This window comes from Sparus aurata, chromosome 16, assembly GCF_900880675.1.
Source record: "Sparus aurata chromosome 16, fSpaAur1.1, whole genome shotgun sequence".
Lineage (NCBI taxonomy): Eukaryota > Metazoa > Chordata > Actinopteri > Spariformes > Sparidae > Sparus > Sparus aurata.
Window position 1 is genome coordinate 17,932,987 of NC_044202.1, and position 491,958 is coordinate 18,424,944.

At 42.2% G+C, this 491,958-nt stretch overlaps 11 protein-coding genes, 1 long non-coding RNA gene and 4 other non-coding genes across 32 annotated transcripts; 6 read left to right on the forward strand and 10 right to left on the reverse strand.

The window, feature by feature from the left end:
- Positions 1–467: 467 nt before the first annotated feature.
- kbtbd11 (kelch repeat and BTB (POZ) domain containing 11) lies at positions 468–6,339 on the reverse strand. The gene is made up of 2 exons (XM_030391964.1): positions 5,752–6,339; positions 468–5,180 (listed from the first exon to the last, which is right to left on the reverse strand). Exon 2 carries the CDS (start codon positions 5,087–5,089, stop codon positions 3,179–3,181), a length of 1,911 nt encoding a protein of 636 aa, XP_030247824.1. The 5' UTR covers positions 5,090–5,180; positions 5,752–6,339; the 3' UTR covers positions 468–3,178.
- A 2,222-nt stretch (positions 6,340–8,561) lies between these two features.
- Positions 8,562–64,147, reverse strand: arhgef10 (Rho guanine nucleotide exchange factor (GEF) 10). Of its 4 annotated transcripts, none has more exons than XM_030391959.1 (30): positions 63,928–64,147; positions 55,392–55,502; positions 50,425–50,823; positions 48,781–49,125; positions 47,683–47,719; positions 47,326–47,414; positions 46,949–47,005; positions 46,341–46,528; positions 45,126–45,242; positions 43,616–43,727; positions 43,316–43,428; positions 43,127–43,204; positions 42,868–43,047; positions 41,032–41,148; positions 40,541–40,633; positions 39,541–39,729; positions 38,350–38,495; positions 37,525–37,709; positions 31,932–32,047; positions 29,637–29,764; positions 28,149–28,249; positions 27,776–27,897; positions 24,963–25,049; positions 23,826–24,052; positions 23,241–23,398; positions 19,195–19,337; positions 16,830–17,004; positions 10,285–10,407; positions 9,515–10,033; positions 8,562–9,428 (listed from the first exon to the last, which is right to left on the reverse strand). In XM_030391959.1, the coding sequence occupies exons 2-29, from the start codon at positions 55,426–55,428 to the stop codon at positions 9,531–9,533; spliced, it is 4,365 nt and encodes a 1,454-aa protein (XP_030247819.1). In that variant the 5' UTR covers positions 55,429–55,502; positions 63,928–64,147; the 3' UTR covers positions 8,562–9,428; positions 9,515–9,530. The 4 variants fall into 4 exon arrangements, with proteins under 4 accessions (XP_030247819.1, XP_030247820.1, XP_030247822.1 ...); XM_030391960.1 differs by having other exon boundaries at positions 39,559–39,729; positions 63,928–64,146; XM_030391962.1 differs by lacking the exon at positions 45,126–45,242 and having other exon boundaries at positions 39,559–39,729; positions 63,928–64,146.
- On the forward strand, positions 11,206–13,388 carry LOC115566201 (uncharacterized). The gene is made up of 3 exons (XR_003980958.1): positions 11,206–11,715; positions 12,432–12,496; positions 12,668–13,388. It is a non-coding gene; the product is annotated as an uncharacterized LOC115566201 (long non-coding RNA).
- trnai-aau (transfer RNA isoleucine (anticodon AAU)) lies at positions 27,643–27,716 on the reverse strand. The gene has a single exon. It is a non-coding gene; the product is annotated as a tRNA-Ile (tRNA).
- Positions 52,397–52,469, forward strand: trnaf-gaa (transfer RNA phenylalanine (anticodon GAA)). The gene has a single exon. It is a non-coding gene; the product is annotated as a tRNA-Phe (tRNA).
- On the forward strand, positions 53,294–53,366 carry trnaf-gaa (transfer RNA phenylalanine (anticodon GAA)). The gene has a single exon. It is a non-coding gene; the product is annotated as a tRNA-Phe (tRNA).
- Positions 55,224–55,297, reverse strand: trnai-aau (transfer RNA isoleucine (anticodon AAU)). Its single transcript has one exon. It is a non-coding gene; the product is annotated as a tRNA-Ile (tRNA).
- A 793-nt stretch (positions 64,148–64,940) lies between the features above and the next one.
- Positions 64,941–69,375, reverse strand: cln8 (CLN8 transmembrane ER and ERGIC protein). 3 transcript variants are annotated; one of them, XM_030392107.1, is made up of 3 exons: positions 69,237–69,375; positions 68,171–68,783; positions 64,941–67,749 (listed from the first exon to the last, which is right to left on the reverse strand). In XM_030392107.1, exons 1-3 carry the CDS (start codon positions 69,329–69,331, stop codon positions 67,423–67,425), a joined length of 1,035 nt encoding a protein of 344 aa, XP_030247967.1. In that variant the 5' UTR covers positions 69,332–69,375; the 3' UTR covers positions 64,941–67,422. The 3 variants fall into 3 exon arrangements, with proteins under 3 accessions (XP_030247967.1, XP_030247969.1, XP_030247970.1); XM_030392109.1 differs by having other exon boundaries at positions 68,171–68,780; positions 69,237–69,365; XM_030392110.1 differs by lacking the exon at positions 69,237–69,375 and adding an exon at positions 69,175–69,232.
- Positions 69,376–71,625: 2,250 nt separating this feature from the next.
- Positions 71,626–263,567, reverse strand: dlgap2a (discs, large (Drosophila) homolog-associated protein 2a). 8 transcript variants are annotated; one of them, XM_030443626.1, is made up of 16 exons: positions 263,391–263,567; positions 251,564–251,618; positions 249,621–249,668; positions 236,118–236,276; positions 133,903–135,050; positions 119,962–120,176; positions 109,466–109,534; positions 108,220–108,379; positions 106,106–106,322; positions 98,320–98,379; positions 91,947–92,332; positions 84,403–84,491; positions 83,803–84,239; positions 83,570–83,661; positions 77,589–77,741; positions 71,626–77,429 (listed from the first exon to the last, which is right to left on the reverse strand). In XM_030443626.1, the coding sequence occupies exons 1-16, from the start codon at positions 263,406–263,408 to the stop codon at positions 77,223–77,225; spliced, it is 3,513 nt and encodes a 1,170-aa protein (XP_030299486.1). In that variant the 5' UTR covers positions 263,409–263,567; the 3' UTR covers positions 71,626–77,222. The 8 variants fall into 8 exon arrangements, with proteins under 8 accessions (XP_030299486.1, XP_030299487.1, XP_030299488.1 ...); XM_030443627.1 differs by lacking the exon at positions 249,621–249,668; XM_030443628.1 differs by lacking the exons at positions 236,118–236,276; positions 249,621–249,668 and adding an exon at positions 171,702–171,734 and having other exon boundaries at positions 263,391–263,566.
- Positions 263,568–263,949: 382 nt separating this feature from the next.
- Positions 263,950–272,902, forward strand: erich1 (glutamate rich 1). The gene is made up of 6 exons (XM_030443635.1): positions 263,950–264,288; positions 265,069–265,209; positions 265,418–265,564; positions 268,879–269,256; positions 270,963–271,157; positions 272,658–272,902. Exons 1-6 carry the CDS (start codon positions 264,270–264,272, stop codon positions 272,756–272,758), a joined length of 981 nt encoding a protein of 326 aa, XP_030299495.1. The 5' UTR covers positions 263,950–264,269; the 3' UTR covers positions 272,759–272,902.
- Positions 272,903–282,923: 10,021 nt separating this feature from the next.
- On the forward strand, positions 282,924–299,908 carry LOC115566446 (cytospin-A). Of its 2 annotated transcripts, none has more exons than XM_030392331.1 (12): positions 282,924–283,042; positions 283,608–283,731; positions 286,088–286,699; positions 286,923–286,975; positions 293,804–294,336; positions 294,725–294,821; positions 294,949–295,015; positions 295,822–295,882; positions 296,117–296,213; positions 296,971–297,087; positions 297,175–297,234; positions 297,324–299,908. In XM_030392331.1, exons 2-12 carry the CDS (start codon positions 283,692–283,694, stop codon positions 297,411–297,413), a joined length of 1,827 nt encoding a protein of 608 aa, XP_030248191.1. In that variant the 5' UTR covers positions 282,924–283,042; positions 283,608–283,691; the 3' UTR covers positions 297,414–299,908. The 2 variants fall into 2 exon arrangements, with proteins under 2 accessions (XP_030248191.1, XP_030248192.1); XM_030392332.1 differs by having other exon boundaries at positions 294,728–294,821.
- Positions 299,909–300,877: 969 nt separating this feature from the next.
- LOC115597349 (CD109 antigen-like) lies at positions 300,878–316,600 on the forward strand. The gene is made up of 32 exons (XM_030443186.1): positions 300,878–301,054; positions 301,151–301,302; positions 301,384–301,412; positions 302,262–302,489; positions 302,590–302,712; positions 302,832–302,871; positions 303,967–304,048; positions 304,142–304,247; positions 304,338–304,440; positions 304,525–304,634; positions 304,726–304,917; positions 305,172–305,273; positions 305,386–305,448; positions 306,299–306,472; positions 306,561–306,713; positions 307,344–307,407; positions 307,610–307,694; positions 308,332–308,449; positions 309,414–309,527; positions 309,689–309,907; positions 310,120–310,255; positions 311,255–311,431; positions 311,578–311,659; positions 311,777–312,008; positions 312,099–312,270; positions 312,488–312,678; positions 313,178–313,333; positions 313,437–313,502; positions 314,161–314,294; positions 314,419–314,575; positions 315,720–315,822; positions 316,050–316,600. The coding sequence occupies exons 1-32, from the start codon at positions 300,927–300,929 to the stop codon at positions 316,232–316,234; spliced, it is 4,176 nt and encodes a 1,391-aa protein (XP_030299046.1). The 5' UTR covers positions 300,878–300,926; the 3' UTR covers positions 316,235–316,600.
- An 81,716-nt stretch (positions 316,601–398,316) lies between these two features.
- On the reverse strand, positions 398,317–454,969 carry col12a1a (collagen, type XII, alpha 1a). Of its 4 annotated transcripts, none has more exons than XM_030443997.1 (66): positions 454,789–454,969; positions 453,224–453,329; positions 448,750–448,866; positions 448,506–448,649; positions 447,836–447,889; positions 446,305–446,568; positions 445,958–446,122; positions 445,536–445,709; positions 445,105–445,395; positions 444,390–444,992; positions 443,317–443,595; positions 442,953–443,228; positions 442,583–442,855; positions 437,801–438,070; positions 436,046–436,312; positions 435,593–435,785; positions 435,380–435,507; positions 433,429–433,578; positions 433,222–433,341; positions 432,951–433,115; positions 432,698–432,844; positions 432,049–432,188; positions 431,126–431,255; positions 429,695–429,840; positions 429,005–429,134; positions 428,756–428,892; positions 427,504–427,633; positions 426,928–427,067; positions 426,531–426,663; positions 426,322–426,345; positions 425,359–425,498; positions 422,946–423,075; positions 422,453–422,592; positions 422,212–422,341; positions 420,383–420,525; positions 418,656–418,785; positions 418,371–418,513; positions 418,073–418,202; positions 417,387–417,506; positions 417,158–417,304; positions 416,903–417,019; positions 416,639–416,791; positions 416,427–416,501; positions 416,207–416,346; positions 415,985–416,108; positions 415,738–415,881; positions 415,329–415,493; positions 415,059–415,097; positions 414,778–414,916; positions 413,998–414,140; positions 413,455–413,564; positions 408,280–408,438; positions 407,927–408,004; positions 406,949–407,035; positions 406,454–406,507; positions 405,968–406,063; positions 405,584–405,637; positions 404,569–404,622; positions 404,202–404,255; positions 403,566–403,637; positions 403,442–403,477; positions 403,279–403,345; positions 403,005–403,187; positions 402,628–402,705; positions 401,052–401,222; positions 398,317–400,125 (listed from the first exon to the last, which is right to left on the reverse strand). In XM_030443997.1, exons 2-66 carry the CDS (start codon positions 453,291–453,293, stop codon positions 400,115–400,117), a joined length of 9,216 nt encoding a protein of 3,071 aa, XP_030299857.1. In that variant the 5' UTR covers positions 453,294–453,329; positions 454,789–454,969; the 3' UTR covers positions 398,317–400,114. The 4 variants fall into 4 exon arrangements, with proteins under 4 accessions (XP_030299857.1, XP_030299855.1, XP_030299856.1 ...); XM_030443995.1 differs by having other exon boundaries at positions 398,317–399,206; positions 454,789–454,968; XM_030443996.1 differs by lacking the exon at positions 426,322–426,345 and having other exon boundaries at positions 398,317–399,206; positions 454,789–454,968.
- Positions 454,970–455,631: 662 nt separating this feature from the next.
- LOC115597467 (cytochrome c oxidase subunit 7A2, mitochondrial-like) lies at positions 455,632–459,225 on the reverse strand. The gene is made up of 4 exons (XM_030443390.1): positions 459,103–459,225; positions 457,860–457,949; positions 456,138–456,222; positions 455,632–455,895 (listed from the first exon to the last, which is right to left on the reverse strand). The coding sequence occupies exons 1-4, from the start codon at positions 459,118–459,120 to the stop codon at positions 455,837–455,839; spliced, it is 252 nt and encodes an 83-aa protein (XP_030299250.1). The 5' UTR covers positions 459,121–459,225; the 3' UTR covers positions 455,632–455,836.
- Positions 459,226–459,285: 60 nt separating this feature from the next.
- On the reverse strand, positions 459,286–464,356 carry LOC115597463 (cell cycle control protein 50A-like). Its single transcript, XM_030443385.1, has 7 exons — positions 463,872–464,356; positions 462,816–462,935; positions 462,262–462,369; positions 462,083–462,170; positions 461,771–461,914; positions 461,478–461,687; positions 459,286–460,416 (listed from the first exon to the last, which is right to left on the reverse strand). Exons 1-7 carry the CDS (start codon positions 464,118–464,120, stop codon positions 460,223–460,225), a joined length of 1,113 nt encoding a protein of 370 aa, XP_030299245.1. The 5' UTR covers positions 464,121–464,356; the 3' UTR covers positions 459,286–460,222.
- A 1,112-nt stretch (positions 464,357–465,468) lies between these two features.
- On the reverse strand, positions 465,469–489,400 carry LOC115597462 (filamin-A-interacting protein 1-like). The gene is made up of 6 exons (XM_030443384.1): positions 489,043–489,400; positions 477,180–477,474; positions 476,544–476,717; positions 475,787–475,965; positions 467,019–469,821; positions 465,469–466,120 (listed from the first exon to the last, which is right to left on the reverse strand). The coding sequence occupies exons 2-6, from the start codon at positions 477,465–477,467 to the stop codon at positions 465,911–465,913; spliced, it is 3,654 nt and encodes a 1,217-aa protein (XP_030299244.1). The 5' UTR covers positions 477,468–477,474; positions 489,043–489,400; the 3' UTR covers positions 465,469–465,910.
- Between the last annotated feature and the right edge of the window lie 2,558 nt (positions 489,401–491,958).

Consider the following 491,958-nt stretch of genomic DNA (forward strand, 5'->3'; position numbering starts at 1 on the left):
ACAGACAAGTCAGTCAAGTCATCACATGTCACGTCACATCAAGTCACAAGTTTAACTTCTAAGTCCAAGTCGAGTCTGAGGTCAGCAAACCGTGAGTCTACATCTCTGCCAACAATTATAAAAATAAAAACAAAATAATAAGATAATAAGTTATGATCAGTTTGAAAAACCCACTCTGATGAACATAAAAAATGAAGGTGGTGGAAATGGGCTTCCATCAGCATTTTGTAACCTCGCATACTAAGTAGGATACCTGACTCTTGATTAGATGATGATGCAGGTGATTTGCTTGTAATATTAATCATGTTGACATTGGACACTCTTTAAAATGCCTTGCTGGGCATGAGCGTATGTCAGAGTGCAGTTACAGTCCAAATCCACCAGATGGCAGCTCTATTCCATGTAGATTAGCCAAGACACTGCGGCACTTTCCCCCACCATGCTAAAGACATATCAAAACAAACAGATCATTTTCAGACACAAAATATTTTATTTGAAGCACTTAGTTCTGACTGATATACATTATCCAACAGCCAATTTGTTAGCCTACTCCATATACCTTGAACAGGAAGCCATTGCCGAGCATTGCATCACTTTACTGTCCATCACAGCAGCAGATCCAAAACTACCAAATCCATACAAAACTTCACAAAATTACAGATGCCAGCCAGCGAAATATCAAAACCACATCCATTTTTTTTCTTGTCACATTGACCGCTTGGAGACACTCGTACAAATGTTATCAAAAGCAAATTGTTTCAAGAATATATCAGCATTAGCTTCCATACAAAACTCCCACTGTTATTGCAGCAGCAAACAAGTACTGTTAAATGTCTAAAGGAAGGACTTTTAGAGCAAAACTGGTATCAATGAGCACTGATGCAAGAGGAACACGGGGCTGTTAGTGTCATGACAGCAGGATATCTTGTTTGGCCTCATCACGCTGCAGCACTGTAGAATCGGATGTAACCTTTGACCTAAAGGACGGCTCATGTGGTTAATGAAGAAACCTGATAGCAGTTGAACCTGTTGCTTTGTCCTTGAAAACATACTATAAAAGAAAGATACAAAAGATGCATCTTCATGTATTGTGAATGGCTTGCTTTCCCTTAACTTCCCTGTGCATGTTAGCAGCAAACATGGTGGCCTTCTTCAAGCCAAAACAAATATTGCTTTATCTTTTACTTGACTGTGGTCTGGTCAGAGGAACGCATTTTAGAAAGAACTTACAGTAAAGGTGCATTATGCAAGAACTGTCAATCTGTCTGATTCATACTCAAAACAAAAAGGGGGCAGCATATCGCCATAGCAACAGCTAACTGCTGCTAACTGTTGCCAGTTAGCTCAGCCAGCTGTGCAGCTAGTGGTCCAGACTGGGAGCTCAGAGGACCTGGGGAGTTTTGCACACGGGAGCTTTTGGACCTGGAGGTGCCAAGGCTAGCCTGTTAGCATGCTAACATCAGTAGATATCTCTGCAACACCATACACAGGCGTCATAAAGTCACAACTTAAATTCCTCCACATTATGTTGATAATTCATATTCATACATATTGCACCTTTAATCCACAAGACACATGGAAGTCTTTGTTAGTTCCGTAGATGTATTTTAGCCTGACTGAAATGTTATTTTCTCTTAGGCAGATGTGCTTAACATAGAAATTGACACCAGTGAGTACACACTGTAAGCATAATAATAATAATAATAATAATAATAATAATAATAGCACATTCTGCATCTAAAAATAAATGTTATTAATGTACGATTAAAGGTGCAATATGTAAGACAAATACACAAAACAAATAGGGGTCAGCATGTAGCATGCAGGCTAACTGCTACTAATTGTAGCTGCCATTAGCTAGTTAGCTCAGTTATCAGTGCCGCTAACGGTCCGGACTGGGAGTGCTGAGCACCAGGGAGGTGTTGCTCCAGTTACACAGGAGAATTGGACTGGGGCTAGCTGGTTAGCATGCTAAGGTCAGTAGATATGTCTGCCACACAATGCACAAACGCCATAATGTCAGAAATGTCAGAACTGTTCCTCACATTATGTTGAGAACTTTAGCTTGTGAATGTTTTTCACTGAGGACCTTGCATAGTGCACCTTTAAAACCTAAATAACTTAGATTTTGTTTTAACAATCTGAAGCCTCTGTCTGTCATGATGGACTTAAGCTTCTTGGAGACACTGAGTTGAAATGTGACGGTAATTGCTTTGACTGATGATGTCCCCTGAACAGAAGTGGGTACAATATGCTGATAAGTGCTTTGCAAAGGGAATATTTCTGTGGTGTGAGACTGTTTTCATGGTCTGTAACTTCACCGTCCATCATAAATTTAATTCAAAGTCAAGGCTGATTGGAGTTTGAGTCGTGCTGGAACCATTAGTCGATTAATTGATAAGTCGATTGACAGAAAACAATCATAACATATCTTTTTAAGATTATTTCCAGAAAAAAAGCCAAACGATTGCTTTTTTCCATCTCCCAAATAGGATACTTTCAGGCTTTCCTTTAAAATATATTTAAAAAATGATGTTGCTTTGTGTTTGGGGCTGTTTTTTTCACAATTATCTGACATTTCCTTGACCAAATGTATCGACTAATCACAAAGGAAAAATAGTCGGTTTCCAATTATAGTGACTGTTAAATAGCACAGCATTACAGCAGACACACCTGTTTACAGTCTCATTTGCATAGAACCTGTGTTGCATCTTCCATAAAGCGCACGACAACTTCTTCCTTTCTTTCATTTTTATACAACTTTTCAACAGAACGCTTGTTTTTGTTACCAAAGTCACCAGTCTACTATATAAGTTCTATGTTCTATAATATAATATCTATTCTAACTACAAAAGTGCACCAAACCAAACTGAACACAGGAAATACACAAAAATAACCTACAGTCACTGTCATCATGTCATGATCTACTTTGGGTACCAACACTGTTGCATTCATTCATTCCACACTAAAAAAAAAAAGTTTTCCTTTTAAGGCTTCACCCTGCAGACACATTGATTTGCCATGCAAATACACACATTCCATCGCAAGCAGGCAATGAGACACTGAGATAGAAAGCCGACACTGAAGAGTGTATATAAGGTCTTCTGCTATTTCCAGTTTTGCTATGACACATTTATTGCGTTACTCTGGATCACACACACTCACACACACACATACACTATGTAACTTTTTCAGGCTTGTCAGGCAAAGTGAGAACAAAAGGGAAAAGGATGCCTTTCGCCTCCAGAGGTGCCCTCAGCGGCTCCTCGACAAAGTAGGCGTTCTCCTCCTCCACTATGAACTGAAGAGTCTGGCTTTTGTTCACACAGTAGATGCAGTTCCCGATGACGGCACACCTGAAGGGTAAATGACTTCCAAGCCTCTGCGATGCGCAATCGTGCCACATTTTCACAATGGTGTTGTACTTGAAAACGGTGATCCCCTGCTCGCGGTTGACGTCGAAGCGGTAGATGAAGCTTTTCAATGCCACCATGTCGGTGGACTTCTTCCTGCTGTTGTTGTAGGGGCACTCCTGCCACTCATCCCTCTTGGGTTCGTACTTGAGGAGGCGGTAGAAGAGAGAGCCTCCCGAGACGTAAAGTTCTCCACTGCAGGTTGTGGCTTCGTGGGCCACTGCAAAGGCTCCCTTGGGCAAGGGGGCTATCGTGGTCCAGCGGTCCATGCGGGGGTCGTATTTTTCCACTGTGAACAAACATTCTCCTCCAATTGCATACAGGTGGCCATCCATAGAAACAAGCTTTAGCTGGGCACGAGCTTGGATCAGAGGTCGCACCTCAGCCCAGCTGTTGGTTATGGGGTTGTAACAGAAGACCTTGTCTGAAACCTTGCCCTTGTCCCCATAGCCCTTTATCCCCCCCGCCACAAACAGGTAGTTATACATGGTGCAGATCCCGCACCCTTTAGTGTTCAAGTCTTCGGGAATTGAAGTCAGAGGTCTCCAGTCATTTGCTGTTTCATTAAAGTAGTATATCATATGATTCTCCTCCAAAGATCCAACCGACAGAGGGCTCTGTGGCCGGCTGCCGCAGCGGCTCGGCGGCCGACTCCCGACTCGGTCGAACACATCGTTTGTCTCTGCCACCATCAGAGTCTTCCTCCCGTCCATTCTCTTCTTCAGGATCAGATCCCTCTCGGATCCGGTCAGGCGACCGTACACAGCGGGGTCTTTGAGGACCTGGAGGAAGTTGTCGCTCATGAATCCGTAGGCGGTCTCCTTCAGTTCACTCAGCCGCTGCTTTTTGGCGATGGTGAGAATCTCGTAGCAGTTCTCTGCAGAGACCTGCGCAGACATGGAGTCCATGGCCGCCTGGACGGCACAGGGGATCTGGAGGATTTTTGCCCCTGTGATGACATCTACGACATTGTCCTTGCAAACATTCATTCGAGAGGTGTAAACATAGTCTACCAACGTAGACAAAGTCTTGTAACTCATGCCCTTCACTTTGAGGATGTCTCGTGACAGACGCGCTTTGAAATAGTCACTCTTCTCTGCCAGGACAGACTTGTGAGCTTTGAGCGTCTGCCCGCCAACTTCGATGACTAAATCCGGCTCTTTTTTAGACTGTGCATTTTCAGCTTCCTGGCTGCTGTCCCTGCGCTCGAGGTTCGATTTCAGGACTGACCAATCAGTTTCCTGTTTGGCTTGGCCCGGGGAATCTGCACTGTAAGACATTTTAGCTCTGGCGCCATTGTGGATCCCACCGCTTGCAAAATTTTGTTGCATGCCGGAAATGTGATTGGACACAGCGGTGTCAGCGTGAGGAGGAAGATCCGGAGCTCCTTTATCATTGGAGAGGTGAAGCTTATCAGTCCTTGGAATGCACGAGCCGTTACCTTTCTGGTGATCGATGTGGTTGTTCTCCATCAGTCTTCCGTCCAACAGGTACTCCTTCTCAAACACCGGAGAGGGGCTGAATTCCTGCTCGTCCTGCAGGAATCCTTGGACGAAACCTGGACATAAGCTCCCGTCTTTGTCAGAAGGCGTGACGAGGTCGGGGTTCACGGCGTGGAGGATGACATCAGCCTCCACGGTGATGGTCCCTCCTCCCTGCCTGTGGCCCTCGTTCATCTTGATGCTCTCACTGGGGATGGGAGGGGGCGTCTTCAGCGACCATGCTGGGTGGATGGACAAACTTCAGGCTGTGCTGCTCTCCTTTCACCTACAAGGAGAAGAGGGGAAAATGAGCCTCGGAGCTGTAAAGACTTCCACGTTCTCTAAGGGGCGCCCTTTCTCTAATAACAAACAGCTAGAAAACTGTGAAATCTAGAGGAAAGAATTACTCTGAGGTGCCACTGCCAACCACTCTGTGTAATACACTCCTGTAGGCTTTGGACGTGTCATCAACTGCAGCGGCACTGACTTCTCCCGTGCAACATCCACAGCTTAGTCCTAACATGCAGCTTCTTGAGGCTGTAAACTGCCTGACCTACTACAATAATCACCCTGCCTGTCCATTATTTGTGTTAATCTGGCCACATTCAGAGCGCATGCGCAAATGGTGTCGCGCTGATGGAGGAATTAATCTCTAATAGACTGGAAAAGGGCGTATGTAATGTTATCAAAAGTCTGACTGACGCGTAACGCCGGGCAAACGCTGAGAGAGCAGCGTCGGTCAGTCAGTCAGATCAGAGAGGAATAGGAGGGGTTTTTTTTACGCACGCCCGATTTCAGTCAAATTAGAAAACCACGCATGAGGATCTGTGTCCAGTGGCGGTGTTGAAGTGACCTACCTGTGTTCCCTCGCTGTGATTAAACGGCTCGGCACCAGCAGCTCCCCTGCCCGTCCCTCCACAGAGCCCAGTTACGTAAGACAGTCGCAATCCCGATGAAGCAGCCTGGACGGACTCACTTCACCGACAGTTCCAGCCGCGTCTTCACCCCCACCCGTTCACCTTGTTTCCCCATCGACCCCGCACAACTGTTGTTTCCTCCGCTCCCGCACTGACACACAGTCACCGCGCAGGCACGATCACACAGTCATCTCAGGTCGCGCCTCCTTCAAGATCAGCCTCTCGCAAAGTAATTTCCTCCGGTGGAGGTGGAGGTGGTGGTGGGGAGAGCTGCTGCTGCTGCTCCTGCTGCTGCGCAAGATTCGCGTCTTTAAAAATGTTCTCGTCCAGGAGAGCGGGACAGCAGGGCAGAGAGAGAGAGGAGGAGACGCTCGGACCTGCCCGTGACTGTGATTTTTTTTTGTTTTCGTTTTTACAGTTGACTACAGTGAGGCGGTCATCATTGATCGAAACCACGCCTCCTCCAGGCGGCGTTAACCCTACACTCCACAGCAGGAGCACGAGGCTCCATCTGTTGTGCGCGCGCCGGACGCATCCCGGAGATGCGACATTCCTCCAAGCATCATCCCCGTCCTGGGTACCACGGTGGGTGGGAGGGTCAGGGGGTGGAATACATAGGAAATTACCCTCATTTTAACCCATTTTAATCAGGAAAATGTATATAAATGAACTCTTTAAGATACAGTTTCTATTAGAATATTACAGTGGTAATGGTGAATACTGTGGGAGCATGATTCTAATTCATTTAGAGGGTTTGTTTACTTTCGCAGATCCTACAATTAGTCAGCAAAACACATTTGCAATACATGTACTTATTTTTATTTCTTAGATATTTGATGCCATCATGAATCAACACTAAAAGGGTCACTGTGCAGTTTTGGAGAACATATTCAAACTTAACTTTACACTATGAGTGAGATAATGATACAAAGACATATTTATTGTTTTCATATGTGAATAAACAAGCTTTTCTCAGAGAAAATTAAGGTTCCCAGCAGCACACTATCTGAAAGGTGGCAGGGTCCGCCAAATATGAGCAAAGTAAAACAGTATGGAGTTTTGTTGTTCTTTAAGGTCAGTTTGTTTATTCGGTCATGAAAACAAAGAGAGTTTGTTTATTTAGCTTGTTCGGGTAACAAAAGATCTTTCTTGTCTGATTCAAAATTTCTTCCCCAAAACTACGTGGTGCACCATTAAATATTTGGACGCGCCAGATGAAATGACGGCCGCCGATTTGTCGGCAAACAACATTGCAACAGGCCCCGACAATTTCCACACAGTTTCAAACATGGTTGCGTGAACTACGTTTTCTTTTGTGGACCGTTTCTGTTTATAAATAAATCTTTCCACCGACTCAGCCGAAACTCCACAGTGCGCCTTTAAAGTCAAATTAAATACCAGATTGTCTGAGCCCCCGCAGGGATTTTATATTACGGAACACTATCCAAAAATCTATAAATGTTCCATTAGTCCACCTGTTTGTGGACTGGACGGTTTATCACAATGTCTGCAGAACTGACACGATCGCTCTCTAAAATAAATTGATAGTGAGGCTCAACAATGCTCTGGAAATATGAGTCACACTTTCCTTTTGGAAACCTTCTCTGAATAACTCCTCCGAGAGTTACAGCCCGAACCGGACGAGATGCAGCATGTTGCATATTTGTGTGCAACATGCTGTACCACTGCGATGTGTAACCTTGGAACTGGAAGTGTTACTACAGTGATAAAAGAGGCGCAGAGGCAAATAAACCTCAAAAGGCCTGATTAGAAATAGTATGGCCTCGCAGGGCAACAGCAGCAGCAGAAGCAGTAGCAGACATTCTTATCCAGGGTCCATAACCTCTCCACCGAGGGGAACGCGTGTCTTCAACAACTGGCCTTCAGAGGCAAAAATAGAGGGGGGAGCCACCGCAAGGGCATCACACAACTATCAGCCCCGTGAGATTAGAGGCCATTCAGCTGGGAGGTTTTAATGTCAGATATTCCGAGAACAAAGCCTCGCTCTGGACTGATACACAAAATGAGCTGTCGCCATGGAAACCTCAGGGTCAGGGGGAAAACAAATGACTTCCAGTTGCAGAGCTGTCTTGATATGCGACCAGTGGCAACGCCCAACAAGACAAACTGATAACTGGGTTACTCGTTTGAAACAGGGCGAAGGAGGTGTTGCCATGTTTAGTTAATAACACAAGCCAGTATTCAGTTGGAGAAGTTAAATATTATCTTTCAAGTCAGCATCAGATCGGGTAATATTTGGGATAAGCCTGTGGCGCTGTGGATTGTGGCATGGGAACAACCTGAAATCATCCTGTCTATTTTTGTTAGAACCGGTAATGGTTGTGCAACAGTGGACGTGGGCGTTACAAGAGAGAGCAAGTCTTGACCCTCTCTGTTCGGCAGTGGGAGAAATGAGCATTGAAATCCCGGAAGAGCTGTATCAGGATCAGTTCCTGTGGCCCCTCAGGCACATTGCTAGTCCCAGCATGAACTGATGGCAGGCAGAGTGGAGTACAAGGTTTGCTTGAGTCAAAGAAAAATAGGCACACTGACACTTTTTTCCTCTTGCATGTCTTAAATATGCTTCAAATCTGTTAGCTTCAGGCAGTAAAGTTGCATCTCCCAGGAAGAGAGAGAGACTATTAAAAGTTCTGCGGGGTACAATATTATTTATTCTTTTTAAATGGTCGCTAAACCTCACAGAAATGCATGCTTCTTTGAAAAATGAAGCTGAAACGAAGACCACAGGGTTGCTCCATGAAACAGTTTATGAATGTTAATACATATAACAGAAGTACATACAAAATGACACAAAAGTATAAAGCTGTTTGTCTTTTTTTTAAATATTCTTATGTGAAACACAGAGATGTGGTCGGGGGGGGGAAACTCTCCTCTTCATAACAACTCGTTCATCCCTTTATGAACAGAAACCTGGCCAGCCAGGGATTCTCATCAAGGCCTTCGCAAAACTAATTCAGTCATCAATATTTCACCTTTTTAATCCATTTCCTCTATAGAATGGTGGTAGCACCGGACAAGCTGGTCCAATAGTAAAAGGATTCCATATGAACACAGAAACCATCTCTGACCATAAAACTCACACACATGTAATCCTGAGTTGTCTTACTCCATATTTACAACTCTGGCCTTGACAGCTGACCTAAGGTCCAACCGATCTAAATAAAACTTTCATGTAACAGATTCAAAAGCCCCCATCTTTTCCCATCTTCTCATTCCTCGTTTCAATACTGATTAAATACTGCAGTCCTATACAGCCAACTGGCATGGCACAAACACTGGAGAGTTAAGTATTAGCCACGTTACAGAACAACCAACTTCATCAGAGGGTAACATTAGAGACCTTTCAGTGTTTTCAAACAAGTACATCCTTAACAGGCACAGTATATCCTTTGACTGGTCTTGAGTGTGCTGTCTGGGTCGATAAGCATCATGATTGAGTGGTTATATTGATCCTTTCTCTGGTTTTTAATGGGAGGAGACATCATTAGAAACATCATTGCAACATTGTGGATTATCCTTAATGCACTTCTGGCTTCATAAGACATGTCGCTGGTTTGATTGAAGTGTTACACCGGACTTCCCTCTTTTGTTTTAACCTGAAAAGAGACAGAGAATAAAGGTTCAAATGCTTTTACAAGTAAGACAGTACATTTTCTTGTATTTGGCTAAGTGTCCTCCCTACCAAGGTGCTATTGTTGTCACATGTTGAGCAAAGGTATCTGCCAGACCATGATGGTAGAGGTGGTGTCCTCATGGCGAGACTGTTTGGTCTTTTTGTTCACCCTGCGGTGGCCCAGACCGCCAGACACCACCAACAAAGAGCTGACATCCACCTTGCTGGTCCGCCGGCCCTTCTGGTGATGTGCTGGGTCGTGGAGCACGTCGTAAAGGGCCCCGTCCTCGGGCCCGTGCTCCAAGGAGCCCTGGGATGGAGCTAGGGAGCCGCAGGATGATGACAGGGAGTCCTGGAGAGCCATGGTGGTGCAGCCCGCCTCTCCCAACCACACACCCCGACCCTGAGGGGGAGTCAGGGCTGAATCTGACGGGGGCTGGGGGTTCTCCCCGTCATCTATCTCCGTTGACTGGACTGAGGTGGGAGGGGTGGAGGATGGCAGGCCAGAGGGCCGGTTACAGACTGCAGCAGCCACAGTCAGGAACTTGACTGGTCCGTTATGAGCGTGTAAGGACACCATACCTCGACCTGAGAACAAGAACAGACACTTTAATAATCGTCAAGACATTTCACACACCTAACTGTACATCTGAGGATATAAATACTGTATATAACACTTATAAATGTTTCAGTTGCCAAATATATAATAATAATTCTCCAGTTTGCATACATGTACATTTACTTCCAATACTACTGAAAGGCTTTTAATCATCTCCCATTTGTATTTGTTACTTTTACCTTTTCATTTAAATAGTGATACAGTAATGTCTCAGGGTTACCTGTGACCTTGGGGATCCCCTGCAGTCTGGGGACTGAGAGGGCCACAGTCACCCCCAGGTTGGTCCCTACCAGCAGCAGACCATGACAGACCAGCAGACTGCTCACTGACACCCTCTGGTTACCTATGGAGTAAAAGACACAAAAAAGCATAACACTGGTTTAATCTCACGTACATTCAATTTAGTCTGAAATACTGAGAGAAACAGCAGATGAACGCTTCTTGGCAAACATATTCTTCCACCCTGAGTGATTAACGGTGTCAAGCATGACCTGCTAGAGCTTACACAAATGCACCGCGCTCATGCACACTTGTGTATCCTGTAAAATCAGAAAAAGAACATCGGAGGGAGGGGGCGGTGATGTATTCCATGAGTGGGGGCATTTCTGCAGCAACAACGGTTATTTGTCTCCAGGGCAACGAAAAAGAGGAGCCTGGATAAAAGCAGCTCTTTTCAAGTGTCTGAACACGGAAAAATGCCCCATTATGGTCCACTTTGACTCAAACAAACAAACACAAAAGTGTTATGTAACCGAATGAGTGAAGCGTAATGCTGTAATTAAGCAAGGAGCTCTGCCTCTGAGGCAGTTACAACGGGACAATCTGATCTGACCTTTTCCCTTCCGTCCTGGTCAGAAGAATCACTGCGATGCCTCTCTGCACTGTGAAAGCCCTGATTGTTAAGTTAACAGCACCTTTCAGTAAGGATGCAATAAAGTCAGGCTAGCTGTGTTAGGTGACTTATTATGTGGAATTTGGCACTCGTTGCAGACCATCCCCACACGGGAGCTTTGTCAGGAAAAAGATGTGCAACCAGCAGTACCTAGTCAGACATCTTTATCATCATTTTCTATGATGGTAATAAGAATCTGGGGTTTTGAAAAAAACAGCCTTTTGAGTGCTGCTATGTGGGAGGCGAGACTGTCATGAGTCATTACTGCTGTAACAGCTTGACTTGAATTTCCTCCCTCCAAGTAATCCTCTTGGGCTTTAGGAAAAATTACTGCCAGTCTCCCAGCCTGACCCCCCTCACTAAGGCTGACCCCTTGCATGGGGCACACACACGCCATACTGCCACACTTCCAGGAATCATGCCAGATAGGCAGGCAGGTACAGTTGAAGACTGGACCCTGAGTTCTGCCCACATGTGCTTCTAATGAGGGCCCAGAGTTAGCAGAAACACACATACTGCTGGTTGGGGGCCTTGCTCAACTTCCTCCTTTCATAATATTTGGAGTTCCCCACCCAGAGGGTGAACTAAAATAAACCCAGAGTGAACGTCAACACGGCCCAGCTCTGGCCCTGATCCTACACCAGAGCTCCACTTTGATCTGCACTTAGTCCTGACAACCAACAGCAGGAGGGAGGCGCAAATCCCAAACATTACAATAATACACTACATCGGCCTAGAAATAACTCGGATCAGCACAATGTGAGTGAGCGCGCCTTCGCTCTAAATTTCGTGGACCCAATTTTACAGGCAACATTTTTTGGCAAAGTTAGAACTATACTAAGAGCCATGTTAGTGACTGAGAGGATGTAATGTGTAGAAGGGCTTTGATGTTAATGCTAATGCTAGTATGGCAACATGAGAAAGTTAGCATGCTGATGTTTAGCAAGTATAACGTTTAACATTTTGGTTTATCACGTTAACATGTTTGTGTTAGAGCTGGAATGATTAATCGATTAGTTCACAAGTATTAAAATAATTGCCAATTAATGGGTTTGAGAAATTTTTAAAGAAAAATAGTCGAAATTCTCTGATTACAGCTCCTTACTGTAAATGTGAATACTTTCTTACTCCTTTATAACAGTAAACTAAATATATATTTGGGTTTTAGACAAAACATGAAATTTGAGAAAAAAAAAAAAAATTCTGACATTGTGTAGACCAAACAACTAATTGATTCATCGAGGAATACAAATAATTAATTGACAATCAAAATAATGTTAGTTGGAGCCCAAGTCTGAATAAAATTTTCAAATAAATCTATCCAATAGTTACTGTATGGACCAAAGTGGTGGACAACATTGCCATCTATAGAATACCATTAAAAAAGCTAAACACGATTAGCTTTTAGTAGGTGAGCCAGAAAGTTAATCTCACTGATCAAGATGAATCATAACACAATTTCCCTGTCTATCTAGCATGTTTCCAAGGAGAAGTTCAGACAAGTTTTAACCGGAGTTACTTTACACGGCAGCTACAGTATGTGAGTATCCAGTCCTATCCCGCATACTCATTCCTTGTGTCTCCTGGAGAGTTGATGTTCACTCATAGGTGTCTATTCCATGTCGGGACGTGATCAACAATGGTGGCGTACAAACAAAGAAGAGCTGGAGGTGTTATTTACCGACCCCCCCTGATGTTTGTCTCCCATCAGGCCTCGCATGGCTGCCTATTTAGGTCACGGAGTGGCAGACAAAGGCAGACTAACCCTCAGCGCGGCAGCCAGCCAGCTAGCCACCATCCGCTGAGAAATCATCATGGGCCAGTCAGCTTTGATGGAGGATTGGTGATTTTTGAAGTCCTTCTTGAGAACTTTTTATCACCCTCTCCTTCATAAATAATTTTTTAACATTATTTGCACTTACAATAATGAGTTGCCACACCTTTTCTTTAATTTCAGTATTTTATTGCTCCCCCCAAAGTAATGTGGATTCCTTTTCTTTCTTTACCTCCGAAAAGAGATTAAAAGGGTTGAATAAACAAATCCATCATCCAAGAGAGTCAATGTGTATTTCTATTTCTTAAGATGTCTAACACAGAGGTATATTTAGATATACAGTATATACTGTGATTAAGACTTGGGAATACCATGAGAAACAAGCTCAACGACTTATACCCCTCAATTACTCTAAAACATGAGCTGCATAGGATCCTTTAACAAACACTACCAATGAGTTATAGTGAAAATTACTGCTATTACAGCTTATTAGCCCGCTGTCTGTTTAACGCTTGGATAAGGAACTCCTGTCCATAATGACGGGAGTTAGCAGAATTGCTCCAACATGCATGAACATGAGAAGGATAACCCCTCCTAGAGCACCTCCTGCATTTCAACACTGCACCATTTATAAAGGCTTTCAGACTGAAGACAACGCCCCACGTCCTTCATTGTGAACGTGATTGTCTGTTCTGCAGGCAACAGACAGCTGCATCAGGGTCTGTAATGTAATATCCCTCCGTCGTGATAATGAATTCCAGTAAAAGGAGGAAATGCAGAAATCAGAACAGTGTTACTTCTTGTCACTTTCTGATAAGCTGATATTATTGTAGCTCAATGTGAGCACAGCACTGCAGATCAAAGACCTGTCACTGTTTGCCTGTAATGCATCGATTGCATGCAGTCCCCCTCCTGTCCAAACAGTTTGGCTGGCAGTTCCAATTACATCAGAGTTTGTGCAGAAACGGCACATTTTTTGGTCTCACTCTGCTCCACAGCAGCAGCCACCAGTGATAAACACCACTGTGGAGCCTTCTGGAAAACGCACAGATCAGAACAGAGCACAGAAAGAGAAGCAGACAGGTGGACTTCAGGCAACCGTTTCATCAAAATACCCAAATCACAACCACACAGTATGAAAAACGTATGATTTCCATGCGGACTGACAGTCCAGGCACCCTATACTGTTATCAGAGGAAGTGAGCTCTTAGAGGCCTAGAGGATGAAAGCTTCCATTCTGTGGTGGTCTGTCTCAGAACCCGCTTCCTCTGCGGTTGCATGGATCCCATTAGCCAGTATGGGCAGTGAGGTCCCAACGCAGGCTGCTTTTATCATTCACATCTGTCTGACATAAACCCTTCCTCTTGTTACTCTAAACAATGGGCATCAGAGTGAAATTCTCCCACAGTTTGAAATGAGCAGCCGGTCATTTCTGACATTTTTACACAACTGTTTCATATTTCTCTGCAATGCCATATTGAATTAGTTGTATGAAAAGCTTTGAGTGGATGGCTCTCGGTTGCAGCTTGTTTGTAAGCCTCATAGCCGCTTCAACAGCTAAGTGACATTTAAAACCAGCTCCATAAAGCTAATTACGTGTAATCTGGCAACCGCTGTTTAGAAAACGCTGATTTCTGAACACATTGTCACTTCTATAGCTAAATACTTCTGATGCCTTTTCTGAATGTTACTTGTAGCAGTAATAAAGAAGTCCCTCTGAAGACTAAATGTGCACAGTCTTGGCAAAGCTGGGCTTAATATCAGCACTGCTAATGATGCTGAAGATGAGATAGTGCAGAGCAACTGCAGGCCAGTCGTTAACTGTAGAATGGGACATGCATGCAGATTAAACCAAAGATGTCGTCACATAACAACAACATGGACTGAAAGCTCATTTAAGCATCAAAACATTTTTCAAGTTTATGTAAAAGTTCAAGACGACGTTACAGAGAATCCTTCAGGGAACGCACGCCAGTACACAGCCGTCTGCATTGCTCAGCATGACGGAGATAGAGACAAAAAGCAATGGCTATTGGACCGTACGAGTCCCCACTTCGAATCAACACAAGAAATATCCCCTCAAAAAAAAAAAAAAAAAAGAAAATCATTCTTTTAGGCTGTTGGTTTTTGGGTCAAGCTGATGTAACATGGCAGATTACAAGATCCGAAGCAGCAGGCCGCTCTGATGACTTTTGGACGATTGTCACTGACAGTACATTTCATTTGACCTGAACATCCTCGGCGACAACCGTTCAGCTTAAACACACATGGCAGGAAACTGTTTCACAACCAACCGCCACAGACTAAATATAAAATCACCTACTGTGATGACAACAATTTCCATAGTAACAAAACTTACGTCAGTGCTCAAGAACCAAGAGCTCTAAACACTGTTACAGTAGAATGCAATACACTCCTTAATTTTGCATGCACACTGCACATTACGAATATGGTAAGTCATTCTGCTATTAGCATAGGTTATCAAGGTATTCAGAGCCGCCAAAATAAATATTTGCTCCGTACATTTAAACTCATCTGATATGAACTCGCTGCCTCGCCTCTGACACTGTTCTGCAGAGATTGCAACCTGTAAATGATGGGTTTACATCTGTTTACATCTGCAGCGCCTTGCAGAGATCAAAGGTGAGACATTACAGTGGAATGATGTCAGTAAAGTAAATTGCCCTTCAACGCAGGGACAAACCACTGTTCTCATGAGAATTACTGCGGCTATACGAGATCTGTTGAAGGGAAGAAGTAACCTTGAGATACTCCTACATTGTTGCGTATGTTGTATTGTATCAACACATTTCAAGTTCACTTAACCCACATTACTAAGACAAGACTTCTCACTTTCCCAGAGCTTTGCTATTTGTGCAGGTCATGTCATCGCACACTCTGATCAATGAAGCTTACTTATCAGTGGAGAAAGTGGTATTTCTGCTTTTAAGTGGAATTTGATTTATTAATCCACCAAAGCTCTTGATCTTTGGTACCGTTAATGCATCAGAAAGCTGAGAAATGTTATTTTATTCCAAACTGTACAAGCTCTGCTGCAGATATGTTATATATTTCAATGAGATATCATAATTCATGTTGTCAAGTTATCAAAAAGATGTCCCATTATTTGTTTAAACAAGTGTTTACATTTTGTCTGGATCTTCCTTTCCCAGACTAAGTTGCTTTAAAAAAAGGCTTGATGGGGTCAAAAATGTCCTTGCAACACTGTGACGAGAGATAAAATGAGAGGTTCCTGATTCACTGTTTAGACTAAAGGAGACTTTGAAAGAGGACCTGCCATAACAACATCTGTCTGGATGAGCACCTACACTGATGTCAGCTAATTACAGACAAGGCACCAAGTAAGACAGCACTTAAGAAAGCATGAGGTCATGGGACGTACATCACAGTCCACATGCACAGGGCTGTATTTGAATATGTTTATTTGATTATGTGATCACAAGATCAGATATCGAAAAAGAGAACAAATATGCTGTGCTGCTCTTCGTCAGAGGGCTTGACACTCTCTGGAAGGTTTCAGACTCGTACAGTCTGATCACATTACTGATTGAGTCTCAAGGGCAGGTGAAGAGATCCGAAGGTGGTGGTTGTTGTTGCAGTAATGGTGGCAAAAGCACAGAATCACCATGACTAAATGTTAAACCACAATGATGAAGGTCTTCACCAACACGACAAAAACATCTGAATACTACAGTTCATTATGTTTCATCATAAGTAACTGTCCACGAATAACCATAACCATTTTTTGAACCACCTGCAAGAATAGCTGCTGTTTGTGTGTGCGTGTTTCATTTGACATTTTGAAACTCCATGACTTCATCCTTCTGGCTACATTGGAAATGGAATGAGAAGATCCCGACCAGATTTTACTTGTCCAACGAAAATGCAATGTTAGGGATGAGATGCAAAAAGGAAAGGCCAAAGGGAAAATAGTATAACCAAGCAACTTTTTCGATTCTGAATATTTGAACTACACACTTGGGCATTGTGTTACTAGCATTATATTTGTCCCTGATATCCATGATATGATAGCCACGATATTCTGTCAGTCTAGAAATGAAAGTAACATTTGTCTTACCGGGCAGTGTGTTGTGGACAGGTGTGGCAATGTTAATGTCCTGCAGGTGCTCCAGGGTCTCTGTGTGGAAAAGGCGCAGAGTGGAACCAGAGCTGAAGGCAATCCAGATGCCCACACCAGCCACCACCATGTGGGACACCACCATGCCCTCTTCCTGGTGGGCTTCCAGCTGCCTCTGGAGGGAGGGGACAGAAGCATTATCAACTGGCTATTGTGAATTTGTAATAAATCCAGCCTGGGGGAGGATGTCTACTGCCACAGTAACAATAAACGTATTAAGAGTGAGGGTATTACAAATATCACCAAGGGAAATGTAAGACTTCTGAGGACGTTTTGAGTGTAGGTGGATTAAAACAGAAAAGCAAGTGTATGAGTATGAGTGAATATGAGACCTTTGAATAAAAAAAATAATCGATCTCCTCCCACAAAAACTAAGAGGTGAGGAACTTACTGGATTAAAAGTAAGGACCACATCAGCTTTCTAACAGACCAAAGTCATAATTGCATGTCAACTTACATAATAAATAATACTAATAATTATCTACAATGTTCTGCAGCTGATTAGCACCTGATTATAGCTAGTAATTAGCCATCTAGCATGCAAATTGATGGTAGAGCACTTTTACATGTTGAATGTTTGTTTGGTGGATCATTAAAAAAGATGCGTGTTCATCTTAATGAGCCTGACTCTGACGTCACTGCTCTATGTATGGTTTAAAAACCAAGTGATTTGAATGGCTGCATGGAAACAACTTTTCCATTTATAGAGACAGACAATATTCTGTTAGAGCAAAGATAGGGGGCACCATGATCAAACCAAAAACATGTCAAATTTCCCCATCATGACAGATTATGCAATTTATTTTCTGACAATAAGGCTGTACAAATTTACTTCAGGAGCATTAAGTATACATGATATACATGTATACATTTAACAGTTTTAAATATTTTTGAAAAGCTCTGACCTGTAGAAACTGTTACCAGCAACATGACCCATAACAGTCTATGAACAGTTTATGAATTTAGTTTGTTGTGGTGAGATCAGTACCTGAATATGACTCTAATAAAATATCAACAGGCTCTTTTTTTAATGCACAAACAGCACTCATTTTTGTTATTTGTGACACTTCAAACCGAGGCTAAACTTGACACCACTATGATGTGAATCTTTGACTCTCTTTTGTTTGACGTGCGTGACTACAAACTAAAGATATGTCTGAACAGCTTATAACACCAATCACCCCACAGAAAGTCTGTGTCAGTCTGTTTAGACTACATCAGCCCATGCATTGTCAGTGGTTGTTAGGTCTAGGACTCTGTGATTATGTTTTAGCATCCAAATGGAAGCAAAAGAATCAGGTTTCTACAATAGACAACATAGAATATAAAACAATGTATTTCTTGTGGTCAAACTCACCAAGGATGTTTATTATGTGGTGATGTCAATATTTCAAAACATAATGTGACTGTAAGGTGAAGTCAGCGCAGGAAGCACATTTTCTGAATCATTAAAGAAATCAACTTTATAAATCATTTTCTTTAACTCTTCTTCTCTTTCATTAGTGTGAACAGGAATAGTCTAAAATGTGCAGAGTGTATATTTGAATTCTCTGTGCATGGAGACCAATAAACTGGGCTTTTTCCATCACCACCGGTTACATAATCTCTGCACACATTGCTCTACATGTAGGTGGAGTTATATTTGGTTAAGGAGAGTCCATTCACAACTGTGTCAGACAGTGCAGGGTTCTGATAAAACGTGGCGAAGAAGGAGCTTCAAATGTACATGTTATGCTGCATTTCTGTTTTTATCACACATTCTAACCATTGAAATTAATATTTTATCTGCCCCTGATTAAGTATTTATCACACACTTATTTTAATATCAAATTTCTTCCTCTCCACCCTCAGCCTCTCGCAACCACTTCCGTTACAGTTACTACTCTGGACTAACTGTAAGTCTTCAGTGAGGAAAAGAGAGCGAGACAGGCAGGTGGTCCGACATAATGAGCTTAATGAGGCTAAACAGATTATTGAGTGAGTGCATGTCAGAGGAAGGTTACTATTCCTGGACCCAAGGCAGGTGCTTCCATTCCCTTAACAAGGCCAGAACACACACATAGGAGAATTCCATACATATTTCAGGATATGGAGAGAAGAAACCCCAGGAAGGGAAATGAGACGCCATTATCTACCGGACTTTCTTTATACTTTAATGTAAAGTTGCTTCTTTGGAAATATCCTGAAGAATAATACTCATTCAAAATAGACTGGACTCTTATCTCTTCTCCTCTGCTGCTTTTATGATGTACTGTAGACATGGTATGTAGTAGTAGCCCAAGAGCGTCAGAGCTAGGTTACGTACCTCTATACAGTGTGTGTGGGTGCTGATGATGAAGACTTGTCCACCAGACGAAGCCCAGAGGTGCTCCTCCACAGCCAGCATGGCCTTGACGGGGAGGACTCCTAGCTTCAGCACCTTGGGCTTTTCATTGCTCCACAAACCATCTGTGACAACAAACACAGCACCGAAATCTTAATATTCAAACAAATGGGAAAATTTACAGTATGACCAATTTTCCTTTATATGCAAGCAAAGAAAATGGATATATTCAGTTGAAAAACTAATAAAAGCTGCAGTGTGATGAAAAATAAGCCACAACTAACCATATAGTACAGCATTGTTCATACCATCTATTTGAAAAATTGCATTCTCCTTTGTTTTTTTTCTCCATGTAATGTAGTAAAATGGGATGGTTCACACTTTAGATGGAAGACGGGGTTATAGTCACTCCGTCTTTATAAATGTCGTCTGAAAAGGCCATCTGCATTTATAAGTCTGCTAATGTTGCTGGAGTGGCCATTGATGGTTTTCACAGCCTTCACTATGAATATAGATGGGCTGCGAGGCATTAGTCAGAGCCCAGCTCTATCCCACACACACCTCCCACACACTCTGTTCTACATGTGCCGGGGCACCTACAGTGCCAGCTCTGCTGCAATGAAACACCACTTGCAGTAACACATTACATTTCTGCTACCATTTTATTCACTAGTTTAGATTTCAATCACTAAATGAGAGGAAATGTAGGTTTGTTGGACAGAGAGAGATTCCGTATTTGATTTAGACAAAAACAGGAATGTGCATCAGTAAAAATGGTATGTACTTTTAGCTAAAAGGGCCCTGTGTAAATTACAAACTTCATTTCCTCCAGATACCACATTCCCCCTGCTAATCTAGGCCAGGAAGCGAATGAGGCCTCACCAACAGTGTTTATTAAGAGAAGGCACAAAGGCAGCTATTGAAGGCAGAGGTGCCACGCAGGGAGACATGTTCTTCCAGAGGTACAGTAATGACTGGGGAAGTGAGTGTAATCTCCCACTAAAGGTGGGATTAGCATTCCAGCAATACCCTGTGTATATTATTGTAATAATCATACTGTGAAGGTGAATTCACATGGTAGAAAAAAGAGAAAAAGAAAGAGAACAGGAGCAAGGGAGAAGAAAAACATGACAGGAGTGCCAACTTGCAGTCTTATGTAAGTCTGCCCACATGTCTTACTTCTTTAGCTGTAGCATTCCTTCACGTCAGTGTCAGCTGCAACAAACATGGTGTGTGTGCCACAACAGTAGCACACAAACCAGACAGTAAACACACATCAAATAAGCCAATAATTTTTCTTCTTTTGCCGAGAAAATACTGCACATTGCTCTCAAGAGGAAGAAGTGGATGACACAGGATGACCGATAAAGGAGAACGGAGTTTATGTTCTGACTGTCTGGCTATGACGTGCGACCTTTGCCGAATCATTGCCTCCCTCTTTCCACGTCTCTCACATACTCAGTCACAAAGGAAATAGCAAGCATGGCAGAATGAGGCTGACTGGCCAGCTTCAGACTCACTTGTATCTAAAGCGAGATGGCGTTCCCATGCACAATTCATGTAATATTCCCATCTGTTTAGTTGTTTTTGACGTCTCGTCACTATTCACTGTGAGGGTCCCCTTTGATCAGCTGTCAGTTTAACATCAAAGAACATAAGCTGATCATTTCTCCTAGTTCTGCATGCTTTCTTCTCTGCAACGGGTCTACTTTAAATGCTAATGGAGTACAGGCAGAGCCTTTCACTGTGACAAAGTCCTTGAGCAGCATTACAGGGATGCGAGGAACAGTTTCCCTACAAAACCATGCTGGATGAGTCATCATTTTAGTTAGGCATCATGTTCCAGTGACAGTGACAGAACTGTTGATGGGAGGAAATCAGACAAGTCAGACTCAGTGGATCTGGGGACATGGTTTCCTTCTGCGAAATTCATTTGACACACCAGTGGTGATGAAAAGCAGCAACCGAAGCTGTTGGAACGTTCAGTGTGAAGAAAAAAGGGGAGGCATGTGCATCAAAACTAGGGAGATAATGAGTAGTTTAATAAACATTCCTGAGCGGTTGCATACATACATCATGTTTCCTCTGGGCAAACTGTAGCTCAGCTGTGGAATGTGCGAGAATAGTTTCCCTCTTGTGTTTTTGTCCTCGGGCTATCATCCATATTGTTTCTGTCTCTGTTTCTATCTCTAGCACACATAAGCCCAACAGACTGACTTAGTCAACAATGTACTATAAATGAATGACACAATGGTTGTGTGACGTCAACGTCACCAACAGTAAGCTCACTACTACACTATACTATAAACACTTCAATATAAATTGATGGACAGTTTAAAGTTAAGAGTTAAAATCATTTGCAACCAAAGTACGCCTGTAAAGACGGACTACTGAGTAGACGAGTCTCTGTATGACTGCCTTTTTAAAGAAACGTTAACGCTCAGAAACCCACACATGGGGTATTCACTGATGTATTTTATGTTGTAGAACATAACGAGAAAATGACATTTGCATTGCATTGTGTTAACAATAGACCTTATTTCAGGCACCTAACCCAAAGTCCATTTGAACAACACATCAGAGAACCAGAAGTGCAACAATGCAAACCTTTATCTGGGTTTCAAGACTCATTCTTGCGGTACTCTATTGGTGATGAAAATCTACCTATGTGACTCAGGTAGACGCATTCATGGACACTGTAATGTTTTAAAGTTTTGTTCATGTTTGTCACGTTCAACGACTTCAAGATTTCTCTGTGTTTGGACAAAACAATACATATGTGCGAATTAGAAATACAACTGAAAAACTTTATTTTCTATATGTGGATGTGTGACCTAGATAGTCATTTATATACAAACCCTGAAATAGATTTGTTAATCCCTCTTTGAGCATTAATTAATAATGGAACTGATTTGACTCCAAACTCCAAAGTTCTTCCGTAGAGATGTTGGAAATCTAATTTGGGTCATGTGAGTGCATGGAGAGGAAACAATATATGTGAATGAGGTTAATAAAATATGCCTCTAGCAATGGTAGTATAACAGGATAATGATACCACTAGTTGTATTTGACAGCCAAGAATTACAAAGATGCAGTTTCCTTGTGTTTTGAAATATGTACTTATCTTTACCCGCTCTTTTTGTGACACGAGGAGAAAGCAGAAAAAAGACAGAGAAAAACACAGCGGCACAGAGAGGAGGAAGCTCAGAGACCCTCTGTTCTGCACCGCTAAGAAAGCCAATAAGACACAGAACAAAACACAGAAAACTGTGGAAGACTGTGGGAAGAGTGCAACCCAGATCTTTTCCTCTGATGTGTCTGTGCCCGTCTGAGAGGGAAGACATTAAATAGGTCACCACTAACAGACTGGCTTCTCCAAGACAACTGAGCCAACAGAAACAGAACCACGACGCAGAGCAGAGGGAGACCCCCTAACCCTGGGCTACACAGTGAGCCTCTGACTTACACACTAATGGCTACACTGTGACTCAAAGAGAAAAAAATTGCAGTTAGAGCGATGCACCACAAAACAACATCTCAGCATATGTCCTACCTAGAATCATCCCTTTCATTCAGTGCTGCCAAATGTTTAGCAGTGCCAATTTAGCACCAAACTCTTCAGAATTGTGGCACATTACATTTTCTGCCTGTAACTGGAAACCTCAGACATGGTGCTTGTCACTTTTGGTCAACTGTGTCAGCAAAAATGTGTCAAAAGTTGCTAAATCTAACAACAAAATTACCAAGTTAGCAACAGAGCTGTTATTTATGTACTCAGCCAATTATGGTTGGGGTTAGAAAAGTCAGTGCAGACTAAATATTTAAATAAACACTGTCAGTCCACGCAGTTTTAACACCAAATCTAATTAACTCCATGAATGCATTTCTGTTTCCCACAATAACAGCGATTGACTGGTCCCAATTATAGCTATTTAGGAGTATCAACAAACATTACAAAGGCAGAATTCTGAGGCTATAACAGAAGAGATACAGATTTTCCCCATCCCCACCCTTCCTGAAACACTCACCTTGTGATCTGGAGTAGATTGCCACAGAGCCGCTGACGAGGCCAGCATACAGACAGTGTTTCATATAGACCAGGCTGGTGACTGTGGACTTGTCTGGGGTGAAGAAATGCTGCAGACGTACTTTCTTAGACCGCTGGCTGCTCTTGTATACAATGATGCTACACAGGACAGGAGTAAAAATTAGAACCAAACATTATCAAGTGTGTGTCTTTGATATACAGCTCTACCTGCACGTTATCTAAATGAATTTGGAACGAGATACAATCAAAGAGATTGTGTGTTTGTAGGACATCTTATAGTGTCTGCAAATGCTTTAAAGTTATGTCTACGACCCTCAAATAAATTAAATTATACCTATTTTGCAGCTAAAACAACTAAAATGTATGATGGCTGACTTCTAACCTGTAAACTGACAGTTCAATAAGAAACTCAAACATATTCCAAATTAATTTTGGGATGTTTGTATGATGCATTTATCAAATATAAAAACATATTAAATACAAAAGATATTATCATAGCCATTAGACATTTCAAGATATCAAAGACCAGCAGACACGCTGTTGTTCAGTACACTGTGTGCTGTACCTGCCCTCCTCCATGCCCAGACAGACACTGGGGGAATCACTAGCCTTCGCTGCGTGGACATGGTTGTTTATGGGGAGTTTCTCGCCATTCTCCTGGGGTTGTTCTGCAGGGACATAGGCCATGCAGAGGATACGGGACTCTACATTGAAACACTCAGTCACCTTAGGGCTAGAGTTCTGCATGGCCACAATGGATATCTGGCCCATCTGGTTTGTGCAACTTGCAACCTGGACAAAGATAAAGAAACACTTCGTATTAGGGACACTTAAACATTATTTAGATGTACTGCTATCAATACTTAAAAAGATTTCTAGCTGAGGAAGCACTACATACTGCAAACTTATAAAACAAAAATGTCCCTCAACAGTCCAGTGTTTAACTATATACATTTAATCAAATCTATGTTTTTACAGGCCAATTTAAAGGCAAAAACGTATGAGAACAACTCTAAGCTCCACACAGATTAAATTATGTTAACAACATCCATTTGACAGCTGTCTTTATTTATATTTCAGTTTAACATCTTTCACCAACAGTTTATACATTACCTCACCGCAAAAATAACCAGCTAGAGTGATGTTTATATCTTTAACAGACCCTGATGGTCGAAAACACTGCATTCGCAGCGATGCTTAGAACAGTTATTGTTTATTTTCAGAAAAACTTAAGTACTGAGGCAATTATTTTCAAACCCTGATCGTCTTTCTCAAGAGGGCATTAGACATTTTAATGAAAACACAGCAAGAATTTACCATCTGCTCTGCTGACACATTACAGTTAAAAAACAACAGCTCTGTGCCAAAAATAAGAGTCAGACCCACTGACAGAGAAGTGGTTTAGCTTAAATAGTGTTAGCTGCTTAAAATAAGAGGGCTGTGAGACCATTTGCCAATAAACATTCGTTAAAGCCATTTAACACACTTAACTAAAACCTTAAGTCCAAGAATCTGATTTCAGAATTAAGGCCTGCTAATGTGTTCCTACACCTGCTCTGAGCAAAAGGGGCCCACATTATTGTAGACTAGCAGTAGCAACTAAAAATTTCAGGATAAACTCTTATTTTGTGTAATTGTTTAAATGTAAAAAAAAAAAAAAAACACTGCTTCTTTTTTGAACAATTAAAGAGAAATGTCTCACCCAGACGCAGCCATGGCCCACCACAGGTGTGTCTGCTGTGCTCTCTACGTTGATGTGGGGCTCTGGGTTGTGAACAGCACATTCAACCTGCCACAGAAGAGGAAGAAATAAGAGAGGGTTAAAAATGAAAGGAGTAGGGCAGACATGTACTTGCCTTATGTTTCCATGTAGGTATTCACAGGGTAAATTCAAGAGGTGTTTCTCGTGTCCAGTTAATCTTATCTCAACATCAGAACCTAAAGGTTCAACTCTCCTGAAGCAACAAGCCTACATGAAAGAAACTGCCCCAGTGCCCTCTGACACCATTCATTTGTACTTTGCTGGTCAGAAGTATAGAGTAGCTACTGACGCACAGGGAAAGTGAGAACGAGTTTTCACATGAACTCAAGAAACGCAATGTCAACAAATTATTGGAAAGCAATAAACAGACTAGCTGAAAAGAGTATGAAGGACTAGTTTGCCTTTAATTTCTTCAGAAATTAAGTGCTCTAACCAAACATGGGCTTGACTTTGTAGGAGGGAACCAGCTGGTCAAAGTCTGCGACAACTGATTAGGACATCTGTGTTCACCTATAGAGGTCTCCTGACTTAAAGAGATATTCCGGTGTAAGTTTAATCCATGGTCTAACACACCGTGAAACTGTGTTAGACTCCCTCTTGAGAGATCAAGTTAGCAGACCGCTAATTTACGGAGTTTTATCAACCTCAGCAACGACCGCACGTCAACAATACACTGCAGTAAACGGATCCAAATATAAACTGCTACCAAAAAGCCACAAATAATGCACAAAACAGCACCAAACTTCAGCAACAGCACAAATAGGGTCTCAGCACATAGTCTGGGGCATTAAAACTTCACTAGCTTAGCTGGATTTCTACTGAAAAGCTGACTAAATTTACCACTCTTCTGCAGCAGCTTCCTGTTGACGGGAAGTCCTGACGACTCGATTACCGAGTGCAGTAGAGTTCCGCGGCTCATGGATGAAAATGTATGATTATGACTCCATGGAAAAGCAATTAAAGTTCATATGTGTCTTACCTGCCAGTTTATAACAGTTATTATCGAGAACGGACAGGGAAAAGAACGGAATTGAGCATTTCTAACCGCACTCGGTAATCGTCGCGTCGGGACTTCCCCGACCCGGAAGCTAATGGAGGAGAGTTGAAATCTGTTTTTAGCTTAACAATAGAAATCCAGCTAAGCTAGCGGAGGTTAGATGCCCCAGACTATGTGCTGAGACCCTATTTGTACTGTTGCTGAAGTTTGGTGCTGTTCTGAGCATTATTTGTGGCTTTTTGGTTGCGGTTTACATTTGGATCCGTTTACCGCAGTGCATTGTTGTCATGCGATCGTTTCGGAGGTTGATAAAACTCCGTAAATTAGCAGTCCGCTAACAGTTTCACGGTGTGTTAGACCATGGATTAAATTTACACCGGAATATCCCCTTAAAGTCAGGATAAGTTTCATGCAGCAGGTGCATATGGGAAAGGGGCCTCAGTATCTTATTCAAAATGCTATGGCCCGTACAGGGATTGAACCCACGACCTTGGCATTATTAGCACCAGGCTCTAACCAACCGAGCTAACCAGCCAACTTTGCATATGTTGCATTTTAATGACATACACCGAAGAATGTGACATTTAGGACAGCGTGACATAAGAGCGCTCAGACAGTTGATTTATGACAACATGTATACTGATAACCTTTTCCCTACAGTGAAAGGCCAGTTAGTGTATGGCTGCCTCCTCCAAACTCAGACACCCTTTCAAATAAAAAGACAACATGGACACATGGCCAAATCCAGTCTGAAACAAATTCAAACATATGTAAACATTATTTAGTCATTTCAGGCCAAAGAAAACATTTACATAAAGGTTCATAAGACTTTGTTGGCTAGGATTTGCATTTTTCTGTTGTGATAACATCCTGACCTAAAGCCTGACAGTCACACACAACCTAACTAAAACAAACGAGAGTGACAGTGAATGTATTTAAATTTTTCACTGAGAGATGTCGCATGCTTAGATTCCCTTGTTGAAAGACAAATACAGGCTACAGCCACCTGTTGGTATGGAGAGTTATTTTATCTTATGCAGAACATACAAACTAGTTGGCTGCTGCCTGTAGTGTTGGTGGTGTGTTCAAAAGCAGCTTCTTTGAGACACAAGCAAAGCAACAGGTGACCTTCGTAGCAACGAGTTCTATGATATGTGGGTTTGGTTTGTCAGGGCCCTGAGACTGTAAAGGTTTGGTACAACAAATGACACATGGCCAATGGCAAAATGTCAGTGCCATGATACATGTAATGCACGGGTATTCTCGACTTTGGCGTTACTGGTACCACGCTTTGATCAGCTGAGCTCACTGGCCACACATACACATTTTTGAGCTTTCTTTTCTCCAGTGTGCCAACTGAACTAAGCAGTAAAGTGGGGCAATCAATGCTGGAGACGGTGAGTCAATGCTGGTGGGCCACAGTTTCATGTGTCATGTTACATACAGGGAAGAATGTGACATAGTGTGACACACACACACACAGAAACAGAGACTATCAGACGGTTGATGAGGACAAATCATTTACATCGATAGCATTTCCTATACCTCCACCGGTTCAGTTTGCCATATGATATAATCTGCCATGTGCAACAGCCTATTAACAAACTCTCTCCAAAAGCCTCATGGCCCGTACGGGGATCGAACCCGCGACCTTGGCGTTATTAGCACCACGCTCTAACCAACTGAGCTAACCGGCCTCGGAATAAATATGTATTGCTATTGGTTGACAGACTTCAATTAAAGGAAACTGTCTCACCTTGAACTCCTGTAGTTTTGACATGACCACAGGCATTTGTCGAAGCAAGAGAGGGTGCTTCTGCTTTTTGATCTGATTCCCATCATCCTCTGCAAAGAACCAGCCCTGCAGGTTGTCCTCCTCTGATGTAAAACACACACACAAATAGCAGTTAATACAATAATGTACAGTATGCAGGAATTGTTTTGAAAACCAGAAGTTGTCAGTGTAAAATAATCCCCCGCATACTTTGGTGCAATTTCATACGCTTTGGACAGAACATGTAGTTAACCCAACGACTATTAGCCTGCTGACAGTAATTTGAACATCCATAAGAAATAGATTGAAGAGCAAGAAAAACAATCAAAGTGTATAGCCACACAGAGTGCTGTACCTAGAGCCAGCTTCGCCATCTGCAAGTTACTTATCCATGACTGTTTGATGGCTGGGCTGAGAGTGTTGAACACTGCACTGAAGTAAGTGGGTTTACCAGACCTGCAATTGAAAAGAGGAAAGTTACAAGAAAATATAAAAACCTTTAAAATTGTCTTATGTATATCGCGGGAGATATTTTGTGACTGACCGTTTAACTTTACCTTATTTTAGAGCCTGTGCTTTTTCTCAATGTCTTCTAATTATACATATTTTAATTATTTCACTTTCACATGGAGTTGGTGTGCAGGCGTTACCTTTTTGTCATTTACCAATTCTATTCTTATCATTTCTATTCATTATATAAAAAATCAGCAGCTTCAAGTTAAGAATAGTTCAAAGTTAATATTTTACTGTTCAAAAGTCCTTAAATACAGCCATAAAAGCAGACAGTTTTGTGAGCCAAACATTAGAGATGCTTTAGCAAAAATGCACTGAATGATTAATTCATTTCAAGATGTGTCAACACTTTGGCAGCCATAAGTCTTGAATTTGCATCAACCTTTTTCCAAGCCAACATCTTAATGTCTGAATATTCTTACATACATACCAGCCCACTGATGAGCATTTTTTACACGTAAATACTCAATCAGGTCAAATGAAAACTCTATCTGGGTTGTATCTCAGCCGAGGGGGCGCATCGGTCTGCCTATTCAGCGCTGACTAACTAGACAGCCTTGGACGGAAATTCAATAGAGGTCAATGTCAATTATTGCTTCTACCAGCTCATGTAGACATCATGTGTATGGTTTTGTCAATGTGTGTGTCAGAAATGCATCTCTCCTGTCACTGGCTGCTGGAGAGAAGGGTTGTGTTTTGTGTGTTTTGCGACTGAGGGATCAGGGGAGGAATGAGAGAGGCACAGCTGTGTTTCCAAACATACCCGTGGATTAACGCACCAGCTCAGTGCAGCAGGGACGAGGGATGGAGCGAGGAAGTGAGAGAGAGAGAGAGAGAGAGAGAGAGAGAGAGAGAGAGAGAGAGAGAGAGAGAGAGAGAGAGAGAGAGAGAGAGAGAGAGGCAACAGACACTTGTGATTCCAGAGAGAGAGAATGTGAAAAAGCCCAAACAAAATTCACCCTTGGGAGACCACGTGCAGACTATAATAGTGTGTGTAAATGTGTGACATGAGCATTTGGCCTCTGCAACAGCTGTAGTAATGAGTAGCCCCTGGTTGCAAACACTGATGCACATTTCCTCCCCTGAGATTCATGCCTCAGATTAGAGTTGGTGGAGAAACTTGTTTATATAAATATTACTCTCTTCTAAAGCTGTACAGGGTGGCTGGGAAGATAGACAGAGAAAGCTGGGTGAAAAAAGATAGTGACGACCCGAGGATAAACAGGATAAGGGTGGGGTGAAAGGACTGGAGACCGTTAAAATGTTGCTGCCTGTATGCAAGACCGATCATAGCTACAGAGGAGTGCATATATGTGTGTAAAACACAAACTTGTCTTGTTTGCCAGGCAGCTGCAGTTGGATCCTACACCGGTCAGCAGCCCTGATCTCCTCCTCCTTCTTTAGTATCAGCCTCTGGAGACCTGATACCCAGTCCTGGGCCACTGTGGGGTTTACATTCTGTACACAAGTAAAATGGAAGGACAGGCAGAGGAAAAAATAAAGAGAAAAAGAGATGGAGGAAAAATGAAGGGAAAAAATAAGCGAGAAAGAGATCAGTTAAATATAAATGCCTTTTATTTAGGAATGCCAAACAGCTGTGAAAATGAACTTGTGCTCAGTACATCCAAAACTGCATGAGTAAAAGCAGTTCAAAGCTAATGGTGTCATTATTCTATAGCTATTACATTGTGCAATCACCATTTACTTATAAGCAACAGCTGCAGATTATGCTTTTGTATCAAACTCTTTAGTATTAGATTGAATGTGGTTTATAGTATTTTTGCTCCTAATTAGGGGTGGGAATCACAGAGTGAGGATTACGATATGATACGATTCTCAATTAGAGTATCACAATACAGCAATTTTGCGGTAATTGACATCTAACAAAATGTCAAGAAATCTGTCTAACAGGAATATAAAAATACCCCTAAAAAGGCTAAGTGGAGGATTATTCTGTATTTATTCACTGCATTGTGGTCTCAGTTTGACATTATTTGACGTGAATTGAGATGACACAGTGTATAAATAGTGAATAGAGTCGCAGCTGAGTGCCTCTTTATCACACACACTGCAACTTGTCCATGTCCATGTGTGACATTCATGCTGGATGCTTCTTGAGTTCAAATGTTTGAGGAAAGGATACAACAATGGTTCACTCAGATCTTTTCAATTAAACATTACACCCCAAGGAGTCATGCAGTAGTGAGTCTGGTAAGTCAAGGGATATTCATTTAGAGTGTCTGCATGTTTTCTTTCATAAAAATATCAATATTTGACACCAGTGCATTGAAAATAATATAGCAAGAGGAAGCAGAGATTTTGCCCCACCTCTACTCCTAATACAATAAAATGCTGCTGCAGTGCCAATAAAGGTCTCTAATCAAACTCAACATCCTGATAAGGTTACACTGCATTTTGAGATCTATTTTACTGACATGCTCTGATAGACTCCAAATGTAAGTGCCATTTTTTGACATGGATATCCTGACATTTTAATACATGGTTCCAAAATGTAGGAATAACTAGAATCCTGTCAGGATCATTTATTTGATGGAATGTCATGTTGAGGAACATGCCTGGCAGTGTACAGCTCACACATCTCAGTCCTACATTTCTCTTTCCTTCCAACAATCTCTCCATCCCTCCCTCCATCTCTGGGACACATGTCTCTCTGAGAGCTTCTCTGTTACTGTGCCTCCCACTCTGCTTCTGACAGACCTACCAGCACAGCACAAACACAGCCTCACACACTCATGCTGCGCTCTGCAAACTAAACCTCCATCCCAGCAGCACAGACAGGCTTATGTGTGTGTGTGTGTGTGTGTGTGTTCACATAATACAGCAGGCCTGAATGGTGCAAATCAAGACTTAAGAGACTCCTAGTCTCCGAGAGACAAATTGCCCACGCTGGCACATTCCACAGCTCAAACATTATATGTCCTTATAACAGCCCAGCCCTTATGGACATCTGAGTGGAAACGTAATGAATGTGATTTTAAGCCTTGAGGTAGAGTGGAGGAACATTTGTCTATGTCAACTTCTGTCCAGCTTCCAAGAATATCACTAGACAGTATAACTATTCAAAGACCTCATATTAAGTCACGAAAAAGTTAGATTCATGACTTGTGATGACCTAAAAGTTTTTTGCCTCATCTTCCTTTATATTGATTCACTCTAAGACATGAATAAATCATAATTATCTGGAATAAATATGATCAAATGTAATTTTTTAATGAACATTAATTATATAATATGGAACATTTTGGAATTTCAATGTTTAAACCTGGAGACATCTGTAATTTAATTCAAGGTATGGGTACATATAATTTAGTTGCTTATTGCCATAACTTGTAGGGAAAGACCAGATGATACATCAGAGCACGAGGAAGCAGGACAGAGTAAAGTAAAGTGACTATGCATAACATTTTTAAAAACATTATCTCATCTGTGAGCATTTCTGCCAGAGTCAATATCATCAATCTGTGTCATATGACCCCTAGCAGTAGAAATTACACACTATGCACTTAATCAAACTTCCCCCAAAGGACACTGAAGACAAGACATGTACTAAGACAGCTAATGTGACTTTAACTTAGTGATTGTATTTAGTGCAATCATACGGTACCTGGTAGTTTCCTTTGAGGCTGCTGATCATGCCGGAAATCTGGTTGACCAAGCTAAGGTCATGGATCAGGTTCTGCAGATCTTGGTACAACTGACCAGGGCCCATGTACAGCTTGTCTGCACGGAAACACACAAAAGGAAATATATTAAAAATGACACTGTAATTTTATTCAAATAAACAACTTTTTAAACCCCAAACAACTTGCACTTGATATGAAGCCAAGCTTACTGCTGAGACTACTTATTAAAGGGTGAGTTATTGTTCTACTTTCAACTAATAGATAGGAGTGGATACAATCCCATGCAAAAAAAATCAGTGTCCTCATGTGAGCTGGAAAGAATTAAATAATGCAAAGCTGACAGGTAGCAAGGTAACTGAGCTGAGCCCGTAAAGGCTGATACACTGGTTGGATAGGTGGAATGAGCGAGGCCACTGTGATGAGAGAAGCAGTTAAACTGGACAAAAAAAGACAACGATCAATAAAGGCCAATCAGTCAGTTTCCCACAGGGAGTGCTGACAGCTCTGCAAACTTGGCAGCCGTTCTCACCAGTGGGCTTGCTTGTTCACAAGTGCTCAGCGTTAGCCTTCAGAGGACACACACATATTGGCTTTTTGTGCTAGCCCGACAGCACATATCATACATATCTGCTCTTTACACTTGTACCTCCTGCATGTGTGCTGCAATAGCTGTGCTGTTAGGTATTTGCCTGTCTTTTTTTGCACTTGATCTTAAAATATCAAGCCCCGATGATCCCATGTGATGTGATGAGAGCGGTTACTGTGTCGCTCTTCAGTATCAAAATGAAACAACAGCTTGCTTTGTGTGCACACAGCCACAAAGCTCATCAAAGGTCTGGCAGGCTTTTCCCACTCCATCTCCATCTCTCTCTCTCTCTCTCTCTCTCTCCCTCTCTCTCTCCCTCTCTCTCTCTCTCTCTCTATGTCACACACACACACTCACAAAATCCTAAAGATAATCATGAAGAATAGCCTGTACAGATCAGAGGAGGAATGAATGTTCGTTGATCAAAATTGTCAACCGAAAAGTTATCGAGGTCATTTAATCAAATGGTTCAGTTAGCAGTGCTGCGCAGGCCTCCAATTAAAACCCAACTGAAAACATTCTAGCACACACTACATTGGCTGTTAAGAGCGCACATATGTGAACAAAGAGTTAAACTGAACCAGGGTCTCTGGCACCAAAATGACTTTGTTTGCTTTTCTACTGCCATTCTACTCTCTCTTCCCCCTGCCCTCACTCCTCCTCCTACTTCTCCTCCTCCTCCTCCTCCTCCTCCTCCTCCTCCTCCTCCTCCTCCTCCTCCTCCTCCTCTTCTACAATAGTCACAGAGTTTGTCTGGTGCTCCAGCTCCATGGCAACCTGGTCCAGTCCTCTCCTGAAGGTCAGCTGACTGAGCATTCGGGGGAAACTTTACCCCCGTTTGTTCATCGCCAAAATTCACATTTGAAGGTGGTCTCTGGGAGGATTACCCTGAAAAGTCTCCCTCTGGGTTTGTAAACAGGAGAATGCTCGCATACTGAGAAATTCTTTGTCATCTGTACGCACGCATGAGCTGCCCTACACATAGAACACAGCGGGCCTACAGTCATGTACATGGGTTTTGGATTTCATCAGTGTTTTCATGGTCAGTGACCTGCTATCAGATTTGATTCATGTCACTGGATCAAATTGTAGCCACCCTACAGTACATCTAAAGGTTATAATTATTGAGTTAAACCATCAAATGAGAGATTGATTGTTCGTGTGCTTCTGTTTGTGTTTTTTGTTCAGCAATCTGCCTTCTGTAATGGAACTGTATGCAGTTTTCATGGCTCATCTGTCTGGCTGGCTGATACACAGGGGGTTGAATTGAGGTCAGGGCAGAAATACTGAATAAATCACTCATGCTGCCTCTGTGGTGTGTCGTGCAAGGAGAAAGAGAAACGACAGTTCATTTATAACCGGTATTATATAACAGAGTGCTACGTTAAGATTCTACCTAACACTGGCATCACTGGTTAATAACAAAACTATATTTTTGCAATATGCCTGTAGATGATTTCAGCTGGAATCAAACAGGCATGCAGTTTGAGTCTAAATCCTTTATTCCACTGTCTGTTAATAACAAACCCCGTGGTCTGTGTGTGATCCGCGCTAGCCTTGCAGCATATTTCCTTCTTCTTCCTGCTCAAATTAATGTGCATAAGAAGAAAGCCGAAAAGTCATCAAATAAATCTATAAGTCAAGAATCTATACCATCTTTTGCTGTCTATAATCTGAGTGGAAGAGTGGAATTGATCGTTCCCACAGACAGAACGGGCACTGTGTAACCCATTTCAGCCCAGGTCCAACTTTCTGAATGGCTCTTTGTGAGAGTGCCAAATGCCACGAGTTTTCTAACAAAAACAGGCCTTGAAAAATCACAGGACTCATGCCAATCATCCCAGCAATTACACACGCCCTAAAAATAAACAATATATCGACAAATAACATACTGAATGCAAGGGGCAGAAATAACGCAACTTACAAAATATGCATCGTGGTTCGATTGCTATGCAGAGCAGAGAAGAGATGAACAAAGCAGAGAGACGCGCAAAGAGGTGACATCATACTCTGGAGAGTCTTTTCATTGCCTTCTAGCAGGCTGGTCATCGAGTGGCTTTTGGCTGAACACAGTGGACCGAGAAACAATTGTTTCCACTTGTTAAAGTTCCTGGACACATGCACACATTTGCACGTGCACACACTGAGCTGAAGTTGGTAAGAGAGTAAGTAAATTAAAGGGAGGTAACCGAATGACAGCCAGAAAGTTGATTAATTTGACTGATACAGTAATTCAGTCATATTAAGGGAATGGTTAGGAATATAGAAGCACTGTGTTGTGGTCAAATCATATAATCTTAAAATCAACCTCCATACCATCCAATTAAGAAAAACTGCTCTCTGTAAGAACAAAAGAATACAGTGAGACCCATATGGCCTTCCTCGGGCCTTTAACGAGAGCGCACAAACACTTGTATCATCACATCAGGTTAAGCTGACGCTGTGAACCTGTCTGTCAGTTGCATCCTAAGAAAACCCCCACAGCCAGAGCAGATGTGACTCAGGTCTGTCTGTGCCATCTGTTATGTGCACTCAGTTCCTGGACTTTTTCACATAGCTCAGTGAAGTGTCAGATAGAGACAGGTGGCCTGGCAGGAGATGGGTGCAATGGCCCAAAATCAGGCAGACATTTTTCTCTGATGCTAGACTCAGGGTGGAAGGCTCTAATGCTGTAATCAAAAGGATAATTTCATACCATGGTCCAGGTTGAAAGTTGTACAAATGTAGGGAATCTGACAAATAGTTATCGTTTTACTGCTCCCTGATTGATCGGTAACTAAAAAGACAATTGACAGTGAAAAGCTGGCAATATTTTCAGTAGTTTTATATTTTGCCAGGTGTTTATATGCCTGTTTGTCCATCTGTGGACATATTTTGTCATTGTGATATCATCACAATTGTGCAGAAGATAAAGTTTGAAGATGGGCATGGTCCAATCAAGGGGGCCAAAAATATAATAGTGACCTCACACTTTACAGCCCTGGCCCTGCAGTGATGAAACTTCACAGGTTTATAGTTATCACAATAAAGGCTGAGGTTGAATATGGGTGTGTTCCGACCCATGACTAATGAGTATTTATGTAATAATGAAGAAAAGACTACTGAGCAGTCACGGGTTGGAAAGTCAATGTTGACAAGCGTTCCGAGTACTGGTGTGATTCTGTCGCATTTATGACATATTCATACAAGCCTGGAAGTAAGACATAGTGTGTGTAACCAAGCTTGCAATGTAACGTAATGTATCGAAGCAAGCATGTCAAACATTCATTGTCTAAGTGCTTGAAACATGCCTTTGAGTTGGATGTAATCTGTATGAACGTCATCTTATTAGTGTTCCAGTGAGCATAATGTGTTTAATGCAGCTGATCCATTGTCTTTTCAGTTGCGACTCAATTAGAAGGCAGTGAAGTGACAATGATTGTTAGATACCCTCTGTTTGTACAACTTGCCGCCATTCTAATATAGCCAATGGAGACTGGAGCTAATGTGGCGAAAGTACAAGTGAAGGGAATGAGGTATAAAAGAAAGGTAGATTAAAAAAAAGGACTAAAGTGAAACTCACCCTTTGATATTTTCAGCATAAGAAGATGGGGTAAGGCAGCAGAAGGTTGTATGCAAACCGCCTATATGTACTATCTACTTCACATGCTCTTATCTGCGTAACAACCTCAAACAGCAGGGGGACTAATACAATAACATGAGGACTGTCCTACTTAATTTCATTGGCAGTTGTTATTCTTATACCATGCGCACAGGGGTTGAAGTGCATCCTGTAATTAAACATGGTAGGTATACTGTATGCTACAACACACAAGGGATTTATGAAATATAAATGTGACGCTGTGACACCTGGCTGCAGCAGACTGAGTATTATGAAACTGCATTACAGGCATTAGATTTGAGGGAGAGACTGAGGCTGAGAGAGAGAGAGAGAGAGAGTGAGCTATAGCGTGCAGTGTCTATTTCACTGGCAATGATTCCAGCCCACTACTAGTGGCAACTGAAAGAGAGAGCCTCTGACCTCAGCTTGAATACATACGTCCTTTGACAGACCAGAGATAATACTGAATCAAAGCACTCACCAGCCAGGCAACGTGCACTACCATTACCTCGGCACATACACGTACACACAAAAAGAGTTCATAGAATTAAAACTGCAACGCTGTGACCACAAAAACATACACTCTAAATACGCTTCTAGTTTGTCTGATCTCGGCCGTTTAAAGTGGCTGAGCAGCTGTGTGTGACAGGGAGAACCCAGTGGAAAGACTGAAATCATTGGACTGGGCAGCCAGCAGACCAGAGGATTGAAGAAGGAAAAAAAAACACACTCAGAGGCTGGATGGTTGGTGCAAAGCTCACACCATTTTAGAAATGTCTGGAAATGTCGAGCAGGAAAAAACGATCTAGTTATTTTTTGTATTTGTAATGCAGGACACGGCTAATTCTGTTGAGTTATTAAAGTGGTTGAAGACTTCCACTTGATTTGTTTGATCAGATCATGAGAATCGATTAAGTCGTCAACTATAAAATGAATCATCAACAGTTTGAATAATCGTTTCATTGGTTTGAGTAATTATTTCAAGGGAACAAAACGTTTTCTTATTCTAGCTTCTTAAAGGTGAACATATTCTGGTTCATTTAGTCCTCTATGACAGTAAACTAAGGACCTTTGAGGACGTAACTGATCAACAATTTTCACCATTTTCCGTCATTTAATGGACCAAACAACTAAACAATTAATCGAGTAGTAATCAACAGATTAAAAAATGAAAATAATCGTTAGTTCCAGCCCACCTGAGAGATTTATTGATCAGTCATCAAACTCAAGCAATCAACTGATCAGGTCATTGGTTCGTAACTACAATTACTCCTCTCCTCTAACAGAACTCTTGTACCTTTTTTTCCAGACCTTAAACAGCCACGTAGACAGACAGAATACCAGGACTGACACTGTAAATGTAAATAAATGACACGGTGATTCATACTTGGCTTAGCGTTGATGACCACCTTCTCCCCAGAATGGGGTGTTGGGTAGTGGCTGCTGTCTGCCATGTCCTCGCTGGACCCAAACTCGAGCACCTCCACGAAGCTCAAAGGCACGCTCCACTTCAGAAGGAACTTCTGGTCGAGTGGGGCATTGCCGCTGCCACTCCCACTGCCATCTTGACATCTGGACACAGCAGGAGGACATACAGGTTATGTGACAAATTGGGTCTGGTTCATGATGGTAGCACCTTGTCTGAGTAGAAGAACTGTGTAAAAAAAGACATACAAGTACAAGAAAAGGTGAAGGGAGTGTCAGTGGAGGAGGCCTCTGAATGTTTGTAAATGTCACTCAGTCAGTGCATTTTTCCCAGAGGCGGTGCGTGGTGACCAACATGTTACAATTATAGTATAAGGGCTAAGAAGCTCAGGAATGGGGCTCTCCATCAATCTTGGCTCAATAGCAAGCCACAGTGGGCACATATGGGTTCAAACCCAGAGGCTAAGCGTGGTCAAAAGTCAGCCCAAGTACATCAGATAAATACAGTCCTTACCATCCTTCTTTACACTTTAAGTTTAATTTCAGCTTAGTTCACTTTAGGACAGACTTTTACCGGCGGGAAATCCTAGTTGCATTTAGCATTCCCCTTACAGTAGGCAGCGTGAATTATACAAACAAAGATATAGATAGACAAAATATACACAGAACAATTACTTTCTAAATTTGTCAAATGGTTAAAAGATTACAGGTTATTGCACCCAAAGACAGGAGAAGGCACAAATTAAAGGGGAGATTAAGATCAGGTCTGGTTTGTGGTCGCTCCTACCGGATATTGGGCGTGGCACACATGAGAACATCATTGAGCAGGAAGAGGCGTCGCTCCTTGGTTTTGATGATTTCACCACGCTCATTGTAGACCGTCTCCACCATGTCGTCTGAGCGGATCAGGTAGCGGCTGCCATTACTCAGAAGCTAATGGATGATAAGTCACACTGATAGTGAACAGACAGCAGGAATTTGGATCTCTGATTTAGGCTTTTTAGCTTACAATACCAAGCTCAGAGAAGGAACACTTAACTAAGTGTTGCTCCTCTTCTGCCGTTTCCTGTCACTATCTACTGTTAAACCATCCACTTTAGGTAACAGCATATAATATATGGCTGTCAACAAAGGCTTTGAGGAACAAAAATCCTGTGACCCGTGTAGGGTATCTTGTAAACACATGTTCCTACACGGATGCCAGAGTGGGTGGCTGCAGATAGACGAATAATTACAACTTGGTGATAGCTGGTGTTTGTGCACATGCGCTAAAAAGATGCTATTCAGGCAAGAGAATACTTGAGAAAATGTGAGGCTGAAGTGCCTGATGGCCGCCCACATTGGGACAGAGAGAATGCCACAGCATATGCTGAAAGAATCAAACATCATCCAAATATTTGCACCATGAGCGATGAGTACATCATCAAGTCTGAATGCTTTCTTAGTCAGCATATACAGGGTGTCAGACACTTCAATTCAATGCTTGTTAAGGCCTTTTTAAGATCATTTTTAACCAAATGTAAGCCTTAATTTTGGACAGATCACATTTTCCTTCGTAGAGCTTAAAATTAAGTATAAAGGTACCATGGTACCATGCAAACATTTTATGTAGGGATAGATTATAAGAGAGAGTTGCCTTCATCTACATTTGCCACCAGTTAAATGCAAGTAAAAGACAGATATAAAAAAAGGCAGAATTAGGTTATTTGGTAGGTTTAAAGATTTGTCACACAAATTAATGAAGAGCTTGACTCATTCGGACAAAAAGAAAGATGGATAAACTAAATAAGACACAATGTTTGTGGCAATTAAGACCTCACAAGATCAAATTCAATAATTATAAAATTGAATTAAGACATTCTTCTCCTTGATTTAATTTAACGCATTATTGACCAGACAAAACTAGACTCCAATCCACCAACCAATGGCTTAAGCATCATACTGCACAATTCAAACATGCATGCCAGCAAACACATACCGAAAGGTGGGCACAGACCTTGTTGAGGTAGCGTTCGTTCATGGCTTTCGCAATGTGGCGGATCTCGCAGCGCTGGTCGGCTTCCCTCTTCTTTTCGTTGAGCTTCTCTGCCAGCGTCTCCAGTTCAGTCAGGGCCATCTGCAGGGGCAGACGATCTGCATGACCCACTGGTGTGTTCTTCAGCATGTCCTGATGAGGATGCACAGAAAAGTCACAAATTAAACATTTGTTAATTAACCATACTCGGGACCAGTCTCAAAGTGATTTTAAACGATTTCATTAATGGAATAAAAAAAATCTTACTACTGCACAACTATACCCAAATCTGCAAAATTGCGTCCGTCGCCATTTGGGGAAAGCATGCTCTCTCCTACTCATCCATTTTTCCATATTTATGTCACACACATCCTTTTAACTGATGAGGATTTAATAGAAAGTCTGGCTCTACATTCATTTTCTTTTAAACTTGATGACGTTTTGGCCCTCGGGCCTTCTTCAAAGGGGCTGAATGTCATCAAATTAAAAAGTTAATGCATCTGAAGCCAGAGTCTGCAGCACTTTTTTCTACTTCTAACCTACTTTCAGTGATCAGCACTTCAATACAACCTTTGGTTTGCATAACATTACTATAACATGGCAAGGATTTAATAACAGAAGTAGAAGAAAATTACAATTCCTGGTGTCATAAACACTGAAGCTATTTTGATTGGCTGCTGTGATACATGTTTTTTGCTCAAAAATGTATCAACCCAGTGCCCCTTATTATGTCTGTGATTTCTTGCATGAGACACAGAAACAGCAAATATGCCAGGGCAGGATTAAAAAAGATCAGAGGGAACCATTTCCCCTGGAGTGTTTCCGGGAGTCCCCTCGAGATGAGCACAAAGTGCCTCGATATGCGTGTATGGTACTCCCTCTGCTGGTGAATGTACATACAACATTGTCTGCCGTCTGTATTTTGCATTTATTGTAAAGGAGCTGAAATAGTTTTTCATTATACCTGAAGGAGCAGAATGAACTGAGGGAATCTCTGGATAGGTTTCATCATTAGGCCATACAAAGTCATTCGGTCACTGCTGGTCTCCTGGCGATGCTGTTGGTGAGAAGATAGGTTACTGCTGTGTACTGAAGAACCAGTCCAAAGACTTGAAAATCGTGCAATTGGTAGAGGAATAGGACCAATAATTCTGCTGGCATGGTGCAGAGTTGCATTTCCCATGCAAATTCAAATACTGTTGAGAATATTCATTTTGCATGTTTGTGAATAAATTATTTGACATGCCTTGTATTTAATGTGAAATCCACCAAGCAAGCAGCTAAACAGTAATCATTTTACTTGACTGCTTAAACCATTAGCCAAAAGCTTTTTCTCTTGAAACACCCAAGAATAAAAGTGATGCAACTGTGAAGAAATATGCATGGCTTCTTAGGAAAATTGATTCCTATGTAAGAACAATACTCATGGCACAGCAGAGTGCAGTTCTCTCATACCTTGAGGAATTCCAGGAAGCCAGGTTTGGAGGCGCACGTCTTCCTTACTACTGCCATTGCTGTGCTGAAGTTGTTCACATACTCACTGTAGGCATCCAGCACCATGGACTTCGAAAACTGTTAAGAGACAGGCATATTTTCAACACATTTATCACTTTCAGCAACGAACTGCATCATATGATTTTAACGGTTTTAAAATATCATTCTGCTGATAGTTATGTCGGATCAGAAAATTTTTATTTGTCTTTTTGTGGAGGGCTGAGACAGAAACAGTATTTTGGTTTATTCAGAAGGCGTAAAAATAGCATAACTGCAGTATAATTACAGAAACAATTACTCACACAAAACATTTGGAGATTTCAAATTTGAGCAAATTTTTTAATCTTCTTTAACTGCTTTTTTTTGCATTCAATGCTTTCTCATCACTTGGCAGATAGGGTTCCTACATCTTTTCCATTTCAAAATTCCATTCTTTTCCAGACTTCCTTAAAGACTTCTCAGTAGAATTTTCTAATGATATCTGGCATCTGAGTACAAAGAGCCATATGTTTATTATAATAATACATAAAATGCCTTTGTCTGGATTTGGTTCAGTTACAATGGACTTGGGGCAGAGCTGTGATGTATAGGTGAATAGGCAGCTCTGCGTAGCACTGGGTTTTCAGTGGCACACCACACATATCCTTTGTTCTTGCTTTAGACGATCATCAAGCTCGCTCTGGGTCCTGCTATCTCAGACACATCACTGCCACTAATCTTTAAAGATCCAATTTCTGCCCTTCAAAACCTAATGCACAGGAGCAAAGACTCTAAATGTTCCATGTAGATATGCAAGACAATTGTATTGTAGTGTGACCTAAAACGTGTCAACTGTTTGTCATGTCATATCATCGCCTGTAACCGCTTAATCCCTTTTTCAAGGGGTTGCGGGGTTTGTTGGTGGAGCCAATCCCAGCTGTCTCAGGGCGAAGGCAGGGTACACACTGGACAAGTCGCCAGCTCATTGCAGGGCCCTCAGGAGCAATGTGGGGTTCAGTATCTTGCTCAAGGACACTTCGACAAGCTCAGCGGAGTAGGGATTTGAACCAGCAACCGTCCGATCACTAGCCAACCTGCTTTACACACTGAGCTGCATACGTCAACTGTATGTTGAAAAATTTAATATTAATTTAAAGGACTGCACTGTGCTGAAAAGTGCAATTTTGGAAACAAACAAACAAACAACCAACCAAACAAAAAAGCTATAAAATAATAACAACAATAAAAAAGAAACATCTTTAAATATTGTTTACATATTTAACGTGCATACACTACGGAATAGGGAAAATCCAGTTTCCTAAATAAGCTCTTAGCATGCAAAACCTGTTGTTTTAAGGTGGGATGAGAATTGTGAGGTGAGAGAGGGCAGTGAGCAGATTTCAAATGTGTCTCATATGGCTCTCACTGCTGCTCTGATGTCCTGCCAGAGGTTGATTTTTGGACAAAAACAAGGAAGTGATGTCGTGAGCAAGACTTTGCGAGATGAGTTCCTTTGTTTTGACAGTCCTTGCCAATGAGTTGCCAACTAGCATACTTCACAGACAAGAGGAGGATGGAGTACATACTACAAGAGGACAAAGTGCAGCTTTTTATTTCTGTATGGTAGCGAGTGTCTTTGACATGTGAAAAGATGGTAAGAAAGAAGCAACTTGGCTGTGCTGCGTCATAAATGTCAAACTTATTCCAAAACAGTTGGATTCTGGGAATTCAGGGCTACCACAGCTAATGTAATCTATTTTTGATCAATATATTGGTGCAGTTCTTGTGAAAAGGATATAAGTTACAGCCCCAGCTTACCGATGCTACAAAGACATCCCCAATCATCTCCAGACTGTCCCACTCGGCCACTCGGCTTGCCAGGGCGATCTGGAACAGGAAGTGGGACTGCAAAATCTCACGCACACGATAGAAGGTCATCTTCAGTTTCCTGTCGCTCAGCAGCCTCGGCTCAATCTGGGACAGGGGCTTCTCATATTGCTGATGAAGCAGATAAAGTGAACTGTAATAACAAACACTTCATAGAGGATTTGCCATCACTGCAGTTGTATTTGCATACCTCTAATATCCTTTTCAGTGCATCAAGATAGTTCTTCTCACTCTCCAGTATAGATCCCAGTATACATCTTCTCACCAGCTATAGAGAGATACCACAAACAATTGGTCTACAGGCTTTTTACATTGTTTTGTTTAACAGAAAAAGAAAAACACTAAAAGGTTACATAAATTGGGATACAATGTTCATTACCTGTTGCTGTGAAAGACCCTCTGGTGCTGGACACAGCACTGGCTCAACATTGAAACAGTCTACCTCAATGAAAAGCTCGGACTCTTCGTCCTCAAAGCAGGCTGACTTCCTCTCTAAAAGATTAAAAAGGGAGCAAAAAAGGACTGTAAAACACAACACAATCATGCTGAAGGGATATAATTGCTGTGCTGGCCCACTACTGACACTTTCACATTAATGCAGACTTAACATAAACAGAAGAGGTAAGGGGTGTGTGTAATGCTGATTATAAAGGCAAACTGTCGTTTAAGGATTACGTACCCTGACAGAATGACTTGGTCTTGATGAAAGAGCGTCCCTTTTTCACTGCAGCTTTGGTTTTCTCTAGTCCATCTTTGGTCCCTTCCTTGGCTGCCTTCACCAGCTTTTGCATCTTTGAGGGGACAAAATACACTATTAACTGTTTGGCAAAAGCACCACAAAGTCATTATTATTTCATAGTCGAGATTTTTGATCCAAGGTGAAGTTATGTTTCTTTGTCTAAACCTATGGTTAAAAAGCTACTGAACTGAGCTAAGCAGGACAGGAGCAGTGTTAGTATAAGGGTAAAGACAAACGGCAGATCCTGTAATACAGGAGAGGGAAGGTGACAAGAGAATGACACAGTAACTGGGACATCAGCCAAAAGTAACGCAGTGCTTTGATAATGTAGTGACTGATTTACTTACTACTGTAAATGTTTTCAGTTACGATATGCTTCATCTTTCAGCTCCTTTAAACGCATCTTAGATTAATAGCCAACTGCCTAACTGCCTTATATAAAATGAGTCTGTCTGTCTGTCTTTCAGTTTTTCTCGATAACTGTTCATCTGATTGACTTTATACTTAGCGGGTATATTGATGAGAACGCAAGGAAGAGCAACGACGAGAGGAGGGTTCTTGAGATCTATGAGACATATTCCTTAGTAGTGCATTACTATCACCAGAAGTAGCTACACACTGGGTAATGTATTGAGAGTGGACGCCGTTTAAATGTTACACTTCAGAACAGCATCCTGGTTACAGCTAACTGTTTGTCGCTTGAGACAGTACATTCAATAACATATGAAGAAAAAGACCAGAGATGTTGCATCATAGCAAAGTCTTGTAAGTGTGCCATTTTATTTCACAAAACTTTTATGTTCCTAGAAATAGCCTGGCCAGAATAGCCTGATGTTGGCCATGACATTTTTGCTTGGAAAAGCCAATCAATCTCAAATTTGCTATTAAATTGAACACTATTTTTTGCTTGGAAATGCCCATTCTTAATTGTGTCCTGGGCGCCAAGCATTTCAAGCAATGACACTTTCACAATTCACAATTTTATTCCAGCAAACGGCCTTGTCCCAAATAGGCAAATAGCACTGCTAGGGGATGCAGTAATGCCATTGCAGGCGTTCAGGCAGCAATGCTGGAGACCAAGCGTCCAGCCTGTACTCAACAGGCGTGTTTTCAACAGGCACTTGACTAGTATGTCGAAAAAACAAAACAAACAAAAAAACTCAATTGCTGGTGTCTCAGTTTACTGTAGAATGCATTCAAGAATATATCCTCAGCTTCACAGCATCTAATGCATAAACATAGAAACATGTCAGTGCAGCAGACAGGGAAGTAAATGAACTCAATGCAAACCCATCACCAGTACCATCACCGCCACAAGTCATTAACATCAGAGCAGGATGAGGGTACCGAGTCAGTGAGATGCGCCCAGAGTGGTTAACTAGACTGAGAGTGAAAGTTTGGGACTACTTTGTCTAGCACAGACAGGCGAGGTGAGCCTCAGGTAGTTTACCTTATACTCGTGTTTCTGTTTTAGCTGCTGCAGCTCTACCGTTCCCACTGTATTTGCCATTAGATCTTTCATCTTTTTTTCATAGTGTTCTTTCAAGCGTGTCAGATCTTGAGAGAGCTAAACAAAAGCAAAGCAGGTGTTACTGGTTATGGTTTTGGACTGAACTTGCACCTTAAATCAACAGCAAGGTCACTTCAACCTTCATAGGTGTGTTACTCTTTGACTTTTCAAGGGTGTATGGCTTTTTTTGCTCTGATGTTCAGGGGCATTGTTTCTCATTTTTGGGGGCCACTGAAATATAGAAAAAAACTCCCTGACAACATACTTAGGCCAAGATCTGATTTGACTGAAATATAACATTATAACAGTCGTAGTTTTGCCTCAAACTACAATACAATTTTGTTTTTACTGCTGCAGTTGTTTTCATAACTTTTCTATTTTCTTCCTTTGTGTTGAAAAATCAACAGTATGGATTTATAAATCCATACAACTTACCACATAAAATGTACAAAATAAAGTATATAATATAGAAATAACATAGCCAACCAATTATTGGGGGTAGTTTTCATCCAATTATTTCTAAGCAGGACTGCAAATAACAATTATATCCATTACTGATCAATTTGTTTAATCAATACAATTGTGAAAAAATTGTCATCTCAATTTCAAAGGGGCTGTCTTCAAATTGCTTGTTTGTCCAACCAACAGCAATACTCATATTTGAGAAGCTGGGACTAGCAAATTAAAACTTCACATTCTTGTTTGAAAAAATAACTGGAACAATTAATCAGTTATCAAACTAGATGGCAATTATTTTTCCTTTGATCGACTAATTGGTTAATCAACTAATTGCTGAAGCAGTCTTTCTAGGGAATATTGCATTTTTTTGCCTAAAGGCAATCATTATATTCTGACCATGGCACACTGAAACGAAAGTGAAGTTAAATTCTCAAAACCACAAGCCAAAACATTACAGAGTGAAGCAAGCTGACTGAAAGCCAGAAAGATCTCTCTCATGACTGAAGAAGCAAATTGAGTGGACTATACAATATTAGATCTTGATCTGTCAATAATCTGACCGAAGGTTAAGTAAAATCACAGTAATAGCACTTCATCCACCGCTGTACTCCATCCACCTACAGATTAACAGTATACTGTGACAAAAGACTTGATTATTAGCTGACAGAGAAATGGGAGGATGATTCTTATACACACATGGGTTTTCCTCTGGGGTGGCTTTCCTCTCATAAAAGCGTGGGGCAGGCCGTTCTCTGGCCGCCCTTCCCCGTCACTGGCCTCGTCATAGCTTTCAAACTCACTCGAGCTCCAGCCATTGTCAAGGGAGCTGTTGCAGCCCCCCTCCTCACCAAATTCCACGTCATCATAGATCATCTCATCTGGATCTGTATGGAAGAGTACATGCCGATTATCACAATAACATTATGCTGCACTCAAATCAAATTGTCTTAAATAAATACTTTCTTGTTAAAGCTTATATTGAACCATTTTTGGCCAGAATGTGGTTATTTCGGGATTTAGAAGGTGTTCCTATGAAAAAACACTCAGCAACAAATGAAACCATTTTTAATCAAATCAGAGCATAACAAAAGGTTATATTAACTGAGAGGCTATTTTCTTGGATTGCAAATGAGAACACTCAAAATCAGCATAATATTTTAAGAAACAACCAAAATGAATAATCCAAGTTTAAAAAAAACCACACACATAAAATAAAAACTACGGAAGCGAAAGTGAGCAGCAGGGACAGGCTTAGGGAAATGCTGAATATGTAAATATTGGAATAATGAATACATTTCACATACCTGTGTTGGAATCAGAGTTCTCTCTGGGCACATCATCGTAAATCACCTCATCTGGATCTGAGGCGAATGTAGAAAATAATCAACGCGTGATTTCTCACATCACATAGCTTACGTTGTTCACACAACAAACAGGATGTAATGTGTGGGGGATCTAAAAGAAAAGCGCACACACAAGGGGCCGCTTCCTCAAAAGAACGGGGAAGGAAGTGTCTGGAAATTCAGTGGAGTCCAAAAAAACATAATAGCACCCTGAAGGCATGCGCTGTGTGTGCCGAGGCAATTACAGAGATTTCAAACCAACAACAGCAGTACTCTTTCCATGGAAATTATACATGCATCTCAACTAGTTAACATCTGTGGTGGATATCATTCCTTACTTTCCATCCATGCAGTGTTGGCAGGATCTGACGCCCATTTAGCCAAAGCATCCTCTTCTCTAATAGGTGGATACTCTTCACTGAAAACACTTGAGTAAACATGCAAACAGACACATTATAACACTACAAACAAATCTATTTTATTGTATTTATGTCAGAAAATAATTGTGTTCTGTTTTAATAAGATGATGTTATTCTATGTATTACCACAGACATGAGAGTGGCAATCATTTATTATAACTATAACAATACTGTAAGTGGGGAGTATACTTTGCATACTTCTCTTATGATATAGCACTACGTGTTCCAAACAAATGATCAGTACAGACATGCTCGAGCTGTGTAGGTGCCACATACCTGTCGACAGAGGTGCTGCCAGTCCCAACCACAGTGACTGGAAGAGAAGAGAGAGAAAGATTACACAAAACTCTACAACACCATTATTTTCTTGCATGAACCCTGTTCCATAAACTGTTCAACCTACCCTGTTTTTAGGTTGCACCGTTCTTGTGCTTCATGTACAAAAGATTTAAAATAATTTTGAGCAAGGTAAACTCTTGTACAGTACTGATAAAAAACATGGGCTCTAAAATGGTAAACCCTGACATATTTTGAGGGATTTGTTTAAAAAGAGATAAAACAAAATATAAATCAATTCGAAAACTTAGATCCTCCTAATCCTCCTTTTTTTATTTGCCACCAGGTGTCACTGATGACTCCAAATCTCCTAAATTACCTATGATTTAGTTGAGATGACATTTTCTTAGAAATGTGCCGGCAGACATTTCCCTTGACACATGTGCCTGGTTTTGAAGTCCACGATAAGACACGTTTTATCATGAACATGCATTGGTACAAGTGATGACTGCTGCAAAATGTCCTTGTTATGTATTGGATATCATGGTCAAAAGATCTCTCAAATGAAGACAACACAGCAAAAGGTGTTAAGAATTTTGGACTTCTTCGCACACAACTGACTTTCAAAACTCTTTTACAAAAACATCTGAGTATTTCAATCTGGTGTAACCTTTGCAAGATAATTACAGTGTAATCAGACTCCTCAGTGTGCCAGGCCACAGGCTTGGACTCAGCTGCTGCTAGATTTTAGGGAAACCGGAAAATCCTCACAGCCAACACACAGATCGTTGGGCTGGGCTAAATTTAGTCCCTACTTCCTTGCGGCAAGGCTTTAGGAAAAACAAGAGAAAGAAGAAAGGACAGGATAGAAGAAGCTGAGACAGCAGTTGCTTGTCATGGCCTTGTATGACAAGGCCTGAGAAGAAGAATTTCTCTCAGAGTAAAGAAGAATCACGGCCTTGATATGCAGAGAGTTTTCAGTTGTTGTAGATATCTCAAAATAAACATTGGTGTATATTTGTTCTACCACATAATCTAATGAGTCATTATTTAGAAAGGTATTTTTTTAATTCCCCACCGCTGCAGGCTCTACTTTACCATCCTCATCCACGGAGAGGTGTCGAATGATGACGGGTGTGGTGTAAGCTGGTGTGATGAGTGGTACACCAGAGGGGGTTGCATAGCCACAGGGCACTGGGACAGAATATCCTGAGGTGATGCCAACAGGGCTGGTGTGGGTATCCTGGGCTTCTCCTGCTCGTTCCTTTGGCTCTGTCGGTGAGGAGGCTGAAGAGGAGGGTCCATGTTGCTGCTCAACCTGCTGCAGCTGGAGAGGAGTGATGTCGATCACAGAGTAGGGGTTGACTTTGCCCTGGGAGGAGGTCCTGGGGACGGCCGGTGGAGGGTGAGGGTTGTCGATGGATGCATCCTGGCCCTCCCTGCCTGGTGAGGGAAGGGAGATTCATCACAAGATGCATCAAAACTATGCCGTGCCAGCAATATGATATCATACCCACAGAGGCTGGGTGTAAAAGTCCCTGATATTTAATAACGTCTGGAACTACTACTAGGAACCACTTTCAGAAATGTTTTATTTCCATCCATGTATGTTCTAATTTGGAAAATTACTCAGATAACACCAACTAAATAATTTTAACAGGACAGGGTCTGAAACTAAAACTTCAGCATCATTAGTACTTCTGTGACTAGCTGAGGTAAACGTATCTCGAGTTTTACAGTTTACACCACAAAGAATATATATTAGGTTGAGCACATATGCATCACTTTTCTATGTACTTACAGAAAATGTCAAGCAGTTCTGTCAGTTATCATATATTTAACTATTTGTTCTGATTCTCCAGAATTTTGTATTTCTAACACCTCCAGAATTTTGCTCATCAATTCAACCTTGACAGTTAAAGGCATTCACACTACGACACTTGCTTGTATGGATCATGTGTGAACCACCAAGGCTCTCCCACATCTGAGGTTTGTTTGTTCTACAAACTAATCTGCACAGGTGGTGCAAAGCCCTGTTATGAGAAGATCCCCTGTGTTATATTTGTGACAGCTGATTTCAGTTTTCTAAGCCTAAGAGTAAGGACACATGTCCAAAGACCATTTGGTCTTTCAGAATGAGCATATTCAAGCAATTTTAGTTAAGGTTATAGAGTTAATGTAAGAGTTGACATTGTATTGTTAAAGCAGTTAATTGGACGCAATATGTTTTGAATGTGAGGTTTCTTGTGATGGTAACAATACAGGGTGTGCGTAATTACACATACAATGCATGTTTTTTAGGGAAACAACTGAAAAATGTGCACAGTGTTGATGTCCCTCTCTACAGTACTACCTAATCATTGACTGAGTGAGAATAAGTAGGGCTTGGCCCTGCCTGCTGTTGCTGTCATGGTTCTCAGTGATAAAAGCCAGACAACCTCCTGCACCAGGCAGTCAGAGATACAACGTGTCATGAGAGAGACAGACTGCCCCTCTTTACTGCTTCACTTCAGCCTGAGTTGAAGGGGCTGGATTAGAGCCAGATAATGTACACAAACATGACAGGAGAATGTGGGGACTTTTTGACTGCTGTTAGAAAATAGACATTGCATTGTTTGTGCTCAACTAATTTCCGGCTAGAGTGCAAAGACGCTTCTGCCTCAAGAAGAGGCTAAAAAGGGTTCAAATACTCTCAGTCCCCTGGAGCCACCAATAAAATGTAAAAACGTTTTGGTTGCAGACCTGTTCTTCCAGGATCTGTCTCTGTGTCATCGTCAACAGGAGGGGGAGGCGGCGGTAAATCTGTCTCCTTGTCATCAGTGCCCTCAACAGCAGATGTCCACTCTCCTGCTGCTGCTGCTCCACCTGCTGCGGAGGATCTGCTTGTGGCAACTTCAGTGTCTGCTGATGATGGAGCTGTGTCAGATGTGTTGGAAGGTGTTGGTGGGCTCGGGATGGGGATATTGCCCTCAGGGTGACCGGCCACCATCTTGTCCTGGCACTGATCTGTGCTGCTAGAGGCTAGAGGAGCTGGAGGTACGGGAGGTAGGCGATCAGCATCAGGGATGTCGTCACCACTGTCGTCAAAGTCAAAGGCCTCCCCCTCATCTTCATCTGCAAAGGGGACGCTGTCTGCCAATACTGGAAACAGAGAAATGGTTCAGAGAAATAGAGTGCTGGGTGATATGTAATATGTACCGTGAGACGATAAAGATTTGTCAACTTTTGACTTCTTGTCGTTTTTGCTTAAGAAGTTCTCCCTTTTATATACTTGTTCATATTAGGACATTGGAGGCAATATAGAGTATTTGTCAGGTATTTAATTCACTGGAAAAACACATACTACACTCTTATTATTGCATCCATAAACTGTATCTCATGTGAATTTCCAGAAAATGTACAATATCCAACAATACACAGCTAGCACAACTTATAGTATGAGAGACAATTTAGATTACCCAACTCAATCGGAACAGATGAAATATATTCAAAGATTCAAAGACTTAACAACGGGCAGGTACTGTTAGATGATTGGGCGTATCAATTGCAATTTATAGAGTCTTGTGGATGGGAACTACACACAGAGGACTAATATCTAAAATTCTGCTAAAAACTTTGAAAAGACTGTTGTGTGTTTGTCTACAGCAGTAGCGAATTAGGGCTCTGGGATGACTGGCAGTCATCATACCACACTGGTATGTATGCTTTTGGGGATTTGGCAAAACATAAGTGAAATTTATGTAGCATTTTAACTCAGTAATCACATCATGTCAGTCAAAGACTTCTTTACAGAACATTAACAGATACACTGTGGGTGGCAGTTTTAGTCCTTGGGCTTCTAAACTTAAAGGGCTGAGCCACATGTAGGCTTATAATTATGGGTGGGGTCTTCTGAAGCAGTATGTTTTCTTACAGATTTTTTTTACATCAAGGATCTGCACCAAAACAGCACATAAGCTGCTCTACTTTATAGCAAAAACAAACTGGGGCAAAGCTACACGTTATAGTTAGCGTTCAAAGGCGTCACATTCACTTCAGAGTGCTCACTTGGCAGCAGACAGGAAGGGAACAACAAATGTCTTTCCAGTTTCCACACTGCAATTAGGCCAGCAGGAAGGAGAGCTGTGACTCCCTTCAGTGACTAGCACAGCCTGAGTTTTGCATTATTTCTGATCTGTAGGCCTGAATCACTGAAGCTCAATTAAGAGCATGAGAGAGTAAAAGGATTAGGAATGCAGAGGCTCAACTTTCATCAACTTGCTTCATGTTTTGGCCCTTAGAGCTGAATGTGTAAAGACAGTATTAGGTTTCATTCACTGGAGCAGTGAAAGACAACCATTCAAAAAATTCAAACTGAATTCAATGTTGTGGAAAATATTAGGCAATCATTTAAACAGGGTTCATAGAAGGATAAACTGAGGCAAAACCCACAGAGCCTGCATGGAAGGAACTCCCTACATTCTACCCCGATTTTCCTATACACAGGTCTCCTCAATCTCTCAGAATGATATTCTATCTTTGTCAAAGTTTTACTCGGAAGCATACCACAAATTCTTTGTGAGCACTGTGATCAGTAGTCACATCATGACTGCATTAGTGTACAGTCTTAAGTCTTGCTCTCATATCCTGATGGTGTTCCCAAAGAAAACAGAAAATTCCAGGTTCTGATGAGTTCATTTCCAGGTCATCTTGATCAGATAACCCTGCCTATCCCGCCGAAATAGCTCAGTTGGGAGAGCGTTAGACTGAAGATCTAAAGGTCCCTGGTTCGATCCCGGATTTCGGCATTTTGACCACTCCCTCCTCCTAGCCATCTCTTAGTCCTGCATAAAAATCTGTAAATTCTCCAAAATACTATCATGCAACGCCTCAGCTAGACCTTTACCTCTTGACACCTATTAATATATGTATGTTTACCAATTCCAACAGGTTTCACACAGGACTCCAATTTGAAGATGCAATATGTAGTTTTGGGGAGGAAATTCCAATCAGAAAAGAACAATCTTCATTGACTGATTTATCAAAGCCTGACTAAATGACAATAAACAAACACTCATGCCTGAATAGACTGAACAAACAAACAGCCTTTGATGTGGCCATTTCATGTTAAGCTGATAAGGTTATTCTTTACACACTGTTACAATCAAAATAACCACTGTCACTGTTGTAACATGCTGTGTTATGCCTTCAGGCTTCAGCAGTCCACTGACAGTGACCAAGTAAATCTTAACTAAAAGAAACTCCCTGTGGCCTACCCACTAACTTTGAAGTCTCTCACAGCAATATATACAGCCCTAAATCACCAGAACGACTCCTTCAGGCACTGACAGGTTGTCGTTCTACCCTGTAGTCAGTGTGTAAGGGAATGGTCTGTGACTAATGTTCCAGGTCACCTTTGTGACCCCATGTCCATCTGACTTCAGTTCACAAGAAGAGAGGTGTAAAGAGCAAATCTGGAAACAGAGATGCTATCTGTCTTTTTCCATCTGTGCTGTAATGAATGGTATGGGGCACTGAGATAAGGCACAGCTAGCTAATAGTCAGAGGTAGTCCAGATAACAGAGAATTCAAAGTTTGCACGATTTGACTTCTTGCACTTTCTTTTCAGGCAGCCGAAATAGCTCAGTTGGGAGAGCGTTAGACTGAAGATCTAAAGGTCCCTGGTTCGATCCCGGGTTTCGGCATTTTGACTTCATAAGCACAAACTCTTGAATTTCCCATGAACTGCCCTTACATGCACTCAGACCCACTGTCTGTTGTGCCAATGTGAAAAAGTTGAATGTGCTAGAATAGACCAGGACCTGATCTGATTGAATTTGGCCAGATGACAAGTCACATCTGACCATTCAATAAAACATCTGCAACCGTGTGTGGATGAGACCAATAAAAGTTGGCTGTCTGGGTACGCATGCCTGCAGCTTTATTATACAGATTGTGTTCAGTGCTGACCTTACTTTGCAGTACAAGCACACATATCTGTACACATACACACACATACATAACCATGTGAAGATCTTCTAGCCTGGTGATTGTCAACTGGTTGCCCATGGGCAACATTAGGCTCACCAAAGCTTCCAATCTGGCTGACAGAATATTGATAAATGAATGAATGATGAATGCACCAGTCTGATGAACTAGTACAAGAGGTCCAGTCTGTCTTGACAGCACTCTTTGATTAGCTTTCTAATGCCTGGCAAAAAAACAGAAAGTTCCAAATTCATTCACTCATTTTACAGAATCAGATTCTTCTCTAACCTTCCTCTCTACTCTGTGGACCAACCATCAAACTGCCCAGCGCCCAAGCTTGCCCTTCCCTTTGGCTGACAGTGAACTGGAAGTCAGAGTTGACAGAGAATAACTTATCTCATCTAGTAGACACAAGAAGGGTCTGTTGTACACTGTTAAATTGAGTTTCAAACCAAGTGTTTTGTTGTACTTCCTGAGATCCCAAAGTGGAGTTTTTTTTCTTTGTTTAGATAAGGACTCATTCATTGGTAGCTGAGCTGGGGTTTCGGAATTGAACTCTGACTGCCTCTTTGGTAGAGGTCTGAGTGCTTTTTTTAGCTAAGGATCAATCACCATAATAGATTTCCCATGTTTCTTAGGAGTCTGTTCCTACTGTAAAAGGCTTATAAAAGAACATACATTTAATAAAAACATGACAAATATTAAACAATAACAGGCTTATTAGATGTGATTATCTTTTTTTATTTGGATCCATCCCCCACAGTGTCTGCTTAGACAAATGAAGTTGATGACCCCTCCTCTAGCACCCCCCAATCTAAACCCTAACCCTGAACTGGAAATAGACAAATATCTTCACTTTGGAGGATTCCCTCATTTCCCTTCCCCTGTGCGAAGTACCAGATCATTGAGAAGTATACATGCAAGTGTGTGTGCACGCTGCCACACATACGTAGCTGAGCTGCTCATTGTCGATTCATAATTACAATATGGATTCTGTTCTACGGGCCACATCTCCACTCTGCTACATAATGATCTGCTCAAATGAGTCACCGAGTTGCAATCCGCTCCAGCATTGCCCTGGCAACAAAGCAAGTGACCGGCCAGCTGGAGACGAAGCATTTCTCTGGCCTGTGTCTATCCCCGGAGGCTATGTGTTTGTGTGTGTCTGTATGTGTGTGCGTGCTTGCTGCAGCAGTATTCAGCCTGATACTGAGGCACATTGTCTGGTATTCACAGCGGCGCAGCACATTTTACCCTCCTTACTCCCTCGTTCCTCTGCCCACACACTGCACTGTGCAGGAGAGGAATCTGTGTTGTTTACTCGGACTTACAGCTTCACCGCCAGCCCTCTAGGAAGTGATCTGGCCATGAGATGACCTACAGAAGCTAGCAGGTGACACTACTGGTCTCACACTGTGATCTTTCTCTAAAAACAGACTGCCAAACAGATGTGACAGGAGTTATATCTGGAGTAAGGTAGCAGCCCTTTGTTGGCATGTTGAGAGTCATGTGGAAGCTGTGTGCTGGAACCAACTTTGACTTATCATGTTCCATAAATCTCTGTTCAAAAGCTGTGGCCCGTACGGGGATCGAACCCGCGACCTTGGCGTTATTAGCACCACGCTCTAACCAACTGAGCTAACCGGCCCACAGTAAACACCTTTGTCCTATCCTAGTTCACAAAATGTGGTTAAGACCAAAGTGCATAACATGCATGAGTGACAAAGCTTTGTTGACTTTACGTTCAGGAGGTGGGGGAGGAAAGTCTTCCACATCCATGCTTGCTGCTCTTCTCCTGCAGAAGCTCTTCAGTCAGCAGCATGAAGGGGGGTCTCCTACGCCGACACACATTCCTGAGGGAAAAAGACAAACGTCATGAAAATGGCAAAATAGGTGGGTTTATACAAACGGTATTCCCAAATGTGTTTAGGACAGAAGAATGTTTCTTTGCATCATAACTTAGGCACTTATGGCTCAGCATACGTTAACCAGTCGCTCTCCGAAAGCCCAAGCACACTTGTTGTTCCCTGGTACTCAATCACAGCAGCACTTTGTCAGCAGAGGTACTCGGCTGTGTTGTGGTCACGGTCTGGTACGTTTTGTGTCAACATCAGAATCTGAATCCACGCTAATTCAGACAAATGAATGGGTGAATGAAAACAAAAGAAGCTCTTATGGTGCTCCTGGGGACTGTTGACACTACCACGTGTTGCAGTGTACACAGCACTCTCATATGCTAATTGTGGGCGTGTGTAATGTCAAGGGTACAAATAGGCTTTCCCACCAGGATAATCGATATGCCATGCCCTGTGGAGTAACCATTGGAAAAGAGGGATGTTGGGGGTTTCTGCAGCTAAAACAAAAGCTATTCAAATCAGGCTCATGTTCCATTTTACTCTTGTTTATTTTGGTAATTCTTATTGATTCAAAGTGAGTAAATAGTAAACATGCCCTGTTAAGTCCCTCGATTAGTTTACTCAGCTGTGGCCTAATCAAACTGAGCAAATCTAAAGAGGACTCAAATCAACGGTTTCCCACAAGTAGATACTTTTGCACACTTTAATATAAGAGATCAAATACAATCAAATGCAGATCAGATAACACAGCTGAAGGCAACCACTTCTTGTACTATTTAAAAGCACTTTTACTCGAGCCCCTGAAAAATCTATTCTCATGCTTGATTATCAGAAAGGTTACATTTAGCCCCAAGCAGTGGAAGATATTTCAACTTAAAATCCAAGAATGTTATCATTTCTCTACGGGTTTCCCCAGGTAGTTATAATATATTAATAGACTTGACTCTGGACATGACTCGAAGTAAAATCAACTAGAGTATGTATAAGCATTTAGGGTGCAGAGGTCAATGTGATGTTTCAACTTAATAGCAACCACACATTTTAGCCCAGGGTGATGGCATTAGCATGCTGAGGCAGGAGAGACCTTTGGACCTGCATGGGCAGGAGAGACGTTACATTCCTCAGCAGCACAGCCTTTGTTTGCAGATGTACAATTTGTATCCAGAGGTGACAGTTTCTGTCAAAGGGCTCCTCTCGAAAAAAAACAACAACCAAAAACTGGTGCTATTTCCAGCCAGACCTCTTCAGCGTACTCGTAGCCACAAGACCAGATGACAGATTCATGACATCATGCTGTGGCATAAAGCAGCCACTGTTGTGGTATGTATGCCCAATATTATATCCATGCAGCTCTGTAGTTTAATACAAGCCACAACACAAGCGCACAACTAGTCTACCTCTGACTAATACAAGCGTGCACCACAGTGTTGAAGCAAACAAGATGCAAAGGATAACTCATTCTAAGTCTCAAAGCTTGTTTTGTCTACAAATAATGTGAAATCCTCTGCTGCATTGTCCTCCACCCTATCCACCGGGCACAAGGCCAGAACAGTGAAAGTGAACACACAGGGCCACTGTCTGCTGAATACAGTGCGGCTTACAGATAATGCTAGCGCTAACAGGCAGGTAGAGTTTGCACAGCCTGAGGAGAAATAGCCTACACAATAGAGAAGAATCCAAAGAGACGGAGAGTGGTGGCTACAATGCAATACAGTATGAATGACGGTGAGGCCTTCTCTAGGTTGTACTGCACAGTCGGAGAAACACCATGTACGAAACAGGTAGTTACATGACACACATTGTTGTATAGTGACTGGAAGATTTTGGAGCGACGACTCATAGCCTAACCCTAACAGGAGCCTTGAGGGGTGGAAGAGGAAGGAAGGAAGGAAGTGGAGAAGTAAAATATTCAGGTGTCCTCTTCTTGACGCAGAGGCACAGAAGAGACAAATCACATGATCGAAGTAAAAACAAAATCTATTTATTATATTTATATGTATATATATATATATATATATATATATATATATATATATATAATATATATTTTCATTCTCAAGTTTTAAGATATATATAAAACCATTTACTTTGACTTATAATGTGCTTTCTGTTTTCATTTTATCTCATAGAAAGCTAGATCATCGTAAAATAATTCAAATTGCATCTATCTATATTGGAGGCTTAAAATGTCACTCGAATATTCAATATTCAGCATACATGTTGGTGTTTGTGTGAAAATTGGAAAAGGACTGGCTTCCCAGCAATTTGTGCTGTTACAAATCATGCTTGTAGGCCCGTTTTTTTAATCCGATTTTTTTACACTTTCAGCAATGACTGAAAACAGCTTTCAAGTGTCAAACTCTGCACTTAGGCTACATCAGTCTACACAGTGAAGCTCAAAGATTCAACTGAAGGAACAAGGAGTAAAATACATTTTTGACCAGAGGGGAAAAAGTTTTTTCTCTCATTTTTTTAAATTTGTAATATGCATTTAGACAACACAATGGCTGTCCTTGATTGCTTTGTTGCACATTACATCAACAACCAAAGACAGTCTTTTTCACTCCTTTGAAACCGGTCTTCATATTCCCCAAATCCTACTCGTTTTTTTCACCTGCTTCTTGAAGAAAACTAAATGCACCTTTCCACAAATGACATCCTTCCTTGTCTGGTCTGTGGTAAGGAGTGACTTCAAATGTGGTGTGCACCATACAGGCACCTGGCTCATTCCATGGAGATGACCAACTCAACTTAAGCACTCCCGGCATCTGCAGCATCTGTCAGCAACCTGCAGTCTATACTGCAGCATTGTAAAGTTAAACATTTACATGGTGCGACAGAGAAGGCAGGTGAGTAGGTTGATCTTAAAAACCTTTACAAAGAGAACAAGAAATTATTCATCATAACTGATTTATTTTCGCTCAGCTAATCTGCTTAGTGTCTATTGAAAATGTACTGTATTTCCATCTGATCTGAGAGCAATGATTGAGGGCAGAGCGGAAGACACCAGGGAAGTAAATCCAGCCATATAGTTGATGACAGACCCAGCTGAGCATGTCATTACATGCTCGGAAGGCAAAGTTGTGTTCTGCCAACAGGAAAACAGTCATCTAGACTGCTGGTGTGATGCAGACAATTTGCTCAACTGTGTGTTCCTAATAACCCATGTTAAAGAACAGACAATCACAAGGAAAATATGTTGACAATATGTACATAACATATTGTCAACATAATCCATAGAGTGGAGGACAAATTGCCGCTGATGTTTACTCATGAAGAAAATTCTACAGCTGTGTATAGGATGGCACTTTAAATGTCAAATGCAAGTTGTTGCAGATTCCTTTATTTTAAAATGAGACTACAGTAGATTAACCCCTCAGTTTGTTACTTCATTAATACTATATAACCTTATTAAATCAAGAATTGGCCAAGCGGGAACGCATGCTGACCTTTCTATGAATTCATAATAATGCACAAACCGCACATCATCTTAATAGATCAAAGAATGATGGAAGCTAAAGACAGACACTTTCATATGGTAGCTGGAAAGAAAATAGACGTCTCTTCATACTTTTAATTAAAAATGTCCTCCCCAGACTTTCTGACCAGGATTTTAAAAAGCAATAACTTTATTCAAATTCTCCAGATCTGCCCTGCTCCAAACCCCTTACCAATCACTTATGGCAAAAAGGTTGTAGTCTATGTCAGAAACCCTGGTTTTGCAAGGGGGTTTTGATTCCCTTGTGCAGTTTTCTGGAGCGCACTTAATTACAAGTGGCATTCCACACACCGTCAGAAAGTCATAAACAAAAGCCTGCAGGAGCGGCTGGTGTGAGAGAAAGAGACTTGGAGTCTGCTGTGAGCGTCTGTCTTTGGCTTTGCAGTTCTTTGTCTGAATGTTTTATTGAGCAGCATGTCCCAATCTTCCCCCTCTGCCAGGATTACAGTAATCAGGCTTCGACCAAAAACAGCACATCCCCGGCCTACAAAGAGTGGACGGATGGGTTTAACAAAGTACTGTGATGTATTTGTGGGGAAGTTCAGGGTAGGATAGGACAGCAGGCTGCAGCATACTAACTACAATCATCACCTTGTAGCTGTATGCCACCATGCGCCAGTCAGGTTGCTGTTTGTACCGATGTTTTTTTTTTTTTACGTCTCATAAGAGAAGAAAAGTTTCATTAACACATAATTATAAATGGCTTAACAACTAAGCTAATCAACATTATAAACCAACTGCTTTGGTTTACTAGAACTGTGCAAATGTAACTACGGCATATGATATATATCAACAGGTTGTCTACTCTGCCAGAAATAAGGGCAGCCTGGTCCCTGAATCCCAAATTGAATGCTCTGTGGCTCAGTGAAGATCAATCCCAGAACGTTCACAGTATCATGGTATCTGGGCCAACCAGCCTTGACAGCACACCAGACTTCACCACCCACCAAGACCTCAAAAGGGGTGGAGAAGCTTACAAACAGGCACGGCATTGCTGACATACAGAAGTGAGAAATCCTGACTCCTGAAAAGGAAACCTGCTTCCTTTGCTGATCAGCAAAGGATGAACTGAAAACATATCAAGATACAAACATCAAAATAAATCACAGCTAAGTAAGCAGTCTTCCTCATAATTAAATCTAATTTTGTTTCTGTGGTCGAGTCAAGTGTTTATGCCCCCACTCAATCCCCCATTAAGTGCAACATAACCTACCCTAAACACACTGAACATTCAACACAACTAGAAGACCAGAAAAGTCTGGTATTACCCATCGTATATAATTATAGGCCTATTGGGTGTGGATAATAGGGAATACACCTCAATAGTCTGGCCTGCAGGGCTGCAATACTTTTATTTGAAGTATTTGGACACGTGAGGGGGAACAAGTTCTAAAGCCACGTTTCAAGCCAAATGTGGTCAATGAGTCACTGCTATTGCTATCGCAGTGGCTCATTACTGCATGTTGGCGTCCATAATATTAAAGCATGTAGTTTATCTTTCACGATGCATCACAAAGCATTATAGTAACCCAATAAAAATCGAGTGAGATCCCTCCCATAAAAGCAGTATTTTTACAGACATTCTTTTCCATTACAACCACAATGCTTATTTTATTACATTTGTTTTAACTTGGAGCTGGACTCTGCTTTCAGTAAAAAAGACAAAATACTGACACTGCCCTCCCAGCCTGGGAATCACTGGACAAAATGAAAGACTTGGGCTGTAAAATATTTTAACCGTGGTGTCCATTTGAAAACAGAGGCAACCACAGTCTTGGCTGTCACTCCTAACTGATCTCCACCCTCCCAGTCAGCCACACCAAAGCTATGAGAGCCCTACATGTCACCAGCAGAACACAATCCAGCGTGTGGTGAGCAGTGGATAAGCAGCTGCTTCAAAGAGCTTTTGTTGACGGGCTGGACTTAAGCTCTGAATTCATTTAAATATGAATGGAGATAGTCAGTCTGATAACAATAAATGACCACAGGAAAACCACAAAACTCTTGATCATCAGAGTACCATTCATCGCACTGACTTTGGAAGGGTGGAGACCCGTTTTGAGACAGAGATTGCCATTGACCCCTGACTTAACTCATCCTTGGAATTGCTATGCAGTGTCGTCATCCGCAATTCAGGTCAGTTCATTGCACATTACAGTAAAGCAGTTCATTTGGCATTGCATTGGCAAAAGTTGTGGACTACGAACAGAACCAGTCCATCCCATTTTTCCATCACCCCACTGTTGAGGTACCAGGCACACTAAACTAACTTAGCCCAGAACTTAAGAAATGGAGTTAGAAAAAGTGCAGTGTGTCGTTTGTTCAACAGAATTGTCAACCTCAAGCGCAATGGACACAAACGGGCCATTTTTAAATATTCCATTGACTGCCACTGAGACTCTAATACACAGCTAATAAACAGCGACAAATACTGATGTCCTCCATTGTGTTTCTGTGTTCCTTTAAAGGCTGCACGATATGGTAAATTAATCCTAATGCATTTATTTTGACGGGTATGGTGACTGCAACATGATTCATGAATAATGGGAATGATTATTTTTGCATTACGATTACAATTTTTCACTGACAAAAATAAAATAAAATCATGAAGATGGTTAGACATTTGCTGGAGTCATATTTCCATTTCAGTAATGTCTTGATTAATTGTACAGCCCTGTTTCATTCATTTTCTATGCTTGTTAGATATGATGTAACACTACTTACATGGTTGACAGTCTATTCCCATCTGCTGAAAACCCCGCCTAAATTTTTAAATATTGTTTGCAGTGGAAACACAAAGCCAATGTAGAGCTTGGGTACATGTATGTACGGGTTTCAAGGGTACTATCCAGAAGTGTTTGGTGTAAATGAAACTATAGGTAATGTGGTGGTCTTTCATGCGTACCATGTACCATGAAACTAAAATGTCTATGGTTCAATTCTGGCTGAGGAGTTCTGTGACACATCTTAACCCACTTTACCCCTCCCCCATCATTTACTCTCTCTATGAGGTCTACTGTCAAATAAGAGCTCTAAAAACAGCAAACACTGCATGGTGAGGTCCATCCTAAAACATCTATGATGCACTAAATCTTTCTGACACATGTTCCCATATGCTTAACAAGTGTGTGGTATGCGAGCAATTTCACACATCCACCTGCAGGGGAACAGTGGCCTTTCTGTCCCAGCTGTTGCTGAACTATGTTGCTAATCCATGTCTTATTTCAGTGGATCCTCAGTGGACTGGTGGGTGGACAGTGAATCCATAACTGCCTTTCTAAAAAATGAATGGTATGCTCCTCTGCTCAACCACTGCGTACTCAGACACCCCGAGCTTAGTCATGGTAAACCGGAGGCATTTCCATGAGCCGCTAATGGAAAAGTTGAGGTAACTGCCTCGTCACAATTGCTTTAGCAATTAGCAATTCCTGGCATTTCTCCACTGAATTGCATCTGTGTTCACAGATTATAACAATGACAGAAGAAGATACTGCAGTTGGCTATGCTCCATCTTTTCATGCTGATGTTAGGGATTGATATGATGCTAAAATACTGTCTCCCGAAGTCCATAAACATAACAAATAGCATTAGCACTGACTCCCTACATCCTTTTCCTCATAACACCAATAGTTTTGTCCCAAAGGTGAAAACATCGAGTGGGAAAGCAGCTGTGGTTTGAAGAAGAAAGACTCCGTGTCTACATCACTCACATGAGTACCTACACTGGGAAACTGCAGTGAATTTGAGCAAGGAAAAACATGACCTGTGCTGCTTGTGCAGCCTTCGCTGGGTGTTTTTTTGTTTTGTTTTGTTTTTTTACAGCGGGGGGAGGTATTAAGCATCTGTATTTGCAGCCAGGCCACCCTGAGTATTTGCTAAACAAATTATCAGAGGAGATTTCTGTGTACATACATGTGTGTGTGATCGTCTCACTGCTCCGTCTCTCCATGTACTGGCTGAGAGAACTGGACATGCACCACACCAGACAATACAGATGAAGATCAAAGCACTCATTGTATTTAAACCAATTTCAGGAGGCTTAGTTAGAAGCCTAAAAGACTCCTGAAAGCACTTGTCGTTGGCTGTGCAGAAAGGCAACTAGTAGGGAAAACAGTCTAATTAAATCATGGTTTTAATACCTGTTTAGGCAGATCTTCCAGTTGACTGAAGCTGTGCACTGAGGAATGCTATGCATGACTACTTGAATTTGTAGCTGGGCTGACTGCTGCAGCTCAGGAGGACACTTATTATTCTTTTTAGGTGAGTGTTAGGAGTCCAGGGATTCTCAAACTTTCTTGGTCTGCATTTTGCATCAGCTGGGTCATGGTTATTATCAAGGTGGCAAACTTGACATGCTTTTTTCCCCAATTCTTTCTCAGTTTTATAAAGGCAAATGGCTATCTTGCACCTGCAATTGCATCCTTGAAGAGGGACGGAGGGTTCAAGAAAGTATGATGCTGCTCAACACTGAGACAGCGTTTAGAAAATGTACATGACACAGCCAGAGCTTGAGGAAATGTTAGTTACCTGTTCGATTGAATGAAATACTTTTAAAAAACGCGGTAAAACAAAGACATTTTCAAGTTCTTATCAGAGTGCATTTCGACATTACGACGCATTAATTAACATGGATGCTCGTGTGAAAGCAGCGACTGTCCTTTTAAAAGCAGATAGCTGACAAGTGTTGGCAACAGTGTTAGCTGAGGCGCCACGTTATAGCCATCTCCCCGTACACTGTCTTAGAAAGCACAAATACCTTTGACTCACTGTAACACACAAAATAAACACTTCACATTTCCTTTTATAATCTACTATTGAGCCCAGTGTGTCGTTCTGCTCACCTGGACCTACATATTTGCAAAACAAGAATGTAAGTTATGTTTGAAACTTTGTCAGAAACTCAGAAAAATGTCCTCAACTCACCATTTTATGACTTTCCCCCAGAAGAATAGCCGTGTCCCTACAGTGTTACGCCGTGCCAATGTTAAACGTGTGTCATTTCTGACTTCGACACAACTTTAAACACATCAAAATACATCCAGTTTTCGCTCAGTGCCCTTCTTTTAACTCAACTCCCTTTTCGGAGCGAGCCGACTCCATCCATGAAAAGCCCTGTCCTCTCGTCCGAGCAGCTGATTGGTCGTCGAGCGGACTTGGGGAGTGCCGCGATTGGCCGTACGCGACGTCAATCAGGCTTCCCACGTCTTCTCCGGTAGGATCGGCTCGGGTCGCACAGAGGAGCTCCAAACGACCCACGTGACGTGTGAGGTGGCTCCCCTGGAAACAGCTGTCTGGAGCTGATGTTGGAATGAAGTTTTGTCTAACTAAGTAGACTGCAATGCAGGCAACAGACGAAAACATTTCTGCATCACTCTTTATATCTGGGAAATAGAACTCCAGTGTGATTCTGGGAAATGTCGGTTTCCCACTGTCACACTGTATTGAGCGTAATAATTAACAGCCAGTAACATCAATTGATCTCTTAACATGCACAGATGATTTAAAACGTCTATGCTCTCGTTTCTGCCAGTGTTTTAGAGCAAAAATAAGTCACACTATAGCTAAAAGGCGTTTGTAGTTAAGGACATACACACTCCAAACGTTTAACACAAGTAATCTTTGAAACAGGAAATCATTTTCTTTTTGTTTTTACACTACTTGGCTTTATTTAAAATACGATCAGAGAAGCAAACAGCTCCAAATTTTAAATGGATTCGTCTGCTTTGTGAAATAAACCCATCAAACGCACTCTATCAATCTAAAAAGGGACAATCAGATTTGGACTGGACTAACACAATCATGGATGTCTGGTGAAATGGGGAAAAAAAACAGGGACACATACTGAGGAGATAATTACTCTTATTCTGCCACCTACAGGCAAGATACTCCATTGCACAGCATTAATGAAAGTACAAGCAAACCATGGGACACAGTACTGTATGTGAGAAAATATTTTATTTTGTAGCTCAAATTAAAGCATTTCCCAACACAAATAGGTTGTTGAATAGTCTGGCATATGGTGTTGAACTTAGAGGGAACCCTCCGGCCAATAATGTTAATGTTATGCCGTCATGACAAATTAAATGCAAAAGTGAAAATCAAACGTGGCCCGATATTAATAATGTCTTTTAGTAAAGAAATAAGAACATCAGAAGTGCAGTTATGGTTTGTATATCAAAACTGATGAAAATGCTTTCAGATGCTATACAGACATTTCTTTGAAACTTATTAAAGTCGATTCAGTTATTAAGGTTGTGTAGGTGTACACAAAAGTAGTATACAGTGAAGCTTCATCTTAGTCATCCTGGTGCCTGTTCCATGAGGCAGATTACAGTTATGTGTGAAACATTGTTGAGGAAAACAAAGTACATTTCTGCTTGCACCGGCCCACTGGTCAGACTTGAGAGGTTTCTGGATTTAACTGGTAATCACATAGCACTTCTAATTAGCCTGTTGTGAGAAACACCAGACAGTAAGATAGAAGCTTTTTTACACGTTCATAGACCATTAAGTTAGACTTTGCTGGGTAACTTTGCTCCAGCCTTCAAGCCAAACTCAAGGTGTTTGACATTTTCTTCAACATAGATCAATACTAATGTTAAAAATACTAGGGATTAAAAAAATTACATGAGCTACAGTAGCAATGCTGATATGGCCGCCACACTGAGAAAAGTGAGGAATTGTATCTGACAGGATGTGAAAGTTTGCAGCCGAGTGACAAGAACACAAAAACTTATGCCACTAACTTGACAAGGCACAAACCGAACACACAAAGCAAAGATTTCCAGTACAATGAGGCCATTGTGTAAAATCACAAAATAAAAATCTTATTGGAATTAATCTTGATGTGATATTACCAGTAATAATACTTCATTAAAGCTGTATATGACTCATTATAACAAAACATCTTCATGATCAAAACGTCAGATGGTTGTTCTTCTAGAACACTGCTTTAGATTCACCACATTACATCTCCATGTTTAGACAAAGGAGCCTTTGTGGAGTGGACCAGTCCTGAGCTATTGTCCAGCAACACAGAAGATTCTGTTGAAGGCCTTCTTCTTTAACGACCACGATAAATATTTCCCTCTTGACTGAAAGAGCTTTCACAGTCTGATAACACCAATATGACTCACGAATAGACAGATCCAATTGTAAACTTGGTAATCTAATAGCTCCTACTACTACCCTATAGAACCACATTCTTTCAACTTAAACCACTTTGACTGCCTGCTCTACCTAATCAGTTCTGAACAACTGTGTCTGCAGTAAAAACAACAACAGAGCTGTTCATGAAAAAGACTACTGGGCCGTTTGATGACTACTGAGAAAGAGCCTTAGCGCTCCTGTCTCCCTCATATCGTATCCCCAAGCACACAACATGTCGCCGGATAGATGAACACTATTAGTAGCAACTGACCAAAAGCAGCTGTGGGTAGACAAAGATGTGTATAGCGCATCACCGCCTTAAGCATTAAGGCATGTGAAGCTTTAAATACTGTAGATGTTTTTACATTTTCTTGTGTTTCATTTTCATTTTTACTCAATGATTTGATTTTCCCGGCAAACAAAATTTTCGTAAGTTTGTGCCTTTGACCTTCTCTCCTAAGAGATGCCATCTCATTTATTGTTAAAGTCAATAAACAACTAATCATATGACTCATAAAGTGGGTATTTTACAACTCAGTGACCTGAAGGTGATGTAAACAAGCAGGGCCTCGTTCCAATGCCCTATACAACCACACCTGCATGTTAAAAGATAAGCTGACCAGATGGAAAATTAAAGGATGAGTTCACACAAAAATAAAAAATCAGTGATTATCTTCTCACTGCCATACTGATGGAAAGTCAGGTGAATTTTGGTAGTCAAAACATTTCTGGAGCTTCACAGAAGAACAGCATTGCAGCATTCTCCTAAACAACTGAATTAGATGGGGATTTGTTTTCAAATGTGTAAAAACAACTGGGGAAAAAACAAAAAAAACAAGTAAGTCTCTGGAAGCCCCCTCGACACTTGCATTACAATGGACGAGCTGTTTGAAGCAATTTTATGGCCGTTGTTGCAGACTACAAAAGTTCATCCAACTATCCATCAGCATTGGGGTTAGTAGATAAGGACTGATTTTTTGTTTTATCTCATCCTTTAATATCCTTCCCCTAGAACAGACCAACAGGAATACTGCCTAAAAAGTCAAGCCTGAGGAAAGACAATGTGGCATTTTTATCAAAATCGTACCAGACAGTAACAGCTTTCTGAATAGCAAAATCCACTTATAGGAAGTGTAAAATAAAGTAAAATCTTTAAAAAACACCCATCTTACTGTCATCACTCTCAACATGACTTCACTCATCCATTAAAAAATAAAACAGGAAAACATATGGTACAACTCAGATAGTAAATGATCTCACTGGTGCCCATCAGCTGGTGTGAGGTTTGACGGAACCATCAGACTGACCCTGTGTTGCACCGTTTGCAGGTGCCGACTTGTTGCCAAAGTTCCAGTCCACAGGATTAAGCAGCTGCATGGTCTTCTTGTGTGTCCAGATGGGGTTAATAATAAGCGTGAGCAGAGCCAGGCCAGTGAAGAAGAGCACCAGTTGGGGCAGGGCTACATGGGTGTAGAGCTCTCCCCAGTTGGTCAAAGCCACCCACCACATGTAGTAGGTAAGCACCATGCGACAGTGGAACGCGTGGATCATCACCCACTGGTTGGCTCTCCAAAACAGGGTGCGTGCCCAGCCAGCCTGTAGGGAGGAGACAGACGGAGGACATGATGCCGAGTATTGGAACACAAATGTCTTGCCTTTTCTTTCACAACCCCATCATGTTTGCATGCTTGTAACATCTGTGTGTAGGAGGAACAGAGAAACTTTAGATACTGGCTCAATCTTTTTATAGAGAACTTCCTTTTTCTAAGAATGCAAACTTTTCCTGTTGACAATCATCAGGTGATAAAAATCAGAGAGGAAGTGAAACCTGGTGACACTTGCAGTGATGTCTATGGTCAACCAGCTACACAGGATTCAACTAAAGGTCTTTGAGCTCTTTGCACATTCAGAGAATTGCAAGTAATGCTCAACCGTGATCAAGAAAAGAAACCATGTGCAAGATATGTGTGGACAAAAGCGATGAGAGGCAGTTTTACTCAACACAAATACCCCGTACCTTCAGTAACATCCAGGATATGCAGGTAAACGGCGTGCTCATCTCCAGCAGCAGTGTCACCATCGGCAGGAAGTGGCCCAGCGTGTCCCACACCACCGTCCCTACATACCCTGACAGGGCGAAGAAATGGTGTGTAGCCAGCGGGAGGTCAAATGATCCAAACACCACACTGGAGGCGTGAAGAGCCACATTCTCAAACACAAAGAAACCTGTGGCTGTGAGGACATTGAACCACGACCAGTCCTCTTGTCCCCTCACTCTGTCTCTGGCTAACGCAGAGTCCTCGGTCAGGGTCCGGAGGCCGGCTACGGTGCTCTGGATGCCAAATGCTGCCCGGGTCGCTGCGAGGTTCCAGAAAACCTTCTCCTTAGCTAACAGGGAGTTGTAGGTGTGTGAGAGAGCTACAGAGACGAGGTGGGAGAGGAGGAATACTGCTGCATAGAAGGCAAAGCCCAGGCCGATGAGCTGGAGGCGGTAGTCCCATGAGAAGTATTCTGCACTGGGCTGGGGGAGAGGGCTGGCTTGCTGCTCAGGATCCATGTTGTTGGAGAGAGGATCAGCTGCAGATGGGACTGGGAGCAGGTGCTGGGAGAGGCATGATGTATGGAAGCTGCTGAAGAAAAGACAGCACGACGTTCAATAAACAAATAAAAACATTACTATGGCTCTAACAAACTACAGGGATGCCAAGGCTGCATTAAGTTACACTTTAACTCTGTAAGTACTCCATGTCAACTTAACATAGACTTTTGTCAACACAGGTGGCTGCCATGGCCATTGAGTCCGGACTTCAAACAGTTATGAGTAAACTTTTACAGTGGAAACTCGGTAAAAAACAAGCAAATTATTTCAAGACCACTAGAAAAGTGACGTTTTATCCATTTAAACTGAACTTGAAGTCCTTGTCAATAAAACATGTTGAGTCAGAGTGAAGTATTAGCTGCAAGTTAGCACACAAACAAACAACGACGACAAAAGGTGGGGCCGGCTATCAAAACACTTACGAGTCTAACTAAAGCAATGTTATTACTCAGCGCAGACTATCGACTATCCTCTTCATACATACCGTACAGAAGTGTTTCCGCTGAACACAGTGTGCCCGGTGCGGATAGAGCAGGCTGCGACAGGAAAATTCACATCACCCGACTTCAATTTGGTCATATGACTTCCAAACAGGAAGTGACGCCCACTTCAAACTTTAGGACATCCCATTGGTCAACGACACTGCGATCTGCAGTAGCGCGCCTTCCCATTGGTTACTTCCTACATGGTTTGTCACAGTGTGATTTTTATTGCAGCATAAAGCCGTACATGCCATAAATAAAAGCTTAGGCTGTATACAAAACAAAGAATTTGTTTAAATTGTTTAAATTAAATGTAATTGCAAGATCTGGCCTGGTGAGTAGCATCATACCTGTTGATGTGAAGGGAATGCTAGTTTACAAGTATTTTACTGTTACATTATGGTAACAATATTGTAAGAGCATTTTTTACAGTTTGTGCAAAAACACAGCCATTATGTGCAGAGTTGCAGGAGACAGTGTAGCCTACCCTTGCATGCACTGGGCAGGTAGCAAGTTGCACCCTGGGAAGATAATGACAGACAACCACAAAGCAGGTGGAGGAAAGCCCACAGAGACACAAGGACATGCAGACTCCACACACAAAGGAGGGAGGTCAGGTAGAACTCAGCATCTTCTTGCTGTGATGTGACAGGGATTGGGTTTTAACTAGATGCACTGTCTTAGCAGCTGCACAACCACTTCATATGCCATCCAATAAAATAAGTTATGCAAACTCTGTCAGTCACAACATTTCATATTGCACAACACCAATTACTAGAGCGTTGTTATGGTTACTTTATCTTTCCCTATATCAGTGTGAACACACCACTCACAGATGCGACAGTGACTCCCCCACAAGTCAGAGCCGATGGAACCAGTTGGAGGATCTCTAAAAAAAAAAGTCCTAAAGAGGTGGCAGAGAGATGCAGCTGCCCTTGATGAGCTACTCAGAGATAAATCATGTCATGTCATCTGATTAAATATTTGATTAAAATACTGAGAAATCCAAGTGAAACATCTTTTACTTGAACAACCCATGGTATTTTTCACTCTGTCCAGCAGGGGGTGGGCTTGCCTTGTATATCTGAGATTTGGTGAAAGTGGTGAGCTGATTTCTGTACATTTTTTAATAGAAATGACCTCAGCCTTGTTAATGAACGGCTGACTGAAAAAAAAAAAAAACAAGAACAAGAACAACAAGAACATTTCAACCAAGCAGGTGTTAAATCAAAAGAAAAGGAAGAAGTGGTAGGTAAGACATTTTTCGACCTACTTTTAGACGATTGACATTTTCCTGACTCTTATGAATTTTGTAGAGAGGGACACATTATACTTTATTTGCCTCACAAAGACCTCGGAGGTTAAATGTTGCATTGCTAAAAACTTCGGGGAGCTTGAAAATGTCAGTGTGCAGTCAGCCTCTCACTTTCCTACAAATTGCCCCTTTATCATTCTCATTAGTGGATTGTGTTTGATAACCTCATGCAATTTTGAGCCGAGCTCTGCCCATCTAAAACGTGTACAGAGGTCTTACCAGCCAGAATAATTAAAAAACACCAGTGTGCAGGGTCATTAAGGAAAGGGATTTAGAACTCAACAACCTGCACACATCTGAGTATTAGGTATCTACTAACGGATATCAGAGGTATTTAATGACAATAGGAGAATGGCAATGCTGCCAATAAAATCAAAAGGCTGCAGTGCTTGAAACCTGCTGTTGTTTTGTCATGGGCCTTGATGAGATTCACATTACAATGCATGTATGTCTTAACCTGCCTTTTGTCATCACAAATATTGCTCTCTAACCCAAACATTTTGCCACTCAGGCTGTATTTTCAGTTCTTATTCTGTAAGAATGCTGGAGAGAGACTGTAGTGCATCCTCTTCTCAATGAACCATCTTATTAATAAATAAGAAAAATCATCAACATTGTTTTTAATCTGGAGGATCTAATATCTAATATTTGCATGACCATAAGTGGTTATTCAAATATTATATTTGGTTTTAAGGGGTCATTTAACCAAGAACATTAAATAGTATATGCACCACTTTCCTTGACAGATGATTCAGTGCTACCCTTGATCTTTATCTCGGTGCTATTTTGGTGAGCGGCCTGCATACTGATATACAACTTACGAAATGTCGAGAACACTTTGATAAATTCGTTGAGATTTCCTCCTGTGAGCTAAAACCCTATCGGCAGGGAAATTGTTCTTTTAGGGCAAGCATTGGGTGGCTGTATAATGTAGTTCTGTGTGTAAATTCTTTACACCAGTTCATGTCATGTTACTGATAATAATGGCATGATACTATAATGGCACAGTACTGAGAGTGCATTACTAAGTATACGGCTGGATTTGTCAGCGTAAACAAGCACCACACAGACAAACATTTCCAAACTTTTTCTCCAAAAATTTAATTGCAGAATTATTTACACTGGATGACCTCAGCAATGACCAAACTACTCAAAGAGGCAAAATCTTTCAATAGCTCGGCTAGGAAAGAAGGATGGAAAAAAATGCATATATGTCTTTGCAAACTACTCAAATGATACAAAAATAACTTAATGATATACATGGTAACTTGCACTGAAATAACACATTGAGAAATGCCTATGTGATTCGACCTAAATAAATACATAACATATCAGTGGGACAGTGTCGTAACTTTAAACAAAATAAATTAATAAATAAGCCTACATTCAGAATCAGTATTTCGCATGCCATCATATCAGCTTATAAAAGAACCATAACAAAGTAAAAATGGCAACAGAACATGAGCAAATGCAGAAAATAGTCATGTTTCAATGAAGCATATATTATATATTTATATATCTATATATATTTCTTTACAAATAATGAATATTTGGCATTATATTCATCCTCACTATAGATATGATATACAAGAGATGAAAATAGTTTTTTTTTTAGCTAAACAACTACCTTTTTCATTTTATCTAGTAATTATAGAGTGGTTTTCACATTCCAAGTTCAAGGAAGTGTTGTATCAGTCCATCTCGTAGTGATTCTGACGCTCTTTCCACGGCATGGTTACGAAAAAAAGCCCCCTTGAAATATTTCACATCGTGGGTTTCTAGAGTTAAAAGCAGTTCGACAGTCGTACCAGGTTTGAGGCCACAGATGTGGAGACGCGAGCTGAAATGAAAGAGTATGCGACTGGGAAAAGGTTTTTGCGATGGTCAGAAATGGTTTGCTCACACGAAGTGGATGGAGGACATGTGGCTGTTGTGGAGTAATGGTTTTACAGTATGCTGGATAAGTCAAAAAAGATGGCACTTGGAGTTAATTGCTGCCCTCATGACATTTAATGTGACACCAGTGCAATTTCCTGCCCTCGGGGTTTGCACAAGGTTTTGGCGCGTGGCTAGCTGTTAAAATCTTTTTCCTCACTGAATGATCACACACGACGAGGGGATCATCGAAATGCTCACAGGATCACATGCGCACAACACAAGTCAACCAGCGCAGTCCAACATAAAACTACGTTTTTTCCACTGGAAATACATGATCACTCTCCTCACAGCAGTTCACTTAAGAGTGTGCTGGAAAAAAAAAAAAAAAGGCGTGAAAAGGGGTCTCAAAAAGACATCCTTTCATAGCTGGAAAACGATTTTCACCGGGAGACAAACTTGACCCAGCCATTACAGCAGAAAGACTTTGTACATAGTTAAGAAAATGGCTCCGAGTGTCTCCTGGGAGTATCGAGAGTGTATGATTTCTGCAAGCCCAGTTCTAACCTCTAAATGTAGCTATTAATTTACTAAAGTCTGCATCTCTACGGCGCACATCTTTTACCACTCCCTCGTGACTTCTGAGATTGATTCCAATTTCCTATTCGAAATGGCTCGTTCAAGCTTTAAGAAGAAAAAAAAAACCTCTTTGCAATTACGCGAAGGCCTCTTGGAGGAACAAGAGATATGCCTCAAACTGAACCAAGGTGGTGCATTCACTTTCAGTTTTTAATCTGCATAAGGGAGAAACTCTTCTGTTGTTTCCAGTGACGGCCTTCAGCGAAACTTCAAGCACAGACTGATAGAAATACGTGCATTTCTGATGCTTGAGCTCTACAGTGCAGGCCACCATTCGGCAATACATTTATCAACACCGGCTTTTGAAGGGCCTTGGAGGCTGTTTGCTTGATCTCACCAAGGACCCCGAAATCTTACATAAGCTGCTTTGCTTAGTCAAAGGCAGCCTGAAAAATACCCAGCGCAGCGCCCTCGCGATACTCACAGAACAGCCTTCCAGCTACACAACAGCGTACAACACCAGCAGTTTGGGGCTCAGCGCGGAGCTCTCGTCTCCTCTAAGCCAGCATATGTCAGGCCGAGTCTGTCTCTCTCTCGTCTGCCTGCCACTGTGGCAACAGCAGGGGAACGTCTCTGCTCTGCCAACTGCCTGGCATCACACACCCAGACGTTTTCCAGAAACCCACTGTCATACTCTTAAAGGTCCCTGCCTCCGCAATGAAAACCCCCCCCCAAAAAAACAGCAGAATTATAGATGGCTGTGTTTTAAAAAAAGAACTTGTCATCTAACGCTCACCCAAGGGCTATTGAAAGCCAGGCCTGTGACTGAAGTATCGCACTGCACGTTTGAAATACAGACTTGGTTACTTGGTGATTTGTTGGACTGAGTTTACTATTAAATGTTTTGTCTGAGTTCTCCTACAAAAAGAAGAATGACAACTGAACTATGCCTCATGTATTTTGTGTTTAAAGCTTTCTATACTTGGAGTTATGGCGTGTTAATAACCTAAACTTCACAAAGATGCATATGGTTAAACATTTTCGATTGTATTGTAAATTACATGCTATACTATCTAAAATTATGTTTCAACAGAGCGAGGATGACGCAGGGAAAACGTGTGTGTGTGCGTGTGGAAGTGTGTGAGAGAGAGAGATGCAGGTCAGGCCACAGTTAGTAAGAGGGAAACAAAGCCGCACTGACCGCAGATTCAACCCCTCTTCTCCGAATATGTCAGCATGCCGCTACGAAAACACGGTCGACGCACACATTTCAACGAACACACATACGCACACAAACTATTCGAATACGGAGAAATGGACATGAGGGATATATGCTGAATCTCCCTGATCCTACCCATAATGAACACTGGCACAGTCGCTCAACCAAAAATTTCTAAGTCATAAAAATAGATTTTTTTTTAAAGTGATGTATCGATCAGCTGACAGCACGTGGCATTGATTGCTGGTCTAGTACTGTATTTATCAGATAAAAAACAGCACCATTTAGTTGGTTTATTACCAATAGACTTAAGTCGTTGGGTCGGTGATTTGAATATTACATTGGCGATTAAATGAGGATGATGTTCATGTTACTGGCACCAGAGTTTGATTATATAGAGCAGCAGGAATTTGAGCTTTTCTCAAAGATGATTTCACCTTTATAGGGAATTTACTTCTAACTACATCTGGGAAAATAATTCTGTGACCACTGAGGACTCTTAAAGGAGCAAATATGTAAGAATTATTCACCTGTCGACTGATCGTGATGGTGATCTTCGACATGACGTCAACATTGTTATCTCTTTACACTCTGTTGATCAAATTCTTACAATACATATTGAACCTATAAACAAAGTTCCATATTTCGTTGTCCACTTTCACATCACACAGGGAAGCGAAGCACCATGATTCGGTTGCACCAGCTATTCGTAAATCACTTAGGCCAGCTATCTAAGTTTGTGTGTGGGCTAGCCTAAAGTTCGTCCTGAATTCTTAGGGTACTAGCTTGTTTTTCTAATAATGTCTAGTAAGCATTTATAAGTAATAGCCTTATGTGTATCTGAGTCATCCGTATTCATAACGCCTAGTCTAGAAATAGTTTTAAAAAATCTGATCTTAACCTAATTTAGTGTACACATTAGGTAATTTAGCCTGCACATTTAGCCTGCACATCATTAACATAGCCCAGCCCACAGCTGTGCAGCCTAATTTGTGTTATGTTGTGTTTTTCTTTTTCCTGAAAAACAATTTAAAATCTTAACATGTTACCCTAGATTGTTCTTAAAATACATTTTAATCAGTTGTCATATATATATATATATATATATATATATATATGTATATATATATATATATATACACATATATTAGCAAGCTAATGTTCACTCTGTCTCTTGGCTCAGCTAGCTAACAGTAAGTATACATAATTTCTAACAACTAATCTATAGATTTGTTTGTGTGGTCAACCTATTTTACTTTGTTTATGTGGAAATCTCCACTTAGCAGTAAAAACTTGAGTTATAAGTAGCCTAAAAGCTACATTTGGAGTTACGAAGAGCTGGTGCAATTGGCACATCTCAACACAGTATTGGGAATCAAAGGCGAATGACAAAATTGAGCTACATGAACTACATCATGTTGTGACAAAATATCACAACTGGTCCTCACAGCCACAGACAGTTACATCCTGCTTCCTCGTGTTTTTCCTTTCAACTGGAGACTTGCAAAGTTTTAGTTACTTGGTGCTTGCATCCCCCCGGAATGTCTTTGACCCAATTTCTATTTCATTACTTCATAGCCTTTCCTTGAGGGAGTGAATGCAGTTATGATACTGCTTCAGGAGACTTTCAGCAACACAGAACTTTTCAAGAAATATGAAGATAACTACTTCTTGGATTAAAGAAACTAGCATGCAGATATTTTGTATTTCATTTTTTTTTAATTTTGGCAGTTTTTCTATCACTCCTCATTAACTACAGCTGAGGGCGCTACTTGAAAGGGCCTGAGAGAAGTATCGGATGAAAACGCAGCAGAGTGACTTCGTATGTGTGATCAAGCCGGCGTATGTTTGCAACAAATTTGCTAAGAGCAGTTGAGAGGGCAGGCAAGCAGTGGACATGAAAGGAAAATAAATATACACAATGAATATTCTTCCCGCTCACAATTCAAAAATACAACAGTACTATTGTGAACTTGGGTATGTACATTTCCCTTGGAAATAGAGAGAATTGTAATAAGTGCATAAGTGCATTTGTCTACACATTTTGTTCTAAGGAGTTACACAAACCTTCATAGTTTTATTTTTCTTCTACTGCATTGACATAATGGAAATGATGGCACAAGACTTGCAAGTTGTCTGCTTCAAGTAAATGTCAATATTTGAAAGTTGGCAACAGAGAACAGGAGATATAGGAAAGATGTTTGAAAATGTGCATGTTAATGAGCTGACAGATGTCATCCTTCCACCAATCCAGACCAAGAAAAACGTTTGACTACAACCAGATTGGGTAGAAAGCTGCATTTTTTTTCAACACTGACCAGTCCAGAGCTTATAAGGGCTGCCTGAATAACCTTGGATGGATGATCAGTGCCACATGCACATAGTTGAGGTATTTCAAGCATTGGCACTTTTCAAAGGTTTTGAACTTACAACAATTTTGTGATACTTCGCTCGTAATTAACAATTACCCCAAAAAAGACCAGACGAACAAAAAGTATAATCATAATGTAACCTTAAATTATTGAAAAATACTGAAGGGTTACTAACTTTGATCATTTTTGAACAACTTCAAATAAATATAATTTCTCTCATTTACTCGTTTTAGCTCAAAGGCCTGGTTGCTGGTAGGTTTTCAAAGCTGCACTTTTTAAATGGCACTTTGCAAATGCTGAAAAACTACAGACGTAACTCATCCAGGGTGTTTGGATGAGGGAGCTCGTAGGCTGGGTATCATGATCGCCAGCAAACCAAGGAGAAAGCAGACCCACCCATGTCATACATACATTTCTGCTAACACTTATTCTGGCAATGGGACAAGAGGCTTGGCGCATCCTACAGACCAATGGTGTTGGCGATGGGCACTGAGGATGGCTATCGAGATCAGACAACGGATGGATAAAGGAAGAGTGGGAGAGAGTAGCAGTCTAGAAAAAAGGCTAGTTTTTAAAGTTGTTTGAATGTAGGAACGGGGAGACGTTTCAGCCCCCGGACCCTATTTTCTCAAAGTCTAGTCTGAGCCTCGGGAATATAGATCTCAATGCTGTCTGCTCGCTCCGAGGCTGAGTTCTGCCGGAACGAGGCTGCCCGCTTGGCGGCCATGAGCCGCCGACGGGCCTCCTGCCGGTGCCTGTCTGGGAGGTCCAGGGATTTCTCCCTCGTTATCATACTCTTCTGTCGAACAGTCTTCTTTGGTACAGGAGCTGGTGGCTTTGGGAAGAAGAGAGAATAATTGAGCTTTGTTTATACAAATTTGGTCAGTTGGTTGGTTTTTGGTTTTATCAAATTTCTTCAACAAAATACTTAAAAACAAAGAATGCAGTTATTTCTTATGCCTGTCTGAGATCAGTACAAAGACGATCAATTTACCTTCTTCTCTGGACTGTCTACGGGCCTCCAGTTGTTGTTCTTGATCTGCTGCAGCTGGTCAAACTTCATGGTGACGTCGTCAATGGAGAGCTGCAGCAGGTCCCAGAACCCAGCCAGGTCCTGAGAGGTGGGCCGCGGCATGGCACTGGGATCCTGCGGGGGGCGCGGGTGAGAGGAGTTACAAATTGTTGTTAAATTTAATGTTAATGTCTGTGGTACGCCGGATAATAAGCACTGTTATGGGTTAGTAAGGATCCACTGGATGTCCTTTGAGACTCCAAACATGAACACCGGTTTCATTTTTGGTTGAAAGGAGGGATAACAACTTGTGATGAGACCAATTCGGTCTTATTTCCATGAAGAGGCTCAGAGATAATAAACTGCTTTTGTCGGCTCGGTTCTCTTTCATCACACAATTCCTGACATGAAAGAAACATCACATTGAGGGTCGCCTCATTGTCTCCGCGACTGGCCTGCAGTGGCTACAGGTTAATGAGTCATGAAACTCTGTGCAAATATTTTATGTTAATAATTGAGTTTTGGAGGTTATGCCAAATGTTAAGACCCAGAAGTTTCCGTCTATTCTGTGTGCAGCCGCAACCCGACAAAACCGTGTTGATTTGTGGTAATGATCTCGAACTAAATGTGCCATTATTCAGTCTTTGTCGATTATAGATTGTATCTGATAGAGCGCCGTCCACGATTGCTGTCTCCTCATTAAGGAGCTTTTTATACAATATTGCTCAAACAATATCAAGGTAATGGGTTTGCTTTCTGTACGGACTAGGGAAATTTAAAAAGGCAATGCTGAACACAAGAATGAGTAAAAGAAAAATTCACAAAGTACTAAGAAATCTGTTAATTATAGAGCAGTTCATATGTTCCTCATAAATATTTTGAAAACCTTTCAGACCTCACGGCCAGTCTCGGTGAAAATGTGTTAAATGCTCCAACTGCTTCAATAACATACACATTCAGGGCTTGCAAAACTTCGACATTACATTTATGGATCCAGCTATGGCCCATGTTGTTTACGAACAGCATGGATGCTGTGGGTGTTGGTGAGTACATTGGGTGTACGTTATATTCTTTGTAGAGTCTATGGCTGAATCCCATTTCACCCCTTGGCCCTACCACTTGGCCCTACCCCTTCGTTTTGCGCGTTCACGTGTAGGGGTAGGGGTGTCCCAATTCCCGTTAGGACGGTGGGTTAGGGGGAAGTGGTAGGGCTATATACCCCTTCAAACGGAGATTTTCCAGAGGCACACTCCAAACGGAGGGCTACGACAGATTTCCCAGAATGCACTGCTAATCACCGGCAAGATGGCTGCTACCTCGAAAGAAGTTCACAAATGTAAGTATTTTCTCCATTAATAAAGTTTTAAAACTTACGAAAACCGTTGTATTGTCTAGTTTAACGTGGTTTCAATGTGTAATGGTCATTTTCTTCATATAATGCACACGAAAAAAAATCGCTAGTAGTTGAGGCTTCAGGTTAACGTTACCAGGCTGAACGCTACTAGCGGTGCTCTGTGGGCAGCACTGATAATCTACAGTGATAACGTTATCAATAAAAACTTTGGCAACCTCGCTGCTGGTATTCAGTTACGTTGATAGTGTTATGGGATACGCAGGAATGTCATGCACAAATCGGATGTAACGTTAACATTAGCCTGTGCAGTGTATGCATGAATTTGAAGTTGTGAACGAATTGCGAGTGACTACTGATGACATACGCGATTGTCGAAGGGGTGTCCCAATTCGGAGGGGTTGACTTTCAGCCCTACCCCTTGGCACTCCGTTTCAAGGGGCAAGGGAGTAGGGGTAGGGGCAAGGGGTAGGGGTAGAGAAGAGAACTGGGATTGGGCCTTAGTCATCCTGACTGTTTTGTTTTTTTTCATTTCGTCTCAAGACAGTTCTTTGCAAAGATTAAACCTGCACTGCTGAGCTTCTGTCTCCCCCCTCTGGCACTGAGAGAAATTACACAAACACTGTCAAAGAGCTCATGACGCCACGAACTCTGGCAAGGTCCTAGTCGCTCAGTTCCTCCTCCCAGCACAGTGAAGTCACAACAGAGTCCAGATTAAAGAAACAACTCTCGCTATACTGCCAAAAAGGGAGATTTGTCTGGTGGCGATAGGGCTTTGTGTGAACCAGTGTCACAGATCCTAGTTTCTACACTGCAGGTTTAAATCAACCTACTGTTTCAGATTATGCTTCGTTGTCTTCCAGTCTGTCTCTAGCCACCAGAAATCAGCAACCTAAACCACATCAGATCCCCGCTTTGTGAAATTTGAAAAGAAATACATCGACAACACGTCTGTGATAGCACGCGTCAACGCAAAAACCCAAGAGACATTCCCGTACCCACACTCCAAAACGTGTGACATTTCCACAAGGTAGCTGTTGATGGGTGCGTCTGTCTGATGGTCCAATCTTTTTTCAGTGTGATAGCAGTGCTTGGTATTCTCCATGCTACAGTCATGGGTGAATCATTAATTATTTTCTATATTTACATAGTTTTGCTGCCAGTTGTTCTTTCTGCGTGACTGAGTGGCGTTACGTCCTGCCACACTGCGCTCTTTTAACCAAGATATCCTGCAAAGAGATGCTTCACTCTGACGTCGAACATTCATTAGCCTATAAAAGCAGAATGTTACGGCAACACTAATAAAACAAGCTCCAAAAGCGAAGAAAAGCCGATCATTTGGTCTCCAGGGCGTCAGATGGCTTTAGCCAAATTTGCATTAGTGTATGAAACTGTGTGACTGATACAGAGAATATAGTTTACGGTAACTTTATTTTACTTCGTGGCTAAAATCTCATCTGGCGTGACTCAAATCCCCTAAATTTACATAATATTCCAACGGGGTGTCTAAGTTTTGCTTTGATGTTTGTATAGTATTATTGGATTAGTATAATTCTCTTTTGTACGGCGAACGAATCTTCCTAAATTACTCACTTCAAATATCGCAAGAACCAATCGTGTAAGGTAAGCGAGGAACAGAGCACGCGTCTGTTATCTGTAATTACCGAGGGAGTACCTCAGCATTCCATCAGCTTTATTCTGACCCCTGAACTTGTGATGTTCTGCAAACTGTCTCAGAAGTCTTAAGGCTTTCAAATATCCAGAGCCGGCAGATTTAGGAGGAGTCAGTGAGTTTTAAGCTTTGGCTGTGTCAGCGTGTCTTTTTTAATCCCGGAGCTCCTCCCAGAGAATTGCTCCGTGCACGTTGTTTGTCTCTCTTTTAGAGCAATTTTGAGTCGAGCTCTATGATGGTTGATCCGTGAAGTAGAGAGGAGCAGGCTGATTACACAATTAGACATCATTTAAGCTTCTAATGTGTGCATTTATTAACAAAATGAAGCCGTCTGAAGTGACAATTGTTCCACATGCAGAGTCGTGCAGAGAAATGCTCCATCTTTTTGTGATGTTAAATTCTTTGTTAAGTTGGTAAATGTACAATGCATATCTTTGTCTGCAATGGGGCTCTCTATCAGAGCAAAACAAACGATGTTTGCTGAGTACTGAGGAGGACCGAGTGGAGCGGGTGGCAAGAGCCGCCGCTCAGCTGATTGAGAGCCAGCTAAAGAGCCCGGATTAGAGCCGGACCTTGTTGAGAATTAGCACCTGGGATCACTTCGAATTCTGCTCTGATCCGGAACGGTTTACTGATTGGAGGAGAGCTCAGAGGTTACTTTAACACTTTTCCGATTAATTTATCTGCAGGTCTGGTTATGAGCCTGACTGCAGCAGTGATCTTTTGGACTTCTCTGTGTTTAAACATTGTTGGAAACATTTTGGGATAATGTCAGCATACAACTCAGCAAAAAATCTAGCTGTCTAGTTGACAATTTAATACAGACTTCCTACACATTATATCTTGACGTAAACTTGCACAACATGGCGTGCTTCAGTGGGACAAACGTATTCTCGACTTGGTCTAAAAGGCTGGTTCACTGCGTCTGATCTCTGCGTTACTCCCACTCGGCCCTGAATGAGCAGTTTCTGCAGCACATTGCAAAAACAACAACACTATCTCTCATAACTCCGCGCCGACTTCATTTGAAATATTGGGTACTTGGCTCCGATCAATAAAACGAGTTGTGAACAGTGCAGGAAAAATACGAGGAAGAAATCCCTGACCCCGTGTGTGTTGCTGCTCTGGGTGAGCAATAGAGCGGCTGGTGTCTGGATATTCAGTCTGTTTCAAGCTGCATCACTCTAAGGCACTCTCATCCACGCTTATGTGTTGCTCGTTTCAAAATGTTCAGGTCACATACAAATGTGCTGGATGGCTATTGATTCTCAGTGTTGTAGCTTTCAGCAATCGATGATATTCGGGGAGCTTTGATTCAGTTTGTTAGCGCCGGTTAAAGCGTTAAATGTGTGCTGAAGGTTGGAAAACAAAGGTTGCGAGGACATATAAAGGATTGTGGAACTGTTTCTAATGATGAAAGTTAATTTCACAGCGCAGCCTGTGTTTTTGGACTCTTGCGCGGCTGCAGCATACTCATTTTCTTCCATAATGTTTTCTGATTTCAGCACACAGACAAAAAGCGCAATTCTCAACATCTGAGCTCTGAACTGGAGCTTATTAATGGGCTAAAAATCTGAATTTGACCAATATGTGACTTGAATACTAAGTTTTTCTCTGTTGGCATCAGACTTTTTGATGAAGAAAATAATTACAGATTGGTTTATTTGTTTCTCTCAGTTTTAGTATTCTGTTTTTAACTTCCTTCCACCCTTTTCTTTTAGTTGTAAACTTAACCACTCATGAGTAATCACAGACAAATTATTAGGAGCTGCATAAATACTTAATGATCCTCATTATCAGTGATTGTGGGTAATTATGTAAATGTGATGGTTGTCTATTTTGTGTAGAGGATAATATAGTGATATTTTTACACCACAATGAGAGAGTATAGATAGGTTTTTTTAAAGGAGACATCTTGTGCTCATTTTCAGGTTCATGATTTTATTTTGGGTTACTGCTGGAATGGGTTTATATCCTTTTGGGCTTAGAATCAGTTTTCTTACACTCTCTTGTGCTGCAGCACTATAAGCCCTCTCCGTCTGAAATGCTCTGTTTTATCTCCAGTCTTCTTAAGGGCCCCTGCGACTTAATACCCAATCTCCCCTGATTGGTCAACTCACACATGCCTGTGGCAGCACCGCTAAAAACAGCAAAGCAGCAGTGCTAAATCGATTCTTACGTGCCAAACTAACAGTTAGGCACAAATTATGCAAATGTGTGACACAGTGATGTAGTGTGATGTCACAAAGACACGGAATTAAAGGAGACTACTGACGAGGCGTTTGGGGAGCTGTGTTTTCTGTGGGAGAGAGGAGCTTCTGTAGGTGCGGAGTTTGTCCTTTCAAGATCTTTCAATACTTTTTATATCTTTGACTTGAGTCTTTCTTTCAAACTTAATGCCAACAGAACAATGTTGAAGCCCTGCTTTCACAGAGACACGGAGAAAACTATGTATGCGCCAACGTCAGGAACTTCAACATGCGTTGTGGAATTTTGCTGGAAAAGTGGTGAAAATTAGCGTGTTTATCTAGGAGTCATGATGCCATCACACAAGACTAGAGCTGATAAATACCTTTGACTACTACAGAGTCATCTGATCCAGGAATTAATCTTGATTGTTCCCTTTCCCATTGAAGACATTACTCTTGTCTTCAGTGGGAAGGGGAACAATCGAGATTAATTCCTGGATCAGACAACTCTGTAGTAGTCAGTAAAGAAGTACATGCAAACTATTGGCTTTTTTGTCCAGTGTGAAAGGGGTTTCAGTATCAGAAAAAAACAAAACAAAAACAAGATTTCTGTCATTTTGACCGCACTACTACTTGACTAAGCTAGGGTTAGCATGAACGACAGGGGAAAATGTAGTTCAGAAGACACACAAACACACACACACACACACACACACACACACACACACTCACACTTTGATAGGTTTCTTACCAGATTTTGCTGACACAGCCAGTAGAATTGCTGGAATTTCTGAGACATGAGCAGCTGAGCGCTTCCTACCGCACTTCGGATTTTGCCTAGAACTGAAATGCAGAGACAGCATATCAAGTACAACACACACAGTGCAGTGCCATACAGTCAATAGAGTGCATTAAAAAATCAATCAATCTTTTAAAGCAACCTCAGGTCAGTCATGTATGAAGCTCTCAGCTGAAAACACTCACTTTCCTCTGACAGGTCATTCTCTTCAGCTTCTGCCTCCATCTCCTTACACCAGCCCTCAATCCTCTTGGTCTCTGTGTGCAGCAGCTGCATGAACCAGCTCCCGTCCCTCCTCAGCGAGGGGGACACCCTGCCTGACTCGCCCGACGTGGCCGCGCTATCCCTAGGAGAGGGAGGCTCCAGCTGCCATGTGGCCTCACTGTTGGTCTCCCTGGGGCTGGGGGGTTCAGTGGGGGTACGGTAATCATCACGGTAGCTGAAGAGCCCCTGGGTGCGTACAGTCCGCACCGCCCCGTACTGGGTTGGCGTGCTGGGCTCCGAGTGACGCTGGAAGCCCCCGCCGAACTGCAGGCCCTTGTCCTCCATGATGGGGAAGTCCAACTCCATGTCAGCCTGCACGGCCGCAGTCACACTGTTTGAGCGTTTGAACCTGGCCTGTCTGAGGTAAAAAAGACGCAGATTAATGCACATGCTTTTAACACAGGCCAAAGTGTTAGATAAGGGCAGAGACAATGGGGCTATTGTTCATTAAAGTGAGAGCCAACATCAAAGATAGAGGTTTTTTTTTAAATGAGCTCAAAATCCCGGAACCATTATCTCACCCTTTCTTGTTGTCCTCCACCTGGATCCCAACGGAGTGGTACTCCCGCAAGCCTTTGCTTTCAGATTCAGAGTCCGTGGCTGCTTCCACCTAATGCGAGGAAATGATACAAACCAAAAGTACTTCTCATTATGTGAGCTACCGTTCCCCAGTGCTTCTGGGTTTATTGGTTTGGGACTGGACGGAGCACCTTAACGGTACATGGCCTGTCAGAAAGTAAACATTGTAAGATTTATGAGGGCGGCAAAGGCAACAAGACTGGAGAGGTTTCCTGTGGAGGGTTTTTGGTTTCTATGGAAATGAATCTGAAAAATGAGGGAAGATGTTCTGTATGTTATATTGCGCGCTACATTATATGTTTAGATAGTTAGTGTTAAACCATAAGTATTCACGGTTGACTGAAATGTGATATGTGTAATATTGAATTGGCTTTTTAAATGCTAAAGGTGTTAAAAACCTCAAATATCACCTGAGTACCAGGATTTGTAAATCAAATGATTTAACACATTAGATATACAGTATATGAGGCAAAAAAAGGAAGCAACTACATTATTTTTTCTTATAACAAGTTGTACCTAACATGGGTATAAAATTATATAATAATATATAGTATGTAGGAATTGGCCACTTGTAAAATTCATGCTCCCTTGTAATAATAAACCTACACAGAATTACTGACTCTGAAGCTCCCCTAAGATCTATGATGCGTTTCAGCAACTTTCAGCTCCTTGTTTTGATTTTTCATCACGCAGGTTTACTGTTGTGGTTCACTTACACTGCTCTAATTTATCTAATTTATTCATATCTAAATATGCTCAAAACCTGAAAGTTAGGTGCTACTAATAGATCTTTGTCAGGGCGATATTTAAAGCGGTGTGCCCATAGTTACACAGTGACCGATTAGCAACATTAGTGGATATTATGGGACGTGAAGGAAGGATGACAGATGACAATTCAGTCTGCCCCTGCATGGCTGCGATCCTGATCCAGCCTCCCAGGCTCTGAGACTCTTTATCGTGGCCTGCACCACTCCCCGGAGCCCCATGTTTTACTGTCTTTATGGAAACCCTGTCAGCGCTCACCATTTTTTTGCTACGCTCTTCTATCTGTCACTTACTCCTCGTGTCGCCAATTGCTCATCTCTTTCTAGTTTAATTTCTTTGCTCTCGCTGCTCTCTTTGTCAAGCGTTCACAATTTCCTGCTGGCTTACTGTCACAATCTTTCCTTTCTTTTGCTGTCTTAAGCCTTTCTTTGTCTTTTATTTTTTGTCATTTAAGTGCTTCTTCTTTAGTGCCCACTGAGACTTTTCTCTTTGGGACTATACCAGAAATGGTCTGCAAATCTGAACCTTGACGGTGCAGAGTGGCCGGATATGGAGAGAGACTTGTGGTTGTTGCGCAACACTTTGGTTTATGACCAAATACCTGCAAAACTAATGACATTCCCACGGTGGTAATTGGCAAATGTTAGCATGCGAACACGACAAACTAAGATGGTGAACACCTGCTTCACATCAGCATGTTGGCACTGTCATTGTGAGTATGCAACACTGCTGTGCCAACAGCTTCAAAGAGCCGCGCGAAGATGAAGGATCCCTGCCTTTTCCATCAAAAATTATTCCATGACCAATCCTGAAATGTCCATGCGAAGCCTTTGGAGTGTATGACATTCATAAATCTTCAGCTCAATGTAGTATCATGACTAAGTCGAAGGCGGGGGCTCAAAATAAGGTGTGCCTCCGCTGTGAGTAAATGTCAACCCTGCCTTTGGTGTGGAGCGGTCAGTATTGAAGCCAGGTAGTGACATTTTTGGAGAGCCATTTTTCTATCCTGTCAGGCCGTTTGGGAGAAGCTGTAAGCAAGGAGGGAGTGAGTGTAGAGCAGCCCGCTGAGGTGACCTCCATTACTTTGTGTTAGAAGCAGAGCAAAGTCCATCTCATGAAAAGAGAATGAGTTTCATGTCTGTGATGGATGAGGACAGGAGAAAGACAAAACATCCAGGAGGCTGGGAGATTTATGTCCAACAGGCTCACCCACCTGGGAGATGTTTTGGCGTACGTATGTAGAGATACGCTGGTGTGCGCACACACACACACACACACACATACAGTATAAATACACACACTGCGTCGGCAATCACCGTCACAACTTCGGCACAGGTGTGGAAACTGCGAGCATCAGCGAAAAAGTTGGACCGCTGCGCCTTTCATCTGAAGCACACAAACACCACCTGGTGACTTTTTGCAGCCACTGACTGTGTTTAAGGTTAAAAGCTTTGACTTCCACATTATGCAGTCTCATTATGGCTCCAATTAAAACTTGTTTTGTAAAAAAAAAAAAAAAAAAAAAAAAAAAATCAATCAGCACTTTAGAAAACAAACATGTCTCCGCTTTAGGGGAGCAAAAGGTTATCTCCGGCGACAGTAAAAGTCGTCCTTGAGCACAACAGGAAGTCAGGACATGGTCAAAGATCAAAGATTAAAGATGCGTTGACCTCTTGCAAGATAGGGGGTTGGAAAAGGAAATGGCAAATCGATACAGGGGCAGGGTGATTATGCTGCCAGCAGTAGTTGACGCAGACTGATTGGCCTTGTGATATGATGTCCGTGCAACTGAAGCCGTCTGCAATATTGATAAATCAATATTTTGCAAAGCCCCAAGACATTATTGTCATCATCTCATGACAGTCATGAGTTGCAGCAGGCAATCAACTCAAATGGTGGCTATTAAGTAACCGGCTAGTGACAGTTTGGCTTGTAGTTATATACATGAGCCTGTAAATGCACCGGGTGACTTCTAGGTACACTGCACGAGGGCCGTATGAGCCAGGATATTAAACATTTTTGAGTTATTTGGATCTTTTATGTTATTTATTGGCTTTGAAATGTAATATTTTTTGTTTGTTGTATCTCTCCAGGATATTCTTCTGAAAACTAAGCTCACTTAACTAATATCTAATCTAAATCACAATGTTAATTAGTAAAATATTCAACTAATAACTTAAAGGAGAACTTCGGTCGATTTAAACATGCAGCTTCATTGCTCAAGCTACCCTTGACTTGCCAGTACCGAAGACGCGAACACATTTGGTCCAACCATTACAGAGCTCCGTGAACGGAGATTTAGCGTTTACAGCTAACAGCATGGGGTCAGAACTTTACACTGTGTTTTAAGCGTTTTAACATGCTCCACATCTCACACATCTTCCGGTAGCTGGACCAAACTAGTCAATCCGTCGAGCGTGCGCTCAACAGGCTTAACAGGCTGTTGTAAGGCTCATGGCTCATGACAGGCTGTAACATGGACATGTACATTATGAACACAAACACGAAAATGCTTGAATATGTTTCCATCTCCGCCAGTGAGGGAGTAAGCGCCCGCTCGACGGACTGACTAGTTTGGTCCAGCTACCGGAAGACACGGATGTCAACAAACCAGTATGTAGCTGCTTGCACAAACACACTGTTTTATCTACTTTTTTTATTCATTTTGAGTCATACACGCTACAGTGCTGTGTTGTAAGGTGTCTGCTGATGTTGCATAACATTTGGTGTGAGATGTGGAGCATGTTAAGACGCTTAAAACACAGTGTAAAGTTCTGACCCCATGCTGTTAGCTGTAAACGCTAAATCTCCGTTCACGGAGCTCTGTAATGGTTGGACCAAATGTGTTCGCGTCTTCGGTACTGGCAAGTCAAGGGTAGCTTGAGCAATGAAGCTGCACGTTTAAATTGACCGAAGTTCTCCTTTAAGACACTTTCTCTGAAATTTAGCCCAGTTAATTAAAGGTGCAATATGTAAGAACTGGCCAGCTGTTGTAGTCATACTTAAATCAAATAGAGTTGCCGCTAGCTAGTCAGCTTGGTTAGCCGTGCAAATAGTGGTCTGGACTGGGAGCTCTGAGTGTTGGTGTTTACACCTTTAGCACAAGAGCTTTGGGCAGGGATGGGCCAGGGTTAGCTGGTTAGCATGCTTACTTCAGTGAGTATCTATGCAACACAATACAGTCTTATTATATTCTGTTGATAATTTCAGTTCTTTTATTTAATGTTTTCAAGTACCTACATTTTTACAATGCCATTTTATTTCCCAACATGAAGGTCAAAATGCTAATTTAAATCCTTCTGTGAAGAATTTTTTTTACGTATTTACATATTTCATTGTCAGTTTTGTATGTTCTGTTAATATCTACTTGCAGCACTTGCGTTTTATATTCATTTTAATTTTTTTTGTCAACTAAAATACCTTGTATGCGAAAACCTAGTTGGCCATAAACCTGACTCTGGTATGCAAGTATTTGTGCTGAAATGTAGAGAGTAAAAGTGAAAAGTTGTCAGGAAAATAAATACTTGAGTGAAGCACAGACACCTGAAGTACTAGAATGGAGTATTTATACTTCCCATCTCTGGTTGCCTTTACTGCACTGATAGCCAAAGGAGCTCACGGACTTTACACACATCACTACAGCAAAATGGAAAGCCGCTACAATTCTCTGTCGCTCTCACTCAGGCACAGACACACACATACATCTGAATAAATGTCCTTGTTGCCCGGCGACTCCTTCTGTAGAGTCACTATCACTTCCTCTGAACAGTTAGGACTAACAGTGCCCTGCTCTTTCTGCTCAACACTTATCTCCTCCACACTCGATTTGATCTGTATTCCCCTACTGTTGGTAATGAATGAGCTAAATCCGAGTTGCATGCATGCTGATCCGGAAAGATGGCGCCCCTGATTCAGCGTCGCCCACCATGAAGTTTGGTGAGGCATGACAATGAGATTTTCATGTCGCGACCCAGCCTTTTTAAAATTAGCACTCATCAGTGTGGTGAGGGTACCCCAGATCATCCCCGGATAACCGGCTCTGACCCCTAACTCACTTGAAACAGCGACTGTAAGTACTCTGTGTGTGTGTAAGCCATCGGGGGGCGAACACTTTGCAAACAGCATCAGCAAACGTATGAATGCAATCGCTTAGATGTAAATGCAGGTTTCACAGTAACCTGGTTCCATTAATTTCCTGTGTTTTGTACATGAGAGAGTGAATCCCTGTGTTTACACGAGGGAGGAAATTACTCTGAAACCTGCATTTACATTCAAATGATTTTTTTCTGCAAACACATATTAATCATTTGAAACAAGTCTGGCATTACACGTATCCGTGGTTATTGATGGTGGCTCAGAAGCAGGCTGTACTTCAACAGGCCCTGCTGTACAAGCAGCCGAGACAACAGACTTCTTTACGCATATCTTAGTTTCCATTCTAATTTTTTTGTTGCACATTCGATTTAAGTAATGCGTATTCTTTTTTTGTTGCTTTTATTATTTATTATTTTATTTAATAAGAGAGGGGCTCCGTTTAGAGCAGCTGCAAGGAACTTTCACTTTGCTGATTCTGCAAGATGCATAATGATGAGGTAATGTAACTATTTGTAGCACTCAGCCAATTTTAAGTCTCGTCTGACCCGTATAAGTCTGAATCCGACCCGGTAACAGGCATTAAGCATATCCATATAGAGATAACCAGTCTTTTCGATGATGGTCTCTATTACTCAGCTGGGTGTTACAGAGGTGTCAAAACCAAACTGAGACTGTTTCATAACCAGGTAACAGTGACTTGAAGCTTAAGTACAGCTAATCAGATCTCTTCTTAAGGACAGGCAAAACACGTGATGACCCAACAAACAAATCACTTTAACAAGCTAAAGATATTTCCACGTTTTGTCCTATTTAATTCAATTTGTCAGTTCCTACCCCACATTTAAATTCTAAAGCGTTTAAATGTCTTTGTCGCTAACCAGTGGCTAAACGGGACTACAGAGGTTATCTGGATAATTTAACGTCATCATGCTGAACACGGGGACTCATCTACTCATGAGTCTGTCCTTACAGGGGGAGTTCAGTTACAAACTACTCTAATTCTAACGTCAACTTGTAGACTGATCAATTTATGGTAAAGTGTGTACAGTACAATGTAGTAAGACACTTAGTGGAGGTGATCTTGAAACCATGTGATGGTAAAGTACTTCATCCATAGCCTAAGGCTTCTTACTTCTGGCGATCACATTTATTCTTGAAAAAAATCAAAATTGGCGTTCATTTGTGAAGATCATCTTGTGGAACAAAACATGTATCATGAACTTGTGTTTGCAACAGGGCTTATTTTCTGCAATAATCCAAATTCAAATTCAAACATTTCCATAGCCATTTTGTCAAGGAAACCAGGACGGTGCTAACTTCCAGGTTAGCCTGCAAAAATACCTGATCCCTGCAGCAATCTATGGGGGGGCCCATTAAAATATTCACCATAAGACATAAAATGTAGTTATCTAAGGTAATAGTAATGCTCCCTGTAGTGATTTTACAAAGACATTACTCTGTTCCACAGACACACCTGGTGTACACAACACATGAAGGCTAATGGGGCTGCTAGAACTAATGTGTTTGAGGCTCCTTCTAATTGCCCCTGTTTACACATTACAGTGACATTTAATGTCCGGTTAAAACCTGTTGCTGGATATTCTCTAAGTCTGGATGTGATCAAACTCAACTTTGAAGGGATCATCATCAGTCACTGGCTGACTCCATGGTGGCAACATCTGATAGTCAATCTCCAACCAAAGGGTTTTCTTTAAATTACCTGAAAATACACAGCAATTACCCTTTAAGGTATGCTTGACTTAAGATTCTTTAACACCACCCAACCGCCTCCAGAATAGAATGAGAATAATGAAGTGTTCTGCTTCCCCCCCATCAAATATGTGAGAAGTTTTTCAAGTTCAACTTTACCCTGGACTTAGTAAATTGGACCGTCAGCAGACAAGAGAGTGAGAGTGTGGTTTTATGGATTTCTGTGTGGGAAAGAGAATAAAAATTGAGTAAATGGCATAAAAGTATACGGGGGGAAAGATTAATGGAAGAAAGTAAATGTGGACGAGTGGAAATGATGCTAGTGAAAAGAGCACAGGGAGGCAAAATGACTGCTCCTTGTGCACATCGCAAGAGAAAATACCAACTTTCAAACTGTCAAACCCAAAAAGTGAGTCCGATTTTCTGCTTTGATAAAATGCTATAAATGGCTCGGAGGTGATGGTGTGAGCTTTTTACACAGTCCTCATTCTTTTTTCCGCAGCGGACCCGCAACCTTTAGACTGCCGCTTGAGATCAACAACAACCGGACGTCAGCTTATGTCAGAGACTGAGGCAGACAAATGCAAGATATGATCACAGAGAGTCTGAGGTGGAGACGAAGAGAAAAGGAGAGAAAAGGGGAGAAAAAGAGAGAAAAGGAAGAGATTGGAGAGAAATAGATAGAGAGATATAGGTACAGTAAGTAGAGAGGGAGCGAACGAACTGTGGAGTGTACTACCATTCACTAAAACCTGCTCCAGCATGAGTTGAATCTTAATTGATGGAGTGCAGTAAGATGACTCACTCTCGCTATTTTTAGCTGCTTCAAAGACAGCACTGTTTCTGTGTTGAATGTGCGAGTTGTAAGAATTGTTGTACTTTTTACGACTACGATTCTGTGTGAGACAAGACTAACCTGTATCCCTATTGAGGACCGAGGGGTCTTCAAGTACTCCTCGGCCTTGGACACCAGGATGGCCTTGTCGCAGGTGAGCACCGAGCTGTGGCTGTCCGTGGAAGGGTGTCTTTTTCCAGCCATGACTCCGGCCGCCTCCATGGCTATGGTCACAGCCTTGGTGCTGTCCAGGCTGTCCGTGGAGTTATAGAGGGCCCTGCCTGGGCTCAGCCCCAGGCTGAGGCCGTCGGGGGCCCACATCCCACCACGAGGGTGCCTCCCCTCGTGGTAGGCGTCCTGGGTGGACTCGGTGCTGCTCTGGGCCGTGATGGAGATGAGGGGTTTGGAGGTTGTGCGGGGTGGAACTGGTGGAGGGGTCTTCTTGTAGTTGGGTGTGTAGGTGATGGCTGGAAAAGGTGGAAAAGACATTATTATTTTTATACAAATATTTGAAGTCTGCATTACCATTATGATAGTATGTATTTTATAAGTATAATTTGCATAATACATTTACATTTTTTGTGTTTAAATCTTATTTCGCAGACAATAAAGCTCAACAGAATGACATTCTGTCAAGAGAGAACTCAGCGAGAACTCCAAAAGTCCCTTGTTGGCGACCATAATTTACAAAATGAACATCATGCTGTATTGAAGAGGAGTTCAAACTAGAAATTGAGAGCATAAGCTCATTAACAAACTGTTTACTGAGATAGCAAATCAAGTGAGAAATAAGGTCATTTTCTCATAAGCTCACATATAACAATCCTTTCTTTGAAACCAGTGGAGTCATCCCCTGCTGGGTACCAGAAAGAACGCATGTTTAAGGTACTTCTGCATTGGCTTCATGTTTTTTTGGATCCAGAGGCAGCGTCCATAACTTTTACAGTCAATTGTTTGACATTATGCTTAAAAGCTTCTATGATGTAAAGGTTAAAATAATATTGACGGCATAGCCCATTCCCAGCGGCCTCCCACCACATGCACGCCTGAAACGATCAGGTTTAATTCTATATAATAATTAATGAAGGCCAAAACAAACAACATACTAGTCTGTTTTTCTTCGTTTTTGTATATGATTAATTTCCTTAGGGGCGCCGTTTAGCTCAGTTGGTAGAACAGGCGTCACATGTACAGAGGCTTTGTCCTCGCTGCAGTGGAACCAGGTTCGACTACCGGCTAGGGGCCCTTTGCTGCGTGTCACTCCCCCTCTCTAATCCGGTTTCCTGTCACCTCTTCAGCTGGTCTATCAATAAAGCCATAAAAGGCCAAAAAAAATCCTTAAACAGCTGTGCATTCTAGTTTTTAGCATACTTCACTAAAACAGGAGTAAACTGTTAATTTGGGGTTGACGGGGACTATTTCTAGCGGTGGATTAATACACATTTGGATCTACAGTTAGTATTTTTTAAAGCAGAAAAAAGTGTTTGTGCGATCAACTCAAAATGAATTACAGTGCCTATGTTCACGGTAACGGATGGAACATGACACAAAACAGTGCAACAGTCTAGTTCACTGATGTGTTTTTAATTGATGTAGGACAATGATGGAGCTTGTGGCTCAGAGGTTTAAGATATGTCAGGTTATATCCATAAAATATCACCTGATTTTTTAAATTTTAAACAGCAATCATCTACAACAATAACCTCAGAATTTCTGATTGCATTTTTCCTCTTAGAAGTGTTTGATTGGTCTAAAATCCAAAATATGTATTTCCCTTTAACATGGTACATAGTATGTGCATAAATGTAGACCTCAGCGTATATCCGTTACATCACAACGAGCTGATTGCAGCAAGTCTTTTCTAAATTCTTAGCAATTAATATAATCGCGTAATTATCTTTCTTTTATCACTTAAAGACCTCATAAGCAGAACTGGTGAGTTAATACATCATGTTGATTATGATGGGACATCAGGCGGCATCGCCATTTATTTTACAGCTTGATAAAAAAAAAAAGTTGCTGCTTGCGAAACATGTGGAGTCATGGCAAACTTTGTGAGCTGTTCTTTTCCAATGTTTGGAGTTTGCTATTGTTGCCGATCTGATCGATCTAAACTGCTGGCTGAGTGAGTGCGTTTTGTCCGGGAGGTGTGTTCGCCTCTTTACCAGTGCAGAAACCTTTTCCTCCTCTTTTGTTCACTTTCAGTGCTCCGATAAGGGAGAGAATGCTTGAAAGCCCAGGCACCATTTAAAAGGTTATGAATACATTTAAAAAAAAAAAAAATTTTCAAATACTGAAAAAGTCGATAGAGTAACAGAGAACATCAAAGCCTCCTTGTCACAAGACCGTTCTCAGACATGGACAATGGTGGAAAAAACCCGAGCAGTAATCAACAGAACTCGTGTGTGTAAGACCCTGGCGAGGAGGTGCAGCCTGACAGCTCTCATCTTCTTATTCTGTCCATTTCATGACAGAAAGAGGGGGGGATTACTTTCTTTCAAGTGCAAATGAGAATGTGGACTTAATCCACACAGAGAGATGGACTGAGGAGCGGGTCATGGACGCCTTCTACGCTTCGACGTGTCTTTATTTTTTCGAGCGAGGCTTTGACAGAGAAGCTCGCTCAGTGTAGCCACCGTCTGAAACATCTGATGCTGTGCCTAGTGTGTTCTGATCAAAGCGGAGAGGGTGCCAGGTGCCTCGGAGCCAGGAGCAGAAGAAAGAGAGAAGAGACACTGAGTCACGCTGCAGGTTAAGTTATGGGTTATCGTTTTCCTTGACAAAGAGGCGCACCGCGTTGAGCTCAGTGTTTCCGCTTCGGTCTTACAAATGCTTACATCACACGGAGCAATTAGAGGAGTCCTTATGAGACCAACATCGGATCTATTTTCAAGTTCTAATGAGCTGCCTCCTCCCCCCCCACAACGCAGGCTCCCAAAAGTTGTGGCGGAGAATTAATAGCATTTCATCCTAATTGCGTTGCAGCTCGAGCAACACAATTGCAGAACATAGGCATGGTTGTCTGGGACAAGGGGAAAGACGACCATTTTAAGAAAGAGCGTTGTTCATGGAAAGAATAGAACTCAGGACGTCACCTCAAACCCGCTCAAAACACCTTTTGGCCTCTTTCTCACCCCTTATTTTGGCTGTGTTTATAAATAGCAAGAGTCGTCTGGTCTATGAAGAGCGTTCTGCTCCGAGGGCTTAATGACTCATGCTGCTGTCCATTCACAAAATGAACTTCTCATGGATGAGGAGGCGCATTAGTGAGAAGCAAGGAAGATGGGGACAAGAGAAAAGAGGGAAAAGAGGGAACAGGAGGGGAGAGGATCCGCGCTGGCAGAAACAGAGGATGAGAGTTGGGGGGGTTCGTGTGAATGGGTGTGTGTGTGTGTGTGTGTGTGTGTGTGATAGAGAGCAGGATAAATCAGGGAGCGAGGAGAGATCAAGGGAGGAAAGAGATGACCCACTCAGGGGGCATGATTCAGCAGGAGGACCAAAATAGAGCCATTATTAGCCAGCCAGTCGTGCAAAGGGGAGTCATAATTCTTGCTCCCATCTTGGCGGTGGCAGTGTTACTCAGCATTTAGATTTCATCTGAAGTGAACGCAGCCAGCGCTCGCTCGCTCGCTAGCTCACTCGCTCACTCACTCACTCACTCACTCTCTTGCTCGCTCACTCACTGCTTGAAGCTCATCAATCTGACATATTTAATTGACCATCACGGATTACACCACGCCAGGCTGCAAAGTAGTGATGTGGTCGACCGATGCTGGGGGAACAACCACGCCATCCAGACTCCAAGGCTTACTGCGTGTTCACTGTGGTGGTGTGTGCAGATTCGGCAATCCCTTTTTGCACCACTAGAGTACAATGTCAGCTAAGGTGCATTATTGGGGCCATGCGTTTGAGTCGAGATTTTATTTTAGTTTACTTCAGCGGGGCAGGCCCACACAGGCTCTGCAGCTGCGGAATTGCGATGACAGACGCGCAGATTTTTCTAAAGATTTAAAAAAAAAAACAACTCAAAACATTATAACATCTCCAACCCCGTTGTGCGTGTATGGGACAGCAGTGTGCCGCTTGCAACCTGGTCGGCTGATAGTGGTAGTCCTCCAGTGTCTCGACACAGCCGATGCGAGGCGATGCTACGGTCAGTCTTCGTCGTAGCTAGATCTTTGATGCCGGTTTGGTGTGTCTGGGCCCTGAAGGAGGTCAATGAGGTATCCCTAAAGGCAGTCTGAACGTATTCAGTGTGAATACTCCCTTTAATCTATCTCCCTGTCTCTCACTCTGTCAAACCCACAGACACAAACACACACACACACACACACACACACACACACACACACACACACACACACACACACACACACACACACACACGAGTACAAACAACTACCCCTGTGCCAGTGAGGCTGATTAACGTGAGACACAAAGGCAGTGATTCAACCACTCCATCTCTGTTAGGACCTCTCTATCTATCAGGGCTGGCTTGTATGCTAACATGGGGGTGGGGTGTGGTGGTGGGTGGGGGGGAGTAGAGTGACACGTCGTTAAGAGTCTTTCTTCCCGATTGGATTTATCACTGTAAAGGAAATGCAGCAGTTTGTTTTGCGGCAGGCTTTTAAGGATATGTAAATGATCCGGAGGGAGGGAGAGAGCGGAAGATGGATGGCTAACTCCATTATTGGCACTGTCACGCGTATTTGCAGACGGAAAACAACAAAGAAGTGAATATAAAAAAATAGCCAAAAATAGATAAGAAAAACCAGCCTGGGCGAGTCAGTGATCAAAGTTATTTTACAGAACCTGGACGGATGGATGCAAAAGTTTAAAGACGTCCCGAGCATTGCGATAAATCACTGAGAAAGAAAAGTGACAAACAAAAACATCCTGAAACAGCGTACACCGTTTCAGTGCAAGTCTGTCTTCATCTGTGGATCAAGGACGTTCTTTTGCTCGGCCATAACGCCTCAAATGTTGGACCGCTGTTAAGTCACACTGCCGAGTCCATTTTTCACTGCTGCTGCAGTCACTTATTGAGACACTCCCCTGCTGTTGCTCCTGGCGGCACACTGAATAGCATCTGCATGTCACCAGTTAGATGCATGTCACTGTAGCCTTAACCTCACCCTTCATGGAAACAAATCAGCCTCTTGTCGGCTAGACAGATCGCTAAAATGCACAGCCGAGGCTAATATTAGAAACATCCTAGGGGTGGTGTGTGTGTGTGTGTGTGTGTGTGTGCGCGTGCTCCTGTGATGTTGCAGACTTTCGGGGAGAGATGTTGGAAGGCAGGTTTCAGAAAACAACGCTATCATAAATATGTCAAGCGGCAGCGTAGAAAGCACTTTTAACAATTGAGCTCTGTCATGACTACAGTCTCTGCTGAACAAAGGAGGATGGTTTAGAGTAGGGGTGCAGAGCAGGTGTAACCGAGCAACTACGTCCTCCAGTCAATCCGGCTGCTACAGAGTCAAACAATGAACAATGAAACAATGAAATATGAAAGATAGTTGTGGTAAAAGAACGTAAGGGGAGGACAGTGACCATTGGTAAATCTGCATTAATACAGAGATTAAAACAGGGGAACTTTAAATTTGAATTGCCATTTTAAAAACAAAAAACAAAATACTAAATATACTTGTAAAATAAATACTTGTAGTTCAGTATTCATGTAGTTACCTCTGATGAAGTCCACATTTGCTTTCTTTAGCTGTGATGTGCTTAAAGGAAAAGTTTGCTAAAACATTTAAAATCCAGCCATAATCTACTCACCCCCATGCTGACGGAAAATCAGGTGAAGTTGCATTGTCCACAAAACATTTCTGGGGCTTCACTGTGAAACAATGTTGCAGCATTCTCATACACAACTGAAGTTGATGGGGACTTGTTTTAAAATGTAAAAAAACAAAACAAAACAAATAAGGCTCAATATAGTTCTTCCTACGTGATCCAACACCCCGGAAGCCCCAAGATTTAAATTTCATTTGAAAAGACATTATTTACACCCTGTTTAAAGTCAATATCTTAACTGTAGCTGCTAAGCTAAAATCATTAGCGTACACTCCGTCTGAAGTTGGTGCATGAGCTCAACTGCACGTTGAGGGTGTAAGTAACATCTTTTTCAAATCAAATCTGGATTTCAGGGCTTACAGAGCCATTTTCTGTTATTGTTTGGTTGTATATTTTATATTCCCCATCAACTTCAGTTGTTCAGGGGAATGCTGCAATGCTGTTTTGCTGTAAAGGTCCATAAATGTTTTGCGGACTACGAAACTTCACCTGACTTTCCATCCACATAGGTGTGAGTAGATAATAACAGAATTTTCATTTTCGGGTGAACTTTTCCTTTAACAGTGACTTGCCACAGGACAACCCATGTTCCCTAAAAATAATATCCCTAACATTGCAATGGAGCAATGGAGGATTCCCCAGGTGGCAGGTTTACCTGGGGTTTGCTGGGGAGTCCGATCAATAGTGCAGGTGGAGGGGAGGCAGAACTGGATCCCTGAAAACAAGGGAGTGGGGTGGATATTCAGAAAAGTGGGCATTGCTGCCCTAACACAGTACAATATATTTATAATACACAATGCATACGCACACTGGATCCAGGGCGTAACTGCAGACTAGGAGGATCAGATGACCAAATCAGTTCTTTTGGAAAAATCTAAACAAGATCATTTCCTAAAAATGAGTGACTAGAAAGTCCATGTTTCAGGAGAGACCTTGATAAGAGACTGACTGAAGTAATTGTGAGTGGGGTGATCTAGGCTTTCAGACAAATACTGTTTATTAACCAATGCAGTTTGTTGTTCCCCTTTTTCTCTTTTCATTTTTGAACGCGTACTAGAATTATGCATCACTGATGTTCATTATAAACCACTTTCAGACAGACGCAGTGACCCGTGTGCGTCGTCTGACCCGGCTTCATCACCCTGCTCCCATCACGAATTTTACCACTCAACCGAAACTGCTACGCTCTTGGTCCACATGACCAAATGTAGAAAAGAGATTCCAGAAAGTCATTACAACAACCAATTTTGATGAAATGAAAGCTGAATCCCATCAAAGTCTAGTGCAACTCTTAAATTTAACAGTGGTGTGTACTGAAGGACAATTGCAGTTTTGCTTGAAATAGAGACATTATTTAAGATCAAATTAAATGTGGAGGCTATGTTCTTATTCATAGCAGCCTTTGTGGTTTATGATAGGGTAAGAGTGTATTTTATTTTCTCTCTTATTATCTTCTATTCAAAACACAATTAAAAAAAACATTTTAAACACTGCACGCCTTTCTCAACCTTTATTTTCAGATTTTTTCAAAATCATTTTTCCGATTATAACCCTCTCCATTTACAAAAAAAAGGTTTCTGTTAAACACTGATAACAGCAAATACAGCCGGTCATCGTGGGTTTAATTGAGATTTGTTTTTCTCATGTAATGTTTGTGGCGAGTGCTCATGAAGTGACAAATTATGATCCTAAATGTGGTACTGACGTTGCCTAACCTTGTAATTGGAGAATGTCTCTGCAAAGGTTACTACCCTATTAAACTGGCCTTGAGCTGTATGGCGTTCACAATAAAAGAAAATAGACGCATACAGAAAGCAATTTCAACGACTACATAATCTGCCGTAGAGCCATTTGCCGCTATTGCATGCATGCCATTGAGGTTACTGGCTTACTTGTACAGCTTTTTAAGAAGACAAGAGTACATTTTGTGTTCTATCAAACACAAGGTCAGCTAGCAGATCTAGTTCTCTCTGCAAAGTCTACCTTCAATTAAGCAGACATTTCATAACTACTCACCAACATCACTCCCTCTTAATTCATGCCAATAGCTTTCACTGCATGACTGAATCCTGAATCAGTTAATCTGCAAATTTTATCTAATGAATAAACATAGCATCACTGCAGAACAGGTTAAATGATGTGCTACCTTTAGATCATAATTTTGTTAATTAAAAGTTAAACATGTGAGGCGTCCAGGGAGGAAACGGGTGATGCATTTCATGTCGGTGAAATGAGCAAAATGAATACAACAATACAACCTAGTTAACTTTCAGACCCTTTGAAAACATGTCAGATTCAGTCAATTGAGCAAACTCACTTTCAGCGTCCTGCACATATTCAATTCAAAACACCACACAAGAAAAAAAAAAAAGAAAGAAAAAAATCTTTCCTGGCACCTCACTGATGTTCAGCTGAGAGAGTCTTTTTGTTCCAGCACACTTTATTAGAGCAGAGACTTCAGTGGACGATTTTATATGGAGCTCATTAATTGGACAGATAGCACAGATATATCTTGTGATTTGCTTGGCTTTTTAGCTGTTCTTTGCTGGTAACAAAATTCTGCGTCTTTTGTGGTATGTAGGCTAGATTCATGGCAATGAATATCCAAAAATTAAACTATGAATAGAACCAAATACTTACAATGAGGCACTGTATATGAAATGCACAAAATATTGAGGCCATCTGTCATGCACTTTTACAACATAATTGTCATCATTCAGTTTCACACACATTAAAAAAATAGCCACAAGATGTACACCTCTTTTCAGGAAGAAACGCAATTCAGCATACTCATTACACTTATGTCCCAGTTGTATTACATTCTCAGTCTTTGATTCCTGAGAGTTAAGATGATATTTTACAGTAAAAAATACAATATGACCTCTCAACAAGGCCTGATATTACAGTCAGACAAATTTAATGATTTATTATATATTTGTGAAATAATTCTACCCTTAAACTTTGTCCAGCATGATGTGTATATGTGCTGTATGTTTGACAGTGTGTGTGTGTGTGCATGTGAGTAACATGAAGCTACATACCATAACTGTACTGGTTTGTGATTATAATTGCGCATGATTGTGAATGATGTCAGTTATCTTCCCAACAAAATAACAGTACAGTATTCCAGCTTCATCAAAGATTGTGCAAATGTCATTCCACAGTGTAATTTCCTTTTGCTTTGTAACTGTCCATCCAACAGCTCACATAGTAAACAGTATATCCTTATAGTTATATGATAACTGGCACGATGTAATTCACTCCACACCAGAGTGACAATTAATAGAGAGATCAAGTAAGTCAAGGAAAGGAAAGTTCCCATCGTCCCTGCTCGGATTGTCGTGACCTTGTATAGATTAGGCCATCTTGTCCGTAGTCTATAACAGAGCTCCAAAAGACTCCCTTGAATTAGATGTGTCATCGTGTCTCTGATGAAATACACTGACTGAACAAGAACATTCATTAGTGTATCCAATGAGTAAACACTGCAATAAGCTGTACTGTTCTGGAAGATATTTCACATCAGTGGTGACAACAGCTTTTGAAATGTTTGTATTGTAAATGTTTTTGAAGCATGATTGTTCACATTGTCACCACTAGGGTTCATCACATTCTTGCAGTATGGTGCAATCCTAGAAGTATGTTTTTTGCTGCTACCAATGCAGTCTTTTTCCTGGAATATTACTGAGGGATTGTGTATGAGGAAGTCCTGGCTTTGAATGCCAATGATCACATGACATTTCGATCAGCACGCTGCTCTACAGTGCACTGGCAGCTACAAACCATGAACTATAAATATACTTTGAGCTACATTTTGTCTGCTGAGAATGAAGTATGAGCTTACAGAGTGAGTGATACATATGTGATTTCTGCACTGTTGTACTCGTATCTCCCGCTCCAGAGTTCCACACTGGCACTCCTGTGCAATGATTCTCGTCTCTCCCTTCTCTGCCACCTGTTCCACAGGAAGGCCTGCTCGCTTGGGGACCTTTCCAGGCTATCTGGGGTCTCTACTTCCATAAGATCCCCATGATCCTGGGATAGAGTCATACACTCCAATGTTTCTACAATCATTTCATCTGGCTCCATATGTGGCAGGTCTACTAAGGGTACATCTTCAGGATCAGGTGGTGATGGATCTGTATCAGGTGGAAGAGGATCTAGGACTGGACTTGACGATCCATCTGTATCAGGTGGAAGATGATCTGGGCCTTGACTTAAAGGTGCATTGGTATCAGGTGGAATTGGATCTGGGACTGGACTTGAAGAGTCATCTGTATACGGTGGGAGAGGATCTGGGACTGGACTTGAAGGTTCATATGTGTCGGGTGGAAGAGGATCTGGGACAGGACTTGAAGGTTCATCTGTGTCAGCTGGAAGAGGATCTGGGACAGGACTTGAAGGTCCATCTGTGTCAGGTGGAAGAGAATATGGGACTGGACTTGAATGTCCATCTGTATCAGGTGGAAGAGAATCTGGGACTGGACTTGAATGTCCATCTGTATCAGGTGGAAGAGGATCTGGGACTGGACTTGTAGGTCCAAAATCCATTTCCAGTGATGTATCGGGAGATACTGAACTGGCAGGTGATATTGTGACAGTGATTTGTGGAAATGGGACTTGATGTAATTCTGAGGCTACATCCTGAGGCATATGAGCTAAGCGATATTCCACAGCTGGATCCAAACAGACAGATTCTGTTGATTGCAATGGATCCAAGGGGCACAGTACAGGGTCAACAGTGGGTACAGGTGACATGGGTGAACTTGGACAATCTGAATGATAGGCAGGTGGATCTAAATCCTCTGTAAAAGATGGGGAGTCAACACTCAGGTCAAATGGCTCTGGTTCAGGGTCCATGAACACTGAGTCAAGATCATCTTGATCTAGTGAAGTCAGCATGACCAAGTCAAAGTGGACCAGATCAGCATGGTATATAGGGGTGGTATCAAGGGGTTCAGGAAGTGGTGGCCACTCTGAGTCTTGGGACTCTGGGTCAGTTATTAATTGAGTTTCTCCAGAACTGGATCCAAAGGTTGAGACTGATGTAATTTGCTCTGCGTAAGGGTCGGAAGGATACTCTGGAAGGGTTATGATGGGCTCTGGATTTGTGTCACTGTCAGTTGGACTTGCAGGAGAGTCTGTGTCAAGGTACTCTGACACCACAATAGATGGACATCCGATGTCAGTCTCTACAATACATGTTGTAACAGTATCAAGATTTAGCGTGGGTGCATCATAGACTGCGACTTGGCCTTGACCAGTGGGGTCAGATGAGGGCACCATGGGTAAATCTGATGGTTTGGGCTCAAATTCCATTGGATCTGCAGGATCAGGATCATCTAATAAAGCATATGGTAAGGACACAGTATTATGGTCTTGAGACACTGGATCTGGTTTGTCCACAGTGACAGGATCTGGGGACTCTGAATCTGACATGACATCATAGTCATGTTCCTCTGGAGGGGACACAGTAACTACAGGTACTGGGTATGGTAGCTGTATCTTATCTCTTTCAATTAGTTCAGAGTCTGGAGATTTCATGTCAATAGGGCGAAATGGTTCAGTATCTATATGGGACTCATTAGCTGGGTCTACATTTATTAGCTGTGGATTGATTAGCATTTCTTGTTCCACTGTCACTGAATCCTGAGGACTCGCAAGGGCAACCTCTGAAGAAACTGGCACTGTACCAGGAGTGGATACTGACTCAATCACAACCACATCAGCAGAGCGGTCTGGTAGCTCTGGTTCTGGATCTGGTTCTGTTGTAGAGGGCACAGCAGTCAAGTGAAATGTCTCTTGTTCAACTGCTTTAACAGAGCTTGGAATTATTGGATCCAAAGAAAGTGGTATGGCACTCTCCACATACATTGATTGTGGACAGGCGAGAATGCTTGGGTCCATTGAGAGCTGTTTTGGCAGACTTCGGCGGGTTCCTTTCATTTCCTCCTTCTCTTCTGGACAATTGACAGCTGCATCTGCAGTGCTTTGCCGGACAAGGACTTTGCTTCTGGCCTGGGTCCCTACAGACACTTTTGATACCTGGGGTTTCTTCTCCCTAGCTCCCCCTGTGCCTCTTTCTGCTGTGGAGCTTCCAAGTCCTCCTACCCCTACTCCAATTCCTGCCCCTGCCCCTGCCCCTGCCCCTACCCCTGTCCCTGACCTTGATCCTGTCCCTGTCCCTGCCCCTCTGCCTAAACCTATATCACCTCCAGCAGCCATGTTGCCACCTTGGGGAGACCAGGTGTTATAATGCTGCGTGAAAGTGTTAAAATTACTGTTGAAAGCACGAAGCTCTTTACAGAGGTCCCTCCGTAGATCAGCAAGCTCTCGACGCATGGCGGAGACCTCTTCCTTCCACTGCATGCTGATAGCTGCAGCCAGTGTAGCTGACTCTTTGATACTGGCCTGGATGGCTTTTGGTGATGGCCGTTCTGGGCCACTAGATCTGGGGGATCTGAAGAGGCTTGGGGAAACAGGAGGTCCAGACAGAGGTTTGGCTTTAGCCCCCATGTTATCTTGGTATAGTCTGTCTCTTCTGATGGGGCAGCCCAGATCATCATGAGCCAAAGGGACCGTGTCTGCCAAATCCTCATGTTCACTGGCCTGGTCGGGTAAACAAGAGTCTTCCTGCACATAATTTCTGTCTGGAAGACAAATGTAAATATGTATCTGTAATATGGCCACAGGTGTGAGCAGCTGGAGAGAATGCGCTTTTTATTGCTACAAAGCAGTAACATCAAATCATGCACTGAATGCCATGAGTCAAAATAAGATAAAGGAGAAAGCTACAGCAACCAAGTGCCATCCCTAGGATTTTTGCCCAAATTCACTCTTCTGTATACCATCTGAGTACCATCTGTACTGAGAACTTTATATTCTAGAATTTTAATAATCCTTGATATGCTTATACAGTACAGTGTTGAAAGCCAGTGTAACACTGGGGAAGTTGTCCCATTTTGACTCATCTCCTTAAATGGCTTACACTGCCTTCTCAACTTTAATTTGTAGCATGCATTCTTGACATCTTTTCAATGCACAAAGCCAAAACTCTTATCTCCCAGGACACATCACAGAGAATGGACAAAATTTCTAATAAATGAGGTGTAAGAACAATCCTTGCATGCTTTTCTGCTTCCAGAGGTAAAGAAATGTGTACTTTGTGCAATGAAAAGAGGCAAAGATGAGCAAAGCTTCCAAACCATTCCCCATCAATCAGGAAGTATAGTATGAACCCTATTGAAAATGTGAGGTCCAGTTTAACAGATTGTTTTGAAGCACCAATTGCCCCATGTCCATAAATAGTGGAAAAATCCATCACATACCGAACTCTGTATCCTAAGAATGCAAAGAGATTTTAGTTTACTGAGAAAGCAGTGTAAGCAGACATTTATACTGTACGTATGAAGAAATTATCATAAGCACATCTCCAGATGGCCACACCTCTAACTCTCCCTATTATAGTCCAACAGATATTGTTAGTTCATGAATCTACTGTGGGAAGAGTTGGAATCCACTCATACTTCTCTTCCGGACACTTTTTCTTCTTTTCTTCCCACATTCTTCATCTGTACAAGGGTGTATCATTTCCTCTGTGAATCCAGCAATCATGGGAATTGTTCAAACCACCAGCAGCTTACAATTTATAATCAAGGCTCAGTATCAGAAAGAAATGCACGTGTCAGCTGAGTAGGGTTTAGATTTATTGTAAATAAACTTGCATATGTGATACATGTGACTAACTAGTGTGACAGTTCAGTTACCAGGATTGATCATCCAGAGCTCAACATCTACTGTGCAAATCTGTAATGTGATCTCATCGCGTGTATGAGCTTTGCAATGAGACAAAATAATGTCTGTGAGTTAGACAATATGTGTGTGAAGTTGTAACTGGGGTTACAAGTAAACAATGCATATTTTGCATATGGAAATTTCACAATCCCTTTGCCCCATTCGCATTAAAGCGTTGAGTACAGTCACAAGTGTCACCATGTGGCACCATAAAGAACGTCACATTTCCAAATTGTATTGGAAAAAGCAGTCATGCCCTTATTCTGACCTGATTTTTACTTCATACAATTTCTATTTGTGGTTTTCAATAGGGTTCATAGCTTTACTCTCTGATGCATCCAATGGATGAGCAGACGAAGCACTGTATCCAAAATACAGTGGGATGAACTAACACAGCTCACAAGTGGTCGCTACAGTAATCATACGTCCATCAAAAACAATGGAAACATTCAAGAGTGATTCATGCAAAGATATGAAGCTGTTTGACAGCACAACCAGTTTGCACTAACTGTTCTATATCCATCCATTAACACTCTCTAATGCCAAATTTAAGCTTTTGGTGTCAAACTGTAGGTACAAACAAAAATACCACCATCAAGGATGTCACACATTGCCTTGTGCAAATTGATTTTATTAATTGCCCTTACCTGTGGTCGACCTGATGGTGGAAGTAACAGTGGAGGCCATGGGGGGGATGCAATCATCATCTTGGGAGTAGCCAGCCTGGATGGCTCGAAGGTAGCTGTGACTCCGTGTGCGGAAGCAGCCAGGCAGGTCCAAGGCCTCCATGGCCTGTGATTCTACCTCACTGAAGACCGACTCACACACTGATTCAAACTGGCCATTTATTTCTGTTTCACTCACCTGCGAAAAACAAAAGTCATAAGCATTGTTAAGCATGTGAGGTTTTTCATATGGAGAAATGAATTAGTCAGGTGATAAACCTGAAATTGTTTTCCCTGTCAGTTTCCCTTAAAATGAGAATAAGGCCATCATGTTTCAATAGGCAGAGAGATCAGTGAAAAATGTGTTTTTATAATGTAACTTTTTTTGAGTGTTGTGTTTGAGAGTCTGTTTGAGGCAGTAGCTCTTAATTTTTGTGTGAAAACAACTTGAAGTAAACATGTTGACAAGAACATTTTCATGAAATCCAAGATTCAAGATTCAAAGTGTTTATTGTCATATGCACAGCAAAGAAACGTGTTCTCAATTATGCAATGAAATGCTTCCTTTGCTGTCCACAGAATGCCAACAGTGTAATAACAAAATATATACATCCGAAATATACAATATACAAAGTAAAGCACTTTTAAAGCACCTTGATTTCACACTGTGATATCAAGGTCACACTGTGTCAAACAGTTTGATATAATAGACTGGTCATTGATGTTGACAAAAACTATTTCTGTGTCCTGTTACACTTGTGTATGATCTATCTTGTAATGTCTTTGAAACTGACTTGTTAGGAACGGTTGTTTACTGAGTAGAAATTGTTTGATGGTTATCACCCGCTCCTCTTTGGCAATATCAAGAATCAAAGACAAACATCTTGTTTCATTGGGATTTGGAATTAGTGGGAGTTTAGTTGAGCTTTTAAGACTAAGCAAATCAATATGCCTCTCTTTTATGAGGGAGACGGATATCTTAACAACCCTTGCTGGAGTCTTTAAAATTATGTTATACAGACAGTGAGCAAAAATAATATAATAATATAAAATAATATTGTTGTTGTTGTCCCGACCAAGTCTCTCCTGAAAATGAGACACCGTGCTTAACACTATTAATAATTAAAGGTAAATCTATAGTTAATTAAATGTTGGTTTATAGTAACGTTATTGTTAACAAACAATGAAATGCTTTATAAACTATTAATTGAGCTATTGTAAAGTATTATAGACATTGGTAGATAACTACACAGTATTAATTAACCTTTTACAAAGTTTTATAAACATCAGTTATTGATTATCTACTGATGTTTATAGACCTTCATATGGTTGCTTAATTAATGGTTTATAAAGCATTTTATTATTTGTTGCAAGGTAATATAACTATTAAATGTTTAATATGTAACAATTGGTTACCTGTTGAACTCTTACTCCAAACAAAGAGGGGGCAGCACATCAAGAAAGTATCCAATAACTGCTGCTATCTAGAGCTGCTATTAGCTTGTTAGCTCGTTTAGCCCAGAATCTAGTGGTCTTGATTGGAAGCCTGGTGACCAAGGGCGGTGTTGGTGTTTACACTGTTAGCACAGGAGGGGGGCACGGGGTGGATGTAGCTGGTTAGCATGCTAACTTTAGTGGATATCTCAACAAAGTACAAAGACGAACAGTCGTTTTATACCATGAAAACATATTTCTTCACAGCCTGTTGATAATCTTTTTAGTACATTTTTAATGTTTGTACCTAATTTCATTACATATTGCACATTTAACTAATTGTATGACATACTGCACAATAATAACTAAATTATTAGCTAAAAACGTACCATTTATCAATGATGGTTAACCCTAAATGTCACCCAATAAGATTACCTGTCAAAGTAGAGGTTAATAAATAAAGAAAAGTCTGGGGAAAATGAAATCAGAAAAGACAACATCTAAACAGTATGCGATAGAAAAGTGAAAACTATGATTAGAACAGTCATTTAACTTGGTTTTAAATGAAGAAATAAAATCTGTGATGACACTATTCTGTGTACTGCTCTTCAGTACAAGTAAGCATTTGAAGATCCCTCCTGACTGAAAGGGTGCAGACTTACCTGGCTCACTTGGCTAACGCAGCTAGCCTGACTTAGGGTGCTGACGGCCCGCATATAGCTCTGGTTCCTGGAGCGAAACTTGGGAGAGTTGTAGTTGGCAGAGGGATCCAGGGCAATGCTTGGGTGCATGTCCCTGTGGGCTTGCAAGTGGTAGCTCTGACTGAACAGAGAAAGAGAAAGAGAAGCAGGCAGAGAGTGAGACCACAGCCATGGTGACCATTTCTTAAGAAAGTCAATTAAATGCAATTGAACTAATAAACACACAGTTTGACTAGTGGCTACAGGTGTGACATGATGACAAGAACAATTAAGTGTCATTAAGAGCAGTTGGCCTCCTCTGGGAAAGTTGAACTGGAGAGGAAGACCTGTTATGACATTGTCTCTCCTCCACTACGCCGATGTGTTCACCAGTGTCCTTAAAAAGGCGGTTCGATTTCTGTTCTGCTGAAACATCCAATCAATGCTTGGAAATGAGGGAAATGCAAATCAGGAGCTAGTTAGTGAGCAAGCACTTCAGAGAGCACCCCGGTGTCAGCCAGGTCAATTAAATGTGCTTCCCCAGCAGTGCGAGAGAGACGTTCAGAAAGCCAAGTCTGCTTTGAAATCTGCTGGAGAGACTGAGAGAAAAACACAGGAGAAGAAAGGTGCTTGAAGTAAACTAAAGACTACTATGTGAGTCACATTAGGAATACCAAAATGATGCTCCTTCCGCCAGATCTATTTCTAATGACAGCCAGGGATGAGTAAGCAGTTTCTGGGCTTTTTATAGAGATAAACGCTGGTGTTTGGCAGCGGGGAAAATGCCAGTGTGATTAAAAGTCGCCCAATCCATCTTGTCACGCTGTAGCAAAGCTGTGTGTATTTGCAAAATAATGTCAACCTTCTAAACACCGTACTGCAGACACATCCCGCGATCAAGTGTGCATGAAGTTTTAAAAGCAAAAAAGCTGGAAATGGGACGACGTCTCAAATTAGTTCATTTTCAGTATTGCAAAATAAATAAATATACCACAGTCCTGGTGTAATCAGTGAATCAAATCATATCTATATTGTGGTTAATAGTGCCTTATGCTTTGCCAGATTGCCCCAGGTGACCACTCATTGACTGGTCTTGAGTGTATGCACTGAGGCGTCCATATTGGGTATGTCAGCAGGGCAGCGAGCCAGCTGGCTGCGACGTCTGACCACTGCAACATGGCAGCAACAGAGAGGAAAGGGGAGGGGGAGGAGCTGAGCCTGTATTCACCTCAAGTCTGCAGCAAAATTGGTGATGTAGTTACGCATGTCACTGTTGATTTTATCCAGGCGGTAAGAGCTGTGGGTAGAAAAGAAAACAGAGTTACTGAGTCCCACAAGTGGGAGTTGGCTGGATGTGACGTCACAGGGCACAAGTCCAATAGAAATGGCTCCATATGGCATTTTTTCACAGTATGGTGAACTGAATGTTTGCTTGGTTAGTTTTCACCAAAGTGCTGCAAACATTAGGGTGATACAAGATGACCAGCATGGCCCCCGAGCTGATGATAGAAGCGGGAAGATGTTACAGTTACATCTGGTTGGCAGACAGCATGGCCTTGTCAAGGCAATAACTTATAAATGCAACGATGTAATGATGAGGAGTGTGTTCTGAGTTTTGCTGCGCACACACGCGTGCACACACACACACACACACACACACACACACACACACACACACACCGGCACTGAGAAAAAAATGATAGATAAAGCACTTGACGATGAAATGCCGCACACAAAAAACAATTACACTACATCATAAAGCACACATTCTTTCCCTGTGTGGCTAATTAGATTTGGTTAATTGAACTAAATGAGAATTAAAAAAAAAAAACCCTACCTAACATCCTTTTCCTGAGCGATGAAACTTAGTGGGGCTTTTTAGCTGACAAAATCAGATATAAGTGCAGTGGCTGAGGCAATACAGAGGCATACTTCATCCATCCCTGCCTTTAGAGATGTCTTTTATCGTCACTTGAGTGAAGGGAGGCTGTTTTGAGAATGCGTTGGCCCTTAATCAAATCATGCCAGAGTAAATTTCCCTTTAATGTCTCTGATTGGTGCTAATGCACTTCCATTGTTGGCCAATATAAAGGCAAGGGAAGATGAGAATCTCACATTTCCTGTCATTCACTCTGACAGCGAAAGTACTCTTCCCAGCCCTGACAAAAGCTGTTGTGCGCTAATTTCTGAGAAGAAAGGTTCAAAGTGAGGCATTTGATTGAATAATACAGGAACAAGGACAAGGACAATACTAAAGAATCAAAAAAGATTGCTGCAGGAGAAGACTTCTCAAGAAGGATTAATGTAAATTATGAACTAACAAGAATACAAACTTAAAAGCAACCATGCACTGACGGCATTGAAGACATCCTCAACGTACTTTTAAGGTGATTCATAGAGATCAAGTTATCAAATATCTCCCCAGTTCTGATCTAACTGATACTATAGCAGCATCTACACTAACCTTGTGACTAGCTGCCATTGTCATTTCAAAAGAGTGGTCGCTTCTGTCGCTGGTCAACACATCTAAACCAGTGTTGCTTTTGGCAGCCATTTAAGATCTAGTCTTAGTCTTAGTCTTTTGGACTAAAATGCTTTTTATACGTTCATATATCTGAGGGTAGGCGTTAACATGTGACGTGACGTGAAGCTCGAAGTTGGGCAGTGAACAGTGACAACGAATTTGTCTTCAAAATAAGAGCTTTACATTGCACCCCATTGGAGTTTAGGACTGGGTTCTTAGCGTGGGGCTTTTAGTTTGAAAGTAGCGACTGTTCCTAGCTTGCCGCTACAACAACAAGCGGACAACGAAAACAGCAGAAATGTCATGCATTTTGAACATCTGACAGACCACCCACTAAAATTTACGTCCATTCTCGTCTCGTTAACAAAAACTCACACACATCTCGTCACGTTTTAGTCACCAAAGAGCCATGTTGATCTTGTCACCTTCTCGTAATCGTCATGAAAAAAAGGGGCGTCAATTAAATTGCTAACGAAAACAACAATGCTGCCAGATGTTTCCAATAGGATGCTGATTGGTTCAACAACTGTGTGTTCGGCCATAAGGCCATAGCCTGAAGCCAAGCAAGGTAATGGCAGATGGGGAATTTGTGCTAAAAACAAACATTCCTCATGCAGTATTGTGTATCAAAGGCTATTTCAGGTCTGGCTATAGTCTAGAGCAGGGGATGCCAGCAGGGTGCCCGAGGGCGCCTGGTTGCCTGCAGTGAGCATAAGAGTCGCCTGCAGGGCACATTAAAGCTAGACTGTGTCTAATACATGTAAGCTATCAAATGTATATCTATGTTTCCCTAACATTTACTTTACTTGTGTGGGCCCAAGTATAATTGGCAACCCATTTAAAGCATTTTACACTTGCCCTTGCTTCTTCTTCCGTCTACTGTCAATCACACATGATCTGCAGACAGAGAGTCTATCTGTGGTATGGCACCTCTCTTATTTAATGTAAGCCTACTTCCACCATTGTTTTGTACGAAGTTCTGTGCACATTGGTTGTGTGACCTCTGGTTTTGAGAAATGAGAAAAAGATCACAATTTGCATTGTGAAATCTGATTACGATTTAATAGATTGTGCCAATATTATTTTGGTTAAGATCACTCATCCCTATTCAAGGGATATGTGTCCAGAATGTGGATAATGTCAGATAATGTTTCCTTCCTTGACACGCATAATGCACTGCAAAGGCCTATGACGAATAATGACTTCATCCCAATGTTTTCCAGTGGGGTGGTAAATAATAAGAGGAACCCTAAGAACAGAATTATATGAAAAGTATTATTATATATTTACTATGTTATTATGATATTATGTGTTCCATTCACAGTGGAGGCAAAACAGTGTTGAGAATAAGTCTCACCAACAAAAAAGTGGACTAACTATGCATGACACGTCCTGCGCTGCCACAGATCAATGCATTGGAATTTCGCTCTGACCTTGAGATCTGAGGGAAAACGCTCATACACCCAATGCTATCTGAATGAGTAATTACATTATGTTGAATCAGGAACTATTGAATGCTCTGCCAGTGTTAACGCTGATTAATTATGGTGCTTCAAGAAGCTAATCATGGATGAGGGGCAAACAAATGTGAGTTATTTTATGAACTGCCAGAAATGGATGGGATTGATTGGCTTGTAGTGTGTAGACACCAGGCCACAGTCTTTTAAGAAGACGGTAAGCTGCCAAAAGTGGAGCTTAATCATTGGTATTCATCAGAATATGTGTGTGCAACCTGCTATCATATGTGACATACCGTAACTGATTGATTCAGTGACTTATTATGCTAATGGATAACAGTCAAATCTGCAACATGTCATTCAGGTCCCATCATCATTAATACATTCTTTAAACATCTTTGGCAGGTCCTACTATGGCACAAACACAGGATGTGCAGGACCCTAGCGTGAAGTCGTAATAGAAGGGTGGCTGGGGGTTCTAAATGGTTATTAATTAAAACAATCATTGACATCTAACTTTCTGTCTAGTGCACAGGCTGCTCTGGCTCAGTGGGCCCATGACTATGATGTATTCTTTATTGGTGAGATGAACAAAGAGGCGATCCTGTCAACCACGAGAGCGACGGAGAGTGCGAAAGAGGGAAAGATGGAGGGAGGTGACACAACCTGACAGCCTGTTCTCACTTTAACATGATTTGCTTCAGGGAGCCGCTGCTGTCAAATTTGTGTTTGGCCCATCTGAATGCCCCCGCGGGACATCAGATTGCTACAAGAGCAAGGAGGATACCCAACCAATGGCATGTCTGTCTTGAATCCAATCCAATTCCATCCCAACAAGCCCAATGAAGCATAATAGTATGAGAGCTCTCATGTCAGGTGGCACTCCGCATCAGTGGCGCCTCTCATGTGCGGACTTGTAACAGAAGCAGATATGGATCACAGCGGGATGGAGCCAAGAATGTGAAAAAAATTAGAATAGGCACAAATCTGAGCAAATGATGAGGGACACATTTAAAGTGGCACTGGATGGGACTTTTATCTAAATGGTGTCCAAATTGAATCCTCTTCAGGTCGATACAAAAGTCAAGAATATCTTTGTCTAAATGGGGGATTTAAAATGTTGGAGTGTAGAACAATTGTTGTCAGCGACACTGAGTGTTTCCAATTTTTCCACAAAAGCTGGATCCCCCTCCAGTCGGTTTCCTGTCCCTTTGGTATCCCTTGTTATGAAATGATCACAGAGCAGCCTTGTTTGCAAACATGACTGTGTTAGAATTGTCACTTCTGGCCGTGATTCGAAACTGCCCATGTTTTCAGCTAAGCCTTAGACCAACTGATATTGCACTTGGAAAAATACTTTTTAATCTACAAAAACACAAAGTCAGCTCAACATCTTGTCTATTCACTATGCCACTTTGATCTGGATTATCAGAAAACCGCACAGGCTTTACACATCACATGTATGGACACTGGTAGGGTTAACATACAGTTGGTATTTGAGTTTGTAAATTGACAGAATGGATATTGTATTGTTTAGTTTAAGACACAAACAGACATTGATAGTCCAAAGCCAAAAATGGCTGTTGATGATATTAAAATTAAATTGCCATTACCCAGGAGGCAATGTGAAGAGCAATCACATTTCCCCGCCTCATCTCTTTTGTTCTGTTTAGTAAAATTGCCTTTGCGTCTGCCCTGGTGTCTGTAACATAGCTAATAGATGCAACAGAAAGTAACAGTAAAAGTAAGTAGGTAACATTGAAGAGTCAGAAAAGTAAAAATAGTACATAGTGTTTTCTGTAACAAAGCAACCAACCACAGAGTATGCAATCTGCTTCCTGTTTACACCCAGTGTATGTGCAGAAATCATCTCTAAAATGGAGCTTACACGCCCATCTGGAAGGAGTTTGTTTTTGTTTTGAAACCTCATTCCCAAAAATACCCACGTATGTGTGGACTAGGCCTGAGATTTTTGTTATCTGTACACATACAGTAGGGTCAAAAAGTCTGAGAGGAGGAACCAAAGTACTGTTGTTTGTTTCCAGTGTAATACTGTTCATTCAATCATGCTGCGATAGCATGATGATAAGGTTTTGTAAGAACTTGTGGAGTCCATGCCAGGTCAAGTGCATGCTGTCATTAAAGAGGACGAAGGAAATAACAACTACCCAGATATTCTGAATTATCAATTCATGTATGTTATTCGTAGATCCAAATGTTCTTTTAAACTGTTAAGCTTATATTATCGCTTGTAATGAAATAATACTATGAAAATTGAAATAAAATAAACTTCAAATTCAACACTATGGAGAGAGTTTTGTTGGAAAACCCTTATTAGATTTTTTATCACTCCAGCTCAATAAAGACACTATACCAATTCATCTATATGTTGGAGACAATGTGGATGCCTCGAGGCAAATCATTTTCACATATTTTGGTCTTGTTCAATATTGTTGCCTTTCTGGCAGGGGGTCTACAACATCTCGCAAAAAGTATTTCAGACGGACATTACTTTTGAGTTTGTATCATTATATTTAGGAGTTTCACCATCAGAAAATGTCTCCTCTAATGACAACTACTTATTTCAGATTGTAAGTGCTGCTTCTAGAAAAGCTATAACAAGGAAGTGGCTAAAACTAGAAAAACCTACAGTGGATGAGTGGTTTGACATCATTTATAACATCTTTAAAATGGAAAGAATTACTTTTGCTATAAGACTGAAACAGGGTCTGTTTTTGAAAAGATGGGAAAGATGGATTAAATATGTCACTCTGGTTCGTCCATCGTTTGTCTAGTACCAGGTCTTATATCCATATCCTTTTTACATCTATGTTTTTCCTTTTCAACCCTTATGCATCAGTATTTTTTTTTTCTCTAGTATAACAGATGTGCACCCCAGCATTCTAAGCCTAAGGAGTTTAGCTGTCAAATGTTGTATTTTATTAATTGTATCTTTTATGTAATTGAGGGAGGACCAATCATCCCTATCTGTATTGTCAGTGGAATCGTAGTCGAAGTATTACTGTGCACTTCAGTTGTAATTTACAGAACAGAATTGAAAAAAGAAAAGAAAACTGAAATAAAATAAAAGTAATAAAAAACAATTAAAGAAGAGTTTTATGTATCCTGTTCCACTCAGCCTCACCAGTGTTCTAATTACGTTGCTGTAATTCAACAATTTCTATATAGAGTTCAACAAAATGTGATCTTATCTCTTAAATGAGCCTCAATAAAGAGCTGTGACCAACATGTATGTATTACAGTAAGTTGCACATTTTACAGTTAAAACACTTGTCAGTACTCACTATGTAATGGAAACACTGCTTCTGATTTACACACCTTCTACCCCTTCAGCTCTGTACTGCAATGTATTTGTATTCATTGGTCAACACATACAGCAATATCAATTTATACCTGTGTTTAGCGATGCATTGACAGCTGATTTGTTGGTAAACTGCTACACCAAAGCAGTCTCACATTAATGCAATAAGTAAAAACACTGATATTTAAACAAAAAAATGCACCTCTGTTTAAATCGTAGAGGACAGGTACCACATTAAGGCATTTTTAGAGTGAGGTCAGGACTCCCTTAATATCAACAATGGTGCCGCTTTCATCAATGGACTCAGGCTGGCCACACAGCCTGAGCCCCGGTGGTCAATACATTCTTTTCAGCAGAGCCCTGCAGACTCTCGGTCTAACCACTGAGAGAGCCATTATTCAGAGGGGCCTTGGAGTACAATAACTGCAACTGATAGCCCTCCCTGCTGTTGCATCCTCATAAATCATTCACTGTTTACAGCTATTCAAAATGGATAGTCAGGGGAATCTTTGCAAGATGTGGAGAAAGGAGCATACCTCACTTCGGCTGCCTCATACATTACTTCATACCCTGATAGAGCTGTTAAAAAGGCCAATGATGGCATCCTCCATGACAGACATCATTATGTTTCTGCCTAATCACAATCAATAGCACTGGAGTCATCATTATCTATACTCGGGGGTGAAAATCTGGCTAATTATGTAAGCATGACGGTAAAAGCCGAATGTCTCTGCTCCCTTTCCTCCTGCTCCTGTCATCCTGCAGGGAGATGTGACAAACACGGCCGGAAAATGCTTTTCAATTCCGTTTGCATGTACTCGCGTACGTGGCTTTCATCAGGGTCATCTTGACAGTGGCAACGCGTGTTAGTGGGTTCTGTGGGTGTTGCCCGCTGCGGCTTCTGAGCTTCCAGGGGAAAAGAGCTGTTCTGTACGAGAGAGTGGCAATTTAAAAACCTCTGCTGAATGGCAATAAGCGCGGGGTCGGCGGTGTGAAGAGTGAGAGGAGGATATGACAATAAGAGCGAGGGGATCGTCCCTGTTAGTCAGCATGTGTATCACTGCCTCTTACTGTGACTGTCTGACATTACGCAGCGCAGTTATGCGTCTGTCACAGGCCACACTCTGCACTGAGGTCAGGCACAAGGTTGTCTTTGCATAATGTCTTTCAGTTTATGTCAGATGATTTGCCTTTGGACTCGTGCAGGCCAGAAGCAGAACAGACAGAACAGACTTCTGTGTGATTTATGCAGAAGTTGCAGCGGGCCCGTGAACAGTTTTTCTCGCACAGTCCAGCAAACCTCGGCAGGCGAAGCACACCGCATGTAGGAGAGAAGTAATGGGATGTACTCACATTGCGCTCAAACAGACGGAGAAACAGCATCCTCAAACGTAGCTGTGTGAATATCATCTTGAAACAATTCAGGCAATCAACCCCCTACAGCGCCTGTATAATCCTCCTTTGTTATTAAATTGTTGCAATTTTCCCAATTCCATGTATTTCCTCAAATCTGTAGCCAAAATACCTACTTAAATGTTGAATTCAGAGATAATTCAATGTGTGATGGTGACGGATTATTTCTTCCACAAGTTTTTATCCACTTTCAGCAGGATCTTTTTTTTTTATTTTAAACTAACTTTCCCATGATGACAGAAGGTAATTTAAGCCCCGTCTGCCTTCACAGCTCAGTCGCCAGGATGTTATGTTAGCAGTTAAAAGTTCCTGCAAACCACAGAGGTTGACAAGGTTCGCATGTGTACCAAACGTGGCATATCGCGCTCACATCATGTACTTACTAGCCACCTGTCACAGCTGGAGATGAAGGGGTAGGTGGTGGCGTCATTACAAGCCAAAAAGGCTGTCAAACGAGTGACCTGAGATTGAGTCACACCACTAGATAGATATTTTTAAGCACACCTGGAGACATTTCCATCAATTTTTGTGCCAACCAAAACCGGTCGGACCATCTCCATCCGCGGGAGTGGCGACCGAAACAGGTATTTTAAGCCAAACCATGATGCTTCCCGAAACCTAACCAAGCCGTTTTTGTGCCTAAACCTAGACAGAGCATGAGCTCAGCGTTGTGAATAAATGATAAATAGGAAACTCAACTGTAAAAATAAATGGGAAGTTGCAAAATAAATAAACTTCCCCTTCTGTTTTGCAGAAATGTACTTGGCTATCATTTATTCAGGTGATTTGTCCGGCTTTCACCATTGTCACTTGGGCCAACAAGCATATTGATATTTCACAAGGTTTGGCTCCATCCACATAATGACATCAGTTTCAGTCTATGATGAAGGTGTTGTGGCAGAACCAGACGAGTGTCATCGTGCTGGAGCACACTGATTTTAGGTGATCAGACACAAGAAAGGTGATTTAATCTGTCATCACTGAAGCAGGGCTGACAAGAAATATGTCCTCTTCTTTGGTCACAGAACTACCAGTAATCAGGCCTCTCTTACCTTGCTGAGGTTTCTGGCACAGTCTTTGATTCACTCAAACAGAGGCTCTGCGGGTCAGGCAGACTGTGCTTTGAACGTTTTTTTCACACAGAAATGAAAAATAAAGGCTGCATGAAATTATCTGAAAATGAGAATGTACAGCACAACAAGGTCTTCTGTAGGATAAAGCCTTTGATGGGAACTTCCGCGCTGAACTCAAACCTTGACTGGTAAATGCACCCAATACGCACGGCTCATGAAGCTGGGCAAAGGCAGATGAAAAGCCTGGGATATTTGTTAAATTGATAAATAAAAAAGATAGTGAATTTCAGGGCCATAATGACTGTCTTCACTTTCTGCTGCAAATGAAAAAGGACCGGGTCCCTTTGAAGAAGGAACAACAGTGGATTCACTTTCATGTAATGCCACCGTAAAAAAAAAAAAAAAAAAAAAAAAGACTGTGGAAAAGATGGCGCGCACGATGCAATAATCCGCTTTCTCAAGCACTGTAACGGTACAATTTGAAAGCACAATAATAGGGAGGCAAATAAGACGACAAGTAATATTTGAAAAGTTTCACTTGTGAGTTCGTTACTGAAAAAAAAACTTAACATCCAAAAACTATTGAACAAAGACATCTTTTTTTTTTTTTTTTTTAAGATTTTTTCGGCATAGACACCTTTATTAAGCAGTAGACAGATTGGAAATATGGGAGAGAGAGGGGGATGTGACATGCAGCAAAGGACCTCCGGCCGGAATCGAACCGGGGTCGGCTGCGTATACGGCATGCACTCTAACCACTCAACCGCCTGCGTGCCAACTAGAACAAAGACATCTTTTTAACAACCTCGGTGAACAACAACAAATGGCAGGTGGAAATATGATGTGAGGCGCAACAGAAGGTGAGGCAGGAAGATGACAGAGACAAGTATCAAGACGTACATCACACAATAAACAGCAGCACTGAAAAGGAAATTCACGTCTGACCTGTAGCAACCCCTTCAGTGTATCATGGCTAAATGATAAATAGTAGGAAAGGTAGGTAATCTTAATTTTGATGTTCATGATAACACAACCCAGCAGATACCTTGAGGGACAAATCTGTTTCTGAATGGTCGCTCAGTTCCAAACATTACGAGGAATAAAGCTACTCTTTATTTTGTGCGATGACTCTGTAATCTAATTTCATCCTAATCTAACGGATTTGTTAACGCTGTAATCACAATGGCTCTACTTGTATCGCTCCATAACATAGTTTCTTGTGTCTATTTTCCTGTGACATTGTCTCCGGCTCGTCTCATCGCGTAATCCTCTTACGAGCGTCTTCGTCCGCCGCCGAGTCACAAAAAAACAAAAGGCCCTCTGTTTCCTCGCCATTTATTGGGACACATCCCAGAAGAACGCACAGAACACTTTCTTACAGTCGAAGTCACTGATATAAACACCTAAAAAGGGATTCTAATGAGTACAGGGTTCGGCTATCAAGTGTTTGACACTGATGTAGTGGTGGGGCACGAGCGTGAGAACACTGCGAGCGCTGCTAGAGGGAGCGTAGTAAAGCAAGCAGATAAATAACAAGTATGGTGTGGCTCAAAACATGAATCAATACTAAGGTGAGAAAGGTGTACTATTAAAATGTAATCTTAAAACACAAACAGAAAAGACATCTTTTTAACAACCTAGAAAATAAGAAGAAGATGTGCATTGAATTGAGTCCATCCCACCAGATCTTGTTTTTTTTTTTTTTTAGGATTTGAAGCTTCTTTGAACATGTGATATTTCTGTACAGTTTCTACTACATGGCTGATGGCATCATCACAGAATATATACTATATATGTTTTCTTTAAGATTTCCAGGCACACAGTGACACTGAGAATTGTTAAGGGGGACAGGGATATAAAAGTAAAAATAACAACAAAAAGTACGTAAGATGAAACAAAAGAAAAACAAAAATCTTTAAGTTGCATGTGCTATACCTCTGTGAGTCCAGCAGGTCCCTGGGTCTGATGATGGCCTTGACCAGGGCGTCAGGTCGCACCGACTTCTGAGGCGACGTCTTGGGGCTCGAGTCCGACTCTCCGCTCTCCTCGTCCCCCATGGCTTTGACGTAGCTGCTGCTCCGCATCCGACGACAAGGGATCTCGTCATCCTTTCCATCGCCGGGGTAACCCCCCCAGTCATCCTGGGGCACCTGTGTGACATGGGGAGGGTAAACAGTCAAATAAATAACACAATTGGTGGCCACTTGGGGGCAGCAAAAGAGGCTGTAAACACGACATTGTCATATTATCGCATTATCAATTCATTACATGTTGGCAAAATGCTAACTGTTAACACATCCAGCAGTCAGGAAGCAACGCTCTGTCAACATTACCCAGCATCCAGAAAGCCTTTTCTATTGTAACATTAAAAGTAAAACATACTGACATGAAAGTATGACTAATGCTATTCTGTTCTCATTGCTTCTGTTACTTTTGGCCGAGGTTTTTTTTACCACAATATCATGTACGTAGCCATCAAGTGCGTATTTAAGACTGAACAAGTCATTCGAAAACATTGAAGAGTCAGCGGCTCACTATATCTTCAACCAAAAATAAAGGAAAGCTGGCACCTTTAAAAAAAAAAAAACAACAAAAACATAAAAATAATAAAGCTGCAGATTGTCACCGAGACAATTAGCTATGAGAGCCAAAAAGCCTAAAAGAGCTAGGAGGATGTGTAGAGTTGGATAATAAGTCTTTGTGATAAGTGACACCTTTCCTTGAGCTTTCTCATCCACCTTGATGTAAACTTTGTATAATGGTGTGTATTATAGATTTATTTTATTGCAAGACTGAATCCTCAAAAGCATTATGTCCCGACCAAGTCCTTGAATATATCATAAAAGTACATATAACATATCTTTACTTCTAGAGGACCACGTAAATCTAAATGATGCATAAAAAAACATAAAAAGGGACTATTACAACATTTCCCAGTGATGAAGCAATGTGCCACTTGATAGGCACTTGAATCGAACCCCCTACCTCATGCACAGTTAGTTCCATCAATTGAGTTACACAAGACCATTTTCATAATGAGTCAACGCACATTAAAACCTTCACACAGCTTCCACAGCTGCTTGGTGTTTCAGCTTTCCTGCAGGTTGGCCAGGTTACAAACTGCTGAAAAACCTTGACTAAAACACTGATTTAATCTTGGCTGGCCCGTTATCATAATCACTGGCAAAAGAAAGCTTGAAAACAGACAATGGGAGCCGTCTACAGTGACTTAGCTTTCACGCGCGGAAGCCTGCCATCAAAACAAGACAGGGCGATTTTTGCATGTAAAAAAAAAATGTCTTCCACTTCCACTTAAACCAGATAATGGAGTATCCAGACGTCAGCATCGCCATTATCCCATTCAGAGTGAGAAAAGGGCCTCGGAGTCGCCCTCGATGCCTGTCTGCACTACATATGGAGTGAATATTTCACACCGCGAGTGTGGAGCGAGCAGGAAGACGAACGACGCATCTCGCAGGCAGGTCAATGCACTTTGACATTCGTCTTTCGTGCCGGATTGTGTTACCGGAATCTCTTTCAAGCAGAGTTACTGGTATAATAGCTGTAATAACACAACACTTGTGAGCCGCAAAATTAATTTCTGAATTGTTGTGACCTGAAAACGGCCTTTATTTAGGTATTTGCCATTAAACAACATGTAGGAATGTAATTAGATGATCCTGATGGTTTCCGTACTTTATTCAAATCTGCCAGGCTAACTTCACCCACTCATGTTATGAACCGATGATGATTTTTTTCCCGCAAGCTCATTACACACTACGCCGATCGTTCATTTTCTTTGTCTGACTCACACGCTCTCCCGTTTTGTGGCTTTAGTTAAACAGCACAACAGAGTTCAATTACTGCGACAACAACGGTCGCGGCTGAGTCAGGGTCCCATCCTCTCCTCCAAACAAACGTCGATGACACGACGCAACAGCACACACGCAGAGACCCTCCGCGAGCGCAAGCCTCTCTCGACCTTCTTCTCCCCGTTTCCCCGTTCTCCTTATTAGATTTATCTCGTCGCACTCTGCTGACTGTGTGCGATGGTCAGGAGCTTTAGCTGGACACGCATTTCCATGGTCAATGATCTGCACTCATAAAATATGACACTGTCAGTAATCATTAAATCCCGCGTGGAAGTTGAAGGCTTCTCTGATGCCGAATCCATCCGTCACTTTAACATCCTGCCAGCCGGATCGGCCTCGGCGCGGTGCCAATCTGCCCCGGCTCTGGATTTCATTAAGTTAAATCTGACTCGGGTCCATATTTCTGTGCCTTTACAGCGACACCGGACCAGAAAAACACTCGGGAAAGGGCTTTAATGATGAAATGCAGCATAACTGTGTGATTATACTGATAACACCGCTTCTGTTTTTCTTTTTTTTTTTTTTACACTTTCTTCTGCCAACCAGTGACTAACTCACTGCTCACAGGTTCACAATAAACTGGGTGGCAGCTGACTGGCTGCAGCAAATGTCAGGAAGAGATAGGCTGCATCTAAATGTCGCTAATGCGTCAAATGACATGACATGACTCTAATCATTTTTTGATGTAAATGTCATCCATTTGAAAATAACAACTGGAATGCAATTATTGTTCCAGAAGCAATAAAGACAGAAACGATGCTTCCCAACGACACACTGAAAAAAAAAAACAGTCTTCCTACACTTCCTTCTTGCCTGTGTTCCCACTGTTCTGTTTCCCTCCTGTGTGCGCTGTGCTTCCCCTCAGTCTGATGCCCCCCCCGTCTCACATCAGCCTTATTAGCCCCGTTCCCAGTGTCTCTCCACCTGCACCTCGTTCCCCCGTTAGTTTAGTTGTATCAAAGCCTGTGTTGTTTCCTCCCACGTTGCATGTGTTTTCGTCCATGCGTCCTCTGTGCTCCCTGTGTTCTTTATTTGATCCTCCTGGTTTTCTGGTTTGTCCTTGTCCTGTGCCTGCCTTTTTGTTGCCTCCCCCCTTGTTACTTGGATTTTGGACTTTGGTTATCAGCGCTGAGGCCCGTTTTTCCCCCCCCTTAACTTGCCTGCCCGTTTGTTTTTCTTGCATTTGGCTCCATTCCTGCATAAACCTGACAACACCTCCAATTCTGATATATGAAAGGCATGAAAAGCTAGAATTTCCCAACAGAAACTGTTCGCAATCGCAAACTATACAGACACGTCACTTCTATGGGACATAAAAATCCATCAGCAGCCCTGAAGGTATCCGCTCGTTTACATCCTGAAAGAAAACGACATCCCTGTGACACTAATTCCACTAACCTCTGGCATCTACGCACGCCCACCCGCGATTACGGCTCTAACAAGTGTCACATCACATCAAAACGTCTCGAATAATTGAACAATTATGGCTTTATTACGGCCCACTCTTTGTTAATCACAGAGCATGCTGGGTCAAGGCAGCCTCCGACTCTTACGTTTCATCTGTGTTGTGGCGTTAGCATGATTGATGGGATTACAGTGTGTCCTCTACGTCTGTGAAGCTCGGGCGGGAAATTTCACTGCGAGGCGGCAGTGTTACATCATCAGAAAAAAGGTAATGGCAGATTAAGACAAAAAGAAAGCGCAGAAAGATGCTCCTCCGCAACAGGACTCGCACACAAAACACAAACCCATGCAGGATAGGACGCAGACATGCTGGATTTAAGAATGCATAAGCTTACCCTCCGTCCAAAAACATGCGCGCACACACACACACACACTGGTAAAAGTCATTCATCTCCCATCAAAAGACAGGCACGCACCAGCTACCAAATGGAGTCGACGGGTTAATTAAGTCTTGGAGGGGTTTGATATTTTTAGACGTCTAATTAATGAACGGAACGCCGGAGGACAGGCGCAAGCTGTGGCGAGATTTGTTTAATTTGGGCTCGCTGATAAACTGGATAGATTGTGGGGTGTCTCCCCTGTGAAGATAAAGAAACAGGCTGGGCAGCGGCGCGCCCGTATCGACCGCTGCGAAAACACACGCGCCTTCCCAGCATGCTCAGTGGAGCTGAAATGTGGACGCTCGTTTCGACACGGACATGCACCTTGAACTAAAGAGCTCACAGAGGAAAGACGCGGGATTCCGGCGAGCGCGCATCAACGAGCCCACCGCCGTGTGCACAGTGGTGGAAGAAGGGTTCCGATCCTTTCCTTGAGTTAATGTATCGACCAAGCAATGTACAAATGCTCCACCACAAGTAAAAGTCCTGCAGAAAAAGTTCGACTTAAGTAAAACTACATAAATACAAGCAACATATTAGTGTTGGACTTGGAGCTTGTTGGAACTACTTCATTTAAATGTTTAAATAAAGGAACACCAGATATATGTGAGATGATTTAAAGAGGGGAAAGAAGAAAAAACAAGTTCTAATGCACAAATCTGTTTTCCTTTTTTTGTATTTGCTCTCGATTTGCTCTCGATATGCACATTTAAACTGGCTACAGACACTCTTTAGCCTTAACTTCATTCATTCTGAAGTAAATACGGGCTACACAATGTAATGTCTGCAGAATAAGCGAGCCACTGAGCATAGACTGGTTCTCTATAAGTCTTGCATTTTTATATGCGAATTACGAATAACAGCACAAAAGGAATCGCAAGTATCGCTGTGCAACCGAAACAGAAAGAGGCATTGTTTTCCACAGTTTCTATCCACAAATGACAGTGAAACAACTATAATAACTGTGGAAATTCTACTCTGGGAAAAAAAAGAACCCTGCTGATGGAAGAGGCAAGGTGAAGAGGAAGGGTGATCGAAACCGAGTGAAAAACAAGAGCTTTAAAAGCACAAGCTTAAACTCACTCCAGTGTTGAGTCTGTTGCACATAAAGATACTGTATGTGTTGCCACTTATCACCAGGACTGCGGACAGTTTAAAACCAGGTCAAATTGGGGACAGTAGCCAATAAACATCTAAAATTTGACCCCCACTACGCACTGCTAATTGTAAGATGTTAGAGGCCAAAAGTTTGGAAACCATTGGTAAGTTTGTTATATTATCCATAGTGTAAAATCTTGATCTTAACACTAAATCATAACCAAAGCTGTCAGACTAATGTAGCGGAGTAGAAAGTACTTCAAAATTGCGCCCAGGTAAATGTAAATGTAAATGTACTTGGTAACGTTCCACCACTTCATGTGCAATCATTCAGGGAGCATTTGATGATTCTGTTGTTCCTAAATAAAGTGTTCTGCTCAGCGGCACATTTTATGGCAAACCCCTTTGTGATTATGAGCCAAGGTTAGTGTGAAACTTCACAGCTCAAGTGTGAAGATTCATATTTAAAGGTTTCACGATGACAGTCTTCTTGCCTCGAACAGTTGGATTCAGACATGACTGGGGGGGGGGGGGGGGGGGTTGGTATTTACGTATTCTATATAACCTGGGGTTTATCTAAGTGGGTACTCCTTACACAAGCACTTTATGCCTGAGCTGCTTTGGCACTTTAAATGTGCCAATAAATAACATGGGTGACATGCCTCACATGCATCTCATTGAGGGATTGAGCAGACATTGGCATATTAGCTGTGTGTGCCTGCCTTGGCTTTCAGTGTTTTGATCTTTGACACTGTGAGGAGCCCACAGGGAGTGTGAAGTATACAGTATGTGTGTGTGTGTGTGTGTGTGTGTGTCTGCGTGTGTTTGTGTGTGTTGGGTAGTAAGGCTGGCCAGGCCTCGGCCAACTCTCCTGCAGAGCAGCAGTGCATTTCATTGATTAACTCTGCAGCTCTATCTATACGCAGGACCTCTTCCACTAAGAAATATAAGTCGCTGCCATTATGTTAAGAAATAGAGTGAGCTAGGCGGTGAGACAGAGAGACAGAGAGAGAGAGAGAGACAGGATAGAAAGGATAAAGCGTAGAGAGACAGCTGAGACAGAGAGCGAGAGGACAGAAAGGATATAGAGCAGAGAGTCGGCCGAGGAGGATAGAGAGAAGGGGGAAGGAAGGGAGAGGTAGTGAGCTCTTAAAGGTTCAATCAGTGGTAATCCCACCCACCAGCCTGCAGACCCTCATTTCCTCTTACAAGATTGCATGGGTATGCTGTGTGTGTTGGAACAGGTGCTGTTTTCTTTTCTTTTTTTTTTCTCCTCCCCGTCTCCTCTTCCCACCTTGCAGGGGAGAACGCGAATTTTCTTACTCGACCAGATTCAACACCCACCCGCACGCCCACCGCCGACTCTTCTCCTCCCGTCTTCCTCTATTCACGCTTAAACGCCCCCACACGGGGCTTTGTGTTTTTTCGTCTCGTCTCCATCTTGTTTATTTACTGACACTTCATGCAATCAGATGTTTGCGCAGAAGTGTAAATAGACACACGGCGATGAAAGGAAAAGGAAAAACAGTCATGCACGGGAAGGTGTGAAGGATCTGATGATGTGAGCCACTGTCCAATTTATGTAATCTTGCTATGTTTTGATTCTAATAGTATTTCTCGCAGCAACAGCTGATGCTTTTTCTGAGACTAACTCTGAATCCAAGTATCAAAAACATCTAGTCTCAGTGTCCAACAGCTAAAAACAGGATTAAGACCTCATTTGCACCTGGCATTAACTTGAGATGTACATCCAGACAGGTTACCTGGATAGTGAGAAATGAATTTAATGTAATGCGCTGTGGTTGGAATGTGATCGGATATGGCCGACCACACCAAAACATAGTCCGGCTCGCGCTGCGTTCAGATCCAAGGCCGGTGTAAACCCAATCCATACGACATGCTGGCATCTGTACAAAACATAACAATGATACAAGTACCTGTTTTTAGCTTACATTAATTGAGAGAGCGATCAAGTGAGAAGGCCAAAAGTGACGAGCCTCCGAAAGCACCAAAAGGATGCATTATTCAACAAACTGTGTGAAAAAGGAGAGCGATAAGGGCGGGAAATTAATGAGAAATGGGAACTGTGCACATTGCATTCATTATAAGGCGTATATTTATCTAGTAAAAGAGTAGACTACGCGTCAACGCCACAACACACTGCGACAAACTGGCACAATATTTCATACAGAGAAAGTAATGACTTGATGTGTAACATTCGCCACATTTACGAGAGGAGACAAATAATGAAGTAAACAGATTCATACAAAGTTTATAAAGTTGTCCCAAAAACAATAACTCAGAAATGCAACAATTTTTTTAAGGGATTCTGGGTCTAGTTTGACACCACATCACATCACTCAAGCAAGTTTTGCTCCAGAGGACAGAGATCCGTTCTTAATGAGGATATAGAGAATGCATTGAAACTACCGGATGTGGATAATGTATCCAGGTATAATCCCATTTTAATATCAGGTGTACATAGCTGCTCTGTGAGCCTATACTGTATTTACAGAAGGAAAGCCGTTCTTCGAGCTCAGTGCTCACTTTAGCATATCAATAGCTCCACATTACGATGCTAGCATGCTCATATCTAACCCTAACCCTAAACCTTACTGCAAAACCCTAAATTATTTTACTTTACTTACTTTTACTACCGTCTTACTTTTACTACCATCATTTTTTATGATGTGACCGCATATAATTTCAGGCTGCTTCCTAAGGAACTTGAAACTAACACCTGCGCCAGTGCTTAATCAGGCTCCCAGGAGCCTGATTAGCCTTGTGTCCCCATTACCTAACCCATGTTCACTATTGTGTTAGCATTCTAACATTAGCACGACAGACTCCGTAAAAGAGGACCCTCTCCCTCTGGCTACTTTTAAGGTAACAAAATAAAAAATCTTAGTTTCAGGTGATTTTATATGGTTATGATAGCAAAATACTGGAACATTAAACAGACCTCAAAGTTTGAAACTAACACTACAAAAAAGGGAGAGGACAGGACAAACGATTCAGTCTGAACATTTCAAGCTATTCACCTCAGCTGGGGTGGTTTAGGTTTGGTGTAAGGAAGAGGTGAACAAGTAGACAGCAGACAAAAGGAAACATTTTCAGAAATATCTAAAAAGAGCATGTGGTTCTCTCATGTCCTCACTCACTACACCATCTTTCACCCATCCACCCATCCACACATTACAAATACGTCTGACTTCTGCCCTCCACCTTCACACCTCATTATTATGTTTCAGTGGTTCAATAATCCACTTTTCGCAATAGAGCGCTGTGGGCGGCCTCCCCTTTTGTTGCCAACTTTGAGCCAAGTGCTCACACCTGTACGTTTTTAATTCCACTCCATGTTTATTGGCTGGGGACAGGTTAAAGAGTGCTCACTAACCAACACACAGGGAGACACATGTTATAAATGCATGTGTTAAGGTCCAGTGCGTGGAATTTATGGAGGTTCAAGAGGATCTACCAGCAGAAATGAACTATAATATTTACGACTATGTTTAGAGTAGTGTATAATCACCTGAAATTAAGAATCACTGTGTTTTTTATTACCTTAGAATGAGCCTTGTTTATCTACAGAGGGAGCAGCTGTGTTTGAGACATGATAAGAAGCTCAGGACTTCAGGAGGATTGGGTATTGAGACTGTTGAGACGAAATAAGCACCCACTACATTAAAGACAACTTTGGGCAGATTTGCATTGGAAGTATTACAACCGCAACTGATGGTAGGAGACCCCAAGGCAGATCCAATGGGAACAGATTTCTATACATGCCTAGTGATACTTTTTGTATTCCGCCATGGAGTAGCTGGAGGAAAGTGCTGAGGAAAAGGTCAGTCGGGCTAACTATGATATTTGGAAATATTCGTTTAGTGAAAGCTACATCAGCTGCTGCCCCAAGATGGGCGGTGTTAACAGATGAGTTTAATGCCACTAATGTCGACGCCTTCCATCTCCAACTGCATTTCTCCCCTCAGGGGCCGGAAATCATTTTTCAAAAGCTGATAGATACACAGCCAATGATTTACTAAAACATAGTTGGCTACTTTCACATCCAGAAAACAAGGAACATTTGGTTCTGTCTGGGCGCCTGGTAACAACTATCTGTCTTTTAAGCTTGCCAGAGTTTTGACTTTCTTCACCAACTGCTGCAGCTTTGTCTGTGCCGGGAAGATTTCATACAGTTGGTTTATCAGAGACTTTGTGGGGGGAAAACTTCGCCTACAGGAGAGCTGTTCATACTTAACCACACTGTAAATTGCTCAGAGACGGAAGAGAGTGCATCAGAAAGAAGAAATAACAAGTCAAGGTCAATATATTAATGCTCAGAGCTCCCTCTTTTTTCCCTCTGATTTGTTAGCTTTTGTAGGTTCCACTTGAATATCTGTGGTTTGAAGTTTAGCCTCTCCCCTAAGTCTGTTTGTACTTTCAGGCATCTGCTGTATTTGATGGTTTCATCATGTTCACTTTCAGCTGTTTCGTGAGTCATGTTAAGTTACTGCTGGTGAAAACCCAACATTTCCTACTTCTGCCGCTTCAAAATATAATTACTAAATAATTGAAGACTTTTATTGTGAAGATTATTTAGGAAATGAACTGTGTTTGCAATTTTGTTAGCAATTATTCTTCCATGATAATGACAGTATTTACAGCCACTCTGCTGGCCACCACTAGTTAAAGACAAATCCTCATGCAGGCAACCCTATTCTAATGGAATGTGAATCTCTGCCTCGTTTGGCTGACATGCCGAGTCAAACCGAGCCAACCCAAGCCAACACATGCGTATGGAAAAGCCCCACATGAGACACGACTGTATTTTCTGGGCTGCACCAAATGGCAATGACCTTCTAAAACTTTAATCCAGTGAAGAATTATTGTCAAACAAATGCTACTACAGAATCAAATGTCAGTATCACACCCTCCAAAAATTACCAGCTACCTCCGCTGGGCATTATTATCGATTTGGCCTGTGAAAGCAGTAGCACATAAAAAAAGGATATGGGAGAAAATGTGCTTAACAATTGACAATTAAATGGTTATAGACCTACAACTTCCTTGTAGAATCCAAGGAAACTCGAGGTTTGAGGCAGTGAAAGATGCAGCAGATGCTTGCCGACATGGTGCTAAACACAAAGCAACGCTGTTGCCTTAGGCAACAGTGATGAGTAACATTTAGCTACAAACTGCTGTCTGATCCCTGAGTTCCTGGGACGAATCCTTATTAAGTAGTGGTTGGTGGCCTGATGGTTATCTGGGAACACCTTCATGAAAAATTTAGGGAACCCCTGTGTGTGTGTCTGTAGGTGGTGTTACTGTAACCTACAGTCACAGTGCCAGTTTTGTTTCTGCTGCTTTGCACTCTCCTTTTGTAATTTAATCAGCAGCCTTTCTGCGTCTCAAGCTCCACCTTTGGCAAGCCAACATGGCAATTAATTGGCTTATTAAATCCCTCTGCAATGCCCTATCAGCAAAACTATCAAAGACTAATCCTCCCTTTGTACTCCAGTACTGTATGCAGGGAGAGAACAGAGTAGCGTCTGCCGGAGCCACTGCCTTAATCAGGGCTGAGAGTTGTCAGAAAGGCAAAGTTACTGTGCTGTGACGTTGGGCGCAGGGAAGGTGGAGGAGGCATAGGTTACAGCTGTTACTGCAGTCCAGGTGTATTTACATATTTAATTTGGAGAGTGTGTGTCTGAAAGAGAGAGACGGTACCCCAAACACCTTCTGTGTGTGCGCAAAATGCGTCCAGGTGAGCCTGTCACCAACAGAGACGGATGTTTTGCCACCATCACCTCCTTTCATTAATATTTAAGTCACAGTCAAACTCATGAAAACACACTGTGTATGTGTGTGTGTGTGGCTTGGGGGGGGCTAATTGGGGCTAATTTGTGAAATGACTTAGCCAGAGACAGAGAGCGATAGCTGATGCCACGTCTGATTCCCCAACATCTGTCATTTCAGGGAAAGAGCAGCCAATAGTAATCCGTCTCTGTCTTACCCGATGTCCGGTTAATCGATCTCTCATACATGAACATGAGCTAACCCACTCTAAAGAGTCACACACACCTGCGACATGCACACAGATTAGCATTCGATTACGTCAGTAGGACATTCCTGCGTATCTTTCCGCTTGCCGTCTCATATTTGCACAACACTTCAGAAGTTTTCTCATTCCAACTGTCGATGACCAAGGACGCAAACAAGGTGACTAGCACACCATCAAACCATCTGGTGTGCCATAAACAGAAAAAAAAACCCACACATCATAACACACTCTTACTCATACATGGACAGACAGTCAGCGCACACACACGCTCCCAGGAAACAGTTTTATGTTGCAGCAGCACAGACAGTTGTGGGTAATCCCAATTCAGCAGCAGGAAGTGAAAACCCCTCAACGTGACCCCTTGGTGTGAGTATCATCCCTGACTATTGGCTCCATCTCTTTGCCTGACTGCTCCTGGTGATGGAGCAACAGCGTTAGCCATGGGGAGCAAAAGCAGCCATCTCTTTTGATGTTTCCTCCCCTCTGCTGCCTTGAGTATCTTGATGCATCCACAGAGGCACTGACCGCGGTGGTATGCATCTTCAACTTTCTCTCCTCTCTCTCCTTCAAAGCATCTTCCAGCTCTCGGAGAGGGCATTGATTCCCCCCCCCCCCGGGGAGGGAAGATGTGTCACCCCGCGCGGATTGGATTGATAACTCCGGGCTAAATATAGCCCTGCGGCAGGAAGGAGGAGGGGAGGATATTTTTAGAAGTGTTTATGGTGCCACGACTCGGACACTACCTCAGCTGAATGACCAAACAGAAGAGAGGAAGGGGTCGTGGTCGGGCACACTAAACACTGCGACTCTCTCATTGAGAGATTACTGCACTTACTGGGATTGTGAAAACATTTGAGTGGATGAGTGCACCGTCTGTCCAGTTCAGACTGATCATCAGTTATATTTAAAAATACGCAAGTCAAAATTAGCCCTCCGAAACATTTTCTGTTGACGTAAGCTTAGATTGAGTGGTTTCTTTGGCTCTGCTGGCTGATTTGAGTAATGTATTGGCTTTCCATTCACAGCAGTCCCTAATCCTGCAACACACTCTCTGCTAAGAGCACAGAGTTTTTTAAGTCTTCTCTCCCAATATGCTGAAGTGCTCACTTTATTTCGCCCGCAGGCCGTACTTACATGATGCTATCAGATATCACATTGTTGTATACTGAGCAGCATCTTTACAGAATCTATTTTTCCCTGATTTTGCAATTTAGGATTTATAAGCATGCCCTCTTTTCATTTTTCTCTTCCATATAGCCCTCAGCGTGCATATAAAACTCATGAGACACTTCTGTGTAAAGTGCTGACTCATTTCGAATTGATCCCAGCGATGCTACTGGGCGTCCCGCTGAGCCAATCATAGGCCTGAGCTAAATGCTAACCTTTTCCCAGGTCTGAAAGCTATGTAGAACTGAAGCTAACAACACAGTAAAAATCAACATTCATCTCTGGTCTTTTATTCTCATATTGCCATCTCTTCCCCTCTGGCACAGATCATTTATGGAGTTAATTGATTTGTCCTGCTGTGCCCGTCCCTTGTGCTGCCGCCGCATGCTGAGCCATCGGACATGTTCACATTGTAATATCCAGGGCACCGACCAACAAAACACTGTCTTTTAGATCAATCAGAAATCCAGCTGAGATGTGCAACTTTTCATCCTTGTCTATTCACCGCCAATGCCTTCAGAAATAGAGAGCTTTGTGATGTACAATACAGGCCTCAGTTTTGGAACTGATGTTTTTTGTCTGCGCTGCGAAGGTTGCCTCAAGTTCTCCTTCACAACTGTAGTGACTGAGCGCCAAAATATGTGTGTTTTATCATCGCTTCAATTGCTTGTCGCTATCATGTGGCTTCACCCAAACCACAATCTTCTTTTTTTAACACAACGTTCCAAATACCTGTCATCTATTAATGATATTCATAGACTTAAATGGGCACAATATAGCTTTCTTTCAACCTACATTCTTGAACTGTAGGACCTCTAGATGGGCAACTGGCTCCGTTCTCACCCCCCAAAACTCAAAATAAATGCCTTTTATTCTCACATTCAAATGTAGACATATGACTTTCAAGTACATCTATAAACTTGTGTTCAGAAGGTTAAAGATCTATATCCCTATCTATCTCCCTCACATTACCATAGTATCTGGGACAAACAGTGATACCGACTAAGGTCGCAGACCAAATTTCTCCTCCAACTGGGGAATTAGGATTAAATTGGCCTGTAGCCAATTTATGGCCAATTCATGGCCTTAATTGTTCCAAATGGTTATTCCTTTTATCAAGAGCTCTGACTAAAATGATCTAAAATTGCTTCTTTGTCTACAAATTTCTACAATCAAAATTCATCCAACTCAGAGAGCACAAGTATACCTGACACACTCATCTGGCCCACAATAGGAGCTGACTGCCCAAGTGTCATCATTCCACACGCTATGTGGGCCGGATGAACGTGTATGGTTAACAATTTTGCTATCTGGGAAAGTAATGTACATGCAGGTTTTAATGACCAGAGACATTAGTCGCTATAGTATTTGACTAGAGAAATTGTGCACCCATGGGTACCACTGCTCAAGACACACAACCTTATTGACACATAGTAGTCACTTAATAGCGCTATGCCAGTGCTGGATAAAGGTCTGGTTCCACCCATTATCATTCTGCTTAAGGAGAAAGGACGCCCTGGCTCATGTGCATTTCTTTATATGGATCACAATTGCCTGGGTGCCACAAAACCCAAGAAGCAGTGACGGTGCCCCTGCAAAACAGTGGCGGGGTAAGAAAAGGTAGCAACTGCTAGCTTGTCTACATTCATGTTATTAACAACCAGGCTAGGGTGTGGCTGACTCGGCATTTTCAGCTAGCCCAGAGGTTGCTGTTTCACATAGGGAAGGGTATTAACACCATTACTTAGATAGCAGAAGGGAAGAGAATGTCACTCAGTTGCTGGTTTATACCCTCAATCTGCATCACAGTCTATAGTACAATATAAGACAAACTCACCTGTAGATAGTGACAGGGCCTGATGTTGGGCTTGAGGTCGGTGGGCGTCATGGGCTTCTCCAGGTTGAGTGAGGACTTCCTGTAGGCCTCCTTGGCTTGGCTGACAGTTAGCGTTGACCAGGAGCTCCTCTTCATGAACTTTCCCTCAGGTGCCATGCTTATGCTCTCACAGGCTGAGCACTTAACATCGTTGTTACTCTTGGAGGTCTTTAGGGACAGGTCTCCAGCCAGGTGGCCGTGCATTGCCTCAGGGTAGCAGTGGCTGATGTGGTCCACAGGATGCCGCGACATGACGCTGGGTGTTCTGTACGTGCTGTCACTATCCAGGTTGTCATCTGAACTCCACCAACCTCCTGAGCGCTGCTTGCCGCTTCCGTCGGATTTCCGTTCTTTGCTCTTGCTGCGTTTGCTGTGTTTGTGGTGGCCTTGATGGTGGTGATGGTGGTGGTGTGAGCTGTCCCGGTGCGAGTCGCTTTTGGTACCGTTCATCTTGGAGGAACCTTCTAGAGAGTGCGACTTTGTGAAGAGCTTCTGTACAGAGTGGACTAAGTGGCGTATTCGCCCGGGGCTTTCATTGCGCTGCTCTGTAGTCGTGGTTGTGGTGGAGGTGCGTTGGTATTGCAGCGTGTGGAAGCCATCACGGTGTAATGGCATCTGCTTCTCAAATTGGTCCAGGAGATTTGCTGGGATTCGGTTCATTTTGCCGCTGCCACCATGCGAGGATGAGCCACCGTCGTCTCGGGATTCCCTGCAACCAGGAGTGTTGCCACTGCTGTCCCGTGAAGCGCTTCCGTAGTGCATGCGGGGGAAAGTGCTACTAGAGATGGAGTGGTCGGTGGCTGACATGGACACCGGCATCACCATGCACTCAGAGTGGATGGAGCTCCGCGGGGAACAGCGATGGTGACTCTCAAGGGGGCAGCTCTCAGTGGGGCTGAGGAGGTAGGAGGGGGGCCGTGAGTTGCCATGGTGGAGGTGATGGTCCAGGGAATGGTCGCATTCAGCGAGGCCGCAGGTGTGGGCTGAGGTGGGGGAGGTGAGCTGGAGCTGGGCAGGGCGGCCGCCGGAGAGACCCTTCATGTTCCTGGGTGGAGGGGAGTAGCTTTCCTCATCGAAGTACTGCGAGGGCGACCATGAATACTGCTGGTCTGAAAGAGAGAGAGAAAGTTATATCAAAAAACGTTTTCCCAGAACAAGAAATGGTTTTCAGATGTGACGATGAGGGGTAAAAAGCCTTGCACCAAATAACATGCCGGCCACAAACAGATTTCTCACTTCCCACATCCATTCAAACGACACAAAAAACTCAAAAGGCACACCTGATATGTGAAAGTGAAATCAACAGATTGTCCAGACAAAATATCAGTCTTTCTATTCAGGTCTGGGATGGCAGGCTGCTAAGAGTGACGAGGAAAAAAGAGAGAATGAAAGAAAGAGAAAGGCAGGCGACAGGTAGGAGCCCCCGCTGCCATTTATCCGATGCAAAGTGAAATAATAGCCTATCACTCCGTGGTGCTGGTATCATTCGTCAAAGCCCAGAGGAGAGTGCTGTGAGGCGTACGGCCAGATAGGCGTCCTTGGGAGACGATCACCAAATGCACCCTCCCTCCATTTCTTTCTGTTGGCCATGTAGTCTTAGATTAAAACCCAATTCTGTGTGATCGGTCACCAAGGGCAGACGTCCCAGCACTCTACTCCAATGTATTTAACTTAATCAGGGGAGGATAGGTTTACTTTATCTTTATGCCTCACCACCGTCTGCGGTCACTGTAATTACCATGTTTTCCCTTTGAATCGTGTCAGGACGGTGGAGGTTAACATTCCACGGGTTATTTTATGAATGACACGTAAATAATAAACTTGATCCTCCGCCTTAATGTGGCTTTATTTCGTAGACAGTGAAAGTATGGAATTAGATCCCCAAAACAATCTGAAGGCCATCAAATAATAATAAAACAAAAAAGGGCAAAATTGGAGAATCTTAAAGATCATAAACATTTCCAATTATCTGTTTAGTCATGAAATGACAATCCGTTTTGCCTCCCCTCTGTTTTTTCTCTTTTGGTCCTCAATGAAAAGCTGCATATGGTAGTCGAAAATCTCATCCAGGTCATATTTCAAACCTATCTGTGCACTGTCCTGTGAAGTAGGAAACACACACACACACACACACATCTGTCTTTTCCAGACATTTCTATTTGCACTGAACAACTCCATCGTTTAAAATATTTTCTCCCATCATCGTATCATGGCACACTATGGAAACATTGGAATTTTTTTTTCTTTTCAAAAGGTATCAAAATAAATGTTGTAGACCCATGAATCTATCTTCTTTATTCTATGCACTCTATATACATCTATGTTACCCACAATGCCACACCCCTCACGCGAAGTCCCACGTGATGTCACTGGAGCCACAAAAAGTATTATACAATATTTTTTATATAAGCGGTAGTACTCGCCAACACCTGTAAACCCACCTAACCCCAACTCTTACCCTTACCCTGTCACCCGCACTACAATGTAAATTGTTTGATTTCCCATTTAAGAATTGTGCCATGAAAGATATTTAAATACATGTGAAAACATGTCTCCATTTCAATTTACATTTTGACAGAGTCCACAATGTGTGGAATGTTAATGATTTTGGCCTTAAGTCAAAATAAATGAAAGGAAAACATCTTTCTTTCTGTGGATGCAATCCTTCAGAGCTCTGGTATTTGTAATGATATCTAAAATTTCTCATTTCTAAAATTAATGGAAGACAAGTGCTGAATACAACCACACATATTTGAAAATATCTAATTTATATCATGTCACACTCTACATTGTTTCTCTCAGTCCTTTCGGTACCTACCCAGCAACTATTCAGTTTATACATTTTAAAGTCATTTTTATGACAGCTCAAAAAGATTTATTGGATGCCTTTACATTCTAATAAAACTGTATCTGCTCCACTTTAGTATACAAGTAACCCACCGCACAGTGTACTCTTTGGAACTCCTCTGGGTCCTGTCACTGTCCCCAGAACATGTTTGTCACTGGATACATTGAGGATTTTCCTCTTGATTATTTTGTCAATATCACTGAGAACCCTCTTCGAAGATCATAAGAATGACTCACTCTGCTGTGAGTGAATTGTGGGCTAAGGTGGATGTTTCCTTTTCATCTTTCACTGGATGAAATTCATTGCATTCAAACTTAATTTTAATGAGGTCTAAGATCTCGAGCCCAGAGGTGCAGCCTCGCCATTCTGTTAATGTCATCCTCCATCTGTCGCCGAGAAAACAAATTCTCCTTGTTTACCAGTATTACGTGAGGGTGTCTAGTTGGCAGCCTGATGTTAAAATTAATTCAGGTTACTCAAGGCATGCACGAAAGGAAAAAAAAAGAGGGTGAGACACTTTCCCTCAGGAGGAACGATTTTTTCAACAGAGATAATCAAAAATATTACTTAAGAATACAAATCAACAAGCTAAATTGGGAGAAGCTGCTCGGTCTGAGTCAGTCTGGTTCACTGCCTGCCTGTATTTTCAGCAGAAGGATGACGGTGCATTATTGATTGATGTGATGCTACATTTCTGTCTGAAGTTATGTCAGTGCCTTTACTCCAAGGCCTTTCTCTGACGGCTGACTATTCCTTGAGGTATCTCAGCGAGCTGCACTGAATAAATTATCTACCGGCAGAGTTACGGCATTTCCTGGGATTATACGACAGATGACAGACTCATCCGCCCTCCATCTCTTTTCACCTCGTCCTCTGCTGATACAGAACTTAAAGTTTTGCTAAAGCAGACGTATGATTCAAAAAGTCCTGCAAAACGCTTTGAAGGTTGTTTAATATTAACACAAGGCGGATTGAGGGGAAGCTGCTCTCTCGGTGAGTGTGCATCCTTCTGGCAAGTGCTCTGCAAACAGGGAGACAAGTATCTGTGACAGGGAGAGGGCTTGTTGTTTTTACACTGATACCAGCACCTGCCATCACATTATCAGCTTCCTGGCAAGGGTGCCAACTGTTCAGATGGACTGCTAGGATTGAGGGTGATTTCAGAAACTGGATGGCAATTAAATTTCAGCACAGCACACAGCAGGAAGACAGGATTTTCCTTTTGACTGTCAGGCAATCATGCCTTGAAACATTAATGGGGGGATGATAAGGAAAGAATAAGAACACTGAGTGTTTCTAAAAAAAGAAAAAGACAGTGGCGCTCCTTTAAAGCGCTGACCGAAAAATCGCAATTAATCGCCATTGCCATGTGAGCATGTGTAATAAAACACTTAGCAGAAGGCTGCCTTAAAGGTGATGCACAAGAATAATCATTTTAAACACGCCAATGGATCTGAGTGCCGTATATATATAGACACTTTCACTCACACAGAACTGGAGTTACATCCAGGCGTTAAATACTAATCATGCTTGAAATGAAATGGTGCGTTGAAGTGCACCTTGTAAACTAAAAATGTATACTCGATTGGCCACAGAGATTCTTTGAAATTAGAACATTTCTGTTTTTTCCTTATTTTCCTTTGTTGAAATACATAGGCCTATATCTGCATCACTTTCTTGTTCTTTCATTACTCAATTTTGAATAATCAGATGTTAAAATCATAGAAATATCCCCTTAATTTTGTACCTAGGCTGAATCTAAAGCAACGTTATATAGACATTGGTATTTTGTGTGATTTGCCCCCCCGCAACAGTTTCTGAGTGCAACACCACGATGGTACATACAAATCCCAGGTCTGCAAGCACTCATTATGTCTTAATATGTCAATGTTATTCTTGTAAAAAATAAATCTTGAGGTAAACATGGATGGCGCCGTGATCCTACCCTCTCACTGAAGTTACATAGTACAGAAACAACTGATGGGCGGGCAGAGTGGCTGCGATAGAGACACCTCTGATCCTACTAAAAGATGCTGTACCATCGAAATGATCTTGAAGCGGTTATTTTAAGGTAAAACAAAAAAAAAATCCATAATGTCCCTTTAAAGTCATAGTGTCACTGCAATACTGACTGATGTTATCACATTGCAGATTTTCTTCTTTATGTGAAGGCTGACCCAATTCAGTCGACACACAACAAAAGTCCCTTCATGATAACCGGAAAAGCTCGACACTTGGGACGTTCTGTAATCATCCCCTCATGTCCGACTAAACGCCTCGAACAATATCCAGCTCTATAATGTTGTCAGAGCCCTTTGAGCTCGACGGTGATAAACACACCTCGAGCCTGACACAAGGTGCGGGGGGAAGAGGAGCACAGTCAGAGGAAGAGGCTCATTTATTAAGGGCTTCTGTTTTGTGAGTAAAGGTCGTTTTGCTCCTCTTAACACATTAGCATTTAAATAGCATTATATCTGCGCTGAGTATCAGTGACAGCTCCCACTCTTCCCTCTGGCTCAGACCCTAACTGGAGTTGAAAACAAAGTTAAAAGATAATAAAGCGCTGGACCAGACTGAGAGATCAAAGGCGTGCGACCTTCAGACTTGGCAGCGGTTAGCATGGCGGCTAGCCGCGGCGCTATTTAAGACAGGATTAAGATAAAGGCGACTGCGAGGACGAGTCCCAGTGTTTGAGGCAACGCGCGAGAGACTCTTGATGAGAGTCTTTAATGTTTCGTGTCATCTCAAAGTTGTTTGGCATCAAAGAGTCCAAGCTGCTTCACTGCTTTCATTTGGCTGCTTAACCATCCAGCTGGTCTGCTGCTAAAGGTCCAATGTGTAGGATTTAGGGGCACAAATGGAATATAATTGAAATATAATAATTTCAATGTTTTCATTAGTGTACAACCACCCGAAACTAAGACACATTGTGTTTTTGTTACATCCTAAGAAGCTTTTTATATCTATTTTGGAACATTTTTAGCAGCTTCCTTAGGGAAGGGTCAGACAAGGAGTGCTCTATAAGTTGCAATCTGCAACCTCACCGCAAGATACAACTAAATCCAACACACTGCACCTTTAAATATGGAAAAATGCATATAACGGTAAAGAAGATGATTTACGTAACTTATTGTCAGTCAACCAGGGAATAAACTAGTTTTTTAAACTGGTACACAGTCGTGACCCTTTAACAGTTCTTTATCCAAGCACTTTCACACAGTGTATTAATTACTCGTATGCAGTAGTTAAAGTAGCAGTAGTATTCATCAAAAGTTTTGTTTTTTAAAGGAGACCGTTTTCATTTTTTTCTTCTTTTCCTACAGTGTTTTATATATGCTCTTGTGCATGTTAAAGGTCGCAAAAGTTAAAAAGGCCAAAGTCTGCACTGACGGGAGCTTCTCTCTCCCACAGAAAACACTTCTCCTGAAACACCTCTTTAGTAATTTCCTGACTTCGTGACAGCCCACTGCTTGTGCACAACTCGTGCATCGTTTGGCACAAAATTATTACTAAAGCAGAGTTTCTTTGGTGTTGTTGTTAGCGGTGCTGAGTCAGGCGTATGTGAGCTGACCAATCAGAGCAGGCTGGGCTTCAGAAGAGCGGCCTAAAACTGAGCATTTCAGAAAGAGGGGTAACTCAGTGCTGCAGCGAAAACTGATGCGTTTTTTGAGCATGAAATCATGTAATCCTATTCTTATAGTAACACAAAATACAATTCTGAACCTGGAAATTTGCATAATATGTCCCTTTAACATCCTACATGTTTTTACCTTCAATCAGAAATTCCATATGCAACAAACGTCAAAGACAGTAAAGAGATCTTTTGTGTGGCATGTAGCAGCAGAAACAAAACTAGGTTAGCAAGTGTTTCCAAAAACAGCTCTGTCAAGCTATTCCAGCAGCACCTCTTCCAATTGGCCAGGGGAAAGACAGTCACACCCCTTATTTTCTGGGCAAAACAAATCGATACAGCAGCTTTCTTATCCATCTCCCAAAGGTTAAATGCAGTCTTCCAAGAATTCTGTCCTTTCTTGAAAAAATCAAAGAGAGGGAATTGTGTCCTACGCCCTCAGGGCAAATCAGCAATGGTCTGAGCTATTAGATTAGTGGAGGAGGCGGTGGACAAAGGAGGCAAAGTGGCAAATCTGTCAGCTTTGCAAGCCTTATGATATCCAGCGTAGCAGCTCCGATCAAAAATAAGACGCCGGCTTAAGGCTCTGGCAGATATCCTACTCACTTGTCCATCCAAGTGACAGTGCAGGATGATTCACACATACTGTACATTACAAGTGGAGTACGGAGCTGATTCAAACTGCTGTGGCAATTTTGAGGAAATCACTTGTCCCAGAGGTTTTTCCTCATAGACCATCTGTCTTTGGCCGAGTGTGACACCAAATAAAAAAAGCAATGCACAATGGTGGCGGACTGGCATTTACAACCGGCCATAAATCAAAATGGAAATTCATGATTTAGAGAAGAGAACTGAATCAATACCATAACCATGATTTAATCAGGAAACAAAACAAAAAGAAAACAGGAACCCACACACTTACTTTCATATAATCCCAAGTGACATGCTGCATTGGAGTCTAACAGGGACTTTGTGACCAGTGTTGAAAGAATGACATATTACACAATAAAAACAATCACTGTTTATCACAGCTGACAGCCGGATCTGCTCAGTCACTGTGACAGTACTTCATGTTGCTTTTTTATTTGAAAACATCTGACTAAACGTCTCATTACATAAGGAGAGACGTCAGTCACAGACAAGTTGCTGCTTTTCGAGAAGTGTGTTCATCTCCAATGACATGCGCAAGGGTCTCATAGGGGGAAATGCGAAACTAAATAGAGATAGTAAATACCTGGGTATTTACTGGGAATTGTGACCAAAATCATCATATCCTGGGAAAAATTCCCAGAGCCCAAAGTGACATTTTGAATTTGCTTCTTTTGTCCAACCAACAGTCCAAAACCCAACAACCAAAAATCCAAACATTCGTTATAGTGAAAAAACTGGAACCAGCAAATGTTTGACATTTGTGCTTGAGAGATGACTGACATAATTAATTGATTGTCAAAATAATAATAGTTGCAGCCCTTTTGTGTCCATGCTAAGGCAATTATACGGACATCTTCAGCAAATCTTGCAGATGCAACTACAAAGCTGCCATAGCAGCAACTTCTTGCAGTCGCTTTTAATGCCAGAAAAAAAAGCTCAGCAGTGAGACAAGAGCGTTTTTAGAGTAATTGTGAAAATTGTAAGGTGAAAAACATGTACAACATGTACATGACAACTATGCAGGTGATCGAACAAGTGGCAGGCCTCCGCAAAGGGTGGATCAGAGAGTTTGTTTCAAAAAAGATTTTCAAAAGCAATCAAATGTTCTAATGAAATGGCCAGAGGAGTGCAACTTGCTTTGTCATTGTAATGTGTTTCCTGTAAAAACATGCAGCTAGGGAGGAACTTGTAATGGCTATTAACCTTCAAGAACTAGCCTTTATTTTGTGCCTCAGCTCGATAATTAACAGAGTGCATCTCTGCAACCACCAGGTCTATTTGAATAATTAAGGTATCATAATGAAGGGAGCACTTGAAATATTTGATCAGATTTGTAAGTACATGTATATATGTCACTGGGTCAGAGTAAATTAAGTTGGCACACAGCATAAATGAAATCTTAGAATGAATATCACTGAGGAATGATGCAGCTGCAGCTCCAAATCTCTAGCAAACCATAGCAAAGACATTTAAATATTAAATCTGCCAACTTTATGCAAATACAGTAAAAAAAAAAAAGAGGTTTTAGTACAGAGTACTCAGGTGGAATCTCAAATTTTGGCACATTTTGGCCAAAAAAATTGTTACCATAGGTGCTCAAAAATAGCTTAATTGGGCTCTGCTTGGGCTTAACAGGTTAACTGGAATTAAAAGTAGTCATAAGTGCTGAATATGTGTCATGTGTGGAGGTCCGACCCCAAGAAACCCAAGATGGATGAGTCGTCTGCATTTTTTTTTGCGTCATCCTTTTTTGCCATCATTGGGCCTTATACAGTCGATGGGTGAGATATAGAGCAAGACATATGTGATTAAAACACTTGGATATGGAGGTTAGGCGAACAAATAATTCTGTATGGTTGGCATTGTGTTGTTTTTTCATAGATACTTGTTACAGGGATACAAATGCAACCAGAAAATCTAACCAATATGATGAACAAAAAATGAAAATACACAATTCTATGATAATTATCTCCAGTTCTGTGATCACAATCAAACGTGACCTGCGGTGATTGGAAGATGGATACGTTCCCGGGAGGAAATCACTTCAGAATCACCGAAACCCAAACATGCAGGGATGCACATGCTTACGTTTAACCAAATGCTTCGCCTGGTGCACCGTAGCCTCTAGCAGCCCACACTAAGCTGGTTACGCTTACACACCTGAGTGCTGTCTGAATGTGAGCGATGGCGGTGAGAGAACCCCCCCCCCCCAACAATCAAAGCCTACACCCCGCTATCTTTCTCCCAGCAGGGCAGAGGTTTTCCAGTGAGCACGGAGGGATAAGAGCAAGGAGAAGCTGGCGGAGGTAAGTGGCTATTGTCTGCCGAGCTTCTGTAAACAACAGTAATGATGAGGGGAAGACAGCTTGTGTGTGGCTGCGTGTTCCGGGAGAGTCTGGGGAGACGGCAGGTACAGGAGACTGTGAAATGATCCGGGGTACAGCGTGAACAGAAACTGCAACAGCAAATATGCATATTCCTGCAACCCCTCCCCGGAGAGCTGTGCACACAAAGTCTATCAGCCTCAGCACTAATCTCTTCAAAAATGATTAGGCTATTGGCAGGCTGTCCCAACACACGTAAAATGGCAATTTCTCCTCTCTAACACCCAATTTCACCTACGGAGTGGCGAGCTGAAGGCAGCCATAGTATTTAGCTGCAGAGAGATTATGGAGGCCAGATAAGGAGAAGCTGCTGAATGTCTGAATACTTATCATGAGCCTCGCTAATGATGAAGTGTGTTATCTGTGCCACGCTCAGCGCTCCTCCTCGGCTCCCCTCTCCCTCTGCCAGTCAAAGTGGGGACGGAACGCTAGGTGACGGAGGGAAAATGTAACAAAAGTGTCAGGATCAGCGTTCCTCGGGAAAATGACGATCCTTGAGGCTTTTGTGCTGCCAAACTTCCCGGTTCCTCCTTTTGTATTTTGGAATGAAACACAAAAGGGAGATTACAAACGCTCATTGAAAAATGCACCGCCCAGTTTTAGACTCGACTGTGGTTATTTCATCCCGCGCAACATCGCAACAGCGGGCGACAGTGCCAAATTGTCTCGCTATCTTTGTATCGTTTCTTATTCAAGCAACGATCTCCTCAATCTAAATCTTTTCAAAGCCCACTTTTCATTTGCAGCAGCCACAGAAATTGACTTGGAGTCCGACAATGCCCCCCGTGCAAACTCTTGCCAAGTGTGGTAGATTGCATGGGCTTGCATTTACATGGTGGAATCATAAATCCAGCGCAGCTATCCAGCTATGAATAAATCATGCTGAATGTGAAATTCTGCCACAGGAAAAGCCCTGCGACTGTGTGTGTGTGTGAGACAGAAAGAGAGTAAGTCACATCTTATGTAACAGCCAGGACTGCATTCCCAGGAAACTTGTTAGAGGAAGCCTCAGAACTGTTCCCGGTTGCCGTAGCAACACGCTCTCAGCTCCCATCCTTTGCTGTCTTTGCAGCCGCCCAGGAGTTGGGCACAAAATGCGAGATAATTTGATATTGTCACACTCTTATTATTTGCTGGGGTGACGTAATTGATAGGTATATCAGGGGTTTGTAATGCTCAAGGCAGCAGCAGACTGTCACTGTATCAACCAATCAGGACCCAGCTCATGCTTCCTGACAGAGGAGAGGGTCCAGGCAATAGTTTTCGTATATATATTTTACAGAGTGGGAAGGCTTGTTTGCTCATTTTAGATTTAGATTTTCAGTAATAAGACCTTTACACACCAGGGTCGTGATGTCAACACAACGTGGAAATGCGGACACATGGAATGATAAATTGGCACAATCTGACATCCCCGTGTTGGTGTTGTTCCTGAAACATCATTGTTAATGTTGCTCTAGGACTTTCTTTACAGCTGAACAATCACGTTTTTGGAAATGTCATAGCTTAGCAACTTTGAAAAAAGACTGGACCAATACACACATGGGAGAAATGAACCCTTATACACTTGGTTAATGTTATGAAAGGGTCTATTTTCAGCCCAAACCATAATTTCCTAAACCTTTCCAAACTGCAACACAGAAGAGGGACATTTGAAGAAAAAAGTTCAACTAAGTTAAAAAATAATTAGTCAATAATATAACAATGAGTTGGACACAGGACATGTAGTCTCCTTTGTGAAAGTCCACAACAGCCTTCTCCCTATAGGGACTCACTTATTGGTCCGTTGCAGTGATGGACATGGAACTTTGAATGAATGACCATGAGGAAACTGCACACCATGACATCAGAAAAAAACAATAATTTGTGTCCTTTGTCGTATAAAACAGTGAGATTAGGTAGGTAAACACTAAGCAGATCCCTGTGTCACTGTGGATTCATTTATTCACAATGCAAACGCTCACAAACATGGAACATAAAACATCAAAAAATGTCCCTTTCTGGCTGTGATATAGTTATTTTATGATTACTTTGAATTCAGTTTCCTTTTATTATAATATATGTCAGAAGGAAGACTTAGGACTCAATTAACTCACAGTCATGTAGACATCCTTGTCCCAATAAACATGAGCACCAAAACCTTCGTAAAAAAGGAAAAAGAAATGACCAAATAAACTAACACTAAATATCCTGTGTATCTTTAAGTTTACAATTAGTGTAGTTTTATTCTATTTTTTATTTTTTTCATCTCAGTTAACTTAAAAGAATGTTTCTACACCTAGTTTTAGTTTTCAGTTTAGTTTAAGTAGAGTATAACAACCTTGGTCCAGACCAACCCACAGTCCCCCGAGACAATCCCATCACTGAACTGATTTAAAAAAAACACTACAGGTCCCCCGAGCCCTGCAGGCTTCCACACTCCTCAGCCTCGAGAAGACAATTGAAATCCTTTCCCCTCTGATGTAATTTTCCTCTCTGCAGACCACAGCGGCCCAGAGAGCAGAGGGCGGGGGCCGACCATAATGACTTTTTGGAGATGGAAGTAATACAGATAGTCCAGTTCAGATCCTTGTCTCTCATTCGCCTTTTTCTCCTAAGTCAGCCAGAACATTAGAGGCACAAAGTCAATCAGTGTGTTAAATGATTTGCTGTGATGTTAATCTGGACTAAATCAGAACAGAAAATGAGTACTGACAGCATTTAAGGGTGGAAACAAGTACTACTGATGGAGTGCGATGCAAAGTCCTTATTACTATAAAGATCACACACGTGCAACTGAAAGCATTTAAATGCTGCTGCACCAAACCTTAATTGGCTCACGTTTGTGCACATACAAACACCGGAGAAACCACGTGTTGATTCGGATGAAGGAAGGTTGCGTGTCGCTGTGGGAGGACTGGAGGTGAACCTGGGCACATCTGACAGTAAAATGTAATTAGTGGTAAGTGCCTGTCCCAATGTTTCACTGGCCTAATTTCACAGCAGAGAAATGAAACAAGTACTATTGACATTGCCCTGGGTGAACTCTAAAAGCAGCATACAAAAACCTTGCTAGCCAATTCTGGAGCTGTAACTTTATAGAGTTGTACAGATAAACCTGTTGAAAAATGTGCTGAATCAACCGCCGCTATTATCACCGATGCGACTATTCAACTATGTGTTGTTCTTATTGCATTACATGCTATTGGTAAGGATACATGTTGAGTTAATAACTTAAAGGCTGCAACTGAATTACTACCCTTACTAGTGATTAGTCTGCAGATTATTTGAATTGCTTAATCAATTAAGCAATTCAAATCAAATTAAAATGCTTAATGCATTTTTGCTGAAATTTGCTTTAAAATGACCCAATCTGTTAAGCAATTATCCACATTTTTGCTGATTAATTTAGTGTCTCTCAACTAATTGCTTCACACTTGGAGTTGGATACGAATGGACATAAATAACACAAAGAAATGATGGTGAATATGAGGAGAAAAATGTGTGAAGTTGTTGTCTGGCAGATTTCCGTCTACTGAACGTCTCTTTAAACTGTGAGCTGATGCTTCAAATGATCCACATTGATGAGAAGTCAACAACAGACCAAAAGGTCCAAAAATGACCTTCGTATACCTGCCAACAATAGACTGTGGGAAAGAGCTAGATTTTCTGGGGTATCGGTGAGTATTTAATCCATTTTCAGCGGCAAATGTTAAGTGTCACCTGTTTAGCAGGGTCATTTGGGTTTGGTTGGGTTGCCAGGTACCCTTTCATATCCGACAGGAAGCTGAAACACTCCCGTTTAAATTGTACAACTAAGATTGATGTGAGATATTACTAACCGGGAGCACAGCAGGTGAAAGGGTTAACAATGGGGAGACTCCTGGAGTGTTGGCAGGTATGCCTTTGCAAGAAGAGAAAGATTCTGGTCTGAAAGGTCACAGAACACTGTGCTTTCTCATCTTTTTGCATGGATGGATGATAATTTACATATTACTTAAGAAAATATTCTCAAGATGGCTTAAGTCCCCCACTTCTACGTTATACATAAGGGGTCCTACTGACAAGCGTTAACCAGTTAAGAACGTAAAATGAAACGCTACTTGAATGGGGGCTCTCTTTCTTTACACTATCCATCAGACGACTGAGTGTAGATCAGATTTTATGCACACTTACGCCTCTTTGATCGTCGACATATGTGCAAAAGCACTCTTGAGGGGGCAGGTTGGCTCCACTTGCCTCCCCAGGCAGTCACTCAAACCACATGATTCGAGTAATAATTCAATGGAGTGAGAGGGCTGATTTAGTTTCCCTGCCTGATCCAACACGAGTAGTGTGCCATTATGGGATAAAAGGAGATATGGAAAACGTGGATATATGCTTCGAGGGCAGGTGGAGTGGATTAGATTAAAGGCAGCCGTCACCTGTTGTCTTATGTGAAGACTGACAGAAACACAGAAGAGACCGAGGAAACACTATCCACAGTGAGTGTTGCGATTGATTGATGACAGGCCAAACATGTTTTCCACTTTCAGTTGATATCCGAACTTCGCACTCTTTATATTCTTATTCCCAGGTGTCGTACTCCTGCCTTCTCCGTTGAATCTTGTCAGCAAGCCATTTTTTGGATCTCTGAGAGGTAATTCATAATGTCAGACTGGTTAGCCCACATGTATTTGTGTGTGGGAATCTGATGGCTGTCAGATCAAGGGAGTGTGAGAAGAAGAGTGGCAGGCATAGAGCGACAGGTCAGTATTTAGTTATAATGGAACAAAGTTTAGTCAAGAATACTCGCTTCGTGTAATGAATTACGATGGCAAGACTCGGAGGTACGTCTCTATTCTTGGAGACGCTCTAAGCTGCTGAAATACTTGGAATATACAGCAATATGATAAAAAAACATACAGCCAGCAAATCATTGAGTGTAAATTAGGTTATCTGGCTTCCTGGTAAATATATTTCCCAATATTGGGTCTTCCATCATGGCTGGGTAGCTAAACAACTAGATATTTAGCCACAGTTCAGCACTGCTCAACTGTCTCTAAAGCAAGTGGAGCCACTTCTACAACAGACACCCATCCCTCCCTTCACCCACCCCATCGAGATTCTCCAACAACTCTCCTCCTTCATTTCCTCCAAGCTTTCAGCTGGAAGGTTGCTTGGAAACAAAGCTGGAGCACATCACAGCCGGGACCAGAGTGTTTTCTTTGCCTGGGGCCACATACAGTTTATGGAGAGATGTAGCAGTCATACAGTGTAGCAGCCACTAGCTGTCTCCCAACGGAGGGGCCAGATCCTCTGAAGTCTGCATTTCTGGACAGGCCAACAGTGGGCATCTCATTTCAAAGACTTTCAAAGAGAAACTCTCATGGGACAACACATTTACCAGGTAGAAGAGCTATGGGGGGAATCAATCACCGGTATAATATTCAGTATCATATCAACAATACCACTGCAGTGTGAATAATGAATAAAAAAACCCAGAAATAAACTCCACCGTTGTTGTTATTGTTATGTTGCCTGGATATGCTGTTGATCACAGAGTGATCCTTCTGTTACTTTTGTGAATAGGTTTCCCACTGAATTTGCCTGTCATGATGTGCTGTAATAGAACATGACATAGCATCCCAAAAACTAAACAAAATCTGTGCCGCTTTACATTTCTGTTGGCGGCATGAGGGTAACTACCTGGAAAATGTTTGACTTTATGAGTTGAGTTGATGAATATGACCTCTCGACATTGGTAGACGTGTGTCTGACAGAAAGATTCCCATATCCTCTGGACATATATGGTGGGAGATCATAACCCTTGTCATTGTTCAAGGATCATCTGTTGCGTCAAATGCAAATGGCCTCCTCAATCAAAACACAGGGCTCAAAGCCATTTAGCAGGAGTCACTGGACACTAGAGAAAGATGAAGGAGGCCATCTGGATCCAATGCCACAGACTGTAAAATGAACAGTGACATAGGTAACAATCTTCCTCTCATTTACAACCACTTGTTATCATGTGGCTTAGGGCCTATATTTAATGCAGGCTGTAGGATACGGTTGAGTCCTATGGATACAGCTACGTAAAATTTGACATTTGAGGGTGGAGTTGAGGGGGGGATACACATCACTATGCCTCCATCCTGACTTGGACCTGACTTAGAACCAGAGGACACGCCATACTAATGACTTGTAAATCACAAGGCAGCCAAGCCCTAAAGCAAACCCTGCTATATTGTCTATTTCACTATAAATGGGACCATAATCTACAAATTAACATCATGCTATATCGAGGAAGACTTCAAGCTCACATTTGAGACCATAGTCTCATGAGGAAATTGTTGACTGCAGTAACAACTCAAACGAGAAGTAGACTTATTTTCTCATAAGCTTACATACAATAAGAATTGTTTTTGCAACCACACTTGCCTATGTTGGCCATTAGAATGAATATAGGTGTAAGACACTTCGACACTGGCTTCACTTTTCAGACCCGGAACCTGTGGTGAATGATGATCTCAATAAGACTTCAAAAAAATTAAATGCATTCTAGAATTATAGACGATGTATTGTAACACCAGCTGCATATTGTAAAAGTTCCACATCGACATGTTCCGTTGAAAATCAAAATCCAGAGGAGGCAGAACCAAAGATGGGTGTGCACTCGTAGCGCAAGCTTACTGCTGCTATTTTTTAAAAAATGCAGTAAAACATAAACATTTGCAGAAAACCTGGAATTTTCAGTGTTTATTGATAGTGAAATTGTACAACATCTGGGTGGTCGGTTTCCTTGAGTGAAATCAATTAAAGTGCCTGTGATATCCCTCCCACTCTTATCTCCATATCTAACAAGGCCAACCCCCAAGGGTAACGACCGCAACATTGCATCACACAGCTTCCTGACTGGCCGCTAATGCTTGTCCTTGAGGCATTCGCTTTGAAAAATTCCTGTATGTGATGTATACGCACGCCGCAAATGAATGAGCCCCGGAAACAATTACTTCACCATCAGCACCGAGGATGATAATCGAAAGACGAAAACAAGCGGTTTGGGTAACGTAGCTCGTTGACATTTCTTCTTTTCCTACCTGCTGTTCCTCATCACAGAGATTACGCTAGTGTGGGAAAACACGAATTACAAAGTATTCAATATTTGCAGGTGTGATTCAAAATCAACAAACTGTTGCGTTCAGTGAAGTCTGTGCAAGAGGATGTGATCCCACTGTAAATGAGACAACGCGCTGTGAAGTCTCACATCAATTTCATGTTCAGAAAAAGGCAGACAGGGAGGACAGGTGGAGAGAAAAGGCAGCCAAAGGAAAAGGACGAATTAAGGTAGGACAAGGAGAGGCAAAGCATGCAGCAAGGCATGCTTATGATGGATTAATGCTGTTTTGCATGAATTAACAGAGAATATAGGAAACATGCTGTAAATCTGTTTCACTCAGTGGTCAATTTAATGCGATTTAATACCTAATTATGTTCCACTTGTCATACTTTAATGCCGCCTGAACGTGAACAATGGGAGGTGGCGATTTAATTGACGCTGGTCCCCTCATTCGGCACTCTGCTAATGCCATGGGTTTTGTCAATCTGATAAAGGAGATAGATAACAACTCATTACCTTGAGTTATTAATGTCGTGTACTGTTGCTGAGCGCATGGTATCACTCATTAAGTCCCATTGTTCTGCTTAGTGCAAGACTTGATCACAAACAGTTTCAGGGGGATGGAGGGATGCATTCGTAAACACTGTAGGTGGCTCCATTAGATTTACAGGAAGGAGGGGGCCGGCATGGTCCACAGAGCTGCATTAGTGCTTACAGGTTTTCTCAAAAGGGTGAAGAGAAGGGGGAAAGGTCAGTATGTCCTGACCTAAACTGCTCCCGTTTCTCCTGATTCCCAAGTTTCACCGCATGCTTTTTCAAAAGGTTATTTCCTTCCGAGAGCAAGCGCTGAACTCTGTGCACTCCCTAAAATTGTCAGCACAATTTGTAATTAGAAATGGATCATCAGTTAAGTGGTATATGACCAGCAGGCAAGCTTGCATTTATGTTGTACCTCATCTCCTCATTTGGAGAAACTATTCAGTGGGAGGTGAGGCTCATAAAACCAGTGTTGCGGCGTGAAATATCCTTCCACTTACTTACAGAATAGTTCTAAAGCAAAGGTAAAACTCAGACATGCTCTTTGATTTAACAATCAGAAATAGCCCATTCATTCCATCCACCTCCTTTGCATGCGAAGTACACACTTTTTCTTGTATATCAGAGGTGGAACCATTTAATCTGCATCAATTTTGATCAGCAATTACAGACATTTTCTGTTGTATATCATTGTGACTTATATATCTATGGGTAATCAATCATTTCCAAATTTTACCCATACCTAAATAACATGCTGACATCAGGATGCTAACATGCTACTATGCTTACCATCTTAATTAAAAGTGTAAGCACATTTATAGTTGAGTTAAAAATGGAAATAAAGCTGAGACTGATGGGAATGGCATTAGTTTTGTATGTATTTAGTCATCATATCATCAGTCATATTTAGTCATACAATATGACCTGATGATTGCGCTACATGAAAGGTCAGGGGTGAATACAATAAATCCCGAGGGGGGCATACATTTATGTAACACATTTCATAATAATTCATCCTATAGTTTTGGAGGCATTTTATGGACACTTTGTGCAAGTCACTCCAGTGGCTGTTATTTATATAAAATAATACTGTACGTAGGAACCAAAATAAACATTCCTGGCTAGAGATAATACCAACCACCCATCTCCCACTGATGATTTGAAATAATTATAAAAAAAATCACAACAGCCCATCTTTTGTGAAGCTGTTGTTACTGCAGCCTCACAGCTTTTGTAATCCCACACTCAAAAAAACAACTATGAATCAGCCTCTCTGAATCAGACAGGAAACAGGAAGTGAGAAAGAGAAGCACAGAGGGTAACAGAGCTCTCCTCCATCCAGACAGAAGGTCTCATTGAGTCACCAACATGTTTGTTGAAAAAGTGCTCAGTTGCCTGCTGGTTTTTCTCAGAAGCTGGGCAGATAAGTGGTAGTTTCACCAGACCACAGAGGTCTTCTGGGTGCCACAAGGAAATACCACAGGTTGCCTTACCTGTACAAAAGTGCCTTTGCAGCCGACAGTGATGGATTGTTTGGTTTTTAAAATGAACGGTCAATGGGACCGGCTGTCAGCGTGTGCAGTGTTTTAGACTGAACCCAAATTAAGTATCTTGTGTGCTCTTTGAAAGCACTTCAGGTCAGCTCAAAGTTAGTGACCCCGCTGCTACAAAATGGGCATATTATCATCGTGTTTAACGCTGCCAGAATCATTTTGAATTCACAAAAATGCAAAACAGGTTTATTCCCACCTTCATGTGTGTCTTGAAGTTCAATCCAAGACCTCTTGGCCACGAGTAATGTGACTAATGTGTAAGTGAGCAACAGGGTGTATTGCATTTCAGCAAAAACACCTCTGATGGAAAGCCATGAGCCATGGCATGCATCCATCATTCACAGCTTCTCACCTCAGTTTCCTGCCACCAAGATTAACCCTAAATGACCTCCACTGAGGCAAGGTGAGGAATCAATGTTTCCCGAGGTCCAGGCATTGAGTCGCAACAGTCGTTACGAGGACCCTTTAGGGAAGCGAGGGCCTTAAGGGTGAGGACACAGTACACACCATTAACCCCTCTGATCTTGGATTATTGCCACATCAGACCGATCACACAGAGACCCGACCAAAAGGGCTGGCTATTGTGTACCGAGGTTGGCTTGCCACAGGAGGTACAGTGATTGAACACATTCGGTGACGACAAAAGGCTGCGCTCACTCTTCTTTTCAGCCGAACACAGTGAATTTCCTGAAAAAAGACGCCCGATTTTAACCTGTTCTTAGCCCTGGATGTGTATGTGAAAAACAGCCTATTCAAAGAGTAAAACACATATAATCACATAAACTACATGATGCATCCATCATCTGGAGGCTGGCATGTGAGTCTCAGGAAAGGGAGACTCAGGAAAGAGAAGAAGGAATTAAGAATGGAGCACTTGTCTACACGATCACTCACTGGCTGTTGTATGCTCTAGGACAGGCATAGAAGCTCACATCTGCTCAAAAGAGCTGTCAATCAAACGGCTGCCTTCTCAGGATCTGCAGTGAAATGAGGAGTTAAAAGCAGATAACAGCATTGAGAAAAAAAAAACACTGCGTGCATCATGCAAGTTGCTCTACTAAAACACCCAGACACTTTATTGTTGAGTTCGCAAAACCTCGTACGAGCTACCTAGCTTGCTTGTTTGTTGATTGTACCTTGCTGATGTGGCTTCATCCTGAAATTGTTACTTTAACCTTAAACTGAAGCATTTGCCTGTTTCCTTATCTGTGCTTGTAAAGTTTGGCAAACCAGAATGCTAGCTGACTTTTAACGGCTTAAAGTGATCACTGCACTGCACACACTATCATTGGATAATATTCAGTCCTGAAACCAACAATCCTCCAGTAGTTACTGGAAGCATTTCTTAACTGTATGACCAATAAATCATTTCTAAATAAAGTCTTCCAAATAACACTTCTCCATACCCTGTGTGGGAAAAGAAACCATTTGCGACGGTGAATCAGCCGGATGATTCAAACGCTGAGGGAAAGGTAGAGCGAGGGAGGGGCTGCCCAAACTCACAAAAGAACTGTTTTGTCATAACTGTTGCTGAAAATACTGACAGTCCCCTGCAGCAGTTCATGCTGTGCGCATTGCTCCTCTATCTGTTTTTTATCCTCTTTGGGTGTGTGCGTCCTCTTGAAAAACCCAGGACTGGGGAGCATGAGATATGTTTATTTTTAGCGACGAAAAGTGTGTCTCTGGCTCTAAGGCACCTCCGAGGCATGCAGGTACGTCTGTCATGAATGGGAATGTTCGAGATCTATGCTTAACGTTCTCCACGTGTTAAGGGGACAGTTTGTAATGATTAACAAAGGAGAGATGTGTGTTAGCAGCTACTTGAAAGCTGGCAAGACAGCTAATCAGACGCAAAGCGCCGTAATGACATGAAAATTAGAGACTGCAGTCGGTTATTGTCCTGAATTATTATGTAAGGGTTTGATACTGCGGGAGCCAGTCTTGCTGTGGCGATAATGACAGCGTTGTTTCCTCGGCATCACTCAGTTTTCCCCGCTAAACCTTTGGTCCTCTGAGCATGTGTGCGTATCAAGCCTGAGTTCGACCGGAGGCACCGACTTCTGAGCCAGTGGGGAAATCTGTCCAATTTGCTCAACTCATTTCATGTTCACCTGAGTTGCACTGAGTGGAATAGCCAATAGAGCAGCAGGTAGAGTGGTCACCGAAGTACCATCGTAAGTTCCCACCTAGCGTAGGCACAGGTATCCAAACACCTCATTATTTAAAACACAAAATCACAGGCCACATCATGGGTTTCCCACATGCGGCGTGAGAGTTGCTTGCCGTCATTAGGCAAAGCAGGGAAGAATAGAGAGGACCAGATGAAAAGAAATGAGCCTTATTTCCCGCTGGCTGAACTGCTCTCAAGAATCCAGTGTCTTTTCCCCAGCGCTACTGAGCCCAATATCTGGCTAAATGAAGAGGCTGCAGAGCATGATAATGTGATTTCGGTGAAAGTGGCATGAGCTAGGGAGGAACGGGAGAAAACGTGAGGGATAGCGTTTGGCAATCAAACCAGCACATCCTTGAATGAAAAAAAAACAAAAAAAAACAGCCTCAATGTTCTAATGTAGGACGTGTGTTGTATTCATTATCCCCCCACGTCATGGTGATTCAGTGTCACTGAAAAACTTGCCCGTCTGTCACGGGGGCTGCAGAGGACCGAGTCTCCCTGTTACGTAACGGGATTTGTGCTTCTCTGTGACCTCAAGCTGTTTGAGCTTATCAAGTTGTAAACAATGCAGCACAATAAACTGATGAGCGTCGTGTCGACGAGCCACGGCCCCCTCCTTGTTTTATGAGCTGCCCCGCCGGCGCAATGTCAAATGTCAATGACGCCAATTTGGATGAGACGGGGGGAATCGACCCCGCATTCTACAGCTCGAAAGCAGCGCGCAAAAATAAAAAGCGCCCGGTGAAAAGAAGACGGCTGCTCCAGTGGGAAATGTTCAAGAGGTGGAACATTATGTGGAAATTCAGATGGGTAAAAAATAGGAGTGTTCATGATTCACCCATGCTGCGGGGCTGACAGTCGCCATCAGTCTTACACTCCCGATCCATTCTTCTGAGCGCGCCGAGCCTATACATAGCAACAGTGTGCTTGCAATTCAGTAGCAATCCAGTGCATCATCTGATATCTCTGGCCCTTTCTACTGCTTGGCTAGCCAAGCAATGCATCTGCGGATACTTCATGAATAAAAGTGTGGCAATAAACTTTGATTATAATCAAAAAACCAATGCAGGGCTTAAACGCGGCACGTTGCGGTGCTCTGTAATCACTAGCATCTTTAAGGTGCTGTCATTTCGGAGAGTGATGATTAATTTCTTTGGGGCTCCATTCGCATGAGGCCCTTGATCATATAGGCCAGGGCGGACTAAAGAGAAAGGGCCAGTAAAAGGTATGATGCGAAATGATGACATGGGGGGGTTCAGCAGGAGAATTTTAAAGTCTTATTACAGTAATTGGTTCTAGTTGCAGAAAAATCTGAAGAGTTCATGCCTGGCTGGGCTGGAACAAACCGGAGGGAAATTCCCAGCGTTGCCCCTGACTGCGTGTTTGAAAGAGGAAGGGGAATAAAGAGGAAGAGGTGGTGAAGGGGAAAGATAGTGAGAGGGTCCCAGAGGCCAGGTTTGAGGTTTTAATAAGCAGCTCCGAAGAAAGAAGCAGCGCCCGCAGGGAGAAGACCTTGCTACTGATGACCGCAGAGGAGTGAGGAAGTGGACAGAGTCCAACTAAGAACAGGACAGAGGCAGGAAAGACGGGAGAGGAAGAGAGAAGACCTGCAGCTGATCTATCTGAATGTCTGTGGTGTGTGCTTACTTTCAAATTGACTATTTTTACCGCTCAGTACATCATAAAAAATCTCAGCGGATGCTTTGCTGTTTTCTTGGTTTTGATTTAGTAGACAGTGGTGAGATACGTACCGGCAATTAGAAGACTTCTAAATTACCGTCTTGAGTTACATAATGCAGTAATAAAATTAACAAACTGTGAGAATAAGGGAGATGTACAGAAGCCAAAAACAGTCGAAGGTGCAATGTTTTTTTTAATGCCGTTAATAAGAATTAGAGAAGCATGTGTGTATCTATCACGAGAATACAGATTTCTCGGGATCACTAAATAATTCATCTTGAGAATATGACTTTGTAGATTCATTAGAGTGGACCGTGGCATACACACACACACACACACACACTGCTCTGTGGAGTGGGTCTGGGAACTTAAAGCAAACCATTTTTATAAACTTCAACCATTTGTTGTGAGATGTTTTGAGCTAGTCATTTGATGAGATTGTGTTTGAATTAAGCCTAATCCATGTAAGAGATAGGTGTACTAATAGTGCCGTTATGAGGTCGAGTGAAACTACTCATATTGGTGGAATTGGAATGAAAGGTATAATAGGGTACATACATAAAAAATTGCATTGATCAGTAATGGGTACTCCCTGATCTGACATTTTCATGTTAAATCAGCTGTTAGAGTGGTCAAGACGCCATTTATGGTGGCATGACAATGCTGATCTGGCAAATATAATAGAAAATACCAGGAAACGACTTTTTGTTTTTTTTTCCACGATGACCGGTCGATTTTCTCGTTATCTCAAGATAAAGCAAATTTTCCTGAGATAACAAAGTAGATTAACCCATTATAACGAGAGAACGAGCTCTATTATGAAGATAACGCAACAATTAACTTGAGATAGCAACATGAAAAAAAATAAAATAAATTGAGCCCACGGTTGGTCTTAGCTTCCACAGAAGAGAGAGAAAGAGAAGGAACAAGAAAAAGAGTGAAAAAGAACGAGGCAGAGAGTCGGCAGGTAGCATCAGAGTATCATAATAATGAAGAACTGGCGCCCCATTAAAGATAATTTTTAGCCTTTTTTAGCCTTTGCTTCCTTTTAACAATGTTTGAAATGACTGTTTCCATATCAGTCATAATGTTTGAAATGGTGACACTCTGTGTGAACACTTCGTCCTGTTGATTAGTTCTGTAGTAATATACTGGACTGTCAGAACAGGCACACTGGCATGTGCTCTACGGCAGTCTTGCAGGCTCGGTTTGTTAACTAAAACAATAGAGTAGGTTCCTCTATGTATGTAATGTCATTAAGGGTCTCACTGGCTCAACAAATTAAAAATGTATACAATTACTTGAAACCTGGTGTCTGTTCAACCTATACCAACTTCGTTTTCTCCTTTTTCCACTGTACTGTCAAATTTGATAAATAATTAAAGGGGAAGTTCGCCCCAAAATAAAAAAAATACATATTTTCTTACCTGTAGAACTATTTATCCATGTAGATTGCCAGGTCTGGGAGATACATACTATAGAGACGTCTGCCTTCTCTTGAACATAATGGAACTAGATGGCGCTGAGCTTTTGTGCTCAAAGCACAAAAAAAAGCTTTAAAAATTGAACAGCAATGCTTCTTTTCAGAAATCAGGACGAGAGATAATCGGCAGACCTTGTGTTGCGAGCAAATTCACGTGGGAACTATTTCCTTTCTACTGAACTACACTCGCCAACAGAATCACTGCACGGAGGCAAGCCTGCATTAACTCATAGGCTGTCGCAGTAACACAGGAAAAAGCCTAATACAAGGCATAGGCAGGCAGGTGGTAAAACAAAAAGTGAGCTTTCATCAGCTGAAGTCCAAAAAATAGCAGCCGACAAAAAGTGGCAACAAAAAAAGGCAGGCAAAGGAAAAAGTACAAAAGTAATACAAAAATGTATCGGACCAGACAATCATGGTGAACAAATCTGGAACACAGGTAACAAACAGGGACAGGGGAACAGGTACAGGAGCACAGGAGACGCGAACGATAACAGACGAGCCGACAAAGAGTGAGAGATCAACACGGGCTGAGATACAAACTGAACTAACGAGGGGTGGAGGCGCAGGTGGAGAGACGCCGGGAACAGGGCAGCGCTAACAAGGCTGGTGCGAGACAGGTTCAGGGGGGAAATCAGGCCGGGGAGAAGCGCAGGGACGCAAGAGGGAAGCAAAACACTGAGAACACAGGTGAGCAGGAAGTAGTGACACCAAGACAAAAGATATGTATTTTGTATGTATTCAGAGGAGAACTGTCACTTTGTATCGAGCAGTGGTTCCCATGCCTGCCCCTTAGCAGACACATACTGCACCACTAATCAAACACATTTTTATTAACCAATAAAAGATGTGTTCAAAGCAATAATAATTGAAGATTTATCCTGCTTTATTTATGAAAAAAAAGACCAAGGTGGGCACTGTCATATTTCAAACACGACCTAAAGTACTGTGTGTGCTTGCTCATCGAGAATCACTTGTTTGTCTGTTCTTTCCTGCCAAAGGTTCTGTCCAATTTGTACATGTCGTTCTTTCTTTTGTCGTTTATTAAAAGCGTGCCCTGCAGGCATCAATTCACACTTTTTTTTTTTTTTTGGTCATTGTTCCTTCATGAATTACATTCTTTTCGACTGTACATGCCCTCCACATTTTTCCCACTCATCACGTGCACCTTCCTCACAAAGGCTTTCTCACGATAGCTTGATACATTTGGAACTCGAACAAAAATGACCGCAGAAAACCCTGAAACGTTGGAGGTTTTATCCAGTTTCCTAAAGTGTGGGCAACTAACATGCCATGCCGGATGATCAAACTGGAGTGTTTGGCAAAGTCTGCCATCAGGAAATGAGAGCTGAATGATGTCTGCGCCAGGGGCGGAGTGATGACACCTCCCCCAGCCGATTTATACCACAGCCCCTGGGAGCTTTCCTAGTAATGAGACTATTTGCATGCCGACGGTCAGTTGCTCTTGTTATCACCCCCAGAGTCCAATAAAACCACATGAGCTACAGTGAAGTTAGAGGCAGCAATGAATTAAAAAAAACAAAACAAAAAAAGAATCGCTCTCATTTTGCCTCGGAACATGATGCTTATGGGCGATAACGACACAAATATAAAGAGATATATTCATATCTGAGTCATCAAGTGTTGCATTTTTGCCAACAAGCGCTTGCTGTGTATTTTTTTTTTTGTTAAAAATGAGTCATACAAAGGAGCATTCACAAAAAGCTCATTCAAGCCATTTCCCTCTGAGTCGGTTCAAACTTTTCCCGAGGTTTTTTTTTCGCTGCTCATCACTCTTTTGCCCCGGAGTGATGTCAAGCTCTCCCCGACGCTGTCCCGGGATTCTCGGAAGCAAAGCTGCTCCGTATGCGATCCCCTGCAGCCATTACAGCCAAACCTGGACAGCTGCTCATCTGGGACACACATACACACACACACACACACACACACACACACACACACCTGCACTCACAAATCATCGAGGCGCACTGCCATGTCACACTGCACTCAGAAAAAACACAGATAGCGGTGGACAGACGAAGGCAGAAGCTACCAGTGATTTAAACTTGTGCGAAACCTCTCATCAGCTTTCTCTGGGTAGGTGTCCGTCCTCGCCTTCTCATTACTCTAGCCGCTGATTTTGGCTTTCGCGGGCGACTCGGATCGATGGCAGCAGAGTGTGAAAGAGGGAGAGTTGTTCCATTTCAATCTCTGAGACAGTAACATCCCCACACATTTGTCATGCCTGTGCTCAAATTGAAGCGAGATTAGATGGCATGTAATATCTGAGGCAGTGCCAGCCATCCTGCCACAACTTTCTCCTCGTGGCCTCCTTTCATTACGCCAGACGGATTAGATTTTATATGCGTTGCACCTAGTTTGAAGGGTCTCCCTGAGCCATTAAAAATTCATTCCGAATGTACTGAAGGCACGTATTAAGTGTGAAAATATCAAAGCGGGGGACCAAAGTGTCAGGAAGGTGTGTGTCGAGTGACAATAAGTGGAGGTCTTGTGGCTCGCTGTGTGTCTGCGACTCGCAAGAGAATGAGGGGTTGAGGGAGCTGAGAGAGCAACTTTGGTTTCTTGATGATAAGCTCAAAAGATTGACTGCCTGCTGCACTTTTCCCTGCCGCCTGGTGAAAGAAAAAAATTGCTTGCTGTTTAAATAGCATGTTTTCTTAATCGCACTTCACTGGACAGCTGCAGGCAATCTTCAGATGTTATATTTTTCCCTCACACTCCCTGCCTGCTCGCTTTCTCTCTCAGATGGCTTTAAGTGACACAAAGCGGCTGCTTTGCCGTCTTCTCAGACACAAAGCCCTCACAGTGTTGTGCTGGTCTCCCAGGAACGACGCTGCAATACAGTGGTGCACTACTGGCTGTCAGGCTGCTTGGCTGCTTGAATGTGTACAATATGGTGTATGGAGCACAGCCAGACCTGCTGGCAGAGGCCGGTAAAGCTGCAGCCCAAGATCTGAGCTGAGAGACATGACTTGTCAAGTTGAAGGCCAAAGGTCTCTGAATCTGCCAACTCGAGCACAGGAAAAAGAAACTGCAGATTTGTACTGTTTAACTGACATTACTTATAGGGAAAGTCAAAGCTACTGAAGTTCCTCTGTACAAGAACCAAAACTGTACAAGGATGTGTCTTCTAAATCTAAATCAAATCCTTAATTCTTTCACTTTTTTTGTCAAGACATAATTGTATGATAGCTGTAGTGCATATTTTTCCATCGTCCAGCTAATAATAAGATTGTATTTGGACATACAGTATTTGATGAAGCAAAACCATCTTAGCTTCAGGCCTCTTGGTGGACGGTCACAATGGCAGCAGTTGTGAGACATTATAAGGTCTAATTTTTGTAGCAGACTCACTGTCAGCCTCTGTGGTGCCCTAATGACTGGAGCATATCAGGATACAAGGTGGTTTCTGCCCATTTTCAAAAGCCCACATCGCATCGGCTATGCACTGTTACCTTTTTTACGACATCTGTCCTTTTAAAACACTTAACGTCATGAAGAGCAAGCAGCAAGAGCCAAAAACTACAGCTCTTCAGCTTGAGGCTGGCTCTATACTCATAACACCCAGTGTTAAAATGCCTAACTTTACAGCAGAAAAAAACATGTTTACAGCCTGGTACAAAAAAAACAACATTTTCCCCAACAGTGACAACTGCACAGGGAGTGAATCTTATATAACTCTCTAACCATAATAAGGCTTAAAGTTATGCATAATTAAGGGCCTGGGTGCTTAGAATGACAACTAGCCACTAGCTGTCCAACTAGGTGTCAGCAACCAGGAATTAATTCCACCAGTCTCAGCCATAGATATAACAAGGAGAATCTGGACACAGTGTCAGAGCTGGAGCCCTGTACATTCCTATGAAAGTGTAGGAACACAAGCCGTTGTCTCTGCATCGTAAAGTGGTCTCATTTTGGCCATGATTACCTTTAACCCAAATCAACTCCTTTTTCCAGCATTTGGGACTGAAAGCCCCCATATCCTGGCCTGGCAAATTCCTCTCCTCTCCACAGAGTGGGAAGATGTTGTTTTTCTTGCAATAAACAGATCACCAGAGATCTTCTTTGTAATTTACAACGACTAAAGCACATCTGGTCTGTTCCCCTTCCTCCAAAGAAGATGAACCCCTTTTCCTAAGGTCAAACAGGGTCAAGCCCGATAGAGTTTTCTTTGGTCACACCAAAAGGAAGAAGGACTGGTTTCTAACATAGATGTGGTGATTTAAGATGTTTTACAAATCTACGTTTCTCTTCCTCTGGAACATTCTCCAGTGGGGGAAGGCTTAATGGGGAACCTTATCTGTGTGTTCTTCTCCTCACATGTCCAACTGTTATTTACGATCGTTGTTGTTCCTGGGTCTGACATACCATTTGCCCTTTTGCAGTCTTCTGTTCTCACCCTAATTCAAATAAGTCTTAAATAACAAATAAACTACATCTCAATTTCTTAAATTTAACGGATCCCGAAATAGAGTTAAGAAGGTCATTCAACAAGATCTTTCTTATGTTATTGTGAAGCCCAAATGAAGTTTATTACTCAATAAGTTTGAGGTCAACAGAAACCCCCTCCCCTTTGTCGATGGAGGAGAGATTTGAAGATCACCATTCCTTGTGTAATACTTGTATTATTTACCAGTTAAATGTCTGATATGTTTTGTTAAAGATAGAACTACAAGGAATATGTATAAGTCCTTGGTTCTACTGTGCATTGTATACTTTATTGTCATATGTTGTATACTTAAGTGCTTCATGTTTTAATCAGGTTATAATTCTTTTGAATGACAAATGATCATTATCATGTTGCATCTTTTCACGAAGGCAAACATTCGACTTTTAAGATGGTGAAGTTTTGGGAAGGTTAAAACACGATTTCGAAATGTTAAATACAAATAGTATAGTTAGATTAACTTTTGGGAGCCTCAACTCAGATCACAGGAGGTATGACACTGTCAGCCAGCCCCTGCTGCAGGCCATACAAACAGACACTCTCCCCTGCTCTCACTCTCTCTCATTCCTCTTCTCTTCCACCTCTCTTCTTCTCAGGACACGCTTTCCCCCTGTCCTTTTCTCCCCCTGCTTCTTCTCCTTCTTCTCTCTTCTCTTCTTTGTTTTCCATTTTTATTCTATTTTTATTTTTAAAGTAATCTTTACTTTTATTTTTGCAACAAGCTCTAAGAAAGCAAATTGAATAACTACTTCAAGTACTCTACTTTTATCCGAGTCTTTAATAGAACAAATTCTTTTCTTTTTGATTTTTGATTTGATTTAATATAACGTTAAAGTATCACCGCCTGATTCAGAAGAAGTCGAATTAGTTTCAGAATCAGAACTTGAGTACCACTATTTGAAACCATCAAGAAAAGTCTTTTTCAAGACTGTGATCATCTTATGAAGAACGTTGCAGTCCATCGTCTGCCTCAGAAGCCGTGCAAGGAGTCTCCGTAAATAGAGCCTTTGTGTGCTACCAGCCGAGATTAACTCTGCCCCCAGCGCTCCCAAGGCGGAAACCCGCTGGGCCTTCGGACCAAGAGTCCCTCAACAGAGTACCGGCCTTCCCTCTGGCTACTGGACCGACGCGCCGTGCCGTGGTCCAACCCAGAACTCTCAAAGAGACCAAGCTTCAGTGCCTCCTGACGCCCAGACAAAACAGGCTGATCGTCTTCATACAGCTGGATCCCCACACGTGAGAATGAGTGGTGTCTAAAGTTCTGACTTCTGTCTAAAGTTCTGACTTCTGTCAAAGTTCTAACTTCTATCTTATGAACTTAAAAGAATTAAGATTAGGGTCTCATAGTATTAAGAATTACTCCCGTGATATTTAAAATATATAACCCGACCCTTTAACTTTACCATCTACTGACGGTCACACGACTTTATTACTTTCCTAATTGCAGTCTTTACATTTTCTGTTATCTGTTGTTCGTCTAAAATTGTCATGTCTTTTATTTTACCCAAATTATTTAGTCAATAAACATATAATCGTTTGTCTTTGTCTGGAACTTAATTTTAATATGGAGAACCGATGGATACGTGCAAAGAATTCACTACTTCAGAATATTGAGACTGAATATTGATTGATATTGAATAAATTGATTTTGAATGGACTCTAACTGTCCAAGCCAACTGGTACAGTTAGGTTTTTGGAATAATGTCCTCCGGATTATTCCAATAACTAAACACGGAGGTGGTGCCCCCTTTAACGAGTGTAATATTAATTGCTAGTGATTAATAATCATATATATATCAAAGTAGTGTGTGAGCAGTGTCTCCTACATCATACATTTATGGTGCTGCCCATGTCAGGACCGCACACCATAGTATCCTACAAAAGCTACTCAGTGGCGCATATAGCCTGCTAAGGATAACATTACCCTGATCTCCCACGTTGTGGGGCCCATAGAGTGTGCACACCGGGGACTTCCACTGACTTTAAAGTGGATGAATTGATTTAATCGTGCGGCTCAACAAATGTATCCATGGTTCTGCAGCCATCTCTTTTACAGTATAAAGTTATTAAAAAAAATCGGTTTGGGCCCAAATTGCTACAAGTGACGTAATTACATAGTTTGGCCACTACTAGAATTGACTTCAAAGCCTGTCATTGTTTCTGGGGACTTTGTTCTCAGCTCCACCCAAGACCCACCTCTGGTAGTGAAGTGGAATCAGGCACTGCTTCGATGGCGGAAACCGGAGTCACAACAGTGAGGTTCAAAATTGGTCTTCAGAGACCTAAGGGTGACATCACAGAAACTAAGTCCTTATGTGAGCTGTTATCCTGAAGGTTGGAAGGAAGCAAGCTAGGCGACTTCCAATCAGATGACAGAGGCTAGTTAACCTAGCCTGCTAATGTTCGAAAGATTCCAACGAGTTGTTACGCTTTCATCATAATATTTGAATCATCAGCTGCTCTTACACAGTCAGCACTCGGTTCACCCCACATGTTCTAGCATCTGCTGCCTACATTTTAATGGATCCAGCTGGAGTGCTAGCAAATGAAACACGCTTTCCAAAAGCACCCAGTTGACTTGGCCTGTAATGCCATACATTACTCTGTAATAACTCAGCCAAAATCAAAGATAGGACTTAGCTTACGTAATGACAATTCACCAATCAAACTGTCAGTACCAACACTGTGAGTCGGAACCAAAAAAATCATTGTAGGGGGTGTTGTCACTGCAGAATAATGAAAATACCTTGGTTAATACATTGGTGACCAAATAAGAAGGTAAAAGAAATACCATGGATATACTTTAGAACCTATTCTGATTTCTAGCAAAAATACACTCCAATTTAAGTTGTTTGACTTGAAAAGCATCTTTACATTCCATACTGCACATGGACACCGCAGTACAGAGTGCATTATTATGACTGTTGAGCCTCTGTGTCGTATAATCCACAGCATCAGTACTCCCCTCACACCTGCCTACAAGCCTTCTCTATATTGGACACTGACCTTGGCCAGCGGTCTGGCTTGCATCCTATTCGTCTAGCCAACATACAATGTAAATGGGTTTCTGAAAATTAAAAATCCATGCTCCCCAATTCAATATAGGACAGTGTCTCTGGGCACAGGGGGGATATGCATTAGGCCATAATGATATTACCTATACTTCTAAGGCGCCCCCCCACTCTCCTGAGGAAATGGCTAGAGGGACTTTGAATACATACAGTGCTTGAATATGGCGGGTCTGTGCAGTACGGCAACATTACTGAGAGGCAGCCATTCACAATGTTGATTAAGTGCAGACTGTGGCAGAGGCTGTAAGTACAGGAGTATGAAGAAACACTTGAGCACTTGGGGCCTAATGGATCACGGTTCAGAAGGATGACCTAGGTTACACGCAAACGCTTGGTTGCCAACACATTCATTCAATAAAGTCAGGGAGAGAGCACAGAGGAAATATAGAAAACAGTAAAACAGCAATACGTGGCCACAACACTGACCTTCAGTCATTTATTGTGTTTGGATGTGTCAGCTCTGCCTATGACCATGACCATTGGTGTCAAGCTTGACCACCACCTTTTCTCTCTCATCATCGGTTCACATTTTGCTAATTTTCTGCTTTCTTATCTGTTTTCCTGAGTTCAGACCCACTCCAACCCTGTCTCTTCGAAATTACATGTACTCTATATACTATTAATATACAACTGCAAATAGAATTTGAAATAAACATAATGTTGCCTAGATTATGCTTTTGATCACTATAATGGCAAAATAATGTTCTTGAATGCCTGCCAACTTACAAAAAGTTAATATTTTTTTGTATCTGCAAAATGTTCATTGACAAAGCATTCCACCTGTTTTCAATACGATGTCTGCTCATAAATGATAAAGTAAGATTAAATGTTTCTATGGTTGTATTTTGGCATTCCCAGCAATTGGTTAAGATTGGGGAAAGGATCCTGATCATGGCTGGATTCCGAAAAAAAAAGTGACTTCAAGCCTTAAACTGGACAAATTGATTTACTTAATCCGACAACAGACACGATTTTTGGCTCGATTTTTCATTATGAAGTGCTGCACACTGTAATGGCTTTGGGATAATGACTTAATTGGTGTGAAATTGGTTCCCTATAAACTTTTTTTAGCTGCCATCAGGCACCAATTCTATTGGGAAAATGACAGCTGACTGGTGATTCAGCCAGGCTAGCAGCCTGGCATCATTTCTGTCTGCTTTCACGTCCCTATTATTGACTAATGGAATGAATAAACTCACGTTTTGTACTGTGTTGTTTGTAAATACAGCTCTGAGGAAAATGGACAGCAATCAGGTTGTCTTTGCAACAGCAGTGCCAACAATAATACCACTTGGAAACACTTGGAGGGAGACTCTGCACGCCCAACATCCACCCCCAACTACCTTTGTATGATTTGAGGGTTCCCCAAAAAAAGGTTACTTCTTTCATCAAAAATATCCAGTAAACATATTCCAGGCAGCAGATATTTGTTCCCATCAAAACATGATGAGTAGAAGCATATAAATGTGATTTCTAGGAGAAAGTGTTGCCCACTCACCCTTCACTCTTCTCACTCTCCTGCTCTGTCCTCCTTAATGCATACCACCCTGTTCCCTCTCAACCCTCTTCTTTTCCACCCACACAGCGATGCTCAGGTCTCAGTGAAGCCTCGGTCACTGATGAAAAGCCCCATCTCACATTTGTGTCTGCTGTCGGTGAGTAAACTGTGGGTGCATCAGCTGAAGGACGGGGGCTCTTTCTTTTTTTACTCAGAAACAGCTGTGATTTCTTTGTACCCACATCAGTAATGTGAAATGAGACTGACACCATATGTCATACCTTGAATAAAGGTATTTGAATTCTCATTAAAGTCATTATGTATTCTCTGGGTATGACTCTTCCTGATAATTTCACTTTTGGGCTTTGATGACATGCAGTGTCAGTCAAGGTGAGTCCAGTCACTTTCTACTTTTCAGTAATGTTTATATTTAAGGCTGCCCCGTCTAAGTGTCCTGCCTGTCCTTGTTCTGTAGTAACTATTATTTAGAGCTTGGGTTTCTCTCTCTTCTCTGTGTTTCATGGTGATGTTGGGTGGTTTTACCTCTTTTTCTTCTTGCATATTATCGCAAATAAGCGTGATCCATTTCACGCAACAACCCAAGGATAGCTGTAATTGATGCATCTTTTAAACAAAATGGAGAATTATTATGAAAAACAAAATTAATCTAAATACAAATATTGAACAAGAGTTATTCAGTATGTTGACTGAATAGCTGTGCCTTTAGCATTTCAAGCTCTTATGAGGATTCTGTACTTTATGCCAAATGATTGCTTGGAAAAAAGCAATTCAGAATACCGCTGCATGACCAATAAGCAGTTAGCACGACAAATTACTGAGCAAAAGCTTCAAAGGAGACCTGCTTTTCAATGTGTTTAGGTTCCTGTGCATGTATGTTAATGAAAGCTAAAAAAAAAAAAAATGTCAAAGTCCACAACAGAAGCTCCTCTCTCCCACGGAAAAGACTCGTCCTGAAGTGCTTGAAATGCCTTGTCAGTAGTCTCGCCTTTAATTCTGTGACTTCTTGACGTCACACTACGCCACCATGTCATACCTAGCAGCTAGTTTGGAATGGATGTAGCACAGCTGCTCTGCTGTCATTAGCGCTGCTGGCTCAGGCATGTGCGAGCTGACCAATCAGAGCAGACTAGGTATTTGGAAGGGGGGCCTTCAAGAGACAGAAGCTAAAGCAAAACGTTTCATACAGAGGGAGAATACAATGCTGCAACAATGGAAAGTCTGATGAAACTTTGTGCATTAGAGCATGTAAACCTAGTCTAATTGCAACCCAAAATAAAATCAAGAACCTATGAAGTGCACAATATGTCTCCTTTAAAAGAAACACATTTGAACATCTTTAAAAATACAATCAAACATTGTATTAATCGCTTCACTTCACTGAAACCCCTTAAAATCCCCATTTGCAAATCTATTTTGTATTTTGCCGCCACCTAGGATAGTGACCAACAATCTCTTTAGGTGTTTGTGTGTGTCTGTTTTGTGGAATAAGGGTACCAGCAGGACATATTTGCCCTCTGGCTCAACAGCCTGTACAAAGACAAGGAGACAAGATTTGCAAATGTGCATGTTTGCACTTCAGTCTCTCTCACGCCATCACACAGTGTCTCTCCATCTCCCTCGCAGGACAGCAATTACCTGCAGGCAAAGAGACCTTGGCTGGACTTGTAAATACACTCAATGCTCCTTTGATAATTCTCTGAGCAAACACAGAAATATAGAGATAGGCGCTTCATATTTGAATCTATCTTTGTACACTGTTGACAATATAATATCTCAGTTGTGATTAAATAAAACTGAATTGTACATTTTCTGTACGCTGAGGACAAAGCCATTATTTTCTTTTTTTTTTTTTATTAACACTAACTAGACTAAGGTTCATGTCAAAAACTTTGGTTATGATTATAAGCCTCTAACCTCTAACTTCCCCCAGCTTCATATCTTTCAGCTAATTATTTTGGTTTCATCAGCCTGAAAATGTACTTCACATTTCTAGTTAACTCTCTGTACGATTTCAGTCCAGTACAAAACAGCAGATATGATAATACGTATGATAAAGAAATCTCACCAGGTGTTGATTGGCAAGTTTTGGTAACTTCAGGGAGTCAGTGTTATGGACAGATTTAGGACAGAAGTACTGAGGTTCAGTACCGAGCCATACAAACATGCACACACTCTTCTTCCATCCCTCCAGGGCCGGTCTCCCACCGGATGCTCTTTGGACAACGTACATCTAGCTCTGAGGCCCTGATGTCGCGTGCAACATGGAGCAACAGCATGGAGGAGCCTCGGGAGCTCCCTCTTGCCCGGATACACACACACACACACACGCACACACATTCCCCGTCCTTCCCTGAGCCCCAGGAAGGCCCCCCCCCCCCCCCCCCCCCAAACCCCAAACCCCAAACCCCACCCTCCTCTCTCTGCCTGTCTCAGTGGGAAGGTCACAGGCACACAGTTATCGCGCTCGATTTGATTACGTCTTAATCCAATCAAGCAAAGCAGAGAGAGCAGCATTGATTTTTTGAGACACAGAATAATGCTTATTGGGCTTAGAGGCACATGGCTGATTCCTGGACAAGGTTAAGTCCAGAGGGAAATATCATATCTGTCACTGAGTCTGTCACCGAACATGTTTATGGCTCACGTCTAGATCCGCTCCTCTCACAGCTAAAACAAGGAGGAAAAAAGCTGTCAGCTCTTGTTGTGTTCACAGGTAATCTGCGGTCACCGTTGTTTTGCGAGATTGTCAGTAACAGCAGGCTGCCATGGCAAAACCGAACAACAGACAGTCGATGAGACACTTCTAGCTGAGGAGAGAATATAATCCATGCAGAGACATTTCAGGAATGAAATGGATGGAGGCTCGTGGGAATGATTTGCATTTAGCAGCGGAGAGTGAGACAGTGCCAGTAGGGAGCACTTAAAGGGATAGTTTGGTTTTTTTGTAAGTGGGTGTGTAAGAGGTACTTATTTATAGTCGCTGTATTACCGTATAGTAGATGGCAGTCGGCGCATGGACCTGCAGTTGTCATCTCTTCAAAGCTACCAGACACCTCTGACAACAACAGTAATTTTACCGTGCAGAACGCATGAGTTGCTACACTTTGGTCTTAACTGTTGAAACATTATACCAGCAACTACCTGGTTCTGCAAAGGAAAAATTGCTGTTTTTTCAAAGAGTCAGCTGGCTTTGAAGAAAAAGCATAGATGGATATTATATTTGTGAATCCCCTGCTGGAGAGGTCTGTCTGACAGCAAGGCAAAGTGGTGAACATGTTCTAAATATATTGTACATTTAAACTGATATTGATTTTTTTTTTTTTCCCCCACTGGGTGCTTTTTTTAGGTGGGTAAATTACTTTTTTTCTGCCGCCCTCTTCCACAGCAGGACATTGTTTAGCTGCCCTGTGTGTGGTCCCGTCTGCTTCTCCAAGCTGTGCTGAACACCATCAAACCGTTTTCATGTGGAAACCGTTTTCCCCTGACATCGCGCTCTGGGTGGGAGGCTCAAATGTCGTAGGCTACTGCTGTATTTTAGGTTGCAGCATGTACTATGAACTCAGATAAACCAACAAAATGATATAATTTCACTGCTCCTCGATTGAAGACGGTGAATAGTGAAAACCTGGAGGAACATTCGTACACCTTTCAAGGTAAAACTACATATTTAAGAGCCAATTGACTAGCGTTAGCATTCGATCAACTCCGAGCTAACGTTATTGTTTTGAGTTTTATCCGATACAATGTCAACGCGCATCTCGGACACATTTATCCAGGCCTGGAAGTGGAGCAAACTGGATGTAATCTAGAGGTAATGTTAGCGAGGAAGCGGCTGAATGCTAACAGTTTATTAGATGTGTTGTTTTATGTTGACATATGGCCTTCCAGATTTTTACTTTCAGGATGCAGTGAAAAGTTAACAATTTGTCAGATTCTCGACCCGTATCCAATATACAAATTGGAACACAGCAGAATTACTTTATCCCTGAGTTTGAGTTTCCCAACCCTCAGCGTGACGTCGGAGGGAAAACGCTACTGTATGACCATGGTCTATTGGAGGTAATACACTGCCTATGGATAAGTGCCTTATGCAAACCCAGTTAAAAAAACAAACCAAACTATCCCTTTAATATACTGTAGAGCTGAGCGATTTTCAGGCTCTTTTGAGAATACCTGAAGCATGTTGTACACACATGAACACACAAACATATGAAATACATGTGCCAGAGTGCATCATGTGTACACAAACTGTAACATTCAGTGAGATGTGAAGCAGAAGCAAGAGTGGTCAGTCAGCACTCCGAAGATGAACCCTTCAGCCTTCACGCTGTCAATCAATCAGGTCAGTAAGAGTAACCTTAAGTGCATAAAGATGGCTGCCTCCTGGAGCTACATCTGTTGGCCCTGTGGCGCAGTTTGTACCGGGTTGAACGCTTGACAACTCGGGTCAGGAGGATGCTATCTTTATGTGTGTTGTTTCGTTTTTTTCTCCATGGAGCCTTAAGCCCGGCCCACACCGTTTGCTTTGCTGCGATGAAGACTGAAGAACAGTGTGTTTGCGGCATGGTGTCGCCCCCGCTGTGCTTCCAACCCCCCCCATCCCCCCCACCCTCTCGAACAGCAAAACAACAAGGCGGGAGATGTTGATGACAAGGGCTATTGGGGAATGGCGATGCCCACTCACCTTCTGGTTCACCACACAGTGTGCACTGTGATTCTAAACAAGGACCAAAGAGAGACAACAGGAGATTAATAGAGGCAACACATATGTGAAAGTCTGTGTTCTTTGCGTGTGTGTATGGTAACAAATATCAGCGCCACCGCCCTCTATAGAGAAAATGTTAACGACCGCTACTCAAGATTAGGCCACTTTCTCTCCCTCCCTGTCAAAAGCAAATAAAAACAATAAAACAACATAGGTTTTTCCTACTCCTAATGTCCTGGCAGAGCGGTACCCATGTGCATCATAATAGAAACCCAGCCACCATGCATAATACGACCATCAGCCACATGCGGCTGCATAAAAAGACAAAGCGATGCAGGGACAGGCGTCAAAGGGGAGGAGAGGAAAAAAAACGAGACAAAATGAGAAATCATATTGCATCAATTCATCACTGCCATGAGCAATAGGTGCCGTGTGCCAAAAATAAGAACGCGCGAACCTCGGTGAGGCTCGGATTCTAGATTAAAGCAAAAGACGCATTGATTTGTGATCCATCATTTGTATTATTCACATTAGGGACGACCCTTTGGACTTCAGGGTTGACCAGGCTTCACATGCATCATGCAATTTTTTGGTCTGTTAATCAAATCTGATTGTTCCCATGCAAACAGCACAGCACACTGTACTGTCAAATCTCAATCAATATATGGGGAATTAGTCGTAATGAAGTATCAGCTTTTCCCAGGAGCCGGCAGAGAGCAGGCAGCCTCCGAGACTATTTTAAATAAACAAGATCATTAAACGAGTTTGTTTTTCGGAGACACTGGGCATAATGAACGAATGATGATGAAAATGAGCGTCATGTCCTCAGGCCCTCGGTCTCCACAGACGGCCCCGGAAAACAGCTGTGTTGTGTCGGCGCTTGTCTCTCTTCCCTGACGTTAGAAGGGGCCGAGAGAGGTCACGTTGTTTTTTTGTTTTTTTTAATGCCGACGCTCTCCTTCATCTAATCACAGCTAATTAGGGGGCTTAATTAGATCAGCAGCAACCTTGGACTCATGACTTGCCTTATTTTGGCGGGGAGAAACAGTGAGGCGGCCCTTTCGATGGGCCGAGCACGGTTCATTTATGGCCATACGAACGCAACAAAACAAGTCCATAAACGCTCAGAAGTGCCTGCTTTCTCTTACTCTCTTACCCAGATGACCTTGCTTATGGCGGAGTGCGGCGAGGACAGCTTGGCAGACCGGCTGATGAATGAGAGGGCTCTTTTAAAGGTTTGTTGTCGGTGTCAGCCCCGCGCAGGTTGTAAAGTGTCACAGCCCCGGCGTCAGCCCGTCACACAACTGCCTGCCGTATTCTTGCCCGGGCACTGAGGTCGCATTTGGCTTTTTAAGACTCTTTCCTGCTCAACTTTGAATACTCCTTCAGAACATCCGCCATTTTCTCTTCAGCTGAACCTCAGTGTAGCTCAAAAATTCCTGTCGGGTTCGCACCGCGCGCAAAGTCTACAAACGAGTCCGCTGAGAAATCCTAGCTGTTATTGTTACTTTGCAGAGGTAATTGCATTGTGCACTAACTTTATTTAGGTCTCTGATCTCAAGTGCTTTTTCATTGTGGTGGTTGGGGTCTGAGAGGTGGAACCATAGAAATAGTATGGCCAGCACTGCAATTGCAGACAGCTGAGGCCTGGGGAGAATTTACTGGTTTAATTAGTCTTTTTTACTTCCCACTCCCTACAGTATAATTCCACGGAGTCAAAGCAATTGGCTCTATTAGTTTGTCGTGGCCGCTTAAATTCAAAGTGCTCTTGAACTTCTCTGTGTGGAGCCCATATTGATCTTGGTCAAGCTGTTTTTACAGTGTGGGAACTATTCTTGGGCAATTCTCATTTGCTTTCCAATTGTATAAAGACGCTGCCAGCATTTCTTTCGCCGAGAGCCAGAGTTATTACGCTTCTGCTTTTGAGGGTAACAGATTTCGTAATTGAGTCACTTCAGAGACAAAGAGTTAATCATTTAGTATTTTTAATCTGTATCTGTAATCTAATGAGCCTATAGAGTCTGCAGCCATGCTAGCAGCTCTGCCATGCTGTGCTAAGGCGTAGCAGTGCTTTGAACTGAACAGTACCATATTCTGCCAATTAGCACTAAACACAAGTATGGCCGAGGCTGATGGGAGCGCAATTCATTTAGCAAATATTTGTATTTACATTGCAAATTTGACCTGATGATCACCAAGGTTACTACTATTCATCCTGAGAGCAACAGAAACGCCTGCTCTAAATTTGATGAAAATCCATCCAATAGTCGTTGCGATTTGTCAGACTGGATCAAATGATGTTACCGACAGGGATACTTTTTCTTAAAGTAAAACTGAACACCAGGCTGAAAAGCAGCGTTTTACTGCACCCGGGTTGAAAGTTTAAGCATGTTCCATCCATACATCATCATTATTAAGAAAGCCAATCCTGTTTCTAAACCAAAATCAGTGCGCTGCTTAGTAACAGCTCTCAGGATATTATGGGTTTTGTGGTCATGACTGTTCGATGTGCTGTTGTACTGGGTTGTACCATATCATCTCTCTGACCAGACCCATCAGTAATACTGTTGGGTGTAGTCGCAAGTTTGCTTCATCTCCCCTTGTTAAAACTTGCAACATCCATGTGACAAGGCCCTGTAGTACATCTCTACAGTCGGGATGAAAAGTTAAACTGTCGGACGTTAATTTACTGTTTAAAGCTGCCCTCCACTCAAAAAAAATATTTTTCTTATTGTTCCGTCTGTTGAATGTTTGAGCTTCGCTGCGTGGACTGATGTGCGTGCAGAGTTTGACAGCAGGAGGCTGTTTCAACGTCATTTCAATGTGGTAATTAGACTTTTTCCAGCAAAAAAAACATGTCAGACACACATTAAAAAAACATGTCTTTCACCTTTACTCATGAATAAACCTGCAATTTTGATTGATGCTATTTTTCTCACTTGTATAAGAATAAATGGAAATCAAAAAAAGATAGCGCTACAAATGTCAGGCTGTGAATGAAAAAGTAAACGGACCTCCTAAGAGCGAACAATAACAACAAGGCATTCATCCCTACACCCTCGTTTTGTGAAACCACGGCCAAATGGAGACGTTTTTCCGTTTAAGAGACTGAAAAGGTTTCCAAGCAACTGCCTGGGCTGCACAATCATCTCATTGAAGGAGAGAATAGATAGGAGGTACAGAGGGAAAGAAACAGGAAAAATGACTGGCTTTGGGAAGAAGAAACAGTGACATAATAGTTGTATTTACAACAAACTGAATACTGAATAGTTTATCAATGCTGCCTTTAGTCATACGTCAATACCTATTTAAGCGATGCAACTTGAATCGAAAAACATCAAAGATGATTTAAAATCAAATGTCAGTCAATTTGGTAGCATTTTACGACAGCCATCACTAAGCTGTAAAGAACTGATAACCCTCCCAAAATGAAAAGAGTATATCTCTGCAACTACAAGGTCTATATAAAAATACAGTTAACACTTGTGAGATTTCTGCAGCGGTGTAAGCGTCACTATAGGTCTCACTGGGTCAGAGTAAAATGAATTTGGAACACAGCATAAATCAAATATTTAATTTTAAGAAAATCTGACATTTTTTGAGTTTGGGATGCAAAACTGCAGCCCAAAACGTCCTGAAAACCACAACACAACATATGAACCATCTGTCTTTCAGGGTAAATGCTAATAAAGTGTAGCAGAGCAAAGTTGGAGAGATTTTACTCTGGTGGAATCTCTTTTAGTCATTTCCCATTTCTCATGTTAAAGTCAGTGAAATGTATGTTTTTCTTCTTACATTTAACTCTAGGTATTCACTCCATCCAAATACAACTGTTTTTGGCCATGAATCTGTGGAATCCCAACTTTTATATGGCATATCACTTGTGATGTTATCATGAAATAATATGATTGTTAGCGCCCCATTTAGGACATTCACAGTTTTTGCTGCTTTTGTTGGGTGGTGTTGAAACTGTGTTTTGTTATGGTCAAAATGCTTACTATGTGCTTTTAACTGAGCTTCTTCCCATTAAGTGGGTATGCTGCGTGATCATGTTGCTACATCATTAGCATGCCCTTTTATGGCGTTTTGTGTAATGCTAGAGTTCTCGAGGCTGGTAAATGTACTTAATTAATCCTTAGGTAACAGTTATTTTACTGTTAAAACAAACACAAGCGTTTTTTATGAAACATTTATTACACAATTGTAAAGTATGAGTTGCAACTTTATGATAAACAGCTTCTTAATAAATTGATGCATTTAATTGTTTTTTAATAGTGAATTTACTATTAACTAGAGTTTACTCACCTGTGCATCTTATATTTATGAATGACGGTTTTTATAAACTGTTCCCATCTATTTTCAGTATGCTAGTCTCGGTAAGCATGCTTTAAAAAGTAGAGCAAGGCTGGACACCCTGACCTCCTGTTCCTTGTGAGTAAACAAGCACGCGGATATTCACAGGGGTCCGCGGATTCCCCCGACATCAGCCCATCTCCGAACACAACACACGGGGAGGGCAAATCCGCAGCCTTGATCTGATAATGTATTCATCCATAATTACAGCCTTCATTTCCATACCAGCGCGGCTTGCTCACGCCTTCCCCGTTGGCTCATCTCCGCTTTTACCCTCACTCTTTCTCTCACTCTGTCTCTCTTTCCCCCACCGGTTCATATGACGTGTGAGAGATACAGGTGCTAATTAGCTAGTGCTAAGGCTGTTCTTGGATTTTTCACAGGAATGCCGTGTCTCCGAGAAAACACACAAGGTTATATAAAGCAAGGTGAGATGGGGCATTAAAAGTGTGCGCTGTGGTAACACACGTGCGAGATGGAAAAACTTTATTCAGGGAGTTGGTGCATTTCTCAATGACTTGGGATTTACTGCCAGGAACATAAGCTCTGTTTGTTTGTTTGAGTCAGACGGCACACAGATCGTGAGTCACAATTCAAATAAAGACTTGTTTATTGGGACCGGGTCAATAGGTGGTCAATAAAGGGAAGTACACAGTAATGAGTCGCTTACACAGATGTGCACTGACACAGACGGGCTGACGCGAATGTGTACTTACAGGCGTGACCACACACGGATAAACTGACTCGTACAATTACAGAATACTCGAGCAAATCGCGAGGGCAGCACACTCCCACACCCTCAGCCTCCAGCCTCATCTGTGTGGACGTTTACCAATTTCAGTTTACCTTCCCCTTGACTGGCACGATCCATCTTCAGCGGCGCCCCCTGCGTATATGCAACCCTCCCCCAGGAGCTGATCCAGCACTTCTCAGAGGAGACGCGGTGCTGAGCGCAGGGCTCGCGGAAACTCATCAGCCTGGCTGTGTAAGCCGCGCTTGCCTCTTCAGAGGCTAATTACACTGCACTGTCACACACGTTCACTGGGTATGCTGCATACACGCGCATTATGCAATGGACGCAAACAAGTGCGGTTCTAAAATGCTAAAAAGTCTAATACAACATTTATCATAGGGTGAATGAAACATTTTGTGGATATCCTCATTATCATATTATTGCTGAGAGTGATACAAGAAGATTAGTACCAATGTTTTGCCTGTCCATTGAATATGAAGCTATGGCCAGCAGCTTGTTAACTTAGCCTAGCATAAAGGCCAGAACAAGAGGAAACAGCTAGCTTGGCTGTGTCCAACAAAAAAAAAAACATTGTTGTATGTGTGTAAACAGCCTATGACACGAGGCAGGTTATGTGCTGGACTGTCTACTGCCCGGGAGTGCTAACTTCCTGAAATCCATGCTGGTTGACCAGAAAACTACAAGTTCTTGTTTGTAGCACTTGTTTGTGGCTCAGTGGTAGAGCCAGTGTCTTGTTATCAGAAGGTCGCTGGTTTGATTCCTCTGGTCTGCATGTCAAAGTGTCGTACGGCAAGATACGGAACCCCAAACTGCTAGTGATGTGCTGGTCGGCACCTTGCATGGAAGCCACCGCCATCAGTGTATGTATGTATGAATCACTGTAAGTCTCTTTGGACAAAAGTGTCTGCTAAATGTATATATACACTGAGCAAAATTCTATATCTTACTGCAACTGTATATTTTATAACATATCAAAGCCCTCCCTCATCCCTTTATCTTTTGAAAATCATCTCCTTGTACCTTTTTTTGAACTTGATCATGCTTGGACATTGCTTTAGTTCCATGCTGATACCATTCCACAATTTTACATCGCAGAACGTACTTTTTTTACGAACAGCTAGCATCTTGAAATTCAAATTATAACCCCCTTCTCTATCGAAAACAAAGTTTCAGGATAATACCTGGCCGCAGTTTTTCTTGCGTCATACATTATTTGTGCAGTTTGATATTCAACCAGGTCAATGAACTTTTACGTACGGCAAAAAAACTAAGTTGGTGTGATTATTATATCCTACTTTATGAACTGTTCTTATTTATTTTCTTTTTAAGTGTGAAAAGTGGTTGCAGTGAGCTTTTGCAAGTGATACCCCAGACCTCCACACGGTAATCTAAATAAGACCAGTGAACAGTAGATAATGTACAGTGATTTGAGATGCTTCGTGACAGTTTAGATTGTACAGATTTCATGTGAGGTTTCCAGCAGATCAAATTGGTCTATTATCACACCTAAAAATGTATCTACATATACTCTTTCAATATTCACACCATCTATCTTAACCTGGACTTGGTTATTTGATTTAAAATTTCCTAAGAATACGACCTTTGTTTTGCTTAAATTGAATGATAACACATTACCATCAAACCACCGTTTTAATTTGCTAATTTCTGATGAGAATCTGCTGCAAATCCTCTCCAGTACAAAAAAATTTGTGTCATCTGCAGATAAGACACATTTGATAATGCTGATGTTTTACAAATGTCATTAATGGAGGGTATAAAATGAACTATTTCTTGATTTAGCATTTATACTGAGCACTTGAATCAAAGAGGGTGAGATGCTACAAGAACTACTATCTCAGTTACATTGTATAATCATTGTAAAACATTTTATATATCCAGCTTGTAATGTTAGTACATTTATTGCATCATGGCGTTAAACATGATACAAGTTCATAACCGTTCAATGGCTCAAATTTCAGTTTACCTTATGGCAAAGGTGCAAAACTCAGAATCTGCACACTCAAAGCAGTAGAAATACATAAAATGTGTGTCTTATGTATAAAAATCATACTACTACTACCAAAGCTATCACTTTGTAAGACATGATGGGAAGTCAGTACCTGAATATAGTGCAATAAGAGGGAGCCTTTTGTCAAACATTCATAATATTCTCTCCTTAGAAGGAAAACAGCAGGCATCTGACATCAATCAGCGAGTGTTTGAAATCAAGCCAGCCATCACCGTCTGTGGATTAAGAGACCGTGAGAACACTACACACAGCTTTACCGGTGTGTGTGTGTGTGTGTGTGTGTGTGTGTGTGTTTGAGCTCCAAAATGAGGCACATCAGAACAAATGGTTAAAAAAAAAAAGCTTTTAGTGTGCTCCTGTGGCTGTGCGTAGAAGAAGCAGTGGGTGGTTTCGGTGTGACGCTGGTTGCGGGGATCTAAGCTCGACCTTCAGTTACAGACAAACACTGTCATTTTGCAGCAAGTGAAAAGCCATCATATGTCAGGATGCATCCCCTGTCTATTTAGGAAGTCTGCGGGTGTGTGTAGAGGTGTGGCTGTGGGGGCCATAGATGCTTGGGGCAAGCACATATTCTGAGAGAACGCTGCTCTGTGGATTATTGAGGCTACTGAGGATTACATATGAATAAGGTTCATTTCTGTACAATGAATACATCTGTTACAAAAGACACTCATAACAAGTAAAGGCTGCATGTTTGTGAATTGATATTATTTTCCTCCTGACGCCGTCTTAGCTGCTGCAGGGGCCTCCAGATGGTTAGGTCATGGAAACGGGGGTCCACTCTCAACCCTCTTTTACATCCATGTTAATGCTTTATTCTTTATTCTTCTCTATACCATGTGCGGCAGGCAGAAAAACACAGGTGGCACCCTGTATATATATATATACATATATCAAACGTTGACTGATGTAAGCAAACCTGACCTGAACCCGAACACCATTATTACATTTTTGTCTGAACCAGGTCCCGACAGGTTCGGGATGGGTATCCATGATCTAATAGTGTGTGAGCTCCAAGCTCTCTGCATGGTTTTATTGAATCTGCTAACTGAATTGAGGTCTTATAGTGTTAGTTGTGTATAAATATCTTGACCTAAACTCAAAGAATTTAATAAGATCTGTAAGCAGGCTTTACTGGATTTTATCTACTTGAAAAAGAAATGATCTGACAGATTGGAATAACTTTTGAGCTACCTCCTCATATCTCTTCTTGCTCTCAGTACTCAAGGTCCTCAGAGTACACTATTCAGGTAACACGCTTGAAGTATTGATATGACATGACGTAAAAAAAAAGAACCAGGTGAGTCTGACAGCTTAAATTGCTATGATATGATCATGGAGGGAGGTTTGCGAAGACTCATCACTCCGTTGCTCTTCCAAACACTCTTTGGCCGAGTATAGAGAGCACAAAAACCCTACAACGGCCAAAAGTTACACTTTGGCCTTTGGGTAATTTAAACAGTGATTATCTACAGCTCATGTAATCTACCGCCAACAGCATTTGTCATTTCAACCATTGCAAGCGGCAGTAACATCACCATTGGCTTAAAATAAGAAGCCTGGTGTCTGAATGTGTTGTAAGTTGCTAATAAAAGAGCAGGGGTGGATAAAAGATTGTATGTTATCACCCAGATTCAATACAGAAACGGATACTGAAATCCAAACATGTATCACTGGGAGGGAGCTTAAGGCCCAAAATAACATCATGCTGGCCAGATTGATAAGGAACATTCATTTTTTAAGAGTATTTAAAACTAATTTAAAGGAATAACCTAATTTAACAAAACTGAAAATGTTAACCGTGTACCCCTTTTGAAAGATTCAAATAATGCCTGTGCTCTTTTGCTCCTCTGACCACATGCAACCATGATGTCGCAGTGTAGCGGCACACCCTGGAGTAGATGACACAAGATGTTCAGGGGTTTCAGGTTACTCTTTAAAGTTTAACGTAGTAAAGTGCGTGTCTGAAAGTACCTGATTCAGCTATTTTTTTTAATTTATCATGTTTGAACAGAATCGCTAAGAACTGCAGTTGAGTTAAATCATTAATGAGTTCTCCACTATGTACCCTAAAAATAGTCCAGTAAATGGATGTGAATTGTACATATAGAACATACATACTGTATATGGATGCACATTCGTATATGTATATATGTGTCCCTGTTTGTCTGTGCATGCGTGTGCTGTAGAAGTGTGTGGGTGGACACACTCTTCACATTGTGGGTGCTCGTACATGTGAAGCAACATTCCTTTTAGCAGTTTGCCTCTCATGTTAGTCCCCGAGCCCCACAAACAACAAGCCGGACTGTGACGATAAGCGGCACAAACCAGACGGAGGGAGGACGGGAGGGACGGATTTGGCTTTACGAAGGTGAGAGAAGGAGAAGGAGGTAAAACATCCTCACTTTTTTTTTTCTTCCATCAACCCCAAGGGCCCTCGGTCAGATTTATTGGGGGCTACTCCTACCTCCTGGGAGGCAGTGTGGAAAGAGGGAGATAAATATTTTAGGGAGAAGAAGAGGATTGAGTGTATGAGTCTGAGTCTGTATTTAAGTGATTTGCTGCATCTTAACTGTGCTGAAGTGTGGATGATAGAGGGAGAAGAGAGGCAGTTGTGTGTAAAAGAGAAGGACAAGTGAGGCTGGACAGATGGAGGGCCAAAGAGAAAGAGAGAGTTGTATGGACAGACGTCGACAGAGGGACTTGTGCAGAGGGGATATTGATGGCCTCCTTCATGCCCCAGCAGCCCTCTGTCTTACTGGAGCATCTATCAGGAGCGCTCGGCCCCGTAGATGACCATGCTGACACCTTCTGAGGGGGGCGGGGCCGGAGACATCAATGAAACATCCCTCACTTCTCCTTCCCCTGCACCTTCACGTCCTCTTTGCGCCCTCCATCCTCCCATTATCGTTTTATCTTAACTCTTCTCAAGTCTTGTCCTGATCAGAACTGACGTCTGCCTCCGTGTGTTTAGCTTGCAAAGGATGTGGAACAAACATGACCCGAGTCAGTTATTTATAACTGGGTCAGCTGATGTCAGATTGTGACGGAGATGTGACAGGAGCTGAAGTGTGCTCGAGGTCAAAACAGGTTTTAAAGGTCCCCGTTATTTAAGAACGAGGTCTCCGCAAATTATTTGCTTGTAGAGCGCATCTAGTTGCTAAAGAAATACAGTGAAAGTATCAAAAGCCTGAGAAAATGTGCGCTTTTAAATGAGTCAGGATTTCTATAAGGTGGTGATGTCACAACCACAATGTCATCGCCCTCAGCCACATCCAAGGACAGTGGTGGTTGCAAAGCTCTGGCACAGCTGATGCAGAAACATGATGAGCGGAGGCTGTTCAGGCCTGTGAAAGCTGACCAATCAGAGGAGGCTGGGCTTTAATGAGAGAGATATTAACACAGTAGTGAGTGTTCAGACGTGAACAGAGTTGCAGCAGCAACGGACAGTAGGCGAAAAATTATGTGTTATTTGACCATTTAAGTATGTAAACACAAGTATGAAACTGAGAATAAGCATAATATGGGTATAATCATAAAGGTACAGCCTGGAGGAAATGGCCAAAATTCAAAGGTAGCTCTAAAAGTATTGGGAGCAGCATTAGGGCTAGCAGCTGCTCAGTATACATTTTGCCACATCTATCTTAGGTAGAGTTTCAATAAAGTGTGTTTTATAGAAAACTGGTGTATTTAATAGTCTAAGCAGCGTAACATATCCAAGCACAAAATACCGGGGCTACTGGACTATTGCCTCTCGTGGTACAAAGTGGTGTCACGAGAGGACGGGCCAGGGCTGAATGGTTAGCATGCTCAATCCAGTAGACATCTCTGCAGCACAACACGTAGACTTCTGTGACAAAACGTTTCTTAACTCTCTGTTGAAAATATTAGTACATTCTTTTAATGTTTTAAACATAAAAAAAAAAATGTGGTCATATCTTACTCATTGCTCCTTTAAGTCTTTTCTCTTAAAATCCGAGAGTTACTTGAAAACCAAACTCAGTAAACTGAGTGTATCAAACTGCTCATATTTGTATTATGCTTTATGACAGTCTCAGTGGCGTCATCTCTGGGCAGCAGTCCATTCACGATTAATTCAACCCACAAAAGACTACTGTACATGTGGTATTTTAACATAAATCTCAGAGAAAGTGCCTGGCATATCTAAGCTAGTACTTCACTCCGTATAACATTGCCTTGTTAACCTTGTTAACAACTTCAACAAGAATTGCGGTACTTTATGATATGAAATATGGAAAAGCAGAGAGAAATATAGAGTTTTACAACACCGGATGGTAGAATAAGGTAAAAACAACAAGAAGAACAATAGATAGATATATAGATATAAAGCTGATCTATGGAATCAGCTGCTGTATTGACTGAAATAAGGCTGAGTTGATGGTAAGCCTACACATCATCACTGTTTGTTTCTGTGTCACAGTGACTCATCCTTTTAAAATCCCTCCATTCATAAAAATCCCACTTTCATACACAAAAATCATTAAGACGTGCTTTTTACTACAAATGTGATGTGCTTTACAGCAAAAACGCTGGAGCTGATTTCTCATAACTACTGTTGCTGTAAATCAATAAAGGTAATCGTTGTCAAGCTCGATTACAGCCCATTGGCTCCAACATGCGTGTGCCACTGTGCTCAATAACGGTGGACAAAGAAGCAGAAAAGAGAGTTTGTCAGGCATGAAAGTAATCACCAAGGTCAGTGACTGTGGTACTGAGGCTACTGTCTATTATTCTTATTCAGTTAGACATTTTAGTTTTGCAGATACAAAGCAAACAAGACACACGGAAAGGACAAAAGTGGGAGAAGGGGGAAGAACACAATGACAGGGAAGAGCATGATTGGTGTCTCTGTGTGTGCGTGTGTGTGTGTGTGTGTGTGTGCGCACATGGGGTTTTCTGCAGGCATGTCTTTTTGTCGCCTATCTAAACTAGGGGGAAATATTACTCTATTTGTTCCAAATGGAAATTTCCTTGTTTCAGTAATTTTCAATTTTGGAACAAGGCAAAGCAATGCAAATCACTCCATTTGCATCAACAAGATGAGTCTTGATTGAAGTGAGTAATTTGGTTTGAACTGGAAACTGTGACTCCACAAGCAGAATATGTGAAATGTTTATGGGAGAATCAGATATATAGGCCCAGCACCAGATAACACTTACTCATTAAGAATGTTTCTTGCAGATGTAGAACATATTTGAATTGGTGTTGACAAGATCAAATATCAAAATAAATGCTGTGTGTCACAATTCTACTGAAAGAAATGTATCTATAGTGAGTATCAGTAACACTGAAAGCTGAGCTAGCAGCTCTGTGAGACTGTACTTATGCATAGCTTTGCTAATGTTAACACGGTATCAGCTCACACAATCAATTTGTAAACATACTGATGTTAAGCTGCTACAGTATTTACAGAGTTCCTCATTGCAGTGTAGGGTGTTAGCTGGCAAACATTTGTTAATTTGCATCAAACAAAAACGACAAGCTGAGGTAATGTGCATGTCCTTAGTTTTAGTGCTAGTGCTTTTTAGTGCTAGTGCTAGTCATCAACCAAAGAATGGGACAATTTAAATGTTGGCCTCATATTGGCCCCAAGTGTTATCCACCTAGAGTTTGGATTAACGCCTGTCGCCATCTTGATTTTTTTAGAGTGAGGTGTCCATAATTAGACAAGAGATCTTACTGTAAATGGGACCAAAATGTACAAAATTAACATCATTTTGTATTATTCTGAAACTATTGATTGAGACCATATACTCTGTGGGAAACTATTCACAGAGGTAATGAATCAAGGAAGAAGTAGGGTCATTCTCTCATAAGCTTACATATAATTTGACTTCTTTTTGCAACTGTTACGGCCCTCAGGCCATGGCTGTGTCCTGTGTGTAGTGGGTGTGGCTGTGTCTGTGTGTAGTGGGTGTGGCTGTGTCTGTGTGTAGTGGGTGTGGCTGTGTCTTGTGTGTAGTGGGTGTGGCTGTGTCTGTGTGTTGCAGGTTGCAGTGGATGGCTGATTGGGAGCACCTGTGCCTGGCTCTGCAGCTGATTTAAGCCTGCTGGTTCAAGTCCTCTCTCTCTTCCTCAGGATCGACACCCTGCTGCTGCTTTGTTTTGTTTTATTCTGTTCTGTTCTACACCGGACAACATGCACCCCACATTTGACATTGCATACAAGCACCCTCCCACACCGCTGACATACACTTCCACACTCCATTGTACATTCAATTTGTGTTATAGTCAATAATTATTAACTGCCTTGTTTGATCACGCGTCAAATACCCATGTTTTGTCACGGCCTCGGAGCCAGTCGTAACACAACCAATAGAGTCAACCCCACTGGCCATTAGAAAGAAAGCAGGTTAAAGGCACTTCCACATCGTCTTCAATTTCCAGAACCGGAAGCTCCATTCATATCAGTGACTTGGAAAGGTAATTTCAAGTGAACAGTTAAGTTATTATAATTTTAGGACAACCTATCCAATAGATTTTGAGACATTTCACTACAAAATACTTGTGTCAACCTGATGATGCCATGAAAGTAAAGGTCAGGTGATCACTAAAGTTAGTAGGATACATAATCAGGAAACCATAAATGTTTTTACCAGATACCGATCCAACATGCCCTGCTGTGACACCATGGTAAAGTCAAAGAATAACCAAAGAATTCAGGATCCTATCTCTCAGTGACCTGAATGGCTGATAATCTTTCATGGAAATTCACTGAATATGTCAAAACTTATTGAAAACCAAAAATATTACCTGAAGAAAAGTCAGGGGATCATACACACCACACTGGCCAGATTCATAATGTTGCTGACTTATTCTTTGATCAGCTATGCTACAACTTCTTGTTGTAGTATGATGAACCCTAATAACGACCACCATATGATTTCACAGAGAATTGGTGAAATTCTACAAAACCCCTGCTCACTTCACCTGTTGGTCATGAAATAGGCTGTGGCCAGACTCAAAAAAGAATACTAATACTAATACTAATCTCCCAATTTACAACAGGCCTGGAAAAACCCATCACTTCCTCTTACCAAAATAAAGTGTTGGACTTTTTCTTTATTTTTAAAAGCGAAAAATAGGGATTTCAAACACAAAATTATTCTAAATAATTTGGAATATCTTAATGATAATTTAAGATGACAGTGGTCAATGTGACCACAAGAAACATTTGGGGATACTGGTAGTTGTTAAATATAGAGCTGAATTAATATCTATCAAAATATTTGCAAAGAATAGCTAACATTAGCCACCGCTATTATTCATTCCAGACTAAGTAGGGCTTCAGCAGTAAGATCTCAGTGAATTCGAAGAAGAGGACCTTAGTTTAGTTTTTTAATCTGGGAAAATTGCAATAGTTTCACTTGAACTTGATGACATTTTGGTGGTGACGCAGAAGATATTTAGAGGAAGAAAATCAGTATTCATGGCTACAGTGGACCATATCTACCAAATGTCTTTCTACATTACCTGCGCTCTCCTTCTCTCGTGTGCGAGGACATCGGAAAGGGGATGAAGTATGTGTGCATGTACATATGGGTGTGCGTCTGATTCAAAAGCAATGGCACGGAGTCACTGCACTCATCAGTCCGCTCGCTCCCCCTGAGGATGATGTCATTGGCACCGAGCCCGGCTGGTGGCCGACTGGACTGAGGGGACCAACTCTCATTATCTCCCGTCCAGATTTATAGGGCTGCCGCGCTCATATTTTACACTGAGGGACATGGAAGGGATGGAGGGAGGGAGGGAGGAGGGGGAGAGATGGAGACACGGAGAGAGTTGGAGCGACAGAGTATTCACTGATAAATCACCCCACCTGACTATTCACTCTTTAAAGAAAACTCTTCTGGCTATCAGCACTCTCAGCAGCATCAGATATCAATGTGTGTTTGTGTGTGTGTGTGTGTGTGTGTGTGCACGTGTGTGTGTGTGCGCGTGTGTGTGTGCTTGAGTGTGTCGTATTCCTCTTTAGGCACCATATGCTGTCATTACAGACAAACACAACTCACTTTGTAAAACTTCACACGGCGGAGGCATCCGAGGTAAAGACGCGCCATTCGATTTCTGCTCATTTTCTCTCTGTTTCACATGACTCGCAGAGGTCGACACCTGTGCAGATGAGTTGTGAGTCCTCCCTTGGGCTAACACACACACACACACACACACACACACACACACACACACATACATACACACACCACTCACACAATTGTTTGTTCAGTCATTCTCAAACCCACCGTCTCGCCCGTGTAGCAACATCAAAAGGAAACTTCAAACAGCCAAACTCTCCATGTGTTGGATGCAGATGCAACCGATAACTTGGCAGGGCTCGGAGACACCCTCCTCGTCCCCTCCCTCCACCGAGCTCCCCCTGTCTCTCTCTGCATGTCACCGTAATGTCACAACATTGTTTCACGTGATTGTGTGACTGTGTAATGATGATAGATTGGCAAGCGGCGTCTCTACACGGCAGATTTCAGAAGCTACACACCTGCCGTTTTTGGCGCGGGCTGCCACTCCTGGGAGTGGTACACGGTACAGATGTAGTAGTGCGTGTGCTTTTGTGTGTATGCGCGTGTGTACTTTACGAGTACTGTCCAGGGTATTGCATTATGCTCCATCTCCTAGAATGGGCCTAATGGGCTGTGAGGAGAAAGCAGACGAAGCAGGCCCAGAGGCAGCGTACAATGTGTCTAACACCTGGTCAGCCATGTCACTGGTCGGCCATATTGGATCTGTGCCGGGCCCTTCTGTCTCTTTGTTAACTAGTAAATGCATCCTGGGGAATAGCTAGGGTGGCTTTGCTTACAGCAAATTCTGATCTAAACCAAATGCCTGCAGCTGAACAAAACTGTTATGCAAATTGTTATTTTTTTTCCTCAATACACAAAATCTTTAGCTAATTTTGATACAATGTTGTCACTCTGCAAATCTTGAAATCACAATTACGCTGTACCTTTATACAATGAGGTACAAAGTGAGTGCAGAGGTCTACATGGTATATGGGTGTGTCTCATAAAAACAATCTTTCCCTAAAGCCCTTATCCCTAATCTTTCTTTCCCTTAAAGGTATACTACACATGATTTAACTAAATAAAACAACAATGTATAATCAATCACTCACTCACCATCAGTCACTTATGACCTATAAGAAGTGTGGCGGTGTCTGTATCTGCAGAGACTCTGCCCTCTGCCTGTGCGCTCTTATTTTCTTAACATTTCGCTGTGTTCTCAATATTTCTAGGAAGCGGTGTCAAGGACCGAGCCAATAACAGCTAGGGGTTAGCATTCTATAAAAAAAACGTATCGACCAGGTCACATCGCTGTCTCTGTCTCGCTCCTCTGTTCTGTTTGTCATAAAGAGCTGAAGGTCTGTGTGTCTGTTTGACCGAGGGGTGAGACGAGCTATGCACACACACACACACACACACAAACACACAGAGCAGAGAGGCAAACAGAAGAAAGGATTGCGCTTGCACCTCAGCTGCATCCAAACAATATCCGGCAGGTGATGCGGAAGGTGTGGGCGTGTTTATTTGTGCTTTAGAATGCAACAACAGTGAGCAAAAAAAAGACGTGTTCATTTCTACACATCTTCGCTGTTTTGTTCCTTCGTTAATACTCCTGCTCACTTGCCCTAAGCTGCTCCCTCTCTCTCTTTCCGTCTCAAACGGTGAGCCTCGACTTTGTGTGTCGAAAGCAACAGCAACTTCTGCGCAGTATGCCTTTAACCATACCTTATCTTTATTGTCGTTGCAGTGCGCAGACATTGTAGAAATCATTCAACTTAATTCACTGCAAAAAGTGGAAAAATACTGTTGAAATGCCAACTGATGGCTGGGAGCCAAACATGACTGAACCAAAACACTGTGGTACAAAAAAACACAGCTGCTGTGAAAAAAAAGAGGAAAGACTCTAAATGCCAAATTTGAAAGAAAATATGTTCAAAGTATAAAAGCATGACCTGATTGTCTTCAAGAGACACAACACCAAATGGACCACAGACAATATTTACATAGGGGTGCACAAGATCAACACCAATTTGCCAATGAACTCAGGCAGGTGGGAAAGAGGAAATGAGGATGCAGGAAGCCTCACACCCACACATATAAATCATGCTTGATGGTCCAGATAGAGGTGTTTACTTCAACCGTATTGAATGGGTGAGGATGTGTTTCCACACGCTGACGCCTGGTGAATGAATGTAAACACTATCACACTGTTCACTGGGCTTTCCCTGCAGCACGGTGTTAGCTCCATTGACCTGCTGTCGTCACAGTGCCTCGAATCTGTGTCACAGCCGCTTGATGGAGGGACAAGCATAATCGCCGTTCCCCCACTGGATATAGTAGCAGTGCAGATGTGGCTCGCAGTGGGTAAATGCTTACAGTTTGAAAAGGTCTGCAAGGAGGCTGACACGTGCTTAGCCTTGTACATCTGCGTTGAAAACAGAGGCAGGTGGGAGAGACATAATGCAGCAGAAAAAAATGTAGCAGAAGAGGTTTGTTTGAATACCTGTCACAGAAGCTGACAGCGGTTCATGATTTCAGATTGTTGTAAACATGGCGTTAACCTTAAATTTGTCATACAACACCAAACCTGTGCATTCATACACCAAGCTTTTAAGGTGCTTGACGGGAGACACCCATCACCGTTGTTACTGCAGATACTTATCTTGTGTATAAAATTCTGCATGGCTTGGGTCCTTCCCCCATCCGTGCTGTTATAAAGCAGAACACAAATGATGATAGACTAACTAGGCCTGTGGCAAAAGGAGATTGCATAATACCTATAGAGTCCTTCCCCTTCTGGGACCTTATTTTGGGAAAAAAATACGTACGGTGGTCAATTGTGAGAGACAGAAAACGTTATGAATAAGTCACATGATGTTCATCAATTTAAAAGACACATTTGCAAGTCAAGACAATTGCAGTGTGTCATAAAGATAATAAAGAACCATTTGGTTTTGTGTGAAATTGCTAAGTGAACTGTAGATCTCCTGGCTCAGACAACATATGCCACCAACATGGCACTCAGCTCGGCACATATCAATACACCATCATCCAGAACACAGGAAAAGGTACCCATGCCTGCATTTCCGATACTGGTATCAGAATCAGAAGCTCTCTATTTTGATGAGTGCCTTTGAACAGTCGGCTTTTTCAGTAAGAGCAGCTCCCACCTGGAATGATCTGCCAACACTTGTCAGAGGCTGTGAAACATGTAGTTAATTCATGATTCATTAAAAATCAAGGTTAGAAGACTATCAAGTGTGACCCTACTCTGTATTATTCATTTAATCCACAGTGTGCATGTTTTGTTATTCATGCATTACTGTCCTTGTTTTTAATTATTTGATGTGTTGTTATGAAGTGTGCCCTGCTTTGTCTACACTATTGCTGTTCCTGTTTTTTTTTAAATAGATTTTACGTGTCTTTTGAAGCTTGTATTACACCTGCCCAGGGACTTCCTTTGAAAATTAGCCAAGATGGCTAAACTGCCACATTTACAGAATCATGGCTAAATAAATAAACAAACAGTGATGACTTAAGCTTGTTAATGCTTAAAGCTGTACTATGTGACAATTCTTCAGAGATGCTCCTTGTCCCTCTGTAGCCTAGCAACCACAATACAGCTTTTTTTTTTTTTTACTCTGCACTGACTTATGCTACAGGGAAGGAAAAAATACCACCGCCGCTGAATGAAAAGACAGTGGGGAAAAAAGGAAGCACGCCTGAGAAGAAAAACAAACAAGAGATTGCTTTTATGTCATGAAGTAAAAGAGAATCTGAAATCCAAATAAGAGTGTGGCTTCTTGCCAAGTAAGTTTTTACTTACTGGGACTTCGGCTTGGTATATTGGTGCATAACAATTAACACAGTATGAGAGAATATAAGGGAAGATGATGGAAAGATCACATACATGTAAAATAAAAAAATGTCAATAACAAATATATTACAAAAACAACATGTAAAGTGTAACCAAGAGAGAGGAGAGAGAAAGAGAAGGTTTTAAGGGACTCACAACTGATAAAACCGTAAGCAACCCCCCGGCCTTTATCATACACAGACAAAAAAGCCACTGCAGTTATCTGAATACAGACACATACACCGTAGCTTTCCCATATTTGCAGACATCCCGTTGCCATGACGATGGGTTTGGAGGAGGAGGAGGAGGAGGAAAAACGAGGTGTTTGCGGAGTCTCCTTCCTGCGTGCAAAGTGTCTTCCCCGACGCTCTCTTAGTTAGAGCAGATGCATAAGCATGAAGACAATCCCCCATCTCCACCAAGACTGAATTAATGTGGCCCACTTCCATCCCAGATAGGAAGACGCCCAATGGAAGGAGAGCTCACAAACGCTATTCTGTTCAACCCACGGCCCTCTCTAGGATCCGTTGATTATGCTTTAAGTCAAGGGTTGAAGCATGACAAAGGGTTTATCTCTGACGGTGAGATGAATATTACATGAAGCCGGGTCATCCTCAATAGATATAGTCCTGAGTCATGCGGTCACAGCAGAACTGTATTTGCAAATGTGATAAATATTACATTGATGGCCTCTTTTATGTCCTCTTTATGACTTCACAGCCCTGGCCATCCATCAGAGCGTGTTATTTCATTCACACTCTGGTGGCGCAAGAACTGCGGCTGTTAAATCATTCACTTATTCATTGGAATAAGGAGCATTGGAGCTTCGCCGGAGCAATGCGTGGGCTCATCCGGCGAAGTGGTGGCCGAGTGATAAATGTGGGAATGGCGCGCTGATGTGGAGTTACGGTTCATCAAGATGCTCCTTCAGCATTGATCAGTATGCCCTGTGGATGGATGGCTATTGGTGTGCAACCAGGCGTGGATTCCCAGATGACACATAGTGTTTATTAGCATGTGTCCACCCACATACTAAGATAGACAGATACGCACCGAGCATGTAAACAATCCTCCGTCACGCTTGCGGTGGCTCACATGCCCTCTGTTATAAACATATTCAACACATACATTTGAATTGAGACAGTCCATTGTTTCAGCTCTGCTCCTTAATAGACTGAGAGCACTCCGAAATGACTTCTGGAGTATATTAGCCCTGACCTTGTATTCAGAGTGCCCAGGCTAGCAAGCTCTAACTAGCAGGCCGACAGCACAGTAGTCCATCAGAGCTGCCTTTAAGCAGCCATGACTAAGTGGTACCTGGCTCTGGATGGGGCCAGCTCAGGTTTTAGGGGACTCTCTACTCTACAGAGGCTGAGAACTGATTAAAACCTGTGGCAGGTAAAGCCCTCAAAACAAAACAAAAAACCATGAGCAATTCATAATCAGCCTTTGCTAAATGATGAACTGAATTTGAGAGAGTGCCTGATTTCGCAAGCTGTAACAAAAAATGCAAAAAAATGCAAAAAATGGACTCCAGTGAATATTATACCGCCTTTCCATCAAAATTACACAGGTCTTTTAAATGTGGGTCAACCCGCTAAAATCGCCTATTGACCCCAGTCACACTTTCCTGGCAGGCATTGTGAAAGAGACGTCTGTAAAACAGTGAATATCTTTGACATCATAACCCCCACAAACTCATTTGAGAGTCATTATTTGAGCAATTAGGTCCAATAATATTTGGAAAGTCTAGATGAGTCGCACAATCATTTTATCTCCCTTCAAGTTAGCAGGTAATAAACCAGAAGTCAGCCAGCTCGGTCGGCAATCCAGGTGTTTTCATAGCTTCAAAACACCACTGAGCAGCATAAGACTAAAACAGGTATCCACCTCCAACACTCTGTCCAGTGATAAAACGTCCTTACCCAACATCAACGGATTTTGACAATGCTGCACCACTTTGCGTGGCGGGGTTTTGGCGTGTTCACCTGGGTACTACATTTAGATCAAAGCCGAGCTGAGCCGAGGTGTTAAAAAACAGGGTCTAGTGCAGGGTCAATTGAGCCTGGTGTAAATGCAGTCTACATGTTCCCATTGCACACAAAAGCCTGATCTCAGTGGGTTTAAGTGGGATTTTTGACCAGCAGAAAAGGGGTATTAGAAAAGGTGTTCCTTACCATGCATCAAAAAATAGGCCGCCATGCTGCACTTTTATTCACTAATTCAGCTAATACAACTTGCCTGCCATTGCTTTTAAAGGTGGCTAAGATGGAAGCTGTGACCAACTGAGTGGTGTATTCACACTATTTGGCTTTATTCTTAAATGTCACTGACATTTTTTCACTTTCAAGTCAACAGGGAGGGCTGCAGGGTGATTTGAGAGAAGCTGGTTTAAGGGGAGGGGGAGAACATGTTTTTAGGGCTGTAGGACATGAAGGCAAGTGAGCTAGTAAAGCAAAGAGGGGGCTGATGGGTTTTAACAGCAGGTGGCCGACCAACCTGTTGCTTGAGCCATCAGGTGGGTGCTCAATTTAAGCATGCCATAGCTGGCTTATAAAACAATTAGTCAATTAATCATTGAGAAGATTAATGGTCAATTTTGGTAATCAATTTAAGAAATGTACATGTCAGTGTAAAGATTTGCCACCTAATTTAACACTATATTGAACTTCATTCATACGGTATTTGTCTTGCACCCCAGCCACCAACAACCATCAGAATGATGATACAACATAAAACTAAACTCACAGAAATATTCTCAACATAAATAACGTCACAACATAAAAACAAACATCTGCAAAAAGAGGTTGGTTGAACATTGTTATAGAAAGAGGAACGACAAACCAACAATATTTTTGGAGCAAGTAGTTAATACCCGTGGGAAATAATGAACATTTTCCGTGATGATTATCCTGGCCAAAAGAATTGCAATTCTCAATATTAATAATAATGGTAATCATCAAAATATACTTAAAACTCCCTTTCTTACATTTTGTTCAGACTATATATATATATATATATATATATATATATATATATATATATATATATATATGTATTATGCGTACTGCTACAATACTGCTTGAAGAGAGCAACAGATAATGTTGAGGAAGCTAAATGCACATCTATTTACAATATTATTGATGACCCCAACAGCATCAAAGTACAAACAAATCCTAACCTACTGCTGCCTCGCTGGAGATAAAAAAGAACAGGCCAGCTTGGTCAGGCTGACCGCCTGCTTGAATCTCTATTTTCTGAAGATGAAAGGATATCAATGTGAGATTGCGGAAAATAACCAGAAAGAAAACATGCCTCCCTTTTATGGTTTTTAAATGAAGTCACACATGAGAGAGAGCAAGGTTGTGACTTGTGTTCACTGGAAGATTAAAAATGAGTACATGAAAAGATAGAAACAGACGTGTCAGAAGTACCACGAGATGTTACATTTTAATAAAACATAGAAATAACAAATGCTTGGTGTGTGCTATACATAAAACTAATATAGACTAATAATGAAAAAACCATGAGATTCATTCAACTGTATCGTCATAGCCTATGAATGAAAGATGAAAGCTAAGGTATTGAGTATTAACAGTAATACACATTAACAAACATAAATTGTGCCATAAACATTTCCCCTCTATGTGGTTGTAAACAATAGAGAATCATACACAGGGAACAAACAGAGCACCCGGCAGACTCACATCCTCAGTTTCTCTTACATGATTTACGACACTCAATAACAGGTGGGGAATCTAGTAAGAAATGGATCTGCATCAGCTTTGCACAGACGGTTCGCTTTCGGGTTCACATTTAGCGGCTCACACATCAATTTTGCCTGGTGAAAGAGATAACAAAAAACAAAAAACGTTGAGTCTCATCTCCATTAGTCAGTCGACAGCAGGGAGAGATTGATGGCCTGGCGAGAACAAACAGCTGGAACTCATGGGAGCGGTCTGTCTGTGTCAGGACCAGCCTTGAACTCCCAAGGATAAAAGTTGAGTCACAAGTTGGCCGGTTGAGCCCCGAAAAACACACAATGAATGAACATGAGTCTATCGTCTGGTTTACAAAGCGACGACGAGACAGAATGTCAACTTTAGACAACTGGCTGGGGCAATGGCAACTTTGATTTGTAATGGGGTTTAATTGCATGGCAGTAACAGCTGTGCTTGGGTGCTAAACCGTAATATGCAGCATTGATGTGTGAATCTGCGTGGGATTAAACCACAGAGCTGGGGTGAGCCATAAAACACAGACATGTGAATATTGTTCCACGGCTGCAGCACAGGAGCCTAAATCATAGTGACAGAGCTGGGCAGAATAACTCCATCCAATCAAAGAACACTCAGGGGACGAACACACTTCTCTTCTCTTTGGCGTATTTGCATTTTTCCCCACAATGCTGGTGATATATACTCCTTAGATAAAAGCCATCATCCACTGGCAGTCCTTGGCCCAGGGTGATATAATTAATGACGAGCACATCAACTCCCATATGTGGAACATGCCTCGGAGTTTGCTTGTCGATCAGCATCTGCCGCCCCTGCGACAAAATATGATTCCAATCAATGCTGTAATGGCTCAGAGGCCATGGACCTCATCAGCCTGGCAGGAGCCACAACAGCAATGGCAGGAATGACGGAACATGTTGTGTGTGTGAGTGTCTGTGTATTCATGTGTGTGGCCGTGGGACACTATTCATGTTATATGGGTCCAAACAAATCCACTAATCTGATCAAAGATGTTTCTATTAAAAGAACTGGCAAGTGTTTACAAATGTGTCGAGCGAGACAGCCTGCGCATGGATAATAAAAACGGGTTAATAATATATGCATTGGAGCTCATAGTGCAGGAAAAAGCAAGGATGATGGTGTGTGTGTGTGTTTGCATATGGTCTGCTTTTAAAATTATTCCCATGGGCTCTGCAAGACAGAGGCAAGTAAAAAAAAAAAAGAAAATATAATAAATGATGGACAAGGTCTCTTTTCGATACCCTCTGGTAATGGCCAATCAATTAGGGCTACTGAACAGATCAACAATGTAAAGGGACATCCTGGTGATGGGCTCACAACCTCAATGAATCTCAAATTATTCAGGCTGGCGCAGCGTAATGAAATGTAATCTTGTCTCCCTTCGATTCATCAAGGGAAGTGGGAGTGATGCCCCATTGAGAGAGCTACCCATATAGGTGCTCGAACTCTCAAAGTCTTCACTAGTATGTCGCGGTGGACATAACAATGTCTGAGTATCATATAAAAGACGTGGTGTGGTTTAAATGTTCCAGTTGCCAGCCGAATCATATCATGAACGCGAGCGTCCTCAAAGCCCGACGGACACATTGAAAGCTTGCTTCATATGCCTGCTAATGAAAAAAAGACCAATGCCCATCTGTACAGTGCATCTGTTCCCTGACATCGCTCGCAGACAGTTCAGAAAGCGGACACAGCTCTCCCCATTGTCATTCACAGGGCTGGTTTACTCTTGCGATTGGCAGGCAAAAACGCGAGGCTTCTTCATTCAGTCCACAAGGGACAACTGGACTTTCTGCAGACTTTCAGAGAGTCCACTTGGGGTGCTGACGTCACCGATTTAATCGGCCACCATTCATTGCAATACGGATGTAAGGCAGTTTATTAAAGTGCCGATGCCGCGATGACAGTGACAGTACATACGGCTGAAGTCCGACAGGGCTCGGTCTGCAATTCTAAATGCCGCACATTTGGTTGCAGCCTTAGATGACACTGAGAGCTGTCTCATTTGTCCCCAATAAATCCAGATCCAGTTCTCTGAGTTCATGTCTGGAGAGGTTGTCTCCGAGGAACCCGATCTGGTGCCGGGCAGCAGCCAAACTGGCACTCAGGGGGAGCTGGAGTTGATAGTCAACTTCATATTCCTGCCAATATGAACATCTGAACTTCTTGTAAAGATTAAGTTTATTTTCTAAAAAGCCTCGCACCCGTTTGTGCCTCTCACGTATTACTATTACACTGGAGTCTTAACTTCTGAAACAACAGACAAAACATTTTCCCATTCGGCTGATTAGAGGAGGCTTTGAGGATTCTTGAAACATCGTCAGAACAGCGGTAAGTGTTATTAAACAGCCCTCTGGGGTTTTTAATGATCGCTGGGTTTATTTATTTTTCAGAAAAATTTATGCTTAGCTCTGTGACTTGAATTTAACGGATAAAAGGATACATGTACATATTCAGGCAAATCATTTGGCAACCGTGGTAACACATACGTGCATCAGTGTGGGCAGTTTTTCATGATTAATAGGTTAAAAGCATTTAAAAGTGCTGCGCTTGCATCCTACTCCGTGCACTGTGTTTGTTCATTAAGTCCAAGTGCCTGACAGTGATCCCAAAGTAATAAACCCTGAACAATTACTGTACAAGACACCTCTTTTTACTCCTGCCTCTTCCTGTTAGTCATTATTAACAACGTGCAGTAGGTTTGCAGTTTTATATTCATAATAATGCTGACTCTGTAGCCATCCGGTAATTTGAGCTCCCCTGTGTCGGTCCTGATGATGCACTGATGACGCAGGGCAAAAAAAAAAAAAACGTCCTATCAGTTAACTTGAGTATAACTTCATGTTCACTCCTCTAGGTTTGTTTATACGGACAGGAATAGGTCAACTACTACATTTACAAAATCACACGACAGGTGTGAAAGCACCGTAACAGGTGAGAGCACTGCCTTCACATCTTAAAGCTCTACAGTGCACAGGACTCAGCCCAACGCCCCAGCAACAATCAGCACAAAGCCTCCCTCCTAAACAATTAAATCATTAACAGTAGGCATACTGTGGACAGTGCTCATGATAGCAGGTTAGGTCCTGGTTGTGTTTTACTGGAACAATGATTAATGATCCGAGTTTGCTAATCTATAGTCCCGTCTGTAGGTGTTCATGCCAGACATGTGCTTCTCAGTGGGTACCGCAGCGGCACCACCTGGCCTAATGACCCTGCCTCTTACTAGTCAGCAGGTATTTGGCTCGACTTGCCGCAGATCAGCTGTTGACGAGGAGGAGGAGAAGGAGGAGGAGGAGGAGGAGGAGGGGTGGAGGTGGTTGTGTGTTTCCCCCAGCGCACTTGGAAATGACGGTGAAGGTGTTAGATCGCCACCGCATCATCACTAAGGTGTCAGATCTCCACTGAGCCCACATGGGGGACGTGTAAATGTGAAAACTGCGCTCAAAGAAACACCTGTTGCGATGGCCATGTTTTTAAGGGTGCATTCCTCCCAGGCAGCATAATTGTGTTTATTTAATGTGTTCCGTGTTCATTGCAGCTCATCCCCGACGGAACTGTCGGACGCATTATGTTCCGAACCACACTCGTGCCCATTATCGTTTGATTAAAGTGTGTGAGTGTCTCACGCACATGCCACATTGATGATTTATCTGTGGCTATTAATAGGAGCTGTGGGGGAGTGGGTGTAATTGCATTTTCGTGATGAGTGACTCCGTAATGTGGTGACAAATATATGTAGATGGCGGCTACATAGTGACTCATTCTACGGCGGGACATTTGGTCACTTTGTCGACGATGATGATCAACACTCATACTCTTGGTTATCTGATCTGAGAGTCCTTCTCTTTAGATCTCTGAGCTCTAAACGGTTGAGGAGGGGCTCGGTCCACATTAAAAGTTGGACGGTGCTGCTCGTATTGAAGACCCACGTTGGAAAAAAGTATCTGTGAAAGTAGGTACGCTCTTGAGAATTCGAGTGACATAAACTGTGTTTATTTTAAACCTGCTCCCACTGCTCCAACAGAACAGCCCACACCTGCCGTTCCTTCAGCTGCACCTGCCTGTACCTGCAGTCTTGTGTGGACAGCAGGATCCTCAGCCCCGCCATCTCTGTTCCAGCTGAAATCCCATTTCTTCAAATAATCCTGAATAAAAAGCTCCATCCAAGCGATAGGCAATGATTAACCGTCTGTAACCACATACCAGTTTGGTGTGCGTGTGGTGAGCGGGAGACGTGACTTCCTGTGCCCTCAAAGAAAAGTAAAGGTGCGACAAGCACATTTTGGGGCTTGCAGGACCAATTGTTTGGTGCACTTACCCATAATTGTCACGGTTTGGGTTTTTGGTTCGGTTCCCATTATATTTTGTAGATTTTATCCTTGTGTGTCGCTTCTCTGTTTTCATGCTCTTTTTCTGTGAACACCTGTTCTTCATTTGTTCATTAGCCCTTGTGTATTTAGGTCTAAGTTTTTCCTTTACTCTCTGTTGGTTTGTCTGTGTCTCCTCTTTTCCTGCTACCCTGTCTTTCTGTGTCGGCTGTGTTTGCGCGGCCTCCAGTCTGTCTTAAGTTCAGTATTTCTTTTTTTACTTTACTTACTTTGCCTGTGTCTTTTGTTGTTTCCACGTTAGACTTGGGTTAGTTGATCATTTACTCTAGCTTTTTGGTTAAGTCTTCCTGCATGCTTCTGTTTCTGCACTTGAGTCCTCACCATTTTGCAAACCACAGCAATCCCCAGTGTTGGGCAAGTTGCTTCAACGCTGCAGTTTGTTACTAATTACATGTTACTCACTGAAAACATTGGACATTTTGGAATACAGAGCTGGACTGAAATACAGACAGAGGAAGACAAGACCAAGCAGGTCCAGGTGATGATAAAAATAACAGATCCTCAGTAACACAAGCACAAAGTAATAAACTGATAAAGCAACATGGGAACTGACTAGACAATCTGGCAAGGAACTAAATAAGTGAAGTGGTGCGTATATGTATGTGGTGAGTGGGGAAGTCCAGCTTACTCCTTAGCAGAGGAGAAGTGGGAACAGGTGCGCTGATGGGCTGGGTAGCCAGGCGGTGAGGACATGAGGGAAAGTCTGAAGCATGTAAAAAAGTAAATGTGGCCCGAGAGGAAGGACAGGTAGACAGACTGTGACATCACAATTACGTTACGGCCAGGTGACTCCTCCACAGCTAGTCACAGCTTCTGTATTTTTTAAGAAAGGCATTATGGTTTAACAAGCAGCCAGCCCCTAGTTTGGCAGGTGCTTTCTCACCGTCTACAGATGACTTTGCCACGCCGACTGTCCGATTTACCCAAACTCACACCAGACTTCCAACTCTGAACAAATCGCCAACGATTCATGAACGCAACGTTAGCAAGGCGTCACACCATCAGAAAGCACAAGGCAGAATTACTTCCACACTCTTCGTCTACCAACAGCCCCTTCTTGAACCAGGCTGTTCACTGAACACAAAGGCCAAACTGATATCAACCCTTCCTCAAACTCCTGATAAGAGAACTAACAAGCTGATCTCCAGAGACTAGTAGTAACCTAGTATCTGAAGTTAACAACTGTAATGAAATTACTACACTGCATCAGTGTTGGGTACAGACCAGAGAACCTACCCAGATAAAGAAGGGTAATAGGAATATTGACATCTGGTCTTGTATTATATTGGTCTTGGAGTAAATTACCTCAAATTTCTTGTATCTGCATTCAAATTGAAAACTGCAAGTCTCTCAGACTTGCTGTCATCATCAGCGATGACAGCACTAATACTGTCAGTGCATATGTGTGTGTATGTTGCATGCAGAGTGTGCATAAGCAACACACAATTCTTGTATTCACTTCCAGAGCTGTAACTGACTTAAGACCTTAAAAATCTTTGACTCCAGCAAACCGTCGGCCGATGCGTTTGGCCTTGAACATCACCATGGTAGGGCAGATCATGTCTTGCCAGATACAACACACTTGCTATTTTTGGTCCGGGTCAGTGCGTCACATCACGGTTCAGCTAAGTGATGTGACCACAGCACCATTTGCTCTCATTAGCAAGCAATAGTCTAGTTTAGAATCCGCTGCTTCAAACAGCCCCACAGAAGGTCTCCACTGCACCGGCTGAGTTTTAAATGTAAGGTTTGTGATGGGTGAGACAGACACCAGCAAGACTTGTGAGAGAATACATTAATACCATTGAAGGGATCTGGACAGTTTGTTTGTGTGATTTGGATTCTGGTGCTGTCAAATCTGCACACTTGCAGTACACAGACCCGTCCCTGTACAGAATTCAGATGGAGGGAGAGGGAGACGTTCAGAGAGAATTTACAGCAGTAAATCCACACTGGATTCTTTTTTCAAGATGTCCAGAGCAATATTGAACTTTGCTTGTGCTTATCCTGCAGGAAAAAAAAAACACACTGAGTAAACAAGGGAGAAAGAGACTCAAATGAGAGAATTTGTGTTTACCTTTGTGGGTGTGGGTGGATAAGAGAAAGAAAGTGAGCACACTGGGAAGGAAGAATGTGTGTTCTGGAGAGATGAGAAATAGAGAAGGTCCTCCTGCCAGCCTCGAGTCCATGTTCAGTCAAGAGGCTCATAGTGTTCATCACAGTATTGTCTTCGGGCTGGCTCGTCCAATCCTCAGTTAAAGGTGTCATGTGTAAAAATTTGCCAACTGTTGAAATTCGCGCCAAAGGTATGGGGTGCAGCATATCACCAGAGTAACCGCTAACTGCTCTTTGCTATACTCTTTGCTGTAGCTGCAGTATCTATGGCTGTAGCGACAAGATGCCGTTAGCTAGCTAGCTCAGCTGGCTTTGCAGCTAGGAGGCAAGTTAGCAGCATGGAGGCTGCCTGGACCATGACATCAGATCGCAGAGGAAATTCTTTTGTCTTTCACAATGGGATACATTAGGCTGGGACACAGTATCCGAGACCAATGTAGGCTAGTATGGTGACAACAGATACAGTACAGAGGCTCCTACCAGTACTATCACTCCCAGAAGAGGTGCGAAGTAGGAGCATCAGCAGCTTGTGGATACAAAATACTTTCACATCTAACTCTGTGAATTCAGGATTTATTTTCGCCCGACAAGAGGTAATAGTTGGAAAACAAACAAAAACAGACAAACAGACAAAACAAAATTGGTCGTGGTGAGTTTCATTTTCATTCCTGTTGAGTTCGGATGATATGTGTTTTGCAAAGAGTAAACAAGGCAATTAAGCTTGTCTTAGTTTGGTAAAAGAGGAAAAGATGAATTCAGAATATGTGCACTGTTTGTGTTTTTTCTGTTTAATAATAGGTGTGAGAATATTTCTATCCTTGACATTTTTGTGGGTTTATTCTCTCCATTTATTAGACTAAAAATGGTAAGAGAGCGGGCGAGACAAAGTGAACTCGCTGCTCGCACACATGTCCCAGCTGAAACTACAGGGGCTAACTGACTCTCACCTCAGGGGTACGAAGTGGTATGATGAGACAGGATGGGCCAGGGCTAGCTGGTTAGCATGCTAACTTCACTTGACATCTCTGCAACGCTATACATAGATAGACCTTTGGCATAGCGTTATTTCCTCACATTCTGCTGATGATTTTGAAAGTCATATTTGGTACGAGTGGCTTAAAAATCTGCACCTGCACACCTGTGTATCCACGAGCCAAGAAATACACAAACTAAAGTTATAACAATTACGAATCAGTGGCTCGATTTTAGTTCATCATTTTGGTTCAGTTGTAGTCTTTTGCTGCTCAGGGTAACAATTTCCCAAGGACTGTTTTGTGTTTTAATAGCAAATGATTTGTACAAATGATTCACTGTTTGATCAAAAAAAACAAAACAGACCTTCACAGCTGCCTCTGCCACAGTTATCATGGGGCCACACCACTTGACAGATGCACATACACACACTCAGTTGTCCCAAACCACTTTCTCCATCTCTGTAATTCTCAAAACTGCGCAACGATGACTCCATTTTCTCTGTGACTGTGCGGTCTCACCTTTGACCTACCTCCCCAGACTACTTGTCCCGAGGGAGTACAATGTGTCCAAGGCGCATTAAAGGTCATCACTATCTGTCACAGATCTCAACGTCTCGGCTCCCTCTACAGCACAACCCCTCTCTGGGCAACGCACGTCTTGTAAAGCGGGAGCAGGAAAGAGTCAGGAGTCCAAGATACGGAGGGGAAAATTGCTATATATTTGAAAACCAAGGTCCAAGAGTAATGGATTTAAATTCTAATGCAAAGCCACAGCAGAATTTTGAAGAACTGCTGGTTGAACTAAAACCTCAGCCGGTTATCAGAGTGCGGTTGAGGCAGAGGCTAACACAGACGTTTCATGTGAAAGAACACTTTGATGGCAATCACAGCTCATTTTGTATAATGCTCACTGAAAGTAAGCTAGAGTTATGATTCTGAATAACTAGACTAGAAGGCAGGACTGTAACATCTATACAGCAGAAGTAGGGTTAAGTAGATCTAGGCAACAAGACCAAAATGTTCAGCACATCTTTGGGGGATTTTTTTTTAAACGGCAATATAGGATATCAGTACAGCACATTTCAAAATGTGGGCTTTTGATTAGCATTCAGTCTACAAGTGACACTATTCAGCCCTTTCATATTGGGAGGCAGAGGGGATGGTAGGTTAGTTAAGTGAGAAGGCTGCCCGTCCAGTGATTTCAGTTCAACAGTGCATTTCAACATCTGTACGTGCGATACCACTTGATATCTTTAAGGAGACCTTGAGTTTTTTGTGGTGACCAAAGCCGTTTTGTAAAGCCAAGACATGATCTTTTCCCAGCCCTAACCGAGCGTTTGATCCTGCCTAAACCGAACCATTCCATAAGCACAGGCTTTAAAGCTTCAACGTATATGCGGCTTGCAGAAACGTACATTACCAACATTCATTCTCTAGTTAAATGCACTTCTTTTTTGAGGAGGACATCGTCATCCATCACTAGTCAAATCGGATTGGACAAACATCCTCATGTCATGTGTGCTATTGTCTCTGTGTGCTGATTACGTCCTCTACCGACTTGTCTTGATGACTTAGTTGTGATGTATCTCTCCTGCTCTACATTAATCCAACTGACTCATCCACCGTCTACGAGCCAGGCGGTCATTTTTAAATGCGACTGAGCTTGTGAAACATAAACAGTCACAAAGCCATGTACTGTTTAGCGTCAAATTTGAGCTATTCTGCAGCTCTACTACCTGAAAACATTTACCTCAAAATCCTACGTATCCAGTCCGTTATTAATGATGCATTTATGCCAAAGTTAAACACGAGCGGTGCCCGACTGTGACATCTGCTGACCGCAACAATGCTACTGATGACATTCACTGTGTTTGTAAATATTCGCAGCTCGCTGTGAGCTGATGTAAAAGCTGTCATCTCATCATACCCTTTTCAAGGTAAGCCAGGTTTACTACACGGTGAGTCATCTTTATTTACCCTTGCACACTGAGCAAAAATATGAGAAGCCACTGAACGAGAATTATATATATGAACATGTGTTGGCTCTTTAATCACCACTTTCAGCTAACTGCCGCAGGAAATCCAAGTATTGGTGAATTGATTTTTTTCATTGAAGAAAAGGAGCCAATCCCCGCAGTGGATTAACAAAAATTGGGTCACTCACAAGGATCGCGTAGAGTAGGGCTTTAGGAACGAGTTCAGTATCATACAACCAGGTGAAAATACGCTTCCTATTGACAACTGAGGGCGAAATTGGTCCAATTTTAGTTACATTGTGCTGTATTGTATACCAGTATGTGTCGATTCCTCTCAGAAAACAGAGAAAAACAAGGCAAAACACTTACAGGGCTCTAAAAATCATTAGGGTCATTATGAACTCTCGTGTGTGATAATAACGAGGGTGAAGCCAGATTTGGCATCACGCTGCGCGAATTGGCTTGAAGTAAATGCAGCGAGGAGCCCCTGAGATCTGGGCTGCAGGGATCAAACCGGAGGCGAAATAAGCTGCACTGTTGCGGCATCCCTCCACCCACACACTCACCCTGCTCACTCACACATACGTACTCCAGTCATCTCTGCTGGAGGATGTGCGCGCGCTGTAGTCTGCGACCGGCGCGCGTATATCTGTTTGTGTTTCCCACTCATTGTCTCCATCATTCATTCCTCTCCCTGTCGTTCATCCCCCCCCCCCCTTTTGTTCGTTCTCTCAATCCCTCCCACCTTGTTTTGATCTCTGTCGCCTTTTCTCTCCCACTCGCTCTCAGTCATAAAAACATGCACATGCACCCATCCATCCACCCACACACGCAGTTGGCACGGGCGAGTCCCCGGCAAGCAGCACGGTTTGGCGTGGGGTTATGCAAAGAAATACAAAAAAAAAAAAAAAAATTCGGTGCGGCGCCACTGCCTAATGGTGTCTCCATGGCAACTAAGGGAGCATGGCCCTACAATGCGGTGTCAAACAAAACACAGGATTTTAAACCTTAGCAAAGAAATGAGTTTTGTGCAATGACAGTGGGATGGGGTCGGTTAAAAAGCAGATACGTGCGTGGTCCATGTTATACTATTTAGGCAACACCTTAGTATCTGGCTTTCCCCTTTAGTCGCCCCTTAAGCAGCTTGAATGTTGTTAAAGGTGTCTGACAGTATCATATTTATATATGTTTTAGATGATATTTGTGCATCAAACAGCATATATGCAAATATCATACAAACCTCTCCAGAAACAAACCGGACATATTTCTTATCTCTGTGAATTTAAAAGTTTAAATGTTTTGTGAATTTGTCATCACCAACCCACCAGCAGAAGTTGTTTTCGGCAGAATCCCCAAAAAGTATGTTTACCGCAAAGTGACAAAGTCCTCTTACCCCTGTAGTAATTATGACTCCCGTCTACATGAAGTGGGAAGCAGGGTGAGACTATGAAGAAACTTAAAGTAAAGTCATCATAACTCATAGGTCGGGTGCGTGGACTGTGGGTTCTAAAAGCCACACATTTTGTTAGTCTCCTTGATGATCTTTTTCTGACCTTAACCAAGTAGTTGCTGTAAAAACCATAATCTGCCCTGAACCGAACCAAGTTGGTGTGCTGACAAAACCTCCAGCATGGTGTCTCTGTCTCAGCCACCCTCGCCCCCCAATTACACTTGTGCACTATGTAACTTCAGCGAGAGGGTAAGATCACAGTGTTACATACACTTCAAGATACAAGTCTTCAACACATAACACTGTTAACATGTTATGAGTTCTGGTTGTAGTTAGCACCTACATGACGTCTGACAAACTTTGACAGACCGGGGATTTGTGTTTGCAACAGCAGTGTTACACTCAGAAACTGTGAGGGGCGCCAAATCACACAAAATACCAAATATCGACATAATGTTGATTTAAACAGCCTGGCTTAACAGCTTTCAATGAAAGTACAGAATTGTGGTGCTTAGAAACAGACATAACTAATGAAGGGGCGAGTGAGCCATGATCATAGGGGTTGAAATGAGGTTATTTCAGGGCTGAGTTTGGCCCACAGGCCATCAGTTGAATAGGTCACGGGATAGGAATTGGTCAGTGTGGTTTGCTGCTCCCTAAATTTAGTTATGGGTTATTTAGAGCCTAAGTTTACTGTTTCAGTGTACCCATGTCATTTTGGACCATTGAGATTATTGTTGAGCTGTAAAGTATTGTATGCTGTAACATCTCTTCTCTGTATCAGCCCCAATATTCAAATAACGTTCAGGCTGTACTTGTAATATTCCCTGTATATTGAGGAAATGGACCTTGCCTAGTCTCTCCTGTATGGGAACTCCTAAATGTAAATAGTATATAAAAAATGCAGTGGAGAATCATTTTGATTGCCATGTCAAGGCTCGTTTTGACAGTGATGGATTTCAAGGGGTTTTCCTTTGTAATCAATGAAAACACTCTTTAGTAAAAACATTTGCAGCCTTTTGTTTTATGTGCTGTAATACCTTTTCACATCGAAGGGACACACCTTTACTGCAGGGAAAAAGTGCAATTCCACACACGCACACACACACACACACACACACACACACACACACACACACACGCCGATTACACATCAGCGCAAGGTAGGACGGGCCCTCTGCCAGTGCACACAACAGTTTATCATCCTGTGACTCGGTGTCTATCAGAGGCGTGAAGGTGTGTTAGCACACTACCGCTGAAGGTAAAGGGGGGGGGGGTGGGGGAGCGCCGCAGCTGGAGCAGCTTATTCAGGTGTAACTTTTAAGAAGCGGTGCTTTCAAGTAGCAAAGAGGTTGTTCTGTTTCAGTGCATGAGTCATTTGGCTTTAATGCTTTACCTGTGGCTCAGAGGCTGAGACCTGGCACTGGCTCAGGCTGCAGTGCAACCTACTGACAGTCCAAGAGAGAGATAGATGGAGAGAACGGGGGGGAAAAAAACTGATGAAGCACAGAGAAAGAGGGAAAAAGGGAGAGCTGGAGAGACTGTGTGCTGGTGAGTGACAGACACACAGAGAGTGGGAGGAGGAGGGGAGAGGGATGCTGATGCAAAGAAGAGAGGGCTTTCTTCTCCTTGTTTTCTTTTGGGTTCACTTCAAGATTCCCCGCCGGGAGAGAAGCCTGCTCTGAAGAGGCGGCTGTTCAGAACCTCGCCGGCATCCCGCATGTTTGCTCGTGTGTGTGTGTATGTGTGTGTGTGAGTGCGTGTGTGCGCGCACAAGTGTGTGTTTTTACAAAAAGAGAAAGGGTTGATGGACTCAGTTGGACACTGATTGGAGTCAAAACGATTATCACAGCAGAGAGGCTGTGCACCGACAGTTGTTCACGGCTCACACACACACACACATACACACACACACAAACACACACACTGGCTTCACAGTGACACATCTGACAGCAGCGGCTGATCTTCTCCAGCGTGTGGGCTGCCTCATCCCACTTTGGATCAACATACTGACCAGCGACTTGATGTAACAGGCCAGGCAACCATCTGTGTGACCGCCCAACAGTTCATGCATTCATCCAGAGCTGTGGAATTTAAAAACACACACAACACTCTGCCATAGCTTCCATCCACGTCAGCCACTGCAACAACGATCCGTGACAAATTAAATTTGCCCAAATTAATCCGTCAACCATTTTCCTATTCATTCTCCATTTCAGTCAGACACATTCCTTTGCTGAAGTAAAGATTTTATGTCTCTCTACGTATGTCACCATTTCTCAGAGACTTTTTGCAGCTGTTCCGGTAGCTGGTCCTTGTCGGACTGTGAAGATATGCTGCCTTAAGATGTGAAAATCATCACAAGTGGCCCGCAAACCGTGACATTAGAGCTCCGCAAACATGATTTGTTAGCGCAGCAACACCAAACACACCTGAATCAATGTCAACCACGTCTTCAAAAACCACTTAACCGAGCGCAAACCTTTACAGCCCGGTAACCTTTTAACGGACCCGGCCGTCTTTTTACTCACTTTAAATTATAATGTGTAACTCCAGGCCTCTCGTGCAACATGAATTAATTGCTCTTGTCATAGCTATTATGGATTTTTTTTTCTCAATTAAATATGTAATTCATGTGAAATGATGCAGATTAGTGTTGCAATATGCTGAAGGCAATATCCCATACATGTCGAGATGCAGGCTGCAGGATTCCTTCAGTGTCGTCCCCTCCGGCTTGTCTATGGCTGACGGCTGTTTACATTGTTTGCGAGCTTCAGCGTTTGAGCGTCCGTGACTGTCACTGTCAAAAGCCATGAGTCCATTGTCCCGGATATCCAACGTGAGCTGCCAAGAACGCTCACAATGGCTGCTCTTTAAAGCGCCAATCCGTGTTTCTGTACATTAACACCGAGTTGTTCATTTCTCAGTCTTCATTTTCTGCTTCTGGGAATCACCTTTTTAAAGCGAAGGGTCCCAACAAAACTTAACATGACACGCACACACACACCCACACACACACACGCACAAACACACACACACACACACACACACACCATGTTAATCAACTTAAGGAAAACACATTATGTAAGCAAGCTGTTCGTGCAATCACATCCACCCGCCACCTAAGAATCATTCATCTTGCTTGAAAGTAAATGTGACAGCATCATTTTCGACGGGCCAACAGCTGTATCTGTCTCACTCCTGCTTCGTCCTGATTCCCTGTCAGGCTGCTGAAAAGGGACAAGCCCAACAGAGCATGTGTCTGACAAGACAATCTATACCCTGTCATTGTCAGCCAGGTTAATACTGTATTTATGGATTGCACAAGGTTGGTGCTTGATTAAAAGTGGTTAGTAGTAAGTGACGCAAATGCACCGCAGCTTCAGAATGGACGAAGGGTAACTGGACATTTTAATGTTTGAGCGCAAACAGTGAAATATAACATACACTAACCTGCAAACGGTGAAGAAATGTAACTAAGTACTCAAGTATTGTACTTAAGTACAACTTTGAGGTACTCGTACTTGAGTTCTTTAATTGCCTGCCACTCCATCTCCACCACATTTGGAGGCGTATATTGTACTTTTTAATCTACTACATTTACCTGATAACTTAAGTTACTACTAACCTTGCAGAGTGCATGTTGCATCGAAGCCAAAGCAGCACATTTTCAAATTAATTTATTTCATCCACAATCGTATATATAAAAAACTCAATAAAAACTACTGATTCTGATATCAGAAAAATGCTGGTCAACTACTAGTCATATGGGTGACTTTCACTTTTACCATAGTAATATTTATACACTGAGGTGTATACAACACCTTATTTTTACTTTTACTCAAGTATAACTTTTGGGTTCTTTTAACAACACTGCCTGGAAGTCACTTGGCCCAGTCATCCAAAAAATTAAATAAAATAACATCTCCACACTGTATGGGTGCTCATGAGTGTACTCTTTTCATCCAAGTACAGATTTATGAACACTTCCTGGCTTACAGTTAAACTCATATGGAGCTAGGGTTGCACAATCACTTCAAGCATTATTGAAATCACACTATGGCCAAGTGCAATAACCAGTGCCGTTTTTCCTTTACATCTGCTGGCCTGGCTCTTCTTGGTTCGACTCGGCCCGATAGCCAAGCACTGGCCTGGGTTTTGCTTTTCCATCACAACTGGACTACCTGCTTGGCTAGCGCTTGTGCGATCCCCGCAGTACTACCAAAGAATCACCGCTAATAGAGTGGCTCTGCTAATCCAGTTACAAACACCTTTAATTTACTGTAACTTCTTCACAATAAAAGCACCCCTTTATTTAGTAATTTGAAAGATTTTATTACGAAGCAGCAGAATAAGAAAAGCTGTGTTTTCACCAGGAGTAACCAAACACGACTCCTGAAACAGCTTAAAGCAGCAAGATGAAACAGTACAACACAGCAGATGTTTGACAGTACAAACAGGCCGAGAGAAAATGGCCAAAAGTGCTAGTGGAAAGCAGCTGCAATTTTTCATAAAGATATGTGATGTGTGACAAAATGGCATTATAATGAAGTGCTGTAGTGCTGCAGAGATGCCCTGGATGACAAATCTTGTTCTAGGTATGTAATGGGACTTGTTTGTTTGGTACAGATCATAACAAATATCACATATTTATCATGTTAATAGTCAATTTCAGTGGAAACGAATATTGGGGCAGCGAAAAAAGATCATTCCCACTAATTCTAAATCATACCGTCATCCTAATATCTGTCAAAATATTCTCAACATGCCTTTTCTTTTTTTTTTTTTTTTTTTTTTTTTTTTTTTACCATATTTTGAAGCCATGGGTTGGAGCCCTGCTTAATTAGTCTGGAAGAGGGGTAGAAATTCACCACTCACTCAGAGCTGTGACACATGGTGTGGTTCTTTGCCTCTAGCCCCTTCATTATTTTTCACCAATGCAATAACCATGTGTTTTCTATGCATGTGAAGATGAAGGCAGTGAAAAAAAAGCACTTGTATTCATTAGTGATATGCACAGCTATGTGATCAAGTACCCTTCAAGATGGTGGGGTGCTATGTCATGGCTCAATGACACTTCAGCGGGGCAGATGATTGCTGTCACTGTCACTAAAACCCAGTGTCCATTTTGATTTAGGTGTTGTCACAGTCCTTTGACTAAAATGCCATTTAGTCTTAGTCATATTTTAGTCATCTGAACTCGTTTTAGTCTTGTTTAAGTTAAATATGAAAAGATTTTAGTCAATTACATATAAAGTACTTACAGCTGACTTCAACTTACAGGTATGTTATGATATTTCTAAGGTTTAAACAGGTAACATACACACAGATTTTACTATGATACTATGACACATCTTTATTGTCCTTTCTGGACTTTCAGTGTTGTGTCAGGACAGCAGGGCAGGATGGGAGGACATATCAGCTGCTCAGCTGATCAGAGCTGTCCAGGAGAGAGTAGGGGGCAGAGCCTGACCCTCTGGAGGAATAAGTACCAGGATTCATATTCAATTCTGCTCTGGTCCAGAGCCATTTACCATTGTGATGAGTGAGCAAAGATTTCTTTAATACTTCTGGGATTAAAAGGTGTGTTTATCTTCACTCCTGTTTATTAACTTGACTGCAGCAGCATGGAGGTGACCTCCGTTGTCAGGAGTTTATGTTTTGTAATGTTGACTTGTGACTGGTGCTGAAGGGGAAATATAGTTTACTTCATGAATGTAACGCCACAGAGAGGAGAGGGGCAAAAGAAGAGAGAGAGACAGAGTTTCTGGTGAGTGCTGAGTTTAGGGATTGATCTGAATTCAAACACATAGAGGCATATCTTACAGCTAATGGACAAAAAAGTCATGTAATCTGTCATTTGAGGCAAATAAACAGGCAAGTAACAGGAATAACCACAAATGATCATGTGCAGTCCAACTCAACTTTCTTTCCCGCTCTCTGGATGTTATAGCAATAGGCGACGCACCATTAACTTGAGTAAAATTGAGGACTTCTCTGGGTTTGAACATTGTTGGAATCATTTGGGATAATGTCAGCACAGAGCTCTACAAAATATATAACAAAGGTCCAATTGTTTGCAGACAATTTAATGAATTCTTACATAATACATCCAGCTTTGGCCGCCTTCTACATATGCAGTACATAAGCCTGCAATGGTATTTTGAACAATGCCTGATGTAAACAGGGGGGAAGCCCCATTGAAATTAGGGCCTGTAATTCTAATTAAGGAGCACCACTTGGGAGGGACGGACGAGCCACAGGAACCGCCAGGGGGTTGATTATTGGTGTGTAGAGAGCCGTGATTCTTCAGCGCACTGGCACTGGTGACACAGTTGTTCAAGCACAGCAATAACAATGCCAGGCACAGGCTGTAATCCCCGTCAGATAGAGCCAACTGCACCTGCAAAAACACTACAGAGTCTGCTGAAAGTAACTCTGGATTACAAGCATCTGTTCAAATACCACAGGCTGATAGATGAAGAGCCTCTCGAACCAAGCCTACGCTGTCTGTGGCTGAGTAACACTCTGTCTGTTTGCAGCTTTGGTGAGAGAGTAGGTCTGCAGTGCAGCAGTGGACATGAACATCCAAAGCATCTCTTCCTAACTGGCCGCAGTGGCCCTGTGCTCCATCGAGCAGGCTGATTTACAACGGGGGGCGAGGACCTGGGAACCCAGGTTGTAAATCGTCACCAAGTCACCACCCACAGTCGAACGCCACCCAATACCTGACAAAGAGACGGCGCTGCACTGGAGACGAGTGTTTCCCAAAAGGGTAGTGTGTCCTGCTGACGTCTGAGCTCACAGCCACAGCGGAGCGACAGTTGATAGTGTTGACAGGGAAACACACGCACACACACGACTGTGGAAACATGCATGCACACACACACACACACACACACACACGAGCAGTCTTTCTGTTTAAACGCACTTCATTCACAAAACAGAAAAAAAAAACTACGCACAAACTGCCCACTCAGAGCTCAACCCCTCCATCAGAGAGTTTACATTGAACGCATGCAGCCGCCCACGCAATCGCATGTACGCGCTCACACACACACACACACGCACGCGCACGCACGCACCCGTGTGGTGTGCTCCCTCGACAATGCTGTCATAGAATCTCCTTGTTATCGTCTGTGCTGCACTGCACTCCACGTACAGTACGCCTACAGGGTTCCCCTCAGAAAAGAGAAAAATAATAATGCTGCACTTTTTTTTTTCAAACACCAAAATACTCGGGAGACACTCAAAGGCGCAACAACGGCAGCTCCCACCGTTCCCCGACACCTGATATAGATCAGATTATGTGTGACAGTGTGTGCAACATGCAAATCATGTACTGTACAAAAAGCGTAAACACAGCTGATCCTGCCTCAATATTTACAAAGGGCTGAGGATTTCAAGTTGCTGCAGTAGATGAGAATTTATTGCAGAGCTCTTTGGCAAACATGATGGAAGCTCAGAGAGCCCAAATGCTCTATTATGAAGCACGGAGGCACACAGATTTGCACACAGACACACACTGCTGCATGCCATATGTCAGCCATACTCTACGTTGAACCTGTTTGCACACAACTTCTGCCAAAATACCATCTCCTCATTGGGACATGTCAACCCCTCCTCGGGGGAGAAACGAGCAAAAGAAGGCGCTCCTCTGTCAGGCACACAGAATAAAAGCATCGATCCGGAGGAAAGAACTTACCTGGCACAGAGTCTAAAAGCAGGAGGTGTCTAAGAGCACAAGCTTCTCTGTCACCCGGAGACAGCAGAACATAACACAGTCATATGTGCAAGAGATGTTGGATCAAAGACTTCCTGAGCTCTTCCCCCTTTTCTCTCTCGTCTATCCTACGACTTTTCCCTCACATTTATCCTCCGAGAGCAGCCAAAGGGGAGGTCGGCGCAAATAAGAATGAGGGCTAGAAACAAGGGGGGAAAAAAAAGGAGGGCTGGGAAAACGCCAGTGAGATGCTCAGGTCTCCTCCACTGAGACGAGTTTGCGAGCGCACCGTGAGGACCATCCACTGCAGCAGAGCAGAGTAGCGCGCAGCGAGAGAGGGAGAGGAGAGAGGAGAGGGGAGAGAGGAGAGAGGCAGGCAAAACAGGCATTCGCTGCTACTGCTGGTTCCAACAGCACGGCTGGGGCAAAAATCCGGAGCCGGAGTCTGGATTCCGGACTGCTCCTTCGTCGAGCGCGTCGGCCGAACAGATGGAGAGTTATGGAGAGAATGGGTGAGAGACGGGGGGAGAGGAACAAGAGCATGAGGCTTTTTTTTTTCTTACATTGCACCGAGCAGACTCTCCCGCTCTCTCAGTGCCATCCCAACCGTCCTCGAAAGATTTTATTCTCCCAGTCCTCGCTCTGCTACTGTAAAATTCACCACCATTCTCCAGCCTCTTTTGTGTCCTTATCTACAGTGTCGCAGTGAATAAACTATTAAACTGACATCGCATCAAGAACAGCTTCTTCCCAACATGGAGATGTCTTTTATTTTTTTCCTCCAGTATGACGCCATCATTACCGCTAACACCGGCTCGTTATTTTATTGTTTCATTCTCTCCTTCCGGTGCTGTATCACTTAACAATAATGTGTGACGGTGCAGACAGTGTTTGTTTCCACCCATATTTTTAGAATTTTAGGTAAAAGACCTTAAATGGATTCGTGACAGGGGGAGAGCACAGTGAACGATGGTACACGGAAGTTACATAACTGGTCAAGTTATCCACATGGTGGTAACAAGCAGGCAGACAAGTGGATGTTCAAAGCATGTCATTTGTTATAGAAAAAAAAAAGTAATAAACACTGACCATGTGGCACATTTAGCGACCTATCAATCTCTCTTATGGGGCACTTGGGCCACCTGGCTGAAGTGCCTCTTGCTTTCTGCGACAGGGGAGCAGGCTTTTAGTTGGAGTCCTTCGGCCCCAGCAGGACTCAAGGTCGCTTGGCAGAGCTGCTTTGCCGGCAGCCCAAATCCTTCAATGATTAACAGTGGCAGACAGGATGGAGCAGCTGTCAATCCAGATCTATAGTCTCGGCCAAGAGAGCCGGCCAGCCAACCACCGCGCCATCCTGACGGCGCTCGACCAGGTAGAGCGGGGATTTATGAGCCCATTGAAAAAATTCATTCCCCTGCTTCACCGGAAAGGTGGGTACATGCATATTACTGATATTGTTCCCTGCCTTGTTCACGTAGAGAGAGAACAGGGGATGAGACAGAGGAGGGGATGGGCTGTCTGGGTTTATAATGAGGCTGTGCTACAGATCAGATGATACCTGTTGGATTAATATTTGCGCTGCACTATTTTTATCTTTTGCTCTAAATCATTTGTCAGCTCCTTTTTAAAAAAAAACAGTTTAATTTTGATATCCAGCTTCATCACGACTATGACCCATTATCTATATTACATTTGTATCCCATTAATCATCCTTTACACAAGGTTGGGATTTTTTTTTAAAAACGCCACAGAAATAAATGTCTCACTATCAATATTATCATCATTAAGCGCAACACTGAAGACGTGGTCTCGGTTAGTATTACAGGTCATTCGATACGCTGGCCCAAGGAGATATGTTCAGAGTTTGATCCATCAGGTCCAAATCTCTGAAAGCTGTTTAAAAGACTTTTTCTCCATGCCATTCATGTGCAGGCAGCCAGCAGGACGTCCCCTCGGCTGGCCAGGGAAAGACTGTAGCGCTTTTCGCTTGATGTGCCCAGAAAAGAACAGAAAGCGATGATGACCACTCCTACACAACTTCTCCACCAACAGTCTGTCGTTTCAAGATGTGAAAAGTCTGAAGTAAAATAGAATTGAACTTTACTGAGTGTTTGCACTATTAGAGGTGTAAAGGATAACTCATTAAACTGAGAACGATAGAAGCCAAGAGCGAATGGACAGGCATTTACTGACAGGTCGAAACCAGCATTCCTTCTGCACAGATCAGTGTGTTTCTAGATCAAAACTGGTATCCTCATGCTTGTATTTTGCTTTGGACAGCAGCGAGGCTTCTAGCAGAGGCCGTGTTCCTATTGCTATCTTTGCGACTGTGGCGGCATCAGTGACACAACAAGGGAAACGCTCGGAGGGGGAACAGTTGAAAAGTTGTCCCTGCTTTAACTAGAGTCAGAGACTCCGTTACAAACACTGATCCAACCCTAGTTCATGACAAAATCATGTGTATTCCCCTCTTCTGCTTGCACACTACGATCCGCCAATCGTACTCCTGCTTTGCGCCATCACAATCTTCCCATACTGTAGGAAATGTTGGAGTAGCATGTGCTGACTTGTTTGCATTGCATTAGAAGAGTGCGAAATGTGCAGCTGCATCATAAGATATGCAACACAACACGAGGCGGGTAACACTAGCACGAGCAGTGATCGTACTTCCAACCGGCCCCTAGCTTCTCCTGGTTGAAAAATACCCTGTTTTATTAACAGGGACATGGTCCCATACAGCTTTAAGGAAAATACCTTATTCATAAGGATGTAACTGACCCAGGAACAGAGGTAAACAGCAGTGTTTTAGAGAAGAGTTATCCGGCATTTCACCGGCCATGTGGAATGACTGCTGGGTCGGCAGAGGACATAACCTGCTGCGGTACTTGTGATTCAGTGTCATGTGAAATAATTGATGAATTTCAATCAAACTTTTATCAATTCAAAAGTACAAAATATAATATATTGCGGTGAATTGAATTGTGTCGATTTGGTCTTGAACAGAAGCACACCAGAAGAAGAAGAAGAAGAAGAAGAAGAAGAAGAAGAAGAGGAAGATTTACTTGTCACATACGAGCATGTGCAACATAGTGGAACGGGTTCTCTGTATTTAGGCCCACAAACAGGAGCGGTGGGCAGCAAACGTGCGCCCAGCCAGGGCCTTCATAAGGGCGCTGACCAGAGAACTGACTTGATGCCTTCTCACTGTGAGGCAACAGTACTGACCACTGAGCCACTGCACTGCCATAAATATACTGTAGGCCATACGTAACACCATGCGAGGAGCTTCAAAAGAGCCGATGAACACTAGGAGCATTATGCTGCAGCTGGGAGTTGTTATTGATTATACAAAACTCTTCGATGCAACTGCGTACAGTCTAACACGCTCAATCAGATTAAAAGTCCAAACGCTTACTTTCAAAGTAATCTAATTTTATGTAAACCTAATCCCTGTTATCTCCCTCTAACCAACCATTTCTCTACTCTTTTACTTCTCCTTCCCTCTCTTCATCTTTTTATTCCTCCCGTCCGTCATTTTGATCTCTTCCTCCTCCACCTTTTTTCTTCAGGTATTATCATTCCCTTTGCTCTCGCCATCCTGAGCGCACAATAGCTCTACTCTCCTGTGTCGCGGGGTTTCTCGGTCGGCTGGAAAAGCGTGCCTTCCTCTTTGTGTATAACAAATCTCATCTCACAAAAATATTCATTTCACGGGTCGCTGTCCCACACAAGCCAATATCCAAGCAGGGAAAGGCATTAAGCATTACTCCCTTCCCTATTCAAATTGGAAACAGAGGAGTGGGGCTGTGCCAGAGATATCAGCCTCCTGCCGGACGCAGTTTGTCCTTGTAATGAGGTTGCAGCCGCTGCTAACTATTCATCCTCGTCAATGACCAGCCGGCCTTATCATTGCTCTCGAATGACTTTGGCTAAACGACGTGCAAGGAGACATGACTAACCCGTCTTGTTGTGCTGGACTGATGTGCTCTTAACAGTTTGTCATTGTTTAACGATACACTTCCCACACCCAGTGAGGTCCGCTAGGTGTCAAGTGTGTCTCAAGCGCATGGAGAGACAGAGAGCTACGTTTAAAAGCAGAGGATCTCGTTTGCTTAGTTTAAAAACATGTCAGCGTCGCAGGAAATGGAGCATGTTCACTGAGCACAGAATTACAGGTTTACAAAATTCACACCTCGAGTCAAATGCAGCTCTTCAATTTTCTCTGTAAATGATACAGATTTTAATTCTTCATGTTTGATCATTTGTCTCCTGTCCTGGCTAAAACGTCTAACTCCATATGAGGCTTCTATGTATGTATAAAATGAAGGATGCCACCACAATGATGGAGGCCAGTAAAAGTACCAGGGTGTTTATGGAGTTTCCTGATGGACAGCTGTTAACTGTCCATCAGGAAACTCCATAAACACCCTACCTTCGTTGCTACAGTATTCTGTAACTGCTGCTAAATACCTAATGTAGGTATTTAGCACACACCCTTGCGGGTATCTGTCATATTTGCCCACTCAGGCCCTCAAGACCAGTGGAAAACCAACTCGGCACAGTATTCCCTGCAGTCAAACTTGGTGTATGATCACTAGCGGGGGAAGTAACGCACATTAAGCGCTATTGACTACTGTAAATGCCAATCAATATCCACGACAAGTCTCTCTCTAGCGGTCTGTTCTTACAAACAGGTAACGATGTTGGTGCAAATAGTGCTCCACTAGCAGTTTCATGGGAACTTCAGGTGGTGGGCCCCACCACTCCTGTATGGAATTAAATTACTTTTGAAGAATTCACCAGAAACCTGTAATCTTCAGTTACAGTTTGCATTTTTAGCTCTGTGAAATCAGTCTCAAAGTGTTTTTTTTTAATTTGCTCTCTTTTCATCGTTCCACTTCACAGGTTGGCTTTCATTAAGCAAAGTTGTCGCCAAGTCAACCAGGAATAAACCCTTCGGGATGAGAACTTTTTTTTTTTAACTTTTACTTTTTTTAAAACGTTTGATAGAGTTGACATTTTTAGCTGGATGTATGCTGCATCAAAGTCTTTGCTTCAGTACTATTGACCTTCCATAATGTTCAGAGACTTGAGAGAGACACATCTAATACAAATCATGCTCAAAATTGATGCAGCGGATGCAGAAATATATACCAAAAGCCTGAATTTTACACTTTCTGCTATTCAGCTCAGGAAAAAAAAAAACATTTCATCAGATCCTTCCTGCCTGCTTAACGCATGTCTTTCAAATTCTATACCCTCACTTTACAATGCTGACAAATTGCTGACAAAAGCTCCTCCAGAGCCACTTTACAACAGTTTTTACAGGCTGAGTAGCGCTCCCAGTGTAAAATCAGTGCCACAAGAGGGTTTCACCTGGATTCGCCTATTTCAGTGTAGTTCACCAAGATAGTGCCTGATTGTTTGTGTCATTGTCTCGCCTTTACATCCTAACTACGACCTGTTTACCTGCCGCAACAGGACACTCGTTTGTCACAATTTCAAACCTAGATACTGTTGCGCAGTGTGTGTTGCCTGCAGAATGTCAAAACGGCTAAGCCACTGTGACATTAAATGTATCCAAGAGGAAATATCTAAGTCCATCAGACAAATCAGATCCAGAGTTAATTCAATATTGTGTCTGTATTCCTGGCATATCTGGCTCTGCTTGCAGCTGGGATAATAGCTCTCCCAGTCTATCTGCCTTCTCTGATCTCATTTGCTCTTACATTTTGTTTGCGGTTTCTGCAAATGGTGTCTGTTTTTGTGCGTTATGTAACCGGGTATCTATTGCAGAACACCGCTGCACTTGTTCAAGGTGATATCACCCGCAGTATTTCCACCGAATCCTCAAATATAAACCTCGCCACCCGCTAATAGCCCTACATTACAGTGCGGTGCATCGATCTATGTCTTAGCTAGTCTCACCACGCTGGGGAGTAAAGGCAGCTTCAGAGTGTTTGAATCATTTACAGCAGTATTAAAAGACACGGGAAGCCTGGCGCTAGACTAACAGTGTCTGGAGTGGTCTGTCATATTCACAACATCCTCTGGCTATGAGAAGGATGAACCACAAAGGGCAGCATACAACCCACCATGTTTTTTTTCACGTCTCGCCCTCATTCATATCCCGGGCCTCCTCGTGCACTGACTGGGTCGTCGCAGGGTTTGATGAACGACGCCTGGTTAAGCCGCGAGAAAAACAATGTGCTGAATATGCCAAGTAGTTCTGTTCGCAGTTTAGGAAAGCACAAGAAATGACTGTGAGCAGGTGATTACTCGGCTGAATTAAGCAGTGTGATGGATTTTCCCGAAGGTAATAACAGACCCAACTAAGACAAATGCGCGAGCCAAAGCCCTTCCGACTGCAAGCGCATTACAAACAGGTGGAACACACGTGCAAACACACACAGATGGTAAAGCCTCGTGGTGGAAAAATGAATGCCTGAGCGGTTTTGACCAAACTGTTTTCATATATCTTTCGTGCCACGCACATCTTTTAGTCTCTCCTCATCTCCATAACAGTTTACTCAGAGGGATCGCTGCAATTGCGGAGTTGCCTCAATCACTGCAAATTTCCAAATACCAGGTCATCAATTTTCAAATATCAGGTCACCGTCATCTCCCGGGAATTTAGAGACCGCAATTCGTGCATCCATTTCACCGCGGTTGGATTACTGCTTTGCATTCTTCTCCAGCCGCACACAACAGTTACCTCAATAAACTTAAATACACGTTATTGGCTCAAAGAATAGATTTTTTTAAATTTAAAGATCGCTTTCAAAGCAACAAAATGTATCTTTGTGGAGAATTATAGTTCATAGTTAAGTTTCGTCCGCAGGCCTGGAGATGAGACTCAACAATGAACTGATCTTTTTCCTGGAAGTTACATTTCGCTGCGATAAGGCTTGTAAGGTTAGCTAGGCTACATGGCTGATGTCCCAACCCTGTACGAGCCTTAATGTACCCTGAGATCCTCCGGTAGATACATTCGTCTGAGAAACCTTAAAACTAAAGGTGACCATGCTATTTATGTTCCCGCGCATCAGTTGTGGAATGAGCTCCCAGAGGATCTCAGGGGAAACTAACACATTGTTTCCTTTCTTAGCTGTTTTCTCTTTCTAATTCTTATTATGTGATGTTGTTTTATTACTGTCCTTTATCGATTTTATTGTTCAATTTATTTCTCTCTATTATTCTGTAATGTCGTCGTCTTCTATTGTCCTCCTGGGTGTTTTTAAACGTGCTATATAAATAAAGTTGTTTTTTTTTGGGGGGGGGGGGGGGGGGGGGGGGGGGGGCGCGTAACATTTCATTAACTGTTGCTTATTGTGTTTTTTAATTCTATGTTAACTGCCTTGTAACTTGTTTTTTAAAAAGACTACACAATTAAATGTAGAAAATCATTAATAAATCATTATTACAATTATCATTCCCATTAGCATTTCTCTACCTGTGTTCCCTGTCTCTCAAGAGTTCCTTAAAACTATTTGATTCGATCTTGACTTTTATGTGTCGTCTTCTATGTGACAATGATAAGCACCTCACACTCATTTAGCGCCTTTCCTATGTCGGCACAAACATATTAAGGGGATTCTTGAGAGTAGTTTGACCAAACACTCAAAGTGCTATAAAAAAAAAACCAATGCAGCACAATGTCCAGCTCTCTCCGGACCGCCTGATCAGAGCTGGACCTCCATCTCAAGGCCCGCTTCCTCTCGTGCAGTTTGTGATGAGCTTTGTAAATGATGTGTTTGCCTATTCAGAGTCCTGACTCAGCAGGCTGCTTTGTGGCAGTGGCCCAGCAGAAAGGAGACCTTCAGCAGTTTGTCTCTGATTCATCTAAATCATTAGTCCTTTAAAACACTATGGTGGCGGGTGAATGTTTACGGCCAGGAGACATCAGAGGTGTAAATCAGGGGCTGGTGCCGGCCCCTCCCCTGTGGCATCATCAAAAATATGATAAACGGTCAGCACATTCAGAAAAGAAGTTTCTCATTGAACAGTCGCTGAGGTCACACCGGTTAATCCTATGTGTTTTAAAGATGACAGGAAATGAAACAATACATGCAAGGCCTCATTATTCCACCACTGATCTACCGCTGCATTAGCTATGTTTGGTCTTTCTCAACATTATGGTTCAATGGAGAAAAGAAAATAATTCTTCCACCTAGAAATGCACAAACTGAAGTAGGACGATAAGTTTGACCCTGTTGTCCATTAAGCTGTAGCTTGAGACCGCAATAGAATTGAACATGGAGAATGGTTAGAAAAAAGACGTCTGGTAATCTGGGTTCTGGAACAAAAGTGGACTGTGTGCAGAACAGCAATTGATTTAGTTCATTATTTTGTGAATGTCAGCAACTCTGTCAGTTTAAAGGGTTCTGAAAGACATAAAAAATGGCTGCAATGGCTAGCACCAAGCCTATAAGACCGGCACCGACTTCTTTGAAAGCTACTGTATGGCATCCTTTTGAGTTCCATGAAGTCAAGGGGAGAATTGACAAGACCTACACAGTTTGTAAGGTGTCCGGAACTCAACTTAAATACTTCGGCAACACAACTAATTTGAGAAACAACCTTGCGCGAAACCACCTAGAGTTGGGGGAGAAGCAGCTACCTGTTGCAGATGGCAGCCAGAGAACGATCGAGCAGGCAGTGGCACTGCTTCAACCGAACTCTACATAGGTCCATAATGTGTTGAAATGCAAGCTGCACTGAATGCTTTTTTATTTTTATATAGACTACAGTATATTGTTTTTCTCTCAGGGATATGCTCATTGATTGCTCATGATAATCACAAAAGTAGGAAGTGATTAGCAAACTCTGAGTAGCAAACTCAGATTTGATTATTATTATTATTATTATTTGAAATCATGCATGGAAATGTACACAAAAAAATTGTTGCATCAAGATGCATCGATAATCGGTTTAGAATCGAATCGCTGACCTCAGAATCGGAATCGAATTGAATCGAATCATGAGGTGCCAAGAGATTCCCACCCCTATCATTTACCCACCCTCTTACAGATAGAGAGGTGGGAAGTGGGAAGAAGAGGAAGTTTCATAGTCAACAAAACATTTCTGGAGCTTCACAGCAAAACAGCATTGCAGCATTCTCCCAAACGACTGAAGTGGAAGGAGACTCGTTTTAAAAAGTACAAAAGAAAAAAAAAATTTGTCCCGATCTTCTTCAGTTGTTTAGAAGAATGCAGCAACACTGTTTTGCTGTGGAGAAAATGTACCTGACTTTCCATCTGCATTGTGAGTAGAAAATTGCTGAATATTTATTTTTGGGTGAACTTATCCTTTAAAGCACTGTCCATAACCCACACAAGTCCCCATTTCAAGTGCGTCACTCCACATCTCTCATGCCCCCTCATTTCCAGTCATCTGTGTGTTGTTGACTCTCCAATGAATGCACACCAGCCACACTAAAAATATACCAATTTTGAATTTTAATTTCGGCTTTCGTCTCCTGTTTTTAATTTACAATGAACCGTAAAATGAAATAAGGCAACATACAAATTGTGCAAAAGGTGTATCCTTAGATGAAAAACTAAGTTGGCATCACACTAATGAAAACTGCTTGTATGCAGTGGTTTGCTGCACCAGGAGCCAGACTGTCCCATTGCTCTAACCTGAAAATAGAAGCATATGTTGACATACGAATGAAAAAAAAAAGAAAACAGTTTACAAAATTTTCACAAACTGTGAAAACAGCATCTTAATGCATCTGAGGTGCAATACAGTGAAACAGCATACTGAAACATATATACTGCTCACACACATTCATGCCAAACGCGTGTGCTTCTCCTCCAATCTCCCAGAAGGCCATCTTTCTCCATCTGCAAGTCTGGAAGCCCAAATGTTCGTTTTAAATGACGCAGCGTCGCCAATTACTTCTCCCTAATCTGACACAAACCTTGGGAAAGGACGTTGCTAATGGTGACAAAAATTCTGTCAGTAGGTGTTATTCGGGCCCCGCGAAAAGGTGACAGGGACGAATAATTTTCCACGGCACAACGCAGCGAGAGAAAAGGGAAATGAGATGCATTAGAGTGAGCAATGGCGATTATTGCACCGCCCAAGATGTCGTCGGGGTTTGTGGAACCAGAGCTGAACTTAATGAAAAGAGGGCACCGCGCAAGAAGAATGGCGCTTGCACTGAAATTCAATAAGCTTTATGTTCACAAGCTGGGCTTCTGCGCAGCACTGCGTAGTAGATTTTAATGAGTGTGAATTATCTCATTCAGATGGGGGAAAAGACTTGCGCGCTCAATGAAGGGCAAATCAGGGAGATTATGCACACAGGGACTCGCTATTACAGGTCTGAATCATTCCCGCACACTGGTCTCAAGTCCGTGATACCAAACATCCCAGATGGAATGAAGTGAATGAATTAGACAAGTGATTTCCATAGCCTGGGTCATCATGGGCACACATATAAATCAAGTCATAGAATTTATGAACTGACAGCTTGCCTAACTCCTCCTATGCACAGTTATTTTCCAATCATACTTCAGCTAATCAACATTATTTTGGTACAGCGGGCCTGTCAGGAATGGACGTTGAAGCAGTGCACACAGGACTGTAGAGGAGCAAGTCTTTGAATTGTGTTTTTTTTCTTTTGGACTTTCCAAAAACATAAATTCAAGAAAGAGCTTGAAAGAGCTGAATGTCGCTGTCCTGCCAAACTGTGCAGTGAAGCCACTACCTCACTGCCCATGAACTGAAGTTTTTTCTCTTCATTACAGTGGTTAACCTCTCTAGTGAGGTGATCACCAAAACCATCAAATGCTTAACGAAAAAGGGCAACTACTGGTTACAATGTATAAATATCTCACAGTGACAGGTGAGATAACTAACTTTACCCTTACTAACACGGTTTATCATTGGTTTCAATTTTACCTCAGCAATTTAATCATCCAGAAAAATGTCATAATCAAAGTTGTAACTCACGTTTATATGTCAGGTACTTTGATGTTTGTATTTATTAACTACCTAAATAGCATTTTAAATGAAACACAAACCCAAACACCTTCTTATACATCCAGAATACCTATAACATGATTACTAGCAAATAAACAAAATATCTTACCAATTGACCTAAAAGTGGGTCGAGGGATATTTTTTTTGTGTGTGTTTTAAAGTAAGTATATTATTTGTAAGTAGTATTTTGTGTTATCTAATATCGTTGGAATGAAAGCAATTTACATTATCAAGGACAGTAGCATGTATTACGTACTGGGTCAATTTGATCTCAGGAAAAACATACACAATTTCAAACACTTGTAAATATTCTTTGACACAAAAATAAACAGCATATACTTTTTTTCCACAGTCCAGCCTTTTATCTGCACTACTGTGCACATGATGTGCAGAGAGTATTTGCATGCTCCTTGCAGATGTATTTCGTGCATTTCACACAAATGTTGCTGGTCTTGGAGTCATTTCTAGTGGGACAGACTGGGTTTGTTTTTCCTAACTGTTCCCAACATGGTAAGCTTCCTTTTCAGTGCATATTCCAGGCAGAGCTGGACTGTGCATCACATGCTGCCCATATTTATATACTGTATTTTGCTGGTTTGCTCGGTATATATATTGTCTGAAGGGACAGTGCCCACAGAATGAACTAAATGGGTTAATAAGCACGGAAAACTACATATTTCAGAGACAAACTTTTAAATATTATAGCGATCGTAATGTTATCCTAAACAAACAAAATAAATGTAAGTACAATATGTATACTTCGGATGTGTTTCATACAGGTAAAACAGCCTGGGGTCAAATTGACCCCATGAACACCGATGTGACAAATACGTGTACCGGACAATGAAAAAACACACGCCAGAGCCAGCACTGCTCACCATGTCTCCGGTCGGCTCTGTCATGTTTTCAACTTCCGGTAAGCTTCGTTTCTACCGTGCACATAGGCATACATAATGTAAATGTGTGACGCAGTGTGATGTCAAGAAGTCACAGAATTAAAGGCGGAACCTCAGATGGGGTGTTCTGGGTACTTCAGGAGCCGTGTTTTCCGTGGGAGAGAGGAGCTCCCGTTGGCGCACACTCTGATCTTTTACATGAACCAGAACCTACAGTAAATAACACACTCAAAAAACAGAAAACTGAAAAAACATAAAACAGCACTGTTGTCACGTTACGAAAGCACTGCAATACCGTGAAGTGCAGGCTAGAATTATAATGCAATGAAAAAACAGAACCAATTTTTGCATCCTTGTAACTGCTCTCACTTCCCTGCTTCCAATACGGTGAAAGATTCCTATCAGAGCAGCAATTAGCTTCGAGTAATTAGCATGTGACTGTCTCATTTCACAGCCCCTCTTGCAGAAAATACCGCTTCCACATGTTCAGCCCTGCATCTGGCGGCTGCGACACAAAGACAGATCAGGGGTCATCTGTCGATGTTTACCGAAGAAAATTAAAACAAAGTGCGCTCGCGTTAAATCAGATCGACCTACTGCGGCGGAACTGTGTACACATGTGGCTTCTGTACGCTCGGCTTCCTTCCGACACCATTTGAAAGACAAAAAACGCGGAGGCGACACGCCAGCTGGCCCCGGTGGCAACAGAGGAATATACACTCAGACACGTGTGTTCTACCATGAGCTGGATTTACGGTAATATGATGTGTATCTGTGTGTTTGTGTTGTTTATAGAATTAAGCTTCCTTTCAGCTTGTGACAAGGGAAATTAATTCTACTGAGTGGGAAAACAGCATTATAGCACCGGTCCTCCACACAGGTCTCCCCTGGTCTATTTATCTCACTGTGAGTGCAAAATGTCACCTTCCTGCTTGCTGAACACAGCATATTTAGGGAGAAACAAGGATCTCCATTAAAGGCTGAAGTCACCGTTGGAAGCCATATTACAGGAAGTGTTGAAAAAGAAATCCCTTCTATCTCTGGATCGCCCCACATAATCTCCGCATCCCTCCTCATATCATCATGCTAAATCTTGCGTATATTTGTCTACTTACTGGATTTTACCAGCAGCGCAGAACATACTGACACAAGGATCACGCTGGTTAACATGAAAGAGCACGCTCTGCAAATACACAGGTAGAGATGCTGCACACTTTTTCTTTTTCTGTTGTTGCTGTTGTAGCGAGCGCAGCTGGGTCGGACCACACTACTGCGTAACGCGCCAATTATGTGCTGACTAATTCCAAAAAATGAATGTCTTGCTTTGTTAAGTAGCGGGGGCAAACAATGGGTAAAAACTCAAAACATCAAATTATTCAAACGGAGAAGTGCGGCATACAAATGGGCTCTTAATATGCAGAGCTCAGCGGTGAATTCATTTGCTTCATAGGAAACACGGCGGTGGGAGGATGTAAAACGGCATCTGAATACAAACTCCTATTCCAGCACACTTCGGTGCCTCTTTGTTATCCTTTCTATAGTCTATTACAGAGGGACTTACAATATTCGTACGGCTCTGTAAATAACCTCAGGGGGCTTTCCTAAAAAGTTTTTTGATTGTAATCTCGGCTGATTCTTAAAGTCTTAGGTCTTAAGGCAAGACAAAAAGTAAGCCATCAAGCTAAGCCTGCGTCTCTTAAGCTACTAGGTATGTGGAGTGTATCGCACAGCAATCGTAGCCGAGGGGGCCTCATTTACTGTGATTATGGCTATGACAGTGATGGAGTAGTAGGCCTCCACTTTAGAACACAATTACCAGCACATGTGCATAGAGCCAAAAGTATGAAAGAGGAAAAAAATAAAAAGTTTTCACTCCGCTGCTCCGCTTGTTTAGGTAAAGTGTTACATAACACAAGAGTCTTTCATAGAGGCAAACAAGTATACATGAAAATACAAACGGACGGAGAATGAGAGTAATGCTGAGCTTATACAAACGCAGAGGTGCTGTTATGTTGATTTTGTCCCTCCCGCTAGACTCGAAGGGGCCTGCTGGTATGAGCTGACACTTAAAGGCTAACTTCAACAATTTCACACACTAAAGTGTGTTGACAGTTCTTGTGGAGCACAACTGCAAATGTGGAAAAAGGAGTGTTTGGCTGAAGAGGCAACTGCATGTAATCGGACGAATCGAACTGACGTTGGCATCTACTGTATAAAGCCGTTTTGCATGCATGGCTACAATAAGGGACAGCTTTTAGGGTGGGTAATGAGGTCTTCATATGTCCTAGCTGGAGAGCGTTTTGAATCTTTGCGTATACATGTCACCGCTGCATCAACCAGGACTAGAATACTGGTGCAAAAACATTTCAAATAACCATATTGCATGTGTGAAACTGTTAGCTTCTTCTACAGGCAGCAAATGCATAGTAACTACTGTTTATTTATAGTCTAGAAAAGGAAAGAAATCAAAAGATCAGAATAGGAATATTGATATTGCACTGTTCATCCATTATTCAACGCAATCTGACATAGAGTTTGTGACTACTTGTTTTGATATTCATCTTATTTTCCATAGTGTACATTACCTTTAATATTCCCCTTTCTGTGCCACAAGAGAGGAAAGTAAACTAATTCAAGCTGTTCGAATATGTTACAGATAAAACACTGCGATGGGTAGATTAAGGGACAAAGAGATGCCCTTTTTTTTCTACTAAAGAAATAAGAAATACTCTGTGTCGGCTGCATGATTCACACGCAGGACAGAGTGGAAGCCTCCTCCGTGCTCCCACCAGATCAAAGAGCATTACCTCTAGCCTCAGCCATTCCCAGGGAATGCAAGTGTGAGAAAAGACCGCCTGGGAATGGGGAAAGCCCTGTGAGTTTTTATCAATAATGCAGAACTTCCCGGGGGTGAATGAGGACACAGAGGAAGAGAGCAGACTGTCATCAAAGTTCCCCCCGCTGCTAATTCCCTCTGCCAGTATCTGCACCTCGATGAGGAGGAAGACCTTTTACATTGAGGCACAGTTCCGCGGCTTCATTAGTTCAATTAAAGATTAGAGCTTCAGTCCACCGCTGCTGTTTCTGAGACAACATGGAAAATCATTTATTGACACACAGCGTAGATCAGAAACATACGATCTTAGGTCAGACGTCGTGCTATGCATACTAGTCAGACAGAGTTTCGTGGGTCTTTAATGCTCAGATAAAGCTTTTATTACTCTATAATGTCATTATGACATTTATAACGTGATGATTAATCCAGGTCAAACTGCCTCCACAAACGCCTGAGTGATACATCGCCTGAGCTGGTATTATTCAAAGGTTTGATTTTTATGCTCAGTACTAACTGACAAAAAACAAACTGTCTGAGCGACAGGGGCAGAAGAATAAGAAGTGCACCGGTTCCATGCAGTGGGGCCCCAAGTCGCTATGCATTTATGGCAGTGTTTCCCACACATTAATTTATTTGTGGCGGTCCGCCAGAATATCAGCATTGGCCACATATTGATTTTCTATTTTTGGAGCAGCGCGTCCCATTCTCACTCACTTAGGACAGGGCACCCGTCAGCGAATAGCATGATGTTATATACCGGATACAGTGGATGATGGTGTTGTTTTTCGTCCACCGGTAAAACCAATGAAGAAGAGGAGGAGGATTATCTAACCCAATTGGCTCTTCCTCTGCAAGGAAGACAGCTGGCCTTATCGTCGAGATCAAGCCCCCACAAAGAGCGCCAGACCTTGAAACCAGTTTTTGTTGTGGCCAAGCTGTGTAATTTCATGTGATACACTGGGGTCTTTTTCCCGAAAGCTAACATTGAAAGAACATGAAAGACAACGGTTGTAAAAGCCTCAAAACCCCGCAAAATGACTCGTTTCACGGTCAGAACTTGGGCAATTCAGTTTGATAAAATTTGGAGAGTCTAGAAGATTCACTCAATTACAATTTTATTCCCACCCAAGTTAGTTCGGCGCTAAACCGGAAGTTAGCCAACTCGGACGGTGGGAAATTCGCGCGCACATGCTCTGTGGCACTCCAGCTGGACAGCCACTGCCACTTTCTGTGGGAAACGCTGTATGGTGAACCAGTTCCAAAGCCTGTCATGTGACTTAGCTTGATGATATATAACTACAACACCTATGTAATAAAAACAAAAAGGGAACTATCAACTTTTCAACCACTGCAAGGGACCGCAGAGGCCAGTACTTACAGTTAATAGGGTTAGAGTTAGGGTGATGTACCCTCTGCTGGCAGGACATCCTGAGGGCCCTCCATCATGTAAGATCTGGTACCGCCACATTGGTGTCCTTCCATGATCAACATAATTAATGCTGCTCGAGGACCATCATCTAATCTGACCCATCACATTTTTGTAATGTCACAGTTTAGTGACTCTGGGGAAAGGACTCGGAAAATACACATATGGGAGGAGTTGTACTTTCAAACACATGTTTAACATTTTGAAAGGGACTAGTTTCATCTAGCCTGTGTTTTCCTAAAAGTATTTTAGTTCCCTACACCTAATCAAACAGCAACAGAAAACCGGAAAGAGAGAGAAAATAATAAGCAAAACAAAAACTGACGATATAATAATCTGTTCCAAAAGGGATACGCACATTGTCCTCTGAGTGAGAATGCTACATCTAATCCCACTGAGCCACAACAGAAGCAGTTTTAGTCGCTCTTTCCTAAATTGAAATGATGGCCCTGGAGCAACATTAATTATGATGCTCTGAGAACGACATGAACATGGTCGTATCAGACACAACCCTGCATCACCCCCAACCCACGCGCACCAGTGATCCCAGAAATGTCTTCAGTGGAGCAGAGTTTACTTTGTTCATATACATAATGGATGGTAAAAGCTTTCCTGTATCTTGCATCACATAGATGGAAACAAAAAAGGGCCAGAAAATGACGGATACATTTATACATAAACACGCATTGATTCTATAAAGCAACATTATATAGAAACTGGCATTTTGCGCAAATTGGCAGTGCAACGCCGCTGTCGTGAATACAAATCCAAGGTCTATAACAATTTGTTGGACTGTGTCGTAACAATGTTGTGTCTTGAAAACCTTTTGATTTCGAAGCTGTCATTTTAAGGCCAAAAAAAAGCCTGTTATGCGACGCTGCTTTATTTATTAATCAGAAATCCAGTTTCTACCTGACTCAAATGTCATCCCATAAAATACTTACAGTGTATGTAATCATTTTAAATGTCAGGTTATATTTCACATGCTGATCAATACTTCTTTTCCCCCACGTTGGTAGCTTCGGGATGCCTGCTGCTTGCTTTGATGCTGGTTGAAAATCTAAAGCTCTTACACGAATGCGTCCCTGCATCGCCGCTCGTTCTCTGTATCAGCCTGTTCTCTGAGCTAGCGTCCAACACACTGAGCTGTGCCTGAAAGACCTGCCTTCCTCCTCAAAGTCTGTCTTTCCTTCATTCTTCTCCTCCGTCTCTTTTTCCCTTTTCTGTCTCTCCCCCCCACCTGTGCTATCATGCCGATCCGCCTGTTCATCTCACGGCTCAAATGGCAAACCAGACAGCACGACTCCAACAGTATTACCACACAATGTACATTTCTGGCAGAGTTCTGGCCGAGTCTGGCTTTAAGTAAAGGGGTAATCTTTTAAAAGATCCTGGGAACTGAGGGCCAGGGGTTTAGCTGCAATCTTTAGGGAGGATAAAAAACCTGCGTACAAATATGTGCGTGCACATTTTCATCCTGACAAAACCTTAACACCAACGATTTCCATAACAAAAAGCCTTTACATCTGCAGTGGAGACACAATTCCCTTGGCATAGCCAAAGTCAGAGGGATGCTGAAATCCATGAAAAATAGCAGTGAAGAGGGCAGCCACTCTGCTAGGACTTACTATAATCCTTCAATTTCAAATTTTAGCTGGCTGTGATAACGGGGCCACTTTATCTGCCACACACTGCCGGCACCGTCAGAAAAACAAAGACAGGCGGTCAAAAGATCACTCTCCTGCAATTAAGATTCTCATTCAGGGGTCAGATGTATTGTGTGAGAGCAAGTATGTGAGTGTGTGCCGTGTGTCATGCTGTAAGGCGAAAGAGTGGCTGGATTTCACTCTAACGTGACTTGGAATAAGTTATCACAGCTCCCCCATGAGGAAAGAAGTTGGCACAAGATGACATGAGCGTAAAAGAAAGTTTAGAGTGACAAAGAAGGCGGCTCATGCATCCGGAAGGCTCGCCATGCATTATGGATGAATTTGACAAGCATTGTGACAGTGTGACAAAAATCTGGGATCCATTTTAGATGTCTTTGCGCCGAGCGCACTTTTCAGTGTGAGTATCAAAACACAGCAGAACGATCTAAATGGGAAAAGAGACAGTTGAGTGGCAGTGTATGTGTAAATCATTCAGGGAAGGTAAAAAATAGACGGGGCTGAGGGAAAGGAAGTGGTAGATAAGATGAAGAGCAGAAGTGGTCATAGTAAAAAGCAATGATTTGAAAATGGGTTTCTGCCGCGGCACTTTACTGAGGTGTATCACGCCGTCGAAAAAAAGAAGAAATAGATCTAGAGCGTTCAGCCACACAGTTCTTCTCTTCCCCATCCAAAAGCCCACGCAGCCAAGCCAGCACTCTGCATCCCTTGTCCCCTCCTTTCTCTCTGGGCCTCTGGCCAGCACGGATGAATGGCAGCTACAGTTGTCTCCAGCATCCTCATGTTCCCCCTGCACGGAGGCTTGTTCCATCACACAGACTAGCCGGAGATGATGTGTGATCCCGCCTATACAAACCATTTTTCTGAGAATATTTCTCCACACCTCAGCGATTTCCAGAAATTCCTACGACCGGGGCAGACGCACCGCAATACCTGATTGGTATGTCGAGATAAGCCTTACGGGATTAAATCAGAAAACATCTGTGTTTCTCTTATCAGTGAGAAAACAAAATGTTTTTTTGTTTTTTTTTTTGCCTCGGGTAAATCTGAGGAAAGAAATCTATGAGGGCTGCAGAAACGGAAGATGCTACAAGACGTTAGTCAGCCCCGCTTTCTCTAATTACCTGGGGCGTCTACACCGTTACACTCTGGCCTCTACTCTTTACAGTGAGGAACTCCCCCACCACAGAGCTTATTAATAATTAAAGTATTCAAATGAACTTTCAGCGATATATGCTGATTCAGGTCACTTGACGGAACTGCTTGACGGAAATAAAGGGTGTTCCTACAATGATTAATTGCCACAATTTTGCAAGTACTCCAGGTGCGCCAACACTGGAAACTATAATGTGCGGTGAAAACACTATGAATAATAAATCAGAGGTAATTGTGGAACGACTAACTGAGACCGTTTTGGGTTAAGTTTGAGCATTATTTTGTTTATGCCAAATTTGATATTTTGTGACTTTATTTGTTTACTTAACACACTGTGGTTTCCCATAATACTGTTTTGATATTGTTCCTTAATTGATCGTGGCCGATATCTTACAGACTGCCACTTTAAAGATCGAAGTGTCGACACTTTTGACAACGTTTCTTCATGGGACATCTGAGAAAAGGTTATGACCTGTTTAAAGCTGATGCAAGAATTAGGCACTCACAAAAACCCTGTCACCCCTCCTGCCTTGTTTCAATCACTGAACTGACAGCCTGTTTAAATTCTGCCTCCTGCTCCGCTAGTGTTGACCTTGCAGTGTTTAGGCAGGCTGCTAAAAACCTCTCCAAATAGTCGCCTGCGTGTGCGCAGGCTGATCGCCGGGCTGAGGTGCCCAGCTGATGCGTTGTGATGGCGCACAGATTGAATGCTTCACGGGTCCCCGGTCCGCTCCACTAGCCCGCATCCCAGTGCTGCTTCCTCCCCGGTTATCCGCGTTGCGAGAAAGTGATGTAAATCTATTGCAGAAGGCCTGTTCTTTGCAGCCGGAGATTCACCCTCTCAGTTGTGCAGACCAAAGATAAGCTGACTCACAGTGCACGATAGGTGAATGCTAAGCAGTATAGGTGAATCTTATTATGGGTCTGAAGAGGAAAGAAGTGGGTGAAAGAGGTTTTATTCAAAGCCGCGGTTCCCTGCGCCCTTGCAGAGCCCTTCACCTGCGGCAACATCAGATTTACAAAAGCAGGAAAATTCCAAAGTTCCAAGCGTTAGTCAGCATTCTCGACTCAAGTTGGAGATCAGAGGTGTTACTTGCGCCATGTGTTATAGTATGATGTGTTTTATCTCTACAGCAGAGAGCCCAGTTTAGGCACATAGCACCATCTCATGGTCTCACTCAGAAATTCAGCCCTTATCAGTGAGAAAACAGAAGACTGGAGCAAACAGCACTTGTATAGATGCAATCTTACAAAGGCATATAGACTTAACAGTATGCACTACTACTACTGTAAAGCATGCAATCATACTTGAATCAGAACTGGCAATAAGGACGTCACTTTACTCTAATGCCAAACTCCAGTTAAAGGCTAATTCTTTTCCAGACCCCAAATCAACAGATACAATGTCCAAAAACAGAGTAGAGACAAACAAATAGCATTCACACAGACATATCTAGAGAGCACTGTGCTTGTCTTGAGTCATATGTTAATTCAATGGCACTGGGGGCTAGCGTCACTTGCTGTACATCCACTCCTTTATCAACTGAATTGTAGATCAGCAAAGCAGGATTTTATGTATTGACTCCAACATTGGACCTGGACATCATTTTCAGACAAGCCTATCAATAATTTACTCACTGTTGCATATTCCACCACCGCTTTAAATACTTTGAAGCGCTTTCAAAGCTCGTCAGCTTTGAGACCGCTCCAGCTGCAGATACATACAGCATAAACAGAGGCTAAATAACTAGATTGATTATTAACCGCACTCGCTGCTGCATGAAGCGAGGCAAGGGCTGCGGAGTCATTTAACAACAGTCGGTTCAAACCGTCTTGGAGCTGAGGACGTGGCTGGCTGCGGAGTTACATAATCCGCATCACGTTGACTGAAAAAAGAGGCCGGAGATAGGATGTCGCCCTCTGATGAAAGTAGGCTTGAGTTGATCTTGTAATAGTGCAATAATGAATGGGTTGGTGGTGCAGAAAATCGAAGAGATGTACATGCAGCTTCATGAGAAGAGATTAATGCGTGGACTGCAGCAAAGGAACATTTTTCAAATTTAGGAAAAAAACAACAAATATCTAATTATAAAAACAGCCCTGAACTAGGTATAGGTGATCATTTTGTGATGCAGCGAGTCGCAGAGTGAATGTGAAGTGAGCGCCTCCAAAGCCACATTCATCCCTCAATTCTCAATCACCTCCATCTCTCACACCGTAGCTTTTGATTATGATGACAGCCATATGCCAGGCTGACAAACAGAGAGCCATCAATCCCCCAGCTTGGGGGTATTACCTGTCGACGCTGAACACAGCCAACTTTCCATACACTATGATGCATGGGGCATTTACCCGCCGCCATTAGCAGGGAAGTGTTATTAGCATCCTTTATGCAGGCGCCTCCTCAAGATGTCACCACACCATTTGGGCACACTGATGTATAAGCGTCGTCTGTCGATAATCTTAAACATATGGCGTTGTATGTGGCTACAGAGTGTAATACGCTGATTGGCTATGATGCAGCACAGCGGGCAGACAAAAGCTGGGGATCAACATTAATGGACTGCGTCTCGCTCTCTCTCAAATCCACAGCCACATTTTGCTGAGGCAGGTGTGAGATGGTGAAACACCATTACTGCCGTTTTAATGAGAGCCCTGTGTGAGATTCCCCCTGTGGTGGTCCCAGCAGGGCCTTATCTGGGCCTGCGCCGTCGGACACGCTAGATGGGAGAGATAACCTCCATCTGTCTTCATGACTGTCTGGCCTTTATTGCTTTAGGAGAAGTGCTGCTTTCACAAGCTCTTCCTCTGCTCCGGCAAGAAAACCAATATTTGCTTCTGCGTTCCGGCTGGCGTGATTTGTAACAGGGTGACTTTACGTCTCTGGTCCTTGCAAGGTAAACAAGGTAGATGTGCTCAGCTTGATGAAGGGTGGGATTCAAGAAATAGCATCTAATAATGACTTCTACTCAGCTCCTCATGAAGCACCGGATTTTATGCTTCCCTGTGAATAGCATCTATGCTAGGAGGCTCACAGTGACACTAGCATGTTGATGGTTACAAAACATAAGGTTTATCTTGTTATCTATCATAGTTCAATTAATCAATGAAGTGCAGCTGTAATAAGATGACGGGTGCAGCTGAGGCTGGTGGATGAGCTCGAGGAAAAGTCATGGGACCATCGAAGTGTTGGAATAAGAATTGATGCAAATCTGCACCAGACCTGGAATTTTTGGATTTTACAAAAAAAGAGGAATTTTTGAGGAACACAAAGGCCACATGCCAGGGCATCCAGGTCATCCATCATCCATCCATCCTCGTCTGCTTATCTGGGGTCAGGTCACTGTGGCAGTCAGCTAAGCGGGGTATACCAGGTATTCCTGTCTCCCTAAACACTTTCCAGCTACTTCTGGGAGATTCCAAGACATTCCTAGGCCAGATGAATGATAGATTCCCTACAGCAAGTTCTGGGTCTACCCTGGAGTCTACTCCCAGTTGGACATAAGAATTACAAAGGAAGGCACCTTGGAAGCATCCTAATCTGATGCCAGAAACAACTCACCAGGCTCCTTTTGACATGATGGAGCCCTGGCCCTACTCCCAGGTTGGGCTTCCAATTTTTCCTCTCCCAAAAAAGCTCAAATTAATTTGAGTTCATTTAAACTCCCCAGCCTGACCTGAAGGCCCCTGCGGATCACCGAGCTCCTCACCCTATCCCTAAGGCTGAGCCCAGCCATGGAGGAAACTTATTTTGCCAGCTTATATCTATGATCTAATTTTTTCAGTCACTACCTAGAGCTCATGACCATAGGTGAGGGCTGGAACGTAGACTGACTAGAAAATCTAAAGCTTTGCCTTCTGGCTCAGCTTCCTCCTCACCTCAATGGTCAAGTGGAACACCTGCCAACCTGCTGATGCCGCAACAAATCCCATGTCTATTTCACACTTCATTTTACTGACACTGGTGAACAAGACCTTTAAGCTCCTTCACTCGGGGCAAAAACTCACCCCCAACCTGGAGGGGGCAATTCATCGTCTTTTGGCAGAGAACCATGGCCTCAGACTTGGAGGTGCAGACTCTCATCATGGCTCCTTCACACTCGGCTGCAAACCGCCCCAACGCGTGCTGGAGGTCACAGAACGATGAAGCCCACAGAGCCACGTCATCTGCAAAACACAGACGCAAATCTGAGGTTCCCAAACTGAACACTCTCTGTATCCCTGCTGCGCCTTGAAATCATGCTAATGAATATCACAAACAGGATCAGAGACAAGCGCTTGCTTTGGTTATATAGGTACCAGATGGCTCACAGCAATGGCCCCACGGGCCTGCCCTGCGGACCCAGTTGTAGGCCCTTTTTCCAAGTCCATAAAACACGTTTTGTTCTTTTTCTCCCTTTCTTTGTGGAATCATGGCCATAGGTTACCAAAACGTGATTTTGATTTCACTTAATAAAAATCAATTTCTGAAAGCACTGTCAGCTTGTCATTTTAAGAGGTGCTGTACTCCTTAAATGAATGAAATCAATAACTTATTTGTCATTCATATTATTAGAAAAAACTTTGGAATCAAATACCATCAGTACAATCACTGAAGTCCGATAAAAATTAAACTATTGCATTTTATTGTGACATGCCAGAACTTAGTGTGTACTAGAAGGGCTCCAGCCACACTAAAAAATACTTCTATGCTCAGTTCATCCCTAGGCGTGGAAACAGCAAAGAAGCTGCAGTGGGAAAGGAAGAAGAAAAAAGAAAAAGTTGGGAAGAGATGTTAGGTGAGGTGAGGTTTGATGCACAAAACAGTCCAGGTGAGAAATGCCACGTTTCAAAGTACAGCAAAGTTTTATTGACTTAAGGCCAGCTTCTACATGGAGACAACAGGCTGAAGTGCCTGAATGAGGGAGCTCATAGTCCTAACTGTGGAACTTCTTTGTAATTCCAACCTTGGCTGAGAGTAATACAACATCCTTTCACACCTCAGGATTCTCCTTTCATTCTCCCAGGTATTTTTCTTGTCTCGAGCTATGCAGGAAATCAGATTCAGGTATGACTAACTTGCCTCACTCTCCGCAGCCATCTCGATATCAAAACCTTTTTTCAGTGGATGTTTCGGTCGTTCCCCTCCTTGTCCCAGCAGGGGATCTCCCACAGTGAGACTCAGAAGTTTGGGCCGAGAGAATGAAAGCCTGTTGTCAAACATCTGTCATCACAGCGGTGAAGGAATTGGATTTGCTGCTTCATAATATTCTCCCACTAAACTCAGCATCAATAAACCATCACGTTAATGCTGTGGTAGATGTACTCATGCGATTTAGTCAAATTCTATGTGGCCTCTGAATTACTGAGAGCTAGGAACAGAGCAACTGATATCCGTCAGCACTCTGTCCTCAGCGGCACTATAACAAGGTGATAAATCTTAATTCTGACATTTGGATTGTCAGCTCATATCTGCTTTGGTCTTCTGAATGCTAGATGATAAAAGAGTGACATTTCATTTAATTTCACTCCTTAAATAATGGGATCCACATGTTGCTTTTGCTGAGACGTGGCTGCCGTCAATGGAAACAAGACAAACGCATGAGGGAAATTTGCCTAAATCTGCCTCTAATGCTTTGTAGGAGATGGCTTTATGATAGGGTTGTTGTTTAACATTGGTGGTACTGCAGGGTTTTGATTGAAGCGATGCAGTAGCCATTGAAAATAGCATGGCAAAAGATGTTTGGGAAATAATTTGAAAGGCGAGTGAGATAAGCATCTACCAATCTATCAGTCCATTTAGTATGACGTTAAAGGCAAAAGATAATTAGCCTAGCCTAGCATAAAGACTCTTGCTCTGTCAAAAGTAAACCACTAAATGATGAACGTTGTTACGTGGTAACTGTTTCTTGGACGGGTGTAGGAAGTCACTGCACCATGTGGCTCTTGCATAAAACTGGGCTGTCTATGCAGTAGACGGATGGAAATATTTTTTTGAAATGAAAAAAAGATCTAAGAAAACAGAGAAAAACTGGCCGAGGTATTCCTAGGGTAGAAAACCTTCACCAACCAAAGTGCAATGCACTGCACCGGACCAATAAACATTCCGACTGATAAGTGATGTACTGCCAGTTGGGGTTGCTTGGTTACTGCTCATTCACTGTTTTGAAAAAGAAAACAGCAAGGCGGCCCGGCTGGTAACAAACACTTTTGGTTCATATTTGACAAGCGCTGCCTTGTTTTATAGTGCAGTCAGAGCTTCTAAAAGCGTCAGTCCTCACAATTCAGAAATAATATGACGTAATCGCGTGTAATCGGCAAAGCTCCTGTTTCACTAACTAAACGGCGGTATTTCCCGAAACCTCAAATGATTCCTTTCAAATCTAATTTTACACTTTAAATCATTGTTTGTCTCTCAACATATTAGTATTACTATTCTTGTCTCAACTGTATTCTACCTGCTGAAGTCAAATGTTGTCCGCTAATTTCTTGTATTAAGGCATCAATAGAAAATGTCAACACTGCTATCTTAGCTTCACAGGATAATGATCCATTTTGCATGACTGAATAAGCATGTCCATGCTTTTAAGACAGTACATTAAAAGAGATTAAAAACACAAAAAAAACCTCTGCAGCTTTTATATACTTTGATGACTGGGTTTAGTTATTAATTGAAGGTTTTTCTGCACTCCACTTGAGCTATTTTTTTTATTGTTTTTACAATTCTCCGTATCTATCCTGGCTCCTCTCCTCAATATCTCTTACACCCACTAAACACAAACCCTCAGCGGTGAATCATCCTGATTAGCGGTGGAATGAGGTTGACACTGGTCACATTCTATCTTCTGCCCGGCTGGAGGTCTGACTCCGGCTGTAAGAGGTGCCAATCGGGCAGACAGGATGTCACTTGCAGAGGCACCGAGAGAGACAGTGGCCAGTTACTCCCTACATTGCTGAAATGATTGGTCAATCAGTCAAGGAAGAACATGTTCCAAGCACAAACACTTTGACGCCGTTGAGAACCCACTCCAAACTGCAAACTTGATAAAGGGATTTTGCAGGAGATTTCACAAAGAGGCAAAAAAAAATAGTGTGTGAACAGAAAGGGGCAGGTCACTCCAGAAATAATGACTCCCCTGACAAAGAGAAGCAACTGATGACACATCAAGAAAGATATGAGAAGTTCTGTGAAAAAACACTCACTATAATAAAAACCTGAGTCAGTCATAACTTTAAAGAGAGGTACAGCCCAAGTCTCATTTTCCGCGTCCTTGAAAAGAGGAGGTTGGCGAAGTATTTATCCGTGCATTATTGTTATTGGTGTACGATCACCATCAGCCCAAAGACTGTTAATAAACAGTGTGAGGGATGATTTCCATGCTGTTTTTCTGATTATTATTTTGAAGGATGAGCAGCGGAGGAACGCACTCGATCCGACGGTCCCTCCAGGCACAAATACATTCAATTATATTCAACAAATGGTGTTTGGCTGGACATGAGAGCTGTCAGAGCATGTGGTTCAGCTGCCTCGTGGAGACGGGCGCCTTGATGCACGAACCAAAAGAAAACCTTATGGTCAAAAAGAGGCAACGGAGAGTGGTAGGTACAGATGGTAGGAGCAGGACATGTTCCAGACCAATCTAAAAGTTCAAGACAGCTAGGAGTCAAAAGAAACAAAAGAAAGTATAGTAGAGTGTGAGAAGAATGCTTCCCTAATAGCGATATGAATCCGCAACTAACACTGCAGTGTATTTGCCCAATAAATCAGTGCATTTATCAGACTATCGCAAAATAAACAAATCTTCCCCGACAGAATTGAGCCTGATTACAAACATCCCTCACAAAACTGGTTACAGCAGCTGCTCAATCAAGTGAGTACATCAACGAATCCTCTCGTCAATACAAAATGTTAGCTCAAATCTCTGAAAGGAGAGTACTGTTTGGTCTTGTTTTTTTTGAAGTGCAGAAGTAGGTGCAGTGAACAGAAAGGATTAAATTATGCAAACTTCATCACATCGGAATTGTTCAAACATGATTGTTTCCATTAAAGTTTGGATTCACTTAGCATAAGACGATATAAAGCAGTCTGAGTGTTTATCAGGGTGATGTGGCGAGGGGGCATTATTTGTGGCCTTTCTGAAATGCATTTGCAAAAATGAGGGAAAAACCCCTTGTATATCTTTTTAAAAACTACATGTATTTATAATAATTCCATAAATACTTTGAGTTTTAACATAGTAATTGTACAACAATTATTAACTTAAGATTTCAGGATCATTATCAGCCATTTATGAGCAAACAACCTTTGGTTTACCTTTGACTGGTTGGACTTACTTATAAAAATTCATACAGTAAAAGTTAAGTTTCAAATCCCAAACTCATTCGTAAACACGTTTTAATTATACGTAATATCATGAAAACCTAAATTCACTGGAGCTGCTAGGTTAAAAGCCCTAGCATGTCTGAAGTGGGTGCACGATATTGGATCACTTGTCGGCAGAGTAAATAGTGTCTTTTCAAATCAGTTTGGGATCTCGGTGCATCTTCAGAGTTGGATTACACCAGAAAAGCTGTAAGGAGCCAGTGTATGCTTTGTTCATATGATTGGGTTTTCTTTTACATTTTGAACAATTCCCCATCTATTTCAGTTGATAACTACTAAATCTTTACTTTTGCTTCAATTTATCTTTTACCAACTTGTTAAAATTACCACTAAAGACTTAGAAATTCTTTGCTTTATAATTACTTTACACATACCATGTATGACTACATTACTCTACCGACAGTATATCACAGTTCGAAAGGATTGGGTGATTAATTGATTTGTTAATCATCAGAAATAGGCAACTTCTTAAAAATGATATGAGTATGAGTATTTTCTGAAATTGTATTGACAAAATAACCTATCAATCAAGAAAACAATGGGCTGATTGATTTTCAATGAAAATGAAAATACTTTCTAGCTGTAACCCCACATTTTTCACATTTGTGTCCTTCATTAGACAACACAGAATGACAAAGCAGGTTGTTGGTATTTGACTTCCTGCCTTGTATTTGTTGTGACTGTGATCCTGTCTAATTGAATCACAGCTAGCCTCGCCAGACAGCCAGTCGCTGGCCTGCCGGCCACAGCCCATCCACAGATAATGTCACTTCCTCTGAAAACAAACTGATTTTGTTACAAAACCTGCTCACTGTTATCTGTCACAGCAATAGCACGGAAAACAAAAATCGACTTTTAGCAAATACTAAAAAGACAACAACGCTGAGTGACAGGTTAGGAGGAAATGTTTCTTTCAGCATGAAGTGAGAGTGTGAGTTATCGCCTCCCTCTGAGTACCTGAACATCTGACAGTGCAAACGGTAAGACAAATGTTTGGGTTGAAATTGTTTTTTCATTTGACTCATTTTTATACGGCCGTGGCGTTGGACACATCTGAACGTGCGTGCGGGGAACACGATGATGAATGCGAGGAGACGAGACAAATAAAAAGTGCTGTGCATAATAGACAGAAGGGTTTACTAAGTGTTCGCCTGCAGCCTGTTCAGACACACAGGTGGGGCTCAGTTAGGCTCTCCTTGTCAGGTGTCGGAGCGCTCCAGGCTGCCAAATGGGTGCCATCTATTCGGCGTAGCTGCTGTGATAATAATGAGGGCTGAAATGAATGGTGTCACTTTAGCGTAATTGCTGCAGTGGGAGAAACATGTTCAGAACATTGGGTACAAGAACTAGATACAAAGGCCGAGCAAATATCCTCAGCAGTCCCACGTCGGTGTGTGTAAGGTGAAGACACCGCATAAAAGACCAAGATTCAATGACAGGTACTTTTTTACCTAACAGCAAAGACTCCAAAGTCTTCATTTTGACAGAAGCTGTTCCTGACACAGACAGTCGTTTCAGATGACACTATACACAGACAAACTGTGAAACAAAGTCTGCGGTGAGCTTCAACACAAAGTCTGACACTTGAGACCATTAGAGCATAGCAGACAGCTCGCTATTCCCACTATCACCTTTGAGCACGCACGCGCAGATGCACACACAAACACACACACACACACACGCACGACACTGTCTGACTTTGTTTGGACAATGTAGCCGGTCTACCACTCTTCAGGTGCGCTTTTAGAGCCAGCCTTCCGTGTCACTTTGCAACCCCAATTTTTATCTATTTCATGAAGCCAGCTACATGCAGCTTTCTCCCAATGATCCATAGCAACAACAAATAATAAAAATGCCAAAAATATTATTGAGATGCAAAGGTTCACGTCATATCATGTCTGCTGGACAGATTAATTAATTTAAGATAAGATACAATAATGCTAAACTGGAGTTACATATCCACGCAGTGTTGTAGTGGAGACCACCTAAAGCGAGACCAAGTCATGACAAAGACCAGAGTGTATCGAGTCCGAGACGAGACCTAGACTTTGAGGGGTTGAGACCAAGCCAAGACCAAGACCAGTGAAACATGCATACCATAGGCCTTCCTGAAATTGATCTAAAAGATCACGATTCATATAAAAACACCCATCATAAAGAAGTTAATGAAAATTCTTCTTCATTCGTCTCTTTCATTGTCTATTGTACCATGAAAAATGTCTTGATGAAATAATTCAAAAACATTGCAGAGGTGAATTTGACAGGTGTATTAAACAGTTCAGTGTTATCTCTGCAGTTGTGGTCTTGACTGGTCTTGAAATAAATACCAGAGTCCTCTTTGTCTGAGACCGGGACAAGAACAAGTAAAAAAATGTGGTCAATTACAGGACGGGCCCTTCCAAAAGTGGTCTTGAGACCAAGACCAATCTCACAAAGTACAACGCCAAGTCCAGGGATTACAAGAATGAATTCATGTAAATTAAAAACCAAAAGGAATGGCCAAAGAAGGTTAAAAAAAAAAAAGGACCAACATCCTGTTTGCAACAACAAGCTACAAGGTTTTCTGTTAATGGGTTCTTCATTTGATGCAATAAGGCTGGCATGACCTACAAGCTCCCATGTCAGGCTGTAACAAACAATACAGAGACCTTGCAACGGCAGTTGACAGTGTTGTCTCACCACAATGTTCTCGACTGAGATTGAAGTTTCATTCTTAACACTGGAAACAACAGTTGACTTGATCTGACATTCTACCTTTTACTCTCAAGCTTGGTAAAAGACCTCAACTAAATCAAAATCAGGTGCCAAAATTAATGACAGTGAAATGGACCATCTATGTCTGCCATTAATAGTGGTGTATGGCCTGTGAACAGATTACTGCTGATGAATAAAGTGTGTGTATGTGTGTGCTGACGACGTAAGGGGGGGGGGGGGGGGGGGGGGGGGCCAGGAAGTCACAAAGAATTAAAGGGAATTAAGAGGTTTGTCAACACAGCAAGTAAAACAGGACCACCTTCCATTTCTTTCACTTCCTGCCACCGTCATTCATCCATTAATGAGCAGCTTGGAACGGAGTGACTCAGCGCTTAATCAAAGCATATTCCCAGCTCGCTCATTATGTCAGGGACAAGCTCAGGCAGACAGTCCACTGAGACCAGCTGTCCTCCAGTCAGACGCTGTGTAGTTCAATGACAGAAGTCCCCGACCGAGAGATGAAGCTCACAAATACGTTCATGGGCAGGTAACTGTGCAGCACACTCGCAAAAACACATGCTTAGAGTAGAACATTTTTGGATAATACTACAGAAATGGGATTTTCTCTAACAGTCACACACAGTAATATGAGTTTGCTGAGCATTACTCTGGAAGCCAAGTATTAATATTAACACTGAGTCCGCTGACAGTTGACACCTCGCCCTCAGGTCACCTTGAAAGTACCTTTTAAATACCCTTTAATCCCATCTTCACCGAAACAAAGAGCAGATATTCGGCTGCTTAATCGGGCTTTATATTTGAGGCTGAACTACAGGCTGGCTCAACTTTCTTGATGTTTTGATCTAAATGCCACTCAGCAGTCCAGCGTTCGTCACTGTTCATCTAGTTCCACTCATGTTACAAATATGCAAGCTTACAGGGTCATCAAGTGGGTACTAGAGCCAGACCTATACTACATTTTTAGGGCCGACCAATATTAGGAGGGAAAATACCAATATCTGCCAATACACACAAGTTTTGCAATGATTTAAAAAAAATTGCACAGGAATATGTATGTACAATGGAAGGATGATAGTGTAGTACTTAACAATACAACTTGGTATCTAAAAAGACAAACTGGGTATTCAATATTTATAAATCACCCCAAGTATTTATTTTTGCCTTTTAAATAAATGTGCCCATATCAGACAACATATATGCCAATATTGGCATCAGCTGTCAATATCTCATTATTGACAGCAAACAATATGCTAACGAAGTCGGGCGACCATCTTGTCGGACAAGAACGCAGGACATTCAACAATGTTTTTCCTTGTGAAATCAGAAAAGGGCTCAGATATAATAATATACTGTAGTATAAAGCAATGAACATGTTGTTAGCACTGAAATGCTCATTGTCAAACCTGAGGATACATTGCAATCAGCTGCATAAAATTAAGTACATTCAGCACCACCACTTCATTTATGCGTCTTTAGTACATAACTTTAGCTCTATATGTTGCTAGGTGCCAAATCAGTAGTAATATTAAGAAAAGTGATTAAATGTAATAAGTTACATTACTTTGTTGAAGTAATTAAAGTTATTACTTATTACATTTTTATCAGGGTAACTAGAAATTTGTATTACATTTCCGAAGTAACCTGCCCAGCACTACATTCCCAGCTAACAGCATGCTGAGCCATCTAACAAGCAATAACAAGCTAACAATCTCTTATCCGAACTAGCATGCTGCTATCACTGGAAGATTCAACGTTAGGTATTACACCTGAGATCGTCAGATCACACAGGCCTACATTTTGATACCTCTAGCTTTCCCACAGATGTGCAAATAAACACAAATAAATAGCGGCCAAACAATGACTGTCACCCTGACACAGGATCATAGTGCCATATCCCACTGCTTGCCTCAACCTGAATTCAGTGTTTGATCATTTTCTGCAAGCACTGTGACATTACTATTCAGCTGAGTTGCACCTTGACCGGCGTGTGCTATTTCAGAGATCACTGTTGAAAAGGCATCGTGGACTTTCCCCCTCGAATCCATTATGCTCCTGTGTCATATTTGTTTACAATCAATTTGTTGCTGCGGCACGCCGCTCTCACAGAGACGGGGGCCTGGAGGAAGAGGCTCCTGTTTTCAGAGCAACCCACTCTTGTAACAGTTCAGTGGGTACGCCTTGGCGGTGCTGGAGGAAAGTGCAGGGGAGGAGGGAGCGGGAGAGGAAGGGGGGCCGCGAGAGTTGGGGGTTCAGACGAACTGTAGAAAGTAGGGAAGGCTGAGGGGGAGAGATAGTGCAGGAATCATTATCAACTACAGCAGTCGAGAGTTTAGCAGACATGAGGAGAGCTCCAGAGGGCCTGCAGCACACACACATCCACTCTTTCCCCTCACTTTCCTCAGTCAGCTCTCACTTATTCTCTCATCTTTATTTTTCACCATCATCATGCAATTTTGGTCATCTTTTGCTTTTCTCTTTTTTGCTCTTTTGCTCATGTTGTTCATAGATCTTAATTATGCGTTGTATCTTTCTATTACAGTCTCTCTCTTGCGTCTGGATGTATAAAGAGCATACAGAGTCGGCTTCACAAGGCCTCTGAGAGCTATCAGAAAGAGACAGGCTCTCCCCGGTTGGCGCTTTGTTGCAGATTGATATCAAGTGTGCCAGAGGACACATTGTGCACGTGTGCACTGACTGACTGAGGGCGTGTGAGTTCATGAAAAGTATGTGAGTTGAGTGTGAGTGTTTGTGTGTGTGCATTCACAAAAGTAGGCTGGACACACTAAGAGGGAAAGCGACAGCTCGCCCGTTAATTACTCAAGTTAATAGAGCAGCTGCTGATTCACTCCCGTGTCAGTGAGATTCACAGCGGGACGGAGAGACTCGGGCAGGACATGTGAAGCATTAAGATGGACGTGCTGTGACTCTGGACGGAGGCTAAGTAAGGCAATGAGAGGAGCCATTAGATGCATGCGGTTCAGAGGACACGACAGAAACTTTTAATGCATCCGACACTGAGGGTGCTCTTACTCGTAGGGTTACATTTTAAGAAATCCCCCAAACAGGAAATGTTAGGATGTTCTTAAGAGGACATAAAAGTTTCAATTCCCCAACGTCGTGTTGATTTTCATCTCTTAGAAACTTCTCCTGCCTTTCTAACTAACATTTCCTCTATAGTCCCCGAGTCCTCCTGGCCAACGTGTTTCCATGGCAACATGTCCTCAGACAAACCCTTTGCACAAAAGACACAGCAGGGGCAGTGAGACTGCTAATTAATGAAGTTTTGTTACTGGTAACACAACAACTACTGTGCTAGCATTCAAGCTAACCAGCTAATTTTCAATGACAGAAAACTTTGGCTGTTTTGATGAAACAATAAGGCGATTTGTCCATTATATGGCTGCTGACATTCTTGAAGTACATACAAGAAAATGAATAATACATATTTGGAATGGTGCTAGCCTGATTTAAGAGTACATAAATCGAATGAAGAGAACTGCAGCGACTTATCATCTGTCTTGTCCTGTCACAGTCGTATGCATTAAATGCCATCATCATTGAATCTCTTGTTCTCACGCACAAAACACGGGCGCATTCACAACTTAAAAACCTTTTTCATGCTCCAACACAAATCATGCATGCCTCAGAATATTCATGCTGAATGATATGAATCCTTATGGTGAAAAATGCAACACAGCAACAGCAACACCAGTAACACTTACCTGCACACAGAGTACAGCACATGAGAATTGTAAATCAGGGCAACGGTTAGTGTGTGTGTGTATGTGTGTGTGTGTGTGCGTGTGTGTGTGTGTGTGGGTAGAGGCGGGTTGTACGACCCAGGGGAAAATAAATCGATGAGGATACAAGGCTATGAATGCCAAACAGAAGTGCTCAGGTACTGCAATGAATGATAGAAGGGCTTCCCAGAACGCACTAGTCAGCATGTCCATTTGCATTCATGGTTTGATTGTGACATAATTAATGTAAATCTGTATATCTTCACTGCTCAAAACTACACTGCTGCTCATTCGGGGGGAGGATGTGAACATGTTTGTCTGCATCATTACATAAAAGTCGTACCCCAGAGTCAGAGTTTGGGTTCCAGCGAGTTACATAAGCGGAAATTAGCAGTTACTTTTTAACAAAAAGCCAAAGCAGGAGAGTAGTTCTTAGCAGGCAACAGGAAGAGACGATAAAAGGATGCCAGAAGTTCAGCGTGGACACGGAAAATGGCAAACAGAGTGGTGAAGTATTCGCACGTTAATTGGGGTCTATAAATAGAAACGTTCAGTGGATTTCGTGGCATGGAAATGCTGAGTGCTCATCAGCAACAAAGGCTTCCGCTTAAGGAGTGCATTAGGAGCAGAGGGACACACTGATAACAGAGAGACTGTAAGATTACGATAAGCCTCATCCCTTCCAGTTTCTATGCGCAAAATTTAAAATCAGAGGAACAGAAGCTGGGAGCAGACTGAGAAGTGGTTCTGAGGGGGAGATGGATTTCCTGAGAGCTGAGGAAACCGTCCAGGAGAGGGCGCCCGTCGCTCGATGGAGTACAGTGGAGCAGCACACAAACCCGCGCACACACACACACACATACATACACACACACAATGCGGCCGTTTTATTCATATTCACCAGCAGGCGATAGCAATCTTTTCAAGGCCGTTACTTTTCAAAGTCTCCTCTAATCTTACTTGCTTCTCATCATCTTCCAGATATTCCACTCCTCTTGCTGTGCCCTCTCTTTCCTCAAACCCCATGCACTAAATTTTAACACGTCCCATCTCTCCTTAGGCAGCACTGACTCAACGCTACTGTACTCACTCACTAGCCGCCTCCTCCAACGCCGGTGTAAATTTATGCTGTCGCTTTAGCATATGCAAATACAACTGTTGCGCACCACCAAATCAGCGGTGAGAGGACGTGCTGATTAAAAGAAATGGACACAATGCGGTTTTTCCAACTACTGAGACCACAAAGTGTGTTGCCATGGAGACAGGATGCCAAGGTAGACACACAGACATCACAAATACAGAAACTACTGGGAGCACTGAGGTTGTTAGCAGCTGTGCCACTGTGCCTCTCCTGAAGCCGCTCAGTAGGAGCTCTGAATTGTATTTGAGATGGAAGACGGCATCTGGACGATGATCTATGAACTTTGGGGGAGGTGGTTTGACAAAATCGGTTCAAGTTTTTTTCAGTCACCGCTGCTGAGTATTCAAGAGAAGTGCCATGTATTGTGTCTTCTCCACAGCGCAGTCTATCAGAATAAATACATTCTCAGTGAGGAGCAACGTTTTCTTCAGAATGAAATGGAATTCGTAAGCAAGCGCAGTCAAATTGATGCTGTTGTCCATGTTGTCGTTCAAATGCCCACAATGTTGCCTGAACATGCGCACACACGCACTCACGCGCACACACACACACACAACTAAGACTTCGACTGGCTCTCCATTCCAGACATGTCTGCTAAAGTATTTCTGGGAAAGTTTTGGTTCATCACACATCCATATTAATAAGGCTTTTTAATAAGTGTCCACTCTGTCAGAACACCTTGTTCTGAGACCAGTGGAGAGGTGCACCCATGGGTCCTCCATATTCATGCATTGATTGCCAGCCACCTTAACTAAACACACAGCAACTCGTCCTCTACTGGGACAATTAAGTTTCGTGAAATATTCCACAAAAACTTGAGCTAACATTTGTATATAATAAAAATCTGCACACGCTTTCCTGCTGGCGGTTAAACTTGCTGGGCGCTAAAGGGGAAAGCTGAATGAGTGCAAGCCCCACCCACCTAGCACCCAAATAACGTGGATTGTATTTAAACTTGGCCCAGGATTGGCTTACATAACTTTTATGTTCAAATACCAGAAAAACTATTGATTTACAGGTCCCTTATCTGCTGAAGTGCAGATGATCTCGCCCATATGCCCCATCAAACATTAATTTCACGCTGCGAGATGCTCCACAGTTATCAGTTTGAACTCGGAGTTCCCAAGCAACACTTCAAACTCATAAGATGCTTCCAAATCTCTCTTTATCGCCAAGGTTGCTGCGCCCTTGCTCCACTCTTCAGCATGTGTCTCACACCTGGGAAGGGTGCGCGCGCTTAGATTTCCAGTGATGTGTCTGAGAAAACACAACACTCCGTGGAAGACACCGCTCCTGCACTGTTTGCAGAACAAAGTGCGAAACAGAGGACACAAGATCACTGCAGATAGCAGCTATTACTAAGATGACAAAATGGCCATGAGCGATCCGCTGGGCAGCCGTCGGAGCAGCATTGGTGAGGTTTTGTTAGTGGGATGGATGGTGTGGGAGCCCATGTGCATGCAGTCTCCTTGTAGTCGAGAGGTTAGAGGGGCTGAGTCGCGAAAAAGTGAACGCACAGAGAGGTCATTATTGTGAGGACTGCAGCCAGGTACCTGAGTATATCTCTCTGCTCTTCAATTTCATCAGCAACCTCTTCACACCTGCAATGATGTGAAGAACCTTGTCATCATCAGAAGTTCGCAACAACTGTCTCCCAAAAATGCCTCCCTCCCTCTGACATGTAAGATTGGCCACACAGAGAACTCCATGATCTTAGATGTTTTTTTACATTTTTTAATTTTGCTAGAGTAACGTTTAGCAGTATAGACAAATCCGGCGGCAGACTTGTGTGTTCCGCCATCTAGTGTTGCCGCCATTACTGCGGTGGCAAGTTGTAGTGACTCAGTGTCCACTGCATCCTGTTCACAGTGACAATATGATGAAAAGTTGGACCAATCATTAGTACAGCCAATTTACTACAGAAGGTTCTTTATATCAAACAACATATTAATGTCAATCTTAACATTATCTAGATTTTATTTACTAGACATTGGTTGCAACAACAGTGATAATGTAGAAATACAGAAAAAAATTTGACCATCCACCAAGTCCTATTTTAAGAAATACTTTGTATTATTCATAAATAATACTTTCATGGTAATACACTGTACTGCACATGTTACTGTACCAGCTCACTAGCATGATAAATCAAGAGCCACAGTTTATTATAATAAACCTACATATAAACCAGTTACTTGGAAAATTTGAATTCATGGTATTCAAGATTATTTCTTTAAGGTGCAATACGTAAGAATTAGCCAGTTGTTGAAGACATCTGCAAAACAAATCGGGTCAGCATATCACCTGAGCTAACTGCTCAGTTTAGTTAAACAGCCTTAATCTAGTGGTCCAGACTTAGAGTTCAGGGCAACACTAGGTGTGTTCACACCACTAGGACAGGAACTACGGACTGGGACAGGCCAGGGCTAGCTGGTTAGCATGCTAACTTCAATAGATGTCTGCAACATCTAATAATTGTTGTTAATTTTTTTGTTTTTCAATTATAAGTCTTAGATATTGCACCTTTAATTGCCTGGCCATGAGCATCAAATGCCAAAATGCAAGAGGTCACTCATGAAGGTTACAAAAATATAATAATAACAATAATAATAATAACAATAATAATAATAATAATAAAAACAATAATAATAAATAACCAATAATACTGATACTTATAGTTAGAATATTCCCCATCCACCTATGTCCAGAAAGTGACACATGTGAAGGCTTGTCTATTTTGCATTCAGGTTTTTTTCCAAAAATGTATGTCGGCAACTACTCTTGGAGCAGTTGAGAACTGCACAAGTTCTCCCAAATAAGCCAGAAATCGAAATTATAATGTTAAATAGAAAGTAAAGGTTAGAGCAGGAGAGCGTTCACTTCTTCGGGCAGCTTGCATTCAGATGCATGAATATTGTCAGGAGGTTCCACCGCAGTAATGGTGACACGTGTACTTCTGCATCTTCCCCGGATTTGTGTAGAGGGCGGCAACAAATGTGTTTTTATCATCGACTGATCTGCTGATTATTTTCATGATTAGTCTATCAGACATTTAGTCTATAAAATGTACAATAATGATGTGAAAAAAGGCCTATCACAGTGTTCATTAACTACCATACACAACCCCTACATTCAAGCTGGAACTCGCCAGTGTTTGACATCATTCGATCGGTGGTACTCAGTGGTAACAATCACAAGACTAAAGCAAGCAGTTCGTGGCCAAATAGCAAGAACAGGTTGAGTCACTACTTAAATAAACAATGTAAAAAATAGTCAGAGTGCGTCTTGGCGGCGGACGATGTGTGAGCTTACAGATGTTCGGCGCGCACACAGACACAGGTAGACAGACAAATGTTACCCACCCACCGAGCATCCATACCCCGGCATCACCACCCACTCATTAGTCCCACTAGATGGCCTCGCTCCTTTCTGTCTCAGCGCTGAGTGTGTGCGACTGCTGTGTTTAGTGGAGAGGGGACATCTGTTTGGCCCTTACCTGTGTTTCTGTCTGGTAAGATACAGCAATGCTTCTGCAGTATGCCTGGCAACACCTTTCAAGAAACAACAAGGGAGGTGGTAGGAGAGAGAGAGAAAAGAGAGGGGGGGGGAGATGTTAATATCACAGCAGCTCAAAGCACATAAACAAGGTGGAGCTCGGAGGGGAAAAAAAGCACCGAACCATGCTGTGACCCACAATTACAGGGTGGCAACAGACACCCATTTCTCACACCATTTGCATCAAAAGGGAGCTGCTCCCGTATTTATCCAAGCCCCTTTTTTCTTCTGAGCAGTGGAGCACTAAATGATGGTCCTCAGTGTGGATGTGTGTGTTTGGAATATTCTTTATTTTTTCAACTGTGCATCCCTGATTCAATCTACAAACACTCAAAAGGTGGGTTAAATGGCGTGTGAAAATACGATGCGCCGACAATCCATCCGCGGAGATAAAATATCGCCGTTGTGCTATCACTCAATCTGGCGTTGGTCACGTCGACGGGGCCAATTTTAGAAAAAGCTCTCTCTGCTCCATCAGCAGCATCGCCATGCCAGGAAGTTGTTGTAGCAGAAAATACAACGGCCAATTATTGCACTGTTCACAAGCCTGGGGTTGGTCATACCAATCAATAATGCATGCTTACAAGCTACTCTGTGAGGCGTCCTCTAAAAATTTTAACAATCCAAAGTTTTGTCTCAGATGCTGACATTTTGTCGCCGTCACTCGTCTCCCGCGAGCGAACAGAAGGCAGGTGATGACAGGGCAGTCGGAGCATCCTGTTTTAATCTCCTCATATGACAACACTCCTTTCATGCTTCGCTTTGACGCCGAATACCATTATTGGCATTCACAAGGCCCAAATGTGCAGAATTTCTACGAGAAAGAAGTGCAGGGTGGCAGAAGAAAAGAGGAGATGCGGAGGTGGCTCAGCAGGTGCTATCTCTGCCTCTTTGTCCTTGTGTCTGACTGACGGGCTCATTGTTGTCCAAAATGACTTTCGTAATATAGACAGACCTCGTCCTCTTTCTCTCTCAGCGCCGTTTCTTTTCCCGGACGAACGTGTTAACATTCCTTTACATTTTCACCTGGTGGTTATCTCCAGCTCCTCTGTCTCTCAAGAGTTATTTTACTTCTCCGTGCAAGAGAACAAGACCGATCAGATAAGTGTCCCTTTTAATTAAAGAGAGGAGCGTATATGGAGGAGCCTCTCGAGAAAGAGAGAAAAAGACCCGGAATAAAAAACGGAAATGGATCCGTATGGCTCATCTCCAGGGGACATTCAATGAGATATCAACCCACTACATCATTCATACAGGAGGAGGGCCTCGAGCACAAAGACCCTTTTCATCTTATCCCATTTTCTACGTTACCAGCAACACATGGAGAGGTAATACTGCCATCACAGAAACACTTCATAGATTGCATTTGTCCGTCGAATTTGGTCAACTCACTTCATGCCTGACCCTCTGACTCAGTGTGAATGGACAGGTATGACCTACCTCGCTTTAAATCAGGACTGTTAGGTCTACTTAACAGGGAAAACGACTTGTACGACTTGTTCTATCCAATCAAGTTTTATTTGATCGCTTAGAATCACTGCAGCTTGTGCCTAAATCTCTCTGATATTCTCTGTGATTTATTCTCGTACGAGTGTTTACCACATTTGTTTAACTGGGCAAACTTGGTGTGCATTGCTCGTTTCAGCTTGATGAGATCCGCCAGTTCATGCCGACAAAGGTTGTCATATTGTATGAGTAAAAAAGTAAAATAAAAAAAGGAGTACGTTTAAAGTAAAAAGCACTAAAGAAAAGACTTTTATGCTTTTATAAGACGGCAGACAAAAAGATAACAAGCTTTGCAGTGTCAGTACTTTGATTCGAAGACCCGAAATAATTGCCTGGGAAATATAGTACAGCTGTCAACAACGTGACATCGGAGCAACTCTGAACTACACCAGACAGAAAAAAAAGGGGGAATGATTTGACTGAAGGTAGATGCTAAAATACCTCTCGCTAAATTTTCACTTGGTAAACAGAACATCGCTTTTACATATTTTATTTTTAGTTCATCTTCGCTCGCACATGAAAAAATTGGTGGATGCCACAAATTTTTCGAAATCACACACTGGAGCCCCCTGCATTATACACAAGTCACAAGCGCGAGGCCTGATGTCTTCTTAAACCACATCAACAGTTTATCTTTCAGACTGAACGTTTCATAATCTGTTGAGTCGTCCTATGGTGTCCCTGAGAAGATAATATAGTGTCCTATTTGCAACTGAATACCCACATATCTGAGTCTATTGTTAGCAGAGGCTTCTTTATGAATCCACTGAGGCCATGAGGCCACTGACTGATTTCATTTTATCAGACGTACATTTGCTTGGGAGACACACTGAACATATCAGTATCACAATTACTTTATAATTTGATTATGAAGTTAAGTTGGTTCAGTAGTGACAGAACACTTTTGTCCAAAGCGCCATGCAAGGTGCCAACGAGCACATCAGGAAGAGTTTGGGGTATCTTGCCCAAGGACACTTTGACATGCAGACCAGGGGAATCGAACCCGTGACCTCACACTCTTATACACATGTGAATGTAAATGTAAATATCATAGGCACACAAATGTAGCTTCTGCTCAACTGCATGTCTTGCTCAGATGTATCGATGGCGAATTGTTCTGATAAACCAAAGTATCAAACATTCTATAACTGATTTAGAAAATACTCCTGTGTCTCAAGCAAAATAGGACATTCAAAATCCTGTTGGCGAGGTCGGATACGAGGCAGTTTTTCTCAGCTCGTGCAGGAACTTGTAGGATTTTACAGATAATTTTCTGTGTGTGACTTTTTATTCTCGTACTCTAGTGAGGGCAGAGCCGTGCAGAAGAGATGGACTCCGACGATGACATAACCATAATGTGCATTTGCTACCGTAGTGGCTTCGTGCGATTCGCTGGGCTGAGGTGCATCCTGGTGTCTCATCACTTCACCTGTTTTGCACGGAAGCTCTCTCAGTGTGCATGACCTCTATTCCATGATATGCTATAATAAGCTACTCAGTAAACAAGTATTGTAGAACATTGGGTGGTAACATAAAAAAAAAGCTATCTCTGCAGAGATGTGAGATGATTGGTCTGTAATGACTCAAACAGCTGCATGATGTACAGCTATAATTGATGCTGGCTAGCGGGCTGGGTGCCTGGCAGAGGCTCATGCTGGAGGAGTGTGGAAAACGAACTGTCAGGGACACTCTTCAGCGTTTCAGACACACAGATCTGTCACTTGCCTCTCATTTACGCTTTAAAAGGATTGGAGTTGGGAAGCAAGGCATCTAATTTCACATGAGGAAATGTGTTAGGCATCCGTTTGTTTGTCTTTTGAAGCTTATCTCGGGATGAGAACAAGAGGGGATTTATGTCACCGCGTTTTAACAGGAAAGATTTACAAGGCACAGCAGGACAGTCCCATGGACACATATAACTGGGACGAATGGGGTCACAAAAACAATCATGAGTCTCTCTTGATATTTTGGGTATTTGTATAGATTTGTTTTCATGCATCATTCGTTGATTTAGCTGGTTTTATTCAATTAATGTTTTTATCTTCTGCATATCAACAGACTACGAGGGTCCAGCTTCTTTTCCTCTTTCCTCCTCCACTTTATAATAGTTTAGGTTGTATGTATAAGCATAAACAGACTTAAAGTCAAATTTTGCTCTACAGTACAACCCTGGTGTTGTAAAATGACTATCAAATTAGCCTTAAAACCTGTCAAAAATCAACCGTGGCATATTTTGAGGTCTTCAATGGAGATGGAAATGACAAAAAAAGATCCTCAAAGACAATCCAAGGCAGTGCCCTTAGGACTGGAAGGCCCATTCTTGTGAATGAGTCTTCAAACCCCATTGAGTCAGTGAGTTAATAAAAGGCTCCATTTGGCAATATTGTAGCCGTTTACAGTCATGCTCTTCCAACAGGACTGGCTGCTATTCTCAAGTTAGCCCCAGGCTGTAGGAAAAACGGATTCAGAGGAGATATCATTAAACGCTCTAAAGTGGATGCTTCCGGTAACTGTCCATGTTATCACCCTGTTACATCTACATTTCTTGTAGCATATGTGTTGGAAATGCATGAGATGATAGTACAATGAGGTAAACTATTTTGGCCATAAAGCAGGCTATAAAAATGAGGTGATTAAGAAATTATTTATAGTTTTTTTTTTTTTTTATCTCCTGTGTTTCTCGCATATGTGTTAACTGTTCCGGATTCCCAAGATATGATATAAGCCATCAGCATAATTTCAATATAAATAGTTACAGTGTGGCACTATGTACTATACACTACAGCTTCAACTGGATGACTCATCAGATACTAATTAGATAGCTGAGCTTCTACGGCACACATGTGAGTAGCACATAAAAAAAAAAACTCACTACAATACCTATAATTGCACCATTCTGGAGGGTTTTTCTCTCAGAATCAACAGAAAAGCCACACGTGTGGATGTTTTTTGGATCTTGTCTTGGACTGAGCTTTGTGGCTGTTTACTTTACAGTCCAAGGATACTCAAGAGAGACAAAGACTGTTGATGTAAAAGCAGTGGAAGAGAAAAACAACAAAGCGCATGCTCTTAAACTAAAAAGGACAATCAAATGGTGTGAGTCAGCTGACTCAGACACCATTTGAGATCTTGGGAAACTTTCTTTCTGACCTCATCAGAATAGAGTGTGTGGATCAGAAATGGCTTCTGAGATCAAACTTGAGCACAAACTGATCCATAAAAGTAAAGTTACAACATGAAAGAAGGAAAAGTGAAAGTCTTTCTTGTTGTGCAACTTCTATTTTTTTTTCTCCCAGTAGTGAGCCCAGTGAGATGTGGATATACCCTGTCAACCTCGTTGCACTGGACTTTGGTGTAAATTTGTCCAAACAATTCAGGCTCCATTGAACCAGGTTCATTTAATGGCTCTGCCCTGATCCGAGGCTCAGGGCAACACAGCCTAATTTGAGCGGTCAACAGGAACCAGTCTTGTCCCAGTGGTCTTTCAGGATGCTCACAACGTGAACACCTGTCTGCACACCGGGCACGGACACATGCACATGCACACAAAAATACAGACTCCCCACCTATCTCCTCACACAATTACTGCAGAGGGACAGGCAATTATCACAAGTGGCAGTGTGTAATAGGGATATCTTGGTGCCGGCTGACGAGGACTAGAGTGCAACTCTTGGTGAGCTAATGGAGATATGAGAGGACGGACGGGAAGTGGAGTCGCTCCAATGTATTTCAGTGCTCTTCCTGTCCGCCTTAAGCGCTCTCTGCTCCCATCTTACCCAGACAAGCTCTCTAATGAATGGTGTGCAGATTGAGCAGAGGATAAGGTTTGAACTGTAACTACTCAGCTCAGCAGTAGATAAATGAGACGTGACACAGAAGTGGACAACATATTAGAAACACCTTTCAATGTAATGCAGTCTAATGGTACAATGCCACAAACTGCAGTCTCCAAACTTCAACTGATGACTTTCAAACAGCTTTGTGAGTTTTGCAAACGTATCAAGCTAAAATCTGTAACTTTGATTACATTCAGCATTCCAGTAGCACTAGCAGAAATGTGAACTCTATAGCTATCTCAATCTGAGGAGTAGTACTTTACTACACATTTGTAATGAAACACAGTTTCCCGCTTAAAGCTAGGGATGGTATGTCATTTTGAAGCATTTTCTGTTCCATTTTTTAAAAATCTCTTAACATCCCAGATGCAGTCTATAAATCAAATGCTAGATTCTATTTGGATAATTTGTCAGCGGAACACTGCAAGCAGCTGTTTTGTCTCTCTTTTCCATCATTGCATTATCACTGTCCATTTGTGTCAGTCTAAATATGATGTTATACAAATTCAAATATTCTAATACCATAAACTAAGTCCGAGTTCAAATTTTGCCAATAATACCACAAACGCTGATGAGTGTGTTTGCCTCATTGTCTCAAAAGATCTCCTCTGATCTCCTCTGGCTAGGCAGCTAAATTGCTACAGCTATTACCAGCTAGTCGCACAAGAATGGAAGAGGTCCCCATGCTAACATGCTAGCCTCATTTATTATGTTCATTTCTGATAATGTCTGGCATTTCTCACTTTTTTGGTTGAGGTACATACATGACGGCTATTTTGCCTGTGTTTACATGATTGTGGCTTTTAACAGAGATGTTAATCTATGTATTCATTAGATTGAAATAGCTAAGGGAGCCTGTTGAACACAGCAAACATGCCGATTACGTATATCTCCTATAGAGGACCAGCAAGAGCAACAGGGCATTTAGTGTACTCACTGTTCAGGTTTATGTATTTTGGAGTAGTGGCTTTGGAGGGCCACCTCCATAGAGGGAAGGGTTGGTATTGTTTCTGTTGGCTTCTTTAATTCTTGTATAGGATACAGGGAGGCAATAAACTTTATTTGACTTATTGATCACACCACCAGAGGGTAGGCATGTAGATGAAAGGGGAAGTGTAGACCTGAGATCCCCTCCAGATTCACAGGTGGCAGGTGAATGCATCTCGAACGTGCAGCGGGGATGTGTTTACAGGGTTGGATGGAGGTCAAAGCTTTTCCCCTAAAATCCAAGGGTGGAGAGAACGTCTACAGGAGTGATCTATACTAATGCCATAAGCGCAATATGCCCAAAGTTGCAGGGGGAAAGTGAAATCGACCCACTGTTAGCTCTGTAAAGGTAAACCCCACCTAAATGCACAGTAATCACGGCGACAGCAGCATACGGCATTTATGTTCATCAGCTTGACCACATTAAGGCGATTAAAGCGATAAGTAATTCTCTGGAGCTCAATCAGATCTCCCAGACCTATCCCAATCAAAAAGCTCTGCCGCCTTGATGTCCTTCACTTAAGTGTTCTGTTTTATTAGGCTGATATATTCAAGTTCACTGCTCGGTTTAAATGCTCTGGTAAAGACTCTGTTGTAAAAGAGCCGGGCCATTCGCCAACAGCAATGGTATCAGGACTTATACTGTACAAGAGAGACCTCAAGTACACTTGGAGTTAAACAGGATCTTGCACTTGCATTAGTATTAAATTTCACTTTGTATTAACATGTTGGGCCTTCAGGGACAATTTAATGATTCCTTTTAGACCGTGAGATGATTTACCTTTCCAGTCTCCAGTCAGATAGTTTCAAAGGCAGACAGCTGACAAGACACATGGGCAGTCTCTCGGCTGCACCAACAGCTGCTGTTGTAATGAAAATGTGCCTGACATGGGCTTTCTGGTGAAATCATCATTGAGGGTACAAACTGGTATAAAACTTATGACTGTCCAGCTAGGGGAAGTGCTACATATAGTAAACCAGCTTGCTAATAGACCTTGTAATGAGTCACATCTGACTTGGCTTTGTGGCAGCTATTGCAGTAAATGCAACCCTAGGAGAAAGCAGGGACGCCCACCTGCCTGGAAGATCGGGACCCCCCGGAGCACAAATGTGATTAACTGAGTAGTGCACATACTGTCTATACGGTGCACATACTGGGTTCTTATGCTATATTAGATTCATAGAGCTCTGTGCCATCCACCCCCCTCCATTGCCTCTGCATCTCTCCACTAAAGCCAAGCTATTACAGATGCAGGGGGGGACATTCATCAGGGAATGACTAGAGACATAAAAAGAGAGGAAATACGGGGACAGAGGGGCAGAGGAAGAAAGAAACTGAATAAGATGTACGCACATGACTAAATTAGGTGATACAAAGCAGTGGTGGATGTACATTTACTCAAGCACACTATTTTTGAAAACAATTTTTGCTTTCTACTTCTACTCAGAGGGAGATATTGCACTTTTAAATCCAATACATTTATTTGACACTTTAGTTGCTCTTATCTTTCCGAATTAAGATGCATACATAAAAAGCTCATGAGGCCCTTTTAATATATTTTGTTTTGATATTTATATTTACATTTAGGGCATTTGGCAGACGCTTTTGTCTGACGCGACTTACAGTAATTCATATATACATTTGTACACTGATGGCGGTGGCTGCCATGCAAGATGCCGACCAGCACATCAGGAGCAGTTTGGGGTTCAGTATCTTGCCCAACGGACACTTCGACATGCAGACCAGGCAAAATCGAACCAGCGACCTTCTTCTAACAAGACGCTGGCTCTACTCCCTGAGCCACAGCTGCATGAAAGTGCACAATATGAATTAAACTACACATAAGTATTAGCAGTAGTTCAAGTACAGCTGAAATGAGTAGTCGTTTGACATCAAATTAAATGTTGCTACTTTTGTAGTCTATGACGTCGTTTTTTATGTAATTAAAAAAACATTTCATGGTTTATGGTTTATGACTATTCCCTTTAATGATTTTGATCATTTGAATGCATATTTGATAATAGCTGGGTATGAACTACTACTTGGTCAATAAGCATTATGAAGGTGTCACTTTGGACTCTGGGCTGTTGTGATGGTATTTCTCACTATTTGCTGAATCTCTACAAACCGAACAATCGATTGATTAATAAAGAAAATAATAGGCATATGAATCCATATCAGAATCATCATTAGTTGCGTATTAATGCAAAGTAAATGTTTTAATAAAAATCCTGTTTTTACAGTAATGGATGAGTTATAGTACTCTAATGTGAAAATACAGTAGTATAAAAGTTACAAGAGACCTCTTTTTGCATTCAGTACTTTAACTAAGTACATTTTCCTGATTATATATATTTTTTATTGTGATTAAATGTATAAAATATAAAACAAAATGATACTTTTATGTATTTTTATACTAGGGCTGCAATGGCTCCAAAGCAATTCTTATCGGGTTCTGCGATCGTCAAAGTGACATTGGCACTGACAGGCTGGGGTTGTTAGCGTGTAAGTGTGTGACAACATTATTAAACAATACATATGGAGAGAGACCCTTTTGTTAAATAATAAGATCCTCTCTGTCACCAGAAAAACAAATCCCACTCAAGGAGAAATCTTGCTTTGAAAGAGATTACCTCGAGGGACTGCCAGCAAGAATTTATTTCCCAAGTCATTACTGACTGTTTAATTGATTTGACAATCTAGATGAGTCAACAACTGTCACAAATCACTTCCTGAGATTTCAAAGCGAGACTTCTCCTTGAACAAGACTCGTCTTTCTGGTTCAAAAAAGAAACTTATGATTTCACGATGTGTCTTTCAGTTTGTTTCTGTAATGTTGTCAGACACTTCAACCTCAGCCTGTCGGTGGTAAAAACAAGCAGTTTTAGTGGATGTAACTTCGGATGGAGTTGCCCAAATGGATTGCTTTGCAGCCACTGCCAAACTTTAGGTAATTATTAAATCACACACCAAAACATTTGAGGCCAAAGTTCCAAAATACCGGAAATCCTCTTCTTCTTCAGGGTTTTACTTGTAACAGAGTATTTTTACAGTGTTTTACTTACGTGAGGACTCTGAACACTCCATCCACCACTTAGAGAAAATATTAAAGTGAGAGAGAAGAGGAACGAGAAGAATGGGACATGAACGGAGCTAAAACATCTGCCACAGTGAGTGGATGAATAAGAAAAGAGCCTACTGAATGTTTCAGCACTGACTTTTAGTCTACATTCACCACCGCTGCTCTCCCCCTGCAGACCGGAATGACATCACCGCACGCATAAATGTAGCGCTTCAAGTTTTCTGTGCATCTTCAAACAGATTATGAGAGCGTTATCGTGTCACTGCCAAGTAGGCAAAGTCCACACAAGCCTCCCATTGACGACTCTTTGCGAGACGATTTGCGTGGGAATGAGTGCGTATGTGTGTGTGTGCGTGTGCGCGTGCTTGTGCGTGCAAGCAGCTCGACAGCAGCGTCGGAAAACATCCTGAGACAAGCTACCTTCAACTTGAAAGTGCCTCTGAGGGGGAAATAGTGTCAGTTTCCAATTAGGTTTTTTTGTCTTTTATTCTTTGTACGCTGAGTGGTGGCTTTCAATTAAGCTCTTTTTAAGCGGAGGAACTGCCTGGTAGGGTAAGTAATGATTTCTTCATCTTGTATGAATCATCAGGCTTTCATTGAAGGAAGAAGGTGAAAGGTGGCCCCCCCCCTCCGAAGCCGCTAAGTGACAAGTAATTTATTTTTCCGTCACATAAGGACTTATGGAGGTGACATGAATTTCTCACTTGCCACCTGCCACCTGTCCACCCACAGGTTCCCTCTCTTCTAAGTGCAGCTGGCTACATGTGCATACATATTGCACGGGCACATCCAGGCAATGTACACACACACAGATACTGTCAATTACCCTACTTATTGATTATTTACTCCTGACTCCGTGCCACCACTACCACTGCTCTATAGCACTTCTTGCCCACCTGCATAATGAATTAACATGGCACGCTTCCTCAGATCTGAAATAAAGCATGCTTGTTACTGTGGCAGAAAATGCAGTTTCCATGTATGAACGGTGAAAATCCCCATCACTTACTCAACAAGTCTCACCCCAGCAGCCGCGTGTCATTGAAGAAAGGCTTGGCCGACCGCTGCTGTCTAAAAATAAAGGCTTTTTGGATTATTGTGCAAGGTGGAAGTGAAGCATTGAGGAGTATCTCGGTAAAAAGTTCTAGCCGCCAGGGCAACCGGCAATAACTCCATTCAGCTTCTAAAGCATTGCAATGAATATCGTCCCCTATTTTTAGCACCTCTGTGATTATGATGTCTGACTACGTGAGTGCTGGCAGCCAGCATTTTGTCACTCAGTGTGTGCTGAGCACCGTGTATTTGCTGCGGATTCGGCATTCTATACACTTTGCCTTTTTTTTTTTTTTTTTTTTGCCGCTCAATTACGGGGATCTGTTGGAGCAGAGGCATTAATACTCGCAACTGCTCTGAATCTTAAACAATGCGGTGTGTCAGCGTACAAGTGACAACGATGACAAGCTTTTCACACACACACACAAACACAGGCTGTTAACTATCTCTAATCTCGCAAGCATCCTCAGCAACAATAGAGGGTGATTCCTACACCAGTAATAATCACCCATTCACAGGAGTCTCACTGCTTGATTCAACAAAAGGCTTGCGGGAACTGTGCATATGCTGTTCAACGCCTTGTTCACCGCACAGGTCTCAGTAGTTCCTTGATTCTGACTGAACCCGCAACTCCTCCAGTGCCTTCTTTTGTAAAGCTGCATGGAGCTCCACTCTCATTCAGGATTGCCAGCGCTGGGCTTGGGCTCTGTCAGACACAGTCAGTGAAGCTCGTCCACCCACAGAGACTACAGTCGGCATGGTACGTACAGTATTACGTGACAAGTGCACAACAGGAGGAGTCTGGGGGAAAGATCAAACCTGACACGCCGACCATTTGAGAAGTTAACCTTGAACTAAGGGGGCTTTTTTCTGCCTGAAATGCTCCTCACCCGAGCCTCATCCTCCTCGGGGAAGAATGTAAGTGCAGCAACCACATCAGAGGAGGCAGATCAGAGTGGTGAGCAAAATTCATGTGCATGCAAAAGTGATGCAACATGCATATTTTATTCACTGTAACACCTTGCTACATTTAAACAAACTTGAATTTTGGCCCTGAACTGAATTGAAAAATGAAATGGAGGGGTTATACAATGTTATCATGCTAAAAGTCTGCTCATCTTACACAATTAAGAAAACCCTGCAACCAAACTGCCCTGACACACACCCATTTTCCACTGATGCACACGTCTTCACATTCACTACAAGGTGATAAAATACTATGTTTGAATCCTGCACATGTCATATGGTAGGAGTTAAAAATGTGTGCTCAAAGATTACAAGAGGAGAGATGTAGGGGATTTACCTTCTTCAGAGCTGACATTCTAGGTGGATCCTCCTTCTGCAAAGCTCGTTCACATGCTGAGGTCCCAAGCCAAGTTTGGAGGGTGCGCAAATCCTAACTCAACCCGGTGCTGATGCTGAGCCATGAGGTGCCTGTTTAGCATTCCCGTCTCGCCTCCACCCCGTCCTACAGCTGGCTCGCTGTGCGCACGCCCCGAACCGCTGTCGTTACCGGCTTCAGACACATGGGGAGCTCTAAGTCTGAAGCTTTGCACTCATCAGACTTCATGCAAGAAAAGTCTGTCACTTAAACTCATTTAAAAGAGTCTCATTTCAAACCTATAATTCATATAAACTTAAATTGTCTGTCTTTTGGATCCAATACACAGTCACTGTGTAGCCCCCAACCCTCCCCAAAACAACTTAAGTTTAAAAAGAACGAGGCTGCTCTATTTGCCGATTTAAAGAATGGATTCAACTGAGCAAAACAATATATAGATGCACGATATACGGGGTATATGTTGTTTGTGATAACTGAAGAATCAATGAATTCCCGTTAATGTGAATAGGATCCGGCACACAACTGGAACAAGAGACTTCCTCCTGTGCAGTCAGCCCTACCATCTGTAAGCTGGTGCCTAAGGGGGAGAGGGTGTAGCTGCAGGAGACCGAGCGATAATGTACTTTTTGAAGAAGCATTGGAGTGGCATTACACGACACACAGCTTGTGTATTTCACGCGTGTGTGCTGGCTTAACCTTTGCTGCGAGCGGGTTTATTTTGAACGCTTAGCAGGCTGCGTGGCTAACTAAGCTAGCTCGCTAGCATAGCAGCCGTTAGCCACATGTTGCGTTTAGGTGTCCTTCCGCTTTGCTTCGACTCAGACAACTATATATGTTGATATGGCACGGAGGAAAGACGGTGAGCACTGCCGGTGTCGTGGAGAGCACAATATATGTTCGTATATGGTCAAATTCAAAGCGGTTTCATTGCGACTGGCAAGCTAACATAGCTAGCGGGCTAAGTCTCGCGTTAGGTGGATATGTTGTAAACAAATGCACGTGCTTCACCGTCAAACGGTAATGTCATCTAGAGGCAGTTGTAACGTCAATATCAGGTCTTGCCGAACGTATGCATGACTTTTGGCAACGTACTGTAACGTAACGAGTGGAGAAGTGTTTGGGGTGCAGTGCTAGTGCTATTACTAGTAACGTTATATATTTTAGTTTTTTAGTGCCCACAACATGCTCATGATTCATAATCCAGCACCTTGTTGAAGTCGGTTTGTTAAACTGGTTTTTTCTATGACCTCACCCTTTGTTATTGTTTGGAAACGCATATGAGATGCATAACTTGGTGTATAAATTAAAGGAGAAGTTCACCCAAAATGTCAAATCCAGTCATTATCTACTCACACCCATGCTGACGGAAAGTTTCTTGCGCTCCACAGCTAAAGTCAGAGTAGATAATAACTGATTTACTTTTTTTGGTGACATTATCCTTTAATCCCACTCCATGCTTCTAGAGAGGAAGCCTACAATTGCATTAATAAATTGATTGGTTTTAGCATGACGTTAAGGTTATGTTTCCTTAAAAACTAAGAAAAAGTCTGACATTTTACAATGCACAGTGGCTCTGGACTGGTGAACAAGTAGTTTTAATGTTTTCATGATTGTTTTTGACCCATGTCTTGTCACTTAGTATTTCAGTCCAAGGTTCTGCAGAGGCTCTACCCTGCAGCTCCCAAATCAGAGACGAAGCCCAGCCCACCACGCACTGTAGAGGCCCTGGCCAAACAAAACTATAGGAAAAGGAAAACCTTTGGACAGAACGCTGCCGCTGGTACGATGACGTTAAGCTCACCCGTGACATTTAATGCTTGCAAAAGTACAATATTTTGTGAAAGGTCTTTCTTTTTTTTGTACTTTTCCTTTTGATCCTCTTCCCTTATTTCACACATTAGCACAACATCATACACATTTAAACGCTCACCCCGCTGCTCTCACCATCAGGGTTCATCGCCTTCTTTTATTTGCACTGTCTGTCTCAGGAGATGCAGGAAAGACGCAGAGCGCCACCGATCCGGGCAGGCGGATGTACACGGTCCTACCTCCTCCCGCAGACTACAAGACCGATTCAGAGAAATCCGTCACACTCGCTCAGCTAGAAAGCATAAATAGTGCTGAGGACCCAGCTGGTAAGACGACCATAATCAACATTTATGTACTTCCGATGTGCACCATAAAGCTCGCTGAGATTTACGGCGGGGTGTTTCTCCGGGGAAGGCGCTCTCTATTATTAAAGTCACTCTTCTGGATTGTCTCTGCCACACCACGAGCTCAGGGAAACAAATAGTGATATCAGTTGTGTGTCTGAACTGAAGAGAAGTTGAATGCAGTGCAGATGGTGTTTGAGGATGGTAGATTTTCACTTTCACTCGTATTGTGTGTGTAGTTTGTCAGAGTAAACTTTTCCAGCTTATCTACAAAGTGCTTACCCCCTCATTGGTGCAATTTTTTTTTTTTAAGCCGAATTGTGAGCTGACATTAATGCCAGGCTGAAATTGTTTGTTTTTGTTTTTAGAGTTTTATGGCAGTTGGATTCAAAGATAAGTCACACACGCTGCACCTGATATGCATAATTGAAAGTCTGTTTATTTTGTATGCGCTTTTCTCTTGTCGTAAACCGGCGGAGCAATCAGACTGTAATAACAACCCTGGCTCATTGCATGCGTCTCTGCACTCATCGTCCCTGCTACAGACCTCCATCCACCTGACAGGCCTCTGCTTCACCTCGGTGAAATAAGAGTGATTTGCTGGCTGAGACAGTGTGGCGTCTAAAGGTGCCCACTGGAATGAACGATGAGGTTCATTTTGATTAATTGTACTCCTCAGCCCAGCAGCGCCTTAATTGAATCACATTTCTGATTTAGGGGCCAGTGAGCCTTGATGGAAATCGTAATCTAAAGTCCCATTTAAGGTCAGCTTGGGTTGAGATTTTAATAATAATAAAATCCATCAAATATAATGTTATAGAGACAGTGCAACAATAACTGCAGTGATATAGTAATGTAGAGTAAATGAGGCAACCGCTATTCTTGTCTTGAATTACCACATCCATCTCCACCCTGTGTTTACACTGTTATGTGCAGCCTGAGCTGACAGTGTTAGATAATGAGATGTGGAAACGTAAGTCGTCTAAAAGCCTCCTCCATAATTGATGTGCTTTTGTCAGTTGGTTCAAGAATGGGCTTTTTTTTAACCAGGGGAAACCCCCTTTCTGCACAACCAGAGTGTCCGCCACTGTACCTAAGACATCATATCTGCACCCTTTGTTCAGTGTTTTTCTTTAAGGGGTGAAAATGTTAGTTGAAAATGTTAGAAAAAAATACTAAAATTGGTAACAGAATGTGAAAAAAATAGCAGTTTTGAAATTTTGATGTCCATAGAATGTATTGTGTTGCAGAGATTTTTACTGAAGTTGGCATATGGACCAGCTAGGCTCGGCCCCTCGTGGTAAATAAAAAAAAAAATTCCTATTAGCAGTGTAAACACTAACACTTCCCTGGTCCCCGACATCCCAGTTCCCAAGGAACCTAAAAAAGAAGCAAGGGTCATAATGTCAGCAAATCTTGCTTTGGTGCTAGACTGTGGTGTCAGCTGTATTGAAGTCTGTGGGAGATGCCTGGAGAGACACATTTCAACCCCAACATATTAAGATCGTATCACTCGACAGAATGAAAGAACACACTTTAGAGAGTAGGTTAAAAACTACTTTTTATCCCCAAAAAGATTGACAGGGCTATTAATATACTGATCAAACGGGACAGGTTTGACTGATTTCCGCTGATGAGACTGCAATCACACTGCGAACAGGAGCCCGTCTCCACACACAGTCGAGGAGCGAACAACGTGTCGATCAAAAAAATCTGTTGTTAACCTACTCTCTGAAGTGCATTATTTAATGTTCTGGAGGCATTTCTCCATCAGAAGTCATACGACCTAGATATGCTGGGTTTTAGTGTCTTTCTCCATTCATCTCCCGTAGACTTGAATACAGCTGTCACCACAGCCTGGCACCACAGTAGGATTCGGTGACGTACTGACCCTTTCTTTTTAAGTACATAGCTGAATTTGACAGGTGGCCAGTTCTTGCATATTGCACCTTTTCAACTCAATTCCATTTCTTGATACCTTCTGTGTGACGGATGATGCTATTAAAGAAGTGCATTTAGGCTTGGAAGAATCTCCTTCCCTGTATGCTGAGTAACACATTGCTGTACGATTCTTTGGTTTATTTTTAATCTACCAGAAAAGAACAGAATTAATTAAAAAAAACACCATAAATATTGCATATTTGTACAAGCTCTGAAAAAGCCCCGGTGCTCTCATCCGCCTGCAGCAAATGGGAGGGTGCTGCCCAGATGGTCTATGAGACGAGTCATAAAAAAGACAGCAGCGTTGACAGCAATGAATTCGAGTTCATTTTCGCCTGAGAGACGAGTCCTGTAAGTGACTTTAGTTTGTCATCGCCACGGTCCCTGGTGAAGCGAAATTGAACAGTTGTTCCTCTTGAATTGCCTTTCAGCATTGGTCGACGTCGTCGCTCTGCCACTTCCTCAGCTGCATTATGTTCTGGCTGCTGGCCAGTTCACTGCTCAGTAGTTGTGAATGGGTCACTAAGAATTCGAAAGGGTGCTGGCTTTCTTTGACCTCTCAGCATGTCTTGAGCTGTTAAGGAGAGGAACTGTGTGACGAGGCGGAGAGGAAGCCGCTCAGCGTGAGGAAGAGATTTAACACTCGGGAGGATTTATTTCTACCGAGGAACCAAATGGCAGGGCTAAAACAGCAATGCAGGAGCCCTTATTGTGATCTCCATAAGGAAGGAAGAATGTGATCTATAAAAAGCTGATGTTAAGCCTGAGTGCTGGGCCCCTTCATCTTTCATCAGAGTGCTCGGTTCATAACAAAGGGAATTGTCAGAAGCGGCATGGAAGGTGTAGATTTCATGATCATTACAGAGAAGGAATTCGATATGATACTGGAAATGTCTACCACTCATGTCAAGAGGCTCCACATAACATCACATGTACAGTATGCTGATTTTACCGTGTGAGTTTCCACCTGTAACCTGTAATCTACAGTTTTTCGCATGTAAGGCCAAGATTCAGCCAAGTCCTTTTTCAATCAGTAACCACACAGGCTGATTAGGATGCAATCAGCCAAAGCGACGAAGCATCCAATTAGTGGAATCAGCTGGAGCAGTGATTGGCTGGAGGGAAACCCGCAATCTCTCAACCTCTTAGACATTAGTGGACATCCCTGGGACTCGGCTCTTTACTGGTCTGTAGGTGTTTTCTCCTCATCCAGATTGCAGGTGAAACCCACCCATCTCCGATATAGCTCACAGTTCTGATTCAGGCAGATTTTCCTTAGAGGCACTCATGCAGACTGTGATGGATCAACAAATGTTTTGAAACTAATCAAGGGTTCACAATCTCGTGTCCCACAGAGCAGAGCGCCGGTGGTAGCGATCAAGAGCGAGAAGAGGAACACAAACGAAAAAGGAGGAGAAAGAAAAAGAAACCACCCCTCCATCAAGGCTGCGGGAACGATGGAGCAGCTCCGGAGAGCGAGGGTCAGAGTGGAACGGCTGTAGATGAGGGAGGAGTGCGCATTAGCAGGAACAAGAAGAGGAAGCTGAAGAAGAAGAGGCACAAAGACAAGCTGCTCTCCATGGGCATGATGCCCCGGGCCACTGCCCTGGAGTTCACTTACAAAAAAGAAGTGGAGGAAGCTGAGAAGGAGAAGGAGGTGGAGGATAACGAGACGAGAGCTGCAGAAGTGTCAGACTTCCTCAGGACAACAATGGAAATCTATAAGTCAGATTGTAAGTATTGAGCAGAGAGGTGCGTGCCTTTTTGGATCAGCTGGTTCAGCTCTACTCTGCTCTAAATCTTGTAGCATTTCTACACTCTGTGCTCATTTTAATGTGAATATTTGGAAAACTAACACTCTGCCAGGGGATTGTTTGATTTTGATTCTTTTTGCTTTCTCTGATGCGCAAAGCTGGTGTCTTTCAGAGATGAAGTTTGCAAACACACAATTAAATTCTGCCAAATGCTGATACATGGTGATTAAAACCGTTGAACAGAAGTCACCGCACATCTGCGCTTCTTTTGAACCATGATGTGACAGTGCTTGCAGGAAGTAAACAAATAGTCAAAAACACAGCATCAGTAATTGGGTGAAAGTATGAAAGCTAAAATCAGCAGGGATTTTAGTTTGTACTAAATTGATAAACTTCTTTGTCGGAGTGCTGGATGCTAACTTACTTATTTAACAGTAATTTCAAAGGAAACCGAGCCAAGAAAGCCCGCTATTACAGAAGTCACAGTTTCAGTCATTATGTAAGTTAAAATCATGTTACTATAAGGATTATTTTGCAGCAGACTGGCAGTCCAAAATTTCGGCTTGCGGAAAAGCGTCCGCACTCTTCCGTTACTGAGTTTTTAATCAAGGCTTTGAACTCACTCAAAGAAACTAGTTCATTAAGCCGCGGGGTGTGCTGAACATTAGGCCATGACCAGCGTTCAAAATAAGAGAAAAGCTCCTCTGTACCTGGCAGAGCAGCCTTGTAAATGAGCGAGATTAATACTAAATGGCGAGACATGCACAGATAGAGTGATGCACCCAGTCTGGCTCTGTAAATGAAAAGTAAACGAGTGATGTTTTCTCTATTGTGATGACACAGCCTAGACAGTGGTTTGTAGTAGAGGCGATGTTTATAAAAGCAGAAATAAAACTTTAAAAAGATGTGTTATTAGATTTGTATATTATTAGATATTTGGTGCAATTTATAGAGGTGTGTGTGTGTGTGTTGTTTTGTCAGCTTCGCTAAAGTTAGATTACACTCCTCTCCACGGTTGCCAGGTCTGTGTGACAAAATCAGCCCGATACCAGAACTCAAAATATGCTCTTTTATAACCATAAAGTGCTTTAAAAGTTGTTCAACAGTTGTTTCACTTTGCTCCTTAATTGGCCTTACTTAAGTTGATACAGTATATTATTGTTATTAAAACATGTAGCTTTGTGAACATGTTGTAGGCCATTAGACTGATACATAAACTAACCTCATATATTGTCTTTTTGATTTCTCGTCACTTGTCTCTCTCCCCTCCTGCCTAGAAAACATGAATGTGATGTCATTACCATATGACTGTAGTTAAGGCCATACCTTATTTCAACTTACAATGTTGCATCACTGTATTTTAATCATACCCCTCATAGTAAATACATGTATGAATTAGCTATATATTTACTGTTTCACAACTTCAACTGACACACATTATGAAGGTCAACCAGGTGTTATATTTTCTCCTTTTTTGCGATCCTGCTAAAGGCTTGTCGGAAAAAATAGGTCTACCTAACCAGCGTACAAAAACTTCAGCCCACGGCAATTCCACAAAAGTAGCCTAGCTGTGCAGCAAAAGCACAGACGTGGCATCCCTGCTCCCCTCTAACGTTTGGAACTGAATAATGATGTTGATGCCTTTAATCAGCAGACCCACCCTAACTTCTTTTGTGCTCCTCCAGCCTCGTTGCATGCAGACGAGCCATCTCTCCTGTCGGGGACACTGGACGACCTTCTGAGCAGCATGGCAAGCGGACGCAAGCCCCCCTCTGTCCTGGAGCAGCTCTATAGTCTCAAGGCCTTCGTGCAACAGAAAGAGACAGACGAGCTGGAAAAAGCTCTGCAGGAGCTCTATAACACCTCTCTTATGTCGGCAGGTCAGTGACACTTCGTACATTGGACACAAAAAAATGATGGCATCTTTGTTTCTCCCTGTTTGTGACATGCTTTCATGCCCATCCCTGTCCACACTGGCCTCCTCTTGCTGGGACCTGTCCCTGCAGGTTACTACATGCCTCCGTCTGTCCCGGCTTGCCTCATACTCTATGTGCTCCTACATCGATCGTTATTGTTCACCTGAATCTACCTGCCCTTACTTGCCCTCATGCGCCCTTACCTGTACGCACCTGCAATCCTACTGCCAGTCTTGTCCATATGACAAGTCAGACACGGGTGACCTGCGCTATGAGTAAACTAACATGTTTCAACTTGCTCATCTTGCCAGCAGCCGAAACGTCTCGTGGGTCCCATCCCATCCCCCCCAACATGTTTTCACATGTGCATGTTTGTGTTTGTGCATTTCCATGGTTGGTTAGCTGGCTGCATAATAGGATCAGCAGGGACTTTGCTGCCGTCACGCAGACAAGTGTATGTGTTTGGGAGAGGGAGAGGGTGGAGAGAGCAGCCAGGAGATTCAGGCCACGGCCATATGAGTGGCCACAAAGTGACCCGCGTCTTCGCCTGTCCCGGTCGCCAGGACAACACCGTGTCAAAAACAGTTTGCTAACACACGAGCAGGGGCTACAATAAAGGCTGCTTTAGTTGTGCCCATCCTCTCCTTGCACCTGCGCCACCTCTGCCTGAAAGCTTTTTCTAGCCCCCCCTCCACCCACCTTGTTCCGTCTGAGTCATGCTTCGATTCACTGTTTGTAAACGCTGCTGTTTTTTCGAGTGCAACTCCGTCAGCAGGTTACGTCAGCAGAATTCCTCTTGAATGAATCTTTCCAGTTCCAGACTCATCGTTGATGCATCACATGTATAGCATAACATTAACATCACAATGTGACAATTTTAACATGATTGAATATTTTTGATTTCCATGTTAAAGCAGCATTCATATATATATATATATATTTTTTTTTTTATGCGACCCACATTCAGCACTGTGCAGAAGCTAATCCGCGTGCTTTTTAAAATTCTTTAAGTGAGTTCACTAAATCTCTCCCCACTGTATCACTCTGCCCTTGCAGTGGCAATCAATTGAGCGCAGGAGCGGGTCTAAAGCGGATTTCTTTTCAGAATATTTTACTGCACCCTGGAGTTCCTCTTCTGAATGACATCGGCTTGACTGCTCCACTTTATGCTGTCTATTTTACGTTCTGCATAGATTCACTAAAGAGAATTCTGACTTTTCAAGAATAAGCATAAGAAAGACGCCTTCTCGGTTTGGAGTCAGTTGTGTTAAATTAAATATGGACACGCAGAGAGGAGGGAAGTAGACTAGAGATTTTGATATATTATGCTTAAAACACAACAGCAAATCAGTCTCTTAGGTGAAAACACTGACTGTTCCTCTGGTATTGTGTTGTCAGCAGCGGTCTCGGCTGTAACTGAAATGTTGCTCTCTCTCTCTCTCTCTCTCTCTCTCCGTGTTTTAGAGGAAACCACAGCCGTCGTTTCGCTGTTCCAATACTGGATCACAGACATTCTTCCCATGCAGGGAGACAAGAAGACAGGGCTTTCTACAACGCACCCATGAGACTGTCAGTCAGGCTGAGACAGAGACTCGACCAAAGGATTATTTCTCCTGTGCTCCAGCGCTTTAGACAAAAAAGTTATTGATATGCTCACAATGTTGTAAAATATATTTTTTTTATTATTAAATATGTTTCCTTTCGATCTACGCCTTCTGTTCTCATTGTCATGCCTTAAGAAAACAAAGCCAGTTAATCCTGAGCTAGGCAAATCCTTCCGCCTACCACGAGTCAGCCTTACACCGTCATTATCGACCAAGTTTTTACGTACCTCCCTGTTCGTTCGAGTTTTATGTAGTTTCGAATTGATAAAATATTTAATTGGTATTAACGTAAGACCCGTCCTCCTCATCTGAACCCCTAATTGCTGGAGAAGGCAAATGTCAGCTCTGCCGAAAGCTCCACTGTTGTTCGCAGATGTTATGACATTTAAATCCAGCCAGTTAACCTAATAGCTCCTCAATTATCTACAGCACACTCCCCACAAATCAATTTCTGACCAAGTTGCTATTCCACAGCCCTTTTTCAAACTTGCTGTTTCACCCAATACAATTGGATTTAGTTAATAGTCTTCAGGGATGTTATACTGATCGTACTAATGGTGTCTCAGCAGATAATCGCTATGTGGTTGATTTAATAAAGACCAATTGCCAGTTTCATTATATAATCCCAATTTGTTGCCCTTATCTAACTAACGCTCAATATAGCGACACAGTTTGTTGTCGGTGGAATTTAGGAACCGGTACCACCCAAGGAGTCAGTAGCTTAACCTCCAGCAAAACAATACCTGTCTACAGCTGAGGTCAGCTATTCTAGTACATTTACCCATCGCTCAACGCCAGGGAGCAAGTTCAAGAGAAGGGCAGGGAATTATCTCGGCTGGATAGCGTCGTCGTGATGGCCCGAGCGAGAGCTGTCTGCCATGTACTGGCTCGAGAGGAGCCGTTGTCTCTCCAGAGCTGGGATGCACCACTGGTTATACTTAACACTGTAACACACAGCTCTGAGCGCATGTGTGTGAGTACGGTATGATAGTGGTGGACAATTAACATGAGGGCCACCATCTGTGGTCTCTAGTCAGGGATGGATGCACCAGGTGCTGTGTGTGATGGGAGCTCATGGGCTCATTCTGCAGACATCAGCCAGAGGAGAGAATAAGGGTAAAATTCACATTGCCTGACACGATCATAGTTAAAAAAAAAAAAAAGGTGATCATTCTTAAATTTTGTGCATATTTTTAGCCATGCGAGTGGTGCGATGATGAGACTGTAGTGATGTATGTCTGTTGTTCTATCCACAACTTTGGTCCAGACAGAAATACCTCAACAGCTGTTACAGCTGCTGCAAGTGATATATTATTATCATTTAAATAAGTGTTTAATAGCTCTATATTTGAACAGTAATAACATTTATAGGCGGTTTGGTCTTTAACCCATGTCTGTCATGCACATGATGCAAAACACAAGAGACATTTTCTGGTATCCCTGCCCATCAGGACTGAGAACTCCAGAGAGAGTGCAGAGTCCCCCTGTTTGCTTCTATGTCTGGCGATTACTCAGATGGCGCTGCTCGTTAATGTGGTGAGGTAGAGAGGGGATTGCTAACTGCAAAATGGACAGGAAGTTAGCTAAAACGACCACACACTTACAGCAGCATGAAATAGATTTGCCCGAAACTTGGTACAACTGACTGACTTTGATGATCACCTAACAATCCTTCCAGGAGTTCAGCTTTGAAAAGAAATATCTCGATAGGCCCTTTTCACGGCAGACAATCTGAGCAAGAACAGTACAGGTGGAATTTATAATATTTATGATGGCTCGGTATCTCTTTCAGGAGTTGGCAGGGACCAAAAACAGAGCTAAAAGAGAGTCAATGTAGGACCAGTGACCCAACACCATCCAAATGAGTGATAAATTTGCTCTGTAACTTGCTAAGTTCTCTACAGCCTAAAAGAGGATGTCAGTGTTGGGTTTAATACTTGTTTAAGCTGTCAAGAAATAGCCCAAAATATAAATTTTTACAACATTTCAATACTTCCACCCTTGTTAAAAAAAATCTCTGTCGCAAATTCTTGTAAAACTAATAGCTTTCCCATCAACCTCTGCCCTATTTAGTGTCAATTTGCCTACCGGTTAAAGTTGGCATGCTAACAAGCTCAACAAAGATGGTGAACATCAGTGTGCTAAGGTCAGCATTTAGCTCAAAGCAGCATATGCTTCAGTACAGCCTCAGTGAGCAGCGAGCATGTAGATTCTCTCACTTGTTAATATTTTTGCACTACCTCGTCCGTTTTGTATTTCCTAGAATCCAGTCATTAATGGTTGTAGTTGTTTTTATTCACTTCAAAGCTGTACGGTTTCATTTAGTGCATAATACCCAGGGGGTCACAAGTTTTCGGCGGCATCATGACTTTGCAGCATCGATGCCAGGGTTTGAGATTATTCATGGATGCATGGGTCGAGAGGCAGAGCTGGGGCCTATTACCAGAGATGAGAAGAAGGTCATTGTTGGCTGCTCGCTGGAGAGAATTCCTCTCCAGCGAGGGAGACGTTATCAACGCAGCTTCCTCATTATAAGACCTCACTCCGCGGCCCCGAGGCCTGGGTGGATATTAAAGCTTTAAAAATTGCTGACTGTGCAGGAGAAGCCACAGAGCACATCAACAGAAACGCATCCGAATCAACCCACTTGACAGATTCAAATGGATTCTAGTGTTTCTGACTTCAGATGATTTGGGCCTCATGTCTAACAACCCTTTGACATCCCTCTCAATCTCCACACCTGCACACCATATGCTGTGTAGTAGCTAGATTAATAGATTATATGGATATTAACATTAATATTATGACTGGCTGATGGGGCTGAAATAGTCATATTATTGAGAACATTTTATAGTCTTATATATACTGATTGATATATATATATATATATATATATATATATATATATATATATATATATATAAATGGCAAATATAAGGTTATGTAGAAAATTCATAATGGTTAAAGGTGCAATATGTAAGATTCAAGAATTAACTAACATGATCAAATGAATATAAACAAGTAGCAGTTTTGAGATCATGGTTTCTATGTGTTATGTTGCAGAGCAATCTACTGAAGTTAACATGCTAACCAGCTTGCCCGTTTAAAGCTCGTCACAGCCCAAAGCTCCCGTGCTACGGGTGTAAACTCTTACTTTTCCCTGATCCCAGAGCTTCCAGTCAGAACCGCTTACTGAGCTTTTTATTAGCTTAGCTTTAGCTTTTTTAATTTATCAAAGGCAGCTACAGTTAGCAGCAGTTAGCAGTGACTCTGGTGATATCAAACCCCCCATTTGTTTTGAGTATGAATTTGACAGGTGGCCAGTTGTTAACATTTAATACATTTTAATACATTTTTTTTTACCTTTAATACAACTAAGTGGGTTCTACTGTTATGCAATAGATCAGACCAAGCTTTGGACACATGCAAACCAATTTAAAACCCAAGTTAGAACTTTACTGGTTTTACTAAATCATTTCCACAGCAGAATATGGTAAAAGGTAGCACTTAACATTTTAATGCGATTCAACCATACTTTGATTTCTAAGCGTGACCCAGCCCCACACTCCATTCCTTCTGTTTTGACCAACTCCTTTGTCTCTGTGTTCCAGCTCCTGTAATCCCCTTAGACACACCACCTGCAGACTGTCTGTTATGTAAGGCTGGAAGGAGACGTTATAAGGGCCGACCAGGCTGTCCTGCATCAGAGCACAGGTTGAATTGTCTGAGGCCACACCAGACCAGGGACAGATCCTTTGCAAGTGCGATTCCCGTCCTGGGAGTCCGGGAAGAGGCGCTCGAGTGACATCTGGCCTGTAACTCATTCCCGGTTTAAGAGGAAGACCATCAAAGAAGCTCCAAATATGTTTTTCAGAGTCCCAAGACTGACCCCGGGCTACATTAGGCTCCTGCAGGTGAGTGTGAGCAGTTCGGAAGAGTTCAGCTGTCAAAATCAGAATCAGCTTTATTGGCCAATTATGTGTACACATACAAGGGATCTGACTGAGGGGTCAATATTAATCACTTTCGTACTTACAAAGGAGATGACATAAAAGTGACAAACCAAAAACTAGGATGTAAACAATACAAATAGTGCAGAGGAAATAATTGAATGGATATATATGGAGTGGGTGATTATTATTATTATCACTATTATACAGCCTTGAGGTGATATTTTATGTCAAAAAAGGTGCATTATGATTCATAAGGAGGTAAGTGGATGTTTTGGTGTCACTTTATGGGCGATTTAACTGCCTAAAATAGCTTGTTTGAAACTACATTAAGTAACACAGGTTTGCATCTTTCACTGGTACTTTGATGGAATGAATAATAAACAAGCTATAGAATATTTTCATGTGCTGTGGATTCTACTCTCTGACGCCCAGAGACACTAAGGCTGTCTATTTGGAACACAAAGTGCTGAGTCGTTGAAAGTTGCCTATTACGATCTGAGACGCAGAAGGGGATAGCACTTTATTGCAATTTCTCTGCATCAAGCAACTTGTTTTTTTGATTTAAGACCTTTAAAACAAAACGGCAGAAAGCCCCTCAAAGTGTCTCGGTTTGAAGATTACATACGGTACTTGGTGTGCTCGGTCTCTGCTGGCCCTTAGGGAATAGAAGAGAGTGGCAGATGAAATAATGTTGACAGTTCTGAGAGCAGCCATTGATGTAATGAAGTGTTTGCAAGGTGCTGGTTTTATGGGTACGTGCAGGGGTTTATATACGGAGACAGTGCGTGTAGTAAGTCGGATTCACTGAGCCTTATTCAGCCATTTTTTTTCCAAGTGTCTCACAGATGATTAAATACAGTACTGTCATATTAAATACACACACCATCCACAAATATGAGTTTGTTCCAGGTTTCTGTTCCAGTAACTAAAGGACGCCTTTTGTTTTAGCTCCGAAACACAAACACCTTTCCGGTGGCATTTACCACAAACAATGGAGAAACCCAAGCCTGTGACAGTCCATTGCGTTGTAAATGGAAATGGGAAAAGGGTGAGTGAGCTACAGGAATAGCTTCCTAACCGCCTGTGACACAGCACCATTAGAAAAACTATGAAGCTACTATTATTCGCTCCTCTGTGCTTTTGATAATTGTCAAGGGCCCACTGAGGAAATCGCCCATATCGCAAAATAGACGAGTTTTTTGTTTGTCAAAGGAGACGGACCGCGATTTGGTAAATGAGAGAAGATGAGTTTTTAATCTCTGTGGGATTGGTGGGAGGAGTAGACGGGGCGGCGGCTGAGGCGAGCATATTTAGCTCGCTCATTTGATGCAGACAAAAACGGCTGCGAGGCATGTTGTCCTCTGAAACTGGTCTGCATCCACATATAAACCACGTGTAAAATCAAGAATATTTGGCCATTATTTGCTGGGGGTTTGTGCTATTTTTCGACTGCTTTGATTGCCCGGTCTCCCTTTGTACTCGCATAATACCAAGGAATTCCTCTGATCACATGTCACTCTCCATTTTTTTCTCCCCTTCCAGACCCAGGCCTACCACAATGTGTCTGTGACGCCTCCTGCTGAGAAGTCCGTGCCCGGCATGGCCATGCTGCTAGGGGCCTTGGGGATCGGGGTGTGTGGCTACAGCTCCAGGCAGTTGGCCCTCCACCACCGGCCCTCTGCACGTGTGCTGCAGTTGATTGGCACACATACTGATGCCAGCACGGTGGGCACAGCAGCCCACAGGACCCCGTTCCTGGATGTCGCTCGCAGGGGCGTTGCCAGCCAGGACATCCCACCTCCCTCCTTTGTGGGCCAGAAAGTTCCTCCGAAATAATCCGTAAAGTGGATATAGATTGGGCAACATCACAGGTTGAGTTCGGGTAACTACGCTTCCGCACGTCTAAGATCGTAGCTATGCCGGCCCATCGCTCAGATGTGGCCCATGTGCTCTCTGTTGATGAGCAAGTGTGGTTATTGGACTGACCTCAACCTGAAGTTTGATGTTTGATATTCTGTAACTAGTGCAACACATATAAAACTAGATTAACTGCTGTTGGATTGTGTCAATTCGTCACTAATATTATAGTTTTTAATGCGCTGAGAAGGTCCAAAGCAATACGACTGATTGGATGAGTGCGTAATGATGCTGGAACCTCCCAAAGACTCTGTCAGGAACTGACATGTTTAATTTGGAGACAGTGTGTGTCTTATTGAGGGATGGCGTGAAAAGGGACTGATGCTTGGCAGTGCCCCTCTATACACAGATGGTTGGCAAACCTTTTCTCCGTGCCCCCCTCCCCAGGCAGACAGCCATGTGTAAGAGTTTTAGCAGTCCATCCCTGCCCATGACTTCAATTGATTTCCTCTGAGGAGGAGCAGGTGCCATCCATCAGCAAGCTTTGGCGTTCGCTGGCGCGGTCTGCCACCGGCTGTCAATCAAGTGACACTGGCAGAAGACGTGGGTTGGCTGAATCTGTGACTGGAGCTTCCCGTGTTCAGGAAAGTTTAATCCTCCAAGGGGCTTGGTGAGAGTGATGAAAGAGTGGAAGAGAGTGTCAGGGCCGTGTTGTGGATCGTAAACACTTCTTTCAGTAGAAGAGTGCTTGGAACTTTGATATCAAAGCCTGAGTCATGTAAGCAAGACGAGCACAAATACACCTTCGGGATTATGCATCCCTATTTACCTGGCTGACACAGCGGGTGGCAGGCAGGCGAGGCAGGATGGTGATTCCTCCTGGATAAGCCTGTGTCCTCTGTGTCCTGGGGATTACCCCAGGTGGAAAATCATTCCTGGCAGACGCGGTCACTCGCCTAATCTGGTATTAGAGGCAAGGACTCGTGAGAGGCAGACGGTCCCTGTGCATCCAAACTTTGTGCCGTTCCCCCTGCAGAGTCCACCATTCGTCCCACTGTGGATAAAAAAATGTATGGGATTGGTGTTTCCTTTTGCGATTACACCAAAAAATGTCACAGTGAAAAGGGTTTGGCGAGACGCTGAGCGTGGTTGAGAATGCGCGCTGTGCCTTATGGGTAGCACAGGGTCGTAGCGTCTTTATGCGATATATCCAAATCTGCTAGATGAAGAAGTTTGTGTCTCAGATACCTCGACGACACGAGAGATAATTTTATTCTCGCGCGAGCACAGGCGGAGGAGAAAGTTCCTTCTGTAAAGTTGTGAAAAAAGGAGGACTGTGAGAAAGCGAGAGTGTTTCATCACCGAGAGGTCAGCCAAACCTTGTAATCCAGTTTTTCATCGCTAAAGAGCCATCCCTTGTCCGCCTGCCAAATTGCATCTAGCAGCTAGTTGTTGCCGGTTGTGCGTTTTTTTAGAGCCCTGAGAGTGGCCCTTCCGCAAGCTGGCACAGTAGGTCACCAACAAAATGGTCGTAATCCACTCAGAAGAGGGGAGCTAATGGTTCCAACTGGCATCAGACACCGAACAATTGCTCACCTTAATCTGGATCACTGGCCGACACATCATAATGGGGCTGTGATAGTCTCATACAGCAGGATACCCAAGATTCAGGGTAAAAATACGGATAATAAAACTTTTCTGTGACGACTGATTCAGATTTATGTATGTACTTAACATACTCTTTGCCTGAGCTGCTTTTTAAAGTCACACTCAGGCATTGAAATCGATGTGTGTGGGTGCTCGAGGTTGTGTAACGCGCCTTTTTATTTTTTTGATGGATTCTCTCTATACTGCAGTGGTGCACAGTGAGCACAGAGCACTGTGGAAACCTATTGATCTCAATCAGAGAGTGAGGGAGGGCTTGTCTCCTCACTGCAGCAAACTTCCCGTTTCACTCAGCAGAGTAGAGTTTATGAGGGGGGGGAACTGCCAAGACAGCACACCGACGAAAAAGGGAGCATCTGAAAAAACACGTTTGCCGCCGGAATGAAAATACCGGGAATGTTTGAAAGTACAGTATTAATCTGTTAGCTCTCTGTGTAAAGGTCCTAGTACTCCGCTTAAGCTTTGCTCGTTAAAGGAGAGATTTGTTCTGTTAGCGCTATAGTTAATATTTAATGGAAAGTTGTTGGAAGAGATTTATGAAATAAAAGCATTTGGCAAACATGCTGCTCTGCTGTTGAACTTAGTCGCACCTGCGGGTCAGTTTCTCTCTTTTGTTGTTGTTCCTGTGTACAGTGTTGTGTGATGAAGATGTGCTTTTTTTCTGACAAGAAATAAAAATACGTTTTTAGTCAAAGTGCACTTGCTGTTTTGCTATAAGTACGCTTAAATGGATTGGACACTGATTTTCCAGCTTTATATCTGCTAAATCGGTCAGGCGTGTAGGTTTTAGACTTCAAACCTCCGATATAGCACACAAGGAGGGTGAATAATGTAACACTTATACTAGGAGACAGTTATTGCAAAGAAAATTCAAATCCTTGTTTTCCTGAGCCACAGTACACTATCCAAAACTTTAGAAGTACTGATAGGAAAAAGAGAATACTCTGGGAGGGGTTGACCATGTCTTGATGTGAATGAATTATGGTAATAAACTTGACCCAGGAGCAGGTTTGTTTTCAGCAGTGAATATTTATGAGTGACCTTCAGCCCTCTAGCCACCTGTTCTCACCTGTCACTTCTTAAATTTCAAGACCTGAGATGAAATAAAGCGACAAATAAATCAAATGTATCGGCAAAATAAAAAGATTATGGTTGGAATGGGTTGCTACCAAGAGCACTTGTATATATTAATGTGGATGTTGCAGACTTCATAAAAACATATATTTTTTAAATTAATTAATGTCACCTGCAACAGAGTCATGATTAAAGGCTAAGATGTGAGGCCTGATTACAGTTCTGTACAAAATGAGACTAAATGTTGTATTATTTTATTACAATAAAAGAGCATTTAAGGATACACTTACTGGCGTTTGAGCATATTAAGAATAAGCGGAGGTATTTTAGTAACCACAGTCAAAGTGCATTCATTCATTCATTGTTGCAGCATATATGATAATGAATAAATCATAATCGCCTAGATCGAAACCAAATTAATTTGAAAGATGGAAATGACACGGTTTTTTATTCTGACTCTTCACTGTAGGTGCTAGGCTAACAGTGTTTAGCGTACATAGAGGGTGTAAATAAGGTCCTTTCAAATAATTTTGGAATCTCAGAGACTTCTAGAGACTTGGATTACACGGAACATGCTGTACGGAGCCATTTCAAGTATTTTGGCCGGTTGTTTTTATTACGTTTTAAAACAAGTCCCCATCTACTTCAGCTGTTTAGGAGAATGTTCCTGCGCTGTTCTTGCGTGAAGCTCCAGGAAATGTTTTGTGGATTATAAAACTTCACCTGACTTTCCATCGGTATGGAAGTAAACAGATAATGACTGTTTTTGGGGTTTTTTTTTCTTTTGGGTGAATTAATCCTTTAAGTGTCTTATCCTGTGTTCATGCATAACAACTCCTGTCACATGCTATTTATAGTCTTTGGGGTTTCTTCTTTTATTTTGTCAATATTTGCCAGAGTGTGTTATATTGTATTAAATCAAATCAGTTGCTTGCACTAATGCCAGAGATTAATCAGCCATAAATCATGAGTAAATAAATACATTGTAAATAAACCACTTCAGTTTACAGCACTCACATCTCTTAAGCATGCAGATGCTGCACTCAAACTGTCAGCCTCTTTAAAGTCATATAATCCGTGCATCCTGCAGAGGCTGAATTCTGAGAGCCAAGAGCTGAATTATTATTATTTTTATTTTTATTTATTTTTTATATCTAATAAAAAACGCATATGAGAGCTCCACTCGAGTTTTTTTTTCCAGCCTGGAGCTGTGTAGCACAGAGGGTCAGTGGGTCATAAGCCTCATAATAAGTCCAGAGATGAGAGGGACCACCAGCTGCAGCAGCAGCACTCCTCCTCCCCCGAGGCAACAGGTTCCTCCTCCCGCAGCCTGACTGTGCCCTCCAGCGGACACATCCAGAGGTTCTCTCAGTTGCTTCTCGCTATTTTTTTCTTCTTTTTTTTTGTTTTGTTTAATGCGGGCTTCAAATCACGTTTTGTGTCGTTATCAAGATTCGCCCATGCAGTAAAAAATGTTGCTTGGATTAAACTTTGCTCTGAGGAAACGCAACTGCCTCCGTGTGTGTGTGTGTGTGTGTGTGTGTGTATGCGCGCGCCGTTACCCCCCCTCTCCTCTGTCAGGGCGCGCAGGGCAGTGCGTTTTTCTGAGCGGCGCTGAGAGACGCAAAAGCGTGAAGGAGAAGTTCTACCAAACTCGGAGGAAAAGGATTTTGGGTTTATTTCAACGCTTTCAAGGGTTTGTATCCGCTTTGTAATAGTCTGAAACTTGAAGGTGTGGGGTTTTAAAGTAGTTGGTGAGAAAGTTTGGTGACTTTCGTAAACACGTTTTGAAACTCTTGGGCGCGCGCGAGCTTTTTGTGTTTAAGGTTTCGATCGCGCGTAAAAACAACTTTTTTAATGCCCAAAGTTCAATCTCAAACCGCTCCACCCGATTTGGATGATTTGTGCCGTTTGGATGCGTTTCCTGATTTCCCATACATGATGCTTTTTAAAAAAAACAAAAAAACAAAACAAAACGTGACATGCCAACAACATCTTTGTTTGTCACATGTGGTCGCAGTGGATCGTCCAGTTTCTGCGGTTGATCTCATCCCTGTGATCGAGCCTCGCTGTGTAAACACGCTGATTTCCCTTCAAAACGTTCGGATGAGCGGCAGAAGCTCGGAGGGGATCGAGTTGTTCTTGTTCTTGCGCGGAGCTGAAGTCACTGCATTATTTCTCGGCTGGATAACAGTGCATGACTTCATCCATCATCTTACTTGATGTCCTGTGTGTGTGTGTGTGTGTGTGTGTGTGTGTAGGTCACCTCCACTGCACCTCTGTAGTGTGAAAGAGCAAGCACCTGCAGGGGCCCTATCAGTGGCCAGAATCCCCATTACTGCAGTATGGGCAACTTTTCAAGCAAGGATGGCCACGGACCCACAGGTAGGTCAGCAGCAAAACACACGCACACACACAAACATAAGTAGTTTATTAGTGATCAAAAAGGCAGATTAACAATATTTGGGACCATTATTTGCAGTAGAAATAAAGTGACTAAGCTTAAGTACAGATTTGTGGTGCTTGTTTTCCATAGCTTTAGTTACTTTGCAGATTTAGACTGTTCAGTGTTGATTGGCTGTTACCTGTGATGTGTAACCAATCGGACAGTGTTGTGGACGGGACTCTGAGTGACACTACGGCGGGTTCACTCCAGACAGATTCAGGATGTTGCGTCTGAGCCGAAGTGGGGCACTTTAAATACATATCTTCAATCGGCTGACAGTCACGAAAACGCACTGATTCCGATAATTGGAGAAATGCTGAAGATCCAACCGATAATCGCCAGACTGATAATCAGTTTATCCCTCCTTATGGAATTGCATTACTAACTCTGGTTCAACTTCCATTGAATCTCCTTCGTTTTGTCTCTGCAATCAGAAATGTGGCATCACACACATACACCTGGCGCTGCGTTTTGTTTTGAGAATAAAGGCATCACGCCTCGAGGCCATGACACGCGTCTTAGAAGGAGGGTGGCACAGGGAAAAAGAAGAGAAATACAGGAAGCGCGAGGATGCTGGAGACTGTATGAAAGAGGGTGGATAAGGGGTAATCAGGAAATTGAAGGCAACAAAAGGAGAAGCAAGCGGAAAGGCTGTGTGTGTGTGTGTGTGTGTGTGTAAGCAGGAATCTTGGCAGCCCTCCTGCATGTTGCTCAGTGAGTGGTCATTCTCCTCGCGTCCCTATGTGATTCGTTCTGGCCCCGCCGGGCCAGCTGTGATGAATCGGCAGAATTCCCCAGCTCAGCACAAGGGCACCGGATTAATCATAGGAAGCCTAATGCTATCTGACACACACACACAGAACTCAATGGTCGCACACACACACACACACACACACACACACACACACACTCTCTCTCTCTCTCTCTCTCTCTCTCTCATTCAGTCAATCTGCCAGCCGTGTGCATGGTTGGATGAGCACATTAAGGTCTGGAATGAAGAAATAAAAAGCAGGGGTGGCATGAGAAAGTTATTAGACAATCCTGTCATTCTTTACCAGTGATTTGGCCCTTACAGCAGGTGGTGCATGGCTTCCCGACTGACGGTGCTCTTACATCATGTAAGAAGAAAAAACTCAGCCTGCTAGCAGCGAGGCTTTTGTCCAAACAAGGAAAAGCAGGAAAGAAAAAGAGATGTGATGCACTGTGGTTCCAGTAGTTTCTGATGGTGTTATTATTATTGGAGGTTTTCTAATATGGGCAAGGAACCCTGTGCCAGAAAGTAAAAAAAAAAAAAATCACTTGTGTTATCATTAGGGTGTCAGGCTTGGGGATTTATTAGCGTCCGGCTGCTGCAAATTCGTCTTTGCGTGGGGAATATTTGTCCTCTGTGTGTGTACGTGTGTGTTCCTGAACTTAGAGAATGAGCGTCGCAGCGACATAGCCGATGAGCAGTCCGAGAGGAATGTCTGTATTAAAGCATTCATCTTCAGGGGCATGGCCTGGATGTTTGCTGGCTAATGAGGGCCTTGCTGCTTCGGTCACCTCAATGAATGGGGTTTTCAGTGTCAACATGCCAGACCAGTGACTGCTAATCTTTTTGTTTCCTTCGTTCTCTCCATGATTCAGCTGCTCTGTCCGTTGTTTCAGTCCGTTCTTGCTGTGTCTCTGACACTAGTTCATAACTTTAAAGTCTCACTCCATTAAAGAAATGCATTGTTTTTGTTTTTTTCACATGCTGAATGGGGAAAGTTAAGGAGCGAGTGATTCTGTGACATCTCAACTCCAGTATGCAATAAGGTTGGGCGATGTCTACTGAATGGGCTCTTTACGACATCATCAGGAGTGATGGACTGCGATGGATGATGTTGTTGGGAAAGGGGTAGTCACCCAATTCTCATTCTGGCATAGGCCAGTGTTTTCCACACATATACTGTATTTTACTTGGGTGGCATGGCCAGGTATATTTTCCAAAACATTTTATCATTTTAAACCTTTACTTCTTCTTTTGTATGTCAATCCCCAACAAAGGGGAAACTTGTTTTTCATGTGGGAGGTGAGCCCCGACAATAAACAGAGCAAAGTTGACACCTGCTAGCTTGTGTAGGTTGTACCATTAGCAACCAGGTCATCCAGGCTAAGTAGCCATTTTCAGCATACAGGTTGCTAGCTCGGAGGTGGACGATAATTTCCATAGCAAGGGTTAGCATCCGGTGACCCGGACAAGGAAATAGGAGTCAAAAAGCATGATTTTGGTTTTCTTATGTCATCTGATGTCATTCATTCTTTTTTGTCTAGGGGCCCATGGGGACAGTTTCCATACTCCTCCAGCTTCTCCGCAGGGTGATGGGCCTCCATTCGTGCCTGGTGTCCCCCAGCTCCTTCCCCCTACCTCGCCTCAACCTTCCTCTACAGCCCCGGTTTCATCTCCACCTCCGGTCCCGGTCCTCACGTCCAGTGTGAAGAAAGTGCAGTCCGGCTCGACTCCTTCCACTTCTAATCCTCTTCCTAATTGGAGACCTCATCCACCAACCAGCTCAAATAGCTCCACCACTGGCCCCGGAGTTACCCTGTTGCACAACAAGCCAGGAAGTACTCTGGGTAAAGGACAAGCTGCTTTTGGGAGGAATGGGGGTCCTCCTACCTCCACCCCTCGGACTGTGGTCTCCCATGGGAAGAATGTGGCAATCAGCCCTACAAAGAGCCCCTCTCCCCTGTGTAGTGCCTCACCTGTGGTGGGCAAGTCCTCGGGGCAGAAGTGGAGAGAAAGGGACAGTGGTCTGAGTCAGTCTTTGCTTCCCGGTCAGGAAGCCGGGGACAGCCAGGGTGAGGAAGTGGAGAAGCTGCTGGAGGAGTGTAGGATGACACTTGGCATCACTACCAGTCAGGGTGGGGCCACGAACACAGCAGGTAAGAGTCATACAGCTGTCAAGGTTCCACTGTTTCAATACATATGAAGCATATGCTTCATATGCCCGTAGAATTTAGTTTGATCACTTAAACCTTTCATATCTTCATGGGCCTAACATTTCCCTCTTTTTGAGAAGGGCAAATTCATTTCCTTGACATTTTTTTTTTTTTGCATTTGATATGCAATGGATGTCTTCTGACATTTCTGTGTCCTTCCCCTCAGAGATACTGAAGCACCTGCTGACAGAAGTAAAGAGTCTGAAGAGCACTCTCCAGGTGAGATGTGCTGGATACGTGCTGTCCAGTTTCTTCGTCTCTAAATGTTTGGCTGTGTTCTTAGCGTGACTCTAATGGTATGGAGCTATTTGCTAATGAGCCCCCCCCCTTAAACAGCCTCTTCGTTTGACAGTTAAGTAGGCCCAGTATTCTTGACCAGTGTTTGCGTTCTCTAAGTTGAATGGGTGCGCTTGGAGCCGTATTACCACAACCCTTAGGTTTAATCATGTGGTTTCGTCTTGTACCCCTTAAAGTGACACATATTGTTTGGGAATATACGAACAAGAAAATACAAGGGCTGTGTTAAAATGAAATGTAAGCTGATTCTATTTTGAATGTACTAAATTAGCTCTACATTGCAATATAAGAGCACGTACAACTTCAGCCAACAAAATCTAGAAAGTGCTAGAAATGAGTAGCCTGCTTTACTCTGCCTGTCTGAAGCGAAGGGACCGACTGTTTTCAAAAATTACTATGATTTCCTTGAGTGGTAACTGCATGTGTGCCATGCTGAAGTCCAACGTTTGACAGACATACTAATGGTAACTGAGAGGATCTGGGCATAGCGACCGGTCAATTAACAACCATGCAGACAGAGAAAATGCCTGTCTTCTAAAAGATAGTACACTTTTAGTTTTTCGTTCCCCGCTAAAGCACTCTTTTAGACAATGCACCTGAAAGACTGGATACATTTAGCAAAGTAAACAGAAAGTCACGCAGCCCAATTATAGATGAGTCAGAGTGGTGCTTGTGACCTTTGCTCCAGGAGATAAAACACAACTCGTCACCCTCCACCCTCCACTCCCTCCCGTCACAATAGGCCTTGGAATGGGCCCCGCTGGGAGCTGCAGCTTTTCCTAATTGAGGTTTTCCTGTCCTCCGCTTCTCCTGAGAGGCCCGAAAGAGGAAGATCATCAAGATCATCTATTTCTCCGAGTGTTTCTTGTAGAGCCTATCAGGGAAAGCAGATAGTTAAGTGTGGTTGTGACTCTCTCTGGGAGGAGAGCAAAAGGTGTAAATAAAAAAAACCCGGCAGGACACCTGTTGCCTTGTTACAGATTTGATTTAAAGATGCATTGTGGATTTTTTGATGAACAAAGAAATGTAAAGACAGGCATTGACAAAAATAATCCAACTCAATCATCACTTATGACCCGCTAGAAGAGTGTGGTGGTGTCTTTATCTGATAAGACACTACTCCCTGTCGGCACTTTCTTATTTTCTTATTATTTTAGCTGTGTCAGGGACGTTTCTGTGCATCAGGACCTGGGAATGAGACTCAACACTCAACTTTTAATGGTGTGTTTTCAACTGGCAACCGGCTAACCCTGCATCGAATGCCTTTAACAAAAAAATGACAAGTAAAGCTTCCAATCACGCCCATTTCTCTCTCTCTGCCTTGGCCTCGACTAAAGATACTTGTCCAGTAGGGACTGGAGAGCTATTTTGGATTAGCCCACTCTCAGGTTCCAAACCCAAAGTTGAGTGAACCATAAATGTTGAATACAAAACTTCTGTAAGCATTCTTCAGCTCTATTTCTCCGGCGCTCCGTGCTCTTATGAGGATGGTGATATGCTGTGGTAATTTCCTGTCAGTCGTTGGTTCCAATTCCTGACCCACCCTTATGAGGATTGTAGCCAGAGGCTCTCAGCTTCCTTTCAGATCAGCCACAGATTACAACGGCTGGAATATGACCTACAGTACGCCTCCCTTGACCCCCATCTTGATTCTACCCCCGTCCGCGCTCCTTATTCTTTTTTTTTGCCTTGTATAATTAGAATCAGCATTATAATGCAAGCGAGTGTTCTCCAGCTCTTCCACTCCACACTTCCTCGGTGTCACCTCTTTCTCTGCTTGTTATTCAATCCCGTCTCCCTCTCCTGCCCTTCCGTCCCCTCTCCAGCACTTTCCCACATCACTATAAGGATGGAAATACAAACCCTGCAAAGGGCCAGCTGAACCTCTGAGAGACTGCGGTGTAGCACTGAGAGGTAGCCGTGTATTAGAAGTCGGGGCAATCCAACACTTTGTTTACATGGGCCCTCGATAGGGCAATATAAGCCTGCAAAGCTCGACTTTATGAACCCTCTCAGTCTGCTCCGCTGTCCTGGGAGCCTTTCTGTGGAGAGCGGGATTGCGGAGGAGGGGGTTCACATTCGGCTGTTCGGGAGACAAAACTTGTTTTGTTTTGCGCTGCGTAGCGAGGTGGGGTGGTAGTGTGGGTGGGGGGGTTGGCTGACTGGCCATGTGTCTTTGTGTGCGTGCTGCACGTGAGACAGAAGACACACAAAAACGTACAGATGCATTGAGAACTCTTGGCTGGTGCGATAGGTTTTTTGAGCCTTGCGGAGAGGCCTCCCTCCCTCCTGCTTCCCTCGCCGCGCCTCTCTCCCTCCATTCCCTCATTCTTGCTCCATCGGAGAGCTGACCGCTCCTCCCCGAGCAAAAGAACTCCACACAATTACCCCTCCAGCTTTTGCTGCAAAGCTCCTCTCTATCTCATCCCTCCCCATTCCTCTTCTATCTGGCTTCTTTCCCTCTTAGTTTGCCCTCTCACTTCCATCCATCTTTTCATCCGACCCCAACTTCCTTAAGCCCCTTTTTTCTTTAGCTATGACCTCTTGTTTTTTGACCTTTTTATCCATGTAGATTAAGTTGCCATTATTCTTCCAGTCACATTCTCTCAGCTCAGCCTCTCCCCTGCGCCTCTTCATCTGCGTGTCCTCAAACTCTCATTCTTCATTTCTTTTCCTCTGTCCATGCACGGTCATATCTTTGAGTGGATTCTGAAAAGACACATGACTACCCAATGTGCAGCGAACTGCTGAGGATGTTATCCAATGTACCATCTGTCAGTGCTTATGTGCACCAGTGTTCAATTGTCTTAACCAACAAAAATGAAAACACTCCATTCATGACTGGGTTTTGTGTGTGAGTGTGTGTGTGGGTGGCTGGTCAGATTTGTGTTCCCCTCCCTCCTGGAGATTTAGCCGATCTGAATGCTTTGGAATCAGTTCCAGGTGAATGCTGGCGGAGATTTCCAGGAATGATCCGCAGGTTCCCTCTGCTCCCTTTTCTCCTCGCTAGGCTGCTCCACCAAGAAGGCCCCGTTACTGGAGGCCACAGAGGCCGTTCACGTGTCGAGTGAAGATTTAGTGTGTTTGGGATGGTTGGAGGCGGGGGCTTGTGTGCACGCTGTGGCTTGGGACCCTGTTTCTCTGATGTCTGCGGACATTTAGATACGCAAACTCGCCGGATCTACCAAGTCATTTTCACGTGCCGGTCGGGAGGGGGGGGGGTCCGACCGTTATATGTGTGTGTGACTGCTGAGGAGGGAATCGAATGTCCCTTAGTAGGTGTAACAGTCTATTCAACCACTTTTCAGAGTAGGCGAAGGCTGGAGAGAGGAACCATTAAAGAGTTGGGATGATTCCCCAAGTATGTATTAGGAAGATTGGGTGTGGAGGTGAACTCTGGACAGATGGTTGGAACGGAACACACATAGCATACAGACACACACTGAAACAATCTCCAAGTGTGCTGGACCCTTTCCGGGAACTCCGATGTGCATCAAGAATAAAGAGTGTGACATGCGTATCTCTGTGTGTGTGTGTGTGTGTGAGTGTGTGAGTGTGTGAGTGTGTGAGTGAGTGAGTGTGTGTGTGTGTGTGTGTGTGCCTGTGAAGGCGGGATACCACATCTGGTCTTGCAGTGGGGCACTGGGTCAGCTCTTGAGGGAGTAGGCGTAAGTGTGTGTGTGTGTGTGTGTGTGTGTCTTAAGACTGACAATCCACACCCTTATCTCAGTGTGACTGAGGAGCGCCCCTTCCTGTTTCCTTAAACAGACATGCTCCAGTTGGAGAATCCACGTCCAGATAACAAAAGCTCTCTGAATACTTTAAATGTGCACTGTGTAGTTTTGGGGAATATCTTCATTGGTTGATTTTGTACTGTAATGCAAAACCACTATCCCATTATTCTTTCGACACATGTCGCCGGGCAGGCCTCATGTGTGTGAGGAAACTTAACATTGTGGTTTGATGGTGAGGTAAAAGAATAATGGAGGTGTACATGTGGGAGAGAAGAAGGGGAACATGATATGTGTGTGTGTGTGTGTATGAATGCATGTGTGTGTATCCAGTGTAATCGGCTCCAGCTGTGGTCTTGAGTCACTGGTCAGATGAGGGAGCGACTTGGCTCGGATACCGCCTCCTCCTCCGCATCTCCATCCATTCTTCTTCTCATTACCAACATTCCCGGCCCCGCAGCACTCGCTCACATCTCCACAGGCAGTTTTTTTTTTTTTAATCTGTGCATGATTTTAAACCGCTTTTATAGTCATTCCTCTTTCATTTTATGATGATGGTGTCTTTAAATGTTTTTTTCTTTTTGTTTTGCTTTGGTGATGATCTGGTATCGTTTACCGCCTGGCTTCATTGGTTCGGATTGCATCTTTTGATATCTTGGGAAAGTGTTTGGGCATGTCCTAGACCTAGGCAATGTTACTGTGAAAAACTGGAAACTTTGTTTACATCATTCAGTGTCAGAGTCATTGCCAAAGGACACAGTTTCACAATGCTTCCAAATTGTTGCGTAAAACTGTTTTTTTTTGTTTTTTTTTTGTATATCTGTCTGAGTCTAAACTTGTCAGGGGTCTTTTTTTGTGGGTTTTAGATGACAGGAGCTAAACCTTTTGTTCAGTTCTGCCTCACTAGTGTTGAGTCCACTCCTCTCTGCTTGCTGAGGCTTGCTTCCTCAGCTCAGTTCAACTTGTACTCTCCTAATGAAGGCCAAATGGATATTTGATTGTTCACTTGATTACAGTCTCTGTCTGCTGAGGGTTCAGCTATGTTTGTTTTTGGCAGTCATATCCAGTTTGGGTTGAAAAAAAAGCGAGTTTTAATATTATTATAGTAGAAAATGATCTGCGGTAGAACAATACTTGTCAAAATGTTGCAGCATTACTCGCCTGTTTATAGTGTGAAGACAGCACAAGCCGTATGTATTGTTGATCTCAACCCTGATGTTACTCAGTACGGGAAAATGTAGTGTGCATTCATAATAGTGAATTTTATTAGCCATGCTAGCTGCTTAGGATAAGTGGTAATACATCTAGCAACATCATCAGAGTGCGACTCCCATCAGGGGTGGTAATGTCTCATGAGCACCTCTAGATTCTATTTCTAAATCACAAAACTATTATAAATGGATAAGTGGAAATAAAATTGTTATTGTCACAAAGACAATATTCCTACTTAGCTGTTTACATGGCCAGTGAAAATGAATATTCCATCAATATTTCAGTTGGCATGCAGTTGTGTATACTTGTACAACTAACGAGCAGAGCATCCGTCTTTCATCTTTAACCCCGCCAAAGAGGGTTATGTTTGCCTATTTCCATTTGTTTGTTGGTTGGTTGGTTTGTCAGCAGGATTACACAAAAACTACTGAATGGATATCCACTGAACTTGGATGGAGGATGGGTCTAAGCCCAGAATGGAATCCTCAGCCTTTGGTGCACATCCAGATAAAAGGACAGATTCAAACAAAACATTGTGAATCTAGCTGATTTAAATATATTTACTTTGAAATGGGATTAGGCTTGATTGACTTAAAGGAGTCATCACCCGGAAATCGCACTTTCTCTCGTTAAATCTCTGTTGAAACTTGCCTGAAAAACTGGAGTTTGAAAGTGGCTTATTTTTTTCGCTTTGGCTCTTTTTCCGAACAGGAATAGCGCACAGTAGTGCGCGTTCCTAAAGCACGAGATTTTGACTCTGCTCCTGTGGTGACGTTACCACAGGAGGCTACTTGCATATGCATCGGCTCACAGCCGTCCTCAGCCAGAGTGAGCACGCCGAATCTGCTTATTTCTCTGTCATTTTCACGCCATACATCGTGACTGCCAGCATTAAAACTCAGGTCTTACATGTAAAACACGAGTGTGAAAAGTAAGAAGGAAAAAAAAAAGATTTTACCATTCAGAGACATCCTGCTGTAAACGTGTATCTTCCACCGTCTCTGCCTCTTCATTCTCCCTTTCAGTTTCCGACTCTGGCTCGTACATAAATGCCTGAATTCCGTAAGGTTCGTCATTTAGTGTGTGTGCCATGACAGGGGGCTGTTTATGTTTTGGAGTCCGTGTGTGCATGCAGGCTCGCCCCCCATTCCGGCGCTGTCCTTCCTGCGGCCAATCAACGCGCGCCTCATTACATATTAATACAATGCACATCCGGACCGGTCAAAACCTCGCGCATAATCTCGCGTGAGAAAGTCGCGGTATGAAAAAGTGTCAAAACAAGCTCTATGTTTGATTTTTTTTTTTTTTTTTTTTTTCCTAATAAGATTTAAGAATTGATTCAAAGCGATCCTAGAGGGACTGGATATGTAAAAAACCAGGTGATGACTCCTTTAAAGGGGACTGTTGGGCCTCGTCGGAGGTATACGCTCTACTGAGTGCAATTCTAGTTCAATATAGGAATATCACTACCTTTGTCTTTCTAGTAGTTACGTTTTTCTTTCCTAGCCTTACAAAATGCTGGCTCGTTCGACACACACAGCTGACTGTAAATGGGCGAAATTCCATCAGTCACAAAAGCCGGTAAAATCCCTAACTGAGATGCATATTCTGAATGCATTGTATATAGTATGTCACAAAAATGTTCCTATAATGACAATGGTATACATCCAGCATAAGGCTGGTTTTGTGTACGTGACCCATATCAGATTTAGAATATTCCCATATTTGGAAACATAGTAGACTATTAGATTGCATGTAAACATAGTCAGTTTTCTTCACATAAACACCCATCTTATTTCTCCTTCAGACAGAGCGTGGGGAATGGCTGCAGTTCCAGGCGGACCTACAGGTGGCGGTGTCAGTGGCAGACCGCCTGAGAGCCGAGGCAGAGGAGGAGCTGACCGCGCTCCGAACGTCGCACAAGGATGTGGAGAGGGAGCTGGCCACCGCCCAGCAGAGGCAGAAGGAGGCTGACACGCAACTGGTCACCCTGAGAGGGGAGTTAAAGGAGAGCAGGCAGAGGCTGGCTACTCTCAGCCAGGCTCAGGGCAAAACTGATACCCAGGAACCAGAGAGGACCAGTGGAGAACCAGCCAACAGCTCCGACAGCAAAGAAGGGACCCAGCGTGGCAGGGAGAGGGGGGTGCACAGGTCGGGGCGAGAAGAGGTGGAAAGTCGGAGTCAGAATGAATTGACGAAGAATGTTGCAAGCGAGGACGTGAGAACAGACTGTAAAGGTGTGACTAAGCGTTACCTGAGAAATGTGACCAATGAGGACAGGAGTGGAGAGGAGGTGCGATCGACTGAGGCCCGACGGACGGTAACCACAGAGAGGTCAAGGTGAGGTGGACTGTCTGAGGTTGTGCTTTTTTGGGGAGTAAACAAACACAAATATATTTTTCTGCAGCATACTACAAAAGAATCACGTCGTGTAGTGTAGATGGCTCAGACAGTCAGATATTTCACAAGACAGCCCTTTGTCTTCCACATTTTCTGTCTGTGACTTAGCAGCCACAAATGGATCCCGGCCACCAAATTTGGTCAGGGCTGTGATTGTGGTTTCTCATTTTTGGTTGTTCTCAACCCACAGGCCTCCGTGGGGCCATTTGAGGACAGTTTGAACCACTTAAGCCACAGGAACAGCTGTTTCACAAAAAAAATGCCTCCAAAAAATGGTTGGTTTGGTTCATCGGGTCCTCTGTCCTAACTGTGTGTTGCAATGTCACAGAAGCCTGTCCAGGTTACCTGCTTCCTCAAACTCCCCCACCATGCAGAATGGAACATCCCAGTCTAACACTGCCACAACGCTCGGACCTGCAAACAAGGTAAAATAAGTATTTTATCTTGATACTGATCCTGTGGAGGATCCTGCATGAGAGTTTGGTCAATCCATGCTTTGTTGTTCGTGTAATGATTTTGACCTAATTTGGCTGAAATGTGTTTGTTTTAAAGAACTTGGCGCAGCTAAGAGGCCGAAGAAGTCTGGATTGGCAAGACAGCAGGACAAGCACCGAAACAGGTGTGTGTGTTTGTGTGTGTGTGTGTGTGTGTTCATGTTCGTGTGTGTGTGTGTGTGTGTGGGTGTGTGTGTTGTGTTCATGTTTGTGTGTTCATCTTCGTGTCCCAAAATGGAAAACAGCTGATTTTTGGGTCAAAGGTTAGGTCAGGGCAGGTATCCAGGTAATGGATGTAACATGTGTGTTAGACCTCAAGCATGCACACACTGTGTTCGATAAGAAGCACTGACTATTAAAGTAACTTTGTATTTGTAGACAAGAAAACTCCACATGGCAAATTTTAAGCTGCACTAATGAACATTTTCATTTAAACAAAACCTCAAATGACTGTAATGTGAACGGGTCTGCTCATAAACAAACCCATAATTAAATGTTACCAAAGACTGCATCCTCCCCCAGCTCTACACTTTTGGTTTTACAGTCTCTGTTTGGTCACTCTTATCACTCTTCCCATTTTCTGCTGTTTTTCAGCCAGAAAAGCTCAAATAAACAAACTTTACAGTGCCTGCTCAGCATAGAGCAGCTTACACACAGCGAGATGCTACCTGGTAAACAAACAAGGGTGTTTTAGCGGCAAAATAGTCACTTATCTACTTATAATTATTATTAACTTAAGAGTTACTGCTTGCTCTGCTGCCCCCAAGTGGCTAAAAATGACATACTACTCCTTTAAGACATGTAAAAGTTCATGTTAGCTTGTTTAAGGGTGCTGTAGCTACACCTCTCTCCTTCCCCCACTTCTTAAAGTGTTCACAATGACAGCATGCTGTTGAGTAATGAAGTACAGTACGCTCGCTTGTCTTTGCAGGAAAACGTGAGGAGTCTCTGAACAAGTATAATTCTGCCCTCACTGAGCTGCCACCCATCAAGTGAGTCTACACACCACACACACGCACACACACACACACACACAGAGACCCAAAGCGCCTCTCGTACTTGAATCAATGTGTTAATTAGTGTTTCTTTTCAATAAAAGAAGTCTGCTGTGTGACAAGATTTCTCTCTTCAGAACTCTACAAAAGCCCGACTTACGACAGCAGCTCCTGGCGAGCTTAAATGAAAAGATTTGCGGCCCTCAGCAGTTTGTATCTTGTTGTTGTCAGGTCCCAGGATGGCTTCAACATGCTGCTGCGTCGCCATGGAGGCTCAAAGAGAAACTCGCTGCTGCGCTGGTGTCAGAGCCGAACGCAAGGCTACCAGGTGATTATACATCTCTTTAAAGCCGCACGAGGTGATCGCTTCCACCGCTAAAGGCCCTGAAGTGTAAAGTCATAGATGTAATTGAATAGCAATTCACCAGCGAACAGCTAATGTTGCAATAATGGTATCATTTGAGAGTCTGGTTGGATCAATTTGATTTTACTTAAATGCAAGAATTTGCTGCTCCTTTCTGTCATTTCTGATGGTAAATGAAGAGTTTTGGTTGGACAAAAGAGCAATTTAAAGACATCGTTTTTGGTTCTGGGAAATTGTGATCAGCGTTTCTCACAGTTTTTTGACATTTTATAAACGAATCAATCAAAAGCCCTCTGTTACCTGTGACAGGTAATCCTGTGCAGGGCCGTGTGAAGGGGGCTGAGGGTGAGCCGGTGTCTGCATGACATGACATAGATGCAGATCACATCTACTCAGACTGGGGCTGCATCTAATGATTATTTTCACTATCAATTGAAGGTGCTTGTTCTAGCACTTGGTAGCAATTTACTTGTATTAATTACTATTTTAGATTAGCAGATTGTAACGTGACGTGAAAAATTAGACCTTCCCCGTCTCTTTTTTTTGCCTGCAAGCCTGTGGATGATGTGTTGAAGTTGTTAATGCTGCTGGACTGTGGATTTCTCTGTGAAAGACTGAAGGATGTGATGAACTCTAGTGCCTCCAGTGTCTCTCTCTGCTCTGCTAACAGAGAGAGACAACAGTAGCCGAACATAATCTCGCCCGTCTTTCCTCTACGCAGAACATCGATATCACCAACTTCAGCAGCAGCTGGGCCGATGGGCTCGCCTTCTGTGCCGTCTACCACACCTACCTCCCCTCGCACATCCCTTACAGCACTCTTACTCCCGAAAACAAGGTAAGAGCGGCGCCCGGTGCCTGTTAAGTGCATCGGACCGAGTGATTTATGGTGTTCGACTTATCGATTCGTCTCTTGCCTCTGTAGAGGGAGAATCTCGGCCTGGCCTTCAAAACAGGAGAGACAGTCGGGATCGCGCAAACTGTGGTGAGCAGTAAAGCCTCATCTGACTTGTTTGGAATAGACGCAAGGTTGATTTTGTTCCACAACAAATTCCAAAAAACTTTGTTCCACAGACGGTAGAGGAGATGCTGAGAGCAGGCGGTCCTGACTGGCAGAGGGTCCTGAGCTACGTGGAGAGCATCTACCGTCACTTTGAGATGTGACTGCTGGAGGTACTGACAGACAACCCCCTACCCCCAGGGTGGACCCTGAAGGACTCTTCAGAGGAAACAATAACAGTCGATTATATCAATTACTCCCTGAATGCTATATTTTCTGTACCTTTGTTTGGCGCCAGGAAATTGGGGGAGCCAATTGTCTCAAAGCTACAATTTGCAACTTTCCGATATCAAAATAATCTTTTTGCTTTAAAACGCGGGATATCTTGGAAATAACAATAGCAACAACATTTACATTCTTTTTAAATGTGTATGGACGCTGGCTCTGGCAAGAAAAAGAGTAAACATAGTCAACAGTGTTTACTGTGTTTGATAGTAAGTATTGTTACCGCACACGATCGAGTATGAAGAATGAAGCGTGCATTATGATTAAATGCAGGGGTGTCACCATTTCAAAGGTGATTTTATTCGCAAACCGAAGCAGATTCTCTTGATTTTCTGGCATGTGTGTGCTACTACACACACACACACACACACTCACACACTCACTGCAACAAGTGTGGGTTTTGCAGGTGAGGAAACTGTTATTGTCGTGGTTGGTGTTGATGTAAAATGCCTTCTAGTGACCCTTCATTTTGTTACTGTGTTTAACAAACTGTTATTGACGGGTGAAATGTCGTTATTACAAATGAAATAAATTACAGCCTGGGTGTGCACTCCAAAAAACCAGATGGCAGTTAAATCAGACTTGATAGTATGTGGCCTATATTTTTAAGAAGAATAGAAATCAAGACTCAGCCGATCTAACAATGGCATATCCATCAGAGCCGAACATTACAGGGAAATGGTACTTAAAAGGGGCTCTGTTGTGCAAGAAGCCGGTAGTTAGTTTATGTTAGCGGACTTAATTTCAAAACGTATGTGTAGCCACTGTTGCGCTCTGTTAGTAAAATCCAACCAAAGTCCCTCACAAAGAAATCCAACAGTCCAGCACCATCAGACATCTTCAACAAATAACACTGGCTTGTATAGGCAACCAGCAGAGAGACAGGCACAATGTGGCCAACAGAATGTGATCCTGGATTTGGAGAACTGTGACACCCCTTACACGATCCCATTTCCACAGCCAAGCAGATGTGTACGTAACACGGGACGAAAATCTTTCCATGTAGCTCTTTTGTTAAAGAAATAATTCATCATGAAATCCTTAAAGAATGCATTCAGTGATATACGACCTGAAGTGTCCCTTGACCAGGTGGAAGATACGGGGGAAATGTACTCAGTATTCTTACCGTTGGGGCCCAAGCCAGTAATTCATTTTTTTATGTTGGATGCATTCTATCTTCATATTGCTGACGTTTCACGTCCATCCGTGTGTAGTTTTGAAGAATTCAGAGGCTCTGATGGTGATACACAGTTTATCAGATCGAGTTAAACGTGCAGAGGTGACCAACAGAAAAGGAGGGGACCTGCACTGATTGATTCATTTGTTGGCGTTTTTTTTTTTTTATAAATCATCCCTTTGAAGGAGGTGTTCGTACAGTCAGTCAGATTTGCTGTAAATGTCTCCACACTGGTACTTCACTGGCCGAAAGTACTGTATTGCATTGTGTCCTTCATTCAGTCTGTAAGCAGTCCTTGTTCTATCTGCCAATATGTTTTGCCTTTTAACCTTTTCTACTGTTTCCTGGACCTGTCAGCACTCTGTAAATATGCACTTTTGTCTGCACTTTGTTGGTGTAAGAATGTAATAATGTACAGTACAGATGTTACACATCTGCCGTAGCCTTCGAAAGGGCTCAGTAGACATTCGTTTTGTGAGGCTGCGGATCAGTCGAGGTCAAACTCTCTCACAGGAAACGCAGTGAGTGTGTGGCAGTGATGGAAATCTGAGAAGTGTCTCCCGTGTTACCACAAGTGTGCCACCGCTGTTTGGCGCTCAGGGATGTGCATGACAGGAGTGAGTAACAGTACAATACAAGCCTACACAGGTTTGCAAAATCCGGTTGCGACATCATCTCCTGTCAACATCATGCTACACCAGTGCTGAGAAAGTTTAAAGGATAGGTTCACCCAAAAAGTGAAAAATGCAGTCATCACCTAGTATCTACTCACCCCCATGTCGATGGAAAGTCGGGCGTCCGCAAAACATTTTCTGGAACTCCTGCCGCAAAAACGGCGTCGCAACATTCTCCTAAGCTACTGGAGTAGATGGACCTTGTTTGAAAGCGTAAGGGAAAGTTGGAAAAAAAACATAAAGCGGCTCCATACAGAGTAATCCGAGTCACCAGAGGCCTCAAGATCCCAAACTGATTTAAAAAGATGTTATTTACACCCATTTTCAGCTTTTTCATTTTTTGGGGTGAACTTATCCTTTAGGGCTGAGTTTGTTGCCAAATACACAAGTGCCAAATGTCGAAAAAAATTAATCCTTTTCATGTGGAAATAGACCTTTTGTAAAACATGTTTATATGTAACTAGTGTGGAAAAAATATATATATATATGCCAAAGAAATAAACTGTTAATATGACGCAAATAATAGTGTGTGAGTATTGTGTAACCCAGTCATTTTGTACTTTTAACCCTCGACTGAACACTGTAGCATACAGCTATGGGCTTTTAGCCATGTCTTCTGGGTTCATCAAGGTCCTCATTTGGGTTGAAAGAAGCTCGAGATGACTTGGCCTGGACTCTACTGCCCCCTGCTGGTTGGTGTGAGTCAAAACAGGCTTTTATTATACCTTTTATTGTCCCTGAGTGAGAATTTTAATTACAGCTTAGTGGTTTAAAACAAAGTCCCACAATGTCAGCTTATCTCCTCCAACGCTGCTATTTTTACTGGTGTTTTTGTGTCACACTTGCATACGCTGCAAAAACACCATCACGCAATATATGAGATCCCCTTTTTTTTTTTTCCAGTTTTTAAACCGACACAAAGTTGAAGCTGTAAGCTGCATTTTGGTGTCTGGTCCCCATTTTCCCCAGAGACAAAGCCTCACCGGCGCTCGGCCGTCCCGTGTTGTCTCGAGGTAATTAAAATGTCAAACCTGTTCACCACATAGCTGAATGGTGATAATATGGATTTGTTTCCCGAGGAGACCGCACAATGAAGTCTTAAAAAATGTTGACAAAAACGCGTCCGATTCATACAGCAGCCTCCATTTTCAGATAAGAAGCCAGGAATTGAACTCCCAGTTGGCTTTGCGTCACATACTTCACGCAGAGTTCTGTCTGACATTCGAGACGTATTTTCTTCTCGGTATGGATACAATAACACCGAGACGTCTCTCTTTGCTTTTGGACAGGACTGGGAATTGTCAAACCCTGAATAGACAGAGGAGACGCATCCCCCTGGGCAAAGGCGTTAAGAGTGTGTGTGTGTGTGTGTGTGTGTGTGTGAACGCCCCCCCGCCTCACTCCTCTTCCTCCTTTGTGTGGGACAATGAATGTATGTGTGATAATGTGTGCATGAGCATGTGATTACCGCCCCACGGGACGTCGGTGTGAGGACAGGAGGTTGGGTTTTGTAGCACGTAGGTCCAGGTCACTTGTGCCTCATGCGGTTGTTACCGTCAGTTGAAAGTGAGGTGAAGCTGGACAGAAGCATGGACGGAGTCTGGACCCTGCTTGTGTGTCTGGGAGTCGTGTGGTGTCCTGTGCCTGGTTCGACTCAGGATTCCTCCAAGTAAGAGCCCTGGTTTGTTAACACAATCATTTTTTTATCCGATTTGTTTGACTAACCAATAACACGCCTTTTGTTTCTTTCTTCTCTTTCGTCAAGGACGTTGTTTCTGATCTCCAGTCCAGAGGTGGTGCACGCTGGGGCATCCACTCCGCTGGCTGTCACCGTCCTTGCTGACTTCTCCGTCAGGCTGATGGCTGAAGTGGAACACGGCAACGCTAGTGTGGCCCAAACGGAAGACTTCGAAGGAGGTGACACTGCAATAACGTAAAAAGTTTAGGTTTGTTTTGAGAAACTGTTTAGAGGGCTAAAGAATCTTTCTGTCTGTTAAGGTGTGACCAGAGTCCTCACACTCCCTCCTGTGAGTATGAATGTCCTCCTTTTTTGTGCGTTCCTCGTTAAAACATGTTTTTCGCTCGTCACAGATGAGCAAACAGTGCATGGTCATTATTCAACCCATTCAGGGTGGGTAGACAGATATTTGGAAGCCATTTTGTACCATGTTTCAGTCACCCGCTGTCAGATCCCCAAAGCGTTGTCCACAATTCCATCCAGTTAATCATTTGTTTGATTTTTAAATATGACAGTAGAAAATTCAAAATGGTAAGGCGACGATGTGAAAATGAAATAACTGGTAAATGCTCTTATTCTCAGAAAACCAATGAGGTCTATACATGATGTTAGAAATACTTTTATTCAGTTTTCTTAATATTTTTCTTTTAATTTTTTTTTTTTGCTGTAACTCCACTTCACATTATTTTGGTGTGTTTTATTCAAAATGATATAATTCACACTTGAATGATTTAATTCGGCAGCTCTATTGAATAGTCCTTAGACTTAAAGGTGCAGTATGTGAAAATTGCCCACTTGTTGAATTCATTTTGTAAAACAAATATGGGCCAGGATATCGCTCAAGTAACTGCTAACTGCTGCCAACCATAGCTGCTTTTAGCTAGTTACCTATTGGGCTAACAAGTTAAATGTAGCTGCACTCATGAATGTGTAGAATACAATTAGCACTTACTCTGGTGATGTGCTCCTGCCGTTTGTTTAAGCTCCACAGGTGATTCATTCCTACATATTGTACCTTTTTTAAAAGTAATAATAAATGGTAAAAATTACTACTTTGATGCTATAATTCACAAATGAATGAGTTAAGTTCTGAAATTGCATGCATGTGTTACTGAAAATGTGAATCAAATCACTTCAGGTTCTCGGATCCATAACCCAGAACTCCCTCTTAAACCTGAGGGTGAGCGGCTACAAGGGGGCCGATCTCATTTTCACCAACACCACCACCCTCAGCTTCAGGAACGTCTCCACCTTCATCCAGACCGACAGATCACGCTACCGGCCAGGCGACACCGTCAAAATCCGAGTTGTGTCCGTTCAGTTTCATAACCACCCGTACAAAGGCAGAGTGGACGTCTCCATACAGGTAGGTCTGAACAATGGGCGGAGCAGCTGAACAGATTTGTGGCTGGGTATTGTGTGGTGGTGGTGGGAAAGTTGGACTGACGTTCTTTTGTCGCACTCAGGATCCCAGTGGGAACGTTGTGGACAGCTGGGAGTCCACAGGGAACCTGGGGATCGTGTTGCGGGAATTCACTTTATCCCAGGCGCCTCCTCTTGGGCAGTGGGCAGTCACAGCCACAGTGAATGTAAAGCTGATACGTACTTATGTCCATACCACATTATAGCCTGCTGTTGTAAAACTCTGTTGTTTGAATTGAATAAGAAAAGCATCTTCCAATAATGTTCCTGATCCTCTTCCCTACAGGGCGTGGATGATGAGAGAGCATTTCTTGTGGAGCATCATGGTAATAAATCGAATAATCGCGATACACTTTTGGTTGTTTTTCTTGTTTAATTTTAAGCACAGTCGGTCACCACTATGGGCCATATTTTTTGGGTTGTTTACACCAATGATACATGCTCAGTAATGTCCTTTGGATTGCAAATATACTCTCATATGATGGGATGAACAGAGAGCAACAGAGTATTGATCTCTGTGTGATGGTGAAGTAGGATCAGAAGGTGAGGAAAAGACAATCACTACTGTAGGTAAAGAGAAGTCACAGTCATGCAGAATTGAGGATAATTCTGATCCCATAAATGTGTATTTCACACTATAAGAGCTTAGATAATGCTCTTTTGTTTATGGTAGGAGCAGTTTTTAGTTTGTGTTTATGAATCATTCCAGCATTTGAGGGCTTGCGCAATGGAAGAGGTTCTAACTATGCATAATGTATGTATTTACATTTATGACTGAATTTCAGTCGCAGCTATTTAGATCAGTAAAATATCCGATGTATCTACCATACGGGTGTGGCAGACTCAGGGTGTGGCAGACTCAGGATGTTGCAGGAACAGGGGAGAAAAAATAAAAAAGGGCACCTACTGGAGAGGCTAGGGGATTAATATTGGCTGTCCATGAGGTTCAATTTGGATTTTGTCTAGCAACAAAAGAAAACATTTGTAGTTTGAATTGCTTTTTTATAGTGTTTTATTTCTGTGAAGCAAAAATGATCTTCTAAATATGTTCCTGTCTTTTCAAAGAAAGTGACACTTTGTGTAGGAATCAATTTTAGAAACTTGGAATCCTGATGCCACTGAGGCCCTGAGAGCCATTTGAAAAAATAATTAAAAAAAAGTGTTTTTTCACCTGTTCTTAGGTCATAAAAACAGGAGAGAAAACAATTTAGATCAGATTTAGAAAATCACTAGAAGTTTTATCTTATTTACTTCTGTACAAAGCCATTTTTCATCTAGATAATACAATATGACCCTTCTTTTGGCTCTTTGTCCAACATTAAGTTTCAGTTTTGGCCCTCCAAGGGAAAAAAGTTTGCTATTTGTTATTCTATTTTGTAAGACAACTTCTTAAATGAATGTCGCTCTGACCTCCATTGCAGATCGTCCTCCCTTTGGAGTGCTCCTCAAGACCCCCTCACAGGTCCTCGCTGGAGGTGACATCACAGGATCAGTGAGAGCGCTGTGAGTGCGTTAGCTCGTGCAATATCAATAACATCACATTTGCACACATGTTAAGCCAATATGCGTTGATACTTTAGTTTTTTTCCCCTCTAGGTACCCCAGCGGACAGCCTGTACAGGGAACTCTAGCCGTCTCAATCACTCTGCTGTCTGTTATGCAGGATGCAGCGGCTCCATTCATGCAGACACAAACTAAAGGGGTGAGGTTTGATTGTGTCGGTAGCTTACGTATGAATGAATGGATGCTAGATCTGCATACTAAATGGCACTGGCTGATGTTTATTTTTCAGATCTGTGGGTCAGCACAGTTTTTCTTCAGCAAAGACCAGCTTCAAGCCCTTCCCAGTGATGGCCGGCTGCATGTTACCGCCTGTGTTACCGACAGCTTCACAGGTGAGATATGTTCAGAAGCTTAAGCACGTACCGGTCTCAGTTGTATACTACTCTGTTTATCCTTTCATCCTTTTGTCCCCCAAGGATTCAAACTGAACAAAACTGTTGAAGTCCACCTCATGAGGAACATATTCAAGCTTGAGTTTCATGATTTTCCACCAAAACTGAAGCCGTCTTTACAATTCTCTTCAACAGTGAGTGATTTATTAGTACTCCGTTAGTTCAACGTCTATTTCAAACCATTATGTCGAGGAGCAAACTTCCTTTCCTGCTTTTATTTAACAGCTAAGGATCTCCAGATATGACGGAAAGCCTCTCGGCTCAGAGGATCTGATGTACTCGGCTGTGATTGAAGTCACTCAGAGAACATCCGCGATGAGTGATGAACCCACGACTCTGACACTTCCAGTGCCCGAGGACGGGAATGTCCACGTCAAGTTTAAATTACAGGATCAAGTAGTGACGCTTTTTATTCGGGTGAGTTTTCTTGATTTACAGTTCCAGGATTGTCAGTCCTCCGGGGAATACCAGTTTCGTTTGTGTGTAAGATGAGTCATTTCAGTACAGTAGGATGCACACACACACACAAACGTTGAAGGAAATGACCCCAGGACCTGTTAACCTGAGCCCACATCCTACAACAGATTTGATCAACACAAAGATTTGATATTTTTTGTGTCCCGAATTGTTGTTTTAGTCCACAGGCTCATATTTTGTGTTTTTTCATTCAGGCGAGATTTCAGTCCAGTGAGGAGACTCTGACGCTCTACAACAACCACTCCTCTCCTAGCAGCTCCTATATTCAGATCTCTCCAATCAGCTTAACTGCACAGGTAACTCTGAACATATGTTGGCCCCCTTCTTGTACAAGCAAAAAAAAAAGGGAATAATACAGCAAATATGCCCAAATAATGTTGTTATTTATGTCACATGTTTTGCTTTCAGATTGGGGATCCTCTTCAACTTGACGTGGAGAGCACCTTTCAGATCACTAAGCTTCACTTTGTGGTATGTTGCGTCAAATATAGCCGACAATGTTATATGCCAGCTGCAAAAAACACATAAGCTGGCATTTTCTTTTGTGCAGTAATGACGTATTGCCTGTCCACGTGAAGAACCTTACAGAAGAAGTGCTGTAGAACTTAAAGCAGTGGCATGAGTTTTTCTTCTCGGGTGAATGAATCAAAAGAAAGGAAGCGGTTATTAAAAATTTGACTGCTTACATCACGGTATAAAACAAAATAGTTTTATGTTTGTTGTCATTTTTATTTCATCAAATCGTCACTTGAATCGCGGGTCTAAGGGTCAGTTTGGAGCTAGCAGTATTTTTCAACAAGGGCTGGGTAAAGCATCCATATCCTATTATTGTTTTGATATGAAACTACATATGGTCATAGATTTTGAATATTGTCATATCGTGATCCGACATAAGTGTTGTCTTTGCCTGGTTTTAGAGGCTGTGTTACACTAAAGTGTTACCAGACTCTGTTTCCCAACAGTTTTGTTGCAATATGGAGGTATTTGGTCATAAATAATGTGATATCTGATTTTGTCAGCCAGTCCTAGCATCTATGAAGTGCTTTAGAGGAAATTCTAATTTGAGATTGGCGCACAGCATATGTCATTTATCACAATAAAGCCTAAAAACATGGCAGTATAATTTTTGGCTCTACTGCCCTGCCCTATTTCCTGTTTTCAGAGATGCTGTTTTCATTAGGTTTCACTGCGCTAATATATGAGATTGTAATGGGAATTTATGGACCTCGCTGTTCTTACTGCTTCTTTAAATGAAATATATAAGGAGGTTTGTTGTTAAATGCAAATGACTATCACTTCCCTTCCTTTGTTCTCCCTCCAGGTGAGCTCCAGAGGTCAAGTGGTATCCGCTGGGACAGAGACTTCCTCCTCTTTCTCTGTGACGCCGACAGCGTCCTGGTCCCCCGAGGTCTGTGTCACCATCTACTGCATCCTCTCTGACGGAGAGGTCACCGGTGACACGGCGCACGTGTCCATCAACAACCAGGACAACTATGTACTTTAATTTCAGCGTAATATGTGATATTACTGTAATAGGTGCACGGTTCTCCCGGACATGCTGATTGTGTATTTGCTCTCCTCAGGTGTCTCTAGAGTGGAGCAGTGACAGAGCCCAGCCAGGTGTGCAGGTATCGCTCTCTGTGTCTGCCCTTCAAGCCCCGTTCCATGTAGGAGTCATGGTAATGGGGACACGCGGTGACACCCCGCGGGCTGACCTCGACTTTAAAGTGATGCAGGTATCGCAACCCTTTTTCATTTGCCAAAGCCTGGGGGTTTAAAAGTTTATGTCTTTGGTCAAAAGTGCAATATTTAATCTCTGACACCTAAACTCCCTCTGAAACTCATCTGTTTAGATGCCCTCTGTCCTCCTTTGTCCACTTTTGCAGTTTAATTACAAGGCGCCAACCTTCCCGGTCTCCTTACCCTGGTGTAAATTCTCCCCAGACACACCATCTCCTGTAGATACTGTATGGGTATTCAGAGTGTGACCCTAAACTGGTTAGTCTGGATGTAACGTATCTGTCTGCTTTGTTGGCTGACTCTGCTGTTTCACTGAGCCGGTAACTCTAGTGTGCCGGATGCAGAACCCGAGGGTTGTTGATGGAGGCGTGGAGGGAGGAAACAAAGCTTCACCACGGTGGGCTGTCTTAGGGGTGACCTTTCCGCAAAGGTCTGGCAGCACGTATTGTGTTAGAAGAGTGAGCGAGCGAGATCTCCTCAGGCATCGTTAGCCAGAGTTCAGGCTTACATCACATGCCACACCTGACCTGTATTTCGTTGGCTGCCACACTAATGATGCTGTGCTTAATAGCTGTACTTTTAGCAGCTATTATTCACCATCTATTATTTTGTCTTTCACACCACAGGAGTGTAATATCAAGACGCTGACCAATGCCAGACTGTACGAGGAAAAGCAGCACGATGGAAATGGTATGATAATAAACACACATAAATCACACGGTGAATCATTGTGATCCTTGTAATACGGCACCTCCTCTCTGTTTGGAGTCCCTCTTGTGGCCGTTTAGCATATTGGTTCAGTCCCAGTTTCACTGCTGCTGGATTGAATCCCCATTTTCAGATACTCTGAGCCTCCTCTGATCTCTTCTCTTTCTTCTTTGGGGGTTTTCAGAAGGAGACGCCCTCTTGGTAGAGAAGTACTGGGACCACTGGATGGAAGCCTCTGAACCCTTGCTGTGGTTAGACACTTATGTTAGGTGGGTGCTGAAAGTCAAGTCAAGTCATCGTGTTATAACAAAAAGAACAATAAGATAAAATACATAAGGGAGGCAGTCCGGTCTGTTAGTCCAATTAACCACACAACCAGCCATATTAATTGTCTGATATTTGGATTAAAATTCCCCAAAAAGGCACCAGCACCTCAACGACAAACAGAAGGTTAAAAGCAGTGAGTGGATTTATCTGAGGTGAAGCCGAGCAGACAGCTCAGGGCTAGCTTTCACACAAAGCGCCCATGCCCTTCATTTTGCGTAGCTTAAAGCCTTAAAATATTTTAGAGAGTAAGTTGTATAGAAATTCACCCCCGTACAGTTTCCAGGAGCTGGAAATTAGCTGTGGAGATCAAAACTGTTTTTCTCCAGGCTGTAAACATATTTCTTTCTGCTGTTACGCATTTGAGGAACTGCAGTTGTTGGTACTTCCGCATTAGCTTCAGTTCTCAGCCCTGGAGGTTGCTGCTTGATCAGTACAGAAATACAGCATAATACAGCTATACAGAATAATACTAACGGGCTTTATTGTCAAACATATAAGCACAGCTCACTACATCCAAACATTTAGGAAAAACCTGCTAAATAAATCCATTGTTGCTTAATTTTCTGACATTTCTTTCAGTGATGAAACAGGGACAAGCTGGAAGGTAACCGTGCCGGACGGCGTTTCCTCTTTGAGAGCGGTTGAACTGGTGATGTCAGATAACATGGGTTTGGACTTCACTCCCATGCCACGAGAGGTAACCAGATACTCACTGTGTGCATCTGTATATTTGTGATGTTCCTCAAATTTTGTCTTTGTGTTTCCCCCAAATCTTGTTGTTTCCTGTTGCAAAGAGGATGTTGTGCTGCTCTGAAAAGGAGACATAGGATGCGATTTTTCTCATATGATTTTCAGTCCTTCCTCTTGTCGTTGCACTGAGAATCTCCCACGTCTTATACACTATGTTGTATATTGAACAAAATAGTGCCATTTAAAAATGTGCAGCTTTAGCAAATTTCTGAGAAATTCGATGAAATATTTTGCTATTTTGATGGTGACACTCATTTTTTCTGGGCCATTTAAAAGGCTTCAGCCATGCTAGTGGCCTTAATCAGGTTAAAATATTTATCATGTGCAGCATCTCGTTAGCATGGAAGCATCTAATTTGTGCCTAAGACAAAATGCAGCTGAGGATGATGGGTCATTCTATCTTGATTCATTGAAATTTTAACCAGATGACAGCGCTATAGAGGAAATGTCAGGGGTGCAAGTTATTACTGTACAATTCATTCTGAAGAGTACATTTACATGTGTGCCGAATTTCATGGCAGGCTATCCGATTAAGCCGATTTCACTCAAAACCACAAATGTCAAGAAGGAAGAGGAAAGGTCAGCACATCACAAAACACCATTATTATTCATCCACATGGAACCAGGAATGTCTGTACAAAGTTTTGTGCCAATCCAGATGTTTGAGTCTGGAACAAACTGTTGGACATACTGGCTGGCAGACTGTGAGTCAGGATGCTAGCACGGCGAAATAAGTAATGTGGTCATTATGAACATGACGATGCTAAACATCTTCACTTTTAAAGAAGTTTAACCTTATCTAATTCACAGAACCCGACTGGAAGGAGCCCTGTTCCTTGACTTTTGAGTTCCAATGATTACAGTGTTAGCCAGAGTTGCTTTTGAACTGGTTTACGTTGTGTTATTCACAGTTGAGTGTGTCCAAAGATTTTTCCTTGTCTTTGGATGCCCCGTCGCACCTCATCAGAGGAGAGGAGATCGTGCTGGAGGTGAACATCGTCAACCACTTAGAGCACGACATCGAGGTATGAAAGACGGAGTGTGTGCTAAAAAGGGCCTGGTAAATGATCTGACCTATGTCACAAGCATTGCTTTTTTCCCTAACTGACATTTGATTCACCTGTCACAAATATTTATGGCACACAGAAAGTGATACTGTCTTTGATTTATATGTTTCTCTCCACAGGTCATCCTGCTGCTAGCACAGAGTGAGGCTTATGAGTTTGTTTTGGCAGACACACGGGATGTCTCTGTGGTAAATGCCCAGAAACTCAACTTAGGAAGCCACGGGTCTGCGTCAGCGCTGTTCGCTATAAGGCCCGTGGCTCTGGGCGTGATGGAAGTGTCTATGGACGCCGTATCTGCAGAGGCCTCGGACAGCCTTGTTTGGACAGTGCTTGTGAAGGTACGGTACAATGGAAGGTTGGATAACATCTATGAACTGAGTGTGCGAAGGAGGATATTGGTGTTGTGGCGAAGAAGTTGCTGGCTCTTTTTCTGGCAAACGTCTCGATAATAAAGTGCGTTTAAATGTAAGTGTGCAGTATAAAATGCACAGAGCTACGTGGCATGCTGTTAATCCTATGATAACAGTGAATTACTTCCATGTTCCCGAAGCCTGAGGGAGTTGAACGGTCCTTCTCGGAGACTCTGTTCCTGGAGCTGGTACAACGCAACGATTCCACATCCGCCTCCTACTCCTATCCGCCAGATGTGGTTCCAGGCAGCCAGAGGGCCCATGTGGCATTGGTTGGTACGTCTACCATTCGTCTTCCCTGTTGTGCCAGTGGCAGTTCCATCCGAGTGCTGTTCATGTTTACTTTTAGTCAATTAGGCGTGTGTTATATATGCCTGCATTTTTCCTTTGTGTCGAGCTTGGGTTTATGCGCATCAAGCTCAGCGCCGTCCTGCAAAACATTTGGGTACTGCCGGGTGAATGAAAATGGAAATGACGGACATCAAACAGGAATGTTTATGGCGGGCAAATTCTGAACAGCTGTCTGGCTGTTTGGCTTGGCTCCATTCAGGTTGAGGGATGTTGGGTATTTGTCATGGTAGAAAGGCAAGGCTCAGGATTTTCCTCAGTTGGAGCCAAATTTGGGGTTGCTGTACTTGTTATGACAGCGTCGTTTTCTGCCTGGGATGGTGGGGTTTTTTTTGCTTCTTCCCCCTCCTTCCATACGTTTTAACTAAAATTGATGCTGGGGCATTATGTAAAGCTTCTTGTCAAAGAGATTCAAAAGATGTGTGAAAAAAATTTGAGGAGAGATGAAGAAATAGCACTTTTGAAAACAGTGGCATCTATATACTGTGGCTTTATATTGTTGGTTACATTAACTCAAACGTAGATGTCTTTGGTGATGGTGTTGATGTTCAGCCGACACGTTCGACACGTAGCTCATATAAGTTAACCAGGAAACGGGAAAGTTGACCGAGGTTCATCCCAGTAGCTAACTCAGCTGTTACTGGAGTACAGAGCAAAAATGGGTGGGACTTAAGAAGGGTCAGTTATTTTTTAATTTGAACTTTTTTTTTTATCCATTTGTGTTATCTTTTTTTACAAGTGTATATAACATCATGCTTGCATTGTCATGTGTTATGTGAATTATCTCCCTGTATTATTATTTTTATTTTTTTGAAAAAGGCACAAAAAGTTGGACTGATCCAGGATATGGACACTTTTTGTCCCCTATTAGCGTATTTGGTGTGCAACATTTAAATCCTTCCTCCTTCTCCATATTGCTTTATACAGGTGACATCATGGCCACGGCCATTGAACACATGAATTTGCTGGTTCAGAAACCTCTTGGCTGTGGGGAGCAGAACATGATCCACTTTGCCCCAAGTGTTTATGTGCTTCAGTACCTGGACATGTCAGCCCAGGACGATAAGGACATTAGGAGCAGGGCTCTGCACTTTATGATGGAAGGTAAGCAGCCTTTTGCATGAGTCTCAGACATACAGTCAATGTGCTGTATACAATATAATAGAAAGGCAAGGTTAATTCATGTGTTACTTAGATGTACCAGGGCATCTTTTGAGTGATATGTCATATTTTCTACTGTTCTTCTACAGGCTATCAGAGACAACTGTCCTACCAAAGAAATGATGGTTCATTTACTGCTTTTGGAGCCAGCGACACATCTGGTAGCACATGGTATGTCAACAGGCCAACCTAAGCCAATCAATTCAATGTTGTGTTAGTTTAGAAAGTGAAAAATGAATGCTCTAATTTATCCGCCTCTAATGCGCCTTCTTCTCTCTGTGGTCCCAGGTTGACAGCCTTCGTGCTGAAGTGCTTCATCCAGGCTCAGCCCTACATGCAGGTAGACCAGAGTGTCCTGACCAGGGCCATGGCCTGGCTCGTGAAACAGCAGGGGCCCCAGGGAGAGTTCAGTGAGGCTGGCAGGTTGATCCACACAGAAATGCAGGGAGGGCTGGATGATGGTCCGGTAGCACTCACTGCCTTTGTACTGATTGCACTGCTGGAGGACGAGAGCTATGTGGTGAGAAATCCCAGTCAGAGTGCTGTATACTTTATAAAGTATATTACCAAAATGAGCCAGTTAATGATTGTCTGGTTCCTCTCTATGAAGGACATGTACCCAAGTAATGTGTCCCTGGCCCAGAGGTACCTGGAGGACAAAGTGTCCAGTGGAGTGGTCAGTAACTACAGCCTGTGTCTGGTGGCCTACGCTTTATCTCAGGCCAATAGTCCTGTGGCTGGCACTGCACTTGATGAGCTCAAGCGTAGAGCAGATTACAGAGGTAATTTGGTTGAGTTATTATGTTGTTTTATCTTCAGAATGCACAAGGTTAACCTAACACTCCAGCAAGACTGACAATGTGAGTTTTGTGGGTCTCAAGCTCCTAAGATTCCAATCCTGGAGCAGCAACAACAGAAATCAGCATTTCAGCATTATAAACCTGTCCAGTTGGTGTATAAGCCTACACTAATGTCATTTTCTGTCATGTTGTTCCAAAGATGGAGTCATGACGTGGGCCTCCTCAGCCGGCCTGGACTCGCACGACTGGCAGCCGCGCTCAGCTCAGATCGAGATGGCCTCTTATGTGCTGCTAGCTTTTTTTAGGCGTGGCAGCTTGGTGGAGGGCTTTGTGCTCATGAAATGGTTAAGCAAGCAGAGGAACCATCTAGGAGGCTACGGGACGACACAGGTGACATTGCATCTTTTCCTGTCACTGGAGAAACTGATGCTTTAAGGTCCAGTGGTGCAGGCATTTTCATTAGTGTAAAATCACCAACCAAGAATCGTTGTGTGTTTGTTAGCTTCGGAAGAGCCATTTGTACCAACAGAGTTAGCACATCACACTGCCATTATTCTACAACTGCTCAGATTGGTTAAACCAAACACTGCCTCTTTTAGCATCCACCATAGGGGAGGGTGAGGCGAGGGATGTTTAGTTGGTTACATACAGCAAACTAACCAAATTACCGCTTGTTATCAAATTCTACATACTAGAGCTTTAACTGGGCAGCAGCAAATACAATATGAGTTGTTTGTTCAAGATGCACTATAAACTATAACTACACTATAAACTTATGTACAGTTTTCAACAGTTGCACCATATTGCAAAACTATCCAAATGACACGTAAGGTGATTCAATCCAGATGCAGGTTTCTTTTTTTAACCCGTCACCCTTTCTCTTCCTCAGGACACAGTGGTTGCGCTCCAGGCTTTGGCTATCTACGCTGCATTGAGTGGTGCCAACGCCATCGACCTCAGGGTCAAAATTTCTTCCCCAACGTCTTCGTTTGTGTCAATGTTCCACATTAACTCCACCACCTATCGCACATATCAGAGCCGAGAGGTAGTCCTATAATTGTTGTTGAATTTCTGATACTATATATAATGAACTATTGTCATCCTGGGCTGTTCATTTTTATTTAATTTTTTTGCTTTATGTCTTTTAGATCAACCCTGACAAAGATGTAAACCTAAATATATACATGGAAGGAAGAGGATTTGCAATGTTTCAGGTGATTTCTGTTTTTTTTTTATTTTTTTTACTGCTGTTCATTTATTATACTCTGCTAAACCTATCTACGCTCAGAGAAATTCTCGCAATGCAGGAATGTAATCATACTTCCATCACATTCAACTCGACATGAAGAGTAGTTTAACATCTGGAGCATGACCAGAATAAATCCAAGGCGGCAGCTGTGCACGATGGCTTCAGCCAGCAAAACGTACTGCACCGTGAATGCTAAATGCAAATGTGGCATGATAATGGGGTCCTAGTAATTAACATCTGGTACACATCATGTAGCTTGAAGTACTGTATTCATTCAGGGTGTCCAGATAATATTGCTCAGAGGAGGTAAAGGGTTAATCTTTTCACAATGTTCAATGTTACAACCTGTCCTCTATTTCACGTTCTGTCTTTGACCTTCCGTGATTTGATTCTTTGAAGCATGTAAATACATACAGAGATTCAGTCTTTATTTCATTTTTGCTTAATGGACGCAACTATAACAGATCCTGCTTTGTGACCTTGAGGCATTTGCACATCATCATCTACATTACAGACACATCATCTATCAGGCAGCGCAGTCAACTTTAGCTCTTCAGCTTAAATCTAAGTTTTTCGATTTTTTTTTAAACATCTCCACGAATCCCCCCCCCCCCCCCCCCCAGATAATTATCTTCTACAAACTGGAGAGCAAAGCATTTTCACAGAGCCTTGCCACAGCCCAGGAGGCTTTCTCATTGAGTGTGGATGGTACTGGGGACAGAGACCACAATCACCTACTGTTATCTATATGCATGAGGTAAGTACTACAACACGGGCAGACCATGTGCAAATAATATGTCTGTCGTCATGCCTGTAAAATATCAGTAAAACAAGGGACTCGAATCATACAGAATCATGGTACTCTTACGTTCATTCTCTAGATTAAAGGACGATCAGCTGATTTCGCAAACAGGCATGGCCATATTGGATGTGGGCATGCTCAGCGGTTTCAGTCTCCCCCCCGCAGCTGCCGCCCCGACAGATCTTATCAGGAAGGTGGAGATACAGCCCGAGAAGATCAGCCTCTACCTGGATTCAGTAAGTGTTTCATCATGTCATCGTTTCATGGTTGGGCATTAAAAAGTTGAGCAGGGCCACGTGGCAGCTTTAAGTTCTACAAACAACATAGTGCCTTTTTAAGCTCTCTTTATTCATTCAAATCATCATTTATGGTTTGTTTTTCCACCAAATTTCAATTTCCCAACATGATGATTTTTCTTGGCAGTTCTGGTGAAGGCTTCAACCACACTACAACTCATTGTAGTTAGGTATTAAATACTTTTATATCAATTATATGCAACAGTTTAGCGCAATTAGCTGTCAAAACCAATCGTGTCATTTGTTGATCATCTTTGACGGCATACTGCAGCTCGGGTCATTGAGACCCTATATTACCATAAAAAAACCAATAACAAGAAGATACTGACTGTTTTATGGAACCCTTTTTTATTCCTTCAGGCGAACATCTATGCCCTGCTCTTTTTCCCCCTCATAAACTTGATGATTTACATCATGATTCCCGCCTTCACCACCCTGCCGAGAACAAAATTATTGTGAGGGATTACTAAATACTTTTAACTTGTTTGAGGTTTTTTTCATTTGTTGCATCATGTAGGTAGTTTAAGTTGACTTTTTTTTTTACTGCAAACAGTCTCAGAAACAATACTGACAACATTTTAACACTTGTTAAAGGGTAACTTCGCCAATTGAACACATTGAAGAATGTTCACAAGTTCACAAAGTAGTGTAAAGCCTTGTGTGGCTCCAGAGGAAGCTGCATATAATCTGATACATTGCCTCCATTGATGTCACTCAAAAGGATTGGTTGCATTGTGGGTAATGAAGGTATCAGGCGAAAAAGGAAGAAGAATGTGTGGAATAAAGAGGTGATATCTCTGGTTCTGCTGTATTGGTTTTGATCAGCTGTTTATGAACTGTCCATCTAACTTTGTTATAGGAGTGCAATACTAGATCAGTGATCTGCTTTTACTAAACCAGGTGCCTACATTACCCTCAATGCATCACTGAAAGCAAGTTGTCCAGTGACATGCAACTTCCTCTAGAACACATGCAGTTGCACTCGCTAAAACCTTCCTAGATCATTAGAAAAATGTTTTTTTCCTACAAAAGGTATACTGTGTTTACATCATATGATCGTTAACTTTCCTGGTTGCTTTTGCAGATCACCAAGTCAGAGGTCTGCATCAAACTTCCTTTTGTCAGAGATTACAAAATGGCCCACTTACAGGATGCTGTGGTGGAGGTGTTCGACTACTATGAACCCAGTGAGTACTGTCTCAAAAACAGACTGTTACCATTTGCTGTAAATTCACAGTATTTTATACATTCATCTAAACCTGCAACTGAAAGACAGTGTGCTGTTTCAGCCATGCTGCAAAAAGAGTATGCTTTTCCTTGTGTTGGACTGGGGCTCAAGTCAGCCTGACTTTATGTACAGCTTGCCATGTGCTGATTATCTCAATATAATATGGTTATTCTTCCTGTCTCACAGCAAGAAAAGCAGCAAGAACATACAACTCGGACGTTCTGAACATCATGGACGTCTGCTCCTACTGTGGTGAAGACTGTCAGCGCTGTAGACCGGGTATCACTTACGCAGTGACATCTCGGTCAATGAGCGGCGCCACCTACAGCTTGAGTTGCCTGTTTCTGGCAGTCACTGCTTTATTTTTGTAGTCTGATTAGATTTAAATCTAGTTAAGATATAATTAGACGTAATGGATATACTTTGAGAGGCATAATTTTAGCACGTACACACATTGAAATGCACTGGATGCAAATTTAAATGTTTTTATACAATGATATACTGTTTTTTAAATGATTTTTTTGACAAGTGATTGTAATATTTAGAGGCCATTCTGCTTTTTTGCTTGGTGCACGGGCCTTCTGCTGTTCGCATGGTCTTTTGTATTGTTTTTGGAAAGAATGTAAATTAGGTATTACTCTCTTTGGAATCCACTCTGCTAAATTTAATTTATGTAATCAGCATATGTTTTGGTTTGATACCTTTTAAAAGCAAATAAAATTGTCTAGTTCATGAAATCTGCCATTCTCCATATGTTCCAATGTTTTGACTGGAATAGAAAGGACTCATATACAGTTGGCAGCAGAACAAATGAAAATGATTTATTTCTTAGTTCCACTTGTGTCCTGTTGTTGCCATTTGGCAGAAAATGCTGACATTTTAAGCTGCCTGAAGCAATATAAAGGCTAAAATAAGATTTATTCTACAGAACCGCTGCACTCTCCAGCAAATAACCGACACTTGATGTCTATACCCGTGTTGATATAGAACAGTCCTGCTTGAGTGAACCAGACGGCACAGAGTTGGAGTGTAAATGTGGCACCCAGGAGGAAAATGTCCTGTTAGATGGTTCGAGATAAAACCTACCTCACCCAGCTGCCACGTCATGAAACAGACTGACACACACAAACATACGTACAGCAAGTCATCACTGGAGAGTAATTGGGTAGAGTTGACGATGTTTCATTAAATAAGGATATCATTTCTAAGATTTCAGCTTGGCATGTTTCATTTTTCGGCCATACAAACATTTAAGCAAAGGTTACAGCAATATTAAAAGTTAATCTCCACAGAAATGGAACAATAAATTAAACCGTAATAGCAGACAGATAATATTGGTAGTCAACTGTTTAAATTTCTACTCAAGTATAAGAATATTGGCATCAAAATGTACAAAAAATGTGCGCATGCAGTAAAAGTGCAGAAATGCATATCAGACAGATCATAACAAATAAACCAGACAGGTAAAAACAGTATTTACAACTTATTGAGAGATGTTTGAAATACTTTCAACCACATTTGTATAATATTAGTACATCTTTTGTCTGTGACATTGCTGTTGAATTAAACTTTTCAAACAAAGAAGTTCAAATAAAACACACAAATGAAGACCTAATCAAATCATGCCCAAACCATTTGGAACAAAACTGCCACCAGAGAAGACAGATGTTTTTTGCAGCCACAGAAAAAATTTACAAGTAAAATGTTACTGATATCTTGATAAAAGTATTGTTGAACATCTTATTAAGGTTTTCTGGGAATAAGAGGATTTAACAGTTATTCCAGAGGTTCTCGGTGCATCTCGTCTTCCCTCAGCCATTTTAATTTTATGATGCAATAACTCAAAGTGACAAAGATACAACGATATTAATCAAGTGGGATGGTGCAGAAAGGCTTTGGGGATCTGGCATCAGGTGATTGTGACATGATTCCCTTCCAAATATCTGTCCATTTTCTGGGACACCATGCATGAAAGGATTAATGTGTTTAACATGTTAATGCTGAAGCTGGCAATGGTAGTTCAACTACTACTTATAATTTATATCCTGGGTAGCTTACAGAACTTCCCCTTGGGGATCAATAAAGTTTGATGTTACGCCATAATATGATATTAGCATCATCATTTTTCAAAATGATTTTTTTTGGATTATTAAACTAAATCTGCAAATTAACTTGTCACTCAAGTTGTCACAAAAATGCAGTGGAGTGAAAAATACAATATTTGCCTCCAAAGCACGGTGGAGTGGAAGTTAAAAGTAGCAGAAAATGGAAATGTTCAAGTAAAGTACAAGTACCTCAAAATTGTAGTTAAGTACAGTACTTGAATAAATTTACTTTGTTACTTTTGACTATTGCACTCACTCATGCCTCAATATGGCCAAGACAAAACTGTATAAAGGAAAGCTATATATGTTTTCATCAACGTTATAGCTATACTATGTAACTTTCAGGAGAAAGCCAGTTGATTGAGCCTCATTACCAGGTTGTCAAGTACTGACACTAAGGATTTGGTGTTGGACCAAAACCACCAACCCAAATGTCAGATACAGTTACACAAGTTACATTGTGTTGCTTGTATTTTGTCATTGTTGTATGTTCTGTCTGTGCACCAAACCATGTTATCATGATCATGGCTCATGATGATAAAAAAAAAAGATATGTAAATTAATAAATGACACACCTGAAAATGAAAGCACCCAACTGGTTATTAAATCTCCACCAGCGTCTGTATCTGCACTTGACCCTTCACCTCTTTAGAGATTGTTCTCACTCTCCCCTTGTGCCTTTTTCACATTTTTTTTTACAAAATCGCTCTCTTGACGTTATGTGCTTTTAATGGCAATGCAAGTCTGGTTTTTATGTCTAACATCTTTTATAAGGCTCATTTGAGACAGCAATTTCCTTGAAGGGGCAATAAAGCTTTTCTGTTCTTAAGAAAAAGCAGACGTGGAATGACGCTGAGACACAAAAAGCAAATACATACAGTATCTCAGATTAACGTGTACACATTTGAACTTCTGGCTTCGTGCTAAAGTAATATATGGTTCCAACCTGCAGGAAGATCTCCCAAAATGGTTCCTCTTGTCTTGAAAAAAAAAAGAATAAAAACACTGTGATCCCTAAATAAAAACATTGTGACATGAAAAGGCAGTTAGAACCTCCACCTTTAGTTGATTAATGTAGGTGAGTTGACCGTGAATATGTTGGGATATCGCAAATTTTGACCATATGTGTCCACATTTTCTGCTAGTCCCAGCAGTGCCCACATATGTTGTTGGTATGAGACATTACCTTATATAAGCATGTTGCTCTGGCTGGTAATACACACCAGGAGCTTACCGGAGTCTCAGCAACTTCAAACAAAAGAAGAAGAAAGACATACTCACACACAAAAAAACATATGGATAGATATTTGGCAAGCAGACATAAAGCAGTTCATGCAGTTTCCATAAAAAATGTACACTAAAAAAAAAAATCTTTCTAGTGCTCTGTGATGAAAAGCTGCAGCAGCAGGCTCACCAACACTAGATGGCAGGCTTGGTATCATAATGGCAACGGTTTCAAGGGTTAGGTGAGCTCTGAAGCCCTCGCAAAACAGATGCATTCACAAACAGGAAATATTTTTGGCCTGCACACTTGTGTGATTTAATAATAACTTCGCCGTTAATACTAAGTGCAACAAGAGCTTCTTGTGTAAGCAGGATGTGATGTTGGGGATAATAATCACTCCCAGAGGAGTCTGGCAAAGTTGAGATGCATTTTTGCTGAATTTTAGTGACGCATGGCATAGTTAAAAATGAGCAAATACGTCCTTTATGCTTAATTGCCTGTTTTATTGTTAGGTTTAATTTAACTGCGCTGTGTTCTCTGCTGTTAGTAATATATTCATTTGGAATAATACCACACACACAAAGGTCATGACAAATGACCTGGTGAGGGTCTTGTTGTGGGTCAGGCTACAAAAACAGACATCAATCAGGGGCATACGCTGGTCATGATGTCATGCATTTACTATGTCAGCCAACTGCCTAATGCGGAGGCCTTTAGGGTTAAGTGCAGGGAAAGTCTTAAGGTTATCAGTCGAGTTGAAGGAAGCCTTTTGTGGTAAAAAGGTGTACTTGAGAGAGAGAAAGAGAGAGAGAGATTAACGTCTTCTGTCTTTCACCATGTTATCATCTTGTAGTTAAGGGCAACGCGAGATGAAAAAGAACAAAATGTAATATTTCCCAAACTGAATCTTTTTGCAGAAATCACTCTGCAGAAGTTTCTGGAGCGTGTGGTTGGGTCATATCATGCCCAGAACGACACTGACGTCTAAACCAATAAATCAGGTCGACTGAGGCCGATGACATTTATTAATATTCGCTCCCGTCAATGCGGCCATGAGAGGAATAACGCTGGCAACACGCCTGTCACCAAGGAGATGCAGATTGGGTAAACAAAGTGGAGGAGATGGTTATTTATGAGTCTCATCTCCTGATGGGAGCCATTAGAAAAAACATGCAATATTGTTGTTGGACTCGCCGTGACAGGAGGCGAGATGGAGTCTGTGTGTTTTGGTCAAATAAGCAGATGAAATTTCAGAAAGGGAAGTGAGAGAAATCTGTCACTTGTCGGATAGATTTTATCCAAAAAGGACAGGTCAGACGATGGTGCTGCACGTATTCAAGTGTAGCATCTTTGTCGCTTTGAAAAACTCCATGATATATTAACATATCATGATGATGAACTGCATAATAAAGACTCTATAGTTTACATCTCTGACCGCAGTTATTCAGTGTCAGATAATGTGGTAAGCTTGTGCCTCTGGTTAGTCTGATGCTTCATTTCAGTAAAACATTTATTCCCAAAACAGAGATACTAAATTGCTCCCTGTGGCCATGCTCCAGATGACATCAGTCGGAAAGAATCACCATCACAACAAATAACCACATCATATGGAAACCCAATGCTGCTGGTGCTGTGACAGAAACTGGGGGGGTTGCAGCAACAACAAAGATGAATCGGAGGGAAAACCTCTAACTCCCTAGCGATGCTACCTAAACGCCGGTCATTGAGAGGAAGATGATGCGTTTGTTTGGCAAGGCACGCTCCATTCGCCGGGGCGAGTCATGGAAAATCCCTTTGAGCTTCCATCCCACCCAGAGTTAGTGTGTATTTACACAACCCTCAGGCGACCCTGCACAGGCCGGCCCAGACAGACAAATCCGGAGGGGACGGAGGAACAATGCACGGCTGCAGGTCTGCTCAGTCATCATGCTACAGGGAAGCCATCCCTGATCTTATCACTATGGTATGATCCGCTCAGGTAGGGACATAGCCAAACTTGAGGAGTCTGGTTTATTCTTCGTCACCACAAAAGATTATGTTTGGGTGATTAGTGTCTGTGTGTGTGTGTGCACAGGCGAACGTTGTCTGTTTATGTGAGTCACTGTCTCTAAGTGTGTCATCAGTCATTTTACTAAATGTTTGTGTCTGCATCACTGTTTCTTGTGAAAGTATCAGCTGCTGCAAGCCCGGTGAGACATAATACTACACACCCAAGATCCAGAATCATATACACGTATCATGTTCCTGCAGGGCTATCTCCTCAAACTTGGACATTTCAAAGATCCTTTTATAGGCAAATTCACCTTGTTATCTGGATTGCTCCAGAGATGGCATTGTCAGCCTCTTGGTCACTCCAGCAAGGTGCACACAGGAATATAAACAATTATTGGATGGAGTTCTATGTTTGAAATTTGATACATTCATTTGTCTACATTCATGGTAGGCAATGACAAATAATGATCCCAAGTAGCTAGCTGTTGGCAATGGCAGGAGCCAGTTAATTATCTAATGTTGGCTATGAACTTTAATGTTATTTTTTGCCATTCATTAGCCCTGACTCTGCTGACTCTGGTAATATGATACAAGTCGCCCAGATACAATGTTTGCAGTTAAAGTTTCTGCAAACGTTAGAAATGTCCAAGGTTGACATTCACATTATATGCTTCTTAGCTGAATTTCACATCAGTAGGGGGAACGACACTGACTGCCAGCGTTCTTACAAGCCAACAGGGCTGCCAAGCAGGCGACCACAGTACGAATGTAAAATCAGGTGCTTTTTAAGGGGGGCTGAGGACTTTTCCATCTTTTTTTGTGGAAACCAGAACAGGCAGGCTACTTTAGGCCAAACCATGATGTTTTCCTAACCCTAACCACATGTTGATAAGGGTTCTCAGTCATCGAGGTCATGGTAATTTTAAGTGCCGTATCGTAGACAACTGGATGTGTTTCAGTTTCTTGGAGATATTTCACCTCACACCCAAGAGTCTTCTTAGGTTCTAACTAACTGGAGGGGAGTCGCAGGCTTTTTTTATATCTGTGTAGGAGTGTCCTTACAGAGCCGTTAAGGGCACAAGTGAGCTCTGAATTTGAGAGTTGTAAGGGCCACTTGTGGGTCATTGACTCAATTGGCCATCATGTTGGTTGCAAGGGCTAGGTGAGCCCTGGTGTGAATGGTTGTTAAGCTGTTTGTGGATGGAACTCAGCACTGCATTGTAGGCAGTGTTGGGAAGATTACTTTGGAAATGTAGTTGGTTACAATTACAAGTTACCCTGTTGAAAATGTAATAGTAGTGTAACTATTTCAATTACTTTCTCAAAGTAATGTAACTAATTACATTTGATTACATTTTGATTACTTTTCTTAATTTTGAATGAAATCTCTCAACTGCTAACCATTTTCACATTTTAAGACCTATAGTGTGATAAACCTTTCAGTTCAAAGGTTTAACCATATATTATGAGTCTGACCTTAGGCCTGACCTGCGAAAGAGGCTCACTTCCTCACTAAATGGAGCGACAACGGGCTGATTTCAGCCAAGAGGAGCAGGTTGTTTTAATGGAGAGAGTATGAGGATACAAAAAAAGCCTGATCACAGCCTGAAGCAACAGTGTTGCTGCAAATATGACAAGAGGAGGCTGATTTTAATTTCTGACAGCTCTACATTGAGCTGCTTTTAAATATGACGCTTTAGAGCAACAACAACTGTTGTTTTAAACTGTGTTTTATATTGTTTTCATATATTTCACTGATCGCAATTATAAAATGCCAGTGTGTGTTTTATTGAAAGCGAGGCTGGGTGTGCGTATGAAAATAGGTTACAGTGGGTTTTTTAGGTGCTGTAGCTACAAGCAAATCTCATGTTGTCTCTGTACAAAGACCTTTTTAAATGTGAGAAAAACAGAGAAGACCTACTCAAGATTTGCGTTTGGGCAACACATAACAGGCGAAACAAATAATTTATTCATGGCTACATTAAGTTAAATGATCTGTCCTGCTGCGAGCGCACAACTTCTTTCAGTGGTGACTGACTGTATATAAAAGTAAATAGGCTATAGCCTAATAAATGACCTCCTGACGCGAGTCGGATCAACAGCTGAGCAGCGTATCCCCTCACCTGAACATCTGTAGGCGGAGACGCTCAGAGAGAAAGTCAACAGCAGCGGATCAGCGCGATCTCTCCCTCCGTACAAATGCTCCACTCTGATCCAGCTCCACTGGACTTTCAAAGTAAAGGTGACGCCAGCTGTAAATGAGTTAAATCGTGAAACAGCGGCCCTTTATAGCCGATTTTAAGCTGAAAGTCTGAACAGAACCTGGTCGGGACCAGGTTATGAGCTAACCATAAGTTACCATGGTGATCTAGCCAGGTTAAAAGAGAGCCACCTTTGTGATACAGGGATACGATTTTTCATATGTAACTTAAGTTGTAATCATTGAAATTTCCAAAAGCAACTGTAATTTAATTACATATTTTCTCCCAGTTATGTAACGGATTACAATTACGTAAATTTTGTAATTAAATTACGTAACGTCGTTACATGTAATTCGTTACTCCCCAACACTGATTGTAGGTTGGTGAAAAGTAATGTCGTAGACCACCTCCTCTGTTCAAAGATGGCCGTTCCAGTTTGACATAGATGGATTATTTTTTTTCCTCTTTCAAACCATCTGTCTGCTCTGGCCAAGATGTTTACATTGTTGTCCCCAAAGGAATGATTTCCCCCTTCAGATGTAAGTGGACAGCAGAGTCTTGAGCTGAGGCATTGGCCCTCCTGTGTTGTGCCATTCGTTTCACAAGAGGTTCTTTTATTTCCCCAATCTGTGCAGTCCTGGCTGCATTCAACAGCATTAACTACTCTGTTTATAACTGGGTGTTTGAACTGAACCGGGATTCAATGTTTTTTGAAGATCCCGGTAATGACGATGGTGTTACGTTTTCCCTGTCTCCACCTCTATGTCTGCTCTGGATCTTTTAGAGGTTTTGACAAAGATCCAGTTTTGACATATGATGCCATAGGGACACTCCCACACAGAGTTTAAAAGCCTGCAATCCCCTCCAGTTCGTCAGAACTGAAGAAGCCTCTTAGATGAGAGGTGATATGGCTTCAAGAAACTGTTGTCTACAATAAAGCACTTAGAACCTAAACACATGGTTTTTGGGCCATAACCTAACCAGGCCATCAGCACAACAATGGGATGAGAGAGAAGTAGAACAATTTTACTTAAACAAGCGTAAAGTAGCAACAGTTAGGTTGCCAAACAGGCATGTTTTATGCACTACACCATTTAGTGTAAAGTAAATACCAGGTTGTTTCCTTATCTCTAAGTGCAGCCTCACAGAGTTGCTGGCATGAGTGTAGCAAGCTTCCAGTGTTGATCTCTTAGAAGACTTCCTTCTATTCGCGATGGATCTTCTGATTTCTTCCTCTTATGTCCAAGTTCTCCAAAACTCATTCATTCATTTCTCTTCCCTTACAAATTTCAAGATGGCTACCATGTGTATTTCTTTGTGTGTGGGTGAATGACCACTTGAACTGCTTTCAAAGCCCCATTGAAGCTGTTTTCATTGCTGTGAATGGGCATCATTGGGAAAGGCTTCAACAGCACCAGCTATTGGAGTGTGATTGATCAGTTCTGACTGGCTCGAGATGGTTTCACCCCTGTGCTCCATCAATCCGTCCTCACACTCGCACTTGGCACTCAAGTCAGCCAGGATCTGGGGTTCAGCTAAATCTTGATGTATGTGTGTGTGTTTGTGAGTGTGTGTGCTCATGCTAAACAGAGTTAGAGAATGAATGATTCACAGTGGAAGACAGACTAAACTTAACGGGTCTTGCACACACGTACTAAGGCAGCAAACCCTGACTCCAAACGTGGGTATGACTTCTCTCACTTAGACACTCGCCTACTTTTCCACTCATTTTTCACCAGGGTCAGTTTTGCTACCCCAGATTCCGCTGTCATGCATTTCCTCAACCTCGCCGACCAATTACCGTAATCAGAAACAGTTGGAAATAGGTTTACCTCGCTGCTCCTGAACGTATACGCGCAACTGTGTGTGTTTGTACTGTATGCAGACATAAGAAGACAGAGTTGGACGGACATTAAAGAGGGGAGGAAATCAAAGATTGTTTATGTGTGTTAAAGGCAGTGGGAGACAGCACATGTGTGTTTCCACAGACATATCTGACTGGCATGGGATTATTATGTGTCTGAACCACAGGAGGAGCGGTGGGTTCCTGCAGTCTGATTAGCACCCAAACACTGTCAGAGTCATCTGGATCCGTGTGATCAACTCCTCTGACTGCTCGGCGCAGAGGAGACCCACTGGCTGAGTTAAACGCAATGTGACGTGAGGGTTTATGCAGTAGCAGGGATCACGGGATTGATGAATGGAGGGAGCTGAGAAAATAAACGCTCCTGCTCTGTTATTCCACTGACGTATGGCTCGGCGATAATGAACACTTAAATGGCGGACGTGAACACTGCTGGAAAGACTCGAGTCACAATTGAGATGGAGTGTGCTGAAAAAGATATGACCTTTTTTTGTCTCGTCATCTGGCAGAGGCTCATTAATTACAATTTTATCAAATGATGCATCTGTACATTTAGAAGCAACACTGTGTGAAGAATAGGTTTTAGTCAGTAGGGTGGTCCAGTAGAGATTTTTCACTGGATAAAAATAATCCCTCAGACCTCATGGTGAAGACTGTGCCATGGTGTGCTTGGGCAAGACACTAGCTACAGATGGATTCCATACTTTAAACTATAAACTATTACTACTACTTTAAACTACTAACTGTGTACAGCATGCACTATTAGCTAATCTTTATAGTGTGCTGTTTTTGCAGTTAGCTTAAAAGAAATCAATGAACCATTTTATATTAAAGCGAAACTCTCACCAAAAAGCAACCAAGGCTTTATTTGGGATTGAATATGAGTCAAACCTTCGTGTGAAAGCATAATTACGACGAAAGAGGCACTTTTAAGATTTACCGTAGTTTCAGTTTTGGGCACGTTAATTTTGAACGGGAGTGCATGGGGCAAGACATGCTAGCATCAAAATCGCTATTTTTAGAACACTAAGAAGGCTCGACACAACATGAAACTTTGCTCGTAGCATCACTAGGGTCTCTACTCATGAACAAGAGCATTGAGAACATTGTTTGATTGTTTGTGTACACAGAGTTTATGAAAAAAAAGGTTTTTGAACTACTCACGTTAGCTGCTGCGCTGCTGCGCGTCACCGTCATGCCAGACAAAAAGTGTTGATCCCCGAGTACGAACTGACAGGCAGGAGAGTAATGGTGTACCGCTCCTCAAGCGTGCCTGTCAGGTCGCACTCAGGGATTGACACTTTTTATCTGCCATGACGGCAACGCGCAGGAGGTGCAACAGCTAGCAAGTCTTGCCCCATGCACTCCCGTTCAAAATTAACGTGCCCAAAACCGAAACTACGGTAAATCTTAAAAGTGCCTCTTTCGTCGTAATTATGCTTTCACACTAAGGTTTGACTCATATTCAATCCCAAATAAAGCCTCGGTTGCTTTTTGGCGAGAGTTTCGCTTTAACAGGAAATTATGCAACTCGTGCTCGGTCAGTTTTCAATCAAACTGTGGCAATTAAACTTAAATGAGACATATAATGCTCATTTTGAGGGTCATCATTTTATTTTGGGTTACTACTAGAATGTGTTTACATGCTTTAATCCTCAAAAAACAGTTTTCTCATACTATCCAGTGCAGCAACACTTTTATCCCCCTCATTCTGTTTTTGCTCCTGTGCCTTTAAGGGCCCCCTCCAGAATACCCAGTCTGCGCTGATTGGTCGCCTGAGCCAGCTCCAGTCAACAAAGAAGCCTATGTCTCTTTTAAAATAGAGACATCAACATGTATGTAAATATTTATTGCTAATTTTTTCTCACCACAAACTCTTCTATATCCTTTGTGCATTGTATCGAGGTGCAATGAACATCACACTCATGCACATTTTCGGTATGCATATTGTCAAGCATGATTGCAGTACATATTAAACACCTGCCTTGAATTAATATATGGCAAAGAATTAGGACAAAGCCAGTCTGTAACAGCTTTAGGATGTCGTGTTCAGCTCCTGACCCTGACCTGTGACCTCTCTGGAGGAGTACAAGTAGGCTTAATTTTTTTACAGTGCTCATTCATGTATCTGTAACTACTTCAGCCCCTTTATGGTTCTAATTAGAATATATATAAATGGATGATTAAATGGCAAATCCTAGAAATAGCAAACTAATTATTTCAGATGGGGTGAATTCGGGAGTCTCATAGCCTGAGGAAAGAAGTGGCTCTATGGATACTGCTGTATCACTTGCCAGATGGCAGCAGGGCGAACAGACTTTTTTTTTTTAGATTTGAAAAGAAAATAACTTAGATTTTACAAAATAGACCATCTCGCTATTCAATCTGGCCATTAACCAGAAAAAATAATAAGGTACATGACCAACTATACACATCAAGATCAGTTTACCTCTAATAGGGAGAGGCCTACCCAGCCTGTGAAAGCACTGGCTTTATGTCTTCTGAAGCTATAGAGGAGCTGAAGAAATAACACCTCATGATGAAGCCATGGGTGATTTTATTTCAACTCGGGACTTAAGACTAGTGACATTAAGCCTGCATTAAAAAAAAAGAAAAAAAAGGGATATGGAGCAACATTTACCAGGGAAAGAAAACAATATGTTCTTTGCGAAGAGCAACAGGAAACATGATAAAAACATTAAGTTCTGAAAATGTCTATTAAATAGTTCTATTACAAAATAAACCATCCAGGGAAATACATAGAAAAACATCTCCAGAGTTCACGTACTACTGTGCAATAGTTTCTTTTTCTCTGTCCTCAGCTCTGTCTGGTCCCATCCGTCCTGTGATTTCAACAGAGCTGATCTTGTTGTCTAAATATTTCCTGTCACAGTTTAAGGAGTTTTGCAGGAGGGCAGATGGTATAAAACTCAGAAGCATAATATTTCCATTTTGCTACCAGGCGGCGAGCCACTTCAGGCCCACTACAATATAGTGAGTGACAGAGTTATAGGGAGGCACCCTGTGTTGACCCAGGCAAGATAATCAAAGCTAACTCTTTCAGGTCTAAAATGGTGCCACTCCATTACCGTTAATGAGCGTGGATGTATTTGTATGTGTACTAAGCAGCGGCATTCAGGCATGTGATATTTTGTCAGCGAGTCATAAATCCAGATGATAAAAGACATGCAGCCTTGAAAAGTCCACTTTTACCATTATGTTTGCACACGTCTGCAAATTTTAACTTAAGCAATCTCCTCGAGCTGAAATTCAAGTTGTTCACATTCACAGTCGAGGGCTTGTAAACTTTATAGCCTGGACCCAGTCGCGAGGCCACACTGCACCTTTTGACATGTGGGCTTTTCAGCAGCAACAGCATAGGAAAAGAGGACCTTTCTAGAAAAGCAATTAAGTGACAACTTCTGCTATTGTGAAAAAGTGTATCCAGTTCTTTCTTTACAACCTAAGTGGAGCATTTAATGATTTCTATAATCCTTTTTGTAATCTCTGCTTTTTCTGTGCCGTTAAGTTTTATTCATTGGCAGCATAAACACTTGATCTGTGTCCTAGGTGCCAACTATTATGTCCTATAGTGATACTGGGGATAATGTGTTTCCCATGTTTCCTCTGCTAAGGTGATTTGAGGAATTGTTTGGGACTTTCTCAGAAATACTGTACTTTACTTGTATCCCTAGCTATCCTAATGCAAACAGTCATACACCCAAACAGTCATAAAGAAACTCCCAAATCTGAGTCAATCATTATTTTCTCCTTCAGAGGTGTGCAGCTGCCCGATGACATCCGTCTCTTTACTCAAGCACGAGACAGCTCCTGTATGTACACGCACTGTACGAATGAGTGAACAAGCACTCCACCCAAGTGTAGCCTGCAGACGCATCAAACACCTCGGGGAAACACACCCAATCTGCTCCTGATTTTAACACTCAACTGTAAATCCCCCCCCCCCCTGTCAGTCTGCTGGTGTTTGGAGACAAGCTGGGCTCTCGCTGCGGCAGACAGAGAGAACAGGAATGTCTGTCAGGACGACATATGTGACTGGCTGGAAGGAAACTAAGCAGGGGCTAATGGACGGCTGTAAGCTGCAGGGCCAAAACCAGAAGCTTTAAGTCTCCGGTTTGTCAGTCTTGCTGCACCACACACACCTCTGTTCAGTTACATACTTGAGACACGGGAACATGATTTGTGGGATATGTGCTCTATAATTGTCACATTTGTCATCCCATAAACTGACTTTTTTAATGTAAATGACACGTAGAAAGTCCATGCAGTTCTCTTTGCAAGTAGTTTTCATTACAAAATAACTTAAAAGGTGCAAAATGTAAGAACTTAAGTTAAAAAAACTTTTAAAAATGTACTAAAATCAGCCATAGAATGTAAAGAAATAAAAGTTTTGACGTTATGATGTGATATATCGGCATTGTGGTTCAGAGTTATCTAATGAAGTTGCTATGCTAACCAGCTAGCCTCAGAAGATCCCGGGTCCATTCCAACACTTTCAAGCTTCCAGTCCGTACCGCTAGCTGCATTAGTGGTTAGCGGTTAGCATGTCTAATGATATACCCTGATTTGTTTTGTGTATGAAGTCAACATCACATATTGCCCCTTCAGCTAGATACTATGTGATTAATTGCACTTAACATTTTTGCTGAGCCTTTTTTCGAATGCATGCTGTGAGGTTGTAAACTTTTTTCATTGGATTCCATTAATGTCTGTAAGTCTGTAAGAAATTCTAACCAATTAGGAGACTCTTGAGATTTGCTTGAGTTGTGCAACATCAGGTCTGCACTGATTTTTGTCAGTTCTAAGTTATTGTTGTGTCGTGCACCTCAAATGATTTACAAAGTCTGCAATGCATTCCTGTTTAATGATAATGAGCTGCATATCACACAGAAATGTAACGAAACAAGTGGACGCCTGGAACAGTGGGACAAATACATTCAAATTCCCAAAACAGCAGTATTGTTAAGACCGTATTGCTGTGATGTAAAGTACATATGATTTCCATATGATCGGACTATTTCTATTCTTGGCAACGAGCAGTGTCGTCCTGGAGTCGTGCAGGGAAACTATAAAAGAATATCTCCTCATATATCTTGAAAACAAAGCCTGTTTTTCAGAATGTTGGAGTTCAAGCTGTATGTCTAGAAGGAAATATGTTTGCTGTGTCCTCTCAGACTTGACTGTCTCAGACAGACTGATGCATAACTGATTCATTATGTTCTGTAAAAGGGGATTTGTGTAGACTCATGTTGGCCTCTCCTTTGAAGCTGCACGGGAATTTAAGTAACTCACTGTAAGTGCATCATCATTCTTGTCCTGATTTCCAAATGCTGGGTTTGTCTCCTGTCTCCGACTTCAGAGCATAAACGTAGGATAAAGGGGTTGTTCGGAGTACTTGTTATCTAGACATGGCCTTAACACCACCATTGTCATCGTGAACACATGCGTAAATACGGTCAGATGACGCTGACACTATCAGCTACTGAATACAATATTCAAGGCAATGTTTTGCAATAAATTACATAATCCTTTAGAGCACAAAAAATGCAATTTAATCTAATTCCTTTTGGATTACTCCATACCTTATTTCTAAAAAAAAAGAATGACACAGCCATTAAAATTTGAGTTCCACAATAATTTTTTTCTCTCTTTAATGGGGCCGTAAGTAATACATTTAGTGGAAACCATTGCAAAATTACCTGAAACTATCAACAGAATGTGAACAACAGTTCCAACAATATCCTGTCTGTATTGTGTTGAGGAGCTAACTACCTAACGGCAGCAGTTAGTGGTTACTCTAGAAATATGCAGTCCCTATTTATGCATCCTGTTAATATATCTATTAGAAGATGGCAAATTCTTACTTATTGCCCCTCTAAAAAAGTTGGATGGCAAAAAAATTAATTTTGCATAATAAAAAATTTAACATTTGGTCAAATCAAACTACCCTTACAAAACATGATGTTCTCAAACTGCAGGTATAAGCGGTCCTTGACATTGTTACTATAAGCAAATTCCCCGTCTTTCAAATGTAATCTGGCTTTAAAATAGTGAGATATTTTCTATAATGTGATTACATAATCCCGATTGCATGTATTCTGCTACTCCCCAACCCTGCTTGTTATCCAGTTCCATGCTGTGCTCAGACTCTCAATCTCCAGCCCCGTTGTGTTGACAGGGAGACCCCGCTCTTAAATTAAGGCCATCTATCTCTCTGTTCTGAGGACGGAGGGTCCCAAGTTTACGATAGACAGTAACCTCTCTGTGCCCTGATCCTCCACATCTCAAGTGACCTGTCTGCTGAAGTCTTCACTTAACTGTCAGCCATGTTGTTCTTCTTCCTTCTGGTCTGCTCATACTATACCATACGCTGTCAAGCGGCTGCAGTTTCTGCTCCTGTTGAATTATTGTTTTTACCCCGCGTGCGGAATTTTCCTTTTCTAGCAGCTCGCTTCAAACATCTGAGGTCCACATGAAGCTGGGCGGTCATCTGCTGCCGTGGATCTTCTCCAGCATTGGTTCTGCCTATGTATCTTGAATCACGTCCAGTCCAGCACACCCATGAACACACACATATGATTCACTGCACACATGGTATATAAATACACACGCACACAAGAACACATTGAGAGGATATTTCCCTTGGAATAAGTGAGATGGAAATCATTACAGTCCAGTGCTTGGGCACAAGGTATCCATGACTTTATTTTGTATAGTGGCAAATTACCGTAGGTGACGATCTGTTATGTGATGCATTTTATACTTGGCCGTAAATGTATATACTTTGTCGGAGAAAAAGCAGAGGTAGGCTATGTTATGTTTGTGATGTAATTTCTTTTTAGTAGTTGTGCATCAAAATGTATATACCAAGGACGACCAAAGGCCCTTAAAGACACTGCACACATAGGATGAAAAGATTCAGATTTCTGTAAATATGCTTATTTGCTTTCTTTCCCGAAAAGACTGGAAACGGGGGGAACAGCTCGCCTGGCTCTGTCCTATGATAACAAATCCACCAATTAACTTTTCATTGGAAACATTGGATTTTTTACTTGTGTAACATATAGGGGACTACAGCTTTCATTTAACTGTATAACACTGTGCTCCAAAATGACAAAAACATCAAACAGTTTTAGATTTCTGGGACTCAGCATAACAGAGCACCTATCTTAGTCATCACACATCTCCAGCCTGGTAAAAAACTCTATCTCGCTTGACTATTGAGGAGAGATGAAGAGGACTCGGAGACACCAACAACTGACGTTGAAACAGTTTATGAAACACGATCATGGAGCAGCAAAGTAACAGCGCATCTGTCGGCACAGAGTGATGCCATGTTAATCCTCCCCAGCCTCTCCAATGTTCAGATTATATCTACAGCTCAGAGAGAAGCCCTCCCATACATGGTTATCTGTTTAACAACAAAGAAGGGTCGAGTTACTGCAGAGCGCCTCACCTCTGGTCAAGTGAGGGATTAGAAAGAAAATGCGTAGCAGACAGTAAGTCTGCTACCATAGACAGATCGAAGGCCATCCTACGAGTTTAACAGAAATGGTCAGCTCTGTTTTGGTTTGACATACGGGCGTTACATCACTTCACACACTTACTTTAACCAAAACATGATATTTTACCAATGTTACAGATGCTTGATGAGTACCAGTGATGTTCTGGGTGGTTTTAATCACATGCTGTCTGTGGAAGAAAAGTCTACAGGCCCGATGAAGTAAGGATGAGGGCATCTTGACATCTGATCTATGAGTTTATATCTCTCGCGCTCTTTGCGAAGCTGTGTAGATGACATCAGTAAGATACATTGGAACAGTTGTGATTTCGGACCGTACATGCTCACCAGCCTCCTTGGTGGAGGTCTCATATGTCAACCTCAACTTTACCTGACATCTTTTTATGAATGGTATTTGGACAAATCTGGTCTTGCAGCAGTGAGGACTGACAAAGTCCCCTCAGGTCCCTAAAGTTTTCACACACCCTCATTCCTTGTTGAAGGCTCACTCATTAAATGTACGTCACCCCAGATTTCTCACGCCAAGCTGTTCAGCGGTGACAAGGGGGACAGTGTGGATGTTTGGAGCCACATGAATGTCAGGAAGGTGTTACTGAAAAAGAACACGCGCGCTGAGCTAATCTCCATGGATCTTTTAAAGTTAGAAAAAAAAAAAAAACCTCATTTCCATTTTCTTCTCTGTGTTGTATCATCGCGAGCACTGTCCCCCTTGTTTCCTTAAACCATGCACCATACATACTGCAGAAACATCTACTGGATAGAGACAAATAGAGTGAAGGTACTCCAAACCCCCCTAAACTGCTGAGACAGGGAACAAGGGTTAGAAACATAATAGCGCTGACCTAAATAGATTTTACAGCCGCTCCCTCCGTGCTGGGGGAGCCAGCATATGCTGAAAACATCAAGCAAGAGGTGAGCAACGGCAGACATTATCTCGCTCGTTGCCCGGTCTGGCACGATATACGGTTGGGTTAAACTCAGTGCCATGCGGGCCACAGCCTGCACACTGTGGCGGGAGCTGTGAGAGACAGTTGCGCCAAGTGTTGCATAACCCTTCCCAGACAAGGCTCTATTCCAGCTTGCCCAAACCTCAAGAGTAGCCATTTGTTCTTCAAGGTAACCTCTGCAGACATTTCTTCGAGAGTTACCTCTGCAGTAAAAGAAACCCATAAGGGGGGGAAAAAGGGGGGGGGGGGGGACATTTGGGAGAGAAACGTGAGGTAATGTAGGAGATGGCGAAGATTGATTGACCACCGGTCCTCCTCAGCATGCTCGGAGCCTATATGTAGTCTAGACTCCCTCTGATGTATAATGGAAGCCCGCACCACCGAACCCTGGGGCAACGGGGGGATGGACATCCATCTGTATCAGAGACCACCATTTGCCTGTCTCAGGCCTCTTTCCAGGAGACGCCGCGGAGCCTCCACGGTGAACTCCAGAAGCTGCTGAGATAAAGTCATGGAAAATCTGGGCCCCCAAAGCTTGTAATTGCTTAATTGGATACCCTCACTCCCTCAACTATTTCTCCCGTCCCTCTTTCCCTGTCTAGCTGCACGCATTGATGAGAACATAAACCAGAGAGCTCGGCCTGAGAGGTGTGTGTGCATACGTGTGCCTGCACGTGCTTTCCAGTGACTGCTGGAGCCGAACTATTGCCTGCCTGTGATTTGTGGTTCTCTGATTTAGAGCCATTTTTTCCACCTCAGACCACCAGGCGCACATGCCGGTGCGCTGGTCATGGAGGATACAGCTTGGAGGGAGGTGGATGTGTGTGTGTTTGGGGAGGGGTGATTTGTGTCTTGTCTCTGGTGAGTCAGACTGTCAGCTGCTCCGCCCATTGACGAGCAGTAAAAGAGAAACATGAGCAGCGAACAGTTTCACTTCAATTTGTCCTCGCTTGCTGTGATTTTATCAGTGTCAGGGGCAATAAATTCTACCATATTGTCTTGTAAACCAGTCATATTATCATACCCCACCACCCTTTGATATGATTGTTCGCCATCTATGCCGGCGTGGTGTTAAAAGTGGACCCTATGAAAGCCGCCCAATGATGTTTAAACTCAGAATTTTGATATTTACAACATTAATGAGTTAATAATACAAACTCGGAAATATTTATTCTTTCCATAACGGAATAAACAAGCTGTTCACAGAGGAAAGGTTTGTTTGAAGCTAGGAAGGTGGCAGGGTCCCCCAAATACAAACAAAGTTGAGGTCGGTTTGTTTTTTCAGTTTATTCAGCCGTGAAAACAAAGAGAGTTTGTTTATGTAGTTTGTTTAGGCATTAAAATATCAGTCAATCTATTCTCTTCCCCAAAATTACATAGTGCACATTTAACTTCAATCTTCCTGCAATCGTTTTTACAAACCCACAGAGAGACGCTTGGCCCAATATGAGCCCCCTATATACTTTGCACCACAGAACATGGGTTATTCACAGCTCTCGGGGGCAATGCTTTTGCCGCATTTGCAGTAATCTTAATATCAACGCTTGCTTGTCCTGGCGGAACACCCAGGTGAGCGTCCTTCCTGGCCAAGTCGTTACGCCACTTGAGCGCTGAAGCGCTATGAAAGTCAGTAGACCCTGAGGCCCCCAGAGGGACGAAGCTCGGGCCACCCTTTTAGTAATGAAGCAGAACAGAGAGGGGGAATATTTAAGTGAACAATCCTACGAGATCTCTCGCTATAAGATGAGTTGTTCTCAAGGAGGAAGGCTTGCCAAGAGGGATGCTTATGAGATCAGTCGTCTTCTGTATGTCTTTATGTCTGGATGAGGATGTGGGGGATTTCTCTGTTTGCAGTGCAAAAAAGTGAAAGGTTTCACTGCTGACATAATTGCTTCAATGAATATATAATACGCCTGTCGTGACTCTCATTTAGTCCAGGGATGCGGGAAGACACTCACATTTGAGGGTGCTGCGGGGCTAGTCTATAAGATGATGTTATAGTAAATGGTGCATGACATTCATGTTTTTTTATATAAATTTGAAGGAACAGCCAGTTTACAAAATTTGAGAATGTTTCACACTATAGCAGACGGGAAACGTGATCACCAACATATAAAAAAAGCAAAGTGGCCGTATCAACAACAGCAAGGCAATGAAGCGGCAGAGAAATTCCCCAGATTCCCTTGTAAAATTGCTCAATTTTGTGAATTGTTGAGTTAGGAGAAACTTTAGAAACATTGTGAAGTGCTTTTTCTGATAAACTCTTGATTATTCAAACCCTCTTGTAAATTACACATAAGCTGTAGCCTCGTTTTAGGTGTTGCTGCAGGCCCCTCAGCATCCTTAGTTTTTTAGCATCCACGATTTAGTCCCGGGACACCATTCCACTTCCCTGTCTGTCTGATGTCACAGCGACACACATTCATTCATCCATCAGCTCGGGTTCTGAGCTGTTGAACAGACTCAAGTCAAAGGATTTCCTCTCGTCCTCAATTTCTGCCATCGCTGTCAGTGCATGGAAGACTTATGACATACGTTAGAGCTGATGTCATCATTGTGTTGAGGTTTCGAGAACAGATTGGAATACCTGCTGCAGACGGAGAGCAGGCCCTGCCACAGCACATATGACTTAATTTCGTAGCAAAATATTTTGATTCTCCTTCACTTTGGTCCTGGCTCGACTGCAGTCTTACCTTACCTCAATATTTCTAAAGTTCTGTATATGTTTTAACATATTTCACCACATGCACCGGCTTATTACATTAAATCACCCTTTTTGTTTATAGCACCGGGCTGTGTTACTGCTGGATGAACCTCGATGGGTGCGATGATGTTGTAACTCTGACGATAAAATCACGATTACTCTCAAAGCCACTCAGCAGCACGGTGATAATAAGGCTTTGGTTTTCAAGTAGGTAATGACACATTTAATGTCGTCATGCTGCAGATTTACACAGAATAGCCAAGACAACATTATTCTTGGTATAAAAGTGCCACAGTGCATTTCCAACGTTCCAAAATGAAACGCAGAGACTGCTGACAAATTAATGTCTCTTAACTATCAGCATCTACCGAGTCTGTGGAATAAAATGACCTAATGAAATCATCGGCGAAATAAAAAGCCTGGAGAAAATCAGTTTTAATAAGACAGGAACCTGTGCCCTGGCAGCTGAATTGGTACGGCGCATGCCGAATGACCGCAACGTTGCTGGTTAAAGGCGAAAAAATATATCTCAGATAATCACAAAAAATACATTAAAACTGTGATGTGTTTTAGTTAAAACAGAGTTGTGTTGATTCTGTTCCAGTCTGATATATAGAGTTTATTTATCAGCCCTGTAAACCACTTTGAAGGGGCCAGACTAAACAGAAACAGCTCACCAATATCAGACACAAACAGGATGCATGAAGCATAGTATGTGCGTGTTTGTGTTTGTGTTGTGCTCAAATGTTTTAACAGAATCACTTACTTTGAAGCGGATGAAGACGGGCGGGCGGCCGGATGGAATGACCTTGAAAGGATGAATACTGCTAAATGGACCCGGACCTGGTCAGATTGGTTTCTGACATTATTAGCCATGCTAACTTGCTAACTGTGTTTTTCTGCTGGGCGTCCCCTGGTACGGGCCTGAAAACCTTTTCCTCCCATTGGTACAAAGCTCCTGCGCAAGTGATGTAAACACCAACACCATCCTCTATTATTATTTAATATGAATGTATTCATATTGCACCTTAAAACTTAGTTATCCTCTTAATATCCTTTTTCAGTCTACTGCAGGACATCAGTATTTAATGGTAGGGCAATATTATTATCAAGAGATTCATCTCCCCAACAGGAAATATTATATCATATTGACTGACAGCAGATATAAAACAACATAAAATGTTGCGTGTGCTGCACGTCAGCTTAAAAGAAAACAGTATTTTTTAGCAATTTTCCAGACTTGTACAATTTCCAAACCTCAAGATGTGAAAACGATCCATTTATATTCCACATACCAGTCAAAGAATTCTGTGCGTAGTTGAACATCTGCCCTTTGTCAAAGAACTTAGTTTACAATTTAAGTTAGCATGCATTTTAAATAAAACAAATCAGCAAAAACACATTTTATAAGTGCCTATCCACAGGCTTCTCATCCCCTTTCATGTTATGCCAAAATGTAAACTTATATGATATGAGTCAGTAAGTTTCTGGTTTTAATTAGCTGTGAGTAAAATAGCGGCTGCTTATCTCCATTGTGGCCCTAATGTGATAATGAGATTAACAGCCTGTCATTTTCTTATTTTCTTGCAAAAAGCCGCAGGAAAAGAAAAAAAAAAAAAAAAAGTCATGACATCAGTTCAACTCGACACAGTCTGGCCCATTAACGGTCTGCTTCTGACACAATCCGTCTGCCTGAAAAAAGTGACCTCATGCTGGATTTAACACATGGTGAGCCAACCTGAATGGAAGGTGCTGATAACAATAGTGTTTCCAGAGCGAAGTGATGAATTAACACCGCCAGATGAAGTCATATCATCGTTTTCTTCTCCGTGCATGTGTTGAGAGTGGCTAATCTTTGTGAATTCGAGCACCGCGTCGACTACTGACAGCGCGGGGATTCTGTCTCCTCCAAGCGCCCACTGGGCTCCGTGATTAGTTTCCAAGGCTTTTCATGCAAATTCAGCTCCCAGGCTTCATTTTCCACTCATTAAAAACAGGCCCTCGAACGCCAGTTCAGCACGACAAATCTCTCCGGTCATCACATTTCTCCGCTGAAACAATACAACAGTGTGTCGACTCAGCACTTCCTCCTCTTCCCACGTCCTTTGAGCCGTTTTATGGACTGTTGGAGAGAAGGTTCAGAGGTGTGGGTGCTGTTGTTGGTGATTCGCGCATTGACACACACACACGCACGCTCAAATGTACATTACATCACCGTGGTGGGGGAGTTTGTGTTCTTGATAAGGTGAGGTCGAGTTGCCCGTCCTCAAGGTTTCTCCTCTAATCATCGTGAACTTCTCATTTTTTTTGAAGTTGTGATGAAAGTTAAAACTTGCTGCCTAACACTCAGTGGATGTAATGGGGCTATAAGACTAATGTGTACGCAGGCGGCAGTGATTGCATGTGTTGGAGTAATCACCATCCAGCAGGTAAGCGCGTCGCCTGAAATGGGTCTGATCATTACTTAAAGCATGACCTCATTTGGCTCTGGCCAGACTGTGTGTAACTGCCCCACTGGAATAAACCGAAGGCTGCCATTATAAGCTCATAAATGGCTTCTGTAAGGGTTCGGTGCCCTAAAGCAGCAGGTCACTGCAGACTGTTAAAAGAAAGGACCCTAGAAATGAGTCCCAGGCGGGTTCGACATGGCTGACCCACAGAAACCTCACCCACTGCCCCACTTCTCACAGGTTAAGGAAAAGACTGCTGTTGAGTAATCTTATCAATTTTGCTTTGGCAGTCACACTATGAAGGTTCACAAAATCTCTCTGCAAATCCTGGACCCCAATGCATTATGGTCTTTTTCAGACACATAAATTGTACTTTAGGTCACTGAAAATTGACCTTTTTATCATGACCAAGGAGGAAATAAAAAAACCCTATGAACGTCATTTTTAAAAAGCAGAGCCATCCACAGGAAAAAAATATAAAGTTTTCACTATGGATGCCAAATCGAAGCAACAGTGGTCAAAGGTGCAGTCATGTTTAGATGCCAAGGTAGGCATGCAAAGCCAGGAGCAACACTCACAAAGAGCCGGTGTAATCCACCATCAAGCCCGTGGGAAAGACAGACCAGTTCTTTAAAGGTTTGCAGGTGAAACTAACTCCAAACCAGCACTTGCACCGGCCTAGAACCAGCACTTGATTTACTTTGGTCAAAAGGAGGAAAGTGATGGTGGGCATGGAACGTTTTCCAGGTCACAAGAGGAGAGACAATGCGAGGAGTCTTAAGTTAGCATGATGATAAGCACCCTATGCTTATCTCTGCAGGCAGCACACTAGAAGCAAGGCATTGTGAGATTACGGTTGATGTGGGACTGACCACCAATGCAAAAGGGAGAGGCTGAAAATTTAAAAAGTTCAACTTTATACAATTGAGGATGAAATTTGCATGCCGGCTACACAAAGCGATGTGGTGGTGGGTCTTGACCTGTGGTGGAGACAGTTCTGCGGAGGAGAAAACCATCTTTGTACTGCTTTGGTTCCCTTTTTTCATTTGTCCATGCCCTCCCGGGGACACAAAACAAAAAGAATTGTGGTTTGGACACCGTTAGGTAAACTGTGGCGGGCAGGTTTCTTATTTACACAATGTTATTTACACAGGCCTTGTGGGGACGATATTGACATGTGATTGAGGTATCTACTAGACATTATAGGTTTTGTGGTTGTCCACATTACTGATTTAAACTGAGGGCCTTATTGTTCTGTGACATCTGTTCATGATTCAGCAAAAAGTGTAGACACCAATAAACCAGAGATGTTGTAATAAATGAAGATCTACAAAGACTTTCTGGCTTATATAATATAGCTAATGTATTCAGGTTTGGGGTTTGTTTTTATTCATGAATTTCTCCTCAACTGATCAAAACCTCCGGACCTGAAACTCCAGCTTGTGTGCTTTGTACAGCAAGGTCTGCAACAAAGCCACGCCCGGGCGAGAGCTATTTTTTGCCGGTTTTGCAAACAGAAAAACAATCAGCATTGCTTAGTCAGCATGTGTGTTCACCATAATTTCAGCTGTGGAGGATTACTTGTAAGCTGTGTGACCAGAGGCCGTCTGCAGCCTGCAGAGACTGTAGCTGCACGGCCCTTTATTCTCTCTTAAGGCAGGATGTCAATAAACTCACTGAAGCTTTGGGTCAAGCCAGACAGAGGAACTGCTTGGAGGCGCTTTATGGAGGATCTCATAAGTTCGGCACGCAGATGTTGAGTATATTCTGAGGCTGGAAGGAGAGCGGGAGCTGAGGATGGAATCTGCAGAACTATGTACATTAACACTTGGGGTCAATGTAGCAAGTTCTCCATATCATACCCCCCTCTCTCTCTCTCTCTCTCTCTCTTCAGTACTTTTTTTATGGCCAAAGGAAGCACAATCTGTAGAGTGGAGCCCGCCAAAAGGAGCGGGGACTCCATCCATCCACAGGGAGGATTAAACTAATACCAACGCTCTGCTTAACAGGCTTTTTATTTGTTATTTTTTGCTTCCTAAACCTTTAAAGGGGTCATGGGTCAGAGGGCCTGACTTTGGAGAGATGCAGCACGTTGATAAAGTAAACAACACCGTGGCGGCGTCAGCTGAGCACCGAGCGGCGGGCAGACGCTGCAGACTCCTCGGGGAGGGAGGAGAGGACTGGTATTTGGTAACAGGATCCAGCGGAGTGGTGAGGGATGATGTCATAAGGAAAGACAGGCGGGCGGCCAGGCGAGTCGGCGCGTGGATGGATTTGTGGAGCGACAGAACTTGCAGACAGATCACCAATTTTTTAAATGGCAACTTTGAAAACAGAATTTCTGTCTCCCCATTTATTTTATTTAACTGTGAATGAAGAAAGGCGTACTGCCAGTTATCACAAAAATCTACGGCCTGATTTTTCAAACGAGAAGGCACTTCTTGTGTCGGCACTCCAAAACTAGTACTCACCTTGCACTTGAAACACTCTCTGTTTAAGTTTCTAATGTACTCTCTGCACAGTCTTGCCACAGGTTAGGTCAGCTGTTCTCAATAAACTCACGATGTGCAGTGCAGTTGTCTGTATGTCAGCAGAGGTGTGAAATTTGGATCAGGAGAACACATGGTCGGCCTTTAGTGGTGGTGTTGGTGTTGGTGGTGGTGAGGGGCCTCATTTCTCAGCCAGCAGGTGTCACTGTTTATCTGCAGCGCCTCCTCTCGGACTGAGGCTGAGGAAAAGATGCTCAGGGCTGAGCTCAGATAGCATCAAAGCTCCTGATAACATATCTGGAGAGTCTGAGACGTATTTCATCTTTTAAACACAAACCGAGCCCTCAGGGAATACACCCCTGGGCTCAACATAGCTCTGTGTTGGGACTTTCACGAGAGACAGAGGGAGGAATTCTGGGTTAAGTTTTTGTTTTGTTTTTGGGAGTCTGCCCTTTGACTTTCATGGTGCAGGATCATGTTCTTGAACATCATTTGCCATGAATGTAAGCTCATGTGTCAGATAAGATGGGGTGGGGTTACTTTAAAGGGTAACTGGACCAATTTTACAAATGAGATTCAGTGTAATTGTCACACAGAGTACTACCCATTGAAATGACATTGTTTGTTCATTGGTTAATGATTGATAAAAACCCTGGCCTGGAGGCAGTGAAGTTTTTTTCTGATTCTGAAGGGTGACAGAAAAAGGGCAGAAAATTTGATAGCCACTGTTAGATGTTTGCTGACGAAATACCATCACATTATTTGACGATTAAGCTTCTTCCCTTAAGCGATACCCTGATAGTGAACGGGCTTGACGAGGAATGACACCATTAATTACGGTCACTCGACATAACAGCGGTGTCGACAGCCGTAGCTTTTACATGCTTAGATGACAAAATGAATAAATACAATTGCAAGGCCAATATGAGAATAAAATGTCTTTAGTTTTTGTAGAGTGTAAATTGTTCATTCTAAAAGTGAATCAAGTCCAGGAGCTAAAATAAACACTGGCTTGGTGAAATTTTGAAGAGAAAGCCTTTGTTACAAAACCAGCAGTGGGTTTGAAAGAAGTTGAGAGTTGCATTATGGGAAATGTAAGATCTAGCATGTTACATGTTACATTTGAAATAAAATTCATGATATGTTAAATATCCTACATTTTGACTGTTGTCTTTTTGTTTGTCCTTTCTTTTTTCTCTTTTTTTTTATTAGTCCTAAAAAGGCATAATTAATCATCAATCACCCTTGTTGCAGGAATGTTTTTTATTATTTCAGTTGATGGTATATGTGGAATGACACCAAGGCATTGGTGTTAACTTACTTTTAAAAGTAGATGCAGATGAATCAAACTAACCATGTCTTTCAAGACGAAATGACTAAGATTCAACCCTCAAACTGAGCAGAGAACACATTGGTCTTGTCCCTCTCAGTTCACATGGTTGATAATTGTTTCCAATCACGCGAGAGCAACCATAGTTTTGTCAGAGCTTTATGACTTACTGTACAATAAAATACAAAGGATGCGCGCAGATGGAGATAAGTGGGAGCAGCTATTTTTAATTATGCTTAAACTCTGCACATATTTATTCCTGTTAATATCGCAGAATTCCTGGAAATGCTGGGTTGTAAACGCTCCAGCACAGACTGATTCAGTCTTCCCAACATTTCTGAGGCATTTATGTCATTTGGTTTCATTTGAATTTAACTTGACTGCATTTTATTGCACGCAGTAAAATTAAGTGCATTTACGGTTCCTGCACCAACTGCTGTGTTGCACCACCACTTTGAAAACTACCTCATAAAAATAACAATGAAATGCAACTAAATTCTTGTCAGGTGACATATATGGATGCCACATTTGAGATTACAATGGGCAATTTTAAGTGTTAATTTTATTACAGTAGATGCTAAAACTGGTAAAATATCCAAGAGTTATAGAAGACGATGATCTTTCCTGTTCGTGACACTTTTGTTTTTCATTAAACTCTCTTCCACTGCACATTTGTCCGGTCTGCTATCTGGGACAGGACGGTTACCAAAAAGCTCAGTCACTGAGCCACCGGGGGAAGCCTCTGTAATAGCTCCGTGCTGACACAAAGTTCATCCAAACGCTCTTGGGATCCTTTATGCATTATGAAACCATTAGCTTCTAAATGATGATTGGGAGCTCAGTCGGAAAGAATGTTGCTGTGGAGCTGACTTGCTTCCAGATGTGATCACCTGGCATTTGGATGAATCATTTTCACCATTACTTGGACCCCCGACAGGGACAATTTTGGATTATGTTTATATGCAAAAAGTTCCAGTCACACACACACACAGTCTTTTTGATCTCATGCTGCTGCCATACAGTCATGTATTGTTTTCTATCAGAACATCTCAAATCTCTTCAGGGATAATGGGCCTTTTATCATTCCTTGTTTATTATCTGGGGTCTTTTATCAACTATTTTCTTAATCCTCTAGTCTGGGCACCTCTCTCTGTGTTGTGTAAAGATGAGTTTCTCTCTCATCTTCAGCCTTGAAGGCCCAAAACCGCAGGCCACATGAAGCTGTAACACATATGGGGCATCTGGATGCTACAGGATGCAAAAACACACACATACATGCACAAACCGTGGTTTGCACCCACACTTACAGATGCTTGTAGGCACAAACACATGTACATGAATACACTCACATTTGAGGACAGGACAGCTTGTCCTCAGTCAGCAAAATCAGCTTTATTACAACCCATATTAAGGTTTCTTGTTAGCAGGCAACCTCTAGTGGCCATACTAATAATTACAACACTAAAGGAGGAAGTCAGACGAAGTAGTACAAAGAGCTGCACAGGTAGGAGGTCAGTGATGGTTGGTTGGGTCAAATAAGCTCAGAACGTTGTCCCAGGAGACGGTACGGTTATTTCTAGTTACAAAGATAGTGATGCTCCTTTACATACATAATGTGACTGCAGTTATGCACGTAACTTACTATAAGTGTGTTCTTAACTGAATTTACATAAGTAGCATCGTTATTTTAACCCAAACCACAATGTTTTAGTGCCTAGGCATACATTTGTATTTTTTGTAGTTGTTGTACTTAAACCTAACCAGTTTTAGTGCCTGAAACTAAACAAATAATTTTAGTACCCAAACCTAACCACCCGTGGCTGGTATGCTGCAACTGTCATGTTGTTTTGTAATTGGTGATGGTATATGTCGACTTACAGGTTCAGTAATGAGGATATTTTGGCACAGATGTGCCTTTCATTATGTAGTGCGTTCATGTATATTATTTTCTGAGGACATTCTGTTGTGAAAAAGTAGAACATTACAGTCATGTGTTCTAAATCTATTGGACATTTTGTCATCTTTTTATCCTTAATAGGAAATCTGTATCTTTTCCTGGAATCCCATGAATTACACTTGTTTCCAGTTTAGATACATAGAGCTCGGTATGCAATCCTCCTTAAATCTGCCCGGTGATAGTTGAATCCTTGACTCCAGATTCCCAACATACCTACGAGCTCATGAGACTAAAGTTGGGATAAAACCCCCAACATGGTCGCATGATGAGTCCCAAGAGCTGTAATGGCTCATAATTGCCAAGCTCTTTGAGAAAGAGGCATGCCAGAGGGCTGACCAGCATGTCATCAGGTTGCAAGATAGTGCGCCTGAACATAAATGGAAAATAAATGGTGAGTTGATTCTGTGTGTGTGTGTGTGTGTGTGTGTGTGTGTGTGTGTGTGTGTGTGTGTGTGTGTGTGTGCGTGTGCGTGTGCGTTTGTGTGCGTGTTTCAAATCTGTTTCCTCCTCTTGGGTGGTAAACAAGAAGAAAACAGTCTAATTAATCCCTGCTAAGCAAATCCTGAGACTCAGAAAAAGGGGCAACAAGGCTGTTAGAATGTAATTTAACAATCAAATGTTTCCAGAGGTCTACTCAGAGGAGGAAGTTACGTTTTCCACAGAGAGAAATAAGATGAAAAAAGCAAAACTTCATATAAAAGGGAATGCACAGAGTAACGTCAGCGGCCATCTATTTGCCATTTCCCATGGCAGTTTGTCACTGTCTACTAGTCACGCGGAACAATTATATAGCCACAATACCCTCTCAGTGTTGAGTAATGATACCAGTAACCAAACAGCAATGCTCCAGCATTCTGTCAAAAGCCCACTATTTACCAAACTCTATAATAATGGCCAAAGTGAAACCCCTACTCTCTGTACTCCTTCTTTACTGGCTTCTATATGGAACATCAATCCATACAAGCAACCAAACCAAAAGAGATCTGTGGCCACCCAGCTCTCAGTTGTGGCAACAGAAGGGGTTTTAGTGGGTCCCTCATCAACGGAGGGAATACAAACCCTGAAATTTGCACCATGTATGCCTCTCTGTTTCTGTCTGCCCAGCAATTTTGTTAACTGTTGCAGATGCTTGAAGGGCACCGAACCAGTTTCTCTGTTGGCCGCAGTCATTAAGATGTACTGTTAAGTAAACTTCTTAAAGTGCGTTTATTGAATAAATATTTTAAATTGTTCCTTTGACTGGTTTTGGATCAGTTATTGCATATTCATTCATCAGGATAGTGGTTTGAATCGAGGGCACGCAAGCTGATCCTTGGTATCTCAGTAAAAGACAGCTTCATACTAGAGTCAGGGGATGGGGACCATACATGAGGTTCGGCTTGTTAGGAAAGATTTTTCCGTTCCTCTGGACACGGCACGTCCAGCTGCTCTTTTGACTGCTTCATATAGGCAGCACCTACCCACATAAAAGCTGAGCTCATTTTCAGAGAAATCATGCAACCCCTGGAGTTTACCAGTTACAATAAAAAGTCTGAATTGGGGTTTTATAATCCTATGGCAAACCTCAAGGTCTAAATTTAGCATATAGCTCTATTTAAAGGTAGTTAGGTTAAAAAAGCAATAGCTGATGTGTGCACCTATCTCATCGTCTATTTTTAGTGATAATTTCTATGATCCAACTCACAGAGAATTTTCACCCAATTTTGTGGCTCTTTTCATAGATCTTGCCTACTTTTTTCCTAAGGTTTTAGCACCTTTCAGCTCATTGTTTTGAATGTACCGTATGTCCCAAAAGTGTTTTCAAAAAATAAAACCATTTTACCAAGCAAGGAAGAATAAAAAATTAGCAACTAGCGTGCGTACATATTGTAGCATTTAGCTGCTAAAGAGCTGTATTTCAAATGATCAGTGCAAAACAGAGTGAAAAGTAGAATAAACTATATTCGCTAGGCAGTCATTTTCCCATCACCCTCAGTATGGAATGCTCATATGTTGTACAGTTTTGTTCTAGGGTGTAACTTTTATCATTTCATTTTTCATGCTTACTGATTGATCTGTGACTGTAAAGAAAATGAATAACTTAAACCTGAGGGACATAGGCGGACCACATTTCAAAGTGCAACAACAGGTTTTGTTAACTGATAAGCTTCCATTAGACAACAGCAACTTTACCCTTCAATCACATTCTAGCTAAACTTAGTATTTGACATCATACTGTTTTGATGCAACGTGAATGGGAAAGGCACAAATTCTGAATTAATTTGACACACGTCTTTGAGACATTTGTCTAATCCTTGAAACTAAACACACAGGATGCAATCAAACAGGGATATTAGCTTGGAAGTTGTTGAATGATAACATCAGCAGAAAACTCATCAAAGATGTACTACCTCATAATATAGCCAAATGTGCATCGTAATGTTTACTATACATCATCTTTTCAGTTGCTATTCAAGTGGGAAGCTGTAAAATAATAATAAACAATTTGTCATATTACCTTTGTTTACACAACTTGGGACTTGGAACACAGCAGCATTACTTAATCCAGGAATTCAAGTTTCCCACCCTGAGAGCCGAGGAAAATGGTCGGCGTGTGAATAAGGTCTATGTGGGCCTCTATTGGACTAGGACGAGGATTAGCAAGGTGGCCAGAAACACACTCCAAATGAATGCTAAACATACCAACACAGTAAGGTAGAGCTGTATTTGCAGCTTGCTCAACTCACCCACAGCGGCTTCAAATTCATCTGAGGTTAGGGTTTAAGAAAAACGCACCAGTGTATTGCATGCTAGAACACAGTTCCCTTGAAGTTTGTGCGACAGAAATCATGGGAACATGGACCACACTCACCATCTCACATCAACAAAAGAACCTTTGATGTCGGAGCTTTATGTTGCGAATGCTCTTTGTTATACACAATCCAGCGACACCATTTGCTCTTCAAGGGGGGTTAATCAAGCAACAATCATCCACAGCGCCTCATGTTCACTTCATCATTCATGGGCTTGGATGTAAATATTTAACATTCATTCAGAGTTGCCCACTTTCAGCTTTCCATTTCCTTGCCTGCTTTATATGACGAGACAATTTGTTATTGTATATACTAACACAACAGAGCCAGTGTAGTGATGGCTGTGGTGGATACCCACAGACTTTACAGTAACTGCTGTAGAGATTATTCTCACATTATTGGCAAGTGCTTCCAAGGGTCTCCAGAATTATTTTAGCACGTCGACCAGAGGATATATAATTTGCTATAGAAAATAAGCCATGTTGTGGTGCTGGATCTTGGTGCCTCTGAGGTCTTTTGCAACTCATTTACAATCAATTACTGTTTCACAACTAAGAGATATATAGCTGTCTCTGTAGCTAGCAGGCCTCTTGGAAGAAAAGGATATTGTTATTGCTCATATTGTTGTGGTTTTAATGAATGTTATCACACAATAAACCCGCCGGCGCTTATATGTTTTAGTAGCTGCTGAGGACAGTGACATGGAGAGACGTTACTGATTGTAAAAACATAATGAAAGCTGGTTTGCAAAATTTGAATGCTCACTCTTAGGAATAATAAACAGAATTTATTGTAATTTGTCACATCTGGGCTCATGGCCGGGTAGAAGGCAGCTGGAATAAAAGCAAAACGAACGGATTAAGTGCAATCACTCAGCAGATAATACAACTGTCATGTTGTAACCTGAGATGCTGTTAAATTTGATTTCTAAGGCCCGATGGCGAAACACATCAAATATTTTGGGCTGTGTGATGTTTGATTACAGTGGGATTATAAAGTAGCTCCTCAAGTTTCATCCACTGAAACGTGGCCAAATGGAATTTTCTCTAACAGACAGAAGATCAAATAAATCTTTTGATGAGCGCTTGTGAGCAAGCCAGAAATCCTTAAAACATCATCATTGGAGTGAATCAATATTTCAAGGCTCAATGTGTTTGAGTTTACTTTCGAATGAACCCCAAATAAGCAACTTATGAATCAAATCTCTGTTTAGATGATAGACAGAAGAGTATAAATTGATTCCCTCCTCATACCTTGCAGTCACACTGCAAGGCTTCCAGTGGTGAGAGACCATTTTGCAGACCAGATGTGAAATACTCGCAAAGCTTTTATTGTGTGGCTGAGCCATTTGGGTTGCATTGGAAGAGTCACTTGAGGAGAGCCTTTGTAGGAAGATGATACAGTAATTGTCAGCACAAATATCTCTGCCGCTATTTCACCCCAACTTACCTTCAGATATTCGCAGCTGTTGACAGCAGTGCGGGAAGGGAGGGGTCGGTATAAAGAACAAGCTGTGTTTGTTCCATGTTTTAAAACTAGAACCTGAGGGAATATTTCTACTCTGAGGTTGTTTGAATAGAAGCACATGGGAGTTTATTCAAAGACATATTTCTAACACATTTATGAAAATATCCTCAAATGTAGCACTTGTTTTAACATGCATTTAATTCAGAGTGCCAAAACACACATGTTCCCTTTCCACAGCTTGTTGTGCTTGTTTTGCAGTTTTTGTTCCATTCTTCTTCACCCACATCATTTTTTTCTTTCTCTATTTGACAAGCAGAGTAGCCCAAGTAGAACCTTTGGAAACTCAATTTGTTGTAGCAGTAGCGGTTTAAAGAAATTGCATTAAGCACTCTAAAGCAAAATTTTGTGAACAGTAAAAAAGATTTTTTCTTTGCTTAGCCCTTGGTTACTCAACTAAAACAGCTGCAGTGGGTTGCAGCATCTACTGCATTCAGAAATCCATCTTAAGGTTTGAGTGTAAACTCCTCCCTGAGTTACAAGTAACCACAATGTAGTGAGGAACTAATTGTTAAATTGGGTTACACCATTTAAACTAATGTAATGGTAGGAAGTCACCGTACACAGAGACTTCCTGTTTATAGGCCTAGGATGCTGTAACATCACAAGCTAGGCCTATAGCATAACTATAAAAATGACAGTTTTATCAAGGCAATGATATCAAACCGCTAATCCTGTAAATGCACGTACTGTTTTGTTTCGTTTGAAAAATATAAACACGGACAAACATATCCAAAAGATGTCTAATAAAGCTCAATAGCTCACCTAGTAAAGTGTATGCCTCATTCAGATGGCTGAGGTTGAGACGAGGGGCTCAGGTCTTTTGCTACATGGACTAAAATTTGAACACTTGACATCTTTTCAAAATCGGCTAAGTCTTTTGGATGTGTTTGCTAAGGGGATGAGTATTCACGCATTTTAGAGTAACCTGGAAATATCTTACTATGCTAACCCAGCTTATGTTACATTGAGGAAAAAAGTTATTGACATAATTTGAGGGAGTGCTAATCTTATTTAAAATCTTACTAGTTTGTTTATTTACAGAATTTAATCATGTGTCAGGTCTAAAATTAGCCTACCGCTCCTCATTTGAGACAGGGGATATACTAACAAGCTTTGACAATCGGTTCCACTAGCTACACAGCATTTATGCAAATTGTTTATTTTAATGATTGAAGGACTTTTTTTTTTTTAATTTGTGTAAATTTCCAATTCATACACACAAATAGGGAAGAGTGTTACGGCGACACAGTAACATTAGCTAATATCCCACCATCCTTTGTCTATTGTTTGGACTAACAGATGGCCAAAATTGATGGTAATAGAAATAGACATGGGAGCAAAGGAACTTATAAAGTAGAGGTAGTGAAACACATCTGCTAAACTTGCTGTATGATTACATTTTCTGATAACCTCACTCACTTTAAATGCTCTTTATACCACATCCACCACAGGAACAATTTACACAGTGAGCGGCTGCCACATCATGAAAAAAATAAAATCTCAGAGTGCCACCGTGAGTAGCTTCTCCACAAACATGCCAGACTTCTAACCCGTCATGTGATTTCTATCACCCCTCCTGTTGGCACTGTATGTTGGCATAGAAAGCAATACCTCAGCCAGCAGAAGTTGGATGGGATGATGTGAGAATGTAATGAGGAAAATATGGTTTCACTTCGTCTTCAGTGGTGGGCTCTGAGGTCTCTCCGACTTAACTGCACATTCAGAGGTATGACTTGCCCGAACACCTGATTCTTGTTGTTTCAGCTGCTTTTATCTCCTTGCGTGCTTCCTGTTTTGTTGCTCTCCGACGTGATCCATGTCTGTTTGCATGTTTGTCAGTCAGACGGAGAGAGCAAGAGGTCATCTCGCGCTCTGCCAGTGTATCTGGCACAACACTATTCTCGGTTATAAGTAAGAAGAACATTGTATTTGTCATGGAGGTGGGAACACAAACGCTAATGTCTCCCAGTGTTTTGCCTCAGCTAGATGAGATTGTGACCGTAGAAAAACACGGAACCTCAAATCCCTGGAGCAGGAATACACTGATGCATAGACAGTTTTATCTGTCAAGATGCTTGCTTCATAATTTTCAAACTGCTTAATGGAAAAAATGGTCCAGTCTGCAAATGTATTTATGTATGTGTTGCTCAGAGTATAAGATAAATTTGTTCATCATTCCACTTCACAAAACCATGGGTCTTTAATTTAACAATGCTCAATATTGTAAGTGTAATTGATGTTGCATGTCTCCCTTCCTCTGTTTGCTACAGCTGTTGTATAAAGGTGTATTTTTACCCACCCAGATGTGACTGCTTAAAAACCATCTGGACTGAGGTCGACTTCAGTTTGTCCACTCAGTAAATACCGTTCAGGAAGGGAAGGTACACAGCCTTTCACATCATTCTGTCCATTGTCGTGCCGAAATAATACCCATGGAGGCCTGCGGAACATTGGAACAGATGCAGAACAATCCACCCAGTACAACACAACACTGCGTGAAGCACATTATTGAATTAGTGTTTCTTTTGAAATATGAGGATTTGCTGCGTAAGTTGACTAAAGCACAGGGACATTTAACAAGTTCACCATTTGGAGTCTTGGCTCCACTGACTGAGAGTTTGCACAAGTGTAGCACTACATGCGATTTGATTTGGAGCCCTTGAATAATCTCAGGATTTGTCTATAAGATACTCAGCTGTGACAATCTGTTGCTAGTTGCACGGAAGACAAGATCACTTAACTGTAGTTCAGCTCGCCTGATTTTATCCACTGGCTGTATGAATAGTCATCATTAACAACAATTATGTGTTGGCTGTAAACTTGGCCCTCACCACGTACAAAGGAACTTTTTCTGTGTTAAATTTTTTCCTGGAGAGCTTGTTTGGATAACATAAAAAACACATGCAAATCTTCCAATAATATATTAATCATTAATACATAACAGATGTATCATCCTAGTTGTAAAGGTTCATTTTATTTGTAACTCTATTTAATAAATGATTCTAAAAAGAAGTATTAATAAACAGAGATACAAAGAAACACAACTGCAACTGCCATGAGTTGACAGTTAAATGGAGACTGCATGGGTAGCACTTCCAGTCCCAGACTAGAAAATCAAACCTATGGTTACAATCACAACCACTGTCTGAGTTTATTCTGATATTGTCTTTATACAGCTCTGTGGTTGTGTGATATTGTCAGGGTGGAAAAACTCCTCTGTCATTCTACTTCCTGTGGTTATGCTGTTAATCAATCCATAACTCTGCTGAAGAAAAACAAAAGACAAAGTCCAGCCATCAATCTTCGTGACAGAGCGACCACATTAACTACACGATGTAGATTTATGGAGTAATTAATGCCCAGAGAATTTCCTTCAAATGGAACTGCACACAGTGTGCAGCTGTGTTCTCTGCATTAGTTTGAATGCACATTCTTTACTATTAAAAAAAAAAGCACATCCTTATTGTTATCATCCACAGCAGTTTGGGTCTCTTAAACCAAAATGCTGTCGAGTTTCTGTATATTCCTTATTGTGAACTGAAAACCAAAACCAACAATATCCGTGACTTTAATTTAAATAAAGCAAGGAATGTCTGTCTGTTGGTATGTTATTCACACATCTCGAGAACCATTCCACGTTCCACTGAGCAGATATGTTGATGAATAAATAGAGAACCGCGCCCTGTGCAGCGGTAGGGGCGTGGCTTCAGTGCTCTAGCTTCATGGCTCTTCAGACTGACTCTGGGCTAACATGTGATCGCTCTCACTTGATCTTATGGAGAGGCAGACATAAATAAAATAGAGATTAGCATGGTACAACAAACTTCCTTTAGTAAGAGTCTGGCTGAGTGGGGATACATGGTCAACACCATTTTTCTATTCTGCAGCGAGGACATTTTAAGTTTCTGTCAACAGTAGTATGCTAGCTAACGTTAGCGTCAAAAGCTATAATGTTTACCAGTGCTCGGCAGCACTGTCAGCTGCTCCAGGATGCCTCTCTCATTGGTTGTAGTGGTCCAACTCGTAGGGTATAAATTTAGATAGTTAGATCTAGCTGTTCAGGAGGCTTAAGACTGGATCTGTAAACACCAAATGTTTATTAATCCACAATTGAAAATAGTCTCAGAAGGATGAAAATACAGTGCCCAAGTGTTTTAGGAAATAATTTATAACTCGTAATTACTAAACTAAAACTACATACATATTTATGTATGTTTTTGAAAGCTTTTTGGCTTCAGTGTAGGAGTATATTCATAAAAGTGCTGTTTTTGGTAAAAGATCACACTGATTTTACCAATAGAAATTAATTCACAGTGACAGCTAAGAAAACATATCAGTGCACTATTTTTGCTAAAATCTGCTTTCAATGTGTCATGTCTATTAAATGAGAAAAAATCTTGGCCTGGCTCTGAAGAGGAACACATATTATCTTAAACAGAGATCCGTGTGGCCTGGAGAGGAGACACAGCACCAAGTGTGCTGCCAAAAGCTTTATATAGCCTTGCCAGAAATTTGGAGCCTTTCTCTTAATGCCATTGCATAACAAGTTGAGTTACTCTAGACCAGACTGAGACTGAGAGGTTTTTGATGACATAACACTGCCATCTAAAGTTATTTATGATGGTTTGTGTTGGACAAATATTATGTGAGACGCGCTTGGATCGTAGTGAACCCGTCATAGACGGGGGAAAATCATTTTCGTTTCTTAGAAAGAATGCGGGCCCTCATGGCTATTTAAAATAAGACTTCTCACCTCAGATCAGTCTGGGGGATAGATCACAACAGGTAGCCAAACTCAAAGACTAGTATAGTTACCAGTGTTTCATAAATGAAGTGACAGTTAACCTCCCAAACAGCTGCTATCACACTTTGTCTAAGTGTCTCAACACACCTTTGAATAATTTTCCACTTGACAGCTTCTACAAAATCTAGTAAAAGGAGCAGACTATGATCGGTCTGCTTCTGTCCAGTGCTGTTAAGCCATTTCCAGGATCTGCTTTAGAGCAATAAATTAGAGCTGACTTCTACAGTGCAGAAGAAGATAGGTGGCCTTGTTGATAACGCATTTTTGCAGACCAGCGGCGTCTCTATAGTCTGACTATTTCAATGTGGTTTAAATCCAGATTTTGCACAAGATTCAATGAACTGACAGATGATTTCACAAAATGAAATCCCAGAAGTTTCAAGTAAGGTCGCTTCTTTCTCTCCGGCACACTGACTCAGATCATCCACTCATTGATGGGGTTTAACCAATGATATTTATTCAAGGATTTTAATATTTTTTTACATTTTCCTTTTGGTGAAAGTGCATATGTTTCATTTTCGCTCCATTGGCAGCGGAATAGATGTGTTGATGCCAGAGAGGATAACCCTGCCAGAGTGTCCAAAACCTGTAAAGATTAGGATGCGACAAGTACTTCTACAGGTCACATAACTTCTTCAACAAATGATTTATGGGCTAGGGTGTAGGGGTGTAAAGATTCACCGATATGAATCAGAAAGTTTTTCAACAGTAGAGATGTGCATCTATATCTATATAATCTATCTATATAAATTTACTATGAGGTAAAGTTAATAAGCGATTGAGTGAGGCTTAGCTTAGCTGCTAACATTGCTTTTGGATCCATGCTTGCCAGGGATAAACAAAGAAAACATGTCCTACGATGCTGAACTGGCTCACAGTTAACCATCAAGTCTTTAGTTTGGAAGACATTTGGGATTGAACAGAGAGAAGGAAAACTGGGCAAAAGTCTGGTTGTTTGTGAAGTCTGTGAAACAGCCATTAAGTTCACCGGTAGCATGATAGTAACAGGAACCTGGAGAGAAGGCATGATGAAATGCATGTGGACAGCAAGGAGTAATTATGTGGATGCTAGTAACTTTTACAAGCAATAAAACTCAAGACTAAGTCAGCCACTGAATCACATCGAATCTTACCGAGTTGTCCTGTTTTAGATAGGGAGAGATTCACAATCCAAATGAAGAATTCTGTTGGCATTGTACACAAATGCTTACATAGAACAGAGGGGTCGGAGGATAAGAGGAGAACAGCATATTTTCTTGCCAAGGAGGTTAAGTTTTCACCCTAGTCAGTTTGTTGGTCTGTTGGTTGGTTTTTCAGCAGCATAACACAAAAACTACAGGATGGGTTTCCACGAAACTTAGATGAATGATGCCCCGATCAGACCCCATGAACTTTTGGTGTTGATCCAGATGACGGGACGTATCCAGGGAACTTTTTCTCCCTTTCTTTAACATTGCCACATTGTGTTTTACCACAATTTCCTTAATTTCTCAAGGAATAATGTATAGATCTTGATGAAAAAAATCTATGACTGAGTAAAGGGGACTGTTGGGCCATTGGTGGAGGTATGCGCTCTACCGAGTGCCGTTTTTTGTGTTTTGAATCTCCAAAGGCAAAACATAAAGAAGAGGAAATGTAATCAACATGTACAAACACGAGGGCCATGTTGAGCAGTATGTACACTGTAATCAGCAAACAACGCAGTAATCATGTTTAAGGTCTACTCCCAGCCTGTTTACTCATGCGTCTCAGCTGCAGAGGCAGAGCAGCCTTTGTTGTGGGGGCTCCACATCCTGATGCGGACAAACCGTTAAACTCACAAGATGATTGACAGCCAGCAATCAGAGAAAGCCAGGAGCCCTTCTTTGTAGCTGATGCCAGAAATAAATGCGTCAAGCGCAGCTGAAGGATAAACAATCGGAAAGTTTTGCAGGGAGGCTCACCACACGATAAGGATATGAAAATTAAAGGAAAAGAAACCAATAATTACATTTAGGCTTTAATTTGAAAGTTCTGTTTGGTTTAATGAGCATCGACTGAGTGCACCTGCCAAACATGTTACACCGCCACAGTCCACTTCAAACATGACATTACTTTACGTGTCCTGATTTGCACCTCACTCCAGTGAGCGGCTGCTTCAATGTCAACTTGCCAACACTTTTTTATTTTTTTATTTTTGACTCCTTTTAGAAGGGGCCGTAAAGTCCCCATGATGCATAGCATCTGCATCCAAAGAAATGAGCAGTAAAACCGGCTGCTGCCACATTCCTCCATCTTAGATTTGACTCTCTGTGACCTGTGCGTGGCACCTGTGCCAGACAGCCCAGAGGTTGTGAAGCGGTAACACATGTTAGCATTATGATGGAGGGAATCCCTCGTCTGGAAACACCTTTCCTGCACTTGTCTTTCTCTTGCCCTGTACAGATGCACTATGTTTCATCTCCTCTAGAGGCTGTAGATGAACACAACATCCGCTTAGGAGCTTGTTTGAACTTGAAAGAAAATAAGTAGATGGGTTTTATACTCACTACATCTGTGGAGGGCACAGATGGAAACGACTGCACTTCCTTGTCTATGTGTTATTACAGGTATGTTTACAAGTGGTGCGTGTCACAGTTACTGCCTAAAACACATCTTTAGTTTAAATTACAGCATCACTCCATGATAGCTGTTCCTGCAGATGAAAAACATTCTACATTTAATGTGAGGATCCTTCAAATGAGCCCTGCAGTTTAGATTTTCTAACCCATAAAGTCCAAAGTAATTTTCCAAATCACTGGAGATTAGGATCGCTGGGTTACCAGCTAGGCAAGGTGTGAAACTACCTCAGACTCTGAGGGCCCCCTGTGTTGCCTGGGGCAGTCATTTTTCCACTTGTTTTAATTATCATGCAGCAGAAAAGCCCATTTAACAAGACCAAGACTCTACAGCCATGTTAACAGCTGGTGAAGTGCTAACACCATGCTCACGGTGACAATGCTAACATACTGATTTAAGCAGGTCATTCTAGAAGAGTGGTTCTCAAGATACATGACCATGTTGGTCGTGGATTTCATACGCTTTTTGTAATAAACATCTTAAAGCAAACATTTTATCAGATGGGAGTCTGTGGTCCAATTGGTTTGAACTTTTGGTTCCTTCATCTCAAAGTCAATGGGTTTTTGGTTAAATGCCTGAAACAAGGTCTTTGGTTACCTTGAGATTTTATATGTTTATTCATTCATCAATTCTTCATTAAATTCCTGACCATAACTGACTTAATGGCGGTTGCTAACAAGTGGCGAAATGAGTGTACAGAAGTTATTGGGAACATTAAATGGGATCAGTGCAAACACGGAGACTCATCCCCTCACTAGTCCATCTTTACAGGTGGAAAAAGTATTCTTAAAAACTATTCTTACTCTACCTTTACAGCTTGCAGATGGATCAATTTACGGAAAACTTGTATAGTAATTGTGTATTAAGATGCGTCATTGTGGTGATGTTTAAGTCATGCAACCGCAGTGTTGTCCATTATAACATTAGCTTTTTACTTCTTGGGATTTGATATTATTATCTTGCTAAACAAAATGTATAAGTATCACATGCTTGTGTTTGGCGCAGAGCTTATTTTCAACAAGAATCCCAAATCCACTCAAAAAATCCCATTGGCAGTTTGTCGAGGGAACCAGGGTGATGCTAAGTTCCTTACTGGCCTGCAAAAATAAATCATCCCGACAGCACTGTATTGAGGTCTGGTCTTATAGAGGGGGGTAACTTTATATTTCAGTTGAGATTGCGCTTACATGCTTTATAACCTGATGGACACACAGCAAACTTGCAGCCGGATAGTATTCCAGGGTAGAAATACTGACTGGAGTCTGGGACTGTGGGTTGTGGGACCGTTTTCATGCGGGTTCAATAGGGGCCCAGTGGTAATTTTTGCCCTGGGGCCCTTTAAAATTGTAATGTGCAACACTCACTTATATACATGACTGTATTCTGTTGTGTCATGTACATTTTAGCAAATCTTTCCAACAATGATCAAACCCAGAGAATTCTGTAATTGTATTCAAGGTAACTGTGCGTTTCTTCCAGGCACCTTGGTATAAACTTCAGTCAAGAGTGAGGAAAGAAGTCAGCAAACAAAAGTAATTATAACATGAACATTTCCGTGTCATATGGATTTTCATCAGCGATTCATGGTTCATCAGCTCCCATGATCCCACGCTACTTCTCCACGTCATCAAACTGCGTTTTTATTATTGTTTTGATGGAGGATATGTCTCATCTTAAAAACCGTGACATGTCCCTGAAATGTTATGGGAAAAGCTCTGAAGATCCATCATGACATTGCACCGTGCTGTTGATCCTGAATGGAAATGCTCCGATCGAATGTGTATTTCATTTATCAGAATTCCAGAGTGATTGATGATTTATTTCAAATAAAAAGCCAATCTGGATTTTATGAATCCAGAAAAATACTTCAAGCTGTCTTCGGTATGAAATAGAAATGTCTTCCATCCCTGCAGACTTACAGAGCACAGACCGTCAGAGAAGCAGATACCAGGCGCTCAGGAGGCTTCACTGGTAATGAGCAACAGACGCCAAATGCTCTGCTCATCACTGGGACCGCCTGAAGGTTATGAGACGAGCAACGTATCTTTCTTACCGTCTGAATCATCAGGGGCATGTTCAACAAATGGATAAAATCCTTTCAAGCGTTACCTTTTCAATCTGAGTAAGGTTGACCAGGAAAGCTGACAAATAGCTGCTTCACTTCCCATCATTCTCCCTCTGGTGTCTGTTCTCTGCCACAATGACACACACAAGTACACATGCACATTTCATGGCTGGAAACAAAGTGGACAGACAGCCAAATAAGAGGGGAAACAAAAAAAAAAGAAAGAAAGAAAGGGAGAAGCACTGAGAAAAAATCTGCAACTCTTTCGTGTCCACGTGAAAATCTGTTAAAAACATTACTATTTCCATTTGTTCTCGCAACCAACCTCACTTCTTCGAAACATGGAAAATTCACAGAGTTGTTGACAGAGATTTCAGCTTTTTTATGCCCTTTACTGTTAATCTTTTGCATGGCAGAAGTGGAGAAGTTGTCAATTTCTTCGAACACATTTAAGAAAATGAAGAGGGCCGCCCTGCATCCTCTTTTCAGCAGAAGCCCGGCCGCAGTGAGACAAATCAGCAGGGAGTCTTCTTCTTGCCCACGTCCTTCCCCAGCATCTGCAAAGCTTGCGCGTGAGTGCGAGTGATCTCAGCACCGGATGAAAATGTGTGAAAACGGTCAAGGGAGTTGACTGTGCTTTATTCTGTTCAGGCTCAGGTTTGACTGCTGGCTGAACGGTGTTGAGGTGCGCCGGGTGTTTTGATAGGAGGTAAGTGACATGATGCCCAAAGCCAGCAGCGGATTATATATCTCACACATCTGTGGAAGCTCTTAAAGAGACTCATGCACAGAGCATTTTGGAAATCCAGACGGTCCCCAAGCACGGAGGCCAAGCTAAGCCATCTAGTTGCGCCGTGAATATTATCCAATGTGATCACCTCGACATGCAACCTGAGGAGCGCGGCTGATGGAGATCGCTTAAAAAATTATGATACACAAACACAAAGCGGCCATATTACATTTCAGATCTGCAGCTACATCCTGAGATGGAAACAAAAAAGTGGACCATAGGTGCCGCTCGTATCTGCGCGGTGGGAAGGTGGATCGTAAATCACAGCATATTTTTCTCAGTGCTCTGTCAAAATGGAAGATGCAGCCATTAGCTAGTATTAAGTTTATGCTCCCGCGCTGGAGAAAATAACTGGAAAAAAATGGAGAATGCCAAACCGAAAAACAGGCGCCGCAAGCATGAAATAAAATAGAAAGTGCAGACATGTAATGGGCTCAGGAGGCTGAGAAACGTGCTGGTCTTTGACAGCGGTCTGATGTATATCCGAGCGTTCAATGATGACGTTAGTGCCCGTGGTGTTGCTTTAAATGCTGTTAACCTAGGTCATTGTGCATGTGAAAGATCTTGAAAGTTAAAAAGGGTCAAAGTCTGCACAACAGAAGCTCCTGTCTCCCAGAGAAAACAGTGTCCTGAAACGCCTCGTCAGAAGTCGCGCCTTTAAATCCGTGACTTTGTGACATCACACTCTGTCACATTTGCATGATTTATGCCCAGTGGCTAGTTTGTCAATCAAAAAATGATTGAGAACAGCTGCTCTTCTGTTGTACGTGGTGCTGGCTCAGGTGTGTGTAAGCTGACCAATCAGAGGAGATGGGTATTCAGGGGGGGAGGGCCTTAAAGAGACAGGAGCTTTAGCAGGGCGTCACAGACATAAGGGGAATACGATGGACAGTATGACAAAACTAATGCAGTTTTGGGGCATTAAATCATGTAAAACTAATCTAATCGTAACCCAAAATTAAATTATGAACCCAAAAATGAGCATAGTATGTCCTATTTAATAAAGTCTTAATACAGCAAGGATAATGATCAGTTGGACGAGTTTTCCTTCACTTCTCCCTCTCAATCATCAATGATATCTATTTACATAATGGGTTAGTGGTCCGTAAAGGTGACGTGGATGACAGTCATATCAGTGTTCTTCCATTCTACATTTGCTGTAAATAAATAAAACAAAACAGACTGTTCATCATTTCTAGAGTTAATAACTGGCTCAAATCTGAATAATCAAGTAAATCTATAAATTGGACTAAAATTCCAGTCCTCAGGTAAGAATAGACCATTCGGAAGATAAGGTTTCAAGCCAGCAGAGGACTTGACATTCCCTCGCTTTTTAAGCCGGGCTGCTTTCAGAATACAAGAATTACCTGGGAAGATCATTAAATTGTCTTGTTTACTTTGGAAGACTCAGAGGAACTCTTTCCTACCATTCTGGCTGGAGACAGAAACAGGGACTGCCATAGCAGCAAATCCCTTAAATAATATTATCATACTTAATCTAATTTGTTTACAGTGGCATCGAGGGTGAAATGAAGAGATGCTCAATCAATTTTTGGGGAAATATAAACAATAAAACAGCGCCAGAGACTGCCATGGCACAGGAAACCTTCTGTCAGTATTATCAGAGCGCATCGCGACACAGACAAAGACACAAAAGAACTAATTCAAAAAATACTGCTGCTTACTGTGTTGTGATGGTTCAAGTACAATACAAGCTAAAAAGAGCCTGGAATTTGTGATCTTTTGCTTTTTATTAGTGCGGGTAAAATCCGCAAACCAAATATGTTAATGGGTCTGTCTGTAAAGTTGTGATAGTATCTGGGATTCGTTGTGGCGCCTACACATCTTCTCCTTCCTCTGCAGGCCATTTGTGCCTCTGGTTGGTGGAACTTTTCTGCTGATTGTGTGCATTCGCCCACCGGTCTCTGATTAGGCTCCAGCTTAATTTCAAATCCAGTTGAGGTGTTTCCAGTGTTTGTTCGAAGCCTCAAACAAATCTCCTGGAAATACAAGCTTTCCCATAAACCACAGAGAGAAAGCGGAGGAAAATGTTTCAGCACATGGTTGGCTTGAGATGGGGGAGAGGCTTCCACAGCAATATATACTCCGCTTGGGCAACACTGCCAAAAACTGCTGGATAACAAAAATGCATATTATGTAAGGGGGCTGCTGAATGGCAGTACCTAACATATAATGCCTGCGGTTGATATGTTAATAAGTGGTCTGTTTGTGATATTACAGTAAAACAGCTTTAGAATGTGAATATCTACAAGCTAAGGGACAATATACAAAACCCTATAAAAATCCCCAAATATAGTGCCCTCTTGTTACAGGTAGGACTTTCTAACAAACTATAGTTTTCTTGAATCTATAAGTCTTTTATGGCAGAATATCACCATTTAGTGTTACCATTAGCTAGAGGTTCTTTTCAGTCTTTTAGTTCACAGCAGCAGTACAAAATAAAACTTGAATGAAATCTAGTTCTTTTCTCAAGTTTTTCACTTCCCCTTTATCACTGGTACTCATCTTACACCTAAAGTATACTAAGAAGCATACGTTTAAAAACTACATTTTAGTCTTACGAAGTGTTGAAGTAGTACACTTGCAGGTATAAAACTAGCACACTGATATGAGTGTGCTGACTACATAAAGTACACTTGGGAAAGATACTTGAACTGTACCTTGATACTTGATAAAGTACATAAAAGATCTTTTTTGGAAGGGTATACACTTCGTAGTAGTCCCCTTCCAGTGGAGAATATGTGACATTTTGCTTTTTAGGATGCATGATGAAGTGTCCTCGAGGGTGCCCTCACAAATCCAGATTTAGGAGCTTCATCAGCACTACGGCTATTAACCACTGAACTCCTTAGCTAGCTAAGAAACTGGCTTTCATAAAAAGCACCACGGGGTGAGGACTAGCTATATTTCAGCACACGATAACTCTTTTCTCCTTTTGTGGCAGTTTATTGATAACGCGCTCTTAAATTTAATAGGACCCCCGATGGACTTTCGTTGACATCATTATGAGGTGATGTAGAAATCGTTAACTGGATCCGACAGAAATGTCCAAGTGTGTTTGATTTTCCTATGCAGCTTTAAAAAAATGTGAAAATATATAATCAAATAAACAACCAGATGTTGGCTTTACAACTTGTTATGCCAGAAAACTGGGAAAGATTCACATGGAATCATTTTCTGATCTGATCCAGTCCCATAAATCTAAATTTTGTTCATGGCACCAGTTAAATAAGCTAAAACTTGCCTCTATTATCATCATTAATATCCATTCCGTGTGTGAGTATACGGCCAGATGAAGGACTGAGTGGGAGTAAGGCCGCGGGGAGTCTGGTCTGCCAGTTTGGAGAGATCAGACAGTCTGGCCACACTCAGCATGTTTGCGTGTGTGACAATATACATACTGGTGCGCTGGTATATCTGTCGGATTCTGAGTATTTCTGCTTCTGCTTATTTGGCAAAATGCACAGATAGTCGTAGCCATGATGTTCCAGTTTCTCACCTTGATCTCCACTCAGCTGGCGTCAAACATTTGACCACATTTAGCCCGCAGACTCCCCACTCTCCTTTGCTACAGCAGTTTATGATAAAGGGCTCTGGTCTGGTCCTTTGCCACGGCAGAGCAGGAAATGTTCATTTGATTTGACTGATAATCTGAAAAGTATTTACTGCAACTCAATCTATGGAAATAGCACTTGTATCCAGTTGTTCAAAGCTTTTACATCTGCTCTTCCATCTATTGTTGGATTGGACCCTTACAGGAAACAAATCCTCTGGCAGTAAGTTAAACTGTATGTTTCAGGTTTATTTTTGGAATAAACAGTTGCATTAGGTAATTATTACGAGAAATAGCCGCAGTGGCTTAATAGGAAAAGGAGAGAGCACATGCAGAAACCGAGAAACAAGGAAAGGAAAGAAAAAAGATCAATGGATCGCAATGATATGATTGTGCAGGAGGGAAATAAATCTGCAGCAATTTTTGGCATCAAATCCAACTTTGATATGTGAAATTGTGCCAGCGACCAAAATCAAGCTCTAATGGCAGTTCTTTGAGGTAACTTAGAGCCAGAGAGTCTTGAATGGAGAATGATGGTTTAAGACCCTGACACACCAGGTCAGTCGTCAGCCAATGGGCATTGGCGTGGCCATCAGTGGCTCTAGTCAGGGTCATGTGAGGGTCAGGGCGTGCGTTGGACAGCCATCGTCAGCATGTAGAGCACGTCGATGAGAGAATCCCTCTGACTGGCTGTTGAAGTAAGCAGATCAGTGTGCGAAAATAGAAACGGAAAGAGAAAGAGAAAGCTTGTTGAGCCTGTTGCAGTAGCACCATGATTTTACCCATTCAGAGCAGTTTCTTTCTTATTTTTCCTATTATTCTCCATTAGCGGAAAGATGGACATGACACATGACCATAAACATAATCTCAGCTGGGGGTGGATAGAGTGGTCTGTCGTAGATGTTGTGATGAAGCATTTCATTTCAGTCCAGTGTAAATTGATGTATGCCATTTTTTTTTTCCAAGGATGCTGAACGCAGGACCCGCTCTACTCTGCCTCCTGATTGGCTTACACTTATGCTGTAACCCTTAGCCTAACCAATATCACTCCTCATGCCTAAACCTAACCAACCCGAGCAGTGAGTTATATCAGAGGCGGAGTTGGATGTCTCATGACTGGGAAAAAAAAATCCAATGTGCCGTACTGCTCAGGGGGCAGAGGGAGCACATAGCCATCTGTAGTTGTAATGAGCAAAGTGGATGTATTACAAATTATCCAGAACAGTCCAGGCACTGTGTTCTCTATGGCAGCGCTCCACCCCACCTCCAGGATTCCTCCATCCTTTTACAATACCAGATCAGTCATGCAGTTTCCATTCCCACACATTTAACATCTTTGCAGTGAGAGAGAAGATCAGTCTTATCAAACACCTGCAACCGCTCTCCAAAAAGCTGCAGCTCATTAGCAGCTAATATGGTTTCTTGTGATGATTTATTCCGTACGTGTATTTTGTTTCCAGTCTGTTATTGTCCGCAAATTATTCTATGTCCATTACCTCATTACTGGCACAAAACAATTAGAGCCGTGCAGCTAATAAACTCTTATTTTAGCTCACGCTCCATGAACCAACACCCGTCAAAGCGTGGAGTGTTAGTCAGATATATCCAGTGTTTTAAGTTTGCTTTTATTTTCAAAGTTAATTAAAGGTGAACGAAATGATTTTCTTAAGGGGTTTAGCGGTTATTTGAATTAGATTTTCTCAAAGTTTCATGGCCAGTGTACACGCCAGGTCCAACATCACCGATGTGTTTGTGTCTGCTTTCACCAACAGGCAAGTGAAACCTGTTGCACAGGGCAGACAGAATGTTCTACCACACCAATTTTTTGTCCTGCAGGTATCCCCCCAGTCAGTCCTGACCTAAATAACAAAATCCATCCTCTGTGCTGGAGAAAAATATGAAAAGAAACCCCAAAAATGGCTCATTTTGATTCACTCCGGACAAGAGAGGCAGGTGAATGCCAGAGAGGAAATTGAATATCGCTTCGAGTTCTGTGGGTTTTAGTAAGAATGTAAGTGCTTATTTTAAAAAGACAACAAATCCTGTTATGTATAAACTGTTTCAAAACCATTAACAGAATCCGAGATGGTGACTGTCAATGATCAGAGACAGGGGCAGATGGTTTGCTAACTGTCATATTTTCCCCCTAGATGTTCAGGTCAGATTCTCTAGTAAGTGGTGCAAGTAGTCAAACCATCTGAAACATATGTATATTGACTGTGGCCATTGCCACACTTTGACTTACAGAAAAAACAGAAAAAAAGGAAATCTGCAGATCTGTCTGTGTATCCTGTTCTCAGTGGTCTGTGGCTAATCATGATCACTGACAACACTGTCTTTTGCAGTTTTTGCAAAACATTATGTACACCTACAGACTTTCAAGGTGGAATATTATCTTTAAAATCCACCATTACATCATGTGTGTAATTCATGGCACAGTTCTAATGGGATGATGTCTCTTGCCACTCACTCCTGTACATATTTTTTCTGTAATAAGGCCCTAAGGTGGTCCACCAAAAGGGGAGGGGCTTCACATGACTATTCAACCCTGTCCATAGCGCCCAATCAGCAGTGTTTAGCCCTTAATAGGCTTTTTTTTTTGCCTTCGACCACACAACACAAAACCCTAACCCGACACGAAGATATCAAGGGCTAAAGGTTCAGAGGGCCTTTGGAACAGTGAACTTTTGGAATAACAGGTTATATGGGCTTTGGGTCTAATGGGACTGAAATGATTGGTGTTTTGGAAAAATGTGCAGTCTCCCTTTAGGGAGGCTTTGAAATTTCCAACTCCGTCAATAGAGGCAGCCTCCACCAAAACTGAGGATGAAAAGCAAGATCTGTAATATCCAAGATTTTCACCAGGATTACTTCATCTTTCAATAAAACAACAATTCATGCTATCAGATATTTGATAGATGTCATGACCACATACAAATTTGTATACACACTGGGTTTAAGTATTTCTGCTCCACATTATATGAATGACTATTTAATACAAGCCATTAATCTGAGAACATTCTAGCTTGACTGAAACGCTAGATCGGCTACAGATGGAAAGAATTTACATCATAATAAAAACAATATCACGCAGCTGCTATTTTGCCTGGTTTGTTTTTCGGTGCATGTCCAGAGAAAAGGTCTCTGCATATCTTTATTATTCACAAAAAGTACAGGCTGCCGACTTAAAAAGAAACATGCCTTAAATCAAACATAATAGCCCTGCAGTAAATTTCAATTTGGTGAAGCTCGGGATGCGGTTTTTCGCTGGGAGAGCTGGCGCGGTGATGATGCAGATATTCTGTTTGGAGTCATCGGTCAACATTGCTAGTCAGGGTCGAGGCTTACTTCAGTAGTATTCATGTGTTTGGCATAATGTTTCCATGAAACTTTTATCCCTTCACAGTGTTTGTGCCATATTACTTCAGGCGGCAACTGTCTGGCCCACTTTTTGCAGCTAAATTGCCTCATACTGTGTCAAAACTCCAAACCTTGAGGTGGCGCTGACACTGTCAGACTTCTGTAGTTTAAAGTATATTTTCTGTGTGTGAGTTGGGATTTGTGTGGAAGTTTGAAACACCGCCGAAGAAAAACATTGCACTCATGGCAGTATGCTGTTGCAGGACTACAGGACTACAGTTTAATGTGTTAAATTAAGCTGTTAGAAGAAGAAAATATCCATTGTCTTTGCTGTAAAATAATAGGCCTAATTATTCCACTCACCCTACTTGAGGTTAACTGTATTGTTGCAGTTACTGTGAGGACAGGCTGCAGTTAATGTGAGGACGCGCTGTATGCAGCCTGGTGGTGTGACCACCCTGTCGGGCAGATTAGCGTGCTCATGGTCAGGAGGAACCAGGCTGTAATTTAGACTGTCAGCTGCAGCCGGGGCCGATCTTTCTCCTGTAATGCCGGAAGATTATAGTGACTTATGGGCAAAAAAAAAAAAGAAATCACAACTGCCTCCCCCGCTCTATAATTCATCTGTAATTGTTACAGCCGCGATGACTATGGCTAATAGCTACAGCTGTTGTTAACATGGTGCATGTTGTCTGCAGGATGATGTCATATTCGAAGTGAAGTGAACTTCGTATGCCTGCCATAGAGGAGTTATGGATCTAATAACGGGAGGACTTGCAAATTCAAACAGGTTTTAACAGAGGATAAAGTCTGAATGACCTGTATTAGCGGTACTAAACTTTGAAAGATTTATTTTAACATGTTTTTGCTTTGTTGGAATATACTGGAAATGAAAAATGATAAAGGGGATTACAAAAGTGTGGTGACATTCAGCTACCGACGCAATGTCACACGTGCTGCTCCACCAGAAGGCCTCATCGCAGTAACATTTTAAGAACAATGTTTAATCATGATTTAATAGAGCGGGATTAGATGCAGTAGCCGCATTAGTCTCTGTCTCTCCACCTCACAGGCTTCCTCCTCTCAGCTCTCAACTACATGTGTTGTGAATTAGCCCGTTGGCAATAGCAGTAATCTGGAGTCTTCCTCCGGTGGACGCGGCCCAGGCAGACTTTTACTCATCCCCCGTTGACAGATCTTAGTGGAAAGTCTGTGTCCAGTTATGCTGTAAAAAAAGTCCAAACCTGACCAGAGGTGACTTGAGAGAGAAACAGGTCAGTAGCGATGATACCACCGTGACATCGGGACACCATTATTAACGCTCTTACTGTGCATTACTGCTAGAGGGGAAGGGCTCTCCGACTCCTACACAAATATTTAACTTCACACAGACACAATTTAATTCTGATGCCCATTAAATTAATCTGTAGCTGGTTATCAACACTGGTGACAGCTGCATTATTGCCTTGTTAGCTTTATTGTAACGTTTGACCGATGCGCACGTCAAAGTTCCTCCTTAATAAGAGCTCCTTGTGGCATGTGTTCCCAATTACTCCAATAATATGCTCGCAAGTGAGGTGCGTGATGGGGTGTCTTTGAGAATTCGGTGACAGCTTTATGGCCACGTTGTGAGATGTGCAAATGAGTAGGTGAGTGATGACTTATGTTTCGAGCGCGCCCGGACCCAAGGTTGTTTCAAATGATCTTTGCAGCTTCCAGACAGAGATTGCAGCCCCTCTTGACACCTGCTCCTGCTGAGTCAGTGTTTTTAAAGTGGAGTTTGCCAGAATCCATCTAATTTACTCACAAGAGTTATGGTGCCTATAGCCAGCCAGTGGAGAAAGACGTTTATGTGTTACGCATGAATGAATCTCTATTCTACAAAGCACCAATTAAACACAACCATGATCTAAAACAATCGAAACATTTTGTCCCTTAAAAGCAACACTTTCTTTCAGGCCAATCAGTGACATTTATGTGATGTTATTTGTAACTATAGGAGCCCTTTAGTCCAGTCAGAGCAGGACTGAGAGTATAGAAACAGTGGAAAAATACTACTGAACATCACAGATGAATTTAAGGGTTGTCTGTGGAAGTAGCTTGTTACAAACCATATTTATGTTTCTTATTGTTGTTAGGCGGTGAACTTGAGTGGCCTTAGTAATTATTACTGCTACAAAGGAGGGAGTGAGGAGAAGTACTAGAAAGAGGGGAAAGTCAGTACAAGGAGAAGTTAGGATTGTCAGGTCAAAAAGCACAGGACTTTCCTCAGGAGACTGCTGTTGGTTTCCAGTGTGAAACCACAAGTCAACAGTGAGTTATTTGAACTTACCAATGTAGTTAAGTTAGGTCACATACACAACATTACATAAGCTACTTACATAATGTAGGTACTTTTGTAACTGGAGTTACAGAAATAATGTAGTGATTTTAACACAAACCAAAAAGTTCTCCTACCTAAACCCAACCAAGAAGTTTTATTGCCTAAACCTAACCTAGTAGTTAGGTTAGCCTGGCCTAAACCTAACCTAATTACTAGGTAAGGTTTAGGCCAAACCAAACATAAAACAAACCAAAATGTTCTCATAAACCAAACCAAGTACTTTTAGTGCCTAAACCCAACCAAGTAGTTCCATTGCCTAAACCTAACCCAGATCTTTTAGTGCCTAAATCTAAACAAGTAATTCCTGGCGCCTAAACCAGACCAAGGAATTTCAGTACATAAACCTGACCAAGGAGTTTTAGTGCCGATACCTCAAGAAACTGTGACCTTATAACAAAGGTCTGATAAGCCTGTTGCTGGTACGCTGCAATGTTCATGTTATTTTGGGAACAGTGATATATGTTGTTTTGGCAGTCCACATATTTTGTCATTTTGGGAGAGGGACATGTTGACTTAAACAAAGAAGAAGATAGCCTGTTAATGTAATGATGAAATTATTCACAACAAACAGAATAAACAAATGTTTTATAAAGCGATTACATGATTAAAAAAATTAATAAATCACCTCTCTGGCTTGTTAACAGAAGCTCCTCTCTCCCTCATTGGCACCATTTCTGTGCCCCTGATCAAGGCCGCTAACCCCCCACTGCTACTCGGTGGTCAAAAGGTCAAACTTTAATTGTACTGAGCAGCTTCAAGGCAAATATGTGTGTAAATGAGTGAGTGTGAGTAGGGCATTGCCGAAAGCAAGACCGACCGCTCCGAGGAACTAACCTGCACTGATAAACGTAAAAGTTGCTTCCCTGCAATTTTGCATACCTCTCTTGCTCTAACTGTTATTAATATTTTAAAACATTTTGTTTGTCTATTGGTCAGCAGCATTTCAGTCTGTCTTAGTTGAAAGAGAGGACCAAACATTACATAAAAGCTCTGCAGTTTGTGATCTCAGACGTCTGCTTTACTACTCCCCTCGACGGCTGCTATACAGAACATCCACCCTGGCAATCACTGGAGGCTGTATGGTAATTTCATTTCTGAATCTTATGGCTCACCACAAAAGCAAAAGCTATCTGTGCTTGTCTGCGTTTCTCCTGTTACATGATGGCTGCGTGATGTCTACATGAACATGTGGCAACACTTACAGATCTTTTTCCACCGGTGCGAGAATCTGTCATGCATTATTTCTTTCCACTCCATAGAGTTGAAGGCCCCGGGGTTTACCAAACATTATGAAAATGTAAACCTGTGTATTCTGAATATGACTTGTTTACATAGATACAGTAATTGAAGTGTGACTTTAGTGTCCCTGCAGGAGCCTAGGCAGTGCAGAGACAGATACATATTGTATATTACTTAACTTTGACTTATTTGGAGTAGTACTGTACTGTGTACTGTGCTGAAAGGCCATTTCTAAAGCTCACGTTATATGTTTTGTGGTCTCTCTGCCATGCCCTGAAGCCAGAAAGTTGCAGCTTTAAGTTTACACACAAATCCTTACAGAAAAGTCCCACAAGATAAGTGTCAGTACTGACCTCGTCTAAACAGAAACTGTATAGGTGTGATGTGACATTTCGAAATGTCTATGGCATCTTTATTTCTGGAGGTACATGATCCTGTAGAAGTTTGTAAGTCATGCAGGATATTTCGTAATGCCTAACTGAGGCACGACCATGCAAGACCCTATGAATATATCTTTAAGTCTTGCAAGATTCTCTATATAATGGCAGTCTTCCAGGACATAATATTTCCATTAATGATCAGAGATTACCACAGTTCCCCCTTTTTCAATCAAAAACAACAACAAAAACATCTTTCTTCCTATGACCTAAGATCCTATTTACTTCATGATGAGAAATGAAGTGGAATTTTTTTAAAAAACAATACACCACACATTATGGTCTTTGAGACGTCTTATTTTGTTTTTTACTATGTTTTTTTGACAGGTGGAAGAAAGATGAGTCATGAGAAACCACCAAATGAGTGGACCGAATGACCATCTCGCTTGACATTAAAGCTCAGTTTTCAGAAAACAAGACATTAGAAAACGGAAAAAGCTGTGAGGTATTTGAAATTTGTTTGGATACACCAACAGTGACCTCGCTGCAAGGATCTGAACCGTAAAAAATCATCCTCAAGATAAGCATAAAGTGAGTTTGTTGGCTTTTTTGTCGCAAATAAATGATGCTAATATAAATGACAAACTGTCCTGTAAATGTTATCATGAAAAAGAGAGAGGGTTTTTATTTAGAGCTGGGTATATAAATTTCAGTATGGCGCTCATACCTACCAATGTCATCATACTGTGGTAAAATATATTTTATGACTTTATGAATATAATTTGTACTTATTGTGAGCCAACAGCCATTTTACTTTGCTAATCCTGTTGGTGAGTGCTCTAAGTCTTTGGGTTCAGTTGCCGTTTAAACTTTGTATCAGCGGAATACTGACTGTTTGTTTTCCTTACTGTCAGTGTTTTATGAAGGTTCTTGTGCATGTAAAAGAACTAGAAAGTAAACACTTCATCAGTAGTCCCGCCTTTGTGACATCACACTACGTCAAAGAGTCAAACATTTGCATAAGCAAGAATTGATTAAGCACAGCTGCTCTTTTTTAATATTAATGGTGGTGGCTCAGGCGTGTGTGAGCTGACCAATCACAGGAGACCAAGTATTTGGGAGGGGGGCCTTAAAGAGACAGGAGCTAAAATGTAGCGTTTTAAACAGAGGGGAATCCAGAGCTGCAGCACCAGACAGTATAGGGAAACTGATGCGTTTTAGCATTAAAGCATGTAAACCTATTCAAGTGATAAGCAAATAAAATAATTACCCTGGAAATGAGATGTGTGTTATACTGTGTGTTGCCTTTAACAAGGCAAAGGAATGTGAATGTTAAGTTTTAGGAAGGTGTTGTAAATCATCTCTTACCGATTATTAATTTAGCAATATAATCACGTCATTAAATTTATAATGACTTCAGAAACCTGGCAGTGAATTGCTGTTAAACTATAATATGCAAACTGTATTTATACACAAGCTGCACTTTTGAAGCCTCACGGTACTGGAGGTGCTGTAAAGCATGTGCATAATGATTTACTGCCCCGGCTATGAATGTGTGTGGAAGGTATCTCAGCTGTGGACATTATGAGTCACAGAGCCCAGATGGCCCTCAGATCCTGCCTCTACAGGTAGTCGGGCCTGATGGTGGCAGAGCTGGTTGTCTGGGAGAGCGGCACCATGGAAAGTGTGGTTTTAGTGGTTCATCTGAAAGGACAACAGGGCAGGGCCAACAAAGGCACCTTTAGTTTTACTGCAGCTTCAGTTACAGAACACTTAGGAGACGTCTGAGCATCTTTATCCTGGAAACCCGTCTGACTTGTGGATGGTTTCTATGTGACCGAACAACAGTCTGGTATATATCATTTTGTGGCACTGTTTTTGTGCAAACAGTCGCTTAACCAGGGTATTAACAATTTATTACATAGTGTAACACCACAGACAATGCTGGGACAAAGTTTGAAAGAAGTGCCACTCTATAGGCATTGCTTATAGAATAACAAACATACTATAATTTCTGCACTTAGATTCAGATTAAGTTGCTGTCAAAGCTCAGCGCTGTTTTCATTTAAACACATAAAGGAAAATGTTTACGTGATTGCTCTTTGGATGCAGAACTGAAAGCGTTCACGGTTGCCATCGTAAAGTTAGCACCAGACAACACAGAAATGAGCCCCTGCACATGAGCCTGCATTTCTTTTTCTTTTTTTTTATATGAAACAATTTCCATCTATAAAACCGAGTTCCAGGAAACAAAAGCATTGTTTGGAGTCATTGAATCAGTGGAATATGAGACTTTACAAGGCTGCATTCCCTCTCATGGAAATGTGAGCAAAGTGAAGAAAATGCGCTATGATGACCAATGAAATACATTCCTTTTAACATCTGTGTGTTATAGTATTTATAAGTCATACAATAGACCGTCTGTGTTGTTATCTTTGCAAATGAATGTGAGTGAATTGCAGACAAGTGGAGTTTACATGAATCATTTTCCAGTGCAAGCTACTTTTGTTTTCTTTCTAATGAAAGACATTACTGTATATCTCGAAACTTTATATTCCCACGAGCCCTTGCAGCCTGATGTTAGGTCACTGTAGAAAGCGGTCGCCCACACTAATTGAAATCATCCTTTAGCAGCGAGACTAACCATGGCAGTTCTCATTATTCATCCACTTCATGCAACTACCATATTTATTTTGTCTTCTCATTTTCAAGACCGAGTTCAGAGGCCGTATCCTGTTCATTTTTCCCCAGAGCTTGAGATAGTTAGGCAGTCTCGGCAGGGTTGTCAGACTGTCACTGCTAGTTCACTGCTGTGCATTAAGACCAATATTAGTGCCTGCACCGCGTTCAACATCAGAAATAATCACACTAATCGTCACGCGGCACCGTGTCGTGCAGTGCAACGACGCAAAGTGAAGCAGTGAATGTTTGAATAATACAAACCACACAACATACAAAGTATTTCAGCATGTCTGGGAATTGTTGTGTCGCTGTGTTGCTATGATTTATTCGCAAAGCACAGACAATTTGAGGCTCATGTGGAGAGTAATCCAATCAAATTTGATAGCAAACATAGAAGGAACCCAATTCATCATGCTCAGTGGTTTTGCTGCAACTGCCTTACTTGATCTGATATGACCACTGGCTTAAAGCAACTAGTATACTAGCTTACAAACTTTAGGTGGATAGTTCAGTAAAATGGACATTCAAGTCTGCAATCATCGTCTCCCTGTAAAAAATGACTGAAGGCAACAAACTTTGCTGATTTGGAGTTGTTGGAACAAAGCGCTGGGAAATGTTGAACAACACGTAATTCAGAGGAGAGAGGGTAAACCATGAAATAAAAGAAAATCACAACACTTCATCTCAAAGCCATTTCCTGTAATGCAGTGAACATTACACATCGATCAAACTGTTGTCATTAGAGGTCTGAGGGTTTATTTCTCCTTCAAACGTCTACTTCCCATTACGTTCACGACAATACATCTCGCACTGGCTTTCAGCACCACAGATGCTAAGATAACCCCCTCAAAGAAGAAATCAAGACTAGACATTCCTCAACCCACGACTCAGGGTCGGGAAGCTGCGAGTGTTTGCCCCTGACTCAAAGAGCTAATCTGACCAATCTGTGCTATTTTCGGCATTACAAGCCCCTTCCTAGTGTTAAATTAAAGAGTGAGCCAGGATGTGCTATTTACACAGGGTAATGAGAAGCATACCCCCGACACTGTAGCCGACTGAAAGCCAGCAGACTAGTAACCGCACCGTGAATGTAGCCTACACATGATGTCATGTATGGACGGATGCAATAACGAGCCACCGATGCTTCAACGCTGCTCCTGTAGCCTCGGAGCGGATGAAGCATTTGGTCATTCAGGCCCATTCAAGCATGTAAACCACAACTACAGAGAGCAGTAATCCTACATAATAGCGATAACAGGACGAGGTATTAGATTTTTACTGCCTGTGACGCTGAGGCCATGTTCAACACTGAGATCTCCGCGACGCCAGTTCTCATGGCAGAGAGTTGCAAACTCCTTATCCCTGTCACAGAACGCAAGCGCAATGAGGTGCTGACATTTTTGCAAAACCTATAATTGCATGGTTGTCGTGCTATTCGCTTATACAGGAAGATCGGATATCAGCTGATCAAGTTCGTCTGCTGTGCTCCGTCCAAGTTTCCTGTTATTACAGTATCTCAGATTTTCAAGACTTTCAGAAATTCTTCACAGGAGACAGACCCCGTTTTAGCAATGTGGGATCATGACTTCATACTGTGAGGTGAGAGAGGTCAAAGGTCAAAGTGGAATTAGGCCCAATCCGCTAACAGAGCGAGTAGTGTTCTTTGTTTAGTTGGGTAACCTTTGTGGCTACCATAACCATTAAACCTTGAATAAGAGCTACAACTTCCCCCCCAAGGCTCACATGTTGCTGAGTGGCACTTTTGTGGTTGTGGTAAGCGGGCAGACGGCGCTCAGAGAAAAAAAAAAAGGGGGGGAGCGGATTGGTCATGCTTCTCATTCTCTGTGTGGGAGCCAAAACACCAGGGATTCCTCCATCCAAGGTGCAATGGTTCTCATTGTTAACCGCTGCTGTAATGGCCTGTAATTGCCTTCGTAGCAGATTTTCCCTTTGTTTGGAAATGTTCAGGCTCTAACGAAATGACTGTCTGGGAAAAAGCGCAAAATAACGCACGTAACCCGGGGCAAAAGTTTACTCACGCTCCTGGAAAGATGAGGCAATCATACAATGCTAAAACTGTTTAGGTTCAATTAGCTGACTCCTCTCCAGCCATAAAACATGTTGCGCTTGAGTCACTTTCCCATATTCCTGAGGTTATAAATAGTTACATGTGGAGGAAAAAACAGAAGATGTTCTTTTCTTTATTTGGCATGTGATGATACTATTCAGCTTTCATCCTCGAGTTGCGAGAAGTAAATACATTCAAGTCCGTGGGTACCGATTTTGAACTGTTAAATACGATACAGTTCACTTTAAACCCGTAGCCCAAGTTAAAAGTTAAGGGATTTATTATATCAATCCATACTAAACATTTTCAAAGTAACAACATCCTGTAATTGTCTCTCCATAAAGCAGTCTTCATTGTTACTGGCGGGGTCCATCTTTCCTACATGGTTAAATGACTTAACCATTAACTGGGGTTTACATAACTGGGGTTAGTTAGTTAGTTATTTAGAAGTTAGTTAATGGTTAGCATCCAGCAGTTACAGAGTTCATAATTCAATCTCCTTTTGCTCTGTTTTGTTCTCCACCAACTCTAAGGGAAGTATTTTGCTCTTTAGCTGCATGATGCTCCATCGGTTAGTCGCTAACTTCGTGTGTGTGTGCTGTTTGGTGATGAGCAGGTAAAGTGCGGTGCATTTTTAGAGCCCGCCGCTGGTGGAAAGAGCACTTATGAGCCATTTGATCATTGTTGATATAAAAATACCGGTAAGAGCAACATTTGCGATTTTGCGTTAATTAAGTCTTGCTGGTAACATAATATATCTAACCCAAAACATTAAGACAAATTCTGCTCTCATCAACGCCGCTTGTCATGAACTCGGATAACCTCGCCTTTATGCTGAGTGATTAATAGTTTTATAAGACTCTAATTATATGTAGGTCCCTCTAGACAGACGCTGACTGTTTTGTTGAGGGAACCAAAGTATACAAACATGGAGTTGAACCCTGGATTTAAGAAAACTGATGACTATCTTGTCTGGAGGAGGTCCTTCCTTCCTCTCCTAAAAAGCATATAGGAGCGCCAGATCCCCTCAAAGAGCGACCTCAATCCCCCTGCGCCTGCGTCATCCCTCAAAAAAGGGGTTTAAAGTAATTAGGAAAGAATTCTGCTTGTCTCCTTGCTTCTGTGTGCAGCCATTAAATAGTATTGGCTTGGAAGAATGTGATCTTTCGCCCTCTGTTCAATGTTGCTTCAGCTAATTTGGGAAGGAGAACAGCGAAAAAGCATTATGGTTTGAAACAAAAAAAAAACATAATCTCAATTCCTGGCAGTGGCTCTGGGAGTGTGGGTATTGTACCCCCATACTTTATGGTGTACTGCCGGGGTGAGCCTTTTAATTTTCCATCAAAGTGAAACCCCAAATGTCCAAGCCCCTTGCATAAAACAGGAACTGGTTTGCATGTAATTACCCACGGAAAGTTCACAGTCTCTCTTCTTTTGTGCCGTTGCCATGTTCCCAGACGTTTGAGCACGGCATTAATCATGCACTGTACAGGTCAAACGGACATGGAAGCGCTCGCCAACAGAGTTTACAACTGCATGAAAGCTAGTAAAGACTCACTTTATGTCAAACGTTGCAACTAATACTCATGCGTCATTCGACAGAATCGTGTTGTTTAGGCTACACTTAGATTTCACCAAAGCACAACTAAACCAAGCCAGGAAAAATTTTAAAAAATAAATAAAACCCCTCGCTATGTGTGTGATCTTCATTCGAGACTGATGGTTAAAGACGCCAAAGGAGCAGAATGAATGAAGATTCATTTGGTGCCATGCTGAACCAAAACCAAAAACCGAATTGATACAAAGCACCGGCCCAATTTGACATCATGATGTAAGAACTTGCCAGAGAAATATTCACTCTTCTGCTATTTCTGGTTTCCACAAAAAAAACAAGGATTTACTGGAATGGCTGTGGAATACGACACAAGAAAACGTCTCAACAGTTTCCAGTGATTCATGATTTATTCCTGAATCCTAATGCGATAGGTTGTAATTACAAAGCATCTATAAATGGACAGTTAGAGGATTGCTCAAGAGGGTGGAAAGAGGGGACAAATGAGCCATGGCTTTTCCCAACAGGGGTGAACACTGAAAACGCTATTTAGCTGAAGTGATAGAAATACCTTGCAAGTCCCTATTTTTTAAATAAAATCTGACCAAAACCCACAGCCTGAGGTAGTTCTAATCAAACACTTGACCTTTCCCTTGTTTTAAAGGAGACCTATTATGCGCAGGTTCATCATTTTATTTTGGGTTACTACTAGAATGGGTATACATGCTTAAGTGCTCAAAAAACACATCAAAACACTGAAGTTTAGAAAAAAGAAAAAGAAAATGTATCGGTCTTATGTTATCACATTAATGCTGATATGCGAGATGCAAAGGTGAATGCAGCCTTGTCAGGTCCACTGACAGATGTCCCGTCCATCTTTCCCTTCACCTAAATGAAAAGAAAAAGAAGTGCTCCCTGCTTCCAAAACGCTGGAAACTGAAACCTTCATAGCAGATGGAAAATGTGAGTGGTTGAGGAGCAAACAGCGGAAAAAGTTCCGGCTATGGTTTGAACATTTCTAATTGAAGCAGACAGTGCCTTACTGCACGGACAAGGATCTCATTTTTTGTACGTATTCACAGCAGGCACGGGGGAGACTTCGCAGCCAGTGAATAAATAAATCAATAACAACTTAAAGGTGTGAAATCGCCGGGGAGTGCCAGAGGGAGACTTTTCATGGCCACCTTGTTTAACAGAAAGCAGACATTACATTTGAAGAAAAAACAACAACATTTAAATGAAGAAAAAGATCCCTGAAAGAACAAGTGTGTTGTCCCGTGGCCTGATGGGCTGTTTCTTGCTGTTTCTTGGCCGACTGACAAACAAAATAGATTGTGCCTAATGATTCAAAGATGACCCTTGTCGTGCCTGTGCACAAGTCTTCCCTTCATTACCAATTAGTCAGGTTTGTTTTTTCCTAGCTCAGGCTTTCCTAACTCTCAGGTAAACTGTTTTTTTTTTTATCATCATAATTATTTCCATCATTCTAAGCTGGGTGCAAACGTTTTGCCGTCTTCTCAAATGTGTTCCAGCCCAGATGAGTTTAAGGACTACATTAACACAAAATTAGCTCAAGCGCCCACTGGATCGACATGAACAAACGCACAATTGAGCCCTCTTGAGTCAATCCTACTGTGGAACTAATTGAATTTGATTTAGGTGGCCAGAAACATTCCGAACGCCTGATTTTATTACCGACGCTCTGATGTTACCTGATGTTAAAACCTGCTCCACAAGGGCCGGCTCCTTGCTTGAACTGGAGAGACTTCTGTCCTCCTTAACACTTTCCAAAAGCACTCGCCTTTCCAACTAAAACTGCTGATCAGCAACACTTGAATGTGCCACACACTCATGAAGCATTAATTTTTTTGTGATGAACCATTACAGATGTAGCAGATTAGACAAATACGGCGTTGCAGCGCGGCAGTGGCGAAAGCTGAAGCTGCTGTGAGTTTCGAAAGAAACATTTTAAACAAATACAAGAGGATTAGAAAAGGAACAGGTGTTACTAATAACATTAACCATGTCTGTGTTTCATCCAAGTGTCCCATTAAGGCATTACACTGGGACAGAGTCAGCATGCACAATATCTTCTGTGACATGTTCAAATGTCTCCTGCTCAAGACAACAACAGCATGCTTCCAAAGCCCAACCCAATAAAAGAGACCCACATGTCAAGGTGCCCTGGAGAGATTTAATGTTAAGTGATTCTGAACAAAATGCGTGTGTGTATCCGTGAGACCTAACAACAAACACTCAAACAAAGAAGTTCTTTCACTTGATCGGGCATTCACGTGATGGAGAGCACCAGCGTTGTGCTTAAGTTTGTAGCCTTCTGATAAGACGGTTCAAACCAGGCATTCAAATTAACTTTGTTCAAGGCCTGTCTCCATCTCAGAGACATCTCGAGATATGGCATAAGCATTTTCAGCAAACGGATAAAAAACGTAAAACAAATAAGACATATCTGTATCTGCTGTTGCATTGTTTTGACATGGACACTAGCCCTCAGTAACGTGTTATCAGTAAAAATGACCATTGGGGATGTGGCAAGAGGCGACTGTGCCCGGAGACAAGAAGCGTATGTGACATCTCTGCTAGCGTGTGGTCATCTCCTTCACTGCCTTCATCGGTGCACTTCTTCACACACTGTCACGACATATGCAGTATGTCAGCATAAGTCAAAAATATAATCATTGCACCAAACGTTCAGCAGGATTGTGTATAACGCCTTCCCCGCATCCCCGTGTGTGTGCACGATACAAACAAAATTGCAAAGCCCTCATTACAACTTTGCTCTATAACTCTACTAGCAGTCAAAAACTACATTAATTCAACGTTAAAGTCCATGCATTTTTCGTTTTGCTGCCTTTCTGAGAACATATTGAAGAGATAGTGACAAGATTTCACATATGATTCTAAATGCTAATTTGTGGGAGGTGACATGCAGCAAGGGCCCCCATCAGGAATCAAACTAGGGACAGTGCAGGTTGTTTTTGGTTTATGTGTATATATATATATATATATATATATATATATATATATGTGTGTGTTGTGTGTGTGCATATATATATATATATATATATATATATATATATATATATATATATATATATATATATATATATGTATATATATGTGTGTGTGTGTGTGTGTGTGTGTGTATTTCTTGCATTTCCATTCAAGTTGTTTTATGTACAAAAGAATAAAAAACGCAGCATCAAGCACACGATCTCACTGAGGCATGAGCCCAGTGGAGCAACGTCAAATGATGTCACCCATGGGAAACAAAAGAAGGGTATACCAAATAAACCATTTTTGGATGTTCACAAAAATAAAAGGAAAAATGTCAAGGAAATAAAGGAGTAAAAAGAAATAAAACTCAATCACCTTGGCTACATTTGCACTGCATAGACTGTCATGGCTGAGGCTTTAATGATCACGCCAGGTTGGTGACAGCAGTGATGGTCAACAGAGCTTGTGCTCTGGATGCATGACAAAAACTTATGTCTGACCAGTTTTTCTTTTTCTTTCTAACACACATTCACACACACACACACACACTCTCTCACACATGCACACACACACACACACACACACACACACACACACAGGCTGACTGGACTTTCCCAGTCACTTGGAGGCAGCACTGTTCCTCTAACAAGCTGTGCCTGAGTGGCCGTCATCATAAACTTGGCCTCAGTGGCCCAAACAGGGTGGCTCGCAGCCAGAGGATCTCTCGCTCGCATGCTGACTCACTGCTGAAGGACAGCGAGACCGAACTCTCAGCCTTGACTCGCAGTCAAATCCGACCGAGGGGTCTCTCTGCATCCATGTTAGCGTCCAAAGAAAGCAGCTACTCAAATTAATAATAATAAACTACTCTTTACAGAGGTTTAAGGATGTTTGGATGGCGTAGTGCATTCGAGGACCTGACTTGAGGTCATTTCCAACCTACAGCACATATTGCGTAAATGCTCACACTCCCAAGAGATCCGAGTGATTCATATTCAATGGACCTTTTGTTCTCTTTACTGTTAAACATCCATCTGCTACTAAAATAAAAAAGAGGGAAAATTGTGCATAATGTGCTGTCAAATCACTGCCATACAACCGCGATAAATCCTTGCATTACAGTAATCCAGACATTTGCTATCAATTACCTTTCAATCAACGATTGATATTAGCATTCACGTCATTCTGGGGATAAATTTAGGATACTGTTAGAAATGGTGTTTTATAAACTTCAGACGTAGATTCAAGTAGTTTGTGTTACTGCGGGTTCAGTAGATGTCATACAGGCACTTCACATCTTTTATAGACACAGAAATGAGAGCCTAAATCTGGAAAAGTTCATGGTAATCCCGTTGGTACAAAGAGGGCATTCGATTTAGACTGGAGGAAGACCCTCCTCTGGGAATCACTCTTAGCCAGCGGATCAGTGCAGTTGTAAAATGTCTCGTCACAGTATATCACATCCTACACCGCCACGTCCTTGTTCGAAATAAACTTTGGGCAGATGCTGCTGATTGAGGCTGCCATCATTCTAACAAGAATCCCCAGGATCCTCGCTCAAACAGAGAAAACCTGACAGCTTTACAGGTAGACACTCATCTTCTCCGTCTTTATGAGGATGTGATGTCTTTTTTTTGAAAGATGAAGAAAGTGAATCAGGGAAAGTGGGAAGGTTGTTATCGTAATAATCTGTAGACAGGACAGGAAATCACCTCATGCTGTAGCTCGGATCTGTTTGCAGGTGTTCTTGTAAAATAATACAGGTTATCTCCGAGGAATGCCCAGGATTAGCCTGGAACTAACGTTGAATCACGAAAGGAGCCTGTTGTCGACTTCCCCCGCTGGCCTGGGAGAAAAGTGATTACTATCTAACTGCACAGAGACCCAAGTGAAGCCAGGGATACACTTCCACCATAGAGGACTCTTTCCAATCTAATCCAAGCTGTTGTACACCGTAAATCCTCACGGGGCGGAGGAGACGAGGAAATAAAACCAGAGACATCTGCTCAAATCTGGCTGGGCCTTCAGTCACATCATTGAAATAGTCCAGCTAGCACTGAGTAATGGAGAACACATGGGCAGTGGCGTGTTTTTATAAATAGGTGAAGTAAATATGACAGTGGATCCACTTCATGAATGATGAATCCGAGGGAAGATGCCATGTATTTAGCACCACGTTCCTGCCTGTTTACGACGTAACCACGACCGGGGCTTAAGCTGAGGGCTCAATCTTTAATGTCGAGGCTGTCACTTCAAAAGACCAAAACCCATATCTTAGTCATCTTTTCCAAAGCAGAGATATTCAGACACACCCCCTTGTGCAGTGTTATTGCTGTTTTTACACTGGCAGCGTCGTGAACTCCTGAAGCCAATAACCAAGCCTGTCAGTAAAGTAATCTATCGTGTGAGGCGTATTCGGACAAGGTAGTATGGTGCAATAAAGTTGGATTAGCAGATTAATACCACTTTCATATCCATCTCGTATCTATGGCCTACTTGGATACCTACCTATCCAAGCATGAAAGTAAACCAAGAGGAGAGTTGTTGATGAAGGCTCTCAGTCATCCAGGTCATGGTAAGTCTAAGCGCCATATCGTAGGCAGCTGGACTTGTTTCAGTTTCTTGAAGACCTTTCCTCGCTCATCCAAGAGGCTTCTTCAGTTTCAACTAAGAGGACAGTTAGCTTAGATTGCTGTAAAACACAACAATTAACCCTTAGTATTTATATTTTTATAAACACTTAAGTAATATGTTGATAAGAGCTTTAGAGGTGTGTATTGTTAAGTTTGGAGTGAGACAGGCTAGCCATTCTTCTACGATTTCAGTCCATGAACAGTCTCCTGTACATACACATCATGATGATAACGTCGGGTTAACAACAACTGCTGCTCCAGGTAGACAACTGGCAGCTAATTTGCATTGTGTAGACATGTGAAATCAGCACAGTCCTGTAACATTGAAGATGTAGAGTTAAACATTCAATCTATCTGACATTTCAGCATTGTGTATTTTATGCACTGTGTTGCTTTGCTTACCATCCCTGGTTGGATTAACTACTAGTTTTGTTAAACTCAAACTTTCATTATTTGCAGAGCAAATTTTGCTTTCACTTGCAATATGTTTTGTGTTCAGTCTCAATACTTTTGCATTACCTTGCAATATTTTTTTCGTAATATGTTTTTTTGCAATATGTTTTGTGGTCCCTTGCAGCAAAGAGGATGAGTAACCCCCGATAGGAGCAGAAGAAGAATGGAGGAGAGGCCCTGTGTGTTTGATTTGTGATAAGGAGAAGGAAGGAACAGAAGAGGAAAAGTGTTGCTTTCTGTTCCCACAAGCTGCAAGCTATGTCACTCTCTACACTCTCTATAGCTTCCTCCTCCTCCTCCTCCTCCTCCTCCTCCTCCTCTTTCTCCTCCTCCTCTCTTTCAATCAGGGTCCCCTTCTGATGGACCACGGGCCCCAGGGACCATCTACCTTTTCCGGGCTCCTGTTGCGTTGAAATACTGACGGATCTGGATTGTCACACCCTGGGCTCCGCTGGATCATTGCTCTCCGCTGTTTCACTATCTCATCATATCTATATTTCTGTAAATCTTGATGCCTCTCTCTGTCTATTACTAATTATCTTGTGTGGCCTGCCCTCTTCCAGGTCACCAGGGTGGACAGGAGGTCGTGTGACTCCGGCACCACTTGGTGATGCCTCCTCCTGCTCAGTCGTCTCCTGGATCCAATCGCTTTACGTATAATTTGTATTAGACATTCTGTAAACTGTGATTTGTTGCTCTTTTCTGTACATGCAACATATATTGCATGTCTGTCCGTCCTGGAAGAAGGATCCCTCCTCTGTGGCTCTTCCTGAGGTTTCTTCCATTGTTTTTTCCTCACTTCGAATCGAGGGTCTAAGGACAGAGGATGTCGTTCATTGTACAGAGCCCATTCAGGCAACATGATTGTGTTTTTGGCTATATGAATACAATTTGATTTGATTTGATTTGATTGCGAGGGAATGCAAAACACACGTCAAAGTAACGCAAAAGTAGTCCTGAAAATTATTCTTGCCATGACCCTTAGGGGGTTTAAGTCTGTGGCCCCAACAGGTCTCCAACCAAACTTGAGTGAAAGTGTTGTGTTGTATGAAACATACATTTTAAATGAATGAGATGCAATTTATACAGTTTGAAATGACATGAAATAAGAAGTTTAAATTGTATATAAGCTATGCAGGGCTTTTCTACCTGGAGGTTACTGTCAACGAAGTGTGATTGGTTCTGCAGTGCAGACTCATGGCAATCTTTTCATTTTACTCTTGGAAAGAAAGTGAATAAGTATGTAAATGTGAACCAGAATAAGGACAATATGAATTTGGCTTACAGTTAGACTAGTAGAAAAATTGGTTTTGACAGCAGCGTAGCCATGTGGCTTTGAGCCTCCTGATTACTTTTTCATGTCTGGCTCCTGAAGAACAATACAGCAGAAGGTGGTGACTGTAGATTGTATTATGCTGCTACAAGCAGCAGCTAAACAGGACTTTAAAAACCACAAAATAAACACTGTGGAGGAAGAGGATCAGACACATGAAAGTGCTTAGTCCAAGTAACCTAACCACAGGGTGCCGCCTCTTGCTGTTACACACACACAAAGACATCTCTACAAAAATAATCAGTGGTTACTCTTTTATTTTTCCACTATTTCCAATTACTACACGGGTCAACGGAGAGAGAAAAACAAGAAATATTGGAAGGACAGATGATATACTGCAGGCTCAAGGCCAGATTTTATGTGTTGTGCACCTTAAGCCACAAAGTCACCAGGACATGTTAAATGAGTCAGGATCCGTTTCAGTGGGCAAGTTGTGTAAAAAAACCTCTTAGATGGAGTCCCAGTGAAGACAGCCCAGAAGGAAGCGTTAAACCCGTAAGTTAAACAAAGGAAAATGGGAGGTCTGTAGACTCCACTGTTGGGAGTCTCCGGTGTCTCCTGCCTGTAACTAAATTCTGCCTGAGCGGAGGAAAGGTTCGACCTTTAAGTTCTAAACATATAAAGGCAAATTCTATACAGAAAGCAATGAATAAACCCCATGAACCCAAACAAACCCCTGACTACAGTATAGGTTGGCTCGAAGCTCAACTCATGATAGATGAGAAGTAAAAATAGATATATTTTGACTGAGCAGTGGGAGAGCCTGAGGGGAATAAAGATGGAGGACATGGAAGTCATTTGGTACTGGTGAATGGAGAGAGGAAAAGATAACAGTTTTTTAATTCAAACAAGATTATGCTTCAAGTTACAGTTGGGTGAATTATCTATACAGTGAATGCCTTAACGCCATATATATCATAGTCACCTCACCTCCACACTGGGAGTGTGCAGTAAATGTGGAAATGTCCTGTTAAATATAAAAGCCAGATGATTCAAGGGGCTGCAGGAACTGATTCTTGTCGGTGCAGACATACAAATAATGGAATGTTGAACAAATGTTTTGTTTAAGAGAATATACAAAGAGAGAGAAGATAGTCATGTGCTGTTAACAGATAATGCTGGTGTATGGGTTTTGTTTTTTTTTCAATAAATCCTATGAAATTCACAGAACAATGTGTTAGCTAGTCTTTCAATACTTTCTCACCCACCTGTCTTGTCTGTGACACTCATTCACATAATTTGATACATCATTCCTACCAAAGACGTAAATCTTTATAAAAAAAAAAAATCTTCAAAATAATCTCTTAAAATGGTTGGGCATTGTAGTTTTTGGCAAATGTTACCTAATAAGACATAAATAGTGCATTTGATGGGGACTATTTTCAGCTGTGGATTGATACACATTGGTGCTCTGAGTATTTCCAGGCAGCTGGTCAGTGGATGTAGGATGGACTCAAAGGACACTATTGTGTACATGTTAATTGTAACCATAGAGTCATCATTTCATTACATGGATTTTTTGACCTATAATTAAAAAAAACATTTATTTTCATCAAACACTGGGTAAATAAGGTAAAAAAAAATTTTTTTTAAAAGAATACAATTGTCTGAAAGCAAAGTGATCCAGCCTCTATACAGATGTTGAAATGTAAAAGAAATTCCAAGACCTATGTTTTATAAGTATAGTAATTTGTTGAGTGGTGCCATTGGAATACATTTGGATTGAAAACCAGAACCACCAAACGGCCAAAATAGCCACTTAATCACCAGTCAGCTAACATATTGGGCCGAGGATGAAGCCCAAATTACAAACGTCATCAGACATCAAAACCGTCCATTCATGATTCATTCGGAACGTATCATGAGATCACACAAGGATTTGAGTATTTTATTCAGCAGCGGTGCAAAATTTGATTAACTCTGGCAAAATGGTCAAGCTGCCAGTGAAAATGACATAGGGCTTTCAGCGTTAATCAGTTTAAACCAGTGATTGAGTTTCCATTCGAATACTGAGCAGCTTTTTCCCAGAATCATACAAAAATGTCAGCATGTGATTTACTAAAAAAATAGAGAACCGTGCTTAACATTGTGAGACAAAGTGAACAAAGACATCGGGGTGCACCTCAAGCAACTCTCGTCAGTCATAAAAAGGCAAAATGTTCATCATTTTTAAATAAACTAGATCAGGATTTTATTAGTCCATCTGATCTGATTAATCTTTTGTTATTTCCATAACTGCATATACAGGCTTGCAGTGTGCTTCCCCAGAACTGGAATGTCGTTCTGAACAATAAAACCATGAGACGACAAGCCCCTTGTTTTTCAGATGAAGATTTATTAGACCCATTAAAGAATAATGATTAATCCTCTGTCGCAAAGACCTGGCCCTAATCACAGTAGTTAGAGAAAATTACAGGGGTATTATGCTGTGTTTTGGTTCGGCTGCTCACCTCGTGTTGCAGCAAGACAAGCAATTAGCAACATGAATCAGACTTGTTTTAACTGGGACCAAACACAACAGTATCAGACAAAGTGAAGTATTGGCTGGATTTCGTAATTGAATGTTCCCTATTGATTTGAATACCTCCACCAAACCTTTAAGAGCCCAAAGCACAAGAGCAAAAGTGTAACAATTGCAGTGTACAATGTGTTTGTCCTCCCGGGGGTAAGAATTGTTAACATGTCCAGCTAACTAGCATGTCCAGCTAACGAGCCAACTACCTGCGGTATAGTGACCAAGAGACCATTGTTCGTGGGGTAGCAGGGTGTGCTAGAGGAAACCCTGTTCATGACTAGCCCTGGTAGTAAGGTCCTCAAAGCTACCAGAGCTGTAGTTTGCACTCCAGCCACCACAGCTAACAACCAGAGATTATGTTGTTTGCTGGAAAAATTTACTGATCCACATACAATACTTTTCTCCTGTAACCAGACCACGTAATTACATTAAACTCCATTCACAGTTATAGCCGTACAATTCTAAAAGTACAATTCTACACAGTATGTATGTTGTTTTACAAATTTAAATGCGAATATACAGGTTGAGTTTCACCTTTTCAGATATGCACAGCATGAGCTGAAACTACCAGGACCAACTGCTGCTATTTAACATCATTTGGTGAGGACATACTTCTTACGGGAACAGAGGGGGCGGAAAAAAGGGAAGACCACAACTCCTCCAGTTGTCATCCGGTTCCTCTGTAACAGCACAGCAGTGAACAGCAGACAGAGATCGTCTGGGAAATCCATCACTGATAGGAACAGGATTATAAAACCTCCACAACTATCATCCACTTGGAATGTCCCTCCCACACAAATGAAGACCATCAGGCTTCATAGCACCTCTATCATGTTAGCCCCTACCCCCCTTCATTTATAGCCTGTGGAAGAAATTACTCATATCACTCTGTGGCAGAGTTCAAAAGAGGCAACAAAAAAGAAACATAATGATTCACGTATTTTTGTTGTTTTATCTATGATAATGACAGAGTTGTATCTTTAAAATACAAGCTGTTGTAGCCACTTTTCATCATGGTGACAACTTTAAGGGCCATGATATGTTCTGTAACCTTAAACTAACATGTTCCACTGAGACATTCGAAAATGACTTCAGTGTGAAGCTGTAAAATGCCTCCGGGAGCCCGGCGAGGGACACATTGGAATGGCTGCTGCGGCTGTACTTTTACTCCACTGGCAGTTTTAATACTTGTTAAGTGCAGCAGTATGGATGGAATTAGGCCCGTTCTCTCAGTCTTATAGAAACAATGTGAAGCCATTCAAGTATTCTGGTGTAATTGTGTGGATGGGAAATGCTGCCTTCCCAGCTAGAAGTAAAACAAACCAGTTCTCCAATACATCATTGTTCCAAGATTCTCTCTCTTCTGAGCCAATTGAACTGACAAGAAATTGGTGAAAATTCAATTTTAGACTCTTCTGTTTAAACTAGACTCTATGGACCATCAAATTAATTTGAAATTTCTGACACAAACCAACGGAAAACACTTTACAAAATATTAAAACCTCTTCCGTTGAATTGTGCCCAACTAGTGGCTCTGCCCCAGGACAACAATATTGGCCAGTAAACGGGTCTATCCAACACTTGAGTCCCAAACAAGATTACTATGAAATTAGGCATGAATAATTGATGGTCCCCAGATGATACTCCGATGATTAGAAGATTCCCCTCCTGTCTCTTCTAGTACCACAGTCTAGTTTTAGTTCCCCCTCGACTGATTCGGCTCATGACAAAACTTAACAGCCCGAAATTTGTAGTAGGTTTTGTGGTTCTCCCAAAGGACAAATCCTTGTTTAGGTGACCTCCTGACCTTTCTTTTAGCACCAACCAACCATCCATCTATTCTATGATGCTTATCTGAGGTCTGGGTCACTGTGGCAGCAGGCTAAGCATGGTAAGTCCTTCTGTATAGCCGCATCCTCTTGCTCTCCCAGGGGTACCACAATGTGTTCGCAGGTCACACAGGACAAGTAATCTCACCAGTGTGTTCTGGGTCTCCCCTGGGGTCTCCTCATAGTCAGCCGTGACATATCCTCCACAGGAAGGTGTCCAAGAGGCATCTTAATCAGAAACTTGAATCCACTCAACTAGATTATTGTCAAGAAGGAGCAGTGGTTCTATTCTGAGGTCTTTCCACATGACCTTTGAAGGAAGCTCATTCCAGGAGTTTGTATTCACTGTCTGATTCTATTTGGTCTATTATCATTGGTCAGCACCAATCGCATGTTGCGTTCCATCTTACCTTTTCTCTTGAATCCAATGATAGTTTGAGGATTCATAGTCCCTGGGAGATGAAAGCATGAAATGTAGATGTTGTTTTCAAGACATCCAAGACTATTGTAATGGATAGATTTCCATTTGATTCGCTGAAGATACCATGAGCCAGAGGATGAACCTTGTGATGTTTTTGACAATCTTTTGACTTTCCAGAAGGACTTTACTCAAGCCAAAATATCCATTTCACAAAGTATCTTTACAAGACATATTTAGACGATTTCTCATAGGCAGATTCCCATGATATTTGATGACCACATTCATTCTCAAGGGGGATAAGCTCTTGAGCTTTTATTAACCCAACAAAGTTTCCACTGGTAAACATTTTTGGCTCCCTACTACTCATACTACTACTAATAAGGTTAATAGAGAAAACTCAGGGGGGATATTATAGATGTGGCAACAAGTCAGCCTCTGAAACGCTTGTCATGGACAAATACCAAATTTGGTAGGGTGCTATCTTTTTAAAACGCTGAAGCTGGAAATTGTTGTTTAATCAACAAATTCTTAACTCAAGGACCACTTACCGGCTTTTTTGCACTTTCTAATACATTTCAAGGAAAGTCTAATTTAGCTGAACTCCATCTGCGCATGACGACCATGAAATGTAGGACTTTTTGGTGAACAATTCAGCTAAGTAGTGTTTCCATACCCAATCTATGCGAAGCTTTTCCAAAATATCAACAAGTGACCCAAATCATAACAGAATATGATTTGGCGATCTTCCCCCCGGTTCCCCTATGTTCAAATAAACACAGCAAAAGTGCCTTCCTGGTAGATGTAACATGATAGAGTGCTCTCCAGAGTGCCTTTCCAGTGGAAAAAATATGCTCAAGTACTCTCTTGGGTAATCTTCCTGTTCACTATAAATGCATCATGACTTTCTGTACGCTGGTGCCCTTATTATTTTTTTTTGTTGCCCCTGCCCTTCAGAGATCCTGAGTCCGTCACTGGTAATCGCGAATATTTGTGGTCATATTAAAACGTGGGAATCCTGCTGTAATTTTATGGGGTTCGGTAATTCCTCTATAACTCCAAAAATACCAGTTGATGGTTAACATTCAAACAACGCTCTTCTTATTCAATCAGCTTTTGACCATTACCTCTAAATCTAAAGAAAGCCTGTTCTTACGCAGATTTCCTCTCAGCAAATCAAAGGAATGAATGAAAGCATAACCCATGCAGACACATTTCCCTACTTCCTTTCTTTTCTATTTTTTTTTTCTTTTTTTGGTGGTGTGGGGGGTTCCAAGAACAGCAGGCCCTTTTCTTTCTCCCACTGACATTCACAGACACCTCTGGGAGCTGAGTCACAGAGACTCTTCCTCCGCTGGGGGTTCACAGGTCATTATTACGGCTGCCCTGCCAGCTGCTGCAGCCTGGAGGGGAAACCAGAGAGGATTTCTCAGTTTCAAGGAAAGAGTGACGCAGCATTACGATGACACCAGTAAGCGTTTTTCCTCACTGCCCTCTGGGGAGCCAGGCATGAACTGTCCAGGCCCACACAATCAGGCCCCCACACCAACACCCACACAAACATCTGAGTGAAGTGTAATGTCTGGTTACAATGTCCAGCTCCATTCCAGCTATCATGGAAATTAGTTTTTTGTTTTTTTGAGCCAAATATTTTCATCAATAATATTCCAATATTCCATGGCTGCTCCCCAGCACTGCGGGATGGGACCTCCCAGGTGTTTGGAAGATAGACATGAGGGGTCACCAAATGATTAAAGGGATAAAGCAAAAGCCTAAACCTATTATGCTTTTTCGTTTTGAGTGATATATAGTGTCTTGCATGTAGAAGAGCTTGAAAGTTAAACCGGCCAAAGTAGGAACCAACAGAAGCTCCTTTCTCCCACAGAAAACACTGCTCCTGAAATGCCTCGCCTGTAGTCCTGTCTTTAATTACATGACTCTGTGACATCCCAGTATGTCACCCTGTTAGTCATTTACATAATTTAGGCATGTGAAAAGTGCAGCTGCTCTGTTGTTGTTAGTGGTGATGGCTCAGGCGTGTGTGAGCCGACCAATCAGAGGTGACTGCGTATTCAGGAGGTGGGGTTGGGACTCAAAGCGACAGGAGCTCAAACAGAGCATTGGAATGAACTGAGGAACAGCAAGCCTTCTTGACAAGCTGGGGGGTCCAAAGTAGAGGACGATAATATCTAACCTCCTCTGTCAGAGTCGAAACTATTCCACGAAAGAGCAATAGTTTGTCGCAAGTTATGAGACTGCACAACTTTTTGTGCTTGTTACAAACTGTAATGAAGGAAATATTGTGCAATGGTGAACAAATGCCACAGAGAATTAAATAGAACTCTACAAATTGGAGAGCAGCTCCAAATATTGTGACTAGGTAGCCTTGAATGACTAGCCTGGCCAGCGAGTTGATTAATAGTTAGCTTGCTAGCTAGCAGTTCTCCAACCAGCCTACCTGTGCAAGTTGAAGTGTCTCTTCTAAGCTAAGCTAAACAGCAGTCAACTGTAGCATCATATTTATTGTACATGCAAGTACCAATCTTCTCATTTAACTCTTAGGTAGAAATTTACCAGAATGACTATCTGTTCCTTTAAAATAAGCGCAGTATTACAGTAGATACCTACCACACCGATAAATATAACTGTGAGGATAGGTCACAGGTTGATTCATACAGGTTTATATGTCTGTGCCATAGTTTTCATCCCGGTGTGTCCATTCCTGAAGAGAGATGTGAACCACCTACTGTTTATCATTGAGAGCTTGTTTATAGGAGCATCCTGTCTCGGCTTAGCTGAGCTGCATGAAGCCATGTGGCTGTGCCCTGTCCCCGGAACATTCTTCCGAGCCTCATTGTTAATCACATCTCATCTTATTTTACCGTCAGCAACTGATTGTATGTATACATGTGTCCTTCTCCAGACCACTTCAGAGGGACAGACATGTAGCATGGCACAGGCTTTAGTTACAAATAAATATTCCCTTCCATGAAATCACTCGTTGTGTATTTACAACTGGCGGTAACTTAATAAATACAAGATGACGCGGAAGGCAACTTCCCTCCACGTTTGTCACACTTCATTCCTGAGTCACGCTGGATCACGCTGACAGGCAGCTGCGTTGGGACGTCCGATATCTTCGGCGAGAAACGTTAGGTGGAGGCACTGTGCGCTGCCACAAGACGCACCATTTCTGCCTCATTTGGCCCGCGACGCTGTAAAACCTCACTGGGCTGAAAGCACTGGAAAATAAGGCTGAAATAAGTGAGCTCGAATAGAAGCAGATGGACCATGTCGAAAGTCGGGATGATTTATTCCAATAAAACATTTCACAGCTGCCTGGGAGCACTTAAACACCCCCACAAGGTAAGACCAAACATGTAAACTGGTTAACAGTTGGGGGATGAAAAAAAAAAGCTTGTGAGAATGTTGAATCAATCAAGATACAGGCATTTCATCCGCATCTACACTCTTGGATGAACTGCAAAGATAAAAGGATGTTGATTTCCATTTAACAATGTGCCCGCCTACAACAGTCGACCGCTATTGTGCGCTCGTGTATATCCCCAGGATGAGCTTCACCTCATTAGCCCTCCAGTCACAACAGATCAACACACCGTCGGGGACCACCCTCATCTCTCAGCAGATACACCATCAAAGCTCCCTCCGGCAGAAAGGTCGCGCATTTCACAAACAACGGGAGAACCTTCTGTGGGATAGGCAGAGGAATCAAAACACTTGTTGGCCTCGAAAAACAGTGATCTCTACAGCTGTGCTCCCCATGTGCTGCTTCTTGCAAAACAGAGGGTAGAGCTCTGAGCCGAGTGGAGGACTTTCAGAGGCAGTCCTGCCTTGCAAATAAACAGGTGTGCATCCTGTCATTATCTCTCTATGTGGTATTATATAATGATCTTGGCAGAGTCCGTCATTAATTTAAATCGCCTACCTAACCACGAGGCGTTCACATTAAACAATCAGGTATTAGAGTTTTAATTTTACCGTGTAGATGTCAGCCATATCAGAGCTGTATAAAGAAACTTTAAACAGCAGTTCCTGCTGTTGCCTCACGTCGAAAGCGAGTGGGGACACACGCTGGCTTTTATTGTGAAGCAGCCACAGGAAACACGATGTATCTGTTTCAGAAATCGTATCATCGGGGGATTGTTTTAAATTTGTGCGAAGGGATGAGACAGGATAACAGGCGCAGCCACAATGAGCTGTTGGATAAAGAGCTCCAGGCCTCTCAGCGTGGTTGTTCTGTGGGAAACTGCTCGCACCGTGTGCACCATTAATCTGATCATGGTCATTGGATTTTGTACTGGCCTCTCTAATTGTTTGGCTGCGATGTAAACGAATGCACCAGTGGCTCAGCATTTGGTTTCTGATGAAGCAGCTGCTTAAGGAGTGTTTTCTCCTGGATTAGAATGTACACACGTTGTTATCTCAGTAACCACAACTGCTGCCACGTCAACCCGGGTGGAAATATGAAGCAAAACAACTTTGAGACTCCACACGTGTGAGACAGAAAATGCTGAAAAGACCATAACGAGTCTTATATAAGTGGACTGATCAACCCCTTGGCTTCTTGGTGTCTGAAAGTTTTCTTTTGAGAGTTATCTGCCTCTCTTATTTGTGATTTAAGTTACACGATACCATCGGTGGCAGCAGCAACAGGGACCACTGGAACGGAGCAGGAGTGATTTTAATCTAGCCAACAAAACACTGAATAGTTCCTCGCTTCTTTTCCCTTCTGGAGGACATTATGGTGACAGGTAACGTGGCAAATGAGGACATGGAGGTTTCTGAGAGGAATAATTCACAATCAACGTTTGTTTTTTACAAGTTCAGCTTGAGAACTGTTGGTCCTCCTCTTCCCATATTCAAAGGGGAGTGCTGCTTGCTGTTGCTTTTGGCATCTCATTGAGTGGAAACCTACTGTCTGCATGCTGACTGAATATTTGCCCTCGGAGGAGTCAACCCCCCTTCAAGTTCAAAAGGACTACTTCATTCCTTCCTCAGGTTTTGGTTGGCACGCCAAGAATCAAAGTCACTCTGTTCCAATGGTCGGCCGCTTCGCGTGAAGCAATTCATATACATTAGTGTCTGGTTCCTTTTGTGCAGTGGTTCCCTTTTCTACACCACATTAAAGCCCAGCTTACAGTCTGATACTGTATGGTTGTGGTGTTTACAGGAAACTTACTGTAAATGTGTTTTATTGCGTTTTTGGATGGAAATCCACGAAAGTATCCAACAATGATAAATTGTTCAATGGCTTTTTAGTGGAAAGTTGGAGCGTTGCATAGTCCTGCTGGGTCAGAGGTTCGTTCACACTGCCAAAAGAAAAATTCAGAGGGGAGATCTTTGGAATAAAAAAATAAAAAAATAACCCAACATAAAATCTGAACAGAATTTTGGCTTGTAGGAAAGGCCATCATAAAAAACGCTTTATTATTATTGTTTATCAAAAAAACATATCGGTCAACCCCTCTCGTTATCCCATTGTAGGTCTGAAACCTCAGCTCATGTGGGATATGTCATGTTTCTTTCCTTGCTTGTTCACCCTGCTGAAGTATCCTTGAGTAACCAAGGTTCAGTGTTCATGTAATTGTCTTTTAAAGGGTCTAAGAATTTTAGTTTAAAACATTCCAAAATTAACAATGAATAACTATCAACAGAATATGAAGAGATAAGTTTGGGGCTGTTTTTTAGAGAACCTGCATTGTGTTGCAGATATAGCTACAGAAGTTAGCATGCCATCCATCTTGCTTTGGCCTGTCCCGTCTCATGATACTACTTTGTACTTCAAGAGATGAAAGTGAGTCACTGCAGCGTCCACTCTGTCCTCAGAGGATTAGGATGTAGCGCTGCCCCGAGGGTGTGCTTTAACCAACCACTCCAGCCAAGGAACCATGTTTGGCAGCGAAGTAAAGAAGTGCACGAAATAGAGGCAAGACAAGAGTCAACATAAGCGCTGCCAGCTGGGACTAGCCCATGGATGAAATCCGATGCTAAACTCACAACATTTATTCTAGACTGGTAAAGTAAACAGAGGCTGATGCTAACGTTGTAAAGGAGGCTAGTTGTGTAACATTAGAAGGAACCATGGGCTGGACTGTGTTTCCCTGTTTCTTACAAAAGTGATGGACACTTTCTGGTGATATGCTTCTCCCAGTTTGCTTGGACTATGAATTTTACTGGTGGCACCTTTTTACATGTAGGACCCAGGACAAAATACAAATTGTAGTCCCTTAATGCTAGGGGGGAAAAAAAGTGTTCTGGGAAATCATTTCGGTTCCTGCACTCTGAAAGGAATGGTTCAACATTTTGGGTAATTTGCCATGTTTTCTTGCAAGAAGATAACACCCCTCATGTCCATCCATTCATCATCTGACACCGCTTATCCTTTTCAGGGGGGGCTGGAGTAAATCCCAGCTGGCACTGGGCGATGGCGTGGTACACCCTGGATGGGTTGCCCGTTCATTGCAGGGCTGACATATAGGGACAAACAACCATTCACGCTCACAACGAGGGACAATTTAGAGTCACTGATGAACATGTCTTTGGATTGTGGGAAGAAGTTGGAGAACCGAAGAGAACTCACGCAGGCACAGTGAGAACATTTACACTAAACTCTGCCCAGTCTCAAACCAAGGTCCTTCTTGCTGTAGGGCAACAGCGCTAACCACTGTGCCGCTGTGCTGCCAACCCCTCATGTCTTTACTACAAATATGAAGCTACAGCCAGCGGCTAAGTAGCTTATAGTGTAAAGACTGGACATAGAGAAGGCAGTGAGCCTCTATTTTGTACAGATTTAACGAGCAAGATTAAATGATGTGTCTCAAGTGCTGATAGGTGGCTTTTTCTACTTTAAGATAGGGCCGGGCTAGCTTTCCAGTCATTTCCACACTATAAATGATGTATGTTCTGATGTTGTGTTCTCGCTCTATACATAGTCTGCATTGTAATGATTAATGTACTGTTCAGCAGGTTATATTATGAGCAAAGCTGGAACTTTTTTTTCATGAAAATATGAAAACTTTCGCCCATGTCTATGTCCCGTGATGCCATGTGATCTCTGTTTAGCTGTCATCCCCCCAATTTTCATGCTAGTGCTCTCATAGCGCTCCTAAAAGTCCATAATAAAATTCTCCTTTTCAATCACCTATGATTACTTTTCAGTGCAAGACTATCTTCTGCCCGCCCAGTGCCCACGCATGGTTCCATGAATCCTGCTTTGAAAGATTCAAGAGATTCAAGATTCAGGACTCAGCATAAATTTCACACAGCTTGATTAATGCCAGTAAATAAATTAACGAAGATACACGAAAAACCTCTTTCAGTCTTCTTTAACCTTTTACTCTGTTACACAGCTCAACAGTAAATCAAGCTTTGCCTTCTTTGAACCTTAGTCTGGTTTTGACTTGCCAACGCTGATATCACATCACAGGCTTGATAAGAATTTCCTCCTGCCATGCTGAAACAGCATGAAGTCTTTGAAACTTTAGAGGGTTTGTGAATCTCTGACCTTTTCTAACTGTACATCAAAGTTTTATACGATATGACGCAAGACTTTACCGTACAGTACTATTAAAGTTTCATCATCCTATTCCACATGACATTTACTGACACCATGGTAAAAGTTTAAAATTGCTCCCAGATTTTAATTATTGACTGATGGAGTATCTGTACATTCACGTTAGACTGCACTAACTAATAGTGTATATGAACAATAGATTGTTGAATGAATCTGCAGAGATTATCAGCCAACTCTGCAGTTTCCGACAGCTCTGTGGAGCGTTTTAGCATCTTTCAGCTTGTTGTTTTGGTTATAGAGACCACATTTTTACTGTTTATTTCAGTGTAGGTGGAATTCTCATCAGAAAATCTCTGATAAACAAACTGTGTGCTACATTTGTAGTACTGAAAATCAGTTAGCAACTAGCTAAGTGAACACACCGAAGCATTTAGCTGTCTCAGGAGGTGATGGAGACCAAAACAGAGATAAAAGCAGAGTTCATTTTGAATTTACGTTCGCCAGTTATTGAAAAACACAATTCCCAGCAAATGCTAGTGTTGTTTGAGTCAGTTGGATGTGTTTACACGGTTGCAATAGGCTAGCTACTAGCCAACATGGGGGCAGTTTGTCAGTGTTGATTTTGTAGCTTGTTTCAGCTGCCAGAGTGGCCAAGAAAACTATTTATTAAGGTTTAAGCCTTAATTTGAGTATTAAACGCTAATTGATAATCAAGGCCACCTATCAAGGCCCACCACTCTGGCTGCTGTTTGTTGGGCGACAACCAGAGATAAAACAGGAGTTTGTTAAAATCTGTAACAACCCCGGACTCTGGAACAACCCACTTGAAACTCTTGCCACAAAGTGAACACAGATGCATGCTCAAAGAAATCATGCAGACAGAAACCAGACGGGGTTACGGTGAGGATGGTATCAGGCATCACTGATGTCAGTTTTTTTTTTTGGTTTTAGTTTGGAGGGAAACACAGAATGAGTTCAAGTGGTGGAAAAAGAGGTGACTTAGAGGCTGAAGCATTGTCTTGGACGAGGTCACAGACCGAAACAGAAATCAGAGCCTGATGTTGAGAAATAGTGTGAAGAGCGTGTCACGGAAAACAGGTGTGAACATATTTCAAATAGGCCAGTGTGTCTCAGGGACTGTCGGTTTGAGGTAAGAGGGGCTTTAGGGGAAAGCGACATGACGTGAGCACGGAGATCATAGCTCTGTGTTTTTGGTATATACATGTCCGACAGTGTTCTCTACATTTCGTTCTCGTGTAAGCTCTTTTCGGTATGTCAAATGCTTTTGCAGACACCGCTTGTCTCCTTTATGACTAACATGCACCAGCTGTTCAGACACTCACACTGTACTTTACCTACAAGAATTCCTCTCGTGAAATATAAACTTCTATAAAAATCAATTTGAGGTTCCCAGACTAATTGAAGGGTGTTTGAAAAAGGTGCATTTACATTGCTAGGGGGGAGCTTTGGAAAATAAGAGTTACAAACAAAACGGTTTCCATTAAAGATTTTTCCCATGTCTTCCAGTGGTGCTGTTCTACGACCTCAATACCCCCCCCCCCCCCCCCCGCAGTCGTTATCTCTGGCATTAGTGCAGAACCTCCTCCACAGATACGCTTTCCCTTCATCACGATAAATAGAAATAGCGTGAGTTGTTCCTTACCTCATATGTCTCTTGTTGCATTGTTAGATATGCTTTATGGGTGGAAATCCGTGAGTTTTTCCAGCATTATTTGCGCTGTTTGCTCATGGAAATCTATAATCACTACAACCTGACACAACAAAAGCCAACTTCACGTTTGTTTTCACACCCTCGCCTCCCTCCTCTGGTTGCCCTGACATGAACCGACGATCTGGACACAACATCTTTAGCTGTCAAAATAAATGAGAGGTTCAAACTTCAAAGCATATTTCTCAAGGTTGAATGTTGGGACGGAGCGGCTTTCGTCACTCAAGATCGAATCTGCAAAACGGGAAGCGGTTGCATGTTGCAGTGCCACGAGACGGCAGCTGAGGAGCTGACCTGGATCTTGCAGGTTGTGTATGTAATGTACAGATGCTGTGGGAATTAAAGGACACAAATGACTTGAGAGCGAAAACAAATGTTACATTTTCAGTAGTTTTATTGAAAAATGCCTCTTCTGTTTCAGAAATAAATAAGAAAATAAGGCTGTGTGGAATTCACAAAATGGGCAGTTAAAACATGAGAAAAGCAATTCTATGTCCATAGTCTTGCAACCAAATCCAAACTGCATAGATAGAAAACAACAACTATATTCTGACTTCCTCAGTAAATATACAACACAAACATGCAATTCCACCATTGGTACAAAAACAAAAGAAAAATAAACAAGTTTGGTTTGTTACAAGAAGTCAATTATGATTTGGTTTACAGGCCGGACAAAACATCACAATGATAAAATCTTTGGAGATCAAATTAATTGTCTTTTTTTTTTTTTTTTTTCTTACCAAGGGAGTATCTGAAACAGCTTTACACACTGACGTTTTGACAAAAAGTGTTCAAAATCACACATACTGTACTTCCTTCGACATACTTTCTGCTGGTTTTCACATGATTAGTGCATGAAACGTTGGAGTCCAATAAACACTTGCGGTTATATTACAAGCAGACACTTAAAGGGGACACTTAGCAAGCACACAGGTTTGTAATGAACGAACATGTAGGTTTGTATTCATCTTGCTAAACTTTCTCATGTTAAAAAAAAATATATGTTCAATATAGCCAGGGGTATCAAACCCATATAGTACTAGATTTGTTCTGAAAATCACTTCATCCTCATGTAAGTTTTTTCAATATAACACTTTCTGAGAACTCCTTGTTGCAGCTATGATGTTAGTGTTTGTTTTTTGTCCCGTGGTAGTGATCTCTTTCCTCGTTGGTTTTGTGAGAAACCGGGTGATTGTATTGTCTCAAACTCTCCAGCGGGCTCCGCAGGTATAGGCACTACCTCAGGTTCGGGCTGGTAGCGGGGTGCTAGGAAAATATTTGGGATGGCCAATCAAAAAAAGGGCTCTTTTTATAACTCTTCACATGCACAATTTAAATTATATTGCACTATGGAATTCTTAAAAAAAAATCCCGGTGTCAAACTACTGTTTCCAAAAAAGTACCAAAAAGCTAAGTAAAAAAAAAAAAACAAAGAAAAAAAAAAACAGTTTCAACTGCTTGGATGACATTTACAATGAAAATCCATCAAGCTATTGGATAATAAGATGTAGTAAAATAACCAGCTCATACTACAAATGACACGTGGAAAGTGCAGGAGAGCAACATTTAGCACTGACTTGATCAACGTACACAAAGAACATGATGATTAAAAGTACAAATGGAACATGCTTCAGTTTGGACCAGAGCTGTTTAAGGCACTTAAGGCGTCGTAAACAGAGGTTATGCTGGTGGTAAGTAAGCAGAGGGTTATGAGGCAAAAGCTCTACAGATGTTAACAGGATTTTTAGTGACATGTCCTGGTTCATACAATCATTTACAAGGCACAACAATTAGTTTTATTTACACATATCACCTCTACATTAACAATTCAGCTATGAAATCCTCTTTGTTAGTAGCTGTTTTGTGTGGTATTTGTACATGCTCCTTCCTTCGTAGAAATACTCAGTCTCTGTTTTTTGTTTTGTTTTTCCCCCAGCGGTTTGTTGTTCAAGATGCAAACAGGCCAGCAGGTTGCCATCACTGTAGCTTGTAGCTGTGAGATGATGTTAGTGCCAGTCCGCTCCGTTCTGTTTTATGGCTTTCGTAATGTTTGTTTTTTTTAGTGTTCAATTTATGTCCGTGGTGATTATCCTTACATGCCCCATAGCAAATGGGCAAACATCTCAGAAACAGGACTTCAAAGTGTAAGCGGCACAGGCGACCTAGAACGTTTACTATGCCAAACCTGAAAATAGTTCAAAGAGGGTGTGAGTTTTCTCTGTGGAATAACGTTATAAGCATCTTATATGATTTAATGCAGGTCATCATTCACCACTAGCTAGAATGCTTTACATGCCAGCTTTAAAACTGTACATCAAATGTATGGAGGTATTGAAAAAATCATGAATCCCAACCGACTGTTTGCTAAAGCCCTTCCCTGACTTTTAAGTAAAAAAAAAAAAAAAGTGTAGTACTGTAAAAAGTAATCAATCAAAATCAAAACCACTGATCTGAGGATCACATTTGACGCTGCTCTGTTTTTGAATAAAATAAATAAATATAGAAACTCCTGATCTATCCATGTCAATTTCAGGCTAAAATGAACTAATTCTGTTTAGTCCAGTCCACTTCCTGTTTAAGCACCTCATACTTCCTGTTTAAGTCTCATCCCATTCATGGCTACAGATGATTTCTGTTGTTCGAACAGATAAAGATGGTGTACTTATTTAATCCTTAATGTAAGCTGCAAATGTTAGTTCATCCTCTTTTACTGCTGATAATATCTGTTAGCGACAGTTAATTTCAGTCTGTAAAAAAGTTGCAGGCTAGGAATACAGAGCCTTCCTTTGTCTTCCTCTGTGTGATATCAAATACCTATTGTTCAAAAGATTACCGAAAAGCTGTAAATGTTCTATGTGAAGGAAAAAAAGCATGATAGATGTTGCGGCGGTGAGCAGGGGCTTAGCGAACAGTCAGTCGGAACTTCTAATGGAAATAAGTTATAACAGATTCCTATTCAAAGATCAATACTCTTGAAAACTGACATTCATATCTCCATACATTATCAAAGAAAGTAGTAGTGCACTAAGTTTGCGAATGAAATTAGTCTGCATACACTTAGTATTGTATCTAATGAAGTACCATGCAGGACCTATACAATGTTGAGTGTACCTTGGTATCCTTGTCCATTGTAAGGAATGCCGACACACTGAGAGGAGTCGCAATATCCAGGGGGTCCTGGTGGTCCCCTAACCCCTGGGGTACCCTGACGACCTGGAGGGCCGCGAGATCCAGCAGAGCCAGAAGGACCAGGGGGTCCCGTTCTTGACTCTCCTGGTGGTCCTGCAAATGGGGGGGGGGGGAGAGAAGGTGAGTAAAACCAGTTTGAAAAGTCTTTATAGCTCAGGCACAAAAACCCACTGACATTACCCGTAAATCTTGAGTGAAAATGGTGGGGCTACCACGGGGTGCAGTGCTGCACTGTAATTTACATTTTTCAATGGCTCAATTAAAAAGCTTGACCAAGAAAAAAAAGAAGTCTGAGGCTGTGTGGAGTGCTCCCCCCCACCCCAAACGTCTAGACGCTAAAAACTCAGGATGGAATTTTCCCCCTCTTTCTTTTTCTCTTCCTTAAGTGAGCCCATGTGTTGTCAATGAAGCCACCAAAGAAAGCTCATTGAACAACAATCTGATTCTCCCACACACACACACACACACATACACACGCACACACACACAGTAGTGAGTCATCAGAGTGGACTTCCTCCGACTAATACGCAGTTGTTTCTCACTTCATTCACAGAAACAGACATGTCAGTGTTTGGTGTCTAGGGGTAGACATCAATAGGTTCCTTCTGTTTTGCAAAAGCTTCCCCAGGGAAAGGAGATCTTCAGAAGTGGTCTTTTTTTGGGGGGAAACATATTGCATGTTTATCGGAAATGAGGAAAGGTTAAAGCCTTTCAAACTGACAAATAGGCCCAATGAATTTAATAAATATTTAAAAAAAACACGTCATAGGCTTGACTGAAAACTGATCTATTGTTCAAACTCCAGACACAGAAATTCTCTCCATAACGATGGATATAAATACCTTCCATTCACTGTGTTACATTTCTGATGTGCGCAGTGTTTGGAGAAGCTCAATATACACGAGACATAAATCTTTAAAGAAGGAAAGAATTGGGAATATGTTTGGGGTTCCTCCAAGAATTTATGCAGTGCAGCTGGCCAAACGAAGGTGACTGAGACACATATACTGAAGGTAAATTTTGGCCTCTGGCTGGAATGTGTTGTTTTAATTGGACTAAAGGGAGTACTCTGTGTCCTGACAAGGTCCAGAGGAAAAAAAAAAGAAATTAAAAAGCTGTCATGAGCCTGTTATTCCATCTTGACATTCTGTATATAACGTACAAACACAGGATGGCAGAGCATTGATATTTCAGCGCAGGTAGTATCCAAGCTGAATAGTCATCTATGTAAAAAAGGTGGCAGGACAGGACACACACTGTTAGAAAAACTAGTGTGTCAAATTACACACTGGCGTTGTTTGGTTGTTTTGGCTGGTATACTGACAAGGTCTTCTTTAGGGAGTATATTCACTTCTCTTTTTTAAAAAGTCTATCGTCAAACTCTGTTACAGTTTAAGTAAGTTTTAACAGAGTGGTGGGAGGCCTGCAGACTGTCTGCAGATGCTGGATAACAGTGTTCATGTAAAAATATGGGCTGTATCACCCATGAAAATGTTACCTTGTGGCCCACTCGGGCCTCTTTGTCCTCTGATACCATTTCCAGGAGATCCTCTCTCTCCCTTCTCTCCTGGCAAACCTACACAAACCACAGGAAAAAGTTAAAATTATGTTTGCACCAACAAAGCATGCTTTGGAAAAAAACTCCAGTATCTGGAATGAGTAGAAATATAAAAGTTGTGAATGTCACCCACAAAGAGTAATAACATTTTGCAATGCTGACTTAAATCATACGTACACCCCATAAGCAATGCATTTATGTTGTAATTCTACTCATGGTGGATCAACAAAAGAATTTATACAGTCCATACCACCTAAATTCACCCATTTCTCCCTCTCTGCTGTATGACAATCCAAAACATTCATAAAAGAAGTTACCTCTTTCTCCTTGATTTCCAGGTTGACCTGGGGTTCCAGGGAAACCGGTGCGTCCAGGCTGTCCAGGCTCGCCGCGGGATCCTTGGTTGCCAGGAGGGCCTGGAGGACCAGGTGGTCCGGGAGAGTTGCTGCGATATCCAGAAGGAATCTGGTTGAGCATCATGTCAATTCTGCTCATCTGATCTGCAAAAGAAGAAAAATCAGACAGATTTGCATTATATTTCCGTTTTGACAACTTCAAACTTCCTTAAAGATTTAGAAAAGGTTTTCTCACTGTTCACGAGCTGTTCACAAACTTGTCTGGCGATGGAGCGCATCATGTTCTGGGATGCAAAGTCTCCCTGGAAAACAAAGACATGGACATGAAGAGATTGCTGTTCATATTGATGATGTATTTTCTACCGGTGTATGGTGATTCAATCAAACGAAACACATACCCTCTCTCCTTTCTCTCCTTTAAGGCCAACAGCTCCCTGTTAACAAGAACAGTGTTAGAACAATCTCAACCTCCAATAGATATTTTTATGTGACCATATTTGTGTCTTGTTATTCTGTACATACTGGGCTTCCTGTATCTCCTGGTTTCCCTGGTTTTCCAGTAATTCCTGGTACACCTGGGTTTCCAGGACTTCCCTGAAAAAAAAAAAAAAAACAGAAAGAGAAGTGTTTATTTTAAATCACTGCCACAATAAACATAACTGCAATGTTTAACTAGCGCTCCCTTTTAACGGTTGTGTAACAAGCTTTAAATTGGGATCTATGATTTGACATCTGTAGGGGGGGCATTTGGTTCAAGCTGCCAAAAACACTGAAGAGTGGATGATGGAAACACACATGCGAACCAGCCAACAAGGCCAGGATGTAAACACACGCACACATACACACACCAGCCAGGAGGCACTGCTAATGAGTCTTGGAGCACTCAGGATGGTATAGTGCATGTACATTTTATACTGGCACGCTGATGGCTCGATTAAGTAGATTCAGACCTCCTCAAACCACAGAAGAAGAAAATGTGATGCATGCATCATCCTGGGCCTACAGACTGCAGTCTGCTTTTTTTATGTGCTGTTCCAGCAGAGTGCAACTGCGGAGCCAGAGGAGTAATTGTTGCAGATATATCAGAAAATAAAGCATGCTCTTAGGAATATTTATTTGGCCCTGAACTGCACATCACAAGCATACACACTCACTCACCATTGGCCCTGGTGGGCCTCTGGGTCCAGATGATCCCTCCTTTCCTGGTGGCCCCTATGTAGAAACAACATATAATCACACGTGGGTTACAACACACTGGGGACCCCCTTCATGCAATACATCAGTGTCATGGCTTTATATTGGTTTCAGCCTTGAGTCCTTCTTTTTCAATTACATTTACAAGTGGTGGCTCACTTCTTCTGGCTGACGCAAGTGAGAACATGCAAAAAACTAAAAGACAATCCTTCTGTATCCGCTGAGCTAAGTGGGGGATCGCATGTAAAACATTAGCTTAACTAAGTGTTGGATCCATTCGTGGGCTTTGAACAAAGCATGCACACTAAGCAGGCCTGGAGGCAGAACTTACCCGTGCTCCGCTTGGTCCAACGGGGCCCAGAGGACCGCGTGGCCCTGGAGAACCCTGGGAAAAAAGCAGACACACTCAATCAAATGCTAATGAACAGGAACAACACATTTATACAGCTCCCTAAAGACTCTGTTGGACTACAGGAAAAAAAAAAAAGTTTCCTGGTTATTTCGCCAATGACAATATATCATGTCATTACTAAAATTTGGAACAATTTCCCACTGTCTGTTGACACATGATGTCTACTAGACATCTACAGAGACAGTGCTGTTACAATAAGCGTTATTGTGTAAAAACAACGAGACGATGATGCCAATAACCTCTGAGGATCAGAGAATAGGACTTTCTCCCATGTCTGCATTCACTTATTCAGAGGCTAGAAAAACCAGTGGTGATGTCCCGGGTTGAATGGTGGGAGTTGGCTGAATGACCTCAGCTGAATGAATGAACGGTTGCTTGGCCAAGAGGTGGCTATGTAATATCGGCCCACTCAAAAATGCCCCAAAAGCGCCCCCGTAATGGGAAGTGGGTTTAGGCTGAACTGAAATCTGCTGCTGACTTGACAAAGCAGTGATTTGAATAATCATAATCTAACCCTAACTACTAATGTTACTGTGTGGAAAGTCAGGTTTTATTTGACTTTCATTTTCATCCAATAAGTCCCCAGAAAGACATCTACTGTAAGTCAAAGATGCTCTAGCTTCAGAGGGACTATAAGTCATGATCATCTTCAATTACAAGTCTAGGGAGGGAACATGTTCCATTCCCTTTTTTACTCTTTTGTAACGTGAGTCTGCGCTCCATTATAATTTAACTGTATCACTGGCCTTCTACTGTTTGTCAATCAACATGCGCGCCAGAGTGTGGGTCTCCCTGAGGATGGCATGGTAAACCTCCCACTCTGAGTGCGGTTTCAGTCTCGCCATGTGGACTGAATCCAGTAGCAGCGCCGTTCTCTATGGATAGTCTCCTTGTTTCCTGTTCATAGACCACAAAATGAGAGGGGAGTGCTCACTTGCAATCCAGTCAGGCCCTGGTCTCCACGATCTCCCTTTGGTCCCGGGCGACCCTGAATGTAGAAGAGGAGGAGAAAGAAAAGGGGTTTGTTTAATCCTTTTTTTGTCCATAATTGTGATTGATTTCATGTTTTGATAAGAACATCTGCAGGTAAGAAAAATAAAGAGGCCGTCGAGCTGCCTGGCTAGAGGAAGCAGGGGGAGTTTTTAAGTGTACTTTCACTGTAAATCCTATTCGCTGGTGTATCTGCAGCAATTTTCACATAAACTGCACATTCATATCAACACAAGCGCTATAATCATAAGTGATAGCGTCTGTCTTATACATAAAATCCCATCTACTACTGATACTTTATTCTTTTGTAGTGTAGGTTTTAACTTACAGGCTCTCCAGGTAGAGACAGTCCATTAGGGCCCTGTGGACCCGGTGGTCCCATTGAGCCTGGGAGTCCTGGGTCACCGCGTGGACCCATTGGACCCTAAAGCATCACCCAGACAAAAAATAAAATTGTTTCATAGCCACATTCATACAAAAGACTTAGTGAGACAGAGATAGACAATGAACATTAACAGTGTAAATGGAACTTTAAGTACTTGACACAGGCCTGCTTTAAATCAAGCTGAGGAAAATATACAGTCAGTAACTGATTTCAGATGTTTGCAATTTGCTTTGTCTGATGGTGCAAGCTAATGTAAGGCTGTAGCAGAGCAGCTTCAGCAGCACAATGGCAGTGAGATTATCATGTGTGGATTTGGCATTACTGAGATTCATTCACTATAAACAGTTCAATGTATTTGCCAAAAACTTAAGTAACAGTTATTTCAGTTCCAAATTTGATGTGCTCAAAGTGATGTAAGATGTTACTCACAGGGTTGCCGTTTTCTCCTCTATCTCCTCGTGGTCCCTTAGAGCCTGGGCTGCCCTGTAAAAGTAAGGAGCCAGAAACGCAGAGTGAGTGTAACAACAGGAACAGATTCCAAAAGTCCTAAAACCCCAAGCCCTACGAAATCCTCACCGGGGCTTAGTGAGGTTACCAAACACACATATTCCAGACTTCTGCTCAAGACCTCTTTACTGCTGTTTTTCCGACAGGCATTTATCTTTTGACACTTCTCCCCAAGCCCACATTTCATTGCGTGCCACTGGTCTCATCCTCAACTGCTCTTTCAGAAGGAAAAGAAAATACTGCTCCTGATGCGAAGGACACCCTCCATTGACTTAAGTTTAAACTGTATAGCAGGCAAATGCGAAGCAGCTCATTATAGCTGTACAGTCATTAAAAGCATGGCTTTGTCATCATCATCACAACATGTTTGAGTAAAAACATTTTTCCGTTAAAAGGAAGGATCGATGGTGTCTTTACCGAAGGTCCAGGAGGTCCCTGAGGGCCGATGCTGTCCTGTGTGCACGTGCAAGAATGGGGAAGGGACGGACACTTGGCCTCATCTCTCTGGAGATGAATTCAGAAGAAATAGAGATTAGAAAAGAGAAATAAAGGCATACACTTCATATAAGAATTCCTATAGCCCACTGATAATTGAGACCATGTCTTGGCAAAGAATACTAGGGGTAAAAAAAGAAAAGCCTTTATGTCATTTTGTGACAGTATCCTGGCAAAGCGTTATAGAGTATATGTATAGAGTCTAAGCAGGACAGACAGTTTATATACCCTGCAAGGTTCATGATGGAACAGTGGCTCATGCTGAACTTTGACTGAAATCAGAGAGAGTTGGCTTGGAGCTTTAAGAGTAGATGCTCAGTAACAGTTAGAAACTTTGTCCACATTTTTGGGAATGAATCTCAGACAAAATGAGTCACATGTACTGCAGTCATCGACTTGATGCATTAATATGAGATGCAAATTATAGATGAATTACTCATAATTGGATAAATGTGCGTGCATCCGGTAGTTAAACTGTATCATAATAAATGAGATTTACTGCCTGCTCCACGATCTGAAGGAGCACTTGTTTTCATGTAATTGGACGATCATACTGGCAACAGTGCGATTAGCTTAATTACACTGGATACAAGGTTCTGTACAGTTCAGCACAGGCACTTTCTTTTTAGACTGCAATCTGGTTATCAGTTTAATAACTACATACAAACATACATTAGAAGGTACACATGCTTAGAGTATAAACAGTATAAGTCATGGCAATGTTCCTTTAAGAAGTACCAACAAAGTTCAAGATTAATGATCTGATTCAACTACAAATTCAATCATGTGCATAAAAATAAATGTGATAAAACTGCTAAAATTTCCCTCTATTGCATATATAGAAGGTCTTCTATCTTGACTTTGTTATAAAATGATTCTGAAAATAAAGCTTGTTCTTACTGTGGAGGGCAGGTCGCAGCATCTGTCTCGGCTGATCCAGCTCAAGCTGCAGATAATATCGAACATCTGGAGCTGGAACTACACAACAGAAGAAGGGGGAAAAAAGATGGCTGGGTGTAAAAAAATTCATTCGTGATGAAAATGAACACTGCTGAAAACAGACAACAATGAGTGCCTCAGAGAAATACAAAGCTGAAGGCTTTTCATCCCTCCAGCAGTCGCTGGGAGCACTTAAAACTTAATTGTGCATTTACACACAAGAGGTTTTGGATATTGATTTATTGGAAATTGGTGAGATGCTAAGCCAAATTTTCTTCTCTTTTTTTTAAGCAAAAGCTCTCTTTTTCACTTACTGTTGCAGACTGCCTCCTTCCGCCTCCAGACTTGACCATCTTGCCAAGGACTTCATAGCCATCCAGTGTGATGTTGTTGGCCTCCTTGATGGGCTTCTCTGCAACCTCTTGGCAGTCCACATTGAGCTTGACTTTTTCTGGAGAGATGGTGATGTGGAGCTGCAGGGGATGGGCAGAGGGCACAATTAAACAGAACATTCTTGTCTTCTCAATACTTCCCAGCTGCCAACTTGGTTGCAACACAATTACTTGGCTGAGACTACTAAGAGCAGTGGAGCTTATAAAAATCTGGGTTTGGCCTTTGTGTCTGTTTGGAAGTGGCGTGATTGCCCTTTTAATGAGAAGGGAAATTCTTTAAGGAAGTGTACACATAAAGCTGGGAACAACCTCACTGAACCTTATAGCTTATAGATGAGCTGATACTGTATTCTACACAATTGCTAGATTCCGGAAATTGTTAAGTCTTCGCTGAAGATGTTACTTATAGATTCTAATATTCTGAGATTTTGACATTGGCTGTTCAATGCCTCTATAGATGACTGGGTCATACAAAAAGGAAATACACAACGCTTGGCATTCCCATGCGGCTTTAAAGCTGTAGTCAGCGATTGTATAACAACACAGAATGACAAACTGCCAGATTTTGAAGTCTCCTGTCCAGAGAACCCCGCTCCACATCTTGAAACAATATCATTTGCGGCATGCCATCAGAAGTCCTACACTTTCCATACTTTCCCCCCTCGGTTGCAAATTTTCCCCTGCCCAGCAGTCAGACAAGCTGTCTTCATGTCAGGAAAAGGGAGCTACCATTTCTCTCTACAAAGCCGTACCAACCACAGACCAGGCCCATGGTTCTTGGCGACCAATCACAAAATTACAGTTGACTTCCTTGGCAACAGAACAAACTATCTGGTGGGCCGCAAAAGAGAGAGGGGTGTCATTTATCCCAGGATCCCACCATGGATATATTACACCGTGATGCTCCTGAGGGCTTACCAAAACAGCCTTGGATGATATACTGGGATAGCAAATAATGAGCATGTATATATTACCTCACTGACCAGTAAGTAAACATAATAAAAACACTGTTGTTACTGGAAAGTTAAACCTCAGAAGAAGTGGCTTTCTGCTGCCTCAGTGGATGGTATTTGCTGCTAAGTGATCAGGTTGTTCTGCAGCAAAGTGTTGACAGAAGAATACTTTTCCTTCATCAATTGTTAACACAGAGGGTTTTACTGTGTTCCCCTGTGTCAACACTAGTGCATATAGTGCGATTCCAGGTGACACCATCTCTGCTTCAATATACTTGACAAACTTCCATGGTTTCTATCAGATTAGATTGTATTGTTCTTGGCTATGTCCTGTCTGTTCCTACGTTTTCATAATCCTGTTATCGATCTTACTCAAGCACTAATAAGCAGGTGAGTCTTCTCCATGAAAACGCATCCAAATTTACTTTTATTGAGACTAAAGGGAAATACATAATCAGTTTCGATCTCCATTGGACTGGCAATTAATTCAGAGTAAACAGTGCTCTGACTGATCACGATCATTGTATCAGGCTTGCTGGGAAGCTCCCAGAACAGACGAGGCACTGTGATTTCTTTGGGAAGAGAAGTTAATATATCATTTCCTGTATTTCTTGTGTGGTTTTTAGGGGTCAAGTCTCTTGTCCAGGTCCTAGAAAGATGATACCTCATCTCTAAAAGAAAGTTGTCAGAAATGAGTGCAGTCAGTGGACAATTTGGCATAAACCTTCCCCTCTGTCTTAATTAGTGCATGCATATTTTGGCACAACCCTCCCAACAAAGTCCCTGAAAGGAAAGTTTGAAGGACTGGATTCAAGACTTCTCATAAAACAATGAGCGTTGTGTCTTCGCAGTGCACTCTTCAATGACTGCAGCAACTTACACGCTCAAGTCACAACGACTCATGGAAAATGTCTTCTTCACTTAAGTTAGCCGGAAACTTCCCCCCACAGACTACCACCCTTCGAGTGTGGGAGGGGGATTCCCTGGTGGGCTAGTGAGTGGCTAGCATCTGCTTAAGTCATCTCTGAGAACTTTCCCACATGTTCAACTAGTGGTAGACCACGACCTCTCCAGCCTGGGTAACTCTTTATTAACTAGCCTGAGGAGAAAAGCCATATCTCTGACCCAGCAGTGTGGCACACAACTCGCGTTTCACACGAGAACCTCACTAAACGAGACTGCAGTTCAAAAAACACTAGTTAGGTAGACATAGCTTTGATGCTTCTGACAGAAATTCTCAATGAAATTAACAACTTAAAAGTAATGCACAAATACACACATTTAGGTAGCATTGTAGCAAAAAAGTGATTTTTTCACTTGTTCAAGCTTTTAAATGTGAATATTTTTGATTTCAAAATATGAAGAATTAGTCAGTAATTTCAGGAGATAATCTACAGATTCATCACTAAAGAAAATGTTTCTCTGAACTTCAGTTTTGTAAAGAAAAAAACTGTGATTTCAACGGGTTCCGCTTTGTTTATCTTCACACATGGACTGCCATTTGCAACAACCCTCATGGTCACTTTCAGCACGGACTCACACACACTGAGGTCACACCGTAAAAGCTGCAGATATAGTGTTGGGAAACCACTGACAACATGTAAACACACACCAAGGCAGCAGTCGTCAGTGGCACTTACTCAGCAGACCAGCAAATAAGCAGCTAGGTAGACCGCTGCAGATTCACCAGCTCATGGAACGACGGCTAGTAGACCACAAACCGACTACTTAATGTACAGTCAGACTACAGTCTCCACTGCGGCCATGGACGCAGAGAACACACACACGCAGTTCAGACCGCTGTCCAACTAGGCCAGCAGTGATGTCATTCGCATCCAGTCCTGACCCAACATTTTCCAGGGTCCTATTCATTTATGCGGTTACCCTACAATTAGTTGTGTAGATGCTAAATGGTCAAACTAAAAAGCCATTTGCAAAATGTTCTGATCTTAGAGCCAATATATCGTTCTCATCAGTCGCTTACTGTACTGATGAAAACTGTAAAGCTGTAATATCAGGAAGTGGGTGATCTTTGATGTCGGATAAGACGCTGGTACATTAAAACGGGTCATTCATTTTGAACTGGGGGAAAAAACCTGTGTTCTAAATAAGGGGCACTCTGTCTCATACTCAAATGCAATTGGACGTGACTTTAAGTACATTGGGACCAGTCGTTTTTCCTCCTGTGATGAATCTCGCATCTTGAGTCATTCCAGGTCAATATGAAAATATACTGTCCCTCATTGTTCTAGTCTCTACACCCTACTGTGGTGGAACATAACAGAGTATGTTTTATCTGCACTGCTGCTTTGAGTTGGACTTAAAGGCAGCTGATGTCTCTTTTTACTTCCCTTGCTGCGGCCCCCAGAGAATCCATACGACACAATCGCTGTTCATCACAGCTGTAAGCTTGGCATGTGGGCCTACTGTGGTGGTGAAACCACCACAGTGAAACAAAGACTTTGCAAAACAATGATACCACTGTGGGTGGTTATTTTGAGTTAAATGAGAGAGGTTTTGAAAGACTGTTTGAAGAGTGGTTGACGTTAATGAAACTTCCAATAAGCGCACCCCTCAGGGAACTCAATATTAATTTCTTGCATGAATGACAGGGGGGATAATGGCACGGATCAGTTTCAGAGTCACCGAAATGTATGAGTTAGAAACATCTGGACTCAAACTTTTAATGCCTTGTTTGCAAAACTTCCAATTTTCCCACCAATAATGTGTAGTCTTGCTTACACAACTACTGAGTGTCCTTAAAGTCCCCCTCCGATCAAAAATTTGCTTTTCTTCTTGATCCTACAGCTCAATGTTTAAGCTTCACTGTGTAGAATGATGTGATGATTGATGATTGTGAATGATTTAAATCTGATTCTAAGACGCAACCCTACCAGCACGTTTTGTGACGTAGGTGTTTTTTGAATTGAATGTGATCATTAGGGTCTGTTTTTTAATGCCTTAATAGATGTGTGGAAATGCTCTTTAATCCGTCACACAACCATATACTGTACCTTGTGTTGTTGGAGCTTTAGCAAAAGGTTTTAAGGGGCTATCCAGTGATTTTACTATGTTGCGAGGCAGCTGGATTTGCAAGATGGACTGATCATGAGATCTCACAAATTCATCTCGCCAGGCCCAAGCCATGTGCTTGAAGCTTAATCCACAGGCATTGAACCAATCAGAATCTGAAGCAACTGTTCATTTGAAAACAACAATGGCAGTTTTGGCAATTCAAAGATTATCATTAATGAGCTTGAAACTTTAAATTTAACTTAAAGTTTCTATGATAAACTGCTGTGTGACACAGGCTTTGACCAGGCCAATGAAGTCTGACAAAAGATGCTACTGAGTTTCAAAAGGGCAATGTAGGATCCAGTACTTTTGGAGATTAACCCATTTTAGGTCCTAAAAGTCTGATATCTTGGCTTCAGTTGTTCCTCACAACTGAAATACTAAATCGCCTAAGATCTTCTTTATAAAAAAAAAGGAAAAAAAGGGCTTATTTAATCAAAGATTTGCATCCTTTATGATCTATTTTCGACATGCCTTCAGTCATTTTCGAACCCAACTCAGCCAAACCCAAATAGAAATTGATCCAGTCGCCTGACTGGTCCTGCAGTTGGGAGCAGACTGGCTTGGAATTCACTTAACAACTACAAGGATAGTCTCCAGTCTTGATGTGGTCAGACCTCCATGGTAAACTGTAACAGTTTGCACATTACACTGCCACACTGAGGTATCAGAGCTTCTCTCCAACCTCTCTTTAAACGTATTTATAGCCTCCACGACCCATTTATCATATTAACTGCCCATTTGTCTATAAAAACAAAACTTAATGTCAAATCATAAAATAGGCCTAATGACCACTTTGACAGCAGACCAGCACTCTAAGACTGATAGCAGGTAATATGACATTGGCTGTTAGGCGATTCAGCCAACTCAAGTAAAGCATAAATGTCTGCTAGAAACTTTTCAAATCTGTGACGACAATGAAAACATAATCTGCAAACAAAATGGTCTTAAAAGGATAATCAATCCACATGTGACCACAAAAGACTCTTAGTCCATTCTAATAAAGGACCAAACCTTAATAACATAACTATGTGGTGCACAGAGTATAAGAATCATGCATTGTGTTTACCTTGTGGAAGCTGCCATGGAAAACCCGCTTCACTTGCTCCTCGTTAAACGTGGCTCTCTGGATCTCTCCCCGGGTGTCCTTGTTGTAGAATGTGATTGTCTTGCTGGAAGCTGAAAAAAGAGAAGGGCCTCTGATGAATCCCTGACAGTGTGTTACGATTCGGTGGCACGCAAAGCACAGACAGGACTATAGAGAACACATGGTTGTCGGGGACTAGAGGGACAGAGAAAAAGCTAGGATGGATTAAGTCCATGACCGTAATTACTTGCATGCACGTGTGTTCGCACACATTTGTAAAAGATACTTATTTAAAAATGAAGGCCTTGTTTCTATGAGAGAATAAAAAAGCAAGTTATTTTAGCATGGTTCCAATGACCTACCATGTCTGACAAAGATCAATTAGTTCTGGCTGTCTGTAGTTTAGCTAAGAAAGTAAGAAAGCAGATTAAGTTGTTAATTAAGAGTGTACAGCTGTGTATATGTTGGGTCGGCTACAGCAGCTTCCCCCTCCAGCTGAGGGCTAAAACAGGATGAGGGGCTTACGGTTGACGGTGACCCCGACCTCGGGGTTGTTGTTTTTGTCAGCAATCTGCCAGATATCAAAAGGTTCGGAGGGCGTGTCAGGCAGCAGGCGGAAGAGCAGGATGATGGTGTAGGATGGGGGAAGACCGTCCGGATGGATCTCCCTGTTAGCAGATATTGATGAGTCAGACGTGTGTGCTCATTACACCAGCAGTCAGACTATAACATAGGCTGCAGAACCTGCTAATGATTGCCAGTTTCTCCCTTTGGCCTTGCAGAAATTGCCCACATATTGAAAGTATTTTCCGTCCCCTCTCTTTTGCTCAAGTTCAAAGTGTTTCCATTTGTGCACATTAACTCAATGGCTGCGCCCACGCACACAAACTATGCGTCATTATAAACATATTAACAAAGCATGCTGAAGAGGTTTGGATACTCCAGCAGCTCTGCAATTGCCTAACACCACCAACAAAAGCCCAATAAAGACACAAAGCTGTTGACCCTGGGGTGATTGCTGTTTCCCAGTACAACACAGGTGGGAGGAGGGCTGGGTCCAGGAACCTTGTAAATAAGTTTTCTATTTAGCACCTCATAATCCACAAGCTGCAACAACAAACAAGGCTGTAGGTGTGTTGCCAGAGGACACCAGGGAAACTCCTGTGAGTACAGAGGCTACCGAACATCGTTATGATTGATGACTATGGGCTGGGCAGGATTATAGCGCACAGACGGTAAGGCCAATAGGCTGGGAATATGCAGAGACTCAAACTCACACAAATACTAATTTGACTCAGCTCTTACTTGGTGGGCTGATTTATGAAGGAATCCTTGTGCAGTCTGTAGGCGATGTAGCTGTTGAAGGAGCCTGGCTCCATGGACACGCCGTTCATGCCGGCGAAGGTCCGGTCAGTGATGTTGAAAGCCTCCAGCATCCTGAAGCCTGGGAAGGAATGGAAACAGGAGCAATGTTGAGTGCAAGGAAACAGCAATACCGTCTTATAGCAAAGCAAACTAGCATTTTGGTAAAGCCAACAACCTCTTAGGGATATTAGTCAATGGGTATGATGTATGGTGACGCTTACCTGGCGTTGTGAACCCATTGATGTAGATCAGAGGGCAAGCTGAAACAGAACAAAAGGGTTTAGAGGTTTGGAAAAATAGGCTAGGGTTTAAAGAAGGTGATTGATGTCTGTTTATAGATTTTGTGCCAGTAGATCAGTTAAATGTGTGGCTTACTTCTGCAGGTGCACTAATCAACCACAATAGTAACTACACAATGAAAGACAAAGATTTACTTTCGGAATGCAAAAACTAAACTCACACAGCATTTTAATTATATATTAATGTCTTACTAGAAGTGGCCGTTTCACAGATGAAGGTGATAAGGTTGTCCTGGATCTTGGCGAAAGCGTCATAGTCGTCTACCACAAACACATGTCTCTCGCTGGGCTTGCTGCCGATAAGTCTCAGCTCTGTCATGTCCACATCAGCTACTCCAACGACAAACACACTGTAGCCTGTGGGGGCAAAACACACGCACACAAAAATAACAAAGACCAATTGTTAAGCTTCCAGTAACCACAAGCAGTTTCATCGCTGAAGGGATTTGGTAAATCAGCCATACACTTTGGCTCTGATGAAGCAAATTGAAGCTATCAGCAAATTGGGATGATTCGAAACAGATCTGTGAGATACCGTATGCATTGTAAGTAAAATACACACCGAAACGCACCTGGCAATGATCAATAATGCCACACGTACCGGAATGCTGCAGTTTCTCTGCGCTCTTCTTCACGTCGTCCTGGGAGCGTCCATCAGTGACCACCACCAGCACCTTCGGCACGTTCCTCCTCATGCCACTGTCTGAGGTGAAGACCTTCTCATAGACGTGCTTCATAGCAACGCCTGCATAAAGGATAGAAGACAGAGAACACTGAATCTGAATACTTCATCTTCTTTAGAACAATGTGTTTGCTAAGATGCCACTTTGCCTTTTTCTGTGCTGTACCTGTCTTGGTGTTGCCTCCTCTGTAGCGCACAGTCTGCAAAGCTGAAATCACTATGCCCTTGTCATGATAGGTGTTCAGCTTGAACTCAGTCTTGGCATCATCACTGAACTGCACGAATGAAACCTGTTCAGAAAGGACAAATAGTATATAATCAACACATGCTGACATAGGAAACCAGTTGTTCAAAACATTTCTTAGGGGTGAGAAAGGTTTATGCTGACCTGCATGCCCTTAGGGCTGATGACTTCGAAGGCTCCGGTCATGCTTCTGACAAACTGGATGACCTTGTTGAAGCTCTCATCTCCAATACTCCAGGAGCCATCGATGAGGAAGACCAAGTCTGCTTTGGCACCTTTGCACACTGTAGTGCAGGAACAAGAAATTAATGTAAAGCATTTAAGAATCATTCTTTTAGCACACAAATGGCAAAGCTCTCCTCACCATCCAATGCAGGGGGGACTGTTGCTGGAGCAGGAGGGGTGGGAGGTTCAGTTGGCACTTCGGTTGGTTTGACCACTGCAAGACACAACAGAAAGTATTGAGAGAGTGTAAGAACAAGAGAAACTGGAAGATTTTAGTAGCGTTAACTGATGTGTGAGAACACTGTCCTGTCATAAATTAGCATTAAACTGGCATAGAGGATGTTATCGTACGTGTCCTCTCCTTCACGCTGACTCCAGGTCCCTCCAGGTTGGGTGTTTGGGCGAACACTGTGGCGTTGTAGAGAGTGTCAGGTGTCAAGCCATCAAAGCAGTAATTACTCTCCGAGCCTCTGACAGTAATCTCCTGAGCACCACTCTTGGAGGCTGGAGGAGAAGAGAATCCAGAATAGACAGATTCAGGTTGCAGTTACCAAAACAAATTCAACGTCTAATTCAACTCGGTCTTCATAGCGTGCAGCTGAGTAAAGCACTTACTGTCAAAAGGATTGACTTTGAGTCTGTAGGAGGTGGCTGCTCTGTGAGGGGCCCATCGGATGCAGAATTTGTCGTAGCCAACATTGTAAGTGTTCAGGTCCGTCACATTCAGGTACACTATAGGAAAGAATTATTTTCAATTGTTTAAGTTCTCTTCTTTCACAACTATGGCTTGGCAGTCAAAACTAGACACATTCATCATGTTTATGTGCACTCAAACCTGTCAAACAATAAATAACTGCATCAATAACTTACGTGTGGTGCCTTGTCCGTCAAGAGGTGCACTGACGCCTGTGTTGTACATTGCCAGCACCTGCAGGTCGTAGGTGGTTCCAGGTTTCAGGTTATGCAGTTGGTGGGAGGTCACGTCTCCAACGAGCACCTCAGTGGGCTCATCAGAGCCTGGAATGAGATTTTATAAATGTTACCAGATGAAGTATATTTTTGAACCAGATTGTTTTACTCTTCATAACAACATCCATACCCTCAGGCTGGTAAATAAGCTTGTATCCGTTAACCCTGGAGGGGGCGGGGTCCCAGGACACCCTGAAGCGGGTGTACCACTCATCAGAAACACGGAGGTTCCTGGGGCCGAGCATACCCACTGTTGGAAAAGAAGAAAGCGCAGCAGTCAACACAGGCTTTAGCTCATTTCAGTGTATTTATTTCTGGTGACCTGTCAGCAGGGTAATTACTGTATTATAGATTACTGGGCTTCTGAATTATGAGGAAAGCATCAATGCGTCATTGAGAGGATAATTAATTCGACCACATCAGAGACATTTGAAAAGAAAAGCTGCCTCAAGGAGAGGACTAGAATTACAATATATAATAGGGTTTCTTTTGTTCAAAAATTACGCAAGACAGGGGCCAGCCCTGCAAGCATGAGAGCTCCCTCACTGGAGAACAGCCAGTTCATAATTCTCTGGCAAAGGCTATTGGTGCTCTTGGCCCTCGTAAAAAGTCAAGAATTCCACTTATTCAACTTTTATGATTGAGGTTCCTAATCAATGGATCATTCTTTTCAGATCTTCGTAGGTGAATTCCACACACACTAGACAGCATGTGCGTTTGTGCTGTACGGCATGATAGCCCTAATACGTGTCTGTCAATGTGCTCAGTTCACACCCTTAAACAATCTCATTTCAAAGTGACAAAGATAGTTCATACCTGTGCGTCCGTCTCCTTCCAGCTCTCCTCCTGGTCCATCAGGATAGATGGCAGTAACTTTGATATTATAGGGAGTGTCTGGATCCAGGTTCTGCAGGACCACATTGTTTATGTTCCCTGGTACTGTAGTCTATGAGACACGAGACATGCCACATGAAGAATCAGGGTAAATACAAGGACAAATCAAAGCATATTTATCAGGGGAAATGTGTATTTATAACTCATAAATAGGAGTTTGATTATCTCTTAATTGTACAAAGTGTTTGATAACAGCAACAGTGGAATTCTGAGTGCTTACATATTCCTCGATGGGGTCTCCTGTGGTCTGGGCATAGGTGATGCGGTACTGCATGACGGGACCTTCAGCGTGTTCCCAGCTAACAGAGAGAGTACTCGTGGTGGGGTCATACACGCGCATGTTTCTTGGGCCACTACGGGGCACTGAGCAAGGAAACATGATGAAAGTAGTATTAGTTTGTGCTGTACGTTCCCAATATCTCTATGTCTGTGCAGTTTAACCTTTTTTGCTACTTGTTAATTACTGAAAAGGGGATTCTTTTAACACTCCCGCCCACGTTCTTACATGTTTTTCCGGCGTCACTGATGGCTGGTCCTTCGCCGTCACTATACAGGGCAACCACTCCCACATTGTAATCAGTATTTGGGACCAGCTGCTGCAGCAAGGCCGTGGTGGTGGTTCCAGGTACCAGAACCTGCACAGAGACACACGGAAATATATCAGATGTCAACAGAGGAGATTCAGAGCCATGTGTTACAACAGCAAAAGAAGTAGGTCCTAAACTGATCAGTCAAAGATTATATTGAATGTGTTTATTTTCTGAAGAAAGAAAAACCAGTGTAGTTATGCACAGTCGTGATAAAGATTCCCTTGCCTAATGCGTACACGGACAAAAACCTTTCCTCTGCTCTGACAGCTGCTTGTTTGTACACTCCCTCTAACACCTCCTTTCACTCAACCGCCCCTTGCTGTCAGCACTAAGTGAAAGGAAGAGAAGAGCCAAGTAACACTTTGATGTTTGACAGCCAGCACCACTGTTTAACCCAGTCCGACAGTGGCGACATCTGATTACATAGGGGCTACCCCCCCTAACTGTCTTTCTGTCTTTGGGTTAGTTTGTTGGACTAGGTGATGACCTCTGTGTGAAGATGGGAGCGGTATAACGGTGGGGGGTTGTATGTAAGACAGAACCCTATGTGACTGCTAGACAGCAAAAGGGGTTAAAAAACTGCTTATGATCTCTTGTGGCATTTGTTAAACGCAACAACAATGTCCCATTGTCCACTTTTGTTCTATTTTGATTGCGTCACTAGCTGTATACCCCCATGTCTCCCGCTGGAAGATTTACTGGGGTGCTTGAGAGTCTCAGAATAAAAATAATATCATAGGCGACGTTGCTAAAGCTGGTAATTCGTGCTAACAAATCTCCAGCTGGTGTTAAATTTGATGGTGCTGGCTGAAAAAGACCACATTGCCGCTGACGCACATCATTGGACCTGGCCACGGAAAAGGCCTGAGCCTGCCACGATTGTGCTAACAGACTGGGATGGAGCCAGAGTGCACCTCTCTATCAATTAACTGGAATATGCCTCGCTCTTCAAAGGCCATGTTATTGGAGTCCCACTGAAGGAACTTCTTTTAATGGTGCAATCTTTCTGGCAGATGCCGGAGACAGCTAATGGCACAACGATGTCAACTCACACTTCAAAAAGGTGCTTGTGGATTCTTTAAGCAACCCAGTAATCCTTTACACGTGAAGATGTGGGCACGCTGGTGCCACATGCAACATATCGTGTAGAGAACAGGAGTTACAGTTTAAGAATTTCTGCTTTAATGAGCACAGTTGTGGTTGAAATCTACTATAGATATAAAGTCCAAGTAATAGAAGAGAATTCAGCTGGAAAAAAACTGAACACATGCCTCCATACAAACACACTCACATGGACCATTTGGTGAACCGACTGATGTTTTCTTTTAAAAGTTAAGGATGAGCCTGTTAAATCCTGATGACATATGGTGTACTGTAAATGCTGCTCAAAAGGTTTTAATTGGTGGTTGCTTGGGCGCATGTGTGCACACCTCCACCCATGCTGGATTTCTTCTCAGTATTTTTGTGTGTACAGTGTGATTTTAAAGGCATTACCAATGAGATGGTTACTGAGATATAACAATAAAACAAGTATTTGTAGTTTTTTGGTACCTTTCTGCACCTATATAATTTTTTTTGTTCAATATACAGTATATACGTATGCTATACCACCCTTCGTCCCACACAGTGGATGGAAACTCACCGACTCAGAGGGCCTGGCGCCAGTCACAGGAGAGTAGACCACCCGGTATTGTTGGACTTCGCCTGTGGCAGCCTCCCAGCGAACGTTCAGAGTGTTGGTGGTTGGGTTGAAGACCTGGATGTTCCTGACAGGGCTACGCTCCACTGCCAAGCCAGGAAAGTCGGATGGCAGGAGGAAGGAACAGAGATAAGGAAGTGAAAGGTTAGACAAAAAAAGAGAACAAAGAGTGATGAGAGGAAGGTTTGACAAAGGGAAAAAGTGATGACAGGATGAGGAGAGAGGCCAAGAAGTCAAGTGGTTTGTACAGATAGGGAGGATGGATGGAAAGGTAAGGCAGATGACACAAAAGAATTGATTGTTTAGGTCAGGTTATCATATAGAGGTCAGTAAATGAGGATAAAACCATTCATTACAGATGAACAATAACCAAATAATTGGTGGTAATGTCATTCTCCCCCATCTCATTTAAAATAAAACAGTGCAGTCTAGTTTTGTTGACAGCCAGACCAGTCCAAAGACTGATGAGAATGTTTTAAATAAATGGAAACAATGCTGCCAGGCAACCAACATAGACCAGTTTAAAGACATTACTTAACAATTGTGCTGTCAACAGGACACTTCCTGTCAGCGCCCTAAAGGTTAATGAAAAGGATATACAAGGTGTATGAGCAGCCCTGTGTGGAGCTTGCCTTCTAAAAACCCAAAGCAGATGTTTAGAGGCTTTGTGCCGCTCACCATTAAAACCCCATAAATGCAAGGGAAAAGACACATGTGGGCAAAGCACAGTGAGTGAGCTTCCGTACTTTAAAAGTCTCACAGACCAAAGCCTGTTGCCTAGAAAAGCTGCTTTGAATTTTAAGGCACAATTAACAGTCGGTGCTGAGCGTACTAGTGGGAGCAGAAGCTAAGAAGGGGGGTAATTCTTTGAGGTACTGATATACTGTACATACTGTATTAGAGTTTGGTTAACATGTCTAGGAAAAAGCCACAGAACATGGAGGGACAAGGCTACAGAAAGGGAAAATGGGGGTAACAGTAGCAGGCATGGAGCACGACCTTAGCCAAATGAGTTGAGAGCCATAAAACATATAATGCTCTCTATTCATTTCCAGCCCCACTTCTGTTTCTTTTTCCCCAAAGGAGAGCCAATTACTCAATACAGACCCTCCCCCACTCCCCAGCCCCACCATTATCCTGACCACTATCCTTCATTCCAACCTATAAATGGACAATATTACGGTAAAGAGAGAGGAGACACCATTATAATGTTGCCAGCCCTGAGGAATTCCTTCCTACGCAATCACCCCACAAAATGCTGACTCATTCCGAGCAGAGATTGGTGGTTTAAAAGTTGTGGGAGAAACTGGAAAGTCTCTGTTCTTTGACGGAGTTTTGAAACTGCGCTGACTTAGCTTAATACTGTCATGTTTCATGTTGCATTTTTACATGTGAGGTGTGAATTACGGGTGCATTAACTCGCCTCTCAAGGACCAAACAGCATGTGATCGGTTTGGCTCGGCTCACAGGATTTTGAAAAGATTTTGGATGATGAAACACATGAATTATCAGTGGCTGCCTTATTGAAGGTTCCTGACACGCAGTTACAGCAAGCCAGCAACTGAGGCCAGTAAGTTCATTCTGGACGGACATGAATGGATTCCTGACCGCGGAAAAAAAATCCCACAGCCATGTCATTCTCAGAGGTCCTCTCCTCAGTCTGTATGGGCAATGCTAAACGCTGAAAGCTGTTTTCCGAAGATGTAACCACTGCTTCTAAAAATCCCTGCATGAATCGTCTACACCAGTGATGACTTGCATGCAGTGCTTACATGTTTTGCCGTTCTCAGACATGCGTTGCCCCTCTCCGACGGAGTAGACGGGCATCACAGTTACAGTGTAGACGGTATCAGACTGCAGGTTCTTCAGAACTGTGTTGAAGGTGCTGCCTGATACCTGCACCTGGAAAGAAGTGTAACAAGGCATACATCAGGTTGTGCTCTGGCCTAGTTGTGATTATAAAGGAAGGAACTCTGTGCTCTAATGCCATTTTCCAACCATTTTCCAACATACCATCTCTTCCTCTCCTCCAGCTGCTGGGACATAGAAGATCCTGTACTGACGCACATTGCCCTCAGCAGGCTCCCACTGGACATTCAGGGTGCTGGTAGTGGGGTCAGTGACCTGCAGGTTCCTAACACCACCCAAAGGCTCTGAGGTAAGATGAAAGTACAATACAGTTAATACTGCACATATACCATAACAGTAGGACAATCCATATATGTCATTTCCTTGACATTTAAACAGAAGTTTAAGAAAACATTCAGAAAACAATTAATATTTACAATTTAATCTGTAAGGTTAAACATGGTCTGCAAAAATATTGTCCATATTATAAGAATGATTTCAAACTTCCCATTCTTAACTTCTTAACGTAACAATTTTGGTAATTTATTACTTGTAGACGTAAAAACCCATAACAAATGAATACATTTGTCATCACTCACATCACAATCAATCACTGTCACTCATCTATCAGGAGCACCGATGGTGAAGGACAACTTACTGGTCTTTCCGACGCCGTTCAGATCCTGGCTGACTCCTCTGGCATAGACTGCCACCACGCTGATGGAATATTCAGTGTCAGGCGTCAGCTTGGGAAGAAGGACAGTAGTTTTCTTCCCTCCAACCTGGGTCTAGTTTGGAGAGAGTAAATGTTGGCATGTTAGCTAGTTAGCTAATAAGTTGCTCAAAAAATAAATATTACCATGATATATGTAAACCCTGTGCGATCATATCGAATGCAGAAGAGAGGAATTTTCAAACATTAGTTTAGTAGTTTAAAGTTAGCTCGGCCACTCATTCTCTTGGAAAGCTTGCTTAAGCTCTTAAAAACCTTTAGCAACAATAATATAAACTGCGGGAACAGATATTTGATCTGATTCTATGAAGGCATAAAGAGTTTACAACTCTCCGGGGGTGCCTTAAATTGATAACCCAATGGAAGGAATTCTCTGTGAAAAATACTAGACTGTCAACATTTCAGAGGAGGAATGTTTTGAGTGTTTTTGGACATGGTTAATACACAGCACACCGGCCAAGGTAAATCTCTACGCTGATGGCCGAAACAGTCGGATGTCTTGTCATATCGGTCATGACTGGCAATAAATTTACTTCATTACTTTTGGCTGAGGCTGTAAGGAATGGGAACACACCAATTCTGAGTGTGCTGGGACAGTGTGTTTGCGTGTGTATGATAATACACGCACATGTGCTTTTAGGTCTGCTTTAGGGCCACTGTGGTTTTCTTTAATTACCGCACAGATCTGTCTCCACAGCACCATTTTATCATTTGGCGCTGCAAAAGTTTTCTTGTACACACGTGCAAAATATATGTCAGACATTTCCGAAAACAGACTTTCTGTCCAAGACGAAATAATGCAAAACTCCCAGGGCTGGCTATCCTTGTTGAAAACCTGAAAGTGAACCAAGACGACTTGGCTGATGCTAGGCTTGTTAGCTTCCAGTTTTCCATCGACCTTTCAGTGTGATATGACCGAGGCAATCAGCACAACGAAATTTCATCAAGTACTAAAGAGGAAAACATTCCGTCTTGTGTTAAAAGGGAACGCAGTGGTCAACCAGTGACCTACATAACAGCAGCTGAGCTGAAGTTGAATTTGGTACAAAACGTCTGACAGGGTGAATTATAGGAAGAGAAAATTAGCTTAAAACTTTAGCTGCCCTCTCAAGTATGACAAATGTTGGAAGCAATCTGGGTCTTATTAAAATAGGTGAAAAACAGTGAACTGAGATGCTTTTTGCAGCACTTTAAACAAAATTGACTGTAACATATATGACATCCATGGCCAGTCCCTTTTCATTACATACGTACACTGACCAGATAGGGCAAGTTCATTCAATTTGTACACAGCCATGAATTGCAGCTGGCTAAATAGTTCACACTGCATGTGAAGCCTCAAAACATACTGCAGATAAATGTTTCATCTCTGAGGGATCTGTTCACTGTCTCCCCTTAGAGCTGTTAAATTATCAGCGCTGACAATGTGTCATGTGAGATTTTTACGACATTTAAAGTTTATCTCTCTTAAGCAACTCCTCACTTCCAATAAGCGGCGAGCAGTGAGAGAAATATTTTCACCAAAGTTGGATGCAACATTCAACTGATTTAAGGGTTTGTTTCGCAGCTTATCAGTGTGACCATCAGTCTGCGGCCCTGTGTAGGAGCGTGCACCATTTAGCATACTCCAGTCTCGCTTGTAAGTGTTGCTTCTGAAAGGTGCTGAGAAATGTCTGACAGATTTAAACCAAACATTCAAATGTCATCCAAGAGTTTTTGCACATTCAGTAAGGCAGCCAGCAATACCAAAAATGACCAGTGGGAGACCGAAGTGTCAGGAAATATTGATAAATAATTGTCTTAATGCTGTTACATCCAAACAACAGATTAAGGGATTTGAATTACAATAAACTACAGTACTAAATCACCAGTGGCAGAGGTTTAGCTTGAGTTTTACTTAACTGGAGGAAGTAACTAATCCAGTGACTCACAGTTTAAGGAGCTGTGATTGACAGTTTATTCTGGTGCAGGACTGAAGTCCATTAAAGAAGACAAGGAGAAGAATAGTGAGGAGTAAGTAGATAATATTTCAATGTCTAGTACTGCTGCTGCTTCAACCCAGTTTACAGTCTCTATTCCATAAAAATCATTAACTCTTTCGTACCCCATGAGTATATAAAAGATGCAATTTAGAATTATTTATTCTTTACTGGCCATATGAGTTTTTATGTTCCCTCTCTGCTGTATTTGCCATATGGACTGAAGTCAACTTTTATCGGAATGCAATGCAATCTGCATTTTGGTGTTCAGAGATTACTTGCTTGAGATATGAAAGTGCTTTGTAAATAAAAACTGTATGTGTTGTCGGTATTCCATGTTCGTCTGATATGAGACTTACAGTCTGGCTCCTGCCTCCGGCTGTGGGGACATAAGTGATCCTGTAGTTCTGGACGCGTCCCGGAGCTGGATTCCACCTGGCGTTCATGCTGGTGATGGTTTCGTTGAACACAACCAAGTCCGTGGGAGGTGCATTGGGTGCTAGAAATTGTGCGCACACACACACACACATCACAATTATAACCATGGCAATATGTATATTTGTTATAAGTAGTGAGTGCACTTCTTCCATGGAGATCCTTTAAACATCTTTTAAAGGCACAGTCCTTGATATCTTGGCCAACTTGTGTTAAGATGTGTACTCTAGCCTTGAATGATGCATTTGTCATCTAAATACCAGTTCATTTACAATCAGAAAATGTTCTTTCTTTAAATTTTGGTCAAATAAAGCAGGTCTACCACTGATTGCATCAAGGATTGTGGCTTTAAAAAAAGAAAAGATAAATCCTCTTCTGGGATTCAGTCTTTTCGGAAGCAGGGATGGATACTCTTCGGCAGCAATGGATTGATGGAAAGATGATCATGGATGGACTGATAAATGCATGAATGAATGCGATGAATAGAGGGATGAGTGGATGAATACATGATGGATGATGGAATGGGCATCAAAAACAGGGATTTTCAAATCCCTGTTTTGCAGGGCATGCACAGTCGAGATCCATCGTCAGCCATTTCATTTGACATTTGACTGAATAAGATGATATTCAGGAAAAGCCATGGATGGATGGATGGAAAGGACAATGGGACAAACACAGACAGGGACAGACAAACACATGATAAAACCGGCTGTGTCAGCTGCAGCACAGCGCCACTGGAGCGGTGGATGGGTTAAGGGCCTTGCTTGATGATGAAATGATGGTTGTCCAATGAAACAAAAGTGCTGATGACTGGTTGAAGTCATAAAACATGCTTTCATCACTCGAAAGGAAAAAGCATCCTCTTGCTTTACCGCAAATATACTTACTTCTCGGAGGAGGATTCCTGGACACTATAGAGGCAAAAATAGAAAGGTATAATGGGCATACCTTTTAACATTTAACTCAACATATTTCCAGGAGGTAAAATCAAAAGGTTCATCATTATTCCTTTGGTCATGATCCAACAGAGATTCTGTTGAGCAAAACAGTGTTAACTAAAGACATCGCCACAGAGCAACTGGGGTAAGAATCTTACATGTCCTCTCAGTGCCCAGCAGATCCTCGCTCTCTGATTCGTCGGGATAGATTGCGGTCACAGACACATCGTAGGGCGTGTCAACTTCCAAGTTCTCCAGAACGTGGGTTGTCTCATCATTGTTCAGAATGGACTGATGAGGAAAGCACAAACACAGCATGTTGGAAGGAACTTGACATTAAATTTAGCTCATTTTGATACCAACAAGCATCACAAGATTCATATTAGAGCAGTTATGATTGAATTGGTGCAAAAATCTGTTTTCTCCATGTTCTCATTGCCTCAACTGGAGCTCTTTATCAGAGCAGCGCCAAAGTGCTCTCTGCGAGACTCATCAAGAAATACCTTCATGAATTACTAGAAATGTAAATGTCATAGACAGCTGGTTTTCTCTTACGTATTGGAAGTTGTTCTCTCCCTTCTTTGTCCAGCCAATGCGGTACAGAGCAACGTCAGGTGCTCCATGCTCCCAGGTGGCTCTGAAGCTGGTCTGGGTAACTTCTGAGAATCGCAGGTTCTTTGGGGCAGGAACCACATCTACAGAGGAGAGGAATGGAAGTTAATCACCGTAGGACCTTTTCCTCCAACATGGAACTGGGTCTATTCATGTTCTTATACCAAATGTTGAACCGTATTGAACGTTTTGACTGAGATCAAATTGGTTTGGGACATGAAGAGTTGGTTCCCGAAACCAAAAATAGCTGTTTTTTCTTGACCGGAAGTGTGAACTAAAGTGGGAATGTCATATTCTACAAGGTGCATTTTGCAGTGTTCTCCAGTAATAAGGCATCACTGGTTTCAGTGGTTAAGCTAAATTGTTGAAATGCAGGCTGGTTCACTAGATAGGACCAAGGTTCCAGTAAAATTGAACATAACCGGTTTAAGAACCAGATATTTTGTGGTCAAAAAGGAGTAAGTGAGAAGCAGGCAAACCAGAGCTAGGGAAATTATCCATGATAGTTTCCATTCTCACCAGTGATTGCTTCTCCCAACATTGGCTGACCAGGTCCCTCATCGTAGATCGGAGTGACAGCCAGGCCATACTCAGTCTGTGAGATCAGGTTGTCCAGTTCTCTGGTGGTCACACTTCCTCCAACTTCCAACTGTAGAACAATCAAACACACTCGTTAAACATCATTGCACAAAAATAAATAATGCAAATACAATGAGCTTTATGTTGCAAATGCAAAAAGAACTTCAGATGTTTTTCTCTTCAGCCAAGTCTTGTGAAACTTTAATTCTGTTCCCAGTGTGAGTTTCCAGGAACACTGGCGACAGGAGGAATGCACACCTAAGACCAGTAGGAAACTTGACTTGAGGGTACAAAAACAGTGCTTGTTTCCAGGGGAAAATGGGAACAAACAAGATGCACAACAAACAACAAAAGCATCTAAATTTGACCACCTGGAATACTCACAAGAAACACCACACTGGTTTAACTGCTCTTGATTCCATTAAGTTTTATTAGCTCAATCTCAAGAAATTGAACTTAAGGGATTAATTTGGATCTAATTAGACTGAACAGCTGCTGGATGTTTGTCTGATCTTTTGTATTTAAATTTGACTTTAAAGTCTAAAGACTTTCTTTTGTCTCTCTGGACCATGTAATCACGCAAAAAGCTTCACATCCGCATTGTGAGTGACAGGCTGACACTTATTGAGTTTTATCACATAATCAATAAGGTCAAACATGACAATTTGCTACTTTCTGGGCAGGAAGCTCTTCCTCCCCATGCACTACATTCACTTTCCCATGTGTGTTTCCATTAGCTGAGCTTTGAAGATCACCTCCACCTGATTTATAGCTAAGGAAGTAGCAAAAGGCAGACCACAGAGTTCTGTGTTCTAGCCCAAGAACTCCCAAAAGGGGAAATGTGACCATAAAGTATCCTTCCAACCCCCAGCCCTAGAACCGCCCTTTAACCCCCGCAAAACCATGTTCTGATAGGTTCATAATCTTTTCTTTGGACTCCAAAACATTCCCCAATGTCCACCCAACCAGCTGCACTCTCCATCATGTTGTCCTGGCCAATATATTTAGGGATCAGTCAAAAATATCTATATAAATTCATCACCATCAAACCTAATGGCTCAAACAGACAACAGGCAATGAAAGTTTGGAAGAAAAACATGGGAGTGCAGGAATGGTAAAAACTAAGGCAGCTAACATGTACTGCATGTACAGTATATCAGTAATGGGAAAGAAGAGCTGGAATCAAACTCACTTCTTTAGCTTCTCCCTCCTCAGGCTTGTAGGTGATGAGGTACTTGCGAACAAGACCAGGAGCAGCATCCCAGATAAGCCTCATGGTGCTGTGGGTGACATCACGAACCCTCAGTTCGCCGGCAGGTGGCATGGGCTCTGAGCAAGGGGCAGAAGATTAGAGTTAGCTTCAGGAGCATAGAGCTACCTCCAGATATCAATAACCTATACCGGCTTCAGGAAACCAACTGGTGATTAATTGACTACATACGGGTAACTCCCTGCTTGGTCAGTGGTTCACTCGCTGACTCTCCATGCAGGGCGAACAGGGAGAGTGTGTAGGCTGTGTTGGGGAGTAACTTCACCAGCTGGACATCAGTTGTATCCCCTCCCACTCTGATCTGCAAGGGGCCCAGACCAAAGAAATAACAGAAGGTCAGAGAGGAAGCGGATGACAGAGGGCTCCTCAGTGACATCGATTGACATGTTTGGATAAAAACAATGGGAGAAATATTATGGTTGCGGCACATCTGCCGATTCCGGTTTTGACCCACTGGGTTTGACACCTCATGAACAAATGATGATGATCCCTTGGCAGAGTGAGCTCATGGTTCACCCACCCCTTTGTGACTAACAATGTTCCTCTGTATGTTCCCTTCGGCCTTGCCTGCTGAATGATGAGGCAAACACTGGTAGCTTTGTGAAATCTCGTTTTAGTGTGTGACATCTATGTTATGTAAAGAACTGCTGACAATACGTTGAAGCATTTGGTTACTTCTAGTGTTTAGCAATGTGTATATGAATGCATGTGAAAATGTGCGATCGTGTCCACCCATAAACACATGTGCATGTGTTAATTTTTTCCTCGTCCAGATCTGTCATATCCACAGCTGATTGGCTGTGTGCCTGTTTGCTCAATAACACTTTGTTTTCTCAATGTTTTTCCGAGAATGTCTCTTACCTCCTGCTCGAGGGTGGGCTGAGTGGCATTGATGGCGCTGTAGAGCAGCATGTAGCCAGTGGCACCCTCCGCCTGCTCCCACCTCACACGCATGGTGGTTATCTGCTCATCATAAATGTCCATTCTCCTCACGGCGCTCAGGGGGACTTGATATCAACAGGAAATTGAGTTGAAGGTGAAAATTATTGGCACAGTGAAACTAAGCTATATATAAACTGGGTGCAATCCAATCAGATCCAATATCACAATCAGGAGCCGATAATGACTCGATTCACTGATCAATTGTCAGTTTTCCTTTGCACTCTCTGAATTGTTCTTATTACATTTGAACTCATGTATAAAAATCTACCTCATAGGCATAGTTGATAACGCTTGTTCACTTTTTTCAAGTTCAAGTTTTCAAAACATTTAAGGATTTGCTATAGCAAATTGCTTTCCTACACCTATTTGTATGTGACGCCGACTTAACCCACGGTTTCGGAATAAATTGCTTAGAAATACATGTAAATGTAATGTGTTTTTTATGTTTTTTGCTAACATTAATAAGATGTGCTGTGTGGTTTACAACAACATCATGTAATCTTGCTCATAATACCAGCAACAGCAACAACAATTAATTAATATGATAATATTAAAATAATAATATTGAAGAAAAACTGTTAGATATATCGATATTTATATATCAAAATCCAATTGGAATTGAAAAAAGGGTCAGTGCATCTGCAGATTTCTCAGGCCTTTTCATATGCCGTTGACACTTTTCAAACTCAACAATCAGCGCAGCTTTATATGTGCTTTTATAGATACTATAAAGCACTGTAAAATCTCTGCTTCTCTAGAGAGCACCAATAAAACTGCAATTAACAACATCTTAAAAGAAACAAAGAAAGAAGTCAATATGGTGCTTGAACCCAAGCGTAATCATGAAAATTGCCCTTTGAATTTGCATGTAATTAGGATTTACTATTGCTTTCTTTTTGCTGCCACATATGGTTTTATAAACAAGGCTAAGATATATAGATTACCTTTAAACGTTTGATTAACGGAGACCATGCAGGAATCACAGTCATTAAGCGCATTACATTTGTGTTAAGCAACTTAGCCAGAGAGCTTCAGTGATGGAGGCTGACTCAAAGGGAAGTCTGGTGTTTCTTGAGGGGCTGAAATTTTAACTGTTATTCTTTGAACACTCCATTTATTTGGGTTTCCCAAAGTGGAAAAGTGTCTCTGATTAAGGGCTTGCTTCTTTAAGCAAGTTCAACATAATATCTTCACATCTACGATCAATGATCAAAGACCCGAAGTCAGTTTAAGTCGTTTACATTTCCACTGACAACTTAGACCATAAATGGGTTTTTATAAGCGCATCGCTTTGAAATCAAATGACACAAGACTAAATGTGAGCCAAAAGGCCAGAGAGAAAAAACATACGCGTGGTCTCGGATCCTTCGAGGGGCTCGCTGCTCTCCTCTCCCACCACTGAGTAGACCTTGACCATGTACTCAGTCAGGGGGTTGAGGCCCTGGAGAACTGTTGAGGTCTCAGTGCCATCCACAAACACCTAATGCAGAGGGGATAATTAGAAGATTGGTGCATAAGGAAGAATCTGTCAAAGTTTTGAATTTCTTTGCTTATGCTGGATGACAGTAGATCATTTCTGACAATAGTATGGATCATTACTTTACATATATATGACCGAATTATATTCTGCTGTCTCATATGGTGCAGTGGTATGTGTGAGGACAGATGAAGTAATTGTAGAAGGGTGATTATCAATCCCGAAGCATAACAATCACAAGCTCTATCTTGGCTTGGCATAAGCACTTGGTAAAGCTTTCCATTTCAAACCAGAAATTCCTCTGAAAAATTTATACTGGACTAAAAGTCAGCATATGCTTCAATTCCAGATCCATAAACAATAATAAAACCTCATCCACTCTGTTCACTCTTAAACAAAACCATGGGAGCTGGACAAAAACAAACATCCTCCGACGGGTAATTAGATTCAGACACCAAAAATGCATCTTTTCCACACATTGTGGAGCCAGGGCACTGCTGGCCAATAGAGCTCTCACTCATGAAGCCAATATTTGCTTTCTAATACTTTAAACTGTGAGCTGTGTGTTTTGTTTCTTTGCCCTGTGTCAGATCGTAATGTAATTAGACACCCAAACAACGCGAGGCCAACACAAACAGGAGGCTGGATTTCCCATTAGTCTCAGAGACAGGGGATCAAGACAGACTGAAGCCAACATCCCCTCAACACCCTCACAGGAAGATCAGCGGCACTCACAACAGTTTTTTGTATAATTCAATTAGCGGCAGTAGTTCATTCTCATATATGGCAGGTATACCTGTTGTGGGCGTCCAGACAGAGTCATGTACTCCACACGGTACTTCTCCACCGGGCCGTCAGGGGCCGTCCAGGTGGCTCGGAAGGAGCGGTGAGTCACCTCTGATGTTATCAGGTTAGTGGGAGGATCGGGCGCACCGTCTGTTCAGGTGAAGGAATAAAAAGACAGGAGCCGCAAATAAGTGCCATCACAGAGAACGCTATACATTATCATGAGAAAATAACATGGCCTCATGGTTACTTGTTATTCACAGAGTTATATACACAAGGAAAAAACTGAAATGGCAAAAAGTTTACAGCTATTCAGTAACAAGCCGGAACAGAACCTTATACGCAGTACTTAATCCTTATCCTCAGCCACATCCTCAACAGAGAGTTCCCCTACTGTATCCAAAAGCATCTTTCTAATGTGAATAACATACACACAATTTCCTCTTCCAAAATAATAGATCTGCAATAATTTCCAAGAGCTTGGCTGTTTCTTTGCTTTCCATGGTGGGCCAGATGTGTATCTGTCTGTTGGATGCTATGTTTATGCAGTCTATCAAATGTCTGGGAAGTAAAAGGCTTATGTCCTTGCAATCATGTGTACTATTCCTTTACTTTGACCAGTGAGTTGTGTGCATACTTTGATTTAAAACCATACACACCTGTGCCCTTGACACTGTTACAGAGGTTCTCAGTGAGGTTGTCAACGATGTCCAACAGGAAAGAGAAGTCAGCCACGTTGTACATGTGAATGCTATCCGGATCGGTGGCAATGGACCTCAACTCATTCTCATCAGCGTTCTTCACACCTAGAGAGCAATAATGAAGACAATAGGCATTGGCACTTTGATACATGTAAGAATTTGTCTTCATACATCGTGTTTGTGCAAGTAAACAGAACTGATCTTCGCCTACCGATGGCATAGAGCTCAATGCCCTGATCACGCAAGTTCTGCGAGTTGACAATGACGTCGTCCTGGGATTTGCCGTCAGTGATCAGCACACCGATCTTTCTTGACTTAGGTCGCATCCCAACATTCTCCTTGAAATTGTTCTGGAGGAGGTAGTTCAAAGCCAGACCTGTAATGAAGACATGGTAGACACACAATATATAATATTTAGTACTGTGACTACATGGGTAGAAGTGGGTCTGCTCCCACTAGATTGAATAAATTGATTCAAGTACCAGTCAAGGTGTTTCCTCCTTTGTAGGGCAGGTTAGCCACAGCTTCCAGGAGAGACTCCCGAGTGCGATGAGCATCCAAGTGCCACTCAGTCTTTGGGTCTCCACTGTACTGGGCAAGACCTGAAGACACAAATACAACAATTGTTATATCAAGGCAGAGATAGCTCCTTTGGTTTAATTAGTAAAAAATGAGTTTAGTAGACCCACCGATTTGAACCCTTTCAGGGCCAATGTCAAAGACTCCCACCATACGTGCGATGAAGGCACGAATGGTCTTGAAGTTGAGACGTCCGATGCTCCAGGAGCCGTCCACCAGGAGCACAATGTCAGCCTGTGCTTTGGTCCTACATGTCACATCTGAGAGGGCAAAATGTCAGTGTCTTAATTTGTCAAAGCTGAGGGCTTCAAATGAGATTGTCCATGTTCAGCTGTCAACTACACAAAACAGTGTGTGTGGTGATTGTTATGATGTGAGACGTACTCACAGAGGTGAAGTAGGTAAAGGAAAGAAGGAGAGAAGAGTTTTATGACATAGAATTTCCTTTTGGGCATTGAACCAAACTCAGTTACATTAAAATCTTCCCAAAGGGTGCTGAACAAGCAACATATTCACACATAAGTAGTAACACATTACATTTTTCCTTCCTACATGAGGATTTTTTTTCTTTGATTTTCCAGATGTTACAATGATAATCTTCTTGTCTTGTGGCATGTCGAGGCAGTATTTCTTTCATTTGTTCCATTTGGATCCACGAGTTAGTCCCTGGGGGCAACTCAGGAGAGTACGCCCTTAATGGCCTGAGACATATGAAAGGCCTCCATTGGAGAGATTACTGTGCCCTTGAGATCAGCACAGTTATATTCAGATCCTGCTTTCCAAACACCTGTGTGATGACAGGGAAGGTCTCCGATCCGCGGCACCTAAAAGAGGGCTGCAGATGTGCGCTGGAAAAAGGCAGATGTTGCACTAACTGCCACTGTCTGCAAACTGAAAACAGGTAACACACTTGATTTACAGATTGGTTTGCTCACACAGAAAACATACAGCTAACCCGCATGACAGACAACAAGCTGTCAAGCTTTCACCGATAGCAAGGGAGAGAATAGAGAGAAAGGATTGTTAGAGGTATATCCATGAAAAAAGAAAGAATAATATCTGGGACTTACTAACTACCACTGACTATCTGCTGGTTAGGAGAACAATGCAAAAGAGGCAAAATGTGTTCTTAGTGAATTAGGAAAAGAAACTTGTCACTACCAAAGTAATTATACTCAGTTACATCACTGCACCTCTTCCCAGGCTGATCCTATCTACATAAGTTAACCATTTACTGGTTGTATTTGAGACCTTTTACACAAAGAATTGAGAAAAGAATCATTCAGACACCAAATTGGGTGAAAGAAATATGATACATCTGCTGCGATTAATCAGCTATACTACTTTTTGGGATTAGTCAATGACTACTAAAAAGCTGAAGTTGGGAATGCCCTACCCCACACACCACTCTCTTTGCCCTGTAGCCAGTTGATGGTACTGGATGCTATTTTATCTTTTGGAGGTGGGAGCTTTCAATGAAATCTCCCTTCATGTTAGGATGTGGGCCTGCAGCCGAGTGGTCAAGCTGACCTTTACAGCTGCTTCCAGCAAACACAAAATTTTTCCCTCCTCTCACACTTACTGCCTGCCGTGCTCTGACTCACAAAGTAGTTAATAACATTTTATAACTGCAAACAGATTATGGTTTGAATCTACACTAGCTGGACTTGGACTGGAAATAAAGAGTGGAAGCCGAAAGTGACACCATGAAGAAAGCAACGAAAAGGGCAGACAGATGGAATAGCCATTACATCTGTTATTTCGTGAGACAATTAGGTTGGAGCAGAGGCATTTAGAGCAACTCTTGGGTTTTTATGGGCCATGGGTTTAGAGTATATTTTCCTAAGCAAAAATTTACTATGTGATACAGTCTCCAATGTTTGACTGTTGCTGCCCAGAGACATAACACACTGGAGACGCTGCTTCGATTGTGATGACAGGCATAGAACAGACTGACTAAAAGCATTTAAGATGTTCACATCCTTTGTTAGTTTTAGTGTACAACATGTTTTCTCTGTTATTCCTTTGATGATGTAGTCAATTGTTATTAGACTACTTTACCTGATGGCGGATAAGGAAAAGGATCGGGTTCATCAGCCACAAGCGTGGTCTTCTCCTCTCCAGCCAATGGCATACTTTCTCCTCCATCAAACATACCAAACACATTGACTGAGTATTTGGTACCAGCTCTGTGGACCAAAATAAACAAATGAATTTCAGATTTCTTTTTTTTGATATGATAATAACAATTAAACTGAAATCTGCCTGACACACCTCAGTTCCTCCAGCACCACAGTGTTGTCATAAGGACCAACCGTAAGTTCTCCCAGGTCAATGTCATCCCCAACTGGGTGGAAAGTGACTTTGTAGCCCCTAACATCACCAGGAGCGTGGTCCCAGGTTACACGGAAACTGGTCTTGGAAGGCTCTGAAGTCTGGAGGTTTCTGGGACCTTTGTAAGGTGACACTAGGGAGAGAGGAGAAGTCTGTAGTTGAAGTTTCTGAATACACACAACTGACTGATTCAAAACAATATGTTTTAAATACTACATAATGGAGACATTTACTGGAACACTGCTTTTGTCATTCAGTATGACGTGATTGTGACTATGATTGTGATTGTGATGAGGATGTGGTAGTTTGTAAAGGATAATCAAACATTTCCTGAGCTTGGCAACAGAAAGAGCAACATTTGTTGTGTGGTGAATGATAGACTGACGAACGTACGTGTTGTTCCTTCTCCTTGCCTTGCTTTGCCTTCTCCTGAACGGTAGACTGGCAGAACAATGATGTCGTAGGTGGTGAGGGGAGTGAGACGTCTCAGCACAGTGGAGGTGTTGGCACCAGGCACCTTGGCTGCCAGCTGGCGCCCTCCTGCCTTGGGCTTGTAGGTAACGCGGTAGTTGAGTACATTTCCAGGCGCCGGTTGCCACGCCACCTTCATGCTCTTCTCCGTCTCCTCAGAGACAACAATCCCTCTGCCAGCGGCAGATACTGTGAGAAAAAGGGAAAAAAAGGAACAATGGTTTAAAGAGGAGAAATGATGAATGGCTGGTGTGAGGGAACATTTAGATTTTGATTCTTGTTGAGATGGGAATGTGTGCTGAATGTGTGCTTAACTGCCTATGTTTCCAGTATACCCTTGGAAATATAAGCAGTATGGCCTTCCTGCTGGTAAGTAAACTAAACAGTAACACGCTTGGCTACCTCACAGTCTTTCATCCGGATATCTGCTCAATTTCCACATGCATGTGGATACAAACCTACCCGAATACTTTTGATTTTCAGAAGTATACATTAAACAGGCCCTAATTTACATGATTGATCATGTTTAGTTGGTGGGTTTGGAAGCCAGGCTTGGATGTCTTGTGAATTTGAGCAAAGCCATAGTTCTTATTTTCAGAGCAGGAAGGGCAAGTGCGAATTGTCAGAGGCCTTGAAACGAGCTGAGGGAAATATTCAGAACGCTCTACTTCAGAGGGAGGACTTTTATTAACGGAAAAAAAGCAGCCCATCCAAGTTTGCCGTGTGAGGCTCGGCCCAAAGAGACCTGTGATTTGTGTAGAGCACATGCAAAGAGAGCAACAGATAGTGGGAGCAAAGTGAGGGAAGGATTGAGCAAGGTGAATATTTAAGTCTATACGAAGCTACCTTATGGTTGTGTTTGGTGTGCATGTATGCCACCTTTTTGGCTTGCCAGAAACAATAAATATTAATGATGGTTGGAAATATTTTTCCTTTAGCACATTCCATTTCACTAACTGGTGGACAAATTCCCTCCCAACTGGTGCGAGTTTCCGCTCAATGTGCTTTTCTCATCTGAGCAGGAGTGAGGTCTAACAAGGGAGAGGCCAGTGTCTATCTTTCCTGTATCTCCCATGAAAGCCCAGTGCAGGTGTGCTGGAAATTACGTCACCTCTTTACATGCATATAACACGCATGCACGCAAAGACTCTATAATCTTGATGGCCGAGGCTGATGCCAACAGCAATGACGTTATCTCTTAGCTTAACAGAAGGAACAGAACAGAAAGTGTTGCTAACAGATCTCCATTTCTACATAACACCTGCCTACAGTTTAACCGTGTTTCCTGGATCATTTTTAAACCTGCGTCACTGCCCCAGATTTCTCAGTGATGATCTGCTCTGACTCTTACTTAAGAGGCAAAGGAACTTTAAGGCTAAAGATGTGTTTATGACAAGAAGGTCTAGATCTCATTCTTGGCTATAAAATGAAATGATCTTAACAGCTACACATGAAGATAAAAAAAAAGAAAAAAGAAAAAAGTGCAGCGTTCCCTTTCTGGTCATAGAGCTTTTATGACTTTTATGGTGACAGAGGTATATCACACTTACCTAAGCTTCACACTTTCTAGGTAAACGTTAGACCAGATATTAAAAAAAAAACCATGAAGTGCAGAAAAGAGAGGAGGAAAGTGAAGAAGTGAAAGAAGTGAAGGATTAGGGAATAAACACGACTTACTATCTGTGGTTTCCTCTCCAACCAATGGTTGGCCCTCGCCGTGGCCGTAGGCAGCGAATACAGAGACCTGATAACGTGTTTCTGGGGTGAGACCCTCTAGAACTGTGTCTGTGGTGCCTCCTGGTATTGTCTTTTCCCCCTCCTCTTCGGTGAACAGAGACTTCCACCTGATCCGGTACTGACGGACATTACCCGGTGCCGCAACCCAAGACACAAGAAAACTGGTGTCAGTGACGTCTCTGGTCTGCAGGTCTCTGGGTGAGCCAAGCTCTGTGGAGAATAGAAATAGCATTAGGAACAGAGGTGGAAGTATTCCATCAGTCTGTGCATAATGGGTATGGAAACAGAAAATAAGTAGCACTTTAGAATTTTACTTCTGTTTACCTAAAGAATTTCTTTTGGCTTTTACTTTGTTTTGATTTGCTCTGACACATATTAATTGGACTAAGATGGCAGTGTTAGTTTTTTAGGGAGCTCCAGCTCAGTGATGGCTTTGTCCAGGTGGTGTTGATTTTTAAAGCAGACATATAGAGGTCTGAGGAAGTGAGTGAGACACAAAATGGACAAAACAAAGAACCCTGAAACAATAAATCACCAACAATCACTCATCTGTCTCTGTTTTAACCCCTCAGGATCTGTTTGAACAACTTGATTTTCTCCCTTCATCATTAGAGTGTGCTGGAAAAATCTCTGTGAAACTAATCACAAATCACATATTCCCAGCGCCTCTCCTGACAGCACTTTAATTTTCCATTGAAATAGAGGAAACCCGAGGCACGAATGTGCCTTTGCTACAATCGCAGATGTTGCGCTCCCCCTTTCTCTCCTTCATTCGCTTTTTTCCTGAGAGACCATCATGAGGTACACAGAAATAGAGTGGAGGGAAATTGTGGTGGTGTTTCGAGTTGAGGATGCCCATGATGAGATGGACTCTAAAAACTCCTGTTTGGCTGCCGTATAAAGGATCTGCATCTAACGCAGGAGGACAGCCTCCCACACAACCTCTGGGAACCTGATCCTGAATCAAACCCCTAAGCCCCTACATGCCAGCACCTAATGATGATATAATCACAGACAGAGCATTGCATCTGGGTGGTCTCGCTCAAACCTCATTCATCAAACCTCACCAAATGAAGCAAATTGCAAAGGATGAGACGCATCACAAATTTACCACAAGTTCAATGCAAGATAACTTTGGAAACGTTAAGCGAGCACTGCAGCAGAAAAGGCAACCACTGTGTCTATCTGTCACCCTATGAATCCTTAGCATCCATCCACTAAAGCGGAATTGGAAACTGATCTGAACAGAAATAACAGCAGCAGCCGTGCCTGCCAAGCAGAGTGATCTGCACCTTGAGAGCAGAGGCCAGATACGAAGAGTAATGGCCACGACCACAGTCTAATGAAGAGTTCCAGATTTTCACAGACCATGAAAACAGTGTGGGCCACTTATATAGACCCGGATCATCTTTGCCAGCAGCAGAAAAGGATGAACTTGACTGACTTTTCCGGCTGTGTGTGAACCAAGGGCGAAAGGATCATAAAATAATGACTTCTGCAGGCGGTGGCTGACATTTCATCAGCGCTTACAGACAAGCTAAAGAGAAGGGGGGGGGCCTCTCCAAGATAGAAAGCACACATACATGAAACACATGGTCGACAGACTTAGCAAAAAGCTTTGGCTTGTATGTTACATATGCATTTAAACTTAAAAACAGTGGCTTCTATACTGTTTAAATAAAGATGTGTATGCAACCTGACATGCGTGATTTGGGTCTCCTAATCTTGGTTTCTTTTTCAAACCCCCAAACTGCATCACACCCTTCAAGGAGAAGGTTACCCTCAAATTAAGACCATGGACAAAACCAGATCGTTAATTCACATTAAAGCCTCACCCAATGCTCTAGACCACGTAAGACACAACTGAAGATCATCTAAGAGATTTCCTGTAGGGCATGTGCAGACATAACACTTCACATCTGCAGTCAAAGATGTCTGAAAAAGTGCACAGAGAAAAAATACCAGCTCTGAAGATTTTCCTCTTATTTTTATATAGCTGTTGGATCTCTCACACCATAATCACCTCTGGATATCTTGATTCACAACATTGGTATTGGATAGCAGTTATTTGTTTCTCAGTAGGAATAAAGTTAACAGACACTGTGTTAGTCTAGCCTTCTCTGTAAACTCGTCCAAAATCACGGCAGGAAATACATCGTTCTTTCAAAGTGCCATCTCAGCACTGGCACTTTACCTCAGACTTCCCTTACTTTATTGCTCTTGGTTCATGGAGGCATACATCTGAGCCACAAAGATGAAGCCTTCAGTGTATATGTGCCAAGGATGCCTGTCTGTGGCCTTTTACCTCAAAGGACCTTTAGAGCAGTGAGGGAAAAACAGTCTGGCAAGAGCCTGGCACTGCCTTAAAGGCATTAGTTTAAGAGGAAATCAAACCAAGATGCTACGATTTCCCCCGGTGCTGTGCTGCTCTCCACGTGAGAGATAGTAAAAAGAATACCTCTGGCACATTTGAACACATTTGTCGTGTCATGCAAATAGTTAATTATTTGAAAGATTAGTTCAGGGGTTGAACATATGACCTCTCAATAATGGGATGAGCTTTTAATCCACCAGGCCACCCTGAGGTATTTTGGTTTACAGTTTTGAAAAAACCTTTTCTCTACTCATCCTCACCCTCTCTCTTTCTGCCTCTGCCTGTCCTTTGCCCCACCCTTGAGCGAGACGAACAGACAGTACTCCCTGTGACCAGACAGACAGCTCACACAGCTTTCAAGGTCCTCTTAGGTAACGTCTTCCACATGTTGGCTAAACCCCCCTCTTCTTAAGCAAATAATTTTGCCATGTTTGTGTATAATATCCATATTTGGGATGGTCATCTAAGCATTCACTCTGACACCTTCTCTGTCTTTCTTCAGGATGTTATAATTCCATCCTACTCAAGGCTTCTGGATTGGCTACCATCCACTGTTAGCCACAAGGGAGGGCTTTGTGGAAGCCATTCTCTTCCAGTTCTCGCCCACTTGGACTTCACAGAGAGGGTCACTCAAACTGAGTGGCACTCAAAACAAGGACATCAGTGTTGAGGCATGCTGACGTCATGACAGTTTAATAGAGCTGGCCAAACACAGTGCTTTGTCATGGAGCTTTTTCCCGTGGGGGTGTGGGGTTGATGACAGCACAGATTTGAGCGATGGAAACTCTAACTCTATAATCACAGGCAAGCCCTTCGGTCAATGTGGGAACAGAGGAAAGAAAGGAAAACATAGCACTGTGTAAACAAACATTGCATTATTCCAGTTGTGAATTGAAATTTCGTTCATTTCTGTAGGACATCGTATGAGCCTAGTGCGTCCATGCGTTCTGCAAGAAATTTGTTGAATAGGGGATGTGTCCGGCAGTGATGACCTCACTACTGCCAGGAGTCTAAGGAAGCAACGTTAAGGAACAAGAACTGCACTCTTGCTGTTATGATGAATAGCATCGCTTTGATTTGTCCGTGGGCTTAAATTGCTTTCAGAAAGGAGTCAGCTGAACTGAGCTAAGCATGGGCACGATTAAAGACAGCCACTGCTCTGTTTTCATCTTGGCACACAAAATGTTGAATAAAACAAAGCTGATTTGCCAAAACAACATCAAAAAGCAATCATCTCTGAACAAGGAAAACCATCTTCCCTGTGTGCACGCTTCTGATGACAGTCAATAAAGTACAATGTTTTGCCTCGAACTCCTTAATGTAATAAAAAGCCCAGCCAGGTAAGCTCTTTTTTATTTCATACATAGTTCAGTGGTTTTGCAGCCACAAGTGGAACTGACTGATGACCAGAGATATTCTCCTCTGTGGGATACAGCACAATGATTGTTGTTTTGCCCCCCCACAGCTCGGACCTCCCCCGCTCTCTCAAAACAGATCTCTTCAACTTCCTTTCCTGTGGTGTGACACCACAACAATCCCTCTTCCCACTCTGTGTGACATCAACAGAAGACCCTGCCCCCTGTTGTGTCTTCTATGCTGCCATTAACAGACAGGAAAAAGATTCTCAGACACAGATTTGTATCATTGCCTGCAGGTAAAATGAGATGTCATATGAACTGAGCTTGAGATGGCCACTGATTCCACATTAAAAAACAGAATGATATCACACATTAATGATCAAATATCCCACACATGTCTTTCAAACAACTGTGAAACAATACATTATTTGCCTCAGAAAGTCCAAGATGTAAAGGTATTACCAAGCAGGCATATGGCTGTCAAAGTCTGTTCCAAGTCATTTCATATGTTCTCGAGGTTTACGAGCATCCCCCACCCATTTCCATGTCGTAGCCTTCATGGGCGGCAAAGCCACCCAAACCTACACTCTGTGCCAGAAAAATTACATAATTACATCAAGTGCCACATTCCTGTCTTTTCCCCCCTAACCACAGCCCGTATACTCAACCAACCTCGCAAAGTAAAAAGCTCACCTTCCTGTACTCTGATGTAGTCGCCTGTGAGAAATACCAGATGCTACGTTCTTGAAGGGACTTGAAGGGAGACAACTGACCTAATTTCAGTTTTACATCATGCAAGGTCTCATAAACCTTGTGAAATAAAATATCTTCAAACATAATAATTAATTTGTCCATTCGGCCGTACCCACTTGGTGAGTGCACAGCCACAAAGCATGCTTCACATTTCTGTCACACACTGGCTACAGAGATAATCCTCCCATGCTTCACAGATTTCAAATTAGACATCAGGACTGTGACACTCTCCCTTACCTTCCAAGGTGGTTCCTGTGCCCAGAAGAGGATCACCCAGACCAGAGGAGTAGCGAGCACTAACAAACAGCTCATATTCAGTGGCCGGTTGCAGGTTCTTCAGCAAAGCCTGGGTAGTATCTCCCTTGACAGATATCTCCTTCCTCTCACCGCCTTCGGCAGGTTTGAAGGCAATCCGGTACTGAAGGACATTTCCTGGAGCAGCCCTCCATGCCAGTTTCATCGTAGATATAGTTTCATTAAAGACGCGAAGGTCACGAGGGGAGCCACGGGCTGAAAACAAGTGCAAATTGATCAGACACTGATTCATATCCACTGCTTGATGTTGAAAAATCTGACTTCCTAAATGCACATTGTTATCTTGACTCACCTTCCTTGGTGGTGCCATCTACTTGCATCTGGTCCCCTATGCCTGTAGAATACTCAGCAGACACAGACACACGGTAGGTTGTAATGGGGAAGAGCTCCTGGAGAACTATAGTCGTCTCTGGTCCAAGGGTTTGGGCCTCCAGTATTTCCCCAGCACCACTTAGTGGGAGATAGGACAGGCGATACCTAATCACCGGACCTGGAGCAGGTTGCCATGACACCCTGAAACTGTTCGTTGTCTCCTCTGAAACTCGTAGATTCCGTACGGTGCCTTGCTCTGAAAAGGAATGAATATTTTAGATCCTAAATGTTTTCATTTTGATGACTGTTACAGCATCGGGTCACCGCCAAGAAGTCTCTCTTACCTTCCAGAGTTGTCTCTTCACCAGTCAACGGGAAACTGTCTCCTTTTGAATACTGAGCAAACACGTTAACCTCGTAAGCAGTGAGAGGGGATAGGTGGGGCAGAACAGCTGTGGTGGTATCGCCAGGCACTGCCAAGGAAATGTAGTCTCCAGTGATTTCTTCAGCCTTGCGGAAACGCACCAGGTATGACAGGACATTGGCAGTAGGAGCTTCCCAGGTGGTACGGAAGCTTCTAGAGGTAATCTCAGAGAATGCCAGGTTTGTGGGTGGAAGCAGACCTGAAAATATAAAATGATTTGTTATTAAAAGGCAGCACAGCCCAGATCATGTAAAGGTTAAAAATTAGTACCACCACGATCATTTTATACTTTAAAACTGTGAGATTTATGGGGCTACAGTAGCTATATTTTATTCCTTTCTCCTCTTGGTCCTTTGCCCCGGCCATAATTACTCCCTTCAATTACAGGCAGCAAAACGTTGTTGTAACCTTGTTAAGCCAACAAGGTTACAAAAGTTAAGTTGCCAAGCATGGAAAGCTACACTCACTAAGTGGTATGTGTTTTGGGACTACAGCCTTCAGTATCAATAAGCATGTTGTGTTGTGTCATGTCACCACTGGGTGGAGCTCAGAGCTGGGGTGGCCTTTTGAGTCAGAATTATGGTCATGTCAGAGTAACACCATTGTTCCAGTCACACAAAGTGTTCACAAATGGTATGATAAGGCTCATTCAAGAATCACATATGTGGTTTTGTGGTATGTTTTCTGGCAGCCTATGGTCGTATGAGTTGATTCAATTTTGCCCACGCCCTGCCTCACAGCAGTTTTACAGCATTTAGCTGCTTTAATTAGTTTTTTTCCAAACTACACTGGCATTCTGCCATCATGAGCACTTGCCAATTGACAGTCAGATGGTACACCGTCTGATAAGGATGGCATGGAAAAACATGAAGGTACTAACATACTTAGCAAATGGCAGTCATCCAAAACTGATGCCAAGAAACGATGTCCATATTATGTAGCTGCACTACAGGACATAGCTATTAGGTTTATATATTTTATCCTTTTACTTACTCCTCTTTTTGATGTTGAGCAGCTCCTGTTCAATCCTCAGACAGATGGACTGAGTCAGCTCCTTGGAGATCCTTTGGAAGGCATCAAAGTCCTCCACCTCAAAGACGTGATTGTCGGCCGGGGGATTAGCAATGGCCTCCAGCTCCGACCTCACTGCATCCTTCACACCAACGGCAAAGATCTCCACATCAATATTCCTCAGGTTGGTCGCCGCATCCTTGAATGAGTCTGATGATTTTCCGTCTGTGATCAGGACCATGACGCGGGGAACATTTTGTCTCGCTCCACGGGCACCGATAAAGATCTTCTCCCTGACATAAGTCATGGCCCTGCCAGTGTTAGTGGAGCCACCACGGTAGGGGAAGGTGCGTACAGCTTTGACAACAGCACTAATGTCATGGTGGGTGTTGAGGGCAAACTCAGTGTGTGGGTCACGACTGTACTGGACCAAGCTGATCTGGACCTTGCCTGGTCCAATGTCGAAGGAATTGACCAGGATCTCCAAGAAAGCACGGACTTTGGCAAAGTTTTGTAATCCAATACTGTACGAGCCGTCAACCAGTAGCACCACATCAGCCTGCACATCCACTCCCAGAGAGCATTCTTGAAAAAGACAAGACATAATGGGTTTATTACAAGGCATGTGTGGTTTCTATGTCTAAACAAGTGAGAGACTTTAGATATCTATGGAAAGATGCACAATAAATCATCTCACCTGTTGACACCTTGACAGGCTGGGTCTTCTCCATTGCCATGATGGGTTCACTGGGAGTCAGACCTTTGAGGGCATACAGGGTGATCTCATACTCAGTCTCAGGAGAAAGGTCACGGACATTGATGGATGTCTGGGTGGCCCCAATGTATAGCTCTTGGCGTTTCATTCCAGCTAACATGGGGATGAGGGTGAGCTTGTAGCCGGTGACATCACCAAGGGAGGAATCCCACGTCACTCTCATCGACTTAGATGCGATTTCTGTGACCTGCAGGTTAGAGGCTGGCTCCACCACTGGGGAAAAACGCAAGATATGTATTATTAAGAGGGATTTCAAGATGTTTTCACAATCAAAGGAGTTGCTGCGCCATTAGATGTCCAAACCCTAGAAGCTAATATAACGTAAGACATTTGATTAAGATCTTCTGACTTACACTCTTCTCCGCTGACCAGAGAGCTGAGCTGCTCATCAACACCAGAGCACACCTCTGTGATTATCTTTTTCTGTACGTCTTGGATCATGTCAAAGTTGGGAACATTGTACACATGTTTGCTGTGAGGCGTGGAGGCCATTTCCCTGAGCTCATCCTCATCTGCTCCTTTGATACCTGAGTGGGAAAATATGAAGAGCAACAACATTAACTCACATGTTCTTTGGCCAGTGGCTGCATGACAGATGTGGTAGACTGTTGACGGTTTTAAAGGATTGCGTATGTTAGAGAACACAACGGTGCTTGACTTTTATGAAGTCAAATATGGATATTGCAATCAGTGGAAAATCAAACGGTTTCCAAGGACAGGCAGACTTTCACATGGGAGAGTACTATTCAACAAAACACTGAATAATAAACCATACCTAGAACAAATATTTCCACTCCAATGTTCCTAAGCCTTTTAGCATGCTCCTCCACTGGGTCCTGGGATTTTCCATCAGTGATGATCATGGCTACCTTCGGAAAAGCTTTCCTGGATCCAGCCGCCTCCGTAAAGATGTTTTGAAGGAGGTGCTCTATGGCGTCACCTTAAGACAGAAATGTGCATATATTATTTAAAATGATTTTCTATATTATCTTATTCACATTCTTATAACATCCCATAAAAACTGTAAAGTCATACCTAGATTTTCAGTTCAGATTTTCAAGACAGACACTTTAAATCAACACCTCTCCATCTTTGTAGCTTCTCTTGTGATAACCACATTACCTGTCATAGTATTCCCTCCTTTGTATGGCAGGGAGCTGATGGCTTGGAGCAGGTCTCCTCTCCTGGTGTATTGGGTGAGGGGGAATTCTGTGCGGGTGTCTGTACTGTACTGAACCACGGCCACACGGGTCTTGTCCTCGCCAATGTCGAAGGCCCCCGCCAGTGATCCGATGAAACTGCGAATGTGCTTAAAGTTTTCTCTGCCCACACTCCACGAGCCATCCACCAGGAAAACCAAATCTGCTATAGCACTGACCGAGCACTCTGGGCAAAGACAGTGGAGAAATAAGGGTCTGTCAGTTAAGAGAAAAATTAGCATGTTTTGATTGATGCAGATTAGGAAAACTTGAAGCTTTACTACCGGTTAATGATTTGTATAAAAACATAAAATCCAGAAAAGCACATCCTTTATGCCTCAAATTAAAACAGTTCTCAAGCCAGAAATGTGCCTCTAAAGGTATGACTGCAACAGCTTGGTATTGGAAATTTTTTTTCTACACTGGCCCAGTTCTTCCCTTGTCTGTCTAAATAAAATCAAACTCTTGACACTTAGTTGGATAGCTCGGAGATATGCATTCTGACATCAAAGGATATATCAACCGGAGCCAAACAGAGGGCTGGTATAGTCATTCCAGCAGACAGAGGCAAAGAAATGTGGCTTTATAGACTAAATATTTAGCAGAAGTTCCACCAGCAACGTTCATTTCTATTCTTTCAAAATCCTACAGGGCTTTAAATCATTGATGAAATTCTCTGGAACATCTCAGATGGCTCTATTGAAGTAATTGGCAGGGCTTATGTGGACAGACTTTAATCTTGATTCCCCCGGGTCTCATTGACGCTAAATTCAGCTCCTCACATCTCCTAAGCCTCGTTCTTTGAAGAACATATTTTTACTCAAAATTCCCTGACCTAATGTTAAAACTGATGGCATCAGAGTTGGGGTTTAGTCAAACAATTTTGGTGGCTGTGAAATAAATTGAGTGCTTAACCATAAATAAGGTTTAAGGTTTTGAAGAATCTGGCAGTGTGAGTAGTTTCCAGAAGAGTCAATGGGTTGGGGAAAAACTGAGCATGTCCTCGTGAAAAAATCCACACAGATTGGTCTCACAATATGAACAGAAGACATGACAGCAGATTAGGAACTGCAGTCCCTTCTAGATCTTTTAACAGTTTAAGGGGAACTGCTTGCTTCCAGGTGACTGTCCCAACCCTGCTCCCCTCCACACCATGACGCATAACAGAACCAATGTCTCCTAGCTCCAAGCCTTCCTTTCCTTTTTTCTTGATGTGCCAACTGTTTTCAATTAAAGTAACCATGTGTGCCCTCCAAATCACTGTCGGATCCCTGTCTGCTCACCGGCTGACAACCCCAACAGGAGGTCAAATGTACGCCTGACCAAATTATTCCATGGGAGAAAAACATTACGATGACATTCATAAAGGGAAAAAAAAAAAATTAAACAGAAAGCCATGTGTAAAAAAAAGGCTCTGTTCAGATTATGGTTGACACTAAAGTAAACAAACTCACTGAGTGCATCTGTCGGCGGCCTCCTGACTCGTGTACTGCTGTTGCTGGACTGGACTGAAACACAGGAAACACTTGGTGAGTTAGCACTACACATTAGCACACCCGCCTCACTGTGGGCATTTTCACAATGGAAAGAAGGCAAGAAAATTCAACACATCATAAAAGCTGCTTGACAGGATCGGAAACCGCATGCACACAAACACATATCTTTATGCTACGTTAGCTATGAACAGTGAACTATTCAAGAGTCGGTAAACAGATGTGATTCCTCCTGACTTTCCTATGTAATGAAAATGCTACATGGAATAAGTTATTCTCTTATTAAGGGGGAATATGATTTTCTCTAGTATATTACTAGCAGTGGAATATTATTACGATGTTACAGGAAGAGAGGGTCTTCCTGTCTGATGTATGGAAAATGTACCTTTTTGTGCTAACACACTAGTATTACACCAACATAAAGGCAGTATAGTGCTAACATATATATATATATATATATATATATATATATATATATATATATATATATATATATATATATATATATATATATATATATATATATATATATATATATATATATATATATATACATATTTTAATTATAAAAGTCCAGAAACTGTGGAAATTTAAACAATCTAAATTGACTCACTGTGAATTAAGTACTTACTGGTCAGTTGTCCAAAGATGGGAATGCTCTCCTCTGACCCATCAAAGGAGTTTATGGACACCGAATAGTCCATGTCAGGGGTCAGGTCAGTGATCGAGGTTGTAGTGGCATATGCATCAAGGGTAAAGTCTCTGGTCGGTTCATCTAGGAGAGGGAGTTTAACAGTAAATCAGCTGTTGTGGTGTAATGTGGGTATAAACTGGCAGATTTAATCACTCAATGAAAGTACTGACTTCATACTGACCTGCATCTGATGTAACTTGTATTCTGAAGCCCTCTATCCTTGACGAGGGTCTTGCCCATGACATTTCCACTGTGTTTTCATTTAGAATTTTAAATTTCAAGTCTGAGGGGGATTCCACTGCAAATAAGAAGTGAAACGCTGTTAAATATCAACAAATATAAAGCACTCGTATGAATATGGTTTTATTTATGATTAAATCAAAGTATTGCATTTTCAATCAAGCATTCACATTGATCCCAACAACAAACACTTCATGACTGAAGTGGACTCGTTCGTTGTTGGGGACAGACACATAACACTGATGTCCATTTGTGAGGGTGACACGTGACAACATTGAAAAAGTGTGAGAAGCCATTTTGGAGTAAAATGGCGTTTGTTTGAGTTGCTCGACCAAGATGGCCAGCAACTCAAGCACTGGCATACACAACAACACAATGTGCACGACATGACTCTACCAAAGTGCAAACATTGAGTGAACCATCCAACACATGCTGAGTGCAGTCATTACAACGCATGCCCCGCCCACATACTAAACTGCTTTTATGATGGAGATGATCTCAGCATGACAAAAATACAACAGTGACTTCATTCACAAGGTACCGATTATACAATGGAATTAAGGTTGCCATTAAGTAGTTGAAGTAACACTTGACAAAATTGAACACCATATGTTATATATACATTGTATATAAACATATTCCAAAGACGAAAAGTGGTCTGTTGTTTATTTGGTTAAAACTCTTAACACAAGTGAGTGGCACACATCCATTGCAAACCTTTTAAAAAGAATACACAATTTGTCGCAGGAGACCCTTGTGTACTTTTTCAGTGGCAGCATAATGCATAAGAAGGCATGAGAGAACTGAATTGGTGTAGACCTCAGGTGTGCTGTTATAGAGAAAGTGTACATTAAAAAATAAATACAGGACAAACATATAGTGTGACAAGACCACGCGCCTTTAGACTTGACTTGATCACAGCGTCATGCATCATGTACATGAGAAAGTTGTTTGTTTCAACAACTTTGATCGACTGGATGGTAATTTCCATGTACAGTTGGGACCACACAGACAGAGATGACAAACATATTTTAAAATGATATTCTTTCTTACAAGCGCCTATGCTGTCAGTCACGGAAAAGCTTCAATTAATTAATCAGAAGTACGTTAACATTCAGTGTCATTTACATGCAATTAAAGTTCTAGCAAAGTAGTTGAAGAGTTGTGTCAAACTCCCATTTTGGCACCCAGGTTGCAAACTTCTTTTTGATAGGTGTCATACAGTTTAGTGTCATAAAGTTAGTTTGAAATTTATGTCATTATTTCTTCATCCATTAAATGCTGTAATTAACTAAACTAAATTCTTGTTACGTTTCATGCGACTTGGCTCAAAAGGTTATGTTGTTATATAGCAAATGAGTGATCGATGGGAAAAACACAATAAACAACTGAAAAATGGAAGGGAAGACAGGATGACTGAAATACACTTTGTGAGGAAATTTCTGATGTTAATGAGGTTAGCATGACATACTTTGCACTGACTTGTAGTGCCTGGCCCAAACTATCCACAGTGGTACCATGCATACCATCATGGGAATGATGAAAGATAAATGAGCATGCATCAGACAGTAAGGCATCTGCAAAGAGCATTGCCATGTGGGTGCATGCTAGCTGCTGAGTAAGAATGAGAGTGCCATGAGAGGCAAGAATATCATTGTAAAATACACTTCTAGGAGGAAGCCATAGCTCGGGACACACTGAATGCACAGGCAGATGACAAACAGGAGCCCACCAAATAGTTAAAAACTGGGATTGGAGGATCACCAACCTGGCATATCAACTCAAGGAGCCTGATGGACCGCATTCCCCCTGATTTCTCCGCGGGTACTCAACTCCAACATCAAATGGTAAGGGGTATGAAAAAGTGTGTGGGCGTGTGTGTAGAGGTTGGATAGCGAGTAGCAAAGCATAGGTGGTGGATCGGAAAATTCAGATATAAAAAGTTTTAGGCAAGTCTTCACTTGCATGAGCAACGCAGCTGCGACTCCAATGTTTGTTCAAGATGGTATGAGCTTGGAATCACGAGGCCTTAAGATCTATATGATTCGATTTGATTCAGGGTGCTACAATGCAATTGTAATATGATCATCGATGCATTTTGATGCATCAAATGTTTTCTTTATACGCATTTCTAAACTTATCTTACAGTGTGACCACTTTTTTACTTTTAAAACACAGTGTATTTGTGATGATCTATAACTAAATAAACTTATGTGTGGATTTAACATTGCTAGGGTTTTAAACAACGAATTGTATGCATTTCTAAGTGGTACGAACCTGTGTATGTGATCACCGACGGGACACACCTTGATTGATGGGACTGACTTTTTAAGAAACTTTTTAAGGCTTGTGCCAAGGCTAATAAATTGGCCTAAACACGATTTACATCTGTTACATTTCACCAACCAACTGGTTCAGTGAAACAGAACATATGGCTTGGACTTAAAAGATTGTGACAGGTAATCATATCATCAAGAACTGGGTGTTAAATTTCCTATTATTGACTTTTTTCTTCATCGAGAACTAATCTTTCAAGATTGCAATTCATCTAACAATTGTTTTTTTTTCCCTCCCTTACTATGAGCATGTCACTACAATGTGTTCCTATTTCTTTGACCTTATGGCCTCCTGGTTTTAAAATACACTTGAGGAACAAATGCGGTTTCGTCCAAATAACAATCTCTGGTATGTTATTTGGACATCGTGGTTGCTCTTGTTATATGGATGTCTCTCCCATCAGGTCCTAATAAAGGACACCTCTGGCTCCCAGGGGTAAAGTCTGGCTACTGTTCTGTTAGTAACCTCAGCCTCCAGCCAGCCAGCTATCCTGGCCTGAGCTACTGCCAAGAGGAGAGACCAAGAAGAGGAGGAAAGAACACCGACTCTCCCAAAGAGGCAGGACAGATGCCAAAGCAATTCCACAACATGTGCTGACATTAAACATTACTGCATATTAACTTTCCATATGTATTGCAACTCAGCGTTTTTGCGAATGCCCGCAAAGAAGCCCCGAGAAAGGCTCTTTGTCTTTGCGCTGTCTGAGGATTAATTTGCTATTCTCGTATTTCATCTTTCCATTCCGTTGGTGGAGATATGTGAGGGTAGACGTTGGACTCCTCTCCCCCCGCCAGAGAGCTTTCGAAGGGAAAAAAATCAGAATGTTTCCATACCATATTTCCATATTTGCCATTCAACTGGATTGAAACGATGCATATGAAATTACTTTGAGATATTTTCGGTCAAAACTACTGACAGATTTTAAACAGTCTATGACATGTTCACACTTAGGACATTTAACAGCTACTAAAACAGTAATATAAATGCACAAAATCAAAGTTTGGAAGTTATTTAAATAGCTTCAATAACTTAAAGTGTTTTTTAAGCACTTCTATTTTCCTTATTATTTCCACTTATTCAGTTTTCTACCAACAAAATGACAACACTGCTTCTAAACTGCAATACTGTGAAAAAAGACAATTATTATGAACAATTAAATTAATTGTTTTCACTTACATTCAATGCATCACACTACTTTTTACACATTTCCCCAAGATTAATGCAGTTTAAACTTTTGATGTACTTTAATTTTACTCAACTTCCACTATTGTGCAATTACGTTGTTTCACAAGAAATTTAATGACTTACTTGCTGCTGCAGACACTCTTAAAACTATTTCAGAGAGGTTTACACAGGTTTACAAGATCCTACTACAACCTTGGCATGATCATAACAACAAAAATATATGTGATCTTGCATTTCAATGCCTAATTACCAAGGAGTTGGCAATCTTCCAAATTTTGCGTTGGAAAAAGTGCAGAGGCTCGCTGCCATAAAATTGAAACAGCAACAGCCCTGCTTAAACATTTACGGGGGGAGCATTTAGCCATGAAGTGACTTTTGTTCTACTCTGTGCCCTGCTCTTTAATGCATTTAATTAGAAATTGGAAATTAAATAAACTTTACTGCGCTTGGTTTCTTGTGTTTGCCAAATACAAATGAGAAAATCGCCCCTGAAGTATTGGTTTACACCATCTGAATTACAGCCTAAATGGAAGTAAATGGGATCTGGATTTTGACTTTACATCAAAGACTGCAGTGGGTGCTGATGGATAAATCTGAAAAAATATGCTACAAACGAGGGATGAAAGCATGAAGAGCATCAAGGAATCAGTCAGTAGTCCAAAAGTGATATTGTCAAATAGCATACACATGAAAAAGAATAACTTTATTCAGTTAATCAATACAAAGAGTTCATCATCTATGTGATGAGTCTCACTAAAGTAGACATTAACATGATAGATTACATCGTGTAACATAAATAACCAGTGGAGGAAGTGAAAGAGGAGAAACAGGAGATAAAGAGGCAGAGTGGGATAGTGTATGTATGTGGAAAGAGGCCAGGTGGTTTCATTTACCTTGAGCATCTATGGAGGACAGCAGGGCTGCAAAAAAGGCAGCCCCGGCCAGAGACAGCCCTATCTTCATGTTTGGCCCTTAAGGGTCAGCAGCACATCAACCAATCTGAGGACAAAGACAGAAAATGTATTGAAGCTGCAGATCTATCATACAGATCTCACTTCATCAGTGTGGCGTGACTGAATGTATTTTTTAATTTACTGCTGCAACGAGACTATCTGATTTAGACTGAAGGATTAAAGGTTTTGCCTTTAACTAAAAGCACATAATATCCAACACGCTCAGAGGATCCTAATGCTCTCCTTTTATATATGGAATTAATATTGATAGCTCTTATTATGTAATCACTGCTTTCCATTATGACAAAAACTGCAAGATCCATCTGGACTCCCTTACATAACAAGTGCCACACCTTGCTGCCTCCCGCTGACGCCCTCACCCTGAGGTGGGTACTTAGCACTCAGTTGGTATTCAGTAATGAGGGATTGAGAAAAAAAAACATTTTACCACACGCTCATCTGTTTGATCTTCATAAGCACTGACTGGAAATACAGAGCCCTCGAGCAATGTTGATCATTCTGGTGACTCGCTATGCAGCTCACTATATGCAGTACAGTCTTACCTGTGGTTCTGACTGTAGTCCTACAGGGATGGGTCTGGGTGACCATGTAAAGACCCAAAAAACTCCGTTTTTATAAAAACAATTTAATTAAGTTTTAATTTCTTTTTTAATTACTTTTGATACATGGTACTTTTCATACAATTCAATGTATAAACTACCGCAGTCCTTTTTTCATAGAAATCACATATTTTTGCATCTCAAATCTTAAAATGATCTCTCTACCCCTTCTTCTATTTTAAGCAGATCGTTTTATTTTTGATTAAGTAACAGAAATCAACTTTTTTACATGGACTCAACTCATAAAACAGGATTGAACTAGATTATTATAACGCAACCATTAGTTTATCTAAACTAAAATAATCTCACGCAACGTGGTCACCTTTGTTCTGAGGCATATGTGGACCACATCCACACCGTAATAGTCTGAAGTCAGCTTCTTTAAACTTGTACCACAGGCTGTGCGCCCCGCCTGGTGCATAAGCCCGAGCACTGCAGCTGCAGGGGCCGAAATTACTGTTTTACTGTACACAACTGAGGATAAACCAAATGAGTCAATTACGCATAAGGCGCAATATATGTGCTGAAACACTTGAATCTTATAATGATTCCGCTTTATTTTCAGATTTCAAACCAGTGACCTGTCTTCTCACATTCATTCAGTTCATTCCAAAAATGCGGTTGAGCGTCTTTATTTCGTTTTTTTTCTTTTCATTTTTTTTTTTACAGTAAATTGTCAAGTAGCGTTCAATTAAAAAAAAAAGAAAGATTGCATATAATTTAAAGTGGATAAATCACTGTGAAACAGTACTAAACTACGACAACAATTCTCTCAAATGTGTAAAATATAAATTAGTTATTACTATTAACTATGATTAAAAAAAAATGCTGCAATAACTCTTTCACAGTGACTACAATAAAAAAAAAAAAAGTCTTCCTACTCACCTATTCGACCCCTAATGAAAAACTTAAGCGACCAAATGTGCGAGCAGCCTGCGTGAAGCCTCCCCCTCTGGAAAGTAAGAGAAAGATTTCAGGAGCTGCGGCTGGACTCCTCTCTCCTCTCTCTGGCTACTGGAAGCTCCGCCAGCAGATGTCCAAGAAGGAAAAGCCTCTTTCCAAGTGGGAAGAATCTTTCCACCATCGGCTACTTAATAGGGGGGCAGTTCCCAAACTCTCAGTTTACCATCATATGGGCTGCTTACGAAAGCCCTGCCTGTCAGTTGATTCATGTCCCCCACTAAGAGCGAATCACTGTTTGGAAATTACATTTTTTTCCCCCTGCATTCCTTAGGTCTGATGATTTAATGAGTTTCCAGTGACAGTGTTGACTGCCCAGCAGGGTTACACTTGCCCAGACAACACAGAGAGGGGAAGTGGATTAAATACGCAATTTATTTACTCAGATGTAAAACAAAAAAAAACACCTCTTGACTCTTGGTATCAGGGCGAGGTTATTTCTCACAATGCATCAAATATGCTTAGAGAAACAAATAAAAGTCTGTAAAGTGGGAATCAATGACAAATCAACTGGCGTTGAGAGAAGTTTTCCAGAAAAAGTTCTCAGTCTCTCAGCGGGGGAGCTTGTCTTGTTGGTTTTTGGGGCCCTCTAGTGGTCAAATTACACATCTACACAGGATCCTATTTCAGACAGATCCAATCTGATCTGCTTGTAAACGGACTGCAGTCTCCTGCTCAGCTCAATCTCTTGATGGAAAATAATACTAAGGTCTTGATCTGTTTCCGAAAACAGCTTAATATGAAGAAACAAAAACTGAAACAATTCAATGAGATAGATATATCTTTTTTATTATTTTCAGCTCATGATTTGTACAATCAATAAATATTTATTTCAAACATTAAAAATACTGATATTATTGATAGGACAAACAATTTCCCAGTTTAATAATCTGCACAACAGAGTTGATGATTTACACACAACACGTCCACGACTGTTTCATCAGATGGTAAAGCGCAATCAGCCAATCCCATTTCATTGTGGCTTCTTGGGCATAGCAGCAGTAAACAGCACATACACAACATATCCGGCCCCTGAGAAGAGATGAGACAAGAATTACAGATGTTGATGGAGATACAACACAAGCTAATTATCCAAACTTCAAAACAATCTTTGATGATGCATCGTCAAATTGCAGTCATTTTACTTTCAGAGTACTTTACAGTAATAACAATGGGGGTGAGCCGCAGGTATGAGATGTGTTTTTATCGAGAAGACAGACTGAGACATATGGCGTGACCCTGAATCATCAAATCTCAGACAATTGCTGACATACCAAACACAGTGAGAGTCATTGTGGCTCTGTACAGCAGAGCGTCCTTTGAACCGCCCTTCAGATGGATAGGCATACCGTTGTCCTCCTGTTCAAAGAGTGAAGAATGAAGGCATATAGTCATTTTCAAAAAGACATTCCTACTTTAAAGGGACTGTTCAAAACAACTATTTTACCTATAGTGCTATTTATGCATCTAGATTGTTGTGGTGCGAGTTGCAAAGTTTTTGAGATATTGGCCATAGAGATGTCAGTCTTTGCCCCAATACGATGAAACCTGACGGCCCGCAACAAAGTGGTAAAAAACACAACTGATAAACTCAACATCAATGTCTCTTTCCAGATCTCTAACTGAGTCTGTTACTCAAGATAATCCACAGACCTTGTTTTTGCTATTTTCTTATGACCAAACTACACCCGCCAACTACGTCACCGCACAGAAAGAAGCATGCATCCACTCATGGATGAGTGCCTAGCAAACTACGATAGCTAAGGTTTAAGCTCAACCGAGGAGGAGGGCCATTAATGTTCACATACCATGCTGTCACAAGCAAGAGCCTCTTGTCCACAAATAGATGCATGTTTCCTCCTGTGTGACGATATGGTTGGCAGGCACAAAGAAAATAGTTTCCACATAAAACTGGTCAAACAATGTCTGTGGATTATCTTAAGTAACCAGGTCATGATTTCTACAAAGAGACATTTCTGTCAAGTTTTTCAGATGTATAGTTTTGATGCTTTGAGCAGCACAAGCAGTGTCATCTAGTTCCATTTTATGCAAGAGAGGGCAGACATCTCGACAGCTGTTACCTCTAAAACTCTGCAACTCACACCATAATTATCTAGATGGTTTAATAGCGCTACAGGTACAAGGAAACTACACTACAGGTGTATTTTGATTTTGGGATGAACTGTCCCTTTAAAGGTGTGTGAGGTTACTGTACTGTTATCATAATGTTCTGTTTCAGTGGTATTCATATTTTCAAAGAGCTCATCTCTGGTTAACCGTAGCAATAAAGTGGTGGCGTACAGTACGATATGCAATGAAACAGTGCTTGCTCTGAGATTTAGGAGCGAGGGAAGGTCATTTGTCAGTTATTGCTACAGTAATTTCTAGCGCTATGCAAGGATCAGCAAAGCCTGCCACATTGGAACGTTGATTTTGCAATAGTTTTTTTTTTAATTAGCAGATTGCAAGCATAATTAGTGTAACTCCAGCCCCAGCTACGTTTGAAGGTCATTTAAACAGTGTAGGGGAAAATCCACTGATACTTATCTGTCAGGTTACATAGAGGATAAAATAAGATTCTGTCTCCAGAACCTGGGAATAAAGTAGAGACTTTACATTAACATTATCATTATCAATATCATCGTCTCACCCTTTGTCTCAAATTTAAACACAGACACGGGAAAACAAAGTCTTAAAATTACAAGTCAAATAGGCACATTATAACTTATGGGTATAACAAAAGGTGCCCAAGTTACATAACAATTGTGGTCTCTGCTCTAAACCATCTCATACCAACAATTATTCACAAATGAGCTGTTTACAGTTTTTGAGTAAAGATACAAGTTCAATTTCACATCTGTGACATAGATTTGTTGAGATATTCACTTTGTGTCAAAAAGACTGTTCTTCATAAAACTACTCTTATACAAGATGGGATAATGATGGGATCGAGCACTTTCAGATGTCATCCTTGCCCTAAAACAGTTTTACCCTACCTGAAACAGTTTTTGTTTTTCCTTTACAGTGTTATCAAGCTGTCTGCGGGCACTGCTCGCGATGGTCCGCCTGGAAAGCTGCCGGAGTCCCTGGAGGTAAAAAAAACAACAACAAAAAAAAACACTTTGATGAAGATTTGAAACTGAGTTTACACTGTTAAAATCTGAGCATGACAAACTCTGGACAACAATACCATATAATCATCTAGTTAACACTAAAACAGCATGAGAAAGTGAAATTATGCATACTATACCAAGTTTCATTAGCTTACAAAGATAGTAAAGTCAGTTCAGCAAGCTGACTTCAACTAGTGATGAGGAAAATGATAATGTCTGTAGAACTGAACAACTTTGAAGCTAGTGTGCTTTAAATATTTTTGTCTTTACAACCATTAAATAGTGATAGAGAAATTGTGACATCTGTTGGCCGAACCCTTGTATTGCACTTTGATGAAAAGCAAAACACAAGTTAAAAGAGAGGTCAAAGACATGCTGTCATCTGTGATTACATGGTCCAATAAAGGTCACACTACATACACAATCTGTACATTATGTTCATAACTGTTTGATGATTTGGCAACAGATTTTAAGTTGCCTGCTTTGGCCAAAAAAAAAAAAATAAAGTAAATGGCTGGCAATCTCAATGAAGATTACTGGTACAACTTAGTCTATTCGTTCTATAAACGTGTTCAGAACTGACCTTACCTCAAACCTCCAACTTTACGTGAATTTTTCCTCACAATATCTGGCATCTGGCTCTGTCCTCTCCTCACATACATAACTTAATTGGGAGCCTGACAAACAAGTCCCTGATACGTGGTGTTATGTGACAAAACGATGCCTTCTTAATAGCGGTCACGTATCTTATGTTGAGCTGAAGCAAGGCAAGCTTGTTTTTAAAAGATGGACACCTCTTCCTCGGCAGTGTTAACTAACTTCAACATGACTTACCCTGCCTGGCGCCCTGTCAAACTGGGTAACTCTTTAAAGGTTATAAACACGCAAAAACAACATCTTATGACGATATTAATATGTGTATTTCTTAAATTAAGTCACTTAATTTCGCATTACCCGCACCTGCTAAGTTGGGTAACATTAGCTAAGTTTGAAAACTTTAGCTCGGGACCGCGATTCTTAATAACAATTAATCAAGCAAAACTAAGTATTAACATAATAGTGATATTTTTTATGACAGAACTAGAACGTTTCAGTGTAAAATACAATATTTTTAGACATTTCTTACCATAAGCTGTCTGTACATTTTGCAAGCTTCTGTGTTCTGTTTAGCTAAGAGGTAAAGGCACGGCACAAGGACGGACACTGACAGCTTGACTTCCCACAATCCCCTCGTGCGTTTGTCACGTCCGGTCGCGTGGGGGTTGTTATTATTAGTACGTTACTTCATAACAACGATACGACACCAGTGCATTTTACCAAGTTGTTTAATTGGACCCTACATACCTTATAAAAACTTCCAATTCAAACGATTTAAAGTTCAAAACACATAATAAATCAACAATTTCAGAACTGAAGATGAAGTGAAACAAAGGGGGGATACCAACATAACAAATGTGACACTTTTAAAGTGCATATCATTTGGTTAACATTGAAGAACGCAAGATAACTTAACATCAGGCCAAACTGTAACAGAATTGTTGTGCTCTAATCAGCCTTTGAATTAACAATACTGGATATAGTGGTGTAGGATAATTTTTCCGTTGTAATAAGCATATAGTATAACTTTAAAAGGATGCCTTGTGACTGGTCTCTTTATACAACCAGTCACAGCGTAGGATAGATAAACACAATGTTGGTATTACTTGTAAGGAGTTTTCAATGACTCTCCCAAAATACCTCATGTTAAACATCAATGCTTACCATAATATTCGACAAACAAGCAATGATTATCCCAGCCTATAGTCAAGGTTATCGCAAAAACCAGAGGTATGTCAATTAACTATAATGGTACATTCATCAGCAGGACATATTACAGTACATACTTTGGACAAAAACTTGCATTAAACATACATACTTCCTTCAATAGTTAAGCCATTCGCAAAGCATCGCTAAAATAAAAACACAGATACTTTGATAATGTATAGATAAATAGATGATAAAAACTTTCTCTTGAGGACAGGAAATGACATTCTCAGCAGCTGACTCGAAGCTATATGCACAGAGACACAGACTCTAGCATCCGTCTTTTGCCTACACATAAATACAGCTTTTGATGATACGCTTCAGACATACAACAACAGACAAGGAGACCAGTGTAATCACGCTAAAATCGACAAGCAGTCCAGAACAGACCCTTTAGGGTCACCCATGCATGCAGAGGCAGGAAAACACGATACAGGAAATGTTTAGTTTGGAATATCTGCACTGTTGTTGCGGGTGTCATATTTGTGGTGGATGATGAGAAGAACCACTCCCAGGAAGAAGCAGATGGAGCCCACAGTGATGTAGGCAATGCCGAGGAAGGGGTTCTTCCCTCCCATCCAGGAGATGGTGCTCAGGATCATCCGCTTGCGACCATCAAAGCTGAGCACAGGGTAATCTGATTACACATGGTTAAAGAAAGATGACTGGATCAATTGTTGTACACATCTATTCCTAAAATACCCTGAACTGCACTGAGAAAATTAAAAGCATAGAGAGAAGTATCAAGTCGTAATTCACTAAAAGTCAGTGAGTGATTAATTCAGTCATTGTCCAATCATTGTTTAGCACAAGGGTGTTTTCTTACGGTCACATTGTCACTATTTTAGTACAACATTCAAACGTTCATAAGTGGTTACTCTGGCGAAAGGTTGACTATTCTTGAACTCAGGGCACTGTTTGAATATACTAAATATAGCAGCAGAGCATCTGGAGCACAGTGTTTCGTGAACTGATGGGTGAATTAACTGAAACAACTACAAACACACACTTGGATGCTTGCCTTGGGTGATAAACTTAAGAGGTATGGTCATGTGTTGAAATGTTAACGGTATTTAGCCAACACTACATTAGACAAGTGGACACATTTAGCCAATTTGTTTGAGCTGAGCTGTAGGTTAATGTTATAGATAAAATGGCAAAACTTGCAGGTTAATACGACATTACTGGCCAACGTTAAACCCGTGCAACAGTTTATACAGAAGGGGCACGCTCAAATGTTTTACCAATCACGCTCTCATTTTTGTGTACATCATCAGATTGGATGCCTTGTTGGTTTAAAGAGCTTGCAGGATATGAACTTGATTTTCAAGAAGCTGGTTTACAGAGATATCTGGATAACTTTGCTGAATAAAAACCCAGATCTCCCTCTAATGGAGCATGTTCAGATATAAAATGATCTGTTTTGGGTTTTGGTGCCAAGCAGTTTTCCAGCTAACTATGAAACAACAGAAGAACTGTAATAGAACAGTATTTAATGCCGTACCGACAACAAGCAAATTTAAATTTGTTGAACACAACTTTGATGCTGTTTAGGTGTTTTGTTGTTCACTACATAATAGTAATACCCTATGAAGCTTCATGTAAGCGAAAAAAAAATGTTTGCACCACCTCTACAGCGCAAGTTCTGCTCTAGTTTTTGACTGTGCTGTCATGTTTCGTGCTTGATTCAAAGGATACTGTAAGTTATGTTTAAGACGTATTTGCCGCTGGGAAGAGTGGGGGTCGAGCTGGGTTTCTTCTGGATGATGCGATAGAGCTTGCGAAAGGTCGGCAACGCAGCCGTGCGCATCCACACTATGAAGTCCTCGTTGATAAAGCCGTTGTTCTCAGAATCAGATGGGTCCAACTCGTACACTGGCCTCCTCCAGTTCACCGGCTTATTTGTGCCTGAAAAATGAACAAGACAAAACTAAGCTCATCACCGCAATTTAAGTGTTTCTGAGTTTAATAGATCCTATCACTCAAATCACCTTGGAAAGCTACAGTGAGGTTGCCGTTTCCACCAGGGTTCCTGAACTTCACATGCTTGTCAGTCCACCAAGCAATGCCCTTCTTTACCAGGGGGATTGAATTACTGGTGCCATTGGCATCAATGTGATACAGCTCCAGAGTGTCTGAAACAAAGAAGCATTACATTCAATATTGATGCATTAAGTATGTGCAGCAAATAAGTTTTATTAGTAGGAGTTAGAATGGTCGGATGAGACTCAAGCCAATTTGGAGCACTAATCCTTAGATTGCTGTGGAGAAAAATGCAGAGCTGTTCACCATGTCTCACTTACCATTAAAAAGGCTGTTAGCTATGGCCCCACATGGAGCGATGGGCAGCCCCTCACTTGTACGGTACGGTTCACATTCCTTGCTGGGGCTCTGTAAAAAGCAGCCATCGTTAAACCAATGCAGAAGGCATTCATTGAAATCTCTTCATGTTATAAAAGTGTATCAATTTCCAAGATTATACCGTCAAAGCAGATCGGTCACCATTTAGTTGGCTGTCATCCCTGGACTTGACATAGCGTCTGTGGTTCTGATAGAAGTTGGATAAGCCGTAGTACATGAAGACATTGCTCTGCAGGGGAGGGGAGATCGTGTTTCAGACAATGTGTATCAGTAAAGGCTTAGATATACTTCCGTTTTCCATGCACAGAACTGAATTTGTTAAGCAAATTTTAAGCGAAGGTTCACACGTTCCAAATGTAGGTTCCTTCATGTCCTCTTGTTTGACTTATACAGACACTGTTTTGATGCAGCACAACTGGCTGAGAGCTTTTTATAAGTAATCAATAGGAGCCTTCGGAAAGTTGCTGGGCTGCATAGAATGATCGATGATAATGGTGGCTCCAAACAAGCCTTGAGTGTGCCCGTCTTTGGACTTGAAATAGATCTTAATGGACATTTAGTGCCAGGAGAACAGGATTTTTTTTTTCTTTTATTGCACTTCAAGCAACGGTATCACTTTTGAAGCTGAAGGCATTAATTATTCATAGGATCAGCATACTGTAAACGGCTGCTCACCTCAAATGGCTGTTCCAATGTAAAGTCCACAGAGCAGAGACACGGTGTTGTGCTGTTCCAGCTGAAGTTCTTGGCACAGCTGTGGCATGGGCTAGACTCGCCGACACCAGTGTAATCAATCTGAAAATGAGGAGCTGATTAATTGAAAAATAGAATACAACAACAATTGAACAACTGAACATGATCCATATACACTTTCACTTTTTTTTTTTTATGAATTATGGCCTCTTGTACACTCAACAGTGTTTCAGTTCAATAAAACTTGTGACGCAGACACCAACATCAACTTCCTGATTGGGTCGTGTGTAGTGTATGTAGCATCAGTGGCGGATGTGCTGTGAAAATGGAGAATTTGAGTTGAAGCACTGACATTTAGAAAAAGCACAAACTGGCACTGATAACACATTTATGAAGGTTATACTACTCATTTTTTGTTGTTTTTAAAGAAATGTGGATTCAACTTAAATGGCCATTATGGAGGCTAGTTTCACCATTATTTTGTCTACCCTGGTTTGTTAGATCGTTTTTTTTCCCAGCCTCAAATATTGGGTGTCATATTAGAGGTGTTTGTAACATTTTGATTTCAATTTCTAGACAAAATACTGGAAATACTTCTTATTCTAATAAATAAAAAAGCGGCCACAAACTACAGCCTTAAAATTACCATAAAGCTCGATTAACACCTTGTTCATAAACTTTCAATAAAACATGAAGATTGTAACCTTTCACTGCAGTGTTTTTTATTGACCCGTACATTAGTTTAGCTAACGTTAGCTAGTCGCAAGCTACCTGTAGGTAATGAGCCGTCATCTAAATATATAGGGTCATCTCAAAATGGAAAACCCTTTACAGCACTCAGAAATATGGCTGGTGAATTAGTTAGGTGTCACTTGTAGTTTGTGTTCGTGGTTGTTAAAACACAACAATCTTCCAGTTTATTTACATGGCCTCCACAGTAACCGTCGCTGAAATGGACTGTGTGGAAAATCCTAGACGAAGCTAGTCGGCGGCGACCGTGAAGTTAACAAGAGAGGCGGACTGTTGTTGTCACTGTACCTCGAACTCTTTAATGTTGTTCGATGAGACAAACAGGCCGATGCCGATGGGGATGAAGATGAGACCGATTACGAAGAAAGCTGGCAGCACGGTTCCCGCCGTCAGGATGGGCTGCCAGGCCGGTAGTCTCTGCTGCTTGAACGCTGTGTTGTCCGGCTTTTTACTTTTCACGGCCCCTGCGCCTCCATGGCTCGAGGCGCCCGAGTGGTGTCCGTCCTCTTCCTTAGCGTTGTAGCTTGACGCCATCATGGCTGCAATCCGCTCCGAGCAAAGATAATCTTAGTTGGAAGCCGACAGTTTGCAGTTAATTCCCCACGTCGAACAAGATGTAAAACCTCAAAGGAAAGTGTGAAACTGTCAAAGAGTGTCATTTACCCTCTATCTAATCCAAATATCTTCTCATTCTGGTATTGATCTACCTGTCTTGTTAATCTCATCTGAGAGGAAGAAGCCGGAAGCTGCTGGGCCAATGGGATGATGCGACGTAGCTGTTACATCATCGCAGAAAACGAAGACGCCCCTTTGTCACATTGTCACAACATCTGATGCGCCATGTATAGTAAATTAAGTGTTAATTACAGTTTTACAATTGAATTATAAGCGTGGAGGCAAACATTCTACAAAAAATTTAATATAAGCAATTAAGTAGCCTATTAGGAAATGTTATCACCTATGGATTACAATTTTAATACCTCTGACATTCACAATGTAGGCTACTTGGAACCACAAAGCCTACCTTTTTTTAATTTAAGAGGTTTAATTCCCCCTCTTTGAGATTTCCAGCTAGTATTTTGAAATCATGCAAGTTTAAAATTTGATTTAACATGGTAAATCTTTTTGTTTTATTTTGCTCATTAAATTCAGAAAATTCAAATATCCATTATTCAAAATATAAACAGTTGTAGTTTAATAAGACAAGACAGAATGGAACTAATGACACCTTTATAATATAATTCTATACTATAAATAAAGAAACTGGAAACTGGAAAAAATATAATATAATGCAAAACAAAGAATACAGAAAAAGAAATCTAGTTGTTTAATGTTGAATAACTTCTTGAAAATTTAGAGATGGGAGTCCATGTAAATGCATGTTTTCAAAGTGTAAATGGAAATATGTTACTTTTTGTAAATTCATTGGTATTAAAATACACTCGAGTGTCCTTAATTCTAATGATACAAATGTTTAAATCTTGTTATCAATTTGTTTTAATGATGATTCATGATTTAATTACAGTTCCGAAAAGTTGTGGTAAATATTATAATCTGCTATATAAATACATTTGATTTGACTTCACAAAATATGTAGAATGTTGTTGAGGTCAATGAACTTCGATCTGTACATTGAATTTCTGCTTCAATATATTTTAAATAACAAAATTAATACGACTGGCGCTCACATTAAAAAACTCACTTGTTCAATGACTGCGTTGCCCAGCATAGTATCTGAGAATAGGCCTAGAAGATTCGAAGAGTACTGCCTATGTAATGTTGTGAGAGCAAGACTTACAACAAGTGCATGGATGAAACACTCAAGTGCAAGTCTTCTCTCCATATATGTGTTTCTTATTTTCCAACATAAATTTGCATGTCACACTACTCTTTGTCATCACATTTATTTAAAATACTTTTCAGTACAAATCCTTTACAGAAAAAAATAAACATAATTTACATTAAAACAAGTAGTTTGACTTATATTGTGTCCATATAAAATATTCTCAACAAACTCCTCTCATGTGTAAGACAACCACTCAAAGCAAGAAGCAGTTAGTAGCAGCACGGTTTGACATAATATTTAACCCAAATGCCCAACACAATACACACTGTTAATATAGTAAAAATATATTTCTATCTAAATGGCAGAATTGGATATGAGAAGTACAAAACATTTAACAAAAATGAGAAATGAATGGCTTGTTTAATTACATAAAAATGCCTCTTTGTCTTTGTCTAACTGAGCTGTATTTTTGCACCACCAGAGTGCTGTAAAATCATATTTAGATATGAACAAACAAAGTTATTCTGTTGGTACTATTCTTTCAAGCTTTTCCTCCATTTTGTAAAGTATTGCTATTCACAGTGGATTTTTTAACTTCTATCCTCATAGACTGGCTCTCAGTTCGTGACTCAAGCTTCATTCCCCCTGACATCCCCAGGGATCCCAGTACAGCCTTCCCTGTCTTCAGGCTCTTGGACATTGGGATGCGAGTCAGTCCTCCTATTCGAGGTGTCTGGGCGTCCGGCCCAGTCTGTTGACAATGGGGAGAAAGAGTACAGTTTCTCAACAGGAAAATGAAAACAGGGCAGCACTTGAGGGGAACATAAAGAGTAAATATGGAAAAGGGGCAAACCCCATTATGGAAAAAAGGAATTCTGAATTTCTAAACATCGTAACTGCTCAAATGTGCTATAAGAGCTGTGTGAAAGAAAAATGTAAATATTTAATATTTCTTTCACTTCGAACCTAGTGGGTGGGCGCTTGTCCAGGCAAGGTTTCATTGTGCTGTTACTGGTGAAAGAGTGTTTTGTGTCAGCCAGAGGGCAATGAGCCCTGCATAGCTGTTTGTGAATGTAAACACCCAGTAACAACTATAAATTACCGCATGACTGTAGCAGAGTGGCAAAATGCCCATGGGGCCATTTCTGTCACACTGTCGATTTTGAGTATATTATAAGGTCCACTGACAGACCAGCACAATTTTGCTTCATCTTTCTTGGAAGAGTGAGTTGAAGCTGTTAGTGAACATATTTCTGTCTTGCTTAACATTGCACGTGTAACATAGTGTTTGAATCTGATGCCAGACATTAAAAAAAGACTTGCGTCTCAAATAAATAGTTCAACATTGTGGGCAACACGTTTTTTTGCGTTCACAAGGTGCTCAACAAAGTAGATAGTTTGTGTTTCATTTGCCTGGGTGGAGGTGGAGGTGAAGGGAGGTTCATTGGTACTACTTTTTACCACATCTACTTAATACAGATTTATAAAGCAGCAAGTATTTCCAATGAACTGTTGGCAACAATATCTGTGGATTATCTAGAGTAAATTGCTGTTGGGCAGGATACTCAAAGAATGAACAAACTAAGCTAGCAATGAGAAAACATGTCATTTCATAATTTGGATGAAGACAACCTTTAGGTGAAACATACCATGTTTTGTGTGGGTCTGGAGTTGGTGGATGTGACAGGGGAAATTGTGATACTGCTCATCACTTTGCTCTGCGTGCTCCTGGTAGCAGTGGTAGTAATTTGGCGCGGGGAGCGTAAAACTGTCCCAGTTGATAAGGTCATTTCCTTGCTCTCTGTTACAGTAGCCACTGGTCTGACTACCATCTTTGGGGTGATGCTGTTGCCTAAATGAATATGGATCTTGTTATCGTCAGTGGTGATGATGCTATTGTTGTTGGGGCCCTTCCGTATAGGCATTGGCACCATTTGCTTCTCGGGGGTAACCTTGAACACAGCTCGGCCCATGGTCATCTCTTGTGGTTCTGGGGAGGCAGACGCTTCCGGGACTATAGCAGTGCTCACTGTCATAATAGACACAGGGGACAAGGGCCTTCCTGATGCAGAGGAGGGAACTCTGCTGCTTTCTGGAGATTTGGCTCTGGATATTGTTGTGATGGTGACTGGAGACTTGGCTCTTTCAGGGCCCTGAGGTCCAGTGGTGGACTTTCTCTTGTTGGTTGGAGCAGAGTAGGTGGGAATGATTGTGATTCTGGATTTAGGTTGAGATGGGTTGGGGCTGAGGGGAGCTGAGCTAGAGAAGAAGTCTTCAGCAGTGGGGCTGCTGATCTCAAGAGTGGCCATGTTGTTTTGGTGGTCTGGTGTTACCCTGATGCGTAAAGGCTGCCCTTGCTTTTGGGACATGGTTAGTTCAGAGGGCATATTATTTCCATTAAAATGCAGAGGCTTTTCTAAGTTGGTCTCTTGAGGGGTGTTGTCCTTTTTCCTCATCCAGGGAATCCAGGATTTCTTGCCAAGGTCGCTGCCGGATGAAGGTGAACGCTCAATAGCACTGTTCTTTTCTGTTGGCTTCCTCAGGCACTTCTGTCTGAGGTTGCTCATGATGTGATTTTCCTCTTGAACAGACTTCCTAATGAACACTGCTGGGGTGTCCTCCTCTGATGGCCCAGTGGACAATGGCTCTGTCTGCACTCCTGTGGACGTCACAGCAACGTCCACCATTCTCCTCCCATTCAAACTGGGCCTTAGCGCCCGACTATGACGCTTTGCTACCTCCAGTTCTTTAGTGAGATGGAAAACTTCAGTGCCCATGTTCTTGGCCTTCTCCTCCTCCTCCAAGAATCTCTGCTGCAAGATCGAGTAATCCACTTGGAGCTGAGAAAGTTGGTCTTCCTTGTGCATCAGTTCATGGATCTTCTCCTTGAGCGCTACAACATCTGCCTGCAGTTCTCTGGTTTTAATCTCCTCTCTCTTGCATTGCTGTCGGAGGTCTTCTTCTTGGCTTTCCTCCTCTCCTTTCTCAATTGCTTTGTTTCGTGCTATCTGACTCCTCATTTCCTCCACCTGTTGGGAAAGAATGTTGGCTTTGTCTTGTTCAGTCATGAACCTTTTCTCCAACATGCCGTACTGATCTTCTGTCTTGATCAAATCTCCCTCAACTACTTCAAGTTGCTTGAGACGATTTTTTAGGCGCTCAATTTCAAATGTCAGCTCCTTAACTTTGTTATCTTCTCTTTTAATGGGGTCGGACATTCTTCCAAGTTCACATTTTACTGAATTCTTCACTGAGAGCTTTTCTGCCTGCTCGAACCCATCCATCCTCTTTTTCATTTGACTGACCTTAGAAGTAAGATCCTTAGTTTTATCAATTTCATAGGCTAGCTTAGTGCTCAGCTCCCCCTTTTCTAGGGTTAGACTCTCTACTTTGGTTTCCATCTCTGATTTCAACTTCAATAGCTTTTTGCTTTCCTCTATCAATTTTTCAGTCACCTCCATAACTTTACCCTGCTCAAGTTTGACAGTCTCACTCAGATCCTCCTTTTTCTTCTCATCTGACTGCATTCTTTCCACCAGGGTCTTTCGTTCTTCCATCAAAGCAACAGTCAGTGACTTCAGCTTGCTCAAGTCATCTTTAAGGCTCAGCTCAGACTTTTCTAACTTGAGCTCAGAAGACTCAAGCTCTTTCATTCGGATCCTGAGGACTACGACTTCATCTGAGAGCTCTTTGGTCAGGCCTGTTTCTTTCTCTAGAGCAGTGTGTAACTGTGCACACTCAGCCTTGCTTGTGCTGAAGGCACCCTCAAGTTTCTCTAACTCCATCATTCTTTTCTGGAGCTTCTCCACTTCCAGCCTGAGGTCTTTACTTTTAGTATCCTCCTCTTGTAGCCTCTTTCGTAGCTCCTTACACTGATTTTCAGTTTTGGTAATCTCCTCATCCTTTCCCTCCATCTCCAGCACCCGTTTGCGCAAGTTCTCCAACTCAGCGATCAAGTTTGAGTTGCCACACTCCCCTTTGACGATCTTCTCCCTTAACTCCTGCAGTTCCTCCTCAGATTTCCTCAAGGTCCTATTGCTCTCCTCTAGCTCCTCCACTTTATGTGAAAGCCCTAAAAGTTTGGCATTGAGTTGACGGTTGTGGATCTCCTGACTTGCCAGTTTGGCACTCATCTCCTCGTGTTGTTGGGTGAACTTGGCAGATTTCTCTTTAAGTTCAGCCTCCAGGCTAAGCACCCTGTGGCCATCCTCCTGCGCACGCTCCCTGGCTTCACTCAGTGCCTGCTCCCGCTGCTTCAGCTGCTGGCTGAGTTCCTGGACCCGCTGGCTCTGTTGGTCCATTTGCTCTAGGTGCTGCTGGCGCTCATTGACCAACATCAAGGCAAAGGACTTTAACTTGACCAGCTCCTCTTGCACCTTGGCCAAACGTTTAGAGTGCTCCTTCTCCTTTCTTACCTGGTAAGCTTTCTCGTTCTCAAGCAACCTCTTCAATCTACAATGTGAAGTGAAAAACAAAGGCAAGGATTAGTTTGGTGTTTTCTTGATTTTAAAGTCAGTAACAATATAGCTGTGTTTGCCACTGTGTCATGAAAATATGTATAATTTTAATTCCAGGATGCAATGTTTGATCTCTGTTAATGTTTCAATGGCAGCAAGTGAAAATCCTGAATCTATTCAGACATTTTGAATTTTGAGTGTCAAAGTGTGCTCTCTTTATGGAAATTATCATTTCCAAACAGGAATCCCCAAGATACAAACCCAAGACACAAATCCAGTAACTGACCATTTAACCACACAAATATTATATTTTGGCTATGAAGTCTAGTAATTAAAACCATTTCTATCTCTCTGTGAGAAAACAGAAGTTGACAGATCACTTGATTACTTTAGACAGTTTAAGATAAATGAAAAATCATACATGGTAAAACTGTGCTATGCAGAACAAGTAAAAAGAACATAAATCTAAACTACAACACCCAACACTTATGCAATCTTCATCCGTGTTGTTGGCATAGAGACTAAGAACACAAACTGCTAGTGAAAGTTTAACCAACACCCACTCACCAAGTGGTCCTCTTTTCTCTTAGCTTCTTTCTATGCTGCTCATGCCCATTCTCATCTCCAGCTCGCACAAAATGCATGCAAAGCAGATTCAATGCAAAGTTGCATCTTCTCCTTGTACACACCCAGGGAAATGCTAATACACTATTCAGCCAGAACATTTTTGCAATGCAAAAAGAAAAAAAACAAATTAATATAGGCACCAGCACAACATGGAAGAGCCTCACTACTGTGAACACACAACATTTCAGAAACTTTACAACAAATCTCATTTAAAACTTACCAACTATGGATGCTCTTGTCACATAAACACTTTGGGGATCATATAAAATCCAGTGAAAATGCTAAAGAAGTAGCCTCCTTTCCTACAGATCCTCCGCCGTCACATTCCAAGAATGTTATCAGGACAAATGAAAGGTGAATAAATACAGTGGAGCAGGACCAGGACCTCTCTCATGAGTGATGTCACCTCATCCATATAAGGCAGTGATGTGTGTACGAGAGTGTCTGTGCTGCTCTACTGTGGACACTGTGAAAGGGGTGGGACCTTTGGCACGGGAGGAGTGTTTTGCAAAGCTCCCCCCAATTTTCATGCTATTACAAAACATTACATGTTTGATAGAAAATATATAGACTATTACAGAACTATAGATGTTTCTTTTGAGAAAATGTACAACATTGGTGCAAAGAGTGAAGAAGTATTAACATATGTCAAGGTTCAGTGCAATTGTGGTGCAAATTAAACTATATCTCCATTTTCTAAAGTGCACAGGATATTGCAGAGCAGAAGCAATAATCTCACTGGTACGGGAGACAAGAGAGAATGTCTGCTGTAGTTCCACTCGAGGGGAAACTGGACTAGAACTGGGATGCCTGCAAAGTCTACATGTGATGAGGAAACCAGATATGGTTGAATTGGATGTCTCCCTTGAGATGAAGAAGATCTGGGAGGATATGTATCCATGACAATGGGTTTATGAAGTGCTATGCTCTGACCTTTGCATTAAACTGTAGAGATAATCCGACAATCATATAAAAAACAACATTTCTCATAACCCTAATGATTCCCTGCGAGTCAAATTCAATTGCAACTCTACAAGTTAATTCTCAGTTTGTAAATGACAGTAAACATCTAGTACACTGATTTATATTACCAGCAGCCTTCATTGCCAAGTGGAATTAGTGGGTCTGGCTACTGTACAAAGGAGCCATCCAGATCTCAGAGTGCAGCTCTTAAAATTCATACTTACACAGTCAGATGTCAGTGATAGCCTAGAAATTGGCACTCTAAAATTACTTTCATGCAAAGGTCAAAGTCATGATGTCAGTCGTAATTGGCTCCAGTGGTCCAGTCATGCAGGAACCACAGTTTAGCAAGCCTGTGCTATGTTACTGAGGAGGAAATAATTATCAACAAATTGGCTGTGAACAGTTTGTTCAGTCCAAAGTGGCAAAATGAATGTTGCGATGAATCTTAACGCTCAACCACAAGGAAAAAAGCACTTCTGATAAAGCAACGCAGAAAAACAAGAGAGGGATCTTCCCCCTGCGTGGCTCTCTCCTTAGTTTTAACATTTTGAAGTGCGCATTAGGTTTAAGGAAGTTGTTTGAATGAGGGTTCCAGCTTCTCAGTGTTTGTGGAAGAAACACACTTCTTAAGCAAATACACAGGTGCGATCCTCCGTGAGAGAACATTTTTTTCACCAGATCCCATGTTTCCAAGGGAATTTTGCTCAGAGGCACTGCAGCCCCCCGTCAGGAGGCTGAGGATTGAAGCAGACACAAACTGCCAAAAAGCTGTCAAAACACTGTGTTGTACAGTAATGACCTCTCTTGACGGAGAAAAAGCATATCGTCTTAAGCAAGAGAGAGTCAGTGATAGTGTACAGTACATAAGACTGATGTGGTGTTGAAAGAGAGAAATCAGAACTATTTGAAGACAACCATAACAGGTTCACATATACTGGATGTACAAAATCTGCTGGCAGATGGTTCAAGAATGTGGAGACGTTGTGGGAAGGCTTCACAACGACAAGGAAACAACCAATTTTTGTTTCCAGTTTCAGGTCTGCATTTTCATTCCATGTGCGTGACTTCACACTCTTTGAAAACTCCAGAGGAACGGGAGCTTTTTCTTCCATGAGTCATTACCACCACGTCACTGAAATATCTTAACTTCTTGACATATAAATTGCTCCCTTCTTTGAGAAGGCTTTAATGGCTGATAGCTACCAGTCATAAACTGCTTCCCTTGTGCCCATTCTCTGCATTCCTGCAGGTGTTTGGCACAAGGCCTTTGGCTTTTCTCTCTTCGCTCTCACCCAGATGGCTGGTGGAGATCGTATTGATAAAGACAAGATGATGACACACTTCCGTCTCACATGAAAGAGTGGGTGTCAAAACAGAGCGTTATCGGACATGGCAGACATGTGCACGCTTCTGTGTAGGTGTTATTGTGTTTGTGCAAAGAAAGTAATGTTGTTGTGCATTTTTGAATCTTTTCGTAATCTCATCAGTTAATCCATGGTTTGGATACATATTTTCTCTCACCCACTTATCATGACTCTAAGCATTAGTTTTGTGTCCTTCTATGGAGACAGATCTGGGCAGTGCAGGTGCTGACAAATCAAGACCTCGCAGAGCTCATCCCCTCCATGTTTTCTTCGAGGTGACAGAGGCCGACCTGTGCACGAGCCAAGGAACCCGCTGGAAACTACTTGGCATAAGAAGGAGGTCATTGCTTTCTTGCATGCAAACCAAGGATCAAGTAAAAGTAAGTGGTAGCTCACTTGTGATTGGTGCCATATGCTTCAAAAGTGGAGGCTTCCTGTTCCAAAGTTTTGATCACAATAGCCTAGATTCCCTTTTTTTTTTTAAATTTGCCATGCTAGCAGCTTGGCTCAAGAGATGGCAAGTCAGTGGGCGAGTCGATCTGCTACTTTGGTAAACACTGAAGGTGGTTGGATTTCCCTGAAATTTTCTACAGACATTCATGGTCCCCAGAGTATGAATTTTGGTATCCTGCACAAGTTGTTTGATAATGGAAGCAAAACAATAACTATTTTAATGTCTGACGAACTGAAGTGAACTGAGGTGAACTTGCTGGAATCAAGGCCAGAAACCTTATACTTGCTTGGCACCAGCATGGTAGAAATTTCATTGAGGGCTGGTTAAAATGTTGGTGATTAAAATGCCAAAAGCAAACAACTTATTTGATTGTATAAGCATTAGATGCAAAATACTAGGTTCCTAAGTTACCTAAATTGACTATATTTGCAAAGTTTGACTCTGAATAATAAGGGATCCTTTGAATTTAGAGCATTTTTACTTAGAGAATTAACAACATAAACCAATTTATATTATAATTTTTTAAAATTGTTTTTAAAAAATTCACAAGAAACATCTGGGGGGCCCCTTTCTACACTATTCTATTCACTGCTTGCTAAAGGCCCACCTATACCGTCACAGCTACTTTTGATAACATCATAAGATGCACAAATCTGCCTGCACGTCAAAGACAAAACAACAAACTTGACTTTCATGATTTGATCTCTGTTCTGATTCTGTACTCATTCAAGTGTATATTTTGCTTCAGGCGAAATATGCTTTTAGAGTAAAGTTCAGCAGAGTGTCAGTCAAACAAAGTCCTCAGCAGTCGCACAACACTGCGCTCTATTCATGCTTACAAAACCCCAAACAGTGTGAGTTACACTCAAACACTCAACTTTACTCTAGATAAGTATCTAGGTACGAGTACATCCAAATTCTTTATTAAAATGTTCTGAATCCTGACTACACTCTTCCCCTGTCTTATGAGTTCAGCTATAATACTCAGCTGAAGTCTGCTGCTCCTTTCCCAGCCCTCTCCACAGTGTGTGATGGCAGTTCAGCTGTCATTACGGTGATTTAGCTTTCATGGTCTGTTTCCTGTGTCCCGTAGTAAAAGCCTGGGGAAGAGAGGGATCCAGTGCCTCTGCAGGGTCAGTGCTGCTCACGATGAACCGTTTGAAGTTTTGACAGTTCATGAAATGCAGCACATGCGTGGTCTAGTCTGCTCTACAGATGACTGACTATATGTATACATACACTGTATTATACAGTACCTTACAGATGCTCTTTGTCTTAGTCTCCTGCACACATGTTATAATGCCTCTTGGCTAACTGTGTATGCTAATAAGCGTAGCAAACCACATATTGGCTTAGATGCACAATTTAAAATGAATCACTACAACCCCCCCCCCCCCCTCGCTCTCAGGATTATTGTGTGAGAGTGAACAGCGATGCGTTATGGGAATTGCTACAAAACACATTCCCTAACAAGCAACAGCCAATTAAAGTCTTTCATCTAATAGTACGTTAATTAGTATGGCCCCCCTTTCTCATACACATTCACTGCACATCCACGCCTTCACACAACCAGGCTCGTTTGATCTCCGTGAGGCCCCTCTGTGCACACGTGATGTAACCACCCCCACCCCATTCGGATGCTGGACACCCGATTTCTCTCCTCACCCATCCCCTCGCCCCTAGTCTCCTCCTGACCAACAAGCCCGGGTCGCAACCCCGGCCATGACTTCATTTCACAGATGATGTCATGGGAGATTCGCTCTCCTCAAAGCCCTTTATTCCTTCGCTTGTTCCTCCCCTCCCCTCCCCTCCCCCCCCCCAAGTGCCCCCCTCACCTCCCTCTTTCCCACAGCGAGGAGCCTGACCCCTTCCTCACCTACACGCCTCCACTCCACCGCCCTCCTCTCTGTCAAACAAAGGTATCTGAGGCTATCACTTCAGTAACCAGCTCCTCCCTCTCCTCTTCTCTTCTCTCTCCGGTGGTTCACTTGGCTGATGGGGCCACCTTTCACACGTTCTCTGATGTTGATTTCTCCCCGGACTCGCTCGCTTCTCACACATCACATGTCCACACTGGTTTTTATAAACGTAACGTCCACTTTTCCCAGTATTCACGTGTTTGCTGTCTAATACATGTTTTCACTTCTCCCTCCTCTCTCTTACCACTCTTCTCCTCCGCATGTATTTCACCTGTTCACCATGACTCCACCCTCTGTTCATTTTACAATTGCAAATAAAGTTACACTGACACTGAATGTTGTCCTGTGTGCAACTCATGCAGCAGTCAAATGTAACTAAATACATTTACTCAAGTACTGTACTTAAGTACAATTTTGAGTTACCTGTGTTTCCTTTTTTGGCTACTTTATACTTCCACTCAAGTGCATTTTGGAGGCAAACGTTGTACTTTCTTACTCCACTACAGTTATGTAGAATTATTCTTTGACAGAAATGTCACTCTAATGTTTAGAATTGAACCTGATGCAAGGACTTTGCCCTCTCGTCTCAGTGCTGTGGGAATTCCATGCTCCAGCTCCTCTCCTCCTCACCTTTCTCTCTCCTGCTCCAGGAGGTTGGTGAAGTCGTCGCTCTTGTTCATGTAGTCTGCGTGTTTGCGCTTCTCCGTGTCCAGCTCGTGGACAGTGCGGCGGTGGCACTTCTCGGCGAGCAGCAGCTGACCCAGCATCCTCCTGTACGTCTCCTTGTGCTTCTCCTGCAGGCGCTCCAGCTGAGAGCGGGCAAAGACACACTGTCACATGCACACAGGGAAACGCACAAACACATGCAAGGACCGTGGACGTATGAAAACTGCTTTTTACTTTTGCTACCTTATGCAGCAATAGGCTTCTGAAAGATGTTCTGGAGTGTCGCATGGCATTTTTAAATTCACTGTAATATTTATACAGCTAATTTTCAGAATAAAAGAATAATTTATGAGAAAAATATTCCAAATATTTAAGTAATAGTTTTTAAAAATATTTTCTAAGCTCATATAGTAACAACAGCAGCATGGAGCAATTACTTAAAGGTGTAATATGTAAAAAATTGGCCACCCGTTTAATTCATACAAACAGGGGGCAGCATTTCACAAGAATAACCAAAAACTGGTGCTCGCTGTAGCTGCCTTTAGCTAAATAGCATCAATTAGCCATGCAGCTAGCAGTCCTATCAAAGATACTCTGCCCAGACTGTTGTTTATTTTACTTCATTTTTAATGTTTTAAACTACAATTCTAACATATTGCACCTTTAAAACATATAAAACATTTAAATAGGCTGAACCCGAAAAGTTGCTGTGGCGGCTGACCTCGACCATTGGCTTTTGGTAGACACTGTTTTTGTGCGGTTCAGTGCCAGCAATGAAGCCGTCCCTCTGCAGCGCCTGGAGGGCCGAACCTGGTACCGCGGAGCCATAACGTGATTCAAGGGCCTCCGGGAGAGTCGGCTTGGACTTTAGCATGCAGATGACATCTTCTCTGGCCTGAAATCACAGAGACATATACAGATATGTAAATGATACAGTGTTATGACTTGAAGAGCAGGAATGTGTTTTCACTCCATCTGGACACTTACAGGATTCTTTGTCCCAGATGTGCAAATTATCTTAAATATGTCCTGAATGCTGCATTTTCTCAGTTGTACACCACAGTTCAGAGTGCTTAAACCGTTATCGCATTTGTATCATTAACTTTCTCCAAAACTGTCATTTGGTAAACAAAAGGCACATTTGCCTGGCACGTTAAACTGCCATTTTCAGCCACAAGATAGAGCTATTGTGCAGAAAATTGCAGTCCAGTTCAATCCAATGACAGCAGAAGCGCTTCCCATTCAAACTGACTTTGTGTTGGATGTTTTCTTTCCCTCATTGTTGTTTCCCTGCTTATTACCACACTTCAAAGGTCAAAAAGATGCCAAACGCAATGGGACACAACACCCAACCCACCTGAACCTCTCCCTCCATGATCCCCAGCAGTTTCAACAGATCCTTCTTGGACAGATCCATGATGTCCTCGCTTTTCCCACCAACCTCAGGGGATTCGATCAGCAGCTTCTCTTTGTCAGAGATCACCTTCACCTCCACCTTATCCTCACCCTCCATCTGCTGAACTTTGGCCATCAGGCTCTTCACGGGCAGACCCACTTCCTGCTCGTGGCTGACATCATGGTCAGCCTGTGGAACCCCAAGCACCCCGTTGGCCGGGCTCTCCACCCTGCCGCTTTTGGACCTCATGCTCTACCTGCACCAAGAACAGAAGAAACACATTTGTTTTTGTCGAATCCTCTGCATATACTGTCTAGTGTTATATCTCAACTACCATTTCCTTATTTTGCTACTTCCCATACGCTGCCTTCCTGACCCACTTTCATACAATGGCATGTACACCCACACAAACACAAACACAAGCATGCAGTACAAATACACAGGATGACATTGTCCCATGTAGTAATCCAGCTCTGGAATAAAGCTCCATACTAACCTGGCAGCGGGCGTGTGTGTGTGTGTGTGTGTGTGTGTGTGTGTGTGTGTGTGTGTGTTTGGTACGCTGTATGGCGGTGTGTGCATTCCCAACACGTCCCAGTCTCCACAATGGTTGTGTATCTCACGCTGAGTGTTGATGGTCTGGAAGCACATTTGTGGCACTCCTGGCTGCTCTAACCTTCTCTGCTGACATTAAACGTCTGAGTCACACATTTTATCCAGATCCCGAAAATAAATCCGTTGATGACAGACTCTAAATTTAATTTTACTGCATTAATCATTCGTAACGGCACAAGTCATGCTGAGGTGACCTGTAGCATGCTTGTTTTGTAGCCTTGATTACTTAAACATACAGCGAGCCGGGGGACTTGCATTGAGTTAGTATAGATGTATTGTTAACTCGTGCAGTACACTATTTCAGAGGTCACCAACCAATACTCGATTATTCATTCATTTTGTTAATCCATTGCTTTTAGCAAACTGTATACAATTCCTTTTAGATAGGCTTACATATTTATTTAACCATTAGCCTACTTAATCAAATTTTTTAACTTCTCCGCTTGCTTGTTTTAATGCATTCTCAACAGCAAAACCTGGAGTTCTGGTGTTAGCCAACAAGACCCTCAGGGTGGTTGCAGCCTACTGGTATCGTAACTTAGTGAAGATCAATATCATAAGCTAGTAATCCCATTTGTTTGTTTCAGTTTCTTTTACATTTACATTTACGGCATTTAGAAGGTGCTTTTGTCCAAAGCGACTTACAGTAATTCATACATACATTCACACCCTGATGGCGATGGCTGCCATGCAAGGTGCCGACCAGCACATCAGGAGCAGTTTGGGGTTCAGTATCTTTTTTTTTTTTTTTTTTTTTTGATTTTTTGTGGCATAGACACCTTTATTAGCAGTAGACAGAGAGGAAACATGGGAGAGAGAGGGGGAGGTGACATGCAGCAAAGGACCTCCGGCCGGAATCGAACCGGGGTTGGCTGCGTTTTATGGCATGCGCTCTAACCACTCGACCACCTGCGCGGCGGGGTTCAGTATCTTGCCCAAGGACACTCCATCATGCAGACCAGGGGAATTGAACCAGCGACCTTCCGTTAACACTGACGCCGCTCTACCCACCACAGTTAGCAATTAGCTAAACAAGTAGGCCCACACACTGTTAGGAATCACTGCAGTAAACGGTGAACACCTCGCTGTTGGTCATTACGATGAGGTGGGCCTGTGTCAGTTTTTGTCTTTGTGAATGTGCTTAAGTCTATAGGCCGTATGTTTGCGTGTGTTCAGGCATCTGTTTGTTTAAGCTCTCAGACAACAGCCTTGAGTCCCTCAGCGAGTTCACTCTTTGTGATCGATTTCAGATATGACATCAACAGCGTTTTTTAATTGCAAACAGAAAACGCCCCTGGCCCCTCAAAATCCCCACCGTAGCACCCTTGTGATGTCATAGCACCCTGACCTCTGAATCATGCATTGAGACATCCTGAGCAAGCTCGCCAAAATGTCATGAATTTTCTCTCAAGCACAGGACTGGAACGCATACACTTGTACATGCACATTGTACACAGGATGTATGGTGCAGTATATGCTACTGTATGTACACACACAACCACTAATCTCTCTGAAACAATCTGGAATCTGGCAAGCTCAAATCAGAACATTAATTACCATTTGAATCAGTCCACCTAGATTAAAACAAGATGATGAAAGTGAGCAGGCTGTTACAGAAGATTATGCAGTGTTGAACGGTTTGAAAGTGAGTATATCAAAGGTTTGGTTCAAGAAAAATGTCTTTCTTCTCGGGTAATAGTCGTCAGCAAAGTAAAGACTGCAGTGAATTCTAATGATGCTTGAAACCAGCCTCTTTGAATCCCACCTGTTTGCAGGAAAAAGACCGAAGCACATGAGAGGGGAAGAGTGCAAGATAACAGTGAATGCATCTCTCAGTTCAAACAGGAAAGAAAAAAAGAATTGACGAAGCAACACATTAAGTGCATTCCTTATCTTAGTCCTGGGAGTTCAGTGAGTGCACACTGGCTCCAGCGAGAGCAGGTTCTTAACTGGAGATTAATTGCAGTGCCTTCTTTCCTATCCATAACTATTAGTTTCAGCTGTGGGCTCACTATCATTGAGTCAAATGTCATAGCACAGCCGCATACACAAGTGCCTACAGTGTTTATTCCACCATTCAGACGGTGCCAGAGTTGCCCAGTGGTGGGGGGCATTAAAACAGGCACTAATGGGGGCATGAGTGATTAAACATAGAATCATGTGCAGTACTGTAAATGACTCTGGGCCGAGTTCCTAAATGAGACAAAATGGTTGACGCTGATTTAGGCACTCAGTGGTTTATTTTTAATTTCTGGGCTGATGCCATGAAAATCCAGAGGAGCTACTGTAACGGCCTGCTTCGTTTCACGGTGTCACTCCCGGTCAATAGAGTGAGCAGCAGAGTGAGTGTCAGAGTGTGTGAAGTCATAACTGATAGCAAAAAGTTATTATAAAAATAACAAAGTAACACTTGATAGCTATAATTAAAAAATGGTGAATTTATAGTTAATTCAACTTAAGTTGATTGATATTTCACTGTTAACAAACAATAAAATGCTTTATAAACCAGTTATTATGCAATTGTTTTTGTAAAGTTGCAGCTAATGTCGAGAATACTTCGTAAACGGTTAATAAATACTGTGTAGTTCATCTATAAACATTATTTGGAATTGCCAAGTTGTAAGTGTTGTTCAAGAAACCTTTACAACTGCTTGATTAATGGTTTAAAAAGCATTTAATTGTCTGGTAACACAGGAATAAACTATTAACTTAAGTTTAATTAACTATATCTATCAACAATTTATTAATTATGGTTATTATAAAGCTTTGCCAACACCAATTCTATAGGCTTAAAGAAACGCACCATCTAAATGTATTAAACTGACCAAGACTAACGTATAAAAGGTCAGTGAAAAGGGTTCCTGTACAAATGTTGGCTGATATTGTCAAACTACCCTGTTTCTGACGAACTTGAAGCATATGCTGGACCCCCCAAAAAGGAAGGAGTTTCGCAAACACATTTGGGATCACACAGGTCACATAGGAATGCATGGATCGCTGTTTGACTCCTACAGTATACGTAATCAGATCTATGTAATAATGAGGAGTATATGAAAATAGACATGTAGGTAGGGAATATCAGCCCCTTGAGCAAACGTTCCACTAAAATGCATCAAAAGCTATCTTTGTCAAACATTGTTGGTACTATGTAGGTTTCTTAACTTGCAGATGTTTTTGAAGGCTTTTTCTAAAACCAAAACAATAAGCTGAAAGACCTTAAAATGCACTGCAGGACTGAGTTAGCCACGTAGCAGGTGGTACAGTAGTTGACTCAAGTATGTCTGGACTGTGAGCTTAGACCAATGGGGGAGTGTTGGTGTTAATGCTGCCAGCACAGGAGCCTAGGACCACCGGGGCTAGCTTGTCAGCATGTTAACTAAAGTCTTTGTCACTATGATTTACCCTTTTCATTGATCCATTTTTAATATGAACTACTGATCATTAAAAAAAGTTTGATATTAGCAGCTTTAAGTTTTCTCAAGTAACACAGTTAGATTCATATAAAACACCTCCTTGACAGCTGAAGCTGTTTGTAACAGCCACTATAACTTCACAGACTCTTGTTGATGACAAGACTTTGTTTGACAAGAATTTGTCATTAAAGTCTGCTTGTCATTACAGCCTATTGATGACAAGTCTTTGATCCACCTTGACTGGTCACTACAGTCTCATTGTGGTGAATTCTCAGGAGCAACATATGAGAATTCCAAAGACCACGTGACCTGCATTCCAGTCTGACATGCAACATTGCCCAGTTGTCCTTATGGAAAATAAAGTAGAGATGGCTGTCAGACAATAAGGCTTTACTCTGAGGTCCGTGCCAACCCGCCACAATGCCTACTCAAGCATTTGTGGCATCTTAACGATCAGCACAATGTTACTGATTGCACGGCATCCAACGCCACAGTGCCTTCAAATAGAAAAGGGTGGCCTAATACCAAGCGAGGCCCCAGTCAAGGCCTGCGCCTAAATTTAAAGCGGCACCCCAAATCTATCACAAGGTTTGGGCAAGTCCAGCTGTCACATATATGAGTATATATAGGCCCCGACGAAACACGTGCCGCCATTCCAAAGTGAAAAAAGGGGCTGTAAAATTTTGTGAGCAGTCATCATGTTAGTGAATACCACTGATGTTCACTGCATGTCTTATCAGACTGATACAACATTTAGTCCAAGAATTTCAGATGCAAGAGTAGCGTTCATCAATAGGGAAGAAGACTGTGACACCGGTTAGATTAACTCCATATTATCAGCCAAAACACTTAGTTAATTAGTTAATCAATCAATTAATTAATTAATCAGCGAACGTCAAAAACAGTAACTTTAACTATCTTAATCCCCTGTAAATTTCCATCTTATTGTATTACATAAATTCAATGTATAGAGTCACATTTAAGTCATTTTCTGTCTGGTTGAGTCGACGTGAATAAATCAAATAAACAGACGTGTGATTTATCACAGGAGAAGGAAATAACTCATTTGAAATGCATTCATTTTATGTATCATACTTGATTAATAAATACTTATTATACATATATTTAGTTTTAGTTTTTAGTTCCCTTAACTTTATATGTCATAGTTTAAGTCTGCATTCAATTAAGGTTGGGGTTTTTTTGCCTTTATTGACAGGACAGCTCAGAGACGTGACAGGAAACAGGGTCAGAGAGGGGGGTGACATGCAGCAAAGGGCAGCAGGTCAGACAAAGCCCCTGTACATCGGACCCTTTCTCCACCAACTGAGCTACTACATTTAATTAGAATTAAGTTACTGAATTTATTCACATTAACTCAACATCATCAAAAAACTAACGCGATGTGAACTTGTGTAATTAAACTTAAATATTTTAAGTAATTTCTTAATGTTTTAAGCTTAGCATCTTTGAGCTCTGGACTGTGGGTGGGACAGAACTAGACATTTGAAGATGTCACCTTTAGGTTTTTTAATTGATTGATAAATGTTTTTTTTGTTTGTTCATGTACAGATATTACAGTTAGAGAGCTATACAATTCTAGCAATAACATTAGCATGATGGGCTCTGATACCCTTAGCCCAAGCCCTACAATAGCAACACGCATGTTTTTTCTCTCCTTAGAGACTTTAATCTCCTAATATATCAGCCTATAATACTGCTGAACATTGCACAGAGAGAAAAAGTCTGACTTGTGGCCAAATTCATTTACCAGAGATGAGGAATGAGGACAGCAGCTGCAAATAATGTTATAATCCTATAGGAAAATGACTTGTTTGATTCAGCAAGTTTGATATATTCACACCACAAACCCAATGTGACTAAATAAGGAGAGGGAAATGTTCTTTGCATGCGAGCGTTTGGCAGTTTGTTCTGCCAGAGGACACTGATAAAATGCAGCACGCTTGAGGAGCTCTCCCGTCCTGACAAGAAAAACACACCAGTGGGCCAAGATATGGGAATTTCAATCAAAACTGGATGAGATCCGAAGCTACAAGTCATCCATCTGATATTGAATGTTTTGTAAGCACCTATTATTCCCTTTGCAAGGGTACAAAGCTGCGGTCTGTTCCAGGAGTTTGATGGACAGCGTGTTCCAGCCTAGACGGCCAGTGACCCTTGGGGTCAGATTTTGCATAACAGCCGTGTTCAAGAGGCTTTAGGCAGAGATGGATGTCATCAGATAGCAACACTGACTCAGACTTGCACGCATTCCCTGAAGATTCCTCTTTTCAAGAGCGTTTTTTTCCATTAAATTGAACAGTCTTCCACAGTCTTCATGGACAAAACTAAAGCATTCACAGCTTGTCTTCCTGTAATCGTGGCGTCTATTAATACCTAATAGCGACAATAACTCTAACGTTGGCATGCAGTACTGGAGCAAAATGTCAGTGGAGGGTTTCATCTTGTAGTATTCTCCTGATGTCACATTAACCTGATCCTCTCACTGCAGCCTACGGTAGCTCCAACAGTTAAGGTTTCAATAATGAGCAAACTGAGAATGAAGGTACATCTCTACACATGATTCTTCACATTAATGACTTACTTGCATGCTTTGCTTCATAAAAGACTCAGTTCCTGAATCAGTCACTTATAAAACACGACATGTATATGATGGGTTGTGCCTGTGCTTCGTTAAATATTCACTTTTATGAACTTACACGATCCCTGTGCTACTCACTGGGGCATTGGCAAATCTTTACATGCTGAGACATGCATGATGAATATTGATGTGTGTGGGAGCCTCTGATGCATATTGTAGTCGTTCACACAACATGTCACCCTCAGTGGTATAAAGCGACATACTGTCTCCAAACATATGGATGGGCGCAGCTGCTGGAATACATGATTAATCTGCATCTGTAATTGGTTTGATAAGCATACATGATGGGAAAAATTAACACATCTGTTATTTCTTAAGGGTTTAACAAGTTGAAGCGTCGAACGGCGGAGCAATTCCCCCAGTGACATCAACCGAGTGTCTGTAAACCAAGATCAACTTATAAAGCACCAGAGTCTTGAGTGGAGACCATCTTTATGGCATTGACATCAAGAAGGACATTGAGTTCTGGCTGTTCTATGAATAGGAACCTATGGATGAAGCCGTCTTAGATATGGCACATCGTAATAGAGTCAGCCATTTGTCTGAATTCTTGTCCAAATGCCTACAAGATCAGAATTCCACTGATTTGATTTTCTCTGTTGGCTAGTGGTCCCATATTGTCTTTCAGAGGAGGACTAATCCATGTTTGGGCTTCTTGCGTAGTGCAGCATAGAAATGTTGGGCCTTTGGCATGCCACTGATCAGTTAAATGTACTGTTTTTGTTGGACAGATTTGTTGTTTTAATGGCACTCTGTTTTTGTAGTTCATATATTACAAGAACTGTGTGACTGTATCCACACTGGCACCTTCGCACTGTTACCACCTCAAGAGTTAAGTGATGTTTTGGAGGTATAATTGCCATATACTCATATAATGTAATGTTACGTGAGTAATCACGTTTTCACCAAATGCATTCTTCTACCTTTTTAAGACCTGGCACCTACATTACCCACAGTGCACTTTAGTCAATGAGTTACATCACTGGAGACAATTTATCACGTTACATGCATCTTCCTCTGGAGACACAAAAGGCTTTACTTAATATTACTTTTTCACATCGGCAGTAGTACGCCCCAAGACCTAAACATATTTTAAAGTCTAAAATTGTTGGAGTTACCCTTTAATGATAAGCTGTATTTGGGTAATACACCTCTGCTTTTCTTGCTTTGCCCAAAAGTACAAGTGTCTTTCCACCTTACACTTGAGGCCTCAATACTTTACTGCATGGTTAAGTCTTTCTGCTCTTACTAACCCATTGCTAGCAGCCGTGTTTAAGAATTACTCCATTGTTGGCAATCAGTCAGTGGGTCTAAATATTTCAACAATTATTGGATGGACTGCCATGAAACACACATCAATGGTCTCAATGGTGAAGTCCTCAATTTAGTCATTGGGAGCATGTTGTCATGCTTGCATTAGCATTTAGGTAATACAGACAAATAACTCTCGATTCACAGTCTTGTTATCAGACCATTTCTGATGAGCCAACTGCTAACCAGAACAGCATCAAATGACAGACAAATTTAGCAACTTTTCTTCCCAGGAGGTGGTGGAGACCAAAACAAAGGTAAAAGGATAACCAAGTTTGGACGTTAACTTGTCAAGTGGTGACCAAGCAAAAGAGGTCTATGTTTTGTTTTGCAGAGACATCTATTTAAGTTAACACGCTAACAAGCTAGCCCCGGTGGTCCAAGGCTCCTTTGCTAGCAGCGCTAACACCAACACCCCCCCACTGCTCCACGCTCATAGTCCAGACATACTTGAGTCAGCTTCTGTACCACCTACTACACGGCTAACTGAGCATACTAGCTAAAAGCAGCCGCAGTTAGCTGTTACTTTGGTGATATGGTGACCCCTAGCCATTCGTTTTGATTGTGGATTAAACAGGTGGCTGATTCTTACATTATGCACCTTGAACATCTTTATAAGGTGGAAGCTGTTTTGAAGACTTTACACTATCGTATGCTTGGAATGATAATTAAATATGAGGCTATCCAAATTTGGTTATCCAATTCCAAATCTCCACCACCACTAACTGTTTCAGTTTTTTAGGTGAGCATTTGTATTGTTTTCTGTTGCTACAGTGACTGTGCTCTTTTGTCTGTCGTTTACCTTTTTCCTAAAAGAAAAATAGCAGCTGGTTATCGTAGGAACAATGAATGCATTGTTTCAGGTGGGACAAAAGACTAAGACGGCAGCGGAATGAAGAACTCTGTCTCGTTGACAGTTCATGTGAGATTACAGTGTGATATCTGGTCTTCAGCGCCAGCGGACAATCATCCACAGAGGCCAGCCATACTTATCTTGGTGCGTTCAGTAAACATAGGCTGTTTTTCTCCCTTCACGACAGTGACATCACTGGACAGATTAGATCTTTTGGTTGCTGTCATCATCAGACACCAGTTTACTGAAGATTCATGATTAAGTCACTTCCCCTCAAAAAGCATGGATGAGAGAAGAAAAGCATGGGATGTGGAGGGAGGGTGGGAATATGGTTGAGATCAACTAATCAATCCCTTCTGTGGAATTTAGAAGTCTCTTACATCAACCTAAAGTAAGATTATCCTGCTCAGAAAGATGAGGGTGGGGGGCAGTGGCCCCATGTTTCTATGCCCAAAAAGATGCCCTTAGATGCCCCTATGGTAGATAAAAACATAATGAAGTGCCCTCCAGGGTGCCCTTCCTCTAGGGTGAGCTTCCAGTGGTGGACAGGTGATAAAGGACCTTCTATGGTGCCCTTCCAGTGGAGAAAATCTAATAAATAGCCATTTAGGTTGTGGACAACACATAGTGAAATGCCCTCTCTTTGTCACAACTTGCTGCATAATGGTGTCCTACCTCATACAGCTGGTGCCGGTGCCAGCTGGTTTTTTTCGCTTCTGCCCCTGAAACATCTTGAGTCTGCCACTGAGTGGTGCAATGCATGATTCATGTGCTAATTAACAGTTAGAGCCCAAGAAACTCTGATGAGCCTGAACCATTTGCAACAGGACGTATTTCCGCTGCAAGAGAACTTCAAGAATGACCTCATCTGTTCTAAGTGCACGTCAAGAACCAGTCAATCCACTGTGACATCTTGCCCACCACGTATCAAATGATCTTGAGAAGATCTTGGGTTGCCATGGCGTTTGAGGACTTATTTTTAAACCGAGGGAACATGAGTTGTAGTACCACTGACTGTTCTGCGAAATATCCAAATGTGTCCAAACTGCATTTTTGGAATTCATGTACTAGAGGCCCTTATACGACTGGAGCTGTGCATGTGTCAGTGACAGCTGTTGTTGAGGCCCAGCAGACGTATGGGGAGGAAGACACCCGCTAACTGGCCACAGTGAGCTCCACCTTCTTACTATAATGTGTTTGTGTTCATGCACACAGACATGTCTTCAAACGAATTAGCCACGGACACGCATGTCCAACACACAGGCGCAAGCACACATTCATAACGAGAAAGGAATGGGGTCAGTGAGTTTATAATGTGCAGGAGACCGTAAAGGTGTCAAAGAATAATGGAATCGTTGCTTTTGAAACAGCTCCGCTCCAACGCATGCTGTCTCGTTCTTACATTCAATAGTTTACATTTTTCTCGGTCAAATTATTTTTATTTGTTTTTTATCCTCTTCTCTCATTGTGTTAACCAATTCTTTGCAAACATGCTGCACATGCTGCAAGCACTAGATACAGAAACAAAGTTTCCTGCTCCTCAGAATCTCGTGTTCAGGCTAACGCCACAACTCTCAGCTTAATTACAGTATGTCACCCTGCTGCATGAGCAACTCAAGTGACATAGAGTCATAGTAATGTCATGAGGTAAGCCAGTGACACATTTAGTGCATCTCGAATCAATGCGGCTTTGGCAAACACCCAAGCTTCGCCAGCTTGCTTCAGTTTAAACGGGGAGCACATCATTGATTTACAGTAGGACTGATTCATTTACAAGCGGCGACTGATAACTGCCCGGTTCACAAATCTGTCTTTTTCTCCGGTGGACATTTGGCTGATTGAGCACCGCAGACTTGTGCAGAGCCGGCGCGGATGAGCTTAGATAAAACTGGACCGAGCACAAAAATGTTAATGAGTAATATCGGCCCCACTCGCTCTCTTTGTCTTGTGTCGGCGGTGATATCAGTGAGTGCACAGGGGCCACATCAGCTGGAGAGGGTGGGAGGAGGAAGGGTGAGGTTGCGCAGAGCCCCTGGACACTGACAGACAAGATCTTTGAGGAGCAACGCAAGCGAGCCACACCTGCGTTGCATTCCCTTGCTGAGGGTGAGATACATTTCATATTTTCTTTTGGGCTTACTGAGGCAAAGTGATGCAGCCTTTGACAAATGGACAGCAGCTAGCCGGAGCCATGTGTCTGATGACTTCATGCGGATGAAATGGAATTCACTTTGGCGTCATTACATACACATCCATAAATATTCCGGATGAAAGATGACATCCTGCTGCAGCTCCTGAAGGCCTCAGATGCTTCTTAGTGCTGAGCAACAGTGTGATGCATGTGTACACTAAGTGCAGTGGTGTGGGTTAAGAAGTTGATGGCAAAAGTTGCGTGAGTGCGTGCCTTAACTAACTAATAAACTGAGCTACTTCCCTCTCATCTCAGCGCACCATCATCCCCTGTCATCTGGCGAAGTCGTGGGCTTCTCCTCCCACACGCCAAAGCACAAAAGCCCTCACACTAAATGGTCTTATTCATAAAGCAACATAAGATGTAATTCATGGAGTCATGTTTAATTCATGACTCTCTGTCACAATGCCAAATCTGTATCGCCGCGAACAGCACCAAGAGCGGTCCCTTGTCTTCTAATGGACGAGCAATTGCAAATCCACGTCAGTTGAATGTATAAAAAGTATAAGCACTTTGGGGAAGAGTTGTTTCATTCATGTAGTGGAGAAAAAGCTCTTACCGCAGCTCAAATGAAGCCAAGCCAGTGGAATTCTATCAATCAATGCCCTTTATTGGCTTCATAGAGAGGTGACAAGTGAAGCAGAAGCACCTGTGCTCTACCTGAGCTGTTTCCTGTATTCAGGTCTGAAAGCAGAACAGCTGAGAAGCTCTGCTTTGCCAGATGCGTGTGGCTGCCTCTGGTTGGGGAACAAGAATTCTTTCATTAGCAGAAACTGACTTACCTGCTATTGCGTCGTCCCCAGGTTTGAGCGAATCAATGGTCACACCGAGTGTAATCCTCGAGAAAAAGGGCGGTCAAGTATCCACTGATATCCTCTGGCTTGTGTGGTCCACTTGTGGTGTCTGCTGGCTACTCAGTTGTGCCAAGAGCCATCTCAAGCTCTCCCCTCTCACTCTCTCTCTCTCTCTCTCACTCTCACTCACTCTCTCTCCTTCCAGTTCCTCAGGTCAGAGAGGGAATGATAGAGAGCACTGTAACTTCCCCCTCTCTCTCACCCTCCCTCCCTCTTTCACTCCCACAGCCTATCCAGTTCTGCTCTGCATAGCAGTCTCAAACACACCTCTCATTTTCCTTCCCTCCTATCCTATCCTATCCTATCCTATCGAGAAGTCAGTTGAAGAGTGTGTGAGAATGAAAATGAAAGGGAGCAGGAGGAGGAGGAGGAGGAGGGGGGAGGTGGAGGTGGGCAGGCATTATTCTACTCCCTCTCAGCGGTTGAAAGAGGCCGTTGCCCAGCGAGGAGAAAGGCAGAGGTGCGGCGTGATGTGCTTTGTCACAGAGCCAGATCTTTTCACTCATCCTCCATTGTCCCCCTCTCTCTGCTCTTTTTGACTCGAACCACTGAGCTAAAAGTATAGTTCTATATTTAACTCGCCCACTGTTGCCAACATGGGCACTGTTAGCAGCTGAGGCTAGCTGAATGCTAGAAGTTTTTGGCTGGCCAGCGAGAGAGCCAGCTCTCCCCGCTGACCCTTGGTGACAGCTGAACCATGCCATTCTCTCATGATGGGAAAGTCCGGTGGCAGGAGCCACCCAAGCCCTCACAGTGGTCCAAGCAACCACCGATTGCTGACTTAGGAGGGCTGAGTGTGGCCAAACTCTCCAATCCTTTGGCAGCCTCACTGCCGTTTTGGCCCTGCTCGCAGAAAACAAAGCCAGGGAGCTAAATCTGAGGTACAGTAATTGTGCTCTGCATCAATGCGAATAGTTAAGTTTGCTGCCAGGCTACTGTTAGCTCAGACATGTGCACAGAAGCAGTAGAAAGTAAACACACCCAAATTTGGTTCACCTACTATTACTGTGGCATAGGGTTTACCCATCTTGGCGAGGTCAACATACAGCAACAGTATGTTGTAATCTTGTATAAAGCTGGGAAACTTAGTGAAATAGCATTTCTAAATAGAAGCTATGTAGGTAAAATAAATGGCTGCACTTAGTCTGTGAAATGTGGACTGTTCCTTGCTAGAATTAGTGCATCTTCGCTGGTCACTTTCTGTTCACATGCGGGGGCAAATAAATCACTGCATTTTTTAATGTCAAGCTAAAGGTGCATTATGTAAGTTTCGATGTTCAAGTATCCAAAAAATAACTAAAGTTACGAACAGAAAGGGAAAAAAACAAGGTTTTGCCCTCACCCAAAAGATGTCTACAGTATTATGCTACAGAGATATCTACTGAAGTTAGCATGCTAACAAGGTAGCTCCAAGCCACTTTGCACCTCACGAAGTGATAGTTTTGACAGTAAACAGCACCAAAGCTCCCCCACTGCTCCGAGCTCCCAGTCCAGGCGGAGTCAGCTAACAGGGCCACTGGATGATTGGCTAACTGAGCGATCCAGCTAATGGCAACAACAGTTAGCAGCAATTTTGAGTTATTCTGGTAAGAGGTCTGACCTGCAATTATGTGACGTCTTTACGGTGCTGACCTTTGCAGACCCGAGAGTTGGAGAGTTCACAACAGAGGAAGCTGTAATAGTTGTTTAGCTGTGTTGCACCATTAACCTTAATTCAGTCCGAGAAGAACTGCTCCAGAAAAGATGGCTGCATACATTTTTTAAATGAGTTGATGATTCTATGAAATGTTTACTTATGGGAGAACCATTAGCTAATAGACTTAGCTCGTTAAGTGTTTTCCCCCCCGTCAATAGCTCTTTGTTTAATGAAATGTTGTACAGGCCTGTTACTGACTGTGCTTGCATGTTCCCTGCTGGCGATGTGTTAGCAGTTAGCTCATCGACTACAGTAGTTTACCACGTAGCCCTGATAGTAATCGCTAAGCCAAGAACCAATTGTTTCGCAAAGACATGCAGACAAATTGTCTCTTGCTGGTGTGATGAGGCTGATCTAACAAGTAAAGCCATTCACATTTTTTGACAATCCTGCCTTTCCATTTTTGCTTATAAGACATTTAAGTAGTTAAAGTTTCTGCTCCAAAATGGTCAAAAAAAGGTTATCACATGTTTAAAAAAAAAGTAATAGGACCGCTGAACTGAACCCTTAGTTATGCTTGCTTTAAACAACAAGTTTTTTTTTTGCATTATGGCTGCCTCGTGTATCATATCATAATGGCCATATGGGCATTAGTAGGGCACGTCCTGAGAAATAAACTGTCTGAAAGATGCAATATATGCATATTATGTACTTAAATGCCTGGTTAAAAGCTGGTGTATGCAGTATGTATCAGATTCAATACCACTAAAGTAGTAATGTACTTCCAAGTTGATGACCTACTATATAAAAGTGATATATAGTATATTAACAATGTCACAAATAATAGATCCAACTCAACAGACTGCTTGAATTCTGAATATTTCCAGTCTGACCCTGTTATCTGGTGCTGGTTAATATTTAACTCATTTATAACTGTTGATAACCCCTGACTCTGCATTATTGGGTAGTTGGTGGATTTTTGTGGTACTGTATTCAGTCCTGACTACTGTTATGTAAGAAGCATGAGGCGTGAGGAGAGTGCACCACAGCCTGAATTTGCGTTTCTAGTGAAAGTCTTGTCTGGTCACCAGAGGGAAGCACATTGGGAACACAATAACACTCTTATCTCTAAGTGGAAACCAAAGCAAACAAAAGACGCAGCAGCAGCCAATCAACAGATAAACTCACCGAGGAATTATGTCAGACGG

Bases quoted from the DNA above. Each gene is read 5' to 3' on its own strand.
- LOC115597463 (XM_030443385.1), bottom strand. From the start codon at position 464,120: ATGATGGCGTCAAGCTACAACGCTAAGGAAGAGGACGGACACCACTCG. The intron at 461,915-462,082 runs GTAAGTGAGACA...TCTTTGTTTCAG, and splicing joins AGCTAACAGCCTTTTTAATG to ACACTCTGGAGCTGTATCAC. The intron at 461,688-461,770 runs GTGATTTGAGTG...TTCATTTTTCAG, and splicing joins CCTCACTGTAGCTTTCCAAG to GCACAAATAAGCCGGTGAAC.
- kbtbd11 (XM_030391964.1), bottom strand. From the start codon at position 5,089: ATGAACGAGGGCCACAGGCAGGGAGGAGGGACCATCACCGTGGAGGCT.
- dlgap2a (XM_030443626.1), bottom strand. The intron at 236,277-249,620 runs GTACCTGGCTGC...TGTGTTTTGCAG, and splicing joins GAGCAGAGAGATATACTCAG to ATGACGTGGCTCTGTGGGCT. The intron at 109,535-119,961 runs GTATAGCACATG...TTCTACCCACAG, and splicing joins GACCTGCTGGACTCACAGAG to CTCTTACCGCCTGGATAAAA.
- LOC115597349 (XM_030443186.1), top strand. From the start codon at position 300,927: ATGCGGTTGTTACCGTCAGTTGAAAGTGAGGTGAAGCTGGACAGAAGC. The intron at 302,713-302,831 runs GTAAAGCTGATA...TCTTCCCTACAG, and splicing joins CAGTCACAGCCACAGTGAAT to GGCGTGGATGATGAGAGAGC. The intron at 309,908-310,119 runs GTACGGTACAAT...ATGTTCCCGAAG, and splicing joins TTTGGACAGTGCTTGTGAAG to CCTGAGGGAGTTGAACGGTC.
- LOC115597462 (XM_030443384.1), bottom strand. From the start codon at position 477,467: ATGAGGTCCAAAAGCGGCAGGGTGGAGAGCCCGGCCAACGGGGTGCTT. The intron at 475,966-476,543 runs GTCAGCCGCCAC...GCCCGCTCTCAG, and splicing joins ACCAAAAGCCAATGGTCGAG to CTGGAGCGCCTGCAGGAGAA. The intron at 466,121-467,018 runs GTATGTTTCACC...CATTGTCAACAG, and splicing joins CCAGACCCACACAAAACATG to ACTGGGCCGGACGCCCAGAC.
- LOC115566446 (XM_030392331.1), top strand. From the start codon at position 283,692: ATGGGCAACTTTTCAAGCAAGGATGGCCACGGACCCACAG. The intron at 294,337-294,724 runs GTGAGGTGGACT...GCAATGTCACAG, and splicing joins GTAACCACAGAGAGGTCAAG to AAGCCTGTCCAGGTTACCTG. The intron at 296,214-296,970 runs GTGATTATACAT...TCCTCTACGCAG, and splicing joins GCCGAACGCAAGGCTACCAG to AACATCGATATCACCAACTT.
- arhgef10 (XM_030391959.1), bottom strand. From the start codon at position 55,428: ATGGATGTGGAAGACTTTCCTCCCCCACCTCCTGAAC. The intron at 49,126-50,424 runs GTCTGCAACCAA...TTCCCTCACCAG, and splicing joins GACAGATCCTGGAAGAACAG to GCAGGGAGGGCCAGGATGCA. The intron at 47,006-47,325 runs GTAAGGAATGAT...CATTCGCCTCAG, and splicing joins CAACACTGCATGGATGGAAA to ATCCAGATGAGGTGATTTAC.
- col12a1a (XM_030443995.1), bottom strand. From the start codon at position 453,293: ATGAAGATAGGGCTGTCTCTGGCCGGGGCTGCCTTTTTTGCAGCCCTG. The intron at 445,710-445,957 runs GTATGGTTTATT...TTTCCCACTCAG, and splicing joins AGTGGAAATATTTGTTCTAG to GTATCAAAGGAGCAGATGAG. The intron at 416,792-416,902 runs GTAAGTGCTTTA...CTTCTCCTCCAG, and splicing joins CAAAGTCAATCCTTTTGACA to CCTCCAAGAGTGGTGCTCAG.
- cln8 (XM_030392107.1), bottom strand. From the start codon at position 69,331: ATGACCAAATTGAAGTCGGGTGATGTGAATTTTCCTGTCGCAGCCTGC. The intron at 68,784-69,236 runs GTATGTATGAAG...TCTTTTCTTCAG, and splicing joins AGCGGAAACACTTCTGTACG to CAGCTTCCATACATCATGCC. The intron at 67,750-68,170 runs GTACGGGGTATT...TCCTCCCTACAG, and splicing joins TATCCTGGATGTTACTGAAG to GCTGGCTGGGCACGCACCCT.
- LOC115597467 (XM_030443390.1), bottom strand. The intron at 456,223-457,859 runs GTAGGGTAAAAC...CTCTTTGAACAG, and splicing joins AAAAACAAAAACTGTTTCAG to GAGGACAACGGTATGCCTAT. The intron at 455,896-456,137 runs GTATGTCAGCAA...ATCTCTTCTCAG, and splicing joins AATGACTCTCACTGTGTTTG to GGGCCGGATATGTTGTGTAT.
- erich1 (XM_030443635.1), top strand. The intron at 265,210-265,417 runs GTACGATGACGT...TGTCTGTCTCAG, and splicing joins TGGACAGAACGCTGCCGCTG to GAGATGCAGGAAAGACGCAG. The intron at 269,257-270,962 runs GTAAGTATTGAG...GTGCTCCTCCAG, and splicing joins GGAAATCTATAAGTCAGATT to CCTCGTTGCATGCAGACGAG.